Raw genomic sequence first — 576,716 nt, forward strand, 5'->3', positions numbered from 1 at the left:
GTGCTCAAGATCACAGAGCTAATAAGAGGTACAGCTGGGATACGAACCGGGCAACACAGTTCTAACGTCCTTACCCTTGATTGCAATGCGTCTATCTCGCAGGGAGTGTTTGCCTATAATTAAAATTTGTAATTAGATGGTCACTGTTACCTTTCGCCAGCGCAGGGTACTTCCCTGGTTTTTCACTCTGTCTCTCTTATTTTCTGCACCTGCTAAGGTGTTTGCTATGCTTCACCAAATAGGCCTGCATCCTGGCAAAATAGTTGGTACTGTTTTCTGTCTCAGAATGTATTTAATATACACATATGGTGTTATGCTGTAAATCTTGTTCTGTTTGTTTCCTTTTCTTTCTTTATGAAATGTTTCAGATGCACACATGTTGTAAAGAATAGTGTAGCCCCACCAGGGGACGCACACAGAGGAGCCAGCCTGAGAAACCAAACGCAGTGAATACACTCAGAGCCCCTACACTGCCGTGGACAGGCTTCCCCACCATCGCTTCGCACTGGGACTCAGAAAATTTCCACATCTGCCCTGGCAAATTATGTAAGCGTCCGAAAGGAAAGGGTGAGCAGCTGTCTCTGCTCGCTGAGTTTCCTCTGTTCTTTAGCCAGTTGGCAACCACCAGGGCAGGGTGTTCTTGCAAATGGGGCCGTTGTTACAGCGCTTGCTTTGCACAGACTCCTGTTCACCCTGGTCTCCTGCAGGGGAGGGTCCCTCCCAGGAGGTGAGGCCCTGCCAGCGCAGTGCAGTGGGTGGCTCGGGGCACACAAAGGGCTGCAAGGGGCTGAGCGAGATCTCGTGAGGATGGGGGCCCACGTCCACAGGAATCACCACTCTGTCCTCTGTGCCTAGCACAGAGCCTGGCACACAGCTGGTGCCTAATAAATGTCTGTGGAAAAGAAACAGGTAGAGAGAGGGAACGCGTGAAGGAGGGGGAGGAGAAAAAGAAGGAGAGAAGGGCAGGAGGAAGGGAGGAAAACGAGACAGACCAGCCAGTACTGGATAACGATAAGTTTCGGTTCAAGACCTGGGTTCGAATCCCACCTCTGGTACTTCATGTGACCCCGAGGCCAGTGGCACAGCCAGGACCTGGACCCACCTCCCTCTCACTTCTTGGTGGCTCCGTTTCCCACCTGTAACATGGAGGTGTCATGTGTTTGCCTCACCGGGCTGACAGGGATGATATATGGACCAATGTAAAGTGAGCTCTGGGCCTGGCACTTCAGTAAAGAGCGCCCCCTGAGCCATAGAGATGACCCTGTTACAGGGACCGCGTGGCTTTGCTGAACGAGGGCACGTGGAGGGCTCCGCCTGGGAGCACGGGGCTAAGGCAGCAGCACTTGGGTTGCACAGCTTCTCTGGTCCATGCTCCTAACTCTGTTCCCACCCTGAAGTTACAGCCCGTCCCTCCTGGCCGCAGGCAGGGCCCCCACCTCCCTGGGACTCGAGAAGAGCCTGGAGTCGGTGCCAGCCTGCCCGGAGCTGGTGATGAATGACTTGTTTATCTGCGCCCGCCCCTCTCGGTGCCTGGCAGGCAGAGGCCTGGAAGGGGTAGCTGGGAGCAGGGCTGTGCACGGGGGAGGGCGGCTCACCCGTCTGTCTGCTGCCCCTCCTCCTTCCTTCCTCCCCGTCCTCCCTTTCAGACCTGCAGGGTTCTAGAACAAGTTGCCCCACTCCCCAGTTCAGCAGCTTCCTCCGCCCCTCGTTTTCCTCTTCCCCAAGTCCCCTGTTACAGAAGCAGCAAAGTACTTCTAAGTACTTCAAAGCAGTTGAAGTGTTTGAAAATACAGGCTCTGAACCCTCCTGCATTGTTGGTGGGAATGTAAATTGGTGCAGCCTCTATGGAGAACAGTATGGAGGTTCCTCAAAAAACTACAGATAGAGTTACCATCTGATCCTGCAATCCCACTCCTGGGCATATATCTAGAGAAAACTCTAATTTAAAAAGATACATGCACCTCGATGCTCATAGCAGCACTCTTCACAATAGCCAAGACACGGAAACAACCTGTGTCCATCAATAGATGAATGGATAAAGAAGATGTGGTACATATATACAATGGAATACTACTCAGCCATAAAAAAGAGTGAAATAATGCCATTTGCAGCAACGTGGATGGACCTAGAGATTATCATACTAAGTGAAGTAAGTCAGACAGAGAAAGACAAATATCATATATCACTTATATGTGGAATCTAAAAAAATGATATAAATGAATCTATATATAAAACAAACAGACTCACAGACATAGAAAACAAACATGTTTATGAAAGGGGAAAAAGGAGAGATAAATTAGGAGTTTGCGATTAACAGATACACATTACTATATATAAAATAGATAGATGACAAGGACCTACTCTACAGCACAGGGAACTATATTCAATACCTTGTAATGACCTATAGTGGAAAAGAATCTGTAAAAGGATATATATATATAAATATGTTGCAGGAAGGGAGACTCCTCCCAGGGCCTGAGAGTGGGCCCTTGTCTAACACCTGGAAATGAATTGTCCGAGGAGACACTCATGCTGACAAAACAAGAGACTTTATTGGGAAGGGCACCCAGGTAGAGAACAGGAGGGTAAGGGAACCCAGGAGAACTGCTCTGCCACGTGGTCCACGGTCTCGGGTTTTATGGTGATGGGGTTAATTTCTGGGTTGTCTCTCACCAGTCACTGTGACTCAGGGTCCTTCCTGGTGGTTGTGTCACTCAGTCGAGAAGGATTCCATTGAGGAGGATTCTGGGAGGTTGGTAGGACATATGCGCTGGCATCTCCTCTCTCCTTTTGACCTTTCCCGAATTCTTCCAGTTGGTGGTAGCTTGTTAGTTCCGCGTTCCTTACCAGGACCTCCTGTTGTAAGATAACTCATGCAAGTGGTTACTGTTAGACCTGGCCAGGGCAGGTGGTTTCGGTCAGTGGTTCCCCTAACATTACATATGAATATATATATATGAATCACTTTGCTGTGCACCAGAAACTAGCACAATATTGTAAATCAACTATATGTTAATAATTTTTTTAAAAATGCCCCCCCCCCCCCAAAAAAAAGTAGGTTCTGAAATCAGACATCTGGATTTGAGTCTCGCCTTAGGCACTCAAGCACGTGACACCACTTCCTTACCTGTGGAGTGGTGGTAAGAACACTACTTACCTAACAGGGCCTTCACCCTTGAGTTAACCCTTAAGGACCATCTGGGCCCCTCCTCCCCAAGCCTCCAGAATCTGCCTCCTGGTTAGACCCTCCTTTATGAAACCTCTACTTCCACCCTAGGGAGGCTCTCCAGCACCAGCCTTCTCTTCCCACTTTCTCCCCGCAAGGTCTCTGCTTCAGTTAGGTTATTACCATCCCATTGAAGAGAGGGCAATGATGGTAAAACCTGGGCTTGACTGAGACAGGGAGGGCTGAGGGTGATCTGGGGTGGAATTTGGGTTTCTGCTGTGCACTCCTGCATCCTAACGGGGTAAGAGAGTTGGGTTTGCCTATACTGGCAAGTCTATCTTCCCTCCTTTCCTCGTTCTCTCGTCCTTCCGTCTTTGGAGCAGTGCAATGGATGAATGGTTGGTTGGGTCTTCTCACAGTTCTGAGAAGCTGTGAGCATCCTTTCAACAGAGAGCAAGGCCCAGCCCCAGGGAGAGAGGTTCAATACTGTAGTTGGTGTGGGAAGGGATATTAAAGGTCATTGAGCGCCCCCCTGAGGCATCTTCTCTAAGAATGTCCAGTCTCTTCTAGGACTTGAAGGCAGTGGTTCTCAACGCAGGGGATGTTTATGGGTTGTCACAACTGCAGGGAGGGGGCTACTGGGACCTAGTAGGTAGCTACAAGGAATGCTGCTAAATATCCTACAATGCACAAGACAGCTCCCCCATAACGAAGAATTACGTGATCCAAAATGCCAATAGTGTTGCAGATGAAAAACCCTGCTTTAAGAACAAGGAACATCCTGCCCAGGGGACCAGCCATTCCATCTTTGGGCAGCTCTGATTAGAAGTAGCAAACTGTTCCCTAGTTCTTCCCCTCTCTCAATTAATCTCTGAGTCCTATCAATTTTAACCCAAATTATTTCTCTAATCCACTTTCTCTCGCCCTCCCTATACTTCATCTCAAGTCTGGGTCATTTCAAAATACCCTTCGTGCCCACCTTCCTGCTTCTAGTCAAGCCTCCCCTGCCCTCCACCATCAGTTCATACCACTTGCTTGTTCAATATTCTTCATTGGCATTTCTTAACCTAAGGCAGAGGGGTGCAGCAGAGGCATTGCTGCCCACCAGGAGATGTTTTGAAAATTTATAGGAGTATTTTTGTTTGTCACAATGATGTTGGGTGCTACTGGCATTGGGTGGACGGAGGCCGGAGATGCTAGCTAGACACCTTGAAATTCATAGAACTTCCCAGGCAACCAGGACTTACAGATGTCCCACCGAACCTTCTGTGGGTGAAAAACATGCTTAGGATTATTTGAGACTAGAACCTGACTCCAGATTGCACGAAACATGAAGTGCTGAGGGTTTTTTTAACATTAAAAAAATAGCACAGGGAATAATATTCAATATCTTATAAAAGAATCTGAAAAAGAATATTTATCACTTTGCTGTACACCCGAAACTAACAGAACATTATAAATTAACTCCACTGTAATTAAAAATGGTTTAAAAAATGTACCTGCTTTTTATTTTCACCAAGCTGTCTCAGATATATCTCAGAGGGCTCTAAATTTTTTTTGGCTGCACCACACATCTTGTGGGATTTTATTTTATTTTATTTTATTTAAAATATTTATTTATTTATTTATTTTGGCTGCGCCGGGTCTTGATTGTGGCATGAGGACTTCTTAGTTGCAGCATACATGCAGGATCTAGTTCCCTGACCAGGGACTGAACTCAGGCCCATCTATTGGCAGCACAGAGTCTTACCCACTGGACCACCGGGGAAGTCCCAGCTTGTGGGATTTTAGTCCACCGACCAGGGATTGAACCTGAGCCCTCAGCAGTGAGAGCCCAAAGTCCTAACCACAGGACCACCAGGGAATTCCCCCTGAGGGCTCCATCTTAAGTTAAAAGGATGGAATATCGTGGGAGTTGTTTGGACTTCCTCATAACGTTTAAAATCACAAAGCATTTTTAAAAAAGTATTTATTTTATTGGCTGTGTTTGGTGTTTTTTGCTGTGCGTGGGCTTTCTATTAGTTGCAGTGAGTGGGGGCTACTCTTTGTTCTGGTGTCTGGGCTCCTCACTGCCGTGGCTTCTCTTGTTGTGGAGCACGGGCTCTAGGCACATGGGCTTCAGTAGTTGCAGCACATGGGCTCAGTAATTGTGGCACACGGACTTAGTTGCTCCTCGGCATGTGGGATCTTCCTGGAGCAGGGATCGAACTCATGTCCCCTGCATTGGCAGGCAAATTCTTTAAATTTATTTATTTATTTATTTGCTGCATTGGGTCTTCGTTGCTGCTCACGGGCTTTCTCTAGTTGTGGCAAGAGGGAGATGCACTTCATTGTGGTGTGCAGGCTCCTCATTGCAGTGGCTTCTCTTGTTGTGGAGCATGGGCTTTAGGCACAGGGGCTTCAGTAGTTGCAGCACATGGGCTCAATTGTTGGAGCTCATGGGCTCTAGAGCTCAGGCTCAATAGTTGTGGCACACAGGCTTAGTTGCTCTGCAGCATGTGGGATCCTCCTGGAGCAGGAATCGAACCTGTGTCCCCTGCATTGGCAGGCAGATTCTTAAACACTGCGCCACCTAGGAAGTCCCAGCAGGCAGATTCTTAACCACTGCACCACCTAGGAAGCCCAAAAAGCATTTTCTTAAAAATTTAAACGTTCCGGTGATTCTCTGTAGATTCATGCTTTATTCTGTGCTTCTGAAATGGAATGGATTCCGATTTTGTTCTCTCTCTTAAACCCAAAATTTATTCGGTATGATGGGCAAAAGGATCTGACTGCCCCTTTGAGTCTTTCAGTGGAGTCAGATGGAACAATTACCTGTTGAATTATTCATCATTTTAATCATAAATTGCTTTTCTTTATTCCTCTTTTATAATAGAATTAGAGCATTGTATTCATTTTTTTAAAAAATTATGTGTGTACGTAGGTAACATGAAGTATGAACTTCAGTATTCAGTAAAAGGAGTATTACAAAATATTTGTTATAAAAACAGGGGATGGTATCTGAAGATTATGATATCTGGTATCTGTAGGTTGAAAGCTACTGACCTTACAGAATTCTTTGAATGACATCAAAGGGTTGGTATAATGCCTTCATAGCTAATTAACCTCACTGCCCATCTCCCTCCTCCCAATCTCACTTAATACTCAGGCAAGAATCTGATGGTTCTTTAAGCACAACATGTTTATTCATACCTCAATGTCTATAGACACTGTTGTCTTGGCTTGGAATGCTCCCCCATCCCTGCTCATGCCATGCAGGACCACCTACTCATTCTTCAAAGCCCTGCTCATATGCTACCATCTGGATTCCTCCTTGTAAAATTAGGTGGTTCTTACCTCACTGCACACTGTAGAAAATAATAGTAATAGCAATAATAGCAGCTACAATTTACTGAACACGGCTGTGCATGGCACTGTTCTCAACACTTCACAGGTACTAGCTAATGGCAATCTATGAAATGTAAACTCTTATTGCCCCATTTTGCAGATGGGAATGCTGAGGTTTAGAGAAGTTAGGGAATTTGTCTAAGTTCTCAGGATTGGTAAGTGGTGGAGCCAGCTGGATGACTCCTAAGCTTGAATCCTTTATACGTCTATCTCTATGCATCTGCACTGTAGGAAACATCACATTGAGTTATAATCTGAGTGGGTTTACCCAATTAGAGGGCAGGACTGAATTTTTCATTCCTGAACCCCTAGAAGCTGACAACTCCAGAGTGGAGTCACATCTTAACACAGGAATAAAAGTCAAAGCCCAAATTGTTTATAGTAAAAAACTACCCTTGAGAATTGTATTAGTTTCCAATTGCTGCTGTAACAAATTACCACAAACTCAGTGGCTTAAAACAACACAAGTTCATTATCTTACAGTTCTGGAAGTCAGAAGTTCTCCAGGGATCTTACTGGGCTAAAGTCAAGGTGACAGTAGGGCTGACTTCCTTCTGGATGCTCTAGGGGAGAACCCATTAATTTGCTTTTTCCAGCTTCTTTACTCCATCATCAAAGCCAGCAGCATTAGGCCAAATCCTTCTCACATGGTCATCTCTCTGGTTGTCTCATCTGATCCCCTTTTCCACTTTTAGGGACCCTTGTGATTGCATTAGTCCCACTCAGATAACCTCACTATTTTAAGGCAAGCTGACTAGCAACCTTAAGTCCATCTGCAAATGTAATTGTCCTTTGTCATATAACATAATACATTCACAGGTGCTGGGGATTAGGATGTAAACATCTTTGAGGGGGACATGATTGTACCCACCACAGGAACCCCATAAATTGACCAAGGAAGTGCACTATGCTGAGAAATGCCTCAAAGCATGGATTCTGGAGGAAGATTATTTGCCTTCAAACCCCAGCTCTACCACTTGAGCTGTGTTACCTTAGTCAAGTTAGTTAACTTCTCTATGCCTCAATTTTGCCAGCTGTAAGATGGCATAATAACAATAGTGTCCACTTTGCAGGCTTATAAACACTTAGGATGATGCCTGGCATGTAGTAGGGTGCTATCTAAGTGTTTATTAAATATATGCATTTTTATGGGCATATCCATCAGTGGAACAAGATTATGTTGGCTGGCTGAGCCTCAGACAGCTGTGAGGTATCTGGGAAACAGAGACTGACTCAGGTGTCTTGTTTTTCTCTCACTCCTGGATATGTGGAAGAGGGTGGTGAAACATCTGTACTACTTAAATCATTTACTCTTCTTTATATTTTGCCAAGTGAGCAGTTGGATTGGTAAACATTAACTGTAGATTTGATGTGACTTCCCTGTAAATGTTTGCTGAATGAGTGAGTGAGTGGATGGACCTGTCTTCCTGAGGTCTGTCTCCACCACTCATCTTCCACATGTGTCATCTTGCTTGAATGCCCCAAGGAGGTAGTCACAGGGAGGTTGAGAAGAGTGGCCCCGGGTCCTGGCATCTGACGCACATTTGCACTTCCACAGGTTTGAGAGGGTTCATTCAGGACCATGGAGAGCAGCCCCAGCAGCCCTCAGCCCACGCAGTCAGATCCCCTGGAGGCGCTTCCCCAGAGGACACTGGAACCAGGTGACATCGCAGTGCTGGTTCTGTACTTCCTCTTTGTCCTGGCCGTTGGACTATGGGTAAGCCAGGTCAGGGGGAGGGAAAGTGGCTGGGGCGGTGTGAGAGACTAGCTCAAGTTCATACAGTAATCAGAACTTTATATTTTTTATTTTTATTTTTGGCCATGCTACGTGGCTTGCAGATTCTTAGTTCCCCTAACCAGGGATGGAACCCGTGCCCCCTGCAGTGGAAGCGCAGAGTCCTAACCACTGGACCACCAGAGAATTTCTAAATTAGAACTTTAAAATTTAAAGACTGCATTGAGTACCAACTATGTGTCAAGTACTGTGTTAGGCACTTTCACTCATGTTATCTCATGTCATTTGCACAGGTTGCTATGAAGAAGGTAATATTACTATACCCCATTTTATAGATAAGAAAACTGAGGCTCAAAGAAGTTAAGTTCCTTATTCTGTTAGTAAGTTAGAAGAGTGGGGATTAGAATCCATATCTCCTTCACTTTGAAGCCCATGCTTTAAAAAATATATATATATATATATATTTTTAAAAGGCAATACAGTCACACGGTTCAAAAATAAACACAACTTAAAATGACACACAGTGAAAAGTCTTACTGCTGCCCTTCCCTTCACAGGCAACCACTGTTATTAACATTTTAGTACATTAATGTATTCTCCCAGAGTTTCTTTAGGCAAATCAAGCAAATATTAATGTGTATATTTCCCTCATTCTTAAATAGAAGGTGGCCTGTTATACATACTGTTTTTTACTTTGAAATGTTTCACTGATCAGTGTCTCCTGGACATGTTTTCATATCAGTACATGGAAGCTTCCTCATCTTCTTCAAAGTTGCATAGTATTCCAAAGCTGATCATACTGCAATTTGTTTAACCTGTTTCCTGTTGAGGGTCCTTTGGATTCTTCCCCATCTCTTAATACTAAAATTTATGCTGTAGTAAACAAATCTTGAACACATTATTTTGGATGTATGCAACTATAATGTAGGATAAATTCCCTGTAGTGGAATTGTCAGGTTAAAGGATATATGTATTCGTAATTATGATAGCATGTGTCAAATTGCCCTCCTTAGGTGTAATGTCAATCTGTGCATACGTCACTAAATGTATGAGAGGAAGTCATTATCATGTCCACAGCAGCACCGCGTTGTGAAACTTTTTCATTTTTGCCAAACTGACAGGGAAACACAATATCTCAATGTATTATTATCTTACAATGAGTGAGGCTAAACATCCTTGCATATGTTTAAGAACCACTTGTTTCCTTTATGTGAAGTATGGTTTCATTTCTTTCCCATTTTCATTAAGTTCTTGCTCTTATTCTTGTCAATTCCTAGGAATTTTTACATATTAAAGAGATTAGGAAATTTGGGATAAGGATGGTGCAGAGAATGTGCTGCTATCTGATTTTCAGGTCACAAACTGTAGCCTACTGAGGTGTCCCCACTTCAGTTTGACTATTTGTAGATCATTCCTCTACTCTGACCCCTTAGCTTTGCCTCCTCTTCCAGGTCAATGAGGGGATAAAAGTGCTGGATATCACAAAGACCAGTGATCTGACTTTTCTCTGTTTCCCCCACCTTAGCAGGACATATTGAGATGGGTGAGATGTTGTTAAGAATCAAAGGCTTTCATTTATTATTTATTTATTTATTTATTTATCATCACTGTGTGTGGTTTGTGAGATCTTAGTTCCCCGACAAGGATCGAATCTGAGCCCTTGGCAGTGAAAGCACCAAGTCCTAACCACTGGACCGCCAGGGAATTCGCAAGAGTCAGGGCTTTTGAGTCAGACAGAATTGGGATCAGGATTAGGGGTAGGGGTAGAGTTAGGGTGAGGGTTAGCATTTCTGGGAATCTATATTTTCAGAGGAGACTCGGGAGGCTCTGATGTATTCCTGGTTTGGGAAGCCCTGGATTTAGATGATCCCTTTTAGCACAAGGAGTTCTTTACTCTTGGAAAACGCTTCCTGTGTCAGGGTTCTGCAGGAATGAACCACCGTGTCTGTTTTCTATAGTAAGATCATCTGCAGGGATGAAAAGATATCATTTCATGTCATTTCCCATCCAGTAAGGCTCCTCTCACCAACATCTGCACCCAGAGGCTGGGAAACATTAAACAACTTATTCAAGATCACATATAGATACTTAGTGGTTAAAATGTCTCTATTAAAGCACCTTTAATGCCAGGAAGCTCACTCCCAAAGAGTTCTAAAATCAGATTGACTTGGGTTTGAGTTCTCAGCCTTCTGCTCTGTAGAAATATGGCACTAGATAAGTGACTTTACTTCCAAGCCTCAGTTTCTTCATCTGTTAAATTGGCCCGATGATATCACTCATAGGAGTTGGTGAGGATTAAAATGAGATGATGCTTCAAAATGCCTAGTATAGTGTCTGGTACATAGTACTGATAATAAATGGTATCCACTGTGAGCTATCACAGACAAGGCATGAGTCTAAAACTCAAATGCCTAGGGGGACCTAGTCGATTGTTATACACCTGTGAAGCAGGGAGTGGTAGGGACTGTTGACCTGAAGAGTCTGTGTCTCGTCTAAGGGCATTCAAATGAAAATCTTCTTAAAAACCATGGGTCAAGGGACTTCGCGGGTGGTCCAGTGGTTAAGACTTCACCTTTCAGTGTAGGAGGTGAGGGTTTGATCCCCGGTTGCGGAGCTAAGATCCCACATGCTTTGCGGTGAAAAAACCAAAACATGAAACAGAAGCAATAAAGTAACAAATTCAATAAAGACTTTAAAAATGGTCCCCATCAAAAAAACTTTAAAAAAACCCATGCGTCAAACAAAATATATTTGATGTGAAAAATACAACAAAGTAGTGAATATGACAAAAAAAGAAGTAGAATCACAGATATAGAGAACAAACTAGTGGTTACCAGTGGGGAGAGGGATGAGGGGAGGAGCGATACAGGGGTAGGGCATTAAGAGGTATAAACTATGCGTAAAATAAGCTACAAGAATATGTTGTACAACACAGGGAATAAAGCCAATATTTTATAATAACTATAAATGGACTAGAACCTTTAAAAATTGTGAATCACTATATTGTATACTTGTAACATATAATATCATACATCAACTATATTTTTATTATTTTTTAAGGACCTCAGAGTTTTTTTAATTTAAAATTTTTATTTTTTGGCCATGCCATGAGGCGTGTGGGATCTTAGTTCCCTGACCAGAGACTGAACCCATGCCCCCTGTAGTGGAAGCATGGCGTCTTAACCTCTGGACCACCAGAGAAGTCCCTCAATCTTTTTTTCTTTTTTTTTTAATTAAAGTATCGTTGAGGGAATTCCCTGGTTGTCCAGTGGTTAGGACTCCAAGCTTTCACCACCAAGGGCCCAGGTTTGATCCCTAATCAGGGAACTAAGATCCCATAAGCCGCACGGCATGCACACAGCAAAAAAATGAAGATATTTCAGGCAAACAATGTCCATGGGAAGTATTGCTCAGTGACTCCTGCACAAAAACCCCAGAACAAACAAACAAAAAACCCCAAACCAACCAAACAAACACAAAAACCGAAATGTATTTGGTGTCTGCGTCTGGCCTGCTGGACCTCCGGGTTATAATCAGTGGCCTAGACCATTTGGGGAAGCCTCCGATTGCTAACATGTCCCTCACCCACCCCTTTGCTTTGTTTCAGTCCACAGTGAAGACCAAAAGAGACACAGTGAAAGGCTACTTTCTAGCTGGAGGGGACATGGTGTGGTGGCCCGTAAGTAGTCTTTGGTTCAATTAAAATTAACTTCCTCAAAGACTCTTCAAGTGCTGATACACACCCTCAAGGAGCATGTAATCTAGTGCAGTGTTTCCCAATGTGTAACAGGTGCCCCACGATTTTTCAGTTGTGCGCAGACACAGCATCAAATGACATCAAATTACATAGCGGGAACATTATTCCCTTTCCTATTCTCTGTCAGTCCTCCTGGTTACATAAAAGACAAAGTCACAATTCAGTACTAACATGGCTTTACCAACCTTCCAGCACTGGCTAATCTCTTTGTTTAACAAAGAGAATGAGAGCCTCAGGCTAAGTAAATTTGGTAGTGCAAAGAACCTACCTAGAATTTAATAAATTTTTTTCATTTTTATTTTATTCTTATGGTTCTCTTTTTTTATATAAATTTATTTTATGAACTCAGGTTTTTTTTTTTTTTCCTCAGGCGTACACAGATGAACTCAGATTTTTAAAAATAAATTTTATTCGTTGATTGACTGCATTGGGTCTCAGTAGTTGTGGTGCACGGGCTTAGTTGCTCTGCAGCATGTGGGATCTTCCTGGACCAGGGCTCGAACCCATGTCCCCTGCACTGGCAGGTGGATTCTCTCTCTTTTTTTTAAATGAATTTATTTATTTATTGGCTGTGTTGGGTCTTTGTTGCTGCACGCAGGCTTTCTCTAGCTGTGGTGAGCAGGGGCTACTCTTCATTATGGTGCAAGGGCTCCTCATTGCCGTGGCTTCTTTTGTTGCAGAGCATGGGCTCCAGGTGCATGGGCTTCAGTAGTTGTGGCATATGGGCTCAATAGTTGTGGCTCATGGGCTCTAAAGTGCAGGCTCAATAGTTGTGGCACATGGGCTTAGTTGCTCCACTGCATATGGGATCTTCCTGGAGCAGGGATCAAACCCATGTCCCCTTCATTGACAGGCATATTCTTAACCACTGTGTCACCAGGGAAGTCCCTGTGTGGTTCTCTTTTATGTAGAGCAAGTGATACTGATTTTCTCCTAAGGTTGTGAATACACATGTATATTCATGTATAATTATATTATTCATATGATATTATATACTAATATATAATATATTAATTGATTAAATAATATGATATATAATTCATATATATGAGGTAAAGAAGAAGTCAATTTAAGGTAAAATATTAAGTAAATAGCAGTGCAGGTGCAGTGGACTTAGAGACGGCTACAAAGAAAATAATGACGTTTTAAGAAATCCTGGTCTAGTGGTCTCTATGATGAGTGATGCTGAGTTCCTAAAATTCTGTAGAAATACAGCAGTCCACCCAAGTATGCCTGCTTTCACATGTCACTCCTGGGACCATTTCTCTGCTCATAAACTTGGATAACCCTTTCCCAGGTCAGGAAGGAAAGGGAAGTTTTGGAGCTTTCTTTGCTTTCTTCACCAAGGAGAACGATGTCAATGTGAAGAAGATGTGGTTAAGAGTATGGGCTTTGGAACAAGCGCATCAGTTGGCTATAGCTGTCTAACAAACCACCCACAAATTTAGTGGCTTAAAACAGCTACAGGGTATTATTGCTATTGATCGCGTGGTTTGAGTGGGTGGTTCCTCCTCTGATCTTTAGATTCACCCATGGAGCTGCATTTAGCTGGTGGCTGGGATGGGCTGCAAGTCCAAGATAGCCTCATGCACAGATCTGGGGCTCTGGCAGGGATGGCTAGAAGGCTAGGTCTTCACTCTGTCTATATGCCGCTCATCATTTTACTGGCCTGGCCCAAGATTTTTTTACAAGGCATCTAATTCCAAAGGGCAGAAATGAAAGCTGCCAGGCTGTTGAGCCTTGGCCTAGAAGTCACACATGTCATTTTTACCACATTATCTTGGTCAAAATAAGCCATAGGCCAGCACAGATTCTTTATGGGAAGAGTGGAAAAGTCACATTTCAGAGGAGCATGCAGGGTGGTGTCATTGGGAATGGCAGAGTAAAGATCTTTGAAATTTCCTCCTTATGACCTCACACCGGTCAGAATGGCCATCATCAAAAAATCTAGAAACAATAAATGCTGGAGAGGGTGTGGAGAAAAGGGAACCCTCCTGCACTGTTGGTGGGACTGAAAGTTGGTACAGCCACTGTGGAAAACAGTTTGGAAGTTCCTTAAAAAATTAAAAATGGAACTACCGTATGACCCAGCAATCCCACCCCCAGGCATATACCCTGAGAAAACCATAATCCAAAAAGAAACATGTACCATAATGTTCATTGCAGCACTATTTGCAATAGCCAGGACATGGAAGCAACCTAAATGCCCATCAACAGATGAATGCATAAAGAAGATGTGGCACATATATACAATGGAATATTACTCAGCCATAAAAAAGAATGAAATTAAGTTATTTGTAGTGAGGTGGATAGACGTAGAGTCTATCATACAGAGCTAAGTAAGCCAGAAAGAGAAAAACAAATACCGTATGCTAACTCATATATATAGAATCTAAAAAAATGGTACTGATGAACCCAGTGACAGGGCAAGAATGACGATGCAGATGTAGAGAATAGACTTGAGGACACAGGGTCGGGGGGGGAGCAAAGGGGAAGCTGGGAGGAAGTGAGAGAGTAGCATTGACATATATACACTACCAAATGTAAAATAGATAGCTAGTGGGAAGTTGCTGCATAACATAGGGAGATAAACTCGATGATGAGTGATGACTTAGAGGGCCAAGATAGGGAGGGTGGGAGGGAGTCGCAGGAGGGAGGGGATATGGGGATATATGTATAAATACAGCTAATTCACTTTGGTGTACCTCAAAAACTGGCACAACAGTGTAAAGCAATTATATTCCAATAAAGAGCTTTTAAAAAGAAAAAGGAATAAAACTTTCCTTTGTTTTTGAGAAAAAAAAAAAAAAGAAAGAAATTTCCTCCTGCATAAAAGCAATGAGAACAGTGGCAAAATCAACCTTTTCAGAACTCTGGAAATTGACCTAATGCTTGTAACTATCCAGGGAAATTTTATTCAAGAAAAACAGCTGAATCTCAATAAGAACAAGAAGTTTTGTGGTGTTTTACCTGGTCCCATTCTCATCCCCTTCTCTTCAGCTCTGCAGTAATCTTAAGGACCAGTAGTTTAGAACATGATTGGAGCTCTTTCAAAGTCCCGTTCTCATATTAATGTCAGTATTTTACCCATCTTGCAGTTCCCTGGAAAACCCCACTTGCACAACTTGTCTTTATTTGATCTGACTCAGTGATCACCCAATATGAGCAGCCCTTTACCCAGAGGCATTAGTTAAAAAATAATCAGTGACAACTGTTTGACATTGTAGCTGCCGGGGCTAGCAATAAGGGAATTAAAAAGGCATACTAGATTGTATCTATTTAACACAAATAGTAATACTCCTCAAACTGAACTACAGATTCAACACCATTCTTATCAAAATTCTAGCTGCATCCCCCTCTTTTTTTTTGCAGAAGTTGACAAGCCAATCCTAAAATTCATTTGGAAATGCAAGGGACCCAGAATAGCCAAAACAATCTTGAAAAGGAAGAAAAAATTTGGAGGACTTTCCAATTTCAAAACTTATTACACTTCCCAATTTCAAAACTTATTACAAAGCTACAGTAATCAAGAGAGTGCACATAAGGAGAGATCAATGGAATAAATCAGATGAAAACCAGAGACCAGAAAGTCAACGGGAGGCACAACAGTCCTCTCACAGATAGCTCCTTGACTCTCTCTTTCTCCCTCCGTCCCTTGCCTATCTCTATCTCTATTTGTCTCTATCTCACTCTGTCCTCTCTTGATCTGTCTTTCTCTGCAAGTCTCCTTCATTCTCCTCTCTCTCAGCAGAGTGGCAGTGATGAGTGCATAGCTGAATATACTACTCACTCCCCATCCCCTTGCTATATGCACACCTTCCTGGGTTCCACACCACCAGTCTAAGGGACCAGCAAAGATGGTTTCCCAGTTCCAGATTCCCAGGAGAGAGAATGTAATTGGCCCCGCATGGGCCAGGTGCTCAGGCCTGTCTCATGCAATCAACTGAGACCAGGGACTGGGGTCATCAAGTGCTGTCTTGGCCACTTAGAGTTCTACTAGAAGGAGGGCTCTCTACTTTGCTAAGTTAGAAGCAGAGCTGGAGAATAACACAGGCTTCATGATTCTCTTCCTGAAGCACTTTCTATGACACCTGTCATCCTCCCTCCCCCCAGGGATGCTGCATATGGTTGTTCAAGTTGTGCACTGCACCACCCTAGTGGGGGCACAATTCACATTTTAGGCATCATAGATATGTGTATTTGTTATGTAATTTCCTGAAGGTGGAAGTAAAAGAATCTTAGGGAAGAAGAGGCTTCTTGTAATTTGAAAAAATAAAAAGAGCTTAGATGGGCTAGGGACGGTCCTGCTTTCTCCAATTCTCCTTTTGTCTTGGTCTTTTTGGAGTAGGGGAAGAACTGGGAGTGGGAAAAGTCTACCCCAGACCTTGGCTCCAAGATCTGACTTGTCCATCTCCTCACAGGTGGGTGCATCCTTGTTTGCCAGCAATGTTGGAAGTGGACATTTCGTTGGCCTGGCAGGGTCAGGTGCTGCTGCAGGCCTTTCCGTAGCTGCTTATGAGTTTAATGTAAGTATGTTACCAGGGCATGGAAGTCCACCCTCTACCTAATAGGTAGATCCCTGGGGTCAGTTGTATTCATGCTCTGCTCTTTTAAAAATAGAGTGGTACTTTATGAAAAAAACAAACAGGAATCATCAAGTGCACCACTGGTTAACAAAAATCAGTTTGATCTGCAAATCCCAGGCTTCCCTGTGTTTGCTTGATGGGAGCCAATAAAGCAAATACATGTATGAAGAAGGCTCAGAATCTCTCCCATGTGGATGCAGAAGGTAGAAGCTTTCGTGGGACTGGAGGGTGTTTCTGTGTATTAGATATCAATTGCCCATCACAAAACTTATGTGGTTCAGTGGTTCTTGATCTTTTTGCCACCCCACAGGTACCCAAGAGAATACGACACACTCTGCTATGTAGCAGCTCATTCACGATATGATTTTCACTGAGCGGGAGGGGATGCACTTAGTCATCTTCATCATTTTTTAAGCACTAACTCTGTGTCACAGACTTAAGTACACTACATACACTGTCGTATTACAAGATTCAATTACAGACTAGAAACAGACCGCCTGGGTTCACATCTGGGCTCTAAAACTTACAAGCTGTGTGACCTTGGGCAAGTTGCTTGACCTCTCTGAGCCTCACATATAAAACAGAGCTAATAATTGTACCTGCTGTATCAAGTCATGGTGAGGATTAAATGAATTTTTGCTTGTAAAGCATGCACAGGAATGCCTGGTGAAAAGTAAGTGCTCAGTAAGCTTTCTCTGGGGTCACTGTTATTCCCATTTCACAGGTAAGAAAAAAGAGTCTCGGAGACCTATGTAAACTCTTTCAGCATCACCAGCTACTCATCAGTGTGGCCTGCCTGCCCTCACAGCCTTGTTGTAACATGTGCCCAAAGTGAGGAGGGAACACAGGGGACAAAGGGGGACACGCAAGGTTTAGGAGACATAGCACTGGGAGCCACAAAGAGCTTCTAGTTCCATTCTGCCCTACTTCATCCCTGTGTCCTATTTAAACATGAAAATGTGACAGCCCTGGGAAGGTGAGCTATTCAGTAAGTAAGAGATGGAGCCAGAGGCAGACAAGGCCGGGTTCCATCTGGACAGAGGGAAATGCAAATTGGCACCAGGAGCTGTGGGCAGGAGCTGAGTCTTGATTCTGTTTTCTCTGGCAGGGCTTATTTTCCGTGCTGATGTTGGCTTGGATCTTCCTCCCGATCTACATTGCTGGTCAGGTGAGTCTGAGGGGGGTCTGGGTCCTAGGGAACAGGAAGACCCTTTGGGAGGGTCAATCCTGTATTCCCTCCCTTCCACCAGCATCCCTCCTTCCCACCCGTGGACATCTGTTAGACAGTCCCTAAGGTGTCCCAGCATTGATGAGGGGTGATGCATGGCTAAGACAATTAGGAACCCTGTCCTCAGCAGTTCCTACCTAGTTATGGACATCAAAGAGACATGGGGGGCTTTCAGGGGCTGAAGAAAAATGTGGGCTCAACAAAATTTTTTTTGTGAATTTATTTATTTATTTATTGGCTGTGTTGGGTCTTCGTTGCTGCACACGGGCTTTCTCTAGTTGCGGTGAGTGGGGGCTACTCTTCATTGTGGTGTGCAGGCTCCTCATTGCCGTGGCTTCTCTTGTTGCAGAGCACAGGCTCCAGATGCGTGGGCTTCAGTAGTTGTGGCACATGGGCTCAATAGTTGTGGTACATGGGCTTAGCTGCTCCGCAGCATGTGGGATCTTGCTGGAGCAGGGATCAAACCCATGTCCCCTGAACTGGCAGGCAGATCCTTAACCACTGTGCCACCTGAGAAGTGCCCCCCTCCAATTTTTTTAATGCCAAAACACAAATGCAAAAACCACAGTCTTTTCTAAATGTTTAAGCCATAACATATTACTACTATTAACAAACACAAACACACACACACACGATTCAGTGATTTTTTTCTTCCTTTGCACCCAAAACCTTAATAATTGAGTTACTTCTGGCTGCTGTGATATGTCAAAAATTTTGTTACAAAATAATGCTGCTTTAGACTTTTTGAAAAAAGTAGTTTAAAAAAATCACTTTTGATCTTATTGATAGCTTTCTGTCACTTATACTGTCTAGATTTAATTCTGTTTTAGATCTTCTACTACACAGGGCAAGATCATACAATATCATAGTGTTATTCATCAAGCAATAACTGATTTTAATTTTTTATTATGAAAAATTTTAAAAATACACAAAGTGGAAAAAACTACTTAATGATCAGAGAAATCAACAACAACAAAAAAAATCACTCTGTACCAGAAGTAGTGCAATCCTATGCAAAGGGCAGTGATTTAGGGATAAATAACCTCCCTTGGAGATAATAGTGAGTCTAAAAGCATGGCTTTTGGTGACTGGGGGCCTGGGTCTGCCCATTCTCACCTGTGACTAGCTCCAACATAGACAAAATCTCTGGGGTAGAACAACGCTGACTTGGAGTGAGGATCTCTGGGCCAAAGCATCAGTAGGTATTTGTTGAGCACCTAGTATAGGAAGGAGTAAAGGATGGAGGAGATGCAAGCTAGTTAGTTTATAAGGTATGGTGGCCAGATGTTCTCAGCTGATGGTTTCCATTTTCTCTGGGAAGTAGAAAATAGTGTCATTTACAGAGTGAGGAAGGAACTTGTGTGGTCAAAAGTTAAGAAGAGGCATGAAGACTTGAAATAACTCCTGTAGTTTTTAATCCAAAAACCTGGGGACAACTACAGAATCGCTCATTGGGGGACTGGGCATCCGTACTGTGAATATCATGCTGTGAAAAGGGTTGAAATTGACAGAGTTGTGCTGCTGTGAAAAGATCTCCAAGCTCTAGTGTCCAATAAAAAAATCGCCATGGCTCCAGACATTCTTTGGACAATATTTTATTCAGAGGAGAGTTTAAGACCATATTAGGTAATAACTGCCAGAGTGCTGAGAAAAGATAAAAAGCTACCCAATCCATTTTTATTGGGCAATAAAATAAACACACAGAAAAGTGATAAAACACAAATGTGCAGCTTAACAGATTACTGTAAAATGAACACCTCAGTTGAGACAGAAAGCAACACTCTCCCCCACGTGCCTTTAGCAGATCGCGATGTCTTCCTTTCTCTGTGACTTTCTTTGGACTCACTTCCTTACGTTTCTTTACAGTTTTCATTGTGCATACCTAAAGAATATGGTTTTATTTTACTTTTTTGGAATGAAATATACATGGAATTGGGGGTAACATTCTTTCCTTGCATGTAGCTGGTGTGTTCTGTCTGTTCTTTTTTTCGTTGGAGTTTAGGTTGTTCCTAATGTGAGCTTATGATAGACAACCCTGCTGTGAACATTTTTGTATGTGTCCTGATGCACATAAACATGCATTTCTGGGGACTTCCCTAGTGGCACAGTGCTTAAGAATCCACCTGCCAATTCAGGGGTCATTGGTTTGATCCCTGGTCTGGGAAGATCCCACAGGTCACAGAGCAACTGAAGCCCGAGCACCTAGAGCCCGTACTCCGCACCAAGAGAAGCCACAGCAATGAGAAGCCCGAGCTTGCCGGAACTAGAGAAAGCCCACCCACAGCAACAAAGACCCAACGCAGCCAAATAAATAAATAAGGAAATAAATGTATTTAAAAAAATAAACAAAAGCCTTAAAGTGCTAATGAGGCTGATACACATACAGGGCACCAGAAATTCACCTGGAATAAAATTTATTAAAAAAAAAAACCCATGCATTTTTGGAGAAAATTGCACCCCCCAACCTGTGACAGCTGCAGTGTCTCCCGACATTGCCAGATGTTCCCTGGGGAGTATGAAATCTTGCTTCCGTTGAGAGCCACTGCACTACACTGTGTGTCTCTCCCACTAGATTGTAAGCTCCAGGAGGACAAAAGCCATCTCTCTTTTCTCCCAGTGTGTAGAATAGTGCTTGATACATAGGAGATATTTGAAAAATATTTGTTGAAATTACTCAGTAGCAGGGTCTGTGATTTCAGGAGGAAGTGAAATGAAGGATGAGGTGACACCCCAAAGAAGAGGCATCGGTTGGGACTGAACGTATCGGTCAAGTCCCAAAGCTGGGGTTATCAGAGTTAGCAAGTGAGAAGGTTGCATGAATGGGGTCCTGGAGATTACGTGGTTTGGATGTTGGCCAGAGAAATGGGTTGCTGTAGTGGAAATGCCTGTCTGTTGTTGGGGTTGAAGAAATTCAGATACTGGACAAGGTGTCCCATGTGGGTCGCCGCACTGTCCTTGGAGCTGTTTCCAGACTGGGGGAAAGTCTAGAAAGAGGGGAAGACAGCGGAGGAGCTGAAATTCTCACTGGCTGCTGGACAGGGTTCTGGGGAGGGTTGGGGGGTGGTGGCAGAACTTGCTGTGGTCGGATGGCATGGGTTTCCGTGGAAGAGGGAGGGGTTTTACACGAGGACAGAGCGTGACTGTCTGGACTTGATTCAAGGGAGAGTAAGACAGAAGCTGAAGTCTGCTCGCAGCCCTCCACCCCCAGGAGATGAAGAGTCACCAGAGCAAGGAACTCGGGGGCGGGGCGGGTCCTCTCTCGGGGTGGCATTTCCTGTTAACCTGCACCCAGCAACACTCAGAGGGTGGTTCCCCTGTTAACAGTCATCCGCCTCTCTGTCTCTGTCTCTCTCAACCCTGTTTGCTGGCAAACTGCCTGCTTAGCGACTTTACAGCGAACAGCCTAGGCTCTGCCTCCCATCTGTCAGCCAGCTTCACATTTCTCCCCAGAGTTTGATTTCTAGATACCAGTGCTGCTCGCCTTCTGATGACTTTAACGCCTCCTCTCTTTCTCAGCTGATTGGAAACTTCCCGCATGTCGCAGGCTGTGCGGCTCTCTGTAGATTATGAAGGAGGTCAATTGACAATGAAGGCTGTCAGCCGATTATGGGAGTCTCGCTCCCCAACAAGACCAGCTGGAGGCTGTCATTCACAGACGCTGTACTGAATCCGCTTGAGGAGCGTCTTTCTTGGTCCACTTATCTGGATGGGCTGAAGCTCTTGTGCACTCTCTCTAATTAGTTCTCATTGCATCACCAAGAGTGTGTCCATGCAACATGGTTTGATTGAATCTCTCCATGTGTAATTCCCTGTTAGAGTGTCAGACTTCAGTGCAACGGGCACCTGGAAAATCCCTTGCTGCGTTTGCCTTGCAGCAAATCAGGGGTTGAGGCAAGACATTCACTAGGGTCAGAATCCCGAATCACCCTTTCAGGGAGAGAGGGAGGAAAGAGATGCTTTTTTTCTTTTTTAACATTTGAAGGTGTCCATTTATTCCTAGAGTTCAAATTTTGGGGGCAACATTTTTTTATGAAAAAAATTCCAAACATACATCAATGTTGAAATAAGTTTACACTGGACACTTTTATAGTCTTCAATACCCAGATTCTACTATTAACAATTTACCTTTTTTGAATCAAGTCTGGCCATCTAGTCTCTCCCAGTCTCCCCTCCCAGCTTCTTCTTCCTTCACAATCTGACCTTGGGATGGATGGTTTGCCATTTATCAGCTCGCAGACTAACCCGTTAGTCTCCTCCCTGGGTTAGACTAGGAAACACCCAAGCAGCAACAGCCTGGATGAGGGGCTGCAAACATTTCTGCAAATATAATCATTAGTCCCCCTTTTCCCATCCAAAATCTAGGACCTCATGGAAGAACAGTTGTTGGTTTCAGGTTCCACTGTCTAGACATGGCATTGTCTCAACCCCAAGTCTGGGGGTACAGTGAGGAGATCGGGAATGGACATGCCATACCCCAAGAAAGGTGCCACCCAAATAATGGGTCTCATCACTGTGGCCCAGCCCTTTGGGTAATGACACCTAGCTTTGGACCACCCATCTGGACCGTAATGGAGCTGCCATGATTCACTGCCTCCCTGGTCTCTCTGCTGTCTCTGGAACCTGCACATTTTGCATCTAACATTCTTTACTGGCTAAAGGTTTATGGTAGAGCAATTTCCCTAAAGTTTAGAACATGGACAAATGGAGATTCTTAAGGTGGTTTTAGGTGTTAGACATAGAGCAAACTACAATGAATCACCTGGGGAGGTTATTTCCTCTTCCATCATCTTTCAGTGAGCTCAAGGGTAAAATCTCATGTTGGTGTTAGTGTGCCTTTAACATCTGTCCAACACTTTTTTAAAAAATGTTTATTTATTTATTGGCTGTATTGGGTCTTGCTTGCTGCACACGGGCTTTCTCTAGTTGCGGTGAGTGGGGGCTGCTCTTCTTTGCAGTGCTCGGGCTTCTCACTGCTGTGGCTTCTCATTGCCATGGCTTCTCTTATTGCAGAGCACAGGCTCTAGGTGCTTGGGCTTCAGTAGTTGTGGCACGTGGGCTCAGTAGTTGTGACTCACAGGCGCTAGAGCACAGGCTCAGTAGTTGTGGTGCACAGGCTTAGTTGCTCCGCAGCATGTGAGATCTTCCTGGACCAGGGATCGAACCTGTGTCCCCTACATTAGCAGGTGGATTCTTAACCACTGCGCCACCAGGGAAGACCCAACATTTTTTCTGACAACTCTTTCTTTAAGAAAGAATGAGTAGGCTCTGGGCCCAGTGTTTTTGTGTGCAAGAGGAAGTTGCCAGAAAAGAATAGAACATAAGTGAGTTATTTTGTTATTCACGTGCGTATTTTTGCTGGTTCCCTTAAGTTTAGAATTAATTTTCCATTTACAAAGGTGATTTGAAGTTTTCTTTTTAGGTAAGTTTATGTCAATATAAAGATGAATTTTCAATATAAAAATTTTCTTTCTTTTCAAAGAAAAACATTGTTTTATAATAGTAATTTATAATTAATGTTTTATATAACATTAATAATACAGGAGATTGCAAAAATTAGGATGAGGTATACATTTGGGATATATGAGAGTTGGGTACACATCTCTGCACGGAACCCCAATTCATCCTCACCCCACCCCTTTGTTCCCATTTTTCTCCTCCCTCTTAAGTCTCCCGTTGAGAATCCCAAGATGACTATCTGTCCTTTTGAGTTTGGGGAGAAGGGGGGGCGGGGGAGGAAGGGCTTGTTGGGTGGAAAAACCTCATCTCTGGTGCCCAGGTCACCACGATGCCAGAATATCTAAGGAAACGCTTCGGTGGCAACAGGATCCCCATCATCCTGGCTGTGCTCTACCTGTTTATCTACATCTTCACCAAGATCTCGGTAAGGTGGGGACACGCCTGGTGAGAAGTTTAGTTACAGCCGCTTGCTGGTGGTGTCCCCTCCCCATCCACTTTCTCCTATGGGGGAAGCTCCTGGGACATTCAAGGAAGATGGGAGGAGTGGCAGAAACAGGTAAGCAGGGGCAAGGTAGTATGGGGGAAAGGCAGAGGGAAGGACCCCTCCCCCATCCTGCCAAAGCTGCTTCAGCAGCATCTCAGGATGGTGCCCATCACTGAATGGGACTCTCAGTGCCTTCAGGTGGGTCTGTCCTCTTCCTCCTGGGATCAGGCAGTTATCAGCTATTAATCACATGTGCTGATGGCCCATTGGGCCTGCCCCACCTGACCTTCGGATGGACAGATCTCCTGGAAAACAGCCAAGAACAGATGCTTTGCAGCCTCCAGTACGTGCTGCTCAGTCTGCCTCATACTGATGCCATCTTCTCTTCCATCTGGAGCCGGGGCAGACCTTGTCCTATGTGGGGGTGGGGGGGGAAGGAATTCCATTCAGTTCAAACACAATAACTTACTTGATGGCAGCTCCAGATGTAAAAGACAGACTTAGAAGGACAATGCCTGCTCTCATTCTGGTGGGAAGCTACAGAAGTGGGGAAGCCTTTCCAAGGGAAGTTGCATCTGAGGAGGATGTATAGAGGACGTAGGGAAAGGGGGATTGGCATTCCACATGGGCAAAGCACGCAAAAGCTTGGGGGCATGAATAAACACAACTTGTTAGGAAAATGGGGTGTACTTCAGCATGTCTGGAGGACTGGGAGCATGGAGTGAGTAAAGAAAATGAGGTCAGGGACTTCCCTGGTGGCACAGTGGTTAAGACTCTGTGCTCCCAGTGCAGGGAGCCCAGGTTTGATCCCTGGTCAGGGAACTAGATCCCACACGCATGCCACAATCAAGAGTTCGCATGCCACAACTAAGGAGCCCTCCTGCCAAAACTAAGACCTGGTGCAACCACATTCAATAAACAAATAAATATTAAAAAAAAAAAGCAAATGGGGTCAAGTGGCAGGCAAACCATGAAGCACCTGGCATACAGCTCTAATGTATTTGGACATTATCTTGGGGGCAGTAGGGAGACATGGAAGGGTTTTGATGAGGAGAGGATGAGGTGATCATGATGGTGTTTGATAAAGGCTGCAGGGTGGAGGATGGAGTGTAGGCAGACCAAGAAGAGAAGCAGGAAGACCACTGAGGAGCTTGTGTTAGTCCAGTGAAGTGGTCTCAAACATAGCCACCCGTAGTGCTCCCTTTGGAGACCCCTGATCTGGGAAGAGATGGAGAAGGGACAACATATGGTGTTTCTGTGTTTGCTGAAATCAAGGCTAGGGCCTGAGCCTGGGGAAACTGTGCTAAAATGCCCATTCACTCATTCACGGTCGACTTCACGTCCCTTCAGGTGGACATGTATGCAGGCGCCATCTTCATTCAGCAGTCCTTGCACCTGAATCTGTACCTGGCCATCGTCGGGCTGCTGGCCATCACAGCACTGTACACCGTTGCAGGTACGACTGAACGAGGGGTGATTCTGGGAGAGGTGGTGGACAGGGGCTCTGGGCCACTCCATCTTTTCCTGGCCTGTCTTCTGATGGTCCAGTGTTCTAAGACCACGTCTTCATGAGTCCTTAGTCCGTTACCCCAGATATGATTTCTCTTGGCCATTGTCCAAAGGAAGAGGGTTGCCTGATAGAAGGGAGGATTTAAAAATGTACCACAACTGGGACTTCCCTGGCGGTCCAGTGGTTAAAACTCTGTGCTCCCAGTGCAGGGGGCACGGGTTCAATCCCTGGTCGGGGAACTAAGATCCCACATGCTTTGTGGCGTGGTGCAGCCAAAAAAAAAAAAGTACCACAACTGCATAAAGCTATTTCCCATTTATTTATTTATTCAAGAACTATTCCTTAGAAGCTATTAAGGGCAGAGCATGTGTATTCATACGCACTATACAAAGCTAGACCATAAACCACTGCAATTCTGGAGCCTGGGGCCAGGGAGCCTCATCTTTCCCCCTTAGACTTGCATTCCAGGAGAGTGGCTGGTGGCGTGCAGGGCCTGACATGTATCTGCTTTTGAATATTCACCTTCTCATCTCTATTCCAGTTTCATCCTTCTCTGCCTCCTCTTGGTGTAATATAATTCATTCCACAAATATCTATATCTATCTATCATCTATCTAGCTATCATCTATCTATCATCTATCTAGCTATCATCTATCTAGCTATCATCTCTCTATCTATCATCTATCTATCTATCATCTATCATTGTCTATCTGTCATCTATCTATCTATCTATCTATCTATCTATCTATCTATCATCTATCTATCTACCATCTATCATCTATCTATACCTATCATCTGTCTATCCATATATCACCTACTATATGCCAGGCATCATGCTAGGAAATGGGACAGAGCAGTAAACAAGACAGACAAATCATTTTTTTTTTTTGGCTGCGCAGCTGTGGGATCTTAGTTCCCTGGCCAGGGATTAAACCCAGGCTCATGGCAGTTAAAGCACAAAGTCATGACCACAGGACTGCCAGGGAAGTCCTATAACAGGGACTATATGCCAAAGGAACTTACATCCTAGTGGGAATGGGGAGACAGACAATGAACCAGGAAGCCAATAAGGGATGTCAGGGTATACTCTCATACGGAGCTGGGGAATGATGAGGGGAGGATTCTTCTCCATCCAATGTTTAGGCAAGGCCTCTCTAAGGTGATATGTGGGCCAGATTTAAATGAGATGAAGGAAACAGTGATGAGACGTGCAGGGGAAGAGAATCCCAGACAGGGGAAGGCAAATGTAAAGACTCCGAGATGAGAACCCGCGTTGCTTGTTTACGGAACAGCAAGGGGGTCAGGGTGGCTGAAGCTGAACGAGCGCGTGGCTGTTGAGGTCGTGTCCTGACTGGCTCTGGGAGAGGCCATTCACACAAGCTGGGGCGACAGTGGAGACCCTGGCATCATGCTGTGCTGCAGCCCTGATGATAGGAGGAAGGAGTGGAGGAAAGGGTAGGCACCCGAGCCTTGAAGGAAATCAGAAGAGCCCGGATTTAGCCCCAAGTGCCCTGGATCATCACTGGAGACGCTAGACAGAAGAGTGACCAGTTCCCACAAACACAAAAGCCCCTTGATGCAGAAAGATCTGGGCTGGGTTTTCAGCTCTAATAGAAGTCGTGTGCCTGGGGCACAGGGAAGGAAGGGGTTAGTCGCCATCGCCAATGTGTCTCTGCGTGTCCTTGTTTGGGGGTGTCGCCCCCATTAGACGAGAAGCTCTGTGGGGACAGGAAACATGTTGTTTTGTTCGCCTCTTGGTCCCTACCACGTAGAACTACTAGGTTGACCCCTCACCAGATGTTTGGTGGGTGGTTGAGTAAAACACTAGACACATGCCTGGCACGTGGTAAATGCCCGATAAACGTTAGTACAGAAACGAGGGTGCATTTCAGTGGAACCAGACTTCAGGATCTCACCACGCTCAGTCTGACTAATTGCCTGAGAGGGGCCAGCAGAGGACTGGGGCCAGATGCTAAGGCAGGTCTCTCTCCCTTTGTGAGAGGGCCCTATTCCTGGGGGGAGGGGGGAGGACTCACCGGAGAATACCACACCCACATGAGTGCTTGTCTGTTTGTTTGTTTGTTTATTGTACAGTGACTTTACCCACGGTTAAACATGTTCACTCAGATAAGTGTCCCTTCTCTGTAGGGAAGGAGGAAGAAGGGAAGGTTAGAGATGGGAAAGTTCGCTTTGTCCAGATGCTGATGGGATTTGCTACCATGATTGTCATTACAAAGATTTTTCTAGGTGGTGAGACCAGTAAGAATTCACTGAGGCCAACCACTGTGACCGTCTTTGGGAGGCCTATTAGATTCTGAATACCTAGCACTCACATCCTTTCTCCAACGTTAAAATAAAGGTCTTCAGATCTTGGGGACCATGGTCTATGCATCACTTCTCATGTCAATTAGAAATGACTGTGTAACTAACCACCCGAGAATTTCGGGATGTAATGGTTTCTTCCCCCCCACAATTCATTCCATGGGTTGCCTGGGTGGTTTTCTGCTGGTTTCACCTGCGGCTTGTTGACTTATAGTTAGATGGCACCTGGAACAGCTGGCTGGAACAGAATGGCCTCATTCAGGTGGCTGGCAGTTCGCTGGGCTGCTAGCTGGGCTTTCCTTCCAGGTGGCCCATCCTGCTCCATGAGGCTAGACTGGGCATCTGGAAGAAGCATAGTGTTCTCAGGACAACACAAGACCAAGAGCAGGAGCTGCAGGGCCCCTTGAGACCCAGACTTGGAGATGCACAACATCGCTTCCACAATATCTATCGGTCAAAGCAAGTCATTTGGCCAAACCATGTTTAAGAAGAGAAATCAACTTCACCTTAACATGAAAGGAGCAGCAAAGCCACATGACAAAATGGGCATGTACATGGGAAGGAGATGTTGTGGCCATCTTTGCAAACAGTCAACACCAAGACCTCTCCCCACCATTAGGTCTTGAACTTCCAAGTTCCCTCTGCCACCCAGAGTAACCCATCTCCATCAGGGTACCTGACCCTCACCTCAGTGCACATCTCCCCACCAGGTGGCCTGGCTGCCGTGATCTACACGGATGCTCTACAGACTCTGATCATGCTTATAGGAGCACTCATCCTGATGGGCTACAGTAAGTGGGGCCCCCGGGTCGTTTGGGCAGATGACAGCACCTCTCTCGAGCATGGACATCTTCTTTCATCACTGTTTCAAACCCAGCTGGGGATTCCTGCTTGAGGCATGCTTATTTAGTTGGAAGGGAACTGAGCTTATCATGGAAACTTACTGTTTTTTAAGGAAAAGTTAATAGATCTTCCTATATTGATATGGATAAATAAATAAACAAATAAAAGGGGACAAAGGGACAATTCTTTCTCACAGGAAATTTCCAATTAATAAATGCAGATGGAGTGAGGGAAATAGAATATCACCATTAGAACACCACAGTAATAATTGCTACAGACAAGATCCAGTGATCAATGCTGTAGTTAGTGTGTGAAAGTTTATGAAGAAACAGGATATTTGCTTGGTCTCAAAGTATCATGTCCAAAATATTTATTAATTATGAAGGGAGGGCTTCCCTGGTAGTACAGTGGTTAAAAATCTGCCTGCCAATGCAGGGGACATGGGTTTGAGCCCTGGTCCTGGAAGATCCCATGTGCCACAGAGCTACTAAGCCCATATGCCACAACTACAGAGCCTGCACTCTAGAGCCCGCGAGACACAACTATTGAGCCCATGTGCCACAACTACTGAAGCCCGTGCACCTAGAACCCATGCTCCGCAGCAAGAGAAGTCATCACAATGAGAAGCCCGCGCACCACAACGAAGAGTAGCCCTCACTCTCCGCAACTAGAGAAAGCCCATGTGCAGCAACGAAGACCCAATGCAGCCAATAAATAAATAAATAAATAATTATAAAGGGACATATAGCCACTTTACAGTGGAGAAACATGGCATGTACCACTATAACTAAGCGATACAAGGCATATTAACTGATATTACAGTAATCAGACATACCAATATGTAGCTCCTGATATGACAGACTGAGAAGGACACAGCATCACCTCTGTGCCATTCTTGCCAAGGTATATATTATTCATTGTGAAACATCAGACAAACCCAAATTGAGGGACATTTTTCTACACACGATGACCAGTATTCTTCAAAAGTATTAAGGACATGAAAAATAAGGAAAGACTGAGAAACTCCAGAGAGAGGAGGACACTAAAGAGACACAACAAATAAACACAATGTGGGATCCTAGATTGGATCCCAGAAGAGAAAAAGAACATTAGTGATGCAATTTGAACAGCCCGTGGTATAGTTAATAGTAAGGCACCAATGTTAATTTCTTAGTTTCTGTAACTGTACTTTGCTTATGTAAGACAGTAACAGTAGGTGAAGGTGTATGGGAATTCTCTGTCTACTTATACAACTCTTTTGTATGTCTATAATTATCTCAAAGTTCAAAGTTCAAAATTGAATAACTATTAAAACGTAATCCAGATATTCTATCATTTAATGCTCATAACAACCCAATGATATCAGTATTATTATTACCCCATTTGTTGGATGAGAAAATTAAGCCACCAACTATTAGAAAACTTGCTCAAGGTCACAAAGCTAGGATTCGAAGCCAAGATTCAAACCCAGTCAAACTGACTTCAGATCTCATACTCTTCCTTCCTCATCATACTCCTTGGTGATAATAGTGGGGAGATAATGTGGTAATAACTTTTGTGGGAAGAGTCTAGGAGCAGGAGTCAAAGAGTATAAGAAGAATTTTTACCTTAACATTGTGCATTTCTGCACAGTTTGAATGTTGTGCATGTTCCCTTTCATCTTTCAAACAAAAATTCATGGAATGATAAATTAGTTTCACAACAAGAACAGCAACAAGACTTGCTTATTATTAACTTTAACAGGAAATGTTTTGGACCGTTATGTAGAAGAAAAACTCCACTGGTATATACAAAGAGGAAATATAAATAAATAATAAATATATAAAGGACTCATGTCCAGCCTCACTAGATAAATGTTTGGTGTGGTTGCTATCATAAATAGCAAAACTTTGAACCTCTTGGTGCTACACAAGTGACCCACACACTTTCAGGTTTTAGAGGCAAGAGAGCCAAAAGATAGACCTTGACATAGATCTGTTATTCTTAGCCAAACTTCCTGATCTTTCTCCCTAAAAGTATGGGATCTCAATGAGGAGCTTCCATTACTTACTTTATTACAATCAGTCAGGAGAGAGATTACAGATCAATCTTCAATAACCTTCACCATTCTCCTCTATCTAGTAGACTCTCTCCCAAGGTATCTGTAGGTTATTAAATGTGGAAAGTTGATTGACCATATATGCATGGTTTTCTTTCTTTCTTTCTTTTTTTAATCACTAAGGTTATTTTATTTTTTATTAATTTTTTTTGGAGTATGGTTTTTTTTACAATGTTGTGTTAGTTTCTGCTGTACAGCAAAGTCAATCAGTTATACACATACATATATCTACACTTTTTTAGGTTCTTTTCCCATGTAAGTCATTACAAAGTATTGAGTAGAGTTCCCAGTCAGTTCTTATTAGTCACCTATTTTATACATAGTAGTGTGTATATGTCAGTCCCAATCTCACAGTTTATCATGGTTTTGTTTCTGTGCTCTTAATTCTGTTCCATTGATCTACATGACTGTTTTTATCTTAATACCATAGTGTTTTGAATACTATAGCTTCATAATACAGTTGAAAGGAAATGAAATGGGTCCAGCTTTTTTCTTTTTTCTCAAGATTGCTTTGGATATTCAGCCTCTTTTGTGGTTCCATGTGACTGTTAGGATTGTTTTTTTCTATTTCTGTGAAAAATGCCTTTGGGATTTTGATAGAGATTGCATTGCATCTGTAGGTCACACTGGGTAGTATGGACATTTTAACAATATTAATCTTCCAGTCCATTAACATGGAATATCTGTCCATTTGCTTGTGTCTTCTTCAATTTCTTTCATCACTGTTATTTATATCAATAGTTTTCAGTGTACAGATCTTTCACCTTCACAAATATGACTGTTTGTGCTATTATCCTTTTACTTAGTTATATATTGTTTATTTTCTCAACAAAATCTCAAGGATTATAGTTTGGATTAAGAAAATTAAACTTTATAAAACAAAGTATAACATAAGTTGAAAAGCATTAAACAGAGATAAAAGCCATTTTATATTGAAAAATAGCAAACTTATAATGAAGGTATAACCTTTATGTATTAAATAACTTTGCAGCAAGATACACAAAACAAAAGCTGTTACAAATAGAAGAAATTGATAGAAACCAAAATAGCACCAAAAACTTTTAACACATGACAGAACAAGAAGCCAAGACGTAAATAAGCTTTTGGAAGTTATAAATCATATAAATGAAAAAACATTCTCATAATAGTGAGTATACCTTTTCCCCAGCATCATAGAATCATCTACAAAAATGAATCATTGTAAAACTAACTTTTGCAGAAATATTCATGTAAATATTGTTCAGATTATATTATTTTACCAAGGCAAAAGAAGAAAATTTCATTTCGCTAGGAAAAAGTATAAATTTTAAAAATCTAATTACTTAGAAATTTTAAAGCAGTCTCCTTACTAGTGCTTAGGTCAAAGAGGAAATAAAAACTGCAATTAGAGACTATTTAGAAAAGATGATGAGAACATTACATTTCACACTTAGTGGTGAAATCAAAGCTATACTCCTAGAAAAATGGTTACATCCATGAATATGAAAGTCCAGTCGAATGAATTAGAAAAGAGAAAACTACAGAATGAATTACTCCAATATCTATTTCTTTGAAAAGAACCATAAAATACAATAGGAAATCAAATTAATGATAATGGAACTAAAACAGAAAAAAAATTTATATTATAAGAATATAATTTACAAAGCTACATGAACACTCACTTAAAATCCATGTTTTGCTAGGAAAATCTAAATGACTAAATTTGACTCAAGAGATAGGAAACCTTAATGGAAATTAATAGAGATTAGTGTGTTTGTCTTATTTATTTATTTATTTATTTATTTTTCTTTAAGAACTTTTATTGAGATACAATTGACATACAATAAACTTCGTATATTTAAGGTGTACAATTCGATATTTTTTTTCTTATTGGTAGTGTATATATGGCAACCCCAATCTCCCAATTCATCCCACCCCAACCCCTCCTCTGCTTTCCCCATTTGAGGTCCATATGTTTGTTCTCTACATCTGTGTCTCTATTTCTGCCTTGCAAACCGGTTGATTTGTACCATTTTTCTATATTCCGCATATATGTGTGAATATACGATATTTGTTTTTCTCTTTCTAACTCACTTCACTCTGTATGACAGTCTCTAGGTCCATCCATGTCTCTACAAATGTCCCAATTTCGTTCCTTTTTACAGTATATTTGTTTTAAAAACACATTCAAAAAGAGGCACCAAAAAACTAGAAGCAATCCCATTAGAATTAGAAAAAGAATGCTATCTCGTTATTTATGCAACAAAAAATAAAACCCATAAAATACACGTATTGAAAAGAAAGACTAAATCCTTATTATTTGGAGATGACCGGTTATCTAGGAAAAAACAAACAAACAAGAGAAACTGAAAAACTAATCTAAAACAAAGCTTATTAAAGTGACTGAAATCAAGATTAAAATTCAGAATCTCCCCCACTTTCCTTTATGCCAAGAGGATTCCAAATTTCATTTGGTACCCTGATGTCTCCCACATGGGTGCTGCTCAGAGTGTGGTCCATGGAACAACAGCATCAGCACCAACTGGGAGCCCATTAAAAGGGCAGAATCCCAGGCACCACTGCAGACTTGCTGAATCAGGATGCTCTTTTTAATGGTTCCCAGGTGATTTGTGTGTACGTTAAAGTTTACGATGCTCTGCCTACTTTATTTTCACCCATTCTGGGGTGATTCTTTTCTCAGCATTTCTACCTGCTATTATCTCTATGCATGTGCTTTACACACTCTTCTGAGGGAGGGTCCAATTATTGATAAAACCTCCCTCCCTCCCTCCCACTACCACAAAATAATTTTTCAAGGAAATAAAACATGACAAAAATTTGTCACCACACTATGTTCGCCCCAGTAGCCACTGTTCACCACAATCTTTAGCAAAGATAAGCCAGGCTGCAGGTTACATATCATTCCTACCTAAGTGGTAACATCAACCCCTTCTCTTCCATACCAAAAAACAAACAAAAACAAAACAAAATGAAACAAAACAAAAAACCCACAAGAAACAAACAAACAAAACCAAACACAACCTTCCAGAACGTAATCCAGTGAGAGCAATGTTATTTTGGGGATAACTTTGAATCCCTTTCAAATAATGAAAAGAAGCAAATCATCTGCAAGCTACAGTGCTTTATTTATTTATTTATTTTTTAAGGACAACTCATGTTTTTGCCAGATGCTGTGCTTTCTATGGGCAGTATCTCATTTAGTCCTTCCTCCAGCCCTATGAAGTTGGCGCTACACTATCCCCACCTGCAGATGAAGAAACCGAATCTCAGATGGGGAAGTGACTTGCTCAAGGCCACAAGTTACTTTGGACCACTCTTGTGATACCATGAATTGAGACTAGCTGAGAAGAAGTTCAGAGGTGAAAGAATATTTCCTTAAGTCAGGCTTTCTGAACCTGGACAGAATTCAGGGGTTTTGTGAATCTTGGACAGGAAAGAAATCCATCTCTATTTTCATAAGTTTATCATTGACATTTAGCATCTTTCAATTATTAGTGTAGGCAACAAACTACATAAATCCTAGCAATACCTGACTTTGATACCAAAACATACCCTTGATGTTTTTACAGTTGCTGTTGATGTATTTTTTTTACTTGTTTATTTGGTTGCACTGAGTCTTAGTTGTGGCAGATGGACTCCTTAGTTGCTGCTTGCTGGCTCCTTAGTTGTGGCACATGAGCTCCTTAGTTATGGCATGCAAACTCTTAGTTGTGGCATGCATGTGGGACCCAGTTTTCGGACCAGGGATCAAACAGGGGCCCCCTGCATTGGGAGCAGGGAGTGTTAACCACTGTGCCACCAGGGAAGGCCCACTGCTGATGTATTGAAACACTGTGTGCATGGTTACTTTCAAACTAAGTTGTTATTAGAACCACTGCAGGGTCTTCCTATTTAATGGCGCAAATAAATAAATTACTATGTCAGAGTTTTTATGGTTTGATGAGTGCCTTCAACATACTTGATTTTCTTTACAATCTATGTATTTTGTATTATATATTTAGAAATATTATTCTGAGAAGTAATCCATAGTCACTACCAAAGGTATTAAAAAAAAAAAAAGAACCTTTAAGTCAACTAACTTGCCTTGGTATCTCTGTTCTAAGCAGGATTTCACCAATCTCCAACCACCCCCTCCTGAGTTGCTGTGGATCAATCTGAGTTCCTGGCAATCTGGGCTTCCTCTGAATTGCAGGTTTTGCTGCAGTCGGCGGGTTGGAAGGCCTGGAGGAGAAATACTTCTTGGCTGTGGCTGGCAACCGGAGTGGGAACAGTAGCTGCGGGCTGCCCCGGAAAGATGCCTTCCATATTTTCCGAGACCCACTGACATCTGATCTCCCGTGGCCCGGGATCCTGTTTGGAATGTCCCTCCCATCCCTCTGGTACTGGTGCACTGATCAGGTATCGGGCAGTAGGCTGAGCAAGCTGCTCTCCGGGACGCTTGCTTCCTTGGGGTGTCTAGAGGCTGGGTTTTTTCTCCCACTATCTGTTCTCTTAGTTGCATTTCTCCCTGAACATCCTTGAGAACTCTTTTCTCTCTGCTGCTCTACATGTTATCTTCTCATTCTTGCTCATGTCAATGGCAAATCCAAAGGTGCTATTTGCAAAGGGGAAAGCTTGATACATCCTGCTGAATGTCTGGAAAGATTCAGTCAGCAAAAGAGATGATACATTTCAAATGGAGGTTAAAACTGATATTGGTATTATTTGCTCCACAAATACTGGGCATCCTCTATGTACCAGCCTCTTGGAAACCACAAGTAAACAAACCAGACAGGGCTCTTGGAGCTCTGGTGAGCCTTATGGAGCTCACCTTCTTCTGGTGGAGGTAGACAGGAAATAAATAAACTATGTGGAACGTTAAAAGGTGAAAACTGTCATTAAAAAACAAAAACAAGCACAATGGGGAAAGGGAGTGTGTGGGAGTGACATTTAAAATAGGGTGGTCAGGGGAGCCATGGTTGAGAACTGACCTTGAGCAAAGGAGGAGAGGAAGTGGGCTCTGATGATTGTTGGGTAAGCGAGTTTGGGGCAGAGGGACACACAAAAGCAAAGCCCTTAAAGCAAATATATAACTGGTGTGAAAAAAGAAATTAGAAAAACAATAGGCACTGTGGTCTGTATAATAAGCCCTTTTGTGTTGAAAGGCTGGGGGCGGGGGTGGGGGGGTGTGTGGTGGATAGAATTCGTATTTGCATTTGCTTGTATGTGCTGAAGGGAACTCCGGATGGATGTATATAAAACTAAGAGCAGTTACCTGTGGGCAGGGAGGCAGGCAGACCTGCCAGGATGGATGGGAGCCATTTCACTGCACACCTGTTTATACTTTCTCAGCTTTCACACACCCTGGGAATATATCATCTGTTGAAATGGTTTTTTCTGTTACATTAAAGATCAGAGATCTGCGTGCCATTTTGGAAGCCATATTTCATATTCAGTGTTGATGAGACTTTAAAACAGTGGGCGTGGAGTTGGACCACTGGATTGATGCAGGAGAGAGTGAATTGATGCAGGTAGAGAGTGAATCCAGGTCACTCCACGGGTCAGAGCACCTCTAAGGGAAGAGCAAAATATGAAGGCAGAGATGGGTGTGATGCTGCCCCTTTAAGAGAGAGCACCCCTCCCCTTCCTTAGCAAATCTTGAGCTGAAGAGACTCTGGGAGACAGTTCAGTTGGAGGCTAACAGCCTGGGCTTTAACCTTCATAGGCCTGGAATCAAGTTCAGGTGACATAACCCTGGCACACTGTTTAATATCTCTGAGCCTCTGTTTCCTCATTAGTGGGGTCATTAATCACTGCAAAACAGGGAAGCATTAGGAATGTGCTTATAGTCCTTTTTGTTGCAGGGGCATTTAATAAACCATCGAAAACCTTTACATTTTTGCTGTGGTTTTATGTTACTGCTCTTGAGCCGGCTCACCAGCTTATATTTATTAATCCACACAAATATTTCCTTGAGATGCCGCACACCCTTCCTAGCTGGGATTCCAGTGTGCATCCCTTGAAGCCCACCTCCAACCCACCTCGCATTGTTCAAGAACCTGGGGACTTAGTCCAGGATGACTCGATTGTCTTCCAAATGCCAGGCAGGGTGAGACGGCCCAGAAACCCAAGCCCTCCTTGGACCTCATGCCTTTTGGTTTTTTTGCTGCTGAGCTAGATTCTGTTGAGTCCAAAAACTCAACAGAGTTTGTGCTGGTGCTGCCCTAGGAGATGCATATCTCTGTCACTATATGTAGCTCATTCAGAGCAGGAGAGAGGCAAAGCAGCATTCATTGTTCACTGATGGGGAGTGTGTTCCAGATCTTCCTGGGCAGAGACAGAAGAGGCACATCACAACTGATAATACTGATAACACTTAAACACTTATTGATACAGGACCGTTTACCAGTGACTGATGGAAGCATTTCCTGTGTATTAACTCATTCATTGTCATAACATTTCTATGAGCTATGCTCCATTGCTTCGGTCTGGGGGTTGTCATACAGGGCGACACCCTCTTCCCAGGGCTTGTGGGGTTTTGAGCAGTACAACGCTCTTATAACTTATGTAGCTGCCTCTGAAATTCACATCTGGAGGCTCCGCTTCATGGGAATAAAAGTGAGCATTCTTTTCAGTCATAGCTTTAGATCTCCCGTCGAAAGAGCTTGGCTTTCCAAAGCTATAAACTCTCTCCTCTCTGCTTCCAGATAAACTGACAAGGATTGAAGCTTGCGTGCCTCTTTTGGCACCTTAATGAAGCAATAAAAAGTATTCTATAGATGCTATATCATTACATATAACTACCACATTCTTAAGTGTTCTAGAAAGCTCCAATGCTTTGTAGTCCTGAGAAGTGACAGGTAACAGTTAAACCAGCTTCTAGACAAGGACAGCTAACTTCCCAGCTCTGGCTAGAAGGAACCTCAATGCTCCCTGACCTTTCCTCGAATAAGCCGATTCCATGTTTTAGAGCCTTTCACTGACAGCATCCAAAGAAATAATAATAATCTGTGCAGGTGATGCTATACTTGTTGCAAGTGACAGAAGAAAAAAAAGTCAAACTAGCTTAGGAAAAGGGTGGGGAAATTATTAGCTCATGGAATACAAACTGCAGGAAGTTGAACTAGCCTGCAGAAACTCCTGGAATTTATTCTGCTTTCCTTGTCCATCGTCTTTCTTTCTTACATGCTGACTTCATGGTCTCTCACTGCAGACCAACTGCAAAGAGACTGACAACTCTCGAAGTCCCAAATCCAAAAACCCTGTGGAAGGGCTCTAATTGGCTGGGCTTGGGTCAGGTGCCTACCCCTGGTTCAGGCAGAATCTGTGCCCAAGATGACAGAGCAGCCGTGTGGAGAGGGGGTGAGTTTCAAAAGAAGAAGCAGGGGACTTCCTAGGTGGTGCAGTGGTTGGGAATCCACATGCCAATGCAGGGGACACAGGTTTGAGCCCTGCTCTGGGAAGATTCCACATACCATGGAGCAACTAAGCCCATGTGCCACAACTATTGAGCCTGTGCTCTAGAGCCCGTGTGACGCAACTACTGAAGCCCACACGCCTAGAGCCCGTGCCCCACAACAAGAGAAGCCACTACAATGAGGAGCCCGTGCACCACAATGAAGAGTAGCCCCCACTCGCAGCAACTAGAGAAAGCCCGTGTGCAGCAACAAACACCCAACACAGCCAATAAATAAATAAAATAAATAAACTAATTTAAAAAAAAAGAAGCAGGACACTCTAGCAAGCCTATGCCACTGGTGAACACTATTTTAAAACATGGGAAGAATTCCCACTTTGTCCTGCTCACCATAGCACCATGATAGTAACGGCATTTCACTCCTCTTGTCCACAATTCACTGAACCAACTCGTAAAAGCTCTGGTAACTCACCAAGCCCTCTGCAACTTCTCCATATGCTTCAAGACCCAAAGCCTAAGGAAATAGTGGAGGAGGTTCTGAGTTCATGTATCGATAGATTCCATCTGAAGGCTGGAGCAGGATTTGTGGGGAGCAGTCTTCTATTCAGAAAACACTCTAGAACATGTCATTCCCTTTGAGTGGATAAATCATTTCGGTATTCGATGTTGGTATATACTGCAAAATCATCACCAAAATAAATCTAATTAGTATTCATCATGAAACGGTTAAAATTTTTTTCTTGTGATGAGACCTTTTTTTGTGTGATGAGAAATTTTAAGATCTATTCTCTTAGCAACTTAAAAATATGCAATCCAGTATTAATTATAGTCACCATGCTGTACATTACATCCCTAGGACTTATTTTATAACTGAAATTTATACTTTTTGACTCCCTTCATCCATTTTGCCCATCTCCCACCCTTTGTCTCTGGCAACCACCAACCTGTTATGCATGGATAAATCTTGACCAGACCTCCCTTATGCCCTCCAACAGAGATGGGGTTCAGGATAAGACCTTGGCGTAACATATGCAGTAACTACAAGCCTGGACATGCCAGTCCTGTCAGTAGCAATATGTCAGATCCTCTCTCTCTTTCTCTTAACTTACCACTCCCAGCAAAGTATTTGCATTTCTCTTCTATCCTCCTTCCCATTCTTGATTTCTTTGCCTTGGTATGGCTACCCCAACTGGACCACTGGACCACAGTGATTGAGAATAGGAGAGATGCTTCCTTAGAGAAGCCAGGCAAACCAAGCTCCTGAGTTTGCTATGCCTACCAAGAAGCCATGCATACCTAGTTTGCCTTAAGAGAAAGCCATCTCAACTTCCTACCACTCCACTGTTTTCCAGGTGATTGTTCAGCGGACCCTGGCTGCCAAGAACCTGTCTCATGCCAAAGGAGGCTCTCTGATGGCTGCGTACCTGAAGGTGCTGCCCCTTTTCATCATGGTATTCCCTGGTATGGTCAGCCGCGTCCTCTTTCCAGGTAAGAAGACAGTGGGGAGGAGCGGTTGTCCGTGAGTCTCAGACCCTGTGAAGTGTTCTAAACATATTACTGACTGCCCCACGAGAATGCAGCTGGAGTCCCATCCTGGTGATTCGAATGAGGGGTTCCATCCCAGCATCTACTGACTCTATGCTGTTTTCTCACATTCATTCAGTGCGAACGTCCTATAGATGTCTCAGACCAAATCAAGTGGAGACCTATTTGGAGCCTTGCCTCAACTATATATATTTTTGAAACCATGAACTAGGCTGCAGTCTTGTGATCTCAGATGTCAGCTCCCTGAAATCTCATGTGAGGGTTCCTGTTACTTCAGTGTTTGAATCCAGTGGTTTGGCAACTTCAGCCCAATAGAACCCTTTGAGGGGTACTTTTCTTAACAAAATTAGGAATATCAAAACCTCTAGAGTATTTGCCTCAGCTTTTTTTTTTTTTTTTTAAACTTGGTAGAGGGATGAGGTTTGCAGCCTGGGGATTAAACAGGACTAGGGGTGGGGGGTGTTATTGGGAGTCACTGTGATGTCAGGAACTGGTGATCTGTATTGTATGGAAGAAAGGTTTCCACTGCAGTAAGTTTAACCCTGTATCTACCAAAGCTGTTATTTACTCAAAGGGGCAGAAAGCTCCCTCCCCTATGCCTTATCCTACATGGTGTCACAGAGGTAAAGAAAGGGTAGGATGAAATGGTTAGTCAGTTGGTCCAGAAGTCTTGTCAAAATAATTTAGAACAACATGAATTAGGTGGAAGGACTTGGGGAAGAAAAGGGATGGAGAGCTGTCCGTGGTGCTAGATGCTGGGACTGTGGTTCTCCAGCCCTGATGGATGACAAACCCAGACCCACCATTGGTCCTGTTTCCAGGGAAGGGGCACAAGGCTTGAAAAATCCCAGGTGGGATCTGGGTTTTATGGTGACTTGATGGAAAATATACAGCTAAGCAGCAAGGTGACATGTGAACAAAGAAAGCTGCTTAAAGCACCCAACATTCACTGTGCTCAGGGCCAGCCCCTGTGTGGGTTTTGCAGTAGAGTGTGGGTGGTTATGAGTATGCACTCTGTCTGAAATGCCTTGCCTGAATCTTGGCTCTGCCACTTACTTGCTGTGTGACTTTGGATAAATCACTTATTTTCTCTTTGTTTCTGTTTCCTCACTTGTAAATTGGGGACAATATTTCCTAAGGCTTAAAACAGTTCCTGGCATATGGCAAATGCTATAGAAGTGTTCACTCTTTTTATTCTTTTTTAAAATTAATTTTTATTTGAGTATAGTTTATTTACAATGTTGTGTCAGTTTCTGCTGTACAGCAAAAACTGAATCAGTTATACATATACATATATCCACTCTTTTATAGATTCTTTTCCCATATAGGTCATTACAGAGTATTGAGTAGAGTTCCCTGTGCTATACAGTAGGTCCTTATTAGTTATCTATTTTATACACAGTAGTGTGTGTATGTCAATCCAAATCTCCCAATTTATCCCTCCCTCCCTTTCCTTCTTGGTAACCAAAAGTTTGTTTTCTATACCTGTGACTATTTCTGTTTTGTAAACAGGTTCATTTGTACCATTTTTTTTAGATTTCACATATAAGTGATATCATATGATATTTGGCTTTCTCTGTCTGACTTACTTCACTCAGTATGATGATCTTTGGGTCCATCCATGTTGCTGCAAATGGCATTTTTTTTCACTCTTATTATTCTATACATGTATGATCTCATTTATTCTTCAAAACAACCTTATGCAATAGGTACTATTATTACTTTCATTTACAGATAAAGACATTAAAGTGCAGAGAAATGAATTCATTCGCTCATTTATTACTCTTCCATGGATTCAACAAATATTTTGGGAGCCAATTATCCACCAGGCCTTATTCTAGAAGAGGCTTGGGATCCATAAGGGAACAAGACATACAGTAGCCCTGCTGTCGTGGGGCTTATATTGTAGTGGTGGAGGAGACAAGACTACGTAAACACCTAAGTGAGCTATGCATTGACTGTGCTCAGTGCTGTGGGTAAAACACACAGTGAGACATTACAGGGAGTGCTGGGCAGGAGCTCCTCCTGACAGAGTTTCCAGGGAAGGCCTCTGTGAAGAGGCAACAGTTTATTCATGTGGATGGCTTGAAGATAAGCTTTAGGGGACTTCCCTGATGGTCCTGTGGTTAGGACTCCATGCTTCCATGGCAGGGGGCATGGGTTCAATCCCTGGTCAGGGAACTAGGATCCCACGTGCCCTGCAGCATGGCCAAAAAAGAAAAAAGGAAAAAAAAAAGAAAGAAAATATACTTTAGGGACTTCCTAGGTGGTGCAGTGGTTAAGAATCCTCCTGCCAATGCAGGGGACACGGGTTTGCTCCCTGCCCCAGGAAGATCCCACATGCCATGGAGCAACTAAGCCTGTGCGCCACAACTACTGAGCCTGTGCTCTAGAGCCCGTGAGCCACAACTATGGAGCCCATGTGCCACAATAACTGAAGCCCATGTGCCTAGAGCCCATGCTCTGCAACAAGAGAAGCCACCACAATGAGAAGCCCGTGCACCACAATGAAGAGTAACCCCCGCTTGCCACAACTAGAGAAAGCCCGTGTGCAGCAATGAAGACCCAACTCAGCCAATAAGTAAATAAATAAATTAATTAATTAATTAAAAGGTATATCTATACTTTAGAGTGGAATCAACCAGATGAATGATGGGTTGGATGAGGCGGTTAAGGAAAAAAGAGGAATCTAGATCACTCCTGGGTTAGGAAGTTATGTAGTTAGTGCTGCGTAAGCCAAGATTTAAATCCAATGCATCTGCCTCCAAAAGCTGACTCTTAATCACGCTACTGTCTCTCTTAGGAAATCACATCTTAAGCTTCGGATCAGTATGTGGATGATCGATAACAAGACCCTGACCCTCTTAGCAGTCAGCCAATCAATGATGATTATTTAGTGAAACAGAACATTCTATGCCCCTAGGGAGTTTATAACCTAACAGATGAGTCTGGTACTCCTGAAAAAGTAAGAAAAAATAGGTATTAGTGTATGGTAGCAGCAACAAGTGTGAAAGAAATTTAAGAGAGTGAGGCAGGGTGGAAACAATGAGGTGGGTGTGGTGTATCTGAAGGCCTTGACTAGAGCTTCTCAAAGTGTGGTTCCCAGTCTAGCAGCAGCAGGGTTGCCTTGAACTTGTTAAAAATACAAACTTTCAGGCTCTAAGACTTTTTGAATCCAAATCTCTGTGAGTGGGTCCAGCAGAAGACTGAGAAGCCCTGGTCTAAAGGACCAGGTGCAAGGCCAAGCCCCTGTTCCTATACGTTTCCACTCTTCTCTCCATCTCAGCTCCATCAGCAACCTGCTGAATCTTCCAATGGGTCCAGCACTGCCTAAAAGGATGCTCTGATCCAGAGCTCTCATCAGCCTGGACAACATCCTCTTCCACTTAGTCCATCTGAGAAATAGCACACACTTGTAAAGGAACTCTAGTGGAAACCAAGAAAGAAGCAAAACAACCCTCAAAGCAATAAAGCACAAGAGCCTAGAAATGTACCTGTTTACAAAGCCAATCATCTCCACTTGAGCTTTGGAGTAAACTAAGGTTTGAATCCTATCCATGATACTAGCTTTATGATTTGGGGATGTTATTTAGCCTCTATGGGCCTCAGTTTACTTGTCTTTAAAATAGGTATAATACAATATCTTCCCCATGGAGTTGTAAAGATTACACAATAAATCGTATGTACAGTGTTTATTTGTGGCATCCAAGTCATAATGACCCTTCCGTGAATGTTGACTTTTGGAAGAAGGAGGTTTGGTGCTGTGTTTGGATTGGACTCTGCTAGAGTCATCCTTTATTTCAAGCATCAGAGAATCTGACAAGGGAATCCACTCCATATATGAGATGGTTGATTAATTAACCCAAGACAGGTGGGCAGATATTAGTGCATGGTGAGTTAATGAGCACAAGAGTGTTGGTTTCATTTATAACTTAGCTGAGCCAACTAGTTTCCCTATGACGAACATATTCTTTAGCCTGAATGAACAAACACAATTTTCTGCCCTAAACATGCTTTATAAACTTTGTGTCTGTCACGTGTTTCATGGTTGAAGGTTGCATTCCTAGAAGGTTAAACAAAAACTAGGGCATTAAATGAATTATTTCAGGGAGAATCTTGCTCCTTCTTGGTGTCCCTTGAAAAGAGGAGCTTTTGGACAACAAGAGTCCGAACCCATAAGATTTGAAGGTAAACAAGATTGTTGCTCCACTTGGGAGGCCCCATACCATGTTTTGGCCACAGGAATGTAACTATTTTCTAATCTTCTCTTAAGCGTCCTCAGATGAGTCATAAATAAGCCAAGAACTTGGACCTCTTGAAAGCATTTTTCTCAACAGTATTGTTTCTTCTCAACGGTTCTTCTCAAATATCATTTTTGGTCTGCAGTCTTAATTTTGCCTAAGACTGAATCAGAGTTTTGGAGGCATCTACTTTTATTCCACAGCAATGGTTATTAGTGTTATGAATTGTGGCCATAGCACCCATTTCCTCTCCCATTGGTGGATGTAACAGGAGGGAAGGGTCCCAGCTTTGAGAAGACATAACAGTGAGTGGGGAAATTTTACAAAGACCCGTTCGTCCTTGGACTTCCTAATGGATGAAGGGATCTGGGGTGATTTCCATTTGTTAGGTCTCATGCTACCTTAAAAAAGAAAACGAAGAATTGGGAATTCCCTGGTGGTTCCATGGTTAAGACTCCATGCTTCCACTGCAGGGGGGCTCAGGTTTGATCCCTGCTCAGGGAAGTAAGATCCTACAAGCCACATGGAGTGGCGAAGAAGGAGAAGGAGAAGGAGAAGGAGAAGGAGAAGAATCAACAACATTAGGGGAGGGATAAATGAGGGATTTGAGGTTCACAGATACACACGACTACATGTAAAATAAACAACAAGGACCTACCGTATAGCACAGGGAACTATATTCAATATCTTATAATAATCTACAATGGGAATGGATCTTTTAAAGAATGTACAATACAGTATTTCTTTTAATATATGAATCACTTTGCTGTACACCTGAAACACTGTAAACTTCTATACTATACAACTATACTTCAGTAAAAAATTTTAATAAAAAAGAACCAACAATATTAGATTTTAAAGTTGTGATATACTTTAAATGTTTACATCTATTAAATTAAGAGTTTTAACAGGGATAAAAATATAAAGACTGGACATACAACCTCATCTGGAGATACTGTCAAGCATCTGTATTCAAGGCCATGTGTGAATTGGAGGCCTCAACTACATGATCATCATGATGGTGACATTGCATCGGAACCAGGGAGGAGATGGGCATGGGCAGTGAAGGGCTCCAAGCCCACCCCTAAACTGAGGTGTGGGGTGCTTCCCACTTGCCATAGAAGGTGGGTTTAAGGCAGTGTCACCCGTCAGAATGAGGAGGAAGGACAGAAGCCTTTGGATGGAGCAGAGGGAGGGTCTTGGAGTTATTTATGGGAGTTATTCCTAGATGCGGCTGGCAAAAGAGACTTGAGGGTCTATATGTGGTCCAGCAGGGATGCTGGCATTGAGCCAGTGGTGAGGAGCTTGGCTCAGCTCAGATATGAGGAGGAGAGAAAGACAGAAAGTAACAAGAAAGCTGTCATTCAAACACAGGTGCCATACCAGTGAAGCAGCCTACAGTGCTGTCTGGGCCTTCCTTCCTGAAGGATTGGATTGGTAGTTGGGAGACCTGGTCTGTCTCTGACACAACCTTGCTGGGCAATTATAACCAGGTCCCTTCCCCTCTGTCAAGAGAACACAAATAATGAGATAGCTGGCCTCTCTCCAACAAAAACGTATCAAGCATCTACTCTGTGCCACACACTAGTATAATTTTATTTATTTATTTATTTATTTATTTATTTATTGGCTATGTTGGATCTTCATTGCTGCATGTGGGCTTTCTCTAGTTGTGGAGAGCAGGGGCTACTCTTCATTGCTGTGTGTGGGCTTCTCAGCGCGGTGGCCTCTCTTGTTGCGGAGCATGGGCTCTAGGCGCACAGGCTTCAGTAGCTGCGGCACGTAGGCTCAATTGTTGTGGTTCGTGGGCTCTAGAGCGCAGGCTCAGTAGTCGCTCCGCGGCATGTGGGATCTTCCCGGACCAGGGATCGAACCTGTGTCCCCTGCATTGGCAGGTGGATTCTTAACCACTGTGCCACCAGGGAAGCCCCTAGTATAATTTTTAAATCTCTTCTTTTGCCTTCCAAGCAGGAGGTCTATGTTTGTAAGCGTGGGATGTGTTTATCATGATAATAGGTAAAGATGAACAAGTAGAGGAGCCAGGAAGTCTGGATGGATTTACACTAGAAAATCATTACGCTGTTCAGGAGAGAAAAGAATTGATAACGGAAATGGAGAGAGAGGAGAGAGAAATTCAGAGCCTTGTTGGGTTTTTATGAGTCTAAAATGAGGAACAGCTGTTGATCTATGTATACTATTGAGAAGGAGATGGGGAAAAGATGAAGTTTTAAAATATTTGCCATGTGTCAAGCGACGGCAATCTCCTTTGCACTTCTGATGAACTTAGGTAGAGATGTGAATTGCTTGTGTCCTTTTTGGGGGGCTTAAGGAGCCTGATGTAGAGAACTGTGCTGTGATTGGCCATGAGGTATCTCAGCTTTATATGGGTTACAGTAATAACAGCTGAAATGCATTCAGTACTTCCTATGTCCCAGACTCTACTAAGTGTGTAATATACACCGTTTCAGTCAATTCTTATGAAGCAGAGGTCTGTTTCTGTCCCAGTTCTACAGATACGGCAACTAAGGTTCAGAATGGTTAAGTAACAAGGCCATGGTTAATCAAGTTTATGCTCCTTTTTATTTCACTGGGTTGTACACTTACACACAGTAACCCTGTCTCCTGGTGCTGGCCTGCACCGGGCTGTGTTCTGCCGGGCCTGTGGTTCTGAGGGTCTGTCTGCTCAGCTCTGGGCTTGTTTCCTCCATAGACCAAGTGGCTTGTGCAGACCCAGAAATCTGCCAGAAGGTCTGTAGCAACCCCGCCGGCTGCTCTGACATCGCGTATCCCAAACTTGTGCTGGAACTCCTGCCTACGGGTAATGATCCCTCACCCCTCCGTTGAGTCCCCGGGGGCACCCAGAAAGGAGGACACTGGCTGGGCTCTGATCTGAGCCCGGGGCAGGGGGTGCAAGATGGGAGGGCCGTAGGAAGGAATGCGCTCTGGGCTGAGGAACCAACCCCCCAAACGAAGCTCTGGCCATGGCTACGCAGGGGGCTCTGCCCGACCCTCCCCTCTGAGTCCCTCCTGTCGGCTCCCACCTCTGAGTTCTGCCTCCTCGGAGTTGAACCTCTCAGGACCAGCTGGCTATGGGCCTGGGAAACGGGGTCAGCGGTGACGGCAGAAAGAGCCCGAGGCCCAAAGCCGTCCCTTCTGCCCCCAGGGCTCCGAGGGCTGATGATGGCTGTGATGGTGGCCGCGCTCATGTCCTCCCTCACCTCCATCTTTAACAGCGCCAGCACCATCTTCACCATGGACCTCTGGAATCATCTCCGGCCTTGGGCATCTGAGAAGGAGCTCATGATTGTGGGCAGGTAAAGTCTTCCTGAGTGGGGCCCTGCTGGGGCGGGAAAAGTCCAGGTAACCCAGGGAGGAGAAAGCTGAGCCACCCAGGGGGAACGTCCAACCAGCAACTTCTCCAGGCTGGTTCAGCCTCCTCCGATGGCCAAGGTGAAGTCCATGAGGGCCCTGTGGATGAGTAAGGCATTCATTCATTCAAGAGATATTCGGTGAACACCTACTACGTGCCAGGTGCCGGGTGTATAGCAGTGAAAGGAAAAGACTCCGTGTTGCTTTCGTGGAGCTAGAAGAAGAAAGGGATAAGTAAACAGGCAGTTATAACCACAACGAGTGCCATGATGGAGAAGCCAGGAGGCCTAGGGAGGCAGAGGAAAAGTCTCCAACTTGGATTGGGACCTGAGAGATGAATAGGAGTTAGCCGGGTAAAAGGGAGGAGGGTGTTCTGGGGGTCGGGGGGACGGTTTCTCTACCAAGTCTTCTGCAAAGTCCTGATATCTAACGGGGGGAGTGAAAATGGCCGAAGGGAGTGACATGTACATTTTATGTAAAATATATGCAAATAAGCATCTTGGGGCTCTGCCCCTCAGGAAGGAGCATCCTAAGGGCTGTCTCAGTCGTGGGTTAGAGAAAGGCTAACCCTTCTAAAAACCATAATCCATTTTTCAAAAAGATAAACTAGACTTCATCAAAATCCAAAAAAACTTTTTTGCTTCAAAAGGAACCATTAAGAAAATGACAAGCCAAGCCACAGATTGGGAGAAAATATATGCAAACCATGTAACTGACAAAGGACTTGTAACCTAGAATAATCTACACAGTGAGATTGTAATCTAGAAAGTTACTACGAGATACCACTACACACAGACTAGAATGGCTGTGCTCGAAAAGACAGACAGGGAGGCAGAGAAGTTGGAACTCACGCATTGCATGTGGGAATGTAAAATGGTTCAATTGTTCAAAAGCAGTTTGGTATTTTCTTAAAAAGTTAAGTATAAACTTACCATATGACCCAGCAATTGCGTTCCTAGAAATAAAACCATATGTCTGTACAAAGACTTGTATACATATGTTCATAGCAGCATTTTTGACAATAGCCAAAAAGTAGAAACAATTCAAACGTCCACTGATGGGTGAAGGATAAACAATGGTACACAATGTCGAATCCACTCAATGGAATATTTTTCAACAATAAAAAGGAATGAAATACTGATACATGATATGTGATGAACCTCAAAGATGTGCTAAATGAAAGAAACCAACTGCAAAAGACCGCATATTGTTTGATACCATTTATGTGAAATGTCCGGAAAAGGCAAACCTATAGAGACAGAGGCAGATGAGAGCTTGTTTAGGGTGGAAACTAGAATAAACTGTAAATGGACATGCGGGGACTTTTTGGAGTGATGGATGTTCTAACACTTGATTGTGGTGTTGGTTGCACAACTCTATAAATTTACCCAAAGTTACTGGATTGTACACTTATAATGGGTAAATAGTATGGTATATAAATTCTAACTCCAAAAAGCTATAAAAAAGAGAGAGAAGTGTTCAGGGAAGATAAAACACTAATGGGGGGGGGTCTCTCTCCATCTGGCACCAGGGTGTTTGTGTTGCTTCTCGTGTTGGTCTCTATCCTCTGGATCCCTGTGGTCCAGGCCAGCCAGGGTGGCCAACTCTTCATCTACATCCAGTCCATCAGCTCCTACCTGCAGCCACCTGTGGCTGTGATCTTCATCATGGGATGTTTCTGGAAGCGGACCAATGAAAAGGTAGCTCTGGATCAGCCCTTCAGCCCACCGGATGGGAGAGGAGGGGACTGGAGACGGGACACGAGGGTGTCAGGTGTCATTAGGGAGAATGAGCTCTGTGGAGGAAGATACAGGGAGGGTGTTACCCGGCTTTTGAAAAAAAGCAATGTGGGTTCTATTTTGATGCACTTTGTCCTTAAACAGGGAAGCCGAATTAACAGGGAATTATATGTAATTGATTAATTATATGTAAAAGATAAACAGATAAGTAGCTCCAACCCTTTTCGAATTACTGACCCCTGCTGTGACCGTCAGTAGAAAGACAAGCTCTTGAGGGGGCTTGCTGAGGTTTCTGGAGGCCAGTGCCGGCCGCCACAGAGTTCTGCATGTATCTAAGGTGGCCTTACTCTAATTTGCAGGGCGCCTTCTCCGGTCTCATCTTGGGCCTCCTCCTAGGCTTGGTTCGGCTGGTCCTGGACTTCATTTATGTGCAGCCTCAGTGTGACCAGCCAGATAAGCGCCCACCCGTGGTAAAGAATGTCCACTACCTCTACTTCTCCATGATTCTGTCCTCGGTCACTCTGATCACCGTGTCCGTCGTGAGCTGGTTCACAGAGCCACCGTCCAAGGAGATGGTACATTTGGGTTTGACACTATATCCATTGAGACACTTCACTGCTAGCGACAGAAAACCCACACTGACTTCAGTGAAGAGGACTGATTGTTCAAAAAGCTGAAAAGTCCAGGGCTGGGTCTTAGGAAGAATTTGATTTCAGGATGCTTGAAAAGACCATCAGAGTTCATCTCTCACCTCTACTTCTGTTCTCAGGCCCCTTGTGGGGCCAGCAGCTTTTAGGAACACATCCTCTCTTATTCTCATTAAGCAAAAGCATAAGCAGTTTTGTCCCAGCATTTCTGGCAAAGTTCCTGATGACCATTGACGGAGTCAGCTCAAGATACACCATCACCCATGAACCAACTCAGTCCCTGTGGCCAGAGAAATGGATGAGCCGAATGCTGGTCCCTGGGTTCCCTCCACACCCACGGGCTAGGGTTGAGCTCTAGGGACTAGAATGAGGGAGGCTGAGATCCCCACAGGAGAATTAGGGCTGTCAAAGAAAGATGCGGGACTGAGTGGGGGAAATCTCCATTGATGTTTTTGTTAATTAATTTATTTATTGGCTGTGTTGGGTCTTTGTTGCTGCACACGGGCTTTCTTTAGTTGTGGCAAGGGGGGCTACACTTCATTGTGGTGCACGGGCTCCTCATTGCCGTGGCTTCTCTTGTTGCAGAGCACAGGCTCTAGATGCGTGGGCTTCAGTAGTTGTGGCACACAGGCTCAATAGTTGTGGCGCATGGGCTTAGTTGCTCCGTGGCATGTGGAATCTTTCTGGAGCAGGGATTGAACCCATGTCCCCTGCATTGGCAGGAGGATCCTTAACCACTGTGCCACCTAGGAAGTCCTGTTCATTGATTCTGAGGAGTTGTGGGAGCTGACGCTTGTCGGAGGGTGGAGTGAGAGGGCAAGACTGGGAGAGACTCGGACGTGAGCTTGGGGTTGGAAGGGGGTGGGAAAAAGAGATGAAAGTCACCACCTCACCCCGCCTCTCACAATCATCTCTGCTCCACAGGTCAGTCGCCTGACCTGGTTTACTCGCCATGACCCCATGGTCCAGAAGGAACAGGTGCCACCGGCAACTCCCCCGCCTCTTACCCTCTCTCAGCACGGGACACCAGAGGCCAGCAGCACCAACATGCAATTCGAGATGGTTCAAGAAAACCTGTCCAAAGCCCACAGCTGTGAGTTGCCTTGCTCCTCGGTTGCAGGAGGAACCTCAAGAAGCATCATTATGTTTAAGGGGAGATTTTTCCATCAAATCACAAGCCAGAAAAGGGGCACACGTGGGATTTTAGCACCTCCCCACTCCCAGGGTCTGGTCCTTCCTCACTCTCTGGCCACCGGAAGCGTTAGTCTCTTTCAACAGATGCCTCAGGTGGGCCGTGAGAGCCAGTGCTCGTTGAGTGCCTACTAAAACAGGGCTCATCAGATGCTCAGGAAACCCCATGTGGTAGGCTGGGGCACTGCTGGTATTCCCTAAGTTACTGATTTTAAACGGGCAGCTTGCAGACATATTTTGGTTTAGCTCAACCTACTCTTTTAATAAAATGTGAGTTAACCTTGTAAAATCGTGAGATTTCACATAAAATTCCAGATGTCCATCTTCTCTTGAAAAATTGGCAGATCTGGCAACACAGAGCCCGTCTGTCTGCATGGCAACAGTGGTCTGGAGCTGCAAAGCAGCTGTTCCTTAGACCTGGGATACAGTTAGCCAAGGTCCCCACCAGTCCCTACTGCCTCCATGACCCGAGGCTATAGATTGGGTCGCATCACACATGGATTAAAAAAAAAGTTGTGGATATAAACCCATATCATCCTATAGTGGGAAACTCAAGGATGGATCCAGAGGGCCATGTATTTCAAGAAAAATGAGAGAGAGACACTTTCTCGGTAGAGGTGGCATGTTTAATAGCAAGTCAGCTCCCAGAACTCCCACACACCACCTGCCTGGCTCCATCCGCCGTTGATTTTACAGCCCCAGCTCTGAATGAAGAAAGAGTTCCCTGCAAGAGTGAGCATCTCCCTTCAGCCTCCTGGCAGGCGATGCGATACAGGGAGGGAGTCGGATAGAACAGGTCCTAAACCCAGCTCTGCCTCTGCTACCCAGCTGTGCGCGTCACTCCAGTTAGCCTGAGCCTTTCTCTCTCCATCTGCAATTCTGCACCTGAAAATGGTGGAAAGTCCGGAGATACCAATCTTGCAGAACTAAACAGTCTTCCGGAATTAAGGGATGAATGAATACCTTCCAGAAAAGGAACGTAAAGCGTTGACCACAGTGGATGGAACACACCCGGCGAGTCTCCCCTCTCTGGTCTGGGAGACACCACCCATATGCTTATGACCTTTATTTGCTGGGTTCTTTTTAGGTGACATGACCAAAAAGCGGTCCAAAGTGGTGAAAGCCATCTTGTGGCTCTGTGGGGTGGAGAACAAGGGCAAGGAGGAGCCGCCGAGCAGAGCAGAGCCTGTCATAGTTTCCCTGGAAGAGAAGCCCTTGGTGAAAACCCTCCTGGACGTCAACCTCATCGTCTGCGTCAGCTGTGCCGTCTTTCTCTGGGGTTACTTTGCATAACGTGGGGGTGAACCCAGGGGTCCAAGCTCTTGGTTTGTTATCAGTGTCCTGATTTTTTAATGAAGGAAAAAATAATAATAAAGCTTTGTTTGTTTACCACCAGGCTCCAAAGGTGTTTAAGGGCCATTTTCAACATGACATTTAGCCCTTTTCTTGTTAAAAGGGAATGAAGGTTACAAGCTGGAAAAAGAGAGAAGCATAAAGGCTTCCTTGTCTCGAAAGGCCAGTCATTCACTCTTCCCGTCCATCATATAACATCAACAGCTAAATGCAAAGGGTTAGACAAGCAAAGAGACACCCAGCCCCCCAGTAGCCACATCTCCTGGACTCAGTGTTGGCACTTGAACTCTCCCCAGCTCACCTCTGAAGTGCAGGGAATGGGACCTGCATCCTATCTCCTGCCTTCCACTGTTGGTGGCTTTAGGTGAAGGAATAGTCAGTCCCCAAAGGCTTTCTCCCTGTGAAACTTGCTCCTCTCTGTGATCTCTGGGAACTAGACCTGAGTTGGTGTCCTGGAATCTTGTGCCATCAGAAAACCGGGGAACCGTGTGGACATCCCAAGTCCTGCCTTAGCCTGGGTTTCTCTGCTTTATTCCCCACAATGATGCTTCCCTAAAACAAGAGACCCGGATGGGCAACTCCACCACGAATCGCTGCTGGCCGAGGGGTAATAGGGCTTGGACCTGAAGAACAGCCACCCCTGTCCTGTGGAGGGTCAGCCGTCCTAATTACTCTCTTCTGGGTGCCAGTGGGGTCTGGTGGGATGACCTGTAGGGGCTGCGTGTGCCATGTGCACAGCGGAGAGCAAGGGCAGCCGACAGAGTGAGCCCCGAGACCATCTCTGGGGTCGCCCAGGGCCGTGAGATATTACTCTAGTCCTGGGATTACGGGGACTGGGGGGCGGGGTGGGTTAGAACCTCTCACGGGCCCAGCAACTGGAGAATGAGGAGTCTCTCAAGGAAGTCCAGTTTCCAAGGAGCACAGACAGGAAGCCCAGGGCTGAGGTGTCACGGGTGCATCCAGCCCCTCATGACATCTTTTGAGTTCCTACTTGATGCCCTCAACACCTGGACCAGCCTGGCCCAAAGGCAAAGGCATTAGCTTGACACCCATCCTTGTCGGGGGCCTGGCTTTTCCACCTGGACCCGGATCCAGATGACAGCTGTGAGCTGGACAGAGGCCCCTCGGCCCTCCCAGGAAAGGGCTCATTTGGGGAGCTGTTTGCTCGTGTGGCTGCTATCCAGACCCTGTAACTGGTTCTGCAAGAGGCTGAACTGCACGTGGGCTCAAGGGGAGGCTGAGTGACCCTCTCAAGGGCCAGGGGAGGGGGGTGGGAGGCCCAGGAGGCTTCCCTGCGCCCCCCACACCCCCATGCTGAGACCTCTGCTGCCGCCGGCTGGGGTCAGAAGTGCGTCTCGGTGGGAGCGGTCATGGCGGTAGCTCAGGCCACTGCCGTCTGTCCCCTGGATCACGGCCACCGGTGTCCCGACTGGCCTTCCTGCCTCTAGCTTTGCGCATTCTCCAGCCCCAGGCAGAGAGAATCTGATCAAGCCATGCGTCTGCTTGCTCCCAGGGTCAAGTCCACACACCTGGATGGGATTTTCCAAGAGCCCTGAGAGCCAGGCCTCTTTCCAGCTTGGACTCTGATCTCTCTCCCTTTGCCGTCTAGGGTCAGACCACACTCAAGCTGTCCCCACCGTGGGCCTAGCACAGTGGCTGACACCCAGTGGGTCCCAGAAATATCCAGTAAGTAGGTCTTTGCTTCTGCTCTTCCCTTCAATCCCCCCCTTCCCCTCCTGATCACCGCCTATTCTAGTCACTGCTTAAATATCACTTCTTCCAGGAAGCCTTCCCTGGTCATCCCGCACCCACTATCACATGTGCCTTCAAAGCACACATCACACTGTATTACTGATTGCTTAAGTATCTTCCCAACTAGAGAGAAAGTTCCACGAGGGCAGAAGGCATCGCTCACACTGATGTCTAGCACAGCCTGGCGAATGGATGAAAGGATGACCTTCAGAACACGGATGTCTGGTGCCTTGTCCCATGTCCCCAGTCACACACTCTCCCTGGCCTGGTGGCTATGCCCCTCCCCACACCCCACCCAGGAACACCCACTATTCCTGCACCAATTCAGTCCTTGAGGTCTGAGCTCGTGGAGGTGACCAGGCCCTCCTTGATCACAGACGATGGTCTCCAGGGCTGCCCTTAGGACCCGCTCTCACCTTTGGGAAAGGTCCACAATTAGTCACCAAATCATGTGGACTCTGCTTCCCTAACCATGTGTTCATCGGTCCACTGCCTCTACCTTACTGGGGCCCCACCGACTCCTCTCTCGGGGGTGTCCTGCTGCTAGTCTTGCTCTCCTCTCCCCAGCCCATTTTCCGCATCGCAGCCATGAGGACCTAAACTGCAAATCCGACAGTCCCTCCCCTCCTCCATCCAGGCTGCCCTGGATGACTGGCTCCACACGTGAGTTATAAAGCCCTTCACGCTCCAGCTCCTGCTTCCCTCACCAGCCTCATTCCTTGCCTGTCGCCTGCCTCCCCCTCTGCTTCTGGGCTGTCACCTCACAAGGCATTCCTCCTAGTGTCTGGAGGCCCCAGGAGGGCCCACCTCCCCCCACCTCTCTCCACCAATATGGGCTTTCCTCCCACGTGCTCCCACTCCACCCTCCCTGCCACCCTCCGCAGCTTCTCCCTATTTCCTGCGGAATTTGTTTGCAAGCTTCCTGGGGGCCAAGGCCACGTTTGTATGGTTCAGGTTGGTTCCCCAGGGTCTAGGCCAGTGTTCACCTGGAGGAGACATAGAAATTATTTATAAGACATGGCTTGAATGCTAAGCATCCTTGTATGAAAGCAAGAATGTTTCTACCAAGAAATGACGTGAAAAAAAATTTTGGTCATCCAAATATAATTTATTGATGTGTATGAAAACTGAGTTCAAATACAAATATAGAGGGTAAAAACAGAACTCTGATGAATTTTGGTTTTGGTTCTTCCAAAAATACATTTGGCTCAAGTATACCGACATGTGTCATTTGTAATGGCATTTTGATGTGTGTGGCAGACAGATCCCCAAGGTGACCCTCAGTGATCCCCACCTCCTGATGTTCATGCCCTTGTGTAATCCCCTCCCCTTGAGTGTGGACAGAACCTGCGACCGGCTTCTAACCAATACAATACAGCAAAGGTGATGAGACGTCATCTGCGATTGTATTACAGCATGTAGACTCTGTCTTGCTAGCAGACTCACTCTAGGACCTGTCCTTGCTGGCGTGATGAAGTAGCGGCCTCCCCGGGGAAGCCCATGTGACCAGGAACTGCAGGCAGCCTCTAGGAGCTGAGGGCAGATCCTAGATGATGGCCAGCAAGAAGCCTTGGGTCTCAGACCTTGTGGTCCTACAAGCACAAGCACATGACTTCCAACAACATCCTGAGGCGCTTAGGCATGGGTCCTTCTCCAGTCAGACCCCCAGATGAGACCCCAGCCCTGCCTGACCCTTGACTGCAGCCTGGTGAGACCCAGGCAGGGGACCCAGCTGTGCCTGGACTCCTGACCCGCAGAAACTAAGAGATAATAAACGTGTGTTGTTTTAAGCTGCTCAGTTTGTGGTCACTTATCACACAGCAACAGATAACTGACAGTGTACGGTTTATGGATGCCTGCGTCGACGTGAAGGGTAGAGTTGGGTGGTGACGTGGGGAGAGGGACACTTGCCTGTGGAGACACAAGGGGTCAGTACAGCCACGTGCCTGGGAGTGAGCGGAAGACAGCCTCTGTTCGCCTCTTTTGATGAGCGTATCAGGTAGGAGTCATTTGGTTGCAAGCAACAGAGACAAACCCTTCTGGGTTTATGCAAACCCTTCTCTTTCTAAGTTTATGCAAAAAGCTAAAAAAGGGAATTTATTGTGAGGGTACTAGGGCAGGAATTGCAGAACGGCCTCAATGACGGGGACGGGTTATAGGAGGGAGGGAGGACTACATAGACACCTCTAACAGTGGCACCAGAGAAGGCGCCCCAACTCTGCACCACCCCATGTCTTTCCCCTAAGCTGGTAGCGGCAGGCAGTTTGGGCCACTTTTTTGCCTTTTGGTTGCATCAGAGCCAGTGGCCTCACTGTTTCTTTATCCTCAGCTCCATCACAATGATATTAGAAAAGTAGAAGCCATTGGTCTAGAAATATGTCAATGGGACGCTGCCCAGTCTGACGCAAGCCCCCTAGACTGTGAGTCACAGAGACCACTTGGGACCCTGGAGTCAAGAGATGGTAGAGCAGCACCTGTGAGAAGCGGGCGAGGGCTCTGGGATATGGTTACAGACCAGCAGGCCCACTGTGCAGGTGGCAGAATGGTGGCAATAGACTGCAGGTGGAGAAACTAGAAAGAGGATCTGTCTCAAGACCTTCAAATAAGAGCACTCATGGGACTCACTGGGCTCGGGACAGCACTGGGAGCTGGAGCCCCAGGAGGGGAATAAGGGTCCATCCATGGAACCCGCAAGGCCACCAGGGCCATCAAGGAGGCCCAGGGATTCAGTCATTCCAACTGCATCTGAACGCCTGGGAATTCACAGGGGAGAATCCAGCACAATCAAGGCAGTCAGGGGATGCCCCGATCACCCCAGCAGGCTAGGTGGGTGCTGCTTGCAAGGGGTGTGTGGTGAGAGGCACATGTCCTTGATACTGGTGTAACTGTGGGTGGGGGAGCAGGAACAGAAGGTCTGAGTACACAGGACTAAAGTTTCTAGGAGAAACTGTTGCTATGGAGAAGGGAAGGAGACAGTCTGCAGGGGCACATACCAGCAGCGCCTTCCTAGAGGCCAGCACCTTCCTGGATAGTCAGAGATGGCCACATGAGTTTAGATTACAGACTTCTCGGGCATTCCCTGGTGGTCCAGTGGTTAGGACTCCACTTTCACTGCGGAGGGCCCGGGTTCAATCCCTGGTTGGGGAACTAAGATCACCCAAGCCATGTGGCCAAAAAAACAAAAATTAGAGGACAGACCTCTCTACCGCTCTCCTGTAAGTGGTGCCAGGATAAGGTGACAGCGACATGGTGACTCTCCCAGCAAGGTTGCTCACGTCTCTGCAGCACCTTGGAGGTGCTTCTGCCGTGATGCAATTATAGCGTTGACTACGAGCTGAGCGCCACGTCCCACACTATGACTTGCCCACCCAAGAAGATGGGGAGCAGCCACTGACACATGTACAGGGGCAAGTAAGTTTCCTTTTTCTTCAGATCGGAGCTGTTGAGGTAGGGAGATTGCTACAAATAACAGGAGACTTAAAGTAATGAGGGTGGGGTTTGCTATATCTCAGAATCATTTTGTGCACCACGGCCCTTCCTCATCCCCAGGCACCGACGCCGTCTCCTCGGCGAGCACTGCGTCCCAGCTCCCTCCCGAGGGCGAGCTCAGGCATCCTGGAGGAAGCATCTGTCTCCAAGGTCTGCCGAGATGCCCGACTGTGGACAGCCAGGCTCCTTGAAGACGGGGTCAACGCTCATCAGTAACACACACTGAGGCCCTTGCTTTCTCTACAGGGTTTGTTCTAGAGCTAAGGGGGGAGCAGGGGGAGGAGAAGCAGAGAAAAAGAACAGGGATGGTGTGTGAGGAAGGAAAGAGTGAGCCTTCAGCAAACACATATTTAAGATACAGGGGAAAACGGGTTTATAGGGACATATTTTCAGTGTAATTAATAAGTACAGGGAGTACTTTGGGCACAGGAAACTTTGAGTTAAGAGGAAAAAGTGATTGCCCTTTTCAAGTTAAACTTACGTCAATTCATAGGGGAAGGAGGTCCAGGGGCTTCTGAGCAAGGGCTGGGTCACAGATGCGCCCGGCGAGCAGTCCTATCAGTGGAGCTGCCCACGGCAGCCAACATGGCAGCGTGTGTCCCAAGAGATGCCGCCAATCTGAACCACGGGGAGGGGCTATCGTCATGACTGCCGTCCAGCCCACTGGCCTCGCTTTGCTCCAGTTCCCCATCTGCTCTTCCCAAGTGTTTCAATTTTGGGAAAGAACTGCCTTGCGGGCACTGGAAAAGGGAATTCCCCTGGAACGCAATGGCTTTGACGCCTGCATGAGGCCTGTGGGGCTGAGTTACTGCGAGCCGACCGCCATGCGTCTAAGCATCTTTAGACAAGACAAATGTCTCCAGACAAGCAAGGGTGTCGGGACTGGTGCGAGGAAAGCAATAGCCCAGTCCGCGGAACGTTTGCTGAGAGATAGCCAGTCCGGGCGGTCTCTGGGTCGCCTGGTGGCTGGTCTCACTGCTGTGACCTTGCTCTCCACTCTTCCAAACTTCCACATTCACAAGTAGACCCCCGGATGCCCCGTCCACAATTCTACATCGTTAAGGGACAACACACGCACACACGATCTACAGTTTTGCCCCCAAGAATGATACAGTTTTCATATAAACCACAGAATATATTTAATTCAAATTAAACATGAAACTAGAATAACGTTCGGTCCTTATCAAGTAGCAATTACATTGTTTAAAAAAAAAAAAAGAAGAACAGTACATTTCTGTCTGCATTCTGGCAATCCAACAAGGCACAAGGCAATCCAGTTTGCTGGGGTGACGGATCCAGCAGTCACCACCAATGCTCGTGGTTCTGGGGGGGATGGGGAGACACAGACCACACTTCATACAAAATGATTCTGCAGCATGTCTGAAGGAGAGGAACCTCCCTTGTGATATAGAAGAACGAAAGTCCAAGCAGCAGGAAGTGGGCAACTTGCGTACTGGATGTACTTTATTAAATAGGTAGTTAACGCATTGCTTTTTATTCATTCCAAATTGCTGACGGCGCTGCCTGCATGAATAGCAGTGACAAAAGCTTCCTACCCACGCCTTGGCGATGAGACTCTTTCTGCTGTAGGTATTTCTTTTTTCTTTCTTTGAAAGAAAAAACATTTTTTTTTTTCTTTTTTTCTTTTTTTGGGCATGATCCTTTCCCAGGTGAAGAAAGCCAACTTCTTCAAGACACAGGTCATTCAGCTTTAAGTGGCAGCCTCAGCTCTCTCCTCGGGCTGTGAGAAGGCCATGTCCTGCGTGGTGAGGCCTTCTCCTTCCCTCCACTGAAAGCTTCTCACTGTTTGGTCTGCGAAGATTAACGTCTGCCTTGCCCCTGTTCCACTCGCCAGGGTGGAAGGGGTCAGGATGGGGGCGGGTGGCTTTCTTCACAGGGCAGTACTTTCTGTATCATTGTCCATGTCCAACAGAATGCGGCCGGGCAGGTCTTTGCTGGCTGAGTCTGAATGCATTTCAGGAAAGATGCTGCGAAGCGGTTCTGAAACCCTAGAATTGGCGTCTGGACAAAAACATGAGGAGACATGGTATCAATGTGCGGTAATGCCCAAGAGGCCACCCGAGGTGCTCTGAGAAGAGGAGAAGCTGGAAAGTTTGAGAGTCAGCCCATGCACGCACACTCCCTTACTAGAGGCACCGTCAGCCTTTAGAAGTTGAGTCAAGCTTTTGAGACCCCGGGGGGCAGCCACGCGGCACAGCCCCACCTCCTGGCTCTGGTGGTCCTTTCTGTGAGCCCACGGCAGTCCTCAGAGATGCAGCCTCAGAAGGATTTGCTTGCTGTGACTGAGGAAAGGAAACCTTATTCCTACCAATGCCTCTAACGCATTAATTTGAAATCTCCTGACAACATCTGGGATGTAGGAATAGCTGAGCTTCGCTGGAAAGAGTTCCCTTCTCTGAGGCTGGTGAGTTTCCTGCTGTTTATCAATGCTATGCCCTCAACTTCAGCACTAGTGTCACCTGGGACCAGATTACTCTGGGTTGTGGGGCTGTCTTGTGCACTGTAGCATGTGTAGCAGCATCCCTGCCTTCAACCCACTAGACACCACTAGATGCCAGTGGCACACAGCTCTCTGTCCCACAGTGTGACAACCAAAGATGTCTCCAGACACTGCCAAATGATCCCCACCCCAGGGGGGTGGGGCACAACCTCCCCTGGCTGACAATCACTGAGGTAGGCCACCAAACCTCCTGCAAATATTAATCTTCTCATCTATTTCTCATACTTATAAACCTCCGATTCCTTTTTCATGTCTTATTACGCTGGCTGGAACTCCTTCGGCAAGATGGCAAATACACGGTCCTCGAGCCACCGTCCCTCGTTCCCATGCTCACAAGACACCTCAACCCATCACAGCCCTCCTCCTAGTGAGACCTCTTCAGATTCCTTCATTCATGAACAAACACTACGACATTCTACCTGTGAGGATACAACAGCGAACAAGCCAGACACACGCTTTAATGAAGCCTATGGCCAAGTCAGGGAGGCAGGCCCTTCTGTCTGGAAGAATTTGTTTCTCTAGTAGGTGTGAGTTCTAGCAAATGATGAGCCTTGTTAGGGGTTTTAGGGCTGGTGGAAGAGAGAAGGGAGATGTTCAGATTTGTTGCAGTTTCGCTTTGCCGGGTTAGAGGTAGTCACATAGGGAGTAGAGAGTAGGAGGTGGCTGTGCTGGGGTTTCCCTGTTATGCTTAAGAGCTGCTTTTCTGTGCTTGCTGTGGTGCAGTTACACCGCATCTGCCCTTGCTGGGAGCTGCTTTTGATGATACTTCTGTTTTACCTGCTCCTCACCCACACAGGCAGAGCTGGCAAATGCAGGTGCATCCTGGGAGGCTCACTGGTTCCTGCCCCAACACAGCCCTACAGCTCTGAGCTGCAAGATCTACCTATTTCCTGGGGCATCCCTTTTCTCTCAGAGACTCCTGGTTGACAGACCCATCCCTCTAGGTTTCCTATGCACCACAACTCAAGAGAAATGTCGAGATTTGTGGAGGAGTCAAGGTGTCAAAGAGTTCAGGTGCTGGATGTCATTTCAGACAATTCAGGTCTTATGATAATTGTAAAATCAACGGAGTGGTGCTGAATTGCACTAATGGTACAGTCAAGGGTGGTCTATGTGCACAGAATACAGGCTGCCTCAGACTTGTCCTCAGCAGAATGAAAGTCAACGAGGCAGGGACCATGTCTGTCTGGCTTACAGTGGATCCCTAGTGCCCAGAACAGTGACTGGTTAATAGCAGACATTCAACAAATGTTGTGGCTGTCTGGATGGACGATGGATAAAAAGTCATCTGGTCCAACCATCTTTCCAATCCTCTTTTCTGATAGCCTCATGCAAAGAAGTAGCCATGTCTCAAAGACAACACTGATACAAGAAATCCATTGCAAATTCAACCCCTTTACCATTATCCTAACCCAATGAGACAGATGGTACAATCAGCCACTGTCTCTTCTTGGCCTAAAGACTTCACAAGGAAACATGGAATGGACATACATGATGGGAAGGGAGTGTACATACCAGTTAGATTTCTACTTATTAATTAATATCTGTATTTACACGCAAACTTAACACCTATCAGCCACAGATCCTTTGTGGAGGACAAACTTGCTATCTTTTTTTTTTTTTTGCATCACAAATAAATAATTTCTGGATTTGTACTTTTCTGAATTTCTCTAGCTATTTATGATGAACACACAATACTTACATACTTGGAAAAAAATGTGTGGTGGGGCACAAGGGAAATTCCTTTACTTCACCCTGTCTGGTTTACCTGAGCCTGGTGGGTTTCTTCCCCCAGCCCCTTTTCACTTTTACATGAATCATTTCTTGAAAGAAAACAACAAATCTGTTTATACACAAAAAGCAGTAAGAATCACAGCATGTGTGCAGAGCCAGCCTTCAGAAAGAGACTGATCTTCATCACAACAGCCAATGCTACTGAGCAGCTACTACTTTCCAGACGTGGTGCTAAGTGCTCCACACCTGTTATCACATCACAGCATCTCACTGAACCCTCATTGGAAATAACCCCATGGCAGCATCAGCGCCACCATAAGATAAGCAAGGGAGACTCTGGGAGGCTCAACTCTCTGCTCCAGGCAACACAGCTGGCACTGGAAGGAGGAGCCAAGCCAGTCTGGTTGGACTCTGGACGCTGGTTCTTAAGCTGCAGAAGGCCTCTCCTCCTCCGCCAAGGAGTCAGCATGCCTTTGGGTGAGGGGCCTGGGAGACAAGACAGTGTCTGAGCAGATAATGGCTTGAGTCTTAAACACTCTGGTTCATTTTAGTACAAAGGAGATAAAGGTTATCTTAGAAAGACGCCTGCAGGAGCCCTTCAATATATTTTTTTAAACACCTCTAAAACTTTCTGGCTGTGGATTTACACAAGGCATCGTTTTTCATTATATGCATTCCAAGAAGGGCTGGCCTTTGGGCATACTGTTTGGAGCTAAGTTCACATGAAAGACATTATTTTAAAAAAGAAAAATAATAAAAATAAAAACAAGAAAGCAGAGCAAGAGGCCCAGGTCACAGCCTCCACTCATAGGCAGAATGCCCTATGACTCACCACTGTTCCGAAGCTCTGACTAAGGTCACCCGGTTCCTTCCTTTTTTGAGTATCTTTATCCAGGAGTGGACCCTCCAAGGGTGAGAACTGGAATTCTACAATTTAGAGTGTGGTCCTAGAAAGTTTGTCACTTCAACAATTTTGAATATGTGCTTTAGGTTGTAAACCTACCCGTCAGAAAGGTCAAGGTTATTCTGATAGCCACTTTGACAGGTAACAGATCCAAACACATCCTTGAAATTAAACATTTCAGGCACAACTGCAGGGTGAATCACCCCCTTCCCGATCAAAAATATCTCTCTCTAAACTAGAGTCTGAGGGAATGACTTCCTTGTAAGCCTCATCAGTTTTCTAGGCTGTGAGAGGCTTACTTGTCTATGAGAGACTTTGAGTCAACTGTTTATTACTTCAGTAAAAGGAGAGATTCTGTTCGAGTCTCACTGGATGTTTATCTTAACGTGATTCTGACATCTACTTATTAAAAATAAAGTGCAAGTAGAAGCAGAAGCCACTTATGAGCAATAAGACATCTGCTTAATGAAATATTATGTAGTCATTGAAAAACTACGTTATAACATGGGAAAGCATGTGATGCAAGTTATAAAAACTAAATTATAACGTGGCAAAGAGCACGTGATGTAAAGTAAAATAAAAACGCAAAATCAAAATCTGTATATGCCAAACAATTATGATCATGCACCCCCTTGACTTTTAGAAAAAAAAAAAAACTAGAAGGAAAAAATAAAATATGAATAGTGGACTTCTTCAGTTATGGAAGGGTGATTTCTTATTGTTTCTAATTCCCCAATTTGCTTTAGTATCCATACTTATTTGCTTAAATGCATTACTTTCATGAGATGGAAAGAGTTTAATTTTAAAAAGGCTCTCACAAAGGCTGTGAGAACCAGAAAAGTGCCGAGTGTTTGACGACTACTGACTCGTGCTACCACCGTACCGTGGACGAACGATTAGTTAATAAACGAATTTCAGGCTCACTAAATTAACAACATCTACTCCAGAGCACTGTCTTTTTAACCTACCACCAAGTGCCGCCTCACGATTAAAATACGGACGTCTGGGCTCCAGACATCCAGACTCTGGGTCCCGGCACGTGAGTTTTTAAAATGGTGCCGTACAAATCTAATACCTGACTCTCATTATATTTTCTCAATCAAAATGACAATAGAGCTACCACGTCCATAGACCCACCTGTATGTTAAGAACTGTAAGATGCTTTTCTTATTTTATCTACCGTAATCCCTTTGAAAGTTATTCTCACAAATGTCACCATTTTACAGATCAACCAGGTTGTGCCATGCCATTGTTACACAGAGAGAGTGAAATTCTAACTTCTGTGCTCTTTCCACTACCCCTCAAGCCTGCCCGGTACAGAAAAGACTGGAAGTTAAAGAGGTAATGAGGCCAGCCCGGTGACGACGTGTTGCATGTCTGTGAGCACACTTAGTATTCAGCGTACTTGGCAGCAAGCATGAATGAAGCCAGCCTCCTTTAGTGCATGCACTATTAGTATTAGGGTGCAAGCAGGCAGGGTTAGAGTGACCGGTTAATATCAGGCATTAGTGCACAAATATGATCCTCAAGGAGCAAAGACGCTTTGGCCAATCAGATGCCTTTTCCTTACCATTAAATATTCCAATTTCAGTTCCTACTGAATATGGCAGGTCATACATCTAAATTATTTAATAAAATGTTTAAATTAGAACACTCGGCTAAAATCTATTACTTTAAAAACAGCAAGATGTAAATGCTTTTCCTTGCAAAGCGAAAATTCTATTGCTTTCTTTTTCTTGCTTTCTTTTTTTTTCCCCTACTGCTTTCTAGAGTAACAATTAAGAAGAGATTCAAAATGACAGCAGAATCCCTCCTTGTTCTGGTGCTGGTGCTGAGCTGCTAGAAACTGGCTACCAAACCTGTCTGGCAGCTGTAATCTCCCCCAAGAGCTTATCTTAATCCCCAGGCCTTAATTCAATGTTTACGATTAAATGCTTTAAACGAATAACCTGTTTTCAGGAATTTGTCTGTTTAGAGTTTTCCAAGTGAAAACATGATGTCATAATAAAGACCACCTGTCTAGGGAAGTTACATTTTTTTTTCTTCTTGAAATACCCAGTGGCTATATCCAAGATGGGTTAATAGCAGTATGCTCAACATGAGCAGATTTATAAATCCTAAATGCCCGCCTTTTGTGTACTTCCAATGGCAATCCAGGGGATTTTAAGAAATTAAAAATTATTTCTGTAATACAAAGATAATGGTGGTGACCTGGAATTTCTTGAGTTAGGAGAATTCAAAGCACAGATTGGTTTTAAAATTTTTAGCTAACATCCTAAGGAAAAGTATTTATAATATCAAATTTCACTTATCTGACAATTGTCAAAATACAGAGCACTACAGTGTTATAGCAGACGAACAAAATAAGCCTCTGGAATATATACACCCCAGGTAACAATGGTATTAAGGAGCAGACATAATTCTGGTTCGTAGTCTTTCATCTGAGTAAAAGTGAAGATCTGGGAATAAAATTCTGATGTGTCACAAATATTAAAGTGGTAAAAGCCTCAGCCTTAATTAGGGTTTAGTCATTTCACTCTGTGATCTCCACACCCAACTGGGCAACCACAGACTTTTGGGTTCATCACCTAGGAAGAGGAAGGCAGAATCACACCTGTGCCCTCCTCCGCGTCGTAAAGATCGCATTCTTGTCTTCCCCTCTGGTTTCTACAGAAAGTCTTCCTCAGACCAAAGCTGTGAAAACTCTGGCTAAGTAGTCCACTGAAGGCTTAAGGCTCAGATCAGCTGATTAGAGCAGTTGTACACATAATGAGAGCCTTATGCCGTCCAAGTGTGGACCGAAAGGCAAGATTCACAGTACCTTTCAAAACGCTCATATGGTTTAAGAAAGCAAAATGTAAGCATGCCAGAATGCAAAGAAATTTAGTGTGGGTTCTTTGGAGGAAGATTCTTTTTGGTGGGGGGGCGGTCCTGAGAATTTCAAACACCAAATTAAGAAGCTCCATGCGGTTAACTTGCACTTACGAGATAAAATTAAAAATTAAAGCTCAAGACACAGGGATGCAATTTTCCGTGCTAACTGCACCCGAGTCCTCTTGGGTTGGATGCTGATGAGCCAATCAATGACAGGGAAATCACGCTGAGAAGAGCAGAATGCTTGTGAAAAGCTTACCCAAAAGAAAGGAGACATTTCTTAGTATCTTATCTGAGTGCCTTGAAATCAGGCTCGTAATCTACTGGCATCTACCTCTTGAATCTGGAGCACTGCAGCTCAAAGTGCTTCTGATTAGAAATAAAAGGGATGTCTACACTCTAGAGAATGGATGGCAGGGGGTCAGATGGCTGCTTCTGAGCACAAAGTCAAAAGCACGTATGCAAAACACGGCTAAGCAGGCGCACGTGGAGCTGCGGGAAGCTGCTTGGGGGCAGTTACAGACCTTAGTCCTGGAAACCTGCCCCATCTGTGAGGGCGCTAGGAAGGGCATCTATTGGGAAACAAACAGACAAACCAACCAATGTGGCTTTGTTTTTTTTTTGTTCTGTTTTTTTAATAAAAGCGGAGGTGTCATCAGAAAAAAGTTAACAATTTATAACACACGCAAATCACGCCTTAGATTCCTGGGGGAAAAAAAAGTTCTCAAAAGAGAGACTAGTTGGTTAACCCTCATCATTTAGGGTACCAGTGTGGGGTGTATCCTTCACTCACTGTCAGCAGAGATGTCCTTCCGGACGTTTGGAGGGCCCAGAGGTATAGTTCAGCTACTTCTCTAAAAGTAGCTCCACTTGGGAAAATGTAAAACTAGCCTGTTCTAAGACATGATTCAAAGCTCCTAATTAGCACTTTAAAAAACACATTAAAAAAAAAAATCCATCCTTCCCATCCTTAAATCAAATAGTAAATTAGAGCACTTGGGATGGAAATTTAAAAAAAAATCATAATTAAATAAAAGGGTCATGCTCTAGACTGTCTAGACTGTCCCATTAGGTAGGTAAAATCTCCACAATCACCAATACCCAAAACAGGTTTCCACGGAATTGTGAGGAAACCTTGATATTTCTGTCCTCTGGACTAGAGGCGGCACTCTCATGTGATCGTGTCTCAAATCTCCCTTCCCAGAGCATCCAATTTGGCACAAATCACGTTTTTTAAGATTATACCTGAAATGCTTCACTCTCTATGAATATTCTTACTCTTAAAAGGAAAATAAGCATTTTAATGAGGAATTCCCTAAGAAGTGGATGTCATGCTCAAGTTGTACAACGCCTTCCACCTAGGTTAGGTCACTATATCTAGAAAAATGTAAATGTAGATGGCTCTTAAACACATAGTGAACCTATACGTCAGGGGTTGGCAAACGTCAAGGGCCGGGTAGTAACTTTGAAGGCTCTGGGAGTCTATGACCTCCGAGACTACACAACTCTGCTGTTTTAGCACAAAAGCAGCCAGAAGGAATACAGGTCAACAAATGGGAGGGGTTGTGTTCCAATAAAACTTTATTTACAAAAACAAGCTGGGGGCCAGATTTGGCCTGTAGGTGTAGTTTGCCAACCCCTGATATAAACGGAAGCCTAAATGAAGGGCAGCTGTAAAAAGCAAGGTGGAGTGCCCGGGGGGAAACGTCTGAATCCTTTTCCTACTTACCTGTGACTATCTTGGAGGCGGTGGGAGCTGCGATGCTGAGGCTGCCATCCCCGGCGGGCTGGGCGCCAGGCGGATGCGGGGGTGGGGGCATGCTGGGCCGGTTCCTCGGCTTTGGTACTGGTCTCGGTCTCGGCAATGTTCCAGCGTGTGGCTGCGCGGTCTCGGGGTTACTCACCGCCTGGCCGGGGTGCTGTTTTCCCAGGGGCGGAGTGCTGGGGGGCGTCGGCGTCTGGGGAGGGGTGTGGGACGACTGCTCAAGTCCAGGCTCACCGGGCAGGGCCCCGGGGGCGGGCGGGCCCTGGCTGCCCGGCTTGGCGAGCGCCGGCGGAGGCGTGGCCTGCGTGGGGGGCTGCGGCGGCGGGTGGCTGGGGGCTTGGATCGGAGGCAGGCTGCTGGAGTATCTCCGGGGTGCGGAGAGCTGCGAAGTGGCAGAGGGCTGGCTTGGGGCCTGCGCTGGTGGCTGAGTGGGGGGAGAAGGGCTTCGGGTGGACGGCTTTGGTGACAGGCTGGGAGGATGCTGAGATGCTCCTGGAGAACTCTGGCCCCCGGGATGGCCGGGAGGCGGGTTTCCTGGTTTCGGGGGTGCTGGAGCAGGTTTTTTAACAGCTGCACAAAGGAAAAACATCTCTCAGGAAGAGCAGCACGGTGATGGCCAACATCCCCTGGACCAGCGCACCGAGGTTCACCTCACCGTGTAAGCCAGCTGGGATCAGTACCCACCCCGACTCTCAATACCCAGCCAGTTCCTGGCACTTCACCACCGTGGTCCTCCTCCGCCAAACTCACAGTCTCAGTCTAACCATGAGAAAATCATCTGACAAATGCAAATTGAGAGACTGTCTTCAAAATGCGAGTACTCCCCAGAACTGTCAAGGCCGTAAAAAAACAAGGGAAGACTGAGAAACTGTCACACACCAGAGAAGTGCAAGGAGATGTGATGACTAAATGTCATGTGCTCTCCTGGGTGGGGGCACGCTGGGATCAGAAAATGGCCGTTAGAGGAAAAACTGGTGAAATGTGAACAAAATATGGCGTTTGGTTAGTAGTAATGTACCAATGTTGGTTTCTCAGTCGTGATAAATGTGCTGTGTGTTGTAAGATGTTAACAGAGGACAGTGGGTGAGGGGTATACTGGAACTCTCAGACTATCTTTGCAACTTTCCCATAAGTCTAAAATTATTCCAAAATAAAAAAGTTATTTTTTAGAAGTACATTATACACATATAGGTCTTTACAGACCTGTCATTTTAAAAGTTGAATAATTAGAAAACTCAGTTCACAGAGGCCATCCCGTCTACATGGAGTCTCCGCTCAAAGCCCACTCGGCAGCCCGCTGCTGAGCCACCTTCTCTCATGAAAGAGACAGGGACAAGCAAGGGCAGCTAAGGGGCGGGGCGGGGGGGGGCAGCCCCAAAGCATGACTGGTCTGCCTGTACCTAACCATGGCCCCCTTGCCCTAAGCCACCTTCTCCTAGAGGGCTTGATTTTTTTTTTTTATAACAGAAATTCTATAAATTCCAGAATCATTTGTGCTAATAGATATATTCCAGATAAAAGTACACATCTGGATGATCGCCTTAGATTCCGCTCCAAGGAGAGCTGAATCACATCAGTCTCCTCCCTACACCAGCTGAGATCAGCATCACTGGGGGTGCGAATTTGGTACCCAAGATAGTCGGGTACATAGGAAAAACAAGTCTGGAGGCTGGTTTTGGGCTGAGAGGGTTGGGCGGAAAGGACAGACTTTAGCATATTTCAGGTTCTGCTGAGATCTTACTAATCCCCTAAGGAAGGGAGAGGGAAACAAAGGGAAGAAATGACCATGTATCATTCACCTAACACATCACAAGCACCAAGTTGGGCCCTTTACATAGATTATATCTCATTTAAGTCTCATAAGCTCACCACAAAACAGGCATTGTTATATCCATTTCACGGTGCAGAAAACTGAGGCTCAGAGAGGTCAAATGTTTGTAAAAGGTCACACAGCCAGCACGGAGCAGAACAAGTTCACACCATGTCCCGTGCACTCCTTGGACTCTTTTTTCCTCTTCCTCTTTCCTACAGGGGCTGGCTCCCTGCTCACAGGGGCCAGAATTCAGGAATGAAAAGGGTATAAAGTCTACTGTGCTCTGTTGGCCTAGAACTTTTGACCCCAGAACTGGAAAGACCTTTTCCCACAGAAACAACCAACCAGCTGACAAAAGGAATCTGGAATATTAGCTGCACTCTATCATAAGCAACTTGAAAAGAAAAATTTCCAGCTCTCTGTTCTAGGCAATATTAATTATAAATTCATACTGAATAAAAGATCATTCCTGACATTTAAGGGAACAGAGGGAATTAGGAAAGGCAGCATGAAAGTCATGTGAAAAGGCCGAAATCCTACACTGGCCAAGTCCAGTGTGGAGGCCAGGCTGGTAGAAAGGCAGGCCTTGTCCAAGGCCACTGTGAATGTGCTGGGAGGCTGTGCCAGGGTAGGGGGACAGCACACAAGGATCAGACTCCTCCTGAGATCTATGATTGCAGGAAAAGGGAAGCAGGAAAGACTCCTAATGGGGCTATGAAGGAATCTCGATCTGAAAGCAGGGCTATACCTGGAATCCAGGTAGAAAAGACCTGATTTCCCTTGAGCATCAGCTGGGATATAGATGAAGGTGGTTGTGGCTCAGAGAATTGCCTTCTTAACACTTTTCAATAGCAGAACTGTTATTTATTCTATTTCTCCAGTCCTGGTTACAGAGGAGATAATAAAGGCATATGGATTCAGACATATATCCTTTATCCATTTTTCAATTGGGTTATCTGTTTTTTGTTTTTTTTTTCCTTTTTGCTATTGAATTGTATGAGTTTCTTATATATTTTGGATATTAACCCCCTAACTTGATTGTGGTCATTATTTCACAATGTATACATATCTTATCACACTGTACTATAAACCTTAAAAGAAATGAATGCAACATGGGATTCTGGATTGATACTGGGACAGAAAGAAAACTTTACTGGAAGAACTTGGAAGTCTGATCAAAGTCTGAAGTGTAGCTAATGACACTGTACCAATGTTAATTTCCTGATTTCAACAGCTGTTCTGTGAGATGGTAAAATTAAGAGAAGCTCAGTGAAGACTATATATGCATTTTCTATACTATCTTTGCAACTTTCCTTTAAGTCTAAAATTATATCAAATTCAAAAATTAAAAAACATATGTATGTCATTTTATACTGGAGATCATTCATCCTCCTATGAATGCAGTTGGGAGTTAAAGACAGGGCACCATGGTTTGCATGAAATTTAACTGGCTTTAGAAACATCTTCATGAATCATGTCCCTTTCTAGACCGGAGTTTCTCAGCTTTAGCAGTACTAACATGTTGGGCTAGATAGTTCTTTCCTGTGGGGGGCTGTCCTGCACATTATATAGAGGATGTTTACCAGCATCCCGGGCCTCTATCTACTAGATGCCAATACCACTCCCTTCCCTGGTTGTGACAACCAAAACTGTCTCTGGACATCGCCAAATGTCCCAGATGGTGGGAGGACAGCTAAAGCATCCCAATTTGTTCTAGATCTAGGAGGCACTTGGAGCTCCCAGACCACACATATTTGAGTGCCCTCTCTGTGACAGGCACAGGACAAGGGCTAGGAATACTGCAGTGCATGAGACAGGTAAGATCCCAGCTCTCTAAGAGCTACTAGGGCAGACTGGCAACATGCTAAAAAACAATTGTAAAAATTTCAGGTGAAGAAAAAGGCTCTGAGAGAAATAGAGTGAGGTGATCGAGAATGACTTGTGTGAGCGGTGGGGTTGGCGGTGGTCCTCAGTTCAGACTGGGTGGTCAAGGAGGGTTCACTAGGGAGGTACTCTTTGAGCTGACACCTGAATGATGGAGGAACCATGTGTGGAGCAGAACAGAGAGAACAGAAATAAATCCACGCCTATACAGTCAATTGACCTTCAACAGGGTACCAAGAATAAACAATGGGGAAAGGATAGTTTCTTCAACAAATGATGCTGGGAAAACTGGATATCCACATGCAAAAGAATGAAACTGGACCCTTATCGTACAGAATACACAAACGTCAACTCAAAATGGATTAAACATAGGACCTGAAACTGTAAAACTCTTTGAAGAAAACACAGGGGGAAAAGCTTCATAACATTTGTGTTAGCAATGGTTTCATGGGGTCCCAAAAACACCAGCCACAAAACAAAAATAGATGTGTGGGCTGACATCAAACCAAGAAGCTTTGGCACAATCAACAAAGGAAACAATCAACAGAATGGCAAGGCAACGCACAGAGCGGGAGAAAATATTTTCAAACCACGTATCTGATAAGGTGTTAATTACCAAAATATATAAGGAACTCCTATAGCTTAATAGTAAAAAACGAATAACCTGATATAAAAAATTTTTCTAAAATAATTGATTAATTTATTTGGCTGTGCCAGGTCTTAGTTGCAGCATGCGGGATCTTCATTGCCGTGTGTGAGATCTTCGTTGCGGCCCATGGGATCTTTAGTTGCTGCACGTGAACTCTTAGTTGTGGCATGTGGGATCTAGTTCCCTGACCAGGGATCGAACCCAGGCGCCCTGCATTGGGAGTGTGGAGTCTTAGCCACTGGACCACCAAGCAAGTCGCATGAACAACCTGATTTTAAAATGGACTAAAGACTTGAGTAGATATTTCTCTAAAGATGACATAAAAATGGACAACAGGCACATGAAAAGGTGTTCAACATCACTAACCATCAGGAAAATGCAAATCAGGCCCAAAGTGACATACCACCTCACCTCTGTTAGAATGGCAAATATATACATATTAAAAAAAAAAGACAGCAAGTGTTGGTGAGAATACGGGAAAAATTGGAACTCTCCTACACTATGTGTGGGAATGTAAATTGGTATAGCCATTATGGAAAATAGTATGGAGGCCCCTAAAAAAAATTAAAAATAGAACTACCATATTGATTCAAGAATCCCACTTCTGGGTATTTACCCAAAAGAACTGAAATCAGGATCCAGAAGAGATAATCTGCACATCCATGTTCACTGAAGCATCTTTATTCACAATAGCCAAGACGTGGAAACAACCTATATGCCCATTGATGGATGACTGGATTAAAAAATGTGGTATATACATAAATTGGAATATTATTTAGCCTTAAAAAAGGAGGAAATTCTGTCATATATAACAACATGGACGAACCTTAAAGACATTATACTAAATGAAACAAGCCAGTCACAGAAGGACAAATACTTCACGATCCCACTTACATGAGGTATCCAAAACAGTCAGACTCTCAGAATCAGAGAGTGGAGTAGGAGTTGCCAGGGGCTGGGGGGAGGAAGTAAAGATGGGGAGTGATGGAGAGCTGGTATTCAACAGGCATCAGGTTTCAGTTATGTCAGGTAGATCTCTCTAGAGATCTGCTGTAATATATCATTGTGCCTATAGTACAATACTGTATTGTACACTTGAGAGTATAGTCCTGGATACTGTACACAAATATTTAAGAGGGTAGATCTCATGTTGTGTTCTTACCCCAATAAAATAAAAAAGAACCATGTGAAGATGTAGGACAGAATGTTCTAGAAGAGAAAACATGCGGAGGCTCTAAAGAGGGAATAAGCTTAGTGCATCGAGGAGCGGAGAGCAGACCAGTGAGGCTGAAGTGAGTGAGGGGGCAGGGGAAGAGCTGGGCTCAGAGGCGGCAGACCACGTGGCCAGGCCACATAGGGTGCGTGGTGGGAGGTCTGCACGGGAGGCACTGCAGAGTTTCAGCCAGGATGACATGCTCTGCTTTGTGTTTTAAAGCCATCCCCTGCTGGAGGGCACTATGCTGAGTGAAATAAGCCAGACAGACAGACGAGTCCTACATGACATCACTTATATGTGGAATCTAAAAGATACAACAAACTAGTGAGTAAAACAGAAAAGCGGCAGACTCAGATACAGGGAGCGTGCCAGTGGTTACCAGTGGGGAGAGGGAAGGAGGCAGGGGCAAGATAGGAGTAGGGGAGAAAAAGGGCGGGTGTTATGGCATTCTGTGAAATCATGTGTGTGAAACTTTTGAAAATTGTAATGCACTATAGAATTTAAAGAATCTTTCATTAAATTAAAAGAAAGAAAGAAAGAAAGAAAAAGCCATTTCCCTGGCTGCTGGGCGGAGGACCACGGGGCGCACGGGTGGAAGCGGTTCAGATTACATGTGAATGGGGACCTAGAAGGCCCTGATCCCAATCCAGAAGGTACGGGGGCTCCCAGACCCACGAGGCCTGGCTGAGTGGCAGCTCTAAAACAGGGGGAAGGCTTGGAACACCAGATTCCTGGAAAATGGGGGTGTTTCTGGAGAAATGACTGTTTGTTAAGCTTCGTAGCTTGAACATATTCTTAAATGTCTGCTTTCCTGCTCTCCATTTTTCCATTTCCCTTTAATGATTCTTTCCCTTAGCGACTGGTTTTTCTGCTTGCTCTTTTATGACAGACGTGGAACCATCGGCCAGAAAGCTTCTCAGCCTGACGCCTGCATTGACCCAGGGAGGTCTGCACATCCCTCCCCAAGCACATGGAGCAAAGGTGGCGACTTACCTCGGCGCACCGTGTGAGGGCTCGGGCCGGCGGAATTGTGCGCGGGTCCCGCAGAGAGCTGATGGGAGCCGGCAGTGGCCTGGGCCTGGCTTTGGCTGGGGGCCACCTGACTGCTGTTTCTCCCGGGGGCAGGGGCAGCCGCTGAGTCCTTGGGCTTTGAAGGGCTAAGGGGAGCAGAGGACAAGTTAGATGGCAGGCATTCCCAGCTAGAAAAGCTAAACATGCTATAAAATATCAGATTCCAAGTATAGTTTTCACTGCAGGGGGCAAGGAGGTGATCTGAAATTTTAAATAGCTCACACTGGGTCTATGAAGCTAATATTTATTTGGTGCCACACAGGACCACAGAGTTTATGAGATTCATGGCATCAGACTATCTTCCAATTACTCTGCCACTTAAATATCATGATAGAGGCCATTTCAAGTTCTAGTGTGCTTGTACTTAAATTGGGCAATATTAAAAAACACCAAAGGGTTTTTGGACTTCAAAATAATGCAATTTTGTCATATACATTGGACAAAACTAGCAAATGTAATAGCAAAATATTAATACCACTCTAAGTTACAAACTACTCAATTATTATCAGTAATTTGGACTTGAGGAAAGAGAAACTCTGAGAGGCTAAAGGATTGTTCAGGGTGCAGAGCTGGTTAATACTGGGGTAGGGATCAGAACTCAGGTTTCCTAATTCCTGGCTCAGAGCTTTTTATTCTGAACTTTACAGCTACAATTTGTCAAGGTCACCAAAGAGTAAATGCCATTAGTGAGATGCACACAAAAATATCTACAGAGCATAAAAAACAAAGAGCAAACGGATGACTGACATTGTTTGTCCTTCTGCAATGAAGACTAATTGTTGTCGTAAATAATATATTTAGCCTCAATTAAACAAATTGAATGCTACAGGTAAATGAACATGTGTGTGTTTGCTTACACTTTTTTCCTCCAAGAAAAAGATTTAAGTCCAAACAAATACACGTGTGGTAGTAGTTATGGAAAGGCTAACGTGGAGCTTACAACGTGCATTTTTAACCAAAAAGTGAATTTCCTCAAATTATGCGGGTAGAAAATTCAGGAATGCACAAAGCCCTCAGAGTTCAGCCATGAGGATTTAATGAGATTCTCATCTCCTAAGCAGCTAGCTTCACACAGCATGAGGCACTCTCTCTCCACCCAAAGAAGAAGAGGTGAGGGCGTTCTCCCAAGGCATAGTCATCTCTGGGCGGGAGAAAGTACACAATTAACAGCCCATCCTTCTTTTATCATTCATTTTACTTTATATATGATCATTTCGTGCTTTATAGGTGGCCAAGGTAGACCAAATGCAATAAAAATGTTAGCACATACTAGAGGGGCTCAACTTTTACGGCAGTGGCCTGTTCTGAACAACCTGAGATACCAACTCAAGTGGCCTCTGGTGGTCATCTGCCCGGGCCTGAGTGGAGAACTGAATTTGTGCAAGTTAAATAAAGGTCTCAACTTCAAAGGTATTTTTCCTTAAAGTTGCTAATCAAAAGGTGAAGCAACAAAGGAGACTGTTAAGAAAATCTATCGTCACATTTTCTACCTTGTAGAATGTATCACCTTCCCTACAAGACTGAAAGCCAGGGGGTGGGGGGGTGCTCCGTATAGCAGCCAGCACATGTTACTCAGTACTCAGTTACTCAGTGAATCTGATTGGATGGATGGATGAATGATGGATGGATGGACGGATGAATGATGGATGGATGGATGGATGGATGGATGGATGGATGGATGGACGGATGAGTGAATGAATGCCAGGAATATAATAACTTCGCTAACGTGTTACCTTCAAATGTGTACTAGTTAGCATACTGATTGACAACAAGCAAATGGTACACGAGCAACAAGTACACATCAAACAGGTACGAGAGGCTTTCAAGACTGCTAGGTACCTATCGGCTTCCGGCTTCCAGCCCCAAAGCAGTATGATAAAGAGTGCAAACGAATGTTGTTTTCTTTTGAAAACAGGAAAGGAAGCAAGCAATTTGTGGTCTTTTTTTCCATCCTTTGCCAACCGGAAGAGTGAAGGCAAAGCTGGTTCACTCCATGCTGAGCGATCCTCGGGGCATGGAGGCCACGCCCGCAGGCCAGCACCTGCAAGAAGGCTGGGGTGTCCGGCAGCCACCGCCAGCAGAAGCTGGCCTCCTTACCTGCTGTCGCCTGGGCTGGGCCCCTGCTCCAGTGTGCCCGCAGAGGAGGGGACCGTCCCACCCCCTGTGCTGCTTTCGGCCCTAGAGCTCTGGGGAGGGGGCTCTGGGCCCGCTGGAGCCAAGGTGCTGCCATCCGTGGGCGGGAGTGGCGGCTGGAAAGCAGGGGATATGTGCTTTCTATTTAGGGTGCCACCCCGCCGGTGGGCCTGGAAGTCCATAAGCTTCACACCAAAGCTACACAGAGAGAAGAAACAGTCAACAACACACCATGCGAGCCGACTACTGACACAGAAGCCCCATCGGTCCACGCATGTAAAACCCCACACGCAGGGACAGCCACCCAAGTTGCCCAGCATGCAGTGAAGCAGCAAGAACCAGATTAATGGTCACTCCTGTTACCCAGGCAAGCAACTCAAGGGGGCTTTAAACCTGGACCTGGTACTCATCAATGTCCTTCCTCAAAGTGGGTGTGAGCAGCTGAAAGCAAACAGGCAGGCTTCATCTTAAGTGACATCATGTCAGCGTGTTTATTTCCATCGTACAATGTACAAGGCCATCATCTTGAATCTGTGTGTTTGGGCATCAAGGTGGAAGCTGAGTGCAGAAGTGCCACCAGTGGCAATGTGAGGCTGTCACATCGCACCACCTCTTAAGCTGAGATGTGCAAGCACTGGTCTACGCATATGCAAAGAATGTATCTGAAAGGATGTGTAGGATTGGAACGATAGTTGCTTTGGGGAAGGGGATGGTGGCTGGAGGATAGGTTAGAAGGAATATTCACTTTTCACTGAAGCCCATGGGTGTATGAACTTTAACACCTTTTTCCAGTTCAGAAAATACCGAGATACATGGCACTCTGAGCTTGCAGGTACTGGGTCAGCTGGCGGGGAGAAACCGTCCAGGAAGATGGCCAAGAACTGTCTACTGTGCGCTCACTAGACCCAAAGCATTGCCTTCTGTAACTTAAATTACACAAAGGCTAGTTCTGTGGAGGACAGTCTGTCATCAGGGAGCACTTCTGAACGTGTGGATGTGGGTTCAGAGGAGTGAGGCTTCTGCATATAATAAATGTGGACTCCGGAGGGAGAGACTAGAAGAGTAAAGTCTTTTCCTTTGCTGTGGGTTAAAAAAAGAAAAAAGAAAAAAGGGCAAAAAACAGACCTCACTATAAGACTATAAGATTGGGCAATCAGAATAAGAGCTTGTTGTTTAGTTTTAATGTAAAACTATTTCCAGTAATATTAGCGCATGTATGCGAGACAAGCACGTGACTTCGAACTCAGCATCACTGGTGAACACAGTGGCATTTCAGCACACATGTCGTCAGACAGATTCGCACCTGAAGGCAAAAATCACAAATAGCCTTAATAACCTTTGAAACTCCCATCGCCCAAGGAGCCTAGGATAGAGACTGGTACTGTCTCTCACTAAGTCCCAGACAGCCTTTTTTTTTTTTGATTCCAGAATTGGCAAAAACTGAGGCGTCTATGGTTGGCCTCAGTTATATGAGGCGCCAAGTTATACTAAGAGTATGTCTTTAGACACCAACTCACACAAGTCACCATGAGAGGTGGGTTGTTCTCACATTCACTCCTGGACAGACGTCCACAATATTTAACTTCTTCTTTTTCCCCAGCCAAGTACATTTAAGTGAATCTGTAACATGTGTGTGATGCTGCTGTGTAGGGCTTATCACAGACCACCAAGTAAAGCTTGAATGCGCCAGGTACGATTGTTAACTGACAAGCTACACACCTACTTTAGGGTCAGATTAATGTTTGGAATGAACTCGAGCAGAATTCCTGGAACTATCTGGACTCTAACAGGCCTGGGTGCAGGCCACTCCTGAATGACAAGTCCACTGAGGCAGGACCAGGGACCGTGGGTCCACCAACTCCTCTCCATGCCATCTACCTCCGGTGTGAAAGTCAACAGCTCTGAACATACCTCTCCTTCTTCACCAGGTCGCCCTCCATCACCGCCATGCTGGCAGGCCGCTTCCTCTCCAGGGTCCCCGAGTCGCCCGAGTCATTTCCAGTGTGGGACGAGTGATTGGAATTTGGGGTGGTGAGAGGTACGAACGCTTCTGAGACGTTAAATTCCACCTCTGCCAGAAGAGAAAGGAACAAGTGGATATGGGACACAGGGCACAGGGGTTGAAGGAGCTTGCGAACACACTGGAATAGGAGCCTCATTCTTCCATTCACAAGCCCTCATTATTTCACAGGTGCAAGCCCCAGGCACTCTCCTCTTCTTAAGGACCGTTTACCAAACCAGGGTGGAGGCGTAAACTAAGAAAACTAGAAATAGAGGAGAGGGTATGATTCAGAATCCAAGTCACACAACTCCCCTGCTTTCTTTTTTGCTAAAAAAAAAATCATGGAATACAGAAGAGGACATGGGTTATTACTTATTTGAATCATAAAAAAAATAAGATATTTACAGCTGGATATTAAATACAAATAAAAGGCAACATCAACTCCATACTGCCTATAGCAGGTTTCGAAGACTTGTTTTCTCAAAGAAATCTTGGGTAGAATGATGATATTCACTCATCCATCACACATTTACTGCACAGCCTTACACGAGTGGGGTGTGATTCTTGAATGTGCAAGTCAGTGGTGAAGGAAAGATGAGCCTGCCCTGGCCTCATGGAGCTCACACTCCAGAGGGTGACTGCAGGGCTGCTCTGGACAAAGCTGGGGTGGGAGGTCCAGACTCCCAGCACTTGCCCAACCAGGACCCTCAAAGGGGGCCAAGGGACCTCTGCGGATCCCTGCGTACTCAGTGTCGCCTCTTCTATAAAGCAATCCCTGGCACTTGGCGCCCAACGTGAGTTGTCAAATCATTCCCCCTCCATCTTCCTTCTAATGTGCCACGTGTTAGAGTTTCTCTGATGATGAGGCCTCCTTCTCTAGTGACCAAGTTCCTCCAGGGAAGACAGCATGTCTTGCCAGCAAATGTATGCACCTAGTGAGTATCCAATATACACTGGCTGAATGGATGACTCTATGTTAAGTGAAACAAAGTGAAATACACAATCGTGTGGTTACTGCTTTCAAAATAGGAATGCAAATACTCTAAAAAGAAACATGAAAGGTGAAACCTATTATGTAATCATGAAGGGATTACTGAGGTACCTGCTTCTTTAAAAAGATTTTTTATGCTATTGTGTATTATTGTGCTTTGGGAGTCAATGAAGTCGGAGGCGCAGTTACCTTCGGGGAAGAACCAGTTGGCGTGCTGAATGATGGGTTCAATGACGGCAACCACGTGCACGGATGTGGCCGCTGCCATCTCGGCTAGCGTTCTGCAAAGGAAGGTCACGAAGTTAAAAGCCCTCCCCTGGGCAGCCTCTGATTTCTGCAGGTTGAGTCGGGGCATTTCAATCATATCTAAAGGATGAGACGTTTAAGTACAAATGCAAAAATGCACAGTGTGTCAAAATGCTGGTTTTCAGCTGTCTGGGGACAGGCTTGCATTTTCCTGCTGCCACAGTCTTGCCCGTGGGAGTCATCTTCCAAGACTCCGGATCACCACAAACCCATCTCGCCTATAATGCAGCCAAGCACACACGGTGTTTCAGGGTGGCTCTTATCATCAGAAGACCTGGGCCCCCGCATTTACACATATTATTAAGGTTGTCGCATACGTAAGTGGACTGGCCCCAAGACGCGTGTTCAGAGTGGACAGTGTCTGAAGGTCAGGGCTCACAAGGAGGAACACAGAGAAGAATCGCTCCTGCCGTCAAGGAGCTTGAGTCCAGTTCAGAGTCAGAACGCCACGAGAGCATACAAGCTGCAAGGGCCCGACACTGATGGAGCACCTACCATGTTCAGGGCCTCGGATTCTTCGCTGCATTTAAGTTTTACAACATGGGGTCTGCTCTGAGCCCTTATAAATGAAGACGCTGAATTCCCAGTAGACTGGATCCCGCACCTGACTGCCCCCAACCTATCTCCTCCCTCCTCATATCACTCTGACCTCTCTTTCCTTTGGGAAGAACATGTTTACCCCACTTTCCAACCATGTGAAAGTTCTAGCTCCTTTCAAATTCCAGCTTAAAATGCAAGCTCTGCCTGCATATTACCCTCCTAACTCGTTCATACTTCCCTTCTACCCACTGGATTCTGGTCCCTCTCGTACCTTAGAACCTTAGAAATGGGAGAAACAGTCTGCTTGTGTTCTTTGCAAGCTTTTTTTTTTTTGAGGAGGTACAGTTTGTCTATTGATTTCAAGACCTTTTTATACATCTGGATATTGTTAGAGGAACTCCTTCCTAGTCTGGGAATTGCCATTTATTTAAGGAGCTTTCTGACTTACAGAAGTTTTTAGCTGTTATAGAGCCAAATCTATTTGTTTCCTGAACTGCTTTTATGTCTACAAAACTCCTTTATATCCCAAAAGTTAATAAACATTTACCTGCCATGTTTATGTTTATCTATTTATTTTTTAACCTGCCACGTTTATGACATCACTCTTTATATTTACCTCTTTGGTCTACCTGGAATTTATTTGTTATCAGATACGACGTACTATGTAGTTAGCTTTTATATCCACTTACCTTTCATTTTGTTTTATGAGACTGGATCTTTGTAAATAAGCTTATAAATACTTTATGAAACAAGAGTGGGCATACATGAGGGAATGAATGAGTTAAAGATAGAAAGATTTTGATTCAGAAAGTCCCTGCATTTTTGGATGGAAATTTGAACTGCTCATGATTTTACAAAGCTGAACGGCAGTGACGAGAGGCAGGGAAGGGTGGTGAAGCTTAAGGACAGACTCCGTGGGCCCCACCGCTTCCCCGCTGTGCAACCTTAAGCAAATGATTTGTCCTCTCTAAGCCTCGGCATCCTCATCTGCAAAAGTGAGGACAAAAGCACCAACTGCCAGAGGCAATCTGTGAGGATTAAATGACAGCATCATAATGCCGCCAACAGAGCAGACATCAACACCAGTGACTTCCCAGACGCTTCCCAGCTGACCTCCCTGATGCTGTCCTTCAGTCAATTTACTGTTCTCAGTGCCAACAAACTATCTTTCTAAATGCAATCTCATCAACCGTCCTTCTGCTGAGGAATCCTGATGCCCCCCTCCCCCCATGGCCCATAAACTAAGTTCCTAGCATCTCAGCGAGATGCGTGACGCCCTTCATAACCCGGCTCCCACTCCATAAACCTCGGCCACAGCCTCACGGCCCCTGTGCTCAAGTCACATGAGACCACGTGACTCTCCCCACTTCCTGCAAACACGGAGATCAGGCCCCTTTGTGCCCGCTGTGTGGGACTCACTCAGGGCCCCACCGTGGGAAACCATTCATCCATCAGCAGCTCTAGTGCCACCGCCTCCTGAACGTCTCAGCCTGAGCTGTGTTCCTCCTTTATAACGTCTGTGATACACAGACGTGGGTGTGGAGCTTATCACTGCACTATCGCTGTTCACCTGCCTGGCTGCCCAGGACTGAGGCCCTTTTGGGACAGGGACAAGGTCTCCTATGCCTTTGTGTGACTAGCATCTGGGACAGGACCCAGCTCACAGCAGTGTTCCAAGAAAGTCAGCGGAGGGGAAGGATCAACTTCAGAAGGGAGTTACATTTCTATTCTTCCCATCAGGTGGAAAGAAGAACTGAAAATAACAGGATATGGGGAATGAATACTCACCCTTCATTTTTGGCCCATAACAAGTTAGGGCCTAACACGATTGCAATGTTGCTGGGAGTCATTTTATTAATGTCGCTGGTCTGAGCAAGCTTGGCAAGGAACTTGATTAAATACCTATGGAAAAAAAGAGAAGGGGGAAAGCATTTACTCTGAAACATTTAGAGGAATAGTGCCTTCCTGCCCAGGGAGTGCCCAGCCTCAGACTGCTCGGGTGCTAACTACAGGGTGTGGCCAAATCCAAATCTGGCTTGGGTTAAGTGTGTGCTCTTTGTTTCAGAGAACACATAGTTCAGGGCTTAGAAGGAGAACATGGCTCAAATGTAACCCTCAATGATTCGATCTTTATATGCTGTGTACTGTGTTTCTAATCCGTTTCTCCTTTAGGCCCTATCTATCTACCCTGAAACAGATTATACTATGATTACCAAGGGATCAATGTTTTTAATACAAACATAATAAAAAAAAATAGAAGTATATGTATATTGCTTAAAAGAAAGCGTATTTGAAGATGCTTTAGGCTGTAATTATGAAGATATCCAATTTATCATATAGGTATACTGTCTTATGTAGAAGAACAGAACTTACAGTAAAAAATTAAGCAAAAAATTAAGAACAATCCAATTACCTACCAAGAGGGGGATGATTAAATAAATTACAACATATTCATAGAGCAGAGTACTATGCAGTCATGAAAAAGTATGATGGACTGATATAGACAAACCTATAGGATGTATAGTAAGCAAAAAAGGCAAGGAAGAGAATGACGTGTAGAATACACATTGCCATTTGGTTTAAAGAAAAAGTGAAAGCTGTGAGAGGAAGAAATGTTTGTACACATGTATGTGTATATGTATTTGGTTCTATATGTATCAACTCTTGCTGACAGGATGGATAAGAAACTGAAAACACAGACTGTGTCTCAGGAGAGGAAGTAGGTGGCTGGGAGATAAGAAGAGGAGAGAAATTTTTTCCACTGTACATCTTTGAATTTTGAACCATGGGAATGCCCTCCCTATTCAAAAAAACAACTGTTAAAAATTATAATGAGTAAATTAAACTAAATAAAAGGCCAAATCCCAAAGCACCAAGAACTGTAAGTCAGTTTCCACCATAAGACACTGAATAGACTAAGAGTATCTGCAATTCCAAGTTGGGTGTGTTAAATGAATCAAATAGGAGTATTATAAATACTAATGCACGCGCAAGGCAAGACTGATAGTTAAGATATTAAAAGAGAATATTTAGCTTAGTTTAGTGATAGGATCTAAGACTGAAATTAAAGGTCAGGTGACATATCAGAAATTTCATCAGTAAAGTATCTGTCATTTTGGACCAAATCCTCTTACAAAATTTTCTTTGGTTTTAAATGACTTTATTACCTGGAGCTACCTTTTACCCTTCTCTCCATGCTTCTTCCAAGTTATATTTTAAGTCAAAAGGAAAATCGAGATTAAATGCTAGACATTTATTCCATGGTAAATGTTCCTAAAAAAATAGTCATCCCATAAACTAATACGTAACCTCCATTTCTTGAAATTTTATTTAGTAGGATGACTTGTGCTCTGCTTAAAATAAATTCTGCAGCATATATGAAAGAAATTATAGAAAGTACAACTATCGTTTAATTTTTGCCTTTTAGATACTGGACAAGTTAGACTCCAGACCCAACATACTGTCAATCACACTTTTCACAAGCATTTTTTTCCCCAATAGCTGCAGTGAAAAAATGATCAGGCGATTTACTTATTAATGCCAGACATGATGCCCATGCTTCAGACGCATCAGAGTAATTAACACACAGAAATCCCATTCCCAGCAACCCCGAGTTACTCCCCAGGGCATTTTTTTGATGTGCCGAACATGCTTGAATTAAACGGCCTCTCTGCCATGGACCGGATCATTCTTTACTGTAGTTTGGTGGCTTAATTTGCAGAATGCCAATCTTACATACCTAAAGTTAACAAAATTTTGTGGTGGCAGCTTCTGACATGTTCTCCATAAATCCTGAAGTTTCTTGTCTTGATCCTGTACACTGAGGGAAAAAAAAATTATTCCTAACCATTTATTAATACTCACATTAGGAATACGTGTGTTCATCTGCTACATGAACAGCAATGCCTCCACTGACAGAGAAAGCACAGCTGGAAAACAGCACAGCGGGAGACCCCTGATGGTCCAGTGGTTAGGGTTCGGCGCTTTCACTGTCGTGGCCTGGGTTTGAGCCTCGGTCAGGGAACTGAGGTCCCATGAGCTGCATGGAGCAGCCAAAAAAAAAAACAGGAGCACATTTTTGGGAAAGAAACAAATTTGGAGTCAAATACTAACTCACATACTCTGAGCAGTAACTGGGGATAAGAGTGTTAATTCTGCCAAGTGACGGTGAGGCTTCAGAGGTAGAACAATGAGAAACCAGCTAGACCAATGCTTGGCACCCGGGAGACATTCTGAAAATTCTGTCTAGAAAATGCGTGTATTCATGTACGGCTTCAGGGACCCAGATCTCTTGTCCTAAGTGCAGCCCAGAGCAGGTGAGTTGGCCAAGCTCCCAGTATCCAGACCGCCGGGTCTCTCCCTGATTTCAGTACTGCTCAAAGGCTCCGGGCCAAGAAGCCTTCTTCTGCTCTGAAGCAATTGCAAGAGCTCTTCTGCTGTAGAGTTTCAACGGGCAAGCTTTCACAGACCCAAAAAGGGGCAGATCAGGGCCCACAGAGCAGGGTCAACTCTGCCCAGAAGCAGGAGAGAGCGTTAGAAGTTACCCACATAACACACCTGTGGACTTAAAACCTCCTCCACAACTGAGCCAGCCTGGAGAGCTACCGGTAGGGGTTAAACATGATTACACTTTCAAGGTCAGTGTCACCGGAAGGGATGACATTTCTCAAGTATAGAATCCAGACACCAGTAGACGGATACCTTCTTTTGCAGCTTATTTCCTCACAGGGATGAGTTTGGCAGTCTCAGAGCAGAGAGAAGAGTCAAGGCCCAGGAGAAGCAAAGGAGCCCACCCAATAAGAGACCCCAGAACCCACGACCTGCCGCTGAGGGCGGGTTCCATTCCTCCAGCCCCACAAACACAGGTACTCACAATAGGCCACGCCCCGTGATGGGTCCCGAGAACACAACCAGACTGAGAACTTACTTTGACTTTAAAATCCTCACCATCTACCAGGGATAAAGTCTCTCATGCCACAGCTAAGGAGAAAAGCTCAAATGCCTGGTTCAAGTGGCCGATGTAAAACTCACCAGTGCGCAGGGCTTATTTCTAATTACGGCTGGTTTGATGGGAACGTGTGACTTGTGTCTGAAGACTGGGGAAGGGGGTGGGAGGGGAGGAGAGATTTGTTCCTCTTCCCTTACAGGTGAGGAATTAGGCACCTCTGAGTCAGAACCAGGAGGGACAAGTTAACAAGGAGGTGGGCTGGTTGGCTGGAGAGAAACCTCCAGGACTTTGGGAACAAGGCTGCCTCGCCTAAAACCGACTACTTCCGGACTGACGGCAGCTGGGGTCGGAGGGGAAGGGATAAACGAGAGGAACTCCGGCTTTGGGGCGGACAGGTCTGGGTCTGAATTCCAGCTCTGGCCAATTCCCTGAAGCCGTTCTTCCCCAAGCCTCAGTTTCCTCACCTGTACAATGAGGATAACAAAAACTTCTGCCTTTTACGTCATTAATTAGGAGCTACAGGAAGTAATGGGAACAAAGACTAGTACTGCACTTAGCACGCACTAAATGCTCAGTAAGCAACAACTACTGTGACTGATGATGGCAACTGTATATCACACAGCCGAGTTCCCACACAGCTCAGAATACACTATTTTAATGTTACTTTATGATCCCCAAGGGCAAGATGATTTACAGACGGGATAAAGTATCACGTGGTTTCCTTTAGCTTTTAACACTTGGTGTTCTTTAAACTTACCTGGCAACTTGTGTCCATTCTTCATACAAAGTAAAAGTCATCAAAGGTTCAGGCAGTTCCCGTAAATAGGACTTTAAAGCACCTGAAATTAACACCCGGTTTGAGTACACAAGGGGCAAGGATATATTATTTTGCAAGTTGCAAAGGTCTCAATTATAACAGTTCACAATACACAGAACCCGTTCACAATACACAGAACAAATCATGAATTGGCAGGAGTGGTTAGAGAATGAAATGCTCATAAGACAGTTTCCGTCCCTTGTAAAATATATAGAGAGATCAACAGAAAATAGAATTAGCTTCAAAGCCATCTTCTTCATAAGACATCACCTCTCCAGGGAGAAGGAGATTTGGGGGTAAAAGAGAAGAAAATACAAGCATGCCTCCGAACATCTGGATTATAAGCCACCTTCACCTTTACTTAGTAATCAGGAAAACAAAACAAAACCCCCAAGACAGGAATAGAAAAGATACGTATGTGTAAGTGTACGCCGGCACACTTTTCAGTTTTATTTCAGTTTTGTCCCTTAAACGTATAAGGAGACCATTCGATTTTAACTGTCACTTAATACTGGATCTTTAACTGATGATGTGTCACCACCTGGAGGGTGCCTCCTTGGAGCTCACCTGCTACAGCGTGGGGGTCTGAGTAGAACTCATCCAGGTGAGATGTAGAACAGTCTAAAGCAGCTTTCAGTTTCTTTAACTTGGAGGCCCCAGCCCCAATTCGGAAAAGGCCCTAAAGACAATGAAAAGCCATTAGTATCGAGTTCAAGTTGTGAGCCTTACACCGAGTGGCAGGAGAAATCTGACGGAAGAGCCCTCCGCCCACCCTGCCTCCCCAGCTCCTCCACAGCTCAGCCAGGAGAGCTGCAGGGCTGTCGGGAGGAGTGAAGGAGACGGAGTGACAGGCAGAGAGCAGACCATTTTTAATCACTGCTAGCTCGTGCCCTGCCCTATTGCTAAAATACCCATGCCTCTTAGAAATCTATTTAAAAGCAACATTTCATACTTTCACAAGGTTGATCGCCATGGATTTTCTAAATTTAGGAATATTTTTAAAAAACTGAAATCTCAAGAAAAATTGTTCAGCTTGGCTACTGGTCACTTTCATGGCCCTAAATGTTACCTAAAGAAAAACACACGGAAGGTCATCCAAGGGAGGCAGGCCTACAAAGACATCGGGCCAGGAGTTATAAGACTTGGGCTTTAAGCAAAATTAACCTAGGCAGAGTTTCCCAACCTCAGCAGTACTGACACTTTGGGCCAGATGATTCTTTGTTGTGAGGCTGTCCTGTGCATTGAAGGATGTTTAGAAGCATCCCTGGTCTCTACCCCTGGATATACAGTAGCAACTCCTCCCCCTGCCCCCCTGAGTTGCAGCAATCAGAAATGTCTCCAGACCTTGCCAAATGCTTCCCCGAGGCAGTGAAACTGGCCTTGGATGAGAAGCACTGATCTAGGCTATTAGGAGTTGGGGTCATATTGATAGGGGCAGGGAAGGGGGAGCGTGACTGGAAGCAAATGCAAGGAAGGTTCCGGGGGCTGGGGGTGGGGGAGTGCTTGATCAGGGTGCTGATTATATGACTGGGTTCAGATGATGCAAATGTATCAAGCTGTTCGCTTATTATACACGCACTTTTCTATATGTACCTATACTTCAATACAAAGCTTTTAAAAGGAAGAAAAAGACATGTGCTTTGCTTCTAGCCCTGCCCCAGCATGAACTGCTTGCGTGCTGAATTCCTCATGCATACAGGAAGGGTCACGAGACCTGCCCCGCTTGGTTCCTGGGGTTTTCTGGGTAAGGATTTCATAAAATAAAGTATGTAAATGCGCCCCTCCCCCCCATTGCAGAGTACGACACAAATGTCAAATTCTCGCTATTGGAAACTAAAGCTCACGGAAGCTCTGGTTCAGCAGTACACCACGAAATTCATTTCACAAATCACAACCACACTGTAAAATGAAATAATCAAAAGGGACCCCCCCCCCCAAAAACAAGGGAGCGTGTACTGCACGTAGGCGATGTAAATACTGCTCTGTGAAACCTTTGTTTCCTTTAGTGTCTACAATCAGTAACACGGACAGAGCCTCAGTGTGCAATGTGGTCACGGTGAACACAGTTTGAGAGCCACTGCTCTGCAGAGACCGGCCTGGGACAGCGGGGGTGGGGGGGCCCCTCACCTCCTCCTTCATGCCCGTCTCCAGGAGCAACATGACGCAGGCCTCGATGGGCAGCGCGATCTCGCGCCCGCTCCGCTTCAGGTGTTCTTCCAAAGGCGTCCCGAAGGCGGGCTTCTCTGCCCACTTATCTAGAGCAGCAAATCGTTCAGTAAGACACGCGACAACCTCGCGGCCTCGTCAAGTTACTTCCTCCTCCAAACTACCAAAGGGGATTTTTTCTTTTTTAAAGCAGCCTGTAGCTGAGGCTTTGTAAAGGGGGAAACACCTGTTCTCTTCACCTCTGTCATATGCCATTTACTAGAGCACAAAACGTGTGCCAGCCTGGGGAGGAGGCCTGTGCTCAGTGCCCTGACACGCCCACATGGCAGGATGCCCAGCGGAAGCTGCGATGGTGCTTCCGACACAGCATCTCGCCGGCATTAACCCAAGATGGGTGGGCTGGTTGCCTCGCACTGAAACCAACGTCCACCTGAGCACACTGTTTTCACTGAAAAGAATTTTATCTAGCCATGCAAAGCAGCACTGGCCTTCTACCTTGAGGACAAGGAGTAGACTCCTTCCACTGAAAAAGGGAATAATTTCATAAAAATTTAAACCCAAGCCAAGCATTGTCATACAGGACTTGAGAGGGCCCATGTCAACTCCTATCAGAGGCAACATCTCCAGGACATGCAGCGCTTCTGGTGCCGAATCCCCACACGGTCCAAGATTCTGAGTAGGAGAGAACACAGCCCCGGGGCAGCTGAGGCTGGAGGCTGTGCCGACAGCAGCAAAGCAATATGGTATGTTATTTTCCAGTTATATGCTCTGCTTCATTCCACAAAATATTTGAGGCAGCTTAGCAAAAAGACACACAATAAAGCGGGAAAACACAGACAGGCGTTTAGGACGTGGATGTACTGAAGGAGGGGAAGAAGTGTGTGGTTGGGCCCGGCCTGCCTGGGGGTGTGTGGAAATCCAGCACCAACTGAGAAGCACACAGAAGCCAAAGAGGGCACACCAGTTGGTGGAAAATACTCCACTGGGGATGCTGGGTTCTCTCCAGCGACAGGACACATGTCCTCCAGCCACTGTGCTATTCGAATCCTGGACTCCAGGCAGGCTGTGCTATTACCCCAGCATGGCTCTGACACTGCCCTGCACATGACAGCAGGCGGGGCCCATCACAGGAAGGAAAGCAAAAGCCCACAAACCCGCAGACCTGGGCGCTTGTGAAAAGTCAAATATTGATGGCAAGAGCAAGTAGGCTAGAGGTTAAAGGAAGGGGTGGGGGGGGGGCGCAAGGCCATGGCCGCTCTCAGAACTGTCAGGAGGCCCCTCGTTCCTGGGTTTGGCCCTGGCCCTGGTCAGTGGAGTTCCGAACACAAGAAGCATCCAGGGGCCTGATCCTTCACAGAAGACAGGGCTCTGGGACAGTCCTCTCGGAGGCCAGATCCTACTCTGGATAGTTTGTTCCTCTTACCTAAAGCAATGATTCTCAACACAGGCAGAAAAGGGCCAGCTGACCCTTCCGCTGGGGGATACATCAGAAACACCCAGGGGAGTTCTGCAAACGACTTCTGCCATCACCTCCCCATGCCTGACCCCGCGATGCTGAGAGGCGGGCACAGTCCAGACCCCTGCTGGAATGTTCTCCTGAACACTGGACAGGGTGTCCCACCCCCCATCTTGGTGTAATGTTGGCAGAGGGTGGATGTGAGCGCCGTGGACCTAGAGACCGCTCCGGAGGCAGACTTCACCGCAGGGGCTGCTCCTCACATAACAGACCTCTCATGTGCCAGGCCCTGCAGCAAGGCCCCAAGGATCACAGAGACCCTCCCCACCCCCGGGGTGAGAGCAATCTAATTGTGAAGAAAACACAAGACACACGTGTAAACACACAGCAGGAATTAACAAGACGAGACATGTTCGCTAAGTCGTGGCAGAAAAATGGTATAGACGAGGGTCGCAAACACAATTGTCTCTGGTGCCAGGTGGGCGCCATAGGTGCTGGGTCAGGGTGGGGAGGGCGTGGGCCGCCCAGAGGCAGCGGCTGCTTCTCCAGGCCAGACCAACGTCGCCACGTGGGAAAGCAGGTCCAGCCCCACCAGACCTAAACTTCCAAGAGAAGCCAGAAGTTAGCACTGCTATGTGAAAGAGTCTGGTTTTTAAATGACGGCAATTAGTTTAAAAAAAAATTTTTTTTTTTTAATGCGATGCGGCTGTTTGCGACATCTGGTGTAGACCATAAATGCTAGAGCGATTCTGGAGACAAAAGTGTTCACTGTTGGCTTCAGTTGTCAGAGAAGGCTTTTCAAACGAGGGGAGCTCAGTGAAGGTCTTAGAAGATGGACAGGAATTAAACAGACCAGGAGGACTCAAGCTGAGAAAAGACCAGAGGTCCTGAGTCCGGGGACTGACATTTTATTCCACACTCGTGCACCAGGCGACGGGGGCACAGGGTAGAGAGGGACAGTGGGGAGGAAGGGGAGGGCACGGCAGAGGCAAAAATGCACAGAACCCGATGAGAGGGTATCAGAAAGGAAGGAAAAGATGGCTCTAAGTTTTGAAACTTGGATTGTTTGGAGAAAGGAGGTAACAAGGAGATGAGGGGGAAGGAAAGGCCAGCTGGTGCGGGAAAAGCGTCAGTTTGCTTCTTGAGATGCTGAGTTTAAGGTGGCAGCCAGTCATCAAAGGGAACTGACAATGAGACTGTGAGGATGAAGATGCAGGTGAGAGTGGAGGCCACCAAAACGGCGGGATTTTGAGAGAGAAGGTGTTGGCGGGGGGAAGGGAGAAGGCCACAGGAGCAAGGACTGGCTCTCAGAAAAAGTTTGACTTCTGGGGAGGGGACAGACGTGGAGGAAACAGCCCCAACAATGCCAGAAAACAGCTGAGTGAAATGAGGGGGAAAACTGACAGGGAAGAGAATGGTTCAAGCTACGTCAAATGCCAGAATCTGACAATTCAGAATCATCGGCCCACTGGGACGTGCAGTGTTTTTTTGGTTTTTGCTTTTTTAATAGCAGAGTGATTGGGAACAGAAACCAGACTGCAAAGAGTCAGGGGTGGGAAGGTGGTTAGAAAATGGAAGTGGCCGATGGAAACGAGTCATTCGAAGATCCTCCCAGAAAAACAAAGGAGGATGCAGTGAAATGGGGCACCACACCAAGGACAGGCAGGCATGGAACTAAGGTCAGCCGACTGCGAGTGTGAGACCGGGGTGTGTGGGGGTGCTGGGCGGAGAGGAGAGTTTTTTTTTTTTCCTACCGTAAGGACACCCTGAATCTTTCTGAAAACAGAGAAGAAGGGGGAGGAAGGCAGAACTAAGATGAGAGGCAGATGTGAGGAGAGGCAAAAGTGGAAGGGGTTGAATTCCAAGGCTTGGGTGAAGGCAGCAGCCTTGCAGAGAAAGATAGAAGAATTTCATCTCCTTCACTGGCTGCTCCCCGTCCCACGCTGGCTTCCCTTATTCCATCCTAAACCTCTTCCCTGCCCCTGCCTGTTCCCCATGACTTTCTGACATACTTCTCTAGGGAAAATAGCCTTGGGTAAAAATAGAATGGAGTTTTAAAAAGGGGGGGGGGGCGCTGCTGAAGAAACCTTCTCTTTTTTTGTGCCCTAGTCAACCCTTCCAAACTAGGCTTAAAGCCATTCAAAAGCTAGGACGGTGATGTTTACTATTTTATCCTGCGCAGGGCCCTCCACACAGAAAGCATCCCATAAATACTGGCTCTCGGTGCTCTGACCCTGGCCAGCAAGAGTCGGCCTCTTGCAAGGCTGAATGTTTGCCAGCGGCTTTGTTCCTTTGCACTGTGACTCAACCCCATTACCCACAAATTAAGAAATGGGATTACTTTGGAAAGCAAGGGCAGCTCATCCTCTGAAGATTGGCCTAGCAAATCAGAGCCACTGAACTCCAGATGACTAAAGATCTGGCTAAGGAGTCAGTCAAGACATAGAATTTTCTTTTCTTTTTTCTTTTTCTTTTCTTTTTTTTTTTTTTGGCAGCAGCACTGTGCAGCATGCAGGATCTTAGTTCCCCAACCAGGGCTCAATCTTGCACCCCCTGCACTGGAAATGCGGAGTCTTAACCGCTGGCCTGCCAGGGAAGTCCCACATAGAATTTTCTAATTCCAAAATCTAACAACTTTCAGGCACAAAGTCACAACCTGTTGAGATCGCCTGCAATTTAGGGGAGAAGGAGTCATATTCTTGAGGGTCTAGTGTGTGTGCCCTCCCCTCCCCCCCCACACGTGTTCAGTCTCTTTCACAATCACAGAGTCATCACACTCAGCACCTGGCTTGATGCTCTTTCAGCTTGAGACCAGTGGTTTTGTCAGGGGCACTTAACTTCCAAATGCTGGGACTATACCATAAGCCAAAGAGTACTATAACCGGTCCAAAGGTGACAGGGCAATGTCTGATCATTTACTGATCTCTGCTGGTAGATGCTCTGATGGCAAATCAGAGAGAATTAGAATCAAAAGAGTTAATGTTCAGTTTAAAACTAAACATCAGAGGAAAGCTTGGTCCACTCATAAGTTGAGGGTAGGATCTGCAATGTGCTTGAATACAGTGGGCAAAGTGAGTGCTGAGGAGAACAAGATCTGAACGAGGTGGTCACGGTCTCCCAAGTCAATCACACTGACTGTGTGCCTGATGATGGGGTATCAGGTACTGGCTTCTAAAATTTCTTTTGATAAGTCCAAAGTTTTTTTTTTTCCCCAAAATGTGTTATGCTTTTGGAATCACAGGACTAGAATTAAGCCCTATGGAACAAATAACTGATTTGGGAAAAGATAATTAGAGGCTAGGATGTTTCGAACCTATTTAAAAGACAGAAAAACAGATGCTCCCCCAAAGGGTGCAGCTTTCTCTTCAACTGAAGATTTCAGAAGAACTGCAAATGTTCCATTAGTGTGTTAATTTGGATTTGGAAGAAATTAGAGAATGCGGCAAAGGAAGATGAAAGTGTGCTGGGAAACAGTGCCCGCCTAGGCAGAGCGGTTTTGTCCAAAGGGAAGGCATGCAAAGGAGCTGGCTGAAGAAGAACAGAGGCAGGAGTGGCAGAGGCGAGAAGGAGGCATCAGGCCAGCACACAGGTTACGTTACCTTGATGGGCTCGCAATTCGGGAAGGGCCTTTTCTAAGACTGCTAATGCTTTTCTATGGTAATCTGCTTGAGCTTCTAATAACTGAGAACAGACCCACATTCAAAAACAAAAGTAACGTTAGCATTGGATGGACACACACACAATGGCTGAGCAAAACCAAAAATGACATCTTTTGCAAAAAAGCTAAAATGACAACTTTTACAGTGCTTTAATGTCTCGTCAGGGCAAAGTGCTTACCGTAACAAAGAATTTGCCATACTCCCCTTCTTTGGCCATAAAGTTGTACATATCCGCTGCAAGTTGATCCTGGGTAAGCAGAAGAGAAGGTATGTCATTGAAGAAAAGAGAGGTGAAAAGAAAATAGCGTCTGAGAATTGATCTCTGTGAGCTCCTAGAGCAAAATGTAATGAAACAGCCGCAGATTAAATGTCCATCAACTGACTGGTACAATCATACACAGGGATGAGGAAGAGCGTAAACTAGCTTAATATGGACTGACATGGAAAGATCGCCAAGGTTTATTATTAACATGCTGTGTTAAGAAGCAAAGCATAGAGCACTACTTCTGGTAAGGTATGTTAACTATCTGGGTAAAAAAGGGAGAGGAAATATTTTTATCACTATGTTTGTATAAAAATACCCCTAAGGAAAAAAGCAAGAACTTAGTAACAGTGGTTACCTGTTGGGAGCAGTGGAAATTAGGAGGAGGAGGAGGACAAGGGCAGAAGAAAGACTTCACTGCATATTGTTTTATAGTTTTGATATTTGAACAAATATAAGTGAATTACTTTTATAAAAGTTAAATAATTAGCTTAAAACTGATAGATTGGGCAATTGGATATATCCATATTTCCAATATTCATATACATATATATATATATACACATACACACACATGTTTTTAATATACTACCTTCTGTTTTAGATTGGGCTCTGTATCTGGGCAAGTAAAACATTTCCCTGAGAGTTCACAGATACATATAGACCTCCTTTCACGAGGGTTTGAAGTTTGACTTGATTTTGTATGTGGCCCAGGAATACTCAAACTGAGAAAGTTTAGTTTAAAATGGCCCTGAACTGGTAGTAGTCTCTGGGAGACTCATTCCTAATCCCCAGAAGTCCCACAGATAAAGTCCCTCTTAAAATGAGCTCACAATACAAAACTGCAAAACAATCCACGATAAAGAAAACTCCCACCACTCTCGCAGAGAACTTCAGGAAACAGAATTAACAAAGACTTAAAATAAGTATATATAAATGATTCAAAACATTAAAAAATAAATGCTAACAAAGGATAATGCACTATCAAAAAAGGCAGACTTGAAGAATTAGAACTTCAAAATGAAAAACAGAGTCAACGAAATTCAAACTTCAATGTTAATTAATTAAACCGCAGATCAGACATAGCTAAAGAGAGAATCGGTGAAACAGAACTTAGATCTCAGGAAATTACCCAGACGTTAACATAAAGAGAGAAGGAAATAGAAAATATTTTCATACGTTCTCACCATTTGACTTTCTGAGAAGCCATGGTATGGAAGTTAAAAGAATTCTCTTATAACTTAGCCCATAGTGGCCCAGTTCAGACCCCCAAACTGCTAGCCAAATTTATATCCAATAAGGCGCCACAAGCCAAGATCTAGGTTAGACCAGATACGAAGGAGACTGATGGGTAAATAACACTGATGAAATGACAACTCTTCTGAACAAGAAAAAGCCAGTGTGAGACTTTTATCAGAAGCATTTGTGTGATTATCATCTTTTTAAATGCAAAGGCTATAACATGACTTTGTGAGTCCAGTAGTAATTCTTACCCATTATATTCTTTTTAACAAGTCTTTTTACTGCATTTAACTGTCCAAGGTTTGCTATCATGAAAAGTGAACTGCAGCATGACCTGAATAAACTAAAATATAGCAGTCCTAATGCTATCTAGTAGAATGCAGAGACCAGTTTTGCAAAATTATGAACAATAAGAGGAGGAAAAATGTCAGGTGATGGTCCTAAGAGTCACCAAAGACCTGTTTCTTTACCACCTCAAATAACGTTTGGAATAAACATCTATCTTTTTAGATAGATGCATAGAGAATAACCACCTAGTCTGGAATTTAACTTATGAGATACAAATTTATATTTCCCCCAAATTAGAAACCAACTGTCCCGGCAACATTTTAAAAATAATCCTTCCCTTCTCTGTGGATATATGATGACCCCTTTGCTATATATTCAACCCTTAAATATAACAGCATTCATTCTAGAAAACCTATACAATTCCATGGATCTATTTTTGTGCCTATTGTGCACTGTTTTAATTGCTGTAACTTTATGATATGTTTTTATATAGTTTTTCTCTTTTTATTCCCCCATTCTTCATTTTAAATAAGCTTACACATTTTTGTCAAGTTCTAAAAAATATCCTACTTGAATTTTTTAAAAATAATGTTTTATTCTGATTATAAAGCAATGTAGAGTCTTGGAAAATAAAGAAAGAAGGAAGAAGAAAATAAAAACCACCTTAAATGTCATTCAGGGAATTCTAATAGGAATTATGTTAAACATTAAATAATTTGCAATATTTGATCTTTCATCCATTGCTTGCAAAAGCCAAAAGATTGATTTAAGTACATATTCATTGGGAATTCTCCTACCTTGCACTGTTCTACTTTATTTCCAGCTTCATCCATCTCTTCCTTTATGGTATCTATTTTTGATGGAAGCCCCTGAAAGTTGGTTCCTGAAGATTTGTGAGCCTGGTTCCACCTGCAAAGCACAGGGGTAACCATTATTTGAGAATCAGCTGTATGGAGTCAAGGACCTAATGGAGACAGACTCCTTCTCCAAAATCGATTCCTGGAACAGCTATCGGTACCTAGGATGACAGCTTCTCTTGAGTTTATCCTCTAAGAATGGAGACAGGCAAAAGTGATCATGGCTTCCTGCCATGACAGGACTGACCACATCTTGTCCCACACAAGCCCCACTGCTGAACATCAGTCCATGAAACCGCTTCCTCCAGTGTCCAATCTTGGGATCTTTGCCATGAAAACACCCCCTTGTTCTCTTGCTTTGATCTAGAATGTTCCCTGTGCCACTGGGAGTCAGTGGCTGCTCTTCAGGACCCCTGATAACACCACCTACTACCGTCCTGACCTGCGATTACTTTCAGCAAGTGACAGCCAGAACTTCAGTCATGGAGATAGTAACTGATAGCTTATGAAAGCACTTTAAGAGTTAAAATCACTTTTAAGGATTAATATTCCAAAGATAGTAACTACAGAAAATCTGAAACGTAATGTGGAATGTTTATATTCCCTTCATAGTTAAGACAAAAGGACCCCCTCCCCCAAAATTATACTATAGCAGTGTTGGGGAGGGGGGTGCATGGGGAATAATAATCTAAAATAATTTCTGTTTGGTTTTCAAGTGGGTTTTGACCTTCTGTTTAAATAGGGACAAGCCTGCTATTGCAGAAAGTGCTATCACTTTAAATTTAAATTCGGGTATTATACAGATGCAGCATGAAAGCCCACGTTAGCAACTTATCAAGCTTCCCAGATGACTGAATGGGCCCCCAAACGCTCTGCCCTGCCCTCTTTCACGTTCCTGTTGTGATGTGCTCCTCCCCAGCAAGGCTTCAGTAAATCTGCTGAAGCACAGCTGGCGATGGAAAGAGCATGGACTTTGGAGTCTGACAGGCTCAAGTCTGAAGCTTGCTTCTACCTTCGTTAGCTGTGTGACCTTTGGCAATGGCCTAACCTCTCTGTGCCCCGGGTTGTCTCATCTGCAAAACTAAGAAAACAAATACCACCTGCCTGGTAGAGCTGTCACGAGCAGCAAAGGAGGGAACAAACAATGGGTTCTCACTTACTGTTACCCGTTACCATTTTCCTCCAGGGAAAAGCCACAGCAATAGGGAAAAGTGAAGAAGGAGCAGTGATCTGTTTCAGTTTCTCTAATACCTACTGTGATTAAAGCGAGAAGGACCATGAATGCAGGACCAAGAATCAGTGCTGAAATCTCCTATGGGATACGTGTGTTGCAGATGTAAAATTCCTGGTAGGCAGGCATCTATAACACTGCTCAACCAACTCCTGCGAGAGCACACTCACAGCCTTGTTTAATTAACCTTTATAACATTCTTCCTTATCTCCAGCAAAAATCTACCACAGGGCGGCCTTCGCTCCCTGATCCTTGTTCTGGCCACAGGATTCTAATTACTCCTATACAAGTGACAAGGAGAGAGCAGACTCTGCATTCAGAATTCCAGCTCTGCTGTTTATTATATCCAAGGCACACAGCAAGTCAGAGCCACACCATGTGCAGGCGCCTCCTGTATCTGTAAACAAGTCTCCTCTCAAAGTAGGGGATGTCACATAACCTGCTAACCCCTGCCCCTCTCCCAACCCTCACTGAAGGGCATTTAGTATCCACAACAGAGTCTCACCCATGGTACGTACCTACTCGGTGCCTGTTGAAAATGCAAACAGGCAAATGAATAGGGATTGGTGGGAGAATTGAAAGAGCTGACGTGTCACATACGTAATCTCACATCTAGCACGTGGCAGGTGTCCAGTAAGTGGTAATTATCATCTTTACCACGTGCTCATTCCTTGATGTCCCTTCTATCACCTCAACATTTCTTAAATCGGGACGTCTTAATTGATATGTACATTTAATAAAGTGGTGTTTCTATTTCATTCCGCTCCTCCCACCCCCAAATCAGATATCAAATCACTGGTGCAACTGACACTCAGTGACATCTTAGCAACAAGGAGATAAAAGCATCAGACACGTAGAAATTCAGGAAATGATCGCTGTATCTCCATTTATTCACCAAACAGAAATAATCACACCTATGTCACAAGAGTGCAGTGTGGATTAAAACGAGTTAACAAAGCAGGGCTCAGCAAAGCCACTTGTTTTTGTAAATAAAGTTTTATTCAAACACAGCCTCGCTCGTTCATTTACATGTTGCGCAGGGCTGCTTTTCTGCTACAACAGCAGATGTGAGTAGCTGAAACAAAGAGCATCTGATTTGCAAAGCTGAAAATATTTACTATCTGGCCCTTTACAGAAAAAGTTTGTCAACCCTTGTATAAGGTATGAGAAAGGATGGGGCTCAAGGCGGCCACCTCCCTATTCCCTAGTCCTCTCACATGAGTCACTGATACTAACGCCCTCACGGATGGAGCCAAGGCCGGAGTCCGGCCACAGAGCACTACAGACGGGTCATCTGACAGCAGCCCTCTGGGATGGTTACTTGGTTTTACTTAGTTCCTCCCTGTTGAGCACAGCAGTTCCTGATTGTGAAAAATAATCATAACCACACGGAAGTTTTTTGAGGCAGTGGGACCCTTAGCGGCTGCTGAGATCACAGATCTATTTCTTCCTACGTTCCACTACTCCAAGAGCGACGCTCTCAGGACTCTGCCACTGTCCCTTCTCCCCTGAGTACACTTAGGTTTCTTTTTTTTCCTGTCTCCTTTTACTGTTGGTTGACTAAGAACAGGATGTCCTAACACCATCCCGCTGCCACGCTTGGGAGAATGAGGCCTGAAAGCAGGTGTAAGTAGGCTGTGACTCGGTCTGTGAGTCAAGTGTGTGAATCCACGACGACCTCTGCTTTGTGCACCCCGTGGTCTTTACCCGTGTTGAGGAGGGCAATGGTTGCTGAGGATGTGACAGAAGACCGCGTGATTGGTTATTTTTCACAGCTGTAACTTACCTGGCTCTGACCGAGTCCCAGTCTAACACTAACTTGGCAAGCTGCTTCCTCTGTTTCTGGATGTTGGGAATCTCCACCTGGAAAGAAGAACATCTCACACATGAGATGGGATGAGTAAAGTGCAATCTTTATTTACAATTTTTTTTCTCTTAGGCAAAGGATTTTGCACCCTCAGCCTACCCCCTTATTTCTAAAAAGTGTATTCCAAAGCCACTGAGTACTGCTAAAACTTCAGACACAAGCGAACCATTCCCCACCCATCTTCCACCAAAGCACCCACCTCTGCTATGCCATACAGGGGGTCCACGATCTCCTTCTCGACAAAGACTTCGTGCTGAGAGAGTTCCAGAGCCAGCTGATTCTCAGCATCCCCACATGTCTCCAGCATCTTCCTTTAAGAACAAGATGCCCCAGCGACAAACATACACCTGTTAACTCCGACACCCGATTCCCACACTGAGCCAGCTCTGCTCTCCATACGATGGGAACACATTAGGAGATGGGATCTCCTCCACGTTAGGGCACGTCACAACACAGCCTTACAAATGCTATCAACTTAGGGCATGAGTCCACAGACTTGTGCTTTACAATGAACAAGACTGACTCAGGTACACTTTGTGTGTATGTGTGTGCGATATGTGTAAACAGCGAGGTGACAATTCACTGAAAGATTAGGTCCTTGGGTCAGGTGAAAACCAAGTATTCTCAGGAGCACTCTGATAATCTTTTAAATCATATATAAAGTTTATTATACTATATTGTTTTCTGTCTGCTAGTGAGTCCAGCCTAGGCAGTGTCCTTCAAAGAATGACAGAGCATTGTAGGGTGCAGAGCATGCAGACCCCAGGAAATGGGCTGGAAAGTCCAAAGGCCATATCCAGCTGGGAAAGGAGGGCCCATGTTACAGCAGGAGAGAGCAGACAGGATCAAAGGACACTGGCCTCGTAGAGGAGCAAGTAGAAGGAAAGGTTAACCTTCCTTCTTACAATGAAAACAGCTTCATAATTAGATTTTAAAAATTATTTATATGATACATGCTTATAAAAAAATCCACGTAATTGAAAAGGATTATGTGTAATAGAAAAGGCACTCTTTTGAGACAACCTCCACTGACATTACAGTGATCATCTTTAAAAGACATGATTCTTAAGGACTAGAAGGGACTGGTTAGGGCTTATAAATCTGAGTTAACACCTGGACCAGAGAAGGGACTGAGTTCTTTATATCCAAGCTCAGCAGAATAAATAATCGACCTTATCAATTACTTTTGTTACCGGCCCTCTGTATCATCCATCCTTGCTTCCACTAACAGCAAGATTCTTTAGCATCCCAGTGGCCTCCCATGGGGCCTGAGCCTCTGGTCACACAGGTGGCTGCCATGTACATCACCCAGCCATCCACTTCCACCAACCCACCAGGCACTTGGATCTCTTACTGAAAGCAGCCAACTCTTACCCCAGGAGAGAGTCTTCCAGCTGAGTCGATGCTTCTTGCATATTCTGAGCGAGAGCTGTCAGAGGGAGTTTTTTCTGGAAGGCAGAAGACAATGCGTTGTTTTTTTCGTTATAATTGACACCCATTCTCAATTACCAGCTTCAAATCATCAGTCATTGGTTTCTCCTTCAGGTAAACTGTATGGGTAAGAGTTGTGGGTTCAGGTTCAGGTTCAGGTTCTGGTCTCAAAGGTATGAGTTGAGTGACAACCTCTATGTCAGTTTCCTCATATCTGGAAATTACGGATAACAGTGCAAGGGTCCTAGGGCTCTTTGCTGACTAAAGGAGATATTCAAGGTCAAGTACCCCGCCACGTGATAAGTACTCAGTAAACGTTAGCTGCTATTATTATTGTTGCTGTTGCTATTACTATACTTTAATCAAGAGCACACTATGTTCCAGGCACTGGGGACTTAAGATACAGACCTTGCCCTCTGATTATTATGACAAATAAATGCAATGAAGTGCTCAATTTCAAAAGCTTTTGCTCAAATACTCATTCTTACACTGGCTCTTAAATTGGCTGGAATCATAAAGATTTAGCTTTAGTTAAAGATCCAAAAATATCTAGCTAAATATCCAAAAAGGGTTTTTTAAGGTTTTTAAGCACAAAGTCACTTGTTTTCCTACCAGAGATTTGTTTTCCAGCTGGAAGTGACCGTAAGGATCACCTGATTAACGTTCTAATTGTGCAGTCAGGGAACGTGAAGCCCAGGGGGTTACACAGCTGGCCAGGCACCCCGGTGAGGGTGTGGAGCTGGACCTAGGTGCTGACGGCCTGAGCCCTGGTTCAGAGTCTGTCCCTGAATAGCTGATGGCCTATCTCAGGACATGGGCAGAAGAGGCCTGGAAAGTAGCAAGTGGGTTAGTTGTAACACCATAATCTGCTAACGAACAATGCTCTTGATGCTGCAGTACCCCGCGTAATTGTGCCTTCCCAGCAGAAGGGCACTCATGTCAATGACCTGAGGTCCACCTTGCTGTGGTATTGCTCTGCCTTGACCTCGTGCATGTCACCTGCCTTTCCTGCTTTCAAAGGGCTCCATCTGTTACACTTACAGAATATCTCTGGAAGGCTGTACAAGAAACTGCTACTGCTGGTGGTCCTGGAGAGGGGAAGTGGATGCCCGGGAAACAGGGCTGGGAGAGACCTCATGCTCTTTTGCCTATTACGGACTTTGACCATGTAAATGGACAGCCCATTCAAAATGGTATATTGAAATTTAAAAATAAATAACAAACAAATATATTTACCCATCTCTCCTCCCCCTCACGTTATTTTCAAATAAATAAATAACAGGCTTCATCTGCCCCACAAGGAGACCTTCCCTGCTTCCATATTTCTAGACTAGGAAGATATGAGAAAACAGGCAGTGCACTTTGATCAAAATAGAGGATAATCCATACCTTTACTTAGGCTGCCTTTCTAAGGGAATTGAATATAGGATAAATGCAGTAATCAAGAGAAATATACTTTGTGTAACCCGGGAGATCTATGGGGGAAAAAAATCATCAAGAGAGGAGTTTATTTTGACGAGTAGCACTGAAATGCCCAGGTGTAACTAACCAGTGGTTTCCATGCCCTGACTCCAAGGCATTAACAGTCCTGTTTCCCGATGTACAGAAATAAGGACATTCTGCTCACTGAACACTTGAGCTGACGAATGAAGATGCTGTCTACCAACATCAAATTCCTCCACAGACAGGGCTGAGGGCTTCCTAATTTATAAAAGGCATGCCAGCTGCATGAAAAGAAATAATCCCAGGTCTAATATGACCCACGACATAAGCCCTGCCATGTCGACAGTTTGGGCTCAGAAGGCCGCTTGCCCCGTCTCTCTTCCCTCCAATTCTTCCCTCTTCACACTCACGGGAGCTTCTGGTGGGGCCTTTGGGAGGCTTCTCCTATATTTTCTAGACCCAAGGGACTGCTGACTTCTCATGGTCATCTATCATCTGTCATTTCCATGGTGACTCTTCTTCCCACGTGCAGAGCGTAGACAACCTCAGAGCCCTGTCTTGGGTACTTTGGCTTGAGGTTGGAAAAGGAAGGCTGAGGCATTAGGTTCTAGGAATGAGGGCAAGGTACCTTTGCCCCTGCTGCCTGGAACAAGCCCATCACCTGCCACTCATTTTCCTCCTTTACGGCTAGGCTATCAACTCCTCCAGGAAGCCTCCCTTGACTACCCCTCTCCTCCTTTGTTGCCCATTCTTGGTCCTCCCATAATACCCTGTGCATATTTTGTTGAGTACAGTGTTTCTAGAATTATCCATTTGTGGAGGAAGCCTCCCCCACCAGGCTATGAGCACTTTTTAAGGGAGACACTATATCTAATTCATTTTGTAGCTCCAGCACTTGTACACAGTAGGTGTTTGATAAATACTTAATTTGTTTTTTAATGAATTTATGTGACACCTGGGCTGTGTCTCAAAGCAGACCAAAGGAACAACAAGACATATCTGCGTGAACGACAATGGCCTATAGCATAAATGGGAGGAAGTGGGAGATGTACTGAGACTGATAAGGAAAATGCGATCAGATTATGAAGGGCTTAAGTCCTCCAAAGAGCTTGGACTTTAGGTTATTTTGTATAGCACAGAGAATATGGCCAATATTTCACAATAATTTTAAATGGAGTGCAATCTATAAAAATATTGAATCATGACGTTGTACACCAGAAACTAACAGAATATTGTAAGCCCACTCTACTTCAATTAAAAAAAAAAAAGGATCTTTGACTTTAACCTAGGCAAGGGAATCAGCCATCATCCCTGCCAGATGGCGTTATGGGATGCTTCCTTGTGTGGAACCTTCCCTCCGGGCACTGCAGAATGTTAGCATCTTGGTCCCTACCCTCCACATGCCAGTAGTGTCCCCCAGACCTTCTGGCAGCCAAAAAAGTCTCTACACGTTTCCAAATATCCTCATGAGTGTAATTCTGGTCCCTGCTGAGAACAACTAAAGCTTAAGATTTTTTTTTTTTAGGCAGAAGGATAACAGGATCAATTTGTATTTCAGGAAACCAACTCTGATCAGGCTGAAGAAAGGCTGGGGAAAAAAAGGAAAACAGAGGCAGGAAATGTAGCTCAAGAGGTGACTGCGACAGTTCAGATGAGAGGCCATCAGGTCTCGCATTAAGGTGAAGGTGGTAAAGATGGAGCAGAGGTGAGGAATTCAAGAAACAGTCACAGAGAGAATCACAGGACTTGCTGATCAAGCAGCTATGGAAGGCTGAGGATAAGACAAAAGGGAATATAAGAAAACCTAGCTTGCACAATAGGGTGGATAGAATCCAAGAGTCAACACAGAAGGAAGAACTGGTTATGTGTGCTAAGACAGACAACTAGAGGAGGACGTTTTTTGCTTGGCTGAAAATGGTTTACAGGTGTCTGAATAAACACGTTAGGCGCCATGAGAAGAGAGGAGGTGGCCCAAGGAATGTGATGGCAAGAAGAAGGAGACGAAGGGCAGAACCCTAGGAAACAATATTAAACGGGCAGGCAGGGCAGCAGCTATGGCAAGAGGATGCGAAGGAGCAGCAGGGGCAGGACCAGAGGCTTGGGCCCGGTTCTGATGGCCGGGACCCGCAGCGAGCATTCCTGGCGTCGGAGGTGTAAGCAAACTTCCGCTCCTTTAATATACACCGCTGTGAAAACCGTGTGTTCTGCAAGACAGGCGTAACCTTGTTGTCACGTTGGCCAGAAGCGTGTGTAGGAAATACAAAAGGAGGGTGACACAGATCGTCTGCACACCAGCTCTTCCTTGCGAGGCATCTAGTGACCAATAAAACAACATGGGAAATAACACTTCCCCGTGTGCCACGGAAACTCCCACCCTAATGTTACTATGGACTCCTCGGGGTCAGGGTGGGCTCATAAGCTGGGGACTTGTAAAACTAAGGACGGAACTGCCTGATGAACAAAGCTGCTGTGCTCTGCTGGTGGGACACGGGGACCTGGATGCTCTGAACAAACGTACCCCACGGTAGACATTTGATTGTTTCCTAGAGCCCATCCTGTCTATAACAGCATCCTGAGTCCTCCTAAGGATCTATCCTGGTCTCAACGGAGTCTACGAGCTGGAGGTAGGACCGTAGCCCATATTCTGGAGTGAGCCATGGTTAGCTTAAGCCAACCAGCACATTCTGTCTCCTCACCCAACCTCATCCCCTACCCATGGTAAATGATGGAGTGTTGGGGGGTGGGGGGAGGTATTGTTCTGAAACATAGAATGTGACTCAACGCAGTTTATATCTGCCAATGGTATGGAAAAAAAGAAGTTTTCTCACTCCATTATTAAAAACGACTGGAAGAGATGCTCTCTACTCCTGCCAGTCATGCACAAGGAAGCAGGTAGCCCATGGAAGCTGCCGGTAGCCAGCTTGCAACTGTGAGGGACAAAGCAGACACTGACAAAGGCTGAGGGGAGAGAAAGAAAGAAACTGGGGTCCTGGTTCCATCACTGAAAGGCTAGACCAAGCCTTACCTGCAGTCCATCCTGACTACTGGGCTTTTCAGTTAGTAACCCAATAAATTCTACTTTCTCAGTCAATTTAAGAGAGGCTTTCAGCTTTATGCCATCAAAGGATTCCTAACTGACATGTCCATTCTCTTATCAATGACAAGTCTCTTAAAGCACCTGGAGAGAATTCAGTGTAAACATGGATTTTAGCTCAGGGATGTCTTAAGCACAAAAGAATGCTGTGGTCAGGCTAGAGTCATGAGCATGAATGGTGATACAAGGTACAGGTCTGCAGGCAAATCTGCTGATGCTGCTTGGGAAAAATCAACTGACAGAGGGAGAGAAGCCTCTCAGAGCTGTGAGAATCACGGCTCCAAGTCCCACCCGGTACTCACGTGTCTCCTCTCGGTGTCGGTGCCGTGCTGGCCCTGGAAGCAGGCCATCAGGCGCTTGTGGGAATGGTGACACATGGAGCGCACCGTGTCCAGGCGCCGCTCAATCTGACAACACAAAGACACACGTGCCGTTGGCAAGGCTCGAGAACCAACTCAGCCCCCTTCTCCTGCAGTGTTTGTGTGTAGGCATCCTGCAGTTGAATTTTTCAGTGGAACTGGAAATGGTTCCCACGCAGCTACACCAGGGTTTCTCACTATTGACAACTGGGTTGCATGCTCCTGGGTTGTGGGCAGCTGTCCTGTGCATCACTAGTATGTTTGGCATCATCTCTGGTCTCCACCCACTATATGCCAGTAGCATCCAACTGCCCCTTCCATGATAACCAAAACCACCCCTAGACATTGTCAAATATCCACCCCCCTCCCTCCCCGCCACCCCAGGGCAAAATCGCCTCTCATTGAGAACCAGTGAGGTTTCAGATCCCTTAAAGGCTGAATCTATGTGCAGGGGGAGGGGAAAGTCCTGACTAGAACTTGCTTTCAGATGAGTGGTGGCAAAGCCACACACTGAAGCACCAGGAAAGCCCCAGGTGCAATCAGCAGAACTGCTGATGAAGAGCCTAAGCCTGGCCCCAGGCCCACTGCCGAGTGGGAAAGCCGCAGGGATGTTTAGCTCTCTCCTGCACACGGCAGCGGCATCTTCCACACGCGGTACACCCGACAGAAGAATCAAAAGAAATGTTCCACAACTGAAACTCAAGGTCAATGTTTTCAAAATTGTTCCTTATTGGGCTTGGGGTGGTTTTTTGCCTTTTGCTTTTGTTTTGTTTTGTTTGTTTTATAATAAACCTCTAAAGCAGACAGCAGTAAGAAACCCTGACTTAGGGGGCCCACGCATCATGATTAGCTTCCCAAAATATTATTGCCAGGATATGGCTGTTTATGGCAAAGAGAGCTGCTTTTTCCAGGAAGGAATGCCAAAAATGTGTATTCTGATGACTCATTAAGAACGAGGGCAGGCCCTTAGGGATGCTTTCTATTTTAAAGAAAAATCAACAAATTCAAAGCCGAATACATTTTTACCCCAAAACATTTTACCCGATGAGATGGTTTTGGGCCTCTTTCTCAAGCAGCCCTTCTTCAGATCTAAGGCCCCAACCCAGGACCCCAGTCTGCAGCCACATTTATTTAGGACTAAATGCCACATCGCTTGCCCCAAATCTTATAATGACCTGATTCTAAGACATCAGAAAATTAATACACATTCTTCATTTGCCACAAAAGCAGAGGAAAAAAAAAAGCCCCCAAACTCCATTTCATTTGAGTCCAATTTCCCCTAGAATGTAAAGTCCACAGGGACAGGGCCTTGGTCTGTTTTGTTCACTGATTTAACCCAAGTGCCTAGATCACTGTCTGGCCCACGAATGGGAGGTAAGGTTTGTTGAAAGATCACGTACACAGTATATCGAATGCCTGTACACGGTGTTAGAAAAACAACAGTAAATAAATTGTGGTTTGCGCCCTCCTGGGATTCACAGCCTCCTGGGGAAAGCCCATGCGAACAAAACAAAAAGGGAGCCTCTTAAACTGCTCTAACAGAGAGCTAAGAAAAGAGGCAGGAGAAAGAGCAAATTAAGGGACGTCTCACACCAGAAACAAAATAATCTCTGTGGCTTGTGACAGTGGCGATCGTATCAACAAACCATTCATATTTAGCCCTCACTGTGTGCCGGGCTCAGCTCCCAGGGCTAACCACATTTACCCCATGAAGCCCTCCTGGCATCCTCCTTTTAGAGAAGCCGAAACCAAGGCGCAGGGAGGTGAAGAGAATTCCTGAGGCCACCGAGCTAGTGAGGGGCAGACCTGGGATGGGAATCCAGGTGGCTGGTCACCAGACTCAGCACTTTGAACCATTACACGCTTTCTTTAAGGTTAAAAAATCAGAAATCAGAGCAGGAAAACAATTGCCGCAGACGTGGAGCATCTGTGTTATAAAATAAGGAGTTCCTATATCCTATGATGAACCATAATGGAAAAGAATATGCAAAAGAATGTGTATATATATATGTATAACTGAATTACTTTGCTGTACAGCAGAAATTAACGCAACATTGTAAATCAACTATACGTCAATAAAATAAATTAAAAACAAAAGGGGGGGAGTTCCTAGAAACTAGAAAACTCCTCAGGCCCCAGCAGATGTTTGGGCAAAGGGACCAGCACAGACAATGGCCGTCTGAGTCCCACGCGACCTTGCCATCCTCCACCTGCCCGCAAGGCCTCTGGCCTCCTCGCGGGGCTTCAAGGATGAAACAGGATGATGTATATTACTGATGTGGGATGTGGGAGGGAGAACGATGGCAGGAAAATTTAGTGTAACTGGACCAAACAATATTTCTAAAAGTCTGAAATGGATTTGAAATATCTGATAAAAAACCAGTGGGGGAAATAGTGTTAAGAATCTGCTTCTTAAACTATAATATTGTACATCAACTATATCTTAATAAAAAATTATTTTAAAGATTATGATTCTTGGGACTTCCCTGGTGGCACAGTGGTTAAGAATTGGCCTGCCAATGCAGGGGACACGGGTTCGATTCCTGGGCCGGGAAGATCCCACATGCTGCAGAGCAACTAAGCCTGTGCGCCACAGCTACTGAAGCCTGCACTCTAGAGTTCGAGTGCTGCAACTACTGAAGCCCATACGCCTAGAGCCCGTGCTCCACAAGAGAAGTCACAGCACTGAGAAGCCCACGCACCACACCAAAGAGTAGCCCCCACTCGCCACAGCTAGAGAGAGCCCGTGTGCAGCAATGAAGACCCAATGCAGCAAAAAAAAAAAAAAAAAAAAAAAAAAAGATGATTCTTTAGTAAATCTTTTTTTTAAAAAAAACCCTTCTAATCTTTGATAAAAACTTCTAGTCCTCAAAAATAGGAGGTAAAAAAAGTGCTCTTAAAATCTCCTACCTGCAGAAGACTCTCATAATTTAGAAGGCTGTTTTGGCATGGTGGGGTGGAAGCAGCATTTTTAAAATTATGCAGCTCCTTCTCTCCACGGGAAGAGAGAGAAAGCCACACAGAGGCAGATCTCTGGTGTCCAGGGACTCGTTGGAGTACACCTAGGCAGGTTATGGAAATGAGAGGCAAGGAGACAGCTGGAGAAAGCTTGGCAGAAACCCCCATGCAGCAGGAGTCCTGTCCTTTGCGAAGTATTTGGTGTGGGTGGGGATGGAGTGGGGTCGGGCGAAGGGATGTGTATAAAGGGTCCAGGCCCTCCTGGGAGCAACTCCCAGCCCCCAAAGTTAGGGAAGCCTGTTGAGAGACGGCGTGGAGTGCCCCCGGCAGGAAACGCCCCTCCCTACAGAGAGGAGAGTCTGGCCCAATGACGTGAGGCTACCCGAGGGCCCCCGGGTGGTTCTGAGAGGTCTGGTCACTGTCACGGAGACTCTGAGTCCTTTGGGACCCAACGTAGGTCGGTTTGGGGGAAGAAGCATAAAAGGGAGCAAAATATCCAAACTGTAGGTTGGAGCCAGTGGGGCCACTGCTGCAGCTGGCAGAGCCTGTCCCATCAAGGACACCAGTGCAGCAGCCTGCCCAGGACCCGTGACCAGGCCCCAGTGCCAGAGGACCAGCTGGGCCAGCCAGGCTCCTCCCCCCGTCCCCACCCCAACACCTGGCACTTGCACGCGGGACTAGCCCCATCTGAACTTCATAACATGACACCAAAGTTTCAGATCCCCTTTTTATCACCGCGCAACTCAACTGCTCTTCTTTCCTGCTCAAGACTATGCTAATCACGATCCTTCTGATTCAGGCAAAACCCAGAAGAACACCCACAAGCTTCAGTTCTCGCCTATGGCTTTTTTGGTGCTGTTGTTGCTGTTGTTTACACAGAGCGCTTTTAAAAGTCTTTCTTTTGTTACCTGTAACAGATCTTCACTGAGGACTTCCGTTTTCTCGGCTCTGTGGGAAAAATTAAAGTTCAGAGTTAGACATTCAGAAATAAAAAGCATCTCATGAAAGTTAGTAACTGTTATCCTGGAGTTTAAAACAAAACAGGTGGAAACGAATGATCACAAGGGGAGAAATTTTACCAATTTTTATACCAGAGGGCAACTTAAGCAAAAACCAAAGGGGGAAAAAAAAATGAAAGCTTGCAGAGAATAGCAACCCCAAACAAGAACAAATTGTTGAGACCAGTGGTTCTCAAACTTGGGCGTGCACACACCCATCAGGGGGGTGGGGGAGGACGTGCTGTCTTAAAATGCCATTTTCCTGCTCTCACCTCAAGAGTTTCTAATTCCGTAGGTCTGGAGTGAGATCCTGCATTTTTAGCAAGCCCTTCCCTGCCCAGAATTCCATGGCAGGAGGGCTGTGAACCACACTTTTAGAAAAGACTGCTCTAGAGAAAATCAAACTTCAGTTCTTAAAATGATCATTTCTGAGTTTCTCAGCAAACAAGTTTGTCACAAATCCAGAAACATTCTGCAAGGGTACACACACAGTAACAACAATTGAGCCTTCCTTCCTTCAGCTATCTCATCTCTACTTTCAAAAGAGACAAAGTATTTTCACAACTTTCCCTTATCTATGCTTCAGGACTCCTGTGGACTTCAAGGACCCTTCTAGAAGACCAACGTGACAGCCAACAATCAGCAGAGCATCCTGAGCTAATGGGGCCTCAGGCAGCCAGAACACAATCACTTTTTAAATTTATATTTTAAATTTTTAATTAATTTGTTTATTTATTGGCTGCATTGGGTCTTCGTTGCTGCGTGCAGGCTTTCTCTAGTTGTGGCGAGCGGGGGCTACTCTTTGTTGTGGTGCATGGGCTTCTCATTGAGGTGGCTTCTCTTGTTGTGGAGCACAGGCTCCAGGCACTCGGGCTCAGCAGCTGTGGCTCGTGGGTTTAGTTGTTCTGCGGCATGTGGGATCCTCCTGGACTAGGGCTTGAACCCGTGTCCCCTGCACTGGCAGGCAGATCCTTAACCACTGTGCCACCAGGGAAGCCCCCACAATCATTTTTTAAGAAGGCTTTTCTCCATAGTCCGAAAGGGCAGCACTGTTGCTATACAATGTTATACCCAGAATCACTACGAAGTGCCGTTCTGGACTTCTGGTTCAAATAGTGATTTAAGCCAAGTCATTTAACATCCCTACCAAATTCCCATTGAAATGAACCAGGAAATCTTTCAAGGGAAAAGAAAAAAAATTGTTTCAGTTCTGATCACTGTAGGAGGGGGAGGGAAAACCATCAGTGAACCAGAAAATGTGAAGCCTTTTTATAACATACGCTGCAGAATGGAAGGCTGCACGCTTCTGCCCATGAACCAACGCAAGAGAAGGAAAAGCCATTTGGCAAAAAAAAAAAAAATGATGGGACCCTCCAGAACGACCTCAAAACACTGCTAGGCTCAGAGCGGCACTGGATGTGAGAAGCATGGTGGCCCATGGCTTGCGTGATGGCATGTCAAGTAAAACCCAGGCATCGGCACGGAGAATTCCAATACCAATCGTCACAGCAGTGCCCCAGTTAACTTGGAGATGCCTACAGGAGTGGCTCACTCACTGACTTCTGCAGGAAGCTGGAACTCTGACCTGACTCAAAAACCTCCCAGGTCCAGAGGAGCACACCCTGGAGATAAGGTCAAGGCCCCAGCTTCCAGAAGAGGCCAACTCTCAACTGTATGAACAAGTTCTGCAAGCAGCAGGCCAAAAGATGCTGTCCCAGCCCTCACTTGGCATGCGTGGTGCCAGGCATTGCTGAAGTGCCAAACACAGGTAGTCACGCCAGTTGGGGAAGTGCAGCAGGGCCCCAGCTGACAATGAGCTCAAGCGAGCGGCCTCAGAGAGAAGCCTGACAGTCAGCCTAGCAGGGACAGACCTGGCAGGGGACCGCCACAGCTTCACCATTATTCCTTCTCAATCAACAGCCTTGCCACTCCCGAAGCAAAATACCACCACTGGACTATGTAACTTTCACCTTGTCTTCACTGGCCAGAATCCAAAGATCTGGACAGGGCCTTGGACACCTCTGACAGTACTCTGAAATCTCCTTCTGTAGGTATAAGTATATGCAGAGAAAAGTCCCAAGGCCTATTAAAATATTCACAAGTTCAAAAGAAGAGATTCAGAGCAAATATGTCCTCTTTTGAAACAAAGTTTTTAAAACAGAAGAGGAAAACTTAGTTTTAAAATCCCAATGTGGTACAGATGGCCAATGGGCACATGAAGAGATGCTCAACATCGCTCACTGTTAGAGAAATGCAAATCAAAACTACAATGAGGTACCACCTCACTGGTCAGAATGGCCATCATTAAAACGTCTATAAATAATAAATGCTGGAGAGGGTGTGGGGAAAAGGGAACCCTTCTACACTCTTCGTGGTAATGTAAATTGGTACAGCCACTATAAAGAAAACAGTATGGAGGTTCCTTAAAAAACTAGAGTTATCATATGATCCAGCAATCCTACTCCTAGGCATATATTCCAGGTAAAATTATAATTCAAGAATATATATGCACCTCAATAATCACTGCAGCACTATTTACAATAGCCAAGTCATGGAAGTGACGTGTCCATCGACAGATGAATAAAGAAGATGTGGTACATATATACAATGGAATATTACTCAGCCATAAAAAAGAATGAAACAATGTCACTTGCAGCAACCTGGATGGACCTAGAGATTATCATACTAAGTGAAGTAAGTCAGACAGAAAAAGACAAATATATGATATCACCTATATGTGGAATCTAGGATATGATACAAATGAACTTATTTACAAAACAGAAACAGATTCACAGAAAACAGACATAGAAAACAAACTTATAGTTACCAAAAGGGAAGGGTGGAGAAGGGATAAATTAGTTGGAGTTTGGGATTAACAGATACAAACTACTATATATAAAATAGATAAAAAACAAGGTCCTACTGTACAGCACAGGAAACTATATTCAATATCTTATAATAAACCATAATGGAAAAGAATATGAAAAAGAATATATATATGTGTGTATGTGTAACTGAATCACTTTGCTGTATATAAGAAATTAACACAACATTGTAAATCAACTATATTTCAATTAAAAATAATCAATTAATTAATAACACAAAATCTCAATGTGGGTGCTTAGCAGGTATGAGTTAGTAACAGCTCAATGGTCCAGAAGAACCAACTCTGTATATCTTGTTCCAGCTCCCTGTTCAGTGACCTCACACTGGTAACTTGAAATGAAAAAATCAAATACAATGCAAACAAATGCAAATAATACAAATCAGGACTTTTTTTTTTGGAGAGTCAGTTATATGAGCATAGCACTGCAACAGCCACAAAGAAAATAAAGCCAATGTAAAAAGAAAGCAAGAATTAACTTCAGAAAAATCAGAAAGTCCACTGGCAAGATAGTCCTAGTACACTACCATGCTCAGCTGCAAATAACTGATTGGACATAGTAACATGAATATCAAATGGCAATATATCCAAAACTTGTAATATAATTCTTATTGGGAGAATGAGGGAGCAGAAGTAGAGGGGAAGGTTATATAAGAGCCCTAAACCCTCGTTTATCATAATAGGAAGTCAGTAAAGAATACTTAAACTTGATAACTCAAAAGATAGTGGTTTATATATATTATCTATAAATACAGATATGAGTAAATGCCAAAATAAACAGCTCAGATTTGAAAGCAGTTGCCTCTTCAGTGGGGGAATCTTAACTGGGAAAGTGGGGTGAGTGAGGAGAAAATCCACTGTAATTTGTGGATAACTCTTTTCCTATTATTTGACTTTTTAAATTACACCAAATTTTTAAAAATAGTATGTTATTTATATTTTTAAGTAACACTTGATATGGTTTCAAGTGATGCATAACCATAAGTGAAGCATGACTATAACGGTAAAGCAATGGGTCCAACTGTCAATGGGTCCAAAAGTACAATAGAACACTATCCAAAGTATGAGGCAAAATAGTATACTTATTGTCCTTTTTTCAAATTGACAACTGTGATCCTTTGCTTTAAACTGAGAGGCACTTTACTTGAAAAGGTATCTGCAGGCTGAAAAATACACGGAACAGACTATACGAAAATGTTAACAGACAGTTTAAAAATAAGTTTACCCTATGTTTCCCACCTTCGTGGGCACTCCGTATAATACATTGATGAGGTTAATTTTAGAAAGAGATCCAATGCAACTTCTTAACCAGATTTTAGGGTTCACTGAAATTATTTAAAATTGCCTATAATCAGGAAAGATTATTGCCCTCCCCCAGCTTTACTGAAGTATAATTGACAGATAAAACTGTATATATTTAAAATATACAACGTGATGATTTGATGTATATATACATTGTGAAATGAGTACCACAATGAGGTTGATGAGTACATCCATTACCCTTTTTGCTATAGTTGTGAGAATGCTTAAGATCTACTCTCTTAGCAAACGTCATGTAAGTGTTATTAACTATAGTCACCATGCTGTGCATTAGATCCCCAGAATTTATCCATCTTATAACTGAAGGCTTGTACCCTTTGACTAGCATCTCCCCATTTCCCAGACTCCCCAGGCCCTGGTAATCACCATTCTACTCTCTGTTTCTATGAGTTCGACTATTTTTTCTTTTTAAGATTTCACATGTAAGAGACCATACAGTGTTTGTCTGGTTTATTTCACTTAGCATAATGTCCTTCAGGTTCATCCATGTGTTGCAAATGGCAACAAATCCTGATTTCCTTCTTTCTCATGGCTGACTAATGTTCATGTGTGTGTGTGTGTGTGTGTGTGTGTGTGTGTGTGTATACAACTTCTCTATCTATTCATCCATCAATGACAGACACTTAGGTAGTTTCTATATCTTAGCTACTGTGACTATGCTACAATGACCACGGGAGTGCAGATATCTCTTTGAAATACTGATTTCACTTCCTTTGGACATATACCCAGAAGTGGGATTGCTGGATCATATGGTAGTTCTATTTTTATTTTTTGAGGAACCTCCATACTGTTTTCCTTAATGGCTGTACCAATTTACACCACCAACAGTATAAAAGGGTCTAATTACCTGTTGGCCATATGGAAAAATGTCTTCATTGGATAAATGTCTATTGAGGTCCTTTGACCATTTTTTAATCAGGTTATTTGGGGTTTTTTTGCTATTGCATTATATGAGTCTGCTATTGAATTATATATATATTTTGGATATTAACCCCTTAGATATATGGTTTGCAAATGTTTTCTGCCATTCCAAAAGTTGCCTTTTCATTTTGTAGATTGTTTCCTTAGCTGTGCTGAAGCTTTTTAGTTTGATGTAGTCTCACTGTTTATTTTTGCTTTTGTTGCCAGTGCTTTGAGTGTCATATACGTGAAATTATTGCCAAGACCAATATCAAGGAGCTTTTCCCCTATTTTCTTCTAGGACCTTCATGGTTTCAGGTCTTATATTTAAGTCTTCAATTCATTTCAAGTTAACTTTTGTGAGTAGTATAAGGTGGAAGTCCAGTTTCATTCTTTTGCATGTGGATTCCATTTTTCCCAACACCAGACAGACCATCCTGTCCCTACTGTGTATTCCTGATACCATTGTCAAAGATCAATTGACCGTATACGTGTGGGTTTACTTCTGGGCTCTCTATTTGTTCCATTGGCCTATGTGTCTGTTTTTATCCCAGTATCATACTGCTTTGATTACTGTAGCTTCATAATATAGTTTGAAATCAGGAAGTGTGATGCCTTCAGCTTTGTTCTTGCTCAGTATTGCTTTAGCTATTTAGGGGTCTTATCATATGGTCCCATATGAATTTCATTATTTTTTTTTTCTATTTCTGTGAAAAACGCCATTGGAATTTTGATGGGACTACACTGAATCTACAGATTGCTTTGAGTAGTATGGACATTTTAACAATACTAATTCTTCCAATCCATGAATATGAGATATCTAGGAAAGATTACTTTTAAGTTACAAACCACAAACGTGGAATGTAATATACAAATTGGGGTGGCTCCTTCACACCAATGGCATGTGCTACCTCAATCTTAATTTTAGGTAACCATCAATGTCCCCACCTGCCCCAATATATGGTCCAAATGACCTGACCTCCCTCATCACTGTGACTGGTCCAAGGCTCAGTCCTTTCTATGCTGAAGTGTTTTGGAACATTCATCTTTACCAGAGATGTGGAATTTTTCCCTAAGGAAAGTTCAGCAACTAGCATTCAGAATACTGGCCAAGGTCCCCATTTAAAAGCCATTTACCCAAGCCAAAGAAACTTGGTTTTACTGAGACTGAACTTATCAAGACAAAGTGATCCAATCATAAAAATAATACATGCTAAATCAAATTGTTTTCAATCAAATATTTTGCTACGCAGACCTAAACTTTTTTGCATATGGGTTTTTTTCTGCTTTGTCAGAGCCTTCTTTGTGTCCAACGTTCCATGCTTGAAAACACACTCGATGTTTCCTGTCTGTAACTGGAAAAACAATACAAAGCAGGAAGGCACTTCCCACTCGCCATTTTACTCTGGTGGTTGTTTTTTCCTATGCTAGTCGCTGTGCAATTTTACTAGTCATTCGAACAAGGCTTACATCAGGCAGGATTTTTAATTTATTTATCAAAGCATAAGATTCTTTTCCTCCTAATTCCCAAAGCCTAAAAGCAGCAGCACTGTGCGGGCCCTGATGTGTTCACCTTTTCCAGAAATGCTCAAAAGAGGAGACAGGGTCAAAGGAAAATTTCCAATTGGCCTTGACAATTTCCATCTCTAACCGTGGACTGATTTCTGAAGGAGTTTCTGTCATCACTACACTCAATGCCAGAGGCCGCTATCGTGAACTGCCATTTCTGCTTCCCAGGGCACAGATATCTGTTTAAAGCATGTGCCATGGGAGCCATGGAAATAAATGCTCAAGTCCACACCTTCAATGTATGCTGTGATCTTCCAAGCACTGACCATTCCTGACCTCATCCCTGCTCCACAGAGAGCTCCCAGGGGGCAGGGACCAGGTCTAGCTTAGCATCACCTCTACCCCACCACCTAGTTTAGCCCTGCCTGCCACACAGTAGGCCACTTAGTAAATACCGAATGGAGGAATGACAAAGTCAATGGCTGTCATGACAGAGAAAGGTTTGAAAAAAAGAATTTTCTAGATTTCAAAAGAGGTAGCAAGGAAAACACTCAGTAACACTAAGGCAGAAAAGCAGCCACATAAAATAAATACGGATCTTCCACCATAAAATCCACGACTACAATTAAAACATGATACTGTCTTCCAAAATTCATCTTTCTTTCATGAAAAAAACACAAAAAGTAAACCATCCCTATGACCAGGGGTTAGCAAACTACTGCCTGCAGGTTAAATCCAGTTCACTGCCTATTTTTGTTTAGCCAGCAAGCGAAGAGAGTTCTTATTTTTAAAATGGTTGAAAGAAATCAAAATAGATAAATAACATTTTGCCATATGTAAAAATTATATGAAATTCAGGCTTCCATGGGCACAGGTCCGGTTTTCTTAGGGCGCAGCCAGGCTGATCTATGGATGCATTATCTAAGGCTGTTTTCACTACAGCAGCAGAGATGAACTGTTGCAACAGAGACCATGTGGTCTGCAGGCCTCAGAATACCAGCTGGTTGTTTCCAGGAAAAGTCTGCCGACCCGGGGTCTGTGGCAGTGATGCTCACAGCGTGTGGTGCAAACCTCAGCAGCAGGCTTTTGAGCAGCACTTTGAGGACCAGTGTGTGAGGCTGGCCTGGAGGTGTGTTATCTCTGCCTCATGTTGGAGAAGCAGCTGCTAAAATGAATGGGGGTGGCTGGCTCTGACAATATCGTTCAAACATGAAGGCGCAGCCCAGCGCTGGGGATGGTGGTGACAGAGGAAAGTCTGAAGTTATGTCTCTGCTCTGCCTACCCACTTCCACCCACGCACCTCCCCCCAAACACATATTTTAAGGATTGTTTTCTTCCTGATTCCTACTTACAAACATATTTCAGGACAAGATGTAAATAAGTACAATTGTCTGTGTCAGGCGTCGCACGCTTTTTCTGGAAAGACTAAATAATAAATATTTTAGGCTTGGAGGCCATATGATCTCTGCTGCAATTTCTCAGCTCTGCCAAGTAGCACCAAAGCAGCCAGGGACAACGTGAAAATGAACCCGGGTGGGTTCCAATCAACTTTACTTATGGACAATGAAATCTGAATTCACATAATTTTCATATGTCAGGAAATATTCTTCTTCTTTTGATTTCTTTTCAACCATTTAAAAATGCAAAAACCATTCTGAGCCTACTGCAGCCAGATCTGGTCCACAGGCTATAGTCCGCTGATCCCCTGATCCATGTACAAGTGAAATATGGTTTCCCATGAAATTCCTATCCTTTTTAATCACTTCCAAATTCTTCTGACGTTGAAGGGGGATTTCTGTACTTTCCTAAGTTATATTTCAGACACCGGCTTCTCAGGACTCCATCAGATTATTCCTCTTCAGTCCCTTCAGCCACTCTGGGGGCTCATCTTTCTACCCCTCAGTATAGTCTCTACCCAGGGATGCAAATCAGTGGTCCAGGAGCCAGTACTATCATCCAACACTGAGGTCTTCCATTGCCTGCATGATCACAGTGCTGCTGTTTTTTGATTTACAAATTCACACAAGAGATCATAGTTCTGTCGGTTTTTCACTTACGCATTTGCTCTTTTTTTTTTTTTTTGGCTGCGTTGGGTCTTCATTGCTGCGTGCGGGCTTTCTTTAGCTGCGGCGAGTGGGGGCTGCTTTTCATTGTGGCTCGCGGGCTTCTCATTGCAGTGGCCTCTCTTGTTGTGGAGCACAGGCTCTAGGTGCGCGGGCTCCAGTAGTTGTGGCACACAGGCCCTAGAGTGCTCGGGCTTCAGCAGTTGAGGCATGAGGGCTCTAGGGCACGTGGGCTCAGTAGTTGTGGAACAAGGGCTTAGTGGCTTCGCAGCATGTGGGATCTTCCTGGACCAGGGATCAAACCGGGTGTCCCCTGCATTGGCAGGTGGATTCTTAACCACGGTGCCACCAGGGAAGTCCCTACGAATTTGCTTTGATATACCAATTAAAATGAAAAAAAAAAAAAGAAGAAATGCAGCATGAAGAGAATTTTTTATAACCTGATTTTAAATTCTGGTTATCTGCAAATACCTAAATGGGTCTTTGATGAGTAAGATAAACTCTGATCAATCTTTTGAGGATACTCAATATTGTACATGGGATAACACCACTGTATGGTCACTGCAAGCCCCTGAGTTTGTATTTTCCGTGAATTACAGGGGCCAGACCCCCCATGGCTACGTGGTCTATTTCATTCTGCTGGGAACCAGATTTTGTGCAACACTGTCATCTTCTGTTACAAGTGTTTACAAAATCCCCTTGAGCCTTTGCTGGGAGTTTGGATGCATTTGTCTGATTTCACAGTGAGCCAGGGGACTACTGAGTGAGTTTTTCATGTTTTATCTCATTAGATTGGCTGTCTTCTTAAGTTTCTGGGGAGGAATCGCAAATCTACTTAATTGGATTTTAAAAATAAAGAACCCTCTGACACTTTATAAATGAATCGATTTGCTACACATTCCACAAAGTAATTTAAAAAGCCTTAAAAGAGCATTTACAGAACTTTAAAGGGATAGTATGGGAGAAAAAAATCTCCATACATAACACTGAAAAGAAGTAGGATATTTATCAGAAGGAAAATGAATAAGTAGAAAGTATTTTGGTAATAGTACGGGCGACATACATCTCATAGTTCTATACTTTATTTCCCCAAATGAGGAATTTTACCCATATATTCACAGCTGCTCTAAGATAAGTAATATTTATTTCTTACTTTAAATAACAATAACAAACCCTATCAATCTTAATTGAATGTCCATAATATTATTTGAATTCCAATCAATGACTAAGATGAATTGTTATATTTTAAAATAAATTGAATTCAGTTTTATCATTTTCCTACACACATAAGCTTATCCCGCAGCTTTTTGTTTGGTCAGTTGGCTTTTTTCCCCCTGGCACATGGAATGGAATCTATTTGCTATCCCTGCTGTAACCATGTGCTAAGTCTAAAAGCTCCACCGAGGACTCCTGCTTATGGCAAAGTCAGAAAGAAAGTTCACGGCCACCAGCGCACTGTGCGACTCTCCTCAGTGGGCGGATGTCCAAGTCCCTCCCTCCCAGGCCTGCTCTAGTCATTTACAGTACCTTCTTGTGCCTGCAGGCAGCTGAGTTTGAGATCTCAATGCTTCCTCAAACAGGCAAAAATACATGAGAAGTATTTTGCAAAGCACTGCAATCTGGACAGTACATGTGGAGCTGAGACCTCCAGGGGAGGAGGGGAGGACCAGGGAGGGAGGGGTCCTGTTCCCTGCCAGGCAAGGCAAGAGGTCAGCAGGAACTGAGAAGCCATGCAAAAAAGCTAAATCGAAAGTGCCAAAGGCAAAGCCACACAAAGTCAAGGGCTCGGCTCTGACTCAGGGCTGGGGCCGCTGGCGGGGAGGCACTCCACATCTGAAGACAGGTTGTGCAGGCTTCCTTCCAAAGGCTTCTACCTAAGTCAGCACATTTGGACTTTGAAAGGCATGTTCCCATAGAAAGCAGGTTATAAATGATCATTAGGTTCTCAGTCCAGCTTAGAGGGACCTATCTCGCTTACAGCTTATCTAAATGACAGCCCTCGTGGGCCGGCGTCGTCTGAACCCAGGGAACAATGGTAAAAAGCTAGGAGATGACAATGGTTCTCAACCATGGCTACACATTACAATCCTAGGGGCTTTCAAAATAATGCAGGTGATTTCCGTCTATATGAAATGACCAGAAAAAGCAAATCTGTGGAGGCAGGAGGAAGACTAGTAGTCAGCCAAGGGTAAGGGTGGGAACAGGGATTACCCATAACAGGGTCTTATCGGGTGATGCCACTGTTCTAAAATCGGATTGTGGTAATGGTTACCGGACTCTGTAAATTTGCTAAAAATCACTGAATTGTACACTCAAAATGGGTGAATTTTATGATATATAAAGAATATCTCAATGAAGTTGTTAAAAAAAAGAATAACAGCTGGACCCCCAACCCAGAAAGGCTGATCAGAACTTTTGGGGTGGGGCTGGGCTTTTTTTTTTTAAAGCTCCCCAGGCCACTTCAAAGTGCAGCCAGGGCTGAGAACCCCTGCATTAGAGGGTCACAGTACCAGTAGCTGGGGGTGGCACAGTAAGTACCAGGACATGGTAGAGAGAGGGTCCAGCAGTAAATGGCAGGCAGTGGAGACAGCTTGCCGTGTTACTGGATAACGTGCCAGGGAGGCCCTCCTTCCAGGTCAAGACCGCCCAGGATGTGGTCCGACCGGCATGACTCACAACTGAGTTTACCCTCTTGCCTTCTCAGGCACAGTAAGTCAAGGGATAAGAAACTAATGGATAGCAGACTCTCAGTTTCCTTTTAGGCAAAGGATAAGGAGAAAGAACACGATAGGAGCTGAGAGTCAGGGCTCTGGAGTCAGACAGATCTGACTTCGAATCCCAGTGTTGTCACCTGGCAAGCTGCAAATGGGAGGCTTCACCTCCTCCACTGTGAAATGGGAAGAATAATAATAACAACAACACCCCTTTAGTGGTTATTTAGGAATGCCATTTATCTCATTTATCCCATGTAACTTATTTCTCTCATAAACCTGGTCCCTGGCACCTAGTGAGGGGTTGTGGAGTATCAGCCAGCTCTAAGAATTACAGCAAATAACAACCACCTGCGCATACAACCAAAGCAGTAAATCTTATCTGAGAAAAAACCCTCCCGCAGTCATCAAGCTGTTGTAGCTTCTCCTGGCTGAGCCCAGACCACACAAAGACAAAAAGCGATGTCATACGTATACAGCAGGAGCAGGACAGGCTTGTCAATTAAAACAAAGGGTTGGTTGTGATAATGTTGTGTGGGCTTCAGGCCACCAAAGAGAAGCACAGGCACACAATACACAGAAACTTAGAGACCAAATATGCGGTGAGTTAGCAAAACCCTTCATCAAAGGATCAACGTCTTAAGCTTCCGAGCCTCACGTGGACAGTAATGAGGCTGTAAAAATGCCAGCACTGGCGGCTCTCAGGTGCCTGTTCACGGAGGGGCCAAAGAACTCTCTAGATAAAAACCAACTGAGGATGGACGTGCTACAAGATATTTTAGATCTTCATTCATTCAGCCTGTATTCACGGAGCTCTCTCTAAATGTCAAGAACTGGGGAGAAAAAAGGGGGAGGTATGAACCACAGTCTCCACCCTTAGGGAGCTGATGGGAAAGAGAAATGTAAACAAGCTCATTCAGAGTTGTGGGAGCACATGGAGAAGAGTAATGGATTGCGCGGCCAGGAGAGGCTTCACAGGGAAGCCGTCCAAGCAGATCTCAGATAAGACAGAGCATCCGAAGAGCGTGGGGGAAGGGGTCTGGAGAGGGTCCTGCACTAGGGCACAGGGCACGGGGTGAGCGGACCTGGCTGAAACAAAGGCTTTGCCTGCTGAGGAAGTAGTGGGCAATGGGGAGCCGCCGGTGGTTTCTCAGCAATGGAGCGGCAAGGCGAAACCCAGATTTGAATTTTAGAAGGACAGCTCTGATAGCAGGATGCAGAATGGAGGTGGAAAGAACACCTGGAGGGCCTCTGTGGTTATCCAGGAGGCGGACAAGAACAGAGAGTCTCCTCCCGGCCAATGACATGCCACTATTTTAACAGAAATAGTAGGGCAGAATCACTGACTAATGACTTGAAAAACACTTTTTAAAGTTAAGAAAAATTTTAAAAGTATGGAGCACTCTCTGGTCAAGAGAAATCAAACACAGAAACTAAAATCCATGGGTCATAACTTACTTAAACCACCAGATTTCTACAACTAAATTAAATTAAAAATTAAGTAAGACTTTGCATTTATTCCTTTCTTTTTTTAAAGAAATGAAAGCACTTTCACATATATTATTTCATTTTCTTATATTACCTGCACCCTTATGGGGCAATTTTTATTATCCCTATTTCATGGATGTGGAAACTGAGGCAAACACCCATTAGATAAATTACATAATGAAACAAGTCTTTGGACCCTCAGAGGAGACCAGTTTCAAGATCATTAACCAAAGTTGAGTCTCTCAATTTTCGTGCTAGATGGTGGTCCTACTCTGCATTAATTTTCGTGCTAGATGCTTGTCCTAGCTTTACCACAAACTAACCAGTGAGCTAAAAACACCCTCTTGACCTTCCTGTATCTCACTTTATTTATATTTGCATCAACAATTTCCCACAATTTTTAAAAAAACCACAATAAAACGGCAAATGAGAGGGTATTTTGAAAGCTTCAAAACTGTGCTTTGCAAATACGGGACTGCATCTCTACAAACAACTTTTTTTTTTTTAAGGTATATAATACTGAGAATTTGGAAGTGTGGACCCTCTAGGTTTCTACAAGGAATATACATCACAGATGTAGTGCAGAAAGTTCCATGATTAGTGTGGTACATAAAATGAAGGGGAAAAAACATTCACCTGGAAAATTAGGGTGAGGCTGCTTGTGAGGGATGACGGATAGATTCTGGGTAGAGAACACCATCAATCTTCACTTGCCCTTTCCTAAAGGTCAAAGGCAAGAGTGTTCTAACACCACAGCCTGATGGATAAAAGGATGCTGTGGGTGACTCGAAATAGAAAATGGACTTTTTCAAACGAGTCTTTTACTCAAAAGGCTTTTACTCCAATGAAGTGTTAACTGAGTGGAGCTTGCAGCCCATCACTGAGTTCAACGGCAGGCTGCTGTCACGCCACTAACCTTTCCATGTGGTTAGTCACCACACAAATATTTGCTGGGTTCCCTTCCATGAGCCACTATGAGTAAGAGAGACAGCCCCTGCCCTGACGAGCTCGAGGGCTATCGAGGAAAATAAACGAGTCCCTCCATGCTGTGAGTGCTCTGAAGGGGGTGCACAGGGCCCTCTGAGAGGGCTGGCTGTCTGGCACTGTCACCACAGGTAACACTGATTGAGCCTGTACCATGTGCTTATTAGCACTGTTCCACGTGCTTTTAAGAATTAATTTCTTAAAGGGACTTCCCCGGTGGTTCAGTGGTGAGGACTCCGAGCTTCCACTGCAGGGGGCACGGGTTCGACCGCTGGTCAGGGAATTAAGATCCTGCATGATGTGCAGCATGTCCCCCCCCCCCAAAAAAGAATTAATTCCTTAAAGCACAACAATAACTCTGTGGTGGTGAGTGGTATCATCTCTGTGTTACAGATGAGGAAACTGAGGAACAGAGAAGTGATTTGCCCAAGGATTTACAGCTAGACTGTGAATCTGGGCAATTTTATTCCAGAGATCCTGTTCTCCACGCGTTTTACATATATTAACTCATTTAATCCTCAAGATAATGATGAGACCAATACTATGATTACATACATCTTACAGATGAGGAACCTAGGAACAGAGAAGTTAATTCACTTGCCAATGGTTACAGAGCAATGGGAGGGCATCTGATGCAGACTGAAGATACCAGAAAGGTTTTCTGAAACTAGTGATGGCTTTTGAGGCCTAATAGAGGAATTGGAGTTTGAAGTACGGGTGTTAGAGAAGAGGCAGTGAAGACAGAGGTAAGAGACAGGGGATGGGAGGAACAGACACAAGGTGACTTAGCTTGGGAAGAACCCACCTTAGCTCAGGTGCAGGGGTCTGCTGAAGTCTGAGGGCAAAGCAGGAGAACTAGAGAAACCTTCCAGTACTCTGGGCCTCACACAGAGTGGGAGGTGGTGGCAGTCTACCCCTGAGGGAGGGAACAGGAGAGCTGGTATAACCCCATGAGGCCGTCCAAAGCACAGGCACACAGAGCCTGCTCAAGGGCAAGGGAAAGCAGAGAAACCTGCAGAACTTTAGGCCACAACATGAGTATCAGGCAGTGGTCCTTGACCATAGGGAGGGGCAGAAGAGCTGAGAAACGCTCTCTTGATGTAGGTACACAAGTCCTACTAAACTTGGGGATAAGCAAGAAAATTAAGCTAAAAAAGCCCTGCCAGAGGGAAAGTTTTCATCCTGCTTTCAAGTAAGTTGAAGTCTGTGGTGAGCTGAGTGTATCAAAAGCAACAACAGAGCCTGGAGTCACACAACAACAGACTAGACTGACTTGAGTCGTCATGCGAATGGCCTGACAGAAGAGGTACACACTCTTAGTTTCCGTGCATATCTGGCATTCAACCAAAACTTAACACAGGAAAGAGACAGAAAATATGCATTATCAAGATGGAATACAGGAACTTCCCTGGTGGGGAACTAAGAGCCCACATTTTGCAACTAAGACCCGGTACAGCCAAAAGAGATAAATAAATAAATATTTTTTTAAAAGAAAGATGGAATACAGTCAACTAGATCCAAAGACAGCCAAGATGTTAGAATTATCTTGCAGGGACTTTAGAACAACTATGATAAATACATTAAAGGAGCTAGTGGAAAAGGTGGAGAGAATGCATGCACAGATGAGGAATTTCAGCAGATTTGGAAATTGAAATAAATTATCCAAGCTAAGATATGAAGTATCTGAGCTCTATCACTGAAACGCAAAAATAAAAAGAAAACCTTGAAGGCAGACAGGAAAAAGAAGAAGAAGAAGAAGAAGAAAAAAAAAAAACACAGCACTTCACATACACGGGAGCAACAAGAAGAATGATGGCTGACTTGTCACCAGAAACACTAGAACCAGGTGACAATGGAATAACATCTTTAAAGTGGTGAGAGAAAAAATAATTAACCAATGATTCTACATCAAATGAATATATTCCTCAAGGATGAAGGCAAAATAAAGACATTTTTAGAGATACAAAGGTTTAAAAGATTTCATCTTCTGAAGACCTTACCACAACATTGTGGTGGGGAGGACACAGGGAGATGGAGAGAACTTAGGCATAAGACATCTCTGCTGATCCAGTCTGGGGTGGGGAAAGCTCTGAGCTCTTACTTCCCATGCCAACTCTGATTAGTCATGGCTGTCTGCAGCCCCAGTCAGAGAGGCCCTGTGAGGCTCCACCCAAGCTCCCTGGGAAAGAGAACCAGAGAGACTGACAATGACAGAGTGGCAGAGAGATGCACCAATCATTCTAACTATGGATATTTTTGCTTCCGGCTAAATGTCAAACTTAATATCACACCCTAGTTTCACTGTGCAGGCAGATTAGGCACAGTGAAATGTTAGAGATTCCATCTACTTTCTAGTAAAGAAAGTATTAGGATAGTTTAACATAAAGAAGACTGCCAGTTTTCAGCTTTTAACTTCTTATTGAGGTCTTGGGAGATAAAAGTAAAAGTTTTGGCTACAAATGCACTAGGCAATTTAGAGTTAATGATTTATCTACCTTGGCATCATTGACATTTTGGTCAAGATAATTCCTTCTTGCTGGGGGTGCTGTCCTGGGCACTGCAGATCATTAACAGTGGCCTCGGCTCCTACAGCTTCAAAGCCAGTGGCATTGCGTCCCCCTTACCCCAGTGGTGACAACCAAGTAACCATTTGGTATATTGCCAAATGTTGGGGTGGGAGGCAAAACTGCCCTCAGAAGGACCATTTGGTTGACAGAAAGAATCTTCATGGCTGTCAGAAGGGCAAAAATGTGGCAGTCTTTCTGGGTGAAGATCAATATAATTTATTCATATTAATGGGACGGGAGGTTGAAGGAAGAGGGAAGATGTTCCTCCGATTTTGTAATGACCTAGTAAATAACTCTTTTTTGTTTTATTAGTGCTATTCCTGATGATGCAAATTTTGGGGCATCCTGTGTCCTAGAAAAAGAAAGAACATACAAATTTGCTTTACTTCTTTTCTAAAGACTATTTCTTTAGTCCCTTGAGACTTTTTATGAATTGGTGACAGTATTATATTTAACTTCCAAGAATTCTGTATCTTTTTGCTAGTAGCCTTTTTAAATTTTTAGTGGATATAACATCTTTTCGGAGGATTTTTCTTACATACTATTGTCCTACCTTGGACAAGGAATGAACAAATAAAGCTGCACTTGCTTTATTCATCTATAGAGTTATTTACTACTCAATAAGTCACCTGGGACTTTTTCTGAATGGCTTTCAGTGCCTTATTTTTTAATGTCAAAAAAAATTTTTTTTAAATATCTCTTCTAACCTTTCAATGGATTTTAATGGGGAGAAGAAATAATGATTTATTTATTTGATAAATTTATTTATCAAAAAATAATGACTGGTGTTCAGCCAATCATCTTAAACTAAATTGTCTCCCATAATGTCCTAAGTTCTCCTCAGCAGAGAATTTTCCTCCCATGGATAATTTCAGGAACTTGCTAGTGGAGACAATAGTTCAATCTGTCGTGCTGTCACATGTTATTATGATAGCTGTATCCCCAAGAATTCATAAAAATTCTCAGTTCCAAAACCAGTGGATAAAAATGCAGAGGGGGAGCAGTTGGAATGGAGAATTTTAAAGCAGCGTAGGAATTTCTATGGCATTATTGGGCAAATCTGGCATTTCACCATATGTGGATATCGTTCAAACAAGAAGCTGGTCTTTTCTTATCACCACAAATGCTCTTATTAGTGAGAACATCTTATACATGCCTATCTCCTTTGCCACCTACAATTCTGAAAGTAGAACAGAAAAATACCCATAAAATTGTGAGTCTGGAAGGTACCCCTACACCACCTCCAGCTCCTTGTGGGTAGATGATATGGCTAAGGGTGAGAGCCTGGACCAAGTCTGCTGGGGCTCAAAGCCCCGTCCACCATCTAAAAGTTGTGTAACTATGAAGTTACTTCATGTCTCTGGGCCTCTATTTCCTCATCTGTAAAAATGGAGATACTGAGTTTCTAACTTAGAGACTTGAAAGGATTGAAAGAGATAATATATGCAAGGTGCTAATTCTTAGAAAGCTCTGCAAATGCTTTCTGTTATAGTTTTGTCATAGGTAGTTAAAAGTATAGACTCTGGAGACAGACCTACTAACTCTGTATCCTCAGACAAGTTATTGAATCTCTCTGTGCCTCTGTTTTCTCACCTGTAAAATGGAAGACTACAGTACCAATTGTGCTGAGTATTGAATGAGCTGGTACATGACTAGCACTTGGAATAGTGCCTGGCATACAGCAAGTGTCCAGATAAATGCAAGCTGTCATTATAATGATTTTTCTTCAGAAGGATCTTTCTGGCAACCGTGTGGAAGATGTCTGAAGGGGGAGACACACTGGAGGGTGAGGAGAACTTAAAGAGACCCACATATATAAGATCCAAGTGAGGAAAGAGGAGGGGTCCAGCCACCAAGTGAGAAGGCAGTGGGCAAGCAGAGAAGGGGACGGGGAACTTTTACAGAGGTACGCTGACCAGGACTTGGTGATGTAGTGTGGGTGGGAAGCGAGAAGGAAGAACCTAGAATGATCACCAGGTTTCTATCTTGAGTGACTGGCTGGATAATAAGGCTCTTCACCCAGAAAAGAGATTTGGGAGGATCTGAGGGTCAGGTCAATGGGGGCAGCTCCAGAAGCGCTGAGCTTAAGGGATCTGTTGAGCGTTCAGGTGGAGCCGTCCTGTGTGTTTTTTTGATGTATGGTTCTGAAGCACAGAGCAGGCGTGTGGATGGGAAATTCAGAGCATCCTGGAAGGAGCAGCGGCAAACACGGATCTGGGGGAGTTCACTTGGAATGCAGATCCTGCAGAGAAGATGGAGGCTGAGGACAGAAGACTTGTGAACACAACAGAAGAGGGGCCAATGCAGGGAACCCAAGAGGAGTCCCCCGGGGAGGGCAGGGAAGAGGCTGGCAGTGAATTGAGGCTGAGTGACTGGTTAAAAATGCAAATGGTGGCAGAGAGGATGGGAAAGTATGAGGAGAATGGTTACTGGAAGCCAAGATGCAGGGCGGAGGTGGGAGAGGGAGAGGCAGAGCTTTCTCAGAAAAACCTGAACATGGTTAGCAGCTGAGAAGAAAGAGCCAGTGGAGAGAGTGAGACTGAAAACGCAGAGCAGACAGGGGAAGACCAGTGAAGGAAAGCCCCTGCAAAGGGGGCAGAGGGGAAGCAAGGATAAGCACGAACATGATATGCTTCAGCATCAGGGACCGAGCACTGGAGGCAGCATCCTGTTTTCTCTGAAAATTAGGAGGCAGGTCATCCGAGGAGAGTGGGTGTGTCTGGAGCAGGGTGGAGTAGGTTTGGGAAAAGTAAAAGTCTGACGGAGGCACTTAGGAAAATGGAATGGGAAACTCAGCCAAGGATTGGAAGGCAGTATTAAAAGCCCAGCTGAGCTTGGAGGCCATAAACTTTTGGCAGCCCTAACTTGCACAATTGGATGATCTTTCTAGGTCACACCCTGCATCCCAGGTATTGCAGTGAAGATGCCAAAAAGGTAAAGGAGTCAGGTTCATATTCTGCAGAATAGGTGAAAAGAAAAGGCCAGCTGGACAGAGTTCTGGAAGTGATGTCAAAGAGAGGCCGCCAGGACGGACTTAGGTCGGAGGAGGAAGGGGACTTCATCCAGGGCAGGAGGAACTGGATGGGAGGGAATTCTGATAGTAAGAGACTGCAGTCAGGTGGTGGACAGAGAATTAGGGCTAAGATTTTTGAAGTGGTTCCTTTTTTTAAAATTTTTATTTTATATTGGACTATAGTTGGTTTACAAAGGTGAGTCAAAAATAATCCGCACTCTGGCTGTAGAATTTATCTTAACTTTTAGAAAAGACAAATACATCATTTTTTGACATAATCTCCTTGCTTTTCAATACACTTTGTCCATCTGTCAACAAGCTTTCGTATTCCCTCATTATAAGATGTTTTAGGCTGAGCTGTGAGCCACAAATGCACTGCTGTCTTCACTTCTTCATCAGAAGTGAATCCGGCTCCTTCTTGATGGCTAAGACTTGTACGACCTTCCTTGAACTTCTCTATCTATTCATACACACTTCTTCACAACGAAACACTTTCTCTACACTGTGGACAAAGTCTTCGATAAATAACGGCATCAGGTACACCCTCAGGCCACAAAAAACAAATCACTGCATGCTGCTCTTTCATGCAAATCACAAGTGGGGCATCCATTTTTGCTCGCACCGCAGTTCCAAATGAACTGATGTAACATGTTCACGCCTGCACAGCAGTGACTGGGGAGAGAGCAGCCTTGAACAGAAAGCACTGGTAAGACAGTGCAGGCAACAGAAGTTTTAATATAACTGCAGTGCGGATAATTTTTGACTCACCTTCATACAATGCTGTGTTAGTTTCAGGTAGATAGCAAAGTGATTCAGTTATACACATACATATATCTATTCTTTTTCAAATTCTTTCCCCATTTAGGTTATTACAGAATATTAAGCACAGTTCCCTGTGCTATACAGTAGGTCCTTGTTGGTTATCTATTTTAAATATAGTCGTGTATATATGTCAGTCCCAGACTCCCAATTTATCCCTCCTCTCCGACACTGAAGTGGTTCTTAAAACACAATGGCAAATTTCTTTCAGGAAAAGAAAGCCACTTTGTATCTCCACCAGCAATGCGTGACACAGCCTTCCTCACCTTCACCAAGGCAGCAACACAGCATTAGCTTCATTTACCAAATGGATGCCTGATTTGGTAAATGAAAAATGGAGTCGCGAAGCTTCGTGCTTCTTCGATTCCTTGTAATTTTATAAAGAGTCACATATTTACTGGTCATCTGAAATTCACCTGTGACTTTCTGTTCTTTCTGTTCATGGTATTTGCTCATGACAGTAGAGTTCTTTAAAATGATGGATAAGAAAGCTTTATACATTAACGATATTAACCCTCTGTTGTGGCTGCTCTCAATTTTTTCCAGTTAATCATTTGTCATAACGTTAATTATGGTCTATGACAGACAGGATTTTAGCTATTATGTGGTTAAATCTATAGGTTGTCTTTTACTGTTCATTCTCTGCACTTGTAAGCCAGAGCATGAAGTACTTTTCATATTTCCTTCTATTTATTTTATGGTTTTATTTATTTATTTATTTATTTATATATTTATTGGCTCCATTGGGTCTTCATGGCTGCGTGTGGGCTTTCTCTACTTGTGGTGAGCAGGGGCTACTCTTTGTTGCGATGCACAGGCTTCTCATTGTGGTGGCTTCTTTTGTTGCGGAGCGCAGGCTCTAGGCGTGTGAGCTTCAGTAGTTGCAGCATGAGGGCTCAGTAGTTGTGGCTTGCAGGGTCTAGAGCACAGGCTTAGTAGTTGTGGCTCACGGGCTTAGTTGCTCCTCAGCATGTGGGATCCTCCCGGAATAGGGATTGAACCCATGTCCCCTGAACTCTCAACTACTGTGCCACCAGGGAAGTCCCTATGGTTTTCTTTTTTACATGAAACTCTTAATCTGTTTGTAATTTATCTTGGCATATAGTAGTGAGGTGAAATCTCACCTGACTATTTTTCCCAATACTAACCTGTTGTTTCATATAGTTTCCTTACTGTTTTATAATGCCTCCTTATCACCTGCCACCTTCCTAAACATACCTGGGCTTGTTCTTGGGCTGACAAGAGTTGGGAACACAGCAGGAAGGCTGATTCAGCCAAGGCCAGAGAGAAAGAGAGAGAGAGAGCTAGTGAACAGCACACACAGGATCTCAGCTCCTCAGCCTGGAGTCCAGCACACCTCTTACTATACTCCAACCGCTCTAAAGCAATGTTAGTTTCCTTAAGCCCTAACCTAAAAGTTTTGAAAACATAACTAAATTAACGAACTGCTCAACAAGTTGACTTATATTAAGGGAAAGTAATCTGATGTGCTCACCAAATCTCATCATCAAGAGAAACAGATTTCTGCTTTTTTGGGGGGAAGGCTCTCAGAGACGCCAAGTGTATATTTTGGAGACTAGCAGAACAACACACACGGACAGATGTGTGAGGGGCCCATCTGTACCTTAAGCCCAGTTCACTGCCCAGAAACTGCAGCCCAGCATCTCTCTGATAACCAGTAGACTTCTTGAACTGCAGACCATATAGATGGGTTTTCTTATCCATGGGCTTGAGGATGTCTGTGAAGTCCATGAAATTACATGCAAGTGTATGTTTGTGGAGATTTTTTCCTGGGGAGAGGATTGGTAGAACCTCCATCAAAATTTATGGGTAGCAAGGTTTCTATTCCTAAAGATTGCTCTAAGATTCAAAGACTACAATTCAGTCCATCACCCTGTGACCAGCTAACCACTTGACACGTCACATAGGCTCCATTTAAACTCCTCTCACCGTTTCTCAGCTTTCTCTTCCAAGTCCTTCCTCAGACTAAGTGCACTGCAATTGTTTCCTCCATACAGTTGGACCACTACAAGTTCAGCATTCTGCCTTTAAGATCACCTGCCAATCTTATGACTGAGACACAGAATCGAGGCTCATCAGACATACTAAAAGGTGTGGGGCTAAAAAAAGAGAGGGAAAATGCTTGCTGATTTCCACTGGGAGCCATTCAGATTAGGACATTTGCATTTTAGCAGGATTTAAGCATTCCTTTATCATGTTTCTGGAATGCCCAATAGGGGTGCAATCACATGCCCTTTATACAATATTGCTATAGACAATTATAGGCCTAAACATCATTTCTGAGAGTCTAATCAACTAAATAAGGAAAGAAAAAGAAATCATTGAAATAAATAATAGCAAAAGAAGAAAAAGAAACGTATCAGATGGTATTATATACACAGAAAAGTCAAAGAAGTAACAAAATTATCAATTGCAGCTAAAGAAGTTGTAAAGTAAACAAGTATATACAAACATCAATATCACCCATGTCTGCCAATTACACTAATTAGGCACTATTCTCAACAAGAACAACAGCAGCAAAAATATTTAGGAAGCACATAAAAGCTCTCTGTCTATAAAGAGATATACCACCCTCATGCTGGAAAGATACCAATTCTCCCCAGGGTCTCGTTCACAGGTTTACTAGACTGTAATTCCTGGGTTTTAGTTATTTCTGTATCCTCAGGACCTAGCCCATAGCAGGCACCCAATAAATATGATCTGGATATATAAGCTCCAAATCAATCAAAATCCTAAAGGAATTTTTCTAGGAGCTAGAAAAGAAGTGATACCCAAATCCACTTTTAGACAGAAACAGGAAAGAATAACTGAAAAAGAAGAGCTGAAGGAAACCAGCTCTACCACATTTAAAACACGTTACAGGACTTTCTAAGTGGTGCAGTGGTTAAGAATCTGCCTGCCAATGCAGGGGACACGGGTTCGAGCCCCGCTCTGGGAAGATTCCACATGCCACAGAGCAACTAAGCCCATGCGCCACACCTATTGAGCCTGTGCTCTAGAGCCCATGAGCCACAACTACTGAGCCCGTGTGCCACAACTATGGAAGCCCACGTGCCTAGAGCCCATGCTCCACAACAAGAGAAGCCAGTACAATGAGGAGCCAGTGCACCACAATGAAGAGTAGCCCCCGCTCGTAGCAACTAGAGAAAGCCTGTGTGCAGCAACGAAGACCCAACACAGCCAATAAGTAAAAAAAATAAATAAATAAATTTATAAAAAAAAAAGAAGTAACTTTAAAACACGTTACAAATACCGTAGGCTAACACATATATATGGAATCTAAAAAATCGGTACTGATGAACCTAGTGGCAGGGTAAGAATAAAGATGGCGACACAGAGAACGGACTTGAGGACATGGGGCGGGGTGGGAGTGGGGGGGGAAGCTGGGATGAAGTGACAAGAGTAGCATTGGCATATATACTCTACCACATGTAAAATGGATGGCTAGTGGGAAGCTGTTGCATAGCACAGGGAGATCAACTCAATGCTTGGTGACGACCTAGAGGAGTGGGGGAGGGAGGGGGGGAGGAAGGGGATATGGGGATATATGTATACATATAGCTGATTCACTTTGTTGTACAGCAGAAACTAACACAACATTGTAAAGCAATTATACTCCAATAAAGATCTGAAAAAAAAAAGATTTTGGACTTTGGCACAAGATAAAAAAATAAAACACGTTACAGATCAACAGTTAGTAAAACAGTGTAGTACTGGTGTGCACACCCTGATACACATACCAAAGCCATAAATCAATGGAAGAGCAAGCCCAACCAAAAAAGTAGATATAAGAATTACGTGTTTTTAAAAAAAGAGCAGCATCATAACACAATGGAAAACTGAAGAATCATGGTGTTACCCACTTCTGGAAATAACATCTAACCATACACCTCTTTTCTTCACCTCAAACATCGTGGTGTTAAATATGTTTTCCAGTCAACCTCCAATGCCCTCGTCTTAGCTCTGGCTGCCATCACCTCTCAGCCTGTGGCCATAGCGTCCTCGCTAGTCTCTTTTACCTTCTCCTCTTTCCCTTGCTCCACAATCCTAACTCCACCTGCTGCCAGAGTTGGCTTCCTAAAGCACCCAATTAATTTTCTCAACCTTCTGCCTGTAAGAGCTCCCCAGTTCCACTAAAGTGGTCCTCAAACCATGAGCCCCACCCTCCAAAACTGGAACAGAAGCCTTTCTAATGATGGTCTTCCACAGAGGAGAACAAAAGCCAATCAATACTGCCCGACTCCACAGAAAAACCAATATTGTATATTAACACATATTGTGCGGAATATAGGAAAATGGCACAAATCAACCTGTTTGCAAGGCAGAAACAGAGACACAGATGTAGAGAACAAACATATGGACACCGCGTGGGGAAAGCAGGGGCAGATGGGTTGGGGAGGAATGAATTGGAAGATTGGGATTGCCATATATACATTACAAATAAGAAAAAATATATCAAATTGTACACTTAAAATATATGCAGCTTATTGTATGTCAATTGTATGAGAATAAAAGTTCTTAAAGGAAAAAAAAAAAATACTGCCCAACTTCAAAAAGCTGGTGTTCACGGTCATGGGTGACGATGTATTTGAGTCCTGCCATCTTGGAGCTGTTTGGGGATTATTATTAACCCTAGCATGTCCAAAAATGCAAAAGCAGTGAGAGTACTGAAAAGGTTATAGGAGGGGATGAACAATTATAACAAAAATTAAAGAAACTAAAAGTTACACTGTGAAATATGATGACTCAATACTTTCAATGTACAGCAAAATTGTCTATTCCGGGGCAAGACGGCCATCCATTTACATGAGGCAAAGAAAATTGAGTGTACTGGTTTGAAGGCTTCTTAAAGCTTTAAGGAACCAACTTACTCCTCCTATTGAATGGAAATGCATCCAGGGGCTTGTGAATTTAAATACCACAGTCATTCTGGACTTGAGAACATGTGGATCTACACACAACCTTTCACTACCTAATTTGAAAATAAGAGCTGGATAGAGTTTTTCCACTGTTAAGCTGGATCTGTTTTTCCACAAATATAGTTGTCTTTTTCCAATTTATAGACAAAAAAATATTAAGTTAAAGGATACATTTTCAGGGTTTTAAGTCTCCCCTAAGAACTTCTCTTCCCTCTTGGAATTCTTAATCACCTGTCATCCCTTCCTGCCTGTTATCAAGACTGCTGAAGTGTCACATGTCAGAGAAGCCTTCACTGAGCCCCAAGCATACCTCAGAGACCCCATGCCTGAGCCCATGCTCCATCTATCCTAGCACTCACTGTAGCTAGTGAAGTAGAAATACTCCGGTGTATTTCCCCAAGGTGTACCTGGGCATGGGTTCAAGTGGCCACTCCAGCCCATGCATCTGAGAGTATCCAATGACCACGTGAAATCCAAGCTGATAGATGTGTAAGTGTTCACACTGCCATGTGACAGGTAGCTGGTAGTTGCATACAAGAATTTCTGTGCAGTTCTGAACATTTACATATTTAAATACTTGTGTTCATTTGAGCACCTGTTTACTTAGTCTACAATTTATCACTTAAACTCTTTAGGAGGTGTAAACTTGGCTAACTCATGTGGAAGAACACAGAAACTACAGAAGAAATGCTAATGAAACATTAAAGGAGAGATCATATTGACCACTAGACCAAAAGGTATCTCTGATAAGACACCTAAAAAAGAATCGAGGGAAAGGAGAGGAAGATAAACAACTTAGGACTGGTGAAAAGGAAGTGGCCTTTGCAAATCATCAATAAGCTGTAATTAACATGAAATATCTGGACACAGGAAACAAGCCTTACAACGTGGAGGGCTGAGGGGAACTGAATATTGTTTTCTTTTTTTTTAAGCTCTTTATTGGAATATAATTGCTAAACACTCTTGTACCAGCTTTTGAAGTCCACCAAAGTGAATCAGCTGTATTTATACATATATCCCCATATCCCCTCCCTCCCGTGACTCCCCCCCACCCTTCCTGTCCTGGCCCTCTAAGGCATCACCCATCATTGAGTTGATCTCCCTGTGTTATACAGCAACTTCCCACTAGCTACCTATTTTACACTTGGTAGTGTAAATGTGTCTATGCTACTCTCTTACATCAGTTGCTACAAATAGGCTCGACCTATTCAAAAGCAGTTTCTCATACGCGGGTGAGTCAAAAATTATCCGCACTCTGGTTATACACAAACTTCTATAAATTCCACAGCCTGGGTGCGGATAATTTTTGACTCACCCGCGAATAAATCACAGGGTCAGATCTTCAACAGAATCTGCTTTATCTTCTGAAACATATCAAACATGCACCTCGTCACAGACATGCTCTCTCGAGATTCCAGCACTGCTTTCATTAAGTAATGCATCTGAGAACAAGAATATCGACTTGTTTATATTAAAATACATGAATAAATCAAGATGTGGCATTAATATTTCATTATTAACACCTGAAATCTGCTGGAATAGGTACATCTGGCTATATTCGAGTTATCTGCTTGTATGCCCTTCTTCCCACTCAGGTTCCTAGGAATCGGTTATATATTTAACCCCAGCCCCTAGCATCTGACATGGGTTGAGCTGAATTGGGAACTGCATGATGAAATTGACAACTGAACATTAATTCCACAGCAAATAAATAAACAAATGATACATACAGAAAACTTGAACCTACAAGGAAATCTGAATATAGGGTCAATGGTCATTTCAACCTTAGGGGAAAAAATTAAAATAAATAGCGAATGTAGAAAAGAACGTCTAGTGACACTAGGGTGATGGTGAGACGTGGTATTCATCATGTCATGCAGAGTGATGTGTGCTGCTAAGCAACACTACTTGCTGTAAAGGTACTGCAAACAACTGATAGTGCCGGGGCTTCCCTGCTAGCACAGTGGTTAAGAATCTGCCTGCCAATGCAGGGGACACGGGTTCGATCCCCGGTCCGGGAAGATCCCACCTGTCACAGAGCAACTAAGACCGTGTGCCACAACTGCTGAGCCTGTGTTCTAGAGACTGTGAGCCACAACTAATGAGCCCACGTGCCGCAACTACTGAAGCTAGTGAGCCTAGAGCCCATGCTCCACAACAAAAAAAGCCACGGCAATGAGAAGCCTGCACACCACAACGGAGAGTGGACCCTGCTCACCGCAATCAAGCCCTCGCGCAGAAATGAAGACCAAACACAGCCAATAAATTTAAAAAATAATAAATAAATGAAAAAAAAAAAGATAGCACTGTCATGTTAGAAGGCAATGTGGCAGTACACTGACTACATAAATACTAGTTTCCTACAAATGTACTGACTCTAAACTCCAGAGAATTCATCAGAAAAAAAATTAATTAGAGGGGAACAGCTCTGATCATTAAAACAGTGACTGGCTATGTCAAAAGTAAGGGGAGAACTAGATGTTCCTCAAAAGGGTTAACAACCAGCTCAAGCCAGCAAAGCCAGTTGGAAGACAACTGTGAGTCCAGGCGAAAAAAAAAAAATGAAAGCTTGAACTAAGCTAATTGGGGAAATGGCCACTGAGAGGCAGAGACCAAGTCAAAAGATACTCAGCAGGCAGAATTGCCAGATGGTGGTGAGAGCCTGTAAAATAAAGAACGTGGAAGAGACCTCTTGCACTGTTAGTGGGCATGTAAAGTGATACAGCCACTATGGAGAACAGTATGGAGGTTCCTTAAAAAACTAAGAATGGGATTACCATATGACCCAGTAATCCCACTACTGGGCTTATACCCAGAGAATGCCATAATTCAAAAAGACACATGCACCCCAATGTTCACTGCAGCACTATTTACAATAGCCAGGACATGGAAGCAAGCTAAACAGCCATCAACAGATGAATGGATAAAGAAGATGTGGCACATATATACAATGGAACATTACTGAGCCATAAAAAGGACCGAAACTGGGACATTTGTAGAGACATGAATGGACCTAGAGACTGTCATACAGAGTGAAGTAAGTCAGAAAGTGAAAAACAAATATCATCTATTAACGCATATATGCGGAATCTAGAAAAATGGTACAGATCAACCTGTTTGCAAGGCAGAAATAGAGACAAAGATGTAGAGAACAAACATATGGACACCAAGGGGGTAAAGCAGCGGGGGGTGAGGGGGGAGTTGGGGTGGGATGAATTGGGAGATTGGGATTGCCATATATACATTACTAATAAGAAAAAAAATCAAATTGTATACTTTAAATATATGCAGTTTATTGTATGTCAATTATATCTCAATAAAAGTCCTTAAAAAACATTAAAAAAAAAAAGAACGTGGAAGAGAGATGGGGAACTGACAGGTGACTGAGTAGGTGTGGTGGCATTCCGTGCACTAGAGCAAGTGCCAGCAAACTCTTCTGTAAAAGGAACAGACGGTAAATAGCACAGGCTCCGCGGACCATACCGTCACTGTTAAAACTACTTAGTTCTGCTGCAGCAGTGCATGGCTATGTTCCCATAAACCTTTTTTACAAAGCAGGAGGTAGGCAGGATTTGCCCTGCAGGCCAAAGTTTGCCGCCTCGTAGACGAGGGAATCCAGGGAAAGCAGGCTAATTTGAGGACGAAGTTCATGAGTTCAACGTTAGCAGGACATTTAAGTGGAGACGTTCAATCTAGGGATGAAGAGATGCCAGGGCCAGAGGCATAAAACGGAGAGCTGTCAGCCACGTGGTAGCAGTTATGGGGCTGATATCACTGGGGGGAAGGGGGGGAAGGGGTGGTCTCAGAAGAGAGGACAGAAAGAACACGTCCTTGTCCGAATACAAGGGCAGATGGGCAATGTCACTTCAGGTCACTACAGCCCTGGAAAGGTAGAGGCATTGGGACCTAATCTCCCTTAACTCCCTAACTTAAAAAGAGGCTCCTATTTTAACTCGGGGCTTTCATCCCCTTTTCCAAGATTAATAACTTTTAAGGTTTCAAATTCATAGATGAAAAAGAAAACATCCTACTGGCTGGAAAAAAAGGCAATTCTAAAATAAAATGTCAGACTTCCCTGGTGACACAGTGGTTAAGTATCCACCTGCCAATGCAGGGGACACGGGTTCGATCCATGGTCCAGGAAGATCCCACATGACGTGAAGCAACTAAGCCCGTGCGGCACAACGACTGAACCTGCACTCTAGAGCCCGTGAGCCACAACTACGGAGCCCACATGCCACAACTACTGAAGCTCACACACCTAGAGCCCATGCTCTGCAACGAGAAGCCATCACACTGAGAAGCCCGCGCACTGCAACGGAGAGTAGCCCTGACCCGCTGCAACTAGAGAAAGCCCGTGCACAGCAACAAAGACCCAATGCAGCAAATAAATAAATAAATGAATGAATAAATGAATAAATAATCAAATAAAATGCCTATCAACTTTTTCTGTTTTATTATAATTATACACTCAAAACATGTGTAATGTGTGTAAAGTATGAGGAATGATGACAGAACAAGTATTTGGTCTCCACCTTAAGAAGAAGGGAAGAAGTTCATTACCAAAACACCGCTGTCCAATTTTCATACCATAAGAATTAGTCTCTAAACTAGAGGTCAAAAGAGGCAGCCCAAGACCGGATAAAAGTTGAAGATATATTTTCTTTGGCCTAAACAGTGTTTTGTTTTGGTTTTCTTTTTCTTTTTTAGTTGCCGACATTTAAATATCAAGAAATCAGCTTCCAGAATATCATTAAAAAAGGGGAGATGTGACTACAATGTACCCACATTTCACCATGGCAACAAGTGGCTGGAGCTGAGAGCAACTAAGCCCTGTAAATGAACATGTACTCACTGGTTCCCTGTGGTCCTCACCATCCCCTATTTCCTTACACCTATCTCCCACATCACTTATTACTTTTACTTGCTCTGGCACTCGACTTTGTTACCCCTGCTTACAGAGTATAACTGTGGTTTCCAACTTTTTGGAATATGAGAGACATTATGTAAAGTAAAATTTCAGACTCCCTCACCAGGAACATTACAGGCCCATAATCCCTTATCTATCACGTTGAAACCAAAAAAAAAAAAAAGATTTTTCTGTAACTCATTTGGCAACATAACTTGGCCTAAGCTAACATGAAGTTATTTATAATCTTTAAGGATTACATTTAGTGTGAAATACAATCATATATTTTGCTATAGAAATAATAACATGTATGACGATTACAGGCTGCTGCCCCAGATCCTACTGGAGATATTTTATAACAGCATATGTGATTACTTTTCTTTAAAATCTGAAAAATTCTGAATTCTGAAACTCATCTGACCCCAGGGGTTTCGGATAAAGGACCGTGGGCCTGTTATACTTTTACTATCTATGTTTAAGAAACCACACACACACACACACACACACACACACACACGAAGCAGACAGGAGTGTAATGATATTTTTAAAAGGATTTATGCTTGATTAATTATAATGGCATCTACCTACTTTGAGAAACAGAATGATATATGCAAAACCGTCTGCAGTCAGACAAGAATGTGTAGTGCACATGCGGACTCTAGGACCCTATATTGGGGGGGGGCCCGGTCTGCAGTGTACACACGGGGAATCACTGGCAAGAAGGTAATTCCATAGTAGAATAACATGCTGCCTTCACATACACGACATGATATTTGAACATGATGCTATAGTCCACGTTCTTTTAGGGGTTTTTGGGGTTTTTTTTTTTTTCAGTGAACAATGAGTTGTCACTCACCTATAAATACCCTCTTTGATATTCTAGGATTTCACAATATGTAAAGCACATAACGAGGCCACAGAAGATCAGATTCAGAAGAAGCTGCAAAGATACCAAATTCCTTTCCACCCCTACTCCATGCAGAGGCTGGATGGAATCCGCTCAGATGGAAGCAGAGCACAGCCACCTCCCCTCTCTCAGAATTCCTGTTTGGAGGAAATCAGTGTGGTAAAATGAGGCAGCAGAGGAGGTGAGGGATGTAGAACCTGATGCCGGCAAAAGTAAGGATACGGTCTGTGATGTCAAACATAGGTAGGGCTGTCTCACGGAAGAGAGACAAGACGGAGTCCCTGTGGCTCCAGAGCACGACTCGGGGGTGTGCGGGGAGAGGGGTGTGCGGGGAGAGGGGTGTCTGGCTCATCTGGAGAATCAGCACCGCCTGCCTGGAGTGGGAGGAGGTCATTAGATATCTGTGACCTTCAGGGAGGGTCGGCAAAGAACAGAACGGAATAAGACAGGCTGGGTAGGGACTGGGGCGAACTGGACGGCTCATGCCTCACCCAGATGGGACAACGGCTGCTCAGCTCCTGCCACCTGCACTCGGAAGGGATGCCGGGCACTGCCAGGTCCTCCAAGATTTTGGAAGCAACTGGAAGTCCAGGTTTTCATGTGAAAACGTCTCATTTTTAAATATGAGCCAATGATTGTAGAAAATCAATCAATACAGCATAGGCCAAAGAGAACACATCTCTGGCCTGCAGGCAACAGTGTGGAGCTCTGGTTTGGATAATTCAAACATCCAGACCCTGGAAGGGCTAGAATAGGATTTGTCAACCTCAGCAGTCTTGGCATGTGGGACCAGCTATGTCTGGACCGGGAGGCGGTCCAGTGCAACTGTAGCACAAGCAGCAGCCTCCAGGGCCTCTGTCTACCCCTCCCCCAGTCAAGTCACGACAATCAAAACAATGACTGCGGACATTGCCAAATGTCCCCCGGGGGAGCAAAACCGTGCCTGGTAAGAGCCATTGGACTAGAGCAACATCCAACTCTGAGCCTCCAGGAGTTTAAGAAAGCATCACTCACGACTCAAACAACAGGTTTCTCATGTAAGAGTTGCCCACACAAAGTAAGGACTTATACCTGCTCTGGAATGAGACACTTGGGTGTGAATCCACAGCTCCATCATTTACGAGCTTGATGACCTCTCTGAGTTCCAGCTTCTTCATCATTAAATCAGGAACAGATAACACTGCCTCTCAGAGTTGCTGCAACAATGCAGTGCGAGAATTTATGCAAAGCACCGAGCCCAGCAGCTTAATAGGCACCAAAAATGTTTAATAAACATTCATTCTTCCCTTGTGAAGAGGCAGCCCAGATGCTATAGTCGGAAGCACATGGGGTCCAGAGTCAGAATCCCTCCACCACTTGGCAGATGTGCGAACCTGGCAAGTCATTCTCCCTCTTTCTGAAATAGAAATGATCATTGCCAGTAGGTGAGAACCAAGCCAGGTGCTCTGGTACAGCACTGGGGAAACTAAACCAACTAGAGAAAAGTTGATGATTAGTACTATCAAATCTTTTAAAGGTTTCTGTAAAGGAAAGAACGAGCCTTTCAACACATCCAAAGAACTGAGAATGCAGTAATATCAGGGTAACGTACAGGGAACAAAAGAAAAATAATAACAGGGATCCTGAATCCCCAGGTCATTCTAGACAAGCAACTGCCAACTGGTGACCCACAGGCCAAATCTGGCCACGGATATAGTTTGTTGAGCCCCACGCAGTACCACAGTGATTGTTTCGTTTGCACTGAATGCCATCTAACTTTCATTAAAATCCAGACTTCAGGCTTTTCTGGAAAGCTGCAAAGGTTGAGTCGCTCTGGGCCCATATTCCCACATGCCCCTTTGGTGAGACCATTGGGGGGGGGGGTTGGGCACGCCCCCAACCCTTCCCTGGCCTCAGTCACTCATTTATTTTACCAGTCTGGCCCCTCTAGGCATTTGAGTCTATAACCTTGGCTTATCTGCAGTGAACTATCTGGGAAAGCATTTGAACCTCCAGGGAGTACTTCAGTCAAGGCAGAAACCAACACCCAAGCAGACACTCCCTGCCAGAGCCTCACCCAGGCAATAACTCTCCTGGTTAGTCCTTCAGATTCCTTTTCTCCTGGACACTTCAATCTCATAACTAAACGTTCCTCAAGCTCCTCATCCTGTGTCCACCTTCCTCCACTCAGGGCATCACCTCCCCAAAATCACCACCTGCGTCCACTGGATCATCTGCATCGAGGATTTCTAACAACGAAGTATCTTTCTTCTTAGCAAGACTACAAAAGACACAAGGTGGTGTCTCTTGTTTCCTGACTAGCATGCCAGTTTCCCTTGGGGAGCCAGCACTCCCCTACTCTTAGTCCCCGTGGTTTAGATGGGGTTGACGCTGTACCCATTACCAGGGAAAAGCATGACCCGGTCAGAAGCACTCAGAGTCAGTCTTGGGCCTTTGGCGACAGTGACTGGGAGGAAAGTATTCTCTGTCCCTCTGGGACTGGAACTGAGGATGATGGAAGAGGGGGATGGGGGTGGGGGTTCTCCTTGTGGACATAGCTTGTCTAAAGAGTGGAACCCCTGGATCCAGCCCAAGCTGCAGCCATCCTGCTTTTGGATTCTGGAGGTCACATATAAGCCAATTAATTCCCATCTTCGCTTATGGCAGTTTGAATTGGGTTTTCTTACAACCAAGAGAGACATCAATACAAGAGAAATTTGAAAGAAGTGCTTGAAGATGGAAGCAAAGCCAAAAGGCTTTGCTCAAACTTCCTCCTGTTTTTTGCTTACTTCTTTCCATCCAACAAGAACTGGCATTAGCTACCCCTCTATAAGCACTCATCTCAGGGTATAGAATTATTTTTTTGCTTGCCTGTCTCTTCCACAAATCTACTGAGCTCCTTCAGGGCAGAAACTGAGTCGTATTCACTTTTGACGCTTTAATACCCCATGCACTGGGACACAGTTTAGGCCAAAGAAGTGTCTGTTGAATGGATGAATCAACAAAAGGCAGGGGGACAAAAGGAACCATCCTCATTCTCTCCTTTGGGACACCCAAATCAGGAGACCACCTCATGAGCCTTGCCCCTGTGGTACACAAACCAGCTTCTGAAACAGCCTCATCCACCCACTGTAAACAAACTGCATCATGAGAACTCACTCCTTCCAGCCATTCCTAATTCTCCCACATGTCCATCAGGTGGAACCTCACTGTGGGGTCACTCACAAGGGCATCATTCTGCAAAGAGAATACTGCATCCCAAGACAGCACTTAGAACTCTAGAAACTGACAGTACACGCTATGGGCAAGCCATTCACACAAGTGACTTCATTCATTAGTTCACGTGTGCTTTCTAGTCTTTGTTTTGACCCAAATACATTCAGAAGCCTGATTCTGGTGCCCGCCAACCATTTGCTTCTACCCAATAACGATTCTGGGTTTACTCCTGCCTCCATTTTTCCTCCTTAGTCCTTTACAATTACTTAAGTGGGAAAAAAAACTACAAGTATATCTAGGAAATCGACAGCAGTAAAGCAACAGGGTCCCTGGTTAAAACACTTCTGACTTTAGGTACATAATTGCCACACCCTTAATAGCTCTGTAATAGCTGCAGCTTCCACCGCATCCAGCGATAAAGATTTTCAAACAGAGTCAAAGGTCAGGGCCCGAATTATAGTCCTAGGATGAGTCACATCACTTACTCTATCCAATTCTCATTTTCCCAGACTTGGGCCAATATCACCAGGGCAGTCGAGTGAGGACTGGATTTACATCCGCGTACCAATATTTATTGAGCATCTACCATGTGACAGAACCACAGCAGACCCTGGGAATCAAAGAAGAAAGAGCACAAACTCGTAAAGTGTTTAGTCTCATGGAGAACTCGGCAAGTAAAGAGGCAATTACATTATGGAAAAACAGGTGCTCCATGGAATTATGAAAGAGCCAAGGAGGGACATCCAATCTATGTTGGAGCATCAGGGAAGGCCTTTTAGAGGCAGAGACCTTTACAAGGAGACCTGAAGGAAGAGTAGGAGGTGGCCTAGGGCAGGTGTGATGAAAGAAGCTTCCGAGAGTTCCAGGTAGGGGCTACTACATAAGAAAGCATAGCCTCCTCTGAAAACTGAAAGTAGGCAAGGATGGCTGGAATTTAAAAGTGTAGAGAGAGAAGCTGCTATGGAGGAAGCAGAGGCCAAAGACACCCTAAACAGCTTCCCTGAACAACTTTGTAGCTTTTAAAGCCTCAGAACTTTGTTTAAACAAAAAAAATCACTTGCCTGATACAGTGGACAAACGGGCCAAAATGACTCTCTGATAAATGCATCTTGACACGCATTAAATATTGACTCCACGATGCATGTTACTAGGAACACTGAGAGGGACAGAAAACTCACAGAAGTGACCTTGTAATTCATCTACAGATTCTTGGTTGAAACATGAGCTCTCCCTCATACTCTGTCTGCCTTCCTCTCAGCATTACTGCTGTCATCTTCCCACAAACAACAGAAAAGGAGGCACATCTAGGCTGCAGCCTGGACAGAAATTAACTCCGGCAATAGGATAAATGCACACCGAGTTAACAGGGTGGGATACCAAAACGAATGAAACAACAAAACCAAGCAAAAAGTTGAGGGAAACGAAACAGCGAAGAGCAAATTTAGAAAACTCAAGAGGAAGTAAAAGTATTTTCACACACACACAGAAAAAAGAAGTGTCCCATGTGCTTTGGCCCAACCAAACTCCCTCTCTGACTCAGCTCCTGAAAAAAAGAAGCAAAGCTGCGAAACATTCCCACTTTCATATCTCTTCACAGAACAAACAGCAAAATCGCTACCATACAGCTCAGCTGCCCTGGAAGACCTTGAAATATCTGCCCCAGATAACACAGCACATGACAATCACCTCCAGAAGCTCTCAAACCCGCAAACCAGTCCTGTTCCGACTGCCTGATCATCTACAAACTCTGGGCTATTCTGTCATTTCAGAACCTATGCTTGTCCAGCAGTCAAGGAATCCAAAGCACCATGGGGGAGGATCTGCTTCCAAATCCAAAGTGAGGAAGACGTTTCAAAAAAAAAAAAAAATAGTAATGTCTTTTTAAATGGGCGCTAGGCGCTTCGAGAATCCCTTTCTCCCGATTCCAGCTTTTTTCAATGTCAAGCTGTCCAGCGCATATGCGCCCCTGGTCTGGAGACGGCATCCCCTCTAAGTTCCCTCAAAGGGTGTCCTGAGACTCCGGAGGCAGACCCGCTGGGCTTTCAAGACCCTCTGCTGCTTTACGGGCCCCCATGCACTTGTGCAAACGTGAAGGCTCTGCGGCAGGGGGGCCACCCCGGAAAGGCTGAGAATGCCGCCCCCCAAGCCCCGCAGCCTGGGACACACGACCGATCGGAGTTCCAGTCGCGGGGGGCGGCCCGGACCGGCTTAATCTCGGGAGGGAGGGGAGGACCGGGGGGCCAAGTGCAGCCCCCCCGTAGCATCCGGGGGCGGGGGGAGGGGAGCAGGGAGGCGCGGCCCGCCCGGCCGGTCTCCGGGGGGCCAGGCGGAGGCCCAGACCCCGGCCGCCAGGCCGCAGCGTGGCGCAGCCCCCCCGGCCCAGGGCCCCGCCGGCCTCGGGCGGGGCGGAGGCCGGAGCCGGAGCGGCCAGGCCCCGCGGAGGAGCCGGCGCGTCCCCCCGCCACCACCCCCCCCCCCGGGAGTCCGCGACCCCCGGCCCCCCACCCCAATCCCGGGGCTGCCCGGCCCGGCGCTCTCACCTGCCCACGGTCTGGTTGGCCAGCTGCTTCATGCGGTTGAACTGCTTCTTCATGGTGGCGGCGTCGGCGGCGGCCGCGGGGCTCGGGCCGGGCAGGACGGGGACGGCCTGGCGGCTCCTACATCGCTTCCCTGCCGAGGCGGCGGCGGCTCAGGCCCGCGGCCCCGCCCTCGCCGCGTCACTTCCAGCGGCGCCGCCCGCCGGGCCGGCCGGGGCGGGGCGGGCGAGGAGAGCCAGGCCCCGGGGCAGCGCGCGGCCAGGCCTCCGCCTCCGCCCCCAGGGGTCCCCGTGCCTGGCGACGTGCGGCCGCCGAGGGCCCCCGGTCCACTGGGTCCTCGGCGTGCTTTCGCTCTGCGATCGCCCGCTCGAGGGATAGTGAGCTCACTTCCCAGACTAGATCTCACACACACGGTGGACAAAGCAGACACAAAGAGTGTAGACGGAGCGACACCCCGCTCACGAACCGCCAGGACTCATCCTCGGGACTAGACAGCCAGGCAGGGCTCTCTGGGGGCGGAGGGCCGGGGTGGACCGGGAAAGGAGCTGTGGGATGATGGAAATGGTCCAAGCCTTTATCAGGGCTGTGCTTCTGTGCAGGTGTAGACAGTTGTCAAAATGCACGGATCAAGAGGGATGCGTGTCAACATGTGTACATTTTGCCTCCATTTTCTTCTGAAGATATTTATGTATGTATTTATGTATTTATGTATTTCTTTATTTTGGCTTCGTTATGTTGGGTCTTCACTGCTGTGCACAGGCTTTCCCTAGTTGCGGTGAGCGGGGCTACTCTTTGTTGCAGGGCAAGGGTTTTTCATTGCGGTGGCTTCTCTTCTTGCTGAGCACAGGCTCCAGGCGGGCAGGCTTCAGTAGCTGTGGCACTGTGAGCTCAGTAGTTGTGGCTCGGGGGGCTCTAGAGCGCAGGCTCAGTCATTGTGGCACCGGGCTTCATTGTTCCTGCGCAAGTGGCATCTTCCCGGCACAGGGCTTGAACCCGTGTCCCCTGCCTTGGCAGGTGGAGTCTTAACCACTGCGCCGCCAGGGAAGCCCTTGCCTCGATTTTTTTTAAGAAAAAAAAAGATGGTTGCCGGAAACTCACAAGCTGCAGGACAGTGTGTGCTGTGTGATGCCGCTGAGTCAAAAAAGTCAAAGGCAATTAAATATATTTTACTTCTATTTGAATAGTATTACTGTAGTACCGCTTTGCTTTTATTAATGAAAATCTACCTTGAATATCATTCCATATCAAAAAACAAGTCAGAAGCAAGGTGTGTTTTCTGCGAACAGGCGCTCGGAGATGGACCCTTCAGAGCGGCTGCGATGGCGGCCGCGTCCGGGGGGCCGGGGTGGTGGGGGCACTGGGAGAATCAGGGAAGCAGCGGAGACGGGCCCACCCCGGCGCTGCGAAGGCGTGAGGAGCAGCAGAGGCCCGAGGGGAGGCAGGTGCTTTGTTAGGGGCCAGGCCAGGCCTGGGCCTTGCCAGGCGGGTGTGGCCAATCAGGGGCCTTGGAATCCCGTGTTGTCTAGAAACCTCTTATTGTGCTTTGATTCTTAACCTCGCGCTGGCAGCAGCGCAGCGACAGTGGGCGGAATTGTCCGACTGGGCTGGGCGCTTTTCGGTGAGCGGACCAGGTCAGTTCTATGACCCGCTACAATGTTCTCCTGGTTGGGTGGCCTGGACGGCAGCTTAGGCCATTTCCTGGGGCATGTGGGTGGTACAGTGGCATCTTTCAGACACCATATTTCTGGTGTCCCAGAAGATGTGCCGAGGGAGGGAGCTGAAGCGGTAGAAGAAGTACCTGACTCTACAACAGAGGAGGTTGAAAACTCTCAGCTGGTCTTCACCTCAGAGGTTGAGAGACTTAGATTTCTTTATAGTGATCTGACAGGGAAGTGTGAAGCCGCAGAACTTCAACTAAGGCAGCAAACTACTAGTTACAGGCATCAATTACAGCAGAAAGATGGAGAAATCAAACTTCTTACAGCAAGACAGATAGAGCTACAGGATCAGTTGCTAAAGCTGCAGTCGGTCATCCAGGAAGTAAATCTTGAGGATGGCCTTGTGCCCTCAAAGAGTGTACGCTCTTCCCTGGGTTATGATATCAGTCAGCATGCTTTAGCCTTGCAGGATGATGATATGGACTTGGCGGACCTAATTTGGTCACAACAAGAAATCAATAGATTGTCAAAACACGTCGTAAGACTTGAGGCTGATGTCAGCTATTGGAGACATTTTGCTCAGAATTTTACACCACAAGGAGCAGATAGCGTTGATCTAAAGGAAATCTACAAACTGAGAAATACCATCAAGCAACTTGAAGAGAATCGAAATAAGGACATTGATGACCATCAACTTGAAGTGACGGTACTGCAGGACATTCACCAACAGAAACTGGCAGAAATAAGTCACAGGCATCAAAAGCAATCAAAGGACTACGAGGAAAGGATTCATGACATGCAGGAAGCTATGCAAGTCCTAGAAGCTGAAAAACTAGAGTCCACCAAGAAAATCCAAAAACTCCAAGGACTTGAGATTAGAGTAAAAGACCTTGAAAGAAAACTATCTTCTGTAGAAAAGGAGAGGGATGCTTTAATTGGGGAACAAGACCAGGTAAAGGAAAGGAATGCAAGCACTGAAAAAGGTGAATTGCAGCCTTCTATTAGGAGGCAGAGTGATGCTGGGGCAGAAAAGGGAGAAGTTCTTCCACTGAGTCCATCCCTGGAAGAAGTGCCTGGACAGCAACAGCCACTGTCTGATGCTGAAAATGAAATGAGCTTGAATAGCTTAAAGCGGGATAAAAATCTGATGGAAGAGAACCTGAAACTTCAAAAACGAGTCCAAGTTTTAGAAAAAGAAAATTCATTGTTAAATAAGGAAAAGGAAGAACTTCAACGATCACTTGTCAAATTGAGCAATGACTATGAACTCCTTAAAAGAACAGCTACAGGAGACATGAATTCGGATTCAGAAGTACATCATTTAAGGTGTGATGTGGAACTCAAAGAAGGAAAACTCGATGAGAGTCCTACTGAAAAGAAAATACTCATCCCTGAGTTAGAAGAGTCAGACAGGCAGAAACAAAAAACTACAATGCCTGTGGTTTTGGTGAAAGATGAGCAATCAGAACAACCCACTGAAGGAGACAGCATCATCAGGAAACTAAAACAAGATCTAGAATATGAAAACAAGAGAGTCCGTCAACTTGAAGATGATACAATGAATAGTACTGAAGAGTTGCATGGGCAAAAAGAAAATTTAATTCCTTTAGAAATGGAAAAGGGACAGTTAGAGGCAGAATTGTGTTGGGCTGAACAGAGCCTGTTGGAGGAAAAAAGGAAGCAGGAGCAAGCCTTCAAAGAACTGTCAGATACAGATAACCCAGACAGCTGTGCCTTACAGCTGGAGCGCGAGTGTTTAATTAAACTCAGTCAAGAGAAAGACTATGAAATATCAGAACTCAAAAACAATATTGAGCAGATGATTGCTGAGCACAAAGAAACTAAGGAAATTTTGTCATCTACTTTAGAAGAGCAGCAGCAACGGAAACAACTCATAAGAGAGAAAGAAATTTTTATTGAAAACCTTCAAGGAAGTTCACAGCTTCAGGAGGAGTTAGAGCCGTATACTCAAGCCTTAAGAAAAATGGAAATTTTACAGCAAACCATAGAGGACAAAGACACAAGTCTTGCATCCATGAAAGAAGAAAATAGTCACCTGAAAGAAGAATTGGAACGACTGAGGGAAGAACACAGTCAAACCCCACCTATGATGGACCCTAAAACTCTAGACAGTATTGTAGAACTAGAATCTGAGGGATCTCAACAGAGCACAACTGAAGATAATCTGGAGATTAAACCTCATCCAAAGATACGTGACGATCAAAACCAGAGTGAAATGCAGCTACTTCGATCTTTACAAGAGCAGACACAGAAAAATCCCAGGTACCAACACGAGCAGATGACTATTAAACACAATCCGCTCTATTCAGCCAAAGAGGAGGAAATCGAGACTTTGCAAAATGCAATAGAGCAAACCAAAACCCAGTTGCCCGGAAAATCCCAGCCCACACCAACAGAGCATTCCGATACATTCCAAGTAACAAACACTCAGAGTCTTAATACAGAAAATGGAAGTGAAAAGCATGACTTATCTAAAGCCGAAACTGAAAGATCCGTACAAGAAATAAAAGAACACAAATTGGAGACTAAACGTCTAACTGAGAAGAATACCTGTTTAACTGAACAGGTTGCTCAGCTGTCCAAGGGTGAGACTAGTAAACTAACTCAGCTTGTCCAGCAAAAAGATTTGGAGATACAGTCTGTTCACATAAAAGTATCTTCAGCTTCCTCCAGTGACCAAGATAATGGACAGGGCCAACAACAATTGCCAGCGTATGCTTTGGAAAGAGAACAAATATTAGCTGCTTTAGATGCGAAGGCTTGGGGAAACTTGAGAATGATGGATACCATCGTTGCCAAAGAAGCAGACATCGTGAAACTCAAAGATGCAAATACAGAACTCTCCACCAGACTTGAAAGCAGTGCGGATATGTTTAAAGAAACAATTCAGAATTTCTCCCACATCACTCGAGAAAAATACATGGAAATGGATGCTTTAACTCAGAAGTGTCAGACTTTACTGACAATACTGCAAATGTCCAGCAATGATGATGAGGTGAGAGGTGTTTGTATGGATCAGTTTGAGGAGCTTCTACAGCAACGTGATCGATTAGAACAGCAAGTGAAGATACTGGAAGAGTGGAAAGTGCAGGTGATGACCACAGTACAAAATATGCAGCATGGGTCAACCCATCTTCAGAAGGTGCTTCAACAACTTCAGGCACGGGTTGTAGTTGATGATGATCATTCTGAACGACAGATGACCTGTACTGACCTGATCAAAATTTATGAAGGGAATGAAATCAAACTCAGAAACTTGAAGGCACAAAGAGAGGAAGTTCAGTTGAGCCTAGAGCAGCTTTGCAATACCAAAGATATCCTGTTGGGGATGTCTGACCTTAGTTTACCACACCCCTCCAATGAATCACTTCCATCCGAGTCAGCTGACTCTCGGAAGGCAATGAAACCTGAGGTACCGAGCGAATCGTCTACATTGCTCGGAGAAGAGATAGAAGAGTTAAGAAAACTCATGGAGGAAAAAGATGCAACCATTAGAACCCTCCAGGAAGATAATCAGAGATTATCTGATTCCATCGCAGAGAGTTCAGAACTAGAAAGAAAACGATGTGAGCAAATGGGTCCAGAAATGAAGCAGCTACAGGAGAAACAAGATGACTTGCAAAACCTGCTTAAGGAAAAGGAGCTTTTAATCAAAGCAAAAAGTGATGAAGTACTTTCTTTAAGTGAAACTTTGACTAATGAAGTGAGTGACAATGAACTTTTGAGGCAGGCAGTAAAAAACCTGAAGGAGAGAGTCGTCAACTTTGAACTCGATATGTGTAAACTAAAAGAGGAAAATGAAAAAATAGTAGAAACATATCGGGAAAAGGAAAGAGAAAACCAAGCACTACAAGAGACAAATACACGAATTTCTATGCTGCAGACCGAGAAAGAATTAGAATGTGTTGCAATGAAGGAGAAGGCACTTACTTTTGAGTATCTTTTGGAACACACAGAACTAGGCAAGACAGGGGAATTAAATCAGCTTTTAAATGCAGTCACATCCATACAAGAAGCAAAGGTTATGTGTCAACAGGAGAGAAAAGAAGCCATGTTGGCACTGAAACGGAAACACATGGAAAACCGTGCCCTCCAGAGTGAGGTTCAACATTTACACAACAAAGAACTACCCTTAAAGCAGGAGCTGGAGATATCACATCAGCGGGGGATAGAATCGTCTGAGTTTCATAGCCAAGAAGCTTTGGCCGCACAAGACAGAGAGGCTAAACTAAGAACCAAAGTCACCACCTTGGGGGAGAAGCTCCTACTATCTTCCAATGCAATGAAAAATCAGCAAGCCCGTTTGCAGATAGAGGCGTTGAAGGAACAACTGAATGTCGTGGAGAAGCAGAGAGAGGACATTTCGCGACAGCTTTCTATTTCCCAAGACAAAGAAAAGCAGTGTGCAGAAGCACTAGTTAACTTGAGGACGGTGGTCGCAGAATGGATGGGAAAGGCAAATGATCTCGAGGGAAAACTAATATCGGCACAAGGACAGCAGGAGGAAGCGAATGCTGCCTTGAAACTGAAGGAAGAAAAAATGAAAGATTTGAAAACACAAAATGAGGTCCAACAGGAAATGCTGGATGATGTACAGAAGAAATTGCTGCACGTACTGAGTAACGCAGAAGGAAAAATTGACAAGAGCCTCATGAGGAACCTCTTCGTGGAGTATTTTCAGACACCAAAACAACTTCGGCATGAAGTGCTCTCCACAATTGGCAACACTCTGGGAATCCGAGAGGAAGAGATGGATCTGGTTTTTAAGCAAGAGCAAGGCGGTGGTGCCATGTGGATGACTGGCCGGCTTGGATCAAAACGTGTCCCCAACACACCTGTGCCACCAAATCAACAGTCAATGCCGAAGAATTCTTTTTCAGAATCCTTTGTTAAATTCCTCGAAACAGAATCTCGTCTCACTCTCCCACCACCAAAACCCACTGCTCGGGATCCAAAACCTCTCAATTCACCAGGAAAGAAAACACTAGATGAAACTGTGCCACGTCTTAAAACGACCTCGGATCCACACTCAAAAAAACATGTGAACCGATGTCCCACAGGTATCTCTCTGATTAACCCACCTGGACCTGAACCAGATGGATCTCGGCATCTTCTTTTAGACGCCGTTACTGATGCTTTGCCCCCACACACACCCTTGCTGCTCTCCCCTGGCAAGGGGGCGGGAGTCATGCTGAAAGGCCTGTCACAGCCATGGGTGATTCTTCAGCCAGAGACAAGATGTTCTTTGAAGAAACCAAGTCACTGACAAAGCTATGTATTTTGATGTTGCTTACGAAACATATGAATACATTTTTCTTTACAAATAATGTGTTGTAAGGGCTTCAGAGATATTCACCTGACTTCAAACAGTGGCGCTTCTTGTGAGAAAGGGCATGGGTGGGCTTGGAGGCTGTGGTCAAGGCACACACGTCAGATACTGTTTGTGATGCTTTCATGTTTTACAAGGAGCAGGTACTTACGCAGATCTTGGAGAATTAAAACATTAACTTGCGTTAATGTTCAAAATGATAGAATACACAAGTGCACACTCCTTGTGTAAGAAGAAAGGTGAACAGTCCAAACGTACAAGATGCATAGAATTTTTAAGCGTGAAAGTTCACTTTTCCTGGCTAAGTCCCACTCCTCTGTTCATTGCCTGGGAAACTACGCTATTGGTAATCTGTATTCTTTGAGGCCCCTGAGAACTATATGCATATTTGTGTATATCGGAATATATTATTCTCTGACTTGCTGAAAAAAATCACTGCACCTTAGAGATCTTTCCAAATGGGAATGAGTTCCAGCTTCCTCTTTTTAAAAGCAGCAGTTAGTTTGCTGTGTGGATGTACCCTAATTCTTTTAACTAGCGTCAATTAATCAGGCTTCAAGCCGTTTCGAGCCCCAGAATGATCTAATGGCCTTGGCCAACTCTCTTGTCCATTTCCTTAAGAGCTGCTCCAAATCTTCCCCGCTTTCCTGAAGCATGATCACGCCTGTGCCCTCCTGAAGATATCTGAGGCCAGCAGTCAAGAACTCTCAATTTCCCACACCCCCTTGCTAGATTTAACCATCTGCCCATTTCCCTCCACCCACCTCTACTCTCTCCCTTTCCCTTTTGTTTTATAGGAAAAGGGATCCAGCTTTGCAGCTGAAGGCTAATTGCTCCATGGTACCCCGGAAACTGCTCACTCAGACTTTTTCCAAGACTTCTTTGCATTACTTTCCCTTCCCGCTTTATCTTCAGCCTGTCTCTTGCCCTAAGCTTCAGAGCCTGTCCAAGTCTCTCCCAGCAAACAATCCTCTCCTTTCTGACAATCCTGTCTTTTCTGCTCCTTCAGATACCGTCTTCTCTCTCTACCTTTCACAGCTAAACTTCTGAAAAAAAAAACTTCTTTACTTCTTGTTACCAGCTCATTTCTCACTGACTTCTTTTTTTTAAAGACATTTATTTTTTATTTTTGGCTGCAGTGGGTCTTCGTTGCTGCGCGAGGGCTTTCTCTAGTTGTGGCGAGCAGGGGCTACTCTTCCTTGCCATGTGTGGTCTTCTCAGTGCCATGGCTTCTCTTGTTGCGGAGCACAGGCTCTAGGTGCGCGCGTGGGCTTCAGTAGTTATAGCGCACAGGCTTAGTTGCTCCGTGGCATGTGGAATCTTCCCGGACCAGGGATCGAACCCATGTCCCCTGCATTGGCAGGCAGATTCTTAAGCACTGCTCCACCTGGGAAGTCCGCACTGACTTCTTTTTGAAAGCGGCACAAAATCTTGTCTCATTAATGTCCCAGGCAGTTTGGAATGCCTTAGAAAGTAGTCTTTTTCATCTACGTAAACTCTCTGTAGTGATCAATGTTATCCCCATCTTCATTCTTTAAAATTCTCTCCACCCTCTTTCTTTTGAGGATGCCACTCTCCTTGGGTTCCCTTCCTAACATCAGACTCTTCTTTCTCGGCATCCTCTGTGACTTCTTCTTTGGCCCACTTCTGGATGGATATGTTCTCTAAGGTACCATGGTCAGCTGACTGCATCTTCTCACTCACCCTGTGGTCTCAGGGAAAGCCCATCCACTTGACATTCCCCTGGATGCTGATGACTTCTGAATACCTATATCTGACCTCCCCCTTCTGACTCCCCACTGACTTATCGAATTGTCTACGGATATCTCTATCAGGATGTCCATAGGCGTCTCAAAATCCACATGTCCAAAAGGGAACTCCGCATCTTCCCTCAGAACCCTTCTTCTCCTTCTTTCCTTTTATCATCTCCTAAAAACCTCTGTCCACCTTGCCACCCAAGCGAAAGGCCTCAGAGTCATGACTGATCTATCTCCCCCTCTCCATATCCAATCAACCACCAAATAGACCCTAATTCCTTCCCTTCCTAGTCTTCCACAGACTACTACAGTGGACTCCACACTCGTCTTGCTGGTACCACTCTTGGGCTTCCTTGACTCCATTTTGCCCATTGCTGTGAAGGGTGACCTTTCTAAGATGAAGATCTGATGTTACTTTCCCGCTTTAAATTACTTGAGGGGTCCCCGCTGCCTGGAGCCAAACTTTAACAGAGGAACCAAGGCCTTCCCTTTGAAGCCGTACTTCCTGCTTGTCACCCACACAGAGGCCACCCTCCTGCCACGTGTGACTTCTTGCAAACCTGAGCAGACTATTACCCGAATAATTTCAAGCCTGTAAACCTAACGGTAGCAGGAGAATGCCTTCCAAAATGTGCAGATCAGAAGCATTTGATTTGCCTCCACGTCCCCCATTGTTGGGAAGGGCATTCCCACCCGGAAGGTATGGGGAGGGCCCAACGCTGCGCACGTGGGCCCCGCAGCAGTTTCTTCGTCCCGTGTGCTCATAGCCCGGGGAAGGAGGACCTGGTGACACCTCGCAGGGCCACACGGAAGCTGCACTTGGGAACAGAGTCAACAAACGGGCTCTGGGGGGAAGACTCTGGAGCAACGAGAGGGTGGAGGGCTCTCTAGTTCCCCCAGGAGGTCTGTTTGCATAACTTCACAAGCTGGCAGGGAAGTGGAGGCTGCTCCTTGGAGATAAACTCTGCCTGGTCCATGTGATAAGGAGGGTGGTTTGGCTAGGGGACCTCACCTGTGGGAGCTGAAGCAGAGGGGAGATTCAAGTGGGGCTATTTGAAGCCCTCCAAATTTACCAGATATCACGGCAGCACTTAATAGTGAACCTTGATTTCACGGCTTTTATACCACAATTGACTCTAAAGAGTCCCCGTGACATCAATGTCAACCTTGGTGATGACTGAGACTTTTAGGCAGTAGGTGAAGTCCTTCCCTAGGCAGTGAAGTAGGCACGTGAGCAGCAGAGAGAGGTGGTCCTCAACAATATAAAGTATATGAACTCATTGATGGTCACTTAGTTGATCCCAAAGGGTCTGGGGGAGGGATGACACCTTCCAGCTCCATGGCATCTGGCAAGGGACTGATGACAGGAGGCCACATTGACCCACAGGCAGGATGTGCCAGAGGCCCCAGGTTTGGCTCCACCCTGTAGCAAGGAGGCCTTGATAACCATACTGAGCTTGCGCGAGTGTTGCTTCCATGACTCAAGGAATAATGGGCAGCTTGGTATGGAAGCTTGCCGTTTGGGAGAGACTCTATTTCCAGAAGAGCCCAGTGCGTGGCCAGCAGTTCCTGCTCGGATGGATGTGATGCAGGGCCAAGGAGGGCAGGTGCTTGCATCAGAAGCCCCAGGACAACTTATGGGCATCATGGGCAGTCCAGAGACTCCAGGAAGCAGGAGCAGAAGCTGCTAAAGCCTCTTCGCTGAAGGCGTCTTGGAGGGCACTAAGGGGAGTGCCTGTTGCTTTTAACTTAGACAGATTCTAGAACCTGCCATTGGAGGGGCCTCCACTCAAGGTGGGCTCCTTTCAAAGTAACTGCACAAATGGGCTTAAGTAAAATTTGTAAATAAGGAGTATGTTGCGTCCAGAACCCCCAAAGGACTAAAAGATGGCGGACTCATGTATCCATAACAAGTGCGTCAAACAAATGTCCGCAAGGGAGGGTGTTGTAAAGGTAATGTCATACCTGGACTCCTGGAGAGAGGTGGGTGCGGTTAAGATCCTGTCTGCAAAGACTGTGTGTGCTAGCCAGAGCTGTTTAGGTACCCTTTGGGTAACAAGGTCAGAGTGTACTGTGCCCCTTTGGAGATGAAGGCAAACCAGCTGAGAGCATGTTGAAACAGGCACTGAATGGACCCTACTAGCCAAGGCTCTGCAAGAGCCAACTAGTTACCATATTTGCACTGAGTGGCATCCCAGGTGTTTTAAGGGTACCCAGGATTCGTTTTCATCAGGTATGGTAAGACGCAAAGACACAGAAGTGACTGTCCTGAAGGAGGACGCTTCTATGCCCGTAGATCCTGAGCAGCAGGAGGCACGGCACACCACGGAGGGCCCGTCCGTGCCCCTTCCCCCCGCCTTGTTCTTTTCAGCTCTTCTTGGGCCCTGGGCTGCCATGGATGTGCCCCTCAAAACCACTAGGGGTCAGGAGAGCACACAACTGCCCCAAAGGAAGAATGCAGCACAGGAGATGGACAAGGTCATGACTTTTGCCTGAACAGTGATGATGCGGCAGGCAGCCGTGGGGCCATTCTTAGATCTTCCTGGGGTCGTGGGCTCCTTCCTTTCTACAAACAGCACAAGGGGTCGTCCCCAGGACTGCACTGGGAGGGGGAGCTATTTTCCCAGAGTCTCTCTGGCTGCCCCAAGCAGCCAGTGATGGTCATCAGGCTAGACACAGTGAGCAAAGCGCTAGCCCCATGGCCAGTAAGTGGAAGTCCGGCACCCACCCGTTAGGACATTATGTTGTCAGTGGTCTCAGGTAGGAGCCTCAGAGACCACCTGCCAGATACAAGCCGCACTTGATGGCACCGCCATCTGGGGTATAGTCAAGGAGCAATCGTTTCTGCCTACTTGGCAAGCATGAGACATTAGGGTGGGAAGAGATGGCAGCATCCATTGGAGATAACAGAACATGAGCTAATGCCCACGTTGGCCAGCAACTGGTACTCACATCCCAGACAGTAACTGCTGCCTTACGAAGCAGCTGACTAGCAAAGGGGCTTGAGGGAAAGCTGACAAGGTATCTTCAGTTGAGGTGAGACCATCCTGTTTGTGATGCCACTTGTTTTATTCACCTCTTCTTTTTATTTATTTATTTATTTATTTATTTATTTATTTATTTTTTGGGGGGGTACACCAGGTTCAATCATCCATTTTTATACACATATCCCCATCTTCCCTCCCTTCCTTGACGCCCCCCCCAAGCCCCCCCCACCCTCCCTGCCCCAGTCCTCAAAGGCATCTTCCATCCTCGAGTTGGACTCCGTTTGTTATACAACAACTTCCCACTGACTATTTTACAGTTGGTAGTATATATATGTCTGTGTTACTCTCTCGCTTCATCTCAGTTTCCCCTTCACCCCCCGCCCCCTCCCATACCTCGAGTTCTCCAGTCCATTCTCTGTATCTGCATCCTTGTTCTGGTCACTGAGTCCAACAGTACCATTTTTAGATTCCGTATATGTGAGTTAGCATACAATATTTGTCCTTCTCTTTCTGACTTACTTCACTCTGTATGACACACTGTAGTTCTATCCACCTCATTACATATAGCTCCATCTCATCCCTTTTTATAGCTGAGTAATATTCCATTGTATATATATGCCACATCTTTTGTATCCATTCATTTGTTGATGGGCATTTCGGTTGCTTCCATGTCCTGGCTATTGTAAATAGTGCTGCAATAAACATTATGGTACAAGTTTCTTTTGGGATTATGGTTTTCTTTGGGTATATGCCCAGTAGTGGGATTACTGGATCATATGGTAGTTCTATTTGTAGTTTTTTAAGGAACCTCCAAATTGTTTTCCATAGTGGCTGTACCAATTTACAGTCCCACCAACAGTGCAGGAGAGTTCCTTTTTCTCCACACCCTCTCCAACATTTGTTGTTTCCAGACTTTGTGATGATGGCCATTCTGATTGGTGTGAGGTGATACCTCATTGTGGCTTTGACTTGCATTTCTCTGATGATTAGTGATGTGGAGCATCTTTTCATGTATTCACCTCTTCTTGAATCCATCAGTGAGAGAGAGATTTCCAGCCTAGACTAATGGGGTGGGGTTGAACACACGACGATCTGCACCGAAAGATGGGATGGACAGCAGTTTACAAGTCACCTTCACCCGCAGCCTAGGACAGGACACCACACACCATGCAGGACCACGTGGGAGGTTACACTTGGGAACAGAGTGAACAAGCAGGGCCTTGGGAGGCAGACTTTGTAGTAACAAGAGGGTGGCGATGTGCCCTGGTTCCTGCAGGAGGGTGTGATGGGCTTGTCTGAATAATTCAGTGGGCTGATAGGGAACTGCAGCCTGCTACTCGGGAATAAGCGGGCACTGTGTCTGGTTCCTATGAGAAGAAGGATCATATGGCTGGGGACCTTGCCTGTGGGAGAAGAGGGAGTGGGCAATTATGGTTAGACCATTCGAGGCCCTCCCAATTTTACTAGACAGCTCTCAGTATTGAATTTTAATTTCAGGCCTTGTGCCACACGACGGTATTAAGAAGTATTTCTTCCTTGAACTAATAATTGACTTCAGTAATGTCACAGGATACAAAATAAAGACAACAATCAATTGTATTTCTAGATACTAGCAATGAACCTGCGGCAACCAAAAATGAAAATACATTTACAGTCACTAATAAAAATAAAATACTTTAGTGTAAATCTAACAAAATGTGTGCAGGACTTGTATACTGAAAACTCTACAAGAGTGATAAAAGAAATCCAAGATCTAAATAAATGCAGAGATCTACCATGTTCATGAGTTGAAAGACAAAGCCTAGTAAACATGTCAATTCTCCCCAAATTGACCGATTTAATGCAGTTCCTATCAGAACCCAGGATGCGTTTTGTTCTTTTTTTTTTTTGTAGATATACACAAGATTATTCTAAAATTTTATGGAAAGATAAGGGAACTAGAATAGGTAAGACAATTTTGAAAAAAGTAATAAAGTGGGAGCAGTCAGTCCACTCCGTTTCCAAACTTACTACATAGCTATAGTAACCAAGACCGTGTAGTATTTGCAGAGGGATATACACATAGATCAGTGAACAGGGAACCCAGAAATAGTCCCACACAAATATGCTCAACTTATGTTTGACAAAGGTCCAAAGCAGTTCAAAGGAGGAAAGATAGCCTTTTCAACAGGCCTTAGCTGTGGAAACGTGTGAGGAAATCGCAGACCGAAAACTTGGAAAACTAGACCAGCAAAGAAGGAAAGTACTGATGTGATTGATGTACTACCAGGTGGGGATGGGCAGGGAAGGATAATGTGCACTCAGCTCAGGATGAAAGCTGCAAGTGTTTATTTCATCCTTCTGAATTCAGCTGCTTCTGACTGATCAGCATCACAGGCTCTGGTGATTTTCCCATCAGCTCCCACACTGCAGAGTCAGGTCACCCCTAACTGCGCATACAGTGCTCCAGACTCCATTAGCCTTCCCAAAAGCATCGCTCTCAGGCTATATGAAGGAGTAAGATGGCTCTCCGCTCCAAAGGGACAGCCTCCCAGTTTCGAGTCTGCCGGAAAAGAGAGCTTCTAGACTTAACAACTCCCATTTGACTCCTGGGATTCATTCTGATTGGACCGACCTGCTCACCACCACCACCTGACACACACGCTTTCGAAGTGTAGCTAGGGTGATTTTGCGTGTGATTGGCCAGGCCTTGGTAAGGTTCTACCCCAGTGTGAGGCGTAGGGCCTCACTTGATCCATGTGGACTAAAAGGAGAGTTTAGTTCTTCCTAAGAAACTCTGGCTGGGTGTTATAGAAGGAAGAATACTGAATAGCCAAAGCGGCAGGTGTCCACTCTAGCCTCTCAGGGAGAAGATTCATGGTTAAAGCCCAGCTCTTTGCTCCCAATATTCATACTCAACAGGGCTTTCAAACTCTAGTTTTTCCTCTTCTTGACTTTACTGGAGGATGCAGATGAGTTGTCAGTGACCTTTTGCAGGGACATTGTTCATGACTACCCCAGCGTCATCTCATACATGGAGGCATCATGCAGCTTAAGATGGCTAAGCTTGCCATTTCCAGATTCCACTCCTGTATCATAAAGTTCCAGCCCCTGGACCAGGAGCTTAAATAGAAGGAGCTAGCCCTGCCTGCAGGAAGCCTCTGGGGTGGCCCCTCAGTGAAAAACTGAGCAAAGTCCTCGGCATCACTAGTTTTTCTGAATCAAACACTCAGCAAAGAACAGAGATGTTCTTTGCTCACTGAACAACAGAGGTGTATAATACATCTGCCTCCACCTTCTAGTCTCTCAGCCTCACCGTTCAGACCTATGGAACTGACACCTTATACTATCACTTGCTGTTGACCCACTAGTTTTGCCCACTAACACCCATGGAATGTGTACACTGCCAAGTTGGGAGGCTATGCTTGTTCACTGGTTTGTATTACCCTCTTGGCAGAGGACCACCCAAAGAAATTGGTGTATTTCATCTCATCACTGCTCCCCCTGGCAAAACTCCCTAACCTCAGCCTTCCCCACTCTTGTTTCTTCTTTGGATATCAATGGGCTCTTGTTCCTCTATTGAATACTAAGCAAGCATTTGATACCCGATCTTGCCCCAAGATAGGTGTATTGGGTTTTTGTTGTCATTTGTTTACTTTGCTTGTGTGTTTGTGTGTGTATGTGTGTGTGTGTGTGTGAGAGAGAGAGAGAGAGACCCAAGGTTCTTCAAGTTTGCGCATATTCATTCCCTGCTCGCAAAAGATAATGAAACGGAATATGCAAACACACTTTAAAATTTTATTTTAAAATGTTTTGAAGTAAGTCTAGTATAAAATAAATGGGGCTTCCGAGGTGGCAAAGTGGTTGAGAATCCACCTGCCAGTGCAGGGGACAGGGGTTCGATCCTTGCTCCAGGAAGATCCCACATGCCGCGGAGCAACTAAGCCCGTGCGCCACAACTGTTGAGCCTGCGCTTTAGAGTCTGTGAGCCACAACTAGTGAGCCCATGTGCTGCAACTCTGAAGCCCAAGCGCCTAGAGCCCGGGCTCCACAACATGAGAAGCCACGCAATGAGGAGCCCGCGCACCACAATGAAGAGTAGCCACCACTCAACGCAACTAAAAAGAAACCCCACGGACAGCAAAAAAGACCCAGCATAGCCAATAAAATAAAAAAATTAATTAATTAAAAAAATATATATGAACATCTTGTATATCTATCATAGAGAAATAAACACACGTGAACCTATCTCAGCTTCAGGAATTACTGAAGTGTCTAAGTACTTCTTCTCCAGTCCCTTTCCCTGGAGTATCCTACCCTCCTCACTCCCTAATTTGTTTCTCCCCCTCATTCCTTTACTTTTCTGGATAGGATTACCACAGATGTGTGTTTTTCTAAATAACATTGGTTTTGCTTAGACTGAACTTCACAAAAATATTATTTCTTCTTTCACCGAATATTATGTTTTTGAAATCCAGCCACTGATGCTTGTAACTGGTAGCTCTAGTTCATTCATTTTCACTGCTACATAGCTTTTCATTGTATTCGTTTCCCACACATTCCTTCCCGCACAACATTTCAAAGGCGATTATGTGTGCAAAGCTCTTCACCCAGTTCCTGGCGCAGAGTCAGCGCTCAATAAATAGTTGTTGAATTGCTGTATGGGACTGAGCTCCAACTTACTGTGACACTGACACCTGTTTTTCTGGCTGGATTCTCCGCCCTTCTCCCCAACGCTGAGGTTCCTGCCAGCTCTGCCGCCCTGCGTTAATTTCAGTTATACCATCTCGCGACTCCCTGGTGGCCTCTCAAAGCACCTAAGACTACAATTCCCAGAGAGCATTGCGGTGCTCTCTTGCGTCAATTGCAGTTTGCTGCCCCCAAGGAGAACTTCCGGGTTGTGAGGGAGGGGACAAAGGAGCTCTCCAATGGGCGCCTCGCGGGCCGAGGGGGCGGGGAAATTGTCCAATGAGCCTCTCCGGTGAGGCGCCACTCAGAGGGAAGGTTGCTTGGGCGGCCGCCGTGGGCGGTGTCACTGAGCCGCGCCAGCTGAGTCGGGTGGAGCCCAGCCCCTCTGTTCTGCCTTCTCGGGGGCTCGCTGCGTGGACCCCGCTTCCATGTCCCGGGTGGACGCAGCATCCTGGAACCTCCACGCCCATGGCCGCTAGCCTGAGGAGGCCCTCTCTCCCCGCCTGCTCTTCTTCCCCTAGCGACGCGGATGACGAGGGCGTGCGCGGCACTTGCGAAGATGCTTCTCTGTGCAAGAGGTGCCTGCCTGGCGCGGGGTTCGGGGCCAGCATCCCCGGGGGCCTGGGGCCTGGGTGGGAGGCGGGCTTGTGGCTGAGGAATACGCCTTTACGCCAAAAGGCAGCCGTCAACTCCTGCGACGCCTGTGAAATGCTCAGAGCAGGCATTCATCTACCTGGCTGGTAACGGTCTGATTTTTGCTGTGTGCTGGGCACGGTGGGGATACCGTGTCTGGGATACGGCGCTGACCCGGGCAGACGTGGACTTGGCCTTCTCGGAGCCACAGTCTTGCTGGAAACGCATGTGAAGCAACTGCTGACTTCAGTTTGGACGGGTCATGGGGAGAACTGCGGGTTCCCCCCTGGGATAGGCTGCATTGCATTGGGACTTGTCATGCTCCCCGTTGTGCCCCTGAAACTCAGGGCAGGTAAGGGGGGCAATGACCTGTCCAGGGCCACATGATATTTGTGTGCAGAGCCAGTGTTTTCCAGAGCTCTTTCCTGTGTGCTATTGGAGTCTGCGCTTTGAGGGCTGTAATGGGAGCTCTGTGGGAGGCGTTGCGAGCACATGTATGTGTCACGTACCTGAGAGCATGAAAAAAGAAAGCGTGCGGCTTGAGTGCACACCACTCGTTCATTCATTCAACAGAATTTCCTGAGGCAGTTCCCCGGCGGTCCAGTGGTTAGGACTCTGCGCTTTCACTGTGGAGGGCTCCGGTTCAGTCCCTCGTCGGGGAACCGAGATCCTACGGGCCTGGTGGCGCAGCCAAAACAACCCCCCCCCCCCCCGCGCCAAATTATTGCTTAACCCCCCCCCCCCCCCCAAATTACCGCTTCCTTTGTGTCAGGCCCTTGCTTTTGGCTGGGAGATCAGTGACTGAGAACACACGATGAAGATGATTGACGTGGTGTCTGAACTCACCGCCTCGGTTGGAGGAGACAGGAAGCAAATAATTACCCAGGGAGTAATATAGTTCCAATTTTGTGCCGAGTGCTGAGAAATACAGTGCGCCATTAGAGTTTGTAATTTAGTTGATAATGTTTGAGCTGAGAACAGAAGACTTAAAAGAAAGAAAGAAAGAAAATAGGGATGTAGTAGGGTGTTGAGGCAGAGAGCAAGGAAGGAGTATACACTGTTAGAGGAACTGAATGAATGCACTGGAAGCTGGGCCGATGTAGGGACTGTGTGTGGAAAACAAGGTTTGGGTTAAGGCTTGCACTTTTTGTAGGTTCTTGGAGACTAAAGCATACTGATTCAGGACATGGACTCTGGAGCCACACTGTCAGGCTGGGCCCAGCTCTGCCATTTGCTAGCTGTGTAAACTTGAGCAGGTTACTAAACCACTCTGTGCCTCAGTCTACTGATGTGTAAAGTGGGGATGGAAATAATACCCACTTGATAGGTGCTTGTAAAGGCGAAATGATACTCAAAGCACTTAGAGCAGTGTCTGGTGTGCCGTAGGTGTTGGTGGTGGTTGATTAAATACATAGGTAAATATATTCATAAGTATTAAAGGCTTGGAGGCAGCCGCTGGTGAAATTTGCAAACTGAAGTGAACTACACCCCGCTGTATTTCTTCTCCAGCTTTTGGTTGCTATTGACCACATCTGTAGCACTATTGAATTAGAAGCAATTTTTCTCATATTTGACTGCTGTTTGCTACGACTTTGCTGAGTCTCTTCTAGGAGGAGGTGTGACTAGAGTCAGACACGCTGTGATTTGTCAAGAGGCCACCGGTGCTCACATCAGCCAGGAGAGAGGAGTGTGTGGGACCCTGTGGCTGCCATGATGAGCTTGGTTTTGTCTGTTTAGACAAAATTATGAAGGGGTCCTGTTTTGTCTCACGTCATCGCTGTTGCATTGCGACCTTGTGCTGCTGGTCCTGTGAGATTGTTTACGTGTGATGGGAGGACAGCGTGGCCTCCCTGAGCACTAGGCAAGCATCTAAGAGCAGTGAAGCCTGGTTGGCAGCACCAGGCCAGCTCCTAGGGGTCAGTGCTGCTTTTCTTTTTTCACACAGGGGAGGAGGTGAGTCTTCACATGATGAATAGGTGTTTGCCAGGCAGCAGAAAATAGCGGGAGCCAAAGAGCATAGAGATTGAAGCTCTTAAGGTTGAAGTGTTAGGGGAACTTGACCTTGGGCAGCAAGAGGAAATTCCGGAGAGATGGTCCGAGAACCAAATGGGGACGGTCCCGAGGGCTTTTAAGTCGGGGAACTGACATGACCTGGATGTGTGTTTTAGAAAACTCCCCCGCAGCTGTGCGGCAGATGGGCTGGTGACAAAGGGAAAGTCTGTTCCCTCTTCCTTCCCGACGGCCATAGCCCTCACTTACCTGATCTGTTGCAGCACGTCCTTCTTAGTGTACCCACTTCTGGTTTGGCCACCTCCCCTGTCCAAGTGTTTATGCCGTGGCCAGGGTGATTTTTGAGAATCACACATATTCTCCTGTCACTTTGTTACTTGGAACCTTTTCAGCCACAAGGTAACTAGTGGCACTCCATTGTAGGACACACCTCCCCATTCCTGATCTGATCCCGCTAGCCTGGATCTGATCCTTGCCAACCGGAAATTTCCACTTGGATGTCTCAGAATGATCTCACATTCATTATTTCCAAAACGGCGCTCAAGATCACCTACCCGAATTTTCCTGCATTCCACACTGGCCCCCCCGAACTCAGTGGATGGTGCCACTGTCCACTCGGAGTAAAAAAGGTAGGAGTCATGGTGGAACTGCCCTTTCACTTACCTCCTCTGCAATCAATCACCGAGACCTTAGACTGTGTCTGCAGAATGTCTCTGGAATCTACCTCCTTTCCTCCACCTCTGCAGCTGCCGTCTCCATCCACGCTCAGGTCATCCGTGGTCGGAGCCGTGGCACTCATCTGCCAACCGCGCTCCCCAGTCACGCTGAAGCCAGAGGTTTGCGAAAGGCACACAGGACCGTGTCACTCCCTAGCTTAATAGCTCGTTGTTGCTTTAGAAAAAGAGCGAAGTTCCTCACGTGGTCCGCCTGGCCTTGCCCGCTCCATCCTGCTCTCCAGTTTTCCTTCCCCACTCTTCCCTTCTCGCCACCATCCTCTCCCTTCCTCAAGCAAGCCCCGTGCCTGCCTTCCCTGGGGCCTTTCAGCAGGCCGGTCCCTCCCGAAATGTTTTCTGCCACCCTCGCTTGTCTGACCAGCTCCACGTCATCCCTCAGACTGACTTCCTTTGACATTCGTCCTTGAGACCCTGCTCGATTTATGGAGGGCCTGTTCTGGTGCCGGTGCAGCAGTGAAGGAAACAGACACAAATGGAGCTCTTGCGGGGTGTGTATTCCAGTGGAGGAAGCAGCCAGGAAACAAACCAGCAACATATCTGGCAGGTGAGCTGGTGGGAGGTGTGGGAGGAGTGTTGGAAGGAGTTGCCCGTTGAGCTGGGATGGCCAGGGAAGGCCCCTCGGAGAAGGTCAGTGCTGGGGCTGGAGGGAGCCCTGCAAATGGACATCTGGGGAAACGGTGACCCAGGCAGAGAGTACAAAGGCCCTGAGGCAGGGGCTGGCCTGGCCTGTCCCAGGAGCAGCGAGGCCTGGGTGAGTGACAGGGAGAGGAGCTCTTGGAAGGACCCAGCTTTCACTCTAAGTGAGATGGGAGCCGCTGGGGGCTTGGAATGGAAGACGGAGGTGACCTGACTTGGGTTTGAACAGGACCCTGTCAGCGTCTCTGTTGAGAACAGACTGTAGGGGGCAGCATGGCGGCAGGGAGGTCTGCTCTTGGAATATCCCAAGTCAGAGCTGCTGGGGGCTTGGATCAGGATGGTAGCGGAGGAGGTGCTGGGAATCTGTTAGATTGCGGATAGACTGCGAAGGTCAAGCGGATACAACGTACGGATGGATTGGACGTGCGGTGAGACTGAGTAGGCAAAGATGACGCCAAGGTTTTTGGCTTATCTCAGCCGTGGCTCCTTGAAGGAGGCCTTTCTGGCACCTGCAGACGAGCTGTAGCCTCTGTTCCGTGTTCTCATAACACTCTGTGCGTCTCCTTTGTGGTAATCAGCCCGGTTGTAGTTCAGACATGTTTAATGTTTGTCTCTCCCAGCAGAATAAAAACCACACAAAGCAGGGACCTGTCTCCCTTAGTGCCATTCGCATTGTAGACACACAGTAAGCATCCGTGCGATGACTAAACTGATGAGACCCGAATGCAGGTGCTCAAGGTTCTATTTCCTGATGAGGTCTTAAAAATTCTGGTTTTCCGTTTTACTGATTTTCAGTGGTCTGTATGTGTTAGAAAGCAGACCAGGGGCTGTTAGGCTGAAATTCCACTGTGCAAATTATAGAAGTTCATCTAATTCCTCAACAGAATTGTCAGATGTTCGTTCCCCACCCCACCCCCACCCCCGTCATGCAGGCAGATCACAGGCCCACCTCTCAGGAAAGCCAGCATTTTCCCGAGGGCCCTGGCCTCTCCAGCACACTAATTGCATCTTGACATCTATGCCCCAGAGAGCCGACCTGAGATTTAGATCTGAAATATCTTGAAGGCAGGTGCCAAGCTACTTTCCATTTCCAGAGAAGACGTGTCCCTTTAGAACTAGAATATTCTGTCAAGGATACGTTAGCTGCCAGACTTGCCCATCAAGAAGATCAAATAAATTGTGGATGTTTTTTGCCCCCATTTTGTTTTTAAATAGAAGGAACAAATTGGATTTTGGAAAATATCTGTGACAGATAATGATCTTCGATCTTGCATAGTAATATCATGTCTTTCTCTCTTAAAAGCATCATTTTTTTTAATGGCAGAAGTGAAGACAGTTGACCCTTGAACAACATGGGTTTGAACTGCACAGGTCCACTTACACAGGGAGATTTTTTTTTTCATTAAATTCAGGTCTACTCGCTCTGAAGTTGTTGAATCCCCAGATGCAGAACCGAGGCTACGGAGGGCCAACTGTAACGCTATGGCTGGATTTTGTACTTCAGGGGGTCAGCACCCCAACCCCCACGTGGTTCGAAGGTCAGCTGTACTTCTTCCCCACTCAGGAGCCTACTGTGGACATACTGTATGTGTCCTTGCAGCCAGATAGGCCTCATTTTTTTTGCTGGCTGCATCATATGCAGTGAGGTTGTACCTTAGTTGGCTGTCCTTCTTTTGGTCAACATTTAGGTGGTTATGATTTTGCTCTTAAAATTGTGCTGTGATGAGCATCTTTGCACACACGTTTGAGTTTTCCCATGAGATGGATTTCGGGGGAGAAGCTTCTGCAGAACGGTACTCCAGGGAAGTGATAATCAGTTTCTGTTCCCATTCATGGTGAGTGGAGATGCTAATCATGGAACATTCTCTGTCCATAGATTGTTCACCAACTGACCGGTGGAAGATAATACCTGTTTTTAATTTGTATGTCTAAGCTCATGAGTGAGACCGAGCAATTTTGTCTGCTCACACTCTCTGATGCTTTCCGTGTGAATCCTCTCTCCCACGTCACTGTCCTGCTGGATTGTTGTCTTTTTCTTGTTCGGCTATTCATATTTTGTTATTATTGATTTGTAAGAACCTTTTGTATCTGGGATGGTCATCCTTTGCCTCGATATCTGTTGCAGGGTTTTCTCTCGAGCTGATGCTTGTCCTTTTCATTGTGGCTTATTCTGTACATTTCGTGATACAGAACTAGTGACTCCTTAGGGCGCAGAATCTGACAATCTACCTTTATGGCTTGTGGTTTTGGGGTAAAGCTTTGAAAGGCCATTCTCAATCCTTATAACATTTTCTTTTAGCACTTCTGTGGTTTTGGCTTTTATGCTTAGATTATTCATCTATATTTATTATTTCGTACATTATAAGGTAGCAGTGTTAACTGAATATTTTCTCAAATTATTAGCCAGTTGTCCATACACTGTTGAAATCTCTGAAGTTCCCCCACTGATTGGAACATCACTTGTATTATATACCAAATTCTCATATATACTTTAATATGGCAATGCATATGTCATGCTTTTCTTAAATTGAAGTATAGTTGATTTACACTATCGTGTTAGTTTCATGTGTCCAGCACAATGATTCAGTTATATATATGTATGTATATACTCTTCAGATTCTTTTCCCTTATAGGTTATTAGACAATATTGAATATAGTTCCTTGTGCTATACGGTAGGTCCTTATTGGTTGTCATTCTTGAATTCTAGTTGAAATTGCTTTTTTTTTTTTCATTTTTATACTTTTTTTTTTTTGGCACACGGGCTTAGTTGCTCCACAGCATGTGGGATCATCCTGGAGCTAGGATCGAACCCGTGACCTCTGCATTGGCAGGCAGATTCTTAACCACTGCGCCACCTAGGAAGCCCTTTTTTTTCATTTTGAAGCCTGAAAACTTTTGACTCACAAAGTAACTCAGTTTTGAATTGATTCAGAGCTCCCATACCTTGCTTTGCAGGGTAAGGATGGGTTTGTAGCAGGGTTATCAGAATTTTTTTAGTCCCTTTGAGCGGCTGTGCTCCAAGAAGAAAGAAAAGGAAAGGATACTAGCAAGAGACTGCAGAGTCTGCCCCTTTTCATCAGGAAAGCAGTCGCTTTTTGGGAAGCCCTACCCTGTAGACTTCTGTGTACCTCTCATTATAGGGAAGTACGAATTTCTAATAGGGTAGACTGATGCCTCAAACAAAATTGGGGTCCTCTGAGGAAGAACGGGTGAGCAGATATTGGAAAGGGAACTTGGAGGATTTCTACATGCCTCATCTTTATTTTCCCTCTAGAATTTCCTCAAGTATTCTGAAGAGAGAGGGTGGGGGCGGGGAGAGGGAGATAATTTATCCAGAATAAAGTGTTCAGTTTGATGAGTGTTGACAGCTGTATATATCTGTGTACCACAACCCAAAACAGGATATAAAATATTTCTGAGACTCCAGAAAGTTCCCTTCTATCTCTAGTTAGTCTCTTTACCTCCCCTCTCACCCCCCACAACCATTTTCTGATTCAGGCTACCATAGATTTGCCTGTTGTTAAATGTCGTATGTGTTTATGATGTATCCTGCAGTATGCATTCTTTGTTTAATTAATTAACTGATTGGCTTTGTTGGGTCTTCATTGCTGTGCGCGGGCTTTCTCTAGTTGCGCGTGGGTGAGTGGGGGCTACTCTTCATTGTGGTGCAAGGGCTTCTCATTTCCGTGGCTTCTCTTGCAGAGCACGGGCTGTAGGCTTATAGGCTTCAGTAGTTGTGGCACACAGGCTCAGTAGTTGTGGCACATGGGCTTAGGTGCTCTGCAGCATGGCATGTGGGATCTTCGCAGACCAGGGATTGAACCCGTGTCCCCTGCATTGGCAGCCGGATTCTTAAACACTGCACCACCAGGGAAGCCCAAGCATGCATTCTTTTTGTGTCTTTCACTCAAGATGTTCTTTGAGATTCATCCATGTTGTACACGTTATCAAAGATAAACACCTGTTGTTAAAGATAAAGCCGGATACTAACATGGTAAGGTCAGATTTTAATCAGTAAGAACTGTTGCAACAGGAAAAAGAATCCAGCATGAACTCAATTCCAATTTGTACAGAGGGTGTTTTAAAGGGAGGAAGAGGGAGGAAGAAGAGGGCATTCAGCAGAATCCGAGAGAAAAATGAGAGAAAGTGGGAAAAGGCAGGGTTGGTCCACGTGAAACCATCTGGATTTGCTAACTGGGAGACAGGGAGGCCCTATCTTCAGGTGTTGCCTGGAACCAACAGTAAATGCTTTTGGTAGCCTTGACTTTTCTCAGGCAGGCACGCTAAGGGGGACTGGAGACGCGCTAGGGGTGTGGCCCTGAGCTGTTAGAAACTATGAGAGTGTTTGCTCAGGTCTTTGTATTATAGGCCAAGATTGAGGTGTAGTCGAGGAGGGCTCAGAGGAGCCTGGCTAGAGTTTGGTCAAGGAGACAAGCTTTGTCAGTGTAAAACAGTTTACTTCTTTTTGTGTTGTGTGAATATACCACGATTTGTTCATCCATTGACCTGATGATGGGTATTTGAGGTGTATCTAGTTTTGGCCATGGTGAATAGGCTGCAGTGAACATCTTACATAAGGCTGACATTTTTCTCGGATAAATATCTAGGAGTAGAATTGCTTCGTCGTAGGCTGGGTATGTATTTAACTGCCACACTAATTTCCAAAGTGGTTTATCAGATTACACTTCCCACCAGCAATATATCAGAACTCCGTTCCATATGCTTGTGAAACATTCGGTGTTGTCAGTGGGTGTGAAATCGCATCTCATTTTGGCCTTAAATGGCATTTCCCCGGTGACAGACGTGCCCATATTATGTGCTTATTGGCCATTCCTGCATCTTCTTTTGTGACTTGTCTCTTCAAGCCCTTGCCCGCTTTTGTGGATGATGATGATGTGGATTTTGACTTGTTAGAGTTCATATATATTCTGGATGGGAATCTTTCGTCAGATCGGTGTGTTGTAGATATACGTACACATTTAGGAAAATGAAAATTTTAAATGTCATTTACAATAGCATTCAAAAACCAATGGTAAGTCAAACTCCCAGTCAAAACCTTAGCCATCTTTTTTTTTGAAAAATTAACAATTGATTCTAACATGTATATGGAAACACTCAAAAAATCTAGAATAACCCCAAAATCTTCAGAAGATGAGTGAAGTGGGGGAACTTATAGTGCTTAATATTACTGAATTTTAAGACCCACTGTAAAGCTACAGTGATCAAAACAATGTGGTCTTGGCTTAAAGACAGAAAAATAAATCAGCGAAATAGAAATAGACTAATACCGGTGCTGTCAGTTGAGTTTTGCCCCGAGTGCCAAGTCAGTTCAGTGGGGAAAAGTAAAATCTTTTTAACCAATAGCTCTGGATCCAGTGGATATTCAAGTGGAAACAGAATGAACATTGACCTCATTCTGTACACACATTACTAATTTGGGATGGACCACAAACCTAAATATAAAAGCTAGAACCATAAAGTTTCTTTATGCAAACATAGGGGAATATCTTGGCAGCTTTAGGTAAATACTGAGTATGTAGAACACAAAAAGCACTAACTACAAAGGAAAAAGAGAGAAACAGAGAATGAACAGGCACGCCTCAGAGCGGGAGAAAATATTCAGAATATGGTTCTTAAAATGTTTTATTTTTTCCAAAAGTACATTAGCATTATTTAGGTCCATGGCATCCTTGTTCTGCATTAATTATATTAGGTGCATTTTCTGTTTTTTCGGTTAAAAAGTTAGATATGGGCCATTGTACCAAGGGGACTGATTTGATTCTCCTACTTATTTCACTCTCTGTGAATGCAGGTTCCTTTTCCGTTTATGCTTTGCCTGCTATTCCATGACTGCGTACAAGAGAGACAGTAGATTGTAGATCATATTATTCCTTGTAAAATAATTAGATGTTAGATGAAGCCAGAAGGCAATACCAGTAGTCTCCTTTGGGAGGAATCTAGCCTGTGAGTCTTCTGAGTTATTCAGCCCCAGTTTTTCAGATGATGGAACACTTAACGTCTGCCAACCTGCTTAGGAAAGCAATAGGAAGCTTTCAGGAGCTCCCAGGAAGGGAAGCAAATCCAAACTCTGTTTAGGTACAGAGTCTGTTGCCCTTAAGACTTTGCTTCCTGTCTTCCATTTATAAACCAAGAATACAACCAACAGGAAATAGAAACCAAAAATGGACACTAAAAGATGTAGAAGAACAACAATGAAAGTAAAAATTAGAGGAGTATCTTCAAGACCACAAGCAGTATGTAGTTAAAATCCTAAACTTGAAAATTAATGCTGAGAATATTCAGTTGATTTTTGCAGTTGCGTGCATATGGGTGAATGTATATACAGATATATATGTATCTGTAAGCAGTTAAGCAGTACACACACACACACACACACACACACACACACACACACACACACGATACCGTACCGTTTAAGCACCTGAAGTGTTGGGGGCGGGATCTAAATCCAGGTAGGTCAGTAGGTTTGTAAAGCAGTCCAGTGAATTTCCCTCAAGATTCCACAGCGTGGGGCAAACTACTTTAGGGTTGTTACCAAGCCTCTATGTGTTCTGTTTGTCAAGCATCTGAGTAATGCCTGGCACGCAATAAGCCCACAGTGCCTGTCCAGGAGACGTGGAACGAACCAGCCCCAGCCTTGATCCTCATAGTGTGGGAGACCAGGGAGGGCCCTTCCCATTCCCTGAAGCCTCAGGTGAAGAAGTGCCTGCTGGAGGGCGGTTCACAACTTCATGTGAATTTCCCATTGTTGCAGCTGACACATGGGACAGAATCAGTAAATGTTTCTTTAATGATGAGGTGGTTGGGCCAGATCACTGTTTCCCAGGGGAGGAATATGAGATGATTTTAGGCAGTACACAGATAGCTGTTTTAAGTGTTAATAGTTAGGTATTTGTTACAGTGTGTTTTAGAAGAAAATATTAGCACATCAGACCTGAGTACTAAGAAAATTGAGTTTATTTAAAGACATATTACATTGGGGAGGAGAGGTGGGGAGGCCAGGATTGGGAGTCTGGGATTAGCAGATGCAAACTGTTATGTATAGGATGGATACACAACAAGGTCCTACTGTATAGCACAGGGAACTATATTGACTATCCTGTGATCAACCATAGTGGATAAGAATATGAAAAAGCATATATATATGTATAACGGAATCACTTTGCTATACAGCAGAAATTAACACATTGTGAATGAACTACATTTCAATGAAGTAAATGTTAAAAAAAAAGATGTTACATCGAACAGGTGGTATGTGAGTGTCATGAACGTTTTGAAAGCAATAGTGGATTGAATGAAGATTGAGTGATTCTTTCAGGTCTTCCCAAATCTGAGACGTTGATTCTTTGATTCTGGGTTTGAGACATGAAATGAAGATATTCAGATGGAAGGGATGTTCTCTGGATTTGGGAAACAGGACGATCGTGGAAGGGACAGCGGAACTAGGTGCACAGTATCAGGGTGCGGAGATAACACTATTAATATTTTGGTATCTACTCTGGGCAGTCTTCATGTATATGTGTACGTTCATTCTAACAAACTTGGGAACGTCCTGTGCATATAATCTTGTAGACTGCTATGTCGACCTGATACTATAACTCCAGGTTCAGCGTTCTTGTAACAAAACCCCCAAAAACAAAAAACTGTGTTCATTCTTGGTTATTTCCTAAGGATGAAATCCCAGAAGTGGGACTGTTTGGCCATTGTGTTCGCACGTTCTTCTGGCTTTTTATACTTGTTGCCGTAGTGCCTTGAAGCGTGACTGTGCCAGTTACCAGTTTGGACAGTGGTGCTCCAGGGCCCTCTTGCTCATTCCTCTCAAAGCCAGGTTCTATTACAAAAGAGTTGTATTTCTGATTTGATTGGAGTAATACTGCTCTCTGTTTTTGCTTTCATTTTCATTTTGCTTTTTTTTTTTTAATCATTGATAAGCCTATTTGTATGTTCATTGGTCAGTTTCTCTTCTTTTGTGAATGGTTCATTTTTGTCCTTTACCCATTCTTTTTCTTCTGGAATATTAGTTTTTTTCCTGTATTAATTTATGAGTCCTTGATATCGTAAGGATATTAACACTTTGTGACTTGTTACAGATATTTTTCCTAGTGTAATATTTGCCTTTTATGTTTGTATATGAAATCCAGACTTATTGTTGCTCTTGTTGTGAAGACAGTACTATTTTATTGATGGAAACAATTTAATTTAAAAAGAAAGAGAATATCATCATTTAAAAATGGCAAATATTGGGACTTCCCTGGTGGTCCAGTGATTAGGACTGTGTGCTTCCACTGCAGGGAGCATGGGTTCAATCCCTGGTTGGGAATTCAGAAGCCACATGCCATGTGGCATGGCCAAAAGAAAAAAAAAGGCAAATATTCCTCTCTTGTTAGCTATTCCGTTGCTAAATGTTGACAGCTGGTGAGTCCCTTATCATCATAGGCCATGGTGATTGCTCACAGTTCAATACTATTTTTTTAAATTGAAGTGTAATTGATTTACAATATTGTGTTAGTTTCAGGTGTACAACAAAGTGATTTCAGTTATACATACAAAATGTAACAATCCTGTCTGAGCCATTCTGTGACACACATGGTCTTGCTATTCTAACTTCTCTGAAACCAGATGGGACTTCCTCTCAACATGTCCTGCCGTCACTGTCAAGTCCGTTAGAGGTGTCCTTACCTGTGCGAGAGGGCACGGAGGTTATTCCTGGTGGCATGGCAGGCCTGGACAGCTGTGACCACAGCCCCAGGTGCTTTAGTCCACACACCGTGTAGGGGCCATTTGAAGAAACAACACAAATCCTGATTGCTGTTGACAGTCATCCCTGATACCTTCTAATGAGATCAAGAAGGAGCCAGTATCCAACCTTCCAGGGCGAGGGTTAGCTGCTTGGAAGAAAATCTCAGAGAGGATGGTGGGCATCTCTTAAGTAATGTGTCCTTGCCAGTGCCCTCGATGGCACGGGGGTCAGTATTGTGCAGAAAGGCACAGACATCCTGAAGGTGAAGGCTTAGCCAGCTTACTTCACTCACCTTTTCCTTTTTCTGTCTGTACGAGAGATGATGATACGCTGTCCCAACAAAGGAGCTTTCTCAGTAACTACAAAATTAAAATTCTAAGCGATAAGGAAAGCAATTAATTGGCAGTGGTTTTAATTTCTCTTTTCAGTCTCACAATGGATGGTGTCTTAGATATAAGGAAATATAGCCTATGTGTCGGGACCCTCTTGCCATGCCCAGTTCTCCTAGGTCGTGTGTCGGGTGACTGGTTGGTATTCACTGTGTGGATGCTTAGCTGCTCTCCAGTTGGCGACCTGTAAATCCTGAATCTTGGTGCCCGCCTCCCTTCAGAGCTACAGGAGCAGTGCCCAGCAGCACCCTCTTCTTTCCTCGTCTCAGCTGGGTGTTGTACATCTTTTCATCTTGGCCACTCTCACAAGCAAAGCAGGGAGATCCTATTTCCCTGGAAGCATGGAAACCACTGGCAGTCTTCTAGATTTGAGGACTGCAAAGAGCCACATGTTGGAAACACGAGGAAGTAGGAGTCATGGGAACTAGTGATCGGGGTCCTTGTGTTATATCCCTGTGTTTCCCCAAGTGATGGTGGTACTTGTGTTATGTCCAGGTATCTCCCCAAGTGATGGGGGTCCTTGTGTTATGTCCCTGTGTCTCGGCAAGTGACCAGGGGTCCTTGTGTTATGTCCAGGCATCTCCCCAAGTGATGCAGGTCCTTGTGTTATGTCCCTGTGTCTCCCCAGGTGACCAGGGGTCCTTGTGTTATGTCCAGGCATCTCCCCAAGTGATGCAGGTCTTTGTGTTATGTCCCTGTGTCTCCCCAGGTGACCAGGGGTCCTTGTGTTACGTCCGAGCACCTCCCCACCTTTTTGTACTGCCACACATCACTGGCTGCACCCAGTGTGCTGTGCAGATCCATCCCTGGCTCCTGCCAGGCCCTGTGTGACCTGAATCTGCTTTTCTCCCCAACCTCTTCTCCCATTTCTCCTGTTTTCTGACTCTTCTGCAGCCCCTCTCCCTACTTCCTGCTACTGGAACCCTCCACGTCCACTCCCACTCCTGAGTGTCTCTATCTGCTGTTCCTCCTGCCTGGAATGCCTTTTGCACAGCTGCCTTTCCTTAATTCTCTAGGATTCAGCTCAGCCATGCTTTTTATTTTTTTATTTTTTTTAAAGCTTTTAAAAATTTTTATTTATTTTTATTTTATGTATTGGCTGTGTTGGGTCTTTGTTGCTGCACGCAGGCTTTCTCTACTCGCAGCAAGCAGGGGCTGCTCTTCGTTGCGGTGCGTGTGCTTCTCAGTCCAGTGGCTTTTCCTGTTGCAGAGCACGGGGGCTCTAGGCGTGCGGGCTTCAGTAGTTGCAGCGCATGGGCTCATTAGTTGTGGCGCGCGGGCTCTAGAGCACGGGCTCAGTAATGGTGGCACATGGGCTTAGTTGCTCTGCAGCACGAGGGATCTTCCTGGACCAGAGCTTGAACCGTGACCCCAGCATTGGCAGGCGGATTGTTAACCACTGCGCCGTCAGGGAAGCCGAGCCATGCTCTTTAAGAGAGGCCTTCCCTTTTGCCTCTCTAGTAGGTCCTCCAGCCGCCATACCATTTTGTCCCTCGTTTGTCATAATCTCTGTCTTGGTCTCTGTCCCTTCTCTGTTTTGTTCACCACTGTAACCCAAGGCCTGGCACTTCGCAGACACTCAATAAATATTGCTGGACTGAATCAATAGTATTAAATCGACTGACAATGCAGAGCTGGGGGGAATAGACAGTGCTGCTCGTTATCCAGGAGGGCACTAATAAATCCAACAAGGAACATGTAGAGGCAGGGAAATGGATCCGCTTTTGAGCAGTTGGAGTCTCTTCGCAGTGGGGTGAGTGCCTTCTCTGTGGGGAACAGTCCACCGTGGCTCCATATTGTGGAACGTATTCTTCTTGCCCTGGATGCTGAGGCTGACTAAGGGCCCTTCCAACCTTTGAATTGTTTGATGTGTGTTCTCATCACTGGTCTACTGTTCTGGCTTCAACTGCAGCTACGGCTTTTACCACGAGATGGCGCCAGAGGATGCCTTTGAAATCAGTCTTCCTCAAACTGCCACCCACAGTGAGCACACATTTTTCCCAGCACTTATGCCCCCAACACACACTTGAAACAGAAGCTTCACAAAGCAGTTCTGACTCTTACATGGTGGATGTATTATTCAGGATATCACTTGGGATGCTTAAGACTGCAAGTAACAGAAGCCTGACTCAATTTAACTCAAATGATAAAGACGTTTATTATCTCACTAAATATTTCCAGGGAGAGAAGGCTCCAGGCCCACGGGGCTGTGGCATGGCCTTAGGGATCGGGTTCCTTCCCTGACTTCTCATTTGTCCTAAGGCTGGTTGCACTCTTGGTTGCCAGGGAGCTTCCAGTGGTAATCAGGGCTTCAGCTCCCAGGTTGGAACACTACAACTTTAACTGCTTGTAGTGTAGACTGGGGTAGAGAGAGTTTGGGCTACTCTAGCAACTTCCAGGTCATAGCTGTGACCTCCTTAAGGGACACGAAAGCACTGGTATTTAATACAGAGTCAGGAGAAATACTTTACTAGTTGTTAGTGATGTTTGCCAAATATTTCTGGGTCTGTCTTCCCCTGGACACAGCACTTTTGGTTGAGCAGAGTTATGTGACTAGCTCTGGCCAGTGAGTTTGCTGAAGGACTAATTGGTTGCAGGTCTTCTGTATGACGTATGAGGTGAGGTTATTTGCTCTTTAGGGTCCTGGGAAAGGAATTAGTGATATGAGGGAAGAGAGAGGTAGGACATGACTGTGGTGGGAAATATGATGGGCAGTGTCTTTGAGTGTAAAGGTGGATGGATGAGTCTGTTTAAACTTGTGCTGGAGGGACTTCCCTGGTGATGCGGTGGTTAAGAACCTGCCTGCCAGTGCAGGGGACATGGATTCAATCCCTGGCCTGGGAAGATCCCACATGCCATGGAGCAGGTAAGCCCGTGTGCCACAGCTACTGAACCCATGTGCCACAACTAGTGAAGCCCGCGCACATAGAGCCTGTGCCCTGCAACATGAGAAGCCACCGCAATGAGGAGCCCCTGCTTGCCACAACTAGAGAAAGCCTGCACTCAGCAGTGAGGACCCAACGTAGCCAAAAAAAATCAAAAACCACCCCCTGAAAAACAAAAAACAAAACAAAACAAAAACTTGTGCTGGAGTAATAGGTATGATTTAGCCTTTTTTTAAATTGAAGTATATTTGATTTATAATGTGTTAATTACTGCTGTACAGTAAAGTGATTCAGTTATCTATATACTTTATTCAAAAACTATTCTTTTCCATTATGGCTTATCATAGGATATTGAACATAGTTCTCTGTGCTGTACAGCAGGACCTTGTTGTTTATCCATCCTATACGTAAAAGTTTACCTCTGCTAACCCCAACCTCCCACTCCATCCCTCTCCCAACCCCCGCCCCCCTTGGCAACCACCAGTCTGTGCTCTATGTCCACGAGCCTGTTTCTGTTTCATATCTAGTTCATTTGTGTCATATTTTAGATTCTATATATAAGTGACATCACGTGGTATTTGTCTTTCTCTTTCTGACTGACTTCACTTAGTATGGTAATCTCTAGTTGCTGGATTTGGCCTTTTGAGGTGGATAAATTTCCTGTGGATCCTCGACCTGGTTCCTGGGAACTTGGCCATGGACCCTGGCCTGAACCTGCTCTCTACTCACCTGCTTCCTTTTTCATCTCTTTCAGGTTTGCAGTAAGCATTGGCTACTGGCAGGACCCTTACATCCAGCATTTGGTGAGACTGTCTAAAGAGAGGAAGGCCCCCGAAATTAACAGAGGCAAGTGACCATCTCCCTTCCCCACATCTCATCAGCTGAGAGGCCTGAGGTTTTAGGCATTCATTCTTTCAAAGAGCATTTAAAAGGGTGTACTCTCTCCAACGGTGTGTGAAAGTGCTCGTTTCCCCACTTCCTCAGCAGCACAGTGTATTGTGAAACTTTTCATCTTTGTTCATCGGATACATGAAAAATGGTTTTTACAGTAATTGTATTTTATTCCCCTTCTTTTGAGGTGAGGTTGAAAATCATGTTTCTATGTTTAAAAGCCATTTATATAGCTTTTACTGCGAGCTGCCTGTTTACAGAAGGGATTATTTTTGTTCTTGCTGTGGCCCTATTAAAGTCTTAGTAACACTGTTAGGTTCTGCAAGTAATTTCCATCAAGGAAGTTGAAGGATTTGAGACAGGAGTGTGACTTTGTTTTAGCCAGATTGAGAAATTGACCAGTGACCGTAATTCTTGTGTGTGCAGGGAATCTTGGCCCTAAAGATGGGTCCTCTAGGCAGGTTCTGTAAGAAGTACAAAGAAATTTGTAAATGGTGGTTCCTGAGAGGAAGGACATGGTGGTTAGTTTGAGCGGAGGGTGAATCCAGGCATCGATTAGATTGGGCAAGGCCTGGCTAAGAGGCTTTCCTCAAGCCTCCCTCCCCCACTCTTGAGACAGATTTCCCAACGAATGTTCCCGAGGCAGGGACCCACCATGGCAAGTGGCTCGTGGCCCCGGGTGGCAGGTCAGCCCCCCTTCCTCTTCCTGTCTCGGGTTTGCATTTCTAGATTGGGGGCCTGCAGCCCGGTAGGACAGCCGCTTCCCACACGTCTGCAGTGAGGACATATTCTCTCCCCAAAGCGAAGCCGTTGTGGGTGATATTCTGTAATATACAATAAAGGTGATTTACTAGGAAAAGAAAAGCAGACACAAGCCCAAATTATGTATTTATTAATCATGGAGGGATTATGAAAGGGGCTATTTTATTTTATTAATTAATGAATGAATTCAATTCATTTTTTTTGGCGGCACTGGGCGGCATGCAGGACCTCAGGTCCCCAACCAGCAGTGTAACTCATGCACTCTTGCAGTGGAAGTGCGGAGTCCTAACCCCTGGACCGCCAGGGAATTTCCCCACATTACTTATTAGCACATTCACCAGACATAAAATGTCTCTGTCAAATGGCAATAAAAGTTTCGAAATGCTGCTCTCAAATTTTGTTCTTGAAACAGTCACACCTTGCATCTCGGGCCTTTGGAACAGACAGACGCTGTCTCCCTGTCTCCCTTCTGGGCTTCCCATCCCCTTTGTCCCAGCTCCCCACGCCAGAGCTTGACAAGTCCATTCATTAGGCCACCACTTGCTGGTGTCCCCCCCACCCCCATCTGTGATGCCATTTTGTGAACACCGAGGCTCTGACCCAGGCAGGATGGGGGTGAGAGGAGCGAGAGAAGCAGCATGGCTTTCTTTGCTTTGACATTCATCTGCCCAGTTTCCTGACCTAAAAATAGTACTTCCCACACGCTCTTGCAATTTTGACTTTTACCAGAGTACTAATTAGCTTTCCCTAGAGCCATGCAAAAGCACATTTCCAAGAGGAACATTTAGATCGGATGTTTTTGGTATGAAACACTTGTCTTTGCTAAGTAAGCGTATAGGATATTTTATTTTTCTTAAGATCGCTAATTCCACCTTTGAGTAGCTTGTACTTATTTTGGTTCAACCAGCTTTATAAAAAGAAACAAATAGAGAATTTGAAAGTCATTATTTCTCCCATAAGGTCTAAAGATACACGCTGACCCTGAAGAAGGACAGCGTGTTGTCTGGCTCTGCCTAGCCCTGTGGGCTTTGCAGGGATTATTTCTGTCGTCCCTGAGTGATGGCTTGCTTCTGTCTGGCTCTTAGGATATTTTGCTCGAGTCCATGGCGTCAGTCAGCTTCTAAAGGCATTTCTACGGAAGACAGAATGTAATTGTCAAATTCTGACCCTTGGGGCTGGGATGGATACCACCTTCTGGAGGTTAAAGGTAAATTAAAACGTCCCGTCTTCTCTCTCCAGTTGTTTACATTTAATGTGTTGAAGATGTTCACCTGGTTCAAAAGCTTAAAAAGAAAATTAACCTGGGGGGCGCAGTGGCAGCCTGTCTCCCACCCCGGTTTGCAGCCCCCCACCCCCCACAGCGCCCCTCAGCCCCGTCCTTGACCGCACCAGGGCCGCAGTGAAGACAGTGCGGGTTGTTTCTCACCTTTTGCTACTGCAAACAAGGTAATCATAAAAATCCTAGGGTACATTTCCCTCTGCACGTGTGGAAATATATCAGGAGAAGGAATTCTACCAGTGGAGCTGCTGCGAGAAAAAAACCACGTGCGTTTGTAATTTTGTCAATAACTTAAGATTTAATTGTTGACCTAACAGTATCTTAGGGAACATTTGGAGATTTGCAAGCGTGGGTCATGATAATATGATCCAAAGTCCCTTTGTAGTGATTGTCTGATTTGATTCCTCAACTATTCTGTTCGGGTTCAAGGGCAGGTATATTATATTCACTCACAGGAAAGAAAACTTGGGTCTAGTTAGTGAAAGAACAAGGACTAAAATTCTGGTCTTTGATTCCTGGCCTGGAATTTTCTTGTCAAACCTTTTCCCTACAAATATCTCACTGATTGCATTTTGTACAGATTTTTCTCGGTTCTTCTATCAGGTGGGTCACGTGGCAGTAATGGGTACATGCGTTTCTCCAGATTTCTTGCAGATGTAGACCAAGATAAATTAGAGTGTGCGGGCATAACTCGACCTGCATTATCTATTTTGTCCCTAATTAGCTCACCTGATAAGAAGGTCTTCGGTCATCAGAGCTTCCAACCTTTCTCTTACTCGAGAACCAGTGGCATCAACATGGCCCTAGTATTTTAATCGTTTGCCTCTGCATTCTTCCTTCTGGATGAGATAACTAACATTTATGAAGATAACTAACATTTTGCTTTTACATGTATGACCTCATGAATTCACACGAGAGCTCTGTTGGGTGGGGAGCTTACACACATGAGGGAAGTAGGGCTTTAGAAGTTTGCATCTTCCCCCAAATTGGACAGCCAGTGGCATTAGGACATGGAACCAACACTGGCTTCCAGCTCATCAAACTCCCGATTCCTTCCTCTTTCCTCTGCACACAGCCCTGTGGTTGTTCTCTGGGTCGGTTGTGCCTCTGTAACGCTGTGACCCTGGCGTGGTGGAAGCAACTGGAAGAGAATACAACTTAAGAGTGTGTGGACTGCTGGCATTAACAGGGGCCGCTGGAGAATTCTCTCTTTTGTCTTGACACCCTTTTGATTTGGTCATGTGGTTTGTTTTTTTTCCCCATCTTGAAGGTGGATTAATAATTAATAAATCTGAGATTTTAATTTCTGAGCAAAATACCTCGAGGTTTATGTGCACCTTGCAAGAAAATGGTTATCTGCCAGAGGTGAGGACGGGGAATACCACAGGGCCTCAGAGTCGTTTGTGGAAATGTTTTGTTTTATTTGATGATTCTATTGATCTGAAGGGTTTTTTAAAAATCTAATGTTTTTCTTTAAAAAGAAATATTATGCTTGTTTGCTCTTTTTGAGCAGAGGTTGCACAAGCCAAATCTGGCCTGCCGCTTATTTTTATAAATAAAGTTCTATTGGAACACAGCTGCGTCCATTTATTTACATCTTCTCTATGACTGTGACCGCAGAGCTGAGTAGTTAGGACAGAGAGTGGATGGCCTGCAAAGGCTACAATGCTTTGTGGCTCTTTCCGGAGAGTTTGCTGATCCCTGTTTTAGAGCTCTATGTGCCTGTATAAAAGGCAGGGAAAGGTCTTCGATCTTACTGTCTTGTGTTCTTTCCGCTTGGGATGGCTGCACTAGCAGAGGCTTAACTGCAAGTCACAGGCTTTCTGGGGCCACTGCCGTGGGAGCTCATTCTGTATAATCCCAGGGGCCCAAGACTGTTTGGATGGTTGAAGACTCCCATCTTCAGGCAGCAGGCAAGAACAGGGCCAAGTATTGCCCCAAGCAAAGAATAAACGGTGAGTGCAACCCTTGAAGGAGCCTTGGGTCTTGGTGTCTCTTGAATTCTGTTTCTGCACAACCAAAGGATCAGGTGTGGAGGGGAAGTGGTCTCAATTTTGGCTGCCTGTGAAGCTGTGGACCACATTGGATCTTGTAGTCCGAGGGCTACCCTTCCTCGTGGCTGCTCCTGAGGGCCCCTTGCTGGCTCTCCCTGCCTCCTGTGCCACGCAAGCTACTGGGGAGTGGAGAGTTAGAAGGGCCACAGAGAATCACAGAATAAAAAGTTGAAGCATCGCTTGCCAGAGCCATTCTGCCCCTTTCTGAAAGCTGAGAAAGAGGGTGTCTGTTTCTTAAAAGTTCCAGGTGTGCCTTTTGGAAGCTTTCCTTCCACAGTGACCCCTTACTGAGAATTCTTATGAGGGTCAAGTGCGTGAGTGCCTGGGCAAGCTCTTTAAAAAGCAAGAAGTCCTATAGGAGATGTAGGACGCTATGCTATCCTTCATTTATTTGCTTTTGATTGTCCTCGTGGTCTTCCGGAATTTTAGGCCTTTCTTAACAGTCCATACTTTGTGAGTAAAAGTTCTTGAAAAGCATTGTAGAATCTCTTAGCGCAGGTTATTTCTGTGTATCTTCAGACATACCCTCCGAAAATCTTCAGATAGCTTTTTTTTTTTTTTAATTTTTATTTATTTTTTTTTGGGGGTACACCAGGTTCAATCAACTGTTTTTATACACATATCCCCATATTCCCTCCCTTCAGATAGCTTTTCTGTAGCCCTGCTTGGCAGTCAGGTAGCAGGTTATTGTATTGCAGTTCCAAGAGTGAAGAGCTGAGGGTGGGTGATCCCAGATCTCCTGCGATGTCAGGAAACCGTCTTGTCCCTTTGTCTTGCTTTGTTTCTTTCTTTTTCTCTTCTTCCTTCCGCGGACCAGACCCCTGAAATTTTAACTGAGGACCGTTTTCCATGTGGTGGGATCTCCCAGTGCTGTTACTTGCTCTTAAGGGTCACCTTCCTACCAGGAAATGCTTCCTGATGATCTCTGACCCCATCACTCTGTCCTCAGTGGCGGTGGGGGGGGGGGGGGTCTTCTGCCCCTCGTGACCTGTCCTCCATCTCTTGCTACTGTCTGCATAGTTGGTGCTCATAATTGCTGGGCAGCTTGGCCAGGTTGTGGAGTGCCTTGTTTCTTGCTAAGTCTTAGGGGTGTTATCTATTTTACATGTAGTAGTGTGTATCTGTTCATCTCAAATTCCTAATTTATCCCTCCACCCCTTTCCCCCTTTGGTGACTGTAAGTTTGTTTTCTGTGTCTGTGGGTCTGTTTCTGTTCTGTACATAAGGTCATTGGTACCCTTTTTTTTAGATTCCACATGTAAGCGACATCATATGATTTGACAATATTATGTTAGTTTCACAGTATGTATTACCTAGTGATCTGACATTCGCATACTTTTGGGGCTGAGTGATTGGACAGGGAGGAGGAGCTGGAGAGAATTCTAGCATGACCACTAGGTGACTGGGTGAGGGTGTAGCCACCGACTAAGTTAGGAAACGCCTAAGCTAGGAAAAGCCTAAGCCAGGAAAAGTGGAAGAGGGAAACAGGGCTCTGTGTGTCTGTGTGTCTTTCACACTTTTTTAAACTGCAGCCATGACAGGAAAAAACTGTACATCCCTAGCCAGGACCCGCATCTATATACCTGCGTCTGTAAGTAATAAGGGCACCCACGTGATGCCTACTAAGGGCAGGCCCTCTTCCGAGTGTCACACGTATTTCCTCTACAGTCCTCACAAGGCTGTGAGGTGTTAGCACTTTCTCTGCTTTTCCAGTGAGGAAACGTTGGCCCAGGGAGTTTAGGGACTCTCCCAAGGCCTCACAGCCGACACGTGGTGGAGCTGGGATTTGAACCCTGTCCCCCCGCCGGCTCCAATGTGCACTGTTCTCCACTATCGCAGAAAACAAAAGTGTATCACAAAATAATGCTTACCCTCATTCCATGCGAAGCTTTTCTGATATTTGCTACTTTACTCTATTTCACCCCCAAACTGCTGGTCACAACCCCGCCACACTGGTTGCTTGACCCTCTCTAATAAGTCTCAAGCTGCTTTTTTGAGAAATACTGTTGGTCCTGCTTCCAGTCCACCCCTTGACATCCCAGTGCCCATTTCCCCGATTCAGGCTCCCCATCACTTCTCTCCCGGACAACTACAGTCATCTCCTTTTCCCTTCCATCCGTTCTCTATGCTGAGGCCAAGCACCTTGGAAAGTACGTTTCTGACTGTCATTCCCCTCATTTTCAATCCTTAAGTGCCCCATTGCTCTTTGGGCCCTAGGACTTGGTACATGAAGCTGATGGGTAAGTGTATGAGTAATAAGTAATTATATAAAGGTTACTGTGTGTTTTTTCTCAGGATGAAGATCTTCCACCAAGTAAATATTTTGAAATTGACTTTCCAGTGATAGTCACGCGAAAGCTGCACAGCATCAAGTAAGTGTGGCTTTGGCCGGAAGCAAGAGCCTGGTGGCATTCCGAACCAGCCCCTGGTGGACAGCAGGTCTGAGTGCAGGACACCTCATTTGTAGACAGTTGTCAAAATGCACGGATCAAGAGGGATGCGTGTCAACATGTGTACATTTTGCCTCCATTTTCTTCTGAAGATATTTATGTATGTATTTATTTATTTCTTTATTTTGGCTTCGTTATGTTGGGTCTTCACTGCTGTGCACAGGCTTTCCCTAGTTGCGGTGAGCGGGGCTACTCTTTGTTGCAGGGCAAGGGTTTTTCATTGCGGTGGCTTCTCTTCTTGCTGAGCACAGGCTCCAGGCGGGCAGGCTTCAGTAGCTGTGGCACTGTGAGCTCAGTAGTTGTGGCTCGGGGGGCTCTAGAGCGCAGGCTCAGTCATTGTGGCACCGGGCTTCATTGTTCCTGCGCAAGTGGCATCTTCCCGGCACAGGGCTTGAACCCGTGTCCCCTGCCTTGGCAGGTGGAGTCTTAACCACTGCGCCGCCAGGGAAGCCCTTGCCTCGATTTTTTTTAAGAAAAAAAAAGATGGTTGCCGGAAACTCACAAGCTGCAGGACAGTGTGTGCTGTGTGATGCCGCTGAGTCAAAAAAGTCAAAGGCAATTAAATATATTTTACTTCTATTTGAATAGTATTACTGTAGTACCGCTTTGCTTTTATTAATGAAAATCTACCTTGAATATCATTCCATATCAAAAAACAAGTCAGAAGCAAGGTGTGTTTTCTGCGAACAGGCGCTCGGAGATGGACCCTTCAGAGCGGCTGCGATGGCGGCCGCGTCCAGGGGGCCGGGGTGGTGGGGGCACTGGGAGAATCACGGAAGCAGAGGAGACGGGCCCACCCCGGCGCTGCGAAGGCGTGAGGAGCAGCAGAGGCCCGAGGGGAGGCAGGTGCTTTGTTAGGGGCCAGGCCAGGCCTGGGCCTTGCCAGGCGAGTGTGGCCAATCAGGAGCCTTGGAATCCCGTGTTGTCTAGAAACCTCTTATTGTGCTTTGATTCTTAACCTCGCGCTGGCAGCAGCGCAGCGACAGTGGGCGGAATTGTCCGACTGGGCTGGGCGCTTTTCGGTGAGCGGACCAGGTCAGTTCTATGACCCGCTACAATGTTCTCCTGGTTGGGTGGCCTGGACGGCAGCTTAGGCCATTTCCTGGGGCATGTGGGTGGTACAGTGGCATCTTTCAGACACCATATTTCTGGTGTCCCAGAAGATGTGCCGAGGGAGGGAGCTGAAGCGGTAGAAGAAGTACCTGACTCTACAACAGAGGAGGTTGAAAACTCTCAGCTGGTCTTCACCTCAGAGGTTGAGAGACTTAGATTTCTTTATAGTGATCTGAAAGGGAAGTGTGAAGCCTCAGAACTTCAACTAAGGCAGCAAACTACTAGTTACAGGCATCAATTACAGCAGAAAGATGGAGAAATCAAACTTCTTACAGCAAGACAGATAGAGCTACAGGATCAGTTGCTAAAGCTGCAGTCGGTCATCCAGGAAGTAAATCTTGAGGATGGCCTTGTGCCCTCAAAGAGTGTACGCTCTTCCCTGGGTTATGATATCAGTCAGCATGCTTTAGCCTTGCAGGATGATGATATGGACTTGGCGGACCTAATTTGGTCACAACAAGAAATCAATAGATTGTCAAAACACGTCGTAAGACTTGAGGCTGATGTCAGCTATTGGAGACATTTTGCTCAGAATTTTACACCACAAGGAGCAGATAGCGTTGATCTAAAGGAAATCTACAAACTGAGAAATACCATCAAGCAACTTGAAGAGAATCGAAATAAGGACATTGATGACCATCAACTTGAAGTGACGGTACTGCAGGACATTCACCAACAGAAACTGGCAGAAATAAGTCACAGGCATCAAAAGCAATCAAAGGACTACGAGGAAAGGATTCATGACATGCAGGAAGCTATGCAAGTCCTAGAAGCTGAAAAACTAGAGTCCACCAAGAAAATCCAAAAACTCCAAGGACTTGAGATTAGAGTAAAAGACCTTGAAAGAAAACTATCTTCTGTAGAAAAGGAGAGGGATGCTTTAATTGGGGAACAAGACCAGGTAAAGGAAAGGAATGCAAGCACTGAAAAAGGTGAGTTGCAGCCTTCTATTAGGAGGCAGAGTGATGCTGGGGCAGAAAAGGGAGAAGTTCTTCCACAGAGTCCATCCCTGGAAGAAGTGCCTGGACAGCAACAGCCACTGTCTGATGCTGAAAATGAAATGAGCTTGGATAGCTTAAAGCGGGACAAAAATCTGATGGAAGAGAACCTGAAGCTTCAAAAACGAGTCCAAGTTTTAGAAAAAGAAAATTCATTGTTAAATAAGGAAAAGGAAGAACTTCAACTATCACTTGTCAAATTGAGCAATGACTATGAACTCCTTAAAAGAACAGCTACAGGAGACATGAATTCGGATTCAGAAGTACATCATTTAAGGTGTGATGTGGAACTCAAAGAAGGAAAACTCGATGAGAGTCCTACTGAAAAGAAAATACTCATCCCTGAGTTAGAAGAGTCAGACAGGCAGAAACAAAAAACTACAATGCCTGTGGTTTTGGTGAAAGATGAGCAATCAGAACAACCCAGTGAAGGAGACAGCATCATCAGGAAACTAAAACAAGATCTAGAATATGAAAACAAGAGAGTCCGTCAACTTGAAGATGATACAATGAATACTATTGAAGAGTTGGATGGGCAAAAAGAAAATTTAATTCCTTTAGAAATGGAAAAGGGACAGTTAGAGGCAGAATTGTGTTGGGCTGAACAGAGCCTGTTGGAGGAAAAAAGGAAGCAGGAGCAAGCCTTCAAAGAACTGTCAGATACAGATAACCCAGACAGCTGTGCCTTACAGCTGGAGCGCGAGTGTTTAATTAAACTCAGTCAAGAGAAAGACTATGAAATATCAGAACTCAAAAACAATATTGAGCCGATGATTGCTGAGCACAAAGAAACTAAGGAAATTTTGTCATCTACTTTAGAAGAGCAGCAGCAACTGAAACAACTCATAAGAGAGAAAGAAATTTTTATTGAAAACCTTCAAGGAAGTTCACAGCTTCAGGAGGAGTTAGAGCCGTATACTCAAGCCTTAAGAAAAATGGAAATTTTACAGCAAACCATAGAGGACAAAGACACAAGTCTTGCATCCATGAAAGAAGAAAATAGTCACCTGAAAGAAGAATTGGAACGACTGAGGGAAGAACACAGTCAAACCCCACCTATGATGGACCCTAAAACTCTAGACAGTATTGTAGAACTAGAATCTGAGGGATCTCAACAGAGCACAACTGAAGATAATCTGGAGATTAAACCTCATCCAAAGATACGTGACGATCAAAACCAGAGTGAAATGCAGCTACTTCGATCTTTACAAGAGCAGACACAGAAAAATCCCAAGTACCAACACGAGCAGATGGCTATTAAACACAATCCGCTCTATTCAGCCAAAGAGGAGGAAATCGAGACTTTGCAAAATGCAATAGAGCAAACCAAAACCCAGTTGCCCGGAAAATCCCAGCCCACACCAACAGAGCATTCCGATACATTCCAAGTAACAAACACTCAGAGTCTTAATACAGACAAGGGAAGTGAAAAGCATGACTTATCTAAAGCCGAAACTGAAAGATCCGTACAAGAAATAAAAGAACACAAATTGGAGACTAAACGTCTAACTGAGAAGAATACCTGTTTAACTGAACAGGTTGCTCAGCTGTCCAAGGGTGAGACTAGTAAACTAACTCAGCTTGTCCAGCAAAAAGATTTGGAGATACAGTCTGTTCACATAAAAGTATCTTCAGCTTCCTCCAGTGACCAAGATAATGGACAGGGCCAACAACAATTGCCAGCGTATGCTTTGGAAAGAGAACAAATATTAGCTGCTTTAGATGCGAAGGCTTGGGGAAACTTGAGAATGATGGATACCATCGTTGCCAAAGAAGCAGACATCGTGAAACTCAAAGATGCAAATACAGAACTCTCCACCAGATTTGAAAGCAGTGCGGATATGTTTAAAGAAACAATTCAGAATTTCTCCCACATCACTCGAGAAAAATACATGGAAATGGATGCTTTAACTCAGAAGTGTCAGACTTTACTGACAATACTGCAAATGTCCAGCAATGATGATGAGGTGAGAGGTGTTTGTATGGATCAGTTTGAGGAGCTTCTACAGCAACGTGATCGATTAGAACAGCAAGTGAAGATACTGGAAGAGTGGAAAGTGCAGGTGATGACCACAGTACAAAATATGCAGCGTGGGTCAACCCATCTTCAGAAGGTGCTTCAACAACTTCAGGCACAGGTTGTAGTTGATGATGATCATTCTAAACGACAGATGAACTGTACTGACCTGATCAAAATTTATGAAGGGAATGAAATCAAACGCAGAAACTTGAAGGCACAAAGAGAGGAAGTTCAGTTGAGCCTAGAGCAGCTTTGCAATACCAAAGATATCCTGTTGGGGATGTCTGACCTTAGTTTACCACACCCCTCCAATGAATCACTTCCATCCGAGTCAGCTGACTCTCGGAAGGCAATGAAACCTGAGGTACCGAGCGAATCGTCTACATTGCTCGAAGAAGAGATAGAAGAGTTAAGAAAACTCATGGAGGAAAAAGATGCAACCATTAGAACCCTCCAGGAAGATAATCAGAGATTATCTGATTCCATCGCAGAGAGTTCAGAACTAGAAAGAAAACGATGTGAGCAAATGGGTCCGGAAATGAAGCAGCTACGGGAGAAACAAGATGACTTGCAAAACCTGCTTAAGGAAAAGGAGCTTTTAATCAAAGCAAAAAGTGATGAAGTACTTTCTTTAAGTGAAACTCTGACTAATGAAGTGAGTGAAAATGAACTTTTGAGGCAGGCAGTAAAAAACCTGAAGGAGAGAGTCGTCAACTTGGAACTCGATATGTGTACACTAAAAGAGGAAAATGAAAAAATAGTAGAAACATATCGGGAAAAGGAAAGAGAAAACCAAGCACTACAAGAGACAAATACACGAATTTCTATGCTGCAGACCGAGAAAGAATTAGAATGTGTTGCAATGAAGGAGAAGGCACTTACTTTTGAGTATCTTTTGGAACACACAGAACTAGGCAAGACAGGGGAATTAAATCAGCTTTTAAATGCAGTCACATCCATACAAGAAGCAAAGGTTATGTGTCAACAGGAGAGAAAAGAAGCCATGTTGGCACTGAAACGGAAACACATGGAAAACCGTGCCCTCCAGAGTGAGGTTCAACATTTACACAACAAAGAACTACCCTTAAAGCAGGAGCTGGAGATATCACATCAGCGGGGGATAGAATCGTCTGAGTTTCATAGCCAAGAAGCTTTGGCCGCACAAGACAGAGAGGCTAAACTAAGAACCAAAGTCACCACCTTGGGGGAGAAGCTCCTACTATCTTCCAATGCAATGAAAAATCAGCAAGCCCGTTTGCAGATAGAGGCGTTGAAGGAACAACTGAATGTCGTGGAGAAGCAGAGAGAGGACATTTCGCGACAGCTTTCTATTTCCCAAGACAAAGAAAAGCAGTGTGCAGAAGCACTAGTTAACTTGAGGACGGTGGTCGCAGAATGGATGGGAAAGGCAAATGATCTCGAGGGAAAACTAATATCGGCACAAGGACAGCAGGAGGAAGCGAATGCTGCCTTGAAACTGAAGGAAGAAAAAATGAAAGATTTGAAAACACAAAATGAGGTCCAACAGGAAATGCTGGATGATGTACAGAAGAAATTGCTGCACGTACTGAGTAACGCAGAAGGAAAAATTGACAAGAGCCTCATGAGGAACCTCTTCGTGGAGTATTTTCAGACACCAAAACAACTTCGGCATGAAGTGCTCTCCACAATTGGCAACACTCTGGGAATCCGAGAGGAAGAGATGGATCTGGTTTTTAAGCAAGAGCAAGGCGGTGGTGCCATGTGGATGACTGGCCGGCTTGGATCAAAACGTGTCCCCAACACACCTGTGCGACCAAATCAACAGTCAATGCCGAAGAATTCTTTTTCAGAATCCTTTGTTAAATTCCTCGAAACAGAATCTCGTCTCACTCTCCCACCACCAAAACCCACTGCTCGGGATCCAAAACCTCTCAATTCACCAGGAAAGAAAACACTAGATGAAACTGTGCCACGTCTTAAAACGACCTCGGATCCACACTCAAAAAAACATGTGAACCGATGTCCCACAGGTATCTCTCTGATTAACCCACCTGGACCTGAACCAGATGGATCTCGGCATCTTCTTTTAGACGCCGTTACTGATGCTTTGCCCCCACACACACCCTTGCTGCTCTCCCCTGGCAAGGGGGCGGGAGTCATGCTGAAAGGCCTGTCACAGCCATGGGTGATTCTTCAGCCAGAGACAAGATGTTCTTTGAAGAAACCAAGTCACTGACAAAGCTATGTATTTTGATGTTGCTTACGAAACATATGAATACATTTTTCTTTACAAATAATGTGTTGTAAGGGCTTCAGAGATATTCACCTGACTTCAAACAGTGGCGCTTCTTGTGAGAAAGGGCATGGGTGGGCTTGGAGGCTGTGGTCAAGGCACACACGTCAGATACTGTTTGTGATGCTTTCATGTTTTACAAGGAGCAGGTACTTACGCAGATCTTGGAGAATTAAAACATTAACTTGCGTTAATGTTCAAAATGATAGAATACACAAGTGCACACTCCTTGTGTAAGAAGAAAGGTGAACAGTCCAAACGTACAAGATGCATAGAATTTTTAAGCGTGAAAGTTCACTTTTCCTGGCTAAGTCCCACTCCTCTGTTCATTGCCTGGGAAACTACGCTATTGGTAATCTGTATTCTTTGAGGCCCCTGAGAACTATATGCATATTTGTGTATATCGGAATATATTATTCTCTGACTTGCTGAAAAAAATCACTGCACCTTAGAGATCTTTCCAAATGGGAATGAGTTCCAGCTTCCTCTTTTTAAAAGCAGCAGTTAGTTTGCTGTGTGGATGTACCCTAATTCTTTTAACTAGCGTCAATTAATCAGGCTTCAAGCCGTTTCGAGCCCCAGAATGATCTAATGGCCTTGGCCAACTCTCTTGTCCATTTCCTTAAGAGCTGCTCCAAATCTTCCCCGCTTTCCTGAAGCATGATCACGCCTGTGCCCTCCTGAAGATATCTGAGGCCAGCAGTCAAGAACTCTCAATTTCCCACACCCCCTTGCTAGATTTAACCATCTGCCCATTTCCCTCCACCCACCTCTACTCTCTCCCTTTCCCTTTTGTTTTATAGGAAAAGGGATCCAGCTTTGCAGCTTAAGGCTAATTGCTCCATGGTACCCCGGAAACTGCTCACTCAGACTTTTTCCAAGACTTCTTTGCATTACTTTCCCTTCCCGCTTTATCTTCAGCCTGTCTCTTGCCCTAAGCTTCAGAGCCTGTCCAAGTCTCTCCCAGCAAACAATCCTCTCCTTTCTGACAATCCTGTCTTTTCTGCTCCTTCAGATACCGTCTTCTCTCTCTACCTTTCACAGCTAAACTTCTGAAAAAAAAAACTTCTTTACTTCTTGTTACCAGCTCATTTCTCACTGACTTCTTTTTTTTAAAGACATTTATTTTTTATTTTTGGCTGCAGTGGGTCTTCGTTGCTGCGCGAGGGCTTTCTCTAGTTGTGGCGAGCAGGGGCTACTCTTCCTTGCCATGTGTGGTCTTCTCAGTGCCATGGCTTCTCTTGTTGCGGAGCACAGGCTCTAGGTGCGCGCGTGGGCTTCAGTAGTTATAGCGCACAGGCTTAGTTGCTCCGTGGCATGTGGAATCTTCCCGGACCAGGGATCGAACCCATGTCCCCTGCATTGGCAGGCAGATTCTTAAGCACTGCTCCACCTGGGAAGTCCGCACTGACTTCTTTTTGAAAGCGGCACAAAATCTTGTCTCATTAATGTCCCAGGCAGTTTGGAATGCCTTAGAAAGTAGTCTTTTTCATCTACGTAAACTCTCTGTAGTGATCAATGTTATCCCCATCTTCATTCTTTAAAATTCTCTCCACCCTCTTTCTTTTGAGGATGCCACTCTCCTTGGGTTCCCTTCCTAACATCAGACTCTTCTTTCTCGGCATCCTCTGTGACTTCTTCTTTGGCCCACTTCTGGATGGATATGTTCTCTAAGGTACCATGGTCAGCTGACTGCATCTTCTCACTCACCCTGTGGTCTCAGGGAAAGCCCATCCACTTGACATTCCCCTGGATGCTGATGACTTCTGAATACCTATATCTGACCTCCCCCTTCTGACTCCCCACTGACTTATCGAATTGTCTACGGATATCTCTATCAGGATGTCCATAGGCGTCTCAAAATCCACATGTCCAAAAGGGAACTCCGCATCTTCCCTCAGAACCCTTCTTCTCCTTCTTTCCTTTTATCATCTCCTAAAAACCTCTGTCCACCTTGCCACCCAAGCGAAAGGCCTCAGAGTCATGACTGATCTATCTCCCCCTCTCCATATCCAATCAACCACCAAATAGACCCTAATTCCTTCCCTTCCTAGTCTTCCACAGACTACTACAGTGGACTCCACACTCGTCTTGCTGGTACCACTCTTGGGCTTCCTTGACTCCATTTTGCCCATTGCTGTGAAGGGTGACCTTTCTAAGATGAAGATCTGATGTTACTTTCCCGCTTTAAATTACTTGAGGGGTCCCCGCTGCCTGGAGCCAAACTTTAACAGAGGAACCAAGGCCTTCCCTTTGAAGCCGTACTTCCTGCTTGTCACCCACACAGAGGCCACCCTCCTGCCACGTGTGACTTCTTGCAAACCTGAGCAGACTATTACCCGAATAATTTCAAGCCTGTAAACCTAACGGTAGCAGGAGAATGCCTTCCAAAATGTGCAGATCAGAAGCATTTGATTTGCCTCCACGTCCCCCATTGTTGGGAAGGGCATTCCCACCCGGAAGGTATGGGGAGGGCCCAACGCTGCGCACGTGGGCCCCGCAGCAGTTTCTTCGTCCCGTGTGCTCATAGCCCGGGGAAGGAGGACCTGGTGACACCTCGCAGGGCCACACGGAAGCTGCACTTGGGAACAGAGTCAACAAACGGGCTCTGGGGGGAAGACTCTGGAGCAACGAGAGGGTGGAGGGCTCTCTAGTTCCCCCAGGAGGGCTGTTTGCATAACTTCACAAGCTGGCAGGGAAGTGGAGGCTGCTCCTTGGAGATAAACTCTGCCTGGTCCATGTGATAAGGAGGGTGGTTTGGCTAGGGGACCTCACCTGTGGGAGCTGAAGCAGAGGGGAGATTCAAGTGGGGCTATTTGAAGCCCTCCAAATTTACCAGATATCACGGCAGCACTTAATAGTGAACCTTGATTTCACGGCTTTTATACCACAATTGACTCTAAAGAGTCCCCGTGACATCAATGTCAACCTTGGTGATGACTGAGACTTTTAGGCAGTAGGTGAAGTCCTTCCCTAGGCAGTGAAGTAGGCACGTGAGCAGCAGAGAGAGGTGGTCCTCAACAATATAAAGTATATGAACTCATTGATGGTCACTTAGTTGATCCCAAAGGGTCTGGGGGAGGGATGACACCTTCCAGCTCCATGGCATCTGGCAAGGGACTGATGACAGGAGGCCACATTGACCCACAGGCAGGATGTGCCAGAGGCCCCAGGTTTGGCTCCACCCTGTAGCAAGGAGGCCTTGATAACCATACTGAGCTTGCGCGAGTGTTGCTTCCATGACTCAAGGAATAATGGGCAGCTTGGTATGGAAGCTTGCCGTTTGGGAGAGACTCTATTTCCAGAAGAGCCCAGTGCGTGGCCAGCAGTTCCTGCTCGGATGGATGTGATGCAGGGCCAAGGAGGGCAGGTGCTTGCATCAGAAGCCCCAGGACAACTTATGGGCATCATGGGCAGTCCAGAGACTCCAGGAAGCAGGAGCAGAAGCTGCTAAAGCCTCTTCGCTGAAGGCGTCTCGGAGGGCACTAAGGGGAGTGCCTGTTGCTTTTAACTTAGACAGATTCTAGAACCTGCCATTGGAGGGGCCTCCACTCAAGGTGGGCTCCTTTCAAAGTAACTGCACAAATGGGCTTAAGTAAAATTTGTAAATAAGGAGTATGTTGCGTCCAGAACCCCCAAAGGACTAAAAGATGGCGGACTCATGTATCCATAACAAGTGCGTCAAACAAATGTCCGCAAGGGAGGGTGTTGTAAAGGTAATGTCATACCTGGACTCCTGGAGAGAGGTGGGTGCGGTTAAGATCCTGTCTGCAAAGACTGTGTGTGCTAGCCAGAGCTGTTTAGGTACCCTTTGGGTAACAAGGTCAGAGTGTACTGTGCCCCTTTGGAGATGAAGGCAAACCAGCTGAGAGCATGTTGAAACAGGCACTGAATGGACCCTACTAGCCAAGGCTCTGCAAGAGCCAACTAGTTACCATATTTGCACTGAGTGGCATCCCAGGTGTTTTAAGGGTACCCAGGATTCGTTTTCATCAGGTATGGTAAGACGCAAAGACACAGAAGTGACTGTCCTGAAGGAGGACGCTTCTATGCCCGTAGATCCTGAGCAGCAGGAGGCACGGCACACCACGGAGGGCCCGTCCGTGCCCCTTCCCCCCGCCTTGTTCTTTTCAGCTCTTCTTGGGCCCTGGGCTGCCATGGATGTGCCCCTCAAAACCACTAGGGGTCAGGAGAGCACACAACTGCCCCAAAGGAAGAATGCAGCACAGGAGATGGACAAGGTCATGACTTTTGCCTGAACAGTGATGATGCGGCAGGCAGCCGTGGGGCCATTCTTAGATCTTCCTGGGGTCGTGGGCTCCTTCCTTTCTACAAACAGCACAAGGGGTCGTCCCCAGGACTGCACTGGGAGGGGGAGCTATTTTCCCAGAGTCTCTCTGGCTGCCCCAAGCAGCCAGTGATGGTCATCAGGCTAGACACAGTGAGCAAAGCGCTAGCCCCATGGCCAGTAAGTGGAAGTCCGGCACCCACCCGTTAGGACATTATGTTGTCAGTGGTCTCAGGTAGGAGCCTCAGAGACCACCTGCCAGATACAAGCCGCACTTGATGGCACCGCCATCTGGGGTATAGTCAAGGAGCAATCGTTTCTGCCTACTTGGCAAGCATGAGACATTAGGGTGGGAAGAGATGGCAGCATCCATTGGAGATAACAGAACATGAGCTAATGCCCACGTTGGCCAGCAACTGGTACTCACATCCCAGACAGTAACTGCTGCCTTACGAAGCAGCTGACTAGCAAAGGGGCTTGAGGGAAAGCTGACAAGGTATCTTCAGTTGAGGTGAGACCATCCTGTTTGTGATGCCACTTGTTTTATTCACCTCTTCTTTTTATTTATTTATTTATTTATTTATTTATTTATTTTTTGGGGGGGTACACCAGGTTCAATCATCCATTTTTATACACATATCCCCATCTTCCCTCCCTTCCTTGACGCCCCCCCCAAGCCCCCCCCACCCTCCCTGCCCCAGTCCTCAAAGGCATCTTCCATCCTCGAGTTGGACTCCGTTTGTTATACAACAACTTCCCACTGACTATTTTACAGTTGGTAGTATATATATGTCTGTGTTACTCTCTCGCTTCATCTCAGTTTCCCCTTCACCCCCCGCCCCCTCCCATACCTCGAGTTCTCCAGTCCATTCTCTGTATCTGCATCCTTGTTCTGGTCACTGAGTCCAACAGTACCATTTTTAGATTCCGTATATGTGAGTTAGCATACAATATTTGTCCTTCTCTTTCTGACTTACTTCACTCTGTATGACACACTGTAGTTCTATCCACCTCATTACATATAGCTCCATCTCATCCCTTTTTATAGCTGAGTAATATTCCATTGTATATATATGCCACATCTTTTGTATCCATTCATTTGTTGATGGGCATTTCGGTTGCTTCCATGTCCTGGCTATTGTAAATAGTGCTGCAATAAACATTATGGTACAAGTTTCTTTTGGGATTATGGTTTTCTTTGGGTATATGCCCAGTAGTGGGATTACTGGATCATATGGTAGTTCTATTTGTAGTTTTTTAAGGAACCTCCAAATTGTTTTCCATAGTGGCTGTACCAATTTACAGTCCCACCAACAGTGCAGGAGAGTTCCTTTTTCTCCACACCCTCTCCAACATTTGTTGTTTCCAGACTTTGTGATGATGGCCATTCTGATTGGTGTGAGGTGATACCTCATTGTGGCTTTGACTTGCATTTCTCTGATGATTAGTGATGTGGAGCATCTTTTCATGTATTCACCTCTTCTTGAATCCATCAGTGAGAGAGAGATTTCCAGCCTAGACTAATGGGGTGGGGTTGAACACACGACGATCTGCACCGAAAGATGGGATGGACAGCAGTTTACAAGTCACCTTCACCCGCAGCCTAGGACAGGACACCACACACCATGCAGGACCACGTGGGAGGTTACACTTGGGAACAGAGTGAACAAGCAGGGCCTTGGGAGGCAGACTTTGTAGTAACAAGAGGGTGGCGATGTGCCCTGGTTCCTGCAGGAGGGTGTGATGGGCTTGTCTGAATAATTCAGTGGGCTGATAGGGAACTGCAGCCTGCTACTCGGGAATAAGCGGGCACTGTGTCTGGTTCCTATGAGAAGAAGGATCATATGGCTGGGGACCTTGCCTGTGGGAGAAGAGGGAGTGGGCAATTATGGTTAGACCATTCGAGGCCCTCCCAATTTTACTAGACAGCTCTCAGTATTGAATTTTAATTTCAGGCCTTGTGCCACACGACGGTATTAAGAAGTATTTCTTCCTTGAACTAATAATTGACTTCAGTAATGTCACAGGATACAAAATAAAGACAACAATCAATTGTATTTCTAGATACTAGCAATGAACCTGCGGCAACCAAAAATGAAAATACATTTACAGTCACTAATAAAAATAAAATACTTTAGTGTAAATCTAACAAAATGTGTGCAGGACTTGTATACTGAAAACTCTACAAGAGTGATAAAAGAAATCCAAGATCTAAATAAATGCAGAGATCTACCATGTTCATGAGTTGAAAGACAAAGCCTAGTAAACATGTCAATTCTCCCCAAATTGACCGATTTAATGCAGTTCCTATCAGAACCCAGGATGCGTTTTGTTCTTTTTTTTTTTTGTAGATATACACAAGATTATTCTAAAATTTTATGGAAAGATAAGGGAACTAGAATAGGTAAGACAATTTTGAAAAAAGTAATAAAGTGGGAGCAGTCAGTCCACTCCGTTTCCAAACTTACTACATAGCTATAGTAACCAAGACCGTGTAGTATTTGCAGAGGGATATACACATAGATCAGTGAACAGGGAACCCAGAAATAGTCCCACACAAATATGCTCAACTTATGTTTGACAAAGGTCCAAAGCAGTTCAAAGGAGGAAAGATAGCCTTTTCAACAGGCCTTAGCTGTGGAAACGTGTGAGGAAATCGCAGACCGAAAACTTGGAAAACTAGACCAGCAAAGAAGGAAAGTACTGATGTGATTGATGTACTACCAGGTGGGGATGGGCAGGGAAGGATAATGTGCACTCAGCTCAGGATGAAAGCTGCAAGTGTTTATTTCATCCTTCTGAATTCAGCTGCTTCTGACTGATCAGCATCACAGGCTCTGGTGATTTTCCCATCAGCTCCCACACTGCAGAGTCAGGTCACCCCTAACTGCGCATACAGTGCTCCAGACTCCATTAGCCTTCCCAAAAGCATCGCTCTCAGGCTATATGAAGGAGTAAGATGGCTCTCCGCTCCAAAGGGACAGCCTCCCAGTTTCGAGTCTGCCGGAAAAGAGAGCTTCTAGACTTAACAACTCCCATTTGACTCCTGGGATTCATTCTGATTGGACCGACCTGCTCACCACCACCACCTGACACACACGCTTTCGAAGTGTAGCTAGGGTGATTTTGCGTGTGATTGGCCAGGCCTTGGTAAGGTTCTACCCCAGTGTGAGGCGTAGGGCCTCACTTGATCCATGTGGACTAAAAGGAGAGTTTAGTTCTTCCTAAGAAACTCTGGCTGGGTGTTATAGAAGGAAGAATACTGAATAGCCAAAGCGGCAGGTGTCCACTCTAGCCTCTCAGGGAGAAGATTCATGGTTAAAGCCCAGCTCTTTGCTCCCAATATTCATACTCAACAGGGCTTTCAAACTCTAGTTTTTCCTCTTCTTGACTTTACTGGAGGATGCAGATGAGTTGTCAGTGACCTTTTGCAGGGACATTGTTCATGACTACCCCAGCGTCATCTCATACATGGAGGCATCATGCAGCTTAAGATGGCTAAGCTTGCCATTTCCAGATTCCACTCCTGTATCATAAAGTTCCAGCCCCTGGACCAGGAGCTTAAATAGAAGGAGCTAGCCCTGCCTGCAGGAAGCCTCTGGGGTGGCCCCTCAGTGAAAAACTGAGCAAAGTCCTCGGCATCACTAGTTTTTCTGAATCAAACACTCAGCAAAGAACAGAGATGTTCTTTGCTCACTGAACAACAGAGGTGTATAATACATCTGCCTCCACCTTCTAGTCTCTCAGCCTCACCGTTCAGACCTATGGAACTGACACCTTATACTATCACTTGCTGTTGACCCACTAGTTTTGCCCACTAACACCCATGGAATGTGTACACTGCCAAGTTGGGAGGCTATGCTTGTTCACTGGTTTGTATTACCCTCTTGGCAGAGGACCACCCAAAGAAATTGGTGTATTTCATCTCATCACTGCTCCCCCTGGCAAAACTCCCTAACCTCAGCCTTCCCCACTCTTGTTTCTTCTTTGGATATCAATGGGCTCTTGTTCCTCTATTGAATACTAAGCAAGCATTTGATACCCGATCTTGCCCCAAGATAGGTGTATTGGGTTTTTGTTGTCATTTGTTTACTTTGCTTGTGTGTTTGTGTGTGTATGTGTGTGTGTGTGTGTGAGAGAGAGAGAGAGAGACCCAAGGTTCTTCAAGTTTGCGCATATTCATTCCCTGCTCGCAAAAGATAATGAAACGGAATATGCAAACACACTTTAAAATTTTATTTTAAAATGTTTTGAAGTAAGTCTAGTATAAAATAAATGGGGCTTCCGAGGTGGCAAAGTGGTTGAGAATCCACCTGCCAGTGCAGGGGACAGGGGTTCGATCCTTGCTCCAGGAAGATCCCACATGCCGCGGAGCAACTAAGCCCGTGCGCCACAACTGTTGAGCCTGCGCTTTAGAGTCTGTGAGCCACAACTAGTGAGCCCATGTGCTGCAACTCTGAAGCCCAAGCGCCTAGAGCCCGGGCTCCACAACATGAGAAGCCACGCAATGAGGAGCCCGCGCACCACAATGAAGAGTAGCCACCACTCAACGCAACTAAAAAGAAACCCCACGGACAGCAAAAAAGACCCAGCATAGCCAATAAAATAAAAAAATTAATTAATTAAAAAAATATATATGAACATCTTGTATATCTATCATAGAGAAATAAACACACGTGAACCTATCTCAGCTTCAGGAATTACTGAAGTGTCTAAGTACTTCTTCTCCAGTCCCTTTCCCTGGAGTATCCTACCCTCCTCACTCCCTAATTTGTTTCTCCCCCTCATTCCTTTACTTTTCTGGATAGGATTACCACAGATGTGTGTTTTTCTAAATAACATTGGTTTTGCTTAGACTGAACTTCACAAAAATATTATTTCTTCTTTCACCGAATATTATGTTTTTGAAATCCAGCCACTGATGCTTGTAACTGGTAGCTCTAGTTCATTCATTTTCACTGCTACATAGCTTTTCATTGTATTCGTTTCCCACACATTCCTTCCCGCACAACATTTCAAAGGCGATTATGTGTGCAAAGCTCTTCACCCAGTTCCTGGCGCAGAGTCAGCGCTCAATAAATAGTTGTTGAATTGCTGTATGGGACTGAGCTCCAACTTACTGTGACACTGACACCTGTTTTTCTGGCTGGATTCTCCGCCCTTCTCCCCAACGCTGAGGTTCCTGCCAGCTCTGCCGCCCTGCGTTAATTTCAGTTATACCATCTCGCGACTCCCTGGTGGCCTCTCAAAGCACCTAAGACTACAATTCCCAGAGAGCATTGCGGTGCTCTCTTGCGTCAATTGCAGTTTGCTGCCCCCAAGGAGAACTTCCGGGTTGTGAGGGAGGGGACAAAGGAGCTCTCCAATGGGCGCCTCGCGGGCCGAGGGGGCGGGGAAATTGTCCAATGAGCCTCTCCGGTGAGGCGCCACTCAGAGGGAAGGTTGCTTGGGCGGCCGCCGTGGGCGGTGTCACTGAGCCGCGCCAGCTGAGTCGGGTGGAGCCCAGCCCCTCTGTTCTGCCTTCTCGGGGGCTCGCTGCGTGGACCCCGCTTCCATGTCCCGGGTGGACGCAGCATCCCGGAACCTCCACGCCCATGGCCGCTAGCCTGAGGAGGCCCTCTCTCCCCGCCTGCTCTTCTTCCCCTAGCGACACGGATGACGAGGGCGTGCGCGGCACTTGCGAAGATGCTTCTCTGTGCAAGAGGTGCCTGCCTGGCGCGGGGTTCGGGGCCAGCATCCCCGGGGGCCTGGGGCCTGGGTGGGAGGCGGGCTTGTGGCTGAGGAATACGCCTTTACGCCAAAAGGCAGCCGTCAACTCCTGCGACGCCTGTGAAATGCTCAGAGCAGGCATTCATCTACCTGGCTGGTAACGGTCTGATTTTTGCTGTGTGCTGGGCACGGTGGGGATACCGTGTCTGGGATACGGCGCTGACCCGGGCAGACGTGGACTTGGCCTTCTCGGAGCCACAGTCTTGCTGGAAACGCATGTGAAGCAACTGCTGACTTCAGTTTGGACGGGTCATGGGGAGAACTGCGGGTTCCCCCCTGGGATAGGCTGCATTGCATTGGGACTTGTCATGCTCCCCGTTGTGCCCCTGAAACTCAGGGCAGGTAAGGGGGGCAATGACCTGTCCAGGGCCACATGATATTTGTGTGCAGAGCCAGTGTTTTCCAGAGCTCTTTCCTGTGTGCTATTGGAGTCTGCGCTTTGAGGGCTGTAATGGGAGCTCTGTGGGAGGCGTTGCGAGCACATGTATGTGTCACGTACCTGAGAGCATGAAAAAAGAAAGCGTGCGGCTTGAGTGCACACCACTCGTTCATTCATTCAACAGAATTTCCTGAGGCAGTTCCCCAGCGGTCCAGTGGTTAGGACTCTGCGCTTTCACTGTGGAGGGCTCCGGTTCAGTCCCTCGTCGGGGAACCGAGATCCTACGGGCCTGGTGGCGCAGCCAAAACAACCCCCCCCCCCCCGCGCCAAATTATTGCTTAACCCCCCCCCCCCCCCCAAATTACCGCTTCCTTTGTGTCAGGCCCTTGCTTTTGGCTGGGAGATCAGTGACTGAGAACACACGATGAAGATGATTGACGTGGTGTCTGAACTCACCGCCTCGGTTGGAGGAGACAGGAAGCAAATAATTACCCAGGGAGTAATATAGTTCCAATTTTGTGCCGAGTGCTGAGAAATACAGTGCGCCATTAGAGTTTGTAATTTAGTTGATAATGTTTGAGCTGAGAACAGAAGACTTAAAAGAAAGAAAGAAAGAAAATAGGGATGTAGTAGGGTGTTGAGGCAGAGAGCAAGGAAGGAGTATACACTGTTAGAGGAACTGAATGAATGCACTGGAAGCTGGGCCGATGTAGGGACTGTGTGTGGAAAACAAGGTTTGGGTTAAGGCTTGCACTTTTTGTAGGTTCTTGGAGACTAAAGCATACTGATTCAGGACATGGACTCTGGAGCCACACTGTCAGGCTGGGCCCAGCTCTGCCATTTGCTAGCTGTGTAAACTTGAGCAGGTTACTAAACCACTCTGTGCCTCAGTCTACTGATGTGTAAAGTGGGGATGGAAATAATACCCACTTGATAGGTGCTTGTAAAGGCGAAATGATACTCAAAGCACTTAGAGCAGTGTCTGGTGTGCCGTAGGTGTTGGTGGTGGTTGATTAAATACATAGGTAAATATATTCATAAGTATTAAAGGCTTGGAGGCAGCCGCTGGTGAAATTTGCAAACTGAAGTGAACTACACCCCGCTGTATTTCTTCTCCAGCTTTTGGTTGCTATTGACCACATCTGTAGCACTATTGAATTAGAAGCAATTTTTCTCATATTTGACTGCTGTTTGCTACGACTTTGCTGAGTCTCTTCTAGGAGGAGGTGTGACTAGAGTCAGACACGCTGTGATTTGTCAAGAGGCCACCGGTGCTCACATCAGCCAGGAGAGAGGAGTGTGTGGGACCCTGTGGCTGCCATGATGAGCTTGGTTTTGTCTGTTTAGACAAAATTATGAAGGGGTCCTGTTTTGTCTCACGTCATCGCTGTTGCATTGCGACCTTGTGCTGCTGGTCCTGTGAGATTGTTTACGTGTGATGGGAGGACAGCGTGGCCTCCCTGAGCACTAGGCAAGCATCTAAGAGCAGTGAAGCCTGGTTGGCAGCACCAGGCCAGCTCCTAGGGGTCAGTGCTGCTTTTCTTTTTTCACACAGGGGAGGAGGTGAGTCTTCACATGATGAATAGGTGTTTGCCAGGCAGCAGAAAATAGCGGGAGCCAAAGAGCATAGAGATTGAAGCTCTTAAGGTTGAAGTGTTAGGGGAACTTGACCTTGGGCAGCAAGAGGAAATTCCGGAGAGATGGTCCGAGAACCAAATGGGGACGGTCCCGAGGGCTTTTAAGTCGGGGAACTGACATGACCTGGATGTGTGTTTTAGAAAACTCCCCCGCAGCTGTGCGGCAGATGGGCTGGTGACAAAGGGAAAGTCTGTTCCCTCTTCCTTCCCGACGGCCATAGCCCTCACTTACCTGATCTGTTGCAGCACGTCCTTCTTAGTGTACCCACTTCTGGTTTGGCCACCTCCCCTGTCCAAGTGTTTATGCCGTGGCCAGGGTGATTTTTGAGAATCACACATATTCTCCTGTCACTTTGTTACTTGGAACCTTTTCAGCCACAAGGTAACTAGTGGCACTCCATTGTAGGACACACCTCCCCATTCCTGATCTGATCCCGCTAGCCTGGATCTGATCCTTGCCAACCGGAAATTTCCACTTGGATGTCTCAGAGTGATCTCACATTCATTATTTCCAAAACGGCGCTCAAGATCACCTACCCGAATTTTCCTGCATTCCACACTGGCCCCCCCGAACTCAGTGGATGGTGCCACTGTCCACTCGGAGTAAAAAAGGTAGGAGTCATGGTGGAACTGCCCTTTCACTTACCTCCTCTGCAATCAATCACCGAGACCTTAGACTGTGTCTGCAGAATGTCTCTGGAATCTACCTCCTTTCCTCCACCTCTGCAGCTGCCGTCTCCATCCACGCTCAGGTCATCCGTGGTCGGAGCCGTGGCACTCATCTGCCAACCGCGCTCCCCAGTCACGCTGAAGCCAGAGGTTTGCGAAAGGCACACAGGACCGTGTCACTCCCTAGCTTAATAGCTCGTTGTTGCTTTAGAAAAAGAGCGAAGTTCCTCACGTGGTCCGCCTGGCCTTGCCCGCTCCATCCTGCTCTCCAGTTTTCCTTCCCCACTCTTCCCTTCTCGCCACCATCCTCTCCCTTCCTCAAGCAAGCCCCGTGCCTGCCTTCCCTGGGGCCTTTCAGCAGGCCGGTCCCTCCCGAAATGTTTTCTGCCACCCTCGCTTGTCTGACCAGCTCCACGTCATCCCTCAGACTGACTTCCTTTGACATTCGTCCTTGAGACCCTGCTCGATTTATGGAGGGCCTGTTCTGGTGCCGGTGCAGCAGTGAAGGAAACAGACACAAATGGAGCTCTTGCGGGGTGTGTATTCCAGTGGAGGAAGCAGCCAGGAAACAAACCAGCAACATATCTGGCAGGTGAGCTGGTGGGAGGTGTGGGAGGAGTGTTGGAAGGAGTTGCCCGTTGAGCTGGGATGGCCAGGGAAGGCCCCTCGGAGAAGGTCAGTGCTGGGGCTGGAGGGAGCCCTGCAAATGGACATCTGGGGAAACGGTGACCCAGGCAGAGAGTACAAAGGCCCTGAGGCAGGGGCTGGCCTGGCCTGTCCCAGGAGCAGCGAGGCCTGGGTGAGTGACAGGGAGAGGAGCTCTTGGAAGGACCCAGCTTTCACTCTAAGTGAGATGGGAGCCGCTGGGGGCTTGGAATGGAAGACGGAGGTGACCTGACTTGGGTTTGAACAGGACCCTGTCAGCGTCTCTGTTGAGAACAGACTGTAGGGGGCAGCATGGCGGCAGGGAGGTCTGCTCTTGGAATATCCCAAGTCAGAGCTGCTGGGGGCTTGGATCAGGATGGTAGCGGAGGAGGTGCTGGGAATCTGTTAGATTGCGGATAGACTGCGAAGGTCAAGCGGATACAACGTACGGATGGATTGGACGTGCGGTGAGACTGAGTAGGCAAAGATGACGCCAAGGTTTTTGGCTTATCTCAGCCGTGGCTCCTTGAAGGAGGCCTTTCTGGCACCTGCAGACGAGCTGTAGCCTCTGTTCCGTGTTCTCATAACACTCTGTGCGTCTCCTTTGTGGTAATCAGCCCGGTTGTAGTTCAGACATGTTTAATGTTTGTCTCTCCCAGCAGAATAAAAACCACACAAAGCAGGGACCTGTCTCCCTTAGTGCCATTCGCATTGTAGACACACAGTAAGCATCCGTGCGATGACTAAACTGATGAGACCCGAATGCAGGTGCTCAAGGTTCTATTTCCTGATGAGGTCTTAAAAATTCTGGTTTTCCGTTTTACTGATTTTCAGTGGTCTGTATGTGTTAGAAAGCAGACCAGGGGCTGTTAGGCTGAAATTCCACTGTGCAAATTATAGAAGTTCATCTAATTCCTCAACAGAATTGTCAGATGTTCGTTCCCCACCCCACCCCCACCCCCGTCATGCAGGCAGATCACAGGCCCACCTCTCAGGAAAGCCAGCATTTTCCCGAGGGCCCTGGCCTCTCCAGCACACTAATTGCATCTTGACATCTATGCCCCAGAGAGCCGACCTGAGATTTAGATCTGAAATATCTTGAAGGCAGGTGCCAAGCTACTTTCCATTTCCAGAGAAGACGTGTCCCTTTAGAACTAGAATATTCTGTCAAGGATACGTTAGCTGCCAGACTTGCCCATCAAGAAGATCAAATAAATTGTGGATGTTTTTTGCCCCCATTTTGTTTTTAAATAGAAGGAACAAATTGGATTTTGGAAAATATCTGTGACAGATAATGATCTTCGATCTTGCATAGTAATATCATGTCTTTCTCTCTTAAAAGCATCATTTTTTTTAATGGCAGAAGTGAAGACAGTTGACCCTTGAACAACATGGGTTTGAACTGCACAGGTCCACTTACACAGGGAGATTTTTTTTTTCATTAAATTCAGGTCTACTCGCTCTGAAGTTGTTGAATCCCCAGATGCAGAACCGAGGCTACGGAGGGCCAACTGTAACGCTATGGCTGGATTTTGTACTTCAGGGGGTCAGCACCCCAACCCCCACGTGGTTCGAAGGTCAGCTGTACTTCTTCCCCACTCAGGAGCCTACTGTGGACATACTGTATGTGTCCTTGCAGCCAGATAGGCCTCATTTTTTTTGCTGGCTGCATCATATGCAGTGAGGTTGTACCTTAGTTGGCTGTCCTTCTTTTGGTCAACATTTAGGTGGTTATGATTTTGCTCTTAAAATTGTGCTGTGATGAGCATCTTTGCACACACGTTTGAGTTTTCCCATGAGATGGATTTCGGGGGAGAAGCTTCTGCAGAACGGTACTCCAGGGAAGTGATAATCAGTTTCTGTTCCCATTCATGGTGAGTGGAGATGCTAATCATGGAACATTCTCTGTCCATAGATTGTTCACCAACTGACCGGTGGAAGATAATACCTGTTTTTAATTTGTATGTCTAAGCTCATGAGTGAGACCGAGCAATTTTGTCTGCTCACACTCTCTGATGCTTTCCGTGTGAATCCTCTCTCCCACGTCACTGTCCTGCTGGATTGTTGTCTTTTTCTTGTTCGGCTATTCATATTTTGTTATTATTGATTTGTAAGAACCTTTTGTATCTGGGATGGTCATCCTTTGCCTCGATATCTGTTGCAGGGTTTTCTCTCGAGCTGATGCTTGTCCTTTTCATTGTGGCTTATTCTGTACATTTCGTGATACAGAACTAGTGACTCCTTAGGGCGCAGAATCTGACAATCTACCTTTATGGCTTGTGGTTTTTGGGTAAAGCTTTGAAAGGCCATTCTCAATCCTTATAACATTTTCTTTTAGCACTTCTGTGGTTTTGGCTTTTATGCTTAGATTATTCATCTATATTTATTATTTCGTACATTATAAGGTAGCAGTGTTAACTGAATATTTTCTCAAATTATTAGCCAGTTGTCCATACACTGTTGAAATCTCTGAAGTTCCCCCACTGATTGGAACATCACTTGTATTATATACCAAATTCTCATATATACTTTAATATGGCAATGCATATGTCATGCTTTTCTTAAATTGAAGTATAGTTGATTTACACTATCGTGTTAGTTTCATGTGTCCAGCACAATGATTCAGTTATATATATGTATGTATATACTCTTCAGATTCTTTTCCCTTATAGGTTATTAGACAATATTGAATATAGTTCCTTGTGCTATACGGTAGGTCCTTATTGGTTGTCATTCTTGAATTCTAGTTGAAATTGCTTTTTTTTTTTTCATTTTTATACTTTTTTTTTTTTGGCACACGGGCTTAGTTGCTCCACAGCATGTGGGATCATCCTGGAGCTAGGATCGAACCCGTGACCTCTGCATTGGCAGGCAGATTCTTAACCACTGCGCCACCTAGGAAGCCCTTTTTTTTCATTTTGAAGCCTGAAAACTTTTGACTCACAAAGTAACTCAGTTTTGAATTGATTCAGAGCTCCCATACCTTGCTTTGCAGGGTAAGGATGGGTTTGTAGCAGGGTTATCAGAATTTTTTTAGTCCCTTTGAGCGGCTGTGCTCCAAGAAGAAAGAAAAGGAAAGGATACTAGCAAGAGACTGCAGAGTCTGCCCCTTTTCATCAGGAAAGCAGTCGCTTTTTGGGAAGCCCTACCCTGTAGACTTCTGTGTACCTCTCATTATAGGGAAGTACGAATTTCTAATAGGGTAGACTGATGCCTCAAACAAAATTGGGGTCCTCTGAGGAAGAACGGGTGAGCAGATATTGGAAAGGGAACTTGGAGGATTTCTACATGCCTCATCTTTATTTTCCCTCTAGAATTTCCTCAAGTATTCTGAAGAGAGAGGGTGGGGGCGGGGAGAGGGAGATAATTTATCCAGAATAAAGTGTTCAGTTTGATGAGTGTTGACAGCTGTATATATCTGTGTACCACAACCCAAAACAGGATATAAAATATTTCTGAGACTCCAGAAAGTTCCCTTCTATCTCTAGTTAGTCTCTTTACCTCCCCTCTCACCCCCCACAACCATTTTCTGATTCAGGCTACCATAGATTTGCCTGTTGTTAAATGTCGTATGTGTTTATGATGTATCCTGCAGTATGCATTCTTTGTTTAATTAATTAACTGATTGGCTTTGTTGGGTCTTCATTGCTGTGCGCGGGCTTTCTCTAGTTGCGCGTGGGTGAGTGGGGGCTACTCTTCATTGTGGTGCAAGGGCTTCTCATTTCCGTGGCTTCTCTTGCAGAGCACGGGCTGTAGGCTTATAGGCTTCAGTAGTTGTGGCACACAGGCTCAGTAGTTGTGGCACATGGGCTTAGGTGCTCTGCAGCATGGCATGTGGGATCTTCGCAGACCAGGGATTGAACCCGTGTCCCCTGCATTGGCAGCCGGATTCTTAAACACTGCACCACCAGGGAAGCCCAAGCATGCATTCTTTTTGTGTCTTTCACTCAAGATGTTCTTTGAGATTCATCCATGTTGTACACGTTATCAAAGATAAACACCTGTTGTTAAAGATAAAGCCGGATACTAACATGGTAAGGTCAGATTTTAATCAGTAAGAACTGTTGCAACAGGAAAAAGAATCCAGCATGAACTCAATTCCAATTTGTACAGAGGGTGTTTTAAAGGGAGGAAGAGGGAGGAAGAAGAGGGCATTCAGCAGAATCCGAGAGAAAAATGAGAGAAAGTGGGAAAAGGCAGGGTTGGTCCACGTGAAACCATCTGGATTTGCTAACTGGGAGACAGGGAGGCCCTATCTTCAGGTGTTGCCTGGAACCAACAGTAAATGCTTTTGGTAGCCTTGACTTTTCTCAGGCAGGCACGCTAAGGGGGACTGGAGACGCGCTAGGGGTGTGGCCCTGAGCTGTTAGAAACTATGAGAGTGTTTGCTCAGGTCTTTGTATTATAGGCCAAGATTGAGGTGTAGTCGAGGAGGGCTCAGAGGAGCCTGGCTAGAGTTTGGTCAAGGAGACAAGCTTTGTCAGTGTAAAACAGTTTACTTCTTTTTGTGTTGTGTGAATATACCACGATTTGTTCATCCATTGACCTGATGATGGGTATTTGAGGTGTATCTAGTTTTGGCCATGGTGAATAGGCTGCAGTGAACATCTTACATAAGGCTGACATTTTTCTCGGATAAATATCTAGGAGTAGAATTGCTTCGTCGTAGGCTGGGTATGTATTTAACTGCCACACTAATTTCCAAAGTGGTTTATCAGATTACACTTCCCACCAGCAATATATCAGAACTCCGTTCCATATGCTTGTGAAACATTCGGTGTTGTCAGTGGGTGTGAAATCGCATCTCATTTTGGCCTTAAATGGCATTTCCCCGGTGACAGACGTGCCCATATTATGTGCTTATTGGCCATTCCTGCATCTTCTTTTGTGACTTGTCTCTTCAAGCCCTTGCCCGCTTTTGTGGATGATGATGATGTGGATTTTGACTTGTTAGAGTTCATATATATTCTGGATGGGAATCTTTCGTCAGATCGGTGTGTTGTAGATATACGTACACATTTAGGAAAATGAAAATTTTAAATGTCATTTACAATAGCATTCAAAAACCAATGGTAAGTCAAACTCCCAGTCAAAACCTTAGCCATCTTTTTTTTTGAAAAATTAACAATTGATTCTAACATGTATATGGAAACACTCAAAAAATCTAGAATAACCCCAAAATCTTCAGAAGATGAGTGAAGTGGGGGAACTTATAGTGCTTAATATTACTGAATTTTAAGACCCACTGTAAAGCTACAGTGATCAAAACAATGTGGTCTTGGCTTAAAGACAGAAAAATAAATCAGCGAAATAGAAATAGACTAATAGCGGTGCTGTCAGTTGAGTTTTGCCCCGAGTGCCAAGTCAGTTCAGTGGGGAAAAGTAAAATCTTTTTAACCAATAGCTCTGGATCCAGTGGATATTCAAGTGGAAACAGAATGAACATTGACCTCATTCTGTACACACATTACTAATTTGGGATGGACCACAAACCTAAATATAAAAGCTAGAACCATAAAGTTTCTTTATGCAAACATAGGGGAATATCTTGGCAGCTTTAGGTAAATACTGAGTATGTAGAACACAAAAAGCACTAACTACAAAGGAAAAAGAGAGAAACAGAGAATGAACAGGCACGCCTCAGAGCGGGAGAAAATATTCAGAATATGGTTCTTAAAATGTTTTATTTTTTCCAAAAGTACATTAGCATTATTTAGGTCCATGGCATCCTTGTTCTGCATTAATTATATTAGGTGCATTTTCTGTTTTTTCGGTTAAAAAGTTAGATATGGGCCATTGTACCAAGGGGACTGATTTGATTCTCCTACTTATTTCACTCTCTGTGAATGCAGGTTCCTTTTCCGTTTATGCTTTGCCTGCTATTCCATGACTGCGTACAAGAGAGACAGTAGATTGTAGATCATATTATTCCTTGTAAAATAATTAGATGTTAGATGAAGCCAGAAGGCAATACCAGTAGTCTCCTTTGGGAGGAATCTAGCCTGTGAGTCTTCTGAGTTATTCAGCCCCAGTTTTTCAGATGATGGAACACTTAACGTCTGCCAACCTGCTTAGGAAAGCAATAGGAAGCTTTCAGGAGCTCCCAGGAAGGGAAGCAAATCCAAACTCTGTTTAGGTACAGAGTCTGTTGCCCTTAAGACTTTGCTTCCTGTCTTCCATTTATAAACCAAGAATACAACCAACAGGAAATAGAAACCAAAAATGGACACTAAAAGATGTAGAAGAACAACAATGAAAGTAAAAATTAGAGGAGTATCTTCAAGACCACAAGCAGTATGTAGTTAAAATCCTAAACTTGAAAATTAATGCTGAGAATATTCAGTTGATTTTTGCAGTTGCGTGCATATGGGTGAATGTATATACAGATATATATGTATCTGTAAGCAGTTAAGCAGTACACACACACACACACACACACACACACACACACACACACACACGATACCGTACCGTTTAAGCACCTGAAGTGTTGGGGGCGGGATCTAAATCCAGGTAGGTCAGTAGGTTTGTAAAGCAGTCCAGTGAATTTCCCTCAAGATTCCACAGCGTGGGGCAAACTACTTTAGGGTTGTTACCAAGCCTCTATGTGTTCTGTTTGTCAAGCATCTGAGTAATGCCTGGCACGCAATAAGCCCACAGTGCCTGTCCAGGAGACGTGGAACGAACCAGCCCCAGCCTTGATCCTCATAGTGTGGGAGACCAGGGAGGGCCCTTCCCATTCCCTGAAGCCTCAGGTGAAGAAGTGCCTGCTGGAGGGCGGTTCACAACTTCATGTGAATTTCCCATTGTTGCAGCTGACACATGGGACAGAATCAGTAAATGTTTCTTTAATGATGAGGTGGTTGGGCCAGATCACTGTTTCCCAGGGGAGGAATATGAGATGATTTTAGGCAGTACACAGATAGCTGTTTTAAGTGTTAATAGTTAGGTATTTGTTACAGTGTGTTTTAGAAGAAAATATTAGCACATCAGACCTGAGTACTAAGAAAATTGAGTTTATTTAAAGACATATTACATTGGGGAGGAGAGGTGGGGAGGCCAGGATTGGGAGTCTGGGATTAGCAGATGCAAACTGTTATGTATAGGATGGATACACAACAAGGTCCTACTGTATAGCACAGGGAACTATATTGACTATCCTGTGATCAACCATAGTGGATAAGAATATGAAAAAGCATATATATATGTATAACGGAATCACTTTGCTATACAGCAGAAATTAACACATTGTGAATGAACTACATTTCAATGAAGTAAATGTTAAAAAAAAAGATGTTACATCGAACAGGTGGTATGTGAGTGTCATGAACGTTTTGAAAGCAATAGTGGATTGAATGAAGATTGAGTGATTCTTTCAGGTCTTCCCAAATCTGAGACGTTGATTCTTTGATTCTGGGTTTGAGACATGAAATGAAGATATTCAGATGGAAGGGATGTTCTCTGGATTTGGGAAACAGGACGATCGTGGAAGGGACAGCGGAACTAGGTGCACAGTATCAGGGTGCGGAGATAACACTATTAATATTTTGGTATCTACTCTGGGCAGTCTTCATGTATATGTGTACGTTCATTCTAACAAACTTGGGAACGTCCTGTGCATATAATCTTGTAGCCTGCTATGTCGACCTGATACTATAACTCCAGGTTCAGCGTTCTTGTAACAAAACCCCCAAAAACAAAAAACTGTGTTCATTCTTGGTTATTTCCTAAGGATGAAATCCCAGAAGTGGGACTGTTTGGCCATTGTGTTCGCACGTTCTTCTGGCTTTTTATACTTGTTGCCGTAGTGCCTTGAAGCGTGACTGTGCCAGTTACCAGTTTGGACAGTGGTGCTCCAGGGCCCTCTTGCTCATTCCTCTCAAAGCCAGGTTCTATTACAAAAGAGTTGTATTTCTGATTTGATTGGAGTAATACTGCTCTCTGTTTTTGCTTTCATTTTCATTTTGCTTTTTTTTTTTTAATCATTGATAAGCCTATTTGTATGTTCATTGGTCAGTTTCTCTTCTTTTGTGAATGGTTCATTTTTGTCCTTTACCCATTCTTTTTCTTCTGGAATATTAGTTTTTTTCCTGTATTAATTTATGAGTCCTTGATATCGTAAGGATATTAACACTTTGTGACTTGTTACAGATATTTTTCCTAGTGTAATATTTGCCTTTTATGTTTGTATATGAAATCCAGACTTATTGTTGCTCTTGTTGTGAAGACAGTACTATTTTATTGATGGAAACAATTTAATTTAAAAAGAAAGAGAATATCATCATTTAAAAATGGCAAATATTGGGACTTCCCTGGTGGTCCAGTGATTAGGACTGTGTGCTTCCACTGCAGGGAGCATGGGTTCAATCCCTGGTTGGGAATTCAGAAGCCACATGCCATGTGGCATGGCCAAAAGAAAAAAAAAGGCAAATATTCCTCTCTTGTTAGCTATTCCGTTGCTAAATGTTGACAGCTGGTGAGTCCCTTATCATCATAGGCCATGGTGATTGCTCACAGTTCAATACTATTTTTTTAAATTGAAGTGTAATTGATTTACAATATTGTGTTAGTTTCAGGTGTACAACAAAGTGATTTCAGTTATACATACAAAATGTAACAATCCTGTCTGAGCCATTCTGTGACACACATGGTCTTGCTATTCTAACTTCTCTGAAACCAGATGGGACTTCCTCTCAACATGTCCTGCCGTCACTGTCAAGTCCGTTAGAGGTGTCCTTACCTGTGCGAGAGGGCACGGAGGTTATTCCTGGTGGCATGGCAGGCCTGGACAGCTGTGACCACAGCCCCAGGTGCTTTAGTCCACACACCGTGTAGGGGCCATTTGAAGAAACAACACAAATCCTGATTGCTGTTGACAGTCATCCCTGATACCTTCTAATGAGATCAAGAAGGAGCCAGTATCCAACCTTCCAGGGCGAGGGTTAGCTGCTTGGAAGAAAATCTCAGAGAGGATGGTGGGCATCTCTTAAGTAATGTGTCCTTGCCAGTGCCCTCGATGGCACGGGGGTCAGTATTGTGCAGAAAGGCACAGACATCCTGAAGGTGAAGGCTTAGCCAGCTTACTTCACTCACCTTTTCCTTTTTCTGTCTGTACGAGAGATGATGATACGCTGTCCCAACAAAGGAGCTTTCTCAGTAACTACAAAATTAAAATTCTAAGCGATAAGGAAAGCAATTAATTGGCAGTGGTTTTAATTTCTCTTTTCAGTCTCACAATGGATGGTGTCTTAGATATAAGGAAATATAGCCTATGTGTCGGGACCCTCTTGCCATGCCCAGTTCTCCTAGGTCGTGTGTCGGGTGACTGGTTGGTATTCACTGTGTGGATGCTTAGCTGCTCTCCAGTTGGCGACCTGTAAATCCTGAATCTTGGTGCCCGCCTCCCTTCAGAGCTACAGGAGCAGTGCCCAGCAGCACCCTCTTCTTTCCTCGTCTCAGCTGGGTGTTGTACATCTTTTCATCTTGGCCACTCTCACAAGCAAAGCAGGGAGATCCTATTTCCCTGGAAGCATGGAAACCACTGGCAGTCTTCTAGATTTGAGGACTGCAAAGAGCCACATGTTGGAAACACGAGGAAGTAGGAGTCATGGGAACTAGTGATCGGGGTCCTTGTGTTATATCCCTGTGTTTCCCCAAGTGATGGTGGTACTTGTGTTATGTCCAGGTATCTCCCCAAGTGATGGGGGTCCTTGTGTTATGTCCCTGTGTCTCGGCAAGTGACCAGGGGTCCTTGTGTTATGTCCAGGCATCTCCCCAAGTGATGCAGGTCCTTGTGTTATGTCCCTGTGTCTCCCCAGGTGACCAGGGGTCCTTGTGTTATGTCCAGGCATCTCCCCAAGTGATGCAGGTCTTTGTGTTATGTCCCTGTGTCTCCCCAGGTGACCAGGGGTCCTTGTGTTACGTCCGAGCACCTCCCCACCTTTTTGTACTGCCACACATCACTGGCTGCACCCAGTGTGCTGTGCAGATCCATCCCTGGCTCCTGCCAGGCCCTGTGTGACCTGAATCTGCTTTTCTCCCCAACCTCTTCTCCCATTTCTCCTGTTTTCTGACTCTTCTGCAGCCCCTCTCCCTACTTCCTGCTACTGGAACCCTCCACGTCCACTCCCACTCCTGAGTGTCTCTATCTGCTGTTCCTCCTGCCTGGAATGCCTTTTGCACAGCTGCCTTTCCTTAATTCTCTAGGATTCAGCTCAGCCATGCTTTTTATTTTTTTATTTTTTTTAAAGCTTTTAAAAATTTTTATTTATTTTTATTTTATGTATTGGCTGTGTTGGGTCTTTGTTGCTGCACGCAGGCTTTCTCTACTCGCAGCAAGCAGGGGCTGCTCTTCGTTGCGGTGCGTGTGCTTCTCAGTCCAGTGGCTTTTCCTGTTGCAGAGCACGGGGGCTCTAGGCGTGCGGGCTTCAGTAGTTGCAGCGCATGGGCTCATTAGTTGTGGCGCGCGGGCTCTAGAGCACGGGCTCAGTAATGGTGGCACATGGGCTTAGTTGCTCTGCAGCACGAGGGATCTTCCTGGACCAGAGCTTGAACCGTGACCCCAGCATTGGCAGGCGGATTGTTAACCACTGCGCCGTCAGGGAAGCCGAGCCATGCTCTTTAAGAGAGGCCTTCCCTTTTGCCTCTCTAGTAGGTCCTCCAGCCGCCATACCATTTTGTCCCTCGTTTGTCATAATCTCTGTCTTGGTCTCTGTCCCTTCTCTGTTTTGTTCACCACTGTAACCCAAGGCCTGGCACTTCGCAGACACTCAATAAATATTGCTGGACTGAATCAATAGTATTAAATCGACTGACAATGCAGAGCTGGGGGGAATAGACAGTGCTGCTCGTTATCCAGGAGGGCACTAATAAATCCAACAAGGAACATGTAGAGGCAGGGAAATGGATCCGCTTTTGAGCAGTTGGAGTCTCTTCGCAGTGGGGTGAGTGCCTTCTCTGTGGGGAACAGTCCACCGTGGCTCCATATTGTGGAACGTATTCTTCTTGCCCTGGATGCTGAGGCTGACTAAGGGCCCTTCCAACCTTTGAATTGTTTGATGTGTGTTCTCATCACTGGTCTACTGTTCTGGCTTCAACTGCAGCTACGGCTTTTACCACGAGATGGCGCCAGAGGATGCCTTTGAAATCAGTCTTCCTCAAACTGCCACCCACAGTGAGCACACATTTTTCCCAGCACTTATGCCCCCAACACACACTTGAAACAGAAGCTTCACAAAGCAGTTCTGACTCTTACATGGTGGATGTATTATTCAGGATATCACTTGGGATGCTTAAGACTGCAAGTAACAGAAGCCTGACTCAATTTAACTCAAATGATAAAGACGTTTATTATCTCACTAAATATTTCCAGGGAGAGAAGGCTCCAGGCCCACGGGGCTGTGGCATGGCCTTAGGGATCGGGTTCCTTCCCTGACTTCTCATTTGTCCTAAGGCTGGTTGCACTCTTGGTTGCCAGGGAGCTTCCAGTGGTAATCAGGGCTTCAGCTCCCAGGTTGGAACACTACAACTTTAACTGCTTGTAGTGTAGACTGGGGTAGAGAGAGTTTGGGCTACTCTAGCAACTTCCAGGTCATAGCTGTGACCTCCTTAAGGGACACGAAAGCACTGGTATTTAATACAGAGTCAGGAGAAATACTTTACTAGTTGTTAGTGATGTTTGCCAAATATTTCTGGGTCTGTCTTCCCCTGGACACAGCACTTTTGGTTGAGCAGAGTTATGTGACTAGCTCTGGCCAGTGAGTTTGCTGAAGGACTAATTGGTTGCAGGTCTTCTGTATGACGTATGAGGTGAGGTTATTTGCTCTTTAGGGTCCTGGGAAAGGAATTAGTGATATGAGGGAAGAGAGAGGTAGGACATGACTGTGGTGGGAAATATGATGGGCAGTGTCTTTGAGTGTAAAGGTGGATGGATGAGTCTGTTTAAACTTGTGCTGGAGGGACTTCCCTGGTGATGCGGTGGTTAAGAACCTGCCTGCCAGTGCAGGGGACATGGATTCAATCCCTGGCCTGGGAAGATCCCACATGCCATGGAGCAGGTAAGCCCGTGTGCCACAGCTACTGAACCCATGTGCCACAACTAGTGAAGCCCGCGCACATAGAGCCTGTGCCCTGCAACATGAGAAGCCACCGCAATGAGGAGCCCCTGCTTGCCACAACTAGAGAAAGCCTGCACTCAGCAGTGAGGACCCAACGTAGCCAAAAAAAATCAAAAACCACCCCCTGAAAAACAAAAAACAAAACAAAACAAAAACTTGTGCTGGAGTAATAGGTATGATTTAGCCTTTTTTTAAATTGAAGTATATTTGATTTATAATGTGTTAATTACTGCTGTACAGTAAAGTGATTCAGTTATCTATATACTTTATTCAAAAACTATTCTTTTCCATTATGGCTTATCATAGGATATTGAACATAGTTCTCTGTGCTGTACAGCAGGACCTTGTTGTTTATCCATCCTATACGTAAAAGTTTACCTCTGCTAACCCCAACCTCCCACTCCATCCCTCTCCCAACCCCCGCCCCCCTTGGCAACCACCAGTCTGTGCTCTATGTCCACGAGCCTGTTTCTGTTTCATATCTAGTTCATTTGTGTCATATTTTAGATTCTATATATAAGTGACATCACGTGGTATTTGTCTTTCTCTTTCTGACTGACTTCACTTAGTATGGTAATCTCTAGTTGCTGGATTTGGCCTTTTGAGGTGGATAAATTTCCTGTGGATCCTCGACCTGGTTCCTGGGAACTTGGCCATGGACCCTGGCCTGAACCTGCTCTCTACTCACCTGCTTCCTTTTTCATCTCTTTCAGGTTTGCAGTAAGCATTGGCTACTGGCAGGACCCTTACATCCAGCATTTGGTGAGACTGTCTAAAGAGAGGAAGGCCCCCGAAATTAACAGAGGCAAGTGACCATCTCCCTTCCCCACATCTCATCAGCTGAGAGGCCTGAGGTTTTAGGCATTCATTCTTTCAAAGAGCATTTAAAAGGGTGTACTCTCTCCAACGGTGTGTGAAAGTGCTCGTTTCCCCACTTCCTCAGCAGCACAGTGTATTGTGAAACTTTTCATCTTTGTTCATCGGATACATGAAAAATGGTTTTTACAGTAATTGTATTTTATTCCCCTTCTTTTGAGGTGAGGTTGAAAATCATGTTTCTATGTTTAAAAGCCATTTATATAGCTTTTACTGCGAGCTGCCTGTTTACAGAAGGGATTATTTTTGTTCTTGCTGTGGCCCTATTAAAGTCTTAGTAACACTGTTAGGTTCTGCAAGTAATTTCCATCAAGGAAGTTGAAGGATTTGAGACAGGAGTGTGACTTTGTTTTAGCCAGATTGAGAAATTGACCAGTGACCGTAATTCTTGTGTGTGCAGGGAATCTTGGCCCTAAAGATGGGTCCTCTAGGCAGGTTCTGTAAGAAGTACAAAGAAATTTGTAAATGGTGGTTCCTGAGAGGAAGGACATGGTGGTTAGTTTGAGCGGAGGGTGAATCCAGGCATCGATTAGATTGGGCAAGGCCTGGCTAAGAGGCTTTCCTCAAGCCTCCCTCCCCCACTCTTGAGACAGATTTCCCAACGAATGTTCCCGAGGCAGGGACCCACCATGGCAAGTGGCTCGTGGCCCCGGGTGGCAGGTCAGCCCCCCTTCCTCTTCCTGTCTCGGGTTTGCATTTCTAGATTGGGGGCCTGCAGCCCGGTAGGACAGCCGCTTCCCACACGTCTGCAGTGAGGACATATTCTCTCCCCAAAGCGAAGCCGTTGTGGGTGATATTCTGTAATATACAATAAAGGTGATTTACTAGGAAAAGAAAAGCAGACACAAGCCCAAATTATGTATTTATTAATCATGGAGGGATTATGAAAGGGGCTATTTTATTTTATTAATTAATGAATGAATTCAATTCATTTTTTTTGGCGGCACTGGGCGGCATGCAGGACCTCAGGTCCCCAACCAGCAGTGTAACTCATGCACTCTTGCAGTGGAAGTGCGGAGTCCTAACCCCTGGACCGCCAGGGAATTTCCCCACATTACTTATTAGCACATTCACCAGACATAAAATGTCTCTGTCAAATGGCAATAAAAGTTTCGAAATGCTGCTCTCAAATTTTGTTCTTGAAACAGTCACACCTTGCATCTCGGGCCTTTGGAACAGACAGACGCTGTCTCCCTGTCTCCCTTCTGGGCTTCCCATCCCCTTTGTCCCAGCTCCCCACGCCAGAGCTTGACAAGTCCATTCATTAGGCCACCACTTGCTGGTGTCCCCCCCACCCCCATCTGTGATGCCATTTTGTGAACACCGAGGCTCTGACCCAGGCAGGATGGGGGTGAGAGGAGCGAGAGAAGCAGCATGGCTTTCTTTGCTTTGACATTCATCTGCCCAGTTTCCTGACCTAAAAATAGTACTTCCCACACGCTCTTGCAATTTTGACTTTTACCAGAGTACTAATTAGCTTTCCCTAGAGCCATGCAAAAGCACATTTCCAAGAGGAACATTTAGATCGGATGTTTTTGGTATGAAACACTTGTCTTTGCTAAGTAAGCGTATAGGATATTTTATTTTTCTTAAGATCGCTAATTCCACCTTTGAGTAGCTTGTACTTATTTTGGTTCAACCAGCTTTATAAAAAGAAACAAATAGAGAATTTGAAAGTCATTATTTCTCCCATAAGGTCTAAAGATACACGCTGACCCTGAAGAAGGACAGCGTGTTGTCTGGCTCTGCCTAGCCCTGTGGGCTTTGCAGGGATTATTTCTGTCGTCCCTGAGTGATGGCTTGCTTCTGTCTGGCTCTTAGGATATTTTGCTCGAGTCCATGGCGTCAGTCAGCTTCTAAAGGCATTTCTACGGAAGACAGAATGTAATTGTCAAATTCTGACCCTTGGGGCTGGGATGGATACCACCTTCTGGAGGTTAAAGGTAAATTAAAACGTCCCGTCTTCTCTCTCCAGTTGTTTACATTTAATGTGTTGAAGATGTTCACCTGGTTCAAAAGCTTAAAAAGAAAATTAACCTGGGGGGCGCAGTGGCAGCCTGTCTCCCACCCCGGTTTGCAGCCCCCCACCCCCCACAGCGCCCCTCAGCCCCGTCCTTGACCGCACCAGGGCCGCAGTGAAGACAGTGCGGGTTGTTTCTCACCTTTTGCTACTGCAAACAAGGTAATCATAAAAATCCTAGGGTACATTTCCCTCTGCACGTGTGGAAATATATCAGGAGAAGGAATTCTACCAGTGGAGCTGCTGCGAGAAAAAAACCACGTGCGTTTGTAATTTTGTCAATAACTTAAGATTTAATTGTTGACCTAACAGTATCTTAGGGAACATTTGGAGATTTGCAAGCGTGGGTCATGATAATATGATCCAAAGTCCCTTTGTAGTGATTGTCTGATTTGATTCCTCAACTATTCTGTTCGGGTTCAAGGGCAGGTATATTATATTCACTCACAGGAAAGAAAACTTGGGTCTAGTTAGTGAAAGAACAAGGACTAAAATTCTGGTCTTTGATTCCTGGCCTGGAATTTTCTTGTCAAACCTTTTCCCTACAAATATCTCACTGATTGCATTTTGTACAGATTTTTCTCGGTTCTTCTATCAGGTGGGTCACGTGGCAGTAATGGGTACATGCGTTTCTCCAGATTTCTTGCAGATGTAGACCAAGATAAATTAGAGTGTGCGGGCATAACTCGACCTGCATTATCTATTTTGTCCCTAATTAGCTCACCTGATAAGAAGGTCTTCGGTCATCAGAGCTTCCAACCTTTCTCTTACTCGAGAACCAGTGGCATCAACATGGCCCTAGTATTTTAATCGTTTGCCTCTGCATTCTTCCTTCTGGATGAGATAACTAACATTTATGAAGATAACTAACATTTTGCTTTTACATGTATGACCTCATGAATTCACACGAGAGCTCTGTTGGGTGGGGAGCTTACACACATGAGGGAAGTAGGGCTTTAGAAGTTTGCATCTTCCCCCAAATTGGACAGCCAGTGGCATTAGGACATGGAACCAACACTGGCTTCCAGCTCATCAAACTCCCGATTCCTTCCTCTTTCCTCTGCACACAGCCCTGTGGTTGTTCTCTGGGTCGGTTGTGCCTCTGTAACGCTGTGACCCTGGCGTGGTGGAAGCAACTGGAAGAGAATACAACTTAAGAGTGTGTGGACTGCTGGCATTAACAGGGGCCGCTGGAGAATTCTCTCTTTTGTCTTGACACCCTTTTGATTTGGTCATGTGGTTTGTTTTTTTTCCCCATCTTGAAGGTGGATTAATAATTAATAAATCTGAGATTTTAATTTCTGAGCAAAATACCTCGAGGTTTATGTGCACCTTGCAAGAAAATGGTTATCTGCCAGAGGTGAGGACGGGGAATACCACAGGGCCTCAGAGTCGTTTGTGGAAATGTTTTGTTTTATTTGATGATTCTATTGATCTGAAGGGTTTTTTAAAAATCTAATGTTTTTCTTTAAAAAGAAATATTATGCTTGTTTGCTCTTTTTGAGCAGAGGTTGCACAAGCCAAATCTGGCCTGCCGCTTATTTTTATAAATAAAGTTCTATTGGAACACAGCTGCGTCCATTTATTTACATCTTCTCTATGACTGTGACCGCAGAGCTGAGTAGTTAGGACAGAGAGTGGATGGCCTGCAAAGGCTACAATGCTTTGTGGCTCTTTCCGGAGAGTTTGCTGATCCCTGTTTTAGAGCTCTATGTGCCTGTATAAAAGGCAGGGAAAGGTCTTCGATCTTACTGTCTTGTGTTCTTTCCGCTTGGGATGGCTGCACTAGCAGAGGCTTAACTGCAAGTCACAGGCTTTCTGGGGCCACTGCCGTGGGAGCTCATTCTGTATAATCCCAGGGGCCCAAGACTGTTTGGATGGTTGAAGACTCCCATCTTCAGGCAGCAGGCAAGAACAGGGCCAAGTATTGCCCCAAGCAAAGAATAAACGGTGAGTGCAACCCTTGAAGGAGCCTTGGGTCTTGGTGTCTCTTGAATTCTGTTTCTGCACAACCAAAGGATCAGGTGTGGAGGGGAAGTGGTCTCAATTTTGGCTGCCTGTGAAGCTGTGGACCACATTGGATCTTGTAGTCCGAGGGCTACCCTTCCTCGTGGCTGCTCCTGAGGGCCCCTTGCTGGCTCTCCCTGCCTCCTGTGCCACGCAAGCTACTGGGGAGTGGAGAGTTAGAAGGGCCACAGAGAATCACAGAATAAAAAGTTGAAGCATCGCTTGCCAGAGCCATTCTGCCCCTTTCTGAAAGCTGAGAAAGAGGGTGTCTGTTTCTTAAAAGTTCCAGGTGTGCCTTTTGGAAGCTTTCCTTCCACAGTGACCCCTTACTGAGAATTCTTATGAGGGTCAAGTGCGTGAGTGCCTGGGCAAGCTCTTTAAAAAGCAAGAAGTCCTATAGGAGATGTAGGACGCTATGCTATCCTTCATTTATTTGCTTTTGATTGTCCTCGTGGTCTTCCGGAATTTTAGGCCTTTCTTAACAGTCCATACTTTGTGAGTAAAAGTTCTTGAAAAGCATTGTAGAATCTCTTAGCGCAGGTTATTTCTGTGTATCTTCAGACATACCCTCCGAAAATCTTCAGATAGCTTTTTTTTTTTTTTAATTTTTATTTATTTTTTTTTGGGGGTACACCAGGTTCAATCAACTGTTTTTATACACATATCCCCATATTCCCTCCCTTCAGATAGCTTTTCTGTAGCCCTGCTTGGCAGTCAGGTAGCAGGTTATTGTATTGCAGTTCCAAGAGTGAAGAGCTGAGGGTGGGTGATCCCAGATCTCCTGCGATGTCAGGAAACCGTCTTGTCCCTTTGTCTTGCTTTGTTTCTTTCTTTTTCTCTTCTTCCTTCCGCGGACCAGACCCCTGAAATTTTAACTGAGGACCGTTTTCCATGTGGTGGGATCTCCCAGTGCTGTTACTTGCTCTTAAGGGTCACCTTCCTACCAGGAAATGCTTCCTGATGATCTCTGACCCCATCACTCTGTCCTCAGTGGCGGTGGGGGGGGGGGGGGTCTTCTGCCCCTCGTGACCTGTCCTCCATCTCTTGCTACTGTCTGCATAGTTGGTGCTCATAATTGCTGGGCAGCTTGGCCAGGTTGTGGAGTGCCTTGTTTCTTGCTAAGTCTTAGGGGTGTTATCTATTTTACATGTAGTAGTGTGTATCTGTTCATCTCAAATTCCTAATTTATCCCTCCACCCCTTTCCCCCTTTGGTGACTGTAAGTTTGTTTTCTGTGTCTGTGGGTCTGTTTCTGTTCTGTACATAAGGTCATTGGTACCCTTTTTTTTAGATTCCACATGTAAGCGACATCATATGATTTGACAATATTATGTTAGTTTCACAGTATGTATTACCTAGTGATCTGACATTCGCATACTTTTGGGGCTGAGTGATTGGACAGGGAGGAGGAGCTGGAGAGAATTCTAGCATGACCACTAGGTGACTGGGTGAGGGTGTAGCCACCGACTAAGTTAGGAAACGCCTAAGCTAGGAAAAGCCTAAGCCAGGAAAAGTGGAAGAGGGAAACAGGGCTCTGTGTGTCTGTGTGTCTTTCACACTTTTTTAAACTGCAGCCATGACAGGAAAAAACTGTACATCCCTAGCCAGGACCCGCATCTATATACCTGCGTCTGTAAGTAATAAGGGCACCCACGTGATGCCTACTAAGGGCAGGCCCTCTTCCGAGTGTCACACGTATTTCCTCTACAGTCCTCACAAGGCTGTGAGGTGTTAGCACTTTCTCTGCTTTTCCAGTGAGGAAACGTTGGCCCAGGGAGTTTAGGGACTCTCCCAAGGCCTCACAGCCGACACGTGGTGGAGCTGGGATTTGAACCCTGTCCCCCCGCCGGCTCCAATGTGCACTGTTCTCCACTATCGCAGAAAACAAAAGTGTATCACAAAATAATGCTTACCCTCATTCCATGCGAAGCTTTTCTGATATTTGCTACTTTACTCTATTTCACCCCCAAACTGCTGGTCACAACCCCGCCACACTGGTTGCTTGACCCTCTCTAATAAGTCTCAAGCTGCTTTTTTGAGAAATACTGTTGGTCCTGCTTCCAGTCCACCCCTTGACATCCCAGTGCCCATTTCCCCGATTCAGGCTCCCCATCACTTCTCTCCCGGACAACTACAGTCATCTCCTTTTCCCTTCCATCCGTTCTCTATGCTGAGGCCAAGCACCTTGGAAAGTACGTTTCTGACTGTCATTCCCCTCATTTTCAATCCTTAAGTGCCCCATTGCTCTTTGGGCCCTAGGACTTGGTACATGAAGCTGATGGGTAAGTGTATGAGTAATAAGTAATTATATAAAGGTTACTGTGTGTTTTTTCTCAGGATGAAGATCTTCCACCAAGTAAATATTTTGAAATTGACTTTCCAGTGATAGTCACGCGAAAGCTGCACAGCATCAAGTAAGTGTGGCTTTGGCCGGAAGCAAGAGCCTGGTGGCATTCCGAACCAGCCCCTGGTGGACAGCAGGTCTGAGTGCAGGACACCTCATTTGTAGACAGTTGTCAAAATGCACGGATCAAGAGGGATGCGTGTCAACATGTGTACATTTTGCCTCCATTTTCTTCTGAAGATATTTATGTATGTATTTATTTATTTCTTTATTTTGGCTTCGTTATGTTGGGTCTTCACTGCTGTGCACAGGCTTTCCCTAGTTGCGGTGAGCGGGGCTACTCTTTGTTGCAGGGCAAGGGTTTTTCATTGCGGTGGCTTCTCTTCTTGCTGAGCACAGGCTCCAGGCGGGCAGGCTTCAGTAGCTGTGGCACTGTGAGCTCAGTAGTTGTGGCTCGGGGGGCTCTAGAGCGCAGGCTCAGTCATTGTGGCACCGGGCTTCATTGTTCCTGCGCAAGTGGCATCTTCCCGGCACAGGGCTTGAACCCGTGTCCCCTGCCTTGGCAGGTGGAGTCTTAACCACTGCGCCGCCAGGGAAGCCCTTGCCTCGATTTTTTTTAAGAAAAAAAAAGATGGTTGCCGGAAACTCACAAGCTGCAGGACAGTGTGTGCTGTGTGATGCCGCTGAGTCAAAAAAGTCAAAGGCAATTAAATATATTTTACTTCTATTTGAATAGTATTACTGTAGTACCGCTTTGCTTTTATTAATGAAAATCTACCTTGAATATCATTCCATATCAAAAAACAAGTCAGAAGCAAGGTGTGTTTTCTGCGAACAGGCGCTCGGAGATGGACCCTTCAGAGCGGCTGCGATGGCGGCCGCGTCCAGGGGGCCGGGGTGGTGGGGGCACTGGGAGAATCACGGAAGCAGAGGAGACGGGCCCACCCCGGCGCTGCGAAGGCGTGAGGAGCAGCAGAGGCCCGAGGGGAGGCAGGTGCTTTGTTAGGGGCCAGGCCAGGCCTGGGCCTTGCCAGGCGAGTGTGGCCAATCAGGAGCCTTGGAATCCCGTGTTGTCTAGAAACCTCTTATTGTGCTTTGATTCTTAACCTCGCGCTGGCAGCAGCGCAGCGACAGTGGGCGGAATTGTCCGACTGGGCTGGGCGCTTTTCGGTGAGCGGACCAGGTCAGTTCTATGACCCGCTACAATGTTCTCCTGGTTGGGTGGCCTGGACGGCAGCTTAGGCCATTTCCTGGGGCATGTGGGTGGTACAGTGGCATCTTTCAGACACCATATTTCTGGTGTCCCAGAAGATGTGCCGAGGGAGGGAGCTGAAGCGGTAGAAGAAGTACCTGACTCTACAACAGAGGAGGTTGAAAACTCTCAGCTGGTCTTCACCTCAGAGGTTGAGAGACTTAGATTTCTTTATAGTGATCTGAAAGGGAAGTGTGAAGCCTCAGAACTTCAACTAAGGCAGCAAACTACTAGTTACAGGCATCAATTACAGCAGAAAGATGGAGAAATCAAACTTCTTACAGCAAGACAGATAGAGCTACAGGATCAGTTGCTAAAGCTGCAGTCGGTCATCCAGGAAGTAAATCTTGAGGATGGCCTTGTGCCCTCAAAGAGTGTACGCTCTTCCCTGGGTTATGATATCAGTCAGCATGCTTTAGCCTTGCAGGATGATGATATGGACTTGGCGGACCTAATTTGGTCACAACAAGAAATCAATAGATTGTCAAAACACGTCGTAAGACTTGAGGCTGATGTCAGCTATTGGAGACATTTTGCTCAGAATTTTACACCACAAGGAGCAGATAGCGTTGATCTAAAGGAAATCTACAAACTGAGAAATACCATCAAGCAACTTGAAGAGAATCGAAATAAGGACATTGATGACCATCAACTTGAAGTGACGGTACTGCAGGACATTCACCAACAGAAACTGGCAGAAATAAGTCACAGGCATCAAAAGCAATCAAAGGACTACGAGGAAAGGATTCATGACATGCAGGAAGCTATGCAAGTCCTAGAAGCTGAAAAACTAGAGTCCACCAAGAAAATCCAAAAACTCCAAGGACTTGAGATTAGAGTAAAAGACCTTGAAAGAAAACTATCTTCTGTAGAAAAGGAGAGGGATGCTTTAATTGGGGAACAAGACCAGGTAAAGGAAAGGAATGCAAGCACTGAAAAAGGTGAGTTGCAGCCTTCTATTAGGAGGCAGAGTGATGCTGGGGCAGAAAAGGGAGAAGTTCTTCCACAGAGTCCATCCCTGGAAGAAGTGCCTGGACAGCAACAGCCACTGTCTGATGCTGAAAATGAAATGAGCTTGGATAGCTTAAAGCGGGACAAAAATCTGATGGAAGAGAACCTGAAGCTTCAAAAACGAGTCCAAGTTTTAGAAAAAGAAAATTCATTGTTAAATAAGGAAAAGGAAGAACTTCAACTATCACTTGTCAAATTGAGCAATGACTATGAACTCCTTAAAAGAACAGCTACAGGAGACATGAATTCGGATTCAGAAGTACATCATTTAAGGTGTGATGTGGAACTCAAAGAAGGAAAACTCGATGAGAGTCCTACTGAAAAGAAAATACTCATCCCTGAGTTAGAAGAGTCAGACAGGCAGAAACAAAAAACTACAATGCCTGTGGTTTTGGTGAAAGATGAGCAATCAGAACAACCCAGTGAAGGAGACAGCATCATCAGGAAACTAAAACAAGATCTAGAATATGAAAACAAGAGAGTCCGTCAACTTGAAGATGATACAATGAATACTATTGAAGAGTTGGATGGGCAAAAAGAAAATTTAATTCCTTTAGAAATGGAAAAGGGACAGTTAGAGGCAGAATTGTGTTGGGCTGAACAGAGCCTGTTGGAGGAAAAAAGGAAGCAGGAGCAAGCTTTCAAAGAACTGTCAGATACAGATAACCCAGACAGCTGTGCCTTACAGCTGGAGCGCGAGTGTTTAATTAAACTCAGTCAAGAGAAAGACTATGAAATATCAGAACTCAAAAACAATATTGAGCCGATGATTGCTGAGCACAAAGAAACTAAGGAAATTTTGTCATCTACTTTAGAAGAGCAGCAGCAACTGAAACAACTCATAAGAGAGAAAGAAATTTTTATTGAAAACCTTCAAGGAAGTTCACAGCTTCAGGAGGAGTTAGAGCCGTATACTCAAGCCTTAAGAAAAATGGAAATTTTACAGCAAACCATAGAGGACAAAGACACAAGTCTTGCATCCATGAAAGAAGAAAATAGTCACCTGAAAGAAGAATTGGAACGACTGAGGGAAGAACACAGTCAAACCCCACCTATGATGGACCCTAAAACTCTAGACAGTATTGTAGAACTAGAATCTGAGGGATCTCAACAGAGCACAACTGAAGATAATCTGGAGATTAAACCTCATCCAAAGATACGTGACGATCAAAACCAGAGTGAAATGCAGCTACTTCGATCTTTACAAGAGCAGACACAGAAAAATCCCAAGTACCAACACGAGCAGATGGCTATTAAACACAATCCGCTCTATTCAGCCAAAGAGGAGGAAATCGAGACTTTGCAAAATGCAATAGAGCAAACCAAAACCCAGTTGCCCGGAAAATCCCAGCCCACACCAACAGAGCATTCCGATACATTCCAAGTAACAAACACTCAGAGTCTTAATACAGACAAGGGAAGTGAAAAGCATGACTTATCTAAAGCCGAAACTGAAAGATCCGTACAAGAAATAAAAGAACACAAATTGGAGACTAAACGTCTAACTGAGAAGAATACCTGTTTAACTGAACAGGTTGCTCAGCTGTCCAAGGGTGAGACTAGTAAACTAACTCAGCTTGTCCAGCAAAAAGATTTGGAGATACAGTCTGTTCACATAAAAGTATCTTCAGCTTCCTCCAGTGACCAAGATAATGGACAGGGCCAACAACAATTGCCAGCGTATGCTTTGGAAAGAGAACAAATATTAGCTGCTTTAGATGCGAAGGCTTGGGGAAACTTGAGAATGATGGATACCATCGTTGCCAAAGAAGCAGACATCGTGAAACTCAAAGATGCAAATACAGAACTCTCCACCAGATTTGAAAGCAGTGCGGATATGTTTAAAGAAACAATTCAGAATTTCTCCCACATCACTCGAGAAAAATACATGGAAATGGATGCTTTAACTCAGAAGTGTCAGACTTTACTGACAATACTGCAAATGTCCAGCAATGATGATGAGGTGAGAGGTGTTTGTATGGATCAGTTTGAGGAGCTTCTACAGCAACGTGATCGATTAGAACAGCAAGTGAAGATACTGGAAGAGTGGAAAGTGCAGGTGATGACCACAGTACAAAATATGCAGCGTGGGTCAACCCATCTTCAGAAGGTGCTTCAACAACTTCAGGCACAGGTTGTAGTTGATGATGATCATTCTAAACGACAGATGAACTGTACTGACCTGATCAAAATTTATGAAGGGAATGAAATCAAACGCAGAAACTTGAAGGCACAAAGAGAGGAAGTTCAGTTGAGCCTAGAGCAGCTTTGCAATACCAAAGATATCCTGTTGGGGATGTCTGACCTTAGTTTACCACACCCCTCCAATGAATCACTTCCATCCGAGTCAGCTGACTCTCGGAAGGCAATGAAACCTGAGGTACCGAGCGAATCGTCTACATTGCTCGAAGAAGAGATAGAAGAGTTAAGAAAACTCATGGAGGAAAAAGATGCAACCATTAGAACCCTCCAGGAAGATAATCAGAGATTATCTGATTCCATCGCAGAGAGTTCAGAACTAGAAAGAAAACGATGTGAGCAAATGGGTCCGGAAATGAAGCAGCTACGGGAGAAACAAGATGACTTGCAAAACCTGCTTAAGGAAAAGGAGCTTTTAATCAAAGCAAAAAGTGATGAAGTACTTTCTTTAAGTGAAACTTTGACTAATGAAGTGAGTGACAATGAACTTTTGAGGCAGGCAGTAAAAAACCTGAAGGAGAGAGTCGTCAACTTGGAACTCGATATGTGTACACTAAAAGAGGAAAATGAAAAAATAGTAGAAACATATTGGGAAAAGGAAAGAGAAAACCAAGCACTACAAGAGACAAATACACGAATTTCTATGATGCAGACCGAGAAAGAATTAGAATGTGTTGCAATGAAGGAGAAGGCACTTACTTTTGAGTATCTTTTGGAACACACAGAACTAGGCAAGACAGGGGAATTAAATCAGCTTTTAAATGCAGTCACATCCATACAAGAAACAAAGGTTATGTGTCAACAGGAGAGAAATGAAGCCATGTTGGCACTGAAACGGAAACACATGGAAAACCGTGCCCTCCAGAGTGAGGTTCAACATTTACACAACAAAGAATTACCCTTAAAGCAGGAGCTGGAGATATCACATCAGCGGGGGATAGAATCATCTGAGTTTCATAGCCAAGAAGCTTTGGCCGCACAAGACAGAGAGGCTAAACTAAGAACCAAAGTCACCACCTTGGAGGAGAAGCTCCTACTATCTTCCAATGCAATGAAAAATCAGCAAGCCCGTTTGCAGATAGAGGCGTTGAAGGAACAACTGAATGTCGTGGAGAAGCAGAGAGAGGACATTTCGCGACAGCTTTCTATTTCCCAAGACAAAGAAAATCAGTGTGCAGAAGCACTAGTTAACCTGAGGACGGTGGTCGCAGAATGGATGGAAAAGGCAAATGATCTCGAGGGAAAACTAATATCGGCACAAGGACAGCAGGAGGAAGCGAATGCTGCCTTGAAACTGAAGGAAGAAAAAATGAAAGATTTGAAAACACAAAATGAGGTCCAACAGGAAATGCTGGATGATGTACAGAAGAAATTGCTGCACGTACTGAGTAACGCAGAAGGAAAAATTGACAAGAGCCTCATGAGGAACCTCTTCGTGGAGTATTTTCAGACACCAAAACAACTTCGGCATGAAGTGCTCTCCACAATTGGCAACACTCTGGGAATCCGAGAGGAAGAGATGGATCTGGTTTTTAAGCAAGAGCAAGGCGGTGGTGCCATGTGGATGACTGGCCGGCTTGGATCAAAACGTGTCCCCAACACACCTGTGCGACCAAATCAACAGTCAATGCCGAAGAATTCTTTTTCAGAATCCTTTGTTAAATTCCTCGAAACAGAATCTCGTCTCACTCTCCCACCACCAAAACCCACTGCTCGGGATCCAAAACCTCTCAATTCACCAGGAAAGAAAACACTAGATGAAACTGTGCCACGTCTTAAAACGACCTCGGATCCACACTCAAAAAAACATGTGAACCGATGTCCCACAGGTATCTCTCTGATTAACCCACCTGGACCTGAACCAGATGGATCTCGGCATCTTCTTTTAGACGCCGTTACTGATGCTTTGCCCCCACACACACCCTTGCTGCTCTCCCCTGGCAAGGGGGCTGGAGTCATGCTGAAAGGCCTGTCACAGCCATGGGTGATTCTTCAGCCAGAGACAAGATGTTCTTTGAAGAAACCAAGTCACTGACAAAGCTATGTATTTTGATGTTGCTTACTAAAAATATGAATACATTTTTCTTTACAAATAATGTGTTGTAAGGGCTTCAGAGATATTCACCCGACTTCAAACAGTGGCGCTTCTTGTGAGAAAGGGCATGGGTGGGGTTGGAGGCTGTGGTCAAGGCACACACTTCAGATACTGTTTGTGATGCTTTCATGTTTTACAAGGAGCAGGTACTTATGCAGATCTTGGAGAATTAAAACATTAACTTGCGTTAATGTTCAAAATGATAGAATACACAAGTGCACACTCCTTGTGTCAGAAGAAAGGTGAACAGTCCAAAAGTACAAGATGCATAGAATTTTTAAGCGTGAAAGTCCACTGTTCCTGGCTAAGTCCCACTCCTCTGTTCATTGCCTGGGAAACCACGCTATTGGTAATCTGTATTCTTTGAGGCCCCTGAGAACTATATGCATATTTGTGTATATCGGAATATATTATTCTCTGACTTGCTGAAAAAAATCACTGCACCTTAGAGATCTTTCCAAATGGGAATGAGTTCCATCTTCCTCTTTTTAAAAGCAGCCGTTAGTTTGCTGTGTGGATGTACCCTAATTCTTTTAACTAGCGTCAATTAATCAGGCTTCAAGCCGTTTCGAGCCCCAGAACGATCTAATGGCCTTGGCCAACTCTCTTGTCCATTTCCTTAAGAGCTGCTCCAAATCTTCCCCGCTTTCCTGAAGCATGATCACGCCTGTGCCCTCCTGAAGATATCTGAGGCCAGCAGTCAAGAACTCTCAATTTCCCACACCCCCTTGCTAGATTTAACCGTCCGCCCATTTCCCTCCACCCACCTCTACTCTCTCCCTTTCCCTTTTGTTTTATAGGAAAAGGGATCCAGCTTTGCAGCTTAAGGCTAATTGCTCCATGGTACCCCGGAAACTGCTCACTCAGACTTTTTCCAAGACTTCTTTGCATTACTTTCCCTTCCCGCTTTATCTTCAGCCTGTCTCTTGCCCTAAGCTTCAGAGCCTGTCCAAGTCTCTCCCAGCAAACAATCCTCTCCTTTCTGACAATCCTGTCTTTTCTGCTCCTTCAGATACCGTCTTCTCTCTCTACTTTTCACAGCTAAACTTCTGAGAAAAAAAAAACTTCTTTACTTCTTGTCACCAGCTCATTTCTCACTGACTTCTTTTTTTTAAATAAATTTATTTTTTATTTTTGGCTGCAGTGGGTCTTCGTTGCTGCGCGAGGGCTTTCTCTAGTTGTGGCGAGCAGGGGCTACTCTTCCTTGCCATGTGTGGTCTTCTCAGTGCCATGGCTTCTCTTGTTGCGGAGCACAGGCTCTAGGTGCGCGCGTGGGCTTCAGTAGTTGTAGCGCACAGGCTTAGTTGCTCCGTGGCACGTGGAATCTTCCCGGACCAGGGATCGAACCCATGTCCCCTGCATTGGCAGGCAGATTCTTAAGCACTGCTCCACCTGGGAAGTCCGCACTGACTTCTTTTTGAAAGCGGCACAAAATCTTGTCTCATTAATGTCCCAGGCAGTTTGGAATGCCTTAGAAAGTAGTCTTTTTCATCTGCTTAAACTCTCTGTAGTGATCAATGTTATCCCCATCTTCATTCTTTAAAATTCTCTCCACCCTCTTTCTTTTGAGGATGCCACTCTCCTTGGGTTCCCTTCCTAACATCACACTCTTCTTTCTCGGCATCCTCTGTGACTTCTTCTTTGGCCCACTTCTGGATGGATATGTTCTCTAAGGTACCATGGTCAGCTGACTGCATCTTCTCACTCTCCCTGTGGTCTCAGGGAAAGCCCATCCACTTGACATTCCCCTGGATGCTGATGACTTCTGAATACCTATATCTGACCTCCCCCTTCTGACTCCCCACTGACTTATCGAATTGTCTGCGGATATCTCTATCAGGATGTCCATAGGCGTCTCAAAATCCACATGTCCAAAAGGGAACTCCGCATCTTCCCTCAGAACCCTTCTTCTCCTTCTTTCCTTTTATCATCTCCTAAAAACCTCTGTCCACCTTGCCACCCAAGCGAAAGGCCTCAGAGTCATGACTGATCTATCTCCCCCTCTCCATATCCAATCAACCACCAAATAGACCCTAATTCCTTCCCTTCCTAGTCTTCCACAGACTACTACAGTGGACTCCACACTCGTCTTGCTGGTACCACTCTTGGGCTTCCTTGACTCCATTTTGCCCATTGCTGTGAAGGGTGCCTTTCTAAGATGAAGATCTGATGTTACTTTCCCGCTTTAAATTACTTGAGGGGTCCCCGCTGCCTGGAGCCAAACTTTAACAGAGGAACCAAGGCCTTCCCTTTGAAGCCATACTTCCTGCTTGTCACCCACACAGAGGCCACCCTCCTGCCACATGTGACTTCTTGCAAACCTGAGCAGACTCTTACCCGAATAATTTCAAGCCCGTAAGCCTAACGGTAACAGGAGAATGCCTTCCAAAATGTGCAGATCAGAAGCGTTTGATTTGCCTCCACTTCCCCCATTGTTGGGAAGGGCATTCCCACCCGGAAGGTATGGGGAGGGCCCAACGCTGCGCACGTGGGCCCCACAGCAGTTTCTTCGTCCCGTGTGCTCATAGCCCGGGGAAGGAGGACCTGGTGACACCTTGCAGGGCCACACGGAAGCTGCACTTGGGAACAGAGTCAACAAACGGGCTCTAGGGGGAAGACTCTGGAGCAACGAGAGGGTGGAGGGCTCTCTAGTTCCCCCAGGAGGGCTGTTTGCATAACTTCACAAGCTGGCAGGGAAGTGGAGGCTGCTCCTTGGAGATAAACTCTGCCTGGTCCGTGTGATAAGGAGGGTGGTTTGGCTAGGGGACCTCACCTGTGGGAGCTGAAGCAGAGGGGAGTTTCAAGTGGGGCTATTTGAAGCCCTCCAAATTTACCAGATATCACGGCAGCACTTAATAGTGAACCTTGATTTCACGGCTTTTATACCACAATTGACTCTAAAGAGTCCCCGTGACATCAGTGTCAACCTTGGTGATGACGGAGACTTTTAGGCAGTAGGTGAAGTCCTTCCCTAGGCAGTGAAGTAGGCACGTGAGCAGCAGAGAGAGGTGGTCCTCAACAACATAAAGTATATGAACTCATTGATGGTCACTTAGTTGATCCCAAAGGGTCTGGGGGAGGGATGACACCTTCCAGCTCCATGGCATCTGGCAAGGGACTGATGACAGGAGGCCACATTGACCCACAGGCAGGATGTGCCAGAGGCCCCAGGTTTGGCTCCACCCTGTAGCAAGGAGGCCTTGATAACCATACTGAGCTTGCGCGAGTGTTGCTTCCATGACTCAAGGAATAATGGGCAGCTTGGTATGGAAGCTTGCCGTTTGGGAGAGACTCTATTTCCAGAAGAGCCCAGTGCGTGGCCAGCAGTTCCTGCTCGGATGGATGTGATGCAGGGCCAAGGAGGGCAGGTGCTTGCATCAGAAGCCCCAGGACAACTTATGGGCATCATGGGCAGTCCAGAGACTCCAGGAAGCAGGAGCAGAAGCTGCTAAAGCCTCTTCGCTGAAGGCGTCTCGGAGGGCACTAAGGGGAGTGCCTGTTGCTTTTAACTTAGAAAGATTCTAGAACCTGCCATTGGAGGGGCCTCCACTCAAGGTGGGCTCCTTTCAAAGTAACGGCACAAATGGGCTTAAGTACAATTTGTAAATAAGGAGTATGTTGCGTCCAGAACCCCCAAAGGACTAAAAGATGGCGGACTCATGTATCCATAACAAGTGCGTCAACCAAATGTCCGCAAGGGAGGGTGTTGTAAAGGTAATGTCATACCTGGACTCCTGGAGAGAGGTGGGTGCGGTTAAGATCCTGTCTGCGAAGACTGTGTGTGCTAGCAGAGCTGTTTAGGTACCCTTTGGGTAACAAGGTCAGAGTGTACTGTGCCCCTTTGGAGATGAAGGCAAACCAGCTGAGAGCATGTTGAAACAGGCACTGAATGGACCCTACTAGCCAAGGCTCCGCAAGAGCCAACTAGCTACCATATTTGCACTGAGCGGCATCCCAGGTGTTTTAAGGGTACCCAGGATTCGTTTTCATCAGGTATGGTAAGACGCAAAGACACAGAAGTGACTGTCCTGAAGGAGGACGCTTCTATGCCCGTAGATCCTGAGCAGCAGGAGGCACGGCACACCACGGAGGGCCCGTCCGTGCCCCTTCCCCCCGCCTTGTTCTTTTCAGCTCTTCTTGGGCCCTGGGCTGCCATGGATGTGCCCCTCAAAACCACTAGGGGTCAGGAGAGCACACAACTGCCCCAAGGGAAGAATGCAGCACAGGAGATGGACAAGGTCATGACTTTTGCCTGAACAGCGATGTTGCGGCAGGCAGCCGTGGGGCCATTCTTAGATCTTCCTGGGGTCGTGGGCTCCTTCCTTTCTACAAACAGCACAAGGGGTCGTCCCCAGGACTGCACTGGGAGGGGGAGCTATTTTCCCAGAGTCTCTCTGGCTGCCCCAAGCAGCCAGTGATGGTCATCAGGCTAGACACAGTGAGCAAAGCGCTAGCCCCATGGCCAGTAAGTGGAAGTCCGGCACCCACCCGTTAGGACATTATGTTGTCAGTGGTCTCAGGTAGGAGCCTCAGAGACCACCTGCCAGATACAAGCCGCACTTGATGGCACCGCCATCTGGGGTATAGTCAAGGAACAATCGTTTCTGCCTACTTGGCAAGCATGAGACATTAGGGTGGGAAGAGATGGCAGCATCCATTGGAGATAACAGAACATGAGCTAATGCCCACGTTGGCCAGCAACTGGTACTCACATCGCAGACAGTAACTGCTGCCTTACGAACCAGCTGACTAGCAAAGGGGCTGGAGGGAAAGCTGACAAGGTATCTTCAGTTGAGGTGAGACCATCCTGTTTGTGATGCCACTTGTTTTATTCACCTCTTCTTCAATCCATCAGTGAGAGAGAGATTTCCAGCCTAGACTAATGGGGTGGGGCTGAACACACGACGATCTGCACCGAAAGATGGGATGGACAGCAGTTTACAAGTCACCTTCACCCGCAGCCTAGGACAGGACACCACACACCATGCAGGACCACGTGGGAGGTTACACTTGGGAACAGAGTGAACAAGCAGGGCCTTGGGAGGCAGACTTTGTAGTAACAAGAGGGTGGTGATGTGCCCTGGTTCCTGCAGGAGGGTGTGATGGGCTTGTCTGAATAATTCAGTGGGCTGATAGGGAACTGCAGCCTGCTACTCGGGAATAAGCGGGCACTGTGTCTGGTTCCTATGAGAAGAAGGATCATATGGCTGGGGACCTTGCCTGTGGGAGAAGAGGGAGTGGGCAATTGTGGTTAGACCATTCGAGGCCCTCCCAGTTTTACTAGACAGCTCTCAGTATTGAATTTTAATTTCAGGCCTTGTGCCACACGACGGTATTAAGAAGTATTTCTTCCTTGAACTAATAATTGACTTCAGTAATGTCACAGGATACAAAATAAAGACAACAATCAGTTGTATTTCTAGCTACTAGCAATGAACCTGCGGCAACCAAAAATGAAAATACATTTACAGTCACTAATAAAAATAAAATACTTTAGTGTAAATCTAACAAAATGTGTGCAGGACTCGTATACTGAAAACTCTGCAAGAATGATAAAAGAAATCCCAGATCTAAATAAAAGCAGAGATCTACCATGTTCATGAGTTGAAAGACAAAGCATAGTAAACATGTCAATTCTCCCCAAATTGACAGATTTAATGCAGTTCCTATCAGAACCCAGGATGCGTTTTGTTCTTTTTTTTTTTTGTAGATATACACAAGATTATTCTAAAATTTTATGGAAAGATAAGGGAACTAGAATAGGTAAAACAATTTTGAAAAAAGTAATAAAGTGGGAGCAGTCAGTCCACTCCGTTTCCAGACTTACTACATAGCTATAGTAACCAAGGCCGTGTAGTATTTGCAGAGGGATATACACATAGATCAGTGAACAGGGAATCCAGAAATAGTCCCACACAAATATGCTCAACTTATGTTTGACAAAGGTCCAAAGCAGTTCAAAGGAGGAAAGATAGCCTTTTCAACAGGCCTTAGCTGTGGAAACGTGTGAGGAAATCGCAGACCGAAAACTTGGAAAACTAGACCAGCAAAGAAGGAAAGTACTGATGTGATTGATGTACTACCAGGTGGGGATGGGCAGGGAAGGATAATGTGCACTCAGCTCTGGATGAAAGCTGCAAGTGTTTATTTCATCCTTCTGAATTCAGCTGCTTCTGACTGATCAGCATCACAGGCTCTGGTGATTTTCCCATCAGCTCCCACACTGCAGAGTCAGGTCACCCCTAACTGCGCACACAGTGCTCCAGACTCCATTAGCCTTCCCAAAAGCATCGCTCTCAGGCTATATGAAGTAGTAAGATGGCTCTCCGCTCCAAAGGGACAGCCTCCCAGTTTCGAGTCTGCCGGAAAAGAGAGCTTCTAGACTTAACAACTCCCATTTGACTCCTGGGATTCATTCTGATTGGACCGACCTGCTCACCACCACCACCTGACACACACGCTTCTGAAGTGTAGCTAGGGTGATTTTGTGTGTGATGGGCCAGGCCTTGGTAAGGTTCTACCCCAGTGTGAGGCGTAGGGCCTCACTTGATCCATGTGGACTAAAAGGAGAGTTTAGTTCTTCCTAAGAAACTCTGGCTGGGTGTTATAGAAGGAAGAATACTGAATAGCCAAAGCGGCAGGTGTCCACTCTAGCCTCTCAGGGAGAAGATTCATGGTTAAAGCCCAGCTATTTGCTCCCAATATTCATACTCAACAGGGCTTTCAAACTCTACTTTTTCCTCTTCTTGACTTTACTGGAGGATGCAGATGAGTTGTCAGTGACCTTTTGCAGGGACATTGTTCATGACTACCCCAGCGTCGTCTCATACATGGAGGCGTCATGCAGCTTAAGATGGCTAAGCTTGCCATTTCCAGATTCCACTCCTGTATCATAAAGTTCCAGCCCCCGGACCAGGAGCTTAAATAGAAGGAGCTAGCCCTGCCTGCAGGAAGCCTCTGGGGTGGCCCCTCAGTGAAAAACTGACCAAAGTCCTCAGCATCCCTAGTTTTTCTGAATCAAACACTCAGCAAAGAACAGAGATGTTCTTTGCTCACTGAACAACAGAGGTGTATAATACATCGGCCTCCACCTTCTAGTCTCTCAGCCTCACCGTTCAGACCTATGGAACTGACACCTTATACTATCACTTGCTGTTGACCCACTAGTTTTGCCCACTAACACCCATGGAATGTGTACACTGCCAAGTTGGGAGACTATGCTTGTTCACTGGTTTGTATTACCCTCTTGGCAGAGGACCACCCAAAGAAATTGGTGTATTTCATCTCATCACTGCTCCCCCTGGCAAAACTCCCTAACCTCAGCCTTCCCCACTCGTGTTTCTTCTTTGGATATCAATGGGCTCTTGTTCCTCTATTGAATACTAAGCAAGCATTTGATACCCGATCTTGCCCCAAGATAGGTGTATTGGGTTTTTGTTGTCATTTGTTTACTTTGCTTGTGTGTTTGTGTGTGTATGTATGTGTGTGTGTGTGTGAGAGAGAGAGAGAGAGAGAGACCCAAGGTTCTTCAAGTTTGCGCATATTCATTCCCTGCTCGCAAAAGATAACGAAACGGAATATGCAAACACACTTTAAAATTTTATTTTAAAATGTTTTGAAGTAAGTCTAGTATAAAATAAATGGGGCTTCTGAGGTGGCGAAGTGGTTGAGAATCCACCTGCGAATGCAGGGGACAGGGGTTCGATCCTTGCTCCAGGAAGATCCCACATGCCGCGGAGCAACTAAGCCCGTGCGCCACAACTGTTGAGCCTGCGCTTTAGAGTCCGTGAGCCACAACTAGTGAGCCCATGTGCTGCAACTGTGAAGCCCAAGCGCCTAGAGCCCGGGCTCCACAACATGAGAAGCCACGCGATGAGGAGCCCGCGCACCACAATGAAGAGTAGCCACCACTCAACACAACTAAAACGAAACCCCGCGGACAGCAAAAAAGACCCAGCATAGCCAATAAAATAAAAAAATTAATTAATTAAAAAAAAATATGAACAGCTTGAATATCTATCATAGAGAAACAAACACACGTGAACCTATCTCAGCTTCAGGAATTACTGAAGTGTCTATGTACTTCTTCTCCAGTCCCTTTCCCTGAAGTGTCCTACCCTCCTCACTCCCTAATTTGTTTCTCCCCCTCATTCCTTTACTTTTCTGGATAGGATTACCACAGATGTGTGTTTTTCTAAATAATATTGGTTTTGCTTAGACTGAACTTCACAAAAATATTATTTCTTCTTTCACCGAATATTATTTTTTTGAAATTCAGCCACTGATGCTTGTAACTGGTAGCTCTAGTTCATTCATTTTCACTGCTACATAGTTTTTCATTGTATTCGTTTCCCACACATTCCTTCCCTCACAACATTTCAAAGGCGATTATGTGTGCAAAGCTCTTCACCCAGTTCCTGGCGCAGAGTCAGCGCTCAATAAATAGTTGTTGAATTGCTGTATGGGACTGAGCCCCAACTTACTGTGACTCTGACACCTGTTTTTCTGGCTGGATTCTCCGCCCTTCTCCCCAACGCTGAGGTTCCAACCAGCTCTGCCGCCCTGCGTTAATTTCAGTTATACCATCTCGCGACTCCCTGGTGGCCTCTCAAAGCACCTAAGACTACAATTCCCAGAGAGCATTGCGGTGCTCTCTTGCGTCAATTGCAGTTTGCTGCCCCCAAGGAGAACTTCCGGGTTGTGAGGGAGAGGACAAAGGAGCTCTCCAATGGGCGCCTCGCGGGCCGAGGGGGCGGGGAAATTGTCCAATGAGCCTCTCCGCTGAGGCGCCAGTCAGCGGGAAGGTTGCTTGGGCGGCCGCCGTGGGCGGTGTCACTGAGCCGCGCCAGCTGAGCCGGGTGGAGCCCAGCCCCTCTGTTCTGCCTTCTCGGGGGCTCGCTGCGTGGACCCCGCTTCCATGTCCCGGGTGGACGCAGCATCCCGGAACCTCCACGCCCATGGCCGCTAGCCTGAGGAGGCCCTCTCTCCCCGCCTGCTCTTCTTCCCCTAGCGACACGGATGACGAGGGCGTGCGCGGCACTTGCGAAGATGCTTCTCTGTGCAAGAGGTGCCTGCCTGGCGCGGGGTTCGGGGCCAGCATCCCCAGGGGGCTGGGGCCTGGGTGGGAGGCGGGCTTGTGGCTGAGGAATACGCCTTTACGCCAAAAGGCAGCCGTCAACTCCTGCGACGCCTGTGAAATGCTCAGAGCAGGCATTCATCTACCTGGCTGGTAACGGTCTGATTTTTGCTGTGTGCTGGGCACGGTGCAGTCCTGGGGATAGCGTGTCTGGGATACGGCGCTGACCCGGGCAGACGTGGACTTGGCCTTCTCGGAGCCACAGTCTTGCTGGAAACGCATGTGAAGCAACTGCTAACTTCAGTTTGGACGGGTCATGGGGAGAACTGCGGGTTCCCCCCTGGGATAGGCTGCATTGCATTGGGACTTGTCATGCTCCCCGTTGTGCCCCTGAAACTCAGGGCAGGTAAGGGGGGCAATGACCTGTCCAGGGCCACATGATATTTGTGTGCAGAGCCAGTGTTTTCCAGAGCTCTTTCCTGTGTGCTATTGGAGTCTGCGCTTTGGGGGCTGTAATGGGAGCTCTGTGGGAGGCGTTGCGAGCACATGTATGTGTCACGTACCTGAGAGCATGAAAAAAGAAAGCGTGCGGCTTGAGTGCACACCACTCGTTCATTCATTCAACAAAATTTCCTGAGGCAGTTCCCCGGCGGTCCAGTGGTTAGGACTCTGCGCTTTCACTGTGGAGGGCTCCGGTTCAGCCCCTCGTCGGGGAACCGAGATCCTACGGGCCTGGTGGCGCAGCCAAAACAACCACCCCCCCCCACCCGCGCCAAATTATTGCTTAACCGCCCCGTCCCCCTCCCAAATTACCGCTTCCTTTGTGTCAGGCCCTTGCTTTTGGCTGGGAGATCAGTGACTGAGAACACACGGTGAAGATGATTGACGTGGTGTCTGAACTCACCGCCTCGGTTGGAGGAGTGGAGGAGACAGGAAGCAAATAATTACCCAGGGAGTAATATAGTTACAATTTTGTGTGGAGTGCTGAGAAATACAGTGCGCCATTAGAGTTTGTAATTTAGTTGATAATGTTTGAGCTGAGAACAGAAGACTTAAAAAAAAAAGAAAGAAAGAAAATAGGGATGTAGTAGGGTGTTGAGGCAGAGAGCAAGGAAGGAGTATGGACTGTTAGAGGAACTGAATGAATGCACTGGAAGCTGGGCTGATGTAGGGACTGTGTGTGGAAAAGAAGGTTTGGGTTAAGGCTTGCACTTTTTGTAGGTTCTTGGAGACTAAAGCATACTGATTCAGGACATGGGCTCTGGAGCCACACTGTCAGGCTGGGCCCAGCTCTGCCATTTGCTAGCTGTGTAAACTTGGGCAGGTTCCTAAACCACTCTGTGCCTCAGTCTACTGATGTGTAAAGTGGGGATGGAAATAATACCCACTTGATAGGTGCTTGTAAAGGCGAAATGATACTCAAAGCACTTAGAGCAGTGTCTGGTGTGCCGTAGGTGTTGGTGGTGGTTGATTAAATACATAGGTAAATATATTCATAAGTATTAAAGGCTTGGAGGCAGCCGCTGGTGAAATTTGCAAACTGAAATGAACTACACCCCGCTGTATTTCTTCTCCAGCTTTTGGTTGCTATTGACCACATCTGTAGCACTATTGAATTAGAAGCAATTTTTCTCATATTTGACGGCTGTTTGCTACGACTTTGCTGAGTCTCTTCTAGGAGGAGGTGTGACTAGAGTCAGACACGCTGTGATTTGTCAAGAGGCCACCGGTGCTCACATCAGCCAGGAGAGAGGAGTGTGTGGGACCCTGTGGCTGCCATGATGAGCTTGGTTTTGTCTGTTTAGACAAAATTATGAAGGGGTCCTGTTTTGTCTCACGTCATCGCTGTTGCATTGCGACCTTGTGCTGCTGGTCCTGTGAGATTGTTTACGTGTGATGGGAGGACAGCGTGGCCTCCCTGAGCACTAGGCAAGCATCTAAGAGCAGTGAAGCCGGGTTGGCAGCACCAGGCCAGCTCCTAGGGGTCAGTGCTGCTTTTCTTTTTCACACAGGGGAGGAGGTGAGTCTTCACATGATGAATAGGTGTTTGCCAGGGAGCAGAAAATAGCGGGAGCCAAAGAGCATAGAGATTGAAGCTCTTAAGGTTGAAGTGTTAGGGGAACTTGACCTTGGGTAGCAACAGGAAATTCCGGAGAGATGGTCCGAGAACCAAATGGGGAAGGTCCCAAGGGCTTTTAAGTCGGGGAACTGACATGACCTGGATGTGTGTTTTAGAAAACTCCCCAGCAGCTGTGCGGCAGATGGGCTGGTGACAAAGGGAAAGTCTGTTCCCTCTTCCTTCCCGACAGCCATAGCCCTCACTTACCTGATCTGTTGCAGCACGTCCTTCTTAGTGTACCCACTTCTGGTTTGGCCACCTCCCCTGTCCAAGTGTTTATGCCGTGGCCAGGGTGATTTTTGAGAATCACACATATTCTCCTGTCACTTTGTTACTTGGAATCTTTTCAGCCACAAGGTAACTAGTGGCACTCCATTGTAGGACACACCTCTCCATTCCTGATCTGATCCCGCTAGCCTGGATCTGATCCTTGCCAACCGGAAATTTCCACTTGGATGTCTCAGAATGATCTCAAATTCATTATTTCCAAAACGGCGCTCAAGATCACCTACCCGAATTTTCCTCCATTCCACACCCGCCCCCCCCCCCCCCCCGAACTCAGTGGATGGTGCCACTGTCCACTCGGAGTAAAAAAGGTAGGAGTCATGGTGGAACTGCCCTTTCACTTACCTCCTCTGCAATCAATCACCCAGACCTTAGACTGTGTCTGCAGAATGTCTCTGGAATCTACCTCCTTTCCTCCACCTCTGCAGCTGCCGTCTCCGTCCACGCTCAGGTCATCCGTGGTTGGAGCCGTGGCACTCATCTGCCAACCGCGCTCCCCAGTCACGCTGAAGCCAGAGGTTTGCGAAAGGCACACAGGACCGTGTCACTCCCTAGCTTAATAGCTCGTTGTTGCTTTAGAAAAAGAGTGAAGTTCCTCACGTGGTCCGCCTGGCCTTGCCCGCTCCGTCCTGCTCTCCAGTTTTCCTTCCTCACTCTTCCCTTCTCGCCACCATCCTCTCCCTTCCTCAAGCAAGCCCCGTGCCTGCCTTCCCTGGGGCCTTTCAGCAGGCCGGTCCCTCCCGAAATGTTTTCTGCCACCCTCCCTTGTCTGACAAGCTCCACGTCATCCCTCAGACTGACTTCCTTTGACATTCGTCCTTGAGACCCTGCTCGATTTATGGAGGCCCTGTTCTGGTGCCAGTGCAGCAGTGAAGGAAACAGACACAAATGGAGCTTTTGCGGGGTGTGTATTCCAGTGGAGGAAGCAGCCAGGATACAAACCAGCAACATATCTGGCACATGAGCCGGTGGGAGGTGTGGAAGGAGTGTTGGAAGGAGTTGCCTCGGGAGTGGGATGGCCAGGGAAGGCCCCACGGAGAAGGTCAGTGCTGGGGCGGGAGGGAGCCCTGCGAATGGACATCTGGGGAAACGGTGACCCAGGCAGAGAGTACAAAGGCCCTGAGGCAGGGGCTGGCCTGGCCTGTCCCAGGAGCAGCGAGGCCTGGGTGAGTGACAGGGAGAGGAGCTCTTGGAAGGACCCAGCTTTCACTCTAAGTGAGATGGGAGCCGCTGGGGGCTTGGAATGGAAGACAGAGGTGACCTGACTTGGGTTTGAACAGGACCCTGTCAGCGTCTCTGTTGAGAACAGACTGTAGGGGGCAGCATGGCGGCAGGGAGGTCTGCTCTTGGAATATCCCAAGTCAGAGCTGCTGGGGGCTTGGATCAGGATGGTAGCGGAGGAGGTGCTGGGAATCTGTTAGATTGCGGATAGACTGCGAAGGTCGAGCGGATACAACGTACGGATGGATTGGACGTGCGGTGAGACTGAGTAGGCAAAGATGACGCCAAGGTTTTTGGCTTATCTCAGCCGTGGCTCCTTGAAGGAGGCCTCTCTGGCACCTGCAGACGAGCTGTAGCCTCTGTTCCGTGTTCTCATAACACTCTGTGCATCTCCTTTGTGGTAATCAGCCCGGTTGTAGTTCAGACATGTTTAATGTTTGTCTCTCCCAGCAGAATAAAAACCACACAAAGCAGGGACCTGTCTCCCTTAGTGCCATTCGCATTGTAGACACACAATATGCATCCGTGCGATGACGAAACCGATGAGACCCGAATGCAGGTGCTCAAGGTTCTATTTCCTGATGAGGTCTTAAAAATTCTGGTTTTCTGTTTTACTGGTTTTCAGTGGTCTGCATGTGTTAGAAAGCAGACCAGGGGCTGTTAGGCTGAAATTCCACTGTGCAAATTATAGAAGTTCATCTAAGTTCTCAACAGAATTGGCAGATGTTCGTTCCTCACCCCCACCCCCACCCCCGTCATGCAGGCAGATCACAGGCCCACCTCTCAGGAAAGCCAGCATTTTCCCGAGGGCCCTGGCCTCTCCAGCACACCAATTGCATCTTAACATCTATGCCCCAGAGAGCCGACCTGAGATTTAGATCTGAAATATCTTGAAGGCAGGTGCCAAGCTACTTTCCATTTCCAGAGAAGACGTGTCCCTTTAGAACTAGAATATTCTGTCAAGGATACGTTAGCTGCCAGACTTGCCCATCAAGAAGATCAAATAAATTGTGGATGTTTTTTGCCCCCATTTTGTTTTTAAATAGAAGGAACAAATTGGATTTTGGAAAATATCTGTGACAGATAATGATCTTCGATCTTGCATAGTAATATCATGTCTTTCTCTCTTAAAAGCATCATTTTTTTGAATGGCAGAAGTGAATACAGTTGACCCTTGAACAACATGGGTTTGAACTGCACAGGTCCACTTACACAGGGAGATTTGTTTATTCATTAAATTCAGGTCTACTCGCTCTGAAGTTGTTGAATCCCCAGATGCAGAACCGAGGCTACGGAGGGCCAACTGTAACGCTATGGCTGGATTTTGTACTGCAGGGGGCCAGCACCCCAACCCCCACGTTGTTCGAAAGTCAGCTGTACTTCTTCCCCACTCAGGCGCCTACTGTGCACATACTGTATGTGTCCTTGCACCCAGATAGGCCTCATTTTTTTTGCTGGCTGCATCATATTATGCAGTGAGGTTGTACCTTATTTGGCTGTCCTTCTTTTGGTCAACATTTAGGTGGTTATGATTTTGCTCTTAAAATTGTGCTGTGATGAGCATCTTTGCGCACACGTTTGAGTTTTCCCATGAGATGGATTTCGGGGGAGAAGCTTCTGCAGATCGGTACTCCAGCGAAATGATAATCAGTTTCTGTTCCTATCCACGGTGAGTGGAGATGCTAATCATGGAACATTCTCTGTCTCTTAGATTGTTCACCAACTGACCGGTGGAAGATAATACCTGTTTTTAATTTGTATGTCTAAACTCATGAGTGAGACCGAGCAATTTTGTCTGCTCACACTCTCTGATGCTTTCCGTGTGAATCCTCTCTCCCACGTCACTGCCCTGCTGGATTGTTGTCGTTTTCTTGTTCGGCTATTCATATTTTGTTATTATTGATTTGTAAGAACCTTTTGTATCTGGGATGGTCATCCTTTGCCTCGATATCTGTTGCAGGGTTTTCTCTCGAGCTGATGCTTGTCCTTTTCATTGTGGCTTATTCTGTACATTTCGTGATACAGAACTAGTGACTCCTTAGGGTGCAGAATCTGACAATCTACCTTTATGGCTTGTGGTTTTGGGGTAAAGCTTTGAAAGGCCATTCTCAATCCTTATAACATTTTCTTTTAGCACTTCTGTGGTTTTGGCTTTTATGCTTAGATTATTCATCTATATTTATTATTTCGTACATTATAAGGTAGCAGTTTTAACTGAATATTTTCTCAAATTATTAGCCAGTTGTCCGTACACTATTGAATGCTCTGAAATTTCCCCATTGATTGGAACGTCACTTGTATTATATACCAAATTCTCATATATACTTTAATACGGCAATGCGTATGTCATGCTTTTCTTAAATTGAAGTATAGTTGATGTACACTATCGTGTTAGTTTCATGTGTCCAGCACAATGATTCAGTTATATATATGTATGTATATACTCTTCAGATTCTTTTCCCTTATAGGTTATTACACAATATTGAATATAGTTCCTTGTGCTATATGGTAGGTCCTTATTGGTTGTCATTCTTGAATTCTAGTTGAAATTGCCTTTTTTTTGTTTGTTTCATTTTGAAGCCTGAAAACTTTTGACTCACAAAGTAACTCAGTTTTGAATTGATTCAGAGCTCCCATACTTTGCTTTGCAGGGTAAGGATGGGTTTGTAGCAGGGTTATCAGAATTTTTTTAGTCCCTTTGAGCGGCTGTGCTCCAGGAAGAAAGAAAAGGAAAGGATACTAGCAAGAGACCGCAGAGTCTGCCCCTTTTCATCAGGAAAGCAGTCGCTTTTTGGGAAGCCCTACCCTGTAGACTTCTGTGTACCTCTCATTATAGGGAAGTACGAATTTCTAATAGGGCAGACTGATGCCTCAAACAAAATTGGGATCCTCTGAGGAAGAAGGGGTGAGCAGATATTGGAAAGGGAACTTGGAGGATTTCTACATGCCTCATCTTTATTTTCCCTCTAGAATTTCCTCAAGTATTCTGAAGAGAGAGGGTGGGGGCGGGGAGAGGGAGATAATTTATCCAGAATAAAGTGTTCAGTTTGATGAGTGTTGACAGCTGTATATATCTGTGTACCACAACCTGAAACAGGATGTAAAATATTTCTGAGACTCCAGAAAGTTCCCTTCTATCTCTAGTTAGTCTCTTTACCTCCCCTCTCACCCCCCACAACCATTTTCTGATTCAGGCTACCATAGATTTGCCTGTTGTTAAATGTCGTATGTGTTTATGATGTATCCTGCAGTATGCATTCTTTGTTTAATTAATTAACTGATTGGCTGTGTTGGGTCTTCATTGCTGTGCGCGGGCTTTCTCTAGTTGCGCGTGGGTGAGTGGGGGCTACTCTTCATTGTGGTGCAAGGGCTTCTCATTTTGGTGGCTTCTCTTGCAGAGCACGGACTCTAGGCTTATAGGCTTCAGTAGTTGTGGCACACAGGCTCAGTAGTTGTAGCACATGGGCTTAGGTGCTCTGCAGCAGGGCATGTGGGATCTTCCCGGACCAGGGATTGAACCCGTGTCCCCTGCATTGGCAGGTGGATTCCTAAGCGCTGCACCACCAGGGAAGCCCCAGTATGCATTCTTTTTGTGTCTTTCACTCAAGATGTTCTTTGAGATTCATCCATGTTGTACACGTTGTCAAAGATAAACACCTGTTGTTAAAGATAAAGCCGGGTGCTAACATGGTAAGGTCAGATTTTAATCAGTAATAACTGTTGCAACAGGGAAAAGAATCCAGCATGAACTCAACTCAACTCCACTTTGTACAGAGGGTGTTTTAAAGGGAGGAAGAGGAAGGAAGAAGAGGGCATTCAGTAGAATCCGAGAGAAAAATGAGAGAAAGTGGGAAAAGGCAGGGTTGGTCCACGTGAAACCAGCTGGATTTGCTAACTGGGAGACAGGGAGGCCCTATCTTCAGGTGTTGCCTGGAACCAACAGTAAATGCTTTTGGTAGCCTTGACTTTTCTCAGGCAGGCACGCTAAGGGGGACTGGAGACGCGCTAGGGGTGTGGCCCTGAGCTGTTAGAAACTGTGAGAGTGTTTGCTCAGGTCCTTGTATTATAGGCCAAGATTGAGGTGTAGTTGAGGAGGGCTCAGAGGAGCCTGGCTAGAGTTTGGTCAAGGAGACAAGCTTTGTCGGTGTAAAATAGTTCACTCCTTTCTGTGTTGTGTGAATATACCACGATTTGTTCATCCATTGACCTGATGATGGGTATTTGAGGTGTATCTAGTTTTTGGCCATGGTGAATAGGCTGCAGTGAACATCTTACATAAGCCTGACATTTTTCTCGGATAAATATCTAGGAGTAGAATTGCTTCGTCATAGGCTGGGTATGTATTTAACTGCCACACTAATTTCCAAAGTGGTTTATCAGATTACACTTCCCACCAGCAATACATCAGAACTCCGTTCCATATGCTTGTGAAACATTCGGTGTTGTCAGTGGGTGTGAAATCGCATCTCATTTTGGCCTTAAATGGCATTTCCCCGGTGACAGACGTGCCCATGTTATGTGCTTATTGGCCATTCCTGCATCTTCTTTTGTGACTTGTCTCTTCAAGCCCTTGCCCGCTTTTGTGGATGATGATGATGTGGATTTTGACTTGTTAGAATTCATTATATATTCTGGATGGGAATCTTTCGTCAGATCGGTGTGTTGTAGATATACGTACACATTTAGGAAAATGAAAATTTTAAATGTCATTTACAATAGCATTCAAAAACCAAAGGTCAGTCAAACTCCCAGTCAAAACCTTAGCCATCTTTTTTTTTGAAAAATTAACAATTGATTCTAACATGTATATGGAAACACACAAAAAATCTAGAATAACCCCCAAATCTTCAGAAGACGAGTGAAGTGGGGGAACTTATAGTGCTTAATATTACTGAATTTTAAGACCCACTGTAAAGCTACAGTGATCAAAACAATGTGGTCTTGGCTTAAAGGCAGAAAAATAAATCAGCGAAATAGAAATAGACTAATACCGGTGCTGTCAGTTGAGTTTTGCCCCGAGTGCCAAGTCAGTTCAGTGGGGAAAAGTAAAATCTTTTTAACCAATAGCTCTGGATCCAGTGGATATTCAAGTGGAAACAGAATGAACATTGACCTCATTCTATACACACATTACTAATTTGGGATGGACCACAAACCTAAATATAAAAGCTAGAACCGTAAAGCTTCTTTATGCAAACATAGGGGAATATCTTGGCAGCTTTAGGTAAATATTGAGTATGTAGAACACAAAAAGCACTAACTACAAAGGAAAAAGAGAGAAACTGAGAGAATGAACAGGCAAGCCTCAGAGCGGGAGAAAATATTCAGAATACGGTTCTTAAAATGTTTTATTTTTTCCAAAAGTACATTAGCATTATTTAGGTCCATGGCATCTTTGTTCTGCATTAATTATATTAGGTGCATTTTCTGTTTTTTCGGTTAAAAAGTTAGATATGGGCCATTGTACCAAGGGACTGATTTGATTCTCCTACTTATTTCACTCTCTGTGAATGCAGGTTCCTTTTCCATTTATGCTTTGCCCGCTATTCAATGACTGCGTACAAGAGAGACAGTAGATTGTAGATCATATTATTCCTTGTAAAATAATTAGATGTTAGATGAAGCCAGAAGGCAATACCAGTAGTCTCCTTTGGGAGGAAACTAGCCTGTGAGTCTTCTGAGTTATTCAGCCCCAGTTTTTTAGACGATCGAACACTTAACGTCTGCCAACCTGCTTAGGAAAGCAACAGGAAGCTTTCAGGAGCTCCCAGGAAGGGAAGCAAATCCAAACTCTGTTTAGGTACAGAGTCTGTTGCCCTTAAGACTTTGCTTCCTGTCTTCCATTTATAAACCAAGAATACAACCAACAGGAAACAGAAACCAAAAATGGACACTAAAAGATGTAGAAGAACAACAATGAAAGTAAAAATTAGAGGAGTATCTTCAAGACCACAAGCAGTATGTAGTTAAAATCCTAAACTTGAAAATTAATGCTGAGAATATTCAGTTGATTTTTCCAGTTGCGTGCATATGGGTAAATGTATATACAGATATATATGTATCTGTAAGCAGTTAAGCAGTTCACACACACACACACACACACACACACACGATACTGTACCGTCTAAGCACCTGAAGTGTTGGGGGCGGGATCTAAATCCAGGTAGGTCAGTAGGTTTGTAAAGCAGTCCAGTGAATTTCCCTCAAGATTCCACAGTGTGGGGCAAACTACTTTAGGGTTGTTACCAAGCCTCTATGTGTTCCTGTTTGTCAAGCATTTGAGTAATGCCTGGCACGCAATAAGCCCACAGTGCCTGTCCAGGAGACGTGGAACGAACCAACCCCAGCCTTGATCCTCATAGTGTGGGAGACCAGGGAGGGCCCTTCCCAGTCCCTGAAGCCTCAGGTGAAGAAATGCCTGCTGGAGGGCGGTTCACAACTTCATGTGAATTTCCCATTGTTGCAGCTGACACATGGGACAGAATCAGTAAATGTTTCTTTAATGATGAGGTGGTTGGGCCAGATCACTGTTTCCCAGGGGAGGAATATGAGATGATTTTAGGCAGTACACAGAGCTGTTTTAAATGTTAATAGTTAGGTATTTGTTACAGTGTGTTTTAGAAGAAAATATTAGCACATCAGACCTGAGTATTAAGAAAATTGAGTTTATTTAAAGACATTTTACATTGGGGAGGAGAGGTGGGGAGGCCAGGATTGGGAGTCTGGGATTCGCAGATGCAAACTGTTATGTATAGGATGGATACACAACAAGGTCCTACTGTATAGCACAGGGAACTATATTGACTATCCTGTGATCAACCATAGTGGATAAGAATATGAAAAAGCATATATATATGTATAACGGAATCACTTTGCTATACAGCAGAAATTAACACATTGTGAATGAACTACATTTCAATGAAGTAAATGTTAAAAAAAAAGATGTTACATCGAACAGGTGGTATGTGAGTGTCATGAACGTTTTGGAAGCAATAGTGGATTGAATGAAGATTGAGTGATTCTTTCAGGTCTTCCCAAATCTGAGACGTTGATTCTTTGATTCTGGGTTTGAGACATGAAATGAAGATATTCAGATGGAAGGGATGTTCTCTGGATTTGGGAAACAGGACGATCGTGGAAGGGACAGCGGAACTAGGTGCACAGTATCAGGGTGCGGAGATAAGACTATTAATATTTTGGTATCTACTCTGGGCAGTCTTCATGTATATGTGTACGTTCATTCTAACAAACTTGGGAACGTCCTGTGCATATAATCTTGTAGCCTGCTATGTCGACCTGATACTATAACTCCAGGTTCAGCGTTCTTGTAACAAAACCCCCAAAAACAAAAAACTGTGTTCATTCTTGGTTATTTCCTAAGGATAAAATCCCAGAAGTGGGACTGTTTGGCCATTGTGTTCGCACGTTCTTCTGGCTTTTTATGCTTGTTGCCGTAGTGCTTTGAAGCGTGACTGTGCCAGTTACCAGTTTGGACGGTGGTGCTCCAGGGCCCTCTTGCTCATTCCTCTCAAAGCCAGGTTCTATTACAAAAGAGTTGTATTTCTGATTTGATTGGAGTAATACTGCTCTCTGTTTTTGCTTTCATTTTCATTTTGCTTTTTTTTTTTCAATCATTGATAAGCCTATTTGTATGTTCATTGGTCAGTTTCTCTTCTTTTGTGAATGGTTCATTTTTGTCCTTTACCCATTCTTTTTCTTCTGGAATATTAGTTTTTTTCCTGTATTAATTTATGAGTCCTTGATATCGTAAGGATATTAACACTTTGTGACTTGTTACAGATATTTTTCCTAGTGTAATATTTGCCTTTTATGTTTGTATATGAAATCCAGACTTATTGTTGCTCTTGTTGTGAAGACAGTACTATTTTATTGATGGAAACAATTTAATTTAACAAGAAAGAGAATAACATCATTTAAAAATGGCAAATATTGGGACTTCCCTGGTGGTCCAGTGATTAGGACTCTGTGCTTCCACTGCAGGGAGCATGGGTTCAATCCCTGGTTGGGAATTCAGAAGCCACATGCCATGCGGCATGGCCAAAAAAAAAAAAAAAAAAAGGCAAATATTCCTCTCTTGTTAGCTATTCCGTTGCTAAATGTTGACAGCTGGTGAGTCCCTTATCATCATAGGCCATGGTGATTGCTCACAGTTCAATACTATTTTTTTAAATTGAAGTGTAATTGATTTACAATATTGTGTTAGTTTCAGGTGTACAACAAAGTGATTTCAGTTATACATACAAAATGTAACAATCCTGTCTGAGCCATTCTGTGACACACATGGTCTTGCTATTCTAACTTCTCTGAAACCAGATGGGACTTACTCTCAACATGTCCTGCCGTCACTGTCAAGTCCATTAGAGGTGTCCTTACCTGTGCGAGAGGGCACGGAGGTTATTGCTGGTGGCATGGCAGGCTTGGACAGCTGTGGCCACAGCCCCAGGTGCTTTAGTCCACACACCGTGTAGGGGCCATTTGAAGAAACAGCACAAATCCTGATTGCTGTTGACAGTCGTCCCTGATACCTTCTAATGAGATCAAGAAGGAGCCAGTATCCAGCCTTCCAGGGCGAGGGTTAGCTGCTTGGAAGAAAATCTCAGAGAGGATGGTGGGCATCTCTTAAGTAACGTGTCCTTGCCATGGCCTCGATGGCACGGGGGTCAGTATTGCGCGGAAAGGCGCAGACATCCTGAAGGTGAAGGCTTAGCCAGCTGACTTCTCTCACCTTTTCCTTTTTCTGTCTGTACGAGAGATGATGATACGCTGTCCCAACAAAGGAGCTTTCTCCGTAACTACAAAATTAAAATTCTAAGCGATAAGGAAAGCAATTAATTGGCAGTGGTTTTAATTTCTGTTTTCAGTCTCACAATGGATGGTGTCTTAGATATAAGGAAATATAGCCTATGTTTCGGGACCCTCTTGCCATGCCCAGTTCTCCTAGGTCGTGTGTCGGGTGACTGGTTGGTATTCACTGTGTGGATGCTTAGCTGCTCTCCAGTTGGCGACCTGTAAATCCTGAATCTTGGTGCCCGCCTCCCTTCAGAGCTACAGGAGCAGTGCCCAGCAGCACCCTCTTCTTTCCTCGTCTCAGCTGGGTGTTGTGCATCTTTTCATCTTGGCCACTCTCACAAGCAAAGCAGGGAGATCCTATTTCCCTGGAAGCATGGAAACCACTGGCAGTCTTCTAGATTTGAGGACTGCAAAGAGCCACATGTTGGAAACACGAGGAAGTAGGAGTCATGGGAACTAGTGATCGGGGTCCTTGTGTTATGTCCCTGTGTTTCCCCAAGTGATGGTGGTACTTGTGTTATGTCCAGGTATCTCCCCAAGTGATGGGGGTCCTTGTGTTATGTCCCTGTGTTTCCCCAAGTGATTGGGTGTCCTTGTGTTATGTCCAGGCATCTCCCCAAGTGATGAAGGTCCTTGTGTTATGTCCCTGTGTCTCCCCAGGTGACCAGGGGTCCTTGTGTTATGTCCGAGCACCTCCCCACCTTTTTGTACTGCCGCACATCACTGGCTGCACCCAGTGTGCTGTGCAGATCCATCCCTGGCTCCTGCCAGGCCCTGTGTGACCTGAGTCTGCTTTTCTCCCCAACCTCTTCTCCCATTTCTCCTGTTTTCTGACTCTTCTGCAGCCCCTCTCCCTACTTCCTGCTACTGGAACCCTCCACGTCCACTCCCACTCCTGCGCGTCTCTATCTGCTGTTCCTCCTGCCTGGAATGCCTTTTGCACAGCTGCCTTTCCTTAATTCTCTAGCATTCAGCTCAGCCATGCTTTTTATTTTTTTATTTTTTTTAAAGCTTTTAAAAATTTTTATTTATTTTTATTTTATGTATTGGCTGTGTTGGGTCTTCTTTGCTGCACGCAGGCTTTCTCTACTCGCAGCAAGCAGGGGCTGCTCTTCGTTGCGGTGCGTGTGCTTCTCAGTCCAGTGGCTTTTCCTGTTGCAGAGCACGGGGGCTCTAGGCGTGCGGGCTTCAGTAGTTGCAGCGCATGGGCTCATTAGTTGTGGCGCGCGGGCTCTAGAGCACGGGCTCAGTAATGGTGGCACACGGGCTTAGTTGCTCCGCAGCATGTGGGATCTTCCTGGACCAGAGCTTGAACCGTGACCACTGCATTGGCAGGCGGATTGTTAACCACTGTGCCATCAGGGAAGCCGAGCCATGCTCTTTAAGAGAGGCCTTCCCTTTTGCCTCTCTAGTAGGTCCTCCAGCCGCCATACCATTTTGTCCCTCGTTTGTCATAATCTCTGTCTTGGTCTCTATCCCTTCTCTGTTTTGTTCACCACTGTAACCCAAGGCCTGGCACTTCGCAGACACTCAATAAATATTGCTGGACTGAATCAATAGTATTAAATTGACTGACAATGCAGAGCTGGGGGGAATAGACAGTGCTGCTCGTTATCCAGGAGGGCACTAATAAATCCAACAAGGAACATGTAGAGGCAGGGAAATGGATCCGCTTTTGAGCAGTTCGAGTCTCTTCGCAGTGGGGTGAGCGCCGTCTCTGTGGGGAGCAGTCCACCGTGGCTCCATATTGTGGAACGTATTCTTCTTGCCCTGGATGCTGAGGCTGACTAAGGGCCCTTCCAACCTTTGAATTGTTTGATGTGTGTTCTCATCACTGGTCTACTCTTCTGGCTTCAACTGCAGCTACGGCTTTTACCACGAGATGGCGCCAGAGGATGCCTTTGAAATCAGTCTTCCTCAAACTGCCACCCACAGTGAGAATGCATTTTTCCCAGCACTTATGCCCCCAGCACACACTTGAAACAGAAGCTTCACAAAGCAGTTCTGACTCTTACATGGTGGATGTATTATTCAGGATATCACTTGGGATGCTTAAGACTGCAAGTAACAGAAGCCTGACTCAATTTACCTCAAATGATAAAGACGTTTATTATCTCACTAAATATTTCCAGGGAGAGAAGGCTCCAGGCCCACGGGGCTGTGGCGTGGCCTTAGGGATCGGGTTCCTTCCCTGACTTCTCATTTGTCCTAAGGCTGGTTGCACTCCTGGTTGCCAGGGGGCTTCCAGTGGTAATCAGGGCTTCAGCTCCCAGGTTGGAACACTACAACTTTAACTGCTTGTAGTGTAGACTGGGGTAGAGAGAGTTTGGGCTACTCTAGCATCTTCCAGGTCGTAGCTGTGACCTCCTTAAGGGACATGAAAGCACTGTTATTTTATACAGAGTCAGGAGAAATACTTTACTAGTTGTTAGTGATGTTTGCCAAATATTTCTGGGTCTGTCTTCCCCTGGACACAGCACTTTTGGTTGAGCAGAGTTATGTGACTAGCTCTGGCCAGTGAGTTTGCTGAAGGAATAATTGGTTGCAGGTCTTCTGTATGACGTATGAGGTGAGGTTATTTGCTCTTTAGGGTCCTGGGAAAGGAATTAGTGATATGAGGGAAGAGAGAGGTAGGACATGACTGTGGTGGGAAATATGATGGGCAGTGTCTTTGAGTGTAAAGGTGGATGGATGAGTCTGTTTAAACTTGTGCTGGAGGGACTTCCCTGGTGATGCGGTGGTTAAGAACCTGCCTGCCAGTGCAGGGGACATGGATTCAGTCCCTGGCCTGGGAAGATCCCACATGCCATGGAGCAAGTAAGCCCGTGTGCCACAGCTACTGAACCCATGTGCCACAACTAGTGAAGCCCACGCACATAGAGCCTGTGCCCTGCAACATGAGAAGCCACCGCAATGAGGAGCCCCTGCTCGCCACAACTAGAGAAAGCCTGCACTCAGCAGTGAGGACCCAACGTAGCCAAAAAAAATCAAAAACCACCCCCTGAAAAACAAAAAACAAAACAAAACAAAAACTTGTGCTGGAGTAATAGGTATGATTTAGCCTTTTTTTAAATTGAAGTATATTTGATTTATAATGTGTTAATTACTGCTGTACAGTAAAGTGATTCAGTTATCTATATACTTTATTCAAAAACTATTCTTTTCCATTATGGCTTATCATAGGATATTGAACATAGTTCTCTGTGCTGTACAGCAGGACCTAGTTGTTTATCCATCCTATATGTAAAAGTTTACCTCTGCTAACCCCAACCTCCCACTCCATCCCTCTCCCAACCCCCGCCCCCCTTGGCAACCACCAGTCTGTGCTCTATGTCCACGAGCCTGTTTCTGTTTCATATCTAGTTCATTTGTGTCATATTTTAGATTCCATATATAAGTGACATCACGTGGTATTTGTCTTTCTCTTTCTGACTGACTTCACTTAGTATGGTAATCTCTAGTTGCTGGATTTGGCCTTTTGAGGTGGATAAATTTCCTGTGGATCCTCGACCTGGTTCCTGGGAACTTGGCCATGGACCCTGGCCTGAACCTGCTCTCTACTCACCTGCTTCCTTTTTCATCTCTTTCAGGTTTGCAGTAAGCATTGGCTACTGGCAGGACCCTTACATCCAGCATTTGGTGAGACTGTCTAAAGAGAGGAAGGCCCCCGAAATTAACAGAGGCAAGTGACCATCTCCCTTCCCCACATCTCATCAGCTGAGAGGCCTGAGGTTTTAGGCATTCATTCTTTCAAAGAGCATTTAAAAGGGTGTACTCTCTCCAACGGTGTGTGAAAGTGCTCGTTTCCCCACTTCCTCAGCAGCACAGTGTATTGTGAAACTTTTCATCTTTGTTCATCGGATACATGAGAAATGGTTTTTACAGTAATTGTATTTTATTCCCCTTCTTTTGAGGTGAGGTTGAAAATCATGTTTCTATGTTTAAAAGCCATGTATATAGCTTTTACTGCAAGCTGCCTGTTTACAGAAGGGATTGTTTTTGTTCTTGCTGTGGCCCTATTAAAGTCTTAGTAACGCTGTTAGGTTCTGCAAGTAATTTCCATCAAGGAAATTGAAGGATTTGAGACAGGAGTGTGACTTTGTTTTAGCCAGATTGAGAAATTGACCAGTGACCGTAATTCTTGTGTGTGCAGGGAATCTTGGCCCTAAAGATGGGTCCTCTAGGCAGGTTCTGTAAGAAGTGCAAAGAAATTTGTAAATGGTGGTTCCTGAGAGGAAGGACATGGTGGTTAGTTTGAGCGGAGGGTGAATCCAGGCATCGATTAGATTGGGCAAGGCCTGGCTGAGAGGCTTTCCTAGAGCCTCCCTCCCCCACTCTTGAGACAGATTTCCCAACGAATGTTCCCAAGGCAGGGACCCACCATGGCAAGTGGCTCGGGGCCCCGGGTGGCAGGTCAGCCCCTTCCTCTTCCTGTCTCGGGTTTGCATTTCTAGATTGGGGGCCTGCAGCCCAGTAGGACAGCCGCTTCCCACACGTCTACAGTGAGGACATATTCTCTCCCCAAAGCGAAGCTGTTGTGGGTGATATTCTGTAATATGCAATAAAGGTGATTTACTAGAAAAAGAAAATGCAGACACAAGCCCAAATTATGTATTTATTAATCATGGAGGGATTATGAAATGGACTATTTTATTTTATTAATAAATTAATGAATTCAATTCATTTTCTTGGCGGCACTGGGCGGCATGCAGGACCTCAGGTCCCCAACCAGCAGTGGTACCCATGCACTCTTGCAGTGGAAGTGCGGAGTCCTAACCCCTGGACCGCCAGGGAATTTCCCCACATTACTTATTAGCACATTCACCAGACATAAAATGTCTCTGTCAAATGGCAATAAAAGTTTCGAAATGCTGCTCTCAAATTTTGTTCTTGAAACAGTCACACCTTGCATCTCGGGCCTTTGGAACAGACAGACGCTGTCTCCCTGTCTCCCTTCTGGGCTTCCCATCCCCTTTGTCCCAGCTCCCCACGCCAGAGCTTGACAAGTCCATTCATTAGGCCACCACTTGCTGGTGTCCCCCCCACCCCCATCTGTGATGCCATTTTGTGAACACCGAGGCTCTGACCCAGGCAGGATGGGGGTGAGAGGAGCGAGAGAAGCAGCATGGCTTTCTTTGCTTTGACATTCATCTGCCCAGTTTCCTGACCTAAAAATAGTACTTTCCACACGCTCTTGCAATTTTGACTTTTACCAGAGTACTAATGAGCTTTCCCTAGAGCCATGCAAAAGCACATTTCCAAGAGGAACATTTAGATCGGATGTTTTTGGTATGAAACACTTGTCTTTGCTAAGTAAGAGTATAGGATATTTTATTTTTATTAAGATTGCTAATTCCACCTTTTAAGTAGCTTGTACTTATTTTGGTTCATCCAGCTTTATAAAAAGAAACAAATAGAGAATTTGAAAGTCATTATTTCTCCGATGAGGTCTGAAGATACACGCTGACCCTGAAGAAGGACAGCGTGTTGTCTGGCTCTGCCTAGCCCTGTGGGCTTTGCAGGGATTATTTCTGTCGTCCCCGAGTGATTGCTTGCTTCTGTCTGGCTCTTAGGATATTTTGCTCGAGTCCATGGCGTCAGGCAGCTTCTAAAGGCATTTCTACGGAAGACAGAATGTAACTGTCAAATTCTGACCCTTGGGGCTGGGATGGATACCACCTTCTGGAGGTTAAAGGTAAATTAAAACGTCCCGTCTTCTCTCTCCAGTTGTTTACATTTAATGTGTTGAAGATGTTCACCTGGTTCAAAAGCTTAAAAAGAAAATTAAACTGGGGGGCGCAGTGGCAGCCTGTCTCCCACCCCGGTTTGCAGCCCCCCACCCCCCACAGCACCCCTCAGCCCCGTCCTTGACCGCACCAGGGCCGCAGTGAAGACAGTGCGGGTTGTTTCTCACCTTTTGCTCCTGCAAACAAGGTGATCATAAAAATCCTAGGGTACATTTCCCTCTGCACGTGTGGAAATATATCAGGAGAAGGAATTCTACCAGTGGAGCTGCTGCGAGAAAAAAACCACGTGCGTTTGTAATTTTGTCAATAACTTAGGATTTAATTGTTGGCCTAACAGTGTCTTAGGGAACATTTGGAGATTTGCAAGGGTGGGTCATGATAATATGATCCAAAGTCCCTTTGTAGTGATTATCTGATTGGATTCCTCAACTATTCTGTTCGGGTTCAAGGGCAGGTATAATTATACTCACTCACAGGACAGAAAACTTGGGTCTAGTTAGTGAAAGAACAAGGACTAAAATTCTGGTCTTTGATTCCTGGCCTGGAATTTTCTCGTCAAACCTTTTCCCTACACATATCTCACTGATTGCATTTTGTACAGATTTTTCTCGGTTCTTCTATCAGGTGGGTCACGTGGCAGTAATGGGTACATGCATTTCTCCAGATTTCTTGCAGATGTAGACCAAGATAAATTAGAGTGTGCGGGCATAACTCGACCTGCATTATCTGTTTTGTCCCTAATTAGCTCACCTGATAAGAAGGTCTTCGGTCATCAGAGCTTCCAACCTTTCTCTTACTCGAGAACCAGTGGCATCAACGTGGCCCTAGTATTTTAATCGTTTGCCTCTGCATTCTTCCTTCTGGATGAGATAACTAACATTTATGAAGATAACTAACATTTTGCTTTTACATGTATGACCTCATGAATTCACACGAGAGCTCTGTTGGGTGGGGGAGCTTACACACATGAGGGAAGTAGGGCTTTAGAAGTTTGCATCTTCCCCCAAATTGGACAGCCAGTGGCATTAGGACGTGGAACCAACACTGGCTTCCAGCTCATCAAACTCCCGATTCCTTCCTCTTTCCTCTGCACACAGCCCAGAGGTTGTTCTCTGGGTCGGTTGTGCCTCTGTAACGCTGTGACCCTGGCGTGGTGGAAGCAACTGGAAGAGAATACAACGTAAGAGTGTGTGGACTGCTGGCATTAACAGGGGCCGCTGGAGAATTCTCTCTTTTGTCTTGACACCCTTTTGATTTGGGCATGTGGTTTGTTTTTTTTTTCCCCATCTTGAAGGTGGATTAATAATTAATAAATCTGAGATTTTAATTTCTGAGCAAAATACCTCAAGGTTTATGTGCACCTTGCAAGAAAATGGTTATCTGCCAGAGGTGAGGACGGGGTATACCACAGGGCCTCAGAGTCGTTTGTGGAAATGTTTTGTTTTATTTGATAATTCTATTGATCTGAAGGGTTTTTTAAAAATCTAATGTTTTTCTTTAAAAAGAAATATGCTTGTTTGCTCTTTTTGAGCAGAGGTTGCACAAGCCAAATCTGGCCTGCTGCTTATTTTTATAAATAAAGTTTTATTGGAACACAGCTGCGTCCATTTATTTACATCTTCTCTATGACTCTGACCGCAGAGCTGAGTAGTTAGGACAGAGAGTGGATGGCCTGCAAAGGCTACAATGCTTTGTGGCTCTTTCCGGAAAGTTTGCTAATCCCTGTTTTAGAGCTCTATGTGCCTGTATAAAAGGCAGGGAAAGGTCATCGATCTTATTGTCTTGTGTTCTTTCCGCTTGGGATGGCTGCACTAGCAGAGGCTTAACTGCAAGTCACAGGCTTTCTGGGGCCACTGCCGTGGGAGCTCATTCTGTATAATCTCAGGGGCCCAAGACTGTTTGGATGGTTGAAGACTCCCATCTTCAGGCAGCAGGCAAGAACAGGGCCAAGTATTGCCCCAAGCAAAGAATAAAGGGTGAGTGCAACCCTTGAAGGAGCCTTGGTTCTTGGTGTCTCTTGAATTCTGTTTCTGCACAACCAAAGGATCAGGTGTGGAGGGGAAGTGGTCTCAATTTTGGCTGCCTGTGAAGCTGTGGACCACATTGGATCTTGTAGTCCGAGGGCTACGCTTCCTCGTGGCTGCTCCTGACGGCCCCTTGCTGGCTGTCCCTGCCTCCTGTGCCACGCAAGCTACTGGGGAGTGGAGGGTTAGAAGGGCCACAGAGAATCGCAGAATAAAAAGTTGAAGCATCGCTTGCCAGAGCCATTCTGCCCCTTTCTGAAAGCTGAGCAAGAGGGTGTCTGTTTCTTAAAAGTTCCAGGTGTGCCTTTTGGAAGATTTCCTTCCACAGTGACCCCTTATTGAGAATTCTTATGAGGGTCAAGTGCGTGAGTGCCTGGGCAAGCTCTTTAAAAAGCAAGAAGTCCTATAGGAGATGTAGGACGCTATGCTATCCTTCATTTATTTGCTTTTGATTGTCCTCGTGGTCTTCCGGAATTTTAGGCTGTTCTTAACAGTCCATACTTTGTGAGTAAAAGTTCTTGAAAAGTGTTGTAGAATCTCTTAGCGCAGGTTATTTCTGTGTATCTTTAGACATACCCTCCGAAAATCTTCAGATAGCTTTTCTGTAGCCCTGCTTGGCAGTCAGGCAGCAGGTTATTGTGTTGCAGTTCCAAGAGTGAAGAGCTGAGGGTGGGTGATCCCAGATCTCCTGCGATGTCAGGAAACCGTCTTGTCCCTTTGTCTTGCTTTGTTTCTTTCTTTTTCTCTTCCTCCTTCCGCGGACCAGACCCCTGAAATTTTAACTGAGGACCGTTTTCCACGTGGTGGGATCTCCCAGTGCTGTTACTTGCTCTTAAGGGTCACCTTCCTACCAGGAAATGCTTCCTGATGATCTCTGACCCCATCACTCTGTCCTCAGTGGGGGGGGGGGGGGGGTCTTCTGCCCCTCGTGACCTGTCCTCCATCTCTTGCTACTGTCTGCATAGTTGGTGCTCATAATTGTTGGGCAGCTTGGCCAGGTTGTGGAGTGCCTTGTTTCTTGCTAAGTCTTAGGGGTGTTATCTATTTTACATGTAGTAGTGTGTATCTGTTCATCTCAAACGCCTAATTTATCCCTCCCCCCCTTTCCCCCTTTGGTGACTGTAAGTTTGTTTTCTGTGTCTGTGGGTCTGTTTCTGTTCTGTACATAAGGTCATTGGTACCCTTTTTTTTAGATTCCACATGTAAGCGACATCATATGATTTGACAATATTATGTTAGTTTCATAGTATGTATTACCTAGTGATCTGACATTCGCATACTTTTGGGGCTGAGTGATTGGACAGGGAGGAGGAGCTGGAGAGAATTCTAGCATGACCACTAGGTGACTGGGTGAGGGTGTAGCCACCGACTAAGTTAGGAAACGCCTAAGCTAGGAAAAGCCTAAGCTAGGAAAAGCGGAAGAGGGAAACAGGGCTGTGTGTGTCTGTGTGTCTTTCACACTTTTTTAAACTGCAGCCATGACAGGAAAAAACTGTACATCCCTAGCCAGGACCCGCATCTATATACCTGCGTCTGTAAGTAATAAGGGCACCCACGTGATGCCTACTAAGGGCAGGCCCTCTTCTGAGTGTCACACGTATTTCCTCTACAGTCCTCACAAGCCTGTGAGGTGTTAGCACTTTCTCTGCTTTTCCAGTGAGGAAACGTTGGCCCAGGGAGTGTAGGGACTCTCCCAAGGCCTCACAGCCGACACGTGGTGGAGCTGGGATTTGAACCCTGTCCTCCCGCCCCCCGCCGGCTCCAGAGTGCACTGTTCTCCACTATCGCAGAAAACAAAAGTGTATCACAGAATAATGCTTACCCTCGTTGCACGCGAAGCTTTTCTGATATTTGCTACTTTACTCTATTTCATCCCCAAACTGCTGGTCACAACCCCGCCACACTGGTTGCTTGACCCTCTCTAATAAGTCTCAAGCTGCTATTTTGAGAAATACTCTTGGTCCTGCTTCCAGCCCACCCCTTGACATCCCAGTGCCCATTTCCCCGATTCAGGCTCCCCATCACTTCTCTCCCGGACAACTACAGTCATCTCCTTTTCCCTTCCATCCGTTCTCTATGCTGAGACCAAGCACCTTGGAAAGTACGTTTCTGACTGTCATTCCCCTCATTTTCAATCCTTAAGTGCCCCATTGCTCTTTGGGCCCTAGGACTTGGTACATGAAGCTGATGGGTAAGTGTATGAGTAATAAGTAATTATATAAAGGTTACTGTGTGTTTTTTCTCAGGATGAAGATCTTCCACCAAGTAAATATTTTGAAATTGACTTTCCAATGATAGTCAGGCGAAAGCTGCACAGCATCAAGGAAGTGTGGCTTTGGCCGGAAGCAAGAGCCTGGTGGCATTCCGAACCAGCCCCTGGTGGACAGCAGGTCTGAGTGCAGGACACCTCATTTGTAGACAGTTGTCAAAATGCACGGATCAAGAGGGATGCGTGTCAACATGTGTACATTTTGCCTCCATTTTCTTCTGAAGATATTTATGTATGTATTTATGTATTTATGTATTTCTTTATTTTGGCTTCCTTATGTTGGGTCTCCACTGCTGTGCACAGGCTTTCCCTAGTTGCGGTGAGCGGGGCTGCTCTTTGTTGCAGGGCAAGAGTTTCTCATTGCGGTGGCTTCTCTTCTTGCTGAGCACGGGCTCCAGGCGGGCAGGCTTCAGTAGCTGTGGCACTGTGAGCTCAGAAGTTGTGGCTCGGGGGGCTCTAGAGCGCAGGCTCAGTCATTGTGGCACTGGGCTTCATTGTTCCTGCGCAAGTGGCATCTTCCCGGCACAGGGCTTGAACCCGTGTCCCCTGCCTTGGCAGGTGGAGTCTTAACCACTGCGCCGCCAGGGAAGCCCTTGCCTCGATTTTTTTTTAAGAAAAAAAAAGATGGTTGCCGGAAACTCACAAGCTGCAGGACAGTGTGTGCTGTGTGATGCCGCTGAGTCAAAAAAGTCAAAGGCAATTAAATATATTTTACTTCTATTTGAATAGTATTACTCTAGTACCGCTTTGCTTTTATTAATGAAAATCTACCTTGAATATCATTCCATATCAAAAAACAAGTCAGAAGCAAGGTGTGTTTTCTGCGAACAGGCGCTCGGAGATGGACCCTTCAGAGCGGCTGCGATGGCGGCCGCGTCCGGGGGGCCGGGGTGGTGGGGGCACTGGGAGAATCACGGAAGCAGAGGAGACGGGCCCACCCCGGCGCTGCGAAGGCGTGAGGAGCAGCAGAGGCCCGAGGGGAGGCAGGTGCTTTGTTAGGGGCCTTGCCAGGCGGGTGTGGCCAATCAGGAGCCTTGGAATCCCGTGTTGTCTAGAAACCTCTTATTGTGCTTTGATTCTTAACCTCGCGCTGGCAGCAGCGCAGCGACAGTGGGCGGAATTGTCCGACTGGGCTGGGCGCTTTTCGGTGAGCGGACCAGGTCAGTTCTATGACCCGCTACAATGTTCTCCTGGTTGGGTGGCCTGGACGGCAGCTTAGGCCATTTCCTGGGGCATGTGGGTGGTACAGTGGCATCTTTCAGACACCATATTTCTGGTGTCCCAGAAGATGTGCCGAGGGAGGGAGCTGAAGCAGTAGAAGAAGTACCTGACTCTACAACAGAGGAGGTTGAAAACTCTCAGCTGGTCTTCACCTCAGAGGTTGAGAGACTTAGATTTCTTTATAGTGATCTGAAAGGGAAGTGTGAAGCTGCAGAACTTCAACTAAGGCAGCAAACTACTAGTTACAGGCATCAATTACAGCAGAAAGATGGAGAAATCAAACTTCTTACAGCAAGACAGATAGAGCTACAGGATCAGTTGCTAAAGCTGCAGTCGGTCATCCAGGAAGTAAATCTTGAGGATGGCCTTGTGCCCTCAAAGAGTGTACGCTCTTCCCTGGGTTATGATATCAGTCAGCATGCTTTAGCCTTGCAGGATGATGATATGGACTTGGCGGACCTAATTTGGTCACAACAAGAAATCAATAGATTGTCAAAACACGTCGTAAGACTTGAGGCTGATGTCAGCTATTGGAGACATTTTGCTCAGAATTCTACACCACAAGGAGCAGATAGCGTTGATCTAAAGGAAATCTACAAACTGAGAAATACCATCAAGCAACTTGAAGAGAATCGAAATAAGGACATTGATGACCATCAACTTGAAGTGACGGTACTGCAGGACATTCACCAACAGAAACTGGCAGAAATAAGTCACAGGCATCAAAAGCAATCAAAGGACTACGAGGAAAGGATTCATGACATGCAGGAAGCTATGCAAGTCCTAGAAGCTGAAAAACTAGAGTCCGCCAAGAAAATCCAAAAACTCCAAGGACTTGAGATTAGAGTAAAAGACCTTGAAAGAAAACTATCTTCTGTAGAAAAGGAGAGGGATGCTTTAATTGGGGAACAAGACCAGGTAAAGGAAAGGAATGCAAGCACGGAAAAAGGTGAGTTGCAGCCTTCTATTAGGAGGCAGAGTGATGCAGGGGCAGAAAAGGGAACAGTTCTTCCACAGAGTCCATCCCTGGAAGAAGTGCCTGGACAGCAACAGCCACTGTCTGATGCTGAAAATGAAATGAGCTTGAATAGCTTAAAGTGGGATAAAAATCTGATGGAAGAGAACCTGAAACTTCAAAAACGAGTCCAAGTTTTAGAAAAAGAAAATTCATTGTTAAATAAGGAAAAGGAAGAACTTCAACTATCACTTGTCAAATTGAGCAATGACTATGAACTCCTTAAAAGAACAGCTACAGGAGACATGAATTCGGATTCAGAAGTACATCATTTAAGGTGTGATGTGGAACTCAAAGAAGGAAAACTCGATGAGAGTCCTACTGAAAAGAAAATACTCATCCCTGAGTTAGAAGAGTCAGACAGGCAGAAACAAAAAACTACAATGCCTGTGGTTTTGGTGAAAGAGGAGCAATCAGAACAACCCACTGAAGGAGACAGCATCATCAGGAAACTAAAACAAGATCTAGAATATGAAAACAAGAGAGTCCGTCAACTTGAAGATGATACAATGAATACTACTGAAGAGTTGCATGGGCAAAAAGAAAATTTAATTCCTTTAGAAATGGAAAAAGGACAGTTAGAGGCAGAATTGTGTTGGGCTGAACAGAGCCTGTTGGAGGAAAAAAGGAAGCAGGAGCAAGCTTTCAAAGAACTGTCAGATACAGATAACCCAGACAGCTGTGCCTTACAGCTGGAGCGCGAGTGTTTAATTAAACTCAGTCAAGAGAAAGACTATGAAATATCAGAACTCAAAAACAATATTGAGCAGATGATTGCTGAGCACAAAGAAACTAAGGAAATTTTGTCATCTACTTTAGAAGAGCAGCAGCAACGGAAACAACTCATAAGAGAGAAAGAAATTTTTATTGAAAACCTTCAAGGAAGTTCACAGCTTCAGGAGGAGTTAGATCCGTATGCTCAAGCCTTAAGAAAAATGGAAATTTTACAGCAAACCATAGAGGACAAAGACACAAGTCTTGCATCCATGAAAGAAGAAAATAGTCACCTGAAAGAAGAATTGGAACGACTGAGGGAAGAACACAGTCAAACCCCACCTATGATGGACCCTAAAACTCTAGACAGTATTGTAGAACTAGAATCTGAGGGATCTCAACAGAGCACAACTGAAGATAATCTGGAGATTAAACCTCATCCAAAGATACGTGACGATCAAAACCAGAGTGAAATGCAGCTACTTCGATCTTTACAAGAGCAGACACAGAAAAATCCCAGGTACCAACACGAGCAGATGACTATTAAACACAATCCGCTCTATTCAGCCAAAGAGGAGGAAATCGAGACTTTGCAAAATGCAATAGAGCAAACCAAAACCCAGTTGCCCGGAAAATCCCAGCACACACCAACAGAGCATTCCGATACATTCCAAGTAACAAACACTCAGAGTCTTAATACAGACAAGGGAAGTGAAAAGCATGACTTATCTAAAGCCGAAACTGAAAGATCCGTACAAGAAATAAAAGAACACAAATTGGAGACTAAACGTCTAACTGAGAAGAATACCTGTTTAACTGAACAGGTTGCTCAGCTGTCCAAGGGTGAGACTAGTAAACTAACTCAGCTTCTCCAGCAAAAAGATTTGGAGATACAGTCTGTTCACATAAAAGTATCTTCAGCTTCCTCCAGTGACCAAGATAATGGACAGGGCCAACAACAATTGCCAGCGTATGCTTTGGAAAGAGAACAAATATTAGCTGCTTTAGATGCGAAGGCTTGGGAAAACTTGAGAATGATGGATACCATCGTTGCCAAAGAAGCAGACATCGTGAAACTCAAAGATGCAAATACAGAACTCTCCACCAGATTTGAAAGCAGTGCGGATATGTTTAAAGAAACAATTCAGAATTTCTCCCACATCACTCGAGAAAAATACATGGAAATGGATGCTTTAACTCAGAAGTGTCAGACTTTACTGACAATACTGCAAATGTCCAGCAATGATGATGAGGTGAGAGGTGTTTGTATGGATCAGTTTGAGGAGCTTCTACAGCAACGTGATCGATTAGAACAGCAAGTGAAGATACTGGAAGAGTGGAAAGTGCAGGTGATGACCACAGTACAAAATATGCAGCGTGGGTCAACCCATCTTCAGAAGGTGCTTCAACAACTTCAGGCACGGGTTGTAGCTGATGATGATCATTCTAAACGACAGATGAGCTGTACTGACCTGATCAAAATTTATGAAGGGAATGAAATCAAACTCAGAAACTTGAAGGCACAAAGAGAGGAAGTTCAGTTGAGCCTAGAGCAGCTTTGCAATACCAAAGATATCCTGTTGGGGATGTCTGACCTTAGTTTACCACACCCCTCCAATGAATCACTTCCATCCGAGTCAGCAGACTCTCGGAAGGCAATGAAACCTGAGGTACCGAGCGAATCGTCTACATTGCTCGAAGAAGAGATAGAAGAGTTAAGAAAACTCATGGAGGAAAAAGATGCAACCATTAGAACCCTCCAGGAAGATAATCAGAGATTATCTGATTCCATCGCAGAGAGTTCGGAACTAGAAAGAAAACGATGTGAGCAAATGGGTCCAGAAATGAAGCAGCTACGGGAGAAACAAGATGACTTGCAAAACCTGCTTAAGGAAAAGGAGCTTTTAATCAAAGCAAAAAGTGATGAAGTACTTTCTTTAAGTGAAACTTTGACTAATGAAGTGAGTGACAATGAACTTTTGAGGCAGGCAGTAAAAAACCTGAAGGAGAGAGTCGTCAACTTTGAACTCGATATGTGTACACTAAAAGAGGAAAATGAAAAAATAGTAGAAACATATCGGGAAAAGGAAAGAGAAAACCAAGCACTGCAAGAGACAAATACACGAATTTCTATGCTGCAGACCGAGAAAGAATTAGAATGTGTTGCAATGAAGGAGAAGGCACTTACTTTTGAGTATCTTTTGGAACACACAGAACTAGGCAAGACAGGGGAATTAAATCAGCTTTTAAATGCAGTCACATCCATACAAGAAGCAAAGGTTATGTGTCAACAGGAGAGAAATGAAGCCATGTTGGCACTGAAACAGAAACACATGGAAAACCGTGCCCTCCAGAGTGAGGTTCCACATTTACACAACAAAGAACTACCCTTAAAGCAGGAGCTGGATATATCACATCAGCGGGGGATAGAATCGTCTGAGTTTCATAGCCAAGAAGCTTTGGCCGCACAAGACAGAGAGGCTAAACTAAGAACCAAAGTCACCACCTTGGGGGAGAAGCTCCTACTATCTTCCAATGCAATGAAAAATCAGCAAGCCCGTTTGCAGATAGAGGCGTTGAAGGAACAACTGAATGTCGTGGAGAAGCAGAGAGAGGACATTTCGCGACAGCTTTCTATTTCCCAAGACAAAGAAAAGCAGTGTGCAGAAGCACTAGTTAACCTGAGGACGGTGGTCGCAGAATGGATGGGAAAGGCAAATGATCTCAAGGGAAAACTAATGTCGGCACAAGGACAGCAGGAGGAAGCAAATGCTGCCTTGAAACTGAAGGAAGAAAAAATTAAAGATTTGAAAACACAAAATGAGGTCCAACAGGAAATGCTGGATGATGTACAGAAGAAATTGCTGCACGTACTGAGTAACGCAGAAGGAAAAATTGACAAGAGCCTCATGAGGAACCTCTTCGTGGAGTATTTTCAGACACCAAAACAACTTCGGCATGAAGTGCTCTCCATAATTGGCAACACTCTGGGAATCCGAGAGGAAGAGATGGATCTGGTTTTTAAGCAAGAGCAAGGCGGTGGTGCCATGTGGATGACTGGCCGGCTTGGATCAAAACGTGTCCCCAACACACCTGTGCCACCAAATCAACAGTCAATGCCGAAGAATTCTTTTTCAGAATGCTTTGTTAAATTCCTCGAAACAGAATCTCGTCTCACTCTCCCACCACCAAAACCCACTGCTCGGGATCCAAAACCTCTCAATTCACCAGGAAAGAAAACACTAGATGAAACTGTGCCACGTCTTAAAACGACCTCGGATCCACACTCAAAAAAACATGTGAACCGATGTCCCACAGGTATCTCTCTGATTAACCCACCTGGACCTGAACCAGATGGATCTCGGCATCTTCTTTTAGACGCCGTTACTGATGCTTTGCCCCCACACACACCCTTGCTGCTCTCCCCTGGCAAGGGGGCGGGAGTCATGCTGAAAGGCCTGTCACAGCCATGGGTGATTCTTCAGCCAGAGACAAGATGTTCTTTGAAGAAACCAAGTCACTGACAAAGCTATGTATTTTGATGTTGCTTACGAAACATATGAATACATTTTTCTTTACAAATAATGTGTTGTAAGGGCTTCAGAGATATTCACCTGACTTCAAACAGTGGCGCTTCTTGTGAGAAAGGGCATGGGTGGGCTTGGAGGCTGTGGTCAAGGCACACACGTCAGATACTGTTTGTGATGCTTTCATGTTTTACAAGGAGCAGGTACTTACGCAGATCTTGGAGAATTAAAACATTAACTTGCATTAATGTTCAAAATGATAGAATACACAAGTGCACACTCCTTGTGTAAGAAGAAAGGTGAACAGTCCAAACGTACAAGATGCATAGAATTTTTAAGAGTGAAAGTTCACTGTTCCTGGCTAAGTCCCACTCCTCTGTTCATTGCCTGGGAAACCACGCTATTGGTAATCTGTATTCTTTGAGGCCCCTGAGAACTATATGCATATTTGTGTATATCGAAATATATTATTCTCTGACTTGCTGAAAAAAATCACTGCACCTTAGAGATCTTTCCAAATGGGAATGAGTTCCATCTTCCTCTTTTTAAAAGCAGCCGTTAGTTTGCTGTGTGGATGTACCCTAATTCTTTTAACTAGCGTCAATTAATCAGGCTTCAAGCCGTTTCGAGCCCCAGAACGATCTAATGGCCTTGGCCAACTCTCTTGTCCATTTCCTTAAGAGCTGCTCCAAATCTTCCCCGCTTTCCTGAAGCATGATCACGCCTGTGCCCTCCTGAAGATATCTGAGGCCAGCAGTCAAGAACTCTCAATTTCCCACACCCCCTTGCTAGATTTAACCGTCCGCCCATTTCCCTCCACCCACCTCTACTCTCTCCCTTTCCCTTTTGTTTTATAGGAAAAGGGATCCAGCTTTGCAGCTTAAGGCTAATTGCTCCATGGTACCCCGGAAACTGCTCACTCAGACTTTTTCCAAGACCTCTTTGCATTACTTTCCCTTCCCGCTTTATCTTCAGCCTGTCTCTTGCCCTAGGCTTCAGAGCCTGTCCAAGTCTCTCCCAGCAAACAATCCTCTCCTTTCTGACAATCCTGTCTTTTCTGCTCCTTCAGATACCATCTTCTCTCTCTACCTTTCACAGCTAAACTTCTGAGAAAGAAAAAATTCTTTACTTCTTGTCACCAGCTCATTTCTCACTGACTTCTTTTTTTTAAATAAATTTATTTTTTATTTTTGGCTGCAGTGGGTCTTCGTTGCTGCGCGAGGGCTTTCTCTAGTTGTGGCGAGCAGGGGCTACTCTTCCTTGCCATGTGCGGTCTTCTCAGTGCCATGGCTTCTCTTGTTGCGGAGCACAGGCTCTAGGTGCGCGCGTGGGCTTCAGTAGTTGTAGCGCACAGGCTTAGTTGCTCCGTGGCACGTGGAATCTTCCCGGACCAGGGATCGAACCCATGTCCCCTGCATTGGCAGGCAGATTCTTAAGCACTGCTCCACCTGGGAAGTCCGCACTGACTTCTTTTTGAAAGCGGCACAAAATCTTGTTTCATTAATGTCCCAGGCAGTTTGGAATGCCTTAGAAAGTAGTCTTTTTCATCTACTTAAACTCTCTGTAGTGATCAATGTTATCCCCATCTTCATTCTTTAAAATTCTCTCCACCCTCTTTCTTTTGAGGATGCCACTCTCCTTGGGTTCCCTTCCTAACATCACACTCTTCTTTCTCGGCATCCTCTGTGACTTCTTCTTTGGCCCACTTCTGGATGGATATGCTCTCTAAGGTACCATGGTCAGCTGACTGCATCTTCTCACTCTCCCTGTGGTCTCAGGGAAAGCCCATCCACTTGACATTCCCCTGGATGCTGATGACTTCTGAATACCTATATCTGACCTCCCCCTTCTGACTCCCCACTGACTTATCGAATTGTCTACGGATATCTCTATCAGGATGTCCACAGGCGTCTCAAAATCCACATGTCCAAAAGGGAGCTCCGCATCTTCCCTCAGAACCCTTCATCTCCTTCTTTCCTTTTATCATCTCCTAAAAACCTCTGTCCACCTTGCCACCCAAGTGAGAGGCCTCAGAGTCATGACTGATCTATCTCCCCCTCTCCATATCCAATCAACCACCAAATAGACCCTAATTCCTTCCCTTCCTGTCTCTTCCACAAACTACTACAGTGGACTCCACACTCGTCTTGCTGGTACCACTCTTGGGCTCCCTTGACTCCATTTTGCCCATTTCTGTGAAGGGTGACTTTTCTAAGATGAAGATCTGATGTTACTTTCCCGCTTTAAATTACTTGAGGGGTCCCCGCTGCTTGGAGCCAAACTTTGACAGAGGAACCAAGGCCTTCCCTTTGAAGCCATACTTCCTGCTTGTCACCCACACAGAGGCCACCCTCCTGCCACGTATGACTTCTTGCAAACCTGAGCAGACTCTTACCCGAATAATTTCAAGCCCGTAAGCCTAACGGTAGCAGGAGAATGCCTTCCAAAATGTGCAGATCAGAAGCGTTTGATTTGCCTCCACTTCCCCCATTGTTGGGAAGGGCATTCCCACCCGGAAGGTATGGGGTTGGCCCAACGCTGCGCACGTGGGCCCCACAGCAGTTTCTTCGTCCCGTGTGCTCATAGCCCGGGGAAGGAGGACCTGGTGACACCTTGCAGGGCCACACGGAAGCTGCACTTGGGAACAGAGTCAACAAACGGGCTCTGGGGGGAAGACTCTGGAGCAACGAGAGGGTGGAGGGCTCTCTAGTTCCCCCAGGAGGGTTGTTTGCATAACTTCACAAGCTGGCAGGGAAGTGGAGGCTGCTCCTTCGAGATAAACTCTGCCTGGTCCGTGTGATAAGGAGGGTGGTTTGGCTAGGGGACCTCACCTGTGGGAGCTGAAGCAGAGGGGAGTTTCAAGTGGGGCTATTTGAAGCCCTCCAAATTTACCAGATATCACGGCAGCACTTAATAGTGAACCTTGATTTCACGGCTTTTATACCACAATTGACTCTAAAGAGTCCCCGTGACATCAGTGTCAACCTTGGTGATGACGGAGACTTTTAGGCAGTAGGTGAAGTCCTTCCCTAGGCAGTGAAGTAGGCACGTGAGCAGCAGAGAGAGGTGGTCCTCAACAACATAAAGTATATGAACTCATTGATGGTCACTTAGTTGATCCCAAAGGGTCTGGGGGAGGGATGACACCTTCTAGCTCCATGGCATCTGGCAAGGGACTGATGACAGGAGGCCACATTGACCCACAGGCAGGATGTGCCAGAGGCCCCAGGTTTGGCTCCCCTGTAGCAAGGAGGCCTTGATAACCATACTGAGCTTGCGCGAGTGTTGCTTCCATGACTCAAGGAATAATGGGCAGCTTGGTATGGAAGCTTGCCGTTTGGGAGAGACTCTATTTCCAGAAGAGTCCAGTGCGTGGCCAGCAGTTCCTGCTCGGATGGATGTGATGCAGGGCCAAGGAGGGCAGGTGCTTGCATCAGAAGCCCCAGGACAACTTATGGGCATCATGGGCAGTCCAGAGACTCCAGGAAGCAGGAGCAGAAGCTGCTAAAGCCTCTTCGCTGAAGGCGTCTTGGAGGGCACTAAGGGGAGTGCCTGTTGCTTTTAACTTAGACAGATTCTAGAACCTGCCATTGGAGAGGCCTCCACTCAAGGTGGGCTCCTTTCAAAGTAACTGCACAAATGGGCTTAAGTACAATTTGTAAATAAGGAGTATGTTGCATCCAGAACCCCCAAAGGACTAAATGATGGCGGACTCATGTATCCATAACAAGTGCGTCAACCAAATGTCCGCAAGGGAGGGTGTTGTAAAGGTAATGTCATACCTGGACTCCTGGAGAGAGGTGGGTGCGGTTAAGATCCTGTCTGCAAAGACTGTGTGTGCTAGCAGAGCTGTTTAGGTACCCTTTGGGTAACAAGGTCAGAGTGTACTGTGCCCCTTTGGAGATGAAGGCAAACCAGCTGAGAGCATGTTGAAACAGGCACTGAATGGACCCTACTAGCCAAGGCTCCGCAAGAGCCAACTAGTTACCATATTTGCACTGAGCGGCATCCCAGGTGTTTTAAGTGTACCCAGGATTCGTTTTCATCAGGTATGGTAAGACGCAAAGACACAGAAGTGACTGTCCTGAAGGAGGACGCTTCTATGCCCGTAGATCCTGAGCAGCAGGAGGCACGGCACACCACGGAGGGCCCGTCCGTGCCCCTTCCCCCCGCCTTGTTCTTTTCAGCTCTTCTTGGGCCCTGGGCTGCCATGGATGTGCCCCTCAAAACCACTAGGGGTCAGGAGAGCACACAACTGCCCCAAGGGAAGAATGCAGCACAGGAGATGGACAAGGTCATGACTTTTGCCTGAACAGTGATGATGCGGCAGGCAGCCGTGGGGCCATTCTTAGATCTTCCTGGGGTCGTGGGCGCCTTCCTTTCTACAAACAGCACAAGGGGTCGTCCCCAGGACTGCACTGGGAGGGGGAGCTATTTTCCCAGAGTCTCTCTGGCTGCCCCAAGCAGCCAGTGATGGTCATCAGGCTAGACACAGTGAGCAAAGCGCTAGCCCCATGGCCAGTAAGTGGAAGTCCGGCACCCACCCGTTAGGACATTATGTTGTCAGTGGTCTCAGGTAGGAGCCTCAGAGACCACCTGCCAGATACAAGCCGCACTTGATGGCACCGCCATCTGGGGTATAGTCAAGGAACAATCGTTTCTGCCTACTTGGCAAGCATGAGACATTAGGGTGGGAAGAGATGGCAGCATCCATTGGAGATAACAGAACATGAGCTAATGCCCACGTTGGCCAGCAACTGGTACTCACATCGCAGACAGTAACTGCTGCCTTACGAACCAGCTGACTAGCAAAGGGGCTGGAGGGAAAGCTGACAAGGTATCTTCAGTTGAGGTGAGACCATCCTGTTTGTGATGCCACTTGTTTTATTCACCTCTTCTTCAATCCATCAGTGAGAGAGAGATTTCCAGCCTAGACTAATGGGGTGGGGCTGAACACACGACGATCTGCACCGAAAGATGGGATGGGCACCAGTTTACAAGTCACCTTCACCCGCAGCCTAGGAGAGAACACCACACACCATGCAGGACCACGTGGGAGGTTACACTTGGGAACAGAGTGAACAAGCAGGGCCTTGGGAGGCAGACTTTGTAGTAACAAGAGGGTGGCGATGTGCCCTGGTTCCTGCAGGAGGGTGTGATGGGCTTGTCTGAATAATTCAGTGGGCTGATAGGGAACTGCAGCCTGCTACTCGGGAATAAGCGGGCACTGTGTCTGGTTCCTATGAGAAGAAGGATCATATGGCTGGGGACCTTGCCTGTGGGAGAAGAGGGAGCGGGCAATTGTGGTTAGACCATTCGAGGCCCTCCCAATTTTACTAGACAGCTCTCAGTATTGAATTTTAATTTCAGGCCTTGTGCCACATGACGGTATTAAGAAGTATTTCTTCCTTGAACTAATAATTGACTTCAGTAATGTCACAGGATACAAAATAAAGACAACAATCAATTGTATTTCTAGCTACTAGCAATGAACCTGCGGCAACCAAAAATGAAAATACATTTACAGTCACTAATAAAAATAAAATACTTTAGTGTAAATCTAACAAAATGTGTGCAGGACTCGTATACTGAAAACTCTACAAGAGTGATAAAAGAAATCCAAGATCTAAATAAATGCAGAGATCTACCATGTTCGTGAGTTGAAAGACAAAGCATAGTAAACATGTCAATTCTCCCCAAATTGACAGATTTAATGCAGTTCCTATCAAAACCCAGGAAGCTTTTTTTTTTTTTTGTAAATATAGACAAGATTATTCTAAAATTTTATGGAAAGATAAGGGAACTAGAATAGGTAAAACAATTTTGAAAAAAGTAATAAAGTGGGAGCAGTCAGTCCACTCCGTTTCCAAACTTACTACATAGCTATAGTAACCAAGACCGTGTAGTATTTGCAGAGGGATATACACATAGATCAGTGAACAGGGAACCCAGAAATAGTCCCACACAAATATGCTCAACTTATGTTTGACAAAGGTCCAAAGCAGTTCAAAGGAGGAAAGATAGCCTTTTCAACAGGCCTTAGCTGTGGAAACGTGTGAGGAAATCGCAGACCGAAAACTTGGAAAACTAGACCGGCAAAGAAGGAAAGTACTGATGTGATTGATGTACTACCAGGTGGGGATGGGCGGGGAGGGATAATGTGCACTCAGCTCAGGATGAAAGCTGCAAGTGTTTATTTCATCCTTCTGAATTCAGCTGCTTCTGACTGATCAGCATCACAGGCTCTGGTGATTTTCCCATCAGCTCCCACACTGCAGAGTCAGGTCACCCCTAACTGCGCATACAGTGCTCCAGACTCCATTAGCCTTCCCAAAAGCATCACTCTCAGGCTATATGAAGTAGTAAGATGGCTCTCCTCTCCAAAGGGACAGCCTCCCAGTTTCGAGTCTGCCGGAAAAGAGAGCTTCTAGACTTAACAACTCCCATTTGACTCCTGGGATTCATTCTGATTGGACCGACCTGCTCACCACCACCACCTGACACACACGCTTTCGAAGTGTAGCTAGGGTGATTTTGCATGTGATTGGCCAGGCCTTGGTAAGGTTCTACCCCAGTGTGAGGCGTAGGGCCTCACTTTATCCATGTGGACTAAAAGGAGACTTTAGTTCTTCCTAAGAAACTCTGGCTGGGTGTTATAGAAGGAAGAATACTGAATAGCCAAAGCGGCAGGTGTCCACTCTAGCCTCTCAGGGAGAAGATTCATGGTTAAAGCCCAGCTATTTGCTCCCAATATTCATACTCAACAGGGCTTTCAAACTCTACTTTTTCCTCTTCTTGACTTTACTGGAGGATGCAGATGAGTTGTCAGTGACCTTTTGCAGGGACATTGTTCATGACTACCCCAGCGTCGTCTCATACATGGAGGCGTCATGCAGCTTAAGATGGCTAAGCTTGCCATTTCCAGATTCCACTCCTGTATCATAAAGTTCCAGCCCCCAGACCAGGAGCTTAAATAGAAGGAGCTAGCCCTGCCTGCAGGAAGCCTCTGGGGTGGCCCCTCAGTGAAAAACTGACCAAAGTCCTCGGCATCACTAGTTTTTCTGAATCAAACACTCAGCAAAGAACAGAGATGTTCTTTGCTCACTGAACAACAGAGGTGTATAATACATCGGCCTCCACCTTCTAGTCTCTCAGCCTCACCGTTCAGACCTATGGAACTGACACCTTATACTATCACTTGCTGTTGACCCACTAGTTTTGCCCACTAACACCCACGGAATGTGTACACTGCCAAGTTGGGAGACTATGCTTGTTCACTGGTTTGTATTACCCTCTTGGCAGAGGACCACCCAAAGAAATTGGTGTATTTCATCTCATCACTGCTCCCCCTGGCAAAACTCCCTAACCTCAGCCTTCCCCACTCTTGTTTCTTCTTTGGATATCAATGGGCTCTTGTTCCTCTATTGAATACTAAGCAAGCATTTGATACCCGATCTTGCCCCAAGATAGGTGTATTGGGTTTTTGTTGTCATTTGTTTACTTTGCTTGTGTGTTTGTGTGTGTATGTGTGTGTGTGTGTGTGTGTGAGAGAGAGAGAGAGAGAGAGAGAGATCCAAGGTTCTTCAAGTTTGCGCATATTCATTCCCTGCTCGCAAAAGATAATGAAATGGAATATGCAAACACACTTTAAAATTTTATTTTAAAATGTTTTGAAATAAGTCTAGTATAAAATAAATGGGGCTTCCGAGGTGGCGAAGTGGTTGAGAATCCACCTGCCAATGCAGGGGACAGGGGTTGGATCCTTGCTCCAGGAAGATCCCACATGCTGGGGAGCAACTAAGCCCGTGCGCCACAACTGTTGAGCCTGCGCTTTAGAGTCCGTGAGCCACAACTAGTGAGCCCATGTGCTGCAACTGTGAAGCCCAAGCGCCTAGAGCCCGGGCTCCACAACATGAGAAGCCACGCGATGAGGAGCCCGCGCACCACAATGAAGAGTAGCCGCCACTCAACGCAACTAAAACGAAACCCCGTGGACAGCAAAAAAGACCCAGCATAGCCAATAAAATAAAAAAATTAATTAATTAAAAATATATATATGAACATCTTGAATATCTATCATAGAGAAACAAACACACGTGAACCTATCTCAGCTTCAGGAATTACTGAAGTGTCTATGTTCTTCTTCTCCAGTCCCTTTCCCTGGAGTGTCCTACCCTCCTCACTCCCTAATTTGTTTCTCCCCCACATTCCTTTACTTTTCTGGATAGGATTACCACAGATGTGTGTTTTTCTAAATAACATTGGTTTTGCTTAGACTGAACTTCACAAAAATATCATTTCTTCTTTCACCAAATATTATGTTCTTGAAATCCAGCCACTGATGCTTGTAACTGGTAGCTCTAGTTCACTCATTTTCACTGCTACATAGTTTTCCATTGTATTCGTTTCCCACACATTCCTTCCCTCACAACATTTCAAAGGCGATTATGTGTACAAAGCTCTTCACCCAGTTCCTGGCGCAGAGTCAGCGCTCAATAAATCGTTGTTGAATTGCTGTATGGGACTGAGCCCCAACTTACTGTGACACTGACACCTGTTTTTCTGGCTGGATTCTCCGCCCTTCTCCCCAACGCTGAGGTTCCTGCCAGCTCTGCCGCCCTGCGTTAATTTCAGTTATACCATCTCGCGACTCCCTGGTGGCCTCTCAAAGCACCTAAGACTACAATTCCCAGAGAGCATTGCGGTGCTCTCTTGCGTCAATTGCAGTTTGCTGCCCCCAAGGAGAACTTCCGGGTTCTGACGGGGGGCGGCGGCAAAGGAACTCTCCAATGGGCGCCTCGCGGGCCGAGGGGGCGGGGAAATTGTCCAATGAGCCTCTCCGCTGAGGCGCCAGTCAGCGGGAAGGTTGCTTGGGCGGCCGCCGTGGGCGGTGTCACTGAGCCGCGCCAGCTGAGCCGGGTGGAGCCCAGCCCCTCTGTTCTGCCTTCCCGGGGGCTCGCTGCGTGGACCCCGCTTCCATGTCCCGGGTGGACGCAGCATCCCGGAACCTCCACGCCCATGGCCGCTAGCCTGAGGAGGCCCTCTCTCCCCGCCTGCTCTTCTTCCCCTAGCGACACGGATGACGAGGGCGTGCGCGGCACTTGCGAAGATGCTTCTCTGTGCAAGAGGTGCCTGCCTGGCGCGGGGTTCGGGGCCAGCATCCCCGGGGGGCTGGGGCCTGGGTGGGAGGCGGGCTTGTGGCTGAGGAATACGCCTTTACGCCAAAAGGCAGCCGTCAACTCCTGCGACGCCTGTGAAATGCTCAGAGCAGGCATTCATCTACCTGGCTGGTAACGGTCTGATTTTTGCTGTGTGCTGGGCACGGTGCAGTCCTGGGGATAGCGTGTCTGGGATACGGCGCTGACCCGGGCAGACGTGGACTTGGCCTTCTCGGAGCCACAGTCTTGCTGGAAACGCATGTGAAGCAACTGCTAACTTCAGTTTGGACGGGTCATGGGGAGAACTGCGGGTTCCTCCCTGGGATAGGCTGCATTGCATTGGGACTTGTCATGCTCCCCGTTGTGCCCCTGAAACTCAGGGCAGGTAAGGGGGGCAATGACCTGTCCAGGGCCACATGATATTTGTGTGCAGAGCCAGTGTTTTCCAGAGCTCTTTCCTGTGTGCTATTGGAGTCTGCGCTTTGGGGGCTGTAATGGGAGCTCTGTGGGAGGCGTTGCGAGCACATGTATGTGTCACGTACCTGAGAGCATGAAAAAAGAAAGCGTGAGGCTTGAGTGCACACCACTCGTTCATTCATTCAACAGAATTTCCTGAGGCAGTTCCCCGGCGGTCCAGTGGTTAGGACTCTGCGCTTTCACTGTGGAGGGCTCCGGTTCAGTCCCTCGTCGGGGAACCGAGATCCTACGGGCCTGGTGGCGCAGCCAAAACAACCCCCCCCCCCCGCGCCAAATTATTGCTTAACCGCCCCGTCCCCCTACCCCCCCCCCCCCCCCCCCCAATTACCGCTTCCTTTGTGTCAGGCCCTTGCTTTTGGCTGGGAGATCAGTGACTGAGAGAGAACACACGATGAAGATGATTGACGTGGTGTCTGAACTCACCGCCTCGGTTGGAGGAGTGGAGGAGACAGGAAGCAAATAATTACCCAGGGAGTAATATAGTTACAATTTTGTGTGGAGTGCTGAGAAATACAGTGCGCCATTAGAGTTTGTAATTTAGTTGATAATGTTTGAGCTGAGAACAGAAGACTTAAAAAAAAAAGAAAGAAAGAAAATAGGGATGTAGTAGGGTGTTGAGGCAGAGAGCAAGGAAGGATTATGGACTGTTAGAGGAACTGAATGAATGCACTGGAAGCTGGGCCGATGTAGGGACTGTGTGTGGAAAAGAAGGTTTGGGTTAAGGCTTGCACTTTTTGTAGGTTCTTGGAGACTAAAGCATACTGATTCAGGACATGGACTCTGGAGCCACACTGTCAGGCTGGGCCCAGCTCTGCCATTTGCTAGCTGTGTAAACTTGGGCAGGTTACTAAACCACTCTGTTCCTCAGTCTACTGATGTGTAAAGTGGGGATGGAAATAATACCCACTTGATAGGTGCTTGTAAAGGCGAAATGATACTCAGAGCACTTAGAGCAGTGTCTGGTGTGCAGTAGGTGTTGGTGGTGGTTGATTAAATACATAGGTAAATATATTCATAAGTATTAAAGGCTTGGAGGCAGCCGCTGGTGAAATTTGCGAACTGAAATGAACTACACCCTGCTGTATTTCTTCTCCAGCTTTTGGTTGCTATTGACCACATCTGTAGCACTATTGAATTAGAAGCAATTTTTCTCATATTTGACTGCTGTTTGCTACGACTTTGCTGAGTCTCTTCTAGGAGGAGGTGTGACTAGAGTCAGACACGCTGTGATTTGTCAAGAGGCCACCGGTGCTCACATCAGCCAGGAGAGAGGAGTGTGTGGGACCCTGTGGCTGCCATGATGAGCTTGGTTTTGTCTGTTCAGACAAAATTATGAAGGGGTCCTGTTTTGTCTCATGTCATCGCTGTTGCATTGCGACCTTGTGCTGCTGGTCCTGTGAGATTGTTTACGTGTGATGGGAGGACAGCGTGGCCTCCCTGAGCACTAGGCAAGCATCTAAGAGCAGTGAAGCCTGGTTGGCAGCACCAGGCCAGCTCCTAGGGGTCAGTGCTGCTTTTCTTTTTCACACAGGGGAGGAGGTGAGTCTTCACATGATGAATAGGTGTTTGCCAGGCAGCAGAAAATAGCAGGAGCCAAAGAGCATAGAGATTGAAGCTCTTAAGGTTGAAGTGTTAGGGGAACTTGACCTTGGGCAGCAAGAGGAAATTCTGGAGAGATGGTCCGAGAACCAAATGGGGAAGGTCCCAAGGGCTTTTAAGTCGGGGAACTGACATGACCTGGATGTGTGTTTTAGAAAACTCCCCAGCAGCTGTGCGGCAGATGGGCTGGTGACAAAGGGAAAGTCTGTTCCCTCTTCCTTCCCGACGGCCATAGCCCTCACTTACCTGATCTGTTGCAGCACGTCCTTCTTAGTGTACCCACTTCTGGTTTGGCCACCTCCCCTGTCCAAGTGTTTATGCCGTGGCCAGGGTGATTTTTGAGAATCACACATATTCTCCTGTCACTTTGTTACTTGGAACCTTTTCAGCCACAAGGTAACTAGTGGCACTCCATTGTAGGACACACCTCCCCATTCCTGATCTGATCCCGCTAGCCTGGATCTGATCCTTGCCAACCGGAAATTTCCACTTGGATGTCTCAGAATGATCTCAAATTCATTATTTCCAAAACGGCGCTCAAGATCACCTACCCGAATTTTCCTGCATTCCACACCGGCCCCCCCCGAACTCAGTGGATGGTGCCACTGTCCACTCGGAGTAAAAAAGGTAGGAGTCATGGTGGAACTGCCCTTTCACTTACCTCCTCTGCAATCAATCACTCAGACCTTAGACTGTGTCTGCAGAATGTCTCTGGAATCTACCTCCTTTCCTCCACCTCTGCAGCTGCCGTCTCCGTCCACGCTCAGGTCATCCGTGGTCGGAGCCGTGGCACTCATCTGCCAACCGCGCTCCCCAGTCACGCTGAAGCCAGAGGTTTGCGAAAGGCACACAGGACCGTGTCACTCCCTAGCTTAATAGCTCGTTGTTGCTTTAGAAAAAGAGCAAAGTTCCTCACGTGGTCCTCCCGGCCCTGCCCGCTCCATCCTGCTCTCCAGTTTTCCTTCCCCTCTCTTCCCTTCTCGCCACCATGCTCTCCCTTCCTCAAGCAAACCCCGTGCCTGCCTTCCCTGGGGCCTTTCAGCAGGCCGGTCCCTCCCGAAATGTTTTCTGCCACCCTCGCTTGTCTGACCAGCTCCACGTCATCCCTCAGACTGACTTCCTTTGACATTCGTCCTTGAGACCCTGCTCGATTTATGGAGGGCCTGTTCTGGTGCCGGTGCAGCAGTGAAGGAAACAGACACAAATGGAGCCCTTGCGGGGTGTGTATTCCAGTGGAGGAAGCAGCCAGGAAACAAACCAGCAACATATCTGGCCCGTGAGCCGGTGGGAGGTGTGGGAGGAGTGTTGGAAGGAGTTGCCCGTTGAGCTGGGATGGCCAGGGAAGGCCCCACAGAGAAGGTCAGTGCTGGGGCGGGAGGGAGCCCTGCGAATGGACATCTGGGGAAACGGTGACCCAGGCAGAGAGTACAAAGGCCCTGAGGCAGGGGCTGGACTGGCCTGTCCCAGGAGCAGCGAGGCCTGGGTGAGTGACAGGGAGAGGAGCTCTTGGAAGGATCCAGCTTTCACTCTAAGTGAGATGGGAGCCGCTGGGGGCTTGGAATGGAAGACGGAGGTGACCTGACTTGGGTTTGAACAGGACCCTGTCAGCGTCTCTGTTGAGAACAGACTGTAGGGGGCAGCATGGCGGCAGGGAGGTCTGCTCTTGGAGTATCCCAAGTCAGAGCTGCTGGGGGCTTGGATTAGGATGGTAGCGGAGGTGCTGGGAATCTGTTAGATTGCGGATAGACTGCGAAGGTCGAGCGCATACAACGTACGGATGGATTGGATGTGCGGTGAGACTGAGTAGGCAAAGATGACACCAAGGTTTTTGGCTTATCTCAGCCGTGGCTCCTTGAAGGAGGCCTCTCTGGCACCTGCAGACGAGATGTAGCCTCTGTTCCATGTTCTCATAACACTCTGTGCGTCTCCTTTGTGGTAATCAGCCCGGTTGTAGTTCAGACATGTTTAATGTTTGTCTCTCCCAGCAGAATAAAAACCACACAAAGCAGGGACCTGTCTCCCTTAGTGCCATTCGCATTGTAGACACACAATAAGCATCCGTGCGATGACTAAACCGATGAGACCCGAATGCAGGTGCTCAAGGTTCTATTTCCTGATGAGGTCTTAAAAATTCTGGTTTTCCGTTTTACTGGTTTTCAGTGGTCTGTATGTGTTAGAAAGCAGACCGGGGACTGTTAGGCTGAAATTCCACTGTGCAAATTATAGATGTTCATCTAATTTCTCAACAGAATTGGCAGATGTTCGTTCCCCACCCCACCCCCACCCCCGTCATGCAGGCAGATCACAGGCCCACCTCTCAGGAAAGCCAGCATTTTCCCGAGGGCCCTGGCCTCTCCAGCACACTAATTGCATCTTAACATCTATGCCCCAGAGAGCCGACCTGAGATTTAGATCTGAAATATCTTGAAGGCAGGTGCCAAGCTACTTTCCATTTCCAGAGAAGACGTGTCCCTTTAGAACTAGAATATTCTGTCAAGGATACGTTAGCTGCCAGACTTGCCCATCAAGAAGATCAAATAAATTGTGGATGTTTTTTGCCCCCATTTTTTTTTTTAAATAGAAGGAACAAATTGGATTTTGGAAAATATCTGTGACAGATAATGATCTTCGATCTTGCATAGTAATATCATGTCTTTCTCTCTTAAAAGCATCATTTTTTTGAATGGCAGAAGTGAATACAGTTGACCCTTGAACAACATGGGTTTGAACTGCACAGGTCCACTTACACAGGGAGATTTTTTTTTTCATTAAATTCAGGTCTACTCGCTCTGAAGTTGTTGAATCTCCAGATGCAGAACCGAGGCTACGGAGGGCCAACTGTAACGCTATGGCTGGATTTTGTACTTCAGGGGGTCAGCACCCCTAACCCCCACGTTGTTCGAAGGTCAGCTGTACTTCTTCCCCACTCAGGAGCCTACTGTGGACATACTGTGTGTGTCCTTGCACCCAGATAGGCCTCATTTTTTTTGCTGGCTGCATCATATTATGCAGTGCAGTTGTACCTTATTTGGCTGTCCTTCTTTTGGTCAACATTTAGGTGGTTATGATTTTGCTCTTAAAATTGTGCTGTGATGAGCATCTTTGCACACACGTTTGAGTTTTCCCATGAGATGGATTTCGGGGGAGAAGCTTCTGCAGAACGGTACTCCAGGGAAGTGATAATCAGTTTCTGTTACCATCCACGGTGAGTGGAGATGCTAATCATGGAACATTCTCTGTCTCTTAGATTGTTCACCAACTGACCGGTGGAATATAATACCTGTTTTTAATTTGTATCTCTAAACTCATGAGTGAGACTGAGCGATTTTGTCTGCTCACACTCTCTGATGCTTTCCGTGTGAATCCTCTCTCCCATGTCACTGTCCTGCTGGATTGTTGTCTTTTTCTTGTTCGGCTATTCATATTTTGTTATTATTGATTTGTAAGAACCTTTTGTATCTGGGATGGTCATCCTTTGCCTCGATATCTGTTGCAGGGTTTTCTCTCGAGCTGATGCTTGTCCTTTTCATTGTGGCTTATTCTGTACATTTCGTGATACAGAACTAGTGACTCCTTAGGGTGCAGAATCTGACAATCTACCTTTATGGCTTGTGGTTTTGGGGTAAAGCTTTGAAAGGCCATTCTCAATCCTTATAACATTTTCTTTTAGCACTTCTGTGGTTTTGGCTTTTATGCTTAGATTATTCATCTATATTTATTATTTCGTACATTATAAGGTAGCAGTTTTAACTGAATATTTTCTCAAATTATTAGCCAGTTGTCTGTACACTATTGAATGCTCTGAAATTTCCCCATTGATTGGGACATCACTTGTATTATATACCAAATTCTCATATATACTTTAATACGGCAATGCGTATGTCATGCTTTTCTTAAATTGAAGTATAGTTGATGTACACTATCGTGTTAGTTTCATGTGTCCAGCACAATGATTCAGTTATATATATGTATGTATATACTCTTCAGATTCTTTTCCCTTACAGGTTATTACACAATATTGAATATAGTTCCTTGTGCTATACGGTAGGTCCTTATTGGTTGTCATTCTTGAATTCTAGTTGAAATTGCTTTTTTTTTGTTTGTTTCATTTTGAAGCCTGAAAACTTTTGACTCACAAAGTAACTCAGTTTTGAATTGATTCAGAGCTCCCATACCTTGCTTTGCAGGGTAAGGATGGGTTTGTAGCAGGGTTATCAGAATATTTTTAGTCCCTTTGAGCGGCTGTGCTCCAGGAAGAAAGAAAAGGAAAGGATACTAGCAAGAGACCGCAGAGTCTGCCCCTTTTCATCAGGAAAGCAGTCGCTTTTTGGGAAGCCCTACCCTGTAGACTTCTGTGTACCTCTCATTATAGGGAAGTACGAATTTCTAATAGGGTAGACTGATGCCTCAAACAAAATTGGGGTCCTCTGAGGAAGAAGGGGTGAGCAGATATTGGAAAGGGAACTTGGAGGATTTCTACATGCCTCATCTTTTTTTTCCCTCTAGAATTTCCTCAAGTATTCTGAAGAGAGAGGGTGGGGGCGGGGAGAGGGAGATAATTTATCCAGAATAAAGTGTTCAGTTTGATGAGTGTTGACAGCTGTATATATCTGTGTACCACAAGCCGAAACAGGATATAAAATATTTCTGAGACTCCAGAAAGTTCCCTTCTATCTCTAGTTAGTCTCTTTACCTCCCCTCTCACCCCCCACAACCATTTTCTGATTCAGGCTACTATAGATTTGCCTGTTCTTAAATGTCGTATGTGTTTATGATGTATCCTGCAGTATGCATTCTTTGTTTAATTAATTAACTGATTGGCTGTGTTGGGTCTTCATTGCTATGTGCGGGCTTTCTCTAGTTGCGCGTGGGTGAGTGGGGGCTACTCTTCATTGTGGTGCAAGGGCTTCTCATTTCCGTGGCTTCTCTTGTAGAGCACGGACTCTAGGCTTATAGGCTTCAGTAGTTGTGGCACACAGGCTCAGTAGTTGTGGCACACGGGCTTAGGTGCTCTGCAGCATGGCATGTGGGATCTTCGCAGACCAGGGATTGAACCCGTGTCCCCTGCATTGGCAGGCAGATTCTTAAGCATTGCACCACCAGGATAGCCCAAGTATGCATTCTTTTTGTGTCTTTCACTCAAGATGTTCTTTGAGATTCATCCATGTTGTACACATTATCAAAGATAAACACCTGTTGTTAAAGATAAAGCTGGGTACTAACATGGTAAGGTCAGATTTTAATCAGTAAGAACTGTTGGAACAGGGAAAAGAATCCAGCATGAACTCAACTCAACTCCAATTTGTACAGAGGGTGTTTTAAAGGGAGGAAGAGGGAGGAAGAAGAGGGCATTCAGTAGAATCCGAGAGAAAAATGAGAGAAAGTGGGAAAAGGCAGGGTTGGTCCACGTGAAACCAGCTGGATTTGCTAACTGGGAGACAGGGAGGCCCTATCTTCAGGTGTTGCCTGGAACCAACAGTAAATGCTTTTGGTAGCCTTGACTTTCCTCAGGCAGGCACGCTAAGGGGGACTGGAGACGCACTAGGGGTGTGGCCCTGAGCTGTTAGAAACTGTGAGAGTGTTTGCTCAGGTCCTTGTATTATAGGCCAAGATTGAGGTGTAGTTGAGGAGGGCTCAGAGGAGCCTGGCTAGAGTTTGGTCAAGGAGACAAGCTTTGTCGGTGTAAAATAGTTCACTCCTTTCTGTGTTGTGTGAATATACCACGATTTGTTCATCCATTCACCTGATGATGGATATTTGAGGTGTATCTAGTTTTTGGCCATGGTGAATAGGCTGCAGTGAACATCTTACATAAGGCTGACATTTTTCTCGGATAAATATCTAGGAGTAGAATTGCTTCGTCGTAGGCTGGGTATGTATTTAACTGCCACACTAATTTCCAAAGTGGTTTATCAGATTACACTTCCCACCAGCAATATATCAGAACTCCGTTCCATATGCTTGTGAAACATTCGGTGTTGTCAGTGGGTGTGAAATCGCATCTCATTTTGGCCTTACATGGCATTTCCCCGGTGACAGATGTGCCCATGTTATGTGCTTATTGGCCATTCCTGCATCTTCTTTTGTGACTTGTCTCTTCAAGCCCTTGCCCGCTTTTGTGGATGATGATGATGTGGATTTTGACTTGTTAGAGTTCATTATATATTCTGGATGGGAATCTTTCGTCAGATCGGTGTGTTGTAGATATACGTACACATTTAGGAAAATGAAAATTTTAAATGTCATTTACAATAGCATTCAAAAACCAACGGTCAGTCAAACTCCCAGTCAAAACCTTAGCCATCTTTTTTTTTGAAAAATTAACAATTGATTCTAACATGTATATGGAAACACACAAAAAATCTAGAATAACCCCCAAATCTTCAGAAGACGAGTGAAGTGGGGGAACTTATAGTGCTTAATATTACTGAATTTTAAGACCCACCGTAAAGCTACAGTGATCAAAACAATGTGGTCTTGGCTTAAAGACAGAAAATAAATCAGCGAAATAGAAATAGACTAATACCAGTGCTGTCAGTTGAGTTTTGCCCCGAGTGCCAAGTCAGTTCAGTGGGGAAAAGTAAAATCTTTTTAACCAATAGCTCTGGATCCAGTGGATATTCAAGTGGAAACAGAATGAACATTGACCTCATTCTATACACACATTACTAATTTGGGATGGACCACAAACCTAAATATAAAAGCTAGAACCGTAAAGCTTCTTTATGCAAACATAGGGGAATATCTTGGCAGCTTTAGGTAAATATTGAGTATGTAGAACACAAAAGGCACTAACTACAAAGGAAAAAGAGAGAAACTGAGAGAATGAACAGGCGAGCCTCAGAGCGGGAGAAAATATTCAGAATACGGTTCTTAAAATGCTTTATTTTTTCCAAAAGTACATTAGCATTATTTAGGTCCATGGCATCTTTGTTCTGCATTAATTATATTAGGTGCATTTTCTGTTTTTTCGGTTAAAATGTTAGATGTGGGCCATTGTACCAAGGGACTGATTTGATTCTCCTACTTAATTTCACTCTCTGTGAATGCAGGTTCCTTTTCCATTTATGCTTTGCCCGCTATTCAATGCCTGCGTACAAGAGAGACAGTAGATTGTAGATCATATTATTCCTTGTAAAATAATTAGATGTTAGATGAAGCCAGAAGGCAATACCAGTAGTCTCCTTTGGGAGGAAACTAGCCTGTGAGTCTTCTGAGTTATTCAGCCCCAGTTTTTCAGATGATGGAACACTTAACGTCTGCCAACCTGCTTAGGAAAGCAACAGGAAGCTTTCAGGAGCTCCCAGGAAGGGAAGCAAATCCAAACTCTGTTTAGGTACAGAGTCTGTTGCCCTTAAGACTTTGCTTCCTGTCTTCCATTTATAAACCAAGAATACAACCAACAGGAAACAGAATCCAAAAATGGACACTAAAAGATGTAGAAGAACAACAATGAAAGTAAAAATCAGAGGAGTATCTTCAAGACCACAAGCAGTATGTAGTTAAAATCCTAAACTTGAAAATTAATGCTGAGAATATTCAGTTGATTTTTGCAGTTGCATGCATATGGGTAAATGTATATACAGATATATATGTATCTGTAAGCAGTTAAGCAGTTCACACACACACACACACACACACACACACACACACACACACACACACGATACCATACCGTTTAAGCACCTGAAGTGTTGGGGGCGGGATCTAAATCCAGGTAGGTCAGTAGGTTTGTAAAGCAGTCCAGTGAATGTCCCTCAAGATTCCACAGCGTGGGGCAAATGACTTTAGGGTTGTTACCAAGCCTCTATGTGTTCCTGTTTGTCAAGCATCTGAGTAATGCCTGGCACGCAATAAGCCCACAGTGCCTGTCCAGGAGACGTGGAACGAACCAGCCCCAGCCTTGATCCTCATAGTGTGGGAGACCAGGGAGGGCCCTTCCCAGTCCCTGAAGCCTCAGGTGAAGAAATGCCTGCTGGAGGGCGGTTCACAGCTTCATGTGAATTTCTCATTGTTGCAGCTGACACATGGGACAGAATCAGTCAATGTTTCTTTAATGATGAGGTGGTTGGGCCAGATCACTGTTTCCCAGGGGAGGAATATGAGATGATTTTAGGCAGTACACAGAGCTGTTTTAAATGTTAATAGTTAGGTATTTGTTACAGTGTGTTTTAGAAGAAAATATTAACACATCAGACCTGAGTACTAAGAAAATTGAGTTTATTTAAAGACATATTACATTGGGGAGGAGAGGTGGGGAGGCCAGGATTGGGAGTCTGGGATTAGCAGATGCACACTGTTATGTATAGGATGGATACACAACAAGGTCGTACTGTATAGCACATGGAACTATATTCACTATCCTGTGATCAACCATAGTGGATAAGAATATGGAAAAGCATATATATATGTATAACGGAATCACTTTGCTATACAGCAGAAATTAACACATTGTGAATGAACTACATTTCAATGAAGTAAATATTAAAAAAAAAGATGTTACATCGAACAGGTGGTATGTGAGTGTCATGAACGTTTTGAAAGCAATAGTGGATTGAATGAAGATTGAGTGATTCTTTCAGGTCTTCCCAAATCTGAGACGTTGATTCTTTGATTCTGGGTTTGAGACATGAAATGAAGATATTCAGATGGAAGGGATGTTCTCTGGATTTGGGAAACAGGACGATCGTGGAAGGGACAGCGGAACTAGGTGCACAGTATCAGGGTGCGGAGATAAGACTATTAATATTTTGGTATCTACTCTGGGCAGTCTTCATGTATATGTGTACGTTCATTCTAACAAACTTGGGAACGTCCTGTGCATATAATCTTGTAGCCTGCTATGTCGACCTGATACTATAACTCCAGGTTCAGCGTTCTTGTAACAAAACCCCCAAAAACAAAAAACTGTGTTCATTCTTGGTTATTTCCTAAGGATGAAATCCCAGAAGTGGGACTGTTTGGCCATTGTGTTCGCACGTTCTTCTGGCTTTTTATACTTGTTGCCGTAGTGCCTTGAAGCGTGACTGTGCCAGTTACCAGTTTGGACAGTGGTGCTCCAGGGCCCTCTTGCTCATTCCTCTCAAAGCCAGGTTCTATTACAAAAGAGTTGTATTTCTGATTTGATTGGAGTAATACTGCTCTCTGTTTTTGCTTTCATTTTCATTTTGCTTTTTTTTTTTTAATCATTGATAAGCCTATTTGTATGTTCATTGGTCAGTTTCTCTTCTTTTGTGAATGGTTCATTTTTGTCCTTTACCCATTCTTTTTCTTCTGGAATATTAGTTTTTTTCCTGTATTAATTTATGAGTCCTTGATATCGTAAGGATATTAACACTTTGTGACTTGTTACAGATATTTTTCCTAGTGTAATATTTGCCTTTTATGTTTGTATATGAAATCCAGACTTATTGTTGCTCTTGTTGTGAAGACAGTACTATTTTATTGATGGAAACAATTTAATTTAACAAGAAAGAGAATAACATCATTTAAAAATGGCAAATATTGGGACTTCCCTGGTGGTCCAGTGATTAGGACTCTGTGCTTCCACTGCAGGGAGCATGGGTTCAATCCCTGGTTGGGAATTCAGAAGCCACATGCCATGCGGCATGGCCAAAAAAAAAAAAAAAAAAAGGCAAATATTCCTCTCTTGTTAGCTATTCCGTTGCTAAATGTTGACAGCTGGTGAGTCCCTTATCATCATAGGCCATGGTGATTGCTCACAGTTCAATACTATTTTTTTAAATTGAAGTGTAATTGATTTACAATATTGTGTTAGTTTCAGGTGTACAACAAAGTGATTTCAGTTATGCATACAAAATGTAACAATCCTGTCTGAGCCATTCTGTGACACACATGGTCTTGCTATTCTCTGAAACCAGATGGGACTTCCTCTCAACATGTCCTGCCGTCACTGTCAAGTCCATTAGAGGTGTTCTTATCTGTGCGAGAGGGCACGGAGGTTATTCCTGGTGGCATGGCAGGCTTGGACAGCTGTGGCCACAGCCCCAGGTGCTTTAGTCCACACACCATTTAGGGGCCATTTGAAGAAACAGCACAAATCCTGATTGCTGTTGACGGTCGTCCCTGATACCTTCTAATGAGATCAAGAAGGAGCCAGTATCCAACCTTCCAGGGCGAGGGTTAGCTGCTTGGAAGAAAATCTCAGAGAGGATGGTGGGCATCTCTTAAGTAATGTGTCCTTGCCAGTGCCCTCGATGGCACGGGGGTCAGTATTGCGCGGAAAGGCACAGACATCCTGAAGGTGAAGGCTTAGCCTGCTGACTTCACTCACCTTTTCCTTTTTCTGTCTGTACGAGAGATGATGATACGCTGTCCCAACAAAGGAGCTTTCTCAGTAACTACAAAATTAAAATTCTAAGCGATAAGGAAAGCAATTAATTGGCAGTGGTTTTAATTTCTCTTTTCAGTCTCACAACGGATGGTGTCTTAGATATAAGGAAATATAGCCTATGTGTCGGGACCCTCTTGCCATGCCCAGTTCTCCTAGGTCGTGTGTCGGGTGACTGGTTAGTATTCACTGTGTGGATGCTTAGCTGCTCTCCAGTTGGCGACCTGTAAATCCTGAATCTTGGTGCCCGCCTCCCTTCAGAGCTACAGGAGCAGTGCCCAGCAGCACCCTCTTCTTTCCTCTTCTCAGCTGGGTGTTGTGCATCTTTTCATCTTGGCCACTCTCACAAGCAAAGCAGGGAGATCCTATTTCCCTGGAAGCATGGAAACCACTGGCAGTCTTCTAGATTTGAGGACTGCAAAGAGCCACATGTTGGAAACACGAGGAAGTAGGAGTCATGGGAACTAGTGATTGGGGTCCTTGTGTTATGTCCCTGTGTTTCCCCAAGTGATGGTGGTACTTGTGTTATGTCCAGGTATCTCCCCAAGTGATGGGGGTCCTTGTGTTATGTCCCTGTGTTTCCCCAAGTGATTGGGTGTCCTTGTGTTATGTCCAGGCATCTCCCCAAGTGATGCAGGTCCTTGTGTTATGTCCCTGTGTCTCCCCAGGTGACCAGGGGTCCTTGTGTTATATCCGAGCACCTCCCCACCTTTTTGTACTGCCGCACATCACTGGCTGCACCCAGTGTGCTGTGCAGATCCATCCCTGGCTCCTGCCAGGCCCTGTGTGACCTGAGTCTGCTTTTCTCCCCAACCTCTTCTCCCATTTCTCCTGTTTTCTGACTCTTCTGCAGCCCCTCTCCCTACTTCCTGCTACTGGAACCCTCCACGTCCACTCCCACTCCTGAGCGTCTCTATCTGCTGTTCCTCCTGCCTGGAATGCCTTTTGCACAGCTGCCTTTCCTTAATTCTCTAGCATTCAGCTCAGCCATGCTTTTTAGTTTTTTATTTTTTTTAAAGCTTTTAAAAATTTTTATTTATTTTTATTTTATGTATTGGCTGTGTTGGGTCTTCGTTGCTGCACGCAGGCTTTCTCTACTCGCAGCAAGCAGGGGCTGCTCTTCGTTGCGGTGCGTGTGCTTCTCAGTCCAGTGGCTTTTCCTGTTGCAGAGCACGGGGGCGCTAGGCGTGCGGGCTTCAGTAGTTGCAGCGCATGGGCTCATTAGTTGTGGCACGCGGGCTCTAGAGCACGGGCTCAGTAATGGTGGCACACGGGCTTAGTTGCTCCGCAGCATGTGGGATCTTCCTGGACCAGAGCTTGAACCGTGACCCCTGCATTGGCAGGCGGATTGTTAACCACTGTGCCGTCAGGGAAGCCGAGCCATGCTCTTTAAGAGAGGCCTTCCCTTTTGCCTCTCTAGTAGGTCCTCCAGCCGCCATACCATTTTGTCCCTCGTTTGTCATAATCTCTGTCTTGGTCTCTATCCCTTCTCTGTTTTGTTCACCACTGTAACCCAAGGCCTGGCACTTCGCAGACACTCAATAAATATTGCTGGACTGAATCAATAGTATTAAATTGACTGACAATGCAGAGCTGGGGGGAATAGACAGTGCTGCTCGTTATCCAGGAGGGCACTAATAAATCCAACAAGGAACATGTAGAGGCAGGGAAATGGATCCGCTTTTGAGCAGTTCGAGTCTCTTCGCAGTGGGGTGAGCGCCGTCTCTGTGGGGAGCAGTCCACCGTGGCTCCATATTGTGGAACGTATTCTTCTTGCCCTGGATGCTGAGGCTGACTAAGGGCCCTTCCAACCTTTGAATTGTTTGATGTGTGTTCTCATCACTGGTCTACTGTTCTGGCTTCAACTGCAGCTACGGCTTTTACCACGAGATGGCGCCAGAGGATGCCTTTGAAATCAGTCTTCCTCAAACTGCCACCCACAGTGAGAACGCATTTTTCCCAGCACTTATGCCCCCAGCACACACTTGAAACAGAAGCTTCACAAAGCAGTTCTGACTCTTACATGGTGGATGTATTATTCAGGATATCACGTGGGATGCTTAAGACTGCAAGTAACAGAAGCCTGACTCAATTTAACTCAAATGATAAGGACGTTTATTATCTTACTAAATATTTCCAGGGAGAGAAGGCTCCAGGCCCACGGGGCTGTGGCGTGGCCTTAGGGATCGGGTTCCTTCCCTGACTTCTCATTTGTCCTAAGGCTGGTTGCACTCCTGGTTGCCAGGGGGCTTCCAGTGGTAATCAGGGCTTCAGCTCCCAGGTTGGAACACTACAACTTTAACTGCTTGTAGTGTAGACTGGGGTAGAGAGAGTTTGGGCTACTCTAGCATCTTCCAGGTCGTAGCTGTGACCTCCTTAAGGGACATGAAAGCGCTGGTATTTAATACAGAGTCAGGAGAAATACTTTACTAGTTGTTAGTGATGTTTGCCAAATATTTCTGGGTCTGTCTTCCCCTGGACACAGCACTTTTGGTTGAGCAGAGTTATGTGACTAGCTCTGGCCAGTGAGTTTGCTGAAGGACTAATTGGTTGCAGGTCTTCTGTATGACGTATGAGGTGAGGTTATTTGCTCTTTAGGGTCCTGGGAAAGGAATTAGTGATATGAGGGAAGAGAGAGGTAGGACATGACTGTGGTGGGAAATATGATGGGCAGTGTCTTTGAATGTAAAGGTGGATGGATGAGTCTGTTTAAACTTGTGCTGGAGGGACTTCCCTGGTGATGCGGTGGTTAAGAACCTGCCTGCCAGTGCAGGGGACATGGATTCAATCCCTGGCCTGGGAAGATCCCACATGCCATGGAGCAGGTAAGCCCGTGTGCCACAGCTACTGAACCCATGTGCCACAACTAGTGAAGCCCGTGCACATAAGCCTGTGCTCTGCAACATGAGAAGCCACCGCAATGAGGAGCCCCTGCCTGCCACAACTAGAGAAAGCCTGCACTCAGCAGTGAGGACCCAACGTAGCCAAAAAAAATCAAAAACCACCCCCTGAAAAACAAACAAAACAAAACAAAACAAAAACTTGTGCTGGAGTAATAGGTATGATTTAGCCTTTTTTTAAATTGAAATATTTTTGATTTATAATGTGTTAATTACTGCTGTACAGTAAAGTGATTGTTATCTATATACTTTTTTCAAAAACTATTCTTTTCCATTATGGCTTATCATAGGATATTGAACATAGTTCTCTGTGCTGTACAGCAGGACCTTGTTGTTTATCCATCCTATATGTAAAAGTTTACCTCTGCTAACCCCAACCTCCCACTCCATCCTTCTCTCAACCCCCGCCCCCCTTGGCAACCACCAGTCTGTTCTCTATGTCCACGAGCCTGTTTCTGTTTCATATCTAGTTCATTTGTGTCATATTTTAGATTCCATATATAAGTGACATCACGTGGTATTTGTCTTTCTCTTTCTCACTGACTTCACTTAGTATGGTAATCTCTAGTTGCTGGATTTGGCCTTTTGAGGTGGATAAATTTCCTGTGGATCCTCGACCTGGTTCCTGGGAACTTGGCCATGGACCCTGGCCTGAACCTGCTCTCTACTCACCTGCTTCCTTTTTCATCTCTTTCAGGTTTGCAGTAAGCATTGGCTACTGGCAGGACCCTTACATCCAGCATTTGGTGAGACTGTCTAAAGAGAGGAAGGCCCCCGAAATTAACAGAGGCAAGTGACCATCTCCCTTCCCCACATCTCATCAGCTGAGAGGCCTGAGGTTTTAGGCATTCATTCTTTCAAAGAGCATTTAAAAGGGTGTACTCTCTCCAACGGTGTGTGAAAGTGCTCGTTTCCCCACTTCCTCAGCAGCACAGTGTATTGTGAAACTTTTCATCTTTGTTCATCGGATACATGAGAAATGGTTTTTACAGTAATTGTACTTTATTCCCCTTCTTTTGAGGTGAGGTTGAAAATCATGTTTCTATGTTTAAAAGCCATTTATATAGCTTTTACTGCGAGCTGCCTGTTTACAGAAGGGATTATTTTTGTTCTTGCTGTGGCCCTATTAAAGTCTTAGTAACACTGTTAGGTTCTGCAAGTAATTTCCATCAAGGAAGTTGAAGGATTTGAGACAGGAGTGTGACTTTGTTTTAGCCAGATTGAGAAATTGACCAGTGACCGTAATTCTTGTGTGTGCAGGGAATCTTGGCCCTAAAGATGGGTCCTCTAGGCAGGTTCTGTAAGAAGTGCAAAGAAAATTGTAAATGGTGGATCCTGAGAAGAAGTACATGGTGGTTAGTTTGAGCGGAGGGTGACTCCAGGCATCGATTAGATTGGGCAAGGCCTGGCTGAGAGGCTTTCCTCAAGCCTCCCTCCCCCACTCTTGAGACAGATTTCCCAACGAATGTTCCCGAGGCAGGGACCCACCATGGCAAGTGGCTCGGGGCCCCGGGTGGCAGGTCAGCCCCCCTTCCTCTTCCTGTCTCGGGTTTGCATTTCTAGATTGGGGGCCTGCAGCCCGGTAGGACAGCCGCTTCCCACACGTCTACAGTGAGGACATATTCTCTCCCCAAAGTGAAGCCATTGTGGGTGATATTCTGTAATATACAATAAAGGTGATTTACTAGGAAAAGAAAAGCAGACACAAGCCCAAATTATGTATTTATTAATCATGGAGGGATTATGAAATGGACTATTTTATTTTATTAATGAATGAATGAATTCAATGCATTTTTTTGGCGGCACTGGGCGGCATGCAGGACCTCAGGTCCCCAACCAGCAGTGGAACCCATGCACTCTTGCAGTGGAAGTGCGGAGTCCTAACCCCTGGACCGCCAGGGAATTTCCCCACATTACTTATTAGCACAGTCACCAGACATAAAATGTCTCTGTCAAATGGCAATAAAAGTTTCGAAATGCTGCTCTCAAATTTTGTTCTTGAAACAGTCACACCTTGCGTCTCGGGCCTTTGGAACAGACAGACGCTGTCTCCCTGTCTCCCTTCTGGGCTTCCCATCCCCTTTGTCCCAGCTCCCCACGCCAGAGCTTGACAAGTCCATTCATTAGGCCACCACTTGCTGGTGTCCCCCCCACCCCCATCTGTGATGCCATTTTGTCAACACCGAGGCTCTGACCCAGGCAGGATGGGGGTGAGAGGAGCGAGAGAAGCAGCATGGCTTTCTTTGCTTTGACATTCATCTGCCCAGTTTCCTGACCAAAAAATAGTATTTCCCACACGCTCTTGCAATTTTGACTTTTACCAGAGTACTAATGAGCTTTCCCTAGAGCCATACAAAAGCACATTTCCAAGAGGAACATTTAGATCGGATGTTTTTGGTATGAAACACTTGTCTTTGCTAAGTAAGAGTATAGGATATTTTATTTTTCTTAAGATCGCTAATTCCACCTTTAAGTAGCTTGTACTTATTTTGGTTCAACCAGCTTTAAAAAAATAAACAAATAGAGAATTTGAAAGTCATTATTTCTCCCATAAAGTCTAAAGATACACGCTGACCCTGAAGAAGGACAGCGTGTTGTCTGGCTCTGCCTAGCCCTGTGGGCTTTGCAGGGATTATTTCTGTCGTCCCCGAGTGATGGCTTGCTTCTGTCTGGCTCTTAGGATATTTTGCTCGAGTCCATGGCGCCAGTCAGCTTCTAAAGGCATTTCTACGGAAAACAGAATGTAATTGTCAAATTCTGAACCTTGGGGCTGGGATGGATACCACCTTCTGGAGGTTAAAGGTAAATTAAAACGTCCCGTCTTCTCTCTCCAGTTGTTTACATTTAATGTGTTGAAGATGTTCACCTGGTTCAAAAGCTTAAAAAGAAAATTAACCTGGGGGGCGCAGTGGCAGCCTGTCTCCCACCCCGGTTTGCAGCCCCCCACCCCCCACAGCGCCCCTCAGCCCCGTCCTTGACCGCACCAGGGCCCCAGTGAAGACAGTGCGGGTTGTTTCTCACCTTTTGCTACTGCAAACAAGGTTATCATAAAAATCCTAGGGTACATTTCCCTCTGCACGTGTGGAAATATATCAGGAGAAGGAATTCTACCAGTGGAACTGCTGCGAGAAAAAAAACCACGTGCGTTTGTAATTTTGTCAATAACTTAGGATTTAATTGTTGGCCTAACAGTGTCTTAGGGAACATTTGGAGATTTGCAAGGGTGGGTCATGATAATATGATCCAAAGTCCCTTCGTAGTGATTATCTGATTTGATTCCTCAACTATTCTGTTCGGGTTCAAGGGCAGGTATATTATACTCACTCACAGGAAAGAAAACTTGGGTCTAGTTAGTGAAAGAAGAAGGACTAAAATTCTGGTCTTTGATTCCTGGCCTGGAATTTTCTTGTCAAACCTTTTCCCTACAAATATCTCATTGATTGCATTTTGTACAGATTTTTCTCGGTTCTTCTATCAGGTGGGTCACGTGGCAGTAATGGGTACATGCATTTCTCCAGATTTCTTGCAGATGTAGACCAAGGTAAATTAGAGTGTGCGGGCATAACTCGACCTGCATTATCTGTTTTGTCCCTAATTAGCTCACCTGATAAGAAGGTCTTCGGTCATCAGAGCTTCCAACCTTTCTCTTACTCGAGAACCGGTGGCATCAACGTGGCCCTAGTATTTTAATCGTTTGCCTCTGCATTCTTCCTTCTGGATGAGATAACTAACATTTATGAAGATAACTAACATTTTGCTTTTACATGTATGACCTCATGAATTCACACGAGAGCTCTGTTGGGTGGGGAGCTTACACACATGAGGGAAGTAGGGCTTTAGAAGTTTGCATCTTCCCCCAAATTGGACAGCCAGTGGCATTAGGACGTGGAACCAACACTGGCTTCCAGCTCATCAAACTCCCGATTCCTTCCTCTTTCCTCTGCACACAGCCCTGTGGTTGTTCTCTGGGTCGGTTGTGCCTCTGTAACGCTGTGACCCTGGCGTGGTGGAAGCAACTGGAAGAGAATACAACTTAAGAGTGTGTGGACTGCTGGCATTAACAGGGGCCGCTGGAGAATTCTCTCTTTTGTCTTGACACCCTTTTGATTTGGTCATGTGGTTTGTTTTTTTTCCCCATCTTGAAGGTGGATTAATAATTAATAAATCTGAGATTTTAATTTCTGAGCAAAATACCTCGAGGTTTATGTGCACCTTGCAAGAAAATGGTTATCTGCCAGAGGTGAGGACGGGGAATACCACAGGGCCTCAGAGTCGTTTGTGGAAATGTTTTGTTTTATTTGATGATTCTATTGATCTGAAGGGTTTTTTAAAAATCTAATGTTTTTCTTTAAAAAGAAATATTATGCTTGTTTGCTCTTTTTGAGCAGAGGTTGCACAAGCCAAATCTGGCCTGCCGCTTATTTTTATAAATAAAGTTCTATTGGAACACAGCTGCGTCCATTTATTTACATCTTCTCTATGACTCTGACCGCAGAGCTGAGTAGTTAGGACAGAGAGTGGATGGCCTGCAAAGGCTACACTGCTTTGTGGCTCTTTCCGGAAAGTTTGCTGATCCCTGTTTTAGAGCTCTATGTGCCTGTATAAAAGGCAGGGAAAGGTCTTCGATCTTACTGTCTTGTGTTCTTTCCGCTTGGGATGGCTGCACTAGCAGAGGCTTAACTGCAAGTCACAGGCTTTCTGGGGCCACTGCCGTGGGAGCTCATTCTGTATAATCCCAGGGGCCCAAGACTGTTTGGATGGTTGAAGACTCCCATCTTCAGGCAGCAGGCAAGAACAGGGCCAAGTATTGCCCCAAGCAAAGAATAAACGGTGAGTGCAACCCTTGAAGGAGCCTTGGGTCTTGGTGTCTCTTGAATTCTGTTTCTGCACAACCAAAGGATCAGGTGTGGAGGGGAAGTGGTCTCAATTTTGGCTGCCTGTGAAGCTGTGGACCACATTGGATCTTGTAGTCCGAGGGCTACCCTTCCTCGTGGCTGCTCCTGACGGCCCCTTGCTGGCTCTCCCTGCCTCCTGTGCCACGCAAGCTACTGGGGAGTGGAGAGTTAGAAGGGCCACAGAGAATCACAGAATAAAAAGTTGAAGCATCGCTTGCCAGAGCCATTCTGCCCCTTTCTGAAAGCTGAGAAAGAGGGTGTCTGTTTCTTAAAAGTTCCAGGTGTGCCTTTTGGAAGCTTTCCTTCCACAGTGACCCCTTATTGAGAATTCTTATGAGGGTCAAGTGCGTGAGTGCCTGGGCAAGCTCTTTAAAAAGCAAGAAGTCCTATACGAGATGTAGGACGCTATGCTATCCTTCATTTATTTGCTTTTGATTGTCCTCGTGGTCTTCCGGAATTTTAGGCCTTTCTTAACAGTCCATACTTTGTGAGTAAAAGTTCTTGAAAAGCATTGTAGAATCTCTTAGCGCAGGTTATTTCTGTGTATCTTCAGACATACCCTCCAAAAATCTTCAGATAGCTTTTTTTTTTTTTTTTAATTTTTATTTATTTTTTTTTGGGGGTACACCAGGTTCAATCAACTGTTTTTATACACATATCCCCATATTCCCTCCCTTCAGATAGCTTTTCTGTAGCCCTGCTTGGCAGTCAGGTAGCAGGTTATTGTATTGCAGTTCCAAGAGTGAAGAGCTGAGGGTGGGTGATCCCAGATCTCCTGCGATGTCAGGAAACCGTCTTGTCCCTTTGTCTTGCTTTGTTTCTTTCTTTTTCTCTTCTTCCTTCCGCGGACCAGACCCCTGAAATTTTAACTGAGGACCGTTTTCCATGTGGTGGGATCTCCCAGTGCTGTTACTTGCTCTTAAGGGTCACCTTCCTACCAGGAAATGCTTCCTGATGATCTCTGACCCCATCACTCTGTCCTCAGTGGCGGTGGGGGGGGGGTCTTCTGCCCCTCGTGACCTGTCCTCCATCTCTTGCTACTGTCTGCATAGTTGGTGCTCATAATTGTTGGGCAGCTTGGCCAGGTTGTGGAGTGCCTTGTTTCTTGCTAAGTCTTAGGGGTGTTATCTATTTTACATGTAGTAGTGTGTATCTGTTCATCTCAAATTCCTAATTTATCCCTCCACCCCTTTCCCCCTTTGGTGACTGTAAGTTTGTTTTCTGTGTCTGTGGGTCTGTTTCTGTTCTGTACATAAGGTCATTGGTACCCTTTTTTTTAGATTCCACATGTAAGCGACATCATATGATTTGACAATATTATGTTAGTTTCACAGTATGTATTACCTAGTGATCTGACATTCGCATACTTTTGGGGCTGAGTGATTGGACAGGGAGGAGGAGCTGGAGAGAATTCTAGCATGACCACTAGGTGACTGGGTGAGGGTGTAGCCACCGACTAAGTTAGGAAACGCCTAAGCTAGGAAAAGCCTAAGCCAGGAAAAGTGGAAGAGGGAAACAGGGCTCTGTGTGTCTGTGTGTCTTTCACACTTTTTTAAACTGCAGCCATGACAGGAAAAAACTGTACATCCCTAGCCAGGACCCGCATCTATATACCTGCGTCTGTAAGTAATAAGGGCACCCACGTGATGCCTACTAAGGGCAGGCCCTCTTCTGAGTGTCACACGTATTTCCTCTACAGTCCTCACAAGGCTGTGAGGTGTTAGCACTTTCTCTGCTTTTCCAGTGAGGAAACGTTGGCCCAGGGAGTTTAGGGACTCTCCCAAGGCCTCACAGCCGACACGTGGTGGAGCTGGGATTTGAACCCTGTCCCCCCGCCGGCTCCAATGTGCACTGTTCTCCACTATCGCAGAAAACAAAAGTGTATCACAAAATAATGCTTACCCTCATTCCATGCAAAGCTTTTCTGATATTTGCTACTTTACTCTATTTCACCCCCAAACTGCTGGTCACTACCCCGCCACACTGGTTGCTTGACCCTCTCTAATAAGTCTCAAGCTGCTTTTTTGAGAAATACTCTTGGTCCTGCTTCCAGCCCACCCCTTGACATCCCAATGTCCATTCCCCCGATTCAGGCTCCCCATCACTTCTCTCCCGGACAACTACAGTCATCTCCTTTTCCCTTCCATCCGTTCTCTATGCTGAGGCCAAGCACCTTGGAAAGTACGTTTCTGACTGTCATTCCCCTCATTTTCAATCCTTAAGTGCCCCATTGCTCTTTGGGCCCTAGGACTTGGTACATGAAGCTGATGGGTAAGTGTATGAGTAATAAGTAATTATATAAAGGTTACTGTGTGTTTTTTCTCAGGATGAAGATCTTCCACCAAGTAAATATTTTGAAATTGACTTTCCAGTGATAGTCACGCGAAAGCTGCACAGCATCAAGGAAGTGTGGCTTTGGCCGGAAGCAAGAGCCTGGTGGCATTCCGAACCAGCCCCTGGTGGACAGCAGGTCTGAGTGCAGGACACCTCATTTGTAGACAGTTGTCAAAATGCACGGATCAAGAGGGATGCGTGTCAACATGTGTACATTTTGCCTCCATTTTCTTCTGAAGATATTTATGTATTTATTTATTTCTTTATTTTGGCTTCGTTATGTTGGGTCTTCACTGCTGTGCACAGGCTTTCCCTAGTTGCGGTGAGCGGGGCTACTCTTTGTTGCAGGGCAAGGGTTTTTCATTGCGGTGGCTTCTCTTCTTGCTGAGCACAGGCTCCAGGCGGGCAGGCTTCAGTAGCTGTGGCACTGTGAGCTCAGTAGTTGTGGCTCGGGGGGCTCTAGAGCGCAGGCTCAGTCATTGTGGCACCGGGCTTCATTGTTCCTGCGCAAGTGGCATCTTCCCGGCACAGGGCTTGAACCCGTGTCCCCTGCCTTGGCAGGTGGAGTCTTAACCACTGCGCCGCCAGGGAAGCCCTTGCCTCGATTTTTTTTAAGAAAAAAAAAGATGGTTGCCGGAAACTCACAAGCTGCAGGACAGTGTGTGCTGTGTGATGCCGCTGAGTCAAAAAAGTCAAAGGCAATTAAATATATTTTACTTCTATTTGAATAGTATTACTGTAGTACCGCTTTGCTTTTATTAATGAAAATCTACCTTGAATATCATTCCATATCAAAAAACAAGTCAGAAGCAAGGTGTGTTTTCTGCGAACAGGCGCTCGGAGATGGACCCTTCAGAGCGGCTGCGATGGCGGCCGCGTCCGGGGGGCCGGGGTGGTGGGGGCACTGGGAGAATCACGGAAGCAGAGGAGACGGGCCCACCCCGGCGCTGCGAAGGCGTGAGGAGCAGCAGAGGCCCGAGGGGAGGCAGGTGCTTTGTTAGGGGCCAGGCCAGGCCTGGGCCTTGCCAGGCGAGTGTGGCCAATCAGGAGCCTTGGAATCCCGTGTTGTCTAGAAACCTCTTATTGTGCTTTGATTCTTAACCTCGCGCTGGCAGCAGCGCAGCGACAGTGGGCGGAATTGTCCGACTGGGCTGGGCGCTTTTCGGTGAGCGGACCAGGTCAGTTCTATGACCCGCTACAATGTTCTCCTGGTTGGGTGGCCTGGACGGCAGCTTAGGCCATTTCCTGGGGCATGTGGGTGGTACAGTGGCATCTTTCAGACACCATATTTCTGGTGTCCCAGAAGATGTGCCGAGGGAGGGAGCTGAAGCGGTAGAAGAAGTACCTGACTCTACAACAGAGGAGGTTGAAAACTCTCAGCTGGTCTTCACCTCAGAGGTTGAGAGACTTAGATTTCTTTATAGTGATCTGAAAGGGAAGTGTGAAGCCTCAGAACTTCAACTAAGGCAGCAAACTACTAGTTACAGGCATCAATTACAGCAGAAAGATGGAGAAATCAAACTTCTTACAGCAAGACAGATAGAGCTACAGGATCAGTTGCTAAAGCTGCAGTCGGTCATCCAGGAAGTAAATCTTGAGGATGGCCTTGTGCCCTCAAAGAGTGTACGCTCTTCCCTGGGTTATGATATCAGTCAGCATGCTTTAGCCTTGCAGGATGATGATATGGACTTGGCGGACCTAATTTGGTCACAACAAGAAATCAATAGATTGTCAAAACACGTCGTAAGACTTGAGGCTGATGTCAGCTATTGGAGACATTTTGCTCAGAATTTTACACCACAAGGAGCAGATAGCGTTGATCTAAAGGAAATCTACAAACTGAGAAATACCATCAAGCAACTTGAAGAGAATCGAAATAAGGACATTGATGACCATCAACTTGAAGTGACGGTACTGCAGGACATTCACCAACAGAAACTGGCAGAAATAAGTCACAGGCATCAAAAGCAATCAAAGGACTACGAGGAAAGGATTCATGACATGCAGGAAGCTATGCAAGTCCTAGAAGCTGAAAAACTAGAGTCCACCAAGAAAATCCAAAAACTCCAAGGACTTGAGATTAGAGTAAAAGACCTTGAAAGAAAACTATCTTCTGTAGAAAAGGAGAGGGATGCTTTAATTGGGGAACAAGACCAGGTAAAGGAAAGGAATGCAAGCACTGAAAAAGATGAGTTGCAGCCTTCTATTAGGAGGCAGAGTGATGCTGGGGCAGAAAAGGGAGAAGTTCTTCCACAGAGTCCATCCCTGGAAGAAGTGCCTGGACAGCAACAGCCACTGTCTGATGCTGAAAATGAAATGAGCTTGGATAGCTTAAAGCGGGACAAAAATCTGATGGAAGAGAACCTGAAGCTTCAAAAACGAGTCCAAGTTTTAGAAAAAGAAAATTCATTGTTAAATAAGGAAAAGGAAGAACTTCAACGATCACTTGTCAAATTGAGCAATGACTATGAACTCCTTAAAAGAACAGCTACAGGAGACATGAATTCGGATTCAGAAGTACATCATTTAAGGTGTGATGTGGAACTCAAAGAAGGAAAACTCGATGAGAGTCCTACTGAAAAGAAAATACTCATCCCTGAGTTAGAAGAGTCAGACAGGCAGAAACAAAAAACTACAATGCCTGTGGTTTTGGTGAAAGATGAGCAATCAGAACAACCCAGTGAAGGAGACAGCATCATCAGGAAACTAAAACAAGATCTAGAATATGAAAACAAGAGAGTCCGTCAACTTGAAGATGATACAATGAATACTATTGAAGAGTTGGATGGGCAAAAAGAAAATTTAATTCCTTTAGAAATGGAAAAGGGACAGTTAGAGGCAGAATTGTGTTGGGCTGAACAGAGCCTGTTGGAGGAAAAAAGGAAGCAGGAGCAAGCTTTCAAAGAACTGTCAGATACAGATAACCCAGACAGCTGTGCCTTACAGCTGGAGCGCGAGTGTTTAATTAAACTCAGTCAAGAGAAAGACTATGAAATATCAGAACTCAAAAACAATATTGAGCCGATGATTGCTGAGCACAAAGAAACTAAGGAAATTTTGTCATCTACTTTAGAAGAGCAGCAGCAACTGAAACAACTCATAAGAGAGAAAGAAATTTTTATTGAAAACCTTCAAGGAAGTTCACAGCTTCAGGAGGAGTTAGAGCCGTATACTCAAGCCTTAAGAAAAATGGAAATTTTACAGCAAACCATAGAGGACAAAGACACAAGTCTTGCATCCATGAAAGAAGAAAATAGTCACCTGAAAGAAGAATTGGAACGACTGAGGGAAGAACACAGTCAAACCCCACCTATGATGGACCCTAAAACTCTAGACAGTATTGTAGAACTAGAATCTGAGGGATCTCAACAGAGCACAACTGAAGATAATCTGGAGATTAAACCTCATCCAAAGATACGTGACGATCAAAACCAGAGTGAAATGCAGCTACTTCGATCTTTACAAGAGCAGACACAGAAAAATCCCAAGTACCAACACGAGCAGATGGCTATTAAACACAATCCGCTCTATTCAGCCAAAGAGGAGGAAATCGAGACTTTGCAAAATGCAATAGAGCAAACCAAAACCCAGTTGCCCGGAAAATCCCAGCCCACACCAACAGAGCATTCCGATACATTCCAAGTAACAAACACTCAGAGTCTTAATACAGACAAGGGAAGTGAAAAGCATGACTTATCTAAAGCCGAAACTGAAAGATCCGTACAAGAAATAAAAGAACACAAATTGGAGACTAAACGTCTAACTGAGAAGAATACCTGTTTAACTGAACAGGTTGCTCAGCTGTCCAAGGGTGAGACTAGTAAACTAACTCAGCTTGTCCAGCAAAAAGATTTGGAGATACAGTCTGTTCACATAAAAGTATCTTCAGCTTCCTCCAGTGACCAAGATAATGGACAGGGCCAACAACAATTGCCAGCGTATGCTTTGGAAAGAGAACAAATATTAGCTGCTTTAGATGCGAAGGCTTGGGGAAACTTGAGAATGATGGATACCATCGTTGCCAAAGAAGCAGACATCGTGAAACTCAAAGATGCAAATACAGAACTCTCCACCAGATTTGAAAGCAGTGCGGATATGTTTAAAGAAACAATTCAGAATTTCTCCCACATCACTCGAGAAAAATACATGGAAATGGATGCTTTAACTCAGAAGTGTCAGACTTTACTGACAATACTGCAAATGTCCAGCAATGATGATGAGGTGAGAGGTGTTTGTATGGATCAGTTTGAGGAGCTTCTACAGCAACGTGATCGATTAGAACAGCAAGTGAAGATACTGGAAGAGTGGAAAGTGCAGGTGATGACCACAGTACAAAATATGCAGCGTGGGTCAACCCATCTTCAGAAGGTGCTTCAACAACTTCAGGCACAGGTTGTAGTTGATGATGATCATTCTAAACGACAGATGAACTGTACTGACCTGATCAAAATTTATGAAGGGAATGAAATCAAACGCAGAAACTTGAAGGCACAAAGAGAGGAAGTTCAGTTGAGCCTAGAGCAGCTTTGCAATACCAAAGATATCCTGTTGGGGATGTCTGACCTTAGTTTACCACACCCCTCCAATGAATCACTTCCATCCGAGTCAGCTGACTCTCGGAAGGCAATGAAACCTGAGGTACCGAGCGAATCGTCTACATTGCTCGAAGAAGAGATAGAAGAGTTAAGAAAACTCATGGAGGAAAAAGATGCAACCATTAGAACCCTCCAGGAAGATAATCAGAGATTATCTGATTCCATCGCAGAGAGTTCAGAACTAGAAAGAAAACGATGTGAGCAAATGGGTCCGGAAATGAAGCAGCTACGGGAGAAACAAGATGACTTGCAAAACCTGCTTAAGGAAAAGGAGCTTTTAATCAAAGCAAAAAGTGATGAAGTACTTTCTTTAAGTGAAACTTTGACTAATGAAGTGAGTGACAATGAACTTTTGAGGCAGGCAGTAAAAAACCTGAAGGAGAGAGTCGTCAACTTGGAACTCGATATGTGTACACTAAAAGAGGAAAATGAAAAAATAGTAGAAACATATTGGGAAAAGGAAAGAGAAAACCAAGCACTGCAAGAGACAAATACACGAATTTCTATGATGCAGACCGAGAAAGAATTAGAATGTGTTGCAATGAAGGAGAAGGCACTTACTTTTGAGTATCTTTTGGAACACACAGAACTAGGCAAGACAGGGGAATTAAATCAGCTTTTAAATGCAGTCACATCCATACAAGAAACAAAGGTTATGTGTCAACAGGAGAGAAATGAAGCCATGTTGGCACTGAAACGGAAACACATGGAAAACCGTGCCCTCCAGAGTGAGGTTCAACATTTACACAACAAAGAATTACCCTTAAAGCAGGAGCTGGAGATATCACATCAGCGGGGGATAGAATCATCTGAGTTTCATAGCCAAGAAGCTTTGGCCGCACAAGACAGAGAGGCTAAACTAAGAACCAAAGTCACCACCTTGGAGGAGAAGCTCCTACTATCTTCCAATGCAATGAAAAATCAGCAAGCCCGTTTGCAGATAGAGGCGTTGAAGGAACAACTGAATGTCGTGGAGAAGCAGAGAGAGGACATTTCGCGACAGCTTTCTATTTCCCAAGACAAAGAAAATCAGTGTGCAGAAGCACTAGTTAACCTGAGGACGGTGGTCGCAGAATGGATGGAAAAGGCAAATGATCTCGAGGGAAAACTAATATCGGCACAAGGACAGCAGGAGGAAGCGAATGCTGCCTTGAAACTGAAGGAAGAAAAAATGAAAGATTTGAAAACACAAAATGAGGTCCAACAGGAAATGCTGGATGATGTACAGAAGAAATTGCTGCACGTACTGAGTAACGCAGAAGGAAAAATTGACAAGAGCCTCATGAGGAACCTCTTCGTGGAGTATTTTCAGACACCAAAACAACTTCGGCATGAAGTGCTCTCCACAATTGGCAACACTCTGGGAATCCGAGAGGAAGAGATGGATCTGGTTTTTAAGCAAGAGCAAGGCGGTGGTGCCATGTGGATGACTGGCCGGCTTGGATCAAAACGTGTCCCCAACACACCTGTGCGACCAAATCAACAGTCAATGCCGAAGAATTCTTTTTCAGAATCCTTTGTTAAATTCCTCGAAACAGAATCTCGTCTCACTCTCCCACCACCAAAACCCACTGCTCGGGATCCAAAACCTCTCAATTCACCAGGAAAGAAAACACTAGATGAAACTGTGCCACGTCTTAAAACGACCTCGGATCCACACTCAAAAAAACATGTGAACCGATGTCCCACAGGTATCTCTCTGATTAACCCACCTGGACCTGAACCAGATGGATCTCGGCATCTTCTTTTAGACGCCGTTACTGATGCTTTGCCCCCACACACACCCTTGCTGCTCTCCCCTGGCAAGGGGGCTGGAGTCATGCTGAAAGGCCTGTCACAGCCATGGGTGATTCTTCAGCCAGAGACAAGATGTTCTTTGAAGAAACCAAGTCACTGACAAAGCTATGTATTTTGATGTTGCTTACTAAAAATATGAATACATTTTTCTTTACAAATAATGTGTTGTAAGGGCTTCAGAGATATTCACCCGACTTCAAACAGTGGCGCTTCTTGTGAGAAAGGGCATGGGTGGGGTTGGAGGCTGTGGTCAAGGCACACACTTCAGATACTGTTTGTGATGCTTTCATGTTTTACAAGGAGCAGGTACTTATGCAGATCTTGGAGAATTAAAACATTAACTTGCGTTAATGTTCAAAATGATAGAATACACAAGTGCACACTCCTTGTGTCAGAAGAAAGGTGAACAGTCCAAAAGTACAAGATGCATAGAATTTTTAAGCGTGAAAGTCCACTGTTCCTGGCTAAGTCCCACTCCTCTGTTCATTGCCTGGGAAACCACGCTATTGGTAATCTGTATTCTTTGAGGCCCCTGAGAACTATATGCATATTTGTGTATATCGGAATATATTATTCTCTGACTTGCTGAAAAAAATCACTGCACCTTAGAGATCTTTCCAAATGGGAATGAGTTCCATCTTCCTCTTTTTAAAAGCAGCCGTTAGTTTGCTGTGTGGATGTACCCTAATTCTTTTAACTAGCGTCAATTAATCAGGCTTCAAGCCGTTTCGAGCCCCAGAACGATCTAATGGCCTTGGCCAACTCTCTTGTCCATTTCCTTAAGAGCTGCTCCAAATCTTCCCCGCTTTCCTGAAGCATGATCACGCCTGTGCCCTCCTGAAGATATCTGAGGCCAGCAGTCAAGAACTCTCAATTTCCCACACCCCCTTGCTAGATTTAACCGTCCGCCCATTTCCCTCCACCCACCTCTACTCTCTCCCTTTCCCTTTTGTTTTATAGGAAAAGGGATCCAGCTTTGCAGCTTAAGGCTAATTGCTCCATGGTACCCCGGAAACTGCTCACTCAGACTTTTTCCAAGACTTCTTTGCATTACTTTCCCTTCCCGCTTTATCTTCAGCCTGTCTCTTGCCCTAAGCTTCAGAGCCTGTCCAAGTCTCTCCCAGCAAACAATCCTCTCCTTTCTGACAATCCTGTCTTTTCTGCTCCTTCAGATACCGTCTTCTCTCTCTACTTTTCACAGCTAAACTTCTGAGAAAAAAAAAACTTCTTTACTTCTTGTCACCAGCTCATTTCTCACTGACTTCTTTTTTTTAAATAAATTTATTTTTTATTTTTGGCTGCAGTGGGTCTTCGTTGCTGCGCGAGGGCTTTCTCTAGTTGTGGCGAGCAGGGGCTACTCTTCCTTGCCATGTGTGGTCTTCTCAGTGCCATGGCTTCTCTTGTTGCGGAGCACAGGCTCTAGGTGCGCGCGTGGGCTTCAGTAGTTGTAGCGCACAGGCTTAGTTGCTCCGTGGCACGTGGAATCTTCCCGGACCAGGGATCGAACCCATGTCCCCTGCATTGGCAGGCAGATTCTTAAGCACTGCTCCACCTGGGAAGTCCGCACTGACTTCTTTTTGAAAGCGGCACAAAATCTTGTCTCATTAATGTCCCAGGCAGTTTGGAATGCCTTAGAAAGTAGTCTTTTTCATCTGCTTAAACTCTCTGTAGTGATCAATGTTATCCCCATCTTCATTCTTTAAAATTCTCTCCACCCTCTTTCTTTTGAGGATGCCACTCTCCTTGGGTTCCCTTCCTAACATCACACTCTTCTTTCTCGGCATCCTCTGTGACTTCTTCTTTGGCCCACTTCTGGATGGATATGTTCTCTAAGGTACCATGGTCAGCTGACTGCATCTTCTCACTCTCCCTGTGGTCTCAGGGAAAGCCCATCCACTTGACATTCCCCTGGATGCTGATGACTTCTGAATACCTATATCTGACCTCCCCCTTCTGACTCCCCACTGACTTATCGAATTGTCTGCGGATATCTCTATCAGGATGTCCATAGGCGTCTCAAAATCCACATGTCCAAAAGGGAACTCCGCATCTTCCCTCAGAACCCTTCTTCTCCTTCTTTCCTTTTATCATCTCCTAAAAACCTCTGTCCACCTTGCCACCCAAGCGAAAGGCCTCAGAGTCATGACTGATCTATCTCCCCCTCTCCATATCCAATCAACCACCAAATAGACCCTAATTCCTTCCCTTCCTAGTCTTCCACAGACTACTACAGTGGACTCCACACTCGTCTTGCTGGTACCACTCTTGGGCTTCCTTGACTCCATTTTGCCCATTGCTGTGAAGGGTGCCTTTCTAAGATGAAGATCTGATGTTACTTTCCCGCTTTAAATTACTTGAGGGGTCCCCGCTGCCTGGAGCCAAACTTTAACAGAGGAACCAAGGCCTTCCCTTTGAAGCCATACTTCCTGCTTGTCACCCACACAGAGGCCACCCTCCTGCCACATGTGACTTCTTGCAAACCTGAGCAGACTCTTACCCGAATAATTTCAAGCCCGTAAGCCTAACGGTAACAGGAGAATGCCTTCCAAAATGTGCAGATCAGAAGCGTTTGATTTGCCTCCACTTCCCCCATTGTTGGGAAGGGCATTCCCACCCGGAAGGTATGGGGAGGGCCCAACGCTGCGCACGTGGGCCCCACAGCAGTTTCTTCGTCCCGTGTGCTCATAGCCCGGGGAAGGAGGACCTGGTGACACCTTGCAGGGCCACACGGAAGCTGCACTTGGGAACAGAGTCAACAAACGGGCTCTAGGGGGAAGACTCTGGAGCAACGAGAGGGTGGAGGGCTCTCTAGTTCCCCCAGGAGGGCTGTTTGCATAACTTCACAAGCTGGCAGGGAAGTGGAGGCTGCTCCTTGGAGATAAACTCTGCCTGGTCCGTGTGATAAGGAGGGTGGTTTGGCTAGGGGACCTCACCTGTGGGAGCTGAAGCAGAGGGGAGTTTCAAGTGGGGCTATTTGAAGCCCTCCAAATTTACCAGATATCACGGCAGCACTTAATAGTGAACCTTGATTTCACGGCTTTTATACCACAATTGACTCTAAAGAGTCCCCGTGACATCAGTGTCAACCTTGGTGATGACGGAGACTTTTAGGCAGTAGGTGAAGTCCTTCCCTAGGCAGTGAAGTAGGCACGTGAGCAGCAGAGAGAGGTGGTCCTCAACAACATAAAGTATATGAACTCATTGATGGTCACTTAGTTGATCCCAAAGGGTCTGGGGGAGGGATGACACCTTCCAGCTCCATGGCATCTGGCAAGGGACTGATGACAGGAGGCCACATTGACCCACAGGCAGGATGTGCCAGAGGCCCCAGGTTTGGCTCCACCCTGTAGCAAGGAGGCCTTGATAACCATACTGAGCTTGCGCGAGTGTTGCTTCCATGACTCAAGGAATAATGGGCAGCTTGGTATGGAAGCTTGCCGTTTGGGAGAGACTCTATTTCCAGAAGAGCCCAGTGCGTGGCCAGCAGTTCCTGCTCGGATGGATGTGATGCAGGGCCAAGGAGGGCAGGTGCTTGCATCAGAAGCCCCAGGACAACTTATGGGCATCATGGGCAGTCCAGAGACTCCAGGAAGCAGGAGCAGAAGCTGCTAAAGCCTCTTCGCTGAAGGCGTCTCGGAGGGCACTAAGGGGAGTGCCTGTTGCTTTTAACTTAGACAGATTCTAGAACCTGCCATTGGAGGAGCCTCCACTCAAGGTGGGCTCCTTTCAAAGTAACGGCACAAATGGGCTTAAGTACAATTTGTAAATAAGGAGTATGTTGCGTCCAGAACCCCCAAAGGACTAAAAGATGGCGGACTCATGTATCCATAACAAGTGCGTCAACCAAATGTCCGCAAGGGAGGGTGTTGTAAAGGTAATGTCATACCTGGACTCCTGGAGAGAGGTGGGTGCGGTTAAGATCCTGTCTGCGAAGACTGTGTGTGCTAGCAGAGCTGTTTAGGTACCCTTTGGGTAACAAGGTCAGAGTGTACTGTGCCCCTTTGGAGATGAAGGCAAACCAGCTGAGAGCATGTTGAAACAGGCACTGAATGGACCCTACTAGCCAAGGCTCCGCAAGAGCCAACTAGCTACCATATTTGCACTGAGCGGCATCCCAGGTGTTTTAAGGGTACCCAGGATTCGTTTTCATCAGGTATGGTAAGACGCAAAGACACAGAAGTGACTGTCCTGAAGGAGGACGCTTCTATGCCCGTAGATCCTGAGCAGCAGGAGGCACGGCACACCACGGAGGGCCCGTCCCTGCCCCTTCCCCCCGCCTTGTTCTTTTCAGCTCTTCTTGGGCCCTGGGCTGCCATGGATGTGCCCCTCAAAACCACTAGGGGTCAGGAGAGCACACAACTGCCCCAAGGGAAGAATGCAGCACAGGAGATGGACAAGGTCATGACTTTTGCCTGAACAGCGATGTTGCGGCAGGCAGCCGTGGGGCCATTCTTAGATCTTCCTGGGGTCGTGGGCTCCTTCCTTTCTACAAACAGCACAAGGGGTCGTCCCCAGGACTGCACTGGGAGGGGTAGCTATTTTCCCAGAGTCTCTCTGGCTGCCCCAAGCAGCCAGTGATGGTCATCAGGCTAGACACAGTGAGCAAAGCGCTAGCCCCATGGCCAGTAAGTGGAAGTCCGGCACCCACCCGTTAGGACATTATGTTGTCAGTGGTCTCAGGTAGGAGCCTCAGAGACCACCTGCCAGATACAAGCCGCACTTGATGGCACCGCCATCTGGGGTATAGGCAAGGAACAATCGTTTCTGCCTACTTGGCAAGCATGAGACATTAGGGTGGGAAGAGATGGCAGCATCCATTGGAGATAACAGAACATGAGCTAATGCCCACGTTGGCCAGCAACTGGTACTCACATCGCAGACAGTAACTGCTGCCTTACGAACCAGCTGACTAGCAAAGGGGCTGGAGGGAAAGCTGACAAGGTATCTTCAGTTGAGGTGAGACCATCCTGTTTGTCATGCCACTTGTTTTATTTACCTCTTCTTCAATCCATCAGTGAGAGAGAGATTTCCAGCCTAGACTAATGGGGTGGGGCTGAACACACGACGATCTGCACCGAAAGATGGGATGGACAGCAGTTTACAAGTCACCTTCACCCGCAGCCTAGGACAGGACACCACACACCATGCAGGACCACGTGGGAGGTTACACTTGGGAACAGAGTGAACAAGCAGGGCCTTGGGAGGCAGACTTTGTAGTAACAAGAGGGTGGTGATGTGCCCTGGTTCCTGCAGGAGGGTGTGATGGGCTTGTCTGAATAATTCAGTGGGCTGATAGGGAACTGCAGCCTGCTACTCGGGAATAAGCGGGCACTGTGTCTGGTTCCTATGAGAAGAAGGATCATATGGCTGGGGACCTTGCCTGTGGGAGAAGAGGGAGTGGGCAATTGTGGTTAGACCATTCGAGGCCCTCCCAATTTTACTAGACAGCTCTCAGTATTGAATTTTAATTTCAGGCCTTGTGCCACACGACGGTATTAAGAAGTATTTCTTCCTTGAACTAATAATTGACTTCAGTAATGTCACAGGATACAAAATAAAGACAACAATCAGTTGTATTTCTAGATACTAGCAATGAACCTGCGGCAACCAAAAATGAAAATACATTTACAGTCACTAATAAAAATAAAATACTTTAGTGTAAATCTAACAAAATGTGTGCAGGACTCGTATACTGAAAACTCTGCAAGAATGATAAAAGAAATCCCAGATCTAAATAAATGCAGAGATCTACCATGTTCATGAGTTGAAAGACAAAGCATAGTAAACATGTCAATTCTCCCCAAATTGACAGATTTAATGCAGTTCCTATCAGAACCCAGGATGCGTTTTGTTCTTTTTTTTTTTTGTAGATATACACAAGATTATTCTAAAATTTTATGGAAAGATAAGGGAACTAGAATAGGTAAAACAATTTTGAAAAAAGTAATAAAGTGGGAGCAGTCAGTCCACTCCGTTTCCAGACTTACTACATAGCTATAGTAACCAAGGCCGTGTAGTATTTGCAGAGGGATATACACATAGATCAGTGAACAGGGAATCCAGAAATAGTCCCACACAAATATGCTCAACTTATGTTTGACAAAGGTCCAAAGCAGTTCAAAGGAGGAAAGATAGCCTTTTCAACAGGCCTTAGCTGTGGAAACGTGTGAGGAAATCGCAGACCGAAAACTTGGAAAACTAGACCAGCAAAGAAGGAAAGTACTGATGTGATTGATGTACTACCAGGTGGGGATGGGCAGGGAAGGATAATGTGCACTCAGCTCAGGATGAAAGCTGCAAGTGTTTATTTCATCCTTCTGAATTCAGCTGCTTCTGACCGATCAGCATCACAGGCTCTGGTGATTTTCCCATCAGCTCCCACACTGCAGAGTCAGGTCACCCCTAACTGCGCATACAGTGCTCCAGACTCCATTAGCCTTCCCAAAAGCATCGCTCTCAGGCTATATGAAGGAGTAAGATGGCTCTCTGCTCCAAAGGGACAGCCTCCCAGTTTCGAGTCTGCCGGAAAAGAGAGCTTCTAGACTTAACAACTCCCATTTGACTCCTGGGATTCATTCTGATTGGACCGACCTGCTCACCACCACCACCTGACACACACGCTTCTGAAGTGTAGCTAGGGTGATTTTGTGTGTGATGGGCCAGGCCTTGGTAAGGTTCTACCCCAGTGTGAGGCGTAGGGCCTCACTTGATCCATGTGGACTAAAAGGAGAGTTTAGTTCTTCCTAAGAAACTCTGGCTGGGTGTTATAGAAGGAAGAATACTGAATAGCCAAAGCGGCAGGTGTCCACTCTAGCCTCTCAGGGAGAAGATTCATGGTTAAAGCCCAGCTATTTGCTCCCAATATTCATACTCAACAGGGCTTTCAAACTCTACTTTTTCCTCTTCTTGACTTTACTGGAGGATGCAGATGAGTTGTCATTGACCTTTTGCAGGGACATTGTTCATGACTACCCCAGCGTCGTCTCATACATGGAGGCGTCATGCAGCTTAAGATGGCTAAGCTTGCCATTTCCAGATTCCACTCCTGTATCATAAAGTTCCAGCCCCCGGACCAGGAGCTTAAATAGAAGGAGCTAGCCCTGCCTGCAGGAAGCCTCTGGGGTGGCCCCTCAGTGAAAAACTGACCAAAGTCCTCAGCATCCCTAGTTTTTCTGAATCAAACACTCAGCAAAGAACAGAGATGTTCTTTGCTCACTGAATAACAGAGGTGTATAATACATCGGCCTCCACCTTCTAGTCTCTCAGCCTCACCGTTCAGACCTATGGAACTGACACCTTATACTATCACTTGCTGTTGACCCACTAGTTTTGCCCACTAACACCCATGGAATGTGTACACTGCCAAGTTGGGAGACTATGCTTGTTCACTGGTTTGTATTATCCTCTTGGCAGAGGACCACCCAAAGAAATTGGTGTATTTCATCTCATCACTGCTCCCCCTGGCAAAACTCCCTAACCTCAGCCTTCCCCACTCGTGTTTCTTCTTTGGATATCAATGGGCTCTTGTTCCTCTATTGAATACTAAGCAAGCATTTGATACCCGATCTTGCCCCAAGATAGGTGTATTGGGTTTTTGTTGTCATTTGTTTACTTTGCTTGTGTGTTTGTGTGTGTATGTATGTGTGTGTGTGTGTGTGAGAGAGAGAGAGAGAGAGAGACCCAAGGTTCTTCAAGTTTGCGCATATTCATTCCCTGCTCGCAAAAGATAACGAAACGGAATATGCAAACACACTTTAAAATTTTATTTTAAAATGTTTTGAAGTAAGTCTAGTATAAAATAAATGGGGCTTCTGAGGTGGCGAAGTGGTTGAGAATCCACCTGCGAATGCAGGGGACAGGGGTTCGATCCTTGCTCCAGGAAGATCCCACATGCCGCGGAGCAACTAAGCCCGTGCGCCACAACTGTTGAGCCTGCGCTTTAGAGTCCGTGAGCCACAACTAGTGAGCCCATGTGCTGCAACTGTGAAGCCCAAGCGCCTAGAGCCCGGGCTCCACAACATGAGAAGCCACGCGATGAGGAGCCCGCGCACCACAATGAAGAGTAGCCACCACTCAACACAACTAAAACGAAACCCCGCGGACAGCAAAAAAGACCCAGCATAGCCAATAAAATAAAAAAATTAATTAATTAAAAAAAAATATGAACAGCTTGAATATCTATCATAGAGAAACAAACACACGTGAACCTATCTCAGCTTCAGGAATTACTGAAGTGTCTATGTACTTCTTCTCCAGTCCCTTTCCCTGAAGTGTCCTACCCTCCTCACTCCCTAATTTGTTTCTCCCCCTCATTCCTTTACTTTTCTGGATAGGATTACCACAGATGTGTGTTTTTCTAAATAATATTGGTTTTGCTTAGACTGAACTTCACAAAAATATTATTTCTTATTTCACCGAATATTATGTTTTTGAAATTCAGCCACTGATGCTTGTAACTGGTAGCTCTAGTTCATTCATTTTCACTGCTACATAGTTTTTCATTGTATTCGTTTCCCACACATTCCTTCCCTCACATTTCAAAGGCGATTATGTGTGCAAAGCTCTTCACTCAGTTCCTGGCGCAGAGTCAGCGCTCAATAAATAGTTGTTGAATTGCTGTATGGGACTGAGCCCCAACTTACTGTGACTCTGACACCTGTTTTTCTGGCTGGATTCTCCGCCCTTCTCCCCAACGCTGAGGTTCCAACCAGCTCTGCCGCCCTGCGTTAATTTCAGTTATAACATCTCGCGACTCCCTGGTGGCCTCTCAAAGCACCTAAGACTACAATTCCCAGAGAGCATTGCGGTGCTCTCTTGCGTCAATTGCAGTTTGCTGCCCCCAAGGAGAACTTCCGGGTTGTGAGGGAGAGGACAAAGGAGCTCTCCAATGGGCGCCTCGCGGGCCGAGGGGGCGGGAAAATTGTCCAATGAGCCTCTCCGCTGAGGCGCCACTCAGCGGGAAGGTTGCTTGGGCGGCCGCCGTGGGCGGTGTCACTGAGCCGCGCCAGCTGAGCCGGGTGGAGCCCAGCCCCTCTGTTCTGCCTTCTCGGGGGCTCGCTGCGTGGACCCCGCTTCCATGTCCCGGGTGGACGCAGCATCCCGGAACCTCCACGCCCATGGCCGCTAGCCTGAGGAGGCCCTCTCTCCCCGCCTGCTCTTCTTCCCCTAGCGACACGGATGACGAGGGCGTGCGCGGCACTTGCGAAGATGCTTCTCTGTGCAAGAGGTGGCTGCCTGGCGCGGGGTTCGGGGCCAGCATCCCCGGGGGGCTGGGGCCTGGGTGGGAGGCGGGCTTGTGGCTGAGGAATACGCCTTTACGCCAAAAGGCAGCCGTCAACTCCTGCGACGCCTGTGAAATGCTCAGAGCAGGCATTCATCCACCTGGCTGGTAATGGTCTGATTTTTGCTGTGTGCTGGGCACGGTGGGGATACCGTGTCTGGGATACGGCGCTGACCCGGGCAGACGTGGACTTGGCCTTCTCGGAGCCACAGTCTTGCTGGAAACGCATGTGAAGCAACTGCTGACTTCAGTTTGGACGGGTCATGGGGAGAACTGCGGGTTCCCCCCTGGGATAGGCTGCATTGCATTGGGACTTGTCATGCTCCCCGTTGTGCCCCTGAAACTCAGGGCAGGTAAGGGGGGCAATGACCTGTCCAGGGCCACATGATATTTGTGTGCAGAGCCAGTGTTTTCCAGAGCTCTTTCCTGTGTGCTATTGGAGTCTGCGCTTTGGGGGCTGTAATGGGAGCTCTGTGGGAGGCGTTGCGAGCACATGTATGTGTCACGTACCTGAGAGCATGAAAAAAGAAAGCGTGAGGCTTGAGTGCACACCACTCGTTCATTCATTCAACAAAATTTCCTGAGGCAGTTCCCCGGCGGTCCAGTGGTTAGGACTCTGCGCTTTCACTGTGGAGGGCTCCGCTACAGTCCCTCGTCGGGGAACCGAGATCCTACGGGCCTGGTGGCGCAGCCAAAACAACCACCCCCCCCCACCCGCGCCAAATTATTGCTTAACCGCCCCGTCCCCCTCCCCCCCACCCCCAAATTACCGCTTCCTTTGTGTCAGGCCCTTGCTTTTGGCTGGGAGATCAGTGACTGAGAACACACGGTGAAGATGATTGACGTGGTGTCTGAACTCACCGCCTCGGTTGGAGGAGTGGAGGAGACAGGAAGCAAATAATTACCCAGGGAGTAATATAGTTACAATTTTGTGTGGAGTGCTGAGAAATACAGTGCGCCATTAGAGTTTGTAATTTAGTTGATAATGTTTGAGCTGAGAACAGAAGACTTAAAAAAAAAAGAAAGAAAGAAAATAGGGATGTAGTAGGGTGTTGAGGCAGAGAGCAAGGAAGGAGTATGGACTGTTAGAGGAACTGAATGAATGCACTGGAAGCTGGGCTGATGTAGGGACTGTGTGTGGAAAAGAAGGTTTGGGTTAAGGCTTGCACTTTTTGTAGGTTCTTGGAGACTAAAGCATACTGATTCAGGACATGGGCTCTGGAGCCACACTGTCAGGCTGGGCCCAGCTCTGCCATTTGCTAGCTGTGTAAACTTGGGCAGGTTCCTAAACCACTCTGTGCCTCAGTCTACTGATGTGTAAAGTGGGGATGGAAATAATACCCACTTGATAGGTGCTTGTAAAGGCGAAATGATACTCAAAGCACTTAGAGCAGTGTCTGGTGTGCCGTAGGTGTTGGTGGTGGTTGATTAAATACATAGGTAAATATATTCATAAGTATTAAAGGCTTGGAGGCAGCCGCTGGTGAAATTTGCAAACTGAAATGAACTACACCCCGCTGTATTTCTTCTCCAGCTTTTGGTTGCTATTGACCACATCTGTAGCACTATTGAATTAGAAGCAATTTTTCTCATATTTGACTGCTGTTTGCTACGACTTTGCTGAGTCTCTTCTAGGAGGAGGTGTGACTAGAGTCAGACACGCTGTGATTTGTCAAGAGGCCACCGGTGCTCACATCAGCCAGGAGAGAGGAGTGTGTGGGACCCTGTGGCTGCCATGATGAGCTTAGTTTTGTCTGTTCAGACAAAATTATGAAGGGGTCCTGTTTTGTCTCACGTCATCGCTGTTGCATTGCGACCTTGTGCTGCTGGTCCTGTGAGATTGTTTACGTGTGATGGGAGGACAGCGTGGCCTCCCTGAGCACTAGGCAAGCATCTAAGAGCAGTGAAGCCGGGTTGGCAGCACCAGGCCAGCTCCTAGGGGTCAGTGCTGCTTTTCTTTTTCACACAGGGGAGGAGGTGAGTCTTCACATGATGAATAGGTGTTTGCCAGGCAGCAGAAAATAGCGGGAGCCAAAGAGCATAGAGATTGAAGTTCTTAAGGTTGAAGTGTTAGGGGAACTTGACCTTGGGTAGCAACAGGAAATTCCGGAGAGATGGTCCGAGAACCAAATGGGGAAGGTCCCAAGGGCTTTTAAGTCGGGGAACTGACATGACCTGGATGTGTGTTTTAGAAAACTCCCCAGCAGCTGTGCGGCAGATGGGCTGGTGACAAAGGGAAAGTCTGTTCCCTCTTCCTTCCCGACAGCCATAGCCCTCACTTACCTGATCTGTTGCAGCACGTCCTTCTTAGTGTACCCACTTCTGGTTTGGCCACCTCCCCTGTCCAAGTGTTTATGCCGTGGCCAGGGTGATTTTTGAGAATCACACATATTCTCCTGTCACTTTGTTACTTGGAATCTTTTCAGCCACAAGGTAACTAGTGGCACTCCATTGTAGGACACACCTCCCCATTCCTGATCTGATCCCTTTAGCCTGGATCTGATCCTTGCCAAGCGGAAATTTCCACTTGGATGTCTCAGAATGATCTCAAATTCATTATTTCCAAAACGGCGCTCAAGATCACCTACCCGAATTTTCCTCCATTCCACACCCGCCCCCCCTCCCCCCGAACTCAGTGGATGGTGCCACTGTCCACTCGGAGTAAAAAAGGTAGGAGTCATGGTGGAACTGCCCTTTCACTTACCTCCTCTGCAATCAATCACCCAGACCTTAGACTGTGTCTGCAGAATGTCTCTGGAATCTACCTCCTTTCCTCCACCTCTGCAGCTGCCGTCTCCGTCCACGCTCAGGTCATCCGTGGTTGGAGCCGTGGCACTCATCTGCCAACCGCGCTCCCCAGTCACGCTGAAGCCAGAGGTTTGCGAAAGGCACACAGGACCGTGTCACTCCCTAGCTTAATAGCTCGTTGTTGCTTTAGAAAAAGAGTGAAGTTCCTCACGTGGTCCGCCTGGCCTTGCCCGCTCCGTCCTGCTCTCCAGTTTTCCTTCCTCACTCTTCCCTTCTCGCCACCATCCTCTCCCTTCCTCAAGCAAGCCCCGTGCCTGCCTTCCCTGGGGCCTTTCAGCAGGCCGGTCCCTCCCGAAATGTTTTCTGCCACCCTCCCTTGTCTGACAAGCTCCACGTCATCCCTCAGACTGACTTCCTTTGACATTCGTCCTTGAGACCCTGCTCGATTTATGGAGGCCCTGTTCTGGTGCCAGTGCAGCAGTGAAGGAAACAGACACAAATGGAGCTTTTGCGGGGTGTGTATTCCAGTGGAGGAAGCAGCCAGGATACAAACCAGCAACATATCTGGCACGTGAGCCGGTGGGAGGTGTGGAAGGAGTGTTGGAAGGAGTTGCCTCGGGAGTGGGATGGCCAGGGAAGGCCCCACGGAGAAGGTCAGTGCTGGGGCGGGAGGGAGCCCTGCGAATGGACATCTGGGGAAACGGTGACCCAGGCAGAGAGTACAAAGGCCCTGAGGCAGGGGCTGGCCTGGCCTGTCCCAGGAGCAGCGAGGCCTGGGTGAGTGACAGGGAGAGGAGCTCTTGGAAGGACCCAGCTTTCACTCTAAGTGAGATGGGAGCCGCTGGGGGCTTGGAATGGAAGATGGAGGTGACCTGACTTGGGTTTGAACAGGACCCTGTCAGCGTCTCTGTTGAGAACAGACTGTAGGGGGCAGCATGGCGGGAGGGAGGTCTGCTCTTGGAATATCCCAAGTCAGAGCTGCTGGGGGCTTGGATCAGGATGGTAGCGGAGGAGGTGCTGGGAATCTGTTAGATTGCGGATAGACTGCGAAGGTCGAGCGAATACAACGTACAGATGGATTGGACGTGCGGTGAGACTGAGTAGGCAAAGATGACGCCAAGGTTTTTGGCTTATCTCAGCCGTGGCTCCTTGAAGGAGGCCTCTCTGGCACCTGCAGACGAGCTGTAGCCTCTGTTCCGTGTTCTCATAACACTCTGTGCATCTCCTTTGTGGTAATCAGCCCGGTTGTAGTTCAGACATGTTTAATGTTTGTCTCTCCCAGCAGAATAAAAACCACACAAAGCAGGGACCTGTCTCCCTTAGTGCCATTCGCATTGTAGACACACAATATGCATCCGTGCGATGACGAAACCGATGAGACCCGAATGCAGGTGCTCAAGGTTCTATTTCCTGATGAGGTCTTAAAAATTCTGGTTTTCTGTTTTACTGGTTTTCAGTGGTCTGCATGTGTTAGAAAGCAGACCAGGGGCTGTTAGGCTGAAATTCCACTGTGCAAATTATAGAAGTTCATCTAAGTTCTCAACAGAATTGGCAGATATTCGTTCCTCACCCCCACCCCCACCCCCGTCATGCAGGCAGATCACAGGCCCACCTCTCAGGAAAGCCAGCATTTTCCCGAGGGCCCTGGCCTCTCCAGCACACTAATTGCATCTTAACATCTATGCCCCAGAGAGCCGACCTGAGATTTAGATCTGAAATATCTTGAAGGCAGGTGCCAAGCTACTTTCCATTTCCAGAGAAGACGTGTCCCTTTAGAACTAGAATATTCTGTCAAGGATACGTTAGCTGCCAGACTTGCCCATCAAGAAGATCAAATAAATTGTGGATGTTTTTTGCCCCCATTTTGTTTTTAAATAGAAGGAACAAATTGGATTTTGGAAAATATCTGTGACAGATAATGATCTTCGATCTTGCATAGTAATATCATGTCTTTCTCTCTTAAAAGCATCATTTTTTTGAATGGCAGAAGTGAATACAGTTGACCCTTGAACAACATGGGTTTGAACTGCACAGGTCCACTTACACAGGGAGATTTGTTTATTCATTAAATTCAGGTCTACTCGCTCTGAAGTTGTTGAATCCCCAGATGCAGAACCGAGGCTACGGAGCGCCAACTGTAACGCTATGGCTGGATTTTGTACTGCAGGGGGCCAGCACCCCAACCCCCACGTTGTTCGAAAGTCAGCTGTACTTCTTCCCCACTCAGGCGCCTACTGTGCACATACTGTATGTGTCCTTGCACCCAGATAGGCCTCATTTTTTTTGCTGGCTGCATCATATTATGCAGTGAGGTTGTACCTTATTTGGCTGTCCTTCTTTTGGTCAACATTTAGGTGGTTATGATTTTGCTCTTAAAATTGTGCTGTGATGAGCATCTTTGCACACACGTTTGAGTTTTCCCATGAGATGGATTTCGGGGGAGAAGCTTCTGCAGATCGGTACTCCAGCGAAATGATAATCAGTTTCTGTTCCCATCCACGGTGAGTGGAGATGCTAATCATGGAACATTCTCTGTCTCTTAGATTGTTCACCAACTGACCGGTGGAAGATAATACCTGTTTTTAATTTGTATGTCTAAACTCATGAGTGAGACCGAGCGATTTTGTCTGCTCACACTCTCTGATGCTTTCCGTGTGAATCCTCTCTCCCACGTCACTGTCCTGATGGATTGTTGTCGTTTTCTTGTTCGGCTATTCATATTTTGTTATTATTGATTTGTAAGAACCTTTTGTATCTGGGATGGTCATCCTTTGCCTCGATATCTGTTGCAGGGTTTTCTCTCGAGCTGATGCTTGTCCTTTTCATTGTGGCTTATTCTGTACATTTCGTGATACAGAACTAGTGACTCCTTAGGGTGCAGAATCTGACAATCTACCTTTATGGCTTGTGGTTTTGGGGTAAAGCTTTGAAAGGCCATTCTCAATCCTTATAACATTTTCTTTTAGCACTTCTGTGGTTTTGGCTTTTATGCTTAGATTATTCATCTATATTTATTATTTCGTACATTATAAGGTAGCAGTTTTAACTGAATATTTTCTCAAATTATTAGCCAGTTGTCCGTACACTATTGAATGCTCTGAAATTTCCCCATTGATTGGAACGTCACTTGTATTATATACCAAATTCTCATATATACTTTAATACGGCAATGCGTATGTCATGCTTTTCTTAAATTGAAGTATAGTTGATGTACACTATCGTGTTAGTTTCATGTGTCCAGCACAATGATTCAGTTATATATATGTATGTATATACTCTTCAGATTCTTTTCCCTTACAGGTTATTACACAATATTGAATATAGTTCCTTGTGCTATACGGTAGGTCCTTATTGGTTGTCATTCTTGAATTCTAGTTGAAATTGCTTTTTTTTTGTTTGTTTCATTTTGAAGCCTGAAAACTTTTGACTCACAAAGTAACTCAGTTTTGAATTGATTCAGAGCTCCCATACTTTGCTTTGCAGGGTAAGGATGGGTTTGTAGCAGGGTTATCAGAATTTTTTTAGTCCCTTTGAGCGGCTGTGCTCCAGGAAGAAAGAAAAGGAAAGGATACTAGCAAGAGACCGCAGAGTCTGCCCCTTTTCATCAGGAAAGCAGTCGCTTTTTGGGAAGCCCTACCCTGTAGACTTCTGTGTACCTCTCATTATAGGGAAGTACGAATTTCTAATAGGGCAGACTGATGCCTCAAACAAAATTGGGGTCCTCTGAGGAAGAAGGGGTGAGCAGATATTGGAAAGGGAACTTGGAGGATTTCTACATGCCTCATCTTTATTTTCCCTCTAGAATTTCCTCAAGTATTCTGAAGAGAGAGGGTGGGGGCGGGGAGAGGGAGATAATTTATCCAGAATAAAGTGTTCAGTTTGATGAGTGTTGACAGCTGTATATATCTGTGTACCACAACCTGAAACAGGATATAAAATATTTCTGAGACTCCAGAAAGTTCCCTTCTATCTCTAGTTAGTCTCTTTACCTCCCCTCTCACCCCCCACAACCATTTTCTGATTCAGGCTACCATAGATTTGCCTGTTGTTAAATGTCGTATGTGTTTATGATGTATCCTGCAGTATGCATTCTTTGTTTAATTAATTAACTGATTGGCTGTGTTGGGTCTTCATTGCTGTGCGCAGGCTTTCTCTAGTTGCGCGTGGGTGAGTGGGGGCTACTCTTCATTGTGGTGCAAGGGCTTCTCATTTCCGTGGCTTCTCTTGCAGAGCACGGACTCTAGGCTTATAGGCTTCAGTAGTTGTGGCACACAGGCTCAGTAGTTGTGGCACATGGGCTTAGGTGCTCTGCAGCAGGGCATGAGGGATCTTCCCGGACCAGGGATTGAACCCGTGTCCCCTGCATTGGCAGGTGGATTCCTAAGCGCTGCACCACCAGGGAAGCCCCAGTATGCATTCTTTTTGTGTCTTTCACTCAAGATGTTCTTTGAGATTCATCCATGTTGTACACGTTGTCAAAGATAAACACCTGTTGTTAAAGATAAAGCCGGGTGCTAACATGGTAAGGTCAGATTTTAATCAGTAATAACTGTTGCAACAGGGAAAAGAATCCAGCATGAACTCAACTCAACTCCACTTTGTACAGAGGGTGTTTTAAAGGGAGGAAGAGGAAGGAAGAAGAGGGCATTCAGTAGAATCCGAGAGAAAAATGAGAGAAAGTGGGAAAAGGCAGGGTTGGTCCACGTGAAACCAGCTGGATTTGCTAACTGGGAGACAGGGAGGCCCTATCTTCAGGTGTTGCCTGGAACCAACAGTAAATGCTTTTGGTAGCCTTGACTTTTCTCAGGCAGGCACGCTAAGGGGGACTGGAGACGCGCTAGGGGTGTGGCCCTGAGCTGTTAGAAACTGTGAGAGTGTTTGCTCAGGTCCTTGTATTATAGGCCAAGATTGAGGTGTAGTTGAGGAGGGCTCAGAGGAGCCTGGCTAGAGTTTGGTCAAGGAGACAAGCTTTGTCGGTGTAAAATAGTTCACTCCTTTCTGTGTTGTGTGAATATACCACGATTTGTTCATCCATTGACCTGATGATGGGTATTTGAGGTGTATCTAGTTTTTGGCCATGGTGAATAGGCTGCAGTGAACATCTTACATAAGCCTGACATTTTTCTCGGATAAATATCTAGGAGTAGAATTGCTTCGTCATAGGCTGGGTATGTATTTAACTGCCACACTAATTTCCAAAGTGGTTTATCAGATTACACTTCCCACCAGCAATACATCAGAACTCCGTTCCATATGCTTGTGAAACATTCGGTGTTGTCAGTGGGTGTGAAATCGCATCTCATTTTGGCCTTAAATGGCATTTCCCCGGTGACAGACGTGCCCATGTTATGTGCTTATTGGCCATTCCTGCATCTTCTTTTGTGACTTGTCTCTTCAAGCCCTTGCCCGCTTTTGTGGATGATGATGATGTGGATTTTGACTTGTTAGAGTTCATTATATATTCTGGATGGGAATCTTTCGTCAGATCGGTGTGTTGTAGATATACGTACACATTTAGGAAAATGAAAATTTTAAATGTCATTTACAATAGCATTCAAAAACCAACGGTCAGTCAAACTACCAGTCAAAACCTTAGCCATCTTTTTTTTTGAAAAATTAACAATTGATTCTAACATGTATATGGAAACACACAAAAAATCTAGAATAACCCCCAAATCTTCAGAAGACGAGTGAAGTGGGGGAACTTATAGTGCTTAATATTACTGAATTTTAAGACCCACTGTAAAGCTACAGTGATCAAAACAATGTGGTCTTGGCTTAAAGGCAGAAAAATAAATCAGCGAAATAGAAATAGACTAATACCGGTGCTGTCAGTTGAGTTTTGCCCCGAGTGCCAAGTCAGTTCAGTGGGGAAAAGTAAAATCTTTTTAACCAATAGCTCTGGATCCAGTGGATATTCAAGTGGAAACAGAATGAACATTGACCTCATTCTATACACACATTACTAATTTGGGATGGACCACAAACCTAAATATAAAAGCTAGAACCGTAAAGCTTCTTTATGCAAACATAGGGGAATATCTTGGCAGCTTTAGGTAAATATTGAGTATGTAGAACACAAAAAGCACTAACTACAAAGGAAAAAGAGAGAAACTGAGAGAATGAACAGGCAAGCCTCAGAGCGGGAGAAAATATTCAGAATACGGTTCTTAAAATGTTTTATTTTTTCCAAAAGTACATTAGCATTATTTAGGTCCATGGCATCTTTGTTCTGCATTAATTATATTAGGTGCATTTTCTGTTTTTTCGGTTAAAAAGTTAGATATGGGCCATTGTACCAAGGGACTGATTTGATTCTCCTACTTATTTCACTCTCTGTGAATGCAGGTTCCTTTTCCATTTATGCTTTGCCCGCTATTCAATGCCTGCGTACAAGAGAGACAGTAGATTGTAGATCATATTATTCCTTGTAAAATAATTAGATGTTAGATGAAGCCAGAAGGCAATACCAGTAGTCTCCTTTGGGAGGAAACTAGCCTGTGAGTCTTCTGAGTTATTCAGCCCCAGTTTTTTAGACGATCGAACACTTAACGTCTGCCAACCTGCTTAGGAAAGCAACAGGAATCTTTCAGGAGCTCCCAGGAAGGGAAGCAAATCCAAACTCTGTTTAGGTACAGAGTCTGTTGCCCTTAAGACTTTGCTTCCTGTCTTCCATTTATAAACCAAGAATACAACCAACAGGAAACAGAAACCAAAAATGGACACTAAAAGATGTAGAAGAACAACAATGAAAGTAAAAATTAGAGGAGTATCTTCAAGACCACAAGCAGTATGTAGTTAAAATCCTAAACTTGAAAATTAATGCTGAGAATATTCAGTTGATTTTTGCAGTTGCGTGCATATGGGTAAATGTATATACAGATATATATGTATCTGTAAGCAGTTAAGCAGTTCACACACACACACACACACACACACACACACACACACACACACACACACACACACACACGATACTGTACCGTCTAAGCACCTGAAGTGTTGGGGGCGGGATCTAAATCCAGGTAGGTCAGTAGGTTTGTAAAGCAGCCCAGTGAATTTCCCTCAAGATTCCACAGTGTGGGGCAAACTACTTTAGGGTTGTTACCAAGCCTCCATGTGTTCCTGTTTGTCAAGCATTTGAGTAATGCCTGGCACGCAATAAGCCCACAGTGCCTGTCCAGGAGACGTGGAACGAACCAACCCCAGCCTTGATCCTCATAGTGTGGGAGACCAGGGAGGGCCCTTCCCAGTCCCTGAAGCCTCAGGTGAAGAAATGCCTGCTGGAGGGCGGTTCACAACTTCACGTGAATTTCCCATTGTTGCAGCTGACACATGGGACAGAATCAGTAAATGTTTCTTTAATGATGAGGTGGTTGGGCCAGATCACTGTTTCCCAGGGGAGGAATATGAGATGATTTTAGGCAGTACACAGAGCTGTTTTAAATGTTAATAGTTAGGTATTTGTTACAGTGTGTTTTAGAAGAAAATATTAGCACATCAGACCTGAGTATTAAGAAAATTGAGTTTATTTAAAGACATTTTACATTGGGGAGGAGAGGTGGGGAGGCCAGGATTGGGAGTCTGGGATTCGCAGATGCAAACTGTTATGTATAGGATGGATACACAACAAGGTCCTACTGTATAGCACAGGGAACTATATTCACTATCCTGTGATCAACCATAGTGGATAAGAATATGAAAAAGCATATATATATGTATAATGGAATCACTTTGCTATACAGCAGAAATTAACACATTGTGAATGAACTACATTTCAATGAAGTAAATGTTAAAAAAAAAGATGTTACATCGAACAGGTGGTATGTGAGTGTCATGAACGTTTTGGAAGCAATAGTGGATTGAATGAAGATTGAGTGATTCTTTCAGGTCTTCCCAAATCTGAGACGTTGATTCTTTGATTCTGGGTTTGAGACATGAAATGAAGATATTCAGATGGAAGGGATGTTCTCTGGATTTGGGAAACAGGACGATCGTGGAAGGGACAGCGGAACTAGGTGCACAGTATCAGGGTGCGGAGATAAGACTATTAATATTTTGGTATCTACTCTGGGCAGTCTTCATGTATATGTGTACGTTCATTCTAACAAACTTGGGAACGTCCTGTGCATATAATCTTGTAGCCTGCTATGTCGACCTGATACTATAACTCCAGGTTCAGCGTTCTTGTAACAAAACCCCCAAAAACAAAAAACTGTGTTCATTCTTGGTTATTTCCTAAGGATAAAATCCCAGAAGTGGGACTGTTTGGCCATTGTGTTCGCACGTTCTTCTGGCTTTTTATGCTTGTTGCCGTAGTGCTTTGAAGCGTGACTGTGCCAGTTACCAGTTTGGACGGTGGTGCTCCAGGGCCCTCTTGCTCATTCCTCTCAAAGCCAGGTTCTATTACAAAAGAGTTGTATTTCTGATTTGATTGGAGTAATACTGCTCTCTGTTTTTGCTTTCATTTTCATTTTGCTTTTTTTTTTTCAATCATTGATAAGCCTATTTGTATGTTCATTGGTCAGTTTCTCTTCTTTTGTGAATGGTTCATTTTTGTCCTTTACCCATTCTTTTTCTTCTGGAATATTAGTTTTTTTCCTGTATTAATTTATGAGTCCTTGATATCGTAAGGATATTAACACTTTGTGACTTGTTACAGATATTTTTCCTAGTGTAATATTTGCCTTTTATGTTTGTATATGAAATCCAGACTTATTGTTGCTCTTGTTGTGAAGACAGTACTATTTTATTGATGGAAACAATTTAATTTAACAAGAAAGAGAATAACATCATTTAAAAATGGCAAATATTGGGACTTCCCTGGTGGTCCAGTGATTAGGACTCTGTGCTTCCACTGCAGGGAGCACGGGTTCGATCCCTGGTTGGGAATTCAGAAGCCACATGCCATGCGGCATGGCCAAAAAAAAAAAAAAAAAAAAAGGCAAATATTCCTCTCTTGTTAGCTATTCCGTTGCTAAATGTTGACAGCTGGTGAGTCCCTTATCATCATAGGCCATGGTGATTGCTCACAGTTCAATACTATTTTTTTAAATTGAAGTGTAATTGATTTACAATATTGTGTTAGTTTCAGGTGTACAACAAAGTGATTTCAGTTATACATACAAAATGTAACAATCCTGTCTGAGCCATTCTGTGACACACATGGTCTTGCTATTCTAACTTCTCTGAAACCAGATGGGACTTACTCTCAACATGTCCTGCCGTCACTGTCAAGTCCATTAGAGGTGTCCTTACCTGTGCGAGAGGGCACGGAGGTTATTCCTGGTGGCATGGCAGGCTTGGACAGCTGTGGCCACAGCCCCAGGTGCTTTAGTCCACACACCGTGTAGGGGCCATTTGAAGAAACAGCACAAATCCTGATTGCTGTTGACAGTCGTCCCTGATACCTTCTAATGAGATCAAGAAGGAGCCAGTATCCAGCCTTCCAGGGCGAGGGTTAGCTGCTTGGAAGAAAATCTCAGAGAGGATGGTGGGCATCTCTTAAGTAACGTGTCCTTGCCATGGCCTCGATGGCACGGGGGTCAGTATTGCGCGGAAAGGCGCAGACATCCTGAAGGTGAAGGCTTAGCCAGCTTACTTCACTCACCTTTTCCTTTTTCTTTCTGTACGAGAGATGATGATACGCTGTCCCAACAAAGGAGCTTTCTCCGTAACTACAAAATTAAAATTCTAAGCGATAAGGAAAGCAATTAATTGGCAGTGGTTTTAATTTCTCTTTTCAGTCTCACAATGGATGGTGTCTTAGATATAAGGAAATATAGCCTATGTGTCGGGACCCTCTTGCCATGCCCAGTTCTCCTAGGTCGTGTGTCGGGTGACTGGTTTGTATTCACTGTGTGGATGCTTAGCTGCTCTCCAGTTGGCGACCTGTAAATCCTGAATCTTGGTGCCTGCCTCCCTTCAGAGCTACAGGAGCAGTGCCCAGCAGCACCCTCTTCTTTCCTCGTCTCAGCTGGGTGTTGTGCATCTTTTCATCTTGGCCACTCTCACAAGCAAAGCAGGGAGATCCTATTTCCCTGGAAGCATGGAAACCACTGGCAGTCTTCTAGATTTGAGGACTGCAAAGAGCCACATGTTGGAAACATGAGGAAGTAGGAGTCATGGGAACTAGTGATCGGGGTCCTTGTGTTATGTCCCTGTGTTTCCCCAAGTGATGGTGGTACTTGTGTTATGTCCAGGCATCTCCCCAAGTGATGAAGGTCCTTGTGTTATGTCCCTGTGTCTCCCCAGGTGACCAGGGGTCCTTGTGTTATATCCGAGCACCTCCCCACCTTTTTGTACTGCCGCACATCACTGGCTGCACCCAGTGTGCTGTGCAGATCCATCCCTGGCTCCTGCCAGGCCCTGTGTGACCTGAGTCTGCTTTTCTCCCCAACCTCTTCTCCCATTTCTCCTGTTTTCTGACTCTTCTGCAGCCCCTCTCCCTACTTCCTGCTACTGGAACCCTCCACGTCCACTCCCACTCCTGCGCGTCTCTATCTGCTGTTCCTCCTGCCTGGAATGCCTTTTGCACAGCTGCCTTTCCTTAATTCTCTAGCATTCAGCTCAGCCATGCTTTTTATTTTTTTATTTTTTTTAAAGCTTTTAAAAATTTTTATTTATTTTTATTTTATGTATTGGCTGTGTTGGGTCTTCTTTGCTGCACGCAGGCTTTCTCTACTCGCAGCAAGCAGGGGCTGCTCTTCGTTGCGGTGCGTGTGCTTCTCAGTCCAGTGGCTTTTCCTGTTGCAGAGCACGGGGGCTCTAGGCGTGCGGGCTTCAGTAGTTGCAGCGCATGGGCTCATTAGTTGTGGCGCGCGGGCTCTAGAGCACGGGCTCAGTAATGGTGGCACACGGGCTTAGTTGCTCCGCAGCATGTGGGATCTTCCTGGACCAGAGCTTGAACCGTGACCACTGCATTGGCAGGCGGATTGTTAACCACTGCGCCGTCAGGGAAGCCGAGCCATGCTCTTTAAGAGAGGCCTTCCCTTTTGCCTCTCTAGTAGGTCCTCCAGCCGCCATACCATTTTGTCCCTCGTTTGTCATAATCTCTGTCTTGGTCTCTATCCCTTCTCTGTTTTGTTCACCACTGTAACCCAAGGCCTGGCACTTCGCAGACACTCAATAAATATTGCTGGACTGAATCAATAGTATTAAATTGACTGACAATGCAGAGCTGGGGGGAATAGACAGTGCTGCTCGTTATCCAGGAGGGCACTAATAAATCCAACAAGGAACATGTAGAGGCAGGGAAATGGATCCGCTTTTGAGCAGTTCGAGTCTCTTCGCAGTGGGGTGAGCGCCGTCTCTGTGGGGAGCAGTCCACCGTGGCTCCATATTGTGGAACGTATTCTTCTTGCCCTGGATGCTGAGGCTGACTAAGGGCCCTTCCAACCTTTGAATTGTTTGATGTGTGTTCTCATCACTGGTCTACTCTTCTGGCTTCAACTGCAGCTACGGCTTTTACCACGAGATGGCGCCAGAGGATGCCTTTGAAATCAGTCTTCCTCAAACTGCCACCCACAGTGAGAATGCATTTTTCCCAGCACTTATGCCCCCAGCACACACTTGAAACAGAAGCTTCACAAAGCAGTTCTGACTCTTACATGGTGGATGTATTATTCAGGATATCACTTGGGATGCTTAAGACTGCAAGTAACAGAAGCCTGACTCAATTTACCTCAAATGATAAAGACGTTTATTATCTCACTAAATATTTCCAGGGAGAGAAGGCTCCAGGCCCACGGGGCTGTGGCGTGGCCTTAGGGATCGGTTTCCTTCCCTGACTTCTCATTTGTCCTAAGGCTGGTTGCACTCCTGGTTGCCAGGGGGCTTCCAGTGGTAATCAGGGCTTCAGCTCCCAGGTTGGAACACTACAACTTTAACTGCTTGTAGTGTAGACTGGGGTAGAGAGAGTTTGGGCTACTCTAGCATCTTCCAGGTCGTAGCTGTGACCTCCTTAAGGGACATGAAAGCACTGTTATTTAATACAGAGTCAGGAGAAATACTTTACTAGTTGTTAGTGATGTTTGCCAAATATTTCTGGGTCTGTCTTCCCCTGGACACAGCACTTTTGGTTGAGCAGAGTTATGTGACTAGCTCTGGCCAGTGAGTTTGCTGAAGGACTAATTGGTTGCAGGTCTTCTGTATGACGTATGAGGTGAGGTTATTTGCTCTTTAGGGTCCTGGGAAAGGAATTAGTGATATGAGGGAAGAGAGAGGTAGGACATGACTGTGGTGGGAAATATGATGGGCAGTGTCTTTGAATGTAAAGGTGGATGGATGAGTCTGTTTAAACTTGTGCTGGAGGGACTTCCCTGGTGATGCGGTGGTTAAGAACCTGCCTGCCAGTGCAGGGGACATGGATTCAGTCCCTGGCCTGGGAAGATCCCACATGCCATGGAGCAAGTAAGCCCGTGTGCCACAGCTACTGAACCCATGTGCCACAACTAGTGAAGCCCACGCACATAGAGCCTGTGCCCTGCAACATGAGAAGCCACCGCAATGAGGAGCCCCTGCTCGCCACAACTAGAGAAAGCCTGCACTCAGCAGTGAGGACCCAACGTAGCCAAAAAAAATCAAAAACCACCCCCTGAAAAACAAAAAACAAAACAAAACAAAAACTTGTGCTGGAGTAATAGGTATGATTTAGCCTTTTTTTAAATTGAAGTATATTTGATTTATAATGTGTTAATTACTGCTGTACAGTAAAGTGATTCAGTTATCTATATACTTTATTCAAAAACTATTCTTTTCCATTATGGCTTATCATAGGATATTGAACATAGTTCTCTGTGCTGTACAGCAGGACCTTGTTGTTTATCCATCCTATATGTAAAAGTTTACCTCTGCTAACCCCAACCTCCCACTCCATCCCTCTCCCAACCCCCGCCCCCCTTGGCAACCACCAGTCTGTGCTCTATGTCCATGAGCCTGTTTCTGTTTCATATCTAGTTCATTTGTGTCATATTTTAGATTCCATATATAAGTGACATCACGTGGTATTTGTCTTTCTCTTTCTGACTGACTTCACTTAGTATGGTAATCTCTAGTTGCTGGATTTGGCCTTTTGAGGTGGATAAATTTCCTGTGGATCCTCGACCTGGTTCCTGGGAACTTGGCCATGGACCCTGGCCTGAACCTGCTCTCTACTCACCTGCTTCCTTTTTCATCTCTTTCAGGTTTGCAGTAAGCATTGGCTACTGGCAGGACCCTTACATCCAGCATTTGGTGAGACTGTCTAAAGAGAGGAAGGCCCCCGAAATTAACAGAGGCAAGTGACCATCTCCCTTCCCCACATCTCATCAGCTGAGAGGCCTGAGGTTTTAGGCATTCATTCTTTCAAAGAGCATTTAAAAGGGTGTACTCTCTCCAACGGTGTGTGAAAGTGCTCGTTTCCCCACTTCCTCAGCAGCACAGTGTATTGTGAAACTTTTCATCTTTGTTCATCGGATACATGAGAAATGGTTTTTACAGTAATTGTATTTTATTCCCCTTCTTTTGAGGTGAGGTTGAAAATCATGTTTCTATGTTTAAAAGCCATGTATATAGCTTTTACTGCAAGCTGCCTGTTTACAGAAGGGATTGTTTTTGTTCTTGCTGTGGCCCTATTAAAGTCTTAGTAACGCTGTTAGGTTCTGCAAGTAATTTCCATCAAGGAAATTGAAGGATTTGAGACAGGAGTGTGACTTTGTTTTAGCCAGATTGAGAAATTGACCAGTGACCGTAATTCTTGTGTGTGCAGGGAATCTTGGCCCTAAAGATGGGTCCTCTAGGCAGGTTCTGTAAGAAGTGCAAAGAAATTTGTAAATGGTGGTTCCTGAGAGGAAGGACATGGTGGTTAGTTTGAGCGGAGGGTGAATCCAGGCATCGATTAGATTGGGCAAGGCCTGGCTGAGAGGCTTTCCTAGAGCCTCCCTCCCCCACTCTTGAGACAGATTTCCCAACGAATGTTCCCAAGGCAGGGACCCACCATGGCAAGTGGCTCGGGGCCCCGGGTGGCAGGTCAGCCCCTTCCTCTTCCTGTCTCGGGTTTGCATTTCTAGATTGGGGGCCTGCAGCCCAGTAGGACAGCCGCTTCCCACACGTCTACAGTGAGGACATATTCTCTCCCCAAAGCGAAGCCGTTGTGGGTGATATTCTGTAATATGCAATAAAGGTGATTTACTAGAAAAAGAAAATGCAGACACAAGCCCAAATTATGTATTTATTAATCATGGAGGGATTATGAAATGGACTATTTTATTTTATTAATAAATTAATGAATTCAATTCATTTTCTTGGCGGCACTGGGCGGCATGCAGGACCTCAGGTCCCCAACCAGCAGTGGTACCCATGCACTCTTGCAGTGGAAGTGCGGAGTCCTAACCCCTGGACCGCCAGGGAATTTCCCCACATTACTTATTAGCACATTCACCAGGCATAAAATGTCTCTGTCAAATGGCAATAAAAGTTTCGAAATGCTGCTCTCAAATTTTGTTCTTGAAACAGTCACACCTTGCGTCTCGGGCCTTTGGAACAGACAGATGCTGTCTCCCTGTCTCCCTTCTGGGCTTCCCATCCCCTTTGTCCCAGCTCCCCACGCCAGAGCTTGACAAGTCCATTCATTAGGCCACCACTTGCTGGTGTCCCCCCCACCCCCATCTGTGATGCCATTTTGTGAACACCGAGGCTCTGACCCAGGCAGGATGGGGGTGAGAGGAGCGAGAGAAGCAGCATGGCTTTCTTTGCTTTGACATTCATCTGCCCAGTTTCCTGACCAAAAAATAGTATTTCCCACACGCTCTTGCAATTTTGACTTTTACCAGAGTACTAATGAGCTTTCCCTAGAGCCATGCAAAAGCACATTTCCAAGAGGAACATTTAGATCGGATGTTTTTGGTATGAAACACTTGTCTTTGCTAAGTAAGAGTATAGGATATTTTATTTTTATTAAGATTGCTAATTCCACCTTTTAAGTAGCTTGTACTTATTTTGGTTCATCCAGCTTTATAAAAAGAAACAAATAGAGAATTTGAAAGTCATTATTTCTCCCATAAGGTCTAAAGATACACGCTGACCCTGAAGAAGGACAGCGTGTTGTCTGGCTCTGCCTAGCCCTGTGGGCTTTGCAGGGATTATTTCTGTCGTCCCCGAGTGATTGCTTGCTTCTGTCTGGCTCTTAGGATATTTTGCTCGAGTCCATGGCGTCAGGCAGCTTCTAAAGGCATTTCTACGGAAGACAGAATGTAACTGTCAAATTCTGACCCTTGGGGCTGGGATGGATACCACCTTCTGGAGGTTAAAGGTAAATTAAAACGTCCCGTCTTCTCTCTCCAGTTGTTTACATTTAATGTGTTGAAGATGTTCACCTGGTTCAAAAGCTTAAAAAGAAAATTAACCTGGGGGGCGCAGTGGCAGCCTGTCTCCCACCCCGGTTTGCAGCCCCCCACCCCCCACAGCGCCCCTCAGCCCCGTCCTTGACCGCACCAGGGCCCCAGTGAAGACAGTGCGGGTTGTTTCTCACCTTTTGCTCCTGCAAACAAGGTGATCATAAAAATCCTAGGGTACATTTCCCTCTGCACGTGTGGAAATATATCAGGAGAAGGAATTCTACCAGTGGAGCTGCTGCGAGAAAAAAACCACGTGCGTTTGTAATTTTGTCAATAACTTAGGATTTAATTGTTGGCCTAACAGTGTCTTAGGGAACATTTGGAGATTTGCAAGGGTGGGTCATGATAATATGATCCAAAGTCCCTTTGTAGTGATTATCTGATTGGATTCCTCAACTATTCTGTTCGGGTTCAAGGGCAGGTATAATTATACTCACTCACAGGACAGAAAACTTGGGTCTAGTTAGTGAAAGAACAAGGACTAAAATTCTGGTCTTTGATTCCTGGCCTGGAATTTTCTCGTCAAACCTTTTCCCTACACATATCTCACTGATTGCATTTTGTACAGATTTTTCTCGGTTCTTCTATCAGGTGGGTCACGTGGCAGTAATGGGTACATGCATTTCTCCAGATTTCTTGCAGATGTAGACCAAGATAAATTAGAGTGTGCGGGCATAACTCGACCTGCATTATCTGTTTTGTCCCTAATTAGCTCACCTGATAAGAAGGTCTTCGGTCATCAGAGCTTCCAACCTTTCTCTTACTCGAGAACCAGTGGCATCAACGTGGCCCTAGTATTTTAATCGTTTGCCTCTGCATTCTTCCTTCTGGATGAGATAACTAACATTTATGAAGATAACTAACATTTTGCTTTTACATGTATGACCTCATGAATTCACACGAGAGCTCTGTTGGGTGGGGGAGCTTACACACATGAGGGAAGTAGGGCTTTAGAAGTTTGCATCTTCCCCCAAATTGGACAGCCAGTGGCATTAGGACGTGGAACCAACACTGGCTTCCAGCTCATCAAACTCCCGATTCCTTCCTCTTTCCTCTGCACACAGCCCAGAGGTTGTTCTCTGGGTCGGTTGTGCCTCTGTAACGCTGTGACCCTGGCGTGGTGGAAGCAACTGGAAGAGAATACAACGTAAGAGTGTGTGGACTGCTGGCATTAACAGGGGCCGCTGGAGAATTCTCTCTTTTGTCTTGACACCCTTTTGATTTGGGCATGTGGTTTGTTTTTTTTTTCCCCATCTTGAAGGTGGATTAATAATTAATAAATCTGAGATTTTAATTTCTGAGCAAAATACCTCAAGGTTTATGTGCACCTTGCAAGAAAATGGTTATCTGCCAGAGGTGAGGACGGGGTATACCACAGGGCCTCAGAGTCGTTTGTGGAAATGTTTTGTTTTATTTGATAATTCTATTGATCTGAAGGGTTTTTTAAAAATCTAATGTTTTTCTTTAAAAAGAAATATGCTTGTTTGCTCTTTTTGAGCAGAGGTTGCACAAGCCAAATCTGGCCTGCTGCTTATTTTTATAAATAAAGTTTTATTGGAACACAGCTGCGTCCATTTATTTACATCTTCTCTATGACTCTGACCGCAGAGCTGAGTAGTTAGGACAGAGAGTGGATGGCCTGCAAAGGCTACAATGCTTTGTGGCTCTTTCCGGAAAGTTTGCTAATCCCTGTTTTAGAGCTATATGTGCCTGTATAAAAGGCAGGGAAAGGTCTTCGATCTTATTGTCTTGTGTTCTTTCCGCTTGGGATGGCTGCACTAGCAGAGGCTTAACTGCAAGTCACAGGCTTTCTGGGGCCACTGCCGTGGGAGCTCATTCTGTATAATCTCAGGGGCCCAAGACTGTTTGGATGGTTGAAGACTCCCATCTTCAGGCAGCAGGCAAGAACAGGGCCAAGTATTGCCACAAGCAAAGAACAAAGGGTGAGTGCAACCCTTGAAGGAGCCTTGGTTCTTGGTGTCTCTTGAATTCTGTTTCTGCACAACCAAAGGATCAGGTGTGGAGGGGAAGTGGTCTCAATTTTGGCTGCCTGTGAAGCTGTGGACCACATTGGATCTTGTAGTCCGAGGGCTACGCTTCCTCGTGGCTGCTCCTGACGGCCCCTTGCTGGCTGTCCCTGCCTCCTGTGCCACGCAAGCTACTGGGGAGTGGAGGGTTAGAAGGGCCACAGAGAATCGCAGAATAAAAAGTTGAAGCATCGTTTGCCAGAGCCATTCTGCCCCTTTCTGAAAGCTGAGCAAGAGGGTGTCTGTTTCTTAAAAGTTCCAGGTGTGCCTTTTGGAAGCTTTCCTTCCACAGTGACCCCTTACTGAGAATTCTTATGAGGGTCAAGTGCGTGAGTGCCTGGGCAAGCTCTTTAAAAAGCAAGAAGTCCTATAGGAGATGTAGGACGCTATGCTATCCTTCATTTATTTGCTTTTGATTGTCCTCGTGGTCTTCCGGAATTTTAGGCTGTTCTTAACAGTCCATACTTTGTGAGTAAAAGTTCTTGAAAAGTGTTGTAGAATCTCTTAGCGCAGGTTATTTCTGTGTATCTTTAGACATACCCTCCGAAAATCTTCAGATAGCTTTTCTGTAGCCCTGCTTGGCAGTCAGGCAGCAGGTTATTGTGTTGCAGTTCCAAGAGTGAAGAGCTGAGGGTGGGTGATCCCAGATCTCCTGCGATGTCAGGAAACCGTCTTGTCCCTTTGTCTTGCTTTGTTTCTTTCTTTTTCTCTTCCTCCTTCCGCGGACCAGACCCCTGAAATTTTAACTGAGGACCGTTTTCCACGTGGTGGGATCTCCCAGTGCTGTTACTTGCTCTTAAGGGTCACCTTCCTACCAGGAAATGCTTCCTGATGATCTCTGACCCCATCACTCTGTCCTCAGTGGGGGGGGGGGGGGGGGTCTTCTGCCCCTCGTGACCTGTCCTCCATCTCTTGCTACTGTCTGCATAGTTGGTGCTCATAATTGTTGGGCAGCTTGGCCAGGTTGTGGAGTGCCTTGTTTCTTGCTAAGTCTTAGGGGTGTTATCTATTTTACATGTAGTAGTGTGTATCTGTTCATCTCAAACGCCTAATTTATCCCTCCCCCCCTTTCCCCCTTTGGTGACTGTAAGTTTGTTTTCTGTGTCTGTGGGTCTGTTTCTGTTCTGTACATAAGGTCATTGGTACCCTTTTTTTTAGATTCCACATGTAAGCGACATCATATGATTTGACAATATTATGTTAGTTTCATAGTATGTATTACCTAGTGATCTGACATTCGCATACTTTTGGGGCTGAGTGATTGGACAGGGAGGAGGAGCTGGAGAGAATTCTAGCATGACCACTAGGTGACTGGGTGAGGGTGTAGCCACCGACTAAGTTAGGAAACGCCTAAGCTAGGAAAAGCCTAAGCTAGGAAAAGCGGAAGAGGGAAACAGGGCTGTGTGTGTCTGTGTGTCTTTCACACTTTTTTAAACTGCAGCCATGACAGGAAAAAACTGTACATCCCTAGCCAGGACCCGCATCTATATACCTGCGTCTGTAAGTAATAAGGGCACCCACGTGATGCCTACTAAGGGCAGGCCCTCTTCTGAGTGTCACACGTATTTCCTCTACAGTCCTCACAAGGCTGTGAGGTGTTAGCACTTTCTCTGCTTTTCCAGTGAGGAAACGTTGGCCCAGGGAGTTTAGGGACTCTCCCAAGGCCTCACAGCCGACACGTGGTGGAGCTGGGATTTGAACCCTGTCCCCCCGCCCCCCGCCGGCTCCAGAGTGCACTGTTCTCCACTATCGCAGAAAACAAAAGTGTATCACAAAATAATGCTTACCCTCGTTGCACGCGAAGCTTTTCTGATATTTGCTACTTTACTCTATTTCATCCCCAAACTGCTGGTCACAACCCTGCCACACTGGTTGCTTGACCCTCTCTAATAAGTCTCAAGCTGCTTTTTTGAGAAATACTCTTGGTCCTGCTTCCAGCCCACCCCTTGACATCCCAGTGCCCATTTCCCCGATTCAGGCTCCCCATCACTTCTCTCCCGGACAACTACAGTCATCTCCTTTTCCCTTCCATCCGTTCTCTATGCTGAGACCAAGCACCTTGGAAAGTACGTTTCTGACTGTCATTCCCCTCATTTTCAATCCTTAAGTGCCCCATTGCTCTTTGGGCCCTAGGACTTGGTACATGAAGCTGATGGGTAAGTGTATGAGTAATAAGTAATTATATAAAGGTTACTGTGTGTTTTTTCTCAGGATGAAGATCTTCCACCAAGTAAATATTTTGAAATTGACTTTCCAATGATAGTCAGGCGAAAGCTGCACAGCATCAAGGAAGTGTGGCTTTGGCCGGAAGCAAGAGCCTGGTGGCATTCCGAACCAGCCCCTGGTGGACAGCAGGTCTGAGTGCAGGACACCTCATTTGTAGACAGTTGTCAAAATGCACGGATCAAGAGGGATGCGTGTCAACATGTGTACATTTTGCCTCCATTTTCTTCTGAAGATATTTATGTATGTATTTATGTATTTATGTATTTCTTTATTTTGGCTTCGTTATGTTGGGTCTCCACTGCTGTGCACAGGCTTTCCCTAGTTGCGGTGAGCGGGGCTGCTCTTTGTTGCAGGGCAAGAGTTTCTCATTGCGGTGGCTTCTCTTCTTGCTGAGCACGGGCTCCAGGCGGGCAGGCTTCAGTAGCTGTGGCACTGTGAGCTCAGAAGTTGTGGCTCGGGGGGCTCTAGAGCGCAGGCTCAGTCATTGTGGCACTGGGCTTCATTTTCCTGCGCAAGTGGCATCTTCCCGGCACAGGGCTTGAACCCGTGTCCCCTGCCTTGGCAGGTGGAGTCTTAACCACTGCGCCGCCAGGGAAGCCCTTGCCTCGATTTTTTTTTAAGAAAAAAAAAGATGGTTGCTGGAAACTCACAAGCTGCAGGACAGTGTGTGCTGTGTGATGCCGCTGAGTCAAAAAAGTCAAAGGCAATTAAATATATTTTACTTCTATTTGAATAGTATTACTCTAGTACCGCTTTGCTTTTATTAATGAAAATCTACCTTGAATATCATTCCATATCAAAAAACAAGTCAGAAGCAAGGTGTGTTTTCTGCGAACAGGCGCTCGGAGATGGACCCTTCAGAGCGGCTGCGATGGCGGCCGCGTCCGGGGGGCCGGGGTGGTGGGGGCACTGGGAGAATCACGGAAGCAGAGGAGACGGGCCCACCCTGGCGCTGCGAAGGCGTGAGGAGCAGCAGAGGCCCGAGGGGAGGCAGGTGCTTTGTTAGGGGCCTTGCCAGGCGGGTGTGGCCAATCAGGAGCCTTGGAATCCCGTGTTGTCTAGAAACCTCTTATTGTGCTTTGATTCTTAACCTCGCGCTGGCAGCAGCGCAGCGACAGTGGGCGGAATTGTCCGACTGGGCTGGGCGCTTTTCGGTGAGCGGACCAGGTCAGTTCTATGACCCGCTACAATGTTCTCCTGGTTGGGTGGCCTGGACGGCAGCTTAGGCCATTTCCTGGGGCATGTGGGTGGTACAGTGGCATCTTTCAGACACCATATTTCTGGTGTCCCAGAAGATGTGCCGAGGGAGGGAGCTGAAGCAGTAGAAGAAGTACCTGACTCTACAACAGAGGAGGTTGAAAACTCTCAGCTGGTCTTCACCTCAGAGGTTGAGAGACTTAGATTTCTTTATAGTGATCTGAAAGGGAAGTGTGAAGCTGCAGAACTTCAACTAAGGCAGCAAACTACTAGTTACAGGCATCAATTACAGCAGAAAGATGGAGAAATCAAACTTCTTACAGCAAGACAGATAGAGCTACAGGATCAGTTGCTAAAGCTGCAGTCGGTCATCCAGGAAGTAAATCTTGAGGATGGCCTTGTGCCCTCAAAGAGTGTACGCTCTTCCCTGGGTTATGATATCAGTCAGCATGCTTTAGCCTTGCAGGATGATGATATGGACTTGGCGGACCTAATTTGGTCACAACAAGAAATCAATAGATTGTCAAAACACGTCGTAAGACTTGAGGCTGATGTCAGCTATTGGAGACATTTTGCTCAGAATTCTACACCACAAGGAGCAGATAGCGTTGATCTAAAGGAAATCTACAAACTGAGAAATACCATCAAGCAACTTGAAGAGAATCGAAATAAGGACATTGATGACCATCAACTTGAAGTGACGGTACTGCAGGACATTCACCAACAGAAACTGGCAGAAATAAGTCACAGGCATCAAAAGCAATCAAAGGACTACGAGGAAAGGATTCATGACATGCAGGAAGCTATGCAAGTCCTAGAAGCTGAAAAACTAGAGTCCACCAAGAAAATCCAAAAACTCCAAGGACTTGAGATTAGAGTAAAAGACCTTGAAAGAAAACTATCTTCTGTAGAAAAGGAGAGGGATGCTTTAATTGGGGAACAAGACCAGGTAAAGGAAAGGAATGCAAGCACGGAAAAAGGTGAGTTGCAGCCTTCTATTAGGAGGCAGAGTGATGCTGGGGCAGAAAAGGGAACAGTTCTTCCACAGAGTCCATCCCTGGAAGAAGTGCCTGGACAGCAACAGCCACTGTCTGATGCTGAAAATGAAATGAGCTTGAATAGCTTAAAGTGGGATAAAAATCTGATGGAAGAGAACCTGAAGCTTCAAAAACGAGTCCAAGTTTTAGAAAAAGAAAATTCATTGTTAAATAAGGAAAAGGAAGAACTTCAACTATCACTTGTCAAATTGAGCAATGACTATGAACTCCTTAAAAGAACAGCTACAGGAGACATGAATTCGGATTCAGAAGTACATCATTTAAGGTGTGATGTGGAACTCAAAGAAGGAAAACTCGATGAGAGTCCTACTGAAAAGAAAATACTCATCCCTGAGTTAGAAGAGTCAGACAGGCAGAAACAAAAAACTACAATGCCTGTGGTTTTGGTGAAAGAGGAGCAATCAGAACAACCCACTGAAGGAGACAGCATCATCAGGAAACTAAAACAAGATCTAGAATATGAAAACAAGAGAGTCCGTCAACTTGAAGATGATACAATGAATAGTACTGAAGAGTTGCATGGGCAAAAAGAAAATTTAATTCCTTTAGAAATGGAAAAAGGACAGTTAGAGGCAGAATTGTGTTGGGCTGAACAGAGCCTGTTGGAGGAAAAAAGGAAGCAGGAGCAAGCTTTCAAAGAACTGTCAGATACAGATAACCCAGACAGCTGTGCCTTACAGCTGGAGCGCGAGTGTTTAATTAAACTCAGTCAAGAGAAAGACTATGAAATATCAGAACTCAAAAACAATATTGAGCCGATGATTGCTGAGCACAAAGAAACTAAGGAAATTTTGTCATCTACTTTAGAAGAGCAGCAGCAACGGAAACAACTCATAAGAGAGAAAGAAATTTTTATTGAAAACCTTCAAGGAAGTTCACAGCTTCAGGAGGAGTTAGATCCGTATGCTCAAGCCTTAAGAAAAATGGAAATTTTACAGCAAACCATAGAGGACAAAGACACAAGTCTTGCATCCATGAAAGAAGAAAATAGTCACCTGAAAGAAGAATTGGAACGACTGAGGGAAGAACACAGTCAAACCCCACCTATGATGGACCCTAAAACTCTAGACAGTATTGTAGAACTAGAATCTGAGGGATCTCAACAGAGCACAACTGAAGATAATCTGGAGATTAAACCTCATCCAAAGATACGTGACGATCAAAACCAGAGTGAAATGCAGCTACTTCGATCTTTACAAGAGCAGACACAGAAAAATCCCAGGTACCAACACGAGCAGATGACTATTAAACACAATCCGCTCTATTCAGCCAAAGAGGAGGAAATCGAGACTTTGCAAAATGCAATAGAGCAAACCAAAACCCAGTTGCCCGGAAAATCCCAGCACACACCAACAGAGCATTCCGATACATTCCAAGTAACAAACACTCAGAGTCTTAATACAGAAAATGGAAGTGAAAAGCATGACTTATCTAAAGCCGAAACTGAAAGATCCGTACAAGAAATAAAAGAACACAAATTGGAGACTAAACGTCTAACTGAGAAGAATACCTGTTTAACTGAACAGGTTGCTCAGCTGTCCAAGGGTGAGACTAGTAAACTAACTCAGCTTATCCAGCAAAAAGATTTGGAGATACAGTCTGTTCACATAAAAGTATCTTCAGCTTCCTCCAGTGACCAAGATAATGGACAGGGCCAACAACAATTGCCAGCGTATGCTTTGGAAAGAGAACAAATATTAGCTGCTTTAGATGCGAAGGCTTGGGGAAACTTGAGAATGATGGATACCATCGTTGCCAAAGAAGCAGACATCGTGAAACTCAAAGATGCAAATACAGAACTCTCCACCAGATTTGAAAGCAGTGCGGATATGTTTAAAGAAACAATTCAGAATTTCTCCCACATCACTCGAGAAAAATACATGGAAATGGATGCTTTAACTCAGAAGTGTCAGACTTTACTGACAATACTGCAAATGTCCAGCAATGATGATGAGGTGAGAGGTGTTTGTATGGATCAGTTTGAGGAGCTTCTACAGCAACGTGATCGATTAGAACAGCAAGTGAAGATACTGGAAGAGTGGAAAGTGCAGGTGATGACCACAGTACAAAATATGCAGCGTGGGTCAACCCATCTTCAGAAGGTGCTTCAACAACTTCAGGCACGGGTTGTAGCTGATGATGATCATTCTAAACGACAGATGAGCTGTACTGACCTGATCAAAATTTATGAAGGGAATGAAATCAAACTCAGAAACTTGAAGGCACAAAGAGAGGAAGTTCAGTTGAGCCTAGAGCAGCTTTGCAATACCAAAGATATCCTGTTGGGGATGTCTGACCTTAGTTTACCACACCCCTCCAATGAATCACTTCCATCCGAATCAGCAGACTCTCGGAAGGCAATGAAACCTGAGGTACCGAGCGAATCGTCTACATTGCTCGAAGAAGAGATAGAAGAGTTAAGAAAACTCATGGAGGAAAAAGATGCAACCATTAGAACCCTCCAGGAAGATAATCAGAGATTATCTGATTCCATCGCAGAGAGTTCGGAACTAGAAAGAAAACGATGTGAGCAAATGGGTCCAGAAATGAAGCAGCTACGGGAGAAACAAGATGACTTGCAAAACCTGCTTAAGGAAAAGGAGCTTTTAATCAAAGCAAAAAGTGATGAAGTACTTTCTTTAAGTGAAACTTTGACTAATGAAGTGAGTGACAATGAACTTTTGAGGCAGGCAGTAAAAAACCTGAAGGAGAGAGTCGTCAACTTTGAACTCGATATGTGTACACTAAAAGAGGAAAATGAAAAAATAGTAGAAACATATCGGGAAAAGGAAAGAGAAAACCAAGCACTGCAAGAGACAAATACACGAATTTCTATGCTGCAGACCGAGAAAGAATTAGAATGTGTTGCAATGAAGGAGAAGGCACTTACTTTTGAGTATCTTTTGGAACACACAGAACTAGGCAAGACAGGGGAATTAAATCAGCTTTTAAATGCAGTCACATCCATACAAGAAGCAAAGGTTATGTGTCAACAGGAGAGAAATGAAGCCATGTTGGCACTGAAACAGAAACACATGGAAAACCGTGCCCTCCAGAGTGAGGTTCCACATTTACACAACAAAGAACTACCCTTAAAGCAGGAGCTGGAGATATCACATCAGCGGGGGATAGAATCATCTGAGTTTCATAGCCAAGAAGCTTTGGCCGCACAAGACAGAGAGGCTAAACTAAGAACCAAAGTCACCACCTTGGGGGAGAAGCTCCTACTATCTTCCAATGCAATGAAAAATCAGCAAGCCCGTTTGCAGATAGAGGCGTTGAAGGAACAACTGAATGTCGTGGAGAAGCAGAGAGAGGACATTTCGCGACAGCTTTCTATTTCCCAAGACAAAGAAAATCAGTGTGCAGAAGCACTAGTTAACCTGAGGACGGTGGTCGCAGAATGGATGGGAAAGGCAAATGATCTCAAGGGAAAACTAATGTCGGCACAAGGACAGCAGGAGGAAGCAAATGCTGCCTTGAAACTGAAGGAAGAAAAAATTAAAGATTTGAAAACACAAAATGAGGTCCAACAGGAAATGCTGGATGATGTACAGAAGAAATTGCTGCACGTACTGAGTAACGCAGAAGGAAAAATTGACAAGAGCCTCATGAGGAACCTCTTCGTGGAGTATTTTCAGACACCAAAACAACTTCGGCATGAAGTGCTCTCCATAATTGGCAACACTCTGGGAATCCGAGAGGAAGAGATGGATCTGGTTTTTAAGCAAGAGCAAGGCGGTGGTGCCATGTGGATGACTGGCCGGCTTGGATCAAAAAGTGTCCCCAACACACCTGTGACACCAAATCAACAGTCAATGCCGAAGAATTCTTTTTCAGAATGCTTTGTTAAATTCCTCGAAACAGAATCTCGTCTCACTCTCCCACCACCAAAACCCACTGCTCGGGATCCAAAACCTCTCAATTCACCAGGAAAGAAAACACTAGATGAAACTGTGCCAAGTCTTAAAACGACCTCGGATCCACACTCAAAAAAACATGTGAACCGATGTCCCACAGGTATCTCTCTGATTAACCCACCTGGACCTGAACCAGATGGATCTCGGCATCTTCTTTTAGACGCCGTTACTGATGCTTTGCCCCCACACACACCCTTGCTGCTCTCCCCTGGCAAGGGGGCTGGAGTCATGCTGAAAGGCCTGTCACAGCCAGGGGTGATTCTTCAGCCAGAGACAAGATGTTCTTTGAAGAAACCAAGTCACTGACAAAGCTATGTATTTTGATGTTGCTTACTAAAAATATGAATACATTTTTCTTTACAAATAATGTGTTGTAAGGGCTTCAGAGATATTCACCCGACTTCAAACAGTGGCGCTTCTTGTGAGAAAGGGCATGGGTGGGGTTGGAGGCTGTGGTCAAGGCACACACTTCAGATACTGTTTGTGATGCTTTCATGTTTTACAAGGAGCAGGTACTTACGCAGATCTTGGAGAATTAAAACATTAACTTGCATTAATGTTCAAAATGATAGAATACACAAGTGCACACTCCTTGTGTAAGAAGAAAGGTGAACAGTCCAAACGTACAAGATGCATAGAATTTTTAAGAGTGAAAGTTCACTGTTCCTGGCTAAGTCCCACTCCTCTGTTCATTGCCTGGGAAACCACGCTATTGGTAATCTGTATTCTTTGAGGCCCCTGAGAACTATATGCATATTTGTGTATATCGAAATATATTATTCTCTGACTTGCTGAAAAAAATCACTGCACCTTAGAGATCTTTCCAAATGGGAATGAGTTCCATCTTCCTCTTTTTAAAAGCAGCCGTTAGTTTGCTGTGTGGATGTACCCTAATTCTTTTAACTAGCGTCAATTAATCAGGCTTCAAGCCGTTTCGAGCCCCAGAACGATCTAATGGCCTTGGCCAACTCTCTTGTCCATTTCCTTAAGAGCTGCTCCAAATCTTCCCCGCTTTCCTGAAGCATGATCACGCCTGTGCCCTCCTGAAGATATCTGAGGCCAGCAGTCAAGAACTCTCAATTTCCCACACCCCCTTGCTAGATTTAACCGTCCGCCCATTTCCCTCCACCCACCTCTACTCTCTCCCTTTCCCTTTTGTTTTATAGGAAAAGGGATCCAGCTTTGCAGCTTAAGGCTAATTGCTCCATGGTACCCCGGAAACTGCTCACTCAGACTTTTTCCAAGACCTCTTTGCATTACTTTCCCTTCCCGCTTTATCTTCAGCCTGTCTCTTGCCCTAGGCTTCAGAGCCTGTCCAAGTCTCTCCCAGCAAACAATCCTCTCCTTTCTGACAATCCTGTCTTTTCTGCTCCTTCAGATACCATCTTCTCTCTCTACCTTTCACAGCTAAACTTCTGAGAAAGAAAAAATTCTTTACTTCTTGTCACCAGCTCATTTCTCACTGACTTCTTTTTTTTAAATAAATTTATTTTTTATTTTTGGCTGCAGTGGGTCTTCGTTGCTGCGCGAGGGCTTTCTCTAGTTGTGGCGAGCAGGGGCTACTCTTCCTTGCCATGTGCGGTCTTCTCAGTGCCATGGCTTCTCTTGTTGCGGAGCACAGGCTCTAGGTGCGCGCGTGGGCTTCAGTAGTTGTAGCGCACAGGCTTAGTTGCTCCGTGGCACGTGGAATCTTCCCGGACCAGGGATCGAACCCATGTCCCCTGCATTGGCAGGCAGATTCTTAAGCACTGCTCCACCTGGGAAGTCCGCACTGACTTCTTTTTGAAAGCGGCACAAAATCTTGTTTCATTAATGTCCCAGGCAGTTTGGAATGCCTTAGAAAGTAGTCTTTTTCATCTACTTAAACTCTCTGTAGTGATCAATGTTATCCCCATCTTCATTCTTTAAAATTCTCTCCACCCTCTTTCTTTTGAGGATGCCACTCTCCTTGGGTTCCCTTCCTAACATCACACTCTTCTTTCTCGGCATCCTCTGTGACTTCTTCTTTGGCCCACTTCTGGATGGATATGCTCTCTAAGGTACCATGGTCAGCTGACTGCATCTTCTCACTCTCCCTGTGGTCTCAGGGAAAGCCCATCCACTTGACATTCCCCTGGATGCTGATGACTTCTGAATACCTATATCTGACCTCCCCCTTCTGACTCCCCACTGACTTATCGAATTGTCTACGGATATCTCTATCAGGATGTCCACAGGCGTCTCAAAATCCACATGTCCAAAAGGGAGCTCCGCATCTTCCCTCAGAACCCTTCATCTCCTTCTTTCCTTTTATCATCTCCTAAAAACCTCTGTCCACCTTGCCACCCAAGTGAGAGGCCTCAGAGTCATGACTGATCTATCTCCCCCTCTCCATATCCAATCAACCACCAAATAGACCCTAATTCCTTCCCTTCCTGTCTCTTCCACAAACTACTACAGTGGACTCCACACTCGTCTTGCTGGTACCACTCTTGGGCTCCCTTGACTCCATTTTGCCCATTTCTGTGAAGGGTGACTTTTCTAAGATGAAGATCTGATGTTACTTTCCCGCTTTAAATTACTTGAGGGGTCCCCGCTGCTTGGAGCCAAACTTTGACAGAGGAACCAAGGCCTTCCCTTTGAAGCCATACTTCCTGCTTGTCACCCACACAGAGGCCACCCTCCTGCCACGTATGACTTCTTGCAAACCTGAGCAGACTCTTACCCGAATAATTTCAAGCCCGTAAGCCTAACGGTAGCAGGAGAATGCCTTCCAAAATGTGCAGATCAGAAGCGTTTGATTTGCCTCCACTTCCCCCATTGTTGGGAAGGGCATTCCCACCCGGAAGGTATGGGGTTGGCCCAACGCTGCGCACGTGGGCCCCACAGCAGTTTCTTCGTCCCGTGTGCTCATAGCCCGGGGAAGGAGGACCTGGTGACACCTTGCAGGGCCACACGGAAGCTGCACTTGGGAACAGAGTCAACAAACGGGCTCTGGGGGGAAGACTCTGGAGCAACGAGAGGGTGGAGGGCTCTCTAGTTCCCCCAGGAGGGTTGTTTGCATAACTTCACAAGCTGGCAGGGAAGTGGAGGCTGCTCCTTGGAGATAAACTCTGCCTGGTCCGTGTGATAAGGAGGGTGGTTTGGCTAGGGGACCTCACCTGTGGGAGCTGAAGCAGAGGGGAGTTTCAAGTGGGGCTATTTGAAGCCCTCCAAATTTACCAGATATCACGGCAGCACTTAATAGTGAACCTTGATTTCACGGCTTTTATACCACAATTGACTCTAAAGAGTCCCCGTGACATCAGTGTCAACCTTGGTGATGACGGAGACTTTTAGGCAGTAGGTGAAGTCCTTCCCTAGGCAGTGAAGTAGGCACGTGAGCAGCAGAGAGAGGTGGTCCTCAACAACATAAAGTATATGAACTCATTGATGGTCACTTAGTTGATCCCAAAGGGTCTGGGGGAGGGATGACACCTTCTAGCTCCATGGCATCTGGCAAGGGACTGATGACAGGAGGCCACATTGACCCACAGGCAGGATGTGCCAGAGGCCCCAGGTTTGGCTCCCCTGTAGCAAGGAGGCCTTGATAACCATACTGAGCTTGCGCGAGTGTTGCTTCCATGACTCAAGGAATAATGGGCAGCTTGGTATGGAAGCTTGCCGTTTGGGAGAGACTCTATTTCCAGAAGAGCCCAGTGCGTGGCCAGCAGTTCCTGCTCGGATGGATGTGATGCAGGGCCAAGGAGGGCAGGTGCTTGCATCAGAAGCCCCAGGACAACTTATGGGCATCATGGGCAGTCCAGAGACTCCAGGAAGCAGGAGCAGAAGCTGCTAAAGCCTCTTCGCTGAAGGCGTCTCGGAGGGCACTAAGGGGAGTGCCTGTTGCTTTTAACTTAGACAGATTCTAGAACCTGCCATTGGAGAGGCCTCCACTCAAGGTGGGCTCCTTTCAAAGTAACTGCACAAATGGGCTTAAGTACAATTTGTAAATAAGGAGTATGTTGCATCCAAAACCCCCAAAGGACTAAATGATGGCGGACTCATGTATCCATAACAAGTGCGTCAACCAAATGTCCGCAAGGGAGGGTGTTGTAAAGGTAATGTCATACCTGGACTCCTGGAGAGAGGTGGGTGCGGTTAAGATCCTGTCTGCGAAGACTGTGTGTGCTAGCAGAGCTGTTTAGGTACCCTTTGGGTAACAAGGTCAGAGTGTACTGTGCCCCTTTGGAGATGAAGGCAAACCAGCTGAGAGCATGTTGAAACAGGCACTGAATGGACCCTACTAGCCAAGGCTCCGCAAGAGCCAACTAGTTACCATATTTGCACTGAGCGGCATCCCAGGTGTTTTAAGTGTACCCAGGATTCGTTTTCATCAGGTATGGTAAGACGCAAAGACACAGAAGTGACTGTCCTGAAGGAGGACGCTTCTATGCCCGTAGATCCTGAGCAGCAGGAGGCACGGCACACCACGGAGGGCCCGTCCGTGCCCCTTCCCCCCGCCTTGTTCTTTTCAGCTCTTCTTGGGCCCTGGGCTGCCATGGATGTGCCCCTCAAAACCACTAGGGGTCAGGAGAGCACACAACTGCCCCAAGGGAAGAATGCAGCACAGGAGATGGACAAGGTCATGACTTTTGCCTGAACAGTGATGATGCGGCAGGCAGCCGTGGGGCCATTCTTAGATCTTCCTGGGGTCGTGGGCTCCTTCCTTTCTACAAACAGCACAAGGCGTCGTCCCCAGGACTGCACTGGGAGGGGGAGCTATTTTCCCAGAGTCTCTCTGGCTGCCCCAAGCAGCCAGTGATGGTCATCAGGCTAGACACAGTGAGCAAAGCGCTAGCCCCATGGCCAGTAAGTGGAAGTCCGGCACCCACCCGTTAGGACATTATGTTGTCAGTGGTCTCAGGTAGGAGCCTCAGAGACCACCTGCCAGATACAAGCCGCACTTGATGGCACCGCCATCTGGGGTATAGTCAAGGAACAATCGTTTCTGCCTACTTGGCAAGCATGAGACATTAGGGTGGGAAGAGATGGCAGCATCCATTGGAGATAACAGAACATGAGCTAATGCCCACGTTGGCCAGCAACTGGTACTCACATCGCAGACAGTAACTGCTGCCTTACGAACCAGCTGACTAGCAAAGGGGCTGGAGGGAAAGCTGACAAGGTATCTTCAGTTGAGGTGAGACCATCCTGTTTGTCATGCCACTTGTTTTATTCACCTCTTCTTCAATCCATCAGTGAGAGAGAGATTTCCAGCCTAGACTAATGGGGTGGGGCTGAACACACGACGATCTGCACCGAAAGATGGGATGGGCAGCAGTTTACAAGTCACCTTCACCCGCAGCCTAGGAGAGAACACCACACACCATGCAGGACCACGTGGGAGGTTACACTTGGGAACAGAGTGAACAAGCAGGGCCTTGGGAGGCAGACTTTGTAGTAACGAGAGGGTGGCGATGTGCCCTGGTTCCTGCAGGAGGGTGTGATGGGCTTGTCTGAATAATTCAGTGGGCTGATATGGAACTGCAGCCTGCTACTCGGGAATAAGCGGGCACTGTGTCTGGTTCCTATGAGAAGAAGGATCATATGGCTGGGGACCTTGCCTGTGGGAGAAGAGGGAGCGGGCAATTGTGGTTAGACCATTCGAGGCCCTCCCAATTTTACTAGACAGCTCTCAGTATTGAATTTTAATTTCAGGCCTTGTGCCACATGACGGTATTAAGAAGTATTTCTTCCTTGAACTAATAATTGACTTCAGTAATGTCACAGGATACAAAATAAAGACAACAATCAATTGTATTTCTAGCTACTAGCAAAGAACCTGCGGCAACCAAAAATGAAAATACATTTACAGTCACTAATAAAAATAAAATACTTTAGTGTAAATCTAACAAAATGTGTGCAGGACTCGTATACTGAAAACTCTACAAGAGTGATAAAAGAAATCCAAGATCTAAATAAATGCAGAGATCTACCATGTTCGTGAGTTGAAAGACAAAGCATAGTAAACATGTCAATTCTCCCCAAATTGACAGATTTAATGCAGTTCCTATCAAAACCCAGGAAGCTTTTTTTTTTTTTTGTAAATATAGACAAGATTATTCTAAAATTTTATGGAAAGATAAGGGAACTAGAATAGGTAAAACAATTTTGAAAAAAGTAATAAAGTGGGAGCAGTCAGTCCACTCCGTTTCCAAACTTACTACATAGCTATAGTAACCAAGACCGTGTAGTATTTGCAGAGGGATATACACATAGATCAGTGAACAGGGAACCCAGAAATAGTCCCACACAAATATGCTCAACTTATGTTTGACAAAGGTCCAAAGCAGTTCAAAGGAGGAAAGATAGCCTTTTCAACAGGCCTTAGCTGTGGAAACGTGTGAGGAAATCGCAGACCGAAAACTTGGAAAACTAGACCAGCAAAGAAGGAAAGTACTGATGTGATTGATGTACTACCAGGTGGGGATGGGCAGGGAAGGATAATGTGCACTCAGCTCTGGATGAAAGCTGCAAGTGTTTATTTCATCCTTCTGAATTCAGCTGCTTCTGACTGATCAGCATCACAGGCTCTGGTGATTTTCCCATCAGCTCCCACACTGCAGAGTCAGGTCACCCCTAACTGCGCATACAGTGCTCCAGACTCCATTAGCCTTCCCAAAAGCATCGCTCTCAGGCTATATGAAGGAGTAAGATGGCTCTCCGCTCCAAAGGGACAGCCTCCCAGTTTCGAGTCTGCCGGAAAAGAGAGCTTCTAGACTTAACAACTCCCATTTGACTCCTGGGATTCATTCTGATTGGACCGACCTGCTCACCACCACCACCTGACACACACGCTTTCGAAGTGTAGCTAGGGTGATTTTGCATGTGATTGGCCAGGCCTTGGTAAGGTTCTACCCCAGTGTGAGGCGTAGGGCCTCACTTGATCCATGTGGACTAAAAGGAGAGTTTAGTTCTTCCTAAGAAAGTCTGGCTGGGTGTTATAGAAGGAAGAATACTGAATAGCCAAAGCGGCAGGTGTCCACTCTAGCCTCTCAGGGAGAAGATTCATGGTTAAAGCCCAGCTATTTGCTCCCAATATTCATACTCAACAGGGCTTTCAAACTCTACTTTTTCCTCTTCTTGACTTTACTGGAGGATGCAGATGAGTTGTCATTGACCTTTTGCAGGGACATTGTTCATGACTACCCCAGCGTCGTCTCATACATGGAGGCGTCATGCAGCTTAAGATGGCTAAGCTTGCCATTTCCAGATTCCACTCCTGTATCATAAAGTTCCAGCCCCCGGACCAGGAGCTTAAATAGAAGGAGCTAGCCCTGCCTGCAGGAAGCCTCTGGGGTGGCCCCTCAGTGAAAAACTGACCAAAGTCCTCAGCATCCCTAGTTTTTCTGAATCAAACACTCAGCAAAGAACAGAGATGTTCTTTGCTCACTGAATAACAGAGGTGTATAATACATCGGCCTCCACCTTCTAGTCTCTCAGCCTCACCGTTCAGACCTATGGAACTGACACCTTATACTATCACTTGCTGTTGACCCACTAGTTTTGCCCACTAACACCCACGGAATGTGTACACTGCCAAGTTGGGAGACTATGCTTGTTCACTGGTTTGTATTACCCTCTTGGCAGAGGACCACCCAAAGAAATTGGTGTATTTCATCTCATCACTGCTCCCCCTGGCAAAACTCCCTAACCTCAGCCTTCCCCACTCTTGTTTCTTCTTTGGATATCAATGGGCTCTTGTTCCTCTATTGAATACTAAGCAAGCATTTGATACCCGATCTTGCCCCAAGATAGGTGTATTGGGTTTTTGTTGTCATTTGTTTACTTTGCTTGTGTGTTTGTGTGTGTATGTGTGTGTGTGTGTGTGTGTGAGAGAGAGAGAGAGAGAGATAGAGATCCAAGGTTCTTCAAGTTTGCGCATATTCATTCCCTGCTCGCAAAAGATAATGAAATGGAATATGCAAACACACTTTAAAATTTTATTTTAAAATGTTTTGAAATAAGTCTAGTATAAAATAAATGGGGCTTCCGAGGTGGCGAAGTGGTTGAGAATCCACCTGCCAATGCAGGGGACAGGGGTTGGATCCCTGCTCCAGGAAGATCCCACATGCTGGGGAGCAACTAAGCCCGTGCGCCACAACTGTTGAGCCTGCGCTTTAGAGTCCGTGAGCCACAACTAGTGAGCCCATGTGCTGCAACTGTGAAGCCCAAGCGCCTAGAGCCCGGGCTCCACAACATGAGAAGCCATGCGATGAGGAGCCCGCGCACCACAATGAAGAGTAGCCGCCACTCAACGCAACTAAAACGAAACCCCGTGGACAGCAAAAAAGACCCAGCACAGCCAATAAAATAAAAAAATTAATTAATTAAAAATATATATATGAACATCTTGAATATCTATCATAGAGAAACAAACACACGTGAACCTATCTCAGCTTCAGGAATTACTGAAGTGTCTATGTTCTTCTTCTCCAGTCCCTTTCCCTGGAGTGTCCTACCCTCCTCACTCCCTAATTTGTTTCTCCCCCACATTCCTTTACTTTTCTGGATAGGATTACCACAGATGTGTGTTTTTCTAAATAACATTGGTTTTGCTTAGACTGAACTTCACAAAAATATCATTTCTTCTTTCACCAAATATTATGTTCTTGAAATCCAGCCACTGATGCTTGTAACTGGTAGCTCTAGTTCACTCATTTTCACTGCTACATAGTTTTCCATTGTATTCGTTTCCCACACATTCCTTCCCTCACAACATTTCAAAGGCGATTATGTGTACAAAGCTCTTCACCCAGTTCCTGGCGCAGAGTCAGCGCTCAATAAATCGTTGTTGAATTGCTGTATGGGACTGAGCCCCAACTTACTGTGACACTGACACCTGTTTTTCTGGCTGGATTCTCCGCCCTTCTCCCCAACGCTGAGGTTCCTGCCAGCTCTGCCGCCCTGCGTTAATTTCAGTTATACCATCTCGCGACTCCCTGGTGGCCTCTCAAAGCACCTAAGACTACAATTCCCAGAGAGCATTGCGGTGCTCTCTTGCGTCAATTGCAGTTTGCTGCCCCCAAGGAGAACTTCCGGGTTCTGACGGGGGGCGGCGGCAAAGGAACTCTCCAATGGGCGCCTCGCGGGCCGAGGGGGCGGGGAAATTGTCCAATGAGCCTCTCCGCTGAGGCGCCAGTCAGCGGGAAGGTTGCTTGGGCGGCCGCCGTGGGCGGTGTCACTGAGCCGCGCCAGCTTAGCCGGGTGGAGCCCAGCCCCTCTGTTCTGCCTTCCCGGGGGCTCGCTGCGTGGACCCCGCTTCCATGTCCCGGGTGGACGCAGCATCCCGGAACCTCCACGCCCATGGCCGCTAGCCTGAGGAGGCCCTCTCTCCCCGCCTGCTCTTCCCCTAGCGACACGGATGACGAGGGCGTGCGCGGCACTTGCGAAGATGCTTCTCTGTGCAAGAGGTGGCTGCCTGGCGCGGGGTTCGGGGCCAGCATCCCCTGGGGGCTGGGGCCTGGGTGGGAGGCGGGCTTGTGGCTGAGGAATACGCCTTTACGCCAAAAGGCAGCCGTCAACTCCTGCGACGCCTGTGAAATGCTCAGAGCAGGCATTCATCTACCTGGCTGGTAACGGTCTGATTTTTGCTGTGTGCTGGGCACGGTGCAGTCCTGGGGATAGCGTGTCTGGGATACGGCGCTGACCCGGGCAGACGTGGACTTGGCCTTCCCGGAGCCACAGTCTTGCTGGAAACGCATGTGAAGCAACTGCTAACTTCAGTTTGGACGGGTCATGGGGAGAACTGCGGGTTCCTCCCTGGGATAGGCTGCATTGCATTGGGACTTGTCATGCTCCCCGTTGTGCCCCTGAAACTCAGGGCAGGTAAGGGGGGCAATGACCTGTCCAGGGCCACATGATATTTGTGTGCAGAGCCAGTGTTTTCCAGAGCTCTTTCCTGTGTGCTATTGGAGTCTGCGCTTTGGGGGCTGTAATGGGAGCTCTGTGGGAGGCGTTGCGAGCACATGTATGTGTCACGTACCTGAGAGCATGAAAAAAGAAAGCGTGAGGCTTGAGTGCACACCACTCGTTCATTCATTCAACAGAATTTCCTGAGGCAGTTCCCCGGCGGTCCAGTGGTTAGGACTGCGCTTTCACTGTGGAGGGCTCCGGTTCAGTCCCTCGTCGGGGAACCGAGATCCTACGGGCCTGGTGGCGCAGCCAAAACAACCCCCCCCCCCCACCCGCGCCAAATTATTGCTTAACCGCCCCGTCCCCCTACCCCCCCCCCCCCCCCCCCCCAAATTACCGCTTCCTTTGTGTCAGGCCCTTGCTTTTGGCTGGGAGATCAGTGACTGAGAGAGAACACACGATGAAGTTGATTGACGTGGTGTCTGAACTCACCGCCTCGGTTGGAGGAGTGGAGGAGACAGGAAGCAAATAATTACCCAGGGAGTAATATAGTTACAATTTTGTGTGGAGTGCTGAGAAATACAGTGCGCCATTAGAGTTTGTAATTTAGTTGATAATGTTTGAGCTGAGAACAGAAGACTTAAAAAAAAAAGAAAGAAAGAAAATAGGGATGTAGTAGGGTGTTGAGGCAGAGAGCAAGGAAGGAGTATGGACTGTTAGAGGAACTGAATGAATGCACTGGAAGCTGGGCTGATGTAGGGACTGTGTGTGGAAAAGAAGGTTTGGGTTAAGGCTTGCACTTTTTGTAGGTTCTTGGAGACTAAAGCATACTGATTCAGGACATGGGCTCTGGAGCCACACTGTCAGGCTGGGCCCAGCTCTGCCATTTGCTAGCTGTGTAAACTTGGGCAGGTTCCTAAACCACTCTGTGCCTCAGTCTACTGATGTGTAAAGTGGGGATGGAAATAATACCCACTTGATAGGTGCTTGTAAAGGCGAAATGATACTCAGAGCACTTAGAGCAGTGTCTGGTGTGCAGTAGGTGTTGGTGGTGGTTGATTAAATACATAGGTAAATATATTCATAAGTATTAAAGGCTTGGAGGCAGCCGCTGGTGAAATTTGCGAACTGAAATGAACTACACCCCGCTGTATTTCTTCTCCAGCTTTTGGTTGCTATTGACCACATCTGTAGCACTATTGAATTAGAAGCAATTTTTCTCATATTTGACGGCTGTTTGCTACGACTTTGCTGAGTCTCTTCTAGGAGGAGGTGTGACTAGAGTCAGACACGCTGTGATTTGTCAAGAGGCCACCGGTGCTCACATCAGCCAGGAGAGAGGAGTGTGTGGGACCCTGTGGCTGCCATGATGAGCTTGGTTTTGTCTGTTCAGACAAAATTATGAAGGGGTCCTGTTTTGTCTCATGTCATCGCTGTTGCATTGCGACCTTGTGCTGCTGGTCCTGTGAGATTGTTTACGTGTGATGGGAGGACAGCGTGGCCTCCCTGAGCACTAGGCAAGCATCTAAGAGCAGTGAAGCCTGGTTGGCAGCACCAGGCCAGCTCCTAGGGGTCAGTGCTGCTTTTCTTTTTCACACAGGGGAGGAGGTGAGTCTTCACATGATGAATAGGTGTTTGCCAGGCAGCAGAAAATAGCAGGAGCCAAAGAGCATAGAGATTGAAGCTCTTAAGGTTGAAGTGTTAGGGGAACTTGACCTTGGGCAGCAAGAGGAAATTCCGGAGAGATGGTCCGAGAACCAAATGGGGAAGGTCCCAAGGGCTTTTAAGTCGGGGAACTGACATGACCTGGATGTGTGTTTTAGAAAACTCCCCAGCAGCTGTGCGGCAGATGGGCTGGTGACAAAGGGAAAGTCTGTTCCCTCTTCCTTCCCGACGGCCATAGCCCTCACTTACCTGATCTGTTGCAGCACGTCCTTCTTAGTGTACCCACTTCTGGTTTGGCCACCTCCCCTGTCCAAGTGTTTATGCCGTGGCCAGGGTGATTTTTGAGAATCACACATATTCTCCTGTCACTTTGTTACTTGGAACCTTTTCAGCCACAAGGTAACTAGTGGCACTCCATTGTAGGACACACCTCCCCATTCCTGATCTGATCCCGCTAGCCTGGATCTGATCCTTGCCAAGCGGAAATTTCCACTTGGATGTCTCAGAATGATCTCAAATTCATTATTTCCAAAACGGCGCTCAAGATCACCTACCCGAATTTTCCTCCATTCCACACCGGCCCCCCCCGAACTCAGTGGATGGTGCCACTGTCCACTCGGAGTAAAAAAGGTAGGAGTCATGGTGGAACTGCCCTTTCACTTACCTCCTCTGCAATCAATCACTCAGACCTTAGACTGTGTCTGCAGAATGTCTCTGGAATCTACCTCCTTTCCTCCACCTCTGCAGCTGCCGTCTCCGTCCACGCTCAGGTCATCCGTGGTCGGAGCCGTGGCACTCATCTGCCAACCGCGCTCCCCAGTCACGCTGAAGCCAGAGGTTTGCGAAAGGCACACAGGACCGTGTCACTCCCTAGCTTAATAGCTCGTTGTTGCTTTAGAAAAAGAGCAAAGTTCCTCACGTGGTCCTCCCGGCCCTGCCCGCTCCATCCTGCTCTCCAGTTTTCCTTCCCCTCTCTTCCCTTCTCGCCACCATGCTCTCCCTTCCTCAAGCAAGCCCCGTGCCTGCCTTCCCTGGGGCCTTTCAGCAGGCCGGTCCCTCCCGAAATGTTTTCTGCCACCCTCGCTTGTCTGACCAGCTCCACGTCATCCCTCAGACTGACTTCCTTTGACATTCGTCCTTGAGACCCTGCTCGATTTATGGAGGGCCTGTTCTGGTGCCGGTGCAGCAGTGAAGGAAACAGACACAAATGGAGCCCTTGCGGGGTGTGTATTCCAGTGGAGGAAGCAGCCAGGAAACAAACCATCAACATATCTGGCCCGTGAGCCGGTGGGAGGTGTGGGAGGAGTGTTGGAAGGAGTTGCCCGTTGAGCTGGGATGGCCAGGGAAGGCCCCACAGAGAAGGTCAGTGCTGGGGCGGGAGGGAGCCCTGCGAATGGACATCTGGGCAAACGGTGACCCAGGCAGAGAGTACAAAGGCCCTGAGGCAGGGGCTGGACTGGCCTGTCCCAGGAGCAGCGAGGCCTGGGTGAGTGACAGGGAGAGGAGCTCTTGGAAGGATCCAGCTTTCACTCTAAGTGAGATGGGAGCCGCTGGGGGCTTGGAATGGAAGACGGAGGTGACCTGACTTGGGTTTGAACAGGACCCTGTCAGCGTCTCTGTTGAGAACAGACTGTAGGGGGCAGCATGGCGGCAGGGAGGTCTGCTCTTGGAGTATCCCAAGTCAGAGCTGCTGGGGGCTTGGATTAGGATGGTAGCGGAGGTGCTGGGAATCTGTTAGATTGCGGATAGACTTCGAAGGTCGAGCGCATACAACGTACGGATGGATTGGATGTGCGGTGAGACTGAGTAGGCAAAGATGACACCAAGGTTTTTGGCTTATCTCAGCCGTGGCTCCTTGAAGGAGGCCTCTCTGGCACCTGCAGACGAGATGTAGCCTCTGTTCCATGTTCTCATAACACTCTGTGCGTCTCCTTTGTGGTAATCAGCCTGGTTGTAGTTCAGACATGTTTAATGTTTGTCTCTCCCAGCAGAATAAAAACCACACAAAGCAGGGACCTGTCTCCCTTAGTGCCATTCGCATTGTAGACACACAATAAGCATCCGTGCGATGACTAAACCGATGAGACCCGAATGCAGGTGCTCAAGGTTCTATTTCCTGATGAGGTCTTAAAAATTCTGGTTTTCCGTTTTACTGGTTTTCAGTGGTCTGTATGTGTTAGAAAGCAGACCGGGGACTGTTAGGCTGAAATTCCACTGTGCAAATTATAGATGTTCATCTAATTTCTCAACAGAATTGGCAGATGTTCGTTCCCCACCCCACCCCCACCCCCGTCATGCAGGCAGATCACAGGCCCACCTCTCAGGAAAGCCAGCATTTTCCCGAGGGCCCTGGCCTCTCCAGCACACTAATTGCATCTTAACATCTATGCCCCAGAGAGCCGACCTGAGATTTAGATCTGAAATATCTTGAAGGCAGGTGCCAAGCTACTTTCCATTTCCAGAGAAGACGTGTCCCTTTAGAACTAGAATATTCTGTCAAGGATACGTTAGCTGCCAGACTTGCCCATCAAGAAGATCAAATAAATTGTGGATGTTTTTTGCCCCCATTTTGTTTTTAAATAGAAGGAACAAATTGGATTTTGGAAAATATCTGTGACAGATAATGATCTTCGATCTTGCATAGTAATATCATGTCTTTCTCTCTTAAAAGCATCATTTTTTTGAATGGCAGAAGTGAATACAGTTGACCCTTGAACAACATGGGTTTGAACTGCACAGGTCCACTTACACAGGGAGATTTTTTTTTTCATTAAATTCAGGTCTACTCGCTCTGAAGTTGTTGAATCTCCAGATGCAGAACCGAGGCTACGGAGGGCCAACTGTAACGCTATGGCTGGATTTTGTACTTCAGGGGGTCAGCACCCCTAACCCCCACGTTGTTCGAAGGTCAGCTGTACTTCTTCCCCACTCAGGAGCCTACTGTGGACATACTGTGTGTGTCCTTGCACCCAGATAGGCCTCATTTTTTTTGCTGGCTGCATCATATTATGCAGTGCAGTTGTACCTTATTTGGCTGTCCTTCTTTTGGTCAGCATTTAGGTGGTTATGATTTTGCTCTTAAAATTGTGCTGTGATGAGCATCTTTGCACACACGTTTGAGTTTTCCCATGAGATGGATTTCGGGGGAGAAGCTTCTGCAGAACGGTACTCCAGGGAAGTGATAATCAGTTTCTGTTCCCATCCACGGTGAGTGGAGATGCTAATCATGGAACATTCTCTGTCTCTTAGATTGTTCACCAACTGACCGGTGGAAGATAATACCTGTTTTTAATTTGTATGTCTAAACTCATGAGTGAGACTGAGCGATTTTGTCTGCTCACACTCTCTGATGCTTTCCGTGTGAATCCTCTCTCCCACGTCACTGTCCTGCTGGATTGTTGTCGTTTTCTTGTTCGGCTATTCATATTTTGTTATTATTGATTTGTAAGAACCTTTTGTATCTGGGATGGTCATCCTTTGCCTCGATATCTGTTGCAGGGTTTTCTCTCGAGCTGATGCTTGTCCTTTTCATTGTGGCTTATTCTGTACATTTCGTGATACAGAACTAGTGACTCCTTAGGGTGCAGAATCTGACAATCTACCTTTATGGCTTGTGGTTTTGGGGTAAAGCTTTGAAAGGCCATTCTCAATCCTTATAACATTTTCTTTTAGCACTTCTGTGGTTTTGGCTTTTATGCTTAGATTATTCATCTATATTTATTATTTCGTACATTATAAGGTAGCAGTTTTAACTGAATATTTTCTCAAATTATTAGCCAGTTGTCTGTACACTATTGAATGCTCTGAAATTTCCCCATTGATTGGGACATCACTTGTATTATATACCAAATTCTCATATATACTTTAATACGGCAATGCGTATGTCATGCTTTTCTTAAATTGAAGTATAGTTGATGTACACTATCGTGTTAGTTTCATGTGTCCAGCACAATGATTCAGTTATATATATGTATGTATATACTCTTCAGATTCTTTTCCCTTACAGGTTATTACACAATATTGAATATAGTTCCTTGTGCTATACGGTAGGTCCTTATTGGTTGTCATTCTTGAATTCTAGTTGAAATTGCTTTTTTTTTGTTTGTTTCATTTTGAAGCCTGAAAACTTTTGACTCACAAAGTAACTCAGTTTTGAATTGATTCAGAGCTCCCATACCTTGCTTTGCAGGGTAAGGATGGGTTTGTAGCAGGGTTATCAGAATATTTTTAGTCCCTTTGAGCGGCTGTGCTCCAGGAAGAAAGAAAAGGAAAGGATACTAGCAAGAGACCGCAGAGTCTGCCCCTTTTCATCAGGAAAGCAGTCGCTTTTTGGGAAGCCCTACCCTGTAGACTTCTGTGTACCTCTCATTATAGGGAAGTACGAATTTCTAATAGGGTAGACTGATGCCTGAAACAAAATTGGGGTCCTCTGAGGAAGAAGGGGTGAGCAGATATTGGAAAGGGAACTTGGAGGATTTCTACATGCCTCATCTTTTTTTTCCCTCTAGAATTTCCTCAAGTATTCTGAAGAGAGAGGGTGGGGGCGGGGAGAGGGAGATAATTTATCCAGAATAAAGTGTTCAGTTTGATGAGTGTTGACAGCTGTATATATCTGTGTACCACAAGCCGAAACAGGATATAAAATATTTCTGAGACTCCAGAAAGTTCCCTTCTATCTCTAGTTAGTCTCTTTACCTCCCCTCTCACCCCCCACAACCATTTTCTGATTCAGGCTACTATAGATTTGCCTGTTCTTAAATGTCGTATGTGTTTATGATGTATCCTGCAGTATGCATTCTTTGTTTAATTAATTAACTGATTGGCTGTGTTGGGTCTTCATTGCTATGTGCGGGCTTTCTCTAGTTGCGCGTGGGTGAGTGGGGGCTACTCTTCATTGTGGTGCAAGGGCTTCTCATTTCCGTGGCTTCTCTTGTAGAGCACGGGCTGTAGGCTTATAGGCTTCAGTAGTTGTGGCACACAGGCTCAGTAGTTGTGGCACACGGGCTTAGGTGCTCTGCAGCATGGCATGTGGGATCTTCGCAGACCAGGGATTGAACCCGTGTCCCCTGCATTGGCAGGCAGATTCTTAAGCATTGCACCACCAGGATAGCCCAAGTATGCATTCTTTTTGTGTCTTTCACTCAAGATGTTCTTTGAGATTCATCCATGTTGTACACATTATCAAAGATAAACACCTGTTGTTAAAGATAAAGCTGGGTACTAACATGGTAAGGTCAGATTTTAATCAGTAAGAACTGTTGGAACAGGGAAAAGAATCCAGCATGAACTCAACTCAACTCCAATTTGTACAGAGGGTGTTTTAAAGGGAGGAAGAGGGAGGAAGAAGAGGGCATTCAGTAGAATCCGAGAGAAAAATGAGAGAAAGTGGGAAAAGGCAGGGTTGGTCCACGTGAAACCAGCTGGATTTGCTAACTGGGAGACAGGGAGGCCCTATCTTCAGGTGTTGCCTGGAACCAACAGTAAATGCTTTTGGTAGCCTTGACTTTCCTCAGGCAGGCACGCTAAGGGGGACTGGAGACGCACTAGGGGTGTGGCCCTGAGCTGTTAGAAACTGTGAGAGTGTTTGCTCAGGTCCTTGTATTATAGGCCAAGATTGAGGTGTAGTTGAGGAGGGCTCAGAGGAGCCTGGCTAGAGTTTAGTCAAGGAGACAAGCTTTGTCGGTGTAGAATAGTTCACTCCTTTCTGTGTTGTGTGAATATACCACGATTTGTTCATCCATTCACCTGATGATGGATATTTGAGGTGTATCTAGTTTTTGGCCATGGTGAATAGGCTGCAGTGAACATCTTACATAAGGCTGACATTTTTCTCGGATAAATATCTAGGAGTAGAATTGCTTCGTCGTAGGCTGGGTATGTATTTAACTGCCACACTAATTTCCAAAGTGGTTTATCAGATTACACTTCCCACCAGCAATATATCAGAACTCCGTTCCATATGCTTGTGAAACATTCGGTGTTGTCAGTGGGTGTGAAATCGCATCTCATTTTGGCCTTAAATGGCATTTCCCCGGTGACAGATGTGCCCATGTTATGTGCTTATTGGCCATTCCTGCATCTTCTTTTGTGACTTGTCTCTTCAAGCCCTTGCCCGCTTTTGTGGATGATGATGATGTGGATTTTGACTTGTTAGAGTTCATTATATATTCTGGATGGGAATCTTTCGTCAGATCGGTGTGTTGTAGATATACGTACACATTTAGGAAAATGAAAATTTTAAATGTCATTTACAATAGCATTCAAAAACCAACGGTCAGTCAAACTCCCAGTCAAAAACTTAGCCATCTTTTTTTTTGAAAAATTAACAATTGATTCTAACATGTATATGGAAACACACAAAAAATCTAGAATAACCCCCAAATCTTCAGAAGACGAGTGAAGTGGGGGAACTTATAGTGCTTAATATTACTGAATTTTAAGACCCACCGTAAAGCTACAGTGATCAAAACAATGTGGTCTTGGCTTAAAGACAGAAAATAAATCAGCGAAATAGAAATAGACTAATACCGGTGCTGTCAGTTGAGTTTTGCCCCGAGTGCCAAGTCTGTTCAGTGGGGAAAAGTAAAATCTTTTTAACCAATAGCTCTGGATCCAGTGGATATTCAAGTGGAAACAGAATGAACATTGACCTCATTCTATACACACATTACTAATTTGGGATGGACCACAAACCTAAATATAAAAGCTAGAACCGTAAAGCTTCTTTATGCAAACATAGGGGAATATCTTGGCAGCTTTAGGTAAATATTGAGTATGTAGAACACAAAAGGCACTAACTACAAAGGAAAAAGAGAGAAACTGAGAGAATGAACAGGCGAGCCTCAGAGCGGGAGAAAATATTCAGAATACGGTTCTTAAAATGCTTTATTTTTTCCAAAAGTACATTAGCATTATTTAGGTCCATGGCATCTTTGTTCTGCATTAATTATATTAGGTGCATTTTCTGTTTTTTCGGTTAAAATGTTAGATGTGGGCCATTGTACCAAGGGACTGATTTGATTCTCCTACTTATTTCACTCTCTGTGAATGCAGGTTCCTTTTCCATTTATGCTTTGCCCGCTATTCAATGCCTGCGTACAAGAGAGACAGTAGATTGTAGATCATATTATTCCTTGTAAAATAATTAGATGTTAGATGAAGCCAGAAGGCAATACCAGTAGTCTCCTTTGGGAGGAAACTAGCCTGTGAGTCTTCTGAGTTATTCAGCCCCAGTTTTTCAGATGATGGAACACTTAACGTCTGCCAACCTGCTTAGGAAAGCAACAGGAAGCTTTCAGGAGCTCCCAGGAAGGGAAGCAAATCCAAACTCTGTTTAGGTACAGAGTCTGTTGCCCTTAAGACTTTGCTTCCTGTCTTCCATTTATAAACCAAGAATACAACCAACAGGAAACAGAAACCAAAAATGGACACTAAAAGATGTAGAAGAACAACAATGAAAGTAAAAATCAGAGGAGTATCTTCAAGACCACAAGCAGTATGTAGTTAAAATCCTAAACTTGAAAATTAATGCTGAGAATATTCAGTTGATTTTTGCAGTTGCATGCATATGGGTAAATGTATATACAGATATATATGTATCTGTAAGCAGTTAAGCAGTTCACACACACACACACACACACACACACACACACACGATACCATACCGTTTAAGCACCTGAAGTGTTGGGGGTGGGATCTAAATCCAGGTAGGTCAGTAGGTTTGTAAAGCAGTCCAGTGAATGTCCCTCAAGATTCCACAGCGTGGGGCAAATGACTTTAGGGTTGTTACCAAGCCTCTCTGTGTTCCTGTTTGTCAAGCATCTGAGTAATGCCTGGCACGCAATAAGCCCACAGTGCCTGTCCAGGAGACGTGGAACGAACCAGCCCCAGCCTTGATCCTCATAGTGTGGGAGACCAGGGAGGGCCCTTCCCAGTCCCTGAAGCCTCAGGTGAAGAAATGCCTGCTGGAGGGCGGTTCACAGCTTCATGTGAATTTCTCATTGTTGCAGCTGACACATGGGACAGAATCAGTCAATGTTTCTTTAATGATGAGGTGGTTGGGCCAGATCACTGTTTCCCAGGGGAGGAATATGAGATGATTTTAGGCAGTACACAGAGCTGTTTTAAATGTTAATAGTTAGGTATTTGTTACAGTGTGTTTTAGAAGAAAATATTAACACATCAGACCTGAGTACTAAGAAAATTGAGTTTATTTAAAGACATATTACATTGGGGAGGAGAGGTGGGGAGGCCAGGATTGGGAGTCTGGGATTAGCAGATGCACACTGTTATGTATAGGATGGATACACAACAAGGTCGTACTGTATAGCACATGGAACTATATTCACTATCCTGTGATCAACCATAGTGGATAAGAATATGGAAAAGCATATATATATGTATAACGGAATCACTTTGCTATACAGCAGAAATTAACACATTGTGAATGAACTACCTTTCAATGAAGTAAATGTTAAAAAAAAAGATGTTACATCGAACAGGTGGTATGTGAGTGTCATGAACGTTTTGAAAGCAATAGTGGATTGAATGAAGATTGAGTGATTCTTTCAGGTCTTCCCAAATCTGAGACGTTGATTCTTTGATTCTGGGTTTGAGACATGAAATGAAGATATTCAGATGGAAGGGATGTTCTCTGGATTTGGGAAACAGGACGATCGTGGAAGGGACAGCGGAACTAGGTGCACAGTATCAGGGTGCGGAGATAAGACTATTAATATTTTGGTATCTACTCTGGGCAGTCTTCATGTATATGTGTACGTTCATTCTAACAAACTTGGGAACGTCCTGTGCATATAATCTTGTAGCCTGCTATGTCGACCTGATACTATAACTCCAGGTTCAGCGTTCTTGTAACAAAACCCCAAAAAACAAAAAACTGTGTTCATTCTTGGTTATTTCCTAAGGATGAAATCCCAGAAGTGGGACTGTTTGGCCATTGTGTTCGCACGTTCTTCTGGCTTTTTATACTTGTTGCCGTAGTGCCTTGAAGCGTGACTGTGCCAGTTACCAGTTTGGACAGTGGTGCTCCAGGGCCCTCTTGCTCATTCCTCTCAAAGCCAGGTTCTATTACAAAAGAGTTGTATTTCTGATTTGATTGGAGTAATACTGCTCTCTGTTTTTGCTTTCATTTTCATTTTGCTTTTTTTTTTTTAATCATTGATAAGCCTATTTGTATGTTCATTGGTCAGTTTCTCTTCTTTTGTGAATGGTTCATTTTTGTCCTTTACCCATTCTTTTTCTTCTGGAATATTAGTTTTTTTCCTGTATTAATTTATGAGTCCTTGATATCGTAAGGATATTAACACTTTGTGACTTGTTACAGATATTTTTCCTAGTGTAATATTTGCACTTATGTTTGTATATGAAATCCTGACTTATTGTTGCTCTTGTTGTGAAGACAGTACTATTTTATTGATGGAAACAATTTAATTTAAAAAGAAAGAGAATAACATCATTTAAAAATGGCAAATATTGGGACTTCCCTGGTGGTCCAGTGATTAGGACTCTGTGCTTCCACTGCAGGGAGCACGGGTTCGATCCCTGGTTGGGAATTCAGAAGCCACATGCCATGCGGCATGGCCAAAAAAAAAAAAAAAAAAAAGGCAAATATTCCTCTCTTGTTAGCTATTCTGTTGCTAAATGTTGACAGCTGGTGAGTCCCTTATCATCATAGGCCATGGTGATTGCTCACAGTTCAATACTATTTTTTTAAATTGAAGTGTAATTGATTTACAATATTGTGTTAGTTTCAGGTGTACAACAAAGTGATTTCAGTTATGCATACAAAATGTAACAATCCTGTCTGAGCCATTCTGTGACACACATGGTCTTGCTATTCTCTGAAACCAGATGGGACTTCCTCTCAACATGTCCTGCCGTCACTGTCAAGTCCATTAGAGGTGTTCTTATCTGTGCGAGAGGGCACGGAGGTTATTCCTGGTGGCATGGCAGGCTTGGACAGCTGTGGCCACAGCCCCAGGTGCTTTAGTCCACACACCATTTAGGGGCCATTTGAAGAAACAGCACAAATCCTGATTGCTGTTGACGGTCGTCCCTGATACCTTCTAATGAGATCAAGAAGGAGCCAGTATCCAACCTTCCAGGGCGAGGGTTAGCTGCTTGGAAGAAAATCTCAGAGAGGATGGTGGGCATCTCTTAAGTAATGTGTCCTTGCCAGTGCCCTCGATGGCACGGGGGTCAGTATTGCGCGGAAAGGCACAGACATCCTGAAGGTGAAGGCTTAGCCAGCTTACTTCACTCACCTTTTCCTTTTTCTGTCTGTACGAGAGATGATGATACGCTGTCCCAACAAAGGAGCTTTCTCAGTAACTACAAAATTAAAATTCTAAGCGATAAGGAAAGCAATTAATTGGCAGTGGTTTTAATTTCTCTTTTCAGTCTCACAATGGATGGTGTCTTAGATATAAGGAAATATAGCCTATGTGTCGGGACCCTCTTGCCATGCCCAGTTCTCCTAGGTCGTGTGTCGGGTGACTGGTTGGTATTCACTGTGTGGATGCTTAGCTGCTCTCCAGTTGGCGACCTGTAAATCCTGAATCTTGGTGCCCGCCTCCCTTCAGAGCTACAGGAGCAGTGCCCAGCAGCACCCTCTTCTTTCCTCGTCTCAGCTGGGTGTTGTGCATCTTTTCATCTTGGCCACTCTCACAAGCAAAGCAGGGAGATCCTATTTCCCTGGAAGCATGGAAACCACTGGCAGTCTTCTAGATTTGAGGACTGCAAAGAGCCACATGTTGGAAACATGAGGAAGTAGGAGTCATGGGAACTAGTGGTCGGGGTCCTTGTGTTATGTCCCTGTGTTTCCCCAAGTGATGGTGGTACTTGTGTTATGTCCAGGCATCTCCCCAAGTGATGAAGGTCCTTGTGTTATGTCCCTGTGTCTCCCCAGGTGACCAGGGGTCCTTGTGTTATATCCGAGCACCTCCCCACCTTTTTGTACTGCCGCACATCACTGGCTGCACCCAGTGTGCTGTGCAGATCCATCCCTGGCTCCTGCCAGGCCCTGTGTGACCTGAGTCTGCTTTTCTCCCCAACCTCTTCTCCCATTTCTCCTGTTTTCTGACTCTTCTGCAGCCCCTCTCCCTACTTCCTGCTACTGGAACCCTCCACGTCCACTCCCACTCCTGAGCGTCTCTATCTGCTGTTCCTCCTGCCTGGAATGCCTTTTGCACAGCTGCCTTTCCTTAATTCTCTAGCATTCAGCTCAGCCATGCTTTTTATTTTTTTATTTTTTTTAAAGCTTTTAAAAATTTTTATTTATTTTTATTTTATGTATTGGCTGTGTTGGGTCTTCGTTGCTGCACGCAGGCTTTCTCTACTCGCAGCAAGCAGGGGCTGCTCTTCGTTGCGGTGCGTGTGCTTCTCAGTCCAGTGGCTTTTCCTGTTGCAGAGCACGGGGGCTCTAGGCGTGCGGGCTTCAGTAGTTGCAGCGCATGGGCTCATTAGTTGTGGCACGCGGGCTCTAGAGCACGGGCTCAGTAATGGTGGCACACGGGCTTAGTTGCTCCGCAGCATGTGGGATCTTCCTGGACCAGAGCTTGAACCGTGACCCCTGCATTGGCAGGCGGATTGTTAACCACTGTGCCGTCAGGGAAGCCGAGCCATGCTCTTTAAGAGAGGCCTTCCCTTTTGCCTCTCTAGTAGGTCCTCCAGCCGCCATACCATTTTGTCCCTCGTTTGTCATAATCTCTGTCTTGGTCTCTATCCCTTCTCTGTTTTGTTCACCACTGTAACCCAAGGCCTGGCACTTCGCAGACACTCAATAAATATTGCTGGACTGAATCAATAGTATTAAATTGACTGACAATGCAGAGCTGGGGGGAATAGACAGTGCTGCTCGTTATCCAGGAGGGCACTAATAAATCCAACAAGGAACATGTAGAGGCAGGGAAATGGATCCGCTTTTGAGCAGTTCGAGTCTCTTCGCAGTGGGGTGAGCGCCGTCTCTGTGGGGAGCAGTCCACCGTGGCTCCATATTGTGGAACGTATTCTTCTTGCCCTGGATGCTGAGGCTGACTAAGGGCCCTTCCAACCTTTGAATTGTTTGATGTGTGTTCTCATCACTGGTCTACTCTTCTGGCTTCAACTGCAGCTACGGCTTTTACCACGAGATGGCGCCAGAGGATGCCTTTGAAATCAGTCTTCCTCAAACTGCCACCCACAGTGAGAACGCATTTTTCCCAGCACTTATGCCCCCAGCACACACTTGAAACAGAAGCTTCACAAAGCAGTTCTGACTCTTACATGGTGGATGTATTATTCAGGATATCACTTGGGATGCTTAAGACTGCAAGTAACAGAAGCCTGACTCAATTTAACTCAAATGATAAAGACGTTTATTATCTTACTAAATATTTCCAGGGAGAGAAGGCTCCAGGCCCACGGGGCTGTGGCGTGGCCTTAGGGATCGGGTTCCTTCCCTGACTTCTCATTTGTCCTAAGGCTGGTTGCACTCCTGGTTGCCAGGGGGCTTCCAGTGGTAATCAGGGCTTCAGCTCCCAGGTTGGAACACTACAACTTTAACTGCTTGTAGTGTAGACTGGGGTAGAGAGAGTTTGGGCTACTCTAGCATCTTCCAGGTCGTAGCTGTGACCTCCTTAAGGGACATGAAAGCGCTGGTATTTAATACAGAGTCAGGAGAAATACTTTACTAGTTGTTAGTGATGTTTGCCAAATATTTCTGGGTCTGTCTTCCCCTGGACACAGCACTTTTGGTTGAGCAGAGTTATGTGACTAGCTCTGGCCAGTGAGTTTGCTGAAGGACTAATTGGTTGCAGGTCTTCTGTATGACGTATGAGGTGAGGTTATTTGCTCTTTAGGGTCCTGGGAAAGGAATTAGTGATATGAGGGAAGAGAGAGGTAGGACATGACTGTGGTGGGAAATATGATGGGCAGTGTCTTTGAATGTAAAGGTGGATGGATGAGTCTGTTTAAACTTGTGCTGGAGGGACTTCCCTGGTGATGCGGTGGTTAAGAACCTGCCTGCCAGTGCAGGGGACATGGATTCAATCCCTGGCCTGGGAAGATCCCACATGCCATGGAGCAGGTAAGCCCGTGTGCCACAGCTACTGAACCCATGTGCCACAACTAGTGAAGCCCGTGCACATAGAGCCTGTGCTCTGCAACATGAGAAGCCACCGCAATGAGGAGCCCCCGCTTGCCACAACTAGAGAAAGCCTGCACTCAGCAGTGAGGACCCAACGTAGCCAAAAAAAATCAAAAACCACCCCCTGAAAAACAAACAAAACAAAACAAAACAAAAACTTGTGCTGGAGTAATAGGTATGATTTAGCCTTTTTTTAAATTGAAGTATTTTTGATTTATAATGTGTTAATTACTGCTGTACAGTAAAGTGATTGTTATCTATATACTTTTTTCAAAAACTATTCTTTTCCATTATGGCTTATCATAGGATATTGAACATAGTTCTCTGTGCTGTACAGCAGGACCTTGTTGTTTATCCATCCTATATGTAAAAGTTTACCTCTGCTAACCCCAACCTCCCACTCCATCCTTCTCCCAACCCCCGCCCCCCTTGGCAACCACCAGTCTGTTCTCTATGTCCACGAGCCTGTTTCTGTTTCATATCTAGTTCATTTGTGTCATATTTTAGATTCCATATATAAGTGACATCACGTGGTATTTGTCTTTCTCTTTCTGACTGACTTCACTTAGTATGGTAATCTCTAGTTGCTGGATTTGGCCTTTTGAGGTGGATAAATTTCCTGTGGATCCTCGACCTGGTTCCTGGGAACTTGGCCATGGACCCTGGCCTGAACCTGCTCTCTACTCACCTGCTTCCTTTTTCATCTCTTTCAGGTTTGCAGTAAGCATTGGCTACTGGCAGGACCCTTACATCCAGCATTTGGTGAGACTGTCTAAAGAGAGGAAGGCCCCCGAAATTAACAGAGGCAAGTGACCATCTCCCTTCCCCACATCTCATCAGCTGAGAGGCCTGAGGTTTTAGGCATTCATTCTTTCAAAGAGCATTTAAAAGGGTGTACTCTCTCCAACGGTGTGTGAAAGTGCTCGTTTCCCCACTTCCTCAGCAGCACAGTGTATTGTGAAACTTTTCATCTTTGTTCATCGGATACATGAGAAATGGTTTTTACAGTAATTGTACTTTATTCCCCTTCTTTTGAGGTGAGGTTGAAAATCATGTTTCTATGTTTAAAAGCCATTTATATAGCTTTTACTGCGAGCTGCCTGTTTACAGAAGGGATTATTTTTGTTCTTGCTGTGGCCCTATTAAAGTCTTAGTAACACTGTTAGGTTCTGCAAGTAATTTCCATCAAGGAAGTTGAAGGATTTGAGACAGGAGTGTGACTTTGTTTTAGCCAGATTGAGAAATTGACCAGTGACCGTAATTCTTGTGTGTGCAGGGAATCTTGGCCCTAAAGATGGGTCCTCTAGGCAGGTTCTGTAAGAAGTGCAAAGAAAATTGTAAATGGTGGATCCTGAGAAGAAGTACATGGTGGTTAGTTTGAGCGGAGGGTGACTCCAGGCATCGATTAGATTGGGCAAGGCCTGGCTGAGAGGCTTTCCTCAAGCCTCCCTCCCCCACTCTTGAGACAGATTTCCCAACGAATGTTCCCGAGGCAGGGACCCACCATGGCAAGTGGCTCGGGGCCCCGGGTGGCAGGTCAGCCCCCCTTCCTCTTCCTGTCTCGGGTTTGCATTTCTAGATTGGGGGCCTGCAGCCCGGTAGGACAGCCGCTTCCCACACGTCTACAGTGAGGACATATTCTCTCCCCAAAGTGAAGCCATTGTGGGTGATATTCTGTAATATACAATAAAGGTGATTTACTAGGAAAAGAAAAGCAGACACAAGCCCAAATTATGTATTTATTAATCATGGAGGGATTATGAAATGGACTATTTTATTTTATTAATGAATGAATGAATTCAATGCATTTTTTTGGCGGCACTGGGCGGCATGCAGGACCTCAGGTCCCCAACCAGCAGTGGAACCCATGCACTCTTGCAGTGGAAGTGCGGAGTCCTAACCCCTGGACCGCCAGGGAATTTCCCCACATTACTTATTAGCACAGTCACCAGACATAAAATGTCTCTGTCAAACGGCAATAAAAGTTTCGAAATGCTGCTCTCAAATTTTGTTCTTGAAACAGTCACACCTTGCGTCTCGGGCCTTTGGAACAGACAGACGCTGTCTCCCTGTCTCCCTTCTGGGCTTCCCATCCCCTTTGTCCCAGCTCCCCACGCCAGAGCTTGACAAGTCCATTCATTAGGCCACCACTTGCTGGTGTCCCCCCCACCCCCATCTGTGATGCCATTTTGTGAACACCGAGGCTCTGACCCAGGCAGGATGGGGGTGAGAGGAGCGAGAGAAGCAGCATGGCTTTCTTTGCTTTGACATTCATCTGCCCAGTTTCCTGACCAAAAAATAGTATTTCCCACACGCTCTTGCAATTTTGACTTTTACCAGAGTACTAATGAGCTTTCCCTAGAGCCATGCAAAAGCACATTTCCAAGAGGAACATTTAGATCGGATGTTTTTGGTATGAAACACTTGTCTTTGCTAAGTAAGAGTATAGGATATTTTATTTTTCTTAAGATCGCTAATTCCACCTTTAAGTAGCTTGTACTTATTTTGGTTCAACCAGCTTTAAAAAAATAAACAAATAGAGAATTTGAAAGTCATTATTTCTCCCATAAAGTCTAAAGATACACGCTGACCCTGAAGAAGGACAGCGTGTTGTCTGGCTCTGCCTAGCCCTGTGGGCTTTGCAGGGATTATTTCTGTCGTCCCCGAGTGATGGCTTGCTTCTGTCTGGCTCTTAGGATATTTTGCTCGAGTCCATGGCGCCAGTCAGCTTCTAAAGGCATTTCTACGGAAGACAGAATGTAACTGTCAAATTCTGACCCTTGGGGCTGGGATGGATACCACCTTCTAGAGGTTAAAGGTAAATTAAAACGTCCCGTCTTCTCTCTCCAGTTGTTTACATTTAATGTGTTGAAGATGTTCACCTGGTTCAAAAGCTTAAAAAGAAAATTAACCTGGGGGGCGCAGTGGCAGCCTGTCTCCCACCCCGGTTTGCAGCCCCCCACCCCCCACAGCGCCCCTCAGCCCCGTCCTTGACCGCACCAGGGCCCCAGTGAAGACAGTGCGGGTTGTTTCTCACCTTTTGCTACTGCAAACAAGGTTATCATAAAAATCCTAGGGTACATTTCCCTCTGCACGTGTGGAAATATATCAGGAGAAGGAATTCTACCAGTGGAACTGCTGCGAGAAAAAAAACCACGTGCGTTTGTAATTTTGTCAATAACTTAGGATTTAATTGTTGGCCTAACAGTGTCTTAGGGAACATTTGGAGATTTGCAAGGGTGGGTCATGATAATATGATCCAAAGTCCCTTCGTAGTGATTATCTGATTTGATTCCTCAACTATTCTGTTCGGGTTCAAGGGCAGGTATATTATACTCACTCACAGGAAAGAAAACTTGGGTCTAGTTAGTGAAAGAAGAAGGACTAAAATTCTGGTCTTTGATTCCTGGCCTGGAATTTTCTTGTCAAACCTTTTCCCTACAAATATCTCATTGATTGCATTTTGTACAGATTTTTCTCGGTTCTTCTATCAGGTGGGTCACGTGGCAGTAATGGGTACATGCATTTCTCCAGATTTCTTGCAGATGTAGACCAAGGTAAATTAGAGTGTGCGGGCATAACTCGACCTGCATTATCTGTTTTGTCCCTAATTAGCTCACCTGATAAGAAGGTCTTCGGTCATCAGAGCTTCCAACCTTTCTCTTACTCGAGAACCGGTGGCATCAACGTGGCCCTAGTATTTTAATCGTTTGCCTCTGCATTCTTCCTTCCGGATGAGATAACTAACATTTATGAAGATAACTAACATTTTGCTTTTACATGTATGACCTCATGAATTCACACGAGAGCTCTGTTGGGTGGGGGAGCTTACACACATGAGGGAAGTAGGGCTTTAGAAGTTTGCATCTTCCCCCAAATTGGACAGCCAGTGGCATTAGGACGTGGAACCAACACTGGCTTCCAGCTCATCAAACTCCCGATTCCTTCCTCTTTCCTCTGCACACAGCCCAGAGGTTGTTCTCTGGGTCGGTTGTGCCTCTGTAACGCTGTGACCCTGGCGTGGTGGAAGCAACTGGAAGAGAATACAACGTAAGAGTGTGTGGACTGCTGGCATTAACAGGGGCCGCTGGAGAATTCTCTCTTTTGTCTTGACACCCTTTTGATTTGGTCATGTGGTTTGTTTTTTTTTCCCCATCTTGAAGGTGGATTAATAATTAATAAATCTGAGATTTTAATTTCTGAGCAAAATACCTCGAGGTTTATGTGCACCTTGCAAGAAAATGGTTATCTGCCAGAGGTGAGGACGGGGAATACCACAGGGCCTCAGAGTCGTTTGTGGAAATGTTTTGTTTTATTTGATGATTCTATTGATCTGAAGGGTTTTTTAAAAATCTAATGTTTTTCTTTAAAAAGAAATATTATGCTTGTTTGCTCTTTTTGAGCAGAGGTTGCACAAGCCAAATCTGGCCTGCCGCTTATTTTTATAAATAAAGTTCTATTGGAACACAGCTGCGTCCATTTATTTACATCTTCTCTATGACTCTGACCGCAGAGCTGAGTAGTTAGGACAGAGAGTGGATGGCCTGCAAAGGCTACACTGCTTTGTGGCTCTTTCCGGAAAGTTTGCTGATCCCTGTTTTAGAGCTCTATGTGCCTGTATAAAAGGCAGGGAAAGGTCTTCGATCTTATTGTCTTGTGTTCTTTCCGCTTGGGATGGCTGTACTAGCAGAGGCTTAACTGCAAGTCACAGGCTTTCTGGGGCCACTGCCGTGGGAGCTCATTCTGTATAATCTCAGGGGCCCAAGACTGTTTGGATGGTTGAAGACTCCCATCTTCAGGCAGCAGGCAAGAACAGGGCCAAGTATTGCCCCAAGCAAAGAATAAAGGGTGAGTGAAACCCTTGAAGGAGCCTTGGTTCTTGGTGTCTCTTGAATTCTGTTTCTGCACAACCAAAGGATCAGGTGTGGAGGGGAAGTGGTCTCAATTTTGGCTGCCTGTGAAGCTGTGGACCACATTGGATCTTGTAGTCCGAGGGCTACGCTTCCTCGTGGCTGCTCCTGACGGCCCCTTGCTGGCTGTCCCTGCCTCCTGTGCCACGCAAGCTACTGGGGAGTGGAGGGTTAGAAGGGCCACAGAGAATCGCAGAATAAAAAGTTGAAGCATCGCTTGCCAGAGCCTTTTTGCCCCTTTCTGAAAGCTGAGAAAGAGGATGTCTGTTTCTTAAAAGTTCCAGGTGTGCCTTTTGGAAGCTTTCCTTCCACAGTGACCCCTTATTGAGAATTCTTATGAGGGTCAAGTGCGTGAGTGCCTGGGAAAGCTCTTTAAAAAGCAAGAAGTCCTATACGAGATGTAGGACGCTATGCTATCCTTCATTTATTTGTTTTTGATGGTCCTCGTGGTCTTCCGGAATTTTAGGCTGTTCTTAACAGTCCATACTTTGTGAGTAAAAGTTCTTGAAAAGTGTTGTAGAATCTCTTAGCGCAGGTTATTTCTGTGTATCTTTAGACATACCCTCCGAAAATCTTCAGATAGCTTTTCTGTAGCCCTGCTTGGCAGTCAGGCAGCAGGTTATTGTATTGCAGTTCCAAGAGTGAAGAGCTGAGGGTGGGTGATCCCAGATCTCCTGCGATGTCAGGAAACCGTCTTGTCCCTTTGTCTTGCTTTGTTTCTTTCTTTTTCTCTTCCTCCTTCCGCGGACCAGACCCCTGAAATTTTAACTGAGGACCGTTTTCCACGTGGTGGGATCTCCCAGTGCTGTTACTTGCTCTTAAGGGTCACCTTCCTACCAGGAAATGCTTCCTGATGATCTCTGACCCCATCACTCTGTCCTCAGTGGGGGGGGGGGGGGGGGGGGTCTTCTGCCCCTCCTGACCTGTCCTCCATCTCTTGCTACTGTCTGCATAGTTGGTGCTCGTAATTGCTGGGCAGCTTGGCCAGGTTGTGGAGTGCCTTGTTTCTTGCTAAGTCTTAGGGGTGTTATCTATTTTACATGTAGTAGTGTGTATCTGTTCATCTCAAATTCCTAATTTATCCCTCCACCCCTTTCCCCCTTTGGTGACTGTAAGTTTGTTTTCTGTGTCTGTGGGTCTGTTTCTGTTCTGTACATAAGGTCATTGGTACCCTTTTTTTTAGATTCCACATGTAAGCGACATCATATGATTTGACAATATTATGTTAGTTTCATAGTATGTATTACATAGTGATCTGACATTCGCATGCTTTTGGAGCTGAGTGATTGGACAGGGAGGAGGAGCTGGAGAGAATTCTAGCATGACCACTAGGTGACTGGGTGAGGGTGTAGCCACCGACTAAGTTAGGAAACGCCTAAGCTAGGAAAAGCCTAAGCTAGGAAAAGCGGAAGAGGGAAACAGGGCTGTGTGTGTCTGTGTGTCTTTCACACTTTTTTAAACTGCAGCCATGACAGGAAAAAACGGTACATCCCTAGCCAGGACCCGCATCTATATACCTGCGTCTGTAAGTAATAAGGGCACCCACGTGATGCCTACTAAGGGCAGGCCCTCTTCTGAGTGTCACACGTATTTCCTCTACAGTCCTCACAACCCTGTGAGGTGTTAGCACTTTCTCTGCTTTTCCAGTGAGGAAACGTTGGCCCAGGGAGTGTAGGGACTCTCCCAAGGCCTCACAGCCGACACGTGGTGGAGCTGGGATTTGAACCCTGTCCCCCCGCCCCCCGCCGGCTCCAATGTGCACTGTTCTCCACTATCGCAGAAAACAAAAGTGTATCACAAAATAATGCTTACCCTCATTCCATGCGAAGCTTTTCTGATATTTGCTACTTTACTCTATTTCATCCCCAAACTGCTGGTCACAACCCCGCCACACTGGTTGCTTGACCCTCTCTAATAAGTCTCAAGCTGCTCTTTTGAGAAATACTCTTGGTCCTGCTTCCAGTCCACCTCTTGACATCCCAGTGCCCGTTCCCCCGATTCAGGCTCCCCATCACTTCTCTCCCGGACAACTACAGTCATCTCCTTTTCCCTTCCATCCGTTCTCTATGCTGAGACCAAGCACCTTGGAAAGTACGTTTCTGACTGTCATTCCCCTCATTTTCAATCCTTAAGTGCCCCATTGCTCTTTGGGCCCTAGGACTTGGTACATGAAGCTGATGGGTAAGTGTATGAGTAATAAGTAATTATATAAAGGTTACTGTGTGTTTTTTCTCAGGATGAAGATCTTCCACCAAGTAAATATTTTGAAATTGACTTTCCAATGATAGTCACGCGAAAGCTGCACAGCATCAAGTAAGTGTGGCTTTGGCCGGAAGCAAGAGCCTGGTGGCATTCTGAACCAGCCCCTGGTAGACGGCAGGTCTGAGTGCAGGAGACCTCATTTTAGGGCACTGCTTTCCTTTCATCTCCTCTTCCCACTCTTTCTTGCCCCGGGACCCTGATTAACAGCATATCGTGCAGTCTTCCAACATGAAATATACCCTTCTTTGTGACTCTTCTATTCGTTTGTGTAATTTCTCTGAACATTAAAAAAAAAAAGACCTATAGTAGGTTAATAATCTGAATTTTAAAAAATTTTATATTGGAATGTATTAACAATGTTGTGTATTAATCTGAATTTTTGTGTGTATTTTGCTTACTTCTTTATCCCCAGGGTATAGAAAGGTGCCTGGCCCAGAATAGATGTGTAGTAAATATTTTTTGAATGAATGAGTGGGAGGTTGAGGTTAATCAGTTATTATATATGAGATGTTAGAGGGGGGCTGCTCTGAGTCCAGTTTTCAAGGAGTTTGCCAAGTTGTAAGTGATGAGTTTGCTAAGCTTTGCCAAGAGCTTTTCTTTGCCTAGGCCTGTGTTGTGTTTTTGGTTTTTTTTTTTAAAGTTTGTTTATTTATTTATTGGTGCTTTGGGTCTTAGTTGCTTCACAGAGGATATTTGTTGCAGCACGCGGGCTTCTCTCTAGTTGTGGCGTGCAGGTTTTCTCTTCTCTGGTTGTGGCGTGCAGGCTCCAGAGCACGTGGGCTCTGTAGTTGAGGTGCTCAGGCTCAGTAGTTGTGGCATGCAGGCTTAGTTTTCCTGTGGTGTGTGGGATCTTATTTCCTCAACCAGGGATCGAACCCATGTCCCCCCGCCTTGCAGGATGGATCCTTTACCACTGGACCACCAGGGAAGTCCCTGCAAAGACCTGTGTTAAATGCTTCACTTGGATGGTCCCACTCAATACTCAGAGCCAACTTGTGAATTAAGTGTTGTCATTAACCCCTTTTGACAGATGAGAAAACTGAGGCTCAGAGAAGTATAGTTGTCACCTAGCTAGAAAGGGGTGGGGCTGAAATTTAAACCCTGACTTCAAGACCAAGGTTAAGGTTTCCCAGTAGTTTTAACCTATACTCCCTCCCTCCTTTTTATATTAGCCATGTAAATACGAGGGTGATTCAAAAATTATCCGCACTCCGGTTATATTAAAACGTCTATAAATTCTACAGCCAGAGTGCAGATAATTTTTGACTCACCCTCGTAGAATCCAAATTCTTACATTTAAAGAAATTTTTAATAAGCGTAAAAGTTTTAACTTGTCCTTTAGAGATGTCTAATTCACACAAACTGGAGCTCATTTTCAAACTTTTTTTTTTTCTGTTTATTCTATGAAAACTTTTTTTTTATCCTTCCCAAATGTAAAATTATATCTTACATTAAATATCCTTTGTAAGTGCTATATGGTAATTCTGATGCTCTGGAAACTACAAAGTGTGACTAAACTTGTTGGAACTCTGGATGAAATCAGAGCAAGTAGGCTCAAAATTAAGGCCTGGGATGGTTTCCTGGGGTGAAAAATGTGTTGGTATTTGTGTATGGTTGTTGGGCTATTGAACTTGGCTCTCTGATTTCTTATATTTTGCATGTTCCTTTTTTTTTTCTTTTCTCTCTCTTTTTTTTTTCAGCCGAGCTGCAGCTTTGTAGGATCTTAGTTCCCCGACCAGGAACTGAACTGCAGGATTCCCTGCGGTGGAAGTGCAGAGTCCTAACCACTGGACATCCAGGGAATTCCCTGGGTTGTTTTTTTTTTTTTTTGCATATGCTTGATTGGGGGAGTTATCACATAAATGTTACTACACTTTAGGTCTCAGTAAGAGTGAGTAGTTTTAATTTATCTGTGAGAAGTAATAATTATCTTAATAAGTTTTATTTGAGAAAAGGCAAGATGCTCGTGATGACTTGAAAAACACTGGAACATTTGGAAAATTCTTGCTAGCCTGTCTGTAGCTGTTTCTAAGTAAGTATGTCATGGTCACTTTGTGATCTGATATCACATTTCTCAGGGTAAAGCTTAGCTGACCTAACCTGAGACTCGTATTCCCTGGACTTTTGTTGTATGTGCCTAGGGTCAAATGTGATTAAACAGATGACTCTTTGGCTTGGCCCTTCCTTTGAACACTAGTGATATGTATTTGCCATGTCTGCATTTTTGTGGTAAGTGAGCTCCTTGAGTCATCTTTCTTTTTCTCATCTTCTGCAGATTGAAACCTCTCCTATCAAAACCCATTTTAGACTTACATTCAGAGGACACACTTCAAATGGGCAAGTATCCTCAACCTAAGTAATACAACCTTTTCCCCTTTTCTTTTTTAATAAATAAATTTATTTATTTATTTATCTATTTATTGGCTGCATTGTGTCTTTGTTGCCATGCACTGGCTTTCTCTAGTTGCAGCGAGTGGGGGTTACCCTTCCTTGTGGTGCGCAGGCTTCTCATTGTGGTGGCTTCTCTTGTTGCGGAGCATGGGCTCTAGGAGCTCGGGCTTCAGCAGTTGTAGCATGTGGGCTCAGTAGTTGTGCCTCGAGGACTCTAGAGCACAGGCTCAGTAGTTGTGGCGCACAGGCTCAGTTGCTCCGCGGTATGTGGGATCTTCCCGGACGAGAGATGGAATTCGTGTCCCCTGCACTGGCAGGCAGATTCTTAACCACTGCGCCACCTAGGAAGTCCCCCCTTTTCTTTTTAAAGATGCTGTGTGTGTGTGCACGTGTCCTTCTGCTGATACATTTTCACTTCCACCACAGTTACCATGAAGGAATTTAAAACAGTATTTGGTATGACTCATCTTAGATGTCCATCAGTCCGCAATCCTAAATTCTTTTTAAAAAGAACTTAAATTAGTTCCCAGCATTTCAAAAATGGGAGATTTTTCACGCAAGTATTGATTTCCAGTTGTGCTTGGAAAAATCAGATCTGGCCACATCAGACCCTCACTCCTGCACGGCAGTCATTGGGCAGCTGCTGCCCCGTTTAGATGGGTCATGTTCTGACCCCACCACTCGGCAATGGGAAAAGGAGCTCCCCAGAGCATTTGGCTTTGAAGGCCAGCAGGGGTTGATTGTAGGAACTCCACAGGATTGGGGAAAAAGAGACTTCACTATTAAAGGGCACACACAAAATCTCACATGCATCAGGACCAAGGGAAAAAGCAGTAATTTCATAGGAGCCTGGGTCAGACCTACCTGATAGTCTTGGAGGGTCTCCTGGGGAGGCAGGGGGTGGCTGTGGCTCACCCTGGGGGCATAGGCACTGGTCATGGACATATGGGGGAGATTGTTCATCTGCATGAACTCTCCTGGAGGCTGACATCTTTCTTGGGTCATTAGCACCAAGAACTGGCCCCACCCAATAGCCTATAGGCTCCAATGCTGAAATGCCTCAGGTTAAACAACTAAGTGGATGGGGACATAACCCTATTCATCAGCAGACAGCTGCCTAAAGACTTTCTGAGCCCACAGCCACCTCTAAACAAGCATTTAGAAATGGCCCTGCCCCCCAGACAGTGAAGACCCAGCTCTACCCACCAGTGCGCCAGCAACAGCCCCTCCCACCAGGAAGCCTGCACAAGCCTCTCGACCACCCTCCCCCACTGGGGTCAGACACCAGAAGCAAGAAAACTATGGTCCTGAAGTCTGCCAACCAAATCTGCAAACACAGGCCAGGCACTACCCTTGGACCAGCTGACCCCTGACCCTTGGGTGATGAAAGGAGAGTGCAGTGCTGGGAAGCACAGGATGTCTCCTACACCAGGCCACTTCTCCAAGGTTGAGAAATGTAACTAACCTACCACATATATAAAAAGACAAATAGCAATTCTGACAAAATGATGTGAAAGAGGAATATGTTTCAGATGAAGGAACAACACAAAACCCTAGAAGAAAAACTAAGCAACATGGAGATAAGCAATCTACCTGAGAAAGAATTCAGAGTATTGATTGTAAAGATGATCAAAGAACTTGGTGCAGAATGGATGCACAGAGTGAGAAATTAGAAATTTATTTTTTAAACAAAGAATTAGAAAATATAAAGAACAACCAAACAGAACTGAAGAATACAATAACTGAAATAAAAAGTACACTAGGAGGATTCAATAGTAGACTAAATGAGGCAGACTGTTCTGGAAGACAGAGTACTGGAAATCACTACTGCTGAACAGAGAAAAGAATGAAAAGAAATGAGGACAGTTTAAGAGACCTCTGGGGCAACTACTATTCACATTATAGGGGTCCCAGAGGGAGAAGAGAGAGAGAAAGGGCTGAGAAAATATCTGAAGAAATAATAGCTGGAAACTTTCCTAAACTGGGAAAGGAAACAGTTATTCAAGTACAGAAAGAGCAGGAAGTCCCATACAGGATTAATCTGCAGAGGAACACACTGAGACACACAGAAATCAAACTGACAAAAATTAAAAAAGATAGAGAGAATATTAAAAGCAACAAGTAAAAAGCAACAAATAACATACAAGGGAATCCCAAAAGGCTATCAACTGATTTTTCAGCAGAAACTCTGCAGGCCAGGAGGGAGTGGCATGATATACTTAAAGTGAAGAAAAACCTACAACCAAGAATATTCTACCTAGCAAGGCCCTCATTCAGATTTGATGGTGAAATTAAATGTTTTATAGACAAGCAAAATCTAAAGAAATTCAGTATCATTAAGCCAGCTATACAGCAAATGCTAAAGTATATTCTCTGGGCGGAAAAGAAAAGGCCACAATTAGAAACAAGAAAATTATGAAATGGAAAAGCTCACTGGTAAAGGCACACATACAATAAAGGTAGGAAATCATCCACACACAAAGCTAATGGGGAGGTTAAAAAGCAAAAGTAGTAAAATCATTTGTGTCTACAATAAGCAGTTAAGGGATACACAAAACAATGAGATATAAATTATAATATCAAAAGCAGTAATCATGAGGGGAGAAGAGTACAAATGCAGGGTATCTAAAAATGCATTTGAAGTTAAGAGATCAGCAACCTAAAACAAATACACACACACACACACAAACACACTGCTATACAAAAACCTCCTGGTGATCACAAAACAAAAATTCATAATAGATATGCACACAAAAAGAAAAAGGAATTGAAATATAATTCTATAGTTATCAAATCACAAGAGAAGAGAATAAAAGAAGAGGGGAAAGACCAAGAAGAACAAATCCAAAACAATTAAAAAAGTGGCAATAGGAACATACATATCAATAATTACCTTGAATGTGAACAGATTAAATGCTCCAAACAGAAGACATAGGCTGGGTTAATGGATACAAAAACAGGACCCACATATATGTTGCCTATAAGAAACTCACTTCAGATCTAGAAACACATACAGACTAAAAATGAGGGGTTGGAAAAAGGCATACCATGCAAATGGAAATCAAAAGAAAGCTGGAGTAGGAATATTTATATCAGACAAAATAGACTTTAAAATAAAGACTGTCACAAGAAACAAAGAAGGACACTACATAGAGATCAAAGGATAAAGAAGAAGACATAACAATTTAAAATATATATGCACCCAACATAAGAGCATCTCAATATATATGTTAACAGACATAAAAAGAGAAACTGAGAGTAACACAATAATAGTAGGGGACTTTAACATCCCACTTTCATCAATGGACAGATCATCCAAATAGAAAATCAACAAAGAAACACAAGCCTTAAATGACATATTAAGCCAGATGGACTTAATTGATATTTATAGAGCAGTGGAATGCACACTCTTTTCAAGTGCACATGGAACATTCTCCAGGATAGATCACATGCTGGGCCACAAAGCAAGCCTTGGTAAGGTTAAGAAAATTGAAACCATAACAAGCATCTTTTCCAACCACAATGCTATGAGGCTAGAAATCAACTGCAAGAAAAAAAAATGCAAAAAACCCCACGGACACGTGGCGGCTAAACATTGTGCTACTAAACAACCAACGGATCACTGAAGAAATCAAAGAAGAAGTAAAAAATACCAAACGACAAATGACAATGAAAACACAACATCCAAATCCCATGGGATGCAGCAAAGGCAGTTCTGAGAGGGAAGTTTATAGCAATACAAGCTTAACTCAGGAAACAAGAAAAATCTTGCATAAACAACTTAACCTATGCCTAAAGCAACTAGAGAAAGAAGAAAAAGCAAAACCAAAAGTTAGTAGAAGGAAAGAAATAATAAATATCAGAGCAGATATGAATGAAATAGAGTCTAAGAAAACAATAGAAAAGATCAATGAAACTAAAAGCTATTTCTTTAAAAAGATAAACAAAATTAATAAACCTTAGCCAGACTCATCAAGAAAAAATGGGATGGGGCCCAAAGGATAAAATCAGAAATTAAAAATGACAAGTTACAACAGACACCATAAAAATACAAAGGGTCACAAGAGACTACCACAAGCAACTATTTGCCAATAAAATGGACAGCCATGCAAAAGGACAGCCTAGAAGAAGTGGACAAATTCTTAGAAAGGTAGGATTTCCCAAGACTGAACAAAGAAGAAATAGAAAATATGAACAGAACAAGTACCAGAACTGAAACTGATTCTGTAATTTTGAAACTCCCAATAAATAAAAGTCCAGGACCAGATCTCTTCACAGGTGAGCTGTACCAAACATTTAGAGAAAAGTTAACACCTATCCTTCTGAAACTATTCCAAAAAATTGCATAGAAAGGAACACCCCTGAATTTATTCTATGAGGCCACCATCACTCTGATACCAAAACTAGACAAAGATATCACACATACAAAAAGAAAATTATAGGCCAATATCACTGATAAACAGATGCAAAAATCCTCAACAACATACTAGCAAAATGAATGCAACAATACATGAAAAGGATCATACACCATGATCAAATGAGATTTATCCTGGGGATGCAGGGATTCTTCAATATCCACAAACTAATCAATGTGATACACTACATTAACAAACTGAAGTATAAAAACCATATGATCATCTCAATAGATGCAGGAAAACTTCTGATAAAATGCAACATCCATTTGTGATAAAAACTCTTCAGAAAGTGAGCATAGAGGGAATATACCTCAGCATAATAAAGGCTGTATATGACAAACCCACAGCTAACATCATACTCAAAGGTGAAAAGCTGAAAGTATTTACTCTAAGATTAGGCACAAAACAAGGATGTTCATTCCCCCAGCACTCAGAGAAAAGAAAGAAATAAAAGGAACTCAAGTTGGAAAAGAAGTTAAACTGTCACCATTTACTGATGACATGATACTATACATAGAGAATCCTAAAGACACTATCAGAAAACTACTAGAGCTCATCAATGAACTTGCTAAAGTTGCTGGATACAAAATTAATATACAGATATCTGTTGTATTTCTATACACTAACAGTAAAAGATTAGAAAGAAAAATTAAGAAAACAATCCCATTTACCATTGCCTCAAGAAGAATAAAATACCTAGAAATAAACCTATCTAACAAGGCAAAAGACCTGTACTCCAAAAAATACAAGATGCTAATGAAAGAAACTAAAGAGGACACAGACAGATGAAAAGATATACCTTGTTCTTGGGTTGGAAGAATCAATATTGTTAAAATGACCATACTACCCAAGGCAATCTACAGATTCAATGCAATCCCTATCGAATTACCGATAGTATTTTTCACAGAACTAGAGCAAAATTTTTACAATTTGTATGGAAATACAAAAGGCCACAGATAGCAAAAACAATCTTGAGAAAGAAGAACAGAGCTGGTGGAATCATGCTTCCTGATTTCAGACGATGCTACAAAGCTACAGTAATTAAAACACTATGGTACTGGTACAAAAACAGACATATAGATCAATGGAACAGGAAAAAAACTATAAAATGCAAACATGTGGAGGCTAAACAATATGTTACTGAATAACCAAGAGATCACTGAAGGAATCAAAGAGGAAATCAAAAAATACCTAGAAACAAATGACAATGAAAACATGATAACCCAAAACTATGGGATGCAGCAAAAGCAGTTCTAAGAGGGAAGTTTAGAGCAATGCAATCCTACCTCAGTAAACAAGAAAAATGTCAAATAAACAACATAATTTTACACCTAAAACAATTAGAGAAAGAACAACAACAAAACCCCCCCAAAGTTAGCAGAAGGAAAGAAATCATAAGGATCAGAGCAGAAATAAATGAAATAAAAATGAAGAAAATAATAACAAAGATCAATAAAACTAAAAGCTTGTTCTTTGAAAAGATAAATAAATTTGATAAACCTCTGGCCAGACTGATCAAAAAAAAAAATTCTTAGAAAAGTACAACCTTCTAAGACTGAACCAAGAAGAAGCAGAAAATATGAACATACCAATCACAAGTATTGCAACTTAAACTGTGATTAAAAATCTTCCAACAAACAAAAGCCTATGACTAGATGGCTTCACAAGTGAATTCTGTAAAACATTTAGAGAAGAGCTAACACCTATCCTTCTTAAACTCTTCCCAAATATTGCAGAGGGTGGAACACTCCCAAACTCATTCCATGAGGCTACCATCACCATGGCACCAACACCAGACAAAGATATCACAACAAGAAAACTATAGACCAATATCACTAATGAACATAGATGCAAAAATCCTCAACATAATACTAGCAAGCAGAATCCAACAACACATTAAAAGGATCATACAGCATGATCTAGTGGGATTTATTCTAGGGAGGCAAGAATTCTTCAATATATGCAAATCAATCAATGTGATACACCACATTAATAAATTAAAGAATAAATACCATATGATCATCTCAATAAATGCAGAAAAAGCTTTTGAAAAAATTCAACACTCATTTATGATAAAACCTCTCCAGAAAGTGGGCATAGAGGGAACCTATCTCAACATAATAAAGGCCATATACAACAAACCCACAGCAAACATTATTCTCAATGGTGAAAAATTGAAGGCATTTCCTCTAAGATCAGGAACAAGACAAGGGTATCCATTCTTGCCACTGTTATTCAACATAGTTTTAGAATTTTTAGCCACAGCAATCAGAGAAGAAAAAGAAATAAAAGGAGTCCAAATTGGAAAAGAAGTAAAACTGTCACTGTCTGCAGATGACATATCATACATAGAAAATCCTAAAGATGCCACCAGAAAACTACTAGAGCTAATCAATGAATTTGCTAAAGTTGCAGGATACAAAATTAATGCACAGAAATCTCTTGCATTCCTATATACTAACAATGAAAAGACAAAAAGAGAAATTAAGGAAATAATCCCATTCACCATTGCAACAAAAAGAATAAAATACCTATGAATAAACCTACCTAAGAAGACAAAAGACTTATACTCAGAAAACTATAAGACACTGATGAAAGAAACCAAAGATGACACAAACAGATGGAGAGATATACCATGTTCTTGGATTGGCTGAATCAATATTGAGAAAATGACCATAGCACCCAAAGCAATCTACAGATTAAATGCAGTCCCTATCAAATTACCAATGGCATTTTTTCACAGGACTAGAACAAAAAAATCTTAAAATTTGTATGGAAACACAAAAGACCCCAAATAGCCAAAGCAGTCTTGAGAAAAAAAAAAAGAACAAACAAACAAACAAAAACAGTGCTGGACAAATCAGACTCCTTCAGACAAAGCTACAGTATCAAGACAATATAGTACTGACATAAAAACAGAAATATAGATCAATGGAACAGGATAGAAAGCCCAGAGATAAACCCACACACCTATGGTCACCTAATCTATGACAAAGAAGGCAAAAACATACAATGGAGAAAACAGAGCCTCTTCAATAATGCTGCTGGGAAAACTGGACAGCTACATGTAAAACCATGATATTAGAACACTCCCTAACACCATACACAAAAATAAACTCAAAATGGATTAAATACCTAAATGTAAGACTAGGCACTATAAAACTCTTAGAGGAAAACATAGCCAGAACACACTTTGACATAAATCACAGCAAGATCTTTTTTGACCCATTTCCTAGAGTAATGAAAATTAAGACAAAAATAAACAAATGGGACCTAATGAAACTTAAAAGCTTTTGAACAGCAAAGAAAACCATAAAGAAGATGAAAAGACAACCCTTTTAATGGGAGAAATTATTTGCAAATGAAGCAACCAACAAAGGATTAATCTCCAAAATATACAAGCAGCTCATACAGCTCAACAGCAAGAAAATAAACAACCCAATCACAAAATGGGTGGAAGACCTAAATGGAGATTTCTACAAAGAAGACATATAGATTGCCAACAAACACATGAAAGGATGCTCAACATCACTAATTACTGCAGAATACAAATCAAAATCTCAATGAGGTGTCACTTCACACTGGTCAGAATGGCCACGATCAAAACATCTAGAAACAATAAATGCTGGAGAGGGTGTGGAGAAAAGGGAACCCTCCTGCACTGTTGTGGGAATGTAAATTGGTACAGCCACTATGCAAAACAATATGGAGATTCCTTAAAAAACTAAAAATAGAACTACCATATGACCCAGCAATCCCACTACTGGGATTATACCCTGAGAAAACCATAATTCAAAAAGATACATGTACCTCAATGTTCATTGCAGCACTATTTACAACAGCCAGGACATGGAAGCAACCTAAATGTCTATCAGGAATTGAATGGATAAATAAGATGTGGCTCCTACATACAACAGAATATTACTCAGCCACAAAAAGGAACGAAACTGAGTTATTTGTAGGGAGGTGGATGGACCTTACTGTCATACAGAGTGAAGTAAGTCGGAAAGAGAAAAACAAATAGAGTATGCTAACTCATATATATGGAATCTAGAAAACTGGTAGTGATGAACCTAGTAGCAGGGCAGGAATAAAGACAAAGACAGAGAGAATGGATTTGAGGACACAGGGGGAAGGGGAGGCTGGGACGTAGTGAGAGAATAGTACTGACATATGTACACTACCAAATGTAAAATAGATAGCTAGTGGGAGGCTGCTGCATAACACAGGGAGATCATCTTCGTGCTTTCTGATGACCTAGAGAGTTGAGAGGGGTAGGGTGGGAGGGAGGTTCAACAGGGAGGGGATAGGGCGATATATGTATAAATACAGCTGATTCACTTTGTTGTACAGCAGCAACTAACACAACATTGTATAGCAATTATAGTCCAATAAAGATATATAAAAATAATAATAATAAAATAAAAACCAGGGGACCTCAACTGAAGGGGAGAGGAGAGAGGATGATCCAGCAAGTGTGAGTACACATTTTCAGGTCGGCAGGCAGAGACCACATACATGGTAGCCATCCACACCTGGGACCTTAACAGAGCTGAAGACGTGGGGGAAATAATTCTCCATCCTAGAGGAGGGACTTTCCTTTCTATCTTATGACCCAGTTGAAGAGACCAAGTGTGGACAAAAAACTGTTGCCTGGGACTTCCCTGGTGGCACAGTGGTTAAGAATCTGCCTGCCAATGCAGGGGACACAGGTTTGATTCCTGGGCCGGGAAAAACCCACATGCTGCAGAGCAAGTAAGCCCATGTGCCATAACTGCTGAGCCTGTGCTCTAGACCCTGAGAGCCATTACTACTGAGCCCGCATGCTGCAACTACTGAAGCCTGCAAATACTGAAGCCTGTGCACCTAGAGCCCATGCTCTGCAACAAGAGAAGCCACCACATTCAGAAGCCTGTGCACTGCAATGAAGAGTAGCCCCCGCTCACCACAACAAGAGAAACCCCACGCACAGCAATGAAGACCTAACGCAGCCAAAAACAAACAAAATAAAACAAAACAAAAACAACTGTTGCCTGCCATTGCTTACCAACAAAGAATGCTGCCTGACATTCCTGTAAACAAGGAGTGTTGCCCACCATCATGCCATTGGCCACCATAGCTGCCCATGACAGTGAACCCTGAGGGGAAGTCAGGATAGAGAAAAACAGGATATTGGCCCTAGATAGTTAACACGCATATCAAAGGAATAATTTCAGTAATCCCAGACTCTTGCATCTTTCCATATATAGAAAAGCACAAAAATCATTAGTGTGAAATGTCTGTTCTTTTGTGATTAATAGTAATCTTTTGGTGTTCAACTACATGGTTTTTTGGTGGTGGTGGTTTTTTTTCAACAAAAACTCCTATATATCCTGGCTCCTCCCTTACCTCTTTGGGATAGATCCTCAAAGCTATCTGAGAGGCTGGCTTCCTGCTAAGTCCTCAGTAAGGTCCCCGAATAAAACATAACTAGCAAGTTAAAAAAAAAAGACAGAGATTGGCAGATATTACTAAAAAAAATGACCCAGCTATATAATGTCTACAAGAAAGTCACTTTAATTTTAATTATATAGGTAGGTTTAAAGTGAAGCATTTCAAGGAAATATACCATGCAAACACAATTCAAAAGAAAGTTGGAATGGTTACATTAATATCAGATAGAGTTGACTTCAGAGCAAAAAACTACCAGAGATAAAAGAGGGATATTATATTATGATCAAAGAATCATTTCACAAAGAAGATATAACAATTCTAAATGTGCATACACCTAACAACAGAACTTAAATTAGAGACAACAAAAATGAACAATTAAAATATGAATAGGAAAATATATAATTATAGTTGACAATTTCAACATTCCTCACTCAATAACAGAACTACTAGAGAGAAATCAGCAAATACACAAAAGTGCTAAACAACAACCTTGAGTTACTGAATCTAATTGATGTTTATGGAAAATTCCAACCAAAGAGCAGAAAACATATTCTTCTCAAGTGCACATGGAACAGTCACCAAGATAGACTGTATTTTGGGCCATAAAACAATTGAAATCACACAAAATAGGATCTCTGACCAGAACAGAATTAAACTAAAGTAACAAAGAAAACAGGACAACTTTCCATCACTTGACATTAAAGAATGTACATGTAGATTTACATCATAGAAGTCTCAAGAAATACAGAAAATATTTTGGACTGAATAAAAGTGAAAATATGACAAATCAGATCAAATTGTGTAGCTAAAGGAGTGCTTGAAGGAAAAATCACAGCAATAAATGCTTACGTTAGAAAGCAGAAACACCTCAAATCAACTACCTAAGCTCTGATCTTAAGAAACAAGAAAAAGGAAAGTGAAAACCCCTAAATGAGGGACTTCCCTGGTGGTCCAGTGGGTAAGACTCCATGCTCCCAAAACAGGGGGCCCAGGTTTGAACCCTGGTTGGGAAACTAGATCCTGCATGCATGCCACAACAAATTGTATACCACAACTAAGAGTTCACATGCTGCAACCAAGACCCGGAACAGCCAAAATAAATAAATAAATAAATTCCAAATGAAGGAAAAATATAATAAATATATAAACATTAATAAATAAAATAAGAAAGCAAAATGTAATAGAGAAAAATACATAAAAATAAAAGCTGGTTCTTTGAAAAGATAATGAAAGTAAATAAACTTTTAGCAAGAATGACAGAGAACAAAAGAGAATTACAGCTTGCCAATATCAGGAAAAAGAGATGATATTACCAAAGATTCCACAGACATTAAAAGGATAACAAGGGAATACTGCAAATGCTCTATTCATAAGTCTTCAACTTAGATGAACTAGAGCAATTCGTCAAAAATCACAAAGTATCATAGCTCACCCAATTTGAAATAAATAACCTTTGAATATTCCTATAAGTATTAAGTAAATTAAATTTGTTTTTTACCAGTTTTACTGAGATACAATTGACCATTTAAAACTGTATGCATTTAAGGTACACAACTTTACATATATTGATATATTATGTAGAAACTGCATGACAATCAAGCTAATAATTAACACATCCACGAGCTCACATAATCTCCATTTTCTTCCTTTTTTCCCCCTGTGGTGAGAAACACTTAAGATCAAACCTCTCAGCAAATTTCAAACTATAGTCTCATTGCTGTACATCAGATCTCCAGAAATTTTTCTTCTTGCTTAACTGATACTTTGTTCAATCGGTTGACCAACATCTCCCCATTTCCCCCTCCACCCCCAGCCCCTGGTAACTACCATTCTATTCTCCATTCCTATGAGTTTGACTATTTTAGATCCCACATATAAGTGAGATCATGCAGTATTTGTCATTTTGTGTCTAGCTTATTTCAATTGGCATGATGTCCTTCAGGTTAATCCATGTTGTCACAAATGTCAGGATTCTCTTCTTTTTTTTAAAAAGGTTGAATAAGAGTAGTCCATTTTCTTTATCCATCCATCCATCTATTGATGGACATTTAGGTTGTTTCTATCTTGGTTATCACGAATAAGAGTGCAGATATCTCTTTAAGATCCTGATTTCGTGTCGTTTGGATGTACACCCAAAAGTGAAATGCTGGGTCATTGATTAGTTCTTAAATAAACTGAATCTATAGTTTAGAACATCAAAAAATAAATCTCCAGGTTCAGATGGTTTTACTACTAAGCTTTACCTAACATTTAAAGAAGTAAACTAAAATTAATTATTCAATTAAATAAAAATAATATAAATGAAACAATTCTACATAATTTCGTCCACAAAATAGAAGAGGAAGGAACACTTCTCAACTCATTTTATGAAGCCATGAGTACCCTGATACCAAAACCAGACAAAGGCAAAACAAAAAGAGAATACTACAGGCTAATTTCCCTCATAAACTTAGCTCTGAACAAAACCAATAGTAATGTATTTAAAAAACCCACGACCAAGTGATATTTATAAGGCTGGTTCAATATTTGAAAATCAATCAATCCACCATGTCAACAGTCTAAAGAAGAAAAACAACACAGCCATTAACAGATGCAGGAGGAGACTTTGATCAAACCATAAAAACTCTCAGCAAACTAAAAATAGAAACAACTTCCTCAAGGTGATAAAGGTTATATACAAAAAAAAAATCTTAATGATTAAAGATCAAATGCTTTCCCTCTGAAATCAGGAACAAGTCAAGAATGCCCATTCTCAGTAATCAAACTCAACATAATATTGTTCCTAGCCAGTGAAACAGTTAAGAAAAAGAAATAAAATGTGTACAGATGGGCACACAAAAAAGAAACTGTCCAGGACTTCCTAGGTGGCACAGTGGTTAAGAATCCTCCTGCCATTGCAGGGGACATGAGTTTGAGCCCTGGTCTGGGAAGATCCCACATGCCACGGAGAAACTAAGCCTGTGTGCCACAACTATTGAGCCTACGCTCTAGAGCCTGTGAGCCACAACTAATTGAGCCCCTGTTCACAACTACTGAAGCCCATGTGCCTAAAGCCTGTGCTCTGCAACAAGAGAAGCTACTGCAATGAGGAGCCCGCGCACCACACTGAAAAGCAGCCCCCACTGGCCACAATTAGGGAAAGCCTGCGCACGGCAACGAAGACCCAATGCAGCAAATAAATAAATAAATAAATAAATAAATAAATAAATAAATAGAAACTGTCCATATTCTCTGATGGCCTGATTGTCTATGTATAAAACCAAGGAATCTACAAAACACTCCTAAACCAATAAGGAAGCTTAGCAAGGATAATAGATCAATACACAAATATCAATCATTTTTCTATGTACAATAAATGAACTAGAAATAAAAATTTCTTAAAGCTCCAAATCATGAATTGAAATACACACACACACACACACACACACACATATTTAAATACGTATTGGATCTGTATACTGAAAACTAAAAATGGTGATGAAAGAAATCAAAGACCTAATTTAATGGAAAGAGACACTATGTTCAAGTATTTGAAATCTCAACATAATAACAATGTTAATTCTCTCCAAAGTGATATGTGGATTTAATGTAATATTGATTTAATGTAAAATCACAGCAAAATTTTGTAAATATACAAAAGATAATACAAAAAAATTTCAGGAAGAGCCAAGTAGATGTAATAGCTAAAATGCTTTTGGAAAAGAATGTAGTTGGATGAATAGCACTATCTATATTGAGATCTACTGTAAAGCTATGCTAATTAGGGCAGTGTGGTATTTGCAAAGGGATATACACATAGATCAACTGAACAGGAAGAAAATTCAAACTTAAGCCCACAGATATACGACCATTTGCCCTTTGACAAATGTGCAAAAAGCAATTGAAAGATGAAAGAATAGTATTTTCAAAAAATGGTGTTAGAACAATTAGTCATCTATGTGCAAAAACAATGAACATAGACCTAAACTTTACATCTTCATAAAAAGACTAACTCAAAGTGGATCACAGATCTAAGTGTAATATGTAAAATCACAAAAATTTAGAAGAAAATACAGAATAAAATCTTCATGTCCTGGGGTTAGGCCCAGTGTTCCAGAAAAGATAGAACATTAAAAAAAATGTGATAAATTTGATTCCAATATTTAGAAACGTTTGTGCTGCAAAATACATTGTCAAGAAAATGAAAAGACTAGCTACATTTTGGGAAAAATATTTGCAAAGCAACATCCAACAAAGGACATATATCCAGCACATACAAAGAATTCTCAAAAATTCAATAATAACGAAACAAACAACCCATATTTTTAAAAAAGGACAATGGCTCTGAACAAATGTCATCAAAAAGACTACAAAAATGGAAATAAGCACATGTAGATGATCAACATTATTAGCTATCCATGAAATGAAAATTAAAACTGTAATTAAATAGAACTACACATCTATCAGAATGGTTAATTTTTAAAAACTATTAATATCAAATTCTGGCAAGTATGTGGAGCAGTTGGAATTTTCATATATTGCTGGTGGGAGTGCAAAATGGTACAGCCACTCTGGAAAGCAGTTTGGCAGTTTCTTATAAAGTTAAACAAACATTTATAATATGGTCCAATAATCCTATTCCAAGAGAAATGAAAACTTATGTTCGTACATGAAACTCAAAACAGATTTATTTATATTCATCAAGCCTGGAAACAACCCAGATGGCTTTCAATTGGTATACTGTCTTACATCCAAACATGAAATACTATTAAGTAATTAAAGGAAACACACTGCTGATCATGCAACAGCACAGATGGATCTCAAAGGCACTATGCTCTGTATAAGTAGATAATTTCTAAAGGTTACATACTATTTGATTCCATTTATATAATATTCTCAACATGACAAAACAACAGTGATAAAGGATAGACCAGTGGTTATCAGGGATGACTACAAAAGAATAGCATGGGGGAGTGTTCTGGGGTAACGAAACTGTTCTGTATCCTGATTGTGCTATTGGTTAGATGAGTTAAAATTCATAGGTCTGTATGTAAAAAGAAAAAAGTTAAATTTACTGTATAGTTTTTAAAATTTGGCTCACCACAGAGTAGAAGAAAAGGTGTTCTGATAGCATCAAGTCATTAAACAATAAATCATGCTGTGGGCAGAAGCCCAAATTCTCTCGAATTTCAATTATGTTCTTTGAGATGTCATATCCATCAATATAGACCTTTCCTCTGGTAGGAGGGTAATGACCTACAAATAAGCCAAAAATATGACAGAAGCTGAACTTTGGTGAGAGAACATAAGATGTTGCAAGTTAGCATCTCAAATTCAGTCTATTTGTGAATTACTCAAAAGAATTAGCACTGTCTCCTGCAGAAGAATAGTTACAGGAAAATAACAGTTATGCATGGATGGCAGGATTAGCTATCTTAATTTTCTCTTTCTTTTCTTTTTTGCTTAAATATATTAATTTTCTACAATGGACTTGGGTTATACTGGTAATAAAAACATTTAAATAATTTTCTGTATTTCAATGTATCTGCGTTGCAATCAGCCAGTTACTATATTTGTGAACCATACTAGGTACTGCGTTAGATGGAATGAAAGGCATAAGGATCTGGAACATATAATTTTTGTTCTCAAGAAATTTAAATATTAATAGCAACCAGTCCAGGTTTTGTGGGAAATTATTTGGTAATGGGTAGAAAAGAAACTGTAAAACCATTTAAACCCTTTGAATCACTTATCCTATTTAAAAAATATTCTTTTTTATTGAGATATCATTGACATATAACATTATATTAATTTCGGGTGTACAACATAATGATTTGACATTTGTATATACTGTGAAATGATCAAGACAAGTAAATCTTGTTTACATCCAGCACCATATAGAGTTACAATTTTTTTTCCTTATAGTGAGAACTTTGATTTACTCTCTTAGCAACTTTCAAATTTACGATACTGTATTGTTAACTATAGTCACCATGGTACATTATAGTCCCGTGACTTGTTGATTTTATAACTGGAAGCGTGTACCTTTTGACCACCTTCATCCATTTAGCCCAGCCCCCATCCCCTGCCTCTAACAACTACCAATCTGTTCTCTGTATTATGAGTAGCTAATTTTTTTTTTAGATTCCACCTATAAGTGAGACGATGCAGTATTTGCCTTTATCTCATTTATTTTACTTCGCATAATGCCCTCAAGGTCCATTCATGCTGTCAAAAATGGCCACATTCTCTTTTTTATATATCTGAATAATATTTTATTGTATAATATAGCACATCTTTTCCATTCATCCATCAATGAGAACTCACACTTCTGACACATTCCCAGGTGATGCTGCTACTACTGCTGATCAGAGGACCAGACACTGAATTAGGGTAAAGGTGAAGCTGCTGTATAAAAGAGGCCCCAAAGGAGCTTAAAGAAGGCAGAAATTTTGCATTCATATGATAATCCCAAGGCAAACAATCCAGGTTGTTAGGAAGATCAAATCCACATTTTCCTTAACTATTCATCCATCAAAGAACATGTAGGTTTCTTCTATGTCCTGGCTATTATAAACAATGCTACAAGGAACACTGGGGTGTGTGTGTGCATATATCTTTCTGAATTAGTGTTTTTATTTCCTTTAGACATATACCAAAAAGTGGAATGGCTGAATCATATGGTAGTTCTAGTTTTAATTTTTTGAGGATCCCCCATACTATTTCCCATAGTGGCTGCACCAATTTACAGTCCCACCATGAAGGCTCCTTTTTCTGCCAATAATTGAGAAAGAAAAATGGAGGTGGAGGAATCAGGTTCCCTGACTTCAGACTATACTACAAAGCTACCATCATCAAGACAGTATGATACTGGTAAAAAAACAGAAATATAGATCAATAGAACAGTATAGAAAGCCCAGAGGTAAACCCATGCACATATGGTCACCTTATCTTTGACGAAGGAGGCAAGAATATACAAAAGAGAAAAGACAGCCTCTTCAAAAAGTGGTGCTGGGAAAACTGGACAGCTACATGTTAAAGAATGAAAAGAGATCACTTCCTAGCACCATACACAAAAATAAACTCAAAATGGATTAAAGACCTAAACGTAAGGCCAGACACTATAAAACTCTTAGAAGAAAACATAGGCAGAACACTCTTCCACACAAATCACAGCAAGATCCTTTTTGGCCCATCTCCTAGAGTAATGGAAATAAAAACAAAAATAAGCAAATGGGATCTAATGAACTTAAAAGCTTTTGCATAGCAAAGGAAACCATAAACAAGATGAAAAGACAACCCTCAGAATGGGAGAAAATATTTGCAAATGAAGCAACCGACAAAGGATTAATCTCCAAAATATACAAGCAGCTCATGCAGCTCAATATATAAAAAACCCAAACAACCCAATCTCAAAATGGGCAGAAGACCTAAGTAGACATTTGTCTAAAGAAGACATACAGATTGCCAATAAACACATGAAAAGATGTTCCACATCACTAATTATTAGAGAAATACAAATCAAAACCACAATGAGGTATCACTGGTCAGAATGGCCATGATCAAAACATCTAGAAACAATAAATGCTGGAGAGGGTGTGGAGAAAAGGGATACCACTTGCACCGTTGGTGGGAATGTAAATTGGAGAACAGTATGGACGTTCCTTAAAAAAACTAAAAATAGAGTTACCATATGATCCTGCAATCTCACTCTTGGGCATATACCCAGAAAAAAATATAATTTGAGAAGATACATGCACCCCAATGTTCATTGCAGACCTATTTACAATAGTCAAGACATGGAAGCAACCTAAATATTCACTGACAGATGAATATATAAAGAAGTCTAAGTTTTCAGAGAAGTTCCAGCACTCCGTTTGAGTAAAAGACAAGTTTGGACACTTTAGAATGGGTAAAGGTAACAGTCTGACTTTGCCAGTAACACCCCTTTCCCAAGGCAGCACAGCTTAGGGCTAAGGGAGACCTCATGACTTCTATGGGAAAGAAGGGGAGATGTCAAAGGATACAAACTTAGAGTCAGAAGATGAATAAATTGTGGGGATGTTTAATGCACAGAACTGTAAATATGGTTAACAGTACTATATTACATACTTGAAAGTTGCTATAGAGTAGATCTTAAATGTTCCCACCACAAAAAAATGTAATTATGTGGTGTGATGGAGGCATTAGCTAACGCTACGGTGGTAATGATTTTGTAATATATAAGTGTATCAAATCAACACGTTGTACACCTTAAACTTACACAATGTTATGTGTCAGATATATTCCAATAAAGCTAGGAAAAAAGAATGTGTTCCTTTTAGCAAAACTGTATTTGCATGAGAAAATAAAAAACTCTAGTGGATTCACCAAAACTAATGTCAATGTATCAATGAAAATCTAGAAATAAAGTCCCTAGAATTGAAACAACAACAATACAGCAACTCAACTGGTCAGAGATGTATGGGTTTATTTCTGGTCTCTCAATTTTATTCCATTAGTCTATCTGTTTATCTTCTGGCCAGTAACAATCTGTTTTGATTATTTTGATTAATGAAGCTTCAAAATTTTATAATCTGGAATTGTGACTCCAAGTTTATTCTTATTTTTAAAGACTGTGTCGGTTATTCAGTGACCCTTGTAATTCCATATGACTTGTAGGATCAGTGTTTCCAATCCTGCAAAAAAGGCTGTAGAATTTTCATAAGGATTCACTGAACTGGTAATCACTTTTGGCAATACTGACGATGTTAAGTGTTCTGATCTATGAACATTGGAAATATTTCCATTAATTTAGGTCTTAATTTTTTTTTCTTTCAGCAATGTTTTGTAGTTTTGTGTGTACAAGTCTTTCATTTTCTTGGTTAAATTTATTCCTAGGTATTCTATTCTTTTGGATGCTATTTTTTCCTTATTCTCCTTTTCAAACTGTTAATTTGTGGTGTATAAAAATAGTTGCTTTTCTGTTAATCCTGTAACCTGGAACTTTACTAAATTCATTGATTAGCTCTAGTAGCTTTGTTTTTTGTGGATTTTTGGAGCTTTTACATATATAGTATCATCATCTGTGAGTAGAGAGAGTTTACTTCTTATTTTCCAATTTGGATGGCTTTTCTTTCTTTTTCTTGCCTACCTGCTCTTGTTAGAAATTCCCATACAATGTTGAATGATAGTGGTGAAAGTGTGAAAGAAGGTATCCTTGTTTTGTTTGTAATCTTAAGAGGAAAGCTGATTTCAGACTTTCATCATTGTGTATGACTAGCTGTGGTTTTTCATAGATGTCATTATGTTGAGGAAGTTCCTTCTATTCTGTTTTCTGAATGTTTTGGTTTTCTTTTGACATGAAATTGTGTTGAATTTATCAAATTCTTTTTCCTGCATCGAGATGGTTGTGTGAATTTTGTTCTATTAACATAGTATATTGCATTGATTGACTTTCCAATGTTGAACCACTGTTGCACTCTCGGGAAAATTCCAGTTGATCATGATGTATATCCTTTAATGTGCTTTTGTATCTTGATGATTTTTTAAAAAATATGTTCATAAGGAAAATTCATCTATACTTTCTTTTCCTGTGATGTCTTTATCTGGCTTTGACTGGAGGGTAATTTTGGCCTCACAGAGTAAAAATGGTGGCCATAGAGAATAGAAAGTGTTACCTCTTCTTTTATTTTTGTTTTTTTTTTTTTATTTTTTTATTTTTTTTATTTTTTATTTTTTTTTTTATTTATTTTTATTTTTTTATAATTTTAATTTTAATTTTAATTTTTTTTTTTTTGGGGGGTACATCAGGTTCAATCAACTGTTTTTATACACACATCCCCATATTCCCTCCCCTCCCCGACGCCCCCCCCTCGATTCCCCCCCACCCTCCCCGCCCCAGTCCTCTAAGGCATCTTCCATCCTCGAGTTGGACTCCCTTTGTTATACAACAACTTCCCACTGACTATTTTACAGTTGGTAGTATATATATGTCTGTACTACTCTCCCGCTTCTTCTCAGTTTCCCCTTCACCCCCCGCCCCCTCCCATACCTCGAGTTCTCCAGTCCATTCCCTGTATCTGCTTCCCTGTTCTTGTCACTGAGTTCATCAGTACCATTTTTAGATTCCGTATATGTGAGTTAGCATACAATATTTGTCTTTCTCTTTCTGACTTACTTCACTCTGTATGACAGATTGTAGTTCTATCCACCTCATTACATATAGCTCCATCTCATCCCTTTTTATAGCTGAGTAATATTCCATTGTATATATATGCCACATCTTCTGTAGCCATTCATTTGTTGATGGGCATTTAGGTTGCTTCCATGTCCTGGCTATTGTAAATAGTGCTGCAATAAACATGATGGTACAAGTTTCTTTTGGGATTATGGTTTTCTTTGGGTATATGCCCAGGAGTGGGATTACTGGATCATATGGTAGTTCTATTTGTAGTTTTTTAAGGAACCTCCAAATTGTTTTCCATAGTGGCTGTACCAACTTACAGTCCCACCAACAGTGCAGGAGAGTTCCCTTTTCTCCACACCCTCTCCAACATTTGTTGTTTCCAGACTTTGTGATGATGGCCATTCTGATTGGTGTGAGGTGATACCTCATTGTGGCTTTGACTTGCATTTCTCTGATGATGAGTGATGTTGAGCATCTTTTCATGTGTGTGTTGGCCATCTGTATGTCTTCTTTGGAGAAATGTCTATTTAGGTCTTCTGCCCATTTGTGGATTGGGTTATTTGCTTTTTTGGTATGAAGCTGCATGAGCTGCTTGTATATTTTGGAGGTTAATCCTTTGTCCGTTGTTTCATAGGCAATTATTTTTTCCCATTCTGAGGGTTGCCTTTTAGTCTTGTTTATGGTTTCTTTTGCTGTGCAAAAGCTTTTAAGTTTCATGAGGTCCCATTCGTTTATTCTTGATTTTATTACCATGATTCTAGGAGGTGGGTCAAAAAGGATGTTGCTTTGATGTATGTCAAAGAGTGTTCTGCCTATGTTTTCCTCTAGGAGTTTGATAGTGTCTGGCCTTATATGTAGGTCTTTAATCCATTTGGAGTTTATTTTTGTGTATGGTGTTAGGAAGTGTTCTAATTTCATTCTTTTACATGTTGCTGTCCAATTTTCCCAGCACCACTTATTGAAGAGGCTGTCTTTTTTCCATTGTATACTCGTGCCTCCTTTGTCAAAGATAAGGTGCCCATATGTGTTTGGGCTTACTTCTGAGTTCTCTATTCTGTTCCATTGATCTTCCTTTCTATTTTTGTGCCAGTACCATACTGTCTTGATCACTATGGCCTTGTAGTATAGTTTGAAGTCAGGAAGCCTGATTCCACCAACTCCATTTTTCCTTCTCAAGATTGCTTTGGCTATTCGGGGTCTTTTGCGTTTCCATACAAATCGTAAGATTTCTTGCTCTAGTTCTGTGAAAAATGCCATTGGTAATCTGATCGGGATTGCATTAAATCTGTAAATTGCTTTGGGTAGTACAGTCATTTTCACGATGTTGATTCTTCCAATCCAGGAACATGGTATATCCCTCCATCTGTTTATGTCATCTTTGATTTCTTTCATCAATGTCTTAAAGTTTTCTGCATACAGATCTTTTGCCTCCTTAGGCAGGTTTATTCCTAGGTATTTTATTCTTTTGGTTGCAATGGTGAATGGGAGAGTTTCCTTAATTTCTCTTTCTGCTCTTCCGTTGTTAGTGTATAGGAATGCAAGAGATTTCTGTGCATTAATTTTGTATCCTGCTACTTTACTAAACTCATCAATGAGTGCTAGCAGTTTTCTGGTAGAGTCTTTAGGGTTTTCTATATATAGTATCATGTCATCTGCAAAGAGTGATAATTTTACTTCTTCTTTTCCAATTTGGATTCCTTTTATTTCTTTTTCTTCTCTGATTGCTGTGGCTAACACTTCCAAAACTATGTTGAATAACAGTGGTGAGAGTGGACACCCTTGTCTTGTTCCTGTTCTTAGAGGGAATTCTTCCAGTTTTTCTCCATTGAGAATGATGTTGGCTTTTGGTTTGTCATATATGGCTTTTATGATGTTCAGGTAATTTCCTTCTATGCCCATTTTCTGGAGAGCTTTTATCATAAATGGATGTTGAACTTTGTCAAAAGCTTTTTCTGCATCTATTGAAATGATCATATGGTTTTTATCCTTCAATTTGTTGATATGATGTATCACGTTGATTGATTTGCGTATATTGAAGAATCCTTGCATCCCAGGGATAAACCCCACTTGATCGTGGTGTATGATTTTTTTAATGTGCTGTTGCAGTCTGTTAGCTAGTATTTTGTTGAGGATTTTTGCATCTATATTCATCAGTGATATTGGTCTGTAGTTTTCTTTTTTTGTGACATCTTTGCCTGGTTTTGGTATCAGGGTGATGGTAGCCTCATAGAATGAGTTTGGGAGTGCTCCGCCTTCTGCAATATTTTGGAAGAGTTTGAGAAGGATAGGTGTTAACTCTTCTTGAAATGTTTGATAGAATTCGCCTGTGAATCCATCTGGTCCTGGGCTTTTGTGTGTTGGGAGATTTTTAATCACTGCCTCAATTTCTGTACTTGTGATTGGTCTGTTCATGGTTTCTATTTCTTCCTGGTTCAGTCTTGGAAGATTGTATTTTTCTAAGAATGTATCCATTTCTTCCAGGTTATCCAATTGATTGGCATATAGTTGCTTGTAGTAGTCTCTCATGATGTTTTGTATTTCTGAGGTGTCCGTTGTGACTTCTCCTTTTTCATTACTAATTCTGTTGATTTGCATCTTCTCCCTTTTTTTCTTGATGAGTCTGGCTAATGGTTTATCAATTTTGTTACTCTTCTCAAAGAACCAGCTTTTAGTTTTATTTATTTTTCTTATGGTTTCTTTCCTTTCTTTTTCATTTATTTCTGCTCTGATCTTTACGATTTCTTTCCTTCTGCTCACTTTGGGGTTTCTTTGTTCTTCTTTCTCTAGTTGTTTGAGGTGTAAGGTTAGGTTGTTTATTCGATCATTTTCTTGTTTCTTAAGGTAGGACTGTATTGCTATAAACTTCCCTCTTAGAACTGCTTTTGCTGCGTCCCATAGGTTTTGGGTTGTTGTGTTTTCGTTGTCATTTGTTTCTAGATACTTTTTGATTTCCTCTTTGATTTCTGTAGTGATTCCTTGGTTGTTTAATAGTGAATTGTTTAGCCTCCATGTGTTTGTATTTTTTGCAGTTTTTTTCCTGTAATTGATATCTAGTCTCATGGCGTTGTGGTCTGAGAAGATGCTTGATATGATTTCAATTTTCTTGAATTTGCTGAGGTTTGATTTGTGACCCAAGATGTGATCTATCCTGGAAAATGTTCCATGTGCACTTGAGAAGAACGTGTAGTCTGTCGTTTTTGGATGGAATGTCCTATAAATATCAATTAAGTCGAGATGGTCTAATGTGTCATTTAAAGCTTGTGTGTCTTTATTTATTTTCTGTTTGGATGATCTGTCCATTGATGTAAGTGGGGTGTTCAAGTCTCCCACTATAATTGTGTTCCTGTCGATGTCCCCTTTTATAGCTGTTAGCATTTGCCTTATGTATTGAGGTGCTCCTATATTGGGGGCATAGATATTTACCATTGTGATATGTTCTTCTTGGATGGATCCCTTGATCATTATGTAGTGCCCTTCCTTGTCTCTTTTAATAGTCTTTACTTTCAAGTCTAATTTGTCTGATATGAGTATTGCTACTCCAGCTTTCTTTTGACTTCCATTTGCATGGAATATCTTTTTCCATCCCTTCACTTTCAGTCTATATGTATCCCTTGGTCTGAAGTGGGTTTCTTGTAGGCAGCATATAGAAGGGTCTTGTTTTTGTATCCATTCAGCCAGTCTGTGTCTTTTGGTTGGAGCATTTAATCCATTTACATTTAAAGTGATTATTGACATGTGTGTTCCAATTACCATTTTCTTAATTGTTTTGGGTTTGTATTTGTAGGTGTTTTCCTTTTCTTGTGTTTCCTACTTAGAGAAGTTCCTTTAGCACTTGTTGTAAGGCTGGTTTGGTGGTGCTGAATTCTCTTAACTTTTGCTTGTCTGGAAAGCTTTTGATTTCTCCCTCAAATCTGAATGAGATTCTTGCTGGGTAAAGTATTCTTGGCTGTAGGTTTCTCTCTTTCAGGACTTTCAGTATATCCTGCCATTCCCTTCTGGCCTGCAGAGTTTCTGTAGAAAGGTCAGCTGTTATCCTGATGGGTTTTCCCTTATATGTTGTTTGTTGCTTTTCTCTTGCTGCTTTTAATATTTTTTCTTTGTGTTGAATTGTCGTTAGTTTGATTAATATGTGTCTTGGTGTATTTCTCCTTGGGTTTATTCTGTATGGGACTCTCTGTGCTTCTTGGACTTGGTTCATTATTTCCTTTCCCATGTTGGGGAAGTTTTCCACTAGAACCTCTTCAAATATTTTCACAGACCCTTTCTTGTTTTCTTCTTCTTCTGGGATGCCTATAATTCGAATGTTGGTACGTTTAAGGTTATCACTGAGGTCTCTGAGGCTGTCTTCTAGTCTTTTTATTTTTTTATCTTTTTCCTGCTCTGTGGCGTTTATTTCTTCCATTCTATCTTCCAACTCACTTATTCGTTCTTCTGCCTCAGTCATTCTGCTGGTTAGAGCATCTAGAGTATTTTTAATTTCAGTTATTTTGTTATCCATTGCTGTTTGTTTTTCTGAGTTCTTATGAACTGTTTCTTGTACTTTCTCTAATTTGTTATCGAGATTTTGTATCATCTTTACTATCATTACTCTAAATTCTTTTTCAGGCATTTTTCCTATTTCCTCCTCATTTATTTGGTCTTGTGGGTTTTTTTCCTGCTCCTTTGCCTGCATGGTGTTTCTTTGTTTCCTCATGGTTGTCCAAGCTTTTGGGGTTGCTTGTCCTGGTGATAGAGGTGTTTATAGAAGACTGTCCAAGCCTCAGACTAATGTCCAAGTATTGGATTAGACGAATATTCAGTCTAGGAAACACATACATGTATAAGACACACAATTATTGAATCCGTTAGGACATAAGGCTCTAGAAAGACCTGACAGAACCCCAGTGTGCTATCAGATATTCAGAGAGAAACCCAGCAGAAATTGACAACTGAAACAGAACAAATCAGAGACAAAAGCAAAAGCAAACAAACAACAAATAACACCCTACACATACAAACATCAATCCAGGGAGATTTTGTAAGCTAGGATCAAATATAGAAATGAGCTGGAGTACCACCAGAGAGAATGGAGATTCTCAGAATGTAATTAGACAACTGTACTAAGAACTAAGATAAAGACAAAAGCCTAATATTAATACCAAGGCAGTGCATCATCTGGAGAATAGAGCAAGGAGTCTGAGCAGACCGATAGTGTTGCTTATAAGTATGTTAAGATAAAATACACTTAAAATGGCTGGAAGAAAGGGGAACAGAAGAGCGTAATGTGGTTGGAAATATGCAAAGAAAAAGAAAGGAATAGAAGTGTATAAAAGAAAGGGATGAAAGGAAAGTATGAAAGATATTTTGTCCGTACTACCAAAAACTTAGCTAGATATAGAAGTATTTTAAAAGGCAAAAAAAAAAAAAGAAAAAAAAAAAAAGAGTAAAAAATATCCTTATAAAATTATGTTGTAAAACTTGTAGATCCCTTAGGGCTAAGATCGTATTTAATAAATCAAAAAAAAAAAAAAAAAAAAAAAGAGAGAAAAAAAAAAAAAAAAAAAAAAATCCAGAACTGATCCCCGAATGGACCAGTTCAATAGGTATTGATACTACTATTTCTGTTTCCTTAGCGTCTCAGCTGTAAGTGTCCTTTTCCTTGCCTTGGGTTTTTTTTTTGCGTTATTCTGTGACCAGCAGAGGTTCCTTTATTGTTCGTCTGTAAGCCTCGGTGTGTGGGGAGGGAGAGGGTGCAATAGTGGCTCCTTCTCCTGGGAGGGAGTGAGCAGTGGCGCACTGTTGCTTCAGTCAGGCTTGGAGGTGCCTGTTGCAGAGGGCGCTGGTGGCTCAGGCGTACACAGAAAGTCTTAGAGTTGGGCCTCTCTCCGGGTTTTTTCTTTTTGATGCTGGTTTTTTTTTTTTTTCTCTCGGCAGCCTCCCTGCTGCTGGCGTTGCAAGGAGTTTTAATCTAGCCCCGCCCGAGCGCCTGAGGGTGCTTGTTATCCCTGAGCACCTTATGTGGCCCCGCAGGGCGTCTCTCCGCTGCCTGTTGCAGAGGCGCAGAAAGAGAGAGAGAGGCTATGTGCGCGGCTCCTCCTCCCCGCCCGGGAGCCTGCAGCCTCCAGCCGCCATCATGGCCGGGCAGCTCTCAGGGATCGGCACTCCTCTCCGCGGACCTCCTCCCTCCTGTCCTCTCGGTCCGTCACCCTACCGGCAACAATGTTTCTCCCCCTGAACCAGCTCTCCGGTTCCCACGCTCCCGCTCCTGGACCCTCCGTTCAGCCGCGGATCGATGTCTCGGTCCGGGAACGCTGAGCTGCGCTGCGGACCCTCCGTATGTTTCTCACTCCCTCCCGTCTGCCACAGCTCCGCCGCTTCACCCTCTTTGAGCCCTCGTAGATGCCTCCCTACCGGCTATGTCAGGTTCTCCGCAGCCCTTTCCGGTGTCCGAGGCCGTCTGCTGGTGTTCAGCTGGTTCTCTGTGGGAATGACTGTGTCCTTCCGTGCATTCCCAATGCATCTGTGGAGAGGGATGCACTCCACGTCTCTCTACTTCGCCGCCATCTTTTTTTCTCCTCTTCTTTTATTTTTGGAAGAGTTTGAGAAGGCTTGGGATGAATTCTTTAAATGTTTGGTAGAATTCAACAGTGCAGGCATTGAGTTGGACTCTTCTTTGTTGGGAGGTGCTGTAGTTAAATTGTACCCCTACAAATTCATATGTTGAGGTCTTAACCCCCAGTACCTCAGAATGCATATTTGAATATAGGGCCTTTAAAAAGGTAATTAAGGTAAAATGAAGTTACATGGGTGGGCTCTAATCCAGTATGGCTGATGTCCTTATAATAAGAGACTACGACATAGATATGCACAGAAGGAAGACCATATGAAGACACAGAGAGTAGAAGATGGCCTTCTGCAAGCCAAGGAGAGAGCCTTAAAAGAAATCAAATCTGCCAATACCTTAATCTTGGAATTCTAGCCTCCAAAACTGTGAGGAAAAATAAATCTCTGTTGTTTAATCCACCCAGTCTGTGGTACTTTGCTATAGTAGCCCTAGCAAACAAATACAGAAGCCTTTTGATTACTGATTCAACTGCTTTACTTGTTACAGATTTGTTGACACTTTCTATTTCTTCTTGAGTCTGTTCAGGTAACTCATGTGTTTCTAGGAATTTGTCCATTTCATCTTGGTTATTTAACTTGGCATATGGTTGTTCTTTCAGAAGCCCTTTTCATTTCTGTAAGGTTGGTAGTAATTATCCAACTTTCACACCTGATTCTGGTAATTTTAATCCTCTCCTTTTTCTTAGCCAGTCTAGCTACAGGTTTGTCAATTTTAGAACATCTCTTTGAATAACCAACTTTTGGCTTTGTTGATTCTATTTTTCTTCTATTCTCTAATTTTCTGTGTTATAGCCTCTGTTACTTACTTCTTTCTGCTATCCTTGAGTTTTGTTTGCTCTTCTCTAATTTCTCAAGATGTAATGTTAGATAATTCATTGGAGATTTTCTTATTTTAAAATTCCAATTTCTCTTGTAATTTCTTCTTCCATTAGTTATTAATGAAATGTTTAATTTACACATACCTGTGAATTTTCCAATTTATCTTGGGATGTTTATATTTCTAGCTTGTTCTTTTGTGGTGGGAAAAGATAATTTACTGATTTCAATCTTTTAAAATTTATTGTGACTTTTTTTTCCCTAACATATTATCTGTCTTCAAGAATGTTCCATCCACCTCCAGCAGTAATGAAAATAAAAACAAAAATAAACAAATGGGACCTAATTAAACTTAAAAGCTTTTGCACAGCAAAAGAAATCATCAACAAAATGAAAAGAAAACCCACATAATGGGAGAAAATATTTGCAAATGAAGCAACCAACAAGGGACTAATCTCCAAAATATACAAACAGCTCATGCAGCTCAATATTAAAAAAACAATCTAAATAGACATTTCTCCAAGGGAGACATACAGATGGCCAAGAGGTACACGAAAAGATGCTCAACATCACTAGATGCAAATCAAAACTACAGTGAGGTACCACCTCACACCAGTTAGAATGGCTGTCATCAAAAAAATCTACAAACAATAAATGCTGGAGAGGGTGTGGAGAAAAGGGAACCCTCCTACGCTGTTGGTGGTAATGTAAATTGGTATACCTACTACAGAGATTCCTTAAAAAACTAAAAGTAGAGATACCATATGATCCAGCAATCCCATTCTTGGGCATATATCCAAAGAAAACCATAATTTGAAAGGATATGTGCACCCCAATGTTCACTGCAACACTATTTACAATAGCCAGAATATGGAAGTAACCTAAATATCCATCAATGGAGGAATGGATAAAGAAGACGTGGTACACATATACAATGGGCTATTACTCAGCCATAAAAAAGAATGAAATAATGCCATTTGCAGCAACATGGATGGACCTAGAGATTGTCATACTGAGTGAAGTAAGTCAGACAGACAAAGACAAATATCATATGATATCACTTATATGTGGAATCTTTAAAAATGGTACAAATGAACCTATTTACAAAACAGAAATTGAGTCACAGATGTAGAAAACAAACTTATGGTTACCAAGGGGGACAGGGAGGGGAGAGATAAATTGGGAGATTGGGACTGACATATACACATTACTATATAAAATAGATAATAAGAACCTACTGTATAGCACAGGGAACTCTATTCAATACTCTTTTCAGATTCTATATGGGAATAGAATCTAAAAAAGAGTGGATATATGTATATGTATAACTGACTCACTTTGTTGTATAGCAAAAACTAACACAACACTGTAAATCAACTATACTCTAATAAAAAAAAAAGAATGTTCCATGTGAAGAATGCATATTTTGCTGTTTGTGTGTGGAATATATATATATATATATATATATATATATATATATATACCCAATTTGTTAGAGTATTGTTCAAGTTTGTTACTTTCATATTGATCTTCTGTCTGGTTGTTCTGTTTTTGAATGTGGGGTACAGAAGTCAATAATACAAAGCAAATTAATTCATGTAATTTGGGGGTTTATTTTTGGGTTCATATATGTTTATGATTTATCTTATGGATAAAATTGACCCTTTAATCAATATATAATGGCTTTTTCATGTCTCTTTGTACTGTTTGACTTTAATTCTATTTTGTCTGTTATTATTATAGCAAGCTCAGATCTATTTTGGTTACTACTTGCAGGAAGTATCTTTTTCTGTGCTTTAATTTTAAATATGTTTGGTCTTTGGATGTTAAATTGAGTCTCTTTTATGTAGCATATAGTTTGGTCTTTAAAGAAAATTCATTTTCCCAATCTTTGCCTTTTGGCAAGATATTTAATTCATTTACATTTAATGTAATTATTGATAAGAAAGGAATTACTAGTTATTTTGCTTTGTTTTCTGTGTGTCTTTTACTTTTATCCCTCATCTCCTTTATTATTGCCTTAATTTTTATTTAGTTGATTTTTTTTTTAGGGAACCATTTTTAATCCCTTTAAATTTCCCTGGTGTATAATTTTCAGCTATTTTATTTGTAGGCACCATGGGAATCGTATATATATATATCTTACAAAAGCTTCATTCCTACACTTCTGCATCCCCTCACTTTAGGTTGTTATAACTTACATCTTTATACACTGTGTACCCAATAACATAAATTTATTATTATTTTAATGTATTTGTCCTTAAAACATATGAAAATGTGAGCTACAAACAAAAAATACAATAATAATGGCTTTTGTATTTCCCTATGCATTTATTTTTTCTAAAGATCTTTATTTTTTCATACTAGCTTCAAGTGACTGTCTAGTGTACTTTTTTTTTAAATTGAAATATAGTTGATTTACAATGTTGTATTAGTTTCAGTTGTACAGCAAAGTGGTTCAGTTACATGTACATATCTACATTTTTCAGATTCTTTTCCCTTATAGGTTATTACAAAATATTATGCATAGTTCCCTGCGCTATAAAGTCCTTGTTGGTTATCTATTTTACATATAGCAGTGTGTATATGTTAATCCCAAGCTCTCCTTGTGTTTTCACTTAAAATTTTGTCAAGATATTTTCTAAATTCCCTGTAATTTCTTCTTTGAACCAAGTTTATTTAAAAGTGTGTTAATTTTTTTTTGATTTTTTAAAATAGTGAAATGCTTTATTTCTCTTCCCATTTCCTGTTGTGTATATTCTATAGATATTTTTTGTGGTTACCATGGGGATTACATATAATATCTTAAAATTATAACAATCAATTTTAAGCTGATAACAATTTAACTTCAGTCACTTAATATCTTTTATAGCTCTGTCCCCTCTTTATTACTGATGTCACATTACAACTTTATATGTTATGCACTCATTACCATAAACCTACATTTGTTTTTTATGCTTTTGTCTTTTGAGTTCTATATGAAAGGTAAAAGTGGATTTATGCACCAAAATTACAATAACACATGTTTCTATATTTGTCCATATATTTACATTTATCACAGAAGTTTATGTTTTTGGTATGGTTTGTGTTGCTGTCTAACATCCTTAATTTCAACTTGAAGGGCTCCCTTTAGCATTTCTTATAGGAAGGTCTGGTGGTGATAAATTTCTTCAGCTTTTCTTTGACTGGAAAAATCTTAATTTTACTTCATTTTTGAAGTACAGGTCTGATAGATATGGTTTTCTTGGTTGCAGTTTCTTTTTCTTTCTTTCAGTACTTAGATCATATTATTCCACTGCCTTCTGGCCTTCAAGATTTCTGCTGAAAAATCTGCTGAAAATATTACAAGAGCCTTCATTGCTATTGAAGAGAGACTTTTCTCTTGCTGCCCTCAAGATTTTCTCTCTTCCCTTGAATTTTTAGTTTAATTAAAATGTGTCTCGTGATTTTCTTTCACAGTTTACTTTTAGTTTGTTGACCTTCTTAAATTTGTATGTCCATTTCTTTTCTCAGATTTGGGAAAATTTTAGCCATTATTCCTTCAAATAAACACTTGTTCCCTTTCTTTCATTTTCTGGGACTTCCATAATGAATAAAGTTGTTCATTTGATGATACCTTATAAGTCACTTAGGCTCTCTTCACTTTGCTTCATTCTCTTTGCTTTTTACTCCTTTAACTCGATAATTTTAAATGACTTGTCTTCAAGTTCACTGATGCATTTTTTCTGCCTGATCAAGTCTTCTGCTGAAATCCTCTAATTAATTTTCAGTTTACTTATTTTTTATATCCAGTATTTGGTTTTTTAAAAGATACTTTGTATCTCTGTTAGTATTTTTTGTTCATGTTCCATTTTCCTCACATTTCATTGTCTGCATTCTCTTTTAGATCACTGAGCATCTTTAAAATGAATTTTTGTCAGGTCATTCAGAAACCTGCATTTCTTAAAGGTCAAGTTCTGGAGTTTAATTTTCTTCCTTTGGTTGGCTTGTATTTCCTTGTTTCTTAGTATGCCTTGTGATGTTTTGTGGAGATCTGAATATAGAATCTGACACCTCTCCCAGTTTTTATGGACTGACTTCATTCAGGGGAAGTCCTTCACCGATCAGCCCAGCTAGAGGTTTGAGTGCCTTGCAAACACTTTCTGGGGACGTGTCTTCTCTGGGGTTGTATGTGTGCTTTTACTTCAGCATATACATCTGTTTTTAACTGTCTTAATTTCCTTAAACAGCTTGGAGATTTTGGTTTCAGTTTCTATTGTATTTCTTTTCCTGTACCTTCTTGGTCCCTGCCTGCAGAATTGCAAACTTCCTGCTGCTTTAAAGCACTTTAAAGTACCTCAGAGCCTGCCTCTTCTTTTTCTGTGATTCCAACCTGCATCCGTAACACACTGCCACTAGCATAAGTACTCCATTAGGCAAGACAAAAACCAGTCCCGTGGGCAGCTCCCAGACAAGCAAGAACATTACATGCAAATACCAGCCTTTTCCTTCTGTCCCAAGGAAGAATTCTGGCATTGGGAAGTTTCCTTCTGACTGTGCCACACTATCTGGAGGGAGGGATTAGGTAAGAAAATGCCACAAACTTCATAACCTTTTCAGTACTGGCTATGCACTCCTTTGTGTGCTGTAGCTTCCAAACTGGTTCCTAGAATTCTCAAAAAGGTATTTTTGTCTATATATTGCTGTTAATTCAGTGTATCTGGGATGAACAAGGGCCTGGAACTTCCAAGTTCATCATATTGCTGGTGTCACTCTCACCTCCTACTAAGTTGCCTTTTTCTTCATTTAGCATTGCATTATTACTAGGTATTTGCCTGTTTCCAGAGTTCTGACAAAATTTGTGCTGACATTTTGTCTTTATTTATCAGTTTGGCTCTGAAGGGACTGAAACTTGGAGCTACCTCCTCTGCCATTTTGCTCTGGATGGTTGCTTTTGAGCTGCATCTTTGTGTATGAATAGGATTTCAATAGGTGGAGAGTTGATTTAGGCATTCCCAATGAGACAAAGGACATGAGCACATGTAGATGGGAAAGTGCATGACATGTTCTTAAATAACATGCAAAACATGGAAACTCACACCTGTTAGAATGGCTATTACAAAAAAGAAGAAGAAGAAAAAAAAGAGAAGAAATAGCAAGTGTTGGAGAGGCTGTAGAAAAAGGGAATCCTTATGCACTGTTGGTGGGAATATAATTGGTACAATCACTATGGAAAACAGTATGGCAGTTCCTCAAAAAATTAAAAATAGAACTACGATATGATCCAGCAATGCTACTTTGAGGTATTTATCCAAAGAAAATGAAAACACTAAATCCAAAATTATATGCTCTTCCATGTTCATTGCACCTTTTTTTTTTTTGGTTGCACCTAGCAGCTTGTGGGATCTTAGTTCCCTGACCAGGGATTGAACCCACGCCCTTGGCAGTGAAAGTGTGTAGTCCTAACTACTGGACTAGCAGGGAATTCCCCAATGCAGCATTATTTACAACAGCTAAGACATGGAACCAACCTAGTATCCATTGCTAAATGAATGGATAAAGAAGACGTGATATGTATGTATACACACACACACCACATTATATACACCATGTTATATATATAATCAAATATTATACGTATAATCAAATATTAGTTATAAAAAAATGAAATCTTGCCATTTATAACAACATGATCCATCTAGAGAGTATTAAGCTAAGTGAAATAAGTCATATAGAGAAAGGCAAATACAATATGACCTCACTTATATGTGGAATCTTAAAAACAAAACAAATAAACATAACAAAACAGAAATAGACTCACAGGTGCAGAGAACTAATTAGTGGTTTCCAGGGGGGAAGGGTGTCGGGGGGATGGGCAAAATGGTGAAGAGATTAAGAGGTACAAACTTCTAGTTATAAAATAAATCAATCATGGGGATGTAATGTAAAGCATAAGGAATACAGTCAGTAATACTGCAGTCACTTTGTGTGGTGACAGATGGTTACTAGAATTATCGTGGTGATTATTTCATAGTGTACAAAAACACTGAATTACTATGTTGCACAACTGAAACTAAAATAATATTTTGTCAATAACAGTTCAATAAATAAATAAATGTCCTCACCCCAAAAAAGAAATTAAGACAAAGCATGGAGTGTGTTCTAGGATAACTTATGTAAAGCATATTAACTATATATATTATGCATATGTTATCATGAAGACAGTGATAATTTGCATCATGACCTCATGCTGTTAGCTAGGCAGTCATTCTTTCAAGAAGAGTTTTAACTGAGATTTAGAGGGAGTCAGTTCAAATATATAAAACAGCAGAGAATATGAGTAGTGTCTGACCCTCTTGTCTTAGTTTTGGCATCACTTTTGTAACAAAGGAGAGGCTGTTTTCATCTCAACTACTAGGCTCAGCCCTGCTCCAGCCTCTAGGGCTTACACTAACCTCACACACAGCATGGGGTTCATTGTTCTAATGGTCCCTAGTATTTCTTATCCATTCTTCCTTTCTAGTTCTAAAGTACAAACCTTCGTAAAGTATTCGTTCATAGCTTTTCACTGCTCTCAGAATAAATTCTGAACTTTATAGCATGACTTCCTCCTCCAAACTTTTTATGATTTGACCCTTATGATTACTCATCCAGCTTCACCTTTTGCCGTTATTTGAATTCTTTCTCTGGTCTAGTCCTATAACTGTTCCTTGCTTTTAATGCTTATACCTTTAATATTCTCATTTCCTAGTCTTTGCTTATACCTTTAATATTCTCCTTTCCTTCACTTCATAGCTCTTTATACCTCCTACCTGCCTCATATTTGGTGTCACTTCCCTATTCATCATGCCAAAAACCGGTTAGGTATTTTTTTTTGGGTGAATAGCATCCTACATCTCCCTTCTTATTTATGGTGTATGTTTCATGTTTCTTGTCTGCATCTCTACGAGAGTATAAAAATGAATGTAACAACTCTGAAATCACCACTGCATTATCTATTCCTATAAAAAGGGCTGGTATATAAAATTTTTTAATTGGTTAAATGAATGAATTTATTATATCATGTGAGCATCTTGGTTTTAAATAATTGAAACTGTAATATTAACTACAACACTGAAATGACAATATACACAACACTACAGTTGTTGATTGGTTTACAGTCTTAGAGGGAGCCTGACTTCTGCTCCAGACAGAGCCAAATACATACCTATGAGAACAGACAAGGCTGTGGTTTTTCCTGCCCCATTTTGTCTTAGAGGAATAGTGATCTGCCCCTTATATAAATTCAAAGACATATTGTTTATTACTACTTTGTCACCAAATTCCTGTGGAATAAAGAAAAGAATAACTTGATATGTGTCACTATCACTTATGAAAGACAAACACTTATAATCCTGTATCCTTAGAACAAACATCATATCATCAAACTCACACTGTAAAATGATGATGCTGTGAACAAGGAACAATATTTGTAGGTGCACTGAGTTTGTATATAAGTCAAAATAATTGTGAAGTCTCAGTGGTATGTATATCTATCTACACTTGGTAAGGAAAATGGAGACTTCTCTATATTCTCTGTACAGAGTATCATCGGATTTTGTAGGCGTGGCTTTTGTCTAATGGATGAACTGCAGTGAGATTGTTTTTGAGAGAATCTGATCTACTAAAACACTGCCAGCTTGGAACGAAAGGGACAAAAACAGTATAAAATGATGTTATTTTGATAGTACAGTATTGGATGGCATGTTCCCCCAAATATCCAGAACTAATGGTTATTTTAGAAAAGATGATGGAGAAAGATGATGGAGAAAGATGGTGGAGAAAGATGGACAGAAAAAGATGGTGGAGGAGTAAGATGTGGGGACTACCTTCCTTCCTGCAAATACATCAAAAATACATCTACTTGCGGAAAAGCACCTGCAAAGTCCGCTGGCAGGGGAGTCTGGCAGGGGACCTCAGACTTCCAAAAGGGCAAGTAGATCCCTGCGTGGCTGGGTAGTGCAAAAGAAAAAGGTGAAAAGAGGAGACAAAGGAATCCCGAGGAGACGTGCCCCTCTGGGAGGGAGCTGTGAACGGGGGAAAGCTTCCACACACTGGGAAGCCCCCTCACTAGTGGGGATCAACGGCGGTAGCTTTGGAGCCCCAGGAGGAGAGAGCAACAACAGGTGCAGAGGGCAGAGTGGAAAGATTCCCACACGGAGGATTCAGGCAGCACTCCCCAGCCAGAGATGCTGGTCTGCTCACCCGCAGCGGCGAGTGGGGGCTGGGCGCTGAGGTTTGGGCTTCGGAGAACAGACACCAGGGAGAGAACTGGGGCTGGCTTCGAGAGAAAGGCCTGGGTGGGAAACTGCACCACGGCTAGCTGGGAGGGAGTTTGGGGGAAAGCCTGGGCCTGACGTAGAGGCAGGAGACCTTTGCTTCGGGGTGCTTGAGAGGAGCCTGCTGCTCCGTGAGCTCACAGGCTGCAGAGCAGCGCCTGCGGGAGTGCCACCCGCGACCCGCGGCTGCTAAATCAAGACACAGAGCCTGCCACCACGACCACTGCTGCTGCCAAGGGTTCTGTGTGTGAGGCAGGTCATTGCCCACACCCCCAGCAGCAGGTGAAGCCTGCCAATGCCAAGGGTCCCGCGCTCAGGACCAACTTCCCTGGAAGAGCGCATGGCACACCTCAGGCTCACGCTGACCAATGCTGCTGTAGGCACTCCTGCAAATTTCAGTTAGACTGCCATACCCCTCCCTCTGCCTGACCTGAATTTGCAAGTGAGCCCCAATCACCCTCTTTTGCCCTTTCTTGCCTGGGCGGGGAACCGACTCCTGAGAGCAGCCCACATGCAAAGAAGGGACCAAAACCAAAACTGATTCCCGAGGACTGCAGGACCAAAGAAGAGAAAGGGAAATAGCCACAGGAGGAGCAGATTCAATACCCACAATAGGTTTGATAGACCCTGCATTTGTGGATCACCTGAATAGATGAGTGTTTCTACAATAGAGGCTGTAGACTTAGGGGGCAACTGTGGACTGTGGGGGCAAATACACACAGGACTAATACCAGATCACAGTCTGAGGTCTCCAGAGTCCTCCCCACGGCAGGCGCAGAGACCTACCTAGAAGTATTGGAGGGTTTCCTGGTATGTTTGACTTGTTCCTGGTTTTATGTAATTGTCAGTTTAATCTTTACTGTATATATTTGTATGTGGATTTGTTTACTGATTACTCCTTCCTTTGTTTTCTTTGTTCTCTCTCCTTCTCTTTTGTTTTCTCTTCTTATTCTCTTTTTACAAGTGCAAGTGTGCACATCACCTTGTGTGATTTTGACCGATTAGAGCTGCTTTTACCACCAGTCTTGGGGATTTGTCTGTCCTTTCCCTTTCCTCCTTTTTTTTCCTTTCTCTACTTATACCTCCTTTTTCTCCATGCTGTGAAGCTTCCAGGGTTCTTGGTGCCCCGGCCAAACCTGGACCTCTGAGGCAGCAGAGATGAGCCCAGGATGCTGGACCACCAGAGAACTCCCGACCCCATGGAATATTAATCAGCAAGTGCTCTCCCAGAGGTCACATTCTCAACACTAAGATCCAAATCCAACCAAAGGCCAGCAAGCTCCAGTGCTGGATACTCAAGTCAAACAGAACAGAGACAAGAGGAAATACTACTAGATAGCATAGGGAAAGGAGACAGCAAATACTATAAATTATACAAAATGAGAAAACAAAGAAACACCCTGCAGGCAAGGGAGCAAGATAAAAACCCACAAGACCAAACAAATGAAGAGGAAATAGGAAAACTTCCTGAAAAAGAATTCAGAGTAATGATAGTGAAGATGATCCAAAATCTTGAAAACAAATTAGAGAAAATACAAGAAACACTTAAGAAGGACCAAGAAGAACTAAAAAGCAAGCAAACAGTAATGAACAACACAATAACTGAAGACAGAAATACTCTAGATGGTATGAACAGTAGAATAACTGAGGCATGAAAACGAGTGAGTTGAAAGAGAGAATGGTGGAAATAACTGCCACAGAGCAGGAAAAAGGAAAAAGAATAAAAAAGAATGGAAGATAGTCTCAGAGACCTCAGGGACAACATTAAGTGTACCAACATTCGAATCATAGGCTTCCCAGAAAAGAAGAAAACAAAAAGTCTGAGAAAATATTTTAAGAGGTTATAGTGGAAAACTTCCCCAATATGGGAAAGGAAGTAATTAATCAAGCCCAAGAAGTGCAGAGAGCTGCATACAGAATAAACCCAAGGAGAAACACACTGAAGTACATATTAATGAAACTAACGAAAATTAAACACAAAGAAAAAATATTAAAAGCAGCAAGAGAAAAGCAACAAATAACATATAAGGGAAAACCCATAAGGATAACAGCTGCTCTTCCTGCAGAAACTCTGCAGGCCAGAAGGGAGTGGCAGGATATACTGAAAGTCTTGAAAGAGAAAAACCTACAGCCAAGAACACTCTACCCAGCAAGAATCTCATTCAGATTCAATGGAGAAATCAAAAGCTTTACAGAGAAGCACAAGTTAAGAGAATTCAGCACCACCAAACCAGCCTTAAAACAAATGCTAAAGGAACTTCTCTAGGCAGGAAACACAAGAGAAGGAAAAGACTTATAAAACCAAACCCAAAACAATTAAGAAAATGGTAATAAGAACATAAATGTCAATACTCACCTTAAATGTAATGGATTAAATGCTCCAAACAAAAGACACAGACTGGCTGAATAGACAAAAACAAGACCCTTATATATGCTGTCTACAAGAAACCCACTTCAGACCTAGGGACACATACAGACTGAAATAAGGGGATGGAAAAAGACATTCCATGGAAATGGAGGTCAAAAGAAAGCTGGAGTAACAATACTCATATCAGACAAACTAGACTTTAAAGTAAAGACTATTACAAGAGACAAGGAAGGACACAACATAATGATCAAGGGATCCATCCAAGAAGAACATATAACAATTGTAAATATCTATGCACCCAACATAGGAGCACCTCAATACATAAGGCAAATGCTAACAGCCATAAAAGGGGAAATTGAGAGTAGCACAATAATAGTAGGAGATTTTAACACCCCACTTACACCAATGGACACATCATCCAAACAGAAAATAAATACGGAAATACAAGCTTTAAAGGACACATTAGACCAACTTGACTTAACTGATATTTATAGGACATTTGATCCAAAAAATACAGAATACACTTTCTTCTCAAGTGCAAACGGAACATTCTCCAGGATAGCTCACATCTTGGGTCACAAATCAAGCTTCAGTAAATTCAAGAAAACTGAAATTGTATCAAGTATCTTCTCCGACCACAATGCCATGAGACTAGATATCAATTACAGGAAAAAGACTGTAAAAAATACAAACACATGGAGGCTAAACAATATGCTATTAAACAACCAAGAAACCACTGAAGATTCAAAGAGGAAATCAAAAAATACCTAGAAACAAATGACAGTGAAAACACCACAACCCAAAACCTATGGGACGCAGCAAAAGCAGTTCTAAGAGGGAAGTTTATAGCAATACAGTCCTACCTTAAGAAACAAGAAAAATATCGAATAAACAACCTAAACTTAAACTCAAAGCAATTAGAGAAATAAGAACAAAAAAACCCCAAAGTGAGCAGAAGATAAGAAATCATAAAGATCAGATCAGTAATAAATGAAAAAGAAATGAAGGAAACAATAGAAAAGATCAATAAAACTAAAAGCTGGTTCTTTGAGAAGATAAACAAAATTGATAAACCATTAGCCAGACTCATCGGGAAAAAAAGGGAGAAGATGCAAATCAACAGAATTAGAATTGAAAAGAAGTAACAACTGACACTGCAGAAATACAAAAGGTCATGAGAGATTACTACAAGCAACTATATGCCAATAAACTGGATAATCTGGAAGAAATGGATAAATTCTTGGAAAAATACAATCTTCCAAGACGGAACCAGGAAGAAATAGAAACTATGAACAGACCAATCACAAGTACGGAAATTGAGACTGTGATTAAAAATCTCCCAACAAACAAAAGCCCAGGGCCAGATGGCGTCACAGGCGAATTCTATCAAACATTTAGAGAAGAGCTAACACCTATCCTTCTCAAGCTCTTTCAAAATATAGCAGAAGGAAGAACACTCCCAAACTCATTCTACGAGGCCACCATCACCCTGATACTAAAACCAGGCAAATATGTCACAAAAAAAGAAAATTACAGGCTAATATCACTGATGACTATAGATGCAAAAATCCTCAACAAAATACTAGCAAACAGAATCCAACAGCACATTAAAAAGATCACATACCATGATCAAGTGGGGTTTATCTCAGGAATGCAAGGATTCTTCAATATATGCAAATCAATTAATGTGATACATCATATTAACAAATTGAAGGATAAAAACCACACGATAATCTCAATAGATGCAGAAAAAGCTTTTGACAAAATTCAACATCCATTTATGATAAAAACTCTCCAGAAAATGGGCATAGAAGGAAATTACCTCAACATAATAAAAGCCATATATGACAAACCAATACCAACATCATTCTAAATGGAGAAAAACTGAAAGCATTCCCTCTAAGAACAGGAACAAGACAAGGGTGCCCACTCTGACCACTATTATTCAACATAGTTTGGGAAGTTTTAGCGACAGCAATCAGAGAAGAAAATGAAATAAAAGGAATCCAAAGTGGAAAAGTAGTAAAATTGTCTGTCTTTGTAGATGACATGATATTATACATAGAAAACCCTAAAGAAGCTTCCAGAAAACTGCTAGCACTAATCAATGAATTTAGTAAAGTAGCAGGATACAAAATTAATGCACAGAAATCTCTTGCATTCCTATACATTAACAATGAAAGATCAGAAAGAGAAATTAAGGAAACTCTCCCATTTACCATTGCAACAAAAAGAATAAAATACCTAGGAATAAACCTGCCTAAGGAGGCAAAAAATCTGTATGCAGAAAACTATGACACTGATGAAAGAAATCAAAGACGATACAAACAGATGGAGGGACATACCATGTTCTTGGATTGGAAGAATCAACATTGTGAAAATGCCTATATTACCCAAAGCAATTTACAGATTCATTGCAATCCCTATCAAATTACCAATGGCACTTTTCATAGAACTAGAACAAGAAATTTTACAATTTGTGTGGAAACGCAAAAGACCCCGAATAGCCAAAGCAATCTTGAGAAGGAAACATGGAGCTGGAGGAATCAGGCTCCCTGACTTCAAACTACATAAGACTACAGTGATCAAGACAGTATGGTACTGGCACAAAAACAGAAATATAGATCAATGGAACAGAACAGAGAGCCCAGAGATAAACCCATGCACATATGGGTACCTTATCTTTGACAAAGGAGGCAAGAATATACAACAGATAAAAGACAGTCTTTTAATAATAAGTGGAGCTGCAAAAATTGGACAGCTACATGTAAAAGAATGAAATTAGAACACTTTCTGACACCATACACAAAAATAAACTTAAAATGGATCAAAGAGCTAAATGTAAGGTCAGACACTATAAAACTCTTAGAGGAAAACATAGGCAGAACACTCTATGACATAAATCAAAGAAAATCCTTTTTGACCCACCTCCTAGAATAATGGAAATAAAATAAAAAATAAACAAACGGGACCTAATGAAACTTAAAAGCTTTTGCAGAGCAAAGGAAACCATAAACAAGACAAGAAGACAGCCCTCAGAATGGGAGAAAATATTTGCCAATGAAGCAACTGACAAAGGATTAATCTCCAAGATACAGAGGCAGCTCACACAGCTCAATATCAAAAAAGCAAATAACCCAATCCACAAATGGGCAGAAGACCTAAATAGATATTTCTCCAAAGAAGACATGCAGATGGCTAACAAACACATGAAAAGATGCTCAACACCATTAATCATTAGAGAAATGCAAGTCAAAACCACAATGAGGTATTACCTCACACCAGTCAGAATAGCCATCATCAAAAAATCTAGAAACAATAAATGCTGGAGAGGGTGTGGAGAAAAGGGAACCCTCCTGCACTGTTGGTGGGAATGTAAACTGGTACAACCACTATGGAAAACAGTATGGAGGTTCCTTAAAAAACTAAAAATAGAACTACTGTATGATTTAGTAATCCCACTCCTGGGCATATACCCAGAGAAAACCATAATCCAAAAAGAAACATGTACCACAATGTTCATTGCAGCACTATTCACAATAGCCAGGACATGAAATCAACCTAAATGCCCATCAGCAGATGAATGGATAAAGAAGATGTGGCACATATATACAATGGAATATTACTCAGCCATAAAGCAATGAAATTGAGTTATTTGTAGGGAGGTGGATGGACCTAGAGGCTGACATACAGAGCGAAATAAGCCCAAAAGAGAAAAACAAATACCTTATGCTAACTCATATATATGGAATCTAAAAAACAAAAAAACAAAAAACACATGGTATTGATGAGCCCAGTGACAGGGAAAGAATAAAGATGCAGATGTACAGAACGGACTTGAGGACACAAAGTGGGGGGTGAAGAGGAAGCTGGGACAAAGTGAGATAGTAGCATTGGCATATATATACTACCAAATGTAAAACAGATAGTTAGTGGAAAGCTGCTGCATAACACAGGGAGATCAACTCAATAATGGGTGATGACTTAGAGGGCTGGGATGGGGAGGGTGGGAAGTAGTCATGGGAGGGAGGAGATATGGGGATATATGTATACATACAGCTGATTTACTTTTTTGTACAGCAAAAACTGGCACAACAGTGTAAGGCAATTATATTCCAATAAAGAGCTAAAAAAAGTATCATATTGTAATTATGGGCTTACTGAACTGTAGCAAGAACTAGGGAAGCTCACAGAAGCTGCCACAAATGATCACAAAACTTGATGCCAAGAATTCAGCCAGAAGTTTAGTGATTGATAAAAGCATGTTCAGAAATTCTTGCGATTCCAAGCAGCAGTTTGCAAATTCAAATATGGTCCATTATCTGTTTTTGTATGGCCAGTGAACTAAGAACAGCTTTTTACACTTTTAAAGACCTAATAAGAAAAAGCAAAACAGAATGTGTGACACTGTGCCCCATGGTGCCAAGACCAGCTCGGCGACTCGAGGCGAGTGACGGGTGCCGCAAGCTTGAAGAAGACACAGACACAGACTGAAGAGAAAAGTGGGACCCGGGGGCTCAAGACCTCTCGGATCAAGAGCCCTGCTGACTCATCCCAGGTTGCTTTTATTGAGTTCGTGGGCTAACATTCTCAGGTTACACTCATAAACAATCAAAGGCCTCACATGACTGAGGCAATTATCTTTGTTTACTTCCTGGGTCCGAGTTGAGCAGGTGTGGATTTGAGCTGGGGGTGGAGAGCAAAACAGCCCTGGGGGCAGGAGACCTCTCTCAGATATTAGGGGTCTGTGCCCCACCCGTGTTGGCCCCTCTGCGACTGTGCCTGTCTTAGGTTGTTCCTTCCTTGAGGAATCTTACCCGTCTCTGGCTAACCAGTCATCCTCCAGGGCCAAACACGGTGATATAAGGAAGGCTCTATGCACCACCCCTGTTGGCCCCTCTACGGCTGTGCCTGTCTTAGGTTGTTCCTCCTCTGAGGAATCTTACCCGTCTTTGGCTAACCAGCCATCCCTCAGGACCAAACAGGGTGATATTAGTCTCCACGCCCCGCACCCTCAGTTCCTCCACTGCTCAATCAGGACATTCTGAATCCCATCGCTCGGCCCACATACTTTAACATCTTCAAGGTTTCAGAAAGGTTCCCGAATGTCTTCCCACACCATGGAGCCTAAAATATTTATCTGAGCCTTTATAAAACGTGTTTGACAACACTTCTGAAGGGCTTCTTGGAAACTCCTATTACAGTTGACCCTTGAATCATGTGGGGGTTAATCCACATATAATTTATAGTTGGGCTTCTATATCTGTGGTTCCTCCACATCCACTGATTTAACTAACCATAGACTTTGTAGTACTATGGTATTTACTATTGAAAAATATCCACATAGACGTGGACCCCACAGTTCAAGCTCACGTTTTTCGAGGGTTAACTGTATTTGAGTCTGAAATTAGAAAGCATGTGGTTGCCAAGAACTCACCCAGGGGAATCTAAAATCTGCCTATGTGTCTGTTTGCAAATTTCTTTCACTGGCAAATCCTAACTAGAAAACAAATAGACAAAGGAGTTTTGGGGAATGTGGTTCATGAGTTCTCTTTTGGAATGTAGGAGAAGCATTAAGAACAGGTGGTAATGTTATCAAACTCACAAGAGAAAATCTAAGATAATATGTTTACAAACTCTCCCTAAGCCTGGGTTTGTTACCAGCACGACTACTGACATTTTGGATTAACTAACTCATTGTTTTGGAGGACTCTCCTGTGCTTTGTAGGATGTTTGGCAGCTTCCCTGGTCTCTACCTTCTAGATGCTAGTAGCATTCTTCTCCACCTCTTCCTGTCTTGGTTTTGACAACCAAAATATCTCCAGATATTGTCATATATCCTCTGGGGGGACACAAACATCCCCAGCTGAAAATGACTGCCCTAGGGAATCTAATTTTCTCCCATGGATTCGATTACTTTATGGATGCTGATAATACAATCTGTTTCACTCATTATATCTCCCCAAAGCTATAGCTTTGCATCTCCAAATACAGTAAAACCTTGGTTTGTGAGCATAATTCATTCTGGAAACATGCTTGTAATCCAAAGCACTTGTGTATCAAAGCGAATCTCCCCATAAGAAATAATGGAAACTCAGATGATTCGTTCCACAACACAAAATATTCATATCAAAATGATTACAATACAGTAATATAATATAAAATAATAAAGAAAAGCAAAATATAAAGAAAAATAAACAAATTAACCTGCACTTACCTTTTAAAACCTTCATGGCTGGTGTGAGGGAGACAAGAGAGAGGAGAGTTATTGTGTACGACGACTTTCACTATCACTAATGGAATCACTACTACTTAATGGCTCAATGGAATCTTTTTCTTTTCATGCAGCTTTAACAAGGAACCTATCCAATGACACTTGCTTTTGCCTCCTTTTGAGGATTTCACAGAAATGTGACATTGCACTGTCGTTAAACAGAGTCATCGCTCGCACTGCTACAGCCTTATTTGGGTGGTGCTTTTCTACAAAATTTTGCATGTTTCCACATTTTACACATCTCCCTAATCTCATTCGAAGTGAGGATTCCTCCGCCTTTTTCTCCTCCTCCTCTGCAGACGAGATCGTCTCCATAACCTCTTGCTGTTGCTCACGATGCAGATCCATCAGTTCGTCTGTGGTCAGCTCCTGGCCATGTTTCTCCACCAGCTCTTGAATGTCATCCTCATTCACCTCCAGTCCCATGGTTTTCATCAAGGGCACAATTTCATCGACAACTGGTAGCTCCTGTTCATGAGCAGGCCCCTCTAAGTCATGTCTAAGAACACAATCAGGCCACAGTTTTCTCCAAGCAGAACTGGAGAAATCACGCAGTGAAAGAGAGAGAAGAACCATTTGCTCAGTTGTGATCATGTGATGTTCGGAGTCACGTACTACTCATATTGCAAGACATTGCTCGTTTATCAAGTTAAAATTTATTAGAAATGTTTGCTCGTCTTGTGGAACACTCACAGAACAAGTTACTTGCAATCCAAGGTTTTACTGCACCTCCTAGAAACATCAATTTGAATATTGAGAAATATCTCAAGTTCAATATGTCTAAAGGTCTACTCATCATTGCCCCCTGAAAATACTATCTTTAACTACATTCCCTAAATCAGTGAATGGCCCCCACATTTACCTATGTACAAACGAGAAACATGAGTATAATCCTACACTTCTCCATTGCTGTTAACTATTGTATGCAATGTCACCAAGTCTAATTAATTAACTTAGGCCATCAGTGACCATAAGTCATTCAAAAACTACTTTCTGAAGGCCCACTATGTCCCAAGCATTGTACTATGTGCTAGGGTTATATCTAGGAATAAGTCACACATAGTCCCCGCTTTAATGAAGCTTTTGTAAAGAAAGATAAGAAAAAAATAAAGGTACATAAAAAAATTATATATTATGATCATTATAAATAAAACAAAGCATCTGAAAAATGGGATGTGTGATTGTATCACATGTGAAACAAATGTTTATAATGGACATCAGGCAACAAAAGACAGTGATTCCTGAGAGTTGGAAAACAAATAAGGTAAGACCCATGATTGCCTCAGCTTACCCAGGCAGAGTTTCAAAGACATAGCGCATTGAGAAGTAAACCAGGCAGAATCCAGTAGTCTACCTAGGTTGAAGACAGGAAGCTGAGAGTCTAGTGAGATGAAGGGACATCATACTGAGAAAGAGACAGATGCATGCAGAAGGAAATCTGGAGATCTAAAGTGGGTCCCCTAGAGTGTTCAGATAAGAACTGATGCAAGTGAGGAAACTACCTGAGGCTGGAGAAAAGAATCATTTAAGAATTAGGGGGAACATTCCCTGGCACTCACCTAGGGCAAGGAAGGGTGCTTGTTTCCACCAGTCAGGCTAGAAAATTTCAAGATTCATAGGGTATTGAGTAGTTTACAAAGAAGTGTCTTGCCTCAATAGTGTGGTAATTGGATTAGTGTACACTAAGCAAAGCAAACAAGAAAGAATCAAACAATTTCAAAGTAACTTAATTCTTCCAAAAACAAAGATCAATAGTATTTCATGGAATAAAGAAATACACAGAACCCCAAAATGTAAAGAAGCAGGAAAATATGACCCATAATGAGGAAACAAATCAATTGAAATCAATCTAGACCTGACACTTATGTTAAAATGAGCAAACACATTAAAATGGCTTTTATAAATGTATGCCATCCATTGGAAAAGTTAATATAGGGAAGACATTTTTAAAACAAAAAGATCCTAAAATTTGTATGGAGACACAAAATATCCCAAATAGCCAAAGCAATCTTGAGGGAAAAAAACAGAGCTGGAGGAATCAGACTCCCTGACTTCAGACTATACTACAAAGCTACTGTAATCCAGACAATATGGTACTGGCACAAAATCAGAAATATAGATCAATGGAACAGGATAGAAAGCCCAGAAATAAACTATGGTCAACTAATCTATGACAAAGGAGGCAAGGATATACAATGGTGAAAATAAAGCCTCTTCAATAAGCAGTGCTGGGAAAACTGGACAGTTACATGTAAAAGAATGAAATTAGAACATTCCCTAACACCACACACAAAAATAAACTCAAGTAGATTAAAGACCTAAATGTAAAGCCAGACACTATAAAACTCTTAGAGGAAAACATAGGCAGAATACTCTTTGACATAAATCACAGCCAGATCTTTTTTTTTTTTTTTTTTTTTTATTTATTTTTTGGGGGGGTACACCAGGTTCAATCATCCGTTTTTATACACATATCCCCATCTTCCCTCCCTTCCTTGACGCCCCCCCCACCCTCCCCGCCCCAGTCCTCAAAGGCATCTTCCATCCTCGAGTTGGACTCCCTTTGTTATACAACAACTTCCCACTGACTATTTTACAGTTGGTAGTATATATATGTCTGTGTTACTCTCTCGCTTCTTCTCAGTTTCCCCTTCACCCCCCGCCCCCTCCCATACCTCGAGTTCTCCAGTCCATTCTCTGTATCTGCATACTTGTTCTGGTCACTGAGTCCAACAGTACCATTTTTAGATTCCGTATATGTGAGTTAGCATACAATATTTGTCCTTCTCTTTCTGACTTACTTCACTCTGTATGACAGACTGTAGTTCTATCCACCTCATTACATATAGCTCCATCTCATCCCTTTTTATAGCTGAGTAATATTCCATTGTATATATATGCCACATCTTCTGTATCCATTCATTTGTTGATGGGCATTTAGGTTGCTTCCATGTCCTGGCTATTGTAAATAGTGCTGCAATAAACATGATGGTACAAGTTTCTTTTGGGATTATGGTTTTCTTTGGGTATATGCCCAGTAGTGGGATTACTGGATCATATGGTAGTTCTATTTGTAGTTTTTTAAGGAACCTCCAAATTGTTTTCCATAGTGGCTGTACCAATTTACAGTCCCACCAACAGTGCAGGAGAGTTCCTTTTTCTCCACACCCTCTCCAACATTTGTTGTTTCCAGACTTTGTGATGATGGCCATTCTGATTGGTGTGAGGTGATACCTCATTGTGGCTTTGACTTGCATTTCTCTGATGATGAGTGATGTTGAGCATCTTTTCATGTGTGTGTTGGCCATCTGTATGTCTTCTTTGGAGAAATGTCTATTTAGGTCTTCTGCCCATTTGTGGATTGGGTTATTTGCTTTTTTGGTATGAAGCTGCATGAGCTGCTTGTATATTTTGGAGGTTAATCCTTTGTCCGTTGTTTCATAGGCAATTATTTTTTCCCACTCTGAGGGTTGCCTTTTAGTCTTGTTTATGGTTTCTTTTGCTGTGCAAAAGCTTTTAAGTTTCATGAGGTCCCATTCATTTATTCTTGATTTTATTTCCATGATTCTAGGAGGTGGGTCAAAAAGGATCTTGCTTTGATGTATGCCATAGAGTGTTCTGCCTATGTTTTCCTCTAGGAGTTTGATACTGTCTGGCCTTACATGCAGGTCTTTAATCCATTTGGAGTTTACTTTTGTGTATGGTGTTAGGAAGTGTTCTAATTTCATTCTTTTGCATGTTGCTGCCCAGTTCTCCCAGCACCACTTATGGAAGAGGCTGTCTTTTTTCCATTGTATATTCTTGCCTCCTTTGTCAAAGATAAGGTGCCCATATGTGTTTGGGCTTACTTCTGAGTTCTCTATTCTATTCCATTGATCTTCCTTTCTATTTTTGTGCCAGTACCATACTGTCTTGATCACTATGGCCTTGTAGTATAGTTTGAAGTCAGGAAGCCTGATTCCACCAACTCCATTTTTCCTTCTCAAGATTGCTTTGGCTATTCGGGGTCTTTTGCGTTTCCATACAAATCGTAAGATTTCTTGCTCTAGTTCTGTGAAAAATGCCATTGGTAATTTGATCGGGATTGCATTGAATCTGTAAATTGCTTTGGGTAGTACAGTCATTTTCACGATGTTGATTCTTCCAATCCAGGAACATGGTATGTCCCTCCATCTGTTTGTGTCGTCTTTGATTTCTTTCATCAATGTCTTAAAGTTTTCTGCATACAGATCTTTTGCCTCCTTAGGCAGGTTTATTCCTAGGTATTTTATTCTTTTTGTTGCAATGGTGAATGGGAGAGTTTCCTTAATTTCTCTTTCTGCTCTTCCGTTGTTAGTGTATAGGAATGCAAGAGATTTCTGTGCATTAATTTTGTATCCTGCTACTTTACTAAACTCATCAATTAGTGCTAGCAGTTTTCTGGTAGAGTCTTTAGGGTTTTCTATATATAATATCATGTCATCTGCAAAGAGTGACAATTTTACTTCTTCTTTTCCAATTTGGATTCCTTTGATTTCTTTTTCTTCTCTGATTGCTGTGGCTAAAACTTCCAAAACTATGTTGAATAATAGTGGTGAGAGTGGACACCCTTGTCTTGTTCCTGTTTTTAGGGGGAATTCTTCCAGTTTTTCTCCATTGAGAACAATGTTGGCTTTTGGTTTTGCATATATGGCTTTTATTATGTTGAGGTAATTTCCTTCTATGCCCATTTTCTGGAGAGCTTTTATCATAAATGGATGTTGAACTTTGTCAAAAGCTTTTTCTGCATCTATTGAAATGATCATATGGTTTTTATCCTTCAATTTGTTGATATGATGTATCACATTGATTGATTTGCGTATATTGAAGAATCCTTGCATCCCAGGGATAAACCCCACTTGATCATGGTGTATGATTTTTTTAATGCGCTGTTGCAGTCTGTTAGCTAGTATTTTGTTGAGGATTTTTGCATCTATATTCATCAGTGATATTGGTCTATAGTTTTCTTTTTTTGTGACATCTTTGCCTGGTTTTGGTATCAGGGTGATGGTGGCCTCGTAGAATGAGTTTGGGAGTGTTCCGCCTTCTGCAATATTTTGGAAGAGTTTGAGAAGGATAGGTGTTAACTCTTCTCGAAATGTTTGATAGAATTCGCCTGTGAACCCATCTGGTCCTGGGCTTTTGTGTGTTGGGAGATTTTTAATCACTGCCTCAATTTCCGTACTTGTGATTGGTCTGTTCATGGTTTCTATTTCTTCCTGGTTCAGTCTTGGAAGATTGTATTTTTCTAAGAATGTATCCATTTCTTCCAGGTTATCCAATTGATTGGCATATAGTTGCTTGTAGTAGTCTCTCATGATCTTTTGTATTTCTGAGGTGTCCGTTGTTACTTCTCCTTTTTCATTTCTAATTCTGTTGATTTGCATCTTCTCCCTTTTTTTCTTGATGAGTCTGGCTAATGGTTTATCAATTTTGTTAATCTTCTCAAAGAACCAGCTTTTAGTTTTATTTATTTTTCTTATGGTTTCTTTCCTTTCTTTTTCATTTATTTCTGCTCTGATCTTTATGATTTCTTTTCTTCTGCTCACTTTAGGGTTTCTTTGTTCTTCTTTCTCTAGTTGTTTTAGGTGTAAGGTTAGGTTGTTTATTTGATCATTTTCTTGTTTCTTAAGGTAGGACTGTATTGCTATAAACTTCCCCCTTAGAACTGCTTTTGCTGCATCCCATAGGTTTTGGGTTGTTGTGTTTTCGTTGTCATTTGTTTCTAGATATTTTTTGATTTCCTCTTTGATTTCTTTAGTGATTCCTTGGTTGTTTAGGAGTGAATTGTTTAGCCTCCATGTGTTTGTCTTTTTTGCAGTTTTTTTCCTGTAATTGATATCTAGTCTCATGGCGTTGTGGTCTGAGAAGATGCTTGATATGATTTCAATTTTCTTGAATTTGCTGAGGTTTGATTTGTGACCCAAGATGTGATCTATCCTGGAAAATGTTCCGTGTGCACTTGAGAAGAACGTGTAGTCTGTCGTTTTTGGATGGAATGTCCTATAAATATCAATGAAGTCGAGATGGTCTAATGTGTCATTTAAAGCTTGTGTGTCTTTATTTATTTTCTGTTTGGATGATCTGTCCATTGATGTAAGTGGGGTGTTCAAGTCTCCCACTATTATTGTGTTCCTGTCGATGTCCCCTTTAATAGCTGTTAGCATTTGCCTTATGTATTGAGGTGCTCCTATATTGGGGGCATAGATATTTACCATTGTGATATGTTCTTCTTGGATGGATCCCTTGATCATTATGTAGTGTCCTTCCTTGTCTCTTTTAATAGTCTTTACTTTCAAGTCTAATTTGTCTGATATGAGTATTGCTACTCCAGCTTTCTTTTGACTTCCATTTGCATGGAATATCTTTTTCCATCCCTTAACTTTCAGTCTATATGTATCCCTTGGTCTGAAGTGGGTTTCTTGTAGGCAGCATATAGAAGGGTCTTGTTTTTGTATCCATTCAGCCTGTCTGTGTCTTTTGGTTGGAGCATTTAATCCATTTACATTTAAGGTGATTATTGACATGTGTGTTCCAATTACCATTTTCTTAATTGTTTTGAGTTTGTATTTGTAGGTGTTTTCCTTTTCTTGTGTTTCCTACTTAGAGAAGTTCCTTTAGCAGTTGTTGTAAGGCTGGTTTGGTGGTGCTGAATTCTCTTAACTTTTGCTTGTCTGGAAAGCTTTTGATTTCTCCCTCAAATCTGAATGAGATTCTTGCTGGGTAGAGTATTCTTGGCTGTAGGTTTCTCTCTTTCAGGACTTTCAGGATATCCTGCCATTCCCTTCTGGCCTGCAGAGTTTCTGTGGAAAGGTCAGCTGTTATCCTGATGGGTTTTCCCTTATATGTTGTTTGTTGCTTTTCTCTTGCTGCTTTTAATATTTTTTCTTTGTGTTTAGTTGTCGTTAGTTTGATTAATATGTGTCTCGGTGTATTTCTCCTTGGGTTTATTCTGTATGGGACTCTGTGTGCTTCTTGGACTTGGCTAATTATTTCCTTTCCCATGTTGGGGAAGTTTTCCACTATAACCTCTTCAAATATTTTCTCAGACCCTTTCTTGTTTTCTTCTTCTTCTGGGATGCCTATAATTCGAATGTTGGTACGCTTAATGTTATCAGTGAGGTCTCTGAGACTGTCTTCTAATCTTTTTATTATTTTTTCTTTTTCCTGCTCTGTGGCAGTTATTTCCCCCATTCTATCTTCCAACTCACTTATTCGTTCTTCTGCCTCAGTCATTCTGCTGGTTATAGCATCTAGAGTATTTTTAATTTCAGTTATTTTGTTATCCATTGCTGTTTGTTTTTCTGAGTTCTTATGAACTGTTTCTTGTACTTTCTCTATTTTGTTATCGAGATTTTGTATCATTTTTACTATCATTACTCTAAATTCCTTTTCAGGCATTTTTCCTATTTCCTCCTCATTTATTTGGTCTTGTGGGTTTTTTTCTTGCTCCTTTGCCTGCATGGTGTTTCTTTGTTTCCTCATGGTTGTCCAAACTTTTGGGGTTGCTTGTCCTTGGGTTTTTTTGCGTTATTCTGTGACCAGCAGAGGTTCCTTTATTGTTCGTCTGTAAGCGTCGGTGTGTGGGGAGGGAGAGGGTACAACAGTGGCTCCTTCTCCTGGGAGGGAGTGAGCAGTGGCGCACTGATGTCTCAGTCAGGCTTGGAGGTGCCTGTTGCAGAGGGTGCCGGTGGCTCAGGCGTAAACAGAAAGTCTTAGAGTTGGGCCTCTCTCGGGGGTTTTTTTCTTTTCTTTTTTTTTCTCTCGGCAGCCTCCCTGCTGCTTGCGTTGCAAGGGGTTTTAATCTAGCCCCACCCGAGTGCCTGAGGGTACTTGTTATCCCTGAGCGCCTTAGGTGGCCCGCAGGGCGTCTCTCCACTGCCTGTTGCAGAGGCGCGGAAAGAGAGAGAGAGGCTATGCGCGTGGCTCCTCCCAGCCGCCAGTGAGCCTGCAGCCTCCAGCCGCCATCATGACCGGGCAGCTCTCAGGAACGGGCACTCCTCTCCGCGGGCCTCCTCCCTCCTGTCCTCTCGGTCCAGCAACAATGTTTCCCACACTGAACCAGCTCTCCTGCTCCCACACTCCCGCTCCTGGACCCTCCGTTCAGCCGCGGATCGATGTCTTGGTCCGGGAACGCTGAGCTGCGCTGCGGACCCTCTGAATGTTTCTCACTCCTTCCCGTCTGCCACAGCTCCGCCGCTTCACCCTCTTTGAGCCCTCATAGATGCCTCCCTACCGGCTATGTCGGGCTCCCCGCAGTCCCATCCGGTGTCCGAGGCCGTCTGCTGGTGTTCAGCTGGTTCTCTGTGAGAATTACTGCGTCCTTCCGTGCATTCCCAATGCATCTGTGGGGAGGGATGCACTCCACGTCTCTCTACTTCGCTGCCATCTTTTCCTCCTCACAGCCAGATCTTTTTTGACCCACTCCCTAGAGTAATGGAAATAAAAACAAAAATAAATAAGTGGGACCTAATGAAACTTAAAAGCTTTTGCACAGCAAGAGAAAGTATAAGCAAGACGAAAAGACAACCCTCAGAATGGGAGAAAATATTTGCAAACGAATCAACAGACAAAGGATTAATCTCCAAAATATATAAACAGTTCATGCAGCTCAATATCAAAAAAAACAAACAACCCAATCAAAAAATGGGCAGAAGACCTAAATAGGCATTTCTCCAAAGAAGACACACAGTTGGCCAAGAGGCACAGGAAAAGCTGCTCAACATCACTAATTATTAGAGACATGCAAGTCAAAACTACCATGAGGTATCACCTCACACCAGTTAGAATGGGCATCATCAGAAAACCTACAAATAGTAAATGCTGGAGAGGGTGTGGAGAAAAGAGAATGCTCTTGCACTGTTGGTGGGAATGTAAGTTGATACAGCCACTATGGAGAACATTATGGAGGTTCCTTGCAAAACTAAAAATAGAATTACCATATGACCCAGCAATCCCACTACTGGGCATATACCCAGAGAAAACCATAGTTCAAAAAGACATATGCACCCCAATGTTCACTGCAGCACTATTTACAATAGCCAGGTCATGGAAGCAACCTTAATGTCCATCAACAGATGAATGGATAAAGAAGATGTGGTACATACATACAACAGAATATTACTCAGCCCTAAAAAGGAATGAAATTGGGACATTTGTAGAGACATGGATGGACCTAGAGACTGTCATACAGAGTGAAGTAAGTCAGAAAGAGAAAAACAAATATCGTATATTAATGCATATATGTGGAATACAGAAAAATGGTACAGATCAACAAGTTTGTAAGGCAGAAATAGAGACACAGATGTAGAGAACAAACATATGGACACCAAGTGAGGAAAGCGGGGGTGTTGGTTGGGGTGGGATGAATTGGGAGATTGGGATTGTCACATATACATTATTAATAAAAAAAAATCAAATTGTACACTTTAAATATATGCAGTTTATTGTATGTCAATTATATCTCAATAAAAGTTCTTAAAAAATAAAAGTAAGCATAATGGGTAGAGCAAATAAGATCACATTTTTAAAGATATATCTATATTAATATGTTCTATGAATGCCTCAGATTAGAACTATATTGATTATGATTCCTTGTTAAGTATCTCATTTGTTTTCTTGGAATGTCTAGTTACAAACAATTCTAATAATAGTATATAGCATTCAGTCCTTGTAGGAAAAAGCGATCTTTGAAACAATACCTTGTATAAATGTTTGATCTTGATATCTGCCACCAAACTAGGAGGTTCAGCCCCAAAATACTTGTCTTGAGTTATCTCAGAGTCTTTCATTTCTTCTTTATTTCTTTTAATTCTTGGTTGGCCAAACCAATATGTGTGCTGCAAAGAAAGCCAAAATGTAATTACCAAAATGAGCACTGAGAAATGAAGCACTCCATCTGAACAGACCTATAACAAGTAAAGCAACTGAGTCAGTGACAAAAACCAGGTGAAGTGAAGAAAAGCTCAGGACCAGAAGACTTCACTGGTGAGTTCTACGAAACATTTAAATAAGAATTAACAGCAATCCTTCTAGTCTTCCAAAAAGTATAGGAGGAGGGAACATTTCTTAATTCATTCTATGAGTTCAGTGTTACCCTGACACCAAAGCCAGACAAAGAGATCACAAAGAAAGAAACTGCAGACCAAATATCTCTTACGAATATAGATGCAAAAATCTTCAACAAAATACTAGTACACTGAATCCAACAGCATATCAAAAGAATTATACACTATATAAAGTGTGATTTACTCCAGGAATGCAGAGATGGTTCAACATATGAAAGTCAATCAACATAATACATTACCTTAATAGAACAAATGGAAAAAACACACATGTTCATCTCATGCAAATAAAGTCTTAGACAAAGTGTTTCAAGATAAAGAAGAGAACTTTATCAAAATGATAAAGGGCATTTATGAAAAATCCACAGCTAACATCATACTTAATGGCAAAATGCTGATATACTTTCCTCTAATATTGGGAACAAGATGAGGATGCCTGCTTTCACCCTTGCTACTCACCACTGGACTGGGAGTTTTGGCCAGAACAATAGGGCAAGAAAAAGAAATAAAAGGCATCCAAATTGGAAAGGAAGAAGTAAAACTATCTATAGGTGAAGATAACATGATCCTACTAATTAAGAAAAGCCCAAAGAATACCTCCCCCCACCACTCCTGCCAAACTAGTATAGATAAACAAATTCAGCAAAGATGCAAGGTGCAAGAACAATATGTGAAAATTAGTTGTTTTTATATACTAGCAAAAAGCAATACAAAAAGAAAATTAACAATTCCATTTACAATAGCATCCAAAAAAGTAAAATACTTGGGAATAAAGTTAACAAAAGAGGTGAAAGACTTGTATATTGAAAACTATAAAACTTTGCTGAAAGAATTTAAATAAGACATAAAAATAGAAAATTCATTGACTGGAAGACACTGTTTTTAATATGGCAATACTAGTTAAAACAATTAACAAGTTCAATGTAATCCCTGTAAAAATTCAAATGGACATTCCTGCAGAAATAGAAAAACTAATCATCAAGTTCATATAGACCTGCAAGAGCCCCCTAATAGCCAAAACAATCTTGATAAACAAGAACAAAGTTGGAATACTCACACTTTCAGATTTCAAAATTTACTATAAAACTACAATAATCAAAACAGTGTGGAACCAGTATAAGGACAGATACATAGATCAAATGAATAAAACTAAAGGTCCAGAAATAAACCCATGCATCTATGGCCAATTTTTTTTCATCAAGTGTGCCAAGACCATTTGATGGGGAAAGAACAGTCTTTTCAAAGAGTGTTGCTGGGACAACAGGATATTCACATGCAGAAGATTGAAGTTGGATCCCTACCTCACACTATATAAAAATTAAATAAAAATTGATCACTGATCTAAATATGAGATAAATCACCAATCTGTTAGAAAAAAATATAGAAGCAAATATTCATGAGATTATATTTGACAATGGCTGCTTAGATATGACAACAAATTCACAAGTAACAAAAGAAAAATTGATAAAATGGATTTAACCAAAATTTAAAACTTTTGTGCATGAAAGGACACTATCAAGTGAGTGAAAAGACAACCCACAGAATGGAAGAAAATATTTGTAAGTCATATTATCTGATAAGGGTTTAGTGCCCAGAATATAAAAAAAACCCCAACAAATAACCCAGTTTAAAAATGGGCACAGGACTTGAACAGACATTTCTCTAAATAATACAGACAAATGGTCAACAAGCACATGAAAAGATCTCAGCATGATTAGTCATTAGGGAAATGCAAATCAAAACAGCAAGATATCACTTTATACCTCAAGGGTATAATAAAAGAAAAAGAAACAGTTTGGTGGTTTTTTAAAACATTAAACATAGAATTACCACTCCTAGGTATAGTCCCAAATTTCATTCCTAGATATAGTTCCCCCAAAACTGAAACAGATATTCAAACAAACAAATATTCATAACATCACTACTCAGTTGCCATAAGATGTCCTGTATGTCCAGCTAAGAATTAATAAAGGAATTGCTCTACGTACATACAACAGAATACTATTCAGCAATCAAAAAGAATGAAGTACTGATACATACTACAACATGGATAAACCTCAAAAACATGGAAAATAAAAAAAGCCAGACAGAAATGATCACATATTGTATGATTCTATTTATACGAAACATCCAGAATTGGTAGATCCATTGAAAAAGAAAGCTGATTAGTGATTGCTAGGGGCTTGGGAAAGGGGAAAACAGAACGTGACTTAATGGGTACAGAATTTTCTTTTTGGGTGATGAAAATATTTTGGAACTAGGTATGTGCATGTATACTGTAAATGTACAAAGTGCCACCAATTTGTTTACTTTGAAGTGGTTAATTTTAAGTTATACGAATTTCTGAATTAAAATTTTAGATGTGAAAAAAATGAGGCACTATAAGAAATTAAAAGCACTTTAGCTTGGTTTAGTTTCTGAGATAAAGAAAAGCTGTTACATACTTTCAGCAGTTATATTTTGCAGCAAAGTTGTGTATGATTTGAATCTCCAGGGTTTAGAAGCAAAAACTCTTTTAAAATGCTAGTTTTCAAGAAGTAGGGAGAGACGAGATCAGGCATGTTCAGGGCCAGGACACGGAAGCAACCTAAATGTCCATCAACAGATGAATGGATAAAGAAGACGTGCCACATATATACAATGGAATATTACTCAGCCATAAAAAGGAATGAAATTAAGTTATCTGTAGTGAAGGTGGATGGACCTACAGTCTGTCATACAGAGTGAAGTAAGTCAGAAACAGAAAAACAAATACCATATGCTAACACATTTATATGGAATCCAAAAAAAATGGTAATGATGAACTCAGTGGCAGGGCATGAATAAAGATACAGATGTAGAGAACAGACCTGAGGACACGGGGAAGGGAGGGAGGAAGCTGGGATAAACTGAGAGAGTAGCATTGACATATATACACTACCAAATGTAGAACAGATGGCTAACGGGAAGCTGCTGCATAACACAGGGAGATCAACTTGATGACTGGTGATGACCTAGAGCGATGGGATAAGGAGGGTGGGAGGGAGGCTCAAGAGGGAGAGGGTATGGGGATATATGTATAAATACAGCTGATTCACTTTGTAGTACAGTGAAAACTAGCACAGCAGTGTAAAGCGATTATACTCCAATAAAGATCTGGAAAAAAAGAAGTAGGGACAAAATGGAATTACTTAAAAATGAGGTCACAGCCAAAATGCATTTTATCACACTTGGTCAGAACATCTTCTTTGTACTACATATTATCTAGCAATGGTAAGGGCATAGAGGGCAAGATGCAGATGCTCTAACCATTGAAAGAAAGCAGGTGGTGAGAACACAGATATGAGAAATACCTAACCCTGCACTCACCAGGATCTAAGAAACTATCACATATTAACTTAGCTGGGAACATATTTTTGCAGAGACCTTTAGGTTTCTTTACTCTCCAATCTAATCCACTATGTACTGCTTGGCTGAAGAGGGTTGTATTACTCGCAATTTTTAATGTATGGGGTTTCAGTGTCTTATCCATAAATACTGTGCATCTGCATATGTGGAAGGCTTTTAAAGTATATCAAGAAATGGCTAGCATGTCATTATGGATGGTATGCAAATGAATATGATTCTGCACATGCCCTTGCTCATAAGACCTATGGTCTTTCACAATAACAGCAGCATTAGAACTCACCATAAGAAAAAAGTACCATGGTTGGGGCACGCCATACTGCCCTGGAAAGACAGTTTCTACATACCAGGTTGCAAGGCCATACAAGAAAGCATCAAGTAAAAGCATTCCCAACATATAGCCAAACATGAGCTTATCCTTGAGGCTGGCTGGTGTCCATAGTTTATCCCAGTTAACACCAATTTCTGAAATAAGAAGGAGATATATACCATAGGTGACAGCTCTGTGACTGAAACAGAAAAAAGAAGTTGATACTCTAAATTTTGCCAGTGTGAATTATCTATATGTTGATACCCTTAGTACTTAGGTCATCCAAGAAAATGATGGATTGTGCAATAACACTGACTCCTTCCCTCCTCTCTTCAAAATCTACAAAAATAAACAGGAATGACTGAGACAAGATCAATGACTAAAACAAAAATAAACAGTAATAGAAAAGCCAAGAAAAAGTAGACCTATTAGAAATTATCCCTCTACTTTTCCCCTAATGCTGAATTCCCAATGAAATAACCATTAGGATATACACATTTGGAAAAATATTTAATAGCACCAGAGAAGGATACTGACTACCAAGCAGAAGAGAAAAAGAAGTTTTGCTCATAGTACTGATGGAAAGGGAAAAAAAAGTCACCAAAAGAAGACAAGTAATCATTTGTTCTACTTCCTCTGTTTCTGAATAGAGTGCATAACTGAAAAAGCAGGAGGTCTTGCAGTGAACTCCAAAGAGGAAAGACATGAAACCACAGTGGCCCATGAAACTTGTCCTTCAACTTTAGCCTTCCCTCTCCTATAGATCAACACCGTGAGAAGAATATTCATGAGCATTTTGTCTTTGAGAAAGCTGTGAGCAAAGGTAATAGTCTGAGAGAAAAGTATTTAGTAGAATTAAAGGTGATGATCAAAACGAAAGCCATTTTGAGAGGCAATGAGCAGCAAATCAGAAACCACAGAAAAGGAGATTGTAGAATACAAACTTCAGGAAGTCTACCATAACTTGAGAAATTCTGCCACTCAAAATAAAACCAGAGTTCCAGAAAAAAAAATAATATAGAAAAGAAAGAATAGCTGATTAATAACTTGACAAAAAAAAAAAAAACCTCAGAAAACTAAAATTGTACGTCTGGTTACAGATTAAGCCAATGAAAATCCCACATCTAGGCACATATATACAATGGAACATTACTCAGCCATAAAAAGGAATGAAATAGAGTTATTTATAGTGAGGTGGATGGACCTAGAGGCTGTCATACAGAGTGAAGTAAGCCAGAAAGAGGAAAACAAATACCGTATGCTAACTCATATATATGGAAACTAAAAAACCGGTACTGATGAACTCAGTGACAGGGCAAGAATAAAGATGCAGATGTACAGAACGGACTTGAGGACACGGGGTTGGGAGGGGGCGAAGGGGAAGCTGGGATGAAGTGAGAGAGTAGCATAGACATATATACACTACCAAATGTAAAATAGATAGCTAGTGGGAAGCTGCTGCATAACACAGGGAGATCAACTTGATGATGAGTGATGACTTAGAGGGCTGGGATAGGGAGGTTGGGAGGGAGTCACGGGAGGGAGGGGATATGGGGATATATGTATACATACAGCTGATTCACTTTGTTGTACAGCAAAAACTGGCACAACAATGTAAAGCAATTATATTCCAATAACGAGATAAAAAAAGAGAAAATCCCATATCTAGATAAATTCTAGTAAATTTTCCAAAGCTTCATGTATAAAGTAAGAATGATGCAAGTTTCCATAAAGAAATTATATGTATATTCTTCTGATTGGCTATTCACTGGGAGTAGATTTTTGTCCTCAGATGACAAAATTAAGAATCTTCAATCCTCCTCCTTAATCAATAAATGCAATGAAATTCCCACTAAACCTCAACAAGATTTTCACAGAATCTGACAAAGTAATCCTAAAGTTCAAGTGGAAAGCGAAGTGACAGTAATAACTGAAGAGCAAAAAGGTACGAGGGCAAGACTAGCAGATATGAAGAGTTGTTATAAAGCTATAATGAGTACGACCACTGTGGTATTGACACAAAAAGACACTCACAAAGATCAACAGAATGGAAAAGATCACCAGAACCAGATCCATGCACATATGGAAACGTGATGTGAAACAGAGGTGGAATGAAAAAAGCAATGGAGAACAACAAACATTTCAATAAATTACTGTAATAGCTTGATTTTCATGTGAAAAGTAAAATTAGGTTCTTACCTCATAACAAGCAGACACATTAACTCTATGCTTATTGAAAATCCAGATGTAAAAATTAAAAAAAAATAAAATTTAAAATATAGGATTATTATCTTTATGACTCTGGGTATGGAAGGATTTCTGGAAGCATACTCAAGTGTACAAACTAAAGGAAAAGACTGACAAATCTGATTACATTACAGTATTTTTTTTTTTTGGAAAAAACATGCCATGAACACAAGTTAAATGAGTCACAGGGTAAGGATAGTTATTTACACTACCTACAACATTTAGAGGATTCAAATCCTTTTATGTAACAAGAAAGCCTTCCTCTTCTCCCTCAAAATTAAAATATATGTAGATGCTATATTTTACTTAGCATAAAAGGTGAAATAATTTGATACTGTAAAGGATATAAAATTTTGAAATACTCCCCAATTTATGGCCTATTTCTCCTTATCTTGTACAGTTCTGGCATTTTGTGCCCTGGGAAGCTAGCAAAGTAAATGTCAGTTTGGAAAGGATATCCCTTCTAGAAAAGAAGACAAGTAGGAAAGGCAGTCCCCCACTCCAAGTCAGAAGAGAATGAAAATAAAGTACAGAGGACAGGTATATGGATCCTAGGTTTTACTATTTCAGGGAAACCCTGGAGAAATGTTCAGGTGGGATTGTGTAGAAATATCCAACATTGTATGATGGTGGCATTGGTATTGGCAGAGTAAGGGAGCTAGATAAATGGGCTTGAAGTGATGCTACTGGCTCCTCATATCTTAAAAGTCACATTCAGAGCTTGCATAACTTTCCAAGTGTTTGTGAAAGCCAAAGAGTCTCAGAGAGGGCCAGAGGAAGGCAAAGAACTGGATGAGGACTTTAAGGCTAGGTCAGCTAGCCAGAACCATATTTCTAACAGATGAGGTACCAGTATATTCTTCTACTTGGGCAGTACATAAACAGTCACACTTCAGTTTGTAAGAATCCCTAAAGCATCTCAGGCTAGGTACTCTAAAGTTAAAAGATCCAGCAGATACCACATAGATCTGAGGTCCCCATTTACTTCCACCATAGGAGACTTCATAAATTCATATTCTCACCCATACCATCTTAAAGAATTTGAGAAGGAAAGAGATGTGTGAAAGACTGACTCATTCAGGAAAACCTGAATAGATCACTAGATTAGCCTTACATTTATTTTATCCAGCCCAGTATCGCAGAGTTTGAAGGAAAATTAGTTACCTGAAATAAAAAAGCTATGTTTACTTTTTACATGAGAGTAGTATAATGTATTACTGGAAAGGATGTAGAAAAACTCATGTATTGTTGGTGGGAGAATAAACTGAGGTAATCCTTTTTTAAGATTATCATAATAGCAATTAGATTAAGTTATGAATACCTTATTAGATATCATTTTTATATCTAGGAATTTATATTCGTTTGTATACCATATAAGCAATGATATGTGTACTATTGTGGGTAACAGCAAAAAATTGGAAACTTCTTAAACATGCATTGATAGAGAACCTGTTAATTAATTATAGTACCCCTTTGCAATGGAATATTAAACAACTTTCTAAAAGAAAGGAGCATGCCTCTATGTGGGAAGAGGTCTAACATATATTATTAGGTGAATAAAGCAAGTGGTAGAATAGAAAGTTCAAAATTATTTTATTTGAGGGTATGACTGGGGGTTTATTGTAGAGAGATGGGAAAATTTAAATTTTTCACACTTCTAATTTTTTTTTTTTTTACAGTTTACACAATTGCCTTTATAATAAAAAAACAAATCTGGGGATAAATAATTTTTATAACATGTTCTTACTTCCTCACCCACACTGCCTCTTTGCACGTTTCTAGGAATCAAATAGCAAAGGCAAAATTTGCAAAGCAAACTTACGTTTTATTTCAAACTTGACCAGAAACTTAATCCCCAGTGCCAATGCAATATTTGGGCTGAGACAGGCAGCCACCTTCCTGGTGAGGGTTACTCGTCCATAGTTTTGAGCAATGGAGTTAAATGGAAAGAAACTGGCAAAATATAGGAAGCTCCCAGCAGAAGCAGCAAAACGGACTGCAAATAAGAAGGAAATAACGTCAGTTTAAAGCAATATACAAAATAATGAATTATAAATAAGGTCTTATAATACACTAAAGGAAAAGAATATAAACTCTATGAGGGAAGAGAATTTATCTTTCTTTTTCACCCTTGTAACGTCGATGTCTGGAACACAGTATGTGCTCAGTAAATATTTGCTGAATGAATGAATGAATGTATAGGGTGAGGTAATGTATAGGATATTTACCATGTATGATAAAAATTTACTGTCATTTAAACAAAGAATGACCCATGCATATATTCCTTTCTCCTTTCTAAAACTTATTTATTCATAGTCACTTGGTTTGAGGAATTATAAATGCACACCATCAGTATTAACATAAATTGAATATATTAGTCTTTCTAGAGTTTGAAGTTGTGCGTAGAATAAAAAGCCCTGGATGAAGTTTTTAACACATGCTTTCAATCTAAATCATGATACTCAAAAGAAAGAATAGTTGAATAAATAGTTAATTACTGAGATTTAGATGTGATTAGGTCCATAAATATGGGATCCTGTAGTGCAGAAACAGAATTTTTGTCAAGATTATCATTGAGACAGGAGATCAAGATGGCAGAGTAAAAGGATGTGTAGCTCACCTCCCCCCATGAACACATCAAAAATACATAAACGTGGAATAATTCTTACTGAAAACGAACTGCAAACTGGCAGAAGGACTGTTGTAAAATCAAAGCACTAAGAAAGATACTCATGTAATAGGATAGGATGGGAAGACAAATAATCATGTTGGAACCTTTGCCCCTGGGAGGGGAATCAGAGGAAAAGGAAGATTGCATGGGTGGACACTTGCCCTGGGGACTGAGCAGGCTGAACCACAGACTGGGTATACCAGCCCTGGGGTCCTATGTTGAGCAGACAAGCCCCTTAGCTGGCTGGAGGACCACTGGGACAGATAAAAAGTTTGGAGAAGCCTGGACTCCACTTGTGAGGAGCGTGCAGGTGTTGGCTTAACCCAGGCAAGGCAGAGGAAGGTCTGCCCTAGTAGCTGCTAGGTTTCCTGCAACCACCACCCCGACACTCCCTAGCCCAAGCCAAGGAAACACACTAGCACTGCTCACTCCACACCACAATGTGGCACTGGATCTAGGGTGATCAGGACTCAAAGACTCAAACTTGGGATGAAGAGCCAACCCAGTCCCAGGGCAGAGCCCAGGTGGGCAGCAGCCATTGTTGGCACTTAGTCAAGTGATGCCCCAGAAGCAGCCCAGAGTTCTTATGGCAGCATGGCTGCTCAGCTTCCGACAATCTCCTCACTGTGTGCCCTCACCCAAGCTGAGCAAACTCGCTAGCCCCACTCACACCACATCATAGTGCAGCACTAGATCTAGGACAGCCACAATCAGGGAAGAGATGTGACTATCAGCTGCGTCTGAGCAGAGTTGCAGATGCCCACATAGGCAAAGCATTGGACCTCTTTTAGGTGCATGAGCCCCACTTGCTTCGGCAAACCCCTCCTTTCAGGCAAAAGTCCTAGTATGGACTTTTGTAAGGTAAAAAGGTGCAATTAAAGGGAACAGAAGCAGCTCAAGCCTGACCCTCAGGGCTTCCACTACAGCAACTTGGGATTGGACCTGACCCCTGAGATGGTGCTGGTGACCACTGAGTAAAGAGGAAGTCCCACTTAACATCCTGTATAGGCTTTAGCTCCTCCATCTCCAGCCTCATGCCCTACAAAGGTGATAGCTGCCAGCACACTCTGAAGAAAAATGTGGTTGGTATCCACATCAGATCTAGCCCTTCCACCAAAGGCACTGGGCACACACAGTCTGCATAGGTATACTCCCATATAAGAACATCCTTTCAAGACCACAATAGGTAACTGTTTTACATAAATACATAGAGTCAGACAACGTTAGTAAAATGAAAAGGCAGAGAAACAAGTCCCAATTGAAACAGCAAGAGAAAATCCCTGAGAAAAAAAAGAAACAGGAATAAATAATTTACCAGGTAAAGAAATCAAAGCATTGGAAATAAAAATGTTAACTGAATTAGAGAAAAGAATTGACTTAAACACTAATTTTAACTAGGAAATAGAAAATATAAACAAGACCCAATCAAAAATAGATAATTCAATATCTGAAATAAAAAACATACTAGAATAAATGAATAGTAGACTAAGTATATACAGAAGCATGCATAAGTGATCTAGAAGATAGAATAATGGAAATCACCCAATCAGACCAGCAGAAAGAAGGACAAATTAAAAAAAGAAAGCAATGTATGAGATTTCTGGAATAACATGAAATGTGAACATTTGCAGTACAGGGATTCCAGAAAGAGAAGAGAGAGAGGTAGAGAAAATGTATTTGAAGAAATTATGGCTGAAAACTTCCCAAACTTAAAGAAGGAAACAGATACCCAGGTACTGGAAGCATAGATGTTCCCAAACAAGGTGAATTCAAACAGACCCACACCAAGACATACAATAATCAAAATGGGAAAAATTAAAGATAAAGAGAGGATGCTAAAGGCAGAAAGAGAAAAACAAAGAGACATATACAAAGGAATCCCCATAAAGCTATCAGCTGATTTCTCTGCAGAAACTTGTCAGGTCAGAAAGGAGTGGCATGACATTGTGAAAGGGAAAAATCTGCAACCTAAGGTACTCTACTCACCAAGGTTATCATTTAGAATAGAAGGAGAGATAACTTCTCAGACAAGCAAAAACTAAAAGAATTCAACAAAATTAAATTTACCATAAAAGAAACGTTAAAATTTCTTCTCTAAATAGAAAAGAAGTTAAGAATCTACAGGAAAGGGAAAAATCTCACTAGGAAAGGCAGATATATAGTAAGGATGAAAGATTACTTAAATAAGCCAGTATGTAGATTAAAAAACCAAAGATTTTAAAAGAAACTATAACTACAATAAGCAGTTAAGGGATAAACACAAATATGTAAAATATGTTATTCAGAACACAAAATGTGGGGAGGGGAGTAAAAAATTTAGATCTTTTAGAATGTGGTTGAATTTAAATGACTACCAGTCATATATCTACAAGTAGTTATATTTATGGGTAAATACATATGAATTCTATTGTAACCACAAATCAAAAACCTACAATAGGCACACAAAAACCCAAAAGAAAGGAACCCAGGTGTACTACTAAAGAAAATCATCAAACTACAATGTTAGAAACAAAAAAGAAGAAACAACCAGAAAACAAGGAATAAAATGGCAAATAGTACATACCTATAAATGATTACTTTAAATGTCAATGGACTAAATACTTCATTCAAAAGATATAGGGTGGCTGACTGGATAAAAAAAAATGAAACAAAACCCTTCAACATGCTAAGACTCATTTCAGGGATAAAGACACACAAAGACTGAAAGTGAGGGGATAGAAAAAGATAATTCATGCAAATGGAAATGACAAGATAGCAGGGATAGCAGAACAAAATAAACTTTAAAACAAAGGCTATAAAAAAGACAAAGAAGGGCATTATATAATGATAAAGGTATCAATACAAGAAGAGAATATTATACTCATTAACACACTTGCACCCAATACAGGAGCACATAAATATAAAAAGCAAATACTAATAGACATAAAGAGAAAAGCTGAAAATAATACAATAATAGGAGAGGGCTTAAACACCTCACTGACATCAATGGACAGATCCTCTAGACAGAAAAATCAATAAGGAAACAGTGGTCTTAAATATCACAATAGACCAGTAGGTCTTAATAGATATCTATAGAAATTTACATCCAAATAAAAGAATATACATTCTTTTAAAGTACATATGAGAAAAAAAAAGTTTAAAAAAAAAAAGAAAAACAAAAAAATAAAGTACATATGCAATGTTCTCCAGGATACTAGGCCACAAAACAAGCCTCAAGAAATTTAAGAGGGCAGAAATTATATAAAGCATTTTTTTTTTCTGAAATGAAAATGAAACAAGAAATCAACTACAGAAAGAAAAATGAGAGAAGAACAAACATGTGAAGACTAAATAATACACTTCTAAAAAACCAATGAATAAATCAGAGGAAATTAGAAAATACCTTGAGACATACAAAATTGGAAACATGACTTTCCAAAATCTATGGGATGCAGCAAAAGCAGTTCTAAGAGGAAAGTTCACAGCTATATAGGCTTTCCTCAAGAAACAAGACAATATCAAATAAACAACTTAACATACCACCTAAAGAATTAGAAAAAAAAGAACAAACAAAGCCCAAAGTCAGCAGAAGGAGGGAAACAGAAAGATTGGAGAGGAAATAAATAAAATACAGATAAACACTGAAAAGACTGATGAAAACAAGAGCTGTTTTTCTGAAAAAGTAAACAAAATTCATGAAACTTTAGCTAGGCTCACCAAGAAGAAAAGAGGACCCATATAAACAAAATAAGAAACAAAAGAGGAGAAATAACAACCAATATGACAGAGATACAAAAAATCATAAGAGAATACCATCAATAATTATATACTAAAAAATTGGACAACCTAGAAGAAATGGATGAATTTCTAGAAACATACAACCTTCTTGACAGAATCAAGAAGAAACTGAAAATTTGAATAGCCTGATCATTAGAAGTGAAATATAATTTGTAATAGAAAGCTCCAAGTAAACAAAAGCCCAGGACCAGATGGTTTCACAGAGGAATTCTACCAAACATATAAAGAAGAACTAATACCTATCCTTCTCAAACTATTCCAAAAAATTGAAGAGGGGGGAACACTCCCAAATTCATTCTACAAGGCCGCCATTACCCTAATACTAAAACCAGACAAAGATACTATGAAAAAAGTATCTTTTCATGAAAAAAGGCCAGTATCGTTGATGAATATAGATGCAAAAATCCTCTATAAAATATTAGTAAACTGAATCTAACAAAATGTAAAAAGGATCATACACCACGATCAAGCAGGATTTATTCCAGGGATGCAAGGATGGTTCAATAATTGCAAATCAAGGACTTTGTAGGTGGTACAGTGGTTAAGAATCCACCTGCCAATGCAAGGGACACAGGTTTGATCCCTGCCCCAGGAAGATACCACATGCTGCGGAGCAACTAAGCCCGTGTGCCACAACTATTGAGCCTGTGCTCTAGAACCCATGAGCCACAACTATTGAGTCCATGTCCCACAACTACTGGAGCCTACATACCTAGAGCCCATGCTCCACAATAAGAGAAGCCACCACAATGAGGAGCCCATGCACCACAATGAAGAGTAGCCCCCTGCTCACTGCAATTAGAGAAAGCCTGTGTGTAGCAACGAAGACCCAACATAGCCAATAAAAATAAATAAATAAATAAATAAATAAATAAATAAATAAATAAATAAATTTAAAAAACTGCAAATTAAGCAATGTGAAACAACACATTAATAAAAGGAATGATAAAATCACATGATCATTTCAATAACTGTAGAAAAAGCATTTGGTGAAATTCAATGTCCATTCATTATAAAAACTCTCATCAAAATGGGTACATAGGACTTCCCTGGTGGCACAGTGGTTAAGAATCTGCCTGCCAGTGCAGGGGACATGTGTTTGATCCCTGGTCCAGGAAGATCCCACATGCCATGGAGCAACAAAGCCCATGCACCACAACTACAGAGCCTGTGTTCTAGAGCCCATGAGCCACAACTACTGAGCCCATGTGCCACAACTACTGAAGCTCATGCACTCTAGGGACCACATGTCACAACTATGGAGCCTGTGTGCTGCAACTACTGAAGCCCATGTGCCTGAAGCCTGTGCTCTGCAACAAGAGAAGCCACTGCACTGAGAAGCCCATTCACTGCAACATAGAGCAGCCCCCCACTCGCCATAACTAGAGAAAGCCCATGTGCAGCAATGAAGACCCAATGCAGCCAAAAAAAAGGGGGTATAGACGGAATATATCTCAACATAATTAAGGCCATTTATGACAAACCACAGCCAACATACTAAACAGTGAAAAGCTGAAAGTCTTCCTGCTAAGTTCAAGAACAAGGCAAGGATGCCCACTCTCACCGCTTCTATTTAACATAGTATTGGAAGTCCTAGCCACAGCAATCAGATAAGAAAAAGAAAATGCATCCAAATTGGAAGAGAAGAGGTAAAACTATCAGTATGTGAGGATGACATGATACTATATACAGAAAACCTTAAAGTCTCCACACAAAAACTATTAGAACTAATAAATGAATTCCTCAAGGTTGCAGGATACAAGATTAACATACAGAATTCTGTGTGTTTCCATACACTAATAATGAGATAGCAGAAAGAGAAAGTAAAAAAAAATCCCATTTAAAATCACATTAAAAAAAAAAAAAAACCCAAAAACCAAAAACAAACAAACAAACCTAGGAATAAGCTTAACCAAGGAGGTGAAAGACCCATACTCTGAAAACTAAAACATTGATAAAGGAAATTGAAGATAATACAAAGAAATTGAAAGATAGCCCATGTTCATGGATTGGAAGAATTAATATTCTTAAAATGGCCACAGTACCAAAAGCAATCTACTGATTTAATGCAATCCCTATCAAAATACCCATGACGTTTTCCACAGAACTAGAACAAATAATCTTAAAATTTATATGGAATCACAAAGGACCCCAACTTGCCAAAGTGACCTTGAGAAAAAATTATAAAGCTGGAGGTATCACTCTTCCAGACTTCAGACTATACTACAAAGATACAGTAACCAAAACAGCATGGTACTGGCACAAAAACAGACACATAGATCAATGTAACAGATAGAGAGTCTGGATACAAACCCACGAGCTTACTTTCAATTAATCTACAACACAGGAGTCAAGCATATAAAATAGAGAAAAGACAGTTTCTTCAATAAGTGGTGCTGGGAAAACTGGACAGCTACATGTAAAAGAATGAGATTAGAATATTACCTCATACCATACACAAAAATAAACTCAAAATGGATCTGTCTCCTAAAGCAAAAGAAATAAAAGCAAAAATAAACAAATGCAACCTAGTTAAACATAAAATCTTTGGCACAGTAAAGGAAACCATTGACAAACAAAAAGACAACCTACAGAATGACAGAAAATATTTGTAAATGATAGACTAAGTGGTTAATATCATATATCATATATAATATATGATATATATATGTAAATATATATATTATACAACTCAATATCAAAACCCCTCCAAACAACCCAATCAAAAAATGAGCAGAAGATCTGAACAGACATTTTTCCAAAGAAGATATACAGATGGCCAACAGACATGAAAAGATGCTCATCATCACTAATCATTAGAGAAATGCAAATCAAAGCCACGATGAGGTATCACCTCACACTGGTCAGAATGGCCTTCATCAAAAAATTTAGAAACAATAAATGCTGGAGAAGTTGTCAAGAAAAGGGAACCATCCTGCACTGTGGTGCGAATGTAAACTGATACAGCCACTATGAAGAACAGTATGGAGGTTCCTTAAAAACCAAAAATAGAACTACCATATGACCCAGCAATCCCACTCCTGGGCATATATGGTTTCCCACCCTGAGGAAACCATAATTTAAAAACATACATGTACCATAATGTTCACTGCAGCACTATTTACAATAGCCAGGACATGGAAGCAACCTAAATGTCCATCGACAGATAAATGGATAGAGAAGATGTGGCACATATATACAACGGAATATCACTCAGCCATAGAAAGGAACAAAATTGAGTTATTTGTAGTGAAGTGGATGGACCTAGAGCCTGTCATACAGAGAGAAGTAAGTCAAAAAGAGAAAAACAAATACTGTATGCTAACACATATATTTGGAATCTTGAAAAACAGTATTTATGAACCCAGTGGCAGGGCAAGAATAAAGACGCAGACATAGAGAACGGATTTGAGGACACAGTGGGGGAAGGGGAAGCTGAGACAAAGTGAAAGAGTAGCATTGACATATATACACTACCAAATGTAAAATAGATGGCTAGTGAGAAGCTGCTGCATAGCACAGGGAGATCAACTCGATGACTGATGATGACCTAGAGGGGTAGGATAGGGAGGCTCAAGAGGGAGGGGATATGGGGATATAGGTATAAATACAGCTGATTCATTTCATTGTACAGTGGAAACTGGCACAACATTGTAAAGCAATTGTACTCCAATAAAGAGCTGAAGAAAAAATATATTAACTAACATTTTAATTGTTTTAGTTGGAAGAGACATTCCGATTATTTAGTCTATCATAACACCAGAAATAAAAGTCCTTTTTTGTTAAGTTTTATAAACACACTCTTATTTATCTGACAATCTTATTTTGATTTTCAACATACCACCTATTTTAGATCAACATATTATTTTTGTTTATCTACTATTTCATGGTGTTAATTGTTTTTTTGGGGTCCTCAGGACAAGCTCTGGATTCAATCACTTGCTAGGACAATTCAAGTATTTAGCATACGGTCATACTCAGAGTTATGATGAATAAATAATGATGTTATAATAACAGTGTAAGTATACAAAGCACAACCAGTGAAGGGAAAAGGAGCATGTGGCAAAGTGCAGAGGAAACCAGGCACAAGCTTACAAGAGTTCTCAGTGAAATCACACAGGTTGTGCTTAATTCCTCTAGCAATGAATTGGGATAATGTGTGAAATACTGTTGGCCAGATATTCATCAGAGATTTAAGGACCAAGGTTTTTACTGGGGGCTGGTCACTTAGGCAGTCTCTCCCTATCATATACCTAGACTTATGACTCCCAGAAAGAAAGCCTGTGTTTGGTGTAAATGTTTGCACAAGCAATTTAGGTACAATGAGCCACTCTTATTATTTAGAGAATGGGGGAAATCTTCCAAAAATTTAAGTTCTTAGATGCCAGCCAAAGGCCAACCTTTCTAGGAGGACTTTCTAAGGATAGGAGATGCAGGCCTGCTATGTTAATTCTTTTCTGCACAGTTGTGAATACTGACTGTGAGCTGTGAAAACCAATCAGCTGATGATACTTGTGGTGATATTAAAAGTTAAATGGGATGCTTAAAAGTCTTACTGTAAAACTATACTTACACTCTAAAATGATTTAATAGGGATGATATTCTGATTGTTTGATACAGAATATACAAGAGGAATAATGGTTAATACTTGTCTAAAAAAGAAATATTCTTTAATTTTGGGGGAAGATATTAAAAATTGTTAATAGAGAATTACTTCTATAGAATCTTTAACAGCCAAGATTCTGATTACACATATCTTTTTTATGTGGGCTTTCACAGAGCGTTAATTTTCCTTTGTGTTTATGTATCTGATAGAGTCTTGCCACATGGTAAGCACACGAAGGACATGCTGAATAAATGAATAATGAACACCTCCATCCCTTCATTTGCTTTCAGAAGTGACTTGAAACCAACTTCTGCAGGAAGTATTGTTTAATTTATCCTAAGTTCTAACTGGTAACAATCTTATTTTATAACCTTTTTTTATATATGCATTGGACAATATTAAATTTCAATGCACCCTCTACCTCCTGTCACATCATTTCATGAGCAACTCATCTGCTATGTTAGAATGTAAGCCAAGGCTATATGTGAGGTGGCTACATGGAGCTCCCAAATATTTTGGACAATTAAAACAGTAACTCTGTTCTAGGAGAACTCTTAGACTCACCTTTACTGAAGAATGTGCTAACCATAAAGCCAAAGAATATTGAAGCGATGGCGTAACACATAAGAAAGACAAACATGAAACTATAGTCACTGTAGCAGAAGACTGGTTCTTTGAAAATCTACAATATAACAATTACGACATCATGTAAAGAACACAGTAAGTAGTGTCATATAAACACAAGGGAAGAGGGAGAAAATAATGGCCCTAGTGAAAAAGATCACACTTGCCCAGTGACTGAAACTCAATGAGATGCCAATTTAACTAAATAACTTATTTCTTATGGAAGGATTTACATTTTTCTCAGAGATTCGGCAGCCTCTGAATTCCCATAAAAGCCATTTTTCATCCTCTTGGCAACCTGAGACCAATCAGTCCATACTATAATTACTTTTTCCTTCTCAAACGATAGCTGCAGCAGGTTGCAATTACCTAGAGCTAAGATGTTGGATATAATAGCCATTAACCACATGTAGCTATTAAGCACTTGAAATGTAGCTAGTGTGAGGAGCTAAATTTCTATTATATTCACTGAATTTTAGTTATTTTTAATTTAAATTAGAAAATTAAAGCAGTGACAAATACAGATCAAGTACTTCTAATGAAAATATAGCATACAAATTGAGGTGTGCTGGAGATATAAAACACTAGAGTTTGAAGTACTGACTACAGAAAAGAATGTAAAAATATTTCAGTTCTTAAATTGGTTGTATACTTAAATAACATTTTTATATATTGGGCTAAATTAAATACATTATTAAAATAATTTCGCCTGTTCTTTTTACCTCTTAAAATTTCTAGTAGCTACTAAAAATTTAATATTTTCAGTATGTGACATTATATTTCTATTGGACAGCATGAAACTAACACTTGCCTTGACAAAGAATAACACACATATAAAAGAGATAATAAAGCTATAAAAAAAGAAGAATGTGAAGAAATAGGCAGCCCAGATTATCCAGTTTCTAAGTCCAATTGTAAGCTGGTACTCCTGTAGGAAATTCAAAACAAATCAAATATTATATATATCAGCAATTCGTAACATTTTCACATACATTTTTAAAAATTAAATTCCCATAAAACATATTTAAATGGATTATATCTTCATTTTATGAATGAAAAAAAATCAAAGCTCAGAAAGTCATGTGTGTTGATCAAAATTATGCAGTTAGTAAGGGCAATACTGGCATTATATTTTTCTTTTGAGTTCAGAGATCTTTTTTCAATACTACACCCACTATTGGACCAAAATGGAAAACATTTCAAATTAAACTTTAAAATATTGACATTAAGATCTCTTTTCCATTATACTCCACTTGCAGGGATATTAGAGAAATGTGTTTATGGTTTTTTGAAAAATTAAATTGTAAAGTAGAAGTCTGCTGTACTTTCTTATACTTGTTCTTTGTAGGCGATGTGTCTTCCGCCCTGCCACCCTCCCCTGACTGCCTTTAAGATTTTTCCCTTGTCTTGGTTTTCAGTAGTTTGAATATAACATGTCTAGGCTGGGGTGGGTGGGTGGGTGAGTGTGTGTGTGTGTATGTGTGTGTGTGTGTGTGTATCAGTGGTATCTATCCTCCTTTGTGGTCTCTGAGCTTTTGGATCTGTGGTTTGATGTCTAATTTTGGAAAAATCTCCGCCATTAGTATTTCTTTAGCTCTATTTTCTCATCTCCTTTTTGGAATTCTAATTATATACATGTTATACCACTTGATATTGTCCTACACTTTCTTTGTATATGCTTTCTTCTGGATCATTATATTTTGTTTTCTTTTTGCACTTAAGTTTGTATAATTTCAACTTTCTTGTATTCAATTTTTTGATTCTTTCCTCATCGAGGTCAAGTCTACTGATGAGCCTGTTGAAGGCATTCTTCATTTTTGTTAGTACGCTTTTTATTTCTAGCAATTCCATTTGACTCCTTATACTTTGCTCTCTCTGATAGCATTACCTATCTGGTCTTGCATGTTATCTGCTGTGCAGAAGAGAGTTAACACAGAAAGCCTGAGACTACTATTCTTAAAGAAGGCAAGTTTGCAAGTTTGGCCTTTGGCTGGTATATGGGAACTTGGCTGATAAACTGTTTCCTATACTGATATAAAACATTCTCTAAATGATAAGTGTGGCTGACTATGCCTGAATTGTATGTACAAATAATATGGTTTATGCTAGATATCTACTTTCTAGGAGTTTGGAATTTTGGTACTTGGTAGGCCAAGGGGGCCTATACAACCAGCCTGCCAATCAAAACCTTGGGTGCTAAGTCTCCAGCGGATTTCTCTGGACAGGAACCTCACAAACATGTTGCTGGATTTTCATTGTTGGTGCAAGAGTGTGCTCTGTGTGACCTCCTGTGAAGTTACTTGAGGAAGCCAGCAAGTTAATTCCACCAGGCTTTGCCTGTGTCATTTCCTTTTATGATTCAGCTATCACCTACACTTACTGTACTATTATGGTAAATCCTAGCTGTTAGCACATATACATGCTGAGTCTCATGAGTCCTTCTAGTGAATTTCAGAAATCAGGGGTGCTCTTAAGGATCCTGGTCATATCTATCTTTTCCTTTAGAACCTTAAATTATTAATCATAATAATTTTAAACTCCTTCTATGATATTTTCAACATCTGCATCTTATCTCAGTCTGATTCTGATTACTGATTTGCCTCTTTGGACTGTTTTTTCTTAATTTTTGGTGTGCCTTACGTTCTTTGATGGAAATCAGACATACTATCTGGGGCAGTAGATATCAAGGTAAATAGCCCTACAGGGTGAGGGTTTATATTAATTTAGCCAGGAGTTGAGCTGTGTTTGAAATTCACTGTTACTCTAGGTACTAGAGACATCAAATTCCTCTAGTGACCTTTTATTTTGTCCCTCCTTGCCCTCAGGTTTTACCTTTCTGCTGCTCCTCAAGATAGTTCTGAAAATCTGCCAGCTTGGAAAATTAATAGGTGGTATTCACTCTTTCTGCTCTGCATTTGTTGTTACTGGGATATAATTTGCTGCTACAGGATGTGACAACCGCCCACAATGCTGAATGTATAGAAATAATCCAACTCTCCATACAACAGAGCTCTATAGGCTTAAAAAAATCTTTACAGAAACTTTATCAGAAAATAATTGGGATTACCTTCAATCTTTTTTCCCTTTCCCATACAATGGATCGCACGATGGAAAGTACAGTTGGAGAGAACATGAGTATGAACATCAAAGGGAGGAAACTACCAGTGAGCCAAATTAATCCATCATGAGGATGAGCTGGGTATGGAAACCTTTGTATAAAGATGCTGATACCATCAAACAGCTTCTGGCTAGCACTGCTCTCATGATACAGCATGATGGCCTTATCTAAGGCATGCTGTACAGCCAGGAACCCTTCTCCGATGTAACCTGTATGATAAAACAAACATTGTCAAGTAAAACATGCCAATGAACAGCTCAGACACATAAAAAACAAGGTAATTCAAGTCAGTCACAGCTTGCCACATACAGAATCTGAATTTACTGTTGCATCAAGGCCAACTGAACATAACACTCAGAGAACCTATTATAGTTTCAACATAGATATAAGGGCTGCTTCTTCACATGAATCTAGTATACGGTGAAACCTTGGATTGTGAGTAACTTGTTCTGTGAGTGTTCCGCAAGACAAGCAAACATTTCTAATAAATTTTTTTTTTTTTTATCAAAAAAGCCTTTTTTAATCAGGACCCAGAGGCAGGTCTGGGGTACACAGGAAGGTGGGATTCCCCCGCTGTGAGGTCACACCTGACTTTTCTGAGGCTTCTGGGATAAGTGGGGGTGGCGGTGGGAATGTTGGGGGGAAACAGCCTTAGCAAGGGCTGGGGCTCTCAGAAAGGCAGTGGGGGCCCTGCTGGGGGCAACTCCAGGATGAGCTGTGGCAGGCAGTCCCTCTGTGAGAGGAGACAAAGGCTCTATGTGGTATGCTCCCCACCCTCCCAGCAAGGGCAGCTTTGCCAGCGCAAAGGCTGCACTGTGAGGCCGGGCCATCCAGCTGGTGGGGGTGGCCTGGGGTGGGGGGTGGGCCCAAGGAATGGCTACTGGGTCCAGAGTGGCATTTCTAATAAATTTTAACTTGATAAACGAGCAATGTCTTGCAATACGAGTAGTATGTGATGCTGAACATCACATGATCACAACTGAGCCAATGGAGCTGACCACCGATGAACTGATGGATCTGCATCGTGAGCAACAGCAAGAGGTTATGGAGGAGATCCCATCTGCAGAGGAGGAGCAGGAAAAGGTGGAAGAATCCCCGACTTCGAATGAGATTAGGGAGATGTGTAAAATGTGGGAAACAGTGCAAAATTTTGTAGAAAAGCACCACCTGAATAATGCTGTAGCAGTGCGAGTGATGAATCTGATTAACGACAATGCAATGTCACATTTCTATGAAATCCTCAAAAGAAGGCAAAAGCAAGTGTCATTGGATAGGTTCTTTGTTAAAGTTGCATGAAAAGAAAAAGATTCCATTTAGCCAGTAGATAGCAGTGATTCAGTCAGTGATAGTGAAAGTCGTCTTACACAATATCCCTCCTCTCTTGTCTCCCTCACACCAGCCACGAAAGTTTTAAAAGGTAAGTGCAGGTTAATTTCTTTATTTTTCTTTATATTTTGCATTTTCTTTATTATTTTATATTATATTACTGTATTGTAATCATTTTTACATGAATATTTTTGGGTGTGGAATGAATCATCTGAGTTTCCATTATTTCTTATGGGGAGATTCACTTTGATATACAAGTGCTTTGGATTATAAGCATGTTTCCAGAACAAATTATGCTCGCAAACCAAGGTTTTACTGTATAGATCAATGGAACAGGATAGAAAGCCCAAAGATAAACCCATGTACATATGGTCACCTTATTTTTGACAAAGGAGGCAAGAATATACAATGGAGAAAAGACAGCTTCTTCAATAAGTGGTGCTCGGAAAACTGGACAGCTATCTGTAAAAGAATGAATTTAGAACATTCCCTAACACCATACACAAAAGTAAACTCAAAATGGATCAAAGACCTAAATGTAAGGCCTGACACTATAAAACTTATAGAGGAAAACATAGGCAAAACACTCTATGACATAAATGACAGCAAGATCTTTGTTGACCCACATCCAAGAGTAAAGGAAATAAAAACGAAAATAAACAAATGGGATCTAATGAAACTTAAAAACTTTTGCACAGCAAAGGAAATCATAAACATGACAAAAGACAACCCTTGGAGTGGGAGAAAATATTTGCAAATGAAGCAACTGACAAAAGATTAATCTTCAAAATATATAAGTAGCTCATGAAGCTCAATATCAAAAACACAAACAACCCAATTCATAAAAATGGGCAGAAGACCTAAACAGATATTTCTCCAAAGAAGACACACAAAGAGGCCAACAGATACATGAAAAGATGCTCAACATCACTAATCATTAGAGAAATGCAAGTTGAAACTACAATGAGGTATCACCTCACACCAGTCAGGATGGCCATCATCAAAAAATCTAGGACCAATGAATGCTGGAGAGGCTGTGGAGAAAAGGGAACCCTCCTGCACTGTTGGTACAGCCACTATGGAAAACAGTATGGAGGTTCCTTAAAAAACTAAAAATAGAACTACCATAGTACCCAGAAATCCCACTACTGGGCATATACCCTGAGAAAACCATAATCCAAAAAGACACATTGTAGCACAATGTTCACTGCAGCACTATTTACAATAGCCAGGACATGGAAGCAACCTAAATGCCCACTGACAGATGAATAGATAAAGAAGATGTGGCACATATATACAATGGAATATCACTTAGCAATAAAAAAGGAATGAAACTGAGTTATTTGTAGAGAGGCAGATGGACCCAGGGTCTGTCATACAGAGTGCAGTAAATCAGAAAGAGAACAACAAATACTGCATGCTAACACATATATATGGAATCTTTAAAAATGGTATTGATGAACTCAGTGGTAGAGGAAGAATAAAGACACAGCGGTAGAGAACAGACTTGAGGACATGGGGAGGTGGGGAAGGAGAAGCTGGAACAAAGCAAAAGAGTAGTATTGACATTTATATACTACCAAATGTAAAATAGCTAGTGGGAAGCAACTGCCTAATACAGGGAGATCAACTTGATGATTGCTGATGACCTAGAGGGGTGGGATAGGGAGAGTGGGAGGGATGCTCAGGAGGGAGGCTCAAGAGGGAGGGGATATGGGGATATATGTATAAATATAGCTGATTCACTTTGTTGTACAGTGGAAACTGGCACAATAGTGCTAAGCTATTTTACTCCAATAAAGACTGAAAAAAAAAAAAAAGATGTGGTACATGTATACAATGGAATACTACTCAGCCATAAAAAAGAACGAAATAATGCCATTTGCAGCAACATGGATGCACCTCAAGATTATCATACAAAGTGAAGTAAATCAAACAGAGAAAGACAAATATATCACTCATATGTGGACTCTAATGTTTAAAATGACACAAATGAACTTACTTACAAAACAGAAATGGACTTACAGATATTGAAAACAAAGTTATGGTTACCAAAGGGGAAACGTGGGGAGGAGGTATAAATCAGGAACTTGGGATTAACACACACACACTACTGTACATAAGACAGATAACCAACAAGGACCTACTGCACAGCACAGGGAACTCTACTCAATATTCTGCAATAACCTATATGAGAGAAGAATCTGAAAAAGAATGAATATATGTATGTGTATAACTGAATCACTTTACTGTATACTTGAAACTAACACAACATTGTAAATCAACTACACTCAAAAAAAAAAGACTGCTTTGGCAATTTGGGGTCTTTTGTGGTTCCATATAACTTTTAGAATTATTTGTTCTAGTTCTGTGAAAAATGTCATGGGTATTTTGATAGAGATTTAATTAAATCTGTAGACTGATTTGGGTATGGCCAACTTAACAATACTAATTCTTCTGATCGAACAGCATGGAACATCTTTCCCTTTCTTTGAATCATTTTTAATTTCCTTCATTGGTGTTTTATAGTTTTTTTTTTTATAGAAACTTTTCTGTGAAGGTTTAAAAGATCAAAAAGGTTCTTTTGTGGTGATAAAACTGAAATATTGTGTTCAGATATAAACAAACACCAAAGATAAACTCTGAGTATTGTCACTTGGAGAGATGCATTCATACCATATCATATAATTTTTCTATTCATGCTAAATATTGCTATGCCTCTGTCTCTTATAACTTCCAGGAGACGTTTCATACTCCTTCACTTTACGCATTAGGTATTTAATGAACTGTTTGCTTCCTAACTTCACCTTTAACATCCTCCTGCATAACCCTCTACTGTAGCTATAAAAAAGCAAACAAACAAAAGGCCACGTAGTTCCCTGAATGTGGCATCCTATCCTGCACATGTTCGTGATCTTACCTGCAGTGTGTGGAATAATCCTCACCTGTCTCCATCTAGCTGATTCATACAGTTATCTGTAGGTTCAGCTTAAAATCCTTCTCAACAGACTTCATAAAGTTTATTTTTAATGACTGTCTAATAGGTTCATCTATTCTTCTACTGGTTATGCTGTTTCCAATTTTGTTGCTAATGCTAGAATGTGCATAGCATTTTTTTTCTATTGAGTATTTGCTAAAGATAAAAATCTCAAGATAGTTGGTAAACCCACATTCCACGTTAAGGGCTTTTCAAGAAAATATGCAAAATAAAAATTTGAATTAAAAATTATCTTCACAATTTAAAAACTTTTAGATCAAATCAACAGAATTATATGTAGACATGAACAGGCAAATGATGCCAACAAATTAAAATGTGTGTATTTGGAAAGCAGAACACTAAACCACAACCAAATAAAGATAAATGTACTGGTATAAGAATTGCAAGAGGATAAAGCATGATATATACACATATTCTATATTCTGTATATATGTTAGGTTTACCAAATGTATAAGATTGAGAAGTAGTTTTGGTACAATATAAATTTAATGTAAAAATTACTACAAATTAAGAATAAACTGATTTATTTCATATATATGTATATATCCACATATATGGATGTGTGTGTGTATACATAAATAACATATATATTAGTATGTAACTGCGATAACAAAATAAGTATGCATAAGGGCCTGCTCACCAGGACTTCCTCCATCATGTTGACTTGGGTTCCTGGGTCCTAGAGAGGGATGACTAGGAAAAAGTAAGGATGTTTTCCAGCCCAGTTCCTCTGGCCATAAGATAGTTATCTGTATCCTAGCAAAACGCAGATGATATCTTACCTGGAAGTAACAATAGGAAACAAACTATGTTTAAAACTAAACAAAACCGAAAAGCAAACATTAGAAATAAAGGAAAGTTAAGTCCAGATGGGAAACCATGTGATTTGAAAGATGAGACCCATCCGACAACAAAGTGATTCTGAATGCCTGGAAGTGAGAGTGACTCCAAGCACAACAAATATGCTCCGATCATACCTACATCTGAAGTCCTCTCAAAATGCAGACAGTTCACAAAACCAAGATGCACACATGGCCCACAAATACATAAAAAGCTTCTCAACGTCACACAACGAAATAAATGAAAATTAAAACTACAAGAGATATCTTTCTTACCTAACAGACAGGAAAAATAAAAAGCTTAACAACACACACTGTTGGCAAGGCAGCAGACAAGCACTTTAATACATTGCTCGTGCGATGCAAAAAATGGCACAACTATAATGGAGAATCTGGCAATGTTTCACGAAACTGCATGTGCATGTATTGTTTGATTCAGCAATCCTACTTTCAGTAACAGACTTGGAATACATACCTCAAACAAAATTAAAAAATTATGCACAGGGTGTTTGTTGTAACCTTTTTTTTTTGTGGTAGAAATACAGTACATTGGAATTAACCTAATTGCTCATACACAGATGATTGCATAAATGGCATGATATCTCTACACAATACAGAGTTTTGTATCTGTTCAAGGTATAGTCAGAAAATGGAAATCATACTAGATAACTTAAAAGATAGGAGAACTCTAAGGTATCAGATAGTGACAGCAGAAAGCAGCCACTGGCCCTAGGACTAAGGGAACAAAAACAGAGTTTGGAATTATTAAAAACTTATAAACTTAGATGATAGATCCTGTGGGGCTGAAAAAATCAAACCTCTGAGGAGGGGGCATAAGTCGGCTGGTACTCTGTCTCAGAGCTTGAAAGAAGGGACTTTGGACTGGGACCTTGACTTCTGAAAAGGCGCTCCAGTTGCCTAGTGCTGGTTACCTCTGAGAGGGTGTGATGAGGCTGATTTTGAAAAGTGTTGGGCAAACTCCAAGCTGTATTTGGCTGCCGCTATGGGAAGGAGGTGCTACTGACCAAACAAACAAACAAACAAAAGGAGGTGTTACTGGGCTGCCATTCACAGAAACTACAAGCAGCCAGAAAGCCAACAGAAAAGCTCACATTCCTTCTTTATCCCCGTCTTGGCTCTAGTCTGCCTCCAGTGCCCTTTATTAGCAGAGTCCCACATAGAGCTGGCTGAGAAAGCGGACGTGTAGCTGCAGCATCAAAAAGCAAAGTATAAGAATGGATTCATGGTTCAAAAAGAAAAAAACTTAATGACTGACAAGTATGCTACCTTTTGCATAAAAAAGGCAAAATGAGGTATGCATATATAATTTATACTCTACATACATATAAGTTTAAATGTATATATCTATATAAGCTTGTATATATGTAATATCTATATATTTACCTATTTACCTATATGTTTAATTTTTGGATACACTGCAAAGGAAGTTACAGACTCAGTACACATCCACCAAATCGTTCAGCATTTACTAGAAATTAATATTTGTTTATAGTTCTTACTTGAGGTAAAATTTACATACAGTAAGATGGACAAATCTTAACTGTACATTCCCTTAACCATATGTGAGTTCTGACAAATGCTTTTGTAACTCAAACTTTGTAACTCAGCTTTGTAACTCAAACTACTATCAAGATACCCTCATTCCAGCAATTTCTCTCATGTCCTTTCCCAGTTGATCCTGACCACAGAGATATCATTTTTCTGATTTCACCACAGATTAATTTTGCCTGTTATGAAATTTCATATAAATGGAATTAAATAGTATTGTACTCTTTCATATATGGCTTCTCTTATTCAGTATGATGCTTTTGAAATACATTAACGTAATTACTATTTTCAGTAGTTAATTCCTTTTGGTCACTGAACAATATTCCACAGTATGACTATAACAGAGCTCATTAATGCTAAGGTTGATGGATACCTGGCTGTTTCCAATCTGGGGATATCATGAATAAAGCTGCTATGAACATGTATGTAAACTTCTGATGAAAATATGTGTCTCTTTGGCATAAATTCATCAAAGTGCAACTGATGGATCATAGGGTAGGTGTGTGCTTAGTTTTATTTCAACAAACAAATAGCAGACATTTTTCTAACCTGATCACACCATTTTATATTCCCAACAGTAGATTAATATCCTTACCAACATTTGATATTGTCAGACTATAATTTTAGCCTTTCTGGTGGGCAGGAAGTGGTATCTCTTTGTGGTTTAAATTTGCATTTTTCTGATGTCTAATGACACTGCATACATTTTCACATCTTTATTTGGCCCTCTATATATCTCCTTTGGAAACTTGTCTATTTAAATATTTGAAATGGAGCTGCTTGTCTTTTTATTATTGAGTTGTAGGACTTTAAAAAATATCTGAGATACTAGTACTTGTTAAATACAGGCATACCTCAGAGGTATTGTGGGTTCAGTTCCAGACCCCTACTATAAAGCGACTATTGCCATGAAGCAAGTCATGTGAATTTTTTTGTTTCCTAGTGCAGATGAAAGTTACGTTTACATTATATAGTAGTCTATTAAGTATGTAATAGTATTATGTCTAAAAAACAAGGTACATACCTTAATTAAAAACACTTATTGCTAAAAAATGCTGTCATCTGAGCCTTTAGCAAGTTGTAATCTTTTGCCACTGGAGGGTCTTGCCTCCATGTTGATGGCTGGCGACTGATTAGGGTGGTGGTTACTGAAGGTTGGGGGTGGTTGTGGCACAATTTCTTAAAATAAGACAACAATGATGTTTGTCACATCTACTGACTCCTCCTTTCATAAACAATTTTTCTGTAGCAGGCAATGCTGTTTGATAGTGTTTTACCCACAGGAGAACTTCTTTCGAACTTGGAGTCAATCTTCTCAAACTCTGCTACTGCTTTATCAACTAAGTTTATGTAATGTTCTAAATCCTTTGTTGTCAATGCAACAAGCTTCACAGCATCTTCACCAGGAACAGATTCAATTTCAAAAAAAAACTTTCTTTTTGCTCACCCATACAAAGCAACTCCACATCCGTGAAAGTTTTATCATGAGATTGCAGCAATTCAGTCACATCTTCAGGCTCCACCTCTACTTCTAGTTCTCTTGCTATTCTTCTATCACATCTACAGTGAATTCCTCCATTGAAGTCTCGAATTTCTTAGTCATCCATGAAGACTGGAATCAACTTCTTCCAGACTCCTACTAATGTTGATATTTTGACCTCTTCCCATGAATCATGCCTGTTCTTAATGGCATTTACAATGGTGAATCCTTCCCAGGTTTCAATTTACTTTGCTCAGATCCATCAGAGGAATCACTATCTACGGCAGCTATTAAGAAATGTGTTTCTTAAACAATAAGATTTGAAAGCAGAAATTACTCCTTGATCCATGGGCTGGGGAAAGAACGTTGTGTTAGCAGGCATGAAAACAATATTAATCTCATGGGACATCTCCATCAGAACTCTTGAAAGACAAGGCGCATTGTCAATGAGCAGTGATATTTTGAAAAGAATCTTTTTTTGAGCAGTAGGTCCAACAGTGGGCTTAAAATATTTGGCAAACTGTGTTGTAAGCAGATGTGGTGTCATTCAGGCTTTGTTGTTCCATTTATAGAACACAAACACAGTAGGTTTAGCACAATTCTTAAGAGTTAGGATTTTTGGAATGGTAACTGAGCACTGGCTTCAACCTAGAGTCAGCCCCCAACAAGAGAGTCAGCCTGCCTTTGAAGCTTTGAAGCCAGGTATTGAGTTATCCTCTCTAGCTATAAAAGTCCTAAATGGCATCTTCTAATATAGGGCTTTTCATCTACATTGAAAATCTGTTTAGTGTAGCTTACCTTTGTTGATTATCTTAGCTAGATCTTCTGAATAACTTGCTACATCTACATTAGCACTTGCTGCTTTACCTTGTACTTTTACGTTATAGAGATGGCTTCTTTCCTTAAACCTCATAAACCAGCCTCTGCTAGCCTTAACACATTCTTCTGCAGCTTCCTCACCTTGCTCAGCATCCACTGAGCTGAAGAGAGTTAGGGCCCTGCTCTGTATTAGGCTTTGGCTTAGAGGAATGTCGTGGCCGGGTTGATCTTCTATCCAGACCACTCAGACTTTCTTCCTATAAGCAATAAGGCTGTTTCTTATCATTTGTGTGTTCACTGGAGCAGCACTTTTAATTTCCTTCAAGGACGTTTCCTCTGCATTCACAACTTGATTAAATGTTTGGTGCAAGGGAGGCCTAGCTTTTGGCCTATCTTGGCTTTCGATGTGCCTTCATCACTAAACTTAATCATTTCTAGGTTTTGATTTAAAGTGAGAGATGTGAAACTCTTCCTTTCACTTGAACACTTAAGAGGCCATTGTAGGGTTATTAATTGGCCTAATTTTGATATTGTTGTGTCTCAAGGAATAGGGAGGCCTGAGGAGAGGGAGAGAAATGCGAGTAATGCCTGGTTGGTGGAGCACAACAATTCTTAAGTTCACCATCATACACGGGCACAGTTTGTGGTGCACCACAACAATTACAACAGGAACATCACAGGTCAGCATAAAAACATACTAATGATGAAAAAGTATGAAATATTGTGAGAATTACCAAGATGTGACACAGAGATAAGAAGTGAGCAAATGCTATTGGAAAAATGGCACCAACAGACTTGCTCAGAGCAGGGTTGCCACAAACCTTCAATTTGTGAAAACTGCAACATCTGCAAAGCACAATAAAGCAAAGAACAATAAAACAAGGTATTGTAAAAAATAATAAACAGATTGTGTGTAACCTTTAACTACTTTTTCCCAATGATAACATTCCATAAAGCTATAACATAATATCACAACCAGGATACTGACATTGATGCAAATGACTGATCTTATTTAGCGTTTCCCAGTTTTACTTGTCCTCCTACGTTTGTATATGTGTACTAAGTTCTGTACAATGTTATCGCATGTTCAGGTACCCACCATCACAGTCAAGATACCAGACAGTTTCATCATTCTTTTTTTTCTGACAGCTCTTCCCTGATGACCAAGAATACATCTCATCTTCGATCATTGCCAAATATTTTCTAATTTCCCTTGTGATTTCTCCTTTGATCCATGAATCTAAGGTCCTGTGCATGGAAGATACAGTTCTTCCCTTATCAGCATAATGCAACAGTTACAAGCACAGGTACGAAAGTTACTCAGATCTGGATTCATATTCTTGCTCTATTGTATACTAGTAGTTTGATCATGGGAAAATTAGTTTCTTCATTTATAAAATAGAGCAGATAATATGAGATTCACTAAAATCCTAGAAACTGGAAATGCAATCACTAGAAAACTATTTATTTAGAAAACTCTAAATACAACTTTCTCACCTGAAGTGGCAGAGGGTCGCTGCTGTTTTTGAAGTCATAGTCAAAAACAATGGCAGCCAGCACTTTACGAGATGCGTAGTCATATCTGATGTACTTCTCAAACTCAGCTTCTGAAGAAAAGCCGTGAACTGCAGAGAAGCAAAATTGTTCACTTAAATAAAAACATTTGACAATCCCTTCTGAGAGAGAAGCTATTACTTTAGATGGACAAAAGCCTATTCAAATACTGTAAATTTAAAAACACTCTTTCTCAAATATTGGTATCACAACTACTTAATGGATACTTGGGGTTCAAAACAATTTCAGGAATTGTATAAAATTGTGTTACCATTTTAAATAATAATCACTATAAAGTACATATAAAGGTAAGTCATTGTATCAGGGAAATACAAATTGAAATCACAATGAATTACCACTTTACATCCACTGAGATGACTATAATAAAAAAGACAGAAAATAACAAGTGGATGTGGAAAAGCTGGAACCTTCATTCACTGCTGACCAGAATGTAAAATGGTGTGACAACTTTAGATAACAGGCTGGCAGTTCCTCAAAAAGTTAAAAATAGAGTTACCATATGACTTATTTATTCCACTCCTGGTATATACCCAAGAGAAATGAAAACATATGTCTACATAAAACTTATAAATCAGTGTTCACAGCAGTATTATTTATAATAGCCAAAAGGTGGAAACAACCCAAATGTCCATCAATGATGAAGGACATACAGTAAGTCCCCTACATACAAACTTTCAAGTTGTAAGCTTTCAAAGATGCGAACGTGCACTTGCATGTCCAATCACGCAAGTCATGGTGCATACTGTCACGTGTGTGCATCCTCTATAAGTGGTTGTGCTTTTGTGTACTTTACTGTACACTAGTGTATAGAGTACAGTAGTACAGTATCTTTACTTGAAGCTAGATCTGCCAGAGGATGACTTCACTGAACTCCTTGCTGTGCAACACGAGAAGCTTACTAATGAAGGCCTGATGGAATTGGTGGCCCAGAGAAAGGACAAAGAGAGATGAGAGAAAGAAGAAGTAACTGAAGAACCACAGAGATTCATGATGCAGGAAATGGCAAGGGGATTTTCTTTATTTGAGGAGGCACTGTTAGTTTTTGAGGCACAGGACCCAAACGTAGAATGGTACACGAAGGTTATAGCAGCTGTTCATAATGCAATCCAGTGCTACTATGTTGTCTATGATGAGAAAAAAGAGCTACTATCCACACATCACTGGATCGTTTTTTCAAGAAGGTAGATAGAATTGAATCCAGCAAGGAACCAGAACCTGTGCCATCAACGTCAGGCGTGGGTGAAATCGCAGCTTGCCCTCTGTCGCCTATTGCTGACACTCCTTCAGCTCTACCACCTCCCACCTCCTCTCCCTCCTCCAGTCAGGAACTCTTCTTGCCTGTTCACTCAATGCCGGCTCCTGTATGCCAGCTGTTGAACTGTCCTACTGTACTTTTCAAGGTACTTCACTATAAGATTAAAAAGTTTTCTTCATATTTTGTGTTTGTTTTTTATGTATTATTTGTGTGAAAAGTATTATAAACCCGGTTACAGTACAGTACTGTATAGCCCATTGTGTTAGTTGGGTACCTAGGCTAACTCTGTTGGACTTAACAAACAAATTGGACTTACGAATGCACTCTCGGAATGGAACTCATTTGTATGTAGGGGACTTACAGTACCAGTTGAATGCAATGTACCCATACAATGGGATATTGTTTGACAATGAAAAGGAATGAAGTGACACCATGGGCAAACCCTGAAAATACTGTACTAAGTATAAGAAGCCAGTCACCAAAGACCACATATTACATTTATATAAAATTGATATAAAATGTTTATATGTAAACTGTTTATATTAAAGGTTTATGTGTAAGCCATTTATATAAAAGATTTATAACAGGCAAATCTGTAGAGACTAAAAGGAGATTAGTGTTTTTCTAATCTTCTTAGGGATGGGTAATTGTGGGGTCATGACTAAAGATTACAGGATTTATTTTTGGTGATGAAAATGCTTTAAAATTGATTGTGGTAATGGCTGCACAACTCCGAATACACTAAAAGCCACAGAATTGTACACTTGAAATAGGTGAATGTATGGGATGTGCATTATATGTCAAAAAAGTTACTTTAGAAAAACTTAAGACAAATCAGGTAGTGATCACTTTAAACTGTGCTTTAAAAAAAAAAACAACTCGTTTGATGGCTCAATAGCTGTATAGTTATATCAGAGGCAGGAGTCATTCAAGATAGAAATTTTCTAATCTGAACAAAAGAGGAAAAAAAAGATTAGGCAAGAGTTGAATAGAGCCTCAACTGACGTGTGGGACAACGCAAAGTACAAAATGTGTAGCGTTTGTGTCATCATAGTCTTAGGAGAGGAGAGAGAAGGCTGTGTTGAAAAACAATTTTAAGAAATAATTATTGAAAACTCCCAAACTGCGTGAAACTTACAGATTCAAAATGCTCAGTGAACCCCAAACAGAATAAGACAAAAGAAGTCCACAGACACATCACAATCACATTTTTGAGAAGTAAAGACAGAAAACATCTTGAAAGCAGCCAGAGAGAAATGACACATTTCCTATAGGGAAACAAAGATTCAAATCACTACAGATTCTTTTCAGAAACCAAGGAGGTCAGAACAAAGTGGCAGACATTTTTTAAATATTGAAAGAAAAGACTGTCACCCCAGAATTTTGTACCAAATGAAAATAACCTTCAGGAATGAAGCTGAAATAAAGATATTCTCAGATGAAGGGAAAAAAAGAGCATTCATTGCTAGTACCTGCTCTAAAAAATATAAAGGAAGTTTTTCAGAAAGAATGACAATTAGAAGAAAGCTTGAATTTCAGAAGAAAATTTGGAACTTTGAAAATGAAGGAAGAGCAATAGCTATGGTAAATATCCAGGTACACAGTTATCTTTGCTTAAGTCCTTTCGAATATTTGTGTGAATTATATAATTTTCTGGTGAAGTTTTCAACTTTTACAGATATGAAAGCTAAAACATAAAGTGGGAAATATAATGGGACCTATGAACTGGTAAACATTTGATGTTATGATAAAGTAGTAAAGTGATAGTTCTAAGCAGCCTATGAAAAATTAAGTACGCATATTTTCACTACAAGAGCAATCGCTAATAATATACACCAGAAGTCCAGTTTATCCTTTTTTTTTTCTTTCATGGATGATGTTTTGGTGTCACGTCTAAGAATTCTTCAACTAACTCTAAGTTACAAAGATTTTCTGCTATGTTCTTAAACACTTAGGTGTTTTATCATTTTACTTTTTAGATCTGTGGTCCATTTTGATGTAATCTTTGCATAAGGTGTGAGATTTCATTGTTTTAGCTATTGATATCCAATTGTTCAGCACCATTTGTTGAAAAGATTACCCCTTCACTGAATTTTTTTGCAACATTGTAAAAAATATTATGACATATTTGTGTAGGTCTATCTCTGGGCTTCTCTATCTGTTTCTTTGCTCTGTGTGTTTATCCCTCCACAAATTCCACACTGTCTTTATAACTAAAGTTATATTGTAAGTGTTAAAACTGGGGGATGTGATTCTTCCAACTTTATTCTTTTTCATTGTTTTAGCTCCATCAAGAAAACCTTAATAATGAGTTCTACAGAAAACCTTAATTTCTAACCTTTTATACTGATGTTTAGATTCCTCTTAACATTCTCAGTTATCTCTTTTAGCACATCAATATTAGAAGGCACATAAATCAATTCCCACTCTTCAGCATTTTTGAGGAAAGAGGATAGAGTACTGATGGGTTGAGAAGTGAAACTGTAAGGTCCGGTAATGGTTATATTAATAACTGCACAGAACAGCAAAAGCATCATTGGAAACACTAACGCTGTTAGGACTTCCAATATTAAATTAAAGAACTGTCTCCTCTAGAAGAAGAACAAAAAGATGGTGTTAATTAACTTAAGACTACACATTCAATGTAAATGGACAGTTCAACTATATTAAGTTTCTGCCAGTTTCACCCTGGAACAGCCGAAGTTTCATACCATCCCTCCACCTCCCCTACCAACTTTCTTATAGGTCAGACTATACTATTGATTAATGCAGTTTTATAAATCTGGAAGAGCTACCTACAGCTCTGAAATTGAGTTTGCAAAAGTCTGTGCGTGTGTGTGTATATCCACCCACACCCACACCCAAAATCCAAACTGCAACACATGAGCATTTATGGACATTTCCCATGTATACCTTTACGTACCTTTAAGGTAAAATTTTTCCAGAGGAGCACTGCAAATTGGTTGAGTGTCAACAAATCCATTCTTCTACAAAAAGTGTATCTTCAACTCTAGCAATGGAGAAAAAGTTTTTTAATGTTGTCACCTAGTAATGTGAACATCAAGCAAATAACCGTATTACTTCTTTTTCCTAATTTTCTCCTTAATCAATCTCGAAGATTGATAGCAAGAATGATTATGTATCTGAAATACAGAAAATTAAGTTGTTTTTATTTTTCTGTCCAATAATTTCCTTAATAGCTAATAATGTCCTAATGTGGTCAGAAAACGAAGTAGATAAACAAATATCAGTAAGACATGGTTCCGTTTCTCCAGATGGCATAGGCTAACAGGATCTGATATTCTTATTCTAGTTTCCAAGACCAGGTGGCTTCACAGGTAAATTCTACTAACCATTTAAAAAAGAATTAACACCAATCTTTCTCAAACTTTTCAAAAAAACAGAGGCAGCGGGGACATGTTCAAATTCATTTTAAAAGGCTAGCATTACCCTAATATCAAAGCCAGTTAAGGACAGTATAAAAATACTACAGGCCAATATCCCTGACAAGTAAAGATGCAAAAATCCTCAAATATTTAAGCAAACCAAATCCAACAGCACATTTAAAGGGTCACAGATTGCAATCAAGGGGATTTATCCCTGGAATGCAAGGATATGCAAATCAATAAATTTGATACACTATACTAATAGAATAAAAGATAAAAATCATAAAATCATCTCAATAAACACAGAAAGAGCATTTGACAAAATTCAACACCCTTCCATAATAGAAACACTCAACAAATTAGGTACACAAAGAAGGTATTTTAACATAAAGGCTATATATGAGAAGTCCACAGCTGACATCATACTTAACAGTGAAAAACTGAAAGCTTTTCCTCTTAAAATCTGGAGCAAAGCAAGGACACCCACTATTGCCACTTCTATTCAACATGTAATGGAAGTCCTAGACAAGTCAATTATGCAAGATAAAAAAATTAAACAGATCCAAATCATAAAGGAAGAAGTGAAATAGTCTGTATTCATAGATGGCATGATCATATACACAGAAAACCCTAACGGTTCCACACAAAAAACTTATCGGATTAATCAAACTAATAAAACAAATCAAATGAATTCAGTAATGTTGCAGGACACAAACATCAACATACAAAATCAGCTGTGTTTCTACAGACTAACAACAAACTATCTGAAAAGTAAATTTAGGAAACAAATCCCATTTACACTAGCATCAAAAAATAAAATACTTAGGAGATTGGAAATAAGATGGCAGAGTAGAAGGACTTGAGCCTACCTCTTCTCATGAAAACATAACAATCACACGTAACTGAACAATCAGTGACAAAATAGACTGGAACCTACCAAAAAAGATATTCTACATCCAAAGACAAAGAAGAATCCACAACAAGACAATATGAGGGGTGCATTTGCAATACAATCAAATTCCATACCAGCCAGGTGGGTGACCCACAAATGGGAAAATAATTATATCACAGAATTTCTCCCACAGGAGTGAGTAAGAGCATCATGTCAGGCTCCCCAGACTAGGGGTTTGGTATTGAGGGGAGAAGCTCCCAGAGCATTTTGCTTTGAAGGTCAATGGGGCTTGCCTGGAGGAACTCCACAGGACTGGGAGAAACAGAAACTCTACTCTTGGAGGGCACACACAAGGTCTCATGCATGCCAGGATCCAAGGACTTTTCCCTGGGTGGTGATTTCACAGAAGGAGAGATTTCATAGAAGCCTGGTCCAGACCTATCTTAGAGGGTCCCTTGGGGAAGCAGGGGGCAGCTGTGGCATATGATGGGGACAAGGACACTGGTGGTAGAGGTTCTAGGGAGTACTCATTGGCATGAGCCCTCCTGGAGGCTGCTACTTTGACACCAAGACATTGCCTCACCTAACAGCCTGTAGGCTCCAGAGCTAGAGAGATTATAGGCCAACAGTAAACAGCATGGGAACACAGCCCCACCCATCAGCAGACAGGCTGCCTAAGTCTTCCTGAGGCCACAGTCACCTCTAAACACACCCCTTGACAAGGCCTTTCCCACCAGAGGGATAAGACCCAGCTCCATTCACCAGTGGGCAGGCACCAGTCCTTCCAACCAGGGAGCCTGCACAAGCTTCTTAGACCAGCCTCACCCATCAGGGGGCAGACACCAGAAGCAAGAGGAACTACAATTTTGCAGCCTGTGGAACAGAGACTGCAAACACAGAAAGTTAGAAAATAATGGAATGGCAGAAGAATATGTTGCAGATGAAGGAACAAGATAAAACCTCAGAAGAACAACAAAGAAAACAACCAAGTAAGATAGGCAATCTACCCAAACAAGAATACAGAGTAATGAAAGTAAAAGTAACCCAAGATCTCAGAAAATGAATGGATGCACAGGTGGAGAAGATGAAAGAACTGTTTAACAAAGAGCTAGAAAATATAAAAACAAAAAAACAGACTTGAAGCATACAATAAAATGAAAAAATACACTAAAAGAAATAAATAGCAGAATAAATGAGGCAGAAGAACGGTAAGTGAGCTGAAAGACAGAATGGTGGAAATCACTGTCATGGAACAGAATAAAGAAAAAAGAATGAAAGAACTGAGGACAGTTTGAGACCTCTCTGACATTAAATGCACCAACATTTGCATTATAGGGGTCCCAGAGGGAGAAGAGAGAGAGAAAGGGCCTGAGAAAATATTTGAAGATATAATACCTGAAAACTTTCCTAACATGGGAAAGGAAACAGTCATCCAAGTCCATGAAGTGCAGAGTCCCAAACAGCATAAACCCAAGGCAGAACGTGCCAAGACACATATTAACCAAATTGACAAAAACTAAAAACAAAGAGAGAATATTAAAAGCAAAAATGGAAAAGCAACAATTAGCACACAAGGGAATCCCCATAAGGTTATCAGATGATTTTTCAGCAGAAACTGCAGGCCACAAGGGAGTGGCACGATATATTTAGTGATGAAAGGGAGAAACTTACAACCAAGGATACTCTACCCAGCAAGGCTCTAATGCAGATTTGACAGGGTTTACAGACAATCAAAAACTAAGAGAGTTCAGTACCACCAAACCTGCTTTATACCAACTGCTAGAGGGACGTCTCTAGGTGGAGAGGAAAAGGCCGTAACTAGAAATAAGAAAATTACAAATGGGAATGTTCACTGGTAAAGGCAAACATAGAGTAAAGGTAGGAAATCATCCACACACAAATATGACATCAAAAACAGCAATTGTGAGAAGAGAGTACAAATGCAGGATATTGAAAATGCATTTGAAATTGAGACCAGCAACTTAAAACAATCTTGTGTATATACACATATAGACATATATGTATATATATACAGACTGCTATATCAAAACTTCATGATGACTGCAAACTAATAATCTACAATAGATACACACAAAAAAGAAAAAGTAATCCAAACAGAACGCTAAAGATAGTCATCAAATCACAAGAGAAGAGAATGAAAGAGGAAATGAAGAAAAAAGACCTACAAGAACAAATTCATGAATGAGAGAGCAAGATGGTGGCAGAATAGAAGGACATGGAGTTCATCTCTCTCCATGGATGCATCAGGAATACATCAATAGATACAATAATCCTCACAGAAAACCAGCTGAACACTAGCAGAAGACCTTGGACACTGGAAAGGACTATAAAGATCCCTGCATAACTGGGTAGGATGAAAAAAGAAGGGAGAAAGAGGGGAACAAGAAAAGGGATGGGATCTGCACCCCAGGGCAGAGGAGCTGAAGCAGAGGAGAGATTCCCAAACTTGGGGAAACCCCTATCTGACAGGGAAACGCCCCCCTCCAATGGGGAATTCGATTGGGAAAGAAGGGAGGCATTTGGGGCTGTCCAAAGAGGATTAAGCGGCCAACCTGTGGCAGACGGGACAGAGTGAGAAATGCGTGGATGGCCCATATCATGGCCCTGCGTGCCCTGGACCGAGACGTATGTTCACAGGAATGCAGGGGGGCTGGAAGCTGTAGCATGGGGACTGGAGAACAGGCCAGGGTGAGAACCACTGTTGGTTGTGGGGAGACAGACTGAGGGGACTGGAGGGAAGAAATCTGCAGCAGGGAATGTCTACCAGGGAAAACTGGGCTGCCATGGAAGCAGGGTGCTACCGCTGAGTCACATGTGGGGGAGGAGCCACTATTGTAGCCTCCTTCTCCACGCCCACTAAGAACAATAAAGGAAGCCCTCTCCAGGGTGGGCTGCTGTGTGAAAGTCAATGAGTAATACAAAAAGCCTCAAGGGCTGGCCCTAGAGTGCCTGCTGCCAAGTGCCAAAAAAAGACTGGCCAGGGCTGGCGATCACTAGGGCCATATCTCTTACACCCATGGCCACTGGCTTCCTTGCATGTTTAACACCAACACCAGGGCTCCCATGATCCAAGAAGGGTGCTACTGCTGACTCACATGCAGGGGGAGGAGCCATTATTGCACCCTCTTTCTCCCCATATACTAGCTCCTGCAGACAAACAATAAAAGAAGCCTTCACTGAAGCAGACCCAAGAGCTCCCAGGCAGCCTCAGGACCAGACTCCTGTAGGTGGACCACATGCAGAGATAGGGATAAAACCAAAGCTGAATGCCAGGGATGGGGGTCTAAGGAAGAGGACTGAAAATCTTTCCGTCAGCTGTACAAGCTGCAGGTTGAATCCCACGATCAGCTAGGTAGACCCTGTGTCTTTGGAACATCGGAGTAGAAAATGAATGTTCCCACAAATGAAAAAGGTCTAGCTCTGGCAGCTGTGGAATTTGGGAGCAAGCACATGCAGGAATTGGCCCAGATCAGAGGCCTAAGTGTACCCCACAGGGCCCACAGCAGGTCCAGAGTCCAACCCAGAGGCAAAGGAGGGCCTCTTGGGGAGGCAGAGGTGGCCTGTGGCTCAAGGTGTGTACAAGAACACTTACAGATGAGACCCCAAGGAAACAGAATTATTATTAATTCTACTGTTTTGATTCATTCTGTTTTTGTTTCTGTCTTTTTTTTTAAGTCTTATGGGATCTTCATGCTTTATAACATATTTTTTACTTTTTTTTAATTTTTATTTTTATATGTTTTTATTTCTAGTTGGCTTTTCTGTTATGCTGTGTTCTTTTCCCTTATCTTTTTTCTTTAATTCGATTTTATTTTATTTTATTTCTTTTTTATTTTTCCATTTTTACTTTGCTTTTCTGTTATTCTCTGTTTTACCCCATTTTATCTGATTTTATCTTATTTTTAATCATTATTATTGGTCTGTCCTTTTTCCTTGCTTTATATTCAGCTGACACATTGCTTTGGTTTTTGTTTTCATGATTTGTCTTTTTCTTAGTTCTAATTCTAAATGTTTGATTTCATTTTGGGGTTCTTCAGTTTATCTGGTTGTTCTCTTGCTCTTTGTTACATTTGGTCCTTGTTTCTATTATTATTGGTTTGATTTTGATGTCACCATTTCTCCGGGGTTTTGTTTTTCATTTTTAAAAATTAGTTTTCCTTTTCTTCTTTTCTCATTTTCTTTTCCTTTTTAAATTTCTAAAAATATTTCCATTTCTACATCGTTTTTTGGTTGTTCTGTCATCTTCCCCCTACCCCATCTCTTTTTTTTATCATTCTTGTCTGTTTTGTTTTTTTGCATCAGTGTTTAGTTGGCACTCTGCTTTGGTTTTGTTTTCTTTGGTTTTGAGTTTTTGTTGGTTTTCTTTTTAATTGTCTGATTTCGTTCTGGGGTTCTTTTGTCTGGTTGTTCTAGTGCTTTATGTTTTATTTGGTTCTGGTTTTGTTTCTCTTGTGCGTGTATCTGTTTCCTTGTTTCAGTATCTGTTTGTTTGGTTAAACTTTTTACCATTAGTCTGGGGCTTCATTAGTCTTTTTTAATCCCCTTTATTGCCAGGACAAGTGACCTGCAGGGTCTTGACTCCTCAACCGGAAGTCGGGCCTGAGGCTCTGGGTGGGAGCACTGAGTCCAAGACACTGGACCACTAGAGAATCCCTGGACACAGGGGAGATTAATCACTGAGAGTTCTCATGGAGGCAACTATCAGAGTCCAAGACCAGCCCCGTCTGACTACCTGCAGCTCCCAGAACTTGATGCCTCTCACCAAACAACAAACAAAACAGGAATACAAACCCACCCGTCAGCACACAGACTACCTACAGTCATATTAAGTTCACAGATACCCCAAAATTATCAGAGAAAAAAGACTCAGCTCCACCCACCAGAATGCAGGCACCAGTCCCTCCCATCAGGAAGCCTACTCAAGACACTGGACCAACCCCACCATAGGGGACAGAGAACAGAAGTAAGAGGAATTACGACTCAGCAGCCTACAGAAAGGAGACCTCAAATACTATAAATGAGACAAAATGGGAAAACAGAGAAACATCTTGCAGGCAAAAGAGCAAGATAAAAACTGTGATTAAAAATCTTCCAACAAACAAAAATCCAGGGCCAGATAGCTTTACAGATGAATTCTATCAAACATTTAGAGAAGAGCTAACACCTATTCTTCTCAAACTATTCCAAAATACAGCAGGAGGAGGAACACTTCCAAACTCATTCTATGAGGCTACCATCACCCTGATACCAAAACCAAAGATTTCACAAAAAAAGAAAATTACAAGCCAATACCACTGATGAATATAGATGCAAAAATCCTCAACAAAATACTAGTAAACAGAATCCAACAGCACATTAAAAAGATCACATACCATGTGCAAATGGAGTTTATCCCAGGAATGCAACAATTCTTCAATATACGCAAATCAATCAATGTGATACACCATATTAACAAATTGAAGGATAAAAACCATATGATCATCTCAATAGATGCAGAAAAAGATTTTGACAAAATTCAACACCCAGAATTGGTAAAAGTCTCCAGAAAGTGGGCACAGAAGGAAACTACCTCAGCATAATAAAAGCCATATATGACAAACCAACGCCAACATCATTCTCAATGGTGGAAAACTGAAAGCATTCCCTCTAAGAACAGGAACAAGACAAGGTTGCCCACTCTCATCACTATTATTCAACATAGTTTTGGAAGTTTTAGCCACAACAATCAGAGAAGAAAAAGAAATAAAAGGAATCCAAATTGGAAAAGAAGAAGCAAAATTGTCACTCTTTGCAGATGACATGGTATTATACATAGAAAATCCTAAAGTGAGAAAACTACTAGAGCTAATTGATGAATTTAGTAAAGTAGCAGACTACAAAATTAATGCACTGAAATCTCTTGCATTCCTATACACTAACAATGAACAATCAGAAAGAGAGATTAAGGAAACACTTCTATTTACCACTGCAACAAAGAGAATAAAATACCTAGGAATAAACCTGCCTAAGGAGGCAAAAGACCTGTATGCAGAAAACTATAAGACATTGATGAAAGAAATCAAAGATGATACAGATGGAGAGATATACCATTTTCTTGGATTGGAAGTCTCAGAAGGTTAAAATACACAGTGTATTCCTTCTTGGATTTTTGTCTGGAAAAACCTATAATATTGCAATACAAGTTTTAAATAAATTGAACAATTATTAAAGTAAGATGCACATAAACTCCTTGCATGTCATACATTAATAAAACCATAACTGAAATTATATACATATGTATAATTTATTTACTTCTATATGCATTTATGTATGTATGAAATTACATATGTATCACCACATTTCTTACATGCTGAAGATGTAACCTGCATCTTAAGAACAATATTGTCCCCAAGTAGCTCCCATGGCACCAGGCTCCCAGGAGGGTGCTCACAAACCCAGGCTCCCAGTCCATCCTGGCACCAACCAGGTTCCATGGCACCAGGTTCCTGGTGGGCTCCCATGAACCCAGGCACCCAGCTCACCCCATTGCTGGCCAGCTCCTTTGACCCTGGCTCCTGTGGCTCCAGGCTCCCAATCAGCCCTTGTAAACCTAGGCTCCCAGCCCACTCTAGTGCCAGGCTAACCCCCATGGACCTAGACTATAGACTGGCTCCCACAAACCAAGGTTTTCAGCCCTCCAGTACCAGGTCAGCTCCTGTGGACTCAGCATTGAGGCCAGCTCCCATGGACTCAGGCTTCTGGCTCCAGGGCCAGAGCAGCCTCCACAGACACAACATCCAGGCTGAATCCTGAGGTCCTATTTTATAGGCCAACTCCTGTGGCCCCAGGCTTATTCTAGTATCAGGTCAGCACCCATGGCTCCAGTCTCCAAGCTGGCTCCTGTGAAACCAAGCTCCTCAGATTGTCCCTGTAACAAACCAGTCCTCACCTGTCGTCGGGCCTGCCTCAGTGGTGCTGGGTGCTGGTTGGCCCCTGCAGACCCAGGATCTAGGTGTGCCTACAGAGACCCAGATCCCAGGTCCATCACCACAGACTCAAGTGCCAAGTCCACCCCAGTGAACCCAGACTCCAGGCCTGTCCCCACAGACCCAAGCACCAGGGTGGTCCCCATGTACCCAAGCACCAGGTCTGCTTACCTCCTGATGCAAGCATCAGACCAGCCTGCCCAAGGACACCAGCAGCAAGTCCACTGGTCGACACCACCAGACAGCCCATCCAGAAACTCTGGGCTGGCTGACCTAAGGGTTTGCCTGCCAAAACTAGTGTGTAAACACTAGAAGAGGTGCCTACTTTCTGAAGTACAGGCACAAACACACAAACACAAAGCCATAAGGATTATGAATAATCAAGGAAACATGACACCACCAAAGGAAAGTAATAAAACTCCAATGACTGACCCTAAAGAAGTGGAGATCTATAAACTGTCTGACAAAGAATTCAAAATATTCTGTTAAAAATGTAGTAAACTACAAGAAACATATATAGACAACTAAATAAAATTAGGAAAACCATGCACAAACAAAAAAGAAATAAGAATTTAAAGAAACAAAAACCATTAAAGCCATTAAAAACCATTAAAGAAAAACAAAGTTTGTTTCAAGAGTTTAAGAATACAATGATTGAATTGAAGAATACAACAGAAAGCTTCAACAGCAGACTTGATCAAGCAGAAGAGTTAGTGAACAATAAGGCAGGTCATTTGTTACTAATTAATAACAAGAATGTATGAAAATATAAAACATACTGGTAAAGTATATACACAAATTCACAGAACACTCTAATACTGTAATATGCATAGTGGTCTGTTAATCATTTAACTCTATCATAAAGGTTCATAGGTCAAAAGTATTAAAATAACTATAGCTCAATAATTTATTAATGGATACACAATACAAAAATAGGTAAATTGTGAAATCAAAAACAAAATATGGAGGGGGAAATGAAAAGAATAGTATTTCCATATGTGATCAAAGTTAAGTTAGCTTAAAATATTGATACACTGTTATGCAGCAATGTGGATGGACCTAGAGATTATCATACTAAGTGAAGTAAGTCAGACAGAGAAAGACAACTATCAGATGATATCACTTATATGTGGAATCTTAAAAAAATGGTACAAATTAACTTATAAAACAGAAATAGACTCACAGGCATAGAAAGCAAACTTATGATTACCAAAGGGGAAAGAGGGGAGGGGAGGGATAAACTAGGAGTTTGGGATTGAGAGATACACACTACTATATATAAAACAGATACACAACAAGGACCTCGAGTATAGCACAGGAAAATATATTCAATATCTTGTAATTACCTATAATGGAAAAGAATCTGAAAAAGAACATATATAACTGAATCACTTCGCTGTAATCTGAAACTAACACAACACTATAAATCAGCTATACTTCACACACACACACACACAAACCCCACAATGAGCTATCACCTCATACCCGCCAGAATGGCTATCATCAAAAAGTCTACAAAATAACAAATGTTGGAGAAGATGTGAAGAAAAGGGAACCCTTGTACACTGTTGGTGGGAATGTAAATTGGGGCAGCCACTATGGAAAACAGTATGAAGGTTCCTTAAAAAACTGAAAATAGAACTACCATATAATCCAGAAATTCAAATCCTGGGCATATACCGGAAAGAAATAAAAACACTAATTCAAAAAGATACATGCGCTCCAGTGTATATAGCAGCACTATTTACAACAGCCAACACATGGAAGCAGACCAAGTGCCCTTCCACAGACAAGTGGATAAAGAAGATATACCCATAAAAAATGAATGAAATTCTGCCATTTGCAGCAATGTGAACCCAGATAATATCATGCTTACTGAAATAAGTCAGAGAAAGACAATTTCTATATGATATCACTTATATGTGGAATCTAAATATATACAAATAAATGTATATGCAAAGCAGAAACAGACTCACAAATATAGAACACAAACTAGTGGTTACCAAAAGGGATAGGGAATAGGGAGGAGCAAATTAGTGGTATGGGATTAAGAGATACAAACTACTATGTATAAAATAGATAAACAACAAGGATATATTGTATAGCACAGGGAACTGTAGTCATTATCTTGTAATAAATTTTATCGCCATATAATCTGTAAAAACAGCGAATCACTATTCTGTACACCTGAAACCAATATAATGTAGTTTAATAAAATATAAAAAATACACTGTTATATCTATAAGGTATTTTATGTAAGAATCATGGTAATCACAAAGCAAAAACTTTCAGTACATATACAAAAGATAAAGAGAAGCATATCAGAGCATACCACAACAGCATATCATTGCTACACAAGAAAGGCAGCAATAAGAGAAAAAAAGGAACAAGTTAACAATAAATCAGCCAAAAACCAATTAGTAATATGGCATTAGTAAGGTCTTACCTATCAATAATTACTTTTAAATGTAAAAGAGTTAAATACTCCAATCAAAAGGCAAAGAGTGGGTGAATGAATAAAAAACGTGATGACAAGACCCACTTCAGCCTTAAGGACATACATTGGCTCAAAGTGAAGGGATGGAAAAAGATATTCCATCCAAATAAAAACCAAGAGAGAGCAGTCGTCACTATACTTATATAATATCAAATAGACTTTAATTACAAAACTATAACAAGAGACAAAGTTATTTTATAATGATAAAGGGGTTAATTCATCAGAGGATGTAACCACAATAAAAACATATTCACGCAACATTGGGGTACCTAAATACATTATGTGAATACTAACAGATCTGAATGGAGAAATAGACAACAATACAGTAATAGTAGGGGACTTCAATACCTGACTTTCAAACATGGATAGATCATCTAGAGAGAAAATCAATGAGGAAACATTATAATTAAAGTATATGTTAGACTAAATGGACCTAACAGAAACATGAAGAACATTCCACCCAACAACAGCACATTCTCAAGTGGACATGGAACATTCTTCAGCATAGATCATATATTAGGTCACTACATAAACCTTAGGAAATGTAAGCATATTGAAATCATACCAAGTATCTTTTCTGACCACAATGGTAAGAATTAGAAATCAATAACAGGAGGTAAACTGGAAAATGTACAAATGTGTGGAAATTAAACAACACACTCCTGAACATCCAATGAGTCAAAGAATAAAGTAAAAGGGAAATCAATACATATCTTGAAACAAAGGAAAAAGGAAACACAACATACCAAAACTTATGGGATGCAGTAAAAGCATTTCTAAGAGGCAAGATTATAATATAAATGTTCACATTGAGAAAAAAGAAATATCTCAGACAACCTAATTTTATACCTCAAGGAATTAGAAAAAGAACAAAGTCCAAAGTTAGCAGAAGGAAGGAAATAACAAAGATCAAAAGCAGAAATAAATGAAACAGGGCCCACAAAAACAATAGAAAAGATTAACAAAAATAAGAGCTATGTTTTTGAAACGATAAAATTGAGAAAGCTTTGCTAGACTAACAAAAGGAGAGAGAAGACTCAAAACTAAAATCAGAAATGAAAGAGGAGCCATTACAGTTGACAGGACAGTAACACAAAGGATCATAACGGAATACCATGAACTTAGAAGAAACTGATAAACTTCTAGAAACATACAACCTACTACGATGGAATTATGAAGAAATAGAAAATCTGTACAGGTCAATAATGAATAAGGAGATTGCATTAGTAATAAATGATCTCCCAAACAAAGTCCAGGACCATGTTGTTTCACTGGTGACTTCTACCAAACTTCCTCCTCCTCACCAAACATTTAAAGAATTAACACCAATCATTCTCAAAGTCTTCCAAAAAACTGAAGAGGAGGGAACTCTCCCAAACTCATTTTACAAGGCCAAAGACTAACAAACATACTACAAGAAAAGAAAACTACAGGTTAATATCTCTGATAATTATAGATGCAAATATTCTCAACAAAATACTAGGAAAACAAACTCAACAGCATATTGAAAGGATCATAGACCATGATCAAGTGAGATTTATCCCTGCATTGCAAGGATAGTTCAAAATGTGCAAATCAGTAATGTCACACTACATGAACAGAATGAAAGATAAAATTCTCAATAGATGCAGAAAAGACATCTGACAAAATTTAACATCCTTTCATGATAAAAACTCTCAACAAATTGGGTAGAGTAGGAATGTACCTCAACATAATACAGGCCATATATGACTAACTCGCATAGTGTTAGAGGTACTAGAACTTAAGGGCATTTTGCTAAATGAAATAAATCAGACACAGAAAGATGGTTACACGTGACATCATTAAAAAAAAGCTGAACTCAAAGTAACAGCAATACATCACGGTGGAAGGGGCAACATGGACCGCGGAGGCCATGTGACATGAGATGGTGTGGCGTAAGCAATATTGTAACATGTATGTGCTTTTTTGGGGGAAGTGTTTTTGTTTGTTTGGTTTCGTTTCGTTTCGGAGGGGAGGAGAGAGGTTCGTGTGGGGGTGGCGGGGGGAACGCACCTGCTGGCACTGCACCTGGAGAGCAAGCTTCTCCGGGGGAGTCCGGGGAGCATTCCCCTGAGCAGGGGAACTAAGGGAGAAGGACCAAGGGCCGGGAGGTCCTGACACTCACCACTCAGGCCTCTCAACCGCCACTACTTCCACCTTAGCCTCCGCAGGTGAAAAATATGCGCAGACCCCGCGCAGCTACGCCTCCCAACGCCCTACTCTCAACCGGCGCCGCCCCCGCCCCCGCCCCCGCCCCCACCCCCCGCAGGTTGGCGGCCTCGGCCGCGCGCGCACGCGCATCCAGCAAAGAGGCGCCACCCCCGCTCCTTCCCAGCGCAAGCGCCCGCGCACCGCAGCCCCCAGCTGGTCCCTACCCCGCAGCCGCGGAGCGACCGCCTGCTCCGCGCCCCTGCCCAGCGCCCACCGGCCCTCTCCTTCCTTACCTCAGCGCACGCCCCCCGCCCCCCTACCCCATCCCTCTCGCACCTCCCAGACCCTGGAGGGCCTGCCTCGGCAGCCTTTCGCTCGTTCGCCTCTGGACCCCACTGGACGACCCCAGGGTCCTCCACAACTGGCGGGCTCCGCTCTCCCTCTTGTGTCAAGGTCCTCCTCAGCGGAAGCAGTGGCTGATGCCTGGAAGTTTGAGAGTCAGGGGCCGACCCCTCTCACCCCCCCACCTCCCGCGTATATGGGGGTTCAACAGGGAACTGCCAGAGGCGAGGCGCAGGCGCAGAGTCCTGCAACCCCCCAGCGGCTGGCCACCCCAAAGCCGCCCGTCATTGGGCGTAAGGCACGCCGTCCACGCGGCGCTTTCCACAGCGTGCGCCTCCCTCCGCCCTGGCCCGCCAGCCTTTCGGTTGACCACCGCCCACCCCCCAAACCTTTCCCCTGCTCCCCAGTTTCCTTGATGCTCGCTCCTCTTGGTGACCCCACCCGTATACCCAGCTCCAGGGTAGCTTAACGGATCACAGGTTTTGAATGCTGACGGTTGGAGGGCAAAGCCTCTCTCCCCTGCTGTGCCGGGTACCAGTTTACTGTGGTCCCTCATCACCAAATAGAACTAGGTTCTTGAGCTGACTGACAGGTTAACCTTTGTCAGGAGAGGGCGCTGGAGGAACACTGCAGGACAAGGGGCTTCTGTTCGTGGTGAAGGGTGTTTTGTCTTAGGTTCTTCTTGCTCTTACCTTGCTGCTGCCAGCAGCAGGTGTGGAGGACATTTTGTGGCACTCGGTCCCCGCCCGCCCCGCCGTGAAGTGTGAATTCCCAGTGATTCACGGAGGTGACTCTTCTTAGCACCAGCCTGCTAACAGCCCCAGAGAAGAGTTTCCTGCTTGGCAGATCCAGCCTGTTGGCCAGCCTGTTGGCCAGCCTAGGCAGCCTGTACCCTGAGGGGTAATTCCTGCTTGCTCAGCAGCTGTGGAACAGCCCTGGCCCAGGGGCAGTGAACCTCCCCGCAGTCAAGTGAGCTACAGCTAAACCTTCTGCAAGAAGATAGAATCCCAGCCTTGAGGAGGAGCGGTCTTCCAAGTTTGCTTCTTCCTTGGGTATTTTCCCTCAGCCATGGGTCATTCTCTGGAGTTCTCTTTACTAGTGTATGGACAATCCCCTGTTATAGTTAACGTGCTTGGTAAAGTGCTTGCAGGAAGATGAGGAGATAATGGGTTGAGAGATAGAGAGGGACACTGAAAGAGACTACCAGAGTAAAAGAGTTTTTAAAAGGGTCATTAGTGAAGCCAAATGGGAGACTTAGATGCAAGTAACAGCGTAATAAAATGAGTTGTCTCTTCCTTTTGAAAGATGGTCAACCTGGGAAACAAATTTTGTGATAACTGAAATCATTTGTCAAAAATCTATGGCAGGTATGGTAATGGAACTCAGAGAAAGTTATATTACAGGTAAAAATAATAGAATAGAAAATAGCTGCTGGATATCACTTTATTACTCACAATATCAATTGAGGATGTAAAAACCTAGGCAAACTATCCCAAAATAGAGCAGCTTCATGGATTCTTTACATCTTGCAGTTCAACAAAGGATCACCCTACTTGTCTGCTCCTCTGCCCATGAATCTGGAGGTAATTAGATTTCTGCTTATGGGGGAACTCCATCTGACCAAACAAGAATGAGAAGAAGAGCTCCTTATCTCCCTCTCCACTTCATTTCTCCTTCATTCCTTCTTATTCCGTGGTGGGGCAAGAATAGGAAAGAAAACACTTTTTCTAAAAGAACGTTTTTGCTTTCTGTTCTCAGATTTTAAGTGCTCTTGGTGCAAAGATTCTCTTACAAATGTGGAATTTGGGTTGAGCTTTGGAAATAATAACCCAAATTTGCCCCTTAAACTTTGGTATTGATTTTAATTAGATTCTTTTTGGTAAAAAATTGGTATGTATGTTTATGTATGTGTATGTATATGTCTCTGTGTGTGTATTTTGGGAAAGATGATTTGCTGCAGTCTTTATGCTCCTTTTATCCATAGCTCAGCTCTGTTTTAAGTTTTGTTAGTAAAAACATAAACCTGTAGCTCTTCAAGCTGTCCTATCTGACGGCTCCATCATTTCTGGATATTTTGTTCAAAAATATTCTGTTCAGAATACTCAGGAATAGGTCCTGTCCTCCCACTGATAAATGCTGCTCTCTCATATTTCTGGGAGAGAAAACAGAAATTTCACCAAACGTCTTTAGATTTGCACATACTAGATTCATAGGCTGCCCACGTAAATCTATAAAGAAGGGACATACATTCTCCCTTGGGGGACTCTTTATTATATAAACATATTTACATTAAGATACACACACAACTGCCCTTCCATGTATCCAGGTGTAGTAGAGAGTAGTCTAAGGAAGACATAGGGTCTCTGGTTGGAACTGAATCTCATGGCACCTTTTTAAAATAATTATCTTCTGTGTTCTGTAGGTTAGCAAATGTCAGGAAGACTTGTTCCAGTGTTATCTGACTGATGGAATAGTCTTCTAAATTGAATTGCTCTTTAGCTTCCTCCAAAATACCAAACACCTTTAATAACAACAACAACAGAAAGTGCAGTTACCATTGCAGTCTTCACTTCTGGCCTCCAGCCCAAATGAGCCTCTCCTCCAATTCCTCCAACTGCTGCCATGTTAGTAGTGGAGGACAAAAGGTACAGAAGGGTGAGATGAGAAAATGGAAAAATAGATAATTGAGAAACTGAAAGAAGGCAGTGCTCTGTCCTTATTCTCTTAAAGGACATGGACTAACAATGGAATTTAGGGAGCAGAAATCAAGCAATTAAACTATGGGGTATTTGAAAGTAACCTCTCTGCTCCTTCTACAATGCCAGAATTCCATTACACTAGTCTGAATATCAGATACTTCTCCCATCATTAGTACTTTCTTAACATGTAATGTTAGAAGGGCATGATTTTAAGGATCACCTTTCCCCAGGTATTATCTTTGCTGGGAATGTAGTAGTTAAGGATCCCTTGATTCTCCTGCTTTAAAACACTGCCTAAGAAAGGAAAGATAGGATGGATGAATAATCTTACAGATTTCTTTTTAAATTTCCAAAACATTGCTACATCTACTTAATTATATACAATAGGAAGGTGAATAGATGTGGCTAATACAAAAGGGGACATGTTTGTATATTTTTGTTTTTTTTTCCCTTTACCTGAGGTGATAGATCAACATAATATTGCTGTGATTTATGTCAGAGAGGGTTCTGCCTATGTTTTCTTCTAGGAGTTTTATGGTTTTTGGTCATACATTTAGGTCTTCTATCCATTTTGAGTTAATTTTTTATAGGGTGTGAGAAATATTCTAATTTCATTCCTGTATATAAATGTGTCCATTTTTTCCCAGCACCACTTATTGAAGAGACTGTGTTTTCCCCATTGTATATTTTTGCTTCATTTGTCATAGATTAATTAGCTATACGTGTGTGGGATTATTTCTGGGCTCTATTCTGTTCCATTGATCAATGTGTCTGTTTTTGTGCCAGTACCATACTTTTTTGATAACTGTAGCTCTGTAGTATAGTCTGAAATCAGGGTGCATGATTCCTCCAGCTTTGGTTTTTTTCCCTCAGAACTGCTTTGGCTATTCAGGGTTCTTTGTGGTTCCGTATAAATGTTAGTATTTATTTGTTCAAGTTCTGTGAAAAATGCCATGGGTAAGTTAATAGAGGTTGCATTAAATCTGTAGATTGCTTTGAGTAATCTACAGATTTTAATGATATTAATTCTTGCAATCCATGAACATAGGATATCTTTCCATTTCTTTGTATCATGTTTAATTTCCTTCATCAGTGTTTTATAGTTTTAAGAGCATAGGTCTTTCACCTCCTTGGTTATGTTTATTCCTAGATATTTTTTTCTGTTTGGTATTATTTCAAATTGTATTTTTTTCTTGTGTTCTCTTTCTGATAGTTCATTATTAGTGTATAGAAAAGCAACAAATTTCTGTATGCTAATCTTGTATCCTGCAACTTTACTGAATTCATTTATTAGCTTTAATAGTTTTTTTAGTGAAATGTTCAGATTTTCTATATACAGTATCATGTCATCTACCAACAGTGACAGTTATACTTTTCCCCTTCCAAGTTGTATGCCTTTTAATTTTTTTCCTCTCTGATTGCTATGGTGGGGACTTTTAATAATTTGTTTAATAGATGTTGTGAGAGTAGGCATCCTTGTTTTATTCCTGATTTCAGAGGAAACTTATCTTCTAACCATTGTTTATTATGTTGGCTATAGGTTTGTCATAAATGGCCTTAATTATGTTGAGATATGTTCCCTCTACACCCTCTCTGATGAAAGATTTTATCATGAATGGATGTTGAATTCTGTCAAATGCTTTTTCTGCATCTATTGAGATGATCATGTGATTATTATCCTTCCTTTGTTAATATGATGTATCACATTGATTGATTTGTGAATATTGAACTACCTTTGTATCCCTGGAATAAAACCCACTTGATCATGGTATATGATCCTTTTATATATTGTTTAATTCAGTTTTGTTATATTTTGTTGAGGATTTTTGAATCTATATTTATCAGAGATATTGGCTTATAATTTTCTTTTTTTGTAGTGTCTTGGTCTAGTTTTAGTACAGGGTAATGTGGCTTTGTAGGATGAATTTGTGAGTATTCCTCCTCTTCAAGTTTTTGGAATAGTTTGAGAAGAATAGGCATTAGCTCTTCTGTGTTTGGTAGAATTCCCCTGTGAAACTGTATGGTCCTGGACTTTTGTTTTCTGGGAGTATTTTGATTAATTACAAATTCAATTTCACTACTGGTGATCAGTTCATTCAGACCGTCTATTTCTTCTTGATTCATTCTGGACAACTGTATGTTTCTAAGAATTTATCCAATTTTTTCTAAGTTATCCAATTTGTTGGCATATAACTGTTCATAGTATTCTTTTATGAAAGTTTGTATTTCAGTGATGTTGGTTGTGACTTCTCTTTAATTTCTTATTTTGCTTATTTGTGTCCTCTCTCTTTTTTTTCTTGATGAACCTGACTAAAGGCTTGTTAATTTTGTTTATCTTTAAAAAATAGCTCTTGGTTTCATTCGTCTTTTCTATTGTTTTTTTGGTCTCATTTATTTCCTCTGTGATCTTTATTATTTCTTTCCTTCTGCTGACTTTCTGCTTTGTTCATTCTTCTCTTTCTAATTCCTTTAAATGGTAATTTAGATTATTTATTTGAAAACTTTCTTGAGGTATGCCTATATTGCTGTAAACTTCCCTCTCAGAACTGCTTTTCCTTCCTCCCATAGATTTTGGAAAGTTGTGTTTTATTTTCATTTGACTTGAGATATCTTCTGATTTCTTCATGGATCCATTGTTTTTTGTTTGTTTGTTTTTGCTTTTGTAGCATGTTGTTTAGTCTCTGTGTTTGGTGTTTTTCCCATTTTTTTTCTGTAATTGATTTCTCGTTTCATACTGTTGTGGTCAGAAAAAAATGCTTGATATAATTTCTAGCCTCTTAAATTTGTTGAGACTTGTTTTGTGGCATAGCATGTGATCTATCCTGGAGAATGTTCCATGTGAATTTGAAAAGAATGTGTATTCTGCTGTCTTTGGTGGAATGTCCTGTAGATATATATTAAGTTCAACTGATCTAATGTGTCATTTAAGGCCACTGTTTCCTTATTGATTTTCTATCTGGATGATCTGTCCATTGAAGTAAGTGGGGTTTTAACATGTCCTACTATTACTGTATTGTTGTAAACTTCTCCCTTTATGTCTATTAATATTTGCTTTATATATTTAGGTGCTCCTGTATTAGCTGCATGCATGTTAATGAATGTTATATCCCTTTCTTGTATTGATTCTTTTATTATATAATACCCTTCTTTGTCTTTTGTTATAGACTTTGTTTTAAAGTCTATTTTGTCAGATATGAGTATTGCTACCCTAGATTTTTTGTTATTTCCATTTGAATGAAATATCTTTTTCTAGTCTTTCACTTTCAGTCTGTGTGTGTCTTTAGCTCTGGATTGAGTCTCTTGTAAGCTGTATATCAGATGAGTCTAGAAAAAAATCAGCAACCTCATTTTTTTTAATTGGAGCATTTATCCCACTGACATTTAAATTGATTATTAGCGGGTATGTATTTAATGCCATTTTGTTACTTCTTGTCTGTTTTGCAGTTATTCTTTGTTTTTTTTCTTCTTTTTTCAGTTTCTTCCATTGTGATTTGATGATTTCTTTAGTGATTTTCTGGTGTTCCTTTCTCTCTAGTTTTTGTGTATCTATTGTAGGTTTTTGATTTGTGGTTCCCATGGGGTTCATATATGTTGACCTATAAATATATCTATGTGTTTTAAATCGGCAGTCATTTAAGTTCAAACACATTGTAAAAGATCTACATTTTTTTTACTTTCTTCATCATTTTGCATTTGTGTTGTAATATTTATGTCTTCATATTTATCTCAATTGTTTATTATAGTTATATTTTATTTTACACTTTTTGGTTTTTAATCTTTGTATTATCTTAAGTGGTCTATTCATAGCTTTTACTATATATTTGCCTTTATTAGTGGGATTTTTCCTTTCCTATAGATTCTTTTCATTAGAGAAGACCTTTTAATGTTTCTTTTAGGGTCACTTTATTATTGATGAGCTCTTCTAGTTTTTTTATCTGAGAAGTTTTTTATCTCTCCTTCAGTTCTGAATGATAATGTTGCTGGTAGAGTGTCCTAGGTTGTAGGCTTTTTCCTTTCAGCACTTTAAAAATATCATGTCAATCCCTTCTGGCCTGCAAAGTTTCTGTAGGAAAATCAGTTGATAGCCTCATGGGGGTTCCATTGTATGTGACTCTTTTTTTTTTCTCTTGCTGCCTTTAGCATTCTCTCTTTTAACTTTTGCCATTTTAATTCTGATTTGTCTTAATGTAGGTCTCTTTGGGTTCATTTTGTCTGGAACTCTCTGTGCTTCCTGTGCACGGGTATCTTGTTTCTTTATTTGAGAAATTTTCAGCTTTAATCTCATCAAATACATTTTTGACCCTTTTCTCTCTCTCTTCTCCTTATGGCACCCCTATAATGTGAATGTTGGTAGGCTTGATGTCAGCCCAGAGATACCTTAAACTGTTCTCTTTAAAAAATTTTCTTTTCATTTTTCTGTTCTGATTAATTTACATTATTCTATCTTCCAGATCACTTATGTGTTTGTTCTTCCTGCATCATCTAGTCTGCTATTTCCTTCTAGTGTGTTTTTTATTTCAGTTATTCAGTTTTTCAGTCTGACTTTTTTTTTTATATTTTCTAGTTCCTTGTTAAAATTCTAAGTGTGTTCATCTATTCTTTTCCCCAATTCACTTAGCATTTTTATTGCTAATGCTTTGAACTTTTTATCTGGTAAATTATTTATCTCTGTTTCATTAGTTGTTTTTTCTTGGGTTGTTTCTTTAAACAATTCCACTGTCTTCTCATTTTGCTTAACTTTCCCTACCTCTATGAAATTAGGTGAAACAGTTGTCTGTTCTTGTCTGGAATTGGTGTCCTAGTGTGGGAGTATTCTAATACAGTCTGTGTGTGCCTAGTGGCTTTGGGAGGCTGAATATGATGTGAGCACAAGTCACATCTTCCCCCAGGGTGTACCTGAAGCTATCATCTTGATAGGAAGTTGGGCTGGAGATGGAGGGGCTAGAGCCAGATCCAGGTGTGAACTGGTGCCTCTCTGCTCAGTGGTCAACACCACCTTACTGGGGGCCAGTTCAAGTTCCAAGATTCTGGAGTAGAATCTCTGAGGGTCAGGTCCAAGCTGCTTCTGTTCTCTCTAAGGGTACGCTCTCTCCCTTCACAGTATTGGTACTTTTACCTTAGCAGGGAGCAGTGCTAAAGCAAGAGGGACCAGAGTGAGTGCTCAACATGGATTGGAGCATGGATCAGGAGGTTCTACCACCAGTCAGAGTTCCCAAGCACTCACAGTCTCCTTAAGCACCAGTGATGGCTGCCCATGCCCCATTCAGATGCCATGCCAAGTTGAAGCCAGCTACATCACCTACAATGGTGCTTTCTCCTCAGACACAGCCTTTGTACTAGTGTGGAACTGCACTGCAGATATAGTGGGGCTGGAGCAGGAGCTCAGCTTGGGCTTGGGCATGGGCATGCACTGGGGCAGTGGTAGGATAACAGCCAGAGTGCCAGGAAATCTCAATCCGTTCCTTCCACCTTGTTTCAGGAGCAAGCAAGCCTGTGTATGCTCTTTGTGAATGGAATCTAGGTTTCTTACAGCCCCATTGTCAGTCCCACTGGTTTTTGAACCAGGTAAGGGGACTCATTCTCCCAGTGTCAGACCCCAGGTCTGGGGCACTCAATATGTGTTGAAACCACTCACTCCCTGGGGTGGGGGATCTCTAAGCCTGTGTAATCCCCCTCCTTGCCTGTGTTCCTTTACCAGGGGCACAGGTCCTCACCTGATCATTTCTCTTCCCTTACTACTCGATTCTGTGAAACATTTTTACAGCCTTGGTTGTAAAAGAGTTTTTCTGCCAACCTCCAGTTTGTTCTCAGTGATAATTGCTCCATGTGTAGATGTATTTTTGATGTGTTTATAAGGGGAAGTGAGCTCTGCATCCTTCTACTCTGCCATCTCAATCCTTTCCTGTTGTCATTTTGGTTAGAGTCATTCTGACAGGTATGAGGTTATATCTCATTGTGGTTTTGATTTAAATTTCCCTTGTGATAGAAAAGATAAAAAGAGCATCTTTTCATGTGCCTATTGGCCATCTGTATGTCTTCTTTGGAAAATGTCTGTTCAGGTTCTCTGCCCATTTTTTAATCAGGTTTTTTTTTTTATGATGATGAGTTGGTAAAAATTCTTAGCATAATGAGGCACAAGAAATTGTAGAAATAAGAATCCCAAAAGGAATTCAGTATGGAAGATCAATAAATATTGATAACTCACAGGAAAGTGTCATCAATGACACATGGACAGTGAGAGCAAAAATACTTGATTTAAAACATCTCTAACAAAGTTAGCCCAATATAATTTACCTGGGAATGTCATTGTGATGAAAAACTTTAAATCATCTAATTTATCCTTTTGTGTACCAATCTTGGCCTTGACCTTCAGGATGTATATATTGCCACACTTGCTCTTGAGGTGCTGAGGGTTACCCAAGCACATGAACTTCCCCTGCACCATGATGGCCAGCCTGGTGCAAAAGGCATCACATTCCTCCATTCTAGCAAAACAAGATACCAGAACAATATAAAGCTAAAAAGTTTTTGGAATACATTCCATAGTTCAAACAGAGCCAGGATTTTGTGACCCTGTTTTCAATGTGAAGTGGAATCTGCCAATCATAAAGCTCATAGTTGTGAAGTGGAAATTTTTCAAATGATAAAAAAGAGCATACCAACTCTTCACAAAGAACATCTCCTGAACTTCTTGTCCTTTCCCCACTCTTGGTTATTTAACTCAATGAAGATTCTTGACTGTTCCTTTCATTAAGGTTAATGAGGAACTCACATACTCAAGAAAGCTCACTATCCAATATTCCTAGCCTCAAATAATTCTGACAGTCACTACAATGCTTGCCAACCCTCAACCATGCCTCCCAATGAACCACACCTGTGGGAGCTTATAATGATGGCTTTGCCACTTTCACGTGTCCATGTCACAGCATCCCAGAGCAGGCGTTGGGCTACTGGGTCCATACCAATTGATGGTTCATCCAGCAGAATGACTGAGGGCTTCCCCATTAGGGCAATAGCAGTACTCAGCCTACGTTTGTTTCCTCCACTTCACGGTCATAGAAGAAGAGAGAATATAGGGGAAGGGGAGGATAAATGAATCAGTTATTCACAGGAAAGAGTTAGAACTGACATCACAAGTGCTGAGAATCTCAGCAAAGACTTAATGTGGATGTCCACAATGCTGATTAGATGTCTCTTCAATAAGGAAGCAGGCCCAAGTACAGGTGTACACATCAATTAATTTTCCTTTGAAATATGGAGGATTGACTTTTATGTAACTGATTTTAGCAACATTATCAGTAGTATTTATTTACTTGTTCTTTAGGGTGTCATGATGTCTCAGATACATAAATCCCACTCATAAATCCCATAATTCAAAGGGCCTACATTCCTCCTTTCTTGGGAGATGAAGAACCATATGGACACTAGGAAGAATAAGAAGATCCTTTTGGGATTCAGAGCTACAATTCAAATAGAGCTGGGACTTTGAGTTTCATCTCTGTAAGGGAAAGACATTGAACTACATTGGTCTGTCTTATTACTGGTATCCAAAACCTAGCAACTCATGAGATAGTTTCACAATTCTATAATTGTGTGACAGGACTTAGGTGAAGCTGTGGGCATTTATTTAAAACAGAAACATAAGGAGGCACCTCAACATTAGCAGCAGCAACAAAAACATCAGCATAATGACTCACCTGTAGGTTCTGATAAGCTTGTCAGCATAGGACTCCAGTTGCAGTGAATTCAACCATTTATTCACATACTGCTGAACCTGGGGCTCAGAGACTCCCCATAATCTGGCATACATGGTCATTATTTCCCGACCAGTCATGTATTCCAGCAAGGCATCAGACTGAGGACAGTAGCCAACTCTTGACTTCACCTAATTACAAGAATTGCCTTAATAAGGACCCAAGTCATCTACCCCACTGATCATCCCTAGATGAGATAGAGGACCTACAGCCCTCCAGGCCATGCCTCTAAGAGTCCTACCAAGAATTTTTTCCCTAAAGGTAACAAAATTATGGCCATTGGATTTATTATAATACATTGGAATTATAGGTTCCCCAATTCAGTTTTAGTAATCTTGAGGATGAAGAACTTAGAAAAAAATCACTGAATTTGGAGGAGTTGTTCCCCTAACTAATGAGGAACTCCAAAAGGCATGGACACCATGGAAGTTTTTGTGTTGCAAAAGATACACAGTCATGTGTAAGACCTTGTTTCATGTTAAGGTTGAACCAGAAGCAAAGCCTTTCACCACTTCCACAAACAAGAGAATGCAATGAGTGTTGCTTTACCAATTAACCAACCCTTTTGTGGACTTGCATCCAGATGTACATAGACTAGTTATCCAGAGAGAAAAGTATGAATTTTAGTTTATTAAAATTAAAATTAATTAAATTAAAGCATAATTAATTAGAATTATTTTAGTTAATTAAAATATATACCATTACTCTGGCATTTTATTAATTAATTTAAAGGAACCCCAGACTATTTATGCCCCTAGACTCTTGGCAGAAAACAACTCAAACCTCTTCTTTATTCTAGGTATAACATTATTCTCTCATGTGATTTTTGAAAGTAGGCAAGCTACATACAAAAGATACCATGAATTCCATCAACAGAAACAATACTCACCAGAAATATCTTAGTTATGACTTCAAATATTTGGTTTAGTAGATCAGATGAGAAAATGATTGTGTTTATTTTGTTTAAATAAATTTTAAAAGTTGGAAAATATTTTCATGAAAAAGGAAAGTATAAAGTCATCTAGATATTTTGGAAATGAACCATATATAATATCTAAAAACTTTAAAAAAAGTCATGTCACAAGCTCTTGTGAATGGGTTTGACAGCAATTTAGTCACAATGGAAGAAATTCACCTAACCTAGAGATAGGCCATAAGAAAGTACTTAGAATTCAGCACAAAAATAAAAAGTGGGTAATTGTGAAAGCAGTATTGAGAGATAAGGATGATAGACTAGAAATCTAATATCCAGATAACTGGAGTTACAGAAAGAAAAAGGATAGGAGGAATATTTTTAAAATAAGTGAAAATTATCCAGAACCAATTAAATTACCAATTGATAAATTCAATAATGTCAGCAATTTCCCAGCAGGATTCATATCTAAGTACAGTTGATCCTTGAACAACATGCAGGTTAGGGGTGCCACCTCTCCATGCAGTCAAAAATCCACCTATAACTTTATAATCTGTCCTCCTTGGTTCTGCATCTATGGATTCAACCAAGTGTGGACTACAGTACCATAGTACATATTTATTGAAAAAAATCTGTGTATATGTGGATTTGCACAGTTCAAATACATGTCATTCAAGGGTCAACTGTACTTCATATTTAAGTTGAGGTTAAACAAAGAGAAACATTTTAAAGCAGCAATAGAGAAAAGAAAGATTATAAAGAAACATCACATCTCTTGCATTCCTATACACCAACAATGGAAAATCAGAGAAGTAAAGGAAACACTCCCATTTACTATTGCAACAAAAAGAATAAAATACTTAGGAATAAATTTACCTAAGGAGGCAAAAGACCTGTAAGCAGAAAATTATAAGACACTGATGAAAGAAATCAAAGACGACACGAACAGATGGAGAGATATACCATTTTCTTCGACTGGAAGAATCAACATTGTGAAAATGGGGTGTCTGTGAGCTTAGTACAACTTTAGGCAGCCTGTCTGCTTATGGGTGCATTCGCATTCCTGCCTTGCTTGTTTTTTGGTGTGAGGTGTTTTTTGTTTGTTTAAGCTCTTTATTGGAATATAATTCCTTTACACTGTTGTGCCAGTTTTTGCTGTACAACAAAGTAAATCAGCTGTATTTATACATATATCCCCATACCCTCTCCCTCCCATGACTCCCTCCCATCCTCCCTATCCCAGCCCTCTGAGTCATCACCCATCATTGAGTTGATCTCTCTGTGTTATGCAGCAGCTTCCCACTAGCTATCTATTTTACATTTGGTAATGTATATATGTCAATGCTACTCTCTCACTTTGTGCGAGGCCTTTATCACTGAACCCTCCAGGCATTTGGGTGGAGATGGGTCTTGGATTCAAGATAGAGACTTCTGGGAGAGCTCTTGTTGATTAATATTCCCTGGGGCCAGGAATTCTCCGGTGGTTCAGCATCCTGGACTCAGTGCTCCCACCCAAGATGCTCTGGCCCGGCCCCTGGCCTGGGAAACAAGACTCTGCAAGCCACACATCATAACAATAAATGGGAAAAAAAAGAGAAAGAAAACCCCAGACAATGGTAAAGCAAATCCAAACAAACAAAAACAAAAAGAAACAAAGAAACTCACATACACAGAAAAAAGAAACATCCAAAACCAAAGCAAACAAAAAACAAGAGAACAACCAGACAAACTAAAGAGCTCTAAAACAAAATCAAACATTACAAACAAAGCTAACAAACACAGCACACAAAACCAAAGCAGAAGGCAAACTGAAGAATAAAGCAAACATAACACCCAAAAATGATTTAAAAAAAGGAAAAAACAGAACAATGAAAAAGCAAAGTAAAAACAGAGATATAAAAATAAAAACTTTGTTAAAAATTAAAGAAAACAAAACAAAAAGAAAAAAACAAAGAAACCAAACCCCCAAAAATCTAAATAAAAATCAAATAATAATAAAAATAATTTAAAAAACAAAACCAGCAACAGAACGAATCAAGACATAATAAAAAATGGTAAAATAATATTTTCCAGGGGTCTCAGCTGTCAGTGTCCCTGCCCCTGCCATGAGCCACAGCCACCCTCTACTTCCCCAGGAGTCTGTCCAATGCCTCTAGGTTGGTCTCTGGACCTGATGTGGTTAATGTGGAGACAGCTCAGACTCTGATCTGGCCCACCTCCTGTGTGTGCTTGCCCTCAAAGTTCACAGCTGCCAGAGCTGACTGTGATGGCCAGTCCTGGTGGGGGCTTTTTCTAGTGCCCAGTGGCAGGCATGTGAGGGCTATCCCTGGTGGGGCCCTTTCATGAAGCCTAGGTGGGCAGGGGCCCACATGTGGGGAGAGAGAGGCTGCAATGGTGGCTCCACTCTGTGCATCATTCAATAGTGGCTCTTTGCTTCCATGGCAGTTTGGGTTTCTTTCACAGGTGTTTCTGGTTGTGGATTTCCTCCCTCTTTCCCCTCACAGCATCTCCTCACAGCCAACAGCAGTTCTTCCCCTGGGTTTGCTCTTCAGTCCCTACACTCCAGCTCCCAGCCCCCATGCACACCAGCAGACACACCTCCCAGTCTGGGGCACACAGGGCCATGGCATGAATGAATCATCTGTGTGCTTCTTGCTCTGTCTTCTCAGCCATAGACCAGCCATTTTACCCTCCTCCAACAGCCTAAGATGCTTCCCTTCTGTCCCACCCAATTTCCCCATTGGTGAGGGGTTCCCCTGGATGTGGGTACCTCTCCTCTGCTTCAGCTATCCTCCCCAAGGGGAACAGATCCTGTCCCATTTCCTCCCTTCTTTCCTCCTTCAGTCTTTCATCCTACCTAGTTATGCAGGGATTTGTATTGTTCTTTCTGGTGTCCAAAATCTTATACTAGTGTTCAGTCGGTGTTCTGTGAGACTTGTTTATTTGTAGATGTATTCTTGATGCATTTGTGGAAAGAGATGAATTCCATGTCCTCCTACTCCTTTGCCATCTTGAAAACCTCCCATTAAAGACTTTAAAGTAAATGTCCTAAATATGCTTGAAGAACTAAAGGAGACCACAGCCTAAGTATTAAAGAAAATCAGGAAAAAGATGTATGAACAAAATGAGAATATCAACAAAGGGAAAGAAAATATGAAAAGGAAAGAGAGAAATTCTGGACCTGAGAAATATAATAAATGAACTAAAAAAAATACTAGAGAACTTCAACAGCAGATTTGAGCAGAGGTAGAACCAGTGTATTTCAATAAAATAGTTTTGAAATTATTAAATCTGAGGAGCTGAAACAAAAAAGAATGAAGAAAAGAGAAGAGAGCCTAGGGGACTTATGGTGCATCATCAAACAGAGCAATATATACATATGGGAGTCCCAGAGAAAAAGAGAGAAATAAAGGGGAGGAAAGGGTATTTAAAGAAACTTTCTAAATTTAATGACATACGCCACTTTAATTACTGGCTAGAAAAACCAGACTGAAGATTAATAAGAAAGAGGAGGATTTGAACAACACTATAATCCAATTGGACCTAATTGGTATATACAGAACACTTTGCCCAATAACAGCAGAATACACATTCTTCTCAAGAGCACATGGAGTATTCTCAGGATAGACCATAAATTATGCCACAAATGAATTCTCAATATATTTAAAAAATATACAAAGCAACTTCCCTGACCACCATGCATGAAGTTAGAAATCAATAACACAAGGACAACTGGAAAATGTACAAATATATGAAAATTAAATGACAAATAGGTCAAAGAAGAAATCATAAGGGAAGTTAGAAAATAGCTAAGATAAAGAAAACAAAAACAACATACCAAAATTTATGGGATGCATTGAAAACAGTACTAAGAGGAGAAATTTATAGGTGTAAATGCTTACATGAAAAAAGGAGAAAGCTTTCAAATGAATAACCTAAATTTACACCTCAAGCAACTAGGTAAAGAATAATCTAAACCCAAAGCTAGCAGAAAGAATGAAATAATAAAGAATTAGGGTGGAGATAAATAAAATAGAAAAACCATAGAAAAAATAAAACGAAAAGTTAGTAATGGAAAAGATCAACAAAATTGACAAAATTTTGCTAGATTGACTAAGTAAAGAAAGGGAGGACTCAAATTCCTAAAATCAGAAATAAAAATGGGGACATCACTACTGATTTTATAAAAGCATAAATATTACAAAGGACTACCAAAAATAAATTGGATAACCTAGATGAAGTGGGAGAATTCCTAGAAACAGACAAAAATACATTACATTACATCTCTAGTACTTTTGACCATCTTCATTCAATTCCCCCATCCCACCATCTGCTTCTGGTAACCACAAATCTGATCTCCTTTTCTATGAATTTGTTTGTTTTTGAAATATCACTGACCTACAACACAACAATTCCTGGTGCACAACATACTGATTCAGTATTTCTATACATTACAATTACTATTGTTAAGATGTGAAAAATTAATATTGTTAAGATGGTAAAACTACAGATTATTATCTACAGATTCAAAGAAATCTCTATCAAAATCCGAATAACTTTTTGCAGAAATAGAAAAACTCATTCTAAAATTCATATGGAAGCTCAAGGGTCTCTAATTAGCCAATAAATCTCAAAAAAAAAAAAATGTTCAAGGCTCACTGTTTCTGATTTCAAAACCTACTAAAAAGGTATAGTAATCAAAACAACATGTTACTGGAAAAACTGCAGACATACAGAACAATGGAATAAATAGCCCAGAAATAAACCCTTGCAAAAATGGTCAAATGATTTTCAACAAGAGTTCCAAGGTCATTCAGTAGATAAAGGACAGTCTTTTCAACAAATTGTGCTAGGACAACTACAATTAAATATTCACATGCAAATAATGAATTTTTGACCCTTACCTTGCACCATATACAATAATTAACTCATATAAAGTGATTAATTAAAAATGGATCAAAGACCTAAACATAAGACCTAAAACTACAAAATACTTAGAAGAAAACATAGGGGGAATTTTGATGACATCTGGATTTGGCTATGATTTTGTGGATATGACACCAAAAGCACAGGCAATGAAAACAAATATATAAATAGTACTTCACCAACATTTTAGAGTTTTGTGCATCAAAAGATATTGAGAAGCCAACCCACAGAATGGGAAAAATATTTACAAATCATATATATGATAAGGGATAATTATCCACATTACATACAACTCCTCCAACACAACAGCAACAACAAAAACCAAACAACCCACTTTGAGTGTGTACTAAGAACTCGAATAGGCAGTTCTCCAAAGAAGATATACAAATAGCTAATAAGCACATGAAAAGATTTTCAACATCTTTAGAGAAATGCAAGTCAAACCACAATGACATACCACTTCACATCTATTAGAATGGCTATGATCAATAAAACAGAAAATAACAAGTGCTGATGATGATGTGGAGAAATTGGAACTCCTGGTGGGAACATAAAGGGGTGCAGCCCCTATGGAATATAGTATGACAGTTCTTCAAAAAATTAAACATGGAATTCCCATGTGATCTTTAGTTATGTACCCAAAATAAGTAAAAGCAGGGACTCAAACAGATATTTGTACACCAATGTTCATAGCAACATTATTACAATAGCTGTAAGGTGGAAACAATCCCAATGTCCATCAATGAAAGAGCAAATAAACAAAATGTGATATACATATAGAATGGAATATTACTCAGTCTTAAAATGGTATAAAATTCTTATACATCAGTGAACCTTGAAGGCATTATGCTAGATGAATAGAGTCAGATATAAAAGGACAAATATTATGTGACTCTACTGACATGAAGTATTAGAATAGTCAAAATCATAAAGACAGATAGTAGGATAGTGGTTACCGGGATGGAGGGAATATGGGGAATTATTGTTTGATTGGTACAGATTTTCAGTTTGGGATAATGAAAAAGTTCTGGAGATGAATAGTGGTGAAGGTGGCCAATAAAGTTACTATGCTGAATGACAATGAATTGCACATTCAGAAATGTTTAAAATGGTAAATTTTATGTTGTGTATTTTTTTTTACCACATTAGAAAGCACAATGTTAAAGAATATTTTGAAAGCATGAGGGAATGAAAATATCACCATCTGTCATGTGAAATATGAGAGATGTTTCAGAACAGGAAACTGGATAGATTCCCTGAAGCTTGAAAATCTTCCTCAGGTGTACTGAGTCAGTCATTGCATATTTGCCTGTATACCTGGTCCCTTTGGAAATTTGACACATTTTATAGACCATAGTTTTGGTTCCCAATTTAGTTTTTTCTCTTTGGCACTACATTCATCTAACCTTTTTTTTTTTCCCCATTCCCCACAATCAGGGTACTATTTATACAACCCTATGTCCCTTGAGAGGCTTTGATAAGCGGTATGGATAAGCATATTTAGAGGAGACCCTATTCACTCCTTCCTTCCCAAGAACTACCTAGAAGAACCCTCTCACTTCCTTTCATCATGTGTTACTTCTTCCTCTATTTCTTCAACTTCTTCCCTTCTAGTATAAATGTGATCAAGGTGTTCAATGTATAAAATATCTCCTGTCCCTTTCTTATATTTGAGTGAATTGTCATTCTTCCCTTTGCTTCACAGATTTCTTCAAAGTATAATCCAAATTCTTAGCTTCACTTCTGTTGATAGACTGTTGTTTATTCTACAGCATGCAGGCTCCCACAACTCTATCTTCCTTATTTCATGATGACTGTGTCTCATGAACTGAAGAGTAAAGAATTGCACCTTTTAGGCTCCCATTACCACCACACAACTGACTACTGCAATAATTCTTGCTGATTTCATCAATGAAGTTCTACTTTCTAAATCCAATGGATTTAGGCTTGATCTTGCCTGAGATTTCCTAGCATTTGGTACCTTTGACCATTTCCTTCTTCTTGAATTTTTCTCCCCACATAGCTTCTTCCGACAGTTATGCTCTTTTCCAGGTGGCATGTGCAGTCACCTGGCTGATGCAGGGATACAAAATCCAGCTACATTTTTTTCAGTTTGGGATCAGTCTGAAAGGCAATACTGTTCCAAAGCTCCAAGATGGATCATGGCTTCAGTTACAAGTGACTTGCAGGTCATTTTCTCCTGCCCAGTCTTTCCTTCCTTATAGCACCTTGTCTGGCATATGTTAGATGCACTGTGGAGAGAACCTACCTTTTACTCTAACCATTTCAATGAACATAAAACATAATCTTGTCTTAGATTCTGCTCTTGTTGCCTCACTATCACTCCTCAAAAACTTATTTCTCTCTCCAGAATCCACTGACTGAGTCAACAGTATCAACATCAATACTTACCATGATTTCCATCTAATATCTCCAGTTACCTGCACTCCCAGATCATTATACTTCTCATATCTTAGACTGTGATAGTGTCTTACCTTTTGGATATTTTCAGTGATGCTGAAGCCATCAATGAACACATTCCCAGAGGTAACAGTCTGATCTCCAGTCAAGATTTGGAAGGTAGTAGTTTTTCCTGCCCCATTGAATCCAAGCAATCCAAAGCACTCCCCCTTTTGGATTGCAACGGAGATATTTTTCACAGCCAGAATGACTGGATACCTAAAATATATCTAAAAAATCCAGAAAACACTATATAGTAAAGAATATTTGTAGGTCAAATACAATAAATACTTCAGACCCCTTGGGGACTGCTTCAAACAGTTTCTCAAGAATTCTTCTATTACACTGGGAGAATGTACACAGATCTGGAAGAACCACAGTAAAAGCTGGGCACTAATGACACTCTCTGAGGTAGAAATCAAGTCACCATATTTGAATGATGTTACCTTTGTGAGTTCCTTAATGAGCACTATGGAATTCAGCAACTCCCGAGGCTGCCCCAGGATTCTCTTCCTTTCATTTTGTACATCTTCATCATCAGATTCTCCAGATAATTCCTTGGACACTTTTTCCTGTATTTTCAAGACAGGAATCATAGAGGTGGATACTCTTTAGGAGTCTGATCTAGACTGGGTGACTTCACTAAAACTAAACTGAGGGTTAATTTCAAATATGTCAAAAGAGAAAGTTTTAGTCATTCAAAGAAGCCTCTGAATATCACCTCAGCATCTCATGTATGACCTAAGTTTCGAATAATGAATAGTTCATCAGAAGAATGAGAGTGGCGACCAGATGAGAATAAAAAGTTATTCCACATCACAGAAACTGTGTGAATTAACATGATAAGGTGCATACTTCATATCTTTAAAAACTTTTTTTTTCTTCAGATCTTTATTGGAGTATAATTGCTTTACACTGTTGTGCTAATTTCCGCTGTACAACAAAGTGAATCAGCTGTATTTAAATATATTTCTCCATATCCCCTTCCTCTTGAGCCTCCCTACCCCATCCCTCTAGGTCATCACCAAGCATCGAGTTGATCTCCCTGTGCTATGCAGCAGCTTCCCACTAGCTTTTTATTTTACATTTGGTAGTATATATACGTCGATGCTACTCTCTCACTTTGTCCCAGCTTCCCCTTCCTCCACTGTGTCCTAAAGTCCATTCTCTACGTCTGTGTTTTTATTTAAAAGACAATTTTTAAAGCATTCAGGGAAATGGTTTTTATCACTTGGATCCTTAAGAAGGAAGTCATCTTAAGAGGGTAGGGAAATGCTAAAAAAATGTAATCATGAATAAATAACTTTCGCCAAATAAAATAGGAATGGGAGCTAAGAAAATCAGCAAAGCTAAAGTAGACTTTTCATAAGAAACTCATTGGACCCTATGGTCTATATTTTCAAAATAAATATTACAAGATAATATTGCTCTTTAGTAATCTTGACTAGACCAAAAAGCTTCAGGAAACTGATATCAACATGTTAGAACAGAAATTTGGCATAACTTTTAAGACCATTTTTTCCCCCAATTACTTCAGAATACATTGATTTTGTTATCTCGATAGATTAAGAAATTAGGATTGCATAGCTTCCCCTCCCCCCAGAATTGGACATTGAAAACTGAGGTCAATTAAGTGTGATTTGTTACAATCATAGTGTGTTCAACATTGAAAGGCTAAAGAAGGATTAACTCTTTTATGAGGGAGAGAGAAAAAAATCAGTAAGACTTCACATAGAAAAATTTTAAGGCAGACAGAATGGTAATGTGAGGAGAACTGCGGACCTGTGAAACTGGTAAAAAAAATACTTAAATAATAACTATTTAAAGTCTTTGAAAATACTCCAGGCTTCACTGGTAGCACAGTGGTTAAGAATCAGCCTGCCAATGCAGGGCACACAGGATTGATCCCTGGTCCAGGAAGATCTCACATGCCACGAAGCAACTAAACCGATGCACCACAATTACTGAGCCTGCGCTCTAGAGCCCATGGGCCACAACTACTGAACCCACATGCCACACCTACTGAAGCCTGCGTGCTTAGAGCCTGTGCTCCGCAACCAGAGAAGCCACAGCACTGAGAAGCCTGTGCACCGCAACGGAGAGTAGCCCCCACTCTCCACAACTAGAGAAAGCCTGCCTGCAACAACGAAGACCCAACGCAGCCAATAAACAAATAAAATAAATAAATAAATAAATTTAAATTAAAAAAAAATAAAAGCTATGGCTTCAGCTTCCTGTAAAGAATCGAGAGAGAGAGAGAGAGAGAGAGAGAGAGAGAGAAGTAAAACAAAAGTGAGTAGAAGGAAAAAAATTATAAAAACAAAGACCAAAAAAAAATAATGAGTGAAAGAGAAAGTAGTAAACAATAGAGAAAGTAAATGAAGACAATTTGGTTCTTTGGAATGAACAAAATGAATGAAGTTTATTGTAGGTAAATTATAACTCAATAAGTTTGATTTAAGAAAATATATTTCTGTGGAGAGTTTTCTTTTATTTAGTAACTGAGATAGTCAAGTGTAGATACATGCTTTTTAGGTTGATTGTTCCATTTTCTTAGAGTAATTCTTAAGGTCCATGCTTAATTACTCACCTTCTTGAATGTCTTATAGATACCAAAGTAAATGTATTGATTGAAAAATATTCTTATTTTCCACAAAGTAGTCTCCAAAAAGAAAATCAAGAGAAGGAAAATAAAGCCTGTGGTACTCATCATGATCATATACTTTCCAATCATTTTCTCTTCCAAAGAATAAACATTCTCTGTACTATCTGAGAATGGCAAAAAAAAAAAAAAAAAAAGACTTCTTACTGCATAACATTGACACCAGGTACAAGGCCTAAGAAAGCAACCAAGAGGAAGAAATACAGGATGAAATGAAATATTAGGTTAAATTGAGATTAGGTAAAGTATTAGGTAAAGTATTTGCGTGTGAGAAGTGATAATCCTGCTACGAAAATACCATTTGAACAATGAATTTTGAAGTCAGATCTTCATGAATATATGTTAATCAAGTAAGGATATGAATATTAACATGTTTATTTATATGTTTAACAATTATTGTATGCCATGAAAATATGCCTCAAATCATTTCAGAAGTGTGAAACCTTAAATTGATCTTTAAAAGAAAGTATTGAGTGCAACTACCCTTGCAAAAGATAACACACTACGCTTATAAAAGGTAAAAATGACCATTAGCTGACATATTTTGAACTTTCTTGGGAAGAAAGTTAATGAGTTAAAATGCACAGAATTCCTGTTATAGGAAAATTATAAACTCTCCCTCCTTTTAAAATATTATTTTTTTAAATGATTTTAGATTTACAGAAAAGTTACAAAGAGAGTATGGAGAATTCCATATACCCTCACCCAGTTTCCCTAATTATTAATAACATACATTAGTATGGTATGTTATTAACAATTAACAAACAAATATTAACACATTATTATTAATTGAAGTTCCTGATTTATGCAGATTTACTAGATTTTTTTAAATGTAATATATATATATTTTGACTCCATGATCCAATCCAGAATCTACATTACAATTAGTAGTCATGTCTCTTTAGGTTCCTCTTGGTAATGAAAGTGTCTCAGATTTTCCTTATTTTTGATGACATAGACAGGTTTTGGTCAGGTATTTTGTAGGATGTCCCACCATTAGGATTTGTCTGATTTTTTTTTCATGATTAGATTGGAGTTATTGCCGGGTTTTGGGGAGGAAGATCACAGGGGTAAAGTGGCATTTTTATGTCATCAAAAAAAGATATATATGGTTTCTGGTCTAATATTTAGGTCTTTAATACATTTTTAGTTTATTTTTGTATATGGTGTGAGAAATATTCTAATTTCATTCTTTTACACTTAGCTGTCCAGTTTTCCCAACTTTACTTCTTGAAGAAACTGTCTTTTTCTCACTTTATATTTTTCCCTCCTTTGTTGTAGATTAATTGACCATAAGTACTTGAATTTGTTTCTGGGCTCTCTTTTCTATTCCACTGATCTGTGTGTCTGTTTTTATGCCAGTACCATAATTTGATTACTGTTGGTGGAATGTAAATTGGCATAGCCACTATGAAAAACAGCATGGAGTTTCCTTAAAAAATTAAAAATAAAACTACCATATGATCAGTGATTCCATTCCTGGTTATGTATCTGAAGAAAATGAAAATACTAATTCGAAAAGACACATGCACCCCAACATTTGTAGCAGCATTATTTGCAACAACTAGGATGCAACCTATGTGTCCAGCAACAGATGAATAGATAAAGAAGATGTGTTATATGTGTACAGTGGAATATTACTCAGCCTTAAAAAAGAATGAAAATTTGCCATTTGCAATTACATGGATGGACTTGGAGGGTATTGGACTTATTGAAATGTCAGACAAAGAATGACAAAAACTGTATGTTATTATTTATATGTGGAATCTAAAAAATAAAATGAATGAATATAACAAGACAGAAAGAGACTCATAGATACAGAGAACAAACTAGTGGTTACCAGTAGGGAGAGGGATGGGGGAGGGGCAAGACAGGGGAAGGGAATTAAGAGGTATAAACTACTAGATACAAAATCAATAAGCTACAAGGAGGTAATGTACAGCACAGGGAATATAATCAATATTTTATAATAACTTTAGGTGCAGTGTAATCTATAAAATATAGAATTACTATGTTGTATACCTGAAACTAATATAACATTGTAAATCAACTTCAATTAAAAAAAAAAGATGTGGGCAAAAGAAAGCATACATATTATCATGGTGACTTATTGATGTTGACTCTGATCCATGGTTGGGGTAGTGTTTGTCAACTTTCTTTGCTGTAAAGTTGTAACTTTCCCTCCTGTTTCATACTCTATATTCTTTGGAAGGAAGTCGTAGTGTACATCCCACACATAAGGAGTGGGAAGTTATGCTCTATCTCCTTGAGGCTGGAGTATCTACATATATTGGAACTCTATGGAATATTTTTCTCTTCTCCATCATTTATTTAGTTAGTCATTTATTTCTATCAAAATAGATGCATTAATTTGTATTTTGAATTACAATCCAATACTACTTTATTTTGTTGTTCAGATTGTTTCAGATTTGCCTATTGAATTCTCTTTTTTAAGAATCATATCTTATAAGTTTTTGTAGTTGATGTATGGAAATGCAATTGAATTTTATGTTTGTACTTACTTTGCATTTATGAACCACATTAAATTCTTATAAAGTTTAATAATTTATCAGATTTCTTGATAGATCATCACATCTAGAATTATTTCACCTTTTCCATTCCTCACACCTTAGAATTTTGTTTTTGAAATACTTGATTCACACAGAAGTTTCTATGGTATGTATGTACAAATTTTTAGCATAATATAATAATGGACTTTATGAACCTAGCCCCCTGAATTAAAAGTTTGCAAATAATTTGTAAATACCTATGTTCTCCTTCACTTTTTTATCCTCCAGAAGTAATCACTATGGTGAATTGTGTTCTGAATTCCTATTTTAGTAAATAAAGGTGGCCATCATAAGTACACACACACATATTTCAGTAAATATTATAATTTTAAAAATTTGAACTTAAATTAATAGTATTATACTCTGTATAGTTTTCTTGAACCTCTTTTCCCTCCATGTTATCATTTCTCAAAATTTCAAACATGAAGAGTAATTGAAATACTAGTAAAATAAAGATTTCCTCCATCTAGTATCGACACATTTGTTCCCATGCCTTGCACTTACTGTATATATATTTCTAATTAGGTTGCCTCTGTGGTTTTCAGAGATTATTTTCTAAAATGTGTTGTTTTTATTTTTATTTTTTGCCTTGTTATACTAGTTTTATATGAATGTTGGCTATCTCTGTTGTGAATTGTGAATTTTCATGGGCCATCAAACAGTAATTTTATGGAGTGATGGTGATGGTTTGGAGATAATTCTTTGGTTGCTTAGTGTATGAAAGCCATTTCTGTTGGTAGGGTGAAATATAATTTTTCAAATGTGTTCCTCTACTTCAGGTAGTGGTGGTGGGTGGATGGATACAGCTTTCTGATACTTTGACAATCTTTTGTTTCTGCAGTGTGTCTATAACTTATGCTATTTTCCCCTTCTTTTTACACCACATGAAGCATCCAAGGGGTAATTCTGCCTTCCAAGTTGTTCTTCTCAGAACTGTTGCCTTCTCAAACTGAGAATTTTCCAAAAGTACTGAGTTATCACATCATTGATGCAAGAAGTTCAGAGAATTTAAGCAAGAAAAATATAAACCTCCCAAACCCTAGTGATATACATCATAATCATGAAAAGAATGTAGTTTGAGAATAAATGATTTAAGAACACATCTTATGATGTTAGAAAATTAATCCCCCAAAATGTAGAATGTGGAAGAAAGTAATAAAGAACAAATTAATAACTTAGAAAACAAACATATAGTAGCAAGAATCAATAAATATGAGAGCTTTTTTTTTTTTTTTTTGAAAAGACTAATATAATTGATAAAACTCTGGTAAGACTGATCAAGAAAAAAATATAAATGGAAAAAATTAGAAATATTATGAATGAAAATGGGGATATCATTATAGAACTTATAGGTGTTAAAAGTCCTGTAATATAATATGAGCAAATTTACTCCTATAAATTTGAAAATTTAGCTGTAATGAATGATCCTACAAAAACACTATTAATTCCTCTCCCAAAGTTATCAATAGACTATCCAAATGATCCTATCTTTATTAACAAATTATGATCAATAATTGAAAATCTTTAGAAGAACATTCTTATGCACAATTATTCCATTTGTTATTTAATTTATTTTTACTTAACATTACAAATTCAGTCTATATAATTCATTATGTAATTCAATAGAATAAATAAGTGACTCAGTAGAAGAAAGAAGAAAAATCATTTGCGCATCTCAATAGAAGCAGTAAAAGAATGAGATAAAATTCAACAATTATTCATGGCTTAAAAAAATCTCTTACCAAACATGGAAATAGAAAAAAACTTCCTTAATCCAGGGAACTGGGATCCTTTTGAATCCCAATTCTGACCTATAAAAGGTATGTGACATAGGGCACAGAGTCAACTTCAGTGAAAAAATTCACTCTGAAATTGTAATGAAACTGGATGTCTATCACCACTCTGATTCAATTTGAACTACATGTTCTTGACAAAGTGGTAAGTCAAGAACAAGAAATAAATATATATGATTGGAAAATAAATACACTATCAGCAGCTGCTTTGAATGTACCCACTGAGAGTGAAAAACAATATACACATAAATTATTAAAATTAATAAAATAATTTAGCAAGTTCAATATACAAAAATTAACTCTTTAAACTACATCTCTCTACATAGGCAACAAACAATAAAAAATGACACCTCAAAAAGTGATGCTATTTATAATAGCAACAAAAGATATGCAAGAATAAAGCTAATAATATATTTGCATACCTCTAAACCAATAACTACTAAATAGTATTAAATAAAAATAAGAAAGACTTGAGTAAATAAATGGATAGTAGAACTAAATAAGTAAAGGAATGTACAAAGATTGCAGATTGTAAAACTAGAAATAGTAAAATTATTAAATCTTTAAAAATTACTCTATGGAATCAAAGCAATCTCAATTAAAAACCCTACTAGATTTGCTTTTTTGTGTGTAAAGAAAAGCTGATTCTTAAAGATATATGGAATTGCAAAGTAGCAACATACAACCAAGTTCCAACTTCAAAACTCACTATAAAACTAGAGTAATCAAGATGGGTGTGGTACTGGCATAAATATAAATACATAGATCAATGAAATACAATTGAGAGTCCAGACGTAAACTTATACTTCTAAGGTCAATTGATTTCAACAAGAATGCCAAGTTAACTCAATGCTCAATGGGGAAATGCATAGGTTTTTTTTAAAGCTTTTTTATTGTAAAATAATTGCTTTACACTTGTAACAGTTTTTGCTGTATAACAAAGTGAATCAGCTGTATTTATACATATATCCCCATATCCCCTCCCTCTTGTGACTCCCTCGCACCCTCCCTATCCCAGCCCTCTAAGTAATCACCCATCATGGAGTTGATCTCCCTGTATTATGCAGCAGCTTCCCACTAGTTGAAAAGGTTTTTAACAACGGGGTGCTGGAACAACTGGATATATAAAAGTCAGACTGAAACCCTATCATACCATAGACAAAAATCAACTAAAAATGGATCAAAGACTTAAATACAACAGCTAAAACTATGACCCTCTTAGGAGAAACCGTTGGAGTGATCTTTGATTAAGCCATGATTTCTTTGATATGACACCTGAAGTGTACAAGCAATCAAATAAAGAGTAGATAAACTGGACTTCATTAAAATGAAAGGCTATTGTGCATCAAAGGACACTATCAAGAGAGTAAAAGCCCAGATCATTCAGACGGAAAATTAATAAGGAAACACAAGCTTTAAATGACACAATAAAACACCTTGATTTAATAGATATCTATAGGACATTACATCCAAAAGCAGATTACACATTCTTCTCAAGTGCACATGGAACATTCTCCAAGATAGATCACATTTTGGGTCATAAATCAAGCCTTGGTAAATTCAAGAAAATTGAAATCATATCAAGCATCTTTTCTGACCACAATGCTATGAGATTAGAAATCAATTAAAGGAAAAAAACTGTAAAAAAAAAAAAAAACACATGGAGGCTAAACAATACGCTACTAAATACCCAACAGATCACTGAAGAAATCAAAGAGGAAATCAAAAAATACCTAGAGACAAATGACAATGGAAACACAATGATCCAAAACCTATGGGATACAGCAAAGGCAGTTCTAAGAGGGAAATTTATAGCAATACAATCCTACCTCAAGAAACAAGAAAAATCCCAAATAAACAATCTAACCTTACACCTCAAGAAACTAGAGAAAGAAGAGCAAACTAAACCCAAAGTTAGTAGACGCAGAGAAATCATAAAGATCAGAGCAGAAATAAATGAAATAGAGACAAAGAAAACAATAGCAAAAATCAATAAAACTAAAAGCTGGTTCTTTGAGAAGATAAATAAAATCAATAAATCTCTAGCAAGACTCATCAAGAAAAAGAGGGAGAGGACTCAAATCAATAAAATTAGAAATGAAACAGGAGAAGTTACAATGGACACCGCAGAAATAGAAAGCACCATAAAAGATTACTACAAGCAACTATGTGCCAATAAAATGGACAACCTGGATGAAATGGACAGATTCTTAGAAAGGGATAACCTTCCAAGACTGAATCAGGAAGACATCGAAAATATGAACAGACCAATCACAAGTACAGAAATTGAAACTGTGATTAAAAATCTCCCAACAAACAGAAGTCCAGGACCAGATGGATTCACAGGTGAATTTTATCAAACATTTACAGAAGCGCTAACACCCATCCTTCTCAAACTCTTCCAAAAAATTGCAGAGGAACGAACATTCCCAAACTCATTTTATGAAGCCACCATCACCCTGATACCAAAACCAGACAAAGATACTACAAAAAAAGAAAACTACAGACCAATATCACTGATGAATTTAGATGCAAAACTCAACAAAATACTAGCCAACAGAACCCAACAACACATTCAAAGGATCATACACCATGATCAAGTGGGGTTTATCCCTGAAATGCAAGGATTCTTCAATATATGCAAATCAATCAATGTGATACACCATATTAACAAACTGAGGGATAAAAACCACATGATCATCTCAATAGATGCAGAAAAAGCTTTTGACAAAATTCAACACCCATTTATGATAAAAACTCTCCAGAAGGTGGCCATAGAGGGAACCTACCTTAACATAATAAAGGCCATATATGACAAACCCACAGCAAACATCATTCTCAATGGTGAAAAACTGAAAGCATTCCCTCTAAGATCAGGAACAAGACAAGGATGTCCACTTTCACCACTACTATTCAACATAGTTTTGGAAGTCCTTGCCACAGCAATCAGAGAAGAAAAAGGAATAAAAGGAATCCAAATTGGAAAAGAAGTAAAACTGTCACTGTTCGCAGATGACATGATACTGTACATAGAAAATCCTAAAGATGCCACCAGAAAATGGTTTGAGCTAATCAATGAATTTGGTAAAGTTGCAGGATACAAAATTAACACACAGAAATCTCTTGCATTTCTATACACAAACAATGAAAGATCAGAAAGAGAAATTAAGGAAACAATCCCACTCACCATTGCAACGAAAAGAATAAAATACCTAGGAATAAACCTAACCAAGGAGGTAAAAGACCTGTACTCAGAAAACGATAAGATGCCAATGAAAGAAATCAAAGAAGACACAAACAGATGGAGGGACATACCATGTTCTTGGATTGGAAGAATCAACATTGTGAAAATGACTACATTACCCAAAGCAATTTACAGATTCAATGCAATCCCGATCAAATTACCAATGGCATTTTTCATAGAACTAGAACAAGAAATTTACGGTTTGTATGGAAACGCAAAAGACCCTGAATAGCCAAAGCAATCTTGAGAAGGAAAGATGGAGTGGGTGGAATCAGGCTTCCTGACTTCAGGCTATACTTCAAGGCTATAGTGATCAAGACAGTATGGTACTGGCACAAAAACAGAAATATAGATCAATGGAACAGGATAGAAAGCCCAGAGGTAAACTATGGTCAACTTATCTGTGACAATGGAGGCAAGGATATACAATGAAGAAAAGGCAGCCTCTTCAATAGGTGGTGCTGGGAAAACTGGACAGCTACATGTAAAAGAATGAAATTAGAACACTTCCTAACACCATACACAAAAATAAACTCAAAATGGGTTAAAGACCTAAAAGTAAGGCCAGACACTATAAAACTCCTAGAGGAAAACATACGAAGAACACTCTTTGACGTAAATAACAGCAAGATCTTTTTTGATCCACCCCCTAGAATAATGGAAATGAAAACAAAAATAAATAAGTAGGACCTAATGAAACTTCAAAGCTTCTGCACAGCAAAGGAAAATATAAGCAAGATGATAAGACAACCCTCAGAATGGGAAAAAATATTTGCAAATGAATCAACAGACAAAGAATTAATCTCCAAAATATATAAACAGTTTATCCAGCTCAATATCAAAAAAATAAACAACCCAATCAAAAAATGGGCAGAAGATCTAAATAGGCATTTCTCCAAAGAAGATATACGGATGGCCAAGAGGCACATGAAAAGCTGCCCAACATCACTAATTATTAGAGAAATGCAAATCAAAACTACAATGAGGTATCACCTCACACCAGTAAGAATGGGCATCAATAGAAAATCTACAAACAGTAAATGCTGGAGAGGGTGTGGAGAAAAAGGAACGCTCTTACATTGCTGGTGGAAATGTAAATTGATGTAGCCACTATGGAAAGCAGTATGGAGTTTCCTTGCAAAACTAAAAATAGAATTACCATATGACCCAGCAATCCCACTACTGGGTATATACCCAGAGAACACCATAATTCAAAAAGACACATGCACTCCAATGTTCATTGCAGCACTGTTTACAATAGCCAGGACATGGAAGCAACCTAGGTGTCCATCAACAGATGAAAGGATAAAGAAGATGTGGTACATACATACAATGGTATATTACTCAGCTGTAAAAAGCAATGAAACTGGGACATTTTTAGAGACATGGATGGACCTAGAGACTGTCATGCAGAGTGAAGTGAGTCAGAAAGAGAAAAACAAATATTGTATATTAACACATATATGTGGACTATAGAAAAATGGTACAAATCAACCTGTTTGCAAGGCAGAAATATAGACACAGATGTAGAGAACAAACATATGGACACCAAGTGGGGAAAGCGGGGAGGGTTGCAGGGGGGGAATGAATTGGGAGATTGGGATACCAAATTGTACTCTCTAAATATATGCAGTTTATTGTAAAAAATACAAAAATAAAAAGTTAAAAAAAAAAGTAAGAGCCCACAGAATGAGAGAAAATCGCTGCAAATCATGTAACAGAGAAGGGCCTAGTATATCCAGAAATTAACAAGACAAACAGCCCAATTTAGAAATGTGCAAAGAATTTGAATAGACATTTCTACAAAGAAGATATACAAATGAACAATAAGCACATGAAAAGATATTTAACATCACTGGTCATTAGAGAAATGCAAATTGAAGCAACAATGAGATACAATTTCACGCCTACTAGGAAGGCTATAAAAGTAATAAAAAAGGTGAGGATCTAGAGAAATTAGAAGCCTGCTGCCTTACTGTACAAAACTAGTCCCAGCTTCTATGAAGACTCAATAATACCATGACTTTCTAAGTCACAAGATTTTACATGAAGCGTTTCATTTTCTCCACCTTGTCCCACCCCCTAAAGTTTACTGTCAGACAGTTTACAACTATTTGAATACTCAGCTTCCTTTTGAGGTCATTGACTATTGTTCTAGGTAGGACTTGGCTTACTAAGTACTCCTTTCCTTCTCACTCTGTCCACTCTCGTCAACACAAGGTGTTTTCAAAATTATCCAATAAATGATAGAGTGTCACCCTTAGGGATTTCTGAGTTTAAGATGAATTTTTACCCTTTTCACTCACCCAGTACAGTTCTTTTTTTACTTTCATTTCTGGCTCTTTTCTCCATTGTACTACTCTTTATCATCCAATCACTACATCTCAACCTTTATCTATTTATTTTAAAAAGTTGAGCTCCTCTATGTTCTAGATACTATATTAGACACTAGGAGGTGGATATTATCCATTCCTTCCAATAAGTTGTGGGCATGTGAGTGTATGTAATTATGAGTGGTGATGGTGGTAGGAGCTAACAAAAGTAAATACAATTATGGATACAAATCCTTCCCCTGGAGGTTCTTTCCCATAAGTGAAATGTATTATACAATGAAAGAACAGATATCCTGAAACCCAGTTCTGGCCCATAAAAGCTGTGTGACATAGAGCATAGAGTCAGTTTCCTCAAAATGCATATAAAAACAGATAACTTTGAGGTGGTAAAGATTTAATATAATGTATGTAAAGTTATGAGGTGGTTGATTATTAGTCAATCTTATTTCTATATCTGATAACTACTTTAAAGTTACCTTGGATTTGCTTTTGAGGTATCATATTTACAAAGGTTTTCCCCCAGTCCTGTAAAATGACTTATGTATTGAACATGTGTCCTGACTTTCTTCTTTGAAATAAGGGCAGATTCCACACATGTTTTGTGGGCTGAGCCTGGGACTAATTTCCTAGAGACTTAAGAACCCTCAAGATACTTACCTGCTTTACTACAATTTAAATGGACAGGAGGTGTTTCTAGCGAGCACCATTTCTTCTTCTGGTAGAAATTAAAATAGTCAGCAATGCACTTCCCAAGGTTGTAATTGGGAAAGAGCAGTAATAAATTAAGTATGAAGTTTCTGGTGGCATTTGACATGCTATGTTGAACCTCTAAAAAAGATAAGATTAGTTTTCATTATAGGAAATAAATTATCCCCAGGACAAATCCCCCAATGATGATCAAACCAAACTCAGGGGATTAAAAACCAGATGATTATATTTGAAAAACACTAATTACTTCCCAGTAAGTTTGTGCCAGCTGATATCTAGTGACAGAGTTTGTGTTGATAATTGCAGAGTTCTGAAAAGTTTTTTTTTTTGGTGAAGTGGGTGTCCATATGATATGTCTTCCTGGTACCTGTTATGAACAAGAAACCACTACTATCTATTTTTCACATTTCTAATCCTAATTGGTCAAGTAAGGGAGCAAAGTAGAGGCATGAGATATAGCCTAGAATTCAGGAGTATGAAACTCTTATAGGGAAATTATAATGTATTTGAGAGTAGAAAAATCTTCAAATAAACCAGCTGAGATAACTAATGTCTCTCCTCCAAAGAATGCATTTAATATGAATTATAATTAGAGACTAAATTCCTAAAGATAGGAACATGTTTAATTTATGAACTGCCATTATAGAATTTAGATAATGACTTCAGTTTTTTAGGAAAAAGATAAAAGACGAGAGAGAAAATTCATAAAGGCACTTGGGGAAAGAGAGATGGCCCAGTAGTGAAACCTCAAGTGCCAAAGGCATGGCGTTTCTTACCTTTGTAGATCTTAACTTGACATAGAGACAAATAATTGATCCAGATTAAAGAATGTCAAAATGGCACTGATTATATAGACCAGAACTAACAGAAATTTTCATGATTATGGAAAAGCTCTATAACTGCATTAATACACACAGGTGGCTATTGAGCACTTGAAATGTGGCTAGTGTGGGTATGGAACTGAATTTTAAGTTGTATTTAAGTTTAAGAAATTAAAAAATTTAAATTGTCACATGTGGCCAGTGGCTACCATATCACACAGTATAGGTATAGTCTAATATCTTTTGGCCTGTACCACTAGCAGTCATAAATATCTTCTCACTTCCAAAGAAAGATCTTTCTAGGTGAGGAAGAGAAACAGAATATCTTATCTGACAAAGTCATGAATGCCTCTTTAGGGATAGGGAAATGTAAAAATTGACAAAAATGTGTTACTGAAAATAATTATCATCCAGTTCAGCATGGGCACTGACCATTCACAGAACAGAGTATCAATCAACTAAGTTGTAAACTACTATAACAACTGGTGCGGTCATCTTGATGTGTACTGATGGAAATATCAATTCTCTTTATGTAATTGTAGAGTAGACTATATTTTACATGTGCTCTTTTGGCTTGCCCCAGCATCTGTTATTCATATGCTGGCAATATTTCCTCAGATGTTATAGCATTTTTGAATAATGTTAGTTTCTTTCTTTCTAGTCTGTGTGTATTTTATTATTTTTCTACATTACAGGACTGATTCAGGTCAAAAGTGTAATGTTTAATAGAATTGACAATAACAGTCACTCTCATCTAGTTCCTCATTTTTAAAGGAAATGCTTTACTGAGTCACTATTGAATATTATACTTGCTATAGAGTTTTGCATATGCATATGTCCTTTGCATATGCATGTTTTCCCCCAATCTTATTTACTAAGACATGTTATTATGTAGCATTGATCTTTCAGCTATTGAGATGATTATGTTTCCCCCATTAACCCATTAAGAATTATATTTACAGATTTTCTAATATGAAAGCAACCATCTTTGATTCAGTTTGCTAATATCTTATTTAGAATTTTTGAATCTATGTTTGAAAATTATTTTGTCAGATTATAGAATGAGGCTTTTGCTAATCTCATAGAAGGGATTGGAAATATATCATATTCTTTTTTGTGTTAGCTGGAAGAATATACAGAACTCACCAGTAGAGTCATATAGGCTTTCTGTTTTCTTTGTGAAAATAATTTTAACTATTAATACTTGAAAGCTGATAATACAATTCAAATATTCTAATACTTCTTAAATCAGATTTAATAATTGAATCTTTTCTAGAAATATAACAATTTATTTGATGTTTTTACATTTGTTATCCTAACTTGATTATATCCTTTTATTTTTAATGGTGTAACAACCATATATATATAATATTTTTATACCTAATATTTATTTATTTTATCTTAATCACCTTGCTGTTATGCCAATTTTATCCTTCCCACTAGCTGATTAGTGGCTCTGTTGGTATTCTCTATTGTATATTTGTTTTCCATTTGATTAATTTCTGCTCTTATTTGTTCATTACTTCTACTTTTTGTGTTTATTATTATTTTTCTAACTTTTTTGCGTGGCTTGTTAATTAAGTTTTAGCCTTTTTCATGTTAGTAGTTAAAGCTATAAAATAACTCTTTAGCTGCAGCGTATTTATGTTATTCTTCAGTTGTAAATGTTTCCCAGTTTATATTATGATTCCCTTGTTGGCCCATTAATTATTTAAAAGTGTGCTTTAAAATTCCCAATTGTGTGTTCTTCTCCTGCTTATATTTTTCTTATTGATTTCTAATTTTATCAAAATGACAATGAATGTGTCATTTACTAATCCTCATGGTATATCATTTGGTCGTTTTTGTAAAGACTCCATGTGTGTTTGAAAACGTATTTGGGATTCTGTGTTCTCTGTATCTCCATTAATTCAAGTGTGTTAACTGTACTGTTAAACAGATATCATTTATTGAATTTTTCCACTGCTTAATCCATTAGCTACAACAGAGGTATGTTGAAAGCTCCTTCTGTGATGTTACATGTTTTGCCTACTATTTCAAGTAGCTCTGGGAATTTTGACTAATATACTTCTAGAGTACTAGACAAGTAAAATTTTGGAATTCTTACAACTTCATGTACAATTGAATCCACTATCATGTAGTGAGTCTCTTTATCTCTAATAGTTATCTAATATTCTTTATCTTAAAGAATATATATATTTTTCTGGTATCAATATAGCCACTCCAGTTTTACTTTTGTGACATGTTCTTGATATATTTTTTTTCTATTCTTATACCTTCTGTATTTTCATTTTTTAACAGCACCTCCTGTAAAAAGCATAATGTTAGAATTTAGGGGAAGGGGTTATCCAGAATGGCAACCTTTGTCATTTATTTAACGAGCATGTTCCGTTGCTATTTATTTTTATTACTGATATGCCTGAGTTGATTACTATCATCATATTATTTGCTATTTATTCTTATCTTTCTATTCCTTTTTATCTCCATTCTCTTGTATTTTGGATGAGATTGAGTTTTTTCCTCCCTTTTTTCTCATTGCCCATTTACTGTGTTTTGGAAGTTATACTTTTAAAATACCCTTCAGTGGTTACACTGGATATTTAAACATGTCTACTTAACTTTTCTCTCTGATTGTCTCAAATATCTTCTCTTTAGCATTGGTTTTCTGAAGTTTCACATGATTTGTTTCACATCATTTTAAAAAATGATTCAGTGGGCTTTCTGAAAATTAGAATTTCTGTCTTTCAACAATTCTGGAAATTCTCAGCCATTATCTTTCTAACATTATTTCTTCCTTTTCTTTCTACTGATATTATTCCTTTCTGAACTGTAGCCAAAATTTGAAACTTCCTACTCTTATGGCTTTTTAATATTCTTTTCATATTTCCATCTTGTTATCTCATGGGATACATTAAGTATATTTCTTTTGTATCCACCTTTCATCCACCAATTCTCCCTTGAACTGTTTCAACTGTGTGTAATAGTCTGATCATCTATCTATTGAGTTCTTAAATTATAATTAATTCTTTTTCATTTCTCAAGATTCTATTTGTATCTTTTTCAAATCTACTAGATCTCTCTCTCCACACACACACATATATATGTAAACTATGCATATATAGCATATACATATGTACATTCTATTGTTTATTATATATTCTATGATTCTATCTTTTGCCCAAATACCTGAGATTCTGTTACAATTTAAATATTTTAAACATACATATTTTATATTCTGTTCTAAAAACCTGCAAATCTTAAATTTTGCAGATCTGATTCTGATCCTACAGTTTGTGGTATCTGCTACAACTAGCTCTTAAGACCTGTCTCTTTGTTCTTTTGACTCGATCTCAAGTAATCTAGAAAATTTAACTGTGGAACTACTTTGAAGTGTGGGAGTTGTGTATGCCTTTATCACTCATCTAGATGCAAAAAAAAAAAAAACCAGGTTATTTAAAATGATCATATTATGCTTTTTTTGGCTTACATAGGCACTATAATTTCAAGACAAAAACTTATATGAGTATTTGCATGCGATTACAAATTCCAAAGGAAACTACTATTCCTTATTCCAGTGCCAAATTCAAACTTTGTAAATTTTCTTCCTGTGTCCTATTGTGGTGCTAGTTAAATTTTGTTCCACCCTTGTAATGAGCACATCAATCTTTTAACTTTCAATTTTAGATAGGAAGCTACTAAACCTTTGTTGTACTTCTATGCTTTTTATTTTGACTTTGTTTATCACAACTTATAAAAATAGAAAATTAAAGTCAGAAGATGCTATCAAAAACCTCTGGTCAAAGCTACCTTTAATGCTTGCTTACCTTCAAGGGCACTTGCCTTCACTTTATTCTTGGCCTCTACCAATTTCATACTTTCTTCTCACTTCATTATTATTTTTTTAAAAATTTTTTTGGGGGTACACCAGGTTCAATCATCTGTTTTTATACACATATCCCCGTATTCCCTCCCTTCCTTGACTCCCTCCCCCTCGAGTCCCCCCCCCACCCTCCCTGCCCCAGTCCTCTAAGGCATCTTCCATCCTCGAGTTGGACTCCCTTTGTTATACAACAACTTCCCACTGACTATTTTACAGTTGGTAGTATATATATGTCTGTGCTACTCTCATGATCACTTCATTATTTTTGACAGAGTATGATTCACAGAGTTTGTTCTGCTGTTGAAAAGTGGAAATCTCCTCCTTCCCAAAAAGTCTTTTAAACTTTATAAAACAACATTTTCTTCTTATTCTTATCCTCACATAACTGCTCTTCTCTAGGCTCTTGAATAATAATTTCATTCTAGCTTAGGGCTCACAAACTCAAATGCTTTCAGGTGAGTCTTCTTTATATAACAAAATATTTCTCTTTGGAAAGGTGTACAAAAATACACAGATATGTGCTTTCCATAAATTCAGAATTTCTTGGTGAGAATTAGTGTTAAGGCATATCTCTTACAAGTTTTTTTTTTTTTGTCTGCTATGCAGAGGCTTATGCCTTGCACATGTGAAATACTCATCCTTGAAGGAGTTTGCAGGGAATTTGTTTATGACAGGTGAAGGGGTAAGGGAATGAGGCAGGAAGCTTATGCTTATGGAGTTTTGCAACAATAGGGAGGGATGAAGTGATAAAGTGCTTAAGTCAGTTCAAATTCATGTTATAGGGTGATTCAATAAAGGAGTGACTATAGTCTCTCTTTTAAGAAATCCATTTACAATAATGGTCAATTTAGTTACTATTTCCCCAAATCTCAAAATCAGAGGAGGAAAATGAGGAGATACAAATTTAAGAATACTGCAGAAACCAGGCTTGGGAGGAAGGAAAACTGGCTTAGTTGTGAGTATGTGAGGTACACATAGAGTTTTTCTTCATTCTGGAAAATCTTGTTAGGCTGCTCAGGATTCATTAAATTAGTGAAGAAGAGCCACACCATGAAGGTCTCCCTCAACAAAGTTCTCCTCTCTACTCGAATTCTCCTCTCTACTCTTCCTTCTTTTCATCTCACTACAAAGTGCCACAATATCAAGGGTTAACACTCTTAAGCATAATAATGATCTAATATGTTTGACATATAAGTTATTCTGACTTTCTGTGGTCTGCCCTTCTAAGAAGAAAGCTGCTCTTTTGTGTTGCCTCTCTCTCTCTCTGACAAATGGATCTCAGGGACAAATGCTCCTAAAAATTTCAAATCTGGTGCAGAAAAGATTCCTTAAGTTTTGTATTGGAGCTACGGGATGTGGGGTTAGAGAGGAGGACTCTTGTCAAAGAATCTGTAGATCGTGTTGAGTCCCATTACTTCCATATGTGGATCCCAGCTCTAACACAATTCCTGGAGTATCACAGGCACTCAAAATAATTTTACTGACTTACATCGAGTTCAAGATAGTCCCCAAATCTAGAATTTAACCGTATAATAATGTCCTTCATCCATTCCCACTTATTTATTTACTGCTGTTTTCTGGGGAAAGAGAAAATTTGTGAAGCCCTTACCCTTACCGAATTGAAATGTGGAATCTATGAGGAGAGTGAAAATGCCTGAAAGGTAGTTGAATAGGACAAGTTTGATGTAGGCAGAAGTACTTCTGGTAAACAGGAAGCTCAGCAGGTACATGAGGGGTATGGCAGACCAGCCATACAGCATGAAGATCAACAAAGTGTCCAGAAAATGGTAATCTGTGATATATATATCCATTTGGCAGTATTTCAACACTCCCTGAAACACAGGGATAAAGGCAATGTCAAAAGTAAGTGCAAAAATAATTCGTCAGAACGTTTAGAGAGGGACATAGACAGTCTTGTCTTTAGTACAGATATATTCATTAATTAAATCAATTTTCCTCTTTACAAAAAAGCCTTAGCCTATGAGCATAATGTAAGATACTTCCACATCTTCATCAGAGGATAGTCCAGTGAGCAGGACCACTATAATCCCTCCCCTTTTTAAAAACTCAGGACAGTTTTTTAAAAAATCATAAGCAAAGTCAGTGTACTTTCCCCCAATAATCTTAACTCTCAACTTTCCCAGAAAGTAGAATATTTCTCTAAACAGAGACTATTTCTCTAGAGATTTTCCCTCTGAATACATACCTTACCTATCACTATTACCTACCTTCAAACTGGGTCTCCTGGTTCTGTTCTACTCCCCCATTCCCACTACCTCCACCTAAGCAAATCTGGGACCTCTTTCTTAAATTTTTCTAACAGAAATTGAAAATCAGACAGTGAAGCACAAAATTAGAGGGACCAAATTGAATGAATAGTGATGGTGGAGAGGAAACTGTAGTTGTTAAAGGAAAAATATTTCTGGAAATCTGTCTCTCACTAGTAAGTAATTTCAGTTTCTCCGTAAATGCCAGGGTTGCCCTTTTGTGCAATTATACAATTATACTGTAGGACAATCAAGAAGTAAATAGTAGGTTATGCTAAGAATAGTCATATTACAATTGATGACTGATGTTCTTGGTGGTGGTAGCAACTGCAACAGAGAGGATTAGTAGATCATGGTTGAACCTACAGCTATGGTTGTTTTGTTTCTGTAAACCTACAGAACAAATACAATGAGGTAATCAAATAAAAGTTGGGATGATCTAGAAATCCCTGTGTTTGAAGGGATTGTTGTAGGATTCTTCAATGTCATGAATTATAACCTATTTCAAAGAAAAGTTAAATTCCTAGTTCAATATGAAAGAAGTATACTCTGTTCTTGAACAAGAAGACCATGCATTATGAATATTTAGATTCTATCCAAAATGAACATGCAAATGAAGTTTTCAAGTAAGTAGTTTAACTTCTTCACTGTGAAGTGTAACACATGCCCAGAAGAGTGCGTAAACATACATGAATTATCACAAAACAACCCCTGAGCATCTGCCACAATTACAGTACCCAAGGAAACTTATATCATGAACTCCTCCACATCTTGTAAAAGTAACCACTTTTCTGACTTTTTCATGAATACTTCTTTATATTTCTTAATAGTGTGATCACATAGGCATGCATCTCTAAATAATAAAATACAGTATTATTTGTATTTTGAACTTTTTATGAATGTAATTATACAACGTGTAACCTTTTGTATCTGGTTACTTTCACTCAGTATTTTGTTTGTGAGATTCACCCATGTTGTTGTATATAGCTCTAGTTCAATCTTTTTTTTTTTATTAATTTAAGTATAGTTGATTTACAATACTATATTGAGTTTAGGTGTACAAAATTGTGATTAAATATTCTTATAGATTATAGTCCATTTAAAGTTATTACAAAATATTGTCTGTATCCCCTGTGCTGTATAATATATCCATGTATCTTATTTATTTTATACATAGTCAGTTTGTACCTCTTAATCCCTTACCCCATCTTGTCCCTCCCCCATCCCTCCCTCCACTGGTAACCATTACTTTTTTCTCTATATCGGTGAGTCAGTTTTGTTATACTCATTTGTTTATTTTTTAGATTCCACATATAAGTGATAATATACATTTATCACACTTCACTAAGCATAATACCCTCCAGGTTCACCCAGGTTGTAGCAAATGGCAAAATTTCATTCTTTTTTTATGGCTAAGTAATGTTGATATATATATATATATATATATATATATATATACACACACACACTTTTAAAATATAATTGCAAGTATATATAATTGCAAATCAACTATACCTAAATAAAAATAAAAATAGTACTACCATTTGATTCAGAAATTCCACTCCTGGCTATATAGCTGAAGAAAAGAAAAACACCAATTTGAAAAGATGTATGTACCCCAAAGTTCATAGCAACATTATTTACAATAGCCAAGATATAAAAGCAACCTAAGCGCCCAGCAATAGATGAATGTATAAAGAAGATGTGGTACAGATAGATACATAGATAGATCAATCTCACAAATGGTAGTTCTATTTTTAGTTTTTTTCCAGAGTGGTTGCACCAATTTACATTCCCACTCACAGTGTCTGTGGTTCCCTTTTCTTTACAACCTTACCAACATTTCCTATTTGTGGTCTTTTTGACGGTAGCCATTCTGACAGGTGTGAGATGATGTAATATTGATTTACAGTTCTCTGATGATTAGTGATGTTGAACATCTTTTCATATGCCTGTTGGCCATCTGTATATTTTCTTTGGAAAAATGTCCATTTGTTTCTTTTTTTGACATTCAGTTGTATGAACTATTTATATAGTTTGGATATTTTCCCTTTATTTTTTAAATTTTTAAGAGATTTTATTGAAGTGTAGTTGATTTACAATGCAGTGTTAATTTCTTCTGTACAGCAAAATGACTCAGTTCTTTTCTCTATATCTGTGAATCTTTTTTTGTTTCATAGATATGTTGATTTGTATCACATTTTAGATTCCACATATAAGTGATACATGGTATTTGTCTTTCTCTTTCTGACTTACTTCACTTAGTATGATAATCGCTGTGTTCATCTATGTTGCGGCACATGGCATTATTTTATTTTTTTTGACAGCTGAATAATATTCCATTGTATATAAATACCACATCTTCTCTATCCATTCATCTGTCAATGAACATTTAGGTTATTTTCATGTCTTGGATATTGTAAATAGTGCTGCTGTTAAAGTAGGGGTGCACATGTCTTTTTGAATTAGAGTTTTGTCTGAGTAAACGCCCAGGAGTGGGATTGCTGGGTCCTATGGGTTCTCTTATAATTAGTTACTGTTATGGTTCTATCAGGAGTGGGGCCAGGGGCTGAGGGGCTGAAGTAGGAGCCCTGAGGGAGAGGGTTTCTCCCATGTATGAGGGCACTTTTTGCCTTGGGTTGGGACATGGCTGGGGCCTGAGGGCTTGGGGCTACACGTTTCTGCAGGTTTCACTTTTTCCTCACTTTGTGCATGTTGGTTAGAGGTTGGCTCCCTGTAGGAGGTATGGCCACAGAATTGGACCTACCACCTCTCAACTGTGCACAGGGATGTGCTCTAGTAGTGGCTGTCTTTGTCTTTGAACTAGCTTCACTTTCTCCAATGTGTGTTTAAGGATACACCAACTGGTGATGGCTGCCTTGGCTGTGGTCAGAGGCAGGCCCAGGGTCCAAACAGACTCTGTTCTCTCTAACTGTATGCACTCCCAATTGCAACAGGTAGCCTCCACCTTGGTGGGGAGTAGCACCATTGTCACAGAGACGGGAGCAGGAGCCCAATGCAGGTTGTGGGGGGAGGGGGCACACTGGGGAAATGCTCCCCAAGAGTGGAATCCCAGTTTCTTACAGCCCTCTGATAAGCCCTGTGGGTTTTCAAACGAGCTAAGGGTGCTTGTCTCCCTGGTGTTGGACTCCAGGCCTGAGGTGTCTAATGTGTTGCTTAAACCCCTCACTCCTCAGATCCCTGAGGAGTGTGATATCCTCCTCCTCTTCTATGTTCCCTGCTAGGGGAGCTAGTCCTGACAAGATATTTTTCCTCCCTTCCTTCCAGACTCTGTGTGGATCTTTATTTTTAGCCTTGGTTTGTGGAAGAGCTATTCCATTAGTCTCCAGGTTGATTTCAGTGTGAATTATTTATATGTAGTTGTAGTTTATGTAGCTGTAGTTTTTTTTTTTAAGCTCTTTATTGGAATATAATTGCTTTACACTGTTGTGCCAGTTTTCGAGGTACACCAAAGTGAATCAGCTGTATTTATACATATATGCCCATATCCCCTCCCTCCTGCAACTCCCTCCCACTCTTTCTATCCTGGCCCTCTAGGTCATCACTCATCATCAAGTTGATCTCCCTATGTTATGCAGCAACTTCCCACTAGCTATCTATTTTACATTTGGTAGTGTATACATGTCAATGCTACTCTCTCACTTCGTCCCAACTTCCCCTTTGCCCCCCACCCCCACCCTGTGTCCTCAAGTCTGTTCTCTACATCTGCATCTTTATTCTTGCCCTGTCACTGAGTTCATCAGTACCATTTTTTTAGATTCCATATACATGAGTCAGCATATGGTATTTGTGTTTCTCTTTCTGGCTTACTTCGCTCTGTATGACAGACTCTAGGTCTATCCACATCACTACAAATAACTCAATTTCATTCTTTTTTATGGCGAGTAATATTCCATTGTATATATGTGCCACATCTTCTTTATCCATTCATCTGTTGATGGGCATTTAGGTTACTTCCATGTCCTGGCTATTGTAAATAGTGCTGCAATGAACATTATGGTACATGTTTCTTTTTGGATTACGGTTTTCTCTGGGTATATGCCCAGGGGTGGGATTGCTGGGTCATATGGTAGTTCCATTTTTAGTTTTTTAAGGAACCGCCAAACTGTTTTCCATGGTGGCTGTATCAGCTTACATTCCCACCAACAGTGCAGGTTGATGTGTTCATGAGGAGAGGTGAGCCCAGGATCCTCCTACTTCACTATCTTGGCCCGGGCATCATTACTATTGTTCTTTATTTCTTCATGTGTATGTGAGTTATTGTCTAGTGTAGCTTGATTTTGAGACTGAAGGATTCCTTTCAGGATTTCTTACAGAGAAGTTCTGCTAACAGATCTAGTTGGTTTTCCTTTGTTTGGGAATGCCTTAATTTCACTATTTTATTTCATTGAAGTAACCCAGTATGACATCTATACTCTTAACAATTTTTTAAAAGTTATGTGCTTTTGTAATGTGTTTGTCTTTTTTTATTGAAGTATAATTGATTTACAGTATTGTGTTTTGTGTTAATTTCAAGTATACAGCAAAATGATTCATATATATTCTATTTCCCAGTCCTCTCCTATCGAAGTTCCTAACCAAAGGACTTGTATGAGTGATAACTACTTTAAAGCTAAGCTAGTGCTCAATAATGCCCAACCCTGAACTTTATGGAAGGAAGTTCACTGGAGAATACATCATAGATTGGAGAACTAAGTGAGGTAAGTGACTTTCCACCCTCAAAGAGATTTTGAGGTCAGCATAAATTGAAGAGAACATAAGTGGGGAGCCAGTCCATGAGGTCTTTGTGCTTTTGCAAAGAAAAGTTATTTTCTTCTAATGAAAGAATGTAAGACAGTTTCTACAATAAGACTTTTGTACTGTTTTCTAAGATGATGAGAAACGATAGTTTATCAGCAGAGTTAGGTTTGTGATATAATTAGATAATCAGAATTTTCCACGGGGTACAAAAGGAAAATGAGCTCGCAAGAAACTTTACCTAATACTCACTAGTAGTAAGCAGCAGGTAATGAAGAAGATGGTGAAATCCCACAGTAAAGCAGAAAGCCAGTACACAAGGACATAGACTCCACTCACAAACTGGATGTGCTTTGCCTTAGAGACTCTCTCAGCCACTGTCAGGAGACAAAAGCTACTGATCAAAAGAGCCATGCCAAAATGTACATTTAAGGCCATCTGGTATCCATTTGTCAACCTACAGAAGAAGGAACAAAAGTAGATATATCAGAAACTCAACAAAGCAGAAAATACACATTTCTATCAATAACTTTTCTTTAATCATATAAGTGTAATCATATATGGTGAAAGAAATGCATGTAAAGTGTAAAATTCAATTCTAATGAAAGAACAACATACGTTTCACTGCTTTTTTTATGAGTAGGACTTGGCTGAGGTTTATTGGAGACTGTTAAGGAGGCATTAGGGCCAGAAACTGACTTGAAAAGAACATTATCTAACATTGCCAGAGTCAGAGCTGGTGAATGGTATGCTTGATTGTTGAACAGAGCAGTAAATATTATTACATTTGTCTTCACCTCAATGGAAAACGCAACAGTGCATAAGTGAATACAATCTTCATTTTCCATCAAGTATTTCAGTAGGTCACCTAGGATAAGGAAACGATATTGGTCAGTTTATCCACAGTACTGATCATCTACAGTATATGTTGGGGAAGAAGAATAAATAATTGTATTTGGTTCTTATCCCTTTCAATATTCTGATAATAATATTTAAACATTTGCCATTCTCCCCAGCACTGTCTTCCATCATTAAATTCTAAGCTCTCTTGCTTCATAGTTTATAACCTAAACTCCTACTTCATGAGAAAACAGAGGCAACATGGTATAGATTCTCTCAACTTATCTATCGTAATCTATAAGTACTTCCACTTACAGCTTTTATTGCTTATCTTACAGCAGAAAAAGCCTTCCTCTGAGAAAACAGAAAAGCTGTATAAAAAGTAAGAAATAACCTATTTGAAAATATTAGATATCTAGGAAAGCAATTAACATTTGCAGGCCAAGACCCTGGAAAAAATAAAAATACATTGAAGTGAGCCAAACATTCTATACCTCTTTTTCTTTTGAGGTAATTTAGATTTATAAGTGGTGGAAGTGACTTGGTAAATCCGCAGGCTTTTAGTAAGGTCCATGAAGAGATATACCCTCAGAGTAAGAGTGAGTAAGATATAGACCAAGCCTTGCAAAAATTTCAGCCCAACCTCAAATCACTTAAATCCCTGCATGGATTTAGATATTTCCGTAATCTCACCACATGCAAGAAGTGACGTTAAACCTCCCCTGGAGAAAATAACTTCATTAAGAATCTTTATAATTTTATACACAATATATGACATTCAATTAAAAAATTACTAGGTATACCAAAATAAAACAGAACCAAGAAGAAGCACAGATAATAGAAACATATGCACAGGCAAAGTAGGTATTAGAGAAAGAGAAAATACCAGAGAACTAGAGTCCATAGAAAGTGTCAAATATTGGTGTTAGATTTGAAAAAAAATTAATTAGAATTGAGAATTCAATATATAACTTATAGCAGGTTTGACATAAATGAAGAGTAGAAAGTAAACTGGAAGTCAGGTTGATTAGAAAATACCCAGCCTAATTCAAAAAGATACATGCACCCCGGGGACTTCCCTGGCAGCACAGTGGTTAAGAATCTGCTTGCCACTGCAGGGGACACCAGTTCGAGCCCTGGTCCAGGAAGATCCTATATGCTGCAGAGCAACTAAGCTTGTATGCCACAACTACTGAGCCTGTGCTCTAGAGCCTGAGAGCCACAACTACTGAAGCCCATGTGCCTAGGGCCCCTGCTCTGCAACAAGAGAAACCACCACAATGAGAAGCCCGCATACCACAACTAAGAGTAGCCCCTAATCACCACAACTAGAGAAAGCCTGTGTGCAGCAATGAAGACCCAACATAGCCAAATCAATCAATCAATAATTAATTAAAAAAAGATACATGCACCCCAATGTTCATTGCAGCACTATTTACAATATCCAAGAAGCAACCTAAATGTCCATCAACAGAGGAATGGATAAAGAAGATGTGATACATTTATACAATGGAATATTACTCAGCTGTAATAAGGAACAAGATAGTGTCATTTGCACAGACATGGATAGACCTGGAGACTGTCATACAAAGTGAAGTAAGTCAGAAAGAGAAAAACAAATATCATATAATATTGCTTATATGCAGAACCTAGAAAAACGTTACAGATGAACTTATTTGCAAAGCAGAAATAGAGACACAGATGTAAAGAACAAACGTATGGATACCAAGGGGCTAGGGAGGTGGGATGAATTGGGAGACTAGGATTGACATATATACACTACTATGTATAAAATAGATAACTAATGAGAACCTACTGTATAGCACAGGGAACTCTACTCAGTGCTCTGTGGTGACCTAAATGGGAAGGAAATTTAAACATGAAGGGATATATGTATATGTATAGGTGATTCACTTTGCTGTACAGCAGAAACTAACACAACATTGTAAAGCAACTATACTCCAATAAGAAATGAAAAAAAGAAAGAAAGAAAATACGCAGCCAAAATTACGAGAGAGAGGATGGAATACAGGAGAGAAGACATAAATTACCAATATTAGGAATGACACAGGGGAAATCACTACAGATCCTGCAGTCATCAAAAGGATAATAAAAGGACACTGTGAATAACTTTATGCACATAAAGATGACAACTTAGATGAAGTGGACCATATCTCCAAAACACAACAAACTACAACTTACCCAATATAATAGATCACTTGAAAAATTATAACTATTAACAAAATTTAATTCATAAATTAAAAATCCCCCCCCAATAAATCTTCAGGCTTGGATGTTTTCACTAGAGAATTCTACAAAATTTCTAAGGAAGAATCAATGCTAATTATACACACTATCTTTCAGAAAATAGAAGAGGGAACATTTCTTAATTCATTTTATAAAACTAGTGTTACTATGATAGAAAAACTATACAAAGACTGCACAAAAAAAGTTAGAGACCAATATCCTTTATGAATATATATGCTAAACTCCTTAACAAAACATTTGCAAATAGAATTCATCAAATAAATGTAACAGGAATTATACACCATCACGAAATGGCGTCAATTCCAGGGATGCAAGATTGGTTCAATATTTAAAATTCAATCAGTGTCTTCTACCATAGGCTGAAGAAAAAAATCGCATAATCATGCTAATCTCTGCGGAAAAAAATCTGAGAAAAACTCCATACCTACCCCTGAAGAAAACTCTAAGAAAAACAGGTATAGATACAACTTCCTGAATTTCATATAGAACATCTACAAAATCCCTATAGTGAATATTATCCTTATAGTGAAAGACTACATACTTTGCCCCTAAGACTGTGAATAAGAAAAGAATGTCCACTCTCACCACTCTGATTCAACATCATGTTGGAGGTTCTATTAGGTGTAATAAAGCATGAATAGGAAATAACAGGCATACACATCACAAAGGAAGACATAAAACTGCTTTTATTTGCAGATGACATGATTTTCTATGTGGAAAACCCTAAGGAATCAACAACAACAAAAAATTCTAGTTTATCAAGACTGCAGGATACAAGATAAACATACAAAAATCATTTTCTATACACTGGAATCTATACACTAGAACATGTGGACACCAAAATTAAAATATGGTACATTTACATTCACTCAAAAAATGAAATACTTAGGTGTAAATTTAACAAAACATGTATAAGACTTGTATAATGAAAAGTATGCAACACTGATGAAAGAAATAAAAAAGTTCTAAATAAGTGGAGTCACGTATTATGTTCATGGACTGGAAAATGCAACATACTAAAGATGTCAATTCTCCCCAAACTGATATACAAATTTAACCCAGTTCTTATAAAAATTCCAACAAAATGTTTTGTAGATATAGACAAGCTTATTCTAAATTTTATACAGAAAGTCAAAGGAACTAAATTTTTTGAAAAACAAGAATGAAGTGGGAAGAATCAGTCTACCAGATTTCAAGCATGGTATTGGTGAAGGAACAGATATATAGATTAATGGAATAGAATATAGAATCCAAAAATACTCACACATATCCAACTCATTTTTGAGAAAGCTATAAAATAATTGTCGTCAGTCAACAAACGTTGCAGAAGCAGTATGGCATCCATAGACAATTAGACGTCATAGGAACAAAATTTAATCTTGACCCACATCTCAGTTTATACTAAAATTAGTGTCAAGTGGATCATGAACTTAATGTAAAGTGTAAAACTATAAAACTTTTAGAAAACTACAAATCTTTGAGGATAAAGTCTTCAGGATCTAGAGCCTGGAAAGAGTTTCAGACTTAACACCAAACACAAAATCCACTTGAAAAATTAATAAATTGTACTTCATCAAAGTAAAAAAAACCTCTTTTCCTGCAAAACCCCTGTTAAAATGATGAAAAGACAATCTACAGTATGAGTAAAAATATATAAGTAATTATCGAAACTCAACAGTAAAAGAAATCATCCATTTAGAAAATGAACAAAAAGACATGAACACAGATTTCACTGAGGATGAAGAGTGGCAAATGTGCACAAGAAAAGATGTTAAAATGAAAGTGAGGGAAAGGCAAATTAAAACAACAATGAACTATCACTACATACTTATCAGAGTGGCTAAAGTAGAAATAAAATAGTGATAACGCAAACGCTGGGGAAGACTCAGAGTAAATGGATCACTTGTACATTGTTGGTGGGAATGTAAAAGGGTGCAGCAACTTTGGAAACCAGTTTGGTAGTTTCTTCAGAATCCAAACATGCGACTGTTCTATCAACTAGCAATTAAAATTACAATCCTGGGCATTTATCCCATAGAATTGAAGACTTAGGGTCACACAAAAAACATATACACAAATTTTCATAAAAATTTATTTCTGAAATCAAAACTTTGAAAAAAAAAAAAACCCGGCAGATGTCCTTCAATGCGTAAACTAACCGTGGCATGTCCATATTATGGAATAGCACTTAGCAGTAAAAAGGGATGAATTAGGGATGCTCATAGCAACCAGAGAATTATGTTCAGTGAAAATGACAATCCCAGAAGGTTACATATCATATTATTCCATTTTTATATCATTCTGGAAATGAATGAGCTATGAAAATGGAGAAGAGCTTAGCGATTGCCAGGGATTAAGGAGGGAATGAAGAGAGTAACAGGAGCGATCCTTGTGGGGGTGGAACTGTTCTGTATCTTGACTGTATCAATGTCAATATCCTGGTTGTGATATTACACTGTAGTTTTGCAAAATGTTACCATTGGTACATAGGAACTCTCAGTATTATTTTTCACAACAGCATAATTATCTAAAAATAAATTTTAATTATAAAATCAAATTCAGCATTATTGGTTGTTACCCTCAACAGCAAATGCCTTGTAGACATCCCACAGCCAAAGTGCCTCCACAAATAATTAACTTTTTGAGAACAGTAGCCTTAAAGAGGACATTTCTAGACTCTAATTTACCTGCCTCTATGAAATTGTTGATTAGCAGGTAGCCAAATATATAGTTAAGATCTTTCTTTGTAAGTCACACAATGAGATCTTTATCTAAGATATCCTTTTTTTCTTAACGAGCCTTACCTTGCACTTCCTTAAGTGTTTGTTTTTCAGCCTCTAGCATACTCTTAAGATGTTGCAAGAAAATCAGAGTCAAATTAGAATTCCCAGAAATAGATACAGGCACAATAGTTTGACCATATTGACCCAAATCCATTAGTCTGGGCTTATCACCAATATTATGTGAAAAAATATCAGCCTCTGAGAGAAGAAAGATAAGGGAACCTAGAAGTGCCAGTATCTGCATCAAAATTAGAGTCCAGTTGCGCCAACTGAATATTGCTCTCTTTATGAACATGGCATGGAACTGCTGGTGGTAGAGGGTGCACTAAAGAAAGGAGAGAGAAACATAATGTTACAATATTCACAGACCTAAAGTCATTCATGTTGAAATTCATTAAGATGAAGACTTAAGAATTTTATGGTACAAGATACGTAGAGTTTACATAAATAATACTTGGCATAGAATCTAAGTATAATACATGATAGTATGATCAGTCCTTTGTTTTTTTTTTTTTTATTATTATTTTTTTTGGGGGGTACACCAGGTTCAATCAACTGTTTTTATACACATATCCCCATATTCCCTCCCTTCCTTGACGCCCCCCCTCGAGTCCCCCCCACCCTCCCTGCCCCAGTCCTCTAAGGCCTCTTCCATCCTCGAGTTGGACTCCCTTTGTTATACAACAACTTCCCACTGACTATTTTACAGTTGGTAGTATATATATGTCTGTGCTACTCTCTCGCTTCCTCTCAAGTCCTTTGTTTTTATAAGGCTTGTTTTTGTAAACAAGGCTTTATTGAAACACAGCTACCCCCATTCATTTTCTGTATGGTCTGTGGTTGCTTTTGTGCTGCAACAACAGGGTTGAGGGATTATGACAGAAACTATATGGCCCACAAAGCCTTACATATTTATTATCCCTTTGCATAAAGTTTGCTGACCTCTGCTATAAAGTATTAGATAAAATGTTTAAGCTCTGGCTTTTGATATAACACATATACAATCTCAACAAGATGAATTTCCTCAGGCTCCTGATTGTCAAGAAAAACCAGGGTGCTTTATAGGAGAAATGTATAACTAGGAGAATAAAATAAACACTAGGCTACTAAAGGAGACTTCATATGCTTAGGATCATACTGATTAGGGAATGATTCTTGATGCAGCATTAGTTTCCATTGCAAAAACTTAAAATACTGTGCATGCTTGATTATTAAAACTCACGCTCACTCCAGGTTCAATGAACTAACAAATTTTTGGATTATCAATTTGAAAAAAAATTTAAAACAGGAAAAAAAAACACCCCAAGGAATAACAATGGTGAGAGTTAACAACTGAGATCTTTAGATTTATCACTTCTGCATTAGGAAATTAATCAGGTTGTGGCACACACTGCTGTAGCTGGTTGGGTCGGCAGTGGCTGAGAAAGCCATACTCCTTTTGTTCAAGTATCAAAACAAAATGTACCTCTTGCACCCCAACAAAATATACATCAGGTTTCTTAGCAAAGGTGCTTACTCCAGTATTAAACGTAATAACAGGGCTTTCATTCATGGCAGAAGAATCTGTGCTCTCATTTCTGGACATATTCCTATTCTGGTTCTTGATTGAGATTTTGTTCATTTGGGAAGGAGAATGAGGTTGGGTAGCTTGGATATCTGTTTGTGAGTCTTCTGTATTACTGACCCTACAGCCAAAAAATAAAGTGAAAAGCATTTCATTTCCACTCTATCACAATATACCTTGGTTGAAGAATGTGAGTCACAACACCAACTCAGAAGAGTCCTTGGTTTTCTTACTGACTGGCAGGAGCACTGCATGGAGGCATCATGGTAACTATGGTAGAGCAGTGGTTCCCAGACACCAGTCACAGGGCTGCTGCCAGACCATAGTAAATTGAGGAAAACAGGGGCAATGTAATGAGGATTTCATTAAGGTGAATTCATTCGGTTTAAGGATTAGCAACTAATTCACTTTGGGCAAATTAAAATATCAATTTCTTTATAAAATGAGGGTAATAATATTTCTTTCACTGCTTTTTTTTAAAGCTCTTTACTGAAGTATAATTGCTTTACCCTGTTGTGCCAGTTTCTGCTGTACAACAAAGTGAATCAGCTGTATTTATACATATATCCCCATATCCCCTCCCTCTTGAGCCTCCCTCCCACCCTCCCTATCCCACCCTTCTAGATCATCACCCATCATCAAGTTGATCTCCCTGTGTTATGCAGCAGCTTCCCACTAGCTATCTATTTTACATGTGGTAGTATGTATATGTCAATGCTACTCCCTCACTTCATCTCAGCTTCCTCTTCATGCCTCCCCCCCCACGGTGTCCTCAAGTCCATCCTGTACCTCTGCATTTTTATTCTTGCCCTGCCAGTGGGTTCTTTCACTGCTCTTAATGTAACAACAACAACAGAAAAAACTGTCAGTTTCCTCTCCTCATTCCTCTTAGATTTCTAATGTGTAAATCTGAAAGTTTGATGAGTTTACAAAGGTATTTAGATGTGGTCCTTTTCCCACAAGGTTTTAATTTTATCTATGCCTTGTTGCTCACCTAAGGTAGACTTCTTCCATGGTAGTGATAGAGGCACCAAAGCTAGCTATGCCCAGCTCTTTCTGTCTCTTTTCCAGATCAGTAAACAGAGCTTCAAACCTAGAATTAAATAAGAATAAGAATAAAAGAAGGAGAAGAAAAAGAGAAGGAGAAGGGGCAGGGAGGGGGACGGAGTGAGGAGGGAGAGGGGATGGAAGAAGAGCAGGAGAAGGGGGAGAAAATGCTAGCACCAAATCAGAAGATTTTCATATACATATATTTATTATATATATATATTTATTCTAAAGTGATTTCCTCTCATCAATGGAGAAAATGTAGATCTTTCTTTACTTCAATGCTGGTAAATCAGAAACGTGGGATAAATGAGAAGAAAGAAACTAATAAATTGCTATAGCAAATTGCTTCCCACTCTACTTAGTTCTTGGATACACATAATTTTGGTCTTCTAATAAACTAGTAAAAGACTATATGCTGATAACTCTAGCTAGTTGATATGAGTTAAATTATCACACATTTATACATGCTACCGTTTCTATTATTCAGTAAATCAAAAAATAAAGTTCTATTCAAATTAATGGGGAAAAAAAAGACATTCAAAAATAGCAAATAGAGTAGGTACAGTAGAAGTTGAAGAGAACCATATGATTCAATAGCCAAGAAAATCTATGGAAACTAAGCCAGATGCGATGTGAGGACATCAAGGTTTTTAAAGAACACTTTTCCTGGTAATATTTTATATTATTTCACATTCAAAATATTACCTTTTCCAGAAAGCTCCAGGTCTCAAAACATCTACTGTATTCCCACTGAGGAGCAACTGAACCTGTCTTGGCACACTTTGTTTGGGGAACTCAAAATTCCCCCTTTTGGAATATCTATCAAAAGTTCCTCCAAATTGACTGTTTTCCATTCAGTTCTGTCTAGTTATGGACGTCTGCTCTAATCTTTTACCTTTAAGTTATGTAGAAAAGATACAATCTATCTACATCATAGCCCTTCAACATTTCAAGTCTATTTCCTCCAATGCGTCTTCATTTCTAATGTATGGCTCTACTAGGAGTCACCCATATTTTCTTTTTTCTTGTTTATTTGTTTAGTTATAAAATGAATATGTGTATATCATACACAATTCAGAAAATGAATGTATGATAAAATAAAAAATCATCAAAATACCACCTCCCATAGATAATCACTGTTAATATACTAAAATTTTGGCACATTTATTTTGCCTTTAGTCAATATATGACAAAGTTAGAATTAAACTGTGTTGCTTCAAAATGCATTAATATAGTTCAAAGTGGAGATAATGATCCAGCAACAGTTTTATTAATAAATTACCGTATGAAGGTGTGATAGAATAAGATCTAAGTAACATGCAGATTTCTCCACAGTTATCTTAAAAATGAAGAAATCCTAAAAGTACTATGATAAAACGTTGGCTGAAAAATGCTGGTAAATGAACAAAACAAGATTCAGAACATTGTTATGAGAGGATTTCATTTCTATTAAACTAATTATTATTATTGTACAGTTGTCAAGTGATGTATGTGATGATCCTGAAAAATATACACCACAGTTTCCTGGTGATTATTGCTGTGGGGAATAAGTGTGCGGGACTCTTGCTTTCTAATTTGTACAATTCAGGAATAAATGAGCTTTTTGATTTTTGTCATCAGGAAATCACATGTAGATTAGCAAACTCTAGGCTGTTTGGTGATTTTATTACTATCACAAAGTTAATAACAAAAAATAATAATAGATAAATTAATAAAATTAATTAATAGATAATTTTATGTAATTATTATATAAATAAATTAAAAAAATTAAAGTTATTGCATGAGCCAATTGCATTTTGAAGAACATATATCTTTTTCTAATTATACAGGTTTTATTATGCATAATATATAAATATATAATAAGTATATATTTATCAAATGAAATATTATCTACATTACATATATTTTGAGGAATACAAAAACTATAAAAAGGAACAAAATTTGACCATCTTGAGTATAGCAATTTTTCTAATTATGTTTTGTTATATACTGCATACTATATATAATACATATTATGTATTACATATATAAAATATATATATTTAAGAAACAGAAATATTAAATAGGTTATATATATTATAATTTGAGGGGAATACAGGAAAACATAAATAGGAGGAGAAAAAAGTGACCACCTAGAATATACCCTTGTTAATATCTGATATAGTTCCATTACACATATTTTTAAATTTAGACTCTTTTCTTTTTATTGAGGCATAAACATATGTAAAGCACACTAGTTGATTTTTACATATGTACATATGAGTACTTTGATAACCACGCACATAAGATAGGGAGCACTTCCAGAATTCCAGAAGATTCTAACATGCCCCTTTCTAGTCCATAACCCCACTTCCACTCCACACACATCTTAGTTTTAATTTTAGAATTCCATAACCAAAGATTAATTTTATCTTTTCTTGAACTTTCTATAGAAGAAATCCTACAGTATGTATTTTTTTCACAATGCAGTGTCTGTGAGGTTCATTCATGTTGTTGTATATACCACTAGTTCATTCTTTTTTATTGCTGAGCAGTGTTCGTCGATTTTCCTGCTGAAGGACGTTTTGGTTGGTTTTGGTTTGGAGCTATGAGGAATAAATTGTGCACTAATATAAACATTGTTTTACATGTCTTTTGATGGACATATGTCTTTCAAATATACACGAGGAATAATTGGTGAGTCATAGGATAAGCACATATTTAGCTTAGTAGAAATAGCCAAAAATTTTCCAGAACAGTTTTACCATTTTACACCTCTATCTGCAATGAAATCCAATTGCCATGTTTTAGTTTAACCATTCCCATGGGCTTGTAGTGATACTGGATTGGTCTCCTTTTACTCTTTGCAATTTTGTTCATAGTTCTAGGAAGAATTCTTGACACAGCCTTCTCTTTCATTAGTTCTTTCTTCTGCCATAATTATTGGTCAGATTTTTATTAACCATTTAGGAATTCTGTTTCATCTCATTTTCTCTCATCAAAACTGGTGTATATTCAGTGTCCTCTTTAATTTGATTGAGACTATAAAGCAAAGTTTCTAATGTTTTCCAGTTTTGCAGTACATTCGTTTTCAAAGCACGCATTTCTTGTGACTTCTTAGAGTGGTCCTTTTCTTTCAAAATTCAGTATCCTTTGTATAGACCATTCTTTTTCCTTTCATCCTTATGAAAAAATATTGGTATTTATTCAGAACTGACTTGTAATTGTATAGAACTTCAGGAGGAAATTCTGTCCAAGACTAAGGTGAGATTATGCCTGATTTAATGATTTCTAAGTTCTCATTCTATTTTTTCTTTTTTTTGGCTCAGACTCAACCTTGGGGTCATTGGTGTCAGACTGTGAAGTATAAAATTAGAATGGGATTGGCACAGCTCCAGTTTTCTAACATTATGGTATAGATGGAAGAGCATAGGCTCTGAGACAAATGGGCTTGTGTTTGAATCCAGCCTGCGTCACCATTACTATCTGATTTAACCTTTCCATTTGATTTACTATTGATTTACTCTTACTATTTGGTTTAATCTTTCTAGCCTTAAGAGTCATCATTTGTAAAAAGGTAAAATAAGTACATTTTATTTTCTCATTTTATTTGTTGCAATGATATTTCACTTTAGCTAACATTTATTCCTCTATAATCACTTTAAGGTGACTTGAGGGTCTCATGTGTGACTTCATCCTAGCTTGGACATTTCAACTTATTTATAGCTGTGAGAGGCACCCTGAAAATATCCCTCTCCTTTTTGTTTGTTTTGACTCAAAACAGGAGTTGAAGAATTTTACTTCCTCTGTGACAGCACTGAAGCTTCTTTTCCTTTACATATTTGGTGAAGATATTTTTAGTCTTTTCTTTTTTCTATGGCCAGACCCCAACTTCAAAATCCCATTCCTTTTTAGGACAAGTGGAGGCAAGCCTAGAGGAAAGTATTCAGCCACTTCAAAAGAGGCATTGTTGGGCTTCCTAGGTGGCGCAGTGGTTAAGAATCTGCCTGCCAATGCAGAGGTCACGGGTTCGATCCCAGCTCCAGGAAGATCCCGCATGCCGTGGAGCAACCAAGCCCGTGTGCCAAAAAATAAAAGAAAAAAAAAAAAGAGGCATTGCCAAAGTAGAACTTTTATCTGGATTTTATCTGGATCTGTCATGTTCACATTTAATTTCCCTTCTGTTTCTTCCTGGCTAATTTGTTGGACTTTATCTCAAATACTAGCTCTCCTTCTGCTCTACCAAATAGATTCTTGAAACCCTCATATTATCTTTCCAACGTTGCTTCTCAGGAGCCAACCTCGCTCGACACCTCAAACTCTAAGCAAAATGAACTTTTATCACCTTTTAAACTTCCTTTGAATAACAGATTTGGTTTTTAAACTTCCTGATGGTATTCTGGGTTAATCTCGCTTATTTATCTTATTTATTGAATTTTAAGTATAACTCTATTTCTTTATCTTTGGCATCCATGACCACAATTTCACTTTTGAAGCTTCCAAACCATCTTGAATAAGCTTTCCTTTCAAAAGATGAAATCTTTTCAAAAGGTAGAATCTTGTTTTTCTATATATCTTTCAATTTTGGCCTGTGTCTAAATCTATCAGGATCCTTCCTTCTTTCTTGCTGTGAAGTTCACCATGATGTTGTAAATTTCCCCAAGGTATCTGACATTTTTTTTCCCTTCAACCAACATTTTCTTGATTACCAGAATTAGATTTAGAGTAGCAGTTTGCTTTTCTTCTCCTTCATCTTTCTAGAAGATATCGCTGTTGGTCAGAAAAGTCAGGGATGTGTCAGGAGACTTGCTTTGAGGTAAATAAAGCATGTATTACAAGTTTATAGTTGAATTACTCCCTTTACTATGTCATTTTGCTTAAACCTTGTATCAGGAATATATCATGCATTTCCTCCTTTTACCTTGCAGGAGCTTCATAAAATGATTTGTTAATTGTTTAATTTGTTTCTTTTTCCTCCTATTGCTGTCCACTGGTTTTCCTGCATAGTTACATCCACTAATTAGCAAACTTAAAGCATGTACATATTCCCTGATATGCATACTATTCTGATACCTCTCTTACATGTCCATTCCTTTGGAATGCTGCATATTATTCCACTGCTGTGTTCTAAACTTGTTTCATTCTAACAAGTTTCAGCATTGTTTTACAAGCTACCATATTGATATAAAATTTCAGAATTATTTTTCTTGTGAGATACATTCAATAGATAAGAATACAGTTACATGCAGTTAAAATTTATTTCTTTTTTCTTCCTTATTATTTATTCTGGTAAATAAATATATATTAGAACAATGTCTGACAAAATGTGAGCACTCAATTACTATCAGTTATCAAAATTTTAGCTGGACTGGAAATCACTAAGAATTTAACCATCATTACATTCTTTTCATATTATACTCTCAAAGAATACCATAGGTATTTCTTTTTCTTATAATTTATTCTTTCTACTGCTGAGTTTAAAACTCTCCCTGTTAGATGGAGGGACATACCATGTTCCTGGATTGGAAGAATCAACATCGTGAAAATGACTGTACTACCCAAAGCAATTTACAGATTCAATGCAATCCCGATCAAATTACCAATGGCATTTTTCACAGAACTAGAGCAAGAAATCTTACGATTTGTATGGAAACGCAAAAGACCCCGAATAGCCAAAGCAATCTTGAGAAGGAAAAATGGAGTTGGTGGAATCAGGCTTCCTGACTTCAAACTATACTACAAGGCCATAGTGATCAAGACAGTATGGTACTGGCACAAAAATAGAAAGGAAGATCAATGGAATAGAATAGAGAACTCAGAAGTAAGCCCAAACACATATGGGCACCTTATCTTTGACAAAGGAGGCACGAGTATACAATGGAAAAAAGACAGCCTCTTCAATAAGTGGTGCTGGGAAAATTGGACAGCAACATGTAAAAGAATGAAATTAGAATACTTCCTAACACCATACACAAAAATAAACTCCAAATGGATTAAAGACCTACATGTAAGGCCAGACACTATAAAACTCCTAGAGGAAAACATAGGCAGAACACTCTTTGACATACATCAAAGCAAGATCCTTTTTGACCCACCTCCTAGAATCATGGAAATAAAATCAAGAATAAATGAATGGGACCTCATGAAACTTAAAAGCTTTTGCACAGCAAAAGAAACCATAAACAAGACTAAAAGGCAACCCTCAGAATGGGAAAAAATAATTGCCTATGAAACAACGGACAAAGGATTAACCTCCAAAATATACAAGCAGCTCATGCAGCTTCATACCAAAAAAGCAAATAACCCAATCCACAAATGGGCAGAAGACCTAAATAGACATTTCTCCAAAGAAGACATACAGATGGCCAACAAACACATGAAAAGATGCTCAACATCACTAATCATCAGAGAAATGCAAGTCAAAGCCACAATGAGGTATCACCTCACACCAATCAGAATGGCCATCATCACAAAGTCTGGAAACCACAAATGTTGGAGAGGGTGTGGAGAAAAGGGAACTCTCCTGCACTGTTGGTGGGACTGTAAGTTGGTACAGCCACTATGGAAAACAATTTGGAGGTTCCTTCAAAAACTACAAATAGAACTACCATATGATCCAGTAATCCCACTCCTGGGCATATACCCAAAGAAAACCATAATCCCCAAAGAAACTTGTACCATAATGTTTATTGCAGCACTCTTTACAATAGCCAGGACATGGAAGCAACCTAAATGCCCATCAACAAATGAATGGATACAGAAGATGTGGCATATATATACAATGGAATATTACTCAGCTATAAAAAGGGATGAGATGGAGCTATATGTCATGAGGTGGATAGAACTACAATCTGTCATACAGAGTGAAGTAAGTCAGAAAGAGAAGGACAAATATTGTATGCTAACTCACATATACGGAATCTAAAAATGGTACTGATGAACTCAGTGACAAGAACAGGGATGCAGATACAGAGAATGGACTGGAGAACTCGAGGTATGGGAGGGGGCGGGGGGTGAAGGGGAAACTGAGAAGAAGCGAGAGAGTAGCACAGACATATATATACTACCAACTGTAAAATAGTCAGTGGGAAGTTGTTGTATAACAAAGGGAGTCCAACTCGAGGATGGAAGATGCCTTAGAGGACTGGGGCAGGGAGGGTGGTGGGGACTCGGGGCGGGGCGTCAAGGAAGGGAGGGAATATGGGGATATGTGTATAAAAACAGTTGATTGAACCTGGTGTACCCCCAAAAAAAATAATTAAAAAAAAAAAAACTTATCTGCACTCTGGCTGTAGAATTTATAGAAGTTTTAACGTAACCAGAGTGAAGATAATTTTTAACTCACCCTTGTATGTAAATACAGAATAAATTTCAACTTGAGAAAAAAAAAAAAAAACTCTCCCTGTTAGAGAAAACACATTTTTCTCTACTCTCATGATTTTCAATTTATTCATTAGTGAGTCTATTATTCCAAATCTAGATTTGTGGCCCAGCAGTCTACAATTCGTTGTTCACCTCTTGGATATTCCTTTTTCTGTCCTCCAAGTCCAAATGATTAGTAAGAAGACAAGAAAAATATCATCTGCTTCCAAATATAAGGATAGGAGGATATTATAAATATAAATATGAAGAAGATATTATATAATAAATATGATAAGACATCATCTGCTTCTAAATACTTTCATTTCCTACTTCAGACATTTTTTTGGAGAATGTCATTTGTGTCCATATGAATGAGGATAGGCAGATAGTGTGATAAGTTTAAGCAAGTGTTTTATCTTTACGTCTCCTTCAGGTAGATCCTGCAGCTTCACATGAATCCCAGCTATCACAATGGGCCATGGCTATCACCCGATTCCCACCTTTTCTGAAGGACTCAACTACCACACATCTCTGAGGATACAGATTGGAATTTAACTTCTAATTCTCCATAATATTTTATTCTTTCATTCCAGCTTACATAGGGTCTTGGTTCTATTATGCTGCCTGATCACTCTGTTTCATACTGCTGCTTCTCAAGAACTTTCAGATTCACTAAATAAACAAAGTTCCCATAATGCAGTTCCGTTTCTTTCTTTTTCTCCTTTTTGATACATTCCTTTTCTTACTAGAAAAGGAGAAGTTAAAGTCCTTCATATTCCTCTTGAATATGACAACTGGACTGACTCTAGGGAATATCAAAGCAAGTATTACATATTATTACAAGAAGTATTATATGTTACATATTTTAAACATATGTATATGTAATACACAAATATATCATGTATTACATATAATACATAAATATATCATGTATTACATATAATACATAAATATATTATGTGTTACATACACAAGAAGATAAAAATATCATACTGTAAAAGTCACTAAAGAGTACGCTTGGTTTCCCTATCCCTTTTTTAGGATGTTTATCTCAGGTGAAGTTATTATTCTTTGTGACTCCCTCTGATGAGTAACTTGGCTAACTACTGTAGTAAAAGTGCCTATTTCCTCTGGGTTTTTGTCCCCCTGGCTTCAAAAGCCACCACTAGAGACATCTTTTTCCTTCTCAATATCTTATTTCCATTTACTCCACTCACCGTGCAATTTTTACTCTACCAACAACATACCATCAGTTAAAAACAGGCAGCTATAGCTACTAGGTGGCAACCCTCTGTAAAGTGCAAGCAATTGGAGTTTTGGCTTCTTCAAGCAAACTCTACTTGCTAAACATGAAGAAATTAGGAAAAGCAGTGATGATTTCTGGTTATCTAAACACCAATCATTTCGTACTCTCTGAAGCCATACCTGTGTGTGTACTCTTTAGGTAGAATAAAAGATAATTCATTTTCAGCATTCTTCTCCAAAGTGGCTGTTGGTGTATGATAATACATCAGTTTGGAGATGTCTTCAACATTACAGTGAGGTTCCTTCACCATGACTATGTGGTATCCCACTCCTGGGAAAATGCATTTAGAAGAACAAATAAAAACAGTTTGTACTTTCTGTATTCTTATGAGACTGGCCTTGTCTTTCCATTGTCTAAATGAGCTAGAAGATAGGGCATGTCACAAATCATTTGATTACAAGTCTAAGGAGCCTACTAAATATTTTTTTTTTGTAATTTCAGTAATTTTCTTAGGGACTGATAGAACAGAGAGAGCATGAAAAGCCTCTATTATCTGGCTTCCTGTCCTATTGACACTGAACTATGAGAGGACAAGATTAATCTGCATTAAACAGATACTTATTACAAATCGGATAAAAATACCTTCCTTCAGAGAGCTGAGAAATCTTTCCAAAGTCCTCTGTACCTTCAGTAGAGGCACTATAGTAGCCTTACAGAATCTGGAGGACAAGGGTAGGGTAGCGGAGAAAAATCCCTCCAGGGGACTCCGAGACTTTGTGAAGACATTGTAGTGGCATTATGATAGCTCAGGCAAGGACTAAAGAACTGAGAGAAATACCTCTGGTGGTACCTTATTCCTTCATCACAATGGCCCTTCCAAGGCTTGGGAGAGGGCAGGACCAGACAGTTTTACAGGGGAATCCTACCAAACACATAAGGAGAAATTATGCCTAGGGACTTCCCTGGTGGTACAGTGGTTAAGAATCTGCCTGTCAATGCAGGGGACATGGGTTCAATGCCTGCTCCAGGAAGATCCCACATGTGGTGGAGCAGCTAGGCCTGTGCGCCACATCTACTGAGCCTATGCTCTACAGCCTGCAAGCCACAACTACTGAAGCCCATGAACCTAGAGCCCATGCTCCGCAACAAGAGAAGCCACCACAACGAGAAGCCTGAGCACTGCAATGAAGAGGAGCCCCCGCTCACCCAACTGGAGAAAGCGCTCAAGCAGCAACGAAGACCCAACACAGCCAATAAAAAGAAAAAAAAAAAAAAAAAAGGAAAGAAATTATGTCTATATCCTTCTCAAACTATTCCTAAAAACTGAGCACTTTCAAATACAGAGACCACCATTACCCTGATTCCAAAAGCAGACAAAGAAACTAAAAACAGAAAATTATAGGCCAATATCTTGGATGAATATAGATGCAAAAATCCTCCACAAAATATTAGCAAACTGAATCCAACAATATATAAAAAGGATCATACACCATGATCAAGTTGGATTTATTCCAAGGTCACAAGGATGGTTCAACATACTCAAAACAATCAATGTGATACAACACATTAACTAAAGGAAAGACAAAAGCCGCATGATCATCTCAATAAACACAGAGAAAAGCATTTGACAAAATTCAACATCCATTCATGATAAAAGCTTTCCTCAAAGTGGGTATAGAGGGGACATATCTCAACATAATAAAAGCTATCTAAGAAAAATCCATCATCAACATAATAGTCAATGGTAAAAAGCTGAAACTCTTCCTGCTAAATTCAGGGACAAGACAAGGATGCCCACTCTGGCCACTTCTTTTCTTTTTAATATTTACTTTATTTATTTATTGGATTGCACCAGGTGGGCTCCTTAGTTTTTGGTGTGTATATGGGATCTCGTTCACTGATCAGGGATTGAACCCAGGCCCCCTGCATTGGGAGCATGGAATCTTAACCATTGCACCACCAGGGAAGTCCCTGGCTGCTTCTATTTAACATAGTATTTGAAGTCCTAGCCACAGTACCCAGACAAGAAAAAGAAATAAAATGTATACAAATTGGAAGGGAGGAGGTAAAACTGTCACTATTTGCAGATTACAGGCTCACTAGAAAGCTAAAATACAAAGACACCAAAATGTTCGTGTGGATATTGAACATGAATTCTCAAACATGCTGGCAGGTGTAAAATAATATAAGCACATTTAATCTCTGATCAAGTAACTCCACTCCCAAGTATTTTTACCCAGGTTAAACTTTTATCCAAAAGAGATATTTCCAAGCAAGTTTATAGCACATTTGGTCATATTTGAAAACAGGAAATGACCTAAAAGTCCATAAAGATTGGGCTATATGTGTTATTGAGCTGAAGTAAAGAAACCAGAACCCCCCAAAAATATTTATATGACATTCAAGAACAAGCATAATTAGCATATGGTAATAAAAATCAGAAGGTGGCTGCCCCTGAGACAGGGCTCTTGTTGGAAAGAGTTTCAAGGGAAGTTACTGGGGCCATGGAAATATTTTGTATCTTGTTTGGCTTGGTGTCAAATGGGTATATATTATAGCAGAATCTCACCAAAATGAACATGGAAGATCTACTCATCGTATTCTATATAAAATGTACTTCAATTAAAAAAATTCTTCCCTGATAAAAGCATTTATTCTAGGGGGTGGGATACAGATAATGAACAAGATGAATGAATAAACTATATATTTTATTAAACTAATGCTTAACAGAAAAAATGAAAGGAATATGAAATATTGGAGATGAGGTACTATTTTATTTAGGGTGTCACATAAGACTGACTGATGCATGGGTAATCTTGAATAATGACCTAAAAGAGATAAGGAGGCTGTTAGGATATGTTTGGTGTTTTCCATGTTTAGAAAAATTCTTCTACAGATTGGAATGCAATACTATGCTCATACAAAAGCAATTTAATATTTGTTTGACAAACAAGAAACAATGAACAGAGATATCTGGTCCTCTACATTTCCCTTAGAATCCATTTAATCTATCAATTTGTCTGTTTATCACCCATCTGCTATCCATCTATCCATCTTTCTATCAATTTCACTGAAGGTACAATGCAGTCAAGTAAATTACAATTTAAGTAGAAGTCATATGGAAGAAATGAGCAAGAAATTTGGATAATGCAATAAAAATAAGAATGGGAAATACTTTTGAAGAACTAAAATACGACCATTATTTCAAGCAGCTCACAGTTGAGATCCAATTAGTATGACAGAGGGAATCACTGAAGGTTGGGGTAGATAGTAAAATACAAAAACAAAAACAAAAACCAGTAGAAATTATGTTAGAGGAATATTAAGACATCAATACCAATGAAAATTATGTTAGAAGAATATTAGGACAACAGTATACAAAGAGAGGAAGAGAGACCGTATATTTTTTTCAGGAAAATTGGAGAGCCACAGCACCGCAGGGATCCTTTGACCATGATAGCTATGCGGTCACCCAGGAAGTCAGCTTCATCCATGTAGTGGGTGGTCAATAAGATAGTACGATCCTGTTTGTAATGCTGAAGCAGATCCCATGTGGCCCTCCTTGAGGCTGGGTCCATGCCAGATGTTGGCTCATCCAGGATCACGACCTAAAGACCAGAAGAACAATTCCATGACCATTGTTAAACATTATGCAGTAGTGCCACTCAGGTCTTACCAGTCATGGGGTTTACTGTAATTTTCCTTTTTCAATCACTTGTCCAATTTAAGCTAAGCGAATACGTTTAGACTAAAACTGTGTTAAGAATGGTGGAACAATTCAAAATCTATAACCATTTTTTTTTTTTTTTACCGATTAGGTTGGTAATGTGAATCCCATTTGGGATTTCATTTGGAAGTTTCCTTTTAGAGTGTTAGATCCATATCAGCTCTCAGATTTATGTCAGCTGATTTTTTTTAGACCACCTTCAGTGGAGATCCCCCCCCCCTTTTTTATACCTTGGAGCCCCCTATAAGTGCTATAATGATGGAGAGGCTGCGCTTCATTCCTCCACTCAGTGACATTGAAAATGCATTACGCTTTTCTAGAAGGTTGAAAGTAGACAGCATATTGTTTGTTTCAATAACACGTGTCTTTCGAGGTATTCCTTTTATCTGGAAAGAGGAGCCAGAATTCACATGGTGCTTCCAACTTTATCCTTAGAAATATCTTACACCAGTTGTTTTCTTATGTCATCTATATAGTGTCTTTGTCTCTTTGCCTGTCTTTATGTTTAAAGGAGAATTCATCAAAAATCAATTTTTAAACTTTCTAAGAATAAGGATCTACCTTAAGTACATGAATAGAGTAGGGAAAATGAACATATCTTTGGCTCACCATACAATAGAAATAAAGGTGTTCTGATACTGTCAAGTAATTAAACAATAAGTCCTGCTGGGGACACAAGCCCAAGCTTTTCCTGATCTGGACCATCTGCTTTGAGATGTCGTATCCATTAATATGGGCCTCTCCACTGGTAGGAAGACAGAGACCTAGAACCAAGCAGAAGATATATCGGAAGCTTAGCTTTCATGAGTGAATATGACTAAAAACTTTATTAGCACCTCAAATTTGAAATCTACTTATGGATTACTCATAAGAATTAGTAATTTCTCACATAGAATAAAATTTTAGAAAATACCAATTGTTATCTTTGGAGTAATAAAATTAGAAATAATTTATTTTGTATTTTTTGTTTGATTAACTGTATGCTCTAATTTTCAATGAGTATGAATGAGTACAAATCACACAGGTAATAAAAACACTAAAGAGCTTATTCTTAGAACATTCCAGCATTGCCATCAGCCATTTGACAATATTTATGTTATAAGCTGTGCAATGCCTAAGACTGTAGTAGACCCTTTTGAAACCTAAAAATCCAGACAATAAAAATGTTATCCATGTAGAAGTTAAATTCCAGTTGAAAGAGGTAGCAAATAGTAACATAAAATAGTTTTAAAATACTTAAAAAGCAGGATAATAGGGAGAGCAAGATGGCAGACTAGTAGGGCACTGGACTCACCTCCCTTCACACATCAAAACCACAACTACGTATAGAGCAACTTTCATTGAAATCAACCTGGGAACTAGTCAAACAGCTCTTCTACAACCAAGGCTCTAAAGAAAGATCCACACAGAGTCCAGTATGAAGGAAGAAGTGATCTGGTCAGGAACTGCACTTCTGACAGGGGACACAGAAGAAGAGGGGATATAAGAGGTTTGGGGATCCTCTCTGGGGAGAAAGGGGTTTGAGGTACACATTAGGCACCTCAACCCTGGAGTCCAGCACTGGGAAGATGAGCCTCCTTAGCAGGTTTAAAAACCAGAGGGGCTTACCAGAGGGCTGCAACAAACTGAGACTTAACTATTGGAGAATACATGCACAGAATTGCTTACTCCCAGTCACACCATGGAGCAGCAGATTGGAAACTGCCTGGGGCTCTGGCCGTCTTGCCAGGACTGCCCAGTGTGCACCCCAGCCTGGAGCAGACTCTTGCTATAGCCCCTCGTACTCTGGCACTGTGTCCCCACTAAGTCAGAGGCTGCTGTTGTCGATGAGAGTGCACACACTTGGGGGAAATGGAGCCAATTCAGAACCCAGACCAGCCTTTCACCAAGGCAGAGGCAACCATTACCAACTCATGCACACGTTCTGGAGGGAGTGAAACGAGCTTCAGAATGGAGACCTCCATCACCAGAGCACACATCCTTGGGCACACTTGGGAGGGGGTGGAGACAGTTCATGGGCACCAACCTCTCCATCCCTGAGCCAGCCTCTAACCAAGGTGCACAAACTGGGGAAAAACTGAAACTAGCACAGAAGTGTAGCCACAAGCCCTCAGGGTCTGGCCAAGTCCCAAACCAAGGCAGAGATTGCCATCATACCTGGGAGAAATTCAGCTCTGTCAGAGCTCCTGCTCTAGTCACTCGGTTCTCACCCACACCCCCAATAAGGCAGTGATGGCCATTGAGCATAGGAGAAGCCCTAGCTTGCACCTGGCTCTGGCTTTAGCCCTCCCAACTCCAAGGCAGTGGACGACAGCACACCCCAGGGAAAGACATAGCCCACGCTCACTTCAGATCCAGCTCCCACCAATGCCAATGAGCAAAACAGACTACATAGGGATCCTCCCAAACAAGGACTGGGAAGGTAACTGACCTAGTTTCATAGAGACAAGAAAGTTAAACAAAATGAGAACACAAAGGTATATATCTCAAAGGAACATGCAAAAAGCCCTCAAAACCTCTAATGAGATAGAGATGAATAATTTACCTGATAAAAACTCAAGGCAATAGTGTTAAGAATGTTAACTGAACTGAGGGAAAGATAAATGAACATAGTGAGAACTTTAACAAGGAACTAGGAAATATAAAAATAAACAGGCACTGCTGAAGAATATAATAATTGGAATAAAAAATACACAGATTTTATAAATAAATAGTAGGTAATACAGAAAGATGTGTAAGCAATCTGGAAGATAGAAAATAGAAATCACCCAACCAGGACAGTAAAAAGAAATCTAAATTTTAAAATATGAGATTGGTTTAAGACCTCTGGAACAACATCAAGTCTACTAATATTTACATTAGAGGGGACCCAGAGGAAGAGATAGAAAAGGGTAGAAAATGTATCTGATGAAATTATGACTGAAAAACCTCCCAAATCTGAAGAAGGAAAGAGATATCCAGGTACAGAAAGCAAAGAGGGTCCAAAAAAGATGAACTCAAAGAGACCTACACCAAGACATATAATTAAAATAGCAAAAATAAGAGATGAAGCTAGAATTCTAAAGACAATAAGAGGAAAACAAAGAGTTACATGCAAGGGAACCCATATAAGGCTATCAACTGATTTTTCTACAGAAACTTTGCAGGACAGAAGGCAGTGACATAATCTATTTAAAGTGCTGAAAAGAAAAAACCTACAACCTAGGATACTTTACCCGGCAAGGTTATCATTCAGAACTGAAGGTGAGATAAAGAGCCTCTCAGAAAGACAAAAGCTAAAAGAGTTCATCAGTACTAAACTGAGTTTACAAGTAGTGTTAAAGGGTCTTCCTTAAGTGAATGCTAAAAGAAGAAATAAAATAAAATATAGAAAGGGAAAAATCCCACTGGTGAAGGCAAATATATATTGAAGGCTGTGGATCAACCACTTAAATAACATAGTACAAAGGTCAAAGACAAAAATTGGAAACTAAAATTACAATGAAGAGTTAAGGGATAGACACGAAGATGTAAAATATGACATCAAAAACACAAAACATGGGGGAAGAGAGTGAAAAATGTAGATCTAAAATGTGCTTGAATTTAAATGACTATCAGTTTAAAATAAGAAAACAGTTATAGGTCAAAAAATATGAACTCCATGGTAATCACAAATCAAAAACCTACAATAGATAGAGACTAGAGATACAAAATATTAAGATACAATAGATACAAGAGATAAAAGACTAGAGAGAAAGGAACACAAACATACAAAAGAAAATTATCAAACCACAAGGGAAGATACCACAACAGAAAAGTGCAAAAAGAACCAGGCAAGAAGTAACAAAATGGCAGTAAGTACATGCCTATTAATATTACTTTAAATGTCAATGGACTAAATGCTCCAATCAAAAGAAAAAATGTGACTGACTAGATAGAGAAACATGGCTCATCTATATATTGTTTATAAGAGACTGAGTTCACAGCTAAAGACACACAGAGACCAAAAGTAAGAGGATGAAAAATATATTTCATTTAAGTGGAAACAACAAAAAAGCTGGGGTAGCAATACTCATATGAGACAAAATAGACTTTAAAACAAAGTATATGACTCTCTGCACTTGCTGGACTTGGGTGACTATTTCCTTTCTCATGTTAGGGAAGTTTTTGACTATAGTCTTTTCAATTAACCAATCAAACAATGGGCAGAAGATCTAAATAGACATTTCTCCAAAGAAGACATACAGATGGCCAAAAAGCACATGAAAAGATGCTCAACATCACTAATTATTAGAGAAATACAAATCAAAACTGCAATAAGGTATCACCTCACACCAGTCAGAATAGCCATCATCAAAAAGTTTACAAACAATTAATGCTGGAGAGGGTATGGAGAAAAGAAAATCCTCCTACACTGTTGGTGGGAACGTAAGTTAGTACAGCCACTATGGAGAACAGTATGGAGGTTCCTTAAAAAACTAAAAATAGAGCTACCATATAATCTAGCAATCCCACTCCTGAACATATATCTGGAGAAAACCATAATTCAAAAATATACATGCACCCCGATGTTCATTGTGGCGCTATTTATAATAGCCAGGTCATGGAAGCAACCTAAATGTCCATTGATGGTTGAATGGATAAAAAAGACGTGGTACATATATACAATGGAAAATTACTCAGCCATAAAATGAATGAAATAATGCCATTTACAGCAACATTGATGGACCTCGAGATTGTCATACCAAGTGAAGTAAGTCAGACAGAGAAGGACAAATATCGTATGATATCGCTTATATGTGGAATCTGAAAAAATGGTACAAATGAACTTATTAACTATATACTTTTTATTTTTGTAGAGGTTGCTCTGAGGCTTCCCATATACAATTTAACTTACCAGAATCTACTTCAGATATATGTTAACTTAATTCCAGAGAGCTACAGAATCATTACTCCTTTATACAGCTTTATTATTTCTCCTCTCTTTTTTGTGTTACTATTGTTATAGACATTACACCTATATATTACCATTCTGAAAATACATTGTTATAGTTATTAATTATAGAATTTTATGTCTATTAAAGAAGTTGAGAAACAAAGGAAAGCAAGTACATATTTGCAGAGTTTATTAAATTTACATCTTATTTACCTTTTTTGGTTCTCTTCATTTGTTCCTGTAGATTTGTGTTTCTATCTATCATCATTTCCTTCCTCTAATACATTTTGATCCCATCTATCTCCTTTGTGCAGTTATTGACAAATACATTACTTTTCTATTTGTTGCAGGCCCAACATTACAATTACATACATATTTTTATACAATTTCTTTTAAAATTAGTTGAAAGATGTAATATGCATTCATACTGTCTTTATTTTTAATTAATTAATGAATTTTTTTTGTTTATTGGCTGCATTGAGTCTTTGTTGCTGTGCATAGGCTTTCTGTAGTTGTGGAGAGTGGGGGCTACTCCTCATTGCGGAGGGGTGTCTACTCTTCATTGCAGTGCACAGGCTTCTTATTGTGGTGGCTTCTCTTGTTGTGGAACATGGGCTCTAGGCGCATGGACTTCAGTAGTTGCGGTGTGTGGGCTCAGTAGTTGTGGCACACAGGCTTAGCTACTCTGTGGCATGTGGGATCTTCCTGGACCAGGGCTTGGACCAGGGCTCAAAATCTTGTCGCCTGCATTGGCAGGAGGATTCTTAACCACTGCATCACCAGGGAAGCCCCCATACTGTCTCTTATAATTACATAATTATCTTTATTGATGCTCCTTGTGTGTGTGTGTATTCAAATTTCCATACGGGGCTTACTTGCTTTCAACCTAACGCAGGTCCTCTAACAGTAAGTTCTCTCAGGTTTTGTTATGGGAATGTATTATTTCATACTCATTTCTGAAACAGAGGTGAGACTCAGTTAACAGTTTTTTCTTTCAGCACTTTTTAGAAATTACCCTATTGTCTTCTGGTTTCCATTGTTTCTAATGAGAAGTCGGCTTTTTGTGTTATCGGTGTGACATTATAAGTGATAAATCATTTTCCTGCTTTCAACATTTTCTCTTTGTCTTTCAGAATTTTTACTATGTTAAGTCTGGGTGTGAATCTCTTTACATTTATTCTATTTGGAGTTCGCTGAGGTTCTTGGATCTGTAGATTGTTTTCGGCAAATTTAGAAAGTTTTCAACCATTATTTCTTAGAATATTTTTCTGCATTTGTTCTCTTTCTCCTCTCCTCCTAGCACTATTCCATGTATGTTGATGCACTTAAAGGTATCCCAAATTTCTCTGAGGCTCTGCTAACTTTTCTTAATTTTTTTCTATTATTCATATTTATTCTTTCCACTATTCTGTTATCATCCTATCTTCAAAATTACTGATTCTTTCTTCTGACAATTCACATCTATTGTTGAGCCCCCTTTAATTATTCACTTTGGTTACTGTACTTTTTAACTCCAGAATTCCTACTTGGTTCTTTTAAAAATAATTTCTATCTTCATATTGATATTTTATATTTAATGAGATATTGCTTTAATACATTCCATTATTTCTTTAATCATGATTTCCTTTAGTTTTTTTGAACATATTTTATAATGATTATTTTGATGTCATTGTAAAATCTATCTGGTATCTCCCATAGGAAGTTATTTACAACTTTAAAAAATGGATTATTAAACAACTTTATGTATCCCTGAAATGACTAAACTAAACATCAAGGGGATATACAAAAGTCTCATAAGCTTTATCTACAGTGTCTGTGTGAGGACACCCTCTGAGCAGAGCTAAACACATACCTGAGAGAATGGATAGAGTAGTGGATTTTCCTGCCCCATTATGTCCTATAAGAACAGTGATCTGCCCCTCATACAAATTCAAAGACAAATCCTTCACAGCTATTTTGGTAGTGTTGTTCACTTGGAATTTCTGTGGGGGGAAAACTCACAAATATTAATTTTATCTGTCAGTACGACTTTGGAAGAACAAGCACTCATATCAACTATATATAGAAGAAACAATACCACATAAGCAATTTCATAAGAAAAAAATCAAAATATAAGAAGGATGAAACTATGAAAAGGCAAAATATATTTGAAGACATAACACAAGTTTCAGAATTTCACAACAAATCTATAAATATCCCTGAGCAATCTCATGCATTCCTGTTTTGCTTCAATTACTATCTTGAAGCTGATAACACCACGCTCTTCTTCAGTCAGTGACTTTGTCCTAATTTGGAGAACTTCCAATTGAAAATTTCTAATGTATAGAGAAGTGCTTCTGCTTTAGATGCAAAAATATGGAAAGAGCATCGCTTTCACCCTAGCAAACAAGAAACTAAGTAATCTACAAAATTATAACTTTTCTCAAACGCATCAAAGAGGTGACATTTTCAGGCAACCATTTAGCTTTAAATCAAAGAAAAGATAGGTGCCTTCAAGAAGAAATGGTATATAATATTTGCTCACCTGGAGAAGACAGGCACTATAAAAACTAGTGAGTAAGTCTTTTTCTTCTCGTGTTTCCTGCCTAGAGAAGTTCCTTTAGCATTTGTTGTAAAGCTGGTTTGGTGGTGCTGAATTCTCTCAGCTTTTGCTTGTCTGTAAAGCTTTTGATTTCTTCCTGGATTCTGAACAAGATCCTTGATGTCTAGAGTAATCTTGATTGTAGGTTTCTCCGTTTCATCACTTTAAATACATCCTGCCACTCCCTTCTGATGTGCAGTTTCTGCTGAAGAATCAGCTGATAACCTTATGGGAATTCCCTTGTATGTTATTTATTGCTTTCCCCTTGTTGCTTTTAATATTTTTTCTTTGTATTTAATTTTTGTTAGTTTGATTAATATGGGTCTTGGTGTGTTTATCCTTGGGTTTATCCTGTATGGGACCCCCTGTGTGGCTATTAGGTGACTAATACTTGACTCTTTCCTTTCCCATGTTAGGGAAGTTTTTGATTATAATCTCTTCAAATATTTTCTCAGACCCTTTCTCTTGCTCTTCTTCTGGGACCCTTATAATTCAAATGCTGGTGCATTTAATATTGTCCCAGAGGTCTCTGAGACTGTCTCATTTCTTTTCACTCTTTTATCTTTATTCTGCTCTGTGGCAGTTATTTCCACCATTCTATCTTGCAGCTCACTTATCCATTCTTCTGCCTCAGTATTCTATTTATTCCTTTAGTGTATTTTTCATTTCAGTTACTGTGTTGTTCATCACTGTTTGTTCATTCTTTAGTTCTTCTAGGTGCTCATTAAACATTTCTTGTATCTTCTTGATCCATGCCTCCATTCTATTTCTGAGATCTTTGATCATCCTTAATATCATTACTCTGAATTATTTTTCAGGTAGATTGCCTTTTTCATCTTCATTTATTTGGTCTTGTGGGTTCTTACCCTGCTCCTTCTTATGCTACATATTCCTCTGCCATCTCATTTCGTCTAACTTACTATGTTTATGGTCTCCTTTCTGAAGGCTTCAGGGCTGTAGGTCCTCTTGTTTCTGCTCCCTGGTGGGTGAGTTTGGTCTAAGGGCTTGTGTAGGCTTCTTGGTGGGAGGGACTGGTCCCTGGCTCTGGTGGGTGGAGCTGAGTTTTGTCCCTCTGATGGGCAGGGCCATGTCAGGTGGTATATTTTGGAGTGTCTGTGAGCTCAGTACTGCTTTAGGCAGACTGTCTGCTGATGGGTTGGGCTGTCTTCTTGTATTGCTGGTTGTTTGGCCTTAGGGATTGTAGCACTGGAGCTTGCAGGCTGTTGGGTGGCCCTGGGTATTGGTGCCGAGATGGGGACCTCTGGGAGAGCTCACACCAATTAATATTTCCAGAGGCCAGGAAATCTCTGGCAGTCCAGCATCCTGGACTTGGTGCTCCCACCCTGGAGGCTCAGGCCTGACCCCTGGCCAGGGAACCAAGACCCCACAAGCAGCACAGCATGACCAAAGGGAAAAAAAAAGAAAACAAATGGACAAACAAGACCCAAGATAAACAGCAAAAACAAAAGCAAACAAACAGCAATAACAACAAAGAAAAGAAAAAATCAATTAAAACTCAAAAAAATGATAAAAGCAAAACCAAAGAAAAACAAAAACAAAGAAACAGACAAAAAAAAAAGCAAAAACCGAGAGAACCAAACAAACAAACAAAAACCCAAAATGAAAACAAAGAGTAAAAACAAAACAAAAACAAAAAACTAAACAAAAACAGAAAGCAAACTAGAAAAAAGTAAGGAAAACATAAAACGAACACACAAGACAAAACATAAAAACAAAAGAAAAAAGAACAAAAATGGAAACAAAAATACAGAACAACAACAAAAAAACAAAAATAAAAATATAATAAAAAAGAAAAAATGAATAAAAAATAAAAATAAAATATAAAACAATAACGGAACAAAATAAAACAATAAAAATAATAGTAACAACAATATTTCCCTGAGGCTTCTGCCATGAGTGTCCATGCCCCCATAGTGAGCCACAGCCAACCCCTGCCTCCCCAGGAGGCCCTCCAATACCTCTAGGTAGGTCTCTGGACCCACTGTGTACAGTGTGGGGGCAGCTCATACTCTGACCTGCATCAACTCCCATGTGTACTTGCCCCCAAAATCTACTGCTGCTAAAGCTAGACTGGTCTCAGTTGTGGGAGCATTCGTCCATTCAGATATTCCTCAGACACAGGGTTTACCAAGACCATTACAGGGATTTAATCCATGGTTTGTGCAGTTGCATGGAGAGATTTCTCTTTCTCTTCCTTAGTCACACAGCCCCTGGGGCTCCGCTTTGGTTTTGGCCCCACCTCTGCCTGTGGGCCACCCTCAGGCATCTGTTCCCCACCCAGGCAATAGGGGGAGAAGCAGTGGCTGATTGGGGCACACTTACTTTCTCAGCCTGGGGAGGGGTAATGTGGCCACAACTGGGCCATGAACGAAATGCCTGAGTCAGCAGAGACTGGCAGGAAGTTGAAACAGCCTGGAGCATGCTCATTCTGGTGGGAGTCCCTCTCAGTGCCTGTGGAGGCAGGGGCTGGCAGGTGGAAGGGGGTTGCAATGGCAGCCCCACCCCTTGTGCACCACTCAACAGTGTCACCTTGCTTCTGCAGTGGCCCGAGCTTCTTTCACAAACCTTCCTGGTTGTGGAGTTCCTTATTCCTGTCCCTTCTTGCTGACTCTTCACAGCCAACAGCTTTCCTTTCCCTGGGTCTGTTCTCCAAACCCCAATTTCCAGCACCCAGACCCCCCTCTGCACCAGGAGGCACATGACTCAGGCTAAGGTGTGCAGGGCTGTGGCATGGACCATGTGTGCAGTTTCTACTTTGTCCTGCCTTCACAGACCAGTTTTTGCATTCCCCTCTGATTCCACAAAGATTCCCTTTCTGCCCCAGCTGATTTCCCCACCATGGGGGAGCCTTTCTGAGTGTGGGAGCCTTTCCTCACCTTCAGCTCTTTGCCAGGGGTGCTGGTCCTTCCTGTTTCCTCTTTTCTTTTTTGATTTCTTTCATCCTACCTGGTTGTGTGGTGATTTTTCTTGTCCTTTAAGGTGTCCTAGGTCTTCCGCTGGTGTTCAGCAGTTGCTCTGTGAGAATTCTTCCATTTGTAGATGTATTCTTGGTGTACTTGTGAGGAGTGATGAATTCTGTGTCCTCCTATTCTGCCATCTTGACTCCTCCCCCTTTCCTCCAATTTTCAATTTCTCACTTTCTTTTACGCCTTCAATAGCAGTCACCTCCAAGACCATTGGGCTTCTGCCAGCAGTCTATTCTAGGCCCTTTAGGATTTCATCAACACTCTCCTCAGGGTTCTTCCAGCTTCTCCTCACTTCCCAATTCCAAAACTACCCCCACATTATTAATTTTTGTTATGACAGCATTCTATTTCCAGGTACCAAAATCTATTTATCTATTGCTGAATAATAAATTAACCAAAACTTAGTGGCTTAAAGCAAGAATACATATTTATTTTTCTCAAACTTTCTGGTTTCAGAAATGCTCTACTAGGCAGCTTTGCCTCAGGGTCTGTCATGATTTTGCATTCAAAATGTTGGCAAAATTTATAGACATTTGAAAGCTTGATTGAGACTTGTAGATCCACTTTCAAAGTAGCTCACTCATGGCTGCCAAGTTGGGGCTGGCCGTTGAAGGGAGGACCCATGTTGGCTTCTCTTCCATTATTTTGGGGACTGCTCAAGTATCCTTACAATATGGCAGCTGACTTCTCCCAGAGTAAACAATCCAAGACACCAAAGCAAAAACCTCAATGCCTTTTATATCAACCTCAGAATGCAGTCATGTCACTTGTGCAATTTTTGACTGGTCATGCAGTTTAGCCCTATTCAAAAGCATGAAAATCAGGAGATGTTGGGTCATTGTAGGCCATCTTGGAGGCTGTCTTCCACTTTTTGTGACATAACCCAAGTTATTTTCCTAGTGGCCAAAGAGGATGTGGTTGTCTTGTGGGGCAGAGGTAACTGCACCATCTTCAAGGAAGGGAGAAAGAAATATTAGCCTCTAATAGGGAAGAGTAAACCATTTCTGCAGACTGAGGACTCTGGAATAAATAGCACTTGAAACTTTTGCATTTTAGATTTCCCATCCTATATCTTCATGTTTCATTCCTTCCCAATCAAGATCCCAATCCTGGGATAGCAGACCTGCCCAGATTAGGGATTTAACTTTCTCTAGAGCTCTGCTAGGCTTATGATTAAATCTAGGGCTTAGTTTTCAGCCTTTTCTGTTCTTTGGTTGCTGGAAATGAAAATCTCTTTATATTCCTGGGAGGCTCACTAAATTTCAGTTATCCTCTGATGATTAATCATATACAGCCTTTCATTTTCTGTCTTCAGTGTATCAGTTCCACCAACAACATCCATCCAATTCCATGGTCCCTATAATTACTATTTCCCCCATATTTTTCCAAGGCTTAATACATGGCACCAAGTACTCATTTCTTTCCCGTGGAATATGGTCCCAGTTCATCACTATGAACGTTGAACTGCTACCTTGTACCAAGTCTACCTCTCATCTTATCACCTGCTTTCTCAGCCCATTAGTGTACCAACAATCACTATTAGGTTCCCTGGGAAGTACACTTTAAGACAGACGTTAGCATCCAGGAAGTTTACATAAGATGGAAATTAACATGCAGGTGTTTTCTTGAGATCAACATGTGTGTGTAGGTGAAAACGATGCAGATTTGGGAGAGAGAAGAGACAGACTTCAATACAGTAACAACAAAGTGAACCCCACGAGGAAATGGGCTTGATTTCTTGTGAGGTGACTCTGTTAAGCTGATGTTATTGTTGGATGGGATTGCCAGCATCCACAACGACCATGTTTTCAGAGAGGCTTCATTGAATAACCTACCTGAAGTGTTTCTCCTTCCCAACTTACCCTTTAATTACTATATCACCATCCTGTTTATCTTTCTAATGGCATTTACTGTGTACTGTAATTATCTTGATTCTTCATTTGTTTAACTGCTAACCCACTTTTATTCACACTACAATGTAAATTCCTTGAGAGCATGGGTTTTATCTGGATTTTTCACTGCTTATACCCCAGTGCCAAGAATGAAAGAATAAATGAATGAATGGTACACAGAAGGTCCTTAGTTTTTCTAATCATTTTCATGAGGCTGGATATGAAGTCTGAGGGGTATATGAGGAGAATGCACATTAGAGTAACTCTCAGTGGCAATCTTGTAGGAAAAGTGTAAAGAGACAAATAAGGAGAGACAAAGGTAAATAAAGCGGGGGAGATGGTCATAACCCAGGTGTTCCTTGAACCAACCCCATTCAGCCCTAATCTATATTATAGGTTACTAATATTCACAAAAATATTTGATGTGAATGGATTTCCTGAGGACACCAGGGAAAAGACCAAGTTTTGCATTTGGGATGATATAACAAACATAGAGATATTATGTAGCATACTGAAGGCAGAGAGGATCACCGGAGTATACATATCTCTTAAATTAGCTGAATTTGCATGAAGGGCTTTGGGTTTTCTGAAGCTATGTGATTAGGAGCTCAAATAAAGCTTAGGTAGACCTTTGAGAGGCAAGGAAATGCCAGCAAATATATAGGTTACCTGAATACCACCAGATAAATAGAGAGCCAAGAGTCCCTCCCACCACCTGATGAGCACCTTGACAGAGGACATTGTAAATAGACAAATGCAAAACATTTGTGAACAGGAACAAATGTTCACATACTCAAACCATCAAGCTCCACCAGACTCTGCTTTTAAAAATGAAAGCATTAGTAGAAGACATGATTAAAGTTTATAGAAAATCCAATTCTATTCTAGAGGAAGAGAAAGATGTGACTTTAATTGCATACTGTATAAATTTAATTTTGATCTTTCTCAAAGGAAGCAAACAAGATGGCCATGACCTTTTATTAGCATGTGATCTTTTTCTTGGTATTTCCTATAACAAACATTTTTAATGAACTGTAAACTAAACTCCAGTCCAATCAAGTAAAAAATATCTGTGAAACAATACCTTGCACAGATGCTTGACCTGGATACCTGCTACCAAATCAGTAGGTTCAGCTTCAAAATACTTGCTTTCAATTGTCTCATAAAGTTGTCTTCTTTCCTTTTTTTTCTCAATTGTTTCCCTACACCAGTGAGAGCGCTAAGAAGGGAATAAAAATGTAATCGCTGCAATGACCTTGAAAAATGAAGTGTTTAAAGATACTTTAGCCTGTTACCCTTTCACTGAGATGGACTGCCAAAAATTCTTGGGATTAAATTTTGGAGGTAAATAGCTCTAATTTTAATCCCCAAAGCATAAAAGCAGATATCTTTATTGAAATTATAATTGTCCAAGAGAGACAAAAGTAATATATAGGTTCATCACTCCAAATCATTCCAAAATGAAGTTATAGCAAAAAGTATTACATCACTCTCTGTCATATCTTCTTCTCTTAGCAATACATAAGCCAAAGATAATAAGAAAAGAGATTGAGAAGGGAAGCAAGATGTACCCCCCTCCATTTTGCTGTGGTTCTGACTCTAAGAAATCTGGGATAACCAAAGAAACAAATCAGGTGGTGAGTACCCAGATATGGGACAAAACTATATCTTTTCTTGTTGTTATCCAAAGACTCATTCAATTTTAATTTCTTTATGCTGGAGTTCTATCCTTTATGAAACACTTACCTGCAAGAGTGAAGGATTACTCAGAATTTGTAGTTTGGGTTTTCAGGCCTGATCTATAGATTATTTATATATATATATATATGAGGCTTTAAAGTGCACTAGGAAAGGACTAGTGAATTAGTATAGCTGGAGTAATTAGAATGACTCTTGTACATGATATACTGATTCAATTATAGACAGGGCAAAATTAACTCATGATGGCTTTTATAGAAATTATAAAACAGGTTCATTAGTGCTGTTGCTTCTCTCAAAAATAAAAGCACTACAACTCACCAGCAGGAAAAAATTCCATGGCTTGGACACACCATATTCTCCTGGAAAGACAGCTTCTATATACCAGGCCACAAGGCCATACAAGAAAGCATCAAATAAAAACATTACCAGTATATAGGCAAAGACAAAGTTATCCACTTTGGCTGGTGAGAAGATGTTACTCCATTTAATTCCAATTTCTAAGAGATAAAAGGAGACATTTAGTTTAGGTGCCAAATGAGACCAAAACATAGGTACCCATCTGCATCATAATTTAAGAGTAAAGAAAAAAAATGTGTTAATATTCTTTAGAGATTCCTACTATAGTCAGGTACTTTCTTATACCATTAGAATTTAGGACACCTCAGCAAGTAATCATGTAGAATAAACCCTACTTGTCACAAACAGTCAGTAATTAGTGCAACAAAAGAATATATATTTAAAAATCAGGAAAATAAGCTTAAAAATTAAGCATAAGTATGGGTTAAACAGTAGCTCCTCTCTCTCCACCACTCCTCATGCTAAATATTCACTGGAATATGCAATTTTGGAGAAAGATAATTATTGAAAAGTAGGGATGGGATGCTAACTACAGAACAGAAAACTAGAGGAATTTTTGTATAGATATTACACTGTTGGAAAAAGGAAGAGGGAAGTTACTATAAGCAGACGCATGTCATTTCCTCTCTTACAACTAAACAGCAGGTGGCAACTCCAAAAGGAGTAGGAATAGGCCCAAACAGACTTAAATAAATTTATGGAGAGAATGTAGAAGCACCTACATACTTTAGGTGGTGGTATAAAGTAGTATAAATTTTGAAGGACACTTTAGCAATATCAGTTGATATTAGAACTCAAATATCATAGCAAAGTGTATAAGGTAAATACCCACTGTCCATTTCTGCCTTGACTAGTAATTTAGTTCCCAGTGCCATTGCAATATTTGAGCTGAGACAGGAAGCCAGCTTCTGGGTGAGCGTCATCTGTGCATAGTTTGAAAAGATGCTGACAGCTGGAAAGTAGGTGGCAAGATAAATGAAACCTCCAATGGAAACAGCAAAAGATACTGCAAATAAGAAGGAATGATAAGGTCAATTTAAGCAATCTGCAAAAATCTAAAATACACATTTTTGTTTTATCATAAGAGTGAACTAAAATAACAACATTTAGAATAGGAATTCATCTGTTTTGTTCATCACTGCTTCCTCAGCCATTATACATTGCTTAGCACTTAGTAATTGCTCAAAAGTGTTTTTTGAATGAACAAAAGGCTGATATTAAACAGCTTAGCAACTAATTCTTCTTGGATTTACCATTCTATATGTACTAACTATTACAGCTTTAATCGAATTTTTACATATTTATCATTGCTCAGCATAAAAAATTGTAAATGTAAATACTACTATTGACATAATCAGAAAATTCCTAGATCGTGTTTCCAGACACTCTGAGATTCCAGACACTCTGAGATTCAATTCATGGTACTTGGGAAAAAGGATACCTGAATAAACAGAGAAACACAAAGTTGGTGTCAAAGAGCCAGATGTGATTTAAAATATGAAGAGTCCCACAACTGTGACTCTGATAAAACAATGAAAAGAAAACTCTTAAGAGATCAATTAACCTCAACAGGAGTTAAAATTCAGCATTCAATAAAGATAAGATATTTTGAAGTACAACATATTGTCCCATTATGAAGAGTGATTCTTGCTTTCTCTATCTACCTCACTCCACATACTTATATACCAACTAGAATATTTATGTTTTATTCACTAATCAATGTGTGTTATTTTTAACAATTAAAATTTTAAAAAGAATGAAAGGAGGCAATTTGGAGAAAACAAGGCAGTATATCACATGCACCTGATAATATAACATCAAAATATATATGGCAAAAAATAACAGAACTTCTAGTATATACATACAGATCTACAATCATAATGGAAAATTTAAACATCTCTCTCTCAGTAATTGGTGGAACAAGTAGAAAAAAAATTAGGGATGTAGGAAACTGAACAATGATTAACAAACTTTGCTTAGTGAAAATACATTGTTAACTATGACAAACAACCTCATAATATAAATTTTTTCAAGATATGTGTAATATTTATTTAAAAAAAAAACCTGGACATTAACTATGCCATAAAGTAAACCCCAACAAATTTCAAAGGCATGAAATTAAGTTGTAGTCAATAGCTGAAATATATCTATAAAAACCCAATATGGGGAAAATTAAGACACACAATTCTGAATAATTCTGAACTTAAAGAAGAAATCATGAGAAAAATGATAAAATATTTTAATGGAAAACAGAAAAAAACCTACTTATCAAAAATTTTCTCATACAGTCAAATCAGTACTAAGAGGGAAATGTCTAGCCTTAAATTCACTTATTAAGAGAAATAAGCCAAACACTCACTACTAGAAGTTAGAAAAATGGCAATAAGTGAAAATAAAGTTTAGGGAATGGAATAGTAAAGATAAAAGCAGAAATTAATGAAGTATAAAACGAACATAGATCAACAAACTCCAAAAATGATTCTCTGAAAAGACTAATAATGCTAATACATCTGTTGTGAAACTGAGCAATAAATAGAAAGAAGGAACAAATAACCATTAAGGAATAAAAAAGGATATATCATAACAGATACTTACAGATATTAAAAGCATAAGAATACCATATTAAATTAATATGATATTAATGCACCAATAAAGTTGAAACTAACTAAAAATATAAATTTAAGAAAATACAAGTTACCAAAACTAAAAAACTAGAAAACCTAACTATACTAAAGCCATTAAAAAAATTGAACCAATAATTAAAATCCTTCCCAACAGCTTATTCAGCGAGTTATAGCAGATATTCTATTCTTTTCCAGTTATATACCCAGGAGTGGGATTGCTGTATTATATGGTAGCTCTGTTTTTAGTTTTTTAAGAACTCTCTATACTGTTTTCCATATTGGCTGCACCAGTATGACATTAGAGAGGAATGAAAATAAACAAAACAGTATGGATCATTCTCTCTCTCTCTAATAAACAGCAGAATACACATTCTCTGTAAGTGCACATAGAATATTCTACAACATAGACATGTTAGCCCAGAAAACACAGTCTCAATAAATTTTTTAAAAATTTAAATCTTACTAAGTATATTTTCTGACCACAATGAAATGAAGCAAAAAATCAGCTAAAAAATCATGAGTGTGCAGAAATTAAACAAAAATCTCTTAACCAATGAGTCAAAGAAGAAATAAGCAAAATTAGAAAATATTTAAAGATGAATTAAACAAAAACAATGCATACCAAAATTTATGGGATAGAGTGAAAGCAGTGTTGAGTGAAATTTATAGCTGTAAAGACCTACGTTAAAAAAGAAAGATCTCAAATAATAACGTAACTTTGCATCTTAAGGAACAGGAAGAATAGGAGCAAGCTAAATCTAAAGCATGTAGATGGAAGGAAATAATAATGGTTAGAGTAGATATTTAAAAAACAGAGAACAGGAAAACAACAAGGATAAAGAAAACCAAAAGTTTGTTCTTTGAAATGATCAACAAAATTAATGAACTTTTACACAGACAACCTAAGAAAAAATAGTGAAAACTCAAATTCTTAAAATCAGAAAGTGAGGACTTCTATATTGACATGAAAGAAATAAAAATTATAAGAAAATACTATGAATACCAACAAATACTATGTACACCAACAAATTACACAACCTGGATGCGATGGACAAATTCTTTGAAAGGCCTATTACAACTGACTCAAGAGGATGTGGAAAATATGAATAGACTTATAACAAGCAAGGAATTAATATCAAAAACTTTACAATAAATTGAAGCCCAGTATGAGATGGCTTGACTGACAAATTTTACCAAAATTTAGAGAATAATTAACACCAATCTCTCTCACACTTTCCAAAATATGGAGAAGGAACACTTCATAACTCATTCTCTGAGGCCAGAATAACCCAGATATGAAGGTCAGAGAAAGACATCACAAAAAAATAAAATGTGTAAACACAGTTGCAAAAATTACCAACAAATCCTAGCAAACTGAAAACAGTGGCACAGTGAAAGGATTCTACACCATGACCAAGAGGAAGGCAAAGGTGTTTCAGCAAACAAAAATCAATCCAACAAGGACCTAAAATACAGTGCAGGGAACTCTGCTCAATACTCTGTAATAAACTAAATGGGTAAAGAATTTGAAAAAGAGTAAATACATGTATATGTATAACTGAATCACTCTGCTGTACACCTGAAACTAACACAACATTGTTAATCAACTATTCTCTAATATAAAATTAAAAAAAAAAAACAGCCCCTCAAACCAAAAATCAATCAATGGAATACATCATAGTAACAGAATGAAGGTTTAAAAGAAACACATGATCCATCTCAATTTGTGCAAAAAACATCTGACAACCCCAAAGTTCTTTCATGATAAAAATGAAAAACAAAACTCAGTAAACTTGGAATAGAAGGAAGCTTCCTCAAAATGATAAAGGGCATTAAAGAAAAAACTCACAGTTAACATTATACTTAATGGTTAAAGACTGAAACTTTTACCACTAAGCTGAGAAACAAGACAACGGTGCTTGTTTTCAGCATTTCTATTCAACATTGCACTGGAAGTTCTAGCTAGAGCAAATAGGCAAGAAAAAGATATAAAAGTCTTCCAAATTGGAGAGGAAGAAGTGAACTTAATTCTATTTTTTTCTATGGGCACATGATATGATCTTTAATGCTGGAAGTCCTAAAGAATGTACCAAAACATCTATTAAAACTAATACACACTGGGGCGGGGAGGGTGGGGGGGACTCGAGGGGGGGAGTCAAGGAAGGGAGGGAATATGGGGATATGTGTATAAAAACAGTTGATTGAACCTGGTGTACCCCCCCCCAAAAAAAAAAAACAGATGATTGAACTTGGTGTACCCCCCCCAAAAAAAACTAATACACAAATTAAGCAATGTCACAGGGTACAATATTAATATACAAGAAGTTGAATTTTTGTACATTAGCAGTGAACAATCTAAAAATAAAATTAAAAAGAAATTCCATTTGTAAGATTGTTCATGCACACACCCACACACACAAACACACACACACAAATAGTTACAAATGTCATTAAACCAAAGAGTTTCAAGAAGTGTACACTGAAAATTCTGAACTTTCCTTAATTGGATTAAAGAATACCTAAATAAATAAAGACATCCCATGTTCATGAACTAGAAGACAATATTGTTAAGATGGCAAATATTCTCCAAGCAATTTACAGGTTCATCACAATTTCTATCAAAATCCCAATGGCTTTTTTTTTTTTTTTGCAGAGATAGAAAAGCCAATCCTAAAACTCATGGAACTGCATAGGACCCTAAAAAGCCAAAACAGAGGACACAATTGGAGGGCTCACATTTCCAATTTTCAACTTCATTAGCCATTAGATAAATGTAAATCAATATCACAATGAGATATAACTTTATACTCATTTGGATGGCTATAATAAAAATGGAATGTATTGAGGATGGCAAGGATGTGGAGAAATTGTTACTTTCACTTATTGCTGGTGGAAAGGTAAAATATTGCTGTAACTGTGGAAAAGTTTAATTCTTCTTCAAAAAAGTTAAGCATCAAATTACTATATAACCAAACAACTTCACTCCTAGCTTTATACTCAAAACAGTTGAAAGTTTTGAGCAACTTTTGCTCAAAAAAAAAAACTTGTACACAAATGTTCATAGGGGCACTACTCACAATATGAGGTGGAACACTCCAAATGCCCATCAATGGATGACTGAATGAGCAAAACATGGTCTATCCATTCAGTAGAATACTACTCAGTTATAACAAGGAGTGAAATACTGATACATACTATGATATGGATGAATCTTGAAAACATTATGCTAAGTAAAAGAAGTCAGACACAAAGTGCACATATAGTATGATTACATTTATTGGAAATATCCAAATAGGCAAATTTAAAAAATGCAAAGCAGATTAGTGGTTGCTGGGGGCTGAGAGGATGGTGAAAATGGAAGTCTTGCTTTATAGATATGTGATTTTCTTTTGGGATGATAAAAATATTTTGGAATTAAATAGTGGTGATGGTTGGACAACATTGAGAATGTACTTATCCACTAATCCTGCAGCATTGTATAAGTTAAAACAGCTAAAATGGTAATTTTTATGTTATGTGTATTTACTACTATTAAGAAAACCTTTCCATTTAATTCCAGGAACAAGACAAGGATGCCCACATTACTTCCTTTTACTATATATTAGAGGATCTAGCCAATGCACTAAGACATGATAAAAGAAAATAAGACAAAGTGATTGAAGAAAAAAACCCACTTTAGCTTATTTTCACCTTGTGTGAATGTATATATATATGAAAATTATATATATAATTTAAGGGAATCTACATTTATTAGAAATAATTTGATAGTTTAATAAATTGTTGATGAAAGCCAACATTTAAAGTCAATTTAAATATATCACAATCAGTTTAAAATGTAACTTTAAAGCTACAAACATCTAGTAAATACAAAAATACAAACATCCAGGAAAAATTGTCAAACTTTCATGGAAAAATATAAAACTTTAGGCAAAAGCATTTAAGAAGATCCAATCAAAAGGAGACATATATGTTATTGACTAGGATGATTCAAAATTATAAAGTGGTTAACGCTACCCAAAATGATCTATAGATTTCATATATTTCAAATGATAATCCAAGCAAGGTTTTTCATGAATTATACACACAAAGAAGCAAATGTCAGATAATAACCAAGACATACTTGAAGAAAATGAATACATTGGGTGTCTTGCCCTACCAGGTGAGATTTATTATGAAGGTATCTTAATTAAAACCCTGAGAATATGCTTTGAACATAAAGAAATAAGACAAATCCCAAAGAAATGCACACATGAATGGAAGCTTGACTGATAACAGAGTATGCACTGAAGACTAGCAAGGAAAGCTGAACTGTTTATCTAATGTTGTTGGCTATGCATTTAAGGAAAAAATCAATTTGCTATATTATAACATACACACACACAACAAATCCTCATGTAGAAAATAGGAAAATAATTTTATGACCTTGGAGTCAGAAATAATTTTAATTGAAATACTTAATACAACAAACTATGAAATAAAACACTGGTAAATTTTATTACTCTAAAATTAGTAACTATTAAAAGATACCATAAATGAACTAAATGTTCCAAATTGTGAGAAGTTTTGCAACAAATTTACAACTAATGAAAGGTGTGTAGCAGTATTATGTAAAGAACTCCTGAAAGTCAAAAATTATAAAAGAATGCATTAATAGATTTTATAGGGAAGGAAACACATGTGACTCATATTAACAGCACATACTCAGCTTCATTAGTAATTAGGAAAATGCAGATTTAAATTGTTATAACATTTTATATCTCTAAAATGGCACAATTTAAGTCTGACAATATGAAATTTTGGTAAAGATATGAAGCAATAGAAATTATCATCTTCTTCCAGTGGGACTGTAAATGCATAAAACCATTTTAAAGGTGTTTGACGTAGTCAGGTTGGACATTCACAAACCCTATGACCCAGCAATTCCATTTATAAGTCTGTACCATAGTGAAATTCTTACACATATGTACCTGAAGACATATAAAAATGTTCAGAATACGTAGTCTGCTATAATGCCAGAAGTAGAAAATATCGGTATTTGTTTCCTACCTCTTACTTTTCTCTTTGACTTATCACATTCTGCCTGACACTGGCACTCACACTGCTTTTCTCTATTCTGTGGGTTGTTTTTTCTTTCTCTTTCTACCTTCCTTTCTTTCTTTCTTTCTTTCTTTCTTTCTTTCTTTCTTTCTTTCTTTCTTTCTTTCTTTCTTTCTTTCTTTCTTCTTTCTTTCTTTCTTTCTTTCTTCCTTCCTTCCTTCCTTCCTTCCTTCCTTCCCTCCTTCCTTCCTTCCTTCCTTTTTCTTTTGTTGCTTATATGTTGTATGTATGATCCTGTGCCTTGTGAGGACCCAAAAGTTAATAATACCCATGAAAACGTACTGAGAAAAATTAAAATAAAATAATTTATTTGGTCATTCCTGCTATTTGAATGTGAGCTCTCAAAGAGCAAGGAAAAAAAATTTATTTGCCTTTTTATATTAGATATTGTACCAGCATGAGATACTGTGCCAGCAGAAATATTAAATGAATGAATAAATGAATGAATGAATCCTTGTGTCCATTGACTTGACTTCCTATTCCAATCTTCCAGTCCTTTAAAAATGCTTAAAAATGAACCTCTACAGGAAGCATTCTTAGATTTTCTCAATCTCAACCTGAAGTTGGATTATTTTAATCCTTTTTTAAAATGTGTACACTATGCTCCATTAATTTTCATTGCTCTCTGCACATCCTGTCAAGTCATGTTTTGCAGACATGACGTGTCCCCAGGGTCAACGTCAGCTCTTTGGGGCTAGGCACTATATTTTAAATAGCAGGCACACAATAGGGATCAATTAATTAAGTTCAAGTCCCCTTTCTTTCAGTCAAGCAATTTTGTTTTCTTCATCTTCACCTACTCCAGTATCGTTGTCAGATACTGTCAAGCTTTAGTCCCTCCTATAGAATATTCAGAAGGTGTCTCATTCTCATCTCTTCCTGATAGATAAACAGACGCCATGCATGAGTTAGCAATTAAGGTTAGAAAGAACACCTAAATATGATATTATTTTAGTTTTGGTATTTTTTCACATGTATACTATGCTATACTAATTTTCACTGCTCTCTTCCATTCCCCTTTCAAATCATTTCATGTGCATATATTTGTCTTTTCAGTTAGAAAGTAAACAGAGACAATAGAGGAGGTGGCAACTAAAGCTCAGAAGGAACTTCCCAATACAATTTTCATTCAGTTACTGAAAATCTTTCCCAGGAGGAGTTTTAGACTCACCTTTATTGAAGAATGTGCTAACCATAAAGCTGAAGAATATTGTGGCGATGGCAAAACACAGCAAAAAGACGAAGACAAGAGATGGATCACTGTATTGGATGACTGGCACAGGTTCAATCTAACAAAGCAATCAGGAAATCTGTTTAGTCATACTCTTAAGTGGTGTCACAGCAAAACAAAGGAGAAATGAAACATTTAAAAATATTTTAATAGTCCTAATTAAACTTAAGGAGATAAAGAGTAGACAATTTATTAACTACAGAAGTTCCACACATCTAGTTTTAAAGTTTAATTTGCTGAGAAACTAAACAGCCCCTGAGTTTCCATAGTGGAGTCAACAAAATGCACATTTTTATTCCCTAGCAACTTGAATCCATTAGGCCCACACCATGCTTCTGTTTTCCCTCTCAAAGTTTAGCTGTAGCAATGCTACAATGACATAGACACTTGCCTTGGCAAAGAAAACTAGGCACATCAAAAAGATGATAACTGAATACAAAGAGAGAAATGTGAAGAAATAGGCAGCCCACAGCATCCAATTACTGAGTCCTACCATGAGCTGGTACTCCTGTGGGAGAGTTAACACAAACCAAATATCATATAAAACAGTATAATTATACAAAATTCATTCACAAATATCTAATTTAACTTCCACCACAACCAAAATGGGTTAAATAATAAGCATTGTCATGCCCAATTTATGAAGGAGGAAATTAAGACTCAGAATAGTAAGTGACTTGTTTAAAATTATTCAGCTAGTGAGTGGCAGTGCTGTGATTCTTATAAGCCCAGAGATAATTTCACCAATAACTTACCTGATATTGTTCAGACATGAAAAACACTTAAAATTGTAAATTACTTAGATTAATACACCCTTTCTTTTTATTATGTCCTTTTCCAGAAGGTATTAAAGGAATATAAATATATTTTAATTAAGTTACAAAGGTTAGAACCAAACACCAGGATTAAAAGTAAGGGGAAGAAAAACCTTAGAGTTTTAGTGTAACCTTTATAAACTATATTCTTTATAGACATATGCGGTATCTCAAGTTTTAACAAAAGAATATCAAAAGAATTTAGCTAATAATATAATGTAGAAAACCAATAAGAAGATTCAAATAAATGGCACTGTCTTCAGAGGTTATTTTGAATATTATTGAATATTATTTATTTAATATTATTTGAATATTATTTATTTAATATTATTGATATATCCATATTCAATTCTGTGAAAGCTACAAAACATTGTTGAAAGAAATGAAAGGAAATCTGAGTGTAGGAAAGACACCCCATTTTCATGGGTAAGAGACTTAATATTGTTAAGATGGCAATAATCCTCAAATTGAATCAAATCCCTTAAAAAATCTCTGTTGGCTATTTACTATATATTGACAAGCAATCCTAAATTTTATATGGAATTTCAAAGGATGCAGAGTAATGAAAGCAATCTTGAAAAAGAACAAGTTGGAGAACTTACACTACCTAATTTCAAAACTTAACTACAAAGCTACAATAATCCAGACAGTGTGGTTTTGTCACAAGGACAGAGAGATCGAAGGGACAAAACAGAGTTCATAAATACATCTCTATATAAATGACTATTTGGTTTTCAAGACAACAACAACAAAACCCTTAAAAGGTAGAGCATTCAAAACATTGTGCTACTGGCATAAGTATAGACATATAGAGCAATGGAACATAATTGTAAGACCAGAAATAAATCCTTACTCTTTATAGTCAATGGATTTTCTACAAAGGTGCCAAGAAAATGCAATAGGAAAAAAATAGTCTTTTCAACAAATGGTGTGAGACAATTGCATATCTATATACAAAAAGAAAAAAAATGATTTGGGGTCCTTAATAATACACCAAAAATATTTCAAAAGGTATCATAGACCTAACTGTAAAGCTAAAGATATAAAACCCTTAGATGCAAAACTATAAAATTCCTAGAATATAACATAGGAGAAAATCTAGATGACCTTGGGTATGGTGATGACTTTTTAGATACAACACCAAAGTCAAGATCCATGAAATAAATCACTGATAAACAGGATTTCATTAAAATTAAAAACTTCTGCAAAAGGTAATGTTGAGAGAATGAAAAGCCAAAGACTGGGAGAAAATATTTGCAAATGCCATATCTGGTCATGACTGTTACACAAAACATACAAAGAACTCAAAATTCAACAATAAGAAAAAAACCAATCCTAATAAAAAATGAGCCATGTGTCTCTTTGAATTATGATTTTCTCAAGGTATATAGCCAGTAGTGGGATTGTTGGGTCATGTGGTAGTTCTATTTTTAGCTTTTTAAGGAACCTCCATACTGTTTTCCACAGTGGCTATATCAATTTACATTCCCACCAACAGTGTGGAAGGGTTCCCTTTTCTCCACACCCTCTCCAGCATTTATTGTTCCTAGATTTTTTGATGATGGCCATTCTGACTGGTGGGAGGTGATACCTCACCATGATTTTGATTTACATTTCTGGAATGATTACTGATGTTGAGCATCTTTTCATGTGTTTGTTGGCCATCTGTATGTTTTCTTTGGAGAAATGTCTATTTAGGTCTTCTGCCTGTTTTTGGATAGGGTTATTTGGGTTTTTTTTTTGTTTGTTTTTTGTTTTTGATATTGAGCTGCATGAGCTGCTTGTATATTTTGGAGATTAATCCTTTCTCAGTTGCTTCATTTGCAAATATTTCCTCCCATTCTGAGTGTTGTCTTTTAATCTTATTTATGGTTTCCTTTGCTATGCAAAAGCTTTTAAGTTTCACTAGGTCTCATTTGTTTATTTTTGTTTTTATTTCCATTACTCTAGGAGGTGGATCAAAAAGAATCTTGCTATGATTTATGTCCTAGAGTGTTCTTTCTATGTTTTCCTCTAAGAGTTTTATAGTGTCTGGCCTTACATGTAGGTCTTCAATCCATTTTGAGTTTATTTTTGTGTATGGTGTTAGGAAGTGTTCTAATTTCATTCTTTTACATGTAGCTATCCAGTTTTCCCAGCACCACTTATTGAAGAGGCTGCCTTTTTCTACAGGAGCTCTATCTACCACAAGAAAAACGGAGTTACCTTCAATCGATTTTCCTTTTCCCACACAATAGATTGAATGAGGGTAAGATGATTCATAGCAAAGATAAATAAGATTACTAAAGGGGTAAAAATATCCAAAAGTATAAAGAAGTAATCATGATCATATATTGGATATGGAAATCTCTGGACAAAAACGGTGACATGTTTGAATAGGTTTTGTGCAGCAATGCTGTCATGATATTTCATGATGGCCTTATCCAAGGCATGTTGCATAACCAGGAACCCTTCAGTGATGTAACCTAAATGAGAAAAACAAAGATTGCTAAGTATAACAGAACAAGAAATAGCTGAGCTGAACAAAGAAATATGTAATTACAGCGTGTCAAAGACAAACAACAAAGTTCATTGTTGTAATGAGGCCCTTCTCATACTCTGAATGTCACTGCAGCTATCATCATTTCCCCAAATACATAAAAAATGTGGTTTAAATGGATCCTAATTTTCAGCTTCCCAGAAGGAAAATATTGCATGAAATTATAGAGCTGCTTTCTGCAATTTCAACTGAATTAGAATTGAATTAATTGTTGGAAAAGTAAAGACTTTGGTTCAGTATGCTTGATATTTGAAAACTTAAATGAAGCTCATACTGAGTGAGTTACATGAGCTGATGTCCACTAAGGCAGTGCTACTTGGTGCGGTCCTTGGATCTGTGACAGTATGCAAATAGTTTCTTACTGGTATATAAGTTTAGTACAGAAATTATGTAGAAATGAAAACTTTTATAGAAATTTGGCATTGCCATGACATCTAAAAACTGATTTTTCTGTTAATCTATACAAGTCCTTTAGAGATTTTAAGGACTTTTATTGAGATATAATTGACATACAATAAACTGCATATATTTAAAGTGTACAATTTGATAATTTTTTCTTATTAGTAATGTATATATGGCAATCCCAATCCCCCATTTCATCCCATCAACCCGCCCCCACTTCCCTCCCTTGGTGTCCATATGTTTGTTCTCTACATCTGTGTCTCTATCTGTGCCTTGCAAATTGTTTCCTTTATAGATTTTGAATGTGAATCTTACGTCATATTTTCTCCCCTCTGAATCTTGCCTTTTAAATTTTAATCATGTCATTCATGTGAGTAATTTTAATAAAGTTTAATTAGTCAATTCTAAATCTTATAGCAAATACTTTTTGTGTCCTAATAAATCATTGCCTACCCCAAAGTTATGGAGATATTCCCATAAATTTTGTTGTAGAACTTTACAACTTTGGCTGTTACATTTAGGTTGATGATCATTTTGAATTTTGTTTAGCCATGAGTTATTGATCAAGATTCATTCTTTCCATATGGACACCAAGTTATCCCATCACAAGTTATTCAAAAGATTTCCTTTCCCCAGTGAGTTACATTGGCACTTTCATGTAAAACCAAGTGATTATGTGTATGACTCTATCTCCCGGTACCTCACTCTTTCTATTGGTCTATTTGTTCATCCTATTGCCTACATGGCAATGTCTTAAGAACATTATGTTTTTGGCCCCACCCATTGAGCTTTTTATTTCAGTTATTATATTTTTCAGTTCTAATATTTCCATTTGATTCTTCTTTATATCTTCTATTTCTCTGCTAAGAATTTCTATTTTTTTTTGTTTTTTCATTTTTTTTCAAGAATGTTCATAATTGCTCATCGAAGTATTTTTATCACGGTTGTTTTAAAATCTTTGCCAGATGATTATAACACCTCTGATTTTAAAACAACCGTGATAAAAATACTTGGGTCTAGAGGTACCAGCTGGTCTGGCTTCTTCTCTCCATTTTTTATAGTCTTCCTATGATTGTTTTATATATAATTTCCAGGGTTTACATTGGACTTAGTGATAGGAAAAGGGAAAACTAACTCTATGCTGTCTTCCCAGAAGCAGAAGTCTTCAACCACTTGACATTGTCTCAAAGCTCTTCGATGTGCTGTCCTATCACCATCGTCACCATCACCAATTTGTCCCTAGGCCATTTTGAGTCCACAGATGAGCCATTGTCCATCTTTGTTACTTTTTTTCTTTTCTAGGCTTTCTTTTGGATTCTAATAGTTTCCATCTCTCTGCTGAAATTTCCCATCTGTACTTGCATGTTATTGACCTTCTCTGTGAGAGATTTTTAATATATTAACCAAAGTTATTTTAAATACCCTATCTGAGAGTTCCAAATTCAATGTCATATCTGAGCCTGGATCTGATTATAGCTTTAGTTTCTCAGATTGTTTTTTCTTGCCTTTTTTATGTCTCATAATTTTTTTTGTTGAAAGTGAGACATATGGTAAAACATAGTAGATACAGAAGTAAACTTTTTTTTTTTTCATTTAGTGATGAACATACATTTCCTTATGCCTGTCCTGTCCTGTAGTGTAGGAGTTTCTGTTAATCTAGTAGTTTGAAGCTTGTTGTTCTCCGAGTAATCCTCAGTGCACTGCTCCAGGCTTCAAATTCTAGTGATACTTAATGATCAGAGTTTGGGCTAATTTGCCAGAGGGTTTGCCAATTCTGCTCCTCTCTTGGCTTTAGGTCTTCACTTTACGTTGCTCCACAGAGAAAACCTGTCTCTTGTAGCTCCTGTAGCTTTATCCCACTGCAATTTTCATCTCACTCTTGTTAGTGTGGCATTGGTGGATAAGGGAAAGGACACTCTCTAATGTACTGACAAATCTCAGTCTTAGGTTTGGCACTGTGAAGCCGGGGGTTTTCTGTATAACTTTTTATTATAATTTTTAATTTAACTCCATTGTGGTCCGATAACATACTCCGTATGATACCAATCATTTTAATTTATTGAAATCTGCTTCATGTCCCCACTTACGGTCTTATGAATGTGCTGTGTCTGTGAGCACTAAAAAAGGAATATATATTTTTTACAGTGACTAGGTGTAGTGTATACACATAACATCATAGGTCAATTTGAATTACAGAGTGTTTCAAACTCTCTCTTTACCGATTTTCTGTATACTTGTGTTAATTACTGAGTGTTCAAATCTCCAGCTATTATTATGTATTTTCCTAGTTTTTCATTCAATTCTATCAATT

At 42.4% G+C, this 576,716-nt stretch overlaps 10 protein-coding genes and 1 long non-coding RNA gene across 18 annotated transcripts in view; 9 read left to right on the top strand and 2 right to left on the bottom strand.

The window, feature by feature from the left end:
* Positions 1-8,135: 8,135 nt before the first annotated feature.
* Positions 8,136-52,084, top strand: SLC5A11 (solute carrier family 5 member 11). 2 transcript variants are annotated; one of them, XM_057749094.1, is made up of 15 exons: positions 8,136-8,270; positions 11,896-11,967; positions 16,467-16,571; positions 17,740-17,799; positions 23,636-23,740; positions 25,151-25,256; positions 28,343-28,423; positions 34,766-34,971; positions 39,322-39,457; positions 46,466-46,573; positions 46,919-47,069; positions 48,656-48,824; positions 49,223-49,438; positions 50,435-50,603; positions 51,789-52,084. In XM_057749094.1, the coding sequence occupies exons 1-15, from the start codon at positions 8,136-8,138 to the stop codon at positions 51,992-51,994; spliced, it is 2,025 nt and encodes a 674-aa protein (XP_057605077.1). In that variant the 3' UTR covers positions 51,995-52,084. The 2 variants fall into 2 exon arrangements, with proteins under 2 accessions (XP_057605077.1, XP_057605078.1); XM_057749095.1 differs by lacking the exon at positions 28,343-28,423.
* Positions 52,085-58,409: 6,325 nt separating this feature from the next.
* ARHGAP17 (Rho GTPase activating protein 17) lies at positions 58,410-145,666 on the bottom strand. Of its 7 annotated transcripts, XR_009055414.1 has the most exons (23): positions 130,657-130,799; positions 108,685-108,724; positions 104,762-104,866; positions 99,866-99,939; positions 98,691-98,802; positions 98,411-98,487; positions 95,334-95,445; positions 92,923-92,991; positions 92,685-92,766; positions 87,591-87,718; positions 86,031-86,142; positions 85,404-85,485; positions 83,438-83,518; positions 81,487-81,600; positions 79,042-79,133; positions 77,771-77,930; positions 75,824-76,057; positions 75,566-75,628; positions 73,649-73,812; positions 67,058-67,663; positions 65,853-65,900; positions 64,025-64,073; positions 59,181-59,317 (listed from the first exon to the last, which is right to left on the bottom strand). XR_009055414.1 is itself a non-coding variant. In XM_057748356.1 (22 exons), the coding sequence occupies exons 1-21, from the start codon at positions 130,782-130,784 to the stop codon at positions 64,066-64,068; spliced, it is 2,643 nt and encodes an 880-aa protein (XP_057604339.1). In that variant the 5' UTR covers positions 130,785-130,799; the 3' UTR covers positions 59,181-59,317; positions 64,025-64,065. The 7 variants fall into 7 exon arrangements, 6 of the variants coding, with proteins under 6 accessions (XP_057604340.1, XP_057604336.1, XP_057604337.1 ...); XM_057748356.1 differs by lacking the exon at positions 65,853-65,900; XM_057748355.1 differs by lacking the exon at positions 64,025-64,073 and having other exon boundaries at positions 59,188-59,317.
* Positions 145,667-146,251: 585 nt separating this feature from the next.
* On the top strand, positions 146,252-152,465 carry LOC130861020 (thyroid receptor-interacting protein 11-like). Its single transcript, XM_057749523.1, has 2 exons — positions 146,252-148,311; positions 148,399-152,465. Exons 1-2 carry the CDS (start codon positions 147,657-147,659, stop codon positions 152,463-152,465), a joined length of 4,722 nt encoding a protein of 1,573 aa, XP_057605506.1. The 5' UTR covers positions 146,252-147,656.
* A 9,714-nt stretch (positions 152,466-162,179) lies between these two features.
* On the top strand, positions 162,180-263,626 carry LOC130861021 (uncharacterized). The gene is made up of 11 exons (XM_057749524.1): positions 162,180-162,232; positions 162,462-162,518; positions 178,744-178,835; positions 180,728-180,849; positions 185,270-185,346; positions 218,047-218,138; positions 220,031-220,152; positions 224,573-224,649; positions 256,239-256,330; positions 258,222-258,343; positions 262,666-263,626. Exons 1-11 carry the CDS (start codon positions 162,180-162,182, stop codon positions 262,813-262,815), a joined length of 1,056 nt encoding a protein of 351 aa, XP_057605507.1. The 3' UTR covers positions 262,816-263,626.
* On the top strand, positions 186,217-191,773 carry LOC130860169 (thyroid receptor-interacting protein 11-like). The gene has a single exon (XM_057748035.1). It carries the CDS (start codon positions 186,482-186,484, stop codon positions 191,771-191,773), a length of 5,292 nt encoding a protein of 1,763 aa, XP_057604018.1. The 5' UTR covers positions 186,217-186,481.
* LOC130860424 (thyroid receptor-interacting protein 11-like) lies at positions 225,520-231,084 on the top strand. The gene has a single exon (XM_057748621.1). The coding sequence runs from the start codon at positions 225,785-225,787 to the stop codon at positions 231,074-231,076; it is 5,292 nt and encodes a 1,763-aa protein (XP_057604604.1). The 5' UTR covers positions 225,520-225,784; the 3' UTR covers positions 231,077-231,084.
* A 67-nt stretch (positions 263,627-263,693) lies between the features above and the next one.
* Positions 263,694-269,162, top strand: LOC130861022 (thyroid receptor-interacting protein 11-like). Its single transcript, XM_057749525.1, has one exon. It carries the CDS (start codon positions 263,871-263,873, stop codon positions 269,160-269,162), a length of 5,292 nt encoding a protein of 1,763 aa, XP_057605508.1. The 5' UTR covers positions 263,694-263,870.
* Positions 269,163-296,365: 27,203 nt separating this feature from the next.
* LOC130829138 (thyroid receptor-interacting protein 11-like) lies at positions 296,366-307,379 on the top strand. Its single transcript, XM_057695361.1, has 2 exons — positions 296,366-296,452; positions 300,872-307,379. Exon 2 carries the CDS (start codon positions 302,080-302,082, stop codon positions 307,369-307,371), a length of 5,292 nt encoding a protein of 1,763 aa, XP_057551344.1. The 5' UTR covers positions 296,366-296,452; positions 300,872-302,079; the 3' UTR covers positions 307,372-307,379.
* A 27,085-nt stretch (positions 307,380-334,464) lies between these two features.
* On the top strand, positions 334,465-345,407 carry LOC130861023 (thyroid receptor-interacting protein 11-like). Its single transcript, XM_057749527.1, has 2 exons — positions 334,465-334,588; positions 338,912-345,407. Exon 2 carries the CDS (start codon positions 340,116-340,118, stop codon positions 345,405-345,407), a length of 5,292 nt encoding a protein of 1,763 aa, XP_057605510.1. The 5' UTR covers positions 334,465-334,588; positions 338,912-340,115.
* A 27,073-nt stretch (positions 345,408-372,480) lies between these two features.
* On the top strand, positions 372,481-379,331 carry LOC130861630 (uncharacterized). The gene is made up of 3 exons (XR_009055599.1): positions 372,481-372,604; positions 376,933-377,009; positions 379,234-379,331. It is a non-coding gene; the product is annotated as an uncharacterized LOC130861630 (long non-coding RNA).
* Positions 379,332-485,037: 105,706 nt separating this feature from the next.
* The window catches only part of LOC130861024 (phospholipid-transporting ATPase ABCA3-like), a 127,047-nt gene continuing 35,368 nt past the window's right edge, over positions 485,038-576,716 (bottom strand). The window contains exons 7-32 of the mRNA XM_057749528.1: positions 573,670-573,929; positions 571,041-571,157; positions 570,590-570,707; positions 562,530-562,703; positions 561,659-561,837; positions 560,724-560,858; positions 554,032-554,161; positions 547,874-548,028; positions 547,495-547,650; positions 546,935-547,145; positions 543,717-543,867; positions 534,895-534,993; positions 533,853-534,021; positions 532,358-532,661; positions 527,057-527,313; positions 526,694-526,883; positions 521,036-521,248; positions 514,669-514,839; positions 504,000-504,178; positions 501,856-501,981; positions 501,445-501,639; positions 493,054-493,241; positions 492,231-492,401; positions 491,651-491,841; positions 485,577-485,650; positions 485,038-485,178 (exon numbers count right to left, since the gene is read on the bottom strand). Of these exons, the coding sequence (XP_057605511.1) occupies positions 485,038-485,178; positions 485,577-485,650; positions 491,651-491,841; positions 492,231-492,401; positions 493,054-493,241; positions 501,445-501,639; positions 501,856-501,981; positions 504,000-504,178; positions 514,669-514,839; positions 521,036-521,248; positions 526,694-526,883; positions 527,057-527,313; positions 532,358-532,661; positions 533,853-534,021; positions 534,895-534,993; positions 543,717-543,867; positions 546,935-547,145; positions 547,495-547,650; positions 547,874-548,028; positions 554,032-554,161; positions 560,724-560,858; positions 561,659-561,837; positions 562,530-562,703; positions 570,590-570,707; positions 571,041-571,157; positions 573,670-573,929 (4,454 nt within the window). The remainder of the gene's footprint in view (positions 485,179-485,576; positions 485,651-491,650; positions 491,842-492,230; positions 492,402-493,053; positions 493,242-501,444; positions 501,640-501,855; positions 501,982-503,999; positions 504,179-514,668; positions 514,840-521,035; positions 521,249-526,693; positions 526,884-527,056; positions 527,314-532,357; positions 532,662-533,852; positions 534,022-534,894; positions 534,994-543,716; positions 543,868-546,934; positions 547,146-547,494; positions 547,651-547,873; positions 548,029-554,031; positions 554,162-560,723; positions 560,859-561,658; positions 561,838-562,529; positions 562,704-570,589; positions 570,708-571,040; positions 571,158-573,669; positions 573,930-576,716) is intronic.

The sequence above is a fragment of the Hippopotamus amphibius genome, chromosome 9 (genome assembly GCF_030028045.1).
Source record: "Hippopotamus amphibius kiboko isolate mHipAmp2 chromosome 9, mHipAmp2.hap2, whole genome shotgun sequence".
NCBI classification, from domain to species: Eukaryota; Metazoa; Chordata; class Mammalia; order Artiodactyla; family Hippopotamidae; genus Hippopotamus; species Hippopotamus amphibius.

Bases quoted from the DNA above. Each gene is read 5' to 3' on its own strand.
- LOC130861020 (XM_057749523.1), top strand. From the start codon at position 147,657: ATGGACTTGGCGGACCTAATTTGGTCACAACAAGAAATCAATAGATTG. The intron at 148,312-148,398 runs GGGATAAAAATC...TAAATAAGGAAA, and splicing joins GAGCTTGAATAGCTTAAAGC to AGGAAGAACTTCAACGATCA.
- LOC130829138 (XM_057695361.1), top strand. From the start codon at position 302,080: ATGTTCTCCTGGTTGGGTGGCCTGGACGGCAGCTTAGGCCATTTCCTG.
- LOC130860169 (XM_057748035.1), top strand. From the start codon at position 186,482: ATGTTCTCCTGGTTGGGTGGCCTGGACGGCAGCTTAGGCCATTTCCTG.
- LOC130860424 (XM_057748621.1), top strand. From the start codon at position 225,785: ATGTTCTCCTGGTTGGGTGGCCTGGACGGCAGCTTAGGCCATTTCCTG.
- LOC130861022 (XM_057749525.1), top strand. From the start codon at position 263,871: ATGTTCTCCTGGTTGGGTGGCCTGGACGGCAGCTTAGGCCATTTCCTG.
- ARHGAP17 (XM_057748353.1), bottom strand. From the start codon at position 130,784: ATGGACTTCACAGACATCCTCAAGCCCATGGATAAGAAAACCCATCTA. The intron at 81,601-83,437 runs GTATGTAAGATT...TTTTTTCCATAG, and splicing joins CAAAATTTTGTTAACTTTAG to GTATTTAATCAAGTTCCTTG. The intron at 73,813-75,565 runs GTACCTAGCAGT...TGCTCCCCTTAG, and splicing joins TGGAAGCCGGAAGCCGATAG to CCCTTCAAAGCCCAAGGACT.
- SLC5A11 (XM_057749094.1), top strand. From the start codon at position 8,136: ATGGAGAGCAGCCCCAGCAGCCCTCAGCCCACGCAGTCAGATCCCCTG. The intron at 17,800-23,635 runs GTGAGTCTGAGG...TCTGGTGCCCAG, and splicing joins CGATCTACATTGCTGGTCAG to GTCACCACGATGCCAGAATA. The intron at 48,825-49,222 runs GTAGCTCTGGAT...TCTAATTTGCAG, and splicing joins GGAAGCGGACCAATGAAAAG to GGCGCCTTCTCCGGTCTCAT.
- LOC130861021 (XM_057749524.1), top strand. From the start codon at position 162,180: ATGGGCGCCTCGCGGGCCGAGGGGGCGGGGAAATTGTCCAATGAGCCT. The intron at 180,850-185,269 runs GTAAATTAAAAC...GTTTTTTCTCAG, and splicing joins CCACCTTCTGGAGGTTAAAG to GATGAAGATCTTCCACCAAG. The intron at 256,331-258,221 runs GCAAGTGACCAT...TCTGGCTCTTAG, and splicing joins GGCCCCCGAAATTAACAGAG to GATATTTTGCTCGAGTCCAT.
- LOC130861023 (XM_057749527.1), top strand. From the start codon at position 340,116: ATGTTCTCCTGGTTGGGTGGCCTGGACGGCAGCTTAGGCCATTTCCTG.